The sequence below is a fragment of the Lampetra planeri genome, chromosome 41 (assembly GCF_965212315.1).
Source record: "Lampetra planeri chromosome 41, kcLamPlan1.2.h2, whole genome shotgun sequence".
Classification (NCBI taxonomy): Eukaryota; Metazoa; Chordata; class Hyperoartia; order Petromyzontiformes; family Petromyzontidae; genus Lampetra; species Lampetra planeri.
In genome coordinates, this window is record NC_136147.1 from 4,702,559 (window position 1) to 5,201,123 (window position 498,565).

Genomic DNA, 498,565 nt, shown 5'->3' on the forward strand with positions numbered 1-498,565 from the left:
TGAACTGGCCTTCCATGGTGAAGTGGCCTTCCATGGTGAACTGGCCTTCCATGGTGAAGTGGCCTTCCATGGTGAAGTGAACTTCCATGGTGAACTGGCCTTCCATGGTGAAGTGGCCTTCCATGGTGAACTGGCCTTCCATGGTGAAGTGGCCTTCCATGGTGAACTGAACTTCCATGGTGAACTGGACTTCCATGGTTAACTGGCCTTCCATGGTGAAGTGGCCTTCCATGGTGAACTGGACTTCCATGGTGAACTGGCCTTCCATGGTGAACTGGCCTTCCATGGTGAAGTGGCCTTCCGTGGTGAAGTGGTCTTCCATGGTAAACTGGACTTCCATAGTGAACTGGTCTTCCATGGTGAACTGGTCGTATACATGGTCAGAGGCCGGCAACCAAAATAACAAGAAGAGCCCTTTTTGTTTGTTTGTTTTGTTTCCTTTAAAAGCAACCGCATGCGGCTCCGGAGACGGAGGTGGTCAAGACCAAGAACAGAATAGCAGCCCAAGGAGGGGGGACACCGCTGAGAGAACGTCCGTCGTAGACACGTTTCTGACATTGCGTAAAATCACCCCCGGTAGCCGCCCAACTGAAATGCGATGTTACTGCTCTACGTGGGTTTCATGTTGTGCAGCCTCTTGTCGAAGCTGTAGTGTCATTCGTCGTCTTCATTGTCGTCAGTTATTATCTGCACGGCATTGTATTTGTTCCGTGAAGCAACTTGAATGGCGTGTTGCCGGAGCACGCATGATGATGACGATGGCTGTGATTGATCATCGACTTCTGTGGGGCATTGCCAAAGCACACACACAATCACACACGCGTTGTTTTAAATTATCACGATGACTGACCACAAACACACAAAAGTCTCAACATGTCAAACTTCCAGCAACAGACATCGCCATTGAAGGTACGAGCATCCATACAGGTTTCCCTGTGTGGACTGTGTGTGTACTGTGTGTACTGTGTTAATGTGTGTACTGTGTGTATACTGTGTTAATGTGTGTAATGTGTGTGTGTACTGTGTTAATGTGTGTACTGTGTGTATACTGTGTTAATGTGTGTACTGTGTGTACTGTGTTAATGTGTGTACTGTGTGTGTACTGTGTGTGTACTGTGTTAATGTGTGTACTGTGTTCATGTGTGTACTGCGTGTATACTGTGCGTGTGCTGTGTGTATACTGTGTGTACTGTGTTAATGTGTGTACTGTGTGTGTACTGTGTGTGTACTGTATGTACGGTGTGTGTATTGTGTGTGTACTGTGTGTACTGTGTGTGTGTACTGGGTTAATGTGTGTACTGTGATAATATGTGTACTGTGTTAATGTGTGTACTGTGTGTGTGTACTGTGTGTGTACTGTGTGTGTGTACTGTGTGTACTGTGTTAATGTGTGTACTGTGTGCACTGTGTTAATGTGTGTACTGTGTGTGTGCTGTGTGTGTGTACTGTGTGTGTGCATTCTGTACGCTACTCTGTAGGCAGCATAAAGCGAGGGAACCCCGCATATGTCTTTAATTGAGCAAGGTCATCGGCGCTTGGGAAGAGAGGCGGTGGGAGGGGAATTTCAAATGTGAGCAGTGGAAGGGAAGAAACAATAAGATGAGAGTTGTGAATTGATTCTGATTTACAAAACGTACGGAACAGTGGCAGCAGTAGCCATGGTGACTGGTCCCATCGCTCTAAAATGTTCGTAGAGCGATGCTAAAGTGACCGACTCTGGCGAGTGAGCGACGAGTGAAGTGACACAAGAAATTTTAGATTTGAAGCTTTCGTGACTGCAAGGATTCATATTCTTAGGTTTTTTCGGTAAAGTCACGTAGGTAAAACATTAAAATTAATAAAAGTAAAATAAAATAAAAATCACGACATTTCGGAGGCAACACAAGCTTCCGTCTTCAGGTGGAACCGTCACAGCCACGACAGCTGTATCAAGTAATTTTAATGTTTTACCTACGTGACTTTACCGAAAAAACCTAAGAATATGACACAAGAAACCCCGCGACATGCACGAATATCAACTGTTTGCATGCCCCGTGCCATTCAAAACATCTTCACGCGAGTCCAATGGCCGTAACAGCAGTCCACGGTTGGCCGTCATATGGGGAGGGACTTTTACTCTAGGAGCGTGGGAATGATCCACCTGTGTCTTGTCCAGTGCTGCCAATGGAGATTCGTACCGCCGCCCAATGCTCGCTTGAGTCTGCAGACGCTGGCATTCTGAGTCCAAATAACTGTGCACGCACGGCTACGGTGTAGAATATAAAACAACAGGTCGTTAATCTCCACGGGATCGTTTTCCAACTTTAATAACGGACGTCCGCATTTACATAGAATTCGACACGCCAGGTGCATCAAAACGAGGCGTGTAATTGTCGAGAAAGTGTATGCAAATGGGCTTCTAATAACTCTATTAGCCACACCTGGCACAGAGCATTCTTGTTTTTTAAATGATCTTGCTAAGAAATAATGGATTTCAAAAATAAATAAAAAACCTCCACCTTGACTTCCACGTGGGAATTTGTCGCGCGGAGAGTCAACATTGTGTCGGTTTCAATTTTCAATCGCTCATTCCCAGGGTGCAGTTCGTTCTTCGGATGCAAATAAATAATATTAAAAAATACTTTTTTTTTAAAAACGCTTTAATGAAATGTACCGTACGAGTAATGGCAAAACTCCACAACTCCAGGAAGTGGCCCCGAAGCTTGGACAATTAGACCTAAGGCGAAACATAACATGTAAAAAATATGGTTTAAATGTTTTTATTTTTAATGATAGAATTTAGTATTGTCATCAGTATGGCATACGTATACCAAGTTTGCAGTCGATAATACATTGGGAAATGGGTTAAAATTGAGTTACAAGATTTGAGGATACGACAACAACAGACAGAGTTCAATAAAAGCGTGTAAAAATATTGTTTAAAAATATATATTTTTATTTTTAATGATAGAATATAGTACAGTATTGTCATCAGTAAGACTTAAGTATACCAAGTTTGCAGTCGATACCACATTGGGAAGTGGGTTAAAATTGAGTTACAAGATTTGAGGATACGACAACAACAATAATAACAGACAGAGTGAGTTAAATAAAAGCTTGTAATAAATAATAAAAATAAAGACGACTTTGTACCCTTTCGTGACTTGCGCGGCGGTGATTGACGGTGTCGCCGGGATGACTCGTCGGGGCTTGGGGCGCAGAGCCATCGGCGGGTCGTTCGAGAACGGTCGGGTTCTCGTGAACGCGATTCCGTCCAAACAAAACCCAAAAACACATTCCTGCTGCGGAGGGAGCTGGTAGGAACGTTGGGTTGCTCGGTCAATGGCCAGGGTCAACGGCGGCGTGGTGTATTCCGCAAATATGCCCGACTGTGAGGACGGGCACAAGCCGGCGTGAGTAGGTTAAACGTTGAGTTTTATAAGGGCACCACGGAGTGACCAGCCCCTCCCCACCCAGCCCCACCCCTCCCACCCCCCACTCAGCCCCACCCTACGAACCCGTGCGTCCCGAGTTCGATTCCCGCTCACGGCCAACACCGGTGACGATTATCGGAAGCGGGTACTGGGCCTCCCCTAGGTCGACTCAGCCTCAAATGAGTACCCGGTGCGGTGTGTAAAACATCGCTACTCGGGAGACAAAGGCGGCCGGGCGTGGTGCTGGTCACCCACCCCCCCTCGTGTGCCGTGCCGGCCTTCATAGGTGCTCGCTAACAGCACTTGCTCCTACAGTCGTTGTCTTTGTTGCGTGGGTGTGTGTGTAGTTGCAAGCGTGTGTGCGATGAATCCGTAAATACTCACATTTTATTCCGGGCCACGGCCAAGATCAGTGGCGAGAGATACCTGAACCAGACCTTGGGTCTCTTCTCTGGATGGTCTAGGCTTCAAATGAGGCTACACGGGGGGGGGGGGGGGGGGTCTTTGTATTCGTTTGTCTTCGTTGAACTTATAGTTGAACTTTTTGGATCTTTCGGTAAAGTCACGTAGAAGGGAAATACTAAAATAATAAAAATAAAACATCATAAAATAATTCTCACGACGTTTCGGCCACAACGCAAGCAGCCGTCCTCAGGTGAAGAACAGGTCTGTCTATGTTGAATGAAAAGGCGCTGTCTGAATGAAAAGACGCTGTCTTTCCGACAGACCTGTTCTTCACCTGAGGACGGCTGTTTGCGTTGTGGCCGAAACGTCGTGAGAATTATTTTATTATGTTTTATTTTATTACTTTATTATTTACCTTCTACGTGACTTTACTGAAAGAACCAAGAAGACGAATCCCTGCAGTCACGAAAGCTTTAAATCGAAATCTGATGGACTTCTTTCGCACCGTACTTAGCCAACCGTGCTCATCGGAGGTGCGGTGGTGGTGGTGCGGGAAGGACCTACAAACGAGAAACATTTACGACAAATCTTTGACTAATCTTATTATTTTATATTCATGGAGCGTCTTTATTAAATGCGCTTAACATAATAAAAAAAACAGCGGTGCAAACGAAGACATTGTTGAGATGGCAGGGCCGTGCAAAGGTACAAGGATTGGGTGGCCAAGACAGGAGCGGGCGTGGGGGTATGGGTCAGGTCAGGGCAGGGGAGGGACGAGAAGGAGGATGGAGGGGCGAGGGGAGGAAATAAATAATGGGGGGGGGGGGGGGGGCATTGGAGAAGAGGTGAAGCTTTGAGAGAGGAAGGAAAGGGGGTGAAGGAGTGGGAATGCTTAACTTCGTGAAACCTGTGCGCTTTGAAACAGACCTCAACACCTTTCTACACACCACGTGCCTTTCCCCGCCCCCCGCCCCCCCTTAACACAGAAATGTCTGAGGTCACCGTGCACACTCTTAGATTTTTTGGGTAAAGTCACGTAGGTAAAATAATAATAATAAAATAATAATGATAAATTAAAACAAATAAATTAAATCACGACGTTACTGTATCAAGTGTGTCAAGTGATACAGTAAATTTAGCTGTGACGGTCCCACCTGAAGACGGAGACTTGTGTTGTCTCTGAAACGTCGTGATTTAATTGAGTTATTTTCATGTATTATTATTTTATTGTATTCTTTTTTTACATACGTGACTTTACCGACAAATCCTTGCAGTCACGAAAGCTTCAAATCTCGAGGTCACCGTGCACATCGCTTGGCATGAGCCACCGATGTCTTAACAGGTGCTCGCTTGCTCTTGCTCCAGGCCTCCTGTGAGGACTGTTGTTATTCTGGGTCCGAAGAACGGGGTGTGAGATTCTTTTGCTGGAAACTAATGGGCCACGAAACGGCGATATAAACTGAGACGCGCTTTGTATTTGCAAAATACGTTGGGTATTTTTGAGATGTGGAAATGCTTTACAATGCAATGTGTGCGCGTGTTCATGCGGAGGAGGTGCTCGCTAACAGCACTTGCCCCAACAGTCTGCCCAGGCTTTACGGGGGATCTTTGTCTTTGTAATGTGGGGGGAGCGGTAGTGCAGCGGTTAGCGCGCTACGCTTTCCAACCCGGCGATTCGAGTTCAGTTCCCGCTAACGACCATCAATACCAGTGACGATTATTTGAGCCGGGCCTGGGCCTCCCCTAGGTCGACTCAGCCTCAAATGAGTGCGTACCTGGCGCGGTGTTTAAGCATCGCCACTAGGGAGACAAAGGCGGCCGGGTGTAGCGCTGGCCGCCCACCCCCTCGTGTGCCGTGCCGGCCTTCGTAGGTGCTGCTCGCTACAAACAGCGCACTTCCCCAAACACGTGTGTACGGCGGATCTTTGTATTTGTTGATATAACGCCGTGTTTTAACAGGGCACACTACAGTCTCAATGTTCACGTGGACAGATGTTCAAGTGCGCTGCCAAAACAGCCAGACAGAAGAACACTTTGCGTGCCGTAACGGTCGATCACTGTGTTGAAAAATTAAAGAAATAAAATACAATTGCGATGAATACGCTCACGTATGTCGATAACACTGGGGCGTTTAAAGGACACACACAAAACAAATGTATAATTGGGTGTCATTCCACGCAACGACATTTCCCGAAACGCTGTTTGTCAACGTATTCGCTGCATTATAAGAGACACATCCCCCCCACCTCCCTGTGTTTTAAAGCGTCCTGTAAGCTGGCAGGAGCGCGTGTGTGCGTGCGTGACCGGGTTTGTGTCCTTTTATTCATACCGGGCACACGTTTTGGGTTACGTCTCACCTTCAAGAGCATCTTACAATGCAGTGTATGTTGACGAATGTGCTGAGTTTTTGTTATTGTGCCACATTCTCATTCTACTTTTCAAGGCCCATCTCACCAACACCGCTCCTACACCTCCTCCCTGTGGGGTTCACGGCTCGATATCGAGGTGCCAATTCTTGCACTTTTCTAAGCGCAATGTCACATGTTCTCGCGAAAAGAAAACGCGGCTTGCTCCATTGCTGTGATTTGCAAGTCACGGCTAATGCAGGCACAATCGCAGGCAATCAACATGTTAAGGTGTTGAATCTCTGTCTTGTGTGTATTTGTCGGCTTGTTTTTTCTTTTGGTTGCCTTGAACAATGACAGTCGCAGAATAAATTGGGTGTGATGCTAGACGCGAAATAGCATGTTTGTCCACAGGGGTGTATTACGCCACATAGGATTCACGTGTAAATTAAGTGTCTCTCTGCTTTGCACACCTGTGCGTGTGTACGTGCTGTCAATGCCTTCGCGGACCTATTGCAAATCTCAAAGGCTCGTCCATGATTTTGCAGAGAATCGTCAAGCTCTCCGATGCAACTCGGCGCCAATGCAAATGATGTCACCACGCCTGACGTTCGCTTCCTTCCTTCTGCTAGATCCTCCAGTTGTTGCAAGGTCGAAACGTCACGTCCTGGGGTCGTTTACAGTTTCATCGCTACTACCATTTGGCTTGAGCTCCCCGCCGCTACCCTTGGTACACAGTCTGCCTGTCCTTAACATGCCACTCGTATTTACACCATTGGAACCTGATTTGCCAGTAAAAAATATGATAATTGTTTTTTTACCCTTCTATCTGGCAACAAAACTGACACCTTTTTTTTACAAGGAGTGTGGATCAATCAACTTCAAGGACAGTGCACATTATCAGAGTTATGTTTTTTGTTTGCATTATGACTGCAGGTATTGTGGTCTATGTAAACATGACTCCTTGTAAAAAAAGGTGTCAGTTTTGTTGCCAGATAGAAGGGTAAAAAACCAATTATCATGCCACTCGTAGTCACCACCACCACCACAACAACTACCGTCGGACTTAACGTCTTCCCCTTGAATCGCTGAAATCCGCGTGTCAATCCAGCGCCTGTCTCCGCAACCTGCAGTCCGACATCTCGCCCACGTGCCCCGGACCCAACGTCACCCACTCCCCTCTTTCGGATGACATCGACAACAAATACGTTCTTGTCGCCTGTTTCGAACGCGGTTGGTCACGTACGGTGCTAAAGAAGTTCAGCACACGCACGGAACTCGCCAAGTTGCTTAGGGGCCGTCCATAAATGACGTCACGCGATTTTGGACGATTTTTGACCCCCCCCCCGCCTTCGTCACACGCCGTCACAAAAAGTCAGACCCCCCTCAAATATGACGTCACAAAGCTCTGCCACCCCCCCCCCAAAAAAAAAATAAAACATGCTTCAAATCGCTTTAAACTATTGTCATTGTAGTGCGTATTTAATGTGCCGCTGCGCTCTGATGTCGCAGGAGTGTTGTTATAACAATTATTGTTGTTATAACAATTCTATATTTATTTAATGTTGCGCATTTTTATGTGACGTCACATTTCTCATCTCAACCCCCCCCGCCCTTGTCACACATCGTCACAAATGTCTGACCCCCCCGCCCCCCTCGGTGCGTGACGTCATTTATGGACGGCCTCTTACCCCGTCCTTTTCAGCGCGATTTTCCGGCGTGCTCTGCGTTCGCCTGTAATGCGACCGGCGCATGGCCATTGCCATTGTTTCTGGTGAATCGGGCATGCCCCAAAATTGCACGTTGGCTGTGCCGCGTTCATTGTAAATTAGACATCTCTGCGTGGCGATGCGCATTAAGCATATCCACGTGGCCGGTGCAAGCGCGGAGGCGCGCTGATGGTTGCCCGCATTGTCATCTCACTTGGTATGCAACGCACACATCCCATAACGGTAATGAGGTGCGCTGCGGTATATATCAAACGCAATTTTAAAAAGGCTCAGCCGTCCTCCACTTACAACGCGTTTCTGTTCTTCGCTAATGAGCCCTCGATCCGATTTAACGCGCGTCCACGGAGGGCGGTGCTCTATCAGCTGAACGTCCCCCTTACGTGCGCGGCCGCCAACGCCTTTGAGCCGTCTGCTACGGAGGAAGGACCCTTGCCTGAAACGTCGCCTCGTATCTATATTTTTTTTTATTTAGGGCCACAGAGTTGTGCATTCGTTTGTTGGGTGTTTTATGTGTAGCTGTTGTTGTGGTGGTGGTGTGTGTAACGCAATAAATAGCTGGGGGTTTAGAGTGTACGGGTATTATATACTAGGGCTGAACGTTTCGATTTAAAGCTTTCGTGACTGCAGGGATTCATCTTCTTGGTTCTTTCGGTAAAGTCACGTAGAAGGTAAGTAATAAAATAATAAAAATTAAAACATAATAAAATAATTCTCACGACGTTTCGGCTACAACGCAAGCAGCCGTCATCAGGTGAAGAATGAAACACCACCAAGCTTGGAGCGTATATATAAGCTGGGTTGGAGGTGGAAGAAGAGCACCTTGACAAAATAATTTTCAAATTTTCAAATTCTTTTGTCAAGAAGATAGGGCTGAACGATTTGGGGAAATCTCTAATTGCGATTTTTACGACAGATATTGCGATTGCGATTTGATTTGCGATTACATTTTTTAAAGTCAAGCTTCAGTTCAATACTCACTGTGTAATAGATTTAAAACATTAAAGCATTACCACATGATACCATAAAAATATGAACTGCTCTATATATTATAATGCAAGAATGAGAACTTAAAAGATATGAATTGCTTCCAACATGTATTTATTAAAATGTTTTAATTGAAATAGAACAATCAAGCATAGGACAATTAAGTTAAATAAATAAAGTTATAATAATAAAATAATTAAACAATTCCAATAAGAAAGTATTAGGACTTTTCAAATCGCAAAAAATCGCAGCCTTTGAGATTTACTAATCGCATTGTTTCAAATTGCGATTTCGATTTGAAATCGATTAATCGTTCAGCCCTAGTCATATACATATTGTGCACTAGCGTGTGTAGGAACCCCAGCAACGTGTTTGCGGACTTTGAATGTGAGTGCACATTTGTCCTATAAAGGGCAGGAGCATAGCAGTCTTAAGGGCACAAACACGGCCGCATTGAGACATCTGCTTTCATATCCTCGTCACGTTTACTGACGTCGCATTTGTTTGTGTTGTTGTTGTCGTTGTTGTTGTGTACACTTGCGGCACCGCCTTCTGAACGAGTGGCCACGTTTTCGCCGGCCGCACGGGAAAGCAGGCGAACCGCCTGTAAAGTTCCATTTTTTTCCTCCACCAAAAAACAAAACACCGCTCGACAAAGCGACGCTGCCACTTCCACGCGGAGGGCGGCACGACTCATCGTCGCCAAATCAGGGAATACCCAGAGAGCTTTGCGCTCCTGAGATGCCACTTAACGCGAGGGAATTGGCCAATTACTGTCACTGTCGATTAAACTTACCACCCTTGAATAGCCATATATTTGGCCAGCCAACAGATATTCGCGGTTGGCTGCTGATGTTAAACGTTGTTAACACGTACTGATTTTCAAAGCTAATACTAACGCTTCTTACTTTTTGTTAAAGACATTTTTTTTCTACCCAAGTTTACTTTGAATATCAGCATGTGATCAAATAGGGGCTTTAAAAAAAGCAGCAGCCTACCGCTTAAATTAGCACGGTTGGCTACGTACTGCACCTCCGATTCGTACGGTTGGCTGCATACGGTGCGAAAGAAGTTCAACATACATACGTACGTAGAAACATGTCTATTCGGTGAATATTCCACCTTCATATACTGTATACATATGTAAGTACTCATGGTTTTGTGCGACACACCTATTTGGAGCTATGGCTACATCCTTTTGTGAACCACCAACCTTGCCCCCGAGTTTCTGGATCACAATCGGACCCGGCACGGAGGCATGGATGAGCCGATGAAAACGCCTTTGATGGATGTTAAGAGGTGGCACGCAGGTCATAGAGGTCATTTCAGGTGGGCTTTCAAACACAGGCCACACCGTGTACTCTATAATCGGGACTGGCTGTGGCTTTGAGTGGCACAGATTAGTAATACAGTATCGCATGTGTCTCTTTCCCCTTTCTCTCTCTCCCTCTCGCTCACTCTCCTTTCGATCTCGGCTGCTCCCTTTTCACGGGCTCCTGTAGGAAATAATCATGTTGCTGTCAAGACATCACTGCCCTCAAGGGCAATAATTGGAAGATGGCACAGAGAGGGGAAAGAGGTTAACAGGAAGCAATAATCCTGATAAATGTCGACTCGAAGCATGGTGCTTCTTACATATTGTGGTTCTACCAAATGAAGAGGCTCCAACTCCGGGGTTGTACATTTGAGACGTCCTGGCCAAAGAAGGTGACGACAACCCAATAGGGCAGGTCGCGCACGCTGGGGTAAAGTGTGGGTACTCCCCAACTCCAGCAAGACGTGGAATACGCGGGCCATGGCACCATCAAGAAGGAGCTTCTAGAGCGCCCTCTAGTGGAGGCCCCCTTCTGCCGGCAGTGTCTCGAGCAAGCAACTGCAGGGCTTGCGCCTTTATGTTATTTTTTTTTTACACGCGTTTATTTAAAAGTGAACGTGTCCGGGCGTAATTGACACGCCTGATAATATTATATTACTGGTTCTTTCGGTAAAGTCACGTAGAATGGAAATAATAAAAACAAATAAACAAAACAATAAAATTATCACGACGTTTCGATTGCAACACAAGCAATCATCGTCAGGTGTGAAAACCACAGCAAGAAAATTTGAAAAAAGTGGCGTTTTTTTTCTTAACGTCAACACCACGGACAGCAACTGACGGTTGTTGACACGGACGAGTCCATCTGTGCTCGGAACGGAGGAGGGGGGAGAGAAGGAGAATGGAATGCGGTCTGAAAGTCACCGTACGCGTGAACACAATCAATTATTTCCCTTCTACGTGACTTTACCGAAAGAACCAAGAACATGAATCCCTGCAGTTACGAAAGCTTTAAATCGACATTTACGCCTGAACAGGTCCCTGCGGGGTGGGCTGGTAGGAACGAACAAATACGATACGAAGGGAGAGTTTGAGGCCTAGTTCTAGGCTTTAGGCCTAGCTGTAGGCTTTAGGCCGCTGTGAGTTAATTTTTAATTTAAATGTTTTAATTAAAAACTATCTCAGGGAATTATAAGGGAATGTTACACTTGTTTAGCCAGGAAAGCCTCACTGAGTCTAAAGGTTTTTGTAGGGTCCTGCCAAGTGTTTGCAGTAGGGGGCGATGTTGCTACACCTAATCGGACATCGGACTGACGGACGGACGATATAATCTATTGTAGGCTGGTTCACTTCGTTCCTACCAGTAAATGTTCTATCCCTACCATAGACGGACCGTTTCCCTAATCGTGCAGTCCACGCGCCTGCAATAAGACCATTCCCTTCTGGTGACTTAGGGTCTCCTCCCTTGCGAACGAGACCTGTCCCGCGTGTTGCTTGCCTTCTCACTCGGTGAGACAAAAAAATAAACGTGGAGGAAGGCAGGTGGAAACACGTGACCGACGAAAGCAGTCGAACTCCGAGCCTTGACCAAATCTTTTTCGTTCGAATACTCCAAAAATGATATCATATCATCACGTTCCCTCGCTCGTCCTAAACAACAACATTGCACGTGTAATCGGAGTCCAAGCGCACGCGAGCACACTGAAATAATCGCGATCTTATTTCGAATCAAAGTCGCGTCTGCTTTGTTTGGGACGTGGCCATGACGGGCGAAACTGATATTTCAATTATCAGACCTGGAATTGAGAACAATTAAATTACCCATTGACTGGCGTTCGTTTTTTTTTGTTGTTACAGTGAGTCACCGATGGCCAGGCGGATACCCCATCGACTTGTTGCGCTTGAGAAACCGGTTTTAATAAGGTTCCAACCAGGATCTCGGCGGTGCCAGGTCAGCATGTGAGCTGGCAACGAAATATTAACATCCACTGAATATCGATTTAAGGCTTTCGTGACTGCGGGGATTCATATTCTTGGTTCTTTTGGTGAAGTCGCGTCGAAGGGAAATAATAAAATAATATAAATTAAACATAATATCATATTTTATTTGCCGAAAGAACCAAGAAAAATGTAAAACTATTCAGTGAATTCCTATTTTATTATGTTTTTTTATTATTTTATTATTTCCCTTCTACGGGACTTTACCGAAAGAACCAAGAAGATGAATCCCTGCAGTCACGAAAGCTTTAAATCGAAATTTAGTTTTACATTATTGAACATTATTGCCACGAGACTGGGACAGGTAAGTTATTTCTCCAACCGAACAGCAGAATATTGAATGATGAGAAAAAAACATTACGGAAATATTGCTCTTGTTATTTACAATCGCGTTGCGCAGTCACAGATACTCTTGCAAACGAGCTTACAACGGAACACCAAAGTTTCCACGAATGTCTTTAACGTCACGATAGGTGTAATATCCGAGTCGAATGAGACACACACCCCAGGATGGTATCGCACTCGACTGCTCCCAACAGAGAGGAATCATTCCTTTGATTTTTGTCAAAAATTACATCAGAGCAGCATAGCGAACGACACGTTAATTTCCATGCGTTTCCCTAAGTGTGACAGACTGGTGTTATCCGCCGTGCCGTTGTGGCATCGCTTTGTATGAAAGCCATCCGGGAAATTAATTTTTTTCTTCACAAAAATCTTGAAGTCTATTTTTTGCCCTCCCCCACCGCACCCCCCGCCCCACCGCACACCCACCCCACCCCACCCCCACCGCACCCCCCCCACCGCACCCCCCCCACCTCCACCCCCCCCACCTCCACCCCCCCACCTCCACCCCCCCCCCACATCCACCCACCTCCACCCCACCTCCACCCCACCCCCCCACCTCCACCCCCCCCCCACCTGCACCCCCCCCACCTCCACCCCCCACCTCCACTCCCCACCACCTCCACCCCCCCCCCCCCCCACCTCCACCCCCCCCCCACCTCCACCCCCCCCCCCACCTCCACCCCCCCCCCACCTCCACCCCCCCCCACCTCCACCCCCACCCCCCCACCTTCACCCCCACCCCCCCCACCTCCACCCCCCCACCACCTCCACCCCCCCCCCCACCTCCACCCCCCCCCCACCTCCACCCCCCCCCACCTCCACTCCCCCCACCTCCACCCCCCCCCACCTCCACCCCCCACCTCCACCCCCACCTCCACCCCACCCCCACCGCACCCCCCCCACCGCACCCCCCCCACCTCCACCCCCCCCACCTCCACCCCCCCCCCCACCTCCACCCCCCCCACATCCACCCACCTACCTCCACCCCCCCCCCACCTGCACCCCCCCCACCTCCACCCCCCACCTCCACCCCCCACCACCTCCATCCCCCACCCCCCCCCCCACCTCCACCCCCCCCCCCCCACCTCCACCCCCCCCCCCCCCACCTCCACCCCCCCCCCACCTCCACCCCCCCCCCACCTCCACCCCCACCCCCCCACCTTCACCTCCACCCCCCCACCTCCACCCCCCCACCACCTCCACCCCCCCCCCCACCTCCACTCCCCCCCACCTCCACCCCCCCCCCACCTCCACTCCCCCCACCTCCACCCCCCCCCACCTCCACCCCCCACCTCCACCCCCCCCCCCCCACCTCCACCCCCCCCCCCACCTCCAACCCCCCCCACCTCCACCCCCCCCTCCACCTCCACCCCTCCCACCTCCACCCCCCCCCCACCCCCCCCCACCTCCACCCCCCACCCACCTCCACCCCCCCCCCCACCTCCACCCCCCCCACCTCCACCCCCCCCCCACCTCCACCCCCCCCCACCACCTCCACCCCCCCCCACCTCCACCCCCCCCCACCTCCACCCCCCCCCCCACCTCCACCCCCCCCACCTCCACTCCCCCCACCTCCACTCCCCCCACCTCCACTCCCCCCACCTCCACCCCCCCCCACCTCCACCCCCCACCTCCACCCCCCCCCACCTCCACCCCCCACCTCCACCCCCCCCCCACCTCCACCCCCCCCCCACCTCCAACCCCCCCCACCTCCACCCCCCCCACCTCCACCCCCCCCCCTCCACCTCCACCCCTCCCACCTCCACCCCCCCCCACCTCCACCCCCCCCACCTCCACCCCCCCCCCCACCTCCACCCCCCCCACCTCCACCCCCCACCCACCTCCACCCCCCCCCCCCACCTCCACCCCCACCCCACCCCCCACCTCCACCCCCACCCCACCCCCCACCTCCACCCCCCACCTCCACCCCCACCCCACCCCCCACCTCCACCCCCCACCTCCACCCCTCCCCCCCCACTTCCACCCCTCCCCCCCACCTCCACCCCTCCCCCCCACCTCCACCCCTCCCCCCACCTCCACCCCTCCCCCCACCTCCACCCCACCTCCACCCAACCCCCACCTCCACCCCCCCACCTCCACCCCCCCACCTCCACCCCCACTCCACCCAACTCCCTCCTACGCGCACAGACAGTGCACGTTAATGAGTGCTTGTCACCCCCAAGAATGTAGACCCACATTAGCCGGGCAAACATTCGTTCAAAGCGTAATTAGAATCACATTCCCACCCCCACCCCCACCACTCTGTCCAGCGCGTGCAATTGTTGGGATTATAGCTATCAATTATGCAATCACAAATCTCACAACCGCGCGTGCGCCCTAGTCACGTCGAGTCACCCTTTTGTTGCGCACTCCTTGGCTGTCGTAAACAGTTGGAATTGATTAACGAGCGGCTTCCAGTTTATAATTTAAAACGAACCTATTAACTTCCGCGCGCCGCGTTTCCCAGTGCCGGGGGGTTTCCCCGCTCTCGAAATGCGCCGCTCCCGGTTACCGCTGCGTCGAACCGTGGGCGCGACTACGGTGTGCGCGCGTGAAGTGTGTGGACTTAAATGAGCGGTGGGTGGTTTTGAAGGGGTTGTCATCTGACAATATTGAGAGGCACCACGAGTTACAGCGTTTATTCCAGAAGATATGCATGTTAACGATGTACGGTACAATTACAAGTGTTAATTAAAGGAAACTAAACTACATATTTTTTTTTATTTTATGTTAAGTATGGCGCACTGAGCTATACAGATTTTTTTTCAGAAGCGACCTGGCCACAACTGGTCGCACAACGAAGTGGCTTATCATCACGTGGACATTTATAGCAGCCAAATACTTCTAACCGCGTGACGTTGATTCTAAATATGGATGGGGAAAACCGGAGGACCCGGAGAAAAAATCCACGCGACCACGTGGAGAAAGACACCGCAGACTCCAAATATGCAGCAGCAGGCGTCAGGGTCGGGATCGCACTCACGACCTCCTGTACACCAGGCGAAGGAGTTAACATCGCACCACCGTGGCGCACCCAACTAGGCTTGGGAGAGTCACCAAGTCTTGAAGGAATGACCGCCGATGGTAAAGTTTGATGATGGAGTGACATACAGAGACTGGAACTCGTCCGAGAGGTTTATCAACCGATGGAGCGATGGCATCAGCTCGTGTGCAGGTGTCGGCTGCTGTTATGGTGAGCAATGTCATTGCTTTCGGGAGGCCTTCATCCAGCAAAGGATTGATCATGGCCGACGATAATCATGTTGGCAGAAATCATTGCAGACAACTGCTGCCACATCCATTCTCCATTGTAGGAAATGTGAATTTCCGAAATCTGAACAAGCTGCTCACCCCACCCCCCCGCCCCCGTGAGGAGCAACCGGCAAAGCAACGTTCAATCAGATCACGGTCAGAAGTTACACGACCACTCGGGGTTGTAGTCTGTCAACCGATCATCGTCGATCAAAGACAGTCGTGAACAAACAGAATTCAATGGTTCATACTCTTAGTTTTTTCGGTAAAGTCACTTAGGTAAAAAATCTAATTAAAATCAATAAAAATAAAATAATAAAAATCACGACGTTTCGGAGGCAACATAAGTCTCCGTCATCAGGTGGGACCGTCACAGCTAAATTTACTGTATCAAGTGATGGTCCCACCTGATGACGGAGACTTGTGTTGCCTCCGAAACGTCGTGATTTTTATTATTTTATTTTAATTTATTTTTATTTCATTTTTTACCAACGTGACTTTACCGAAAAAACTAAGAGTATGATTCCTTGTCGTCACGAAAGCTTCAAATCTAGAAAGAATTCAATGGCTAAACAGAACTGCCGCCCGATGCAATTGCAATGCCGAGTTGCCAAAGTCATTCTGCGTAAATATTCAATCGGGATTGTTTTCTCTTTAAAACTCATCTATGTTTTGTTTTATTTTACAAGGTCAGGGCCGCTGAGCTGTATAACTCTTTTTCAGAAGCGACCTAGACACAAATGATAGCTCAACGCAGTGGCTTAGCACGTGGACATTTAATAGCAGCCAAATAAATACTCTAAACGCGTGATGTCGATTCTAAATGTGGAGGGGGGAAAACCGGAGGCCCCGGAGAAAAATCCACGCGACGAGCGGGAGATGAACACGCAAACTTCAAATATACAGCGGGCGTCAGGGTTGGCATCGTGCCCACGACCTTCTGTATACCGGGCGAGGTTGTTAACATCTGGCCACCTCGGCGCCGTCGCCGTCCTGGATTATGCATGAGCGACCAGTGCCCCCTGCTGGCACGCCGATGCCCCCAGGTGACTCATCCTGGTCTCTGGAGTTCACACCTGCGCGGTTCATCAAAAACGATCTTTGTCACTGACCGCCGCCACTTTTCCCGGCAACGATTGCCCGAAAAAAAAATAAAAAGCAAAAAAAATGTAAAGCAACAAAAAAAAATCAAGCCACTCCGCCGGTAGTAAATCGTGGTGTTTAGGCGCCCTCAGATGTGGCAGTAATTAAGCGTTCGCGTTAAACCAGGCATGTCCAAAGTCTGGCCCGCGGGCCAATCACGGCCCGCGGGCAGATTTCATACGGCCCGCAGCTTCGGTCTTATAATGTGTTAGTTATGGCTCGCCAGCTCTGTCAGAATAAATACATACATGGAAATTGAAGGTATTCTATACAGTTTGTTCAATGTTATCTGACTGAATGAAAGGCAGAATTGCGTTTTTAGAGTTGTTCACGTCTGCCTGAGTGGCTTATATTTGGTTACATTGTCATTTGAAAAATAAAGGTAATTGTGACAATGAATATTTTTTATAACAGTGTGTGTATTTCCACGTAACTTTTGTGGTTAAAACAATGTCAAAAGGAACGATTGGCCCCCGGGCATCTTCACTTTATCAAATGTGGCCCTATTTGCAAAAAGTTTGGACACCCCTGCGTTAAACGGACCTGCCGAAGCATGCGCTTACACATCCCTCGTGTGCGTGAACGCTACCTGAGCGCCCATGCTGCGTTCAACCGATACTCGATTTGACTAACTTTAAAGTTTCTCGCGAGTGGGGTGGTGTGGGGGGGAGAAACACCCGTTAATAGATTACACCTTTCTTCCTTAGACCTTCGACAATATTAGACGCTATACTTTGGCGTTCTCTGGCCTGACACTGGTGAGACTAGGCCCTAAAGAAGGCTGCCTCTGGTGTTGGCCGAATCAGTTTCAAAGACAATGCCATTTCTTCATAATCATATTATCAGAGTATGTTTGTTTATATGTTCACCACAAGTACCGTGTGGGGTTAGTGCAGTGTACGATTCCTTGCAAAAGGTTTCTATTTGGTGTTTGAACATCTTAACATCTCCTGTTTTATTGGCAGAAAGGGTAAAACCAATTCTTATTTTTTCATACTTTGAAACTGGCAAAAATGTCCCATTTGGTTTAATTGATGCCGAACGCTAAAACGCTTTGTTTAAATGCACAATTATCAAACGGAAGTGCGTATGTTCGTTGAACGTCTTTCTCATCGTACGTAGCCAACCACGCGAATCGCAGGTGCGTGGAAGGACAACAAACTAAACACAAAAAGCAGTTCCAAAGAGATGACTTTGTCGATCTAGATGATGTAAAAGTGCGTAGCTCCCAGTGGCTTCCTGATATCGGAAGGGAGAGCGTTCCAGACGGCCACAGAAGCGCATCCACGTGAAATAAGGCGACACTTTGCCAAATGCGTCCGGCTTATTCCACTTGAATGTATCAAACAATGTAATGGTATTCCTAAAGAACATCTTCATATCCAATGAATGCTGAATTTATTGAGTAAGATATATTTTTAATAATTGGAAAATGTGCAACCCTGACATTACTTGCGCATACCACGGCTGGGCAGGAAGGGCCTCCAACTCGATTTTGGCCTACTCTTCCACGCTAGCCAGACATCTTTGCTAGAAGTTAGAGTATCCACACTTTACCCCACTACACGCTACTCTATCGGTTGGCTGGGGTGAAACCATTGGCGGTTCGTGTGATTGAAGAAACGTGAATCGTTTCAAATGATTGTACTTATTTATTCATCCGCGCAAGCGACACCTACTGGTCATCTGTGAAACAAAGAGCTTCATAGCTCATCGGATTCCTCCAGTTATACATACATAATTTGATTCTAAACTTAGCAGTGGATTGATGAAAAAAAGTTGTATGACTCTTCTTTAGGAAGGTCCTAAATAGGATTTTTATTTTAAGATGTTTTCAACCATTTCGTGAAGGTTTATGCAAGTGGGAGGACACCTGGGACAATTAGAACAAACCGCACGCAAGCATATGGGAAACCACTCTGCCCCTGTAAAGATAGAAAACTGATGCCAATTAGTCCACGTGATCTACTGCCATCTCCTGACGAGCCAGGGTACGGCATTTCCTTGACGTCCACGGGAAGGGAGTTTCAGAACATGTGTGCGGTGATCTACCAACCCTCGCTGCCTCCATACTGCCCGACTGGTGCCAGGTTATCTATTTGGCGTCATGGTGGCTAGGAGATGTTAACTACCTCGCCCGGTATACAGGAGGTCGTGGGTTCGATCCTGACCCCTGATGCCTGCATATTTAGAGCGTGCATGGATTTATTCCGGTGGTCCCGTGGATTTTTCTCTGGGTCCTCAAGTCTTTCCATCCATATTTAGAAATGTGTTTAGAGAAGTATTTGGCTCCTATAAATTTCCATATGATGAAAAAGAGCTATACAGTTCAGTGGGCCTTGCCTTGTAATAATAAAAAAATAATTTAGTTTAGAAGTAGTGACCTCGGAATTGCAAGTCCAGTGTGGTAACCATTACATCATTGCCAACAATTGCATTACAAGTGGAGTTGATTGGAAGAAAAAGACGTGGAAATGTATGCAAGTGGATGCACATAACGATATACTAATGTTTTATTCCTACCGGGAAAGTCTCACTGATTCTTTCAGACTCATTTTCAGGAGGATCCTGGCGGTGGCTAATTTGGACAGATCCATGCGGAGTACCCGGAGAAAAGCCAAACATACGACAGGATACCACTAACACGTCCAGACCGATATATATAAAATATATAAAAGCATTACTGCTGTACTCCCAATCCCTCCCTGTCTACCTTTGGATCCAAGCCCACAACACCAATCATTCTCAGTCACTATCCCATACATTTAGCAACACTGAGCTCAAGCCTGCTCGTACAGTTTTCTTAAACCTGACGAGATCTAACGAGATTCAGGATGATTTGGTTTTGTAGGCGCCTACGCATGCACTTTTAAACAAAACATGCACATCGAGGCGTCGCCTTGGTTATCCATGCATGCACGGTGCAACTGTTGTGAATGTACGTGCAATATGTTATCACGCGTTAGAGTGTTTGTACGCGTGCGTGCTGGGACCCACGCACGCGCGTTTTGACAATGATATTCGTGTGGGGTACATTGTGCAGGGTTTGTTTTTTATTAAACCACTTTTTCTTTTAAAACAACGTCATTGCCCGATCTTGGCATTCGTTTTCGCGAGCTGCTTTGTAAGTTTCGTAGCGATTGGATTGGCGGTTTTGTAAACAAAAACAACTTTTCATAACACGTGTCGTGTCCACAGATGGACGGACGGATGGACAGACGGGCACGATATGAACTGTGAATAGCAATAATTATCCCAATCAGCTTCCGTTCGAATGAAATGAATCCCGCAATTTTTCAAGGACTTTGCTGACTCCTATCCGGCGGTGGATATTCCACATTCCTATGGCAGGGGCCCAGCTTATGCATAAACCCAGGGGTTTTCAAACCACCTGAGCCGAGCAGCCACCAGCCATCATCTTCGCGTGGTGCGAGAGACGCACAACGAGCGAGCGGATCGCGTTGGATGGTCACGTGGTGTGGTGATTTGGTGCGGTCACGTGGTGTGGTAATTTGGTGCGGTCACGTGGTGTGGTGATTTGGTGCGGTCACGTGGTGTGGTCATTTGGTGCGGTCACGTGGTGTGGTCATTTGGTGTGGTCACCTTGCGGGGTTGGCCCGTGCTGGTTGGCTGTGGGGTTTATGAATCGGAAATTCGTGGAAGTTCTCCCATGTGTGGCGAGCGCAGTCGACTACCCCCTTCTCGCTTCTGCAAGATGTTCTTTTTTTCTCTTTCCTCGTTTAAAGTAAAGTTTAAAATTAGCTTGAATAATTTAGCTCTATTTTTGGCTTTTTTTTTTATCTGACACCATATTTTGATTCAGCAACGGCCAAATGTGGACGTTAAAAAAAATAAAGAATAAGTTGCGTCTCTATTTAGAGTAAAGCTATTTCGTGATATCTTCGTTCCACACACTTAATCTCTCGATACAACCTTTCGTAGGCCAAGATAAAAAAAAAAGTAAAAGTCATTTTTATCACAATTTTGGGGGTCCCAAATAAAAAAGAATAAGTGGGATATGTTTTTGTTCTTGTTATAAACATACTCAACAGCTACATCTGTGCCCAATATGATCTATCAAGAACTTCTAGCACATCATTCGAATTACCATCAGGTACTCAACTCCCAACCGGCTATATATCAGACATAGATGTGGGTATACGTGCGTTATTATCCCGTGGGGAACAAATTGAGTTTATTTTTGGCGATGGGGAGTGGAAGAATTTAATCGTGAAATTTCACGGATATTTTCAAGGTAACAATTTTCCATCACAATTACACCACGGGTCTATCATTGCGAAACCAACCACTCCAAGGTGTACCGTAGAGTAACGCTCATCCTCCACACACTATCTACGCCAGTCATGTCAATTCACCCGGGGAGCTACATTCAACTCCCAAACAACACACACCTGGCACACCGTGGAGATGTGTGTGTAAACCTGAGATGAAACTGGATTTAGGAGCGTGTAACTGAAGTTATGAATGTACGTTCAACTTATTTCGCACTGTACGTAGCCAACCGTGCGAATCAGAGGTTCAGGCTAAGAACAATAAACTAAACCCAAAACGCAGTTCTTAAAGAAATTCGTTTTCAATCGACATTTAAAAGTACATCGCTCCAGTGGCGTCCTAATATCGGAAGAGCGTTCCAGACGGCCGCTGAAGCGCATCTGAAAGCCAAAAGCTGCTGCGAGAATAATAATAGGCAAAGGTTCAACCCTGCAATTACTTTTTCTTGTCCCTGCTGGCAGAAGACTCCAGTAAAGGCAGCTTTCGAGAGCACCTCCAGAGGGAATTTTGACCTACTCTTCCATGTAGACCGGACGTCTTAGAATATACTACCAATTCTAGAACAGCCTCGTTTGCAACACTCAATGTTGCTGCCGCATTGGGATGATGTTTGGTTCATTATATTGTTGAGTGTTTGTTGGGAGGTAATTGGAGAACCCGGGAGAAAGCCCCAGGCATACGAATGGGTGCCTTGTGGCTACAACACAAGGCAAGCTCCAGTGATAGCCCCTCCAAGGACGGACCGGACTCAATCCAGCAAGGCTGGTGGGTGTTCCGGCAGAGCGCCGTATCACTGGTAAATGAACGTAGCCGTTGCCATTGAATTTAACTCAGGTAAATCAAGCTTTCCGGCGCAGTGCGCTAACCATTATGCCACCGCTCCCCTTCTTATGTATTTGCCGGACAAATGTCAATATTCTCTTGTGTTTTTTGTTGTTGTTGCTTTGATAGAAATTAAATACGTGTCAATCGCTCACCACGCACGCACGCACAACATCACCAAGAGATAGCCTTCAAATGCATGGTCGTGGTAAGAATGACACACGCGAACTAACTTCCGATCTGTATCTCCACGTAAAATTGTTAAATTAATTTTAACTATATTCTTAGTTTTTTTCGGTAAAGTCACGTAGGTAAAACATCAAAATTAATGAATATAAAATATTTTTGTTTTATTTTATTTTATTTTCATTAATTTTGATGTTTTACCTACGTGACTTTACCGAAAAAACCTAAGAATATGTTAAATTAATGTTAACTGCCGTCGGCCTCTTATTGGCTCTTTATAGCCTCCTGAAGCTAACCAGCAAACATTGTGCAAGTTCCACTCCACGCTGGTTTCCATCAACTCGCTCTGGTGAAGCAGCCAGGCTTCTTTCTTCGTTTCTTTGTGTTAGTTTATAATATAAAATCGCCCGCTTGGTTTAACCGGACGTTGTTGATGAGAAGACTCCTCCGTCTACACGGTCAGGGCACGCTCAGCACAACCCCCCCCCCGCCACGCCACAATACAGCCTCACGATCTGTTGCGAACAGACACCATTCATGTATATACAAGACAAAGATCCCCCGTGTAGCCTTAACAGACTGTTGAGGCAAGTGCTTATAGCGAGCACCTGTGAAGACCGGCAACAGCACACGAGGGGGGGGGGGGGGTGAGCCAGCACCACGCCCGGCCGCCTTTGTCTCCCCAGCGGCAATGTTTACACACCGCACCAGTTACTCATTTGATGCTGAGTCGACCTAGAGGAGGCCCAACACCGTTTCAGATAATCGTCACTGGTCTTAGCCGTGAGCGGGAATCGACCTCGGGTCGCCAGGTTCGTAGCGCAAGGCGCGCTAACCGCTACACCACCGCTCCCCACACATGCATGCACACACATACACGTGTTGTGTTTAACTCAAGCCAAAGGTCTGCCTTCGTTCCTCCTCCTCCTGTGTTGCATGGACGCTGCGCGTGATTGCTCCGTGCCTCCTCTTGAGACGAAGCCAAACGGGCAGTGAAGAAGAGGGAGGATTGCGGCGGAGGGGCATCAAGGCGAGGCAATGCATGGCAGGGTGGATGCGTGGTGGCTGCCTTGCTAGGTGAGTGAGTGAGCGGTGGATGATGGTCGGAGGTGGTTGCCTGGCTCGTGATGTAGGTTGTTGCGCGCGGGAATGTTGCTGGGTTCACGGAACCGGTTGCTGCATTGTGGAGGGTGGAACTGGAGAGGGCATCTGTGCGCGCGCGCGCGTGCGTGGAGGTCTGCGTGATGCAGTGGTGAATGTCTGCGTAATGCAGTAGTGGATGCAGTGGTGTCTGCGTAACGTGGGGAGCGGTGGTGTGGCGGTTGGTTAGCACGCTGCGCTACGAACCCGGCGACCCGAGTTCGATTCCCAGTCACCGCCAACACCAGTGACAAACCGGTCCTGGGTATCCTCCTCTAGGTCGACTCAGCCTCAATTGAGAACCTAGTGCGACATTGCCACTCGGGAGACAAAGGCGGCTGGACGTGGTTCTGGCCGCCCACCCACTCGTGTGCCGTTCTCGAGATTCAAAGGTGCTGGCTAACAACACTTGCCCCACCAGTATGTTAAGGCGATACGGGGGATCGTTGGCTTTGTGCGTAACATCTAGTGGGTGATGTGAGTGGTGGAGAGGATATTTTGTGTGGGGGGGGGGGGTGGGAAGGTTGGCGGTGGCGGGGGGATGGAGGGATAATAGCGGGCGAGGGGACGGAGTGGTTTGTGGTGGTGGTGGGGGTAGTGGTTGGTGGTGGTAGTGGTTGGTTGTAGGCTCATTGGATTCGCCTGTGTAATGATGCGCAGCTGGAAACGTGAGAACAGTTAGCAGGGGCAGTGATTGCGTGCGCGCGCACGCGTGTGCACATCCAGCCCGTGCGCGCACGCGCGTGTGTGTGCGTGTGTTTGCGCGTGCGTCCTGCGCTCCCTTATTTAATAATATTATTATTATCCTTCTGCGCGTGTGCGCGTCGTGTGTGAACGCGCTCAGCGGCCACAGGACACGGGGCAGCATTCACCGTTTGCTGCTCCGTCCCCTCGCCCCCCCCTGCAAATCGGCTCACCTCACCCCCTCCTCCTCCTCCCCCTCCCCTCCACGCGCTCACTGCACCTCGCGCTCCTCCGTGTCACTCTGCACGGTGCGCACGGATGACGCTCGGTGGCCGAACATCGAAGAGGTCTTTAACAATTTAACATTTTCTTTTGGTGAATGTCATTTTTTGTTACTTTTTTTTTTAATTCTTCAGCGTAAGCTGTGCAAGGCGTGTGTGGTGTGTGTGTGTGACCGGTCGCTCCTCCCTGAGTGGCTGCAACGCGCCTTGGATTCGAGTCTCCGAGTGGCTGGAGGAGGAGGGGGAGGGAGGGTTGAGGGCGGACAGCCATGGGTTATTGCTGCTCTCGGTTATACCCGGCGAGGAAGAGTCGGATGTCTCCGTAAGAAGAAGAAAGCAACAAAAAAGTGAGACGGAGACGAGGAGGAGACGGAGGAGGAGGGAGGAACTGTAACTGCAGGAGGACGGGAGACGGCACTGTCGCCATGCGTCTTGCCAGAGCGATGGGGACTCTGGCAGTCGTCTTCGCCTTTGGCTGCGCGTGGATGGGATGCCGCGGGGACTCCATCATACACATCGGTAAATGTGTGTCTGTGCGTCTTCTCCTCCTCGTGGGCCGGTGTGTGTCGATGTGTGCGTGTCTTGTGCTGAGCGGTGGTGCCGTGGTTCGCGCGCGCCGCTACGAAAACCGACGGACACCCGAGTTCGAATCGCGCTCACGGCCAACACACAGTGACGGTTAACTGAACCGGTTACGGGCCTCCCCTAGGTCGACTCGGCCTCAAATGAGTACCTTGTGCGATGCGTAAAACATCACCGCTGGGGAGACGAAGGCGGCCGGGTGTTGTGCTGGCCACCCACCCCCTCGTGTGCCGTGCCGGCCTTTGTAGGTGCTACTCGCTAACAGCACTTGCCCCAACAGTCTGTTAAGGCTACACGGGGCATCTTTGTCTTTGTGTGTCTTGTATACGTGCGGAGCGGTCGTGCAGTGGTTAGCGCGCCGCGCGACTAACCCGGGAGACCACCATAATTCTATTCCCGCTTACGGCATCCGTGACGAATATATATGACCGATTCTGGGGTTCCCCTAGGTCGACTTAGCCTTAATTGTGTAAACATCAGGCGCTGGGGAAAAAAATGCGGCCAGGCGCAATGTTCGCATTGCCGGCCTGCATATGCGCTCGCGGACAGCACTTGCCCCAACAGTCCGTTAAAGGTTATACGGGTGATCTTTGTCTTTGTATATGTGCGCTTGTGTCTGTGTGAGTCTATCAGCGTGTGGACGCGTGGTTTGTCTTCATGTATCTGCGGCGCTACGCGTGTGGGTCTGTGTGTGTCTGTGTACGTCTATGTGTATGTTCTGTTGCGTGCCGTGCCGGCCTTCGTAGGCGCTACTCGCCGGCCTTCGTAGGCGCTACTCGCCGACACCACTTGCCCCGACATTATGTCGAGGCTCAACGGGGAATCTTTGTCTTTGTGGAATGTATTGGGGGAGCGGTGGTGGAATTGTCTGCGCGCTGCGCTTCGTGCTCGGCCACCACAGTTCGATTTCCGCTCATCGCCAACACCGGCGACGATTATCTGAACCGGTCCTCGGTCTCCCTTGGGTTGACTCGGCCTTAAATGAGTAACCTGGTGTGATGCGTAAAAACATCGCAACAGGGGGAGACAAAGGCGGCCGGGCGTGGTGCTGGCCACTCCACCCCCTCGTGCGGCGTTCTGGTGTCCTTGCCCCAACAGTCTGTTAAGGCTGTACGGGGGATCTTTGTCTTTGTAGAATGTCTACGCGTTTGTCTCTGTCTAATTATGTGTCTGTGTCTAATTCTGTGTCTGTGCACGGCTTGGTATAGTGAGCACAATCATGCCACGTACCCAGCAATTCCATAAACTACTATCCCAACCTGTACCTATCACCCCCCTAGGTAGGCTCGGCCTTAAACGAGTTCCTGATGCAAGTCGGTGTGTAAACATGAAGGCGCGTGAGTTGGGATATTGCTGAGTGCTGTTCACACACTTGGAGCTCGCTCTTCGTGGCTGCCTTAATAGGCGCTCGCTAACAGCAGTGATTGTGTGCGTGATGGGGGGAATTTGCAAGCACCGTGCCATTCGAGTGTGAACAGCCTTTTTGCGAATCTACTGCTGGATGGGAACGCCTTCCCAAAACGTCGCGTCGGTCGTGGGGATTGTTTGGTCATACTTCACCACGCTGGTCCGCCCCGGGAAACTCTTTGGATGTCGTTCGACTACGACGTTTAGCCGTGGTCGGGAGTCGAACTCGGTTCGCCGGGTTCATAGTGCAGTGCGCTCGTGTGTGTGTGTGTGGCTGTATGGCCTCAAAGTGCACCTAGCATGGCACCAGGCGCCGTGGTGACCGCGCGGTTGTTGTTATGGGTCGTTGTAGGGAGCGGTAGTGTAGCGGTTAGCGCGCTGCGCTACGAACGCGGCAACCCAAGTACTGGGCCTCCCCTAGGTCGACTCGGCCTCAAATGAGTACCTGGTGCGGTGTGCAAACATCGCTACTTTGGGGAGACAAAGGTGGCCGGGCGTGGTGTTGGCCACCTACCCCCTCGTGCGCCGTGCCGGCCTTCATAGATGCTACTCGCTAACAGCACGTGTCCCCTACAGCCTGTTAAGACTATCGTGGGAATCGTTGTCGTCATAGAATGTGTACATAGCCACACAGACACTCGCATAACCATATCCATACCCGCCCCTTCGCCATAACCCGCATGCGAAATAGATCCCATCCACGCAGTCAGCAGCCCGGTGAAGTATGGTGAATCAACCCCCAATGACCGACTAAACTCCCACACACCTGTACAGCAAACCCCCACGTAATGGTCCCGCTACCTACTAACTCGTATGGGAACCGGGGACTGACCGCGCATTGCGTGGAGGTTAAATGAGATGCGGTCTCGTCTTCCCCGTTGGTGTGCACACTAAAATCTACAGCTCTAAATCTTGCGATAATCCCGCATGCATTGGCATGGCGGCCCGCTTGTACCAGTGCATGTGGGTTACATACCGTAGAATGTATGGCAGTTTACACTTTGTTTTATTTACAAAAAAGAAGAAATAATTTAATTGGACAAAAATACTTGAGCGATGTCAAAATGATGTCGATGGGGGTTTCGAGAGTGCCAACCATTGAACCATGAAAAGTAATCGGGCGAGTCTATGCAAATGTCGGCGAGTCCGCGTAGACATTGAGATCTTTCGACGATCCCATCGACGAGTGGCCCTCTGCACGCGTGGAGAGAGAGAGAGAGAAGGGGAGAGGGGGAAAAAATCCTCCTGGGAAACGCGGAGAAATCCCACCACGTGACGGGGGAGCAATCACTCGGCCCTGAGCGACGCCTAAACTACCACACCTGGCAAGCCCTGCCAGGTGCACTTGTAACTAACCAGGCTAAAAAAGAAGAAACCTGCTTTGCCTGACGGGAGCGGGCTCAGTCCGGGAGATCTCTGTAATTGGCATGGAGCACGCACGCACACAAAAGCAAAGACGCCCCCGTACAGCCTCAACAGGCTGCTGGGGAAAGTGCTGTTAGCGAGCACCTATTAAGCCACGCACGGCACACGGAGGGGGTGGGTGACCAACCCCGCGCCCCGGGAGCCTTTGTCTCCCCACTGTCTGATGTTTACACACCGTACCGTGTAGTCCTCGTTTAAGGCTGAGACGACCTAGGGGAGGAAGCCCAGGAACGGTTCAGATAATCGTCGCTGGTGTTGGCCGTGAACGGGAGTCGAACTCGGTTCGCCGGGTTCACAGCGCAGCGCGCAAACCGCGAGACCGCCGCTCCACGATGCAGAGCGCACACACAGACAAAGACAAAGATCCCGCGTATAGCCTGTAACAGACTATCGGGGCAAGTGCTGTTAGCGAGCACCTATGAAGGCCGGCACGGCACACGAGGGGGTGGGTGGCCAACACCACGCCCGGCCGCCTTTGTCTCCCCAGTGGCGATGTTTACACATCGCACCAGGTACTCATTTGAGGCTGGGTCGACATAGGAGAGGCCCAGGACCGGTTCAGATAATCGTCACTGATGTTGTCCGTGAGCGGGAATCGAACCCGGGTCACCGGGTTCATAGCGCAGCGTAGCGCTAACCGCTACACTACCGCTCTCCACACACACGCACACACACACACAGGCGCACGTACACGCGGGTGCCTTCTACAAAACCTACCGTGGTACACACTTTACGTAAACACGTATTAGTCACGAGTGTGGTAAATTGGATCATTTTCAATTCGGCGTCCACTTTGAGTTTGCGTGAAAGACCATGCAATGGTCTTGCACGCAATTTCTGAATAGCCTACGGGAAACATGCAAATGGTTAATTGCAATGAAAAAGAAATATGTTTTAATGAACGTGTTCTGGGTCTACGCTCTGTATGGGAAGGGGCTGGGTATGTATTAATGGTAAACTACTGTATATTGCTGCTTTTGGTTGGGAAACCAAAAGCACTCTTTTTACCGACCTTAAACTCTGCCAAGGTTTTTTTTTGTCTTCTCAAAAGCGTTGCAAATCAGCGAGTTTTTGTGCGGCGTATTCAGTATTCATGGAATGCACTACACCGCAACTCGACAAGAAGACTTGACGGCCTATATGTTTACTCTATTCTAAAAAAAACATTTGCAGACATTGGGACATTATATGTTTTTCTTGGGCATTTGTTGGAGATATTTTCTATGAAAGAAAATCTCAAGTTTTGGTATTATCTGGGATGTGTGTAAAGAAGGGGGGAGTGGTGGCACAGTGGTTAGCGCACTGTGCTATGAACCCGGCAATCGGAGTTTGCAAGAAATATATCGGTGAAGCGGGTCTCTCTCTCCCGTTTCTCAAATAAACCAATGGCACAGCAGTGGATTACACTGGTTGATAATTACCATTTATAAAGTGTAACATAGCGTGATCTCGCGTAAATTCATGACCCCAAGGTGGTGAGTGACTCACACCATGACCAGCTTCTGTCAGGTGACTCATTCAAGGACACGCACCGGTCGTGAGCCTTCACTGAGGTCCAAGCAATATTTGCGGCGAGGCCAAAAGGGAATTCCAAAGCTGATGACCACGTGCAGAGAAAATCCAATTTATCCTGCTCGTGTGTGTGTGTGCGCGCGAGAGCACGTGTGAGTGTATGCTACGTGTGCGTGTGTGTCTTAAGGATTTGATTCCCGGCTAGCATACATCAGTGTCACCTGAACCGGTCCTGGGCCTCCTCGAGGTCGACTCGACCATAAATGGGTTCACGTTACGCCGGTGTGGGAACATCAGAACTCTAGGGGAGCCAAAGGCGAGCGGGCGTGTCGCGGGCCCCACACCCCCCACCCCCTTGTGCATCGTACCCACCTTCACCGGTGCTCGCGAACAGCACTGGCCTTTACAACCTATGTGGGCTATACGGGTGATCTTTGACTTGTTGTGTGTGTGTGAGTGCGCGCGCATCTCATGCTCATTTACACCAATCAGCGATATCGCTTCTGCGACACTCAATTAGGAAAAAGCCGTCCAAGGCAGCGCAATTATTTTTCTGTTTGTTTCCTTTTATTCAATGGAGATCGTCGTCGTCGTCATCGTTGTCCGCGAATCTCGCGCAATCGGTGCTCTTTATTCGCCGTTTCTGCTGCAGTTACTGCCGCTCACCCCCTCCACTCACCCACAGCTGCCTTGCTAATGGCGAGACGGTGGTTGTTGTTGGTGGTGTTGGTGGTGGTGGCGTGCAACGTGCTCGCCCACGCCACTTGGGTGCGCGACAATGGAGGAAATGCTTCCCTTTCTTTGGGCGTCTCTATGGGGCGAACGCCGCGGCGTTTCCATGCCCCCATTACTATGCAAGTCGAGTTCTCGTCTCAGTGTCTCGGCCCAAACGCGCACTGGTGTGTGTGTGTGAGCTTGCGTGAGTCACTCCCCCCCCCCCCCCGTGTGTCCCGCATAGACAGACGGAGGAAGGGTGTGGGGGCTTGGGGGATAATCAATAGGCTCATAATTGCTGGATATTATACCCCGATGTTTAAATGAGTTCGATTATTTTGCTTCTATGAATTTCCACACGATGATACACTTTGTTGAGCTATCATTGTTGGCCAGGTCGCTTCTAAAAAAAGAAACTTAATATGTCAGTGGGCTTTTACCTGGTAAGAGAAAAAAAGAAGTTTCATTTTAATAGTATTTATTTTAAAGTTATTGTTTACCTGTCCTATAAGTTGCACTCCCACCGTGTTTTAGTGCTGTTTGTTGTTGTGACCTTCTGACCCGCCCCTACTGGACATCTGTAAACAAGAGCTATATAGCTCATCGGATTCCTCCTCCACTAAACATAAATATCCTGAGTCTGACACGGACATGTTACGAAAGATGCACACGTGTTCGCGTTGATCAATGCGCCAGAAGAAGAACGGTGTTCTTAATCGATGGGTGCTGTCTGCCATGCATGACGCGCTGTGAGGAAGTGCTATTGCCAGAGAACGTCACCTTTTTTAGGTGTTTCGTTTATTACCGAATGTGAGTGTTTGTTGTTAACTGTGCTTGTTAACTGTGCTTGTGCACCACTACCAACACCGCAGCAGCAGGAGCGGCCGCAGCATCGCCTAATGATCTGCTATGTATGACGTATGTTTCAGACACATTTATAAAAGATGACATGGAAACGTGTGCAGAGATGCGTGGGAGAGACGCATGCTCTGCTAACGCCATCGACGGACAGAAAGACGGGCACGTTAATTAGAGGACGTACTTGGGATTAGGACGGGATAAAGGTTAAAAGCTCCATTTAAACTCTGAATAGAAATACGTGGGCTTAGGTAGGACACGCCGCTCGAAGGGAGGAGGATGACGACGACGATGATGGTCAAGAATCGTGATGTCGCAATGAAATCAGCTGGTGTGCAGGAAAGTGCGAGGCAGTTTTTTTTTACGATGATCAACTGTGAGAGACGGTGACGGCGACGGCGTGGGGAGGCCTCCATCCAGCAGTGGATTGATGATTGAGGATGATGATGATGATGAGGTTGCAATACATTGGCCAATAATTAATGCAAACGCTCATTTCGGACCATGGCTGAGGTCTTAGAAATCCTCATGCTCAGGACCTCAGCCAATCACTCTACCCTGCAAGTATGGACATTTTATAAACATTCGTCACAAGGCAAGGCTATATACAACCACAGCGGTAGGTTGTGTGTGTGGTTAGGCGTGTCCTGAGTTCGAATCTCGGCAATGGATAAACATCGGCGGTGAGCGATAGCTACCGTAGGTTAACTCGGCCTCCAATGAGTACAGTGACCGCATGCGTTGTGTCAAGGGTAGGGAGACAAAGGCGGCCGGGCGTGGTGGTGGTTACATCACACGCTATGCTCGCTAACGACACTTGTCTACAAGGATATGTTAACGGCTGTAGGGGGGTGATCTTTGTCTAAGTGCCAGAACGCGTGCCAATCTTTTAAAATTACATTTTGTTGTTTGCTAATGAGACCCCCCCACCCACCAAAAAAATAGAACTCTTATCTGGAAGGCAACACGGCTTTTATCATAAACAGCAGCAGCGATAAATCCACCGCTGGATGAAGGCCTCCACACTCTCCCTGAACGCCGCTACCACCCATCTCACGCGCACCTTCTTCACGGTGTTTGCCCGCTGGTTGCTGAGCGCTCCCTCCTTGGACTGCGATTCCGTCACCAGCCTCGTCCATCACCGGCCCATCGTCCCCTCTCGCTGCCCAGCTATGACGCGTCCCGACCCCCCCCCCCCTACCCACCCTACCCACCCTCTATCATAATTCCATTCCGTGCCCGTGATCAACGTTGCCTTCTCAATACGGCTCGGCTGTAACAACGGCGCCATCGGCTAAACTAAACCAAAAAAACAGTCCCCACACCCCCCTATCCACGGGGCTAAATCCCATTCGGAGAAGAGCGCGTGACGCCGGGTTTTCTTTTTATTTTTAGAGGGATGAGGCGCCACGTGCGAGGAGATGATGAGACATTATTAAATAAAGCGAAACCCCCCCCAATTAATTCAATTCATCAACCGCCACGAGCCACATCGCAACCCCATACATTCACCCTTCCTCTTCCTCCACACCACCACCACCACAGCGCTGGGGCTGTGCGCGTCCGCGGCATTCTCATACCGCTCCGGTAGTGGGCGCCTTGCGCGAATGCGAAACGCGTTGGGGTGGGACCTGCCACGATGTGGACGATAACTCGCGATTCTTGCCGCGATAATCGTATCGAAGCCGTTGCTAGCAGTGTCGTCGTATCACGATTATCGCTGGTCGTGGTTTAAAAAAAAAGTGCTTGTAGAAAATGCAGAATGTCCCGACTAAATTGTTCTCTTTCTGGAATACTGTAACAATGAATCATTTTCAGAATAATAATTAAACTAACAATTTGTTTTGTTGTTCCTGGGTAGTAAGTGTTATTTACTAATTGCTTATGCATCAGAAGTACAGATAATGGCTATTATTCCCCACAAACTTTGCTTTGCTTTTCGTGACCAGGACAGTGATATTTAGAAATGTTAATATTTGCAGTGAGAAAACGTGTGTTTTTGATTCATTCCTTCACATTAAGTCCTGGTCACAAAAGCAAAGTTTGTGGGGAATGATAGCCATTTTGCATACTTTTTAGGCATAATCAATTAAAAAATAACACTTACTACCCAGAGACAAAAATCGTGTTACATCGTGTAAGCATTGTTCTATTTTTTGTAGTTGTAATTATCATGTATCGATCCAATTAGTGATTTATAAAAAAAAAGGTTCCGCAGAATTTGAAGGCGCATAACGTTCTAACGTTAGAAATTGTAAAGGTAATAACATAAAGTTAAAACTTAAAATTGTAACACTCCTGATGTATATTTACCCACTCTGGCCAGTGTGATTTGCTTACAACATTCACCGATGCATAGGCCGAGATAATTAAAAATATGAAGTTGATTAGAAATCAGTGGAGTATCTCCTAAACTGATTGCTCTGTATTTGTATAGCATATGGTATACAAAACCAGGGTGTCTGCGTTTTTGTATGCCGCATGTCTACATGGAGAATCACTATGCATGTCAAGCGTCTAATCTCAGAAGCTAAGCAGGTTCAGCCTGGTGAATACTCACGAAGAATGCTGTCTGAGAAAATCGGGCGTTTATAGGTTTGGGGTTGCGAGGTGATCGGTTGATGGCAGCACGGCAATGGATTTCTTGAATCTGCCTGAAGCTATGAGTGAGATTCTTCTCCGCATCATATATTCATGGTGGGTGTTCTCAGGATCCTCCCCGTTTGTATCTCACGTCAAATTGGACGCTCATTCGTGGAATTGCTTAAACATCCTAAACGAGCAGCACCTATCTCGAAAAAAATATTGAGGTGCGATGAGGCTTCCATGGATACGCATTTTCCATATACTAAATTCCTCTTGATATGCAAATTATTTTGTCAAGGCGCTCTTCTTCCCTCCCCCCCTTCCAACCCAGCTTAAATATACGCTCCAAGCTTGGTGGTGTTTCATTCTTCACCTTAAGACGGCTGCTTGCGTTGTGGCCGAAACGTCGTGAGAATTATTTTATTATGTTTTATTTTTATTATTGTATTACTTCCCTTCTACGTGACTTTACCGAAAGAACCAAGAAGATGGATACGCAAGTGTTTGTGTCTATTATTCCATGGGACATTTCCAATTCAACAACGATAACATCAACTGCGGTATTCGCTCTCTACTCATCCGTGACTCCCATATCTTCTCCTTCACCGCTGCCCCCCTTCTACTAAAACCCTTGACTTGACACCGTGACGATATGTTGCCTGCCATGCAGGAAGTCGTGGGTTTCATCCCGACCCTGATGCCTGTACATTTGGAGTTTGGATGTTCTCACCGTGGTCGCATGGATTTTTCTCCCAGGTCATCCCTCCGTATTTTGAAACGTACGTTTCGAGTATTTGGCTGCTATAGATTTCCACACGCTAAGCCACTTCGTTGAGCTATCGTCTGTGGCCAGGTTGCTTCTGAAAAAAGTTCTTCATCGCTCAGTGGGTCTTACCTGGTAAAATACAAAAAAAAGTAGTTGAGTTTTAGTTCAGTTTACACGATGGGTCTCCCCCTCCACATTTGAATGGGTGTCCCCACAACGAGCTTCTGCTGCCCCTAAGCTGAGATAAGCCGAGGCAGTAGCCCAGACAGGCCCCATCGCTCCTCGTGCCTCACAGACCGTGGCTTCACCAAAGTCCACGTATTTGTCAACTGCTTCGCGCCGTTTCGTGTGTAATGCGTGGAAGGAGTCGCTCTGATCCAGACACAAATTCAAGGTGTTGCCGTTTTCAAATGACCCATCTTCTTCTTGGCGGTCTTGAAACAGCTCTCGAGATTACACCCCCCCCCTCCCTCGTGATTGGCAGCTGTAATCTGTAAGAGAGCAACGGATACCTGAACTTGCCAACAAACGCAGACCCTGACGTTAGGTATGATTGACCAACATTGTGATTTGATAATGAATCGCTTGATAATTGTGTGGCACATTAGGAATGGATCACTCTTTTAATTATATCCTTGTGCAGCAAGGGAGTAAAGTGTGGTTCTGTGAAAGTCCTGATGTGCTGTGCAGTGCATCAATGCAATTGTGTACAGCAGCATGCGATGACTGAGTTGGGCCTGTAGGTGGCTGGCAGGGTTAATGAATAACCGCACGTGTAAACCAGCCACATGGTTAATGGCGACTCGGAATAATGGCTGCGTGTGACACGTGCTGATGCATTTTACAGAGTGACGGTGCTGTTCTTCACAAGATTGCTATTAACCACAATCAATGTGTCTGCCCTCGATTTGGAGCACCTGCCAACGTCCTTTATTTCGAGTGTGCAACAATTGACTGATGATTCTATAAATGAGTTATTTGATAAGTATTATGATTCTGGAAGTTCATGATTTGATACGTGGTTGAGATGTTTCTACAATGAATGATTTTGATAATGTAACTGGTTTGACCATTAATATATCATTGCTAATTATGATTATGGTAATTTAACAATGCATTTTAATGTTATTCTTATTTGAAACTTGATGTAGATGATTTAATAATTAATAATGTAACACTAAAAATTGATTATGTAATTGGTAATGGTGATGTTGTTGGTGGTGATTGATATTTTGATGATTTAATCAATCGTTATTTTCATGATTTGGTTATTCATGTTTTCACAATTGATGATGATGGTGATGATGAAATCAATTATCGTCGTGGTGAATGGCAGTGGAAGGAGAAATACGAACCGGATTTGACGCATTTCACAGGAAGATGGCTTCTTGTAGCATGAACAGGGGGGGGGGGGGGAGATTGAGAGCAAGGCTGAGGATCAGGATGTTGGAGGTGGCTGAAGGAACAATTATTTTTTGTGGGAATAAAGATGAGGGCAGAGGGATGTGAGTATGATGGTAAAGATGACAGCCAACGAGCTGCCGTTAAGAGCAAAGCACCAAAAAATATGATGTTGGTGACAATGATGATTTCATAACGATTTTATAATTGATGAGGAAGTTGACGTCGGTAATGAGGCTGAGTAAATCCCCACCTGAATTCGCACTCGTCTATCATCAATTTGCTAAACTGAGCACAGAGTCTGCCGTGTAAACACGCATGCGGGAGTGTCTAGACACGCTGGGCTCTGATTTAGGTGCCTCTTGGACGCTCTTTGCACATTACATCCAGACACTGGTTGTGCTGCGTTGTGCAATGACGTTAAGCGGTTGCACAGAACGAGATTCTCTATTTCGACTGCGGGCGGAATCCGATGAGCTATGAAGCTCTTTTCCAAAGACGGGTCCAGTAGGGTTTCAAGGTCGGCAAACGCACATCGAGCGTGCACCTTGGCAATGCTCGTCCGAGACGGGAAAGGACAAAGCAATGCAAAGTAAAATTTCAAACGAGTGTGTGTGTGTGTGTATTCTTGGTTATTTCGGTAAAGTCACGTAGAAGGGAAACAATAAAATAACTATGTAAAAACAATACAGTTCTCACGACGTTTCGACTGCAACACAAGCAATCATCATCAGGCGTGAAAAAACACTTTACCGAAAGAACCAAGAATATGAATCCCTGCAGTCACGAAAGCTTTACATCAAAATTTAAGTGTGTGTGTGTTGTGTGTATGTGTTTGTCTGGGGAGCGGTAGTGCAGCAGTTACCGCGCTACGAACCTTGAGACCCGAGTTCGATTCCCGCTCACGGCCAATACCAGGTGACGATTATCTGAACCGGTTCTGGGCCACCTCTATGTCGACTCAGCCTTAAATGAGGACCTGGTGCGGTGTGTAAACATCGCCACTGGGTAGACGAAGGCGGCCGGGCGTGGTGCTGGCCACCCACCCCCTCGTGTGCTGTTACCGGCCTTCACAGGTGCTCGCTAACAGCACTTGCCCCAACAATCTGTTAAGGTTACACAGGGGAGCTTTGTCTTTGTTGGAAGCAACGGCGCAGTGGCGACAAAACCGGTCACCTAAGTTTGATTCCCAGCCATGGCTAACATTTCGTGGTATCCGAACCTGTTCTATATCTTCACCCCTTCATCAACTCGGCCTTAGGGGAGTATGCCCTGGTGCAGTGTCTAAACATCGGCACGGGGGAGACAAATGTGGCTGAGCGTGGTGCTAAGCCCAGGGGTCGGTATCCAAACTAACAAGAGGAGCCGTTTTTGTTGTTGTCAAATTCGATATGTACGAAACAAAAAACTCAATAATTCACGAGTCGCAATGCACTGCGTGGTGAACACGAGACGGTGGTGGGGTCCTTGATAAACAACGTCACGAGGCAGCAGCAGTGCCGGGTGAAGTTGGTGCGGGGCCTGCGGGCATGTGTTATGAAGGGGCCCTAAATAAAAAAAAGCACATATTAAAACACTAAATTTAGAACTTGCATAGTAAAGTAATTGTATGTTTTCATTTGCTATACAGCCAGAAAATACGACAAATCGCTAACCTTAAACACCCAGTCGTTCGTAAAAGTTGAAGGCAGTATAGTACTATAGTAATAGAGCAAGTGCAGAATCATTGAACCGGAATTGATAGCTTGAAAGCGTTTAGCGCGGGACCCTTGAAAGTGTGGGGCCCCTAGCATATGTAGCTACTTTTGCTCCGAGGATAATCCGGCACTGCAACCACCTCATCTTGCACCGTACGGACTGACCGTAACAGGCGCTTCCGAACAAACACTTGCCCCAACAGTTTGTAAGACGAAGCAAGGCATCTTTGTTGTGTTTTTTCTTTTTTTCCGGGCTGTGTGTGCGTGCAATATCACCACCTCGCCCTTCATGCCACGCGTGTTACCGCTGATAAGAAAATTCATATCTTACGCCTCCGGTGTCATCAGTTTCACATTGGTGCTTGGAAGGAGCCTTCAGCGCATTATCTATCCACTGGTGGATGAAGGCCCCCTCCCCTCTTCCGTGCCGAAATGCGTCTCGCTCGGATATAAAATGCGAGCGCACCAATCGCGGGCTTGTGGCCGAGAAGAAGAAAGGAGGGAAGAGATACTATGAAACAAACCGCACGGCTTTGTAAGCAAAGCCGTGCATAACAATGGCCTGCCCATTGGCGTGCAGGTGTGTATCGAGATGAAAACGCTTATTATGCACGCTTGATTACGCGCGAAATGTCACAACACTCGCGCCATTAACACGAAACGGAAACATAATAAGCAACCTTATTACGATAACTATTAGGCCAGTGTGTGTTCGTGTTAATGATGGCCCGCGGATTAATTATGAGCATTGGGCCAAAACGCTCATTAAAAACATGAAGCATAATGTAATGCCCTCCACACTCACGACCGCCCCCCCCCCTCGTCTTTTGTAGCTCCCATCTGGTTTCGGATTCCCGTGATCCCCCGTCGATTGCGTGTGGCTTCAACTTCATTCCCGCCGCACGAAGGCAGCCAGGCAGGCCAGACAGGCAGGCCAGGCAAGCCAGACAGGCAGGCCATGCACGTTAACCCAGCTGGAGCCAACATTTGTTTCATTTGCCAATTGACTTGGAAAGAGAACAAAGAAACAAGATTTATTTTAAGGCTGCTGCTGCTGCTGCCCGTTTCCCGGCTTCGAGATGTCACGCGGCTCACGGTTAAATAAATGGCTCTGCCATAAAAAATGATTTCGAGGCCCTCCTCCGAAAAAATCAAATATCTAAAGTTTCTCGTGTGAAAGCACTTTGACGACATGAAACTTAATGGACGCACCTTGAACTAATACGGGGCGGAATGGGGGGGGGGCAGTAATGAAAATAAGTTGCACGAGTGAGCTGAAAAATCCCCAGTGTCACCCGAACAATGCTGAGCTTAATTTGAAATCAAATTTAAGTGCTGTCTCCAGCATTTACGCAGGAGGCAAATTACCTGCACCGCTTGAATTTTTGGTATTCGCCCCCACGCTTTATAGCACAAAGACTATCGCAACGGCATGAACATTTATGCCAGAAGATGGGAAATGGTGGTCAGAATGAAAAACAACCTTGCAATATTGTCCCAAAAAAAGATTATCACCCCCTGAAGCACGTTTTATATATGAAGAGTGAGAGAGAGAGAGAGAGAAAATTAATGAACGGAATAAGACCGACCGGTGATTTTCCTCCTCCTAGTTCCGACCACAGGTGCGCGCATGCAAGTCACACACACACACCTTCCTAGCCAATTCTAAATAGATCACGTTCATTGAGCCGTCCCGCTCCTGAGCGCACAAAAGCCACGACAACTGCTGTAATGACAAGCCCATCGCTTTTGTAAACGTCAATGAAACCACCAGCCCCCATCCGCCCCCCCTCCCCCGCACATAAAGATTTGGTCTTAACACCTCTTAACACCTCGAGAGGCAAGTGTGCACAACTTGCATTCCCAACAATTGCATTGACAATCTAAGCGACTTGAGTAAACAGAGCAAAGCACCACGTGTAAGAAATTCATTGATCAACGGGTGAGCAGTTTATTATTTTTATTTTTATGAAAACAGTGCCGCAAAGCTGTTCTACCTTTCTTCTCGGCTACATCGCTGCAAATCCTGCGCCGTGCCAAATGATATTGGGTGATGGCAACTTCCACTGGAGGGGCCTCTGTGTGCAGAACTTTACAACCGATGCGTTTTGGGCGGCTTTTAACAACACATCTTATATTTACATTGTCTAAACCCATTAGAAAACACCTTTTATATTGGATAATATTGGTCGCAAAAGCCTACGTGTTAAAGGGATCTGATATTGAAGAAGCACGTCATTTCCATGACGATCGCCTGCAAATGCCAGCGAACTAGGCGGTGCGATGCTGTTAGGATGTGTAGGATTCTGCTAAGACGTGTGTCGTCAAACCGGGGCAACACATCTTTAATGTATTTTACGAACTCGGTCATTCATTGGGTGTGGATTTTTTTTTATTTTTACCGGGCATATCACGACGCAAGCTGGGTTTGTGTGGGTGCTGCGCATTCGGCATTGTTGGGTGCAAAAGGGTGGTTCATGGTCAACATAGGCGACGGATATCTGGGCCGGTAGCGGGCCTCCCTGAGGTCAACTCATCCTTCAATGAGTACTTGGCGTGCGGTTCGTAGACATAAGCACCGGGGAGACAAAGGCGGCCAGGCTGTCCTAGGCACTCGCTAACAGCACTTGCCCCAAACAGCCTGAAATGTCTGAAAGGAGGATTAATGGCATTGTTTATCACAGTGAAGGTGTTGGGATGACAGGGCTTGTTGCGGCATTGGGTACAAGCACGGAAGGGTAATTCTGCCAGTTGGAGCTGATAACAGTAATCATGACATTGTTATCAAGGAGGATGTCACCCTCTCCAGATATTTATACATACGCATCCACCCACCAGCGTGCGGCAAGGACTGCCATCATCATACACCCCAACGCACGCTGGAAATGAATACACGCAGGCTCGCGCGTATAATATAGGCAAGACAAACACGGAGATCCGCGGTCTAACCTCATAGACTACTGGGACAATTGCTGTCATTGACCACCTATGACAGGCAGGATCACACGCAGGGGAGCAGTGTAATCTGCAAAACATCCGCCCGGCTGCATTTTCCTGAAATTGGCTCGGCATTTATTTTCGGCCGAGTCTTTTCTAGAAAAGGGGGGCCCTGTTCAAGTTCAGGCATCCACGTGGCCCAGGAATCGTCACGTGGGTGGCCAGGGTGAAGGAATACACACGCATGCCCGGTATGTCGTGCGATGAGATTGTTGTTTCGTTTCTTGTATTTTGTTTTATGGCAACCCCCCTCCCACGTCCCACACACAATTTGGTATGCTGCAGGGCAGGGCAGTCCATCGTCTCGTGTTCGAGGAGGATGGCTCGAGGAAGGAGACGTAACAAAGCTACCTCCGAGATCTCTGTCATATAATCGCCCGTCTACGCTCGTGCCTTGCTCTTCAACAAAAATAAACCTCGTGGAATGACCAATGAGGGTTTTAAGTGGATCACGGGGTCAGAGCTCGCTCTGAGCCAGCGTTGCCGCTGGGATCTTAAATCTCGGTGGCCCCGCTGTGAATGAAGTGGATTTTTTATTTTTTAGTGAGTTGATGGCGGTCTCAGTACGGCCAGCAACGACTGCTCAGAAAGAAAGAAAAAAAAAACCCATCGCATTAAATTAGATAGCTCTGGGGAAACAAAACCTACATTTTGGATTGCGGTGAAACAAACGACTCTTCGCGTGTGCGAGGTCACTAGGAGGAATCTCGCAAGTAGTTCTGTCATATCTTCTTGCACAGGTTATGCACTCGCAGGATGGGATGACGCACCGGACCGTGAGGGTTTCCGAACGGAAACTTCACCCTTGTGACGCCCGGTCGCACAATCGGCATCAAAATGTCAAAAAGACAAAACCGAGTTCTTCACTCGCTCAACCTGTGCTCTCTCTCCCTCACCTCCTCCCCCTTCCCCCTCCTCCCCCCTTGCTCCCTTCCCGGCGCCGTCGACCCAGGGGCGATCTTCGAGGAGTCGGCGCTCAAGGACCAGGAGGCGTTCAGCCTGGCCGTGGCCGACATCAACGCCAACGAGGAGATCCTGCAGAGCGAGCAGATCACCTACTCGATCCGCACCGTGGAGGGAGACAACCCCTTCCAGGCCCTGCAGGAAGGTACGCACGCGGCCTTCCAGTCGGGGCTGTGTGGGGGGCCTACGGGATGTGGGGGGCTGAGTGACGCCGTGGTGGGGGATGGCGGAGAAATGAAGGGGGAGGAGGACAGGGAGTGGGCTGATGCAATGGTTAGTGATGTTGAGTAGGGAGATAATGATCAGCTTCTGTGTCGACGGGATGGGACGTGAGATAACTTGGTTTAACTTGCGTGGAGGAGCTGTAGCCAAGGGGATAGGTCGCCGAGCAGGCTGTGCGTACATGCGTCGAACTTCTTTCACACCGTACGCAGCCAACCGGGCTGATGGGAGGTGCAGTTGAGTTTAACACGTGAAAGGCGGCGTGTCCGAAACCCCCGCGTCTCACACTCGCAATAACCAAGGCGATAGGAGTTGCGCAGTCATAAATGTACTTGCTTAATTCTCCCGATCGCTTGGCGGGGTTTTTTATTGTGTACCCCGACCCCTTGGCGACGTGTCTCCGCACCGCGCGACGCTCTGTGCTTAACTATCCCACGGCGTGTTACACACTCGACGTGCAACGTCCGTTGTTGTTATTTTTTTTATACCAGTAAAACCACGCGCTGATAATACGGCGTGCGCTTCGCCCTGTTGAGATGATGCGTACGATGCACGACGCTGCGTCCTGCTCGCACGAGAGAACTGGTCGAGTTTTGTTACACCGAATGTAATTGCACGTTTGTGCGCGTACAGCCCTGACAAACGCAGCACTGTGCTTTCATTACACTGGGCGGAGGGGGGACGGGGGAAAGGCAAAGTGCCAAATTCTGATACAAGAACACTGCTTGGGATGTAATCACAGGCTGGGCTTGCTCCCGCAAGGGGTGAGGCTTAAATTCAGCGTCTCATCTTCGTCAGTCAAAAAAGTATCGACACTTCACTTGCTTTAAAGCTTTCGTGACTGCAGGGATTCATCTTCTTGGTTCTTTCGGTAAAGTCACGTAGAAGGGAAATAATAAAAATAAAACATAATAAAATAATTCTCACGACGTTTCGGCCACAACGCAAGCAGCCGTCCTCAGGTGAAGAACAGGTCTGTCGGAAAGACAGCGTCTGAAATAGGGTTAGGGTTAGGTCATTCAGACGCTGTCTTTCCGACAGACCTGCTCTTCACCTGAGGACGGCTGCTTGCGTTGTGGCCGAAACGTCGTGAGAATTATTTTATTATGTTTTAATTTTATTATTTTATTATTTCCCTTCTACGTGACTTTACCGAAAGAACCAAGAAGAAGACTTCACTTGCTCTTCGGTTTTCGCTTGTTCGGTATAACAGAGGTTGAATTAATTCAACCCCTACCTCTGGTACTTTTTGTTTTAACCCCCGACCCCTTTCCACGGGGTGGTCTACAAGTTGATGCTGTTTGGTGGTCAGGCAATTAGGTCACTGTGGGTAGGACTCAAGTGCCTGTGGGTGCCCCACTGGGTTTTATGTGTCTCGGTTTTTCCTGCACGAATAAGAGGTGTCATCTTACACCGCTGGAGGGGGGTGACACATTTATAATTTGCGGCAAATCTAATGAAAATATATATTTTCTCAACCTTTAGCCTAATTAACTATAATAACGCTTGGTAATTATCTTCCATTTTATACAGAAGGGTTTTCCAAAAAATGATAATGTAATCTGTGTGCCTCTGTTTCTGGAATTTTTTTTTTGCACAAGCGAACACGGGCATATATAATATATGTAAATATATTTTTGTCTCTGTTACATAAAGTGCTTACGTATTTTCTATCACAGTATTTTTGGTTAATGAACAATTATCAACTCCTATTCGGCAAAAGCATATTTTTTTGCGTCATATATTTCAATTGGAGTGTCTCACTTTTTTGCGAAACATAAAATTAAAACCTTGCATCCACATTTCGCTTTGATGTGATGTTTGCAGACGTAGGGCGCTAGTGAATGTAACTCTGTCATCACGTTGTCCTTTTGTCTCCAATTACAGTTTTCGCCTCTCATTTGATTTCCCTTCTTTGTTCAACAAATGTTCACAGCATCAGTGGGTGTGTTTATTTTAAATGAGCGTGCCGAGAAAAGTGGCACACCAGGAAGAATTTTTAATTGCAAATTTTGCTATAAATTCCCTCCTTTACAAAGAGGGCTTGGAGCATGTCAGCATTTATTTACCACTGAGATTCAAAACGTGTTAATAATTGCGTGCTTGCCCCGTATGTCAATTACATCTATAGTTGAATAGAAGTGTGTTTATGACTTTCTCTGGATGCCGAATATTCATCGTACGTTAATTGCATGTTCGTTAACACACAGGCTCTCACGATCAGTATTATCCATAAGAGGTTTTTGGGTTAGATCTCGTGAGTATGTTGTTCCATATTCACGTGTATGTTTGTTATCGTTTATTTTATTACGAAGTCACTTGGTCTATACAACGAATAATCCAGTTGCCAAGTAGTATAATCATGAATAAAAAAAATTGTACAGCTCTGTCCACTGCTGGATGAAGGCCTCACCACATCGTATCAGTCATGGGGGTAGTTTGACCATACTTCACCACGTTAGTCAGTGCGGGTCAGTGAGGAGTTGTTTGGGGCGGGAGGGGGGCCTGGTCTGGTTCATATTGCTTGCCACTGACCATGAATTGAACTCGGGTAGTTGGGTTCAAAGGCGTAATTAGGAACCACAAACGAGTGGGAAGGCAGGCAGCCAATTTGGCGGGCCAGCGCCAATTTCCCAAGTTCTGTGGCTCTCTACATATTATGCTGCTCCAGCCCACAGATATAGGGATGTTTAAACGACCCCAGTTGGGCCACAGCAATGGACGTGAGGCTGACATCTTGCAAATCAGTGGCGAGTAATATCTGAACCAGTCCTCGGACTCTGCTCCACTAACCTCTACTGACCAGCATGGTGAAGTATGCTGAAACATGCCCACTAATAAACAAGCCGACTGGAACCTGGGTACTATGTCTTACTCCTAACTGGCTAATCGGCGAATGTCATTCGCCCTCCCGACTGACCACTGCCTCCCCGTTTGGTAATCATCAGTCAACTGCAACGGTAATGATTACATTTAAAAACGATGAAACCTTGTGCTGAATATCACGAGGGATTTCGGCGCGTCCGCGGGGCGTTGCGTTCAGCAATGGGATTCCCCGCTGCGGTCAACAGATGGTGCTGTGCTTTTCTTAATTGCGTTTCTCGACACGTCGCTGAAAAGGCCCCGGCAGTCCCTCGCCCTTTGCATCGTGAATGGTCGACGGCGGCGGCGCCAGGCGAAATAATAAAAAACGACAACCCGACAGCTTCGCCGCCGCAAGTAGCTCAAAGGGGCTCACGGATTCACACGCAAAAATCATAGGTGGGGTGGAGGAGTATTAAATATCAGCTGGGATACGAAGCCAGATAAACGTAACACATAGCTGTCAACCCATACGGTTTACCCCGTATTCTTGTACAGGGAAATTGAGTTTTCAGGTCCATACGGCGTACATCCGTTTCAATACGGGCAATTTTTTTGTCTATTTGTTTGTGTTTGTCCCTTGCGATGGTTTTTGTAGGATGAACGTTGAGATTAATAAGGGACACAGGGTGACCAATAAGGTCTGAATTGGTCTGTAATAATGTAGGCACTGATGAGGGGTTGACAGGTATGGTAACAAAATGCAAAAATTGACGTGGAAAATAAATTGATCGCTCTTATTTATGCGTTCTGTTCATGTAAAGTTTGTCCACATCTCGCTCTCTCTCTCTCTCTGTGATCTCAGTTCATCAATATCTCTAGCCTAGATCTCAGCAGTCATCTCATGAGGACTTTGTAGACAGAAAGGGAGGTGGCCCAAATAATGTATGCTTAAGCCCCCCCCCCCCCCCCCCATGGACTGGCACCAGCACTGTGATGGAGGAATTGCCGCCCGTGGAGGTGTTCGGAGAGGTCACAGGTCAGAGCGCTGAGTGGCCCAGGCTCAAATTCCTGGGGTCAAACGTGTGAGGTTTGAGCCGCCCAATTTTCAAATGTTGTTGTTAAGCGTAGGGAGTCGATGATCTCAGGCCAGTCAGCAATGACTGCACCAGATCATTCCATGCTATAACAAATTGGTATTTTCTTAACTTGGCAAAAAAATGTCCAGCTCGGAGATAGAAAAAAATGTTTTACTGCAATGTGACGCACCTCTACTTGAGGGCATGTGGGAATGTAAATGGATCTCAGAAGTAAGTTCTGTGATATCTCCTTTCACAGGCCGTTCTCGACAAACACGCTGTTAGCGCTGCTCTGTGAGTGCTCTGAACGGACACTCCTTCCCCCATGGCACGACGTGGCCCGTACAATCGGAATTCAATTTTTGTAAAATAGAGAAACACAACCAGTCGCAAGAGATGCAGCTCAGCGCTGCAGTGAGTGCGCGTGACATTTACCAGCTGGGTGAACAAGGTTGACTGCGTGTGAGGTTGGTACAGCGTGTTCTCTCCCTGCCTGCGTGGGTTGTCTCTCCAGGCACTACTCATTCCTGTCACGTGTGAATGTTCTGCAAGTGGGAACTGTCCAGTGAACGACCTTCTTCTTATTCTTGAAAAGGTCTTGAGATGCTGTGATATTTTTCTGGGCCCCAAACAATAAAACAGTCATGATCTCTATCTTCATAATCAGGTGCTTCATCTATCATCATCACTGTCATCGCTATTGCCAATCACAATCTTCAACATGATCGCTATAATCATCATCATCACCCAAACACCATCTACGTAGTCTTTAGTATCACCACAATTATCATCATCATCATCATCAACAGTTGTCACCGCAACACTGTCAACATCAAACTATCTTTGGCCATATTTTAAAGCGTTGGGGACCGAGGGTAAAAGAAGCAAATCCGCAATGTTTAGCTGCTGCAGTTTACCTGCACTGAGCTCTCAGGGTAGGCGATTTAATGCAACGCTGTGCGGGGGTGACGCATGAGAGATGGCGCTCTCTCGTTTGAGAGTGGGGGTATTGTGGGGGGTGTCGGGCACATCAATGCAACACTATGCAAGGTAACATATGAGAGGTCGCGCTATCTCGTCTGGGGAGGGGGTGTGGAATTGGGGGGGGAATTGAGGGTGGGGGTTGTGTCAGGCACATCAATGGATTTTCAATTTCCATGCACATTAGTGTGGGGAGCTAATGACCTTAAATGAAATCTGGCGGAGGTGCTCCGTTGCTTTGCAACTTGCGGAGGAGCTTTCGCCGGTGAATTTCCTTCCAAATTGTGTGGTTTAAATTAAACCCTGGACCCGTGAACCATCCGTCTCATTGGCACGCTCAAACTTAAATACAGCTCGGCTATTGCACCCGCTGAATCTTTATCTATGTGTGTGTGCACTGCCCCTCCTAGTGGGGAGTGGTGGCGCAGTGGTTAACGCACAGCGCTACGAACCCGGCGACCCCGAGGTTTGGTTTCCGCCCACGGCCAACGCTAGTGACGATTATCTAAACTGGTCATGGGCCTCCCCTAGGTCGACTCCGCCTCAAATGAGTACCTGGTGCGGTGTGTAAACATCTCCACTAGGAAGACAAAGGCGGCTGAGTGTGGTGCTGCCCATCCACGCCCTCATGTGCCGTGCCGGCCTTCATCGATGCTTGCCAACAGCACTTGCCCCGACAGTCTGTTAAGGCTACACGGGGATCTTTGTCTTTCTGCCCCCTACACCAGATTTAGGTATGTTTACCCCTTGGGACAGCACAGCATAAAATACCCTAACCCCAACCTCACTTCCCACCTCACCCTCCCTCTCACCTACAAGAACAACAGCCGCCATTAACAGGGAAGCAACAGCGACGTCTACCCCACGCTTGTGCCAGGCTACGTGCACCTGGATTTAGGCCAAGTGAAGTGTCGAAGGCTCGAGGCAGGAGGTCAGCGAGCGGGGTGTTCCTCATGGCCGCAGCTGACTGAGACGACTGGCAAGATGTACCGCACGCACAGGTTCAGGAAAAACAATGCACAAACCAGACAAAGATCCCCCATATAGCCTTTAACAGACGCTTGCGAAGGCCAGCACAGCACACGTGGGTGCCAATACCGCATGCCTCTACGGGTATCCACTACTCATTTTAGGTGGAGTCGACCTAGGTAGGGCCCAGGGACCGTTTCAGATAGTCATCACTGACGTTGGCTGTGAGTAGGAATCAAACTCTGTTCGCTAGCTTCATAGAGCGGCGCGCTAACCACTGCACCATGCGCCGCTCCCCGACAGATTTATTTGCCCATTATCGCTCCGCGTTCAGCCTGCAGACATGCACTCAGCAGCACAATCCTAAATTACAGCCCCACGCACAGCGCTCTCCGCGAGTATCGTGACAAACGGGGAGGGAATGGATGTTCCAACAATATTTTCCCCACTCAACGTTTTCTACCGCTACCGCTGTACCAATATAGATCGGCGAGGCTGCGACATGCGGCGGCGGATTAGGTGCACCCTCATTTGGCTCATCACGCCTCGATGCCATAATTTGGCTTAATGAGATTTCCAAGTCCTCCTCGGGGCGGGCCTCGATATCCTGACGATAATAAGTGTCCTGATTGACAGCGTTCCCCGCTTCTCGCAGAGGAGCGGAACCAAAGTTAGCACTACTTCACCCCTCCTGTTCACCGTCCGCGGTCTTCATATCCAGACCGGAGGGAGAGCAGCAAATGTATGAGCGTGTCAAGTACCTCTGCTCGTGTGAGTAAAGTTGAAGGTGAAAATTGGCCATTAGCAATTGAACCCGCACCGTTGCTCGGCTGATCTTTGTCGCCCCATACGCGAGGCGAGTGCCTCCTTGCGGTGCGGCAATGTTTTTTTGTCTGTCATGGCCCAGGTGGGAGGTCGAAAAAGTAAAGGTCAAGGAGCAGCCCCTGCAATTGCTCGCTCACGCCACTGCCGACGTAAGGGCCTTAATGAGAGGGAGATCTAAAGAGAATCCTAGAGACGTCTCCTCTGTCACACTGGCCAGATGTCTTTGAAGAGGTGAGAGATGTTAACTCCCTCGCCTGGTATAGAGGAGGCCGTGGGTTCGATTCCAACAACTGACGCCTGCTGTATATTTGAAGCTTGTATGTTTTTGCCGTGGTCGCGTGGATATTTTTCCGGGTCCTCCGGCTTTTCCCTCCTCATTATAAACATGCGTTTAGAGTATTTGGCAGCGATTAAATGTCCACGTGATAAGCGGAAAGAGAGCTGGCGCAGGACAGGGCAGCTTGGAGAAGGTTGGCAAGGACAGCGGACCCCACATGAGTGGGACAAACGCGTGCAAGAAGAAGAACAACAACAAATGTCCACACGATAAGCCACTTCGTTGAGAAATCTTTCGTGGCAAAGTCGCTTCAGAAATAGAGCTTCATAGCTCAGTGGGCCTTACCTGTTTAAATAAAAAACTAAATTGTAGTTCACGCCGCCACATATGACTCCGTTGGTCGACTAACTGCGGACGGACGGATAGAAAACCTTGCTGATGCTACTGCAGTGACACGATCGTCGTGACCGAGGTTCATTCGAGGAAGAAAAATCTAAAAAAATCGACACCTACGGCCTAGGCCTTAGGCCGACGGACAGAGAGGAAGTTTTATTTATGACCAGTTGAGGATCCCACTGAGAGAGAGGACTCTATCAAGGGGGACCCCCCACACACGCAGACCAATACGAAACATACGACAGAGTTGTAACCAACGAAAGATTAATTACAGCCAGAGCTTCTGGGGCTGAGCTCCAGAAAATATTTCCACCTCCCCCCCCCCCCCTACTCACCACCACGAGTATATTTTATCTTCGTAATTTTAAGCGTGCGTCTGCACGCTTGGCTTCGCGCAGTCGGCACACTCAACGCGACAGTCCCGGCGATTCAGCGAGTGCTATCCGAACCTGTGACGGGCGGCATCCCCTAGGTCGACTCAGCCTGAGACGAGTACCTGGAGCAGTGTGGGAACACGGGCGGACGGGGGGGGGGCGGCGGTACCGCCCATCTCGTGAGTCGAGGTTGTCGGTGGCGGCCTTAATAGGTGCTCGCTAACAGCAGCTGCCTCGACAGCCTGTGTGATTGAAAAGGGGGTGAGGAGTGGGGGTGCATAGCACTGGACGCAACACTTCACCAAACACAACATTCAGGGTTTTCTAAGCTCCGTAAGTTGGGATGAGATCTTCGCTGTGGATATTCAAGTTGTGGAAAAACAGACGAGTGGCAAATTCCGTTTTCTGTGCAGATTAAGTCTGGACGCCTTCTTGTAAAATGATTGCATGTTGCAATATATATGATAAAAAATAAAAACCGAAATTGATAGTGTCAGGCACATTGGTGCTCTTCTTCCTGCTCGGCTAATAAGCCATCGGCGTTTCTTGTAATTAGCCGTGCTCTTGAGTAATCGAGATGTTAATTAGAGCACAGCGTTGTTTGCTGGTCGTTCTCAATTAATACGCGAGGTAGACTCCGGATTGCAGTGCTGGATATTGCTGTAGATTCTAGAGCAGATGGCGCAGCGTTGTTGTAATCTAGCGTTCATTCCTTCATGAAAATAATTTTATACAAAAATAGCAATGCACCTCCTCTATCCAGGTGTAGTGTCTTGTTAAATTACTCGCACCGACACGTTGTAACAAGTCACCTGCTTAGATTTTATTTTACCTGTTCTCGCGCGAGTTGTAGGCACTCCTATAACTATATGTATGGTCACATACACTTGACTTCTCCCCGCTCTTATCTATTCTGCAACGCACTTATCCTGCACTCAGCGACTCCACACTCAGCGACTCCACACTCAGCGACTCCACACACAGCGACTTCGCACTCAGCGACTCCACACACAGCAACTTCGCACTCAGCGACTCCACACACAGCAACTTCGCACTCAGCGACTCCACACTCAGCGACTCCACACACAGCAACTTCGCACTCAGCGACTCCACACACAGCAACTTCGCACTCAGCGACTCCACACACAGCAACTTCGCACTCAGCGACTCCACACACAGCAACTTCGCACTCAGCGACTCCACACACAGCAACTTCACACACAGCAACTTCGCACTCAGCCACTCCACACTCAGCGACTCCACACTCAGCGACTCTGCATCTCCACCGCTGCCCTCACCTACGCTCCCTCATACCCGCTCACCCGTCTGTCCCGGGCGGGGGGTTCAGCCAACACCCGCCCGGCAACGGCGTGAGCGTTGAGGTCCCGTTGACAGCTTGATCGGCAGCAGCGAGATGTTTTCACTCTTGGTTCCCGGGAAACTCTCCCTCCGCTTACGCACACTCCCCTTAAATATCCCTCATTCCGAATCCTCACGTGCTCCCCCTCAAGCCGGCACCAGCCCCAGCACCTGTTGCTCCATTAATCCCTTATCATCACTCCACATCTCCTGTCTCTCTGACGCCAACCTCCGGTCACAGCCTCTACCCACCTGTTCGACCTCAGTTGCACCCGCTTAACAGCACGCACCACGTATATCTCTCCTCTACACAGGTAAGAATCGCCTGTGTAGGTGAGGTTTTTGTTTATACCCAGGATCCTGCAATGGGATGTTTGATCAATTCCACGAGTCGTGTTTTGCCGCTTCTGGCAAGAACCTGGAATACTCCAGAGCCATCTCGAATAGTCACCTCTGAGCCCAAGCCTATGACACCTGGTATTTTCAGAGTACTAACCAGACTCCACCCTTCTTCGCTGCTGAGATCTCACAAGATCGGACACATTCAGGATGATGTGGTCATATGACCACGTAGCGGCTTCACAGGGACGTGGTTTGAAATTGCGAGGGAGGTTAGTTGTGTTTTTAAAAATATATTTTTTGTTGTAGGCATCTTCTCCCCCCAGTTGTATCCTTATTGTCCTCTAGCAGCCTCATATCAAATCATAAATTTAACTTTCTCATCAAGCCCAGCTGCCCCCTTCCCCCCCTTCTTCTGCCCCGCTCCCTCTACTCATTTTAAGACATCATCAGTGTGAGGGCCGCCACAACATCTGAAACCATTGCAGGTTTGACAGCAGCACGATTATGATGGGGCGGTGTTCTCAACATTTGTGAAATTGTCAGGAGCCGCACTAAAGGCCACCAGGGGCCGCCAGTGGCCCACGGGCCTTGCAATGAAGATCACCGCTCTAATCCCTCACTTAAAATCTTCTTCCCTCACCTTCCCCTTCTCCAATAATAGTACAAACACCCACTCGATGGGACAGCAGCAAGCCCAATCTCGCCCCCTCCACTAAATTCAGGAGCACAGAGTTGGGGACTGATATCCGTGGAGTTTCTGTACCCCCCCCCCCTCCCTCTCCCGGTCCCCTAAAGTCATGGTTTGTGCTCTGTACTGGGCACCTACTTAAATATAATAAACATTAAAAAGAATTCTCACAAACTGGGCTGTATCGCCCCATATTAGAGTCAAGTCGACACTTGGGGGACAACACAAATTCCCAGCCGGCCCGCACACAGACAGAAATGTTCATAGCGTGGCAGTCGAATCGACACATTTCATTCTCAGAACTTCAAAACGGCCAAACTGGTTGAAGAACGAATTTTTGCATATTTCATCGGCAACCACGCCGACACCATCATCTCCCCCTCGGCTTAAATCAGAGGCTGTGGCTCAACTCGAGATTCGAACCAAAGTATCTCATTTGGATGACGGAATCGGTGCTCTCACCTCTGAGCCAACCCGTCCACCCCAGGGATGGCTTTTAATGCTTTTAATGTGTTCGTATGAAACCTTTTTTTTACATCTCTAAGCACGGTGCTCGTTCCGCGATGCACGTATCCCCGTGCTGCAGTGGCTCTCCGCTCACAGCACTTGTCCTAGAGGCCTTTGTGCGTTTGAAAAAGGGGAGCGCTTTGTTTCCATTAATGAGTGCAGGTGCTTTTATCCGGCGATGAGAATGAATGATCTGAGCAAGAGATGAAAGCCGCCGTTTATTGAATATCGGTGCGACTGCGTAGCGACTTTAATGACCATGCTCGGGTGTGGTTTGCTCTGAGAGGCGCCGTGGAAGGGAAACTAAGTGGTATAAGCGACGCACCTGCCGGACGTGGTGGAAAGCATACCGTGCTTTTTTATAATATAACATTTGGTGTCATTCAACGCCGTGGGGACAAGGCCACAGGGAGCTCTGCAGGCCACGGTGGGCTCGGCAAGAAAGAAGCCAAACAAACAGTTATTCCTGAGTTATTCTTGCGCTGGGCAGGGGCCAATGCATCAGCGGGGGAGCCGATCCATTAACCGCGGGCGTGCCTCGCAAAGCGTGGACGCGACTGTTGTGTCTTGAGCACCGCATGCCCCGTCGAGAGCGCAGGACAGAGGTCGCAAACGGGTTTTGATTCCTTACCCGTACCCGTACCCGGCCGCACCAGGGTCGCAAACGGGTACCCGTACCCTACCCGATACCCGGCTACCCGTACCTGGCCGGGTATCAGGTAAGGTACGGGTATCGGGTTGAAGCCATGTTGCAGGCGCGGGTGGACAAGACGTTGGGAAATGAGTGACAAACGGTTACTCACCAGTGACTCACGGCCTACCCGTACCCGGCCGCACCAGGGTCGCAAACGGGTACCCGTACCCGACCGGGTACGGGTAGCCAGGTATCGGGTAGGGTACGGGTATCGGGTACCCGATTGCGACCTCTGGCGCAGGACGAAAAAAAATACCCCATGCACGCAATCGCCCTGCCACAGCCATCTCCCCGCGGTCGGTCGTCGCCGCGCTCTTCTCGGCTCGATGTCTGCACCCCCTCCTCCGAGCCCTTTGCCCGCCACCGGCTGTCTTTCCCATGCGGCGCGACAGGCCCCGTGTTGTATGAATCGATGGATGCAGATGCGAGCATGTGCACGTACGGATATATGGGGTCGCCGCGGGGGCGAGATGTTTAACTATCTCGCCTGGTGTGAACGAGGTGGTGGGTTCGATTCCGACCCTGACGCCTGTATAATTTGAGTTCGTATGTTCTCTCTCCCTGCAGTCGTGTGGATTTTTCTCCGGGTCCTCTGGTTTTTCCTTTCAAATGTAGAATCCACATGCGCTTAGGGTATTTAACATTCCCACGTGATGAGCCACTTCGTTGAGCTGTCATTTGTGGCCAGATCGCGTCTGAAAAACAGCTACGTAGCTCGGTGGACCTTACCTGGTAAGATAAAAAAAATTGTCTAGTTTATAGTTTTTATTGTTTCACAGATACGGTAAAGGCGCAACCCTGCAATTGCTTGCTCTCGACACTGCTGGTGGCAGCACGTCCATCTGAGGCATCTGTTGAGAGAGGGGCCCCCTACCCCCAACCACTCTGCCTGCTAAAGGGTGCCTTGGAATGCTCTTTCACACTGGGCAAACGTCTTGGACGAGGTGGGAGAACCCATTCTTGACCCCACCACATGCTGGATGGAGAGAGGTTGGGGGTAGTGGAAGAGGGTTTAAAGAAATGTTCCCTCTGTTTCAGCTTCCGCACCAGGAGATTGAAATCGGCCGGTGACCGCTGGATTGGTAGCCATTACACCACGGAAGTATCCCACTTTAATATAATCGGAGATTAATCTCGAGCTGAATATATTCTGGGTTGCTTGTAGACCGTAGTAGACACATCACTTGTGGTAGTCGTAGCCTTGTATGGAGATATACTGGATGTGGTGTGCCGGGTACAGACATCGTTTCGGGGTCGTTAAACCAGACAGATCCTGTTGCAATGAATCCGTGTATGAAGGCCTGTCCATGCTGTCTCACTAGGGGATGGTGGCTGGGCCCTATCTATCACCAAGCTGCACTCAGCAGAGTGGATAAAGCCCAGACTTTCATAAAAGAAGAATGCAATTCCCTACAGTTTCTGATGTGACCTTGTTGCGGCTGGCATCCATCATCATCAGAAGAGCTGTTGATGTGTGCCATCCATCTTCAATCTATAAGAGTACAGATTAATACATTAATCTATATTAATAAGTTGCATCTGTCACCAGAAAGTCAATGGAACGCGAGGCGTTGTGACATCGCAGAGCTCGCCCAGCAGATATCAATAGCGTGATATTTTTCGTGTTAATATTTTGAATCTATACACAAACAAAGTCAAAGATCCCCCGCATAGCCTTAACAGATGTTTGGGGAAAGTGCTGTTAGTGAGCACCTCCTAAAGGCTGGTAAGGCGCACGAGGTGATGGGTGGCCAGCACCACGCCCGGTCGCCTTTGTCTCCCCAGTGGCGATGTTTACACATCGCACCAGGTGCTCATTTGAGACAGAGTCGGCTTAAGGGAGGTCCACATAATCCAGATAATCCTCACTGGTGTTGGCCGTGAGCAGGAATCGAACCTGGTTTAAGTCCTCCTTAGGCTCCGTATGGTTAATTTATTAATGCTTGAGGATCACAGATTCACTATCACCGTTCGGAGTATTTGGGTCCATCGTGAATACTCCATGGTTCTTTCGGTAAAGTCACGTAGGTATAAAATAAAATACATTTAATCACGACGTTTCGGGCGCAACACAAGCGTCCGTCATCAGGTGGGACAACCACAGCAATAAACATTTGCTGAAGTGGGCAAATTGTTTCTTGCTGTGGTCGTGATTTAATTTATTTTCTACCTACGTGACTTTACCGAAAGAACCAAAGAGTATGGATCCCTGCAGTCACGAAAACTTCAAAGCCATTGTGAATGCCCGACTCTCGGAGTGCCAGACTAATGCCTCATTGGGATTCTACTTGCCGAGTGTTAATTCCCGAGATTCCATTATAAAGAGTATTGTAGCCATGGGAAACCACCTAAATTATTTCAGTTGATAGAGAGCAAGACCTTTATTGCTTGGCATTGTTGATTTCTTTAGCATTAAATATAAATGACTGGCAAAGGGAGTTACCGCCAGCGCTTATGACGTTGAATGTTATAAATACATCTCCATTAAAATGTGGCAGGTGTGAATGGATGAGCGAAGCAATGAGTCCAATGCTCGCGATCTCGTGGCAATTGCACACTTGCAATCGAATGACTTGGACGCCGGGTTGGTGGATTGTGCAAGGATGGGAGCGCGAATTTCTTCCACTTGCTCGGCAATGAGGTGCTTGCCTGTATGAAGCAGTGCACCGAGTAGTTTTTTTTCATATTTGCAGAGTTGAGTGTTATCACGAACGTGGCAATATTGTATAAGGATTGGCATTTTTGCTCGTGTAATTTTTTTTTTTACATTTCTAAAGCAGGTAAGCGATATGGATTACTCCACTCATGATGCACGCATTGTATTGTGTGTGATCAATTACATTATTGAAAAGGTATACATTTTTTTGTATGCACAATATGTGGTGATGTTATATTTAGCATAATGAAATGAACAAAACTGTAAAAACAAGGCGTGTATTATTCTTAATTTAGTTTTTTTTAAACGTTAAATATAGTCTCAAGGAGCATACAACGTTGAAAGAAGAAAAAAAACAGAAATACAAAACGAGAGAGATCAAAATTGACAAACATTAATGATGATTGATTTTAATTGTAAACCCAAATTGTGACAATGCGTTGAATCCGCTGGGGGGTGGCACGTGGGTGAGTCGTCGCATTCCCAGAAGAAGAATGACCATGAAGCTGTTTTGGATAAAGAGTTCATATCCAGGTAAAAAAAATTAACCCGTAAAAACAAAGTTTTTCACTAAATCCTTTATATGTGTGGCGGCTAGAGTCCTCTCGTCCTCTGGCTTGAGATGGCTACCACCTATGGGTCAGATGATTGCCTGCCACCATTAAGCAATTGGTAATTAAATATAATTCATTTTTTCCTAAAAAGTGTAAAATTTTGAAAAAAATATTTCACGAAAATAAATTGTCACGCACAACGAGTCTGTGTGCAAAATGCCAGCTCGATTGGATCACGGGAAGTGGGTTTAAAAACGACCGAAAGATTTGCACGGTCGTAAGCGCGCAAGCAAGCAAGTAAACTTAATATAAAGGATTTAAAAATAACTCCGTTGGTTCTTGACTTAAAGTTTTCGTGACTGCAGGAATTCATCTTCTTTGGGTCTTATGGTAAAGTCACGTAGATAGGGTAATTTTCTATCTCTCTACGTGACCCAAAGAATGTCCATTGGTTCGCTTGTGAATATTTGACATTTTGCTGAATCTTTGCGAAATATAAATAATTAACTGTCCTTTGTCAATCTGCTGCTGCGGCATAACACCCGATCCATGCGGTTTCAGTCATTGGCGTTTAATGACAACACCTCGTCACCACGCTTTGTCAGTTGCAGCTCGGTGATTGTTTCATGACCAATTCCGAAGCCGCTCGACACCGATGTTAGTCGTGGCAAGGAATCAACCCCGGGTGTCCCTGGTTCACAGGGCAGCACGCCACTGCTACGCACCCCCACTAATGCGGTGCCTTGTTATCCTTGTTCTTGTTTGGTTAATTGGAGGGGGTGGGGGGTGTTCTCATTTGGCATGGGTAGGTGCACTTGGCGACTTTGACTCCGCGAGGATTTAATTCGATGCCGATGGGTAGGGTGGGTGCCCTTAAACGCAGCATAAATAACGTGGTGTGTGGGGGGGGCAGATAGTTGCCGAGGTTGTGGGTCTAAAATGATGATGCTTGTTCCAAAACGTGTTAGCGCCATGCAATTAACGTATTAAAAACGACCTTTTCGCCCACTCATTAAACTCGATCAGTAGAGTGGCAAAAATTACAATTCAGGGCATTGTTTGCCAACTGTATGCATTGTGGTGTTTGTCGCCCACGTTTCTGTTTCCCTAGTTTACGTGTTTTTTCTAGTTTACGTGTATATAACGAAGAAGATGTATCCGGCTTAAAAATGTACCTCCCAGATCTAAACAATTGTCAACAGCTGCATATTTCTCCTTGTGTGATGAAGGGCTGCGAAGTTAAACGCTTTTTAAAATCTTATGTACGCCTATGCACAACTACGCTGCATTGCCAACACTGTGGCATCCATCTGCTCGACGTATACAAACAATTGTAATAACGCCCCGCTCTCTAAAAGCGAGGGTAATACATTTTTATTTTCTTCTCGTTGCAAAACTACGCAAAGGAGGTTTATAAAAACGGAGCGTAAAGGGCCCCGGGAATATTCCAGGGCTCCAGCAAAATTTTACCGCCTCCTGAAAATGTTAACGGAATTTCACAAATGCTGCCGGATAGTCCCGTAACACGGCGGACGTAGCAAATGCTCGCTTGCGATCTCCCAACTGTCTTAGTTCATGGGCATGTGGTTACGCACTGCTTTATGTTTACATTGGATCCAGCAAATACGACAATTTCAAAATCAGCAACTTGCATTTTTGTTGGTTCCACAACGCGACAGACATCTCAGAGCATAGGTTCTGTTAGGTTTGGGGATGCCCTCTGATGACAGCTGTGCATGTGGGGTTACGCGCCTTATCAATAAGCTAAACGATTTAAACATTTTATTTTTATTTTACCCAGGGTCAGGCCCACTGAGCAATACAGCTCCTTTTCAAAAGCGTCCTGGCTATCACAAATTATAGCTCAAAGAGCTGGCTTTTCACGTGGAAATTAACAGCAGGGAAATGATGCAGAAAATACCGATGGTACAGTGGCGTAGCTGTCGAGTGTGCAGGTACCGCAACTGCACCGGGGCCTACAAACCGTGGGGCTCCAGGAGCCGCACGGCTACAAAGATCGAATGGGGGGCTCCGTGTAATTCCTCACACTGGGTCCCATGCCAAGCACTGCCACGCCATTGGGGAGGTAGCACGGCTCCCCTAATCCTAACAAACGAAGCGACACCCAAAAAAACTCACAAAACACCCAGTTTAAGTCGAAAGCCTCTCCGCGGACTGGCGGCTGTAAGCAGCCGGGAGAAATTGTGAAATTCGTGGAGGCTGGAGCTCCAGCGGGGTGTCTGGGTCAAAGGTCGCGAATACGGGAGACTCCCGGCAAGTACGAGCGCGTAAACACGAGTCGCGCACGGCACTGGGCCCCCTAACTCAGCGGGCGTCCCTTTCGATACAAACGATTGCCATCAGCGCCAGCTCCTTCACCACATCCCAGCTGCTGCCATTATTGATGATTGCAGCTGCCGGGAGAATGTGGAATATTCTCCAGCGTACAATTCTCTTCCCGCACGCAGAATTATTAGCCATTATTTTTCTAAAATTTGCTTCGGATAAAATGGATTCATGCCTGCCCAATGTGTCTTCTACGAATGCACTGAGTCTGACTACACATCTCCCATCGCAAACAAGAAGCAATCTTGAGCTTGTTTTACTGCGGATAACATAATTGGCATTATTTATTGAGACAAGCGTGACCGGTTCTCAAGACGCCTTTGTCAGGAGGGTCCTGCATGTTTAGCGAGTGTGATTAAAGAGTGTTTGGGTAGGTGAGAGAACAAAACCCATGTACAGGTATGCGAGGAGGCGGTGCTAGGGTTGTCACCTGTCCTGGTTTTTTCCAGGATCTGTGGTAGCTGTCCTGGGAAATCTCTCTTCCTGGGACACTTCAAGTCCCGGTATTTTTGTCAGTTGCTGACTAATAATCACGAGAATGCACCGCTCAAGACGATGCATTCACGCGTAGTCGTCTTCCCCCCCCGTCTGATAATGTGAGTTATTCTTCCTTTCGCAGCATACTGTTATTTTTGGAATCGCAGAGGTGACAACCCGAGGTTTACAATCGAGGTTCGACACAGACGGATCGAGAATCCGTGTCCCCCCCCTGGCATGGTATGTTACCTCTGCCAGAGACAAGTTCAATTTAATAAATATCATTAATAAGTTACAACCGCCTGTATATAAGCTGCTGGGCAAAAGGCTTCCCCCACGTTGCATCTGCCGTGGCGGAAGTTTGACCGCACCTCGCCACGCTGGCCCATGCGTGTTGGTGAAGGGACGGTAGTTGGGGCGGAAGGGGAGGGCCCATGGCCAGGCGTGATCGGAAATCAAACTTAAGTAGCCGCGTTCATCACGCATCGTGTTAAACCACCGCGCCAAGCCTCCAACCTCTTCATGTAATAGCTGTCCTTTAATTACTACTCAGTGGGCGTTCGTAATTAATAACCCGGCTAATTGAGACAACAAAAATGCTCTGTTGCCTGGGAGACGAGAAACAGGAACTGGATATCGGGTACATTCAACCAACTTATCCATTAGAAACCATTATAATGGATAAGTTGGAGTGCAATGAATTCCCCAAGAAGCTCGCTAGTAAGGAGAAAGTGGCTTGGAACAGCTTTGTCGCAGTGATTTGTGATTTCCTGGGCAATCACAAGGTCGAAAACTATGTGGAGCTGGTTTGATACTCTGGTGAAGAACTACGGCACAATGGACTTTGAACGCTGCTACCAAGGGCAGTATAACGAGAACATGATGGGAGACTACATTTGGGAGCTAATTCGTGAAAGTGATTTACAGTATAATCGTACACATCGAAAAATTACTCGCTTCTAAATCTTTTGTAGTCATTTTTGTATTACTTTAGTATAAATACATGTTAGTTTTGATTCATATGTTGTTTTTTCTGACTTTATGTGAACAAAAAGACACAATTCGCTTGTCTTCTCATTGAAAATAGGTAAATTTCAAAATATCACAGTTTGTGGGGAATAATAACCTATTTTCTTTTTTACAAATCGCTAATTGAATCTATACATAATGATAACAAATACCAAAAATAGAACAATGCTTACACGATGTAACACGATTTTTGTCCCTGGGTAGTAAGTGTTATTTTTTTATTGCTTATGCCTAAAAAGTATAGAAAATGGCTGTTATTCCCAACAAACTTTGCTTTTGTGACCAGGGCTTAATGTGAAGGAATGAATCAAATGCACACGTTTTCTCACTGCAAATATGTACATTTCTAAATATCACTGTCCTGGTCACAAAAGCAAAGTTTGTGGGGAATAATAGCCATTATCTGTACTTTTGAGGCATAAACAATTAGGAAATAACACTTACTACCCAGGAATATAAATTGTGTTACATAATGTTATTTGCCAATTAACTCATCACCAAAGTTTTGTTTGCCAATTAATTAACATGTAAAGTGATCGCTTAGCAGGGAATGGTCCTTGCAAGAGTCAACAAGTTGCTGGTGAAAGACCCAACGCAGAAAGTTTCTGGATTTTGATCTTTGACAAAGTTCATGGTCCACCCTAAACCGCATCCGCTGCACAAACCACGGCAGATATTCGGATACCTGATGCCACAAATGGTAAATTAAAAACTCTGCAGTGTGCGACTGTGGTCATCCAGATCGGAGACCGTACAGCACATGATGATGCGATTCCCCGATCCACAAATACGAAGGAGACATCACGGAGACACCAACCCCGCTGCTCCTGACGCGGTTATCTGGGATTGACCACCTGGATGTGAGATTGTAGCTGTTGCTCTGCATCTACATCAGCAGCCGTACGACAAGAAGAAGATCCATACTCTTTGGTTCTTTCGGTAAAGTCGCGTAGGTCGAAAAAGTATTAGAAGCAGCCCTACTTCAGAAGTTTTTGTTCTTGCTGTGGTTGTCCCATCTGATGACGATCGCTTGTGTTGCGATCGAAACGTCGTGATCTATTATTTTTCTACCCACGTGACTTTACCGAAAGAACCAAAGGATATGGATTCCTGCAGTCACGAAAGCTTCAAATCAAGAAAGAAGAAGATCGTTTAGCACACTGCAGAGAGAGAGGGGGGGGGGGGGGGACGGGGCGGTGCAAACGTGGTGTTGTAGTCGGCACGCTGCACTTGGAATCCAGAAACCGCTGATACCATGGAAGAAGAGGCCAAGTACCCTTTCGGCGGGGCTTACGCGAGCGGGAGCCCTTCCACGAACAATAAGCGAGCGAGCGAACGAAGGATTTGCGTTTTTACGTTTTAGCTTTCGCTGTAGAGCGAATGAGTTTCAGATGCGACCGTCACAGGAGGCTGGATAGAATGAGCTGGTGCAGAAGGAGGGATCCGAGGTGTGGGGGGGGAGTGTTCAGAGAGAATCGGAAATTCCTGGAAGTCTCATTACAAAGGGACACAGCAGTTGTGGCCCAGTGGCTCTGTAGTCCATGAGCAAGCAGAAAGTGTTAACACCTAAAGTCTTGAGTTTCACCGATCCATTTATATGGCCAATAAGAGTGAATGACTTGATATAGCCCTACTGCCTATCAAGTGGTTATCACGTGATTCACAATTATTGATCACACGGAGGAGTCGAAATGGCGAAAAATTATGCCACCGCAGGCATTACCGACAAGGGAATTCACTGCTGGCAATCCTCGCTTGGATCCAGATTTCAGCCACCGAAGCTTGCTTGTCTTTAAACAATTCTGCTGAAACAATGCACTCCCAGAAGGATGTGCAACGGATGGGTTGAATCAGAAATTATTTTTTTACTTACATTCCTCACAACGACGCTCATTGTTATTTAGAGTTGTTACTTAGAGGTGATGTTCGGGTGTTAACGGGTTGATCTGCTGAGCCTGGTAACTCAGTGCGTTCACACGCAAACACCTATCGTGACATATTCTTGGTTCTAAAACAATAATGTTTTATATTTATATTATTTTATTATTTCCCTTCTACGTGACTTTACCGACAAAACCAAGAATATTAATCCCTGCAATCACGAAAGCTTTAAATCACCTATCGTGACATTGCGTTCAAATCTTTGGACAATTCAAATTTCAGAGTTGATTGCCAATGCCGCGAAAATACCTTTTGCAGGGCACGCAAACAAAACAAAAATTGCGCTCTGCGTCGAGATAAAGAGGCCCATTGAAGGGAGCTCAGAAGTAGTCCTGTGATGCCATCTTCCAGGGGCTATTGTCTGACACGGGGTGATGGACTGCTGGCGCCTCGTGTCGCGACGCCTCTCGAAAATAAATTTTGGAGGAAGAAGACGAAAAGGACGGTGGCATGCGTGAGAGTTATTCTCACGAGGATCAGCCGGAGTGATCGTGAAAGATGATTCTTACACGAGGAATGAAAGGAGAGAGCCCTGGATCGGTCGGCGTGAGAATTGAGGAGTTGTTATGGAGGTTGTTCCATGGGAGGCGCTGATGGTTCCACGTAGTGAAAAGCATCTTTTAAGGACATTAACCCTTCCCCTCCCCAGAAAATCAATTGTCACTATCTCAAGATTATATTCTCTAGATTATAACACGTGCTGTTCTCCCCTGCCTCGTCTTCCTTTCCGGGGCATCTCATAATCCGGAAAATTCGGTATGTGGAGTTGCGATTCGTTTCAAATATCGATTGTTAGTGTTTGATTTATACCGACTCATTTGCATTTTTTTTCCCTGTGTCATTTTGTACCATTTTTCATTTGCTACGTTATCCTAAATGCAACACGAGTACCTTCTGTTGATGTAATTTCCATAAGTTGTGAAAGTAAGCATCGATTCGTGAATAGAATCAAGCCATCTTGGAAGAAGTGGAAGTGTCCACACTCTACCCCACCATACGTGACCTGCCGATGGACTAACCGTGCTGCACCTGTTCAAACTTCTGGGTAGACGGAGGCGGAGAGATTTAAGAGACGATCGAATCGAACTTGCGACCTCTTGGATTGACATTTCTCTGCGATAACCAACATACCTCGTGCTAAGTGGCACTCCCCGATTGCAAATGTAGGATATCATGAATTTAGATTGAGTATATTTAGGATATTAAGGGTATCGTGAAATGCATTCTTGTGACGATGCACTGGGACCTGTCTAGATATCTCCCATCGCACGGTTCGGGGGTTTCCAATCTGGGTGCGAGCAAGCAGCAACGGCTGCTCGCTCCCTCCCTCTCTCTCTCTGCTTTCCTGCCTGCCCTGCCCTGCCTGCGGACTCTTTTGCTACGCAATTATTCTAAGTGCCGAGGCGACCGGCCGCCCTCCGCTGGGAAATCAAATCGTGCACCTACGTCGGCCCAGGTTCGTGCGGCAGCCACAGGGACCCCTCCGTGGTCGGTCATCGAAAAACAATGCACGCAATTTCATTACGCCTGTAAGTAACACGAAGTGTTATTGCGCCATCTTGAACGCTGGAATGGCGCAATTAATTTGAGGTTGAATGAAGCAATGAAGCGGTGAAGGGTGACGTGGGGGTTGTGTCGTTCTTTGGTGGAGGTTTAATTGCTGGGTCGTCATCATCGCCAGCGTCATCATCATTGTTATCATCATCATTATCCTTGGTGTCACTGCTACCACCACGACTCTCGCCTTAATCATAATTACCAGCATCATGATCATCATCATCATCATCGCAATCATCTCCACTATTGCTATCATCGTCACCATTGAAATTGCCGTCACTCCTAGCATCGTCCTAAACATGGTAAGCAGCTGTATCACCATAATCATGCAGAATGTATTCATTCTAGATTTGAAGCTTTCGTGACTGCAAGGATTCATACTCTTATGTTTTTTTCGGTAAAGTCACGTAGGTAAAATTTAATAATAATAATAATAAATAAAAATTATAGAAATAATAATAGAAATAAAATAATATATATATTAATATTATTGCCATAATAGAAATAAAATGATATTTATATTATTTTATTTCTATTATTTGTATTATTTATTTTTACCTACGTGACTTTACCGAAAAAAAACCTAAGAGCATGCAGAATGTGTTGCCTTGCATTTATTCTCTGTGTCAGTGTGGTAACCCACAAGGAAGGTATGTGTACCCACGGGGATTGATGACACCCACAGGGAGGGATAGGTACGCGTGTCGTCATGAGCTTCCCTGGGGCCTTCTCATCCCGGAATAAAGCCCCCATTGATCCCCCACACCTGCCACAAAATCACTCTGTGCCCGATCTCACCGCACGTGACCTGGGTGGGTGGTGGTAACCAGAGGTGTGGACTCGAGTCATGTGACTTGGACTCGAGTCAGACTCGAGTCATGAATTTGATGACTTGCGACTCGACTTGGACTTGCATAACAATGACTTTGTCCCACCTATGAGATGTGGACTCGAGTCATGTGACTTGGACTCGAGTCAGACTCGAGTCATGAATTTGATGACTTGCGACTCGACTTGGACTTGCATAACAATGACTTTGTCCCACCTCTGGTGGTAACACGCTTGCCGCTCGTTGTAGAGGTTATCCGATTGGACTGCAGTGGCCGCCCTGGTGAATGCTACGGGGAGGTGGAGGGGGGACGTTACCGATGAACGCACGCCGGCGACTTCACAGTGTGCACGTCCAGGATCCCGTGCACTTCACGTGAAAACGGGCAGGCCGTGTATGACGCTGCCAGGGTCAAAACTTGCCAAATTACCTGCAAAGCTACTTGATTGGGAAAGGTTACACGGCAACATCGCCCCCTACTGGCAGACGAATGCCCAACTTGCAGGCCTCTGCTGTGCTGTCCTCGTGCAACGCGGGGTTAGCTGCCATTGGGGTCCCCCAGAGGTCACAACCGGGTACCCGATACCCGTACCCTACCCGCTACCCGGCTACCCGTACCCGGCCGGGTACGGGTACCCGTTTGCGACCCTGGTGCGGCCGGGTACGGGTACGGGTAGGCCGTGAGTCATCGGTGAGTCACCGTTTGTCACTCGTTTCCCAACGTCTTGTCTCTTCTCACAATTCAAGTTCCTAGACTCAACCCACCCGCGCCTGCAACATGGCTTCATCCCAGAGGTCGCAATCAGGTAATCAGGTACCCGATACCCTACCCGTACCCGGTAGGGTACCCGGTAGGGTACGGGTAGGGTACGGCCGGGTACGGGTACGGGTACCCGTTTGCGACCCTGGTTGCGGCCGGGTACAGGTAAGGAATCAAAACCCGTTTGCGACCTCTGGGGTCCCCCTGCCACAGGCGCCTCAAGGTATGCTGCACTTCCCATGCAGTACAGATATTAAGTGATGGCGATGATGACACCAAGCACGTTTCAGCCTGGTCACTGCTTTCATGGAGACTCACTTTGGAGAATCAGGTGTTGTCGGCTTGGGCTCTGAGGTGGCCGGGAGATGACCCTAACAGCTATGGATTAAAAAAAAAACTATACTTGTGTTGTTTTTTTACCGACTTAATATTCATGGCTTCACTCCGGTGCCTCCCCACGTGCCCAAACGCTCGTGCGATTGGTGAAGCATTCGAACTCAAGACTGCAAAAGTCTCGAGTTACGGTGAAACCTATCAAGGTTTTCCTCAGCAAACCACCATGATCATCAACAAAGAGGGCATTATTTTTCGATTTAAAGCTGTCGTGACTGCAGGAATCCATCTTCTTGGTTCTTCTACGTTACCGAAAGAACCAAGAAGAGGGAATTATGTATTATTATTATTTGTAGAGCGGTGGTACAATCGTGAGCGCACTGTGCAATGAGCGTAGCGACCTGGATTCGATTGTGGCTCCCGGTTAACATCAGTGGCGAGTTATATTCGAACCAGTCCTGGGCGCCGCTCCCTCTTCCCCAACCCGCACTGACGAGCTTGGGTGAAGTATGGCCAAACAATCCTCATGACCGACATGTCAAACATGGGGAGACCTTCATTATTAGATGGATTGTTAGCAAAAAAAATTTGCATTTTTAGTATTATTATTATAATGTGTGGCAAAAGAGACACTGGTGTTTTCTTTGCAACATTGCCAAGGCCCCCTATAAGCCCCCCGTAGTTCAAATCTTTATCGCTCACTCACTCCCCACCGCCCCCCACCCCACGCTTGTTTCCATGAGGGAATGAATTTGTGCTGTGTGCGGGTCCACCAATGTCACGTGCGTCAGGATCCATTCCGGCAGACTCAGTGCTCCGCTTTAACCGCCGCCACTTTCCGTTCCTGCGAGATGGACTTTTTGGCAAAAGGCGTGTGACCGGGTTTGGTTTCTTCATTCCCGGAGCCCGTTCACGAACGACCCCTGGGGTTGGTCTCGGAGAGCAGACGTCGCCTCTGTGTCAGCAGCGATCCAGAGTTGGGGGAGACAAGAGTGGGGAAAACTCAATTGGTTTTTTATTTATCGAGCCGTACAAAGGGAATGGCCGAGGGAATGTAGTTCTTTTTTTTTTAATTGTGCCGTGCAAATACGAGGGAAATATGAGGTGATGTCAGCAGCCCTGCGTCAGCATAACCATCGGCGAAGTCGTATATGCCCAGCTCGGTGTAGAAAATCATTGCCATTCGAGATAGAATTGCTGGATTAAAAAAGGAATTGCTCTAACAGTCGAGTTATTATGATGAAGGTTTTGCGGATGTGGTTGGAATTTTCACCGCCATTAAGCAATAATGCATGTCTCCATATGAATGTAACAAAAATATATATTGGCCATTTGCGCTTCGCGATAATGAGAATAAATGTGGTTCATATCGATTCTGATGGGCCCTGTCACAAAAAACATTTGCATACTGTTTTACGTGCATTAAGTTTAATAAGCGTGGTAAAAAAATTGTGAAAACTATAATAAACATTTGCACTCGCGTGTTCATTTTCATTTTCACAAAAGCTGCTCCTAATGAAACGAATAGGTCCCATATCCAGGCTTTGACACCGGGGAAACCATCGACTGCATGAGAACACCATCGGCAGGCCGATGCGCGCATCTCTTTCGTAAATGGGAATTTAAAGGCGCAACCCACGGTTGTGCAATTGCGACTATGCAACCCAAACTATGGACAACAGGAATAGCAAAGCTACACGGAACTATCACCCGAAACCCTCTCGTCGTGGCTAGGAGACCTCACTAGACATTGGCATTTAGCTCTTGGGCTTATTCCCATGCGCAAGATAGACTAAGTGCAAGACGGCATAGCTGCTAAGACCACGACCTCCCTGGATGTCAAAAGGTCAAGACACGCAGCGACGGACTGAGAGAAGTTGAGAGAGACACGACTGCATGGAGAAATTGGTGACGGAACCATTTATGCTCTGGCCGCAGTGGCCCCAAAAGGCCGAGGTAAAGAAGATAATTCGGTCCCCTGTATGTGAATGTGAAGTACATCTGGGGTGGTACAGCGGTGAGGGCGTGTATCTCATCATGGCAAGGCTGAGTGTTGTTGACTTATGCATTTTGTCCACCTTGGTTTCATCAAATTGCTACCATACTCTTAGGTTTTTTCGGTAATGTCACGTAGGTAAAAAAATAATAATAGAAATAATCATAGAAATAAAAGAATTCGAAATAAAATAAAATTTATTTTATAATAATAGGAATAAAAAAATGTTTTGTATTTATATTATTATTTCTATTATTTAATTTTTTCATTTTTACCTACGTGATTACCGAAAAAACCTAAGAGTATGAATCCGTGCAGTCACGAAAGCTTCAAATCTAGAAATTGCTACCATTTTGTGGGAGGAGGTCAGCTGCGGTGTAAAATACCTCGTGTCACAGGAACGTGGAATTGCCGATAATGTTCCAGCATTGTAACAATGGTATGTGGACACTGTACTGGGCCCATGCTCACTCGACATAGAAGCTGCGCACGATGGGAAGGCTGAAAAAAAAATGTCCTCGGTTTAGATGCTCAATCACAATTTGCATAAATGAAAAAGGTCCCTTGAAATTATTATCGCTCGAGGTGTACGGACTATTAGCTGTCATGGCTAAATATATTCTCTCTGCCAGCAGTCGGCTATTAATACATTCTTGGACAAGACATTAGGGACGGTAAATAATATTACACGTCCTAATTTCACCGTTAGTGACAACCCTGAACTGATTGTGTGGCGTACGAGGCAATGGAACCGTCAAACGAGCTGGATATTTAATTTTGTGCCTTTGTTAATATTATATTTTTAAAAATAATAATTACGATCTCCCAGCGTTGGTATGCTTGGGGGATGTGTCCCTGCTTTTCGGATGAATCTGAAAAATAAAAATAAAAATTAGGCCAAGACATAAAATGGCAAATGATCCGAATTGTTTTAGTTTATTATCATCCGAAAATGTGACGTCATAGGTGACGTCACTCCAATGGCGTCACGTGGAGTTTTCCCCGCCAAAATTGCCGTCGCGTGACGGAAAAGTTTGTTTTATGATTATAGACGTAAACTTTTTCTTTAAAAATAAATTGTAATATAAATTAAATATTTTAAATTAAAGTAAAAATTATGGAATGCTATGTTAAATAATAAATTTATATAATGTCCATTTAGATTTATGATTATTAGAAATTACTCGGTTTAGGGCTTAGATTATAATTAAAGTAATGAAAATTTAGTAAATTTAATTTCGAAAATCTGAACGATAAATTAAGCCTTAGAAAACAAATTATTTCGAAAAATATGAAATCCAAACCTCATCCGTTGTACACTTTTTATCCATATTCACAGAATGAATTAATCTTAGCGACGATCCATATCGCCTGAAACGCAACGCTTTGCTCGTTACCTCAGAGGAATGAGAACATTTTTCAAAAGAAATTGAAAAATTACTTTCCAGCACTATTCTTTTTCAGGACGATGCACATTTTTTCTTTTTTACGGAATAACATTTTCTTGCTTATCTGTGGCCGTACAACTCATTATTTTCCACATTCATATGTGGCTTGGTATTTTTGTGACTTCCTCTATGTACCTTTTGTGTAAGCCCAAAATTATGGTGCATTATTTTAATGCTCGTTCTTTAACAAAAAGTTCCGCCATGATGGAATACTTTTTACGAATTCTGCAATTATGTTGGTGCAGTGTTATAAACGCTTCTCGAAACTTTTGGCCATTATTCATACACATCACTCTCTGTATAACATGGACACAGCCCCATTTAGCTGTGTAGATTGTAAGGGCAAGTGCTATAAGTGAACTATAAAGGTCGACGCAGCACATGAGAGGGTGGTGTGGTCTCCACCATGGCTATATTTTCCCAGCGCTGATGTTTTCCACAAAAAGAAACCCTTTTAGCCGTGGCACAACCACGGCAAGGGGGAGTGGAGTCAAGTAGACAATTTATGGCAAGAGACGAAGAAATTTGAGGGGAAAGAGAGAAGAGAAATAATGGGGAAATAAGCGGAAAAGGAGTGGAGGAACGGGACTAAAGGGTCAGCAGACATGATGATGATGATGTTGATGATGATGATGTTGTTGGCTGTCACTTTTTTGCGTTTAGTTTGTAGTCGTCCCCTGCACCTCCGGTGAGCACAGTTGGCTACTCCGAGCTATACATGCCCCTGATAGTGGCATTGTGCTTGTGCTGTTCGCCTTTTGGCGTCCTCTGGTCTAAGGCTCTTTGAGACTCGGCTCTAAAGAAAGCTGTCTCTGGTGTGGACCAATCGGCTTCAAGGACAAATGCGTATACTATCAGAGCTTGTTTTCTTGTTTTGCATGTTCACCACAAGTACGCGTGTGGTTAACGCAGACAGGATTCCTTGTAAAAAGGGTTCTGTTTGGTGCTTTAAAATCTTAACACCCGTTTTATTGCCAGAAAGGGTAAAACTCATTGCTATATACACACATGTATACTGCAGAGGACGGTTGCGCAATGCCAGAATGTAAGATGCACGGAGCAGTGTCTGTTTTCAAAGGGGGCGGCAGGGGGAGCGGAGAGGGATCGAGAGTGGCTGTGGCCACACAAGGACACGTGGGTTTACCGGAGGCTTGCGCTGATTTACATTGAGATATTGAGCATCCATATTAAAGTTGAGTTGGCCTAAGGGAGGTCCAGGATGTGTTCACGTTCCACTGTGCATCGCTGCGAATGAAATCTAGATTACGAACATTACAGGAGATGTCATATACTATACGGAGCACTTCATATGCAGTATGCGCACCGGGTTCAAGGCAGGGGTAAGCGGCGATGCTGTGTTATGAACCTGGCGAACCGAGATTCCCCATCACAGCTAGCATCAGTTGCGAGTGACATCCAGAAACAGTCCTGACCCCTTCGCTTCACCAACCTGCACTGACCAGTGTGGTGAAGTATGGTCAAACAGCGTAACAAACATGGTGTGGGAAAGACTTCGTCTAGCAGTTGATGGAGAATGTCTGAAAATGATCATTACATATACACAGACACATTTACGATTAGCACGGTTGGCTACCAAGCAGGTCAACATATATATATACGCCCAGTGTTCTCGTGTGTTTGTACCGATTAGAATGCTGCCATTGAACGTTTGTGATTTATATGATCGCTGCACTAGTAAAATTCTCCCGTACGGAGTTTAATGCTAAGCGACCAAATTACACGGCATTGTGAATTGTGCGGAATAGCGTTCCGCTTAGTCGAGTAGCTCCCGTGTTAACGAAAGTTTTTTTTTTCTTACAATTGCGAGGGTGCATTATAAATTAATTCACCTCGCTCGTGATAATAAAGGAACCGTCGTAAGAGTTGAGGGCAAATTTTTACAACCCCGTATGTAAAACCGTAAAGCATCGCGATGCCGAGAAATTTGCGCACGTGGATATTTTGTGCCCCAAGTCAGCAGGATGCTGCAGTGGGGCGCAATGGTGGTCGCACGTGGTATCGGCGAAAAGTGTCGGTACATCTCCGCCTCCTTCGAAATCTCTGGCCAGCGTGGAAGGCTAGGCCAAGGTACCCTCCGGAGGGGCTCTTTAGCTGCTTCTCGTGGTGGCCATTTTCCACCAGCAGTGGCTTGAGCAAGCAATTGCAGGGCTGAGCCTTTACCTATTACTTGTGTTATTCTGCTCGTCCCCCCCCCCCTTCTTTACTTTATTATTAAATTATAGATTTGAAGCTTTCGTGACTGCAAGGATTCATACTCTTAGGTTTTTTCGGTAAAGTCACGTAGGTAATTTTTTTTTAATGATAAATTAAAATAACTCCATTAAATCACGACGTTTCGGAGGCAACACAAGTCTCCGTATTCAGGTGGGACCGTCACAGTCAAATTTACTTGATACAGTACATTTACTTGATACAGTAAATTTAGCTGTGACGATCCCACCTGAAGACTGAGACTTGTGTTGCCTCCGAAACGTCGTGATTTAATTGAGTTATTTTCATTCATTATTATTTTATTTTATTATTATTATTATTTTATTTTTACCTACGTGACTTTAGCGAAACAACCTAAGAGTATTTATTATTGTATATCACGTGCGGTAGCGAGGGCGATTTGTAGGTTTACGGAAGCATTATGGAATGGCAATGTCATGGGGGGGTGGCCGTCATTCAGCAATAGATAGAAAAATGATGATGCCACGTTGCAAAACAGAGCGATACAGAGTGTGGCATTGCGGCTTTTAAACCGCGGTAATTAACTGGAAGATTGTTTTTTTTACTTCAAAAAAATTGAATGTGTTGACATTGAATTATTTAATCCACTGGTAATCACCGGGTTTGATCAATGCGATGTCGCTGCCGAGTTCACGCGGAGGGCTGTGTGCGCGTGAACGATGATGATGATGTGCGCCAGTGTCGAGGTATAACCAAAACACAACGCTTGATTAATGTGCAAACTTTACATCACAAGCTCCGGGTTTTACCTTTTCAGAAAGGTCGTGTGGAAGGGAAAAAAATGTTGATGCCAGTGCTGTGGAAATTGTGAAATGAATAATAAAATAAACGTGCAAACATAACTATTTTATTCCCTGAAATGTAATATTTGCTCTTGTTTTGAAGCAACTACAAAGCAAAACAAGCGAACTGTGGGGTTGAGATATTTTTTTTTATCCTTTCTAAATTGTAGTTCATTGTAAATTTGATATATCTGTGGCCTTGCACCTGAGAAATGATTGCAGATGAAGGTAGGGAAAGGAAATTGGTCTGGCAATTGATTTTTATGCGTGATGGGTTATGCTACATAGAGAAATTGGAAACTACACGGCACAATGAGTGGAGGATAATCCTGCGTGGCTTAAAAAATATAAATAAATCCATAAAATATTCTCTTGTTTTTTAAAATTGTGTCATTTGTGTAATACAGACTTCCGACAATTCAATATGTGCATTTAAGCTCATGTTGAAATAGGTTACATGAACGTATTCACTGGAGGACTTAAAAAATAAACCCAAGAACTTATAAGTTTTCCCAACAGGATGGCAAATATAAGGTTGCAGGGTCTTCCAGCACCATACAAATGTAATATTTCATGTTAATTTAAAATCAAGAGATTCCTTCTCTTGCTCAGTGCTTCCCATGGGAGGCTGGAAAACCAAGAGCGGTCTCATTGAAGATGTTCACGCAGCTGGCTTTGCTCCAGAGTTCACATTGAGCAGTTTCACAAGAGCAATTTAAATGAAAATACAAAATATGACAAAATTTACTTTGGAATTACTTTCTTTGTGTGGCCATAGATAATCTCACGCTCCTCAAAGGTAAAGACGCAGGCAAACAATCGCTTCCTTGTACCACTGCCAGCAGACGAGCCTCCACTAAAGCGAGATCTGGAGAGCGTTTCCTAGACGGTATTTGGCCTACTCTTCCACGTTGGCCGCAGATGTCTTGGAAAAAGTGAGAGGAACCAACTAACTGCGATGAGCTCGTTTATCAAAATCAGAATTTTGAGAATGGAGGAATCCGATGATCTTTGAAGCTCTTTTGCACACGTGTCCAGTTTGCATGGCTGGGTGGATAGAGGCAGTGGTTGGTGGGGGATTTAAGAAACCTGTCCCATTGTTTCAACCGCCACGCCGGGGAGATCTAACGGAGCCGGCGGCCTCTGGAGTGTTGCTGACCATGACAGCAGCTCTGCAGCATCCATGTCCCTCAATTGTAGACTCCAAATATACCGAAGCAGATCATCGCCATGACAGGCCGGTCGTTTCGCACATCAATAAGCAGAACAAAACTCACCATTTTTATCAATAGCCTTGCCTTCAATGAAAAAAAACAAAATTCACAATATATATAAAACAGAAAAATAAACAATGTAAAAAATAAAGAATATGTTTTTCCCATTTTTTTTGTTCCTGGCAACAAAACTGAAACTTTTTACAAGGAATGCTGTCTGCATTAACCACAATACTTGTGGTCAGAATGCAAAAAAAAACATACTCTGATAATTCTAGATTTGAAGCTTTCGTGACTGCAAGGAATCCTATTCTTAGGTTTTTTTCGGTAAAGTCACGTAGGTAAAACATCAAAATTAATGAAAATAAAATAAAATAAAAACAAAAATCACGACGTTTCGGAGGCAACACAAGTCTCCGTCATCAGGTGGGACCGTCACAGCCGAATTAGCTGCATCAAGTGAGGCAATGATTCAATAAGTAATCCCTTATAAGCAAGTTGAAGGGGGGAGGAGAGGGGGGGGGGGCTCATCAGAATGTGGTAGCCAATGAAAGGAACGTATCGGGAGGGAGGGGGGCGGGGCTCAAAGACAGCACGGAGTGCTAAGTACAACGCATCGGGAGGGGGAGGGGAGCGGGGCCAAAACAATGGACGACGGCTTGGACGCGGTTGCTGCTGCACACGCCAACACAATGGACAGAGAGGGGGGAGGGGAGGTCTGATACACATGATAGACAAAAGAACGAAAATGCCCATGCCTACACCAATGCCGGCTGAACAATGAAGAGAGCACTGCCAAAAAACAACTGGGGATGTTAACACTCGGTAAAGTAAAGTAAAATAGTGCCTGTCGGATAAGATGGTCCAAAAAAGTGTAATTAAGTCTTTTTTGCGTGGTTGATAACATCTTTCCAATGATTACTAAGTTTGTACCCATCATCACGGTTGAAATTATGTCTGTGTTTGTATATTTGTATGGCTTCGTGTACAAACCTTTGATGGTAGCCGGGAGGTTTGCACAGAACCTTGGTCTCGGAAAAGACAATTTCATGAGAGCCCGCCGAGTTGTAGCAATGATCGGCCACGGCAGAAGAATCAGTTCTGCCGTGTTTCAGATCTGACTTGTGCTCGCGGACACGATCAGAAACATGACGTTTCGTTTCTCCAATGTAGCAATCACCACAAATGCAACTCAATTTGTAGACTCCAGGATACTGTAAGTCAGGAACGACATCCTTCACAGATGGAATCAGATCACGGATTTTATGCACCGTACTGAATCGGACTTGGATCTTATGTTTGTTTAGAATTTTGGAGATCTTTTTGGTCACGCCTGCTATGTATGGTAACGTGATGGTTTTGGTCGGAGTTTCAAGTGGCTGTTTCTGTGTGGTGGGAGAAACAGCCACTTGAAACTCCGACCAAAACCATCACGTTACCATACATAGCAGGCGTGACCAAAAAGATCTCCAAAATTCTAAACAAACATAAGATCACTATGAGATCTCTTTTACCAGTGGCAAAATATAATAGTAGGTTTTTACCCTTTTAACTGGTAGAAAACTGACACCTTTATTCAAGGCATCATGTTTGCAATGACCACAACACAAGTAGTCAAAAAAGCAAACAAAAAGAAGCAACTCTGATAAGGATGATAATATGCACTGTCCTTGAAGTTGATTGGCCCACACCCGAGACGGCTTTCTTTAGAGCCTAGTCCCCATTGGTGTAGGGCCAGATGACACCAGAAGGCGTACAACTCAAACACAGTGCAATATCAGAGTATTGAGAGCTCGGGGTAAGCATTTACACTATGAGATCTCTTTTACCAGTGGCAAAATATAATAGTAGGTTTTTACCCTTTTAACTGGTAGAAAACTGACACCTTTATTCAAGGCATCATGTTTGCAATGACCACAACACAAGTAGTCAAAAAAGCAAACAAAAAGAAGCAACTCTGATAAGGATGATAATATGCACTGTCCTTGAAGTTGATTGGCCCACACCCGAGACGGCTTTCTTTAGAGCCTAGTCCCCATTGGTGTAGGGCCAGATGACACCAGAAGGCGTACAACTCAAACACAGTGCAATATCAGAGTATTGAGAGCTCGGGGTAAGCATTTACACTATGAGATCTCTTTTACCAGTGGCAAAATATAATAGTAGGTTTTTACCCTTTTAACTGGTAGAAAACTGACACCTTTATTCAAGGCATCATGTTTGCAATGACCACAACACAAGTAGTCAAAAAAGCAAACAAAAAGAAGCAACTCTGATAAGGATGATAATATGCACTGTCCTTGAAGTTGATTGGCCCACACCCGAGACGGCTTTCTTTAGAGCCTAGTCCCCATTGGTGTAGGGCCAGATGACACCAGAAGGCGTACAACTCAAACACAGTGCAATATCAGAGTATTGAGAGCTCGGGGTAAGCATTTACACTATGAGATCTCTTTTACCAGTGGCAAAATATAATAGTAGGTTTTTACCCTTTTAACTGGTAGAAAACTGACACCTTTATTCAAGGCATCATGTTTGCAATGACCACAACACAAGTAGTCAAAAAAGCAAACAAAAAGAAGCAACTCTGATAAGGATGATAATATGCACTGTCCTTGAAGTTGATTGGCCCACACCCGAGACGGCTTTCTTTAGAGCCTAGTCCCCATTGGTGTAGGGCCAGATGACACCAGAAGGCGTACAACTCAAACACAGTGCAATATCAGAGTATTGAGAGCTCGGGGTAAGCATTTACACTATGAGATCTCTTTTACCAGTGGCAAAATATAATAGTAGGTTTTTACCCTTTTAACTGGTTTGCTTTTTTGACTACTTGTGTTGTGGTCATTGCAAACATGATGCCTTGAATAAAGGTGTCAGTTTTCTACCAGTTAAAAGGGTAAAAACCTACTATTATATTTTGCCACTGGTAAAAGAGATCTCATAGTGTAAATGCTTACCCCGAGCTCTCAATACTCTGATATTGCACTGTGTTTGAGTTGTACGCCTTCTGGTGTCATCTGGCCCTACACCAATGGGGACTAGGCTCTAAAGAAAGCCGTCTCGGGTGTGGGCCAATCAACTTCAAGGACAGTGCATATTATCATCCTTATCAGAGTTGCTTCTTTTTGTTTGCTTTTTTGACTACTTGTGTTGTGGTCATTGCAAACATGATGCCTTGAATAAAGGTGTCAGTTTTCTACCAGATAAAAGGGTAAAAACCTACTATTATATTTTGCCACTGGTAAAAGAGATCTCATAGTGTAAATGCTTACCCCGAGCTCTCAATACTCTGATATTGCACTGTGTTTGAGTTGTACGCCTTCTGGTGTCATCTGGCCCTACACCAATGGGGACTAGGCTCTAAAGAAAGCCGTCTCGGGTGTGGGCCAATCAACTTCAAGGACAGTGCATATTATCATCCTTATCAGAGTTGCTTCTTTTTGTTTGCTTTTTTGACTACTTGTGTTGTGGTCATTGCAAACATGATGCCTTGAATAAAGGTGTCAGTTTTCTACCAGTTAAAAGGGTAAAAACCTACTATTAAAACATAAGATCCAAGTCCGATTCAGTACGGTGCATAAAATCCGTGATCTGATTCCATCTGTGAAGGATGTCGTTCCTGACTTACAGTATCCTGGAGTCTACAAATTGAGTTGCATTTGTGGTGATTGCTACATTGGAGAAACGAAACGTCATGTTTCTGATCGTGTCCGCGAGCACAAGTCAGATCTGAAACACGGCAGAACTGATTATTCTGCCGTTGCCGATCATTGCTACAACTCGGTGGGCTCTCTTGAAATTGTCTTTTCCGAGACCAAGGTTCTCTGCAAACCTCCCGGCTACCATCAAAGGTTTGTACACGAAGCCATACAAATAAACAAACACAGACATAATTTCAACCGTGATGATGGGTACAAACTTAGTAATCATTGGAAAGATGTTATCAACCACGCAAAAAAGACTTAATTACACTTGTTTGGACCATCTTATCTGACAGGCACTATTTTACTTTACTTTACCGAGTGTTAACATCCCCAGTTATTTTTTGGCAGTGCTCTCTTCATTGTTCAGCCAGCATTGGTATGAACATGGGCATTTTCGTTCTTTTGTCTATCATGTGTATCAGACCTCCCCTCCCCCCTCTCTGTCCATTGTGTTGGCGTGTGCAGCAGCAACCGCGTCCAAGCCGTCGTCCATTGTTTTGGCCCCGCTCCCCCCCCCCCTCCCGATGCGTTGTACTTAGCACTCCGTGCTGTCTTTGAGCCGATACGTTCCATTCATTGGCTACCACATTCTGATGAGCCCCCCCCCTCTCCTCCCCCCTTAAACTTGCTTATAAGGGATTACTTCTTGAATCATTGCCTCACTTGATGCAGCTAATTCGGCTGTGACGGTCCCACCTGATGACGGAGACTTGTGTTGCCTCCGAAACGTCGTGATTTTTGTTTTTATTTTATTTAATTTTCATTAATTTTGATGTTTTACCTACGTGACTTTACCGAAAAAACCTAAGAATATACTCTGATAATATATGCATTGTCCTTGAAACTGATTGGTCCACACAATGTAAAATATGTTGTTGGCAATGGACCATTTTCAAAGCAATTTAACTTCACTTATACCTCGTGTGCCATGCCGGCCTTCATGGGTGCTCGTCAAAAACACTTGCCCCATCAGTCTGTTCAAGGCTATGCAGGGTATCTTTGTCTTTGTAAAGCTATGGGGAGCCCAAGCATAGTGGTTAGTGCACTCCACTGCGGACGGGGTCAACCCAAGTTCATTCTCGTTCGCAGCCAACATCCGAGACGAATATCTAAACCATGGTCCCAGGGCCTCCCTACCTCCCCATCAAGGTATATTCAGCCTTAAATGAGTACAGTACTTGGTGTGGTGTTTAAACAAAGTTCGTGAGCTACAGTAATTTATTTCCCCATCGGCATGAGTAGCTGTCGACAAACAACGACACACACACACACAATACACACGTAACACAAATTGCTGTTTCAAAATGTAATCGCGTAATAATGTCCGTCTAGGAAGACCTTGACTCTGACCGCCGTTTCCGGCCGGGCTCCACGCAGACTCGAGGGGCTCTGCCCCCGTTGTTTGCCGCCGCTGACAGCAGTCAAACCTGCGAGCGGAATCTGCGGAAGCCTTCCATTTATCACTGAGCCATAGGAATTAGGCCGTTAATTAAATGTTTCATGAATTTAAATAGCTTTGAATAATATAACACCAGTGCGTGGGCTTAAGCGCATTATTGGGTGAATAATTCCGCCGGAGACTCAATTTTCGGGTCGTGAATTTAAAGGTCGCACGGGAGGGCACTGCTGGTGGCGGTTAAAAAAAGTTGTTATCGCCCACAGCCAGACCACGAAAAGGTTAGTGTGTTTAGAGGGCCAAGGTTATGTTATTCTATTTGTTAAATTAGCGCTCTCGCAAGGGGTGCTCATGACAAATAAGCAGAGGATTACTTTGGATAATCATCAGCATCATCCTCATAATTACCAACCAATTGTTTATTATTTTTATTATTCATCACGTGCAAGAAAATAAATGTCATCCTATACTCTGAATATGGTTTGTGTAGTATTCGACAAAAAAGGATTAGATAAACAACAATCGCTCATATAGGATTCGTGAATTCCAAATGGGATACTGCCGTGGAGTAATTGTTATTAGCTCACCGGTTCGATCTTCCGCGTACGGCAGGATAAATCGGTTCACCGCAATTAGTCGGTAGATCGTGGGCAGTGGGGAAAAAGTGCGGGTACTCCTACCTCTTCCAAGACACCTGGCCAGCATGGAAAATTAGGCCAAAATCCTCCCGAGAGGAACTCACTCTCCTGACTTATCCCTCTTGGCAAAAGGCCCTTCCGCCAGCAGTTGGCGTGATCAAGCAATTGCAGGGCTGCACCTGTTACCTTTGTCTCCGCCAAGTGTCGAATTGGTGGGATCATACATTAAATGGTGAGATTTATAAGAGATCAGAGTAGACGCCACTTGCGGTGACAATTCAGAAGCAGAGACTTTGCTGGGAAGATCGTGTCACCGGAATGCCAAGCGAGGGGGGCTTTTAAGGTCACGTGAGATGGCTGGGCCGGAGGGAGGAGCGTGACAAAGGGCAGTCCACCGAGTCGCAGTGATAAGGGCTTGTCTAGGTGGATTAAAAAAAAAAGAGAATAAATAAATTGGGTCATGTCATTGAGTGACCTTGGGGGACATTCCTCAAGCAGGGAACGGCAGATTAATACAAATACTGATTTTGAGGTAGTGATATTGGGTGGTGTTGTTGCTGGTGATAATAATTTTTAAATCACAAAATATATATTCACCACAGAGCACACTCGGCTGTGCATGGTGCCGTGGTGTAATGGCGATCACAGTGGTCTTGTAATCGAGGTTGGCTTTGATCTCCCGTCATGCCAGTTGAAACAACGGGCAAGTTTACGCAGCAGTGCACATGGGAGCGCAACCGCAGCTACTTGCATATTTTCAGCAGCTACATCAAAATAAATATCCATGCAATTTGTCCCGTTCTGAATCTAATAAGTTATCTTTCGACACGTGGGAGAGCTGTGCAGAGGATGAAAAACTTGAAGCAGCAGCAATGGAAACCCTTCCTTGACATACTTCCATGGCTCTCAAATCTTCTCAATAATCGCTTCTCACAGCTTTCACAAAGTGATGGACATTGACGTGACATTGATTTGAGCGTTGTTGATACTGAAGTTGTTCTCGTGGGGAGTAGTAGTGCAGTGGTTAGCATTGCACTGAGCTACGGAACCCGGCGACCCGAGCTTGATTCCCACTGACGGTCAACAACGATGGTGAATCTTGGAACTGCGGCGCTGGGCCTTCCCTTGGTCACCTGGTGCGGTGTGTGTAACCATCAGCACTGGGGAGACAAAGATGGCCGGGCGTAATGTTTGCCACACCATCCCCTCGGGTGCTGTGCAGGCCTTCATGGGTGCTCATCATCAGCATTTGCCCCCAGTCTGTTACAGGCTATACGGGGGGATCTTTGTCTTTGTGTTGTACATCTGTTCGGGTTTCAATCAAGAGAGTATTTCAAATGTCATTTTTATGCTTCTTAATAATCTCGTAAAAAGAGACCATACTTGTCCCCCCCCCCTTTTTAACAAAACCTTTCTAACGTCCATTAGCATCGGAGATCGCTAATAATATAGAGCATGAAAAAGTATGTCTTTGAGTTTGAAGAATAAAAACCTAGAGATGAGACTCTCATCAAAATGGGACAAAAGTGGGAGGGGGGGCTGGGGGATGATGTGAATGAGCAGAATGTGAAAGACGATATTAAAACATCAGCAAATTTGTATGAAACAGAAAAAAATTGTTCCTTCATGGAATTTCATCGGTTGAAATTGGTTCACCGGTTTATGGTTTTCTTTGCGTTGTCAAAGTTGTGAAAATGCTAGAAATAAATGTAAATAAATGTAAATAATTGCAAATCGCCCCCTTGTGAAAGTTTCCTTTGGGTCTGTCGTTATTATTATTTCCTATTATTTTTTTGCCAAAGCAAAATCATGTTTTTGTAAAGTGTATTATATATGCACCAGCAATTAGTAATTTATCCAGTTTACTTGTTAAAAAAACATTCTGACATTTGCGTTGTAATTATCCTCAATCAATATTAATGAACTGAGAATGAATTTAATGTCTTGACTGAAACTATTATTTTTTTCACAATATTGTAAAATTAAATAGCTTTTTTTTTGGGGGGGGGGAGTGTCATAATAAATATACTTAAGCTGCCTTGTTGTAAGCTGTAATTAGTGCCAAACTAAAAAGTAAATGAATGCTTAACCAAAACTTAGACGTAATTAAGTATTGGAAGTTATGAGATGAAAGCAAAAAAAAACTAATAATACGCAACTAATAATGAGGCTATTTCGAGATTATACTTCACTCTCTGGTCTACAGAATGTGAGAGACAAGTCAATGCAACTCACCCTGAGTGTAAAGGTGTTCCCACGTGATATGCACACATTTGCCTCCAGTGCAACAAGCGTTGCTTTTTTTCGAAAAGCGTACACAGGAATTTCAGCGCATCCCCCACGCCCAAGGCTAAAATCCAGGAAACCATTCTGGATACGCGCCCTCTGCTCAAGCAGCCAAACATAAAGACACTGCCCACCCTCGGTGGTCTGAATCGTAGGCGGCTATGGACGTGGCAAACAAAAACATAATTCGCGACTCGACGGTGGAGGCACCGGGATTCTCTCTTCCACTATGACCGTGGACCACGCTGAACCGCGCTCGAACACAACACGGCGGATGCGCCGTGCACGTTCCATAAATGGGAGATCAAAGAATCGCGCGACTGCGACTGTGGAGAAGTCCAAAGCATCAAGCACATCGCCGATGAATGCTCCATCCATGCACATTCTGGCGGTAACGCTGAAATCCACAGTGTCAACCACAGCATTGGACTGGATGAGGAACCTTTGCATTCATTTATGACAATTATTAAGAAAAAAATAACTGTTGCTTTTGACAATGCCATACAAAAGAAAAAGAAGCGCATCTGCTCCCACATCCTCGCCACTTATTACCAACCAGCGCCCATTTGTTTCAAATCTTATATTCCCTTAACTGAAATCACTTCCCTGTGAGAGACACGTATCGCCAATCTGTACGGCTACCCTGTGAATGTCAGCCGGTTGGGGCATGTTCCTTCACCCCGGATACTTGAACGGGCAATGAAGTCTCGCAGCACGTGACTTGCTCTCTGCTTTCATCCTGTGATGCCACTTCACTCAGGAGTTGCTAGTTGTTGGCTATGCCACTCCACCGAAAGGATAACCGATAGTTGAAAGTCTGTGGTCCGACTATTCCTTTATAATTTGAGCAAAAACCAAAAAAAAGGCAGGTTGACCACGAACCACGCTTGTTGTAAACAAATAGAACGTCCATCTCTCTGATGCGTTTCCCGGCTCGACCGCGTGTTGTTCAGGATGTCTGACGGTTCTGTCCCAAGCCGTGGGGGCCTTTTAATGTCCAGAAAACACATCGGAGAGCTGAGGAAGCTTGCCGCACATGGAACGAAACGTCGGACATTGCGCCGAACAACACGCGGTACAATCCGAAAACAACCGTCAACACATATACACAGTAGTAAATTGCAATCAATATTATTCGGATACTTGAACGTGCAATGAAGTCTCGCAGCACGTGACTTGCTCTCTGCTTTCATCCTGTGATGCCACTTCACTCAGGAGTTGCTAGTTGTTGGCTATGCCACTCCACCGAAAGGATAACCGATAGTTGAAAGTCTGTGGTCCGACTATTCCTTTATAATTTGAGCAAAAACCAAAAAAAAGGCAGGTTGACCACGAACCACGCTTGTTGTAAACAAATAGAACGTCCATCTCTCTGATGCGTTTCCCGGCTCGACCGCGTGTTGTTCAGGATGTCTGACGGTTCTGTCCCAAGCCGTGGGGGCCTTTTAATGTCCAGAAAACACATCGGAGAGCTGAGGAAGCTTGCCGCACATGGAACGAAACGTCGGGCATTGCACCGAACAACACGCGGTACAATCCGAAAACAACCGTCAACACATATACGCAGTAGTAAATAGCAATCAATATTATTCTTTAAAAAAAAAACTTTTAGGCATAAATATGGACATTAAGATGTTCAATACAGTACTGGCAAAAAAAATGGCCCCATAGAAGTAAAGAGACATGTTTATAAATGTAAGTATTTGCATTTGATGGATGGAAAAAAACAACAAACATCTCTTTAATGAGCAAAAGCGTGATTCTTGTAAGGTACGTGCAAGGTGGGCCACGCGATTATACTGAGACGCGAGGCTATTAGTCTGGCGCCGGAGCAGTGTACATACGAAAGCCAAGGCAAATGACTTCCTGGAGTGTTGATGTTCGTGATTGTACGAGTGTCTAAATTAAGGGTAAACAAAGCAAGATTGAGCATTATGCTTTCATTAGCATCTCATTCGTACAGTTGCTGAGCTAAGCAGCGTGCAGCGATTGAACGACCAAACACACACACACGTGCAACGTCGCTAATGGGGAATTAAATAATAATGCAACCGTATTTGATCATAAGTCAGCAGCGCTCTTTGCATTTAGAATGAGCACCTGAACAACGGGATGCTGTCACAAGTGATGTAATGGTCAGCACACCGGATTTGCAATAAAGTCATCGGGCTTTTGTCAGCGCAGCTCCGAAGCTTTGGAACAACACTTTTTCCTTCGCTAATAAGACAGTCAGAATCGTTCGCTATATTTAAGTCCTGTCTTGAAAACTCGCCTCTCTAAGCTGACCTTCACCCCAATCCGCCTAGTTCTGGCCATGTACCCTGCAGATTCTGTTTATTTTTTGGCTTTCCATACACGGTGGTGGTGTATTGGTGGGATCTACAGATTAAATCCGCTACTTTGCAAAATGTTAATTATTGTTATTGTCCGATGTCCCTGCGCGGTGGTTGAAACATTAGACACATTCTTGCCAGAGGCCTCTGTCCACCCAGCAGCATAAATGGGTGCACGCCACAGTGAGCCCGATCAGCATCTGGTTAGTGTGGAAGAGGAAACCAACATGCTCTCTAGAACTCCACCTGGTAGCCACGTGCGGTGGGGTAAAGCGTGGGTGACTCTCACCTCGTCCAAGTCACTCTGTGGTCAGCATGGAAGAGCAGGCCAAATACCCTCCAGAGAGGAGATGTCTAGAGCTAGGGCCTCGAGTGGAGGCCCTGCTGCCACGAGCAGTGGCGAGAGGAAGCAATTGCAGGCCCTTTGATAAAATCTAAAAACGAAACTATATTTGTTTTACCAGGTAAGACCCACTGGGCTACATAGCTGTTTTTCAAAAGTGACCAGGCCAAAAATGATACCTCAACAAAGTGGCTTATCACGTGGTAGTTTCTCACAGCTAAATACTCGAAACGCATGATGTTGATTCTAAATGTGGAGGGAAAAACCAGAGGACGCAGAGAAAAAGCCATGAGACCACGGGGAAAGAGACATGCAAACTACAAATATACAACAGGCATCAAAGTCGGGATCGAACCACCATGGCGCTCATGATGGTGTGCAGGTTAAACAGCTAAGATCGTTACGAAAATTAGCACTTCTTTTCCAAGATGCCGTAGAGTTTCTAAAAGAAACAAATAAAAACAGAGGCGGTAAAATGAGCGAGCAATCTGAAGGACTGAGGACCTTTTATCTGACCAACGGCCAGTGGGCCTACGCACCGTCTAGAGAGGGTCACACCGTCTAGAGAAGGTCACGCCGTCTAGAGAGGGTCACGCCGTCTAGAGAGGGTCACGCCGTCTAGTGAGGGTCACGCCGTCTAGAGAGGGTCACGCCGTCTAGAGAGGGTCACGCCGTCTAGAGAGGGTCACGCCGTCTAGAGAGGGTCACGCCGTCTAGAGAGGGTCACGCCGTCTAGAGAGGGTCACGCCGTCTAGAGAGGGTCACGCCGTCTAGAGAGGGTCACGCCGTCTAGAGAGGGTCACGCCGTCTAGAGAGGGTCACGCCGTCTAGAGAGGGTCACGCCGTCTAGAGAGGGTCACGCCGTCTAGAGAGGGTCACGCCGTCTAGAGAGGGTCACGCCGTCTAGAGAGGGTCACGCCGTCTAGAGAGGGTCACGCCGTCTAGAGAGGGTCACGCCGTCTAGAGAGGGTCACGCCGTCTAGTGAGGGTCACGCCGTCTAGAGAGGGTCACGCCGTCTAGAGAGGGTCACGCCGTCTAGAGAGGGTCACGCCGTCTAGAGAGGGTCACGCCGTCTAGAGAGGGTCACGCCGTCTAGAGAGGGTCACGCCGTCTAGAGAGGGTCACGCCGTCTAGAGAGGGTCACGCCGTCTAGAGAGGGTCACGCCGTCTAGAGAGGGTCACGCCGTCTAGAGAGGGTCACGCCGTCTAGAGAGGGTCACGCCGTCTAGAGAGGGTCACGCCGTCTAGAGAGGGTCACGCCGTCTAGAGAGGGTCACGCCGTCTAGAGAGGGTCACGCCGTCTAGAGAGGGTCACGCCGTCTAGAGAGGGTCACGCCGTCTAGAGAGGGTCACGCCGTCTAGAGAGGGTCACGCCGTCTAGAGAGGGTCACGCCGTCTAGAGAGGGTCACGCCGTCTAGAGAGGGTCACGCCGTCTAGAGAGGGTCACGCCGTCTAGAGAGGGTCACGCCGTCTAGAGAGGGTCACGCCGTCTAGGGAGGGTCACGCCGTCTAGGGAGGGTCACGCCGTCTAGAGAGGGTCACGCCGTCTAGGGAGAGTTACATCTCGACTGGCTGAAAGGGGACTTCGGTTTTCTAAGGCTCACATTGCCTTGTGGGTGGTGGGGAGGGGGGGGCGGGAGTCGCCGCATTGATTTTCGTGCCGGTACATTGGTTTTGATTTTGAGGCGTCACACCACACAAGCACATGAAATTAGCTCTCGCGATGGTTTTTTTACCAAAATTATCACGCAGGAAATTAACAATTTTGCACAAGCATGTGTGTGGGGGGAGAGGTAGTGCCGCAGTTAGCGCACTGTGCTGCAAACCCTGCGACCCGAGTTCGATTCCCGCTCATGGTCGACACCAGTGACATTTTTCTGAACCGGTTCTAGGCCTCCCGTAGGTCGTCTTAGCCTCAAATGAGTACCTGGTGCGAGGAGACAAAGGCGGCCGAGGTGGTTCTGGTCACCCACCCCTTCGTGTGCTGGGCCGGCTTTCATGCGTACTCGCTAACAGCACTTTCCCCAACAGTTTGTTATGGCCAAATGGGGGATCTTTGTATTTGTGTGCGTCGTGCGTGCGTAGCGGTAGCACAGTGCGCTAAGCCACAAACCCGGCGACCCAAGTTCGATTCCAACTCACGACCAAAGACGGTGAAGAATATTTGAACCTGTCCCTAAGTCGAGCACCTGCTGCGGTGTGTAAGCATCAGCACAGGGGAAACAAAAGCAGCCGGGCATGGTGCTGGTCACCTAATCCATGATTATACGATTAATAAAATGCCAACATATGAATGAATACAGTACCATAGGAATCAGTCCAATTGCTATGATAAATACGAAATGTATGGTACATAGAGATGTTATTTCGGGGTCAAAATCTGAGCCCCCTATTTAATAAAAAAAAATTAAATCAATACTCTCGAAAAAAATACAACAAAAATTGCGAAAGCATACACCAAATCAAAACTACATTCAGCCGAGAAAAGTAAAAGCAATTGTTAATGTGGCAGGGTTTTTTTTTCCTTGGTGCGATCATTCTTAAGCAGTCCGAAACCGTGCCATCATTAGCTACGCTTGAGAAACGCGGTTTAATCCTGTGCAGCTGTGACCTGGATTCAAACCGAGTGTTTCAGATTGCAAGAAGCCAATGATACATCCCACCCGTTCTGGTTCATCATAAGTGTGCGAAACTGAAATTTTTTTGCACGTAATTGACGAGCGTTTTCGGTAGTCCGATGGGTAATTCTGATTCTATCTTTTTTTTGCGAGAAAACCGATCGCATTACAATTCGGCTGCTGTGTTTCGGCAGACTAATAAACGGCTTACTTAGCCAAGAGGACCTTTTGTCAAGGAGTGGGAGGTGGGGGCAATAGGGAAGGCCGGAGTCTGCAGTATTGGCAAGCTCAACCAAGCGTGGTTGTGTTTGTACACGCGCAGGCCTGCGTGTGTGCGCGTGTGTACACGTGCGTTGTTTTGTAGCTGTGCGGGGAACCTCTCCGTAGTGTTTAGCGCACGGCACAATGGACCCAGACTTACTGAGTTCGATTCCCGCTCACAATCAGCATCGGTGAAGAACATCTCAAGGCTTTCCTCTATGTTGACTCAGCTATAAATGAGCACTTGGTGCAGTGTAAAAACATCAGCCCTGGGGAGACAAGGGTGGTCGGGCATGGTGATGGTCCCACCATCCCCTTGTGTCCTCTCCGTTCTAGATAGGTGTTCGCTAACAGCATTTTTCACAACAGTGTGGTAAAATATTATTTGGGTCTTTCGGTAGAGCCACGTAGATATAAAAAAAATTATAAAAAATATCACGACGTTTCGATCGCAAACACAAGCAATCGTCATCAGGTGAAAAAATAGCGGGAGAGCTGCTGAGGCAGGATGTTATAAAGGTTTGAAATGGGTTTAGCCCAAGGGTCATACGCGAAGTGGGCGGGGCTGGTGCTGAAATTTGTATGTAAATGTAAGATCGGGTAAATCGGAGAGCTACCTCCATGACAACGAAGCTGTGGAGGTGGTCATTGTATTGTGAGATATTAGCATGTCAATGTAAGCTCGTAGAGTCACCGCCACATCGAGGAAAAACGAGCACGGTGGCTGTGTTCGTGAGACATTTAACCTGTTCATGTAAAGACATTTAACCTGTTAATGTAACACCAGAGAGTCGAAAATAACTACTAATATCGGCAGGTAGGATGGAAATATCACAAACTGTTAGGACTTAAACTGGTTAATAACGTCCTTCCAATGATTGCTCAGTTTGTACCCATCTTCTCGGTTGAAATTGTGTCTTTGTTTATATATTTGGATGGCAGAGTACAGTCGTCTTGGAAAAATCTATTTCGTGTGTGCCCACAGCATTAAAACAATGATCAGCCACGGCTGAGGCATTGGTTCTACCGTGTTTCAGATCTGCCTTATGTTCACGAACACGGTCCGAGACATGTCGCTTAGTTTCTCCAATGTAACTACTGTCACAGACACAGTTTAGTTTGTAGACGCCGGGACATTATTGCATGTCAGGGATCACATCCTTCACAGATGGGATCAGATGACTAATTTTATGTACTGTGTTGAATCTAACCTGGATCTTGTGTTTGCTCATGATATTGGAAGTATTTCAGTGACCCCTGCTATGTATGGCAACGTGATGGTTTTGATTGGGTCCTCAGATGGTTCTTTCCCAACGGTTGGGGTGATAGCTTTACGGATTGTGTAGTCTGAATATACATTCATCTTTAGGGCTTGGTGTACGTGTTCCAGTTCACTGGCTAAGTGGTGATGGTCGGAAATACATCGAGCTCTATGGTGTAGAGTTTTGATGAGGGACTTCTTTTGGGATGGATGTTGGTGGGAGTCAGGTTTTAGGTAGGCATCCGTATGGGTGGCTTTCCTGTAGACAGTGTCCCATTGAGCCATCTGGTCTCTTTTCGATGAAAACATCCAAGAATGGTAACTTGCCATCCTTTTCCACCTCCATGGTGAATTTGATGGCTGGGTGTTTGGAATTGATGTGGTTGAAGAATTGGCCCAGAGCTGGTAGGCCATGTGGCCAGATGACGAACGTGTCATCTACGTACCTCTTCCACAAGGAAGAACGTAGGGTGGATGCCTGGATGGCATCTGTCTCAAATGTTTACGTGAAAACATTGGCTACAACCGGAGATAAGGGAGAACCCATTGGGGTACCTTCAACTTGTTTGTAGAATGTTCCATTCCAGGTGAAGTAAGTGTTGGTGAGCCAGTGTCTCACCAGGGCCGGTACATCAGCATTCAGTCCTTGTTGGACTACATCTTCAATGATTGCAATGGTGTCAGACACAGGAACTTTGGTAAGCAAAGATACTACATCGAAACTGACAAGCAAATCACGTGGAGATAGTGAGATGTCCTTAATTAACGATACCAAGTGAGCTGAGTTAAGTACAGCTGAGGTGGTCTTACCAGTGAACGGGTTGTAAGGTCATCGGGCCAGTTTGTAGGTGGGTGAGTCAATGGTGGAGACGATAGGACGAAGTGGTGTACCTTCTTTATGGATTTTTGGTAAGCCAGTGTGGTAAAAAGCTATATGGGGGATCTAGTCTGTGTGGGGAGCTATGTCGCAGTGCTCAGTGCACTGTGTTTGGAAACCCACTGACGTGAGAATTTGATTGCTGTTCATGAATAATATCATTCGGCAAGCAATATCTGAACTGTTCCTGAGCCTCCTAGGTTGACTCAGCCTTTTAAAAAAAGGACCTGTTGTGGTGTGTAAACATCAGCAACAGTGTTGAGACATTGGCGGGCAGCCATGACGCTTGCCTTAATAGATGACTTGTAACAGCAATGTCCCGGCAGTCTAGAAGTCTAAATGGGGGATGTCTCTCCCAGTCTTTGTTGGTGAATGCTGGAGTCGTGGTTAGTGCACTTTGCTACAAATGCCGGCATTTTGAGCCTTATTCCTTACCGTGGCTTAACCATGGCAAGCTATATCAGAATCAGAAGTTTACTTCCCGAGTAAGGAGGTCCATTGTGCTGTACTGCTGCTTTTTCAGCTGGTAGGCATAAACGCATTCCACAATTACGGATAAAAAAAAAATGTATAATCTCGATTCATGTTGGCAAATTAGATTCGCACTTAAAATGTACTGATCTCAACAGAGACAATTTAGGTGAGGGCAGAGATGGCAGAATGGAGCTGGCAAGAGACGAAATGAGATGGTCCCAAATCTTTGGGGACAGCAAGCTGCATTAAATACTTTTGCGTATGGACACATGCGTCTATGCGTGTGCACGTGCTCGTATGTGCTGCCTATGAATTACTGCCCTGAGCCTGCCCATGAGCTTACGGGACATTAATTGCTATGCCCTTTGTGGAAATGAGCCACACTGTGAGGATGCTCTGGGCGTATGAAACGCTGGAGAGAGCGGCTGCCTTGCCTTAATCCCTTGAGCTACAGTCGCCTGCGCCGTTCGGGCGGGCGGGCAGGCATTAAGGGCGGGCGATGAAAAACTGGAGACCAGATAGCCGACTGAGCACTTGTAATATTTTCCCCGGCAACGTTGTTTTATCTGAGCGGTTGCGAGTCCAAGCGATGCCGAAGCGTCCGCGGGATGCGAGGATGTGGCTCGTGTCGGTAAACAACGAAAAAAACTATTTGGCACAGCTCGGTATTTCGTGCCCCGTCTCTTTTTTCCGCAGCAAGCGTACGCGCGTGTCCACTATAATGCGAGGCGAAAAGAGTTGAACGCAGTAGGTTCTTGGTTCAAGTTCGCTAAATTCTGCCCCCCACTGCCCTGCTTGTTGTAAAAGCTTGTTGTAATCTCTGCCTATTAAATAAATTCTGCACTCATTGGCTAGTGGCCGTATCTGATTGGGCCCTCTCTCTTCTTCTCTCGACTCTCCGAGCCTTTCCTTTTTAGGACCCGCCCTTTTTCACATTCCCCGCCCCTTTTACATATGCTCCACCCCTTTTATATATGCCCCGCCCTTCCCTCTGTACAGGTGGTTGGGTTTGTTCGGGTCGCGGTGGGGGGGCTAAGGAACGGTGGGGGGTGGGCTTCACGACGACCAGAATTACTCTTAGAGAAGCAATATAACAACAACAACAATAGGTTGCCGTATTCTCCAATCGAGAAAACATAACCTCGCCGTTGTCGTTAAGCAATCCATGTTGCTCGACAAAGTGTGGACGCATGTGCGCCTTGGGCAAATCATGTCAATTAAAAACAACAACAACAACAAAAATTTTACCCTATTCTCTGGATTACGAGATGTTCGAGAAAGTAAGACGCACCCCGAGCTCGTGCGTGGTGCCAATAAAGCGACACAAATCTGGTCACGTACCACCCACACTCGCCCCCCTGGGTTATAACACCGCAACGTATCCACCCCCAACTTTTCATGGGAGGGGAAGAATGGTGTGTATAATGCGGAGCTGTGGCGATTGGTTTGGGGCCGTCCATAAATGACGTCACACACCTGGGGGGGGGGGGGGTCAGACATTTGTGACGAAGTGTGACGATGGGTGGGTGGGGGGGGTTTGAGAAATGTGACGTCACATCAAAATACGCAACTTTAAATAAATATAGACAACACGTTCTACTTAATTAAATAGACTTTAAAAAAAGTTTTCTCCTACAACATCAGAGTGCAGCGCCACGATAAATACGCACTACAATGACAATAGTTTAAAGCGATTTGAGGCATTTTTTTGGGGGGGGCGGGGGGGCAGAGCTTTTGACGTCATATTTGAGGGGGGGGGGGTCTGACTTTTTGTGATATCGTGTGACGAAGGGGGGGGGTCAAAAATCGTCCAAAATCGCGTGACGTCATTTATGGTTTATTCTAGGATGTTTCTGTTGCGCGTCGTCGCTTTGGGATGTTCTGTGTTAATTCTAAATTTGAAGCTTTCGTGACTGCAAGGATTCATATTCTTAGGTTTTTTCGGTAAAGTCACGTAGGTAAAAACATAAAAATTAATAAAAGTAAAATAAAATAAAAAATAAAATAAAATAAAAATCACGACGTTTCGGAGGCTCATGCAATCTCTCATTTACTTGATACAGCTGTCGTGGCTGTGACGGTTCCACCTGAAGACGGAAGCTTGTGTTGCCTCCGAAACGTCGTGATTTTTATTTTATTTTACTTTTATTAATTTTAATGTTTTTACCTACGTTACTTTACCGAAAAAACCTAAGAATATGTTCTGTGTTCATATTTTGTTTGTTGCGGTTGCACCAGACTTCAGAGCCGCATGGCTCACAGGGCTATACCAAATAAATGAAACTTGAAACTTGGACGGCCCCTTTGATGTACCCAGTTTTTTTACCCATTTGTCGTGTTGCCACATTGCGCTGTTTCAAAGAAGTGCCTCTTGCTACCACCACAACAGAGCATTTATTCGGAGTGGAAGTGCACGGGACTGGGATCACCTTTGTGCCAATATGCCTTTGAAGTGTTGCTTTTATTGTAAGTGGTGAAACTTATGTAACCATTCCAAGTGTTTTTATAATGTTAAATTATACGTGCTTTACTGATATCAATAACATGCAAATATATAATTGTGCAGAGATTTTTTTCTGTGAATTTAAAATATTCGTCGTCTCTGTCCCTCTTTAGGGATTCATGAGCAATTTACTACCTCTTTTTTTAATTCTTATAGCGCCTATGATCATGAATGATCATTGTAGAGCACAATGTGAGCTGCTTAACCTACACAACTTGGGGATGGGTGGACAAGCCAAACGTTAAGGGGCAGCCCTGCAGTTCATTCCTCACGTACAGAAGGGGCCTCCACCAAAGGGAGTTCTAAAGAGCCCCCCCCCCCCCCCATTTGAGGGTGTTTTGGCCTACTCTTCCACGCTGGAAAAGATGTCTCGGAAGGGGCGGGAATGACCACACCTCACCCCACCTGCCGATGGACTAACCGTGGTGCCCTCATTTACATCGCTGGGTGGACAGGGAGCAGTTTGATCAAATAAAAAGCACCATGAACATTCTAGAGTTGAAGTTTTCGTGACTGCAAGGATCCATACTCTTTGGTTCTTTCGTAAAGTCGCGTAGGTGAAAAAATAAAAATAAACTGTAGCAATTGTTTTCTTGCTGTGGTTGTTCCCACCTGATGACGGGCGCTTGTGTTGCGCCCGAAACGTCGTGATTTAATTATTTATTTTTTATTTTTTCACCATGATCATGGCCTACTCTTCTACAAAGGGCCAGATGTATTTGATACCCACACTTTACCCCACCATACGAGACCTGCCAATCCACTGCGGCTTACCCATTTATGCTGGTGAGGTGAGTGGGGGCTGTATAGGGGGAGGATGTATTAAGGAAACATGCACCTTTGTTGTTTACAACTGCCGCGCCTGGAGATCGAACCGGCGACCTCCGGATCGCCTGTCCAGGGTGCTGACCCGTACCCGGTCGTGTCAGCATCCCCGGGGTGTGAAAGCGGCCGGGTATTAAGGGAGAAAATTACTGGGGGGAAAAAAAAAGCAAGACGGATGATAAATCAGTATCGTCACGGCCCGGCGTGTTTGCCATTACGTCGCTCTGATGGCCACATCTAGACCAATAACACCGCTCTGTGATAATGCAGATATGGGCCCCATGACTGCCGAACATTTAAATCCCGCAACGTTCTTAATGCAGACATGGCGGCAGAAACCGGGGACCGCCACGCGCACATTCACGGCGCTGCAGTTTTGTAAATTTGTATGCTGTTAATAATAATTATTATTATGATGATAATTCATTAAAACATTTGTGCGGTTTTAATGAGATTTGCTTGACTACGATCACTCGTCGAGTCCCTTGAAAACTGATTAGAATATTTCGGAGCAGTAATTACGCGTTGAGTTTCGTAACTTAACAAAAAAGTAGAGTACACATCATGAACAGGTAGAATCTCAGGCATTTTTATTTTATTGTTGTTGTTGCTGTTGTGTTGGGCTGATTGTTTACCGACGATTGCATTAATTCACCAGACATGCTTTCTTGAAATCTGTACGAAATAAATGTTCAATTGCAAAAAAAAAACATTTGAATGAGTAATAATTGTTACTCCTTTAAAACATTTTTTTAAATAATGATCATTGTACTTCTTTCAACGTGTTGTTACGGGTGTTTACTCTGAAAAGGATAATGTGTAGCAGATATAATGTGTCTCTTAAAGGTGAATAATTCAAGTCAATTCTTGTTTTTATTACCTGCATTAAAGACCCGAAGTGTAAGTAAATATGCATATCATGGGACCTCCTTTGCCAGTACCAAAATATGAAAATAGGTTTTTCCCCTTTTTTCTGGCAACAAAACAGGTGTTAAGATGTTAAAACACCAAACTGAAACCTTTTACAAGGAATCATGTCTGAATTAACCACAATGCTTGTGGTCAGAATGCAAACAAAAAACATACTCTGATAATATTTGCATTGTCCTTGAAACTGATTGGTCCACACCAGAGACAGCTTTCTTTTGAGCCTCGTCTCAAACGGTGTTAGACCAGAGGACGCCAAAAGTTGTACAGCCCAAAGACAATGCACCATCAGAGTAATGAGAGGTCGGGGTGAGCAACTACATCATGTGACCTCCTTTTGCCAGTACCAAAATGGGCCACAAAAAAGGGGAAAACCCTATTATCATAAATATGCATATGTCTATGTAATAAACACCGTATGTGTCTGTCGAGTACTATACTGTATACGTAGAATGCACAAGGAATAAAAATGTATGCCTACATATGGATTCCGTAAAAGCTCTCCAACACGCGGGTTGTCTTCAGTTAGCATTCAATTCGTGATAACAGTTTGCCTCTGCAGGCCACGTTGAGAAATGGGGCTTCTAAGGGTACCTCTGCCGGAGGGAGGGGGCAGACAACCGAGTGATCAATGATTTTGGGCAATGACCCTTTGTCACAGCTATGAAGAAGAACCATTGCCCAAAATGTCACCTATTTATTTTTATTTTTTACATTTAAGGCATCGTTGACGAATGTGTTTTTGTGTGTGTGTGTGTGGTTAATTGCGTTTGTGGCACCACAGCCAATGGAAATATCACGAAAAATACTATTGGTTCTTTCGGTAAAGTCATGTAAGAGTATGGATTCTTGCAGTCACGAAAACTTCAAATCTAGAATATCACGAAAAAATATATTTAATTGTGATCAATGTGGTTGGTTTCCAATACCATGAACTTATTTTGTTTACCAGGTATAGCCCACTGAGCTATGAGCTCTTTCAGAGGTGACCTAACCACACATGGAAGCTTATCGACGTTGATAATAATGTGGGACTTTAAAGTCGCAGCCAAGTAATCCAAATGTACGTTTCTAAATGTGGAGGGCAAACCGGGAGGACCTAAATAAAAATCCACGCGACCACAACGGGGAGAGAGAACGTGCCAATTATAATTCTACAACAGGCTCCAGGATCGAACCCAGGCCCTACTGAGTACAAGGCGAGGTAGGTAACATCTCCTCACTATCGTAGCGCCCTCATGGCTTAAGTCCAGAATAGCAAATCAACTTTTTTACACCAAATTTAGGGTAAAATTGGATCATGATGATGAGCTCATGTATTCATGCTTTCAAACATGATTGGAAAGCCTCAAAAGGGCCCACCGCACACAATTCATTTGCATATTTAAATTGAGCGATGTATTTATTTACGTAGAATTATAATTCCAAATTACATACATTTGTAAGTAACGAATTATCATTTTACGTTAAGAAATACATGTAATTCTGCCAATTTTGAATCAACGCAAATCTCAAACATGCCCTCTTTCACTACCTGCCCCTTTAGACATGAAGCATATGCACGTGCTGGGTAAGATAAAATACAATCTCTTTTTTTTTGCCACGAATATCACTAATCAGTGGCGCTGTCGCAAGCCTCACGATAACGCAACTTGAACCGCAGGGAAAAGCGCGCTGGGCGCAAACACAGGCTAGACACGCAGTCACTGTTGCTGATCCGTGGCCAAATCTCACCACCCCCTTATCCCGCCGGCGGCGGCGGGCGGGGAGGGGGAAGATGTTTAAGCTTCGATGTAAAAATTCAAGGACGGCTGTTTGTGGATTAGAGGCAACGTTCACGATTACAGTTGTCATTCGCAGGCACAAGTGTGATTAACAATAATGTGGGAAGAGGGCTTTTGCCGCCATTCATGTAGTACAATGCGGCTATCACCGTTGGACCACTACCCAGCTTTGTGTCGAGGGATTGCCTCGTAAGGGACCACCTTGGTTTTCTTTTGTTGGTTAATTCCCACGGCGCCGCAAATTAATGAGCATAATTGCAGCTATTACTGCAATCCTAGACTGGAGTGCCTGGTTCTTAAGAGCCACTGCCTCGCAATATAACACGTATTAATAACGGTGGCGTGTCTGCGTGCGTATGGGCTCGCGCGAGCTGACAGGGAAGGAATGCTTTCAATAAGCTACCGAGCATTCCGTGTGCACAACCCAATGAGGAATGAATTGTTCGTATCACCTCCAATTAATTTCATGGTTTAATATTGTTATGATAATGCGAGCCATATCGTACTAATCCCCATTAAATCCTAAGCATTATTCCCCGCTGGGAGAAAAGGGGAAAAAAACAACTAAGAGTCATTCCGTTTCGGATTTATCAGCACGGCTGTGCGTTTTCAAGAATTAAACTGCTTTGCAAAGATCAATTTAGCAGATACAACGCGCAGGCTCTGTCACCTGCAGCAGCAGCAGTGTGCTCATGATGTGTGTACTCTGTAGTGTGTGTTGACGCTCTGGTGATTATCATTGTTTAAACCTTCCGGAGTTAAAGCGAATACACAAACACACTTTCAATGAGTAGGCGTGTACCGATGACCCATGCAGATTTTTTATTAAAAAAAAGTTTCCAGGATTGGCAAGCAGTAGGACTGCAATTCCAGAATTGAGCACCATCAGGGTGAAGCTTATTCTTACTTTATTCAGCATAATTCAGTTGAAGATTTTATTTTATTGTGGCGAATATAGCGGCCTCTAGTGGCATTATGGCAGACATGAACCCATCAGATATGAGGTCTCGTTTTGTGCCATGCTGCTCGTGTTGTTTTTATTATGTTTGGTCTCGTATTCTTAGCCACATTTTGTTTCACACAATTACTGGGCACAGGTCCAAATGTCCAACAACGTTAAGTGGCCAGCAGCAAACAGCACTATCGTCAAAGTTGTAATAGATGAGAGGCAATGTGAATGAATAGGTGAGTGCGTTTCTTGGTTTAGTGAGTGGGTGAGTGTGTTGTTGTGACCTGCAGTGTGGTGAATAGATGAGTGAGTGAGTGGGTGAGTGACTGAGTAAATGGATGAGTGTATGAGTTTAGTGGCTTAGTGAGTGGGTGAGTGAGTTGGTGTGACCTGCAGTGTGGTGAACGGATGAGTGAGTGAGCAAGTGAGTGGGTAATTGAGTGATCGAGTGAAGAGGTGAGTGATCTCAGTGGTTTAGTGAGTAGGTGAGTGAATGGGTGAGTGAGTTGTTGTGAACTGCAGCGTGGTGGCTGAACACCGCCTGGATGAGATGAATCGGTGGGAGGGGGGGTGGGGAGATTAAATCATACAGAAGCCTCTGTATGTATGTTGAACTTCTTTCGCACCGTACGTAGCCAACCGTGCTAATCGGAGGTGCAGTGTACCGACCTTCACACCACTCACTGGGGCAGCATGCCCCTGTGTGTGTAATTATCCGTTACAGTCACCGTGGCTTTAAATTCCATGGCGCACAGAGCCCCGTGACGTGTATATGTGTGACCGTTATCAAATCAATTATTTCACTTTATGAATAAGTCCATAATGTGGTAAATAATTCAATCGATACTCTTTATCTTAACCATCTCTGTGTCTGTCTTCGGGAATTCCCTTGCTGTATGCACACTCCGTCTTCCGAAAGTGAACTTCGACGGGGGATATGTAAAAATACAAAGTAACACAAATATAAATCCCCTCCAATCGATGGAGCATGCGTCGCGAACGATGTTCCGACACGCGTTCTGTTGCCTGAGGCCAAATCAACCCCGGGCGTATTTTCTCGGACCTCTGACGCTCAGCGAGGAGTTGACACTGGGTATCACTTGGGCGGGAGACCGCACCAGCAGGGCTTGCTGCCATGTGGTGGTGGTGGTTGGAGGCGTGGGGCTGCCATGTGCCCAGCCGATGGCAGTGCTGAGTTGCCAAGCCCCGCGTCGTATGCACGGCGGGTTTTTCTTCCGGATTTCTCAGATTTTCTTCCACGTGAAGCCAAAAAGAGATCTCACGAATGGAAATGGCCAGACATCCGAATGGAGCAGGACCCTTCTGATCAAAAGTCTGAATAATCAATTAAACCCTCCCAGATAAATAATTGCCATTATTATCGGGGTAATGTTGCCGTACTTTTATATACGCATTAGCATAAACCTCGCCAATGTCTTGTCTGTACCGCGCGTTGTTCAGCACAATGTCCGACGTTCTGCGCCGCGTGCTGGGGAAGGGAGGGGGAAGCTTCTTCAGGAACTGCAGTGAGCAACTCACTTTTTTTCCACAACTAATTTTTGCTCTGCCGGCTGCTGCTGCTGCTGTTTCCGGCAATGCTGCGTGATCGAGGGAATATGCGCGGGCTGCCTCATTTCAGTTCTTGAAGGAAGCTCCCAGCACGTGGAGAGAAATATCGGCAGAGGCCGTGTCGCACACCCGTAAAACATCAAACCTACGCAGCGATATTACCGCAACGCAAAGTAAATGTCCCTCTTTGAGCCGTGTAGATATGAGTAGTTGCGTATGTACGTACGTGTGTTGGACTACTTTCGCCACGGCACGTGGCCAACCGTGCTTAACCAAAGGTGCGATAAGCACGGCAGGCCGGCCCAGTCTCTCTGGATTTGGGGCTCACTTTGCTTTCAACTGTGGAGTTTTTAAGAAGTTGGCATGAAGTCGAAGTTGCCTGGCTAAGTCCCGACAGCCCGAGGCTTCGTCTCAAGCGAACTCTTTCCTGGCCATGATCATCGCCACGTTGCCTTTGTAATCTGAATGCCGTTCCCTGGCCTTGACTTTCGTCTGTTGAATTGGAGAGATGACTATTCCTTTAAAGGGAACACATACAATTATTAAAGGGTGGTGGGGGGGGAGGGAACGTCTGATATAATTGTGCGCTAGATTCGATTGTAAGCCCTCCGGTGTGATTTCTGGTTGTACATTACCACGTGATATACGCGTTGAACTTCTTTCGCACCCTACATATCCAACCGTGCTCATCGGAGGTGCGGGGGAAGGACAACGCACGATACATGAAAAGCAGTTCTAAAGAAATTGGTTTCCAATGTACCCACAACGCACATCAGAACGCTACACGGGCACAGCTGCAACAACTTACGCAGTCGTATAATGACAACAATGCCTCCCTTAATGAACGTTACATATTATCTAATCGTCTAGTCTCCCTTGATGAGGTGGATGTGGTTGGCTATGTACGCCCGCGATTCTGCAACTTTGCAGGCAAAGACTGGCGGATCATTCAGATGAGTGACCCTCCCAGCCCTCTGGGCAGTGAGGTGGCCCAGAGATGGCAGGACAGCGAATGGGTTGAGAACCCATCTGCGTGGAGCATTGATTGCTGTCTCTTCGTATGCGTTGGGGTTTCCACGGCACTCCAGTTTGTTCCCGCATGCCAAACACTTGCTGCCAATGGGTATATCCAGATAAACATCCCAATGCAAGGAACCTTCGAGAGGAGACTCAAACGGCACCATCTCTGGATATCAGCAATTTATTGATATTATTATTCATCATTCATGAAGGAATTCACCACAGTTAGTCATTCAGCGGATTGTGTGTGCGGTGGGTGTCAGCGTGTGTGGGGGTACCTGCTTGAATTTTGCACATTGCCCGCGTAATAATCGATTTCTCGTAGTAATCGATTACACGAGCTAAACACAACGTGAAATAAACCGTCCATGTTACGGCCCAGCAAATGAAAATACAAAAGGGGAGAACCACCGCATGCATTTATAATTAAAGTCTAATTATCACGGTGTCTACAACAACCACTTTGCAGTAAAAAGGCAGACAACCTCGGCTTGAAACGCCGAGTTGCACAGTGGGAGGTGATTTGAGTGGAAGGTTGCAGTGGCGGATGGGCTATCTGTTTTACGAACTTTGAAACTGTTAAAACGTACCACGTGAATTAGCGCGATTGATTTAAAATATTTAACCTGCCGGTTCCACGGCAATACGTACATCTTGTTTTTACAAGGCCGGACATGTGCGTTTTAATTGAATATCTTTACACTTGTGTCTGATCTATTGAGTTGTTGTGTGCTGCTTTTATATATATAGAGAGAGAGAGTGTGTGAGATTGCCTGATTGCTTTGGAATAATTGGAATAATGCCTGCGCAGTTAATTTGGGACACAGTGGTGGCATGCGTTTGCCTGTGCCGGTGAACGGAATAGAATATTTTATGAGCAACAACAACAACAAATTTCGATTTAAAGCTTTCGTGACTGCAGGGATTCATCTTCTTGGTTCTTTCGGTAAAGTCACGTAGAAGGGAAATAATAAAATAATACAAATAAAACATAATAAAATAGATGCTGTCTTTCCGACAGACCTGTTCTTCACCTGAGGACGGCTGCTTGCGTTGTGGCCGAAACGTCGTGAGAATAATTTTATTATGTTTTATTTTTTTTATTTTATTATTTCCCTTCTACGTGACTTTACTGAAAGAACCAAGAAGATGAACAACAACTAAATTATTTGAGAGCGAATAAAGTGGCCAGGTGAACCGGGGGTCAGAGAGATACCATGCAGGCACGACTGACGTTTTGGGTTCGACACCGGGGTCTTCAGACACCCGTGCTTCAAACCGGCTCCTCGTGTGCAGCGAGTCGATGGTTCACAGGCTGGGCCAGCGATGATCACGCAACAAAGAAAAAATCACGTTAAAGTTGTTTTCTTAATTTGGCTCATTGCCAACACCTTTCAGTTTGTCTCACCCCCCACCCCCATCGTGTCACCAAAGTGCCAGTAACCAAAAAAAACATTGCAATCTATTACAGTTTTAGTTTTACTTAGTTTGGCAAAAAATATATAATTCTAGCTCTGAAAATGTGAGAATAAATTGCTGCATTGATTTCCATGTGATGAACATTTTATTTCTCTGCGGCAGGGCATGCGAGAAAGAATGCCCCCTTGTGTGTGTGTGTGAATTAATTCGGTTCATTGAAGGGATATCAGAAGTCGCCTGCTTATGCGGGCCGGTTTCTAACACGAGGTAAAGCGCTGCTGCTCTCCGAGAATTGCAAATGGACACTTCGTCATCTATTGGAATATAATGTGAATAAATAAATTAAAATATTGTGTAAATATCACGAAAACGATCAAATAGTGTTCAAGGCGGTACGACTGATATCATTATCATCATCATCATCAGCCATGTTCAATACACTGCTGGATGAAGGCCTCTTCAAGCCATCGCCATCTCTCATGATCCCGCGATGTAACAATCAAACCTGGAACGCGCACACGAACAGATTCCATCGCTCCATCTCCTGGGCGCGCACCCTCGCGCACGCATTCCATTCGGTAATTCGCCACCTCTCCAACGGTTTTGAGCTCTTGGCTCAGTGTAGGTGGTGATGAGAGGTTGAAAAAAATGTAAAACATTCTTAGCTCTCAAGGTGAAAGAGCTGTCTTCGTACTAACGACGCCCACGAATTAAATTCGTCTCTGATCACCGCCCCTTCACCGTGCCCCACATGCCATCATCTTAATTCATCGCACAACTCTTTTCAGTCTGCAACCAAAGTGGCTTATAGCAGATGGAACGTTTGCCTTTGTACGCAGTTGTGTTTTCATTTTGTAAAAAAAAATCAGCTGTATTGTTACCCCAATTTTGTATCGTTTGTTCATTAATCCATTCATTTGTTTGGAATGTTGAGAGATTCTTAAGGGAGCAACTATTAGAATAACAAACAAAGAAATCCGCATAGGCGCGTGCCACATTGGAGTGGAAAGTGTAACGCAATATCTGCTAGCCAAGCCTTGCTTGATGCCAATTAGATTGCAAACCTGTGCCCATATATTGGCTTGGCACAATGGAGAGATATTTTAAGGCCTGCCCACTGCCAGAGTGTCTGCTTTGTCGGATGTGTGGGGTGCACAGTCGGGAGGGGGAGGGGGGTTGAGTTTTACGGCAGGGGTGCAAACATGTAAGCTCATTCGGGGACATTTTATCCCACCTATCTCTCCTTCTTCCGCATCAATGCTTTATTGTATACGCAGCAATCACCGCAAGCCTGAACAATTTTTTGTTTTTAGAAATGATAATACAATCATATTTTTATTTAAAGCTTTCGTGACTGCAGGGATTCATGTTCTTGGTTCTTTCGGTAAAGTCACGTAGAAAGGAAACAATAAAATAAATAAAATAAAACAAAACAAAAATCTTATGTTTTATTTTTATTATTTCACTAGAATATACTTTTGAAAACTCATTTCTTTAGAACTGATTTTTGTGTTTAGTTTTTTTTTATTCTTATTTAATTTTTTCCCTTCTACGTGACTTTACCGAAAGAACCAAGAATATGAAAACAGTAATAGTTAGTGGGAATAATAATGCCATATATTTACCCAGGAGAGCCACGCTGTCGGTCTTAAAACTGTATTTCAGGCAGGTCCTGCATTTGTATGTTGGGCAATTCGATTAACGACAGAACGTGGGTGCATCCTTGGAAAACCAGAATCGGTCTCCCCGACAGATCTGGTCTTCACCTGAGGACGGCTGTTTGCGTTGTGGCCGAAACGTCGTGAGAATTATTTTGTTATGTTTTATTTTTATTATTTTATTATTTCCCTTCTACGTGACTTTACCGAAAGAACCAAGAATATGAATCCCAGGGTGATTGATTGCATGTGGCTGGAGCGCGAGTAGAGCGGTTCGTGCACTGCACCACTAATCCAGTGACCAGAGTTCGATTCCCGTTCACAGCGAATTACAGTGGTGAATGTTTGAACCGGTGCTGGGCCTCCCCTAGGTCGGCTCAGCTTTGAACATGCACGTGGTCTGCTGCCTAGACATTAGCCCTGGGGAGACAAAGGCGGTCGGGCGTGGCGTTGGCCACCCACCCCCTCTTTTTAGCCATGTAGGTCTTCGTAGGTGTTCACTAACAGCACTTGCCCCAACAGTCTGAAAGGCTCTACGGGGAATCTTTGTCTTTGTTTTGCGCACGTGTGCATGCGGTGTGTGCGTGTCCATCCATCGTTAATGTGCGTTGACGTCAAATGTATGGCCACTTGACCATCTGTTAATGTCACTCGGGCAAAGGTACTGACAAAGGCGAGGTAGAATAATTGATGTTTAAGTCCACATTTGAATACAATTTTCTCGGCGCTATGAACTATCGCCATTGGTGTTGATTAGCCCGGTTTTCTCATTCAAATGAGATGACCATTATCCACAATAAATCACCGAGCTATATTTTATTTAACATTGGTTTGTTACAGTGAATAACAAGTACCATTGCGGTTGTAGAAAAACTAATTTACGCAATCAATTTAAATTGGAGTTAATTATGCCCTGCTTGTTATTCTGCCGCATTGTTGTCTAAATCGGATGAATAATTCCGGTCAACTTGAACGTAGCCCGCTTTGAGACCCACACGGATGTGAGATTATTGGCCAATTGCTGTCATTAGCTGTCGATTAATTCTTCAGCTGTATTGCCGAGCAATCTTTACCGTCCTTTGTCAGCCCACCGCTGGATGACTTCAGCGAAAGAACCAAAGAGTATGGATTCCTGCAGTCACGAAAGCTTCAAATCAAGATTGGATTAAATTCTTCCTCGGCCCGTCCAGTTGAGCATTGTTTGATCGTAACCCACCACATTGGTCAGTGCCGGTGGGTAAAGCCAGGTTGGGAGTGGGCTGGCTAGGACTGTTGGGACAAGTGCTGTTAGCGAGCACCTAATGAGGCCTACACAGTGCAAGAGGCGTTGGTGTGGCCTGCATCACGCCCGCCCGCCTCTCTTCTCCCAAGTGTTGATGTTGACACACCGCTATAGCTTTGCCGTTTACAGCTGAGTTGCCCGACAAGGACGTCTAAGACCAGTTCAGATAATAATCTCCACTGATGTTTACCGTGGTCTAGAATACAGAATCAAAGGTTTCTCCGATGGCGAAATGTTAACTCCCTCACCTGGTATACAGGAGATCGTGGGTTTGATCCCGACCCTGATGCCTGTTGTATATTTGGAGTTTGCATGTTCTCCCCGTGATCACGTGGATTTTTCTCCGGGTCCTCTGGGTTTTTCCTCCACATTAAGAGACGTGCTTTGGGAGTATTTTTGGCTGCTGTAAATGGTCACGTGATTAGCCACTTAATTGAGCTATCATTTGTGGCCAGGTCGCTTCTGAAAAAGAGCTATGTAGATCAGTAGGTGTTACCTGGTAAAATAAAATGAAAAATTGTTTTGTTTAACACGTCGGCTTTTGCGACCAATATCATATTTGTGTTAGATCATGTAAATACAAATTTTTTGTTAAACCAGCCACCACCCGGCACAGCCAATTAGTAAGGGGTTTGTCACGTAAACAGAACGTGCCAATTCATTATTTGTACAGCACACCGGTGTGTTGGAGAGCAAAAACAAATAGTTTAGTTTCAACTCAGATTCCTGGGTTTACTGCAAAGTTCACTCGCCACTCCAGCCTTATACAGCTGATATATGGATATGTTTTGGACGTCTTGGCATTGCCTCATTATTATTTGCATGGTCTGCCACGCTACCAACTCTCAGGTAGTAGCCGGGTGTCTTACTCAAACTTGTTTATATCTAGAAATCTAGAATTGTTCATAATTACAAGCGTAATTAAAGATGTGGTATTTCATATTTTTACGTGGTATAACATTTCTGGATGGGAGGTTCCAGTTAAACATACTTTATCTCAATTAACTTCTCTCGATAAATATTTTAATACAAATACATGCATTATTCTGTGATAATATGAAGATAATTACGCGTGGCTCTGTGTATCCATCAAACTTGCATTCTCTTACTAAGCATAGCACGGTGTTAATTTTGGTTAAACATCTTCGTTTAAATGCTTACAAATTAACATTCACTTGAAACAAACTAAGCATGTACTAATTCACATTTTCGTGCAACATTTGTTTTGACCTTGGAGAGTGAATCGATTAAAGGGTGGCAATATGTTTTGGTTTAATTTTTAATATTTTTTATAACCAATTTTACGGGGTTTTATTTTTCTTCTCTGTTGGCTTCATTTTTAAAATTAGCACATCACTAGAATATATTTCGATTTAAAGCTTTCCTGACTGCAGGGATTCATATTCTTGGTTCTTTCGGTAAAGTCACGTAGAAGGGAAAAAAACAATCAAATAAAACATCTTTTTTTTCCTTATGTTTTATTTTTATTATTTCACTAGAATATACTTTCGAAAACTCATTTCCTTTTGAACTGATTTTTGTGTTTAGATTATTGTCCTTCCCCCGCGCCTCCGATTTGCACGGTCGCTACGTACGGTGCGAAATAAGTCCAACCTACACACATAATAATCTGTAAGATACTTTCTCGTACGCACAAAATGACGTACGTATCATGATCATAACAATTGATTGTTATCGATTAATTTATACAATGTTACATGCCTGGCATTCACCATGTGAGCAAAATGGATCCATATTTATAGATTATGCCCAACCTTGATAAAAAAAAAACCAGATCTCATTATTTAATCCTTGCCAATAATTTATGAATCTCACTGCCATTGTTTTTTTTTCTGTTAATGCATAGCCATGACCTGTGTCACATCCAAGGTGATGGACAGACAGACTGGATGACAGATGAGCGACAGGCAGCTCCAGATTTTTGACTTATGGATTCGTGCTCCATGCTGCAAGTCGTTAGAAGTATCCTTCAAATTGAGTCGTGGCAGGAACATATTTCAAATGGCACGGCAGTTTTTGCCAAATTGCGTGGACTTAAAAGGTCCCGCGGAGAAGTGCTGGATTGTAACAAGTACCCTTTGAGGTCAAGATTTATATTAGGTGGCTCCTGTCGAAATAGGAGGTGGCTAAAATGTTGTAGGGTTTCAGACATCATTGCATCTGTTCAGCCAGTCGTAAAATGTGCACATTTTCAGCTATTCTATTCGTGGCTCGCATGTAGTGGAATCAAGTGTGGGTAGCCCCTACAACTTGCAGCTCTTAAGGCTGAAATGTAAAAGAATTGCATTACATTAGCCGATGCCTAATCATTTCGAATGCGCCCGATCTTGATGTATCTCGAAGCAGAGTTGGGATCGGGAAGTACTTGGATAGGCGAATGGAGGACTTGCTTTGTATGCAACGCCTCCATTTTACTCCCACGTGTCTCGCAGCAACTAGTGGAACTACTGCGAGGGGTTTTGCCATCGCGTTGTCTGGCTCTCCGGCGTGATGTTGTTCTTGCGGGTTGTACCTCGCATCATTCTGACATTTTTCTCCCAGCACCGTGGCGCGAGACTTCCCAGCGCACGGAGAGCGAAACATCACGCATCGCGCACCACCACCACCACCACGCCAAACGACACGCGGTGCAATTCCGAAAACACATCGGAAAGCCGCTCGTTAGTGGCATTGGCCAAATATCCCGAGGCAGGATGCTCCAGACTCCGAGTCTTGAGATGAGGTGAGGCTTCCCCCCGATGGTAAATAATAAAGAGCGTGCAATGAAGTGCAGGCAAATATCCTGCGACACGAAGGAGAGCCCTCGAACCAGAAGTCGCAAACGGGTTTTGATTTCTTACCCATACCCGGCCGGGTAGGGTACCCGTACCCGATACCCGGCCGGGTACGGGTAGCTGGGTATCGGGTAGGGTACAGGTATCGGGTACCCGATTGCGACCTCTGGGATGAAGCCATGTTGCAGGTGCGGGCGGGTTGAATCTAGGAACTTGAATTGTGAGAAAAGACAAGACGTTGGGAAATGAGTGACAAACGGTTACTCACCAGTGACTCACGGCCTACCCGTACCCGGCCGCACCAGGGTCGCAAACGGGTACCCGTACCCGGCCGGGTACGGGTAGCCGGGTATCGGGTAGGGTACGGGTATCGGGTACCTGATTGTGACCTCTGCCTCGAACCACCGTGATGGGCCCACTGCCGCAGAGCTCTGGAAAAATGATGGGAAAAGGGCAATGCAGCGGTGGCTGAAAACCCTCATGGTTGATGGTCCCCATCGTTGAGTGAAGCTCCCTGAGGCCTAAGCCCAGGTTGCATTACTGCCTGAGGTTACTGCCGTGTCGATGAACAATAAAAAAGTATATAGTCCCGGCACTGAAAAAAAAGGTAATTGCCAATTCTGAAAAGGTGATGAAATTCCTTTTGGAAAAAGAAAGAAACAAAATCAATGGGCTTTTGTGCTCACTGTTTATAGTTTACCGAAAGGAAGATATGATTTACACGGTTATCCCAAGATTCCTCTTGTGTCATGGTCGGGTTTCAGATAAAATGTATTGCAATCCAGCAGCCAGGTTCTTAATCCTTAAAAGCACAAGTTGACCCAAAGTGGAGTTTGGTAAAAAACTAAAATCCCTGCTTTGTGTGTGTGTGTAGCTGCTTTCACACCCAGTTCCATGGGGAGAGTGGGCAGTAGCTCATGCATAGTAAGCTCATGCAAAGCTGATATGTTACCTGCTCAGCAAACCTTGCACGGTCTTATGAACCTAACCTTTTGGCATCTTGCAATTTATCTTCTTGGTTCTTTCGGTAAAGTCACGTAGAAGGGAAATAATAAAATAATAAAAATACTACATTATAAAATACAATTCTCACAACGTTTTGGCCACAACGCAAGCAGCCGTCCTCAGGTGAAGAACATGTCTGTCGGAAAGACAGCGTCTGAATGCTGCTTGCGTTGTGGCCGAAACGTCGTGAGAATTGTATTTTATTATGTTTTATTTTTATTATTTCCCTTCTACGTGACTTTACCGAAAGAACCAAGGAGATGAATCCCTGCAGTCACGAAAGCTTTAAATCGAAATCTTGCAATTTGTCACGTGTTCACAGCAACTGCTGTCCAGTGTCCCGTGTCATTGCTGCACCGCACAATTAGTTGTCCCAGGGCTGCGGTGTTGCGACGGCGCTTAATGCAGCTCCGTGCTTGCCGAGGTCGCTCAAAGGTCAAAGTTCATTTATTAGGTATAGCCCTTTGAGCCATTCGGCTCTTGAATAGGGTGCAACCGCAACAAACAAAAAACAAAAACATGAACAAGAAAACATCTTAAAGTGACTATGTGCAAACAGAAAATCCAAGAACGACAGCAAAATATTGCAGAAAAAATCACCGTACACCAACCCTGTGCAAATATCCCAGTGGGATGCAAGTCAAACAACAACAACCAAAAGACAACTTAGATTAAGGCCATCAGTCTAACTCTGTACTACAATAAACAAACATGGCCAAACCAAAAAACTTTTCTAAATTCACCAAAATAAAGCCATAAAAGCAATGAAACAGTGGTCATAGGAACTGTGACCGAATTTTCAAAATAAACGACGTCAACAACCTGTACTACCAAACTCTGCAGCCATAGCTGGCTGCATGAGTCACTCCACAACAGCAGGAGCATCAGTCGGAGTATCAACATTTTTCAATGCACCTTTAAGATCAGCACACTAAATCAAAACACAGATCATACTTTGCGCTCAGCGGCAGGAGCGAGCGGCTCGCAATTGGAAGTTCAGACCCTGATTGGGGGGGGGGGGGGTTCGACTCGGTCTTTCGCGTCTCTGGGAGGGGGTGGTGGTGGTGGTGAGGGGGGGGTCAATGAAGTGGCGTGAGTTGACAGCGGTCGCCCTCTGGAGAGACCCACCCCCATCGTGAGAAATAAACCAAATAAAGCACACATCTCCACATCTCCAGACCAATTTTCCAGGCACACATACTCTCAAGTCGCCGTGAGCAACCTTGGCAAAAGCGCCGTTTCCACGTTTGACTCCTCTTGAGGGTGTGCAATCCCAGTGAAGTTGTTTCATCTTGGTTAATGGTTTTTTTTTATCATTTCTACGCGTATTTCGCATTCACATCTTGGTTTGCGGGAGCTTCAATTCTGCGTAAGTTTCCACTGCATTTTTCTCCAATGCCGTTTCGTACTTTTTTACGGAATGGTCGGGGATTAGTTGTATTTTTCCTAATTCTGTGTGTTTGCTAGACTTTTTAAACAAAGTTCTGACCGAACGAGTCTGGTATTTCATCGTGTCTCGGAAATAATGTCATAAAACCGCGAAAGTTTGTGCCAGAAAAAAGAAACCCCACTGAAATTAGCCGGTGGCTTTTATTTGATCACGCTAATATTGACATTGTGTGAAATTGTGAGCGGAGAAAAACCTGCGGATGGTTGGCGAGAAAGAATTTATCTGCGGCAATAAACGAACACGTTGCTGATGTAATGCATCGCAGCAGCCCCCACACCGTTAAGTGCCTTGTAATTGCTGTCGAACGCTAACACTCTTTGCGGAGGGTGTGCTGAGGTAACGTCTGTGAACAGGGAAATAGTGAACCGATTGTGCTATTTCTAGATTTGAAGCTTTCGTGACTGCAAGGATTCATACTCTTCGTTCTTTCGGTAAAGTCAAGTAGGTAAAAAATGAAATTTAAATTAATAAAAATAAAATAAAAAATAAAAATCACGACGTTTCGGAGGCAACACAAGTCTCCGTCATCAGGTGGGACCGTCACAGCCGAATTAGCTGCATCAAGTGAGGCAGGGATTCGGTTCGCGAGTTCAGAGCATTGAACTGAACTGATGACGGAGACTTGTGTTGCCTCCGAAACGTCGTGATTTTATTATTTTATTTTTATTAATTTTAATTTAATTTTTTACCTACGTGACTTTACCGAAAGATCTAAGAGTATGATTGTGCCATTCTCAAGCTTAAAAATTAAAGCTTTGGTCGAAGAGCTCACGGGACACTCTCCGCTGCAGCCAGACCTTTCTCACGTCGCGATTTCATTGCGCAGATTGTATTATTGCACGGCATTAGCAATTGAGGGTTAGGTCAAATATTCCCTCGTATCACCTTCGTGTTAATTTTTCAATGCCCATTAATTAAATCGCCCCTGCGGGTTCAATTAATTTGGGAACCGTTATACTTCGCTGTTTTTGCTTTCGAGGTGGTAATTAATAGTGGCCTTGATGAAAAGGTGTTGATGTCCAGATATTGGCAATCAATGTGTATACGGCCTGGCCACATCGCCACCACCCCCCCCCCGTTCCTACCCCCACCCCTCGTGCTCTGCAATGCCTTCACGGGTGCTCGTGAACAGCACTTGCCCCAACAGCCTGTATAGGCTACACGGGGATCTTTGTCTTTGTGCGTGGTCGGTTGTTGTGCAAGGGGTTTGCTTACCATAGTATATGCATGAATAACAGAGATCAATTCCTGGCTACGAATATCACCAAGGGAAGGTGATTTCAGATCCTTTCCAGATGACTCAGTCTTAAATGAGTAGCTGATGCGTGTGCGGGTGGAGCCAGTGATGCAGTGGCGAGCGCACTGCTCTACAAACCGGGCAACGCAAGTTCAATTCCCGGCCACGGCTAACATCGGCGGCGAGTGATATCCAAATCAGTCGTGGGCCACCCCTGAGTCGACACGCTGCAGTGTGTCAGCATCAGTCCTGGGGGGACAAATGGCAGCCAGCAGGCCATCGTGCTAGCCACACCACCGCCTGGTATGCCGTGCCAGCCTTCAACGGTGCTCGCTAACAGCATTTGCCTCAGCAATATGTTAAAAGGTTATACAGGGGGGGGTTTGTTTTTTCCAACTCCTTGTGCCAATAGCCTCATGGTTATGCATTGTATGTGTAGGGGCAAATGCTGTTAACGTGCACGTATGAAGGTTAGCGCGCTGCGCTGCGAACCCGGCAACCCGGGTTCGATTACCGCTTACGGTCGACACCAGTTACGATTATTTTAACCGGTCCTGGGCCTCCCCTAAGTCGACTCAGCCTCAAATGAATACCTCGTGCGTTGTTTAAACGTCGCCACTTGGGAGATAAAGGTGGCTGGGCATGATGCTGGCCACCCACCCTCTCTCATGTGCCGTGCCGGCCTTCATAGGTGCGGCTTGCTCACAGCACTTGCACCAAATTCTCTGTTAAGGCTATACAGAGGGATCTTTGTCTTTGCCTTGTCAGAGCAATGCCAGTGAGTGGTACAACCCAGCCCGGAAATTCGAGACATGCATACGGCAACACACGCCGCTACTCCAACCAAGAAATCTACATCACCCACCGAAACGCAAAGTCCGATTTTAGAACAATCGATTCGAACTTTGCTTAATGGAAGAGGAATGACGTTTAAAAGTGCCTGCGATCGTGCTCACCAAAAGTGTGCACGTACCCGCCAATAAATGTGGGTAAAAAAAAACTTTTGTTTTCTCTTTGTTCAACAACCCATCGCTCGAATTGCAATCCGAAGCAAATCAAATGGAAAGGTTCCGTTTGCCGTTGCCCGGGCAAGATATCTACGCGCTTGCTTCCCACCCACGTGCCGTCTAGACAAGGAGGTGCGATTGTGTGTGCGCGTACGCGCGCGTGTGTGTGTGTGACTTTTCAACTTTTCAGCGAGACAGCCCAGCCGACGCGACATCCCATCCCCACCCATCCCAGAGTGTGAAGAAATGCTTTAACAACGATGCGATGCACACCGCTGACATTGATAAATATCCATCCGAATGCCTCCAGTTCGCTGCAGACAATAATTTTGTTACCGTGAGCGCTGTCCGCTTTTCACTCTCCGACTACTTTAACACCCCTTCTTCTTATTCTTCTTGTTGATGTTAATGTGGGGACACATCGAGAATTTGACATTGAGGTGGTTGAGCCTGATAATTGCATCATGAGTTGTGTGGAACGGTGTATCACTGTGATGATGCCTCCTTCGTGTCGACCGCCGTGTGAGTCTCTGCGTCTCTATGTCAGTTCATGGATCCACATCTCATTTCCATTGCAAGACATTATGAAGTTTGAGCGCATGCAGTACAACAACGGATATCTGAAGTTGACTTTCACGTCGAAAGGTTAAATAAAATGCATTTCATTTGTCCCATATCTGGCTGGATTGTAGGCGCGCGCCATAAAATAACACATATGCGAACACTTTGGTCCTCAGAGTTACCGTTTCTGAGAATCACTACATCCCACGACAAACAAACGCGTGTTTGGGGAAAGCGTTACATAATCCATGCAATATGTGCGATTATTTATTTTCCTTCCTTGCGTTTATTTTCTCCCTGCGTTATACGCAGTATCGGGCGTTTAAATATTCGGTGTTGGCTCAAATTCATCGCACGTCATCCTTGTTGTTCCCTTGTACGAAGACGTTCGCCCGCTCACTCTCGGCCACTCTGAAGATCGCTCCCCATTTCGTGGTCGCCTTGGTCGTCTTCCTCGCCTGCTCCCCCCCCCCTCCCACCTCACGCCGTTGCCTCGCCTCCGTGGGCTGTGCCTGGAGTGACCTCTCCACTCCACCATAAAGTTTTTATTGTCTGGGGATCGAGCCGATCAGACCGCGTGACAGATGGAGCTATCGGGTACAACCCTCGGCCGGGAGGAACCACAGTTTTACGGGCTGCCATATTTTTCGGCAGAGGTGCACACGGCCGTTATATTTCCCCAATATAGATTTTGTGTCGGTGATGGGGCTGTATTTGTGTGCACTTTAGGGATGGAGAGAAAGGATTCCAGTTTACAGGGCTGTGTCATCCCCACAATATATAGAACAATTCCCCGTAAAAACCTTCAAAACCTAGAAAGCTATACCACTCTCGCTTATGTGCATCGCTTACTGTGATGGCATGTGACACATCAATCGGTTACAGGCCAAGCTACCACTGACAGTGATGGAAATTATATTTATAATAATGTAACAGCATATGTTGGGGGGGGGGGGGGTGTTACACGCCTTTGTAAGTTTGCTCAACTTGGAAACAATTCGAAAGCGTTTATAATATATTTGTGGAAGCGTACAACTTTGTAAAAGAATGTTTACAAGTAACAGACGAGGTTATGTGCAATATTTAAAAAAACGTGCTTTTGAATTCTACAGCTCTTTGCCTGCACCGTATAAATTTAATCACATCATAAAAATTGGCAAAGCCTGCTCTGGTTTATCATTATTGTAAAAAAATAAAACGTATAAAATTGAGCAGCGCTAAGTGTATTGTCCAATGGTTTATGTTAAATATTGGAATTTGGCAAGGCACAAAATTGAATTCCCCTGTGTAAAGAACACACACACACGCACATAAGGCCATGTGGGGTTTGTATAATTCAGCAGGCATCCTTCACCGTGTCTGGCGGGGGGGGGGGGGTCGATCAAATCCTGTGTGTAAAGTACATCTGGGTGTTCATCCAAAGTGTACAGGATGTGGATTGATTCCATTGAGTGATTGGGATCAGAATGTAGAGTGACATGGACAGGGGGCGGTGGCGGTTGGGGGAGGAGGAGGAGGAGGGGGATGCGGTGGGGTTGGGGTTTGGGTCATGGCAAAGATTTAGGGGGGGGGTGGGGAATTATTCTCACGAGATATTAGGTCAAAGGTAAAATCGTGGCAGGCTCAGGTGATTTTGTTTGTTTATACTCATTGCAATTGCCAGTGGGAACTGTGCTTTCGCGCCAGACTGGGCCTCAAAAACTGGTTTCATGTGGCATCCCAACCTGGCAAATCTTCGCATTGTCATCCCCCTCATCATATGCCTGGGTTTTCTCCAGATACTTCAGTTTCCTGCCACATGTGACACACACACACATATAAATATAATTGACCAAACATCTCAATGCAGGACCCTCCTCAATGAGTGAGGCTATCCTGGATATGAGTGAAATGTCTTCATCATATTGTTAGTTCCAAGCTCCAGAGTCATGCTAATTTATTTATGTTTAAATATTGTATGCATTATAAACTGCATTATGATTACAGTGAAACGCCAATTATCTGGTCTACAAATACCCACTATTCCTCCTATCATTCCCTCTTGAATCATTGAATTTATAATGTATTACCCTCACAAAGAACGTTCCTCCATTTTCTTGGTTCTTTCGGTAAAGTCACGTGAGAATGGAAATAATAAAATAATAAAAATAAAACATAATAAAATAATTCTTACGACGTTTCGGCCACAACGCAAGCAGCCGTCCTCAGGTGGAGAACAGGTCTGTCGAGAAGACAGAGTCTTCTGAGGACGACTGCTTGCATTGTGGCCGAAACGTCGTGAGAATTATTTTATTATGTTTTATTGTTATTATTTCCATTCTACGTGACTTTACCGAAAGAACCAAGAAGATGAATCCCTACAGTCACGAAAGCTTTCAATCGAAAAGTTCCTCCAGTTTACGCCAGTTTTCCCTCACATACTGAGTCTTGAGACTCAGGTGTTCGTAGGTTAAACAAGCAGCCTCATTACTATACGCTCTCTGAGCCACTCGGCCTCTTAACCCCCCCCCCATTTCCCCTGGGCGTGGAGGTTCGGGAGGAGGGAAGAAGCTGTGGAGAAGGACAGAGAGGATGGAGCACACAAAGCCTCGTGGTTTATGAGGACAGGGACCCACAGCTGGGCCCTGTGGTCCCTGAGCCGGTACTGGGCCATTCAATGAGCAGCAGTGCTCGTGGAACCGAGGCACGTGTGTCTCGCTTTTTAATGCATTCTTACGTATTCTTAGGTTTTTTCCGGTAAAAGTCACGTGGGTAAAAAGTAAAAATTAAAATTTATAAAAGTAAAATAAAAATAAAATAAAAATCACGACGTTTCGGAGGCAACACAAGCTTCCGTCTTCAGGTGGAACTGTCACAACACGCTTGCTGTATCAAGAGCAATTATTTTATAATAATTGAAATAAAATAATACATATTTTATTTCTCTTGTTATTTCTATTATTTATTATTTACTATTTTTTCTTTTACCTACGTGACTTTATAATAATTTTTTTCTATTATTATTTCAATTTTTTACCTACGTGACTTTACCGAAAGAAACCTAAGAATATGAATCCTTGCAGTCACGAAAGCTTCAAATCTAGACACATGCTTCCATGGTGCACTTCCCTTCAGTTCCGTTCAACGAAGGTTACATTCTTGGCTATGAATATTGGTGCCCATTGGTGTATTTACCTCGTCCTAGGATGTCAATTGGTTCAGCCAAAAACCAGTAAACGAGTGTACGCACGTTGAACTTCTTTCGTATGTGGCCAAACGCGCGAATCGGAGGTGCGGGGGAAGGACGAAAAACTGAACACAAAAACCAGTCCTAGAGAAATGAGTTTTCAATCTAGATTATTTCAAAGTGCATAGCTCCAGTGGCTTCCTAATATCGAAAGGAAGAGTGTTTCAGATGGCTGCTGAAGTGCATCTGAAAGCGCGCAATGTGGTGACCGTCTTTAAAAGCAACATTTTGATGACGTTAATTAAAGCAATATTTATGGTTATCACAGTTGGGAAAAGCCAAATTCAAACTAAATTTAATAAAGTACAAAAAAACGGTGGCCATACTAGCAGAGAGGCAGTCTCGTCACCTCCCCATATATTGACTGGGGGCTGTAATGGGAGTTCACAAATGGTGTGCATGACCCAGCAGCCCAAGCACAACACGTTTGGAATTTGGAATTTGCTCCACAAGATTGCCGCGAGACTTCTCACCCACGCCACCTTTTCAATGAATCCAAGTCACCACAGTCCTTAGGTCGCTCCGCTGGCTGCCAACCCAGTAACTGTCACGACTACAAAATTGCCCCCCCCCCCCCACTATCTTCGAGATCCTCCACGCACTTACACTCTGCCCACATCTCCCCCCCACCCCTCACCTCCCTCTGCTCCCCTTCACTTGCCGGGCGGTCATGGCGCACGCCTCTAATGCAGTGCCGGAGGCCAAGGTTTGGTGGATCAAACGAATTTTGAGAAACTCTCTTCCCGTGGGTGTCAAGGTGCCGTAACCCTGGATTGCCAGGGGAAGGTGGCACGGCACGGCGTGGACTAATGTCACATTTCCCTTCTCTTCGGCATAAAGTGTTGCCCCCCCCCCCCCTTACGCATGTCGGTGTTCTCGAGGTGCTCCGGTTTCCTCCCACGTGTATAAACACTCATTTAGTTTCGGTAAAGTCACGTAGGTCAAAAATAAAAATTATTAAAAGTAAAATAAAAATAAAATAAAAATCACGACGTTTCGGAGGCAACACAAGCTTCCGTCTTCAGGAGGAACTGTCACAGCATGATAGCTGTATCAAGTAAGCCATCGTGCTGTGACGGTTCCACCTGAAGACGGAAGCTTGTGTTGCCTCCGAAACGTCGTGATTTTTATTTTATTTTTATTTTATTTAACTTTTATTAATTTAAATTTTTTACCTACGTGACTTTACCGAAATAACCTAAGAATATGAATCCTTGCAGTTACGAAAGCTTCAAATCTAGAATTAACTCATTTAGTTGGCTGAAAACATCTTGATGCATAGGGGAACGCAGAGCGTAGGCAGGTACTAGCTCACCAGTGTCTGTGGTTGTCTGTGGTGGTTCCCCAGCAAATGCCAGATACAGTTTGCACAAACGACACATTATAAAACGAAACTAAACATGGCATGCTCTCTGCTCGGGCAACCACGGCGTTCTGGGGTTGCTAGTCTTCTTCCGCTGAGCCCCCCCCCCCAACTCTTCAGGTTCAATGCCTTCTTCCCCTTCCTTCCCTGCCTACTTCTGTCCCCCCCCCCCCACCCCGATGTAGTTCCTCCACATTTCTACCTTCAAGTGATTCTGCTCCAAACGCTCTGGTCTCAAAACAATCGGCAATAAAACTAATGGAATAAAAAAAATAAACTCAACACCTTTTTTTCCGTAACTCTCTGGCCGTAAAAGGAAAAGTACATCAGAGATGACGTCTCACATAATGGCCCTGCCTCTCGGCACTCCGATTCGTGCGCTGTGCAGAAGGGCCGTTGCCCGAAACGTCGCCCGTTATAAACGTTTACGGCCTTAGTGTAGTCATTGACGAACGCGTTGAGGTTATTTTTTTTGCTTTTGGTATTTCAGCACCACTGCCAACGCAGCGGTGGCGGCGGTGGCATCGCTAATTGATTTCTCGAACTCGGCATGACTCCCCCGCTTGTCGCATGTCCCCTCCTCGTTCGCGTTCGCACATCGAGACGGATCCACGTCTCCAGACGCTGTCTCGTTCGGACACTTCGTAAATCCGAACGGCCTTGCGCTGCTTGCGTAACGGCCAAGGGCTGCGGTGACCCCGGGGTTTTTGGTTGAGCGTCACCGTACGGCACAAGGCCGAGCGAATGGGTGCGCACGCGTGATTCAATCCGCTGAGGTCGTAATGCAATAATAATACAAATACATCCACCCCCACATGACCCAGCCTGCGATTTTCACTGCATAACCTTAAAATCCGCAGGTCATTCATTTTTCACACCAGACCATCCTACGCACACAAGCGCGCTGTGCAAAATGATATCGCCCCGCTTCTCAACCAACTCACGGGGTGACGATTTAGTGAGGTGTAAGTTATCAAATTTGCCGCTTCCAGTGAACTTGTGTGTAAATAATTTTTTTTAAAAATTGCAGCACTCGAGAGCGATGGTTTGGAGGAAAAAAATAACAACTCGTTACTACTTTTAATTAAACTGTTATTTGATTTACCGTCGGACGTCGTCTGTAAATTTCTCCGTTTCGGCTCCTTCGCATCCATTTCCCAAGATTAATTATTTTTGAAGAAAAGGTGTTGATTATTTCCATGTCCTTGTCGGCTGAGAATTCTAATAGATGCTTGATTCTCTCATTCCTCACCCTCATTCCAAAAATATCAATCGTCCTCCCATCTCTGTTCCTTTTACTTTACTTTGGTATTCGTCACCCATCACGATGTTCTATTTATGGTTTTGACCTCGCTTAAAAGTTGGGTTAATATATGTATTCGTACTTTTAGTCCCGGCTCATGGGAGCACGCATTTTTATTCTTTTCCTCTGGAAGCATTTCAAAAGCCTTATCGTCAACTGGTAAACTATCCGATATCCTCTTACATCCTACAATTCTACGAGACATGAAAAATCCCACACCTCCATAATTACTGTCAACCTTTTCGTGATGGAAAATGTTGCCATTTTTCAAAAAGGTGCCTTTTCTCTTGAAATGACACCAAATACGTGGATCAGTGAGCAAACGCGAGTCGCGCGTCGGAGTGACCGTTGAGAAAAAGCTCGCGGGCTTCGCGCAGGATGGTGGCCGATGGTCGAGACTAACCATGGAGCGGCAGCCAAACGAGTGAAACACGCCACCACCGAGAGGGAGCGGTGAGATCAGGCCACGTGCAGCAGCGCAATAGTTGCGTCGTGAGGGTCGATCGTTGCATCCGCGAAGGACAGTGCTGGCTCACGGAGGCTTTCATCCACCAATGGATAGATCATGGCTGGCGATCATCAGGATGATGATCATCAGGATGACGTTCGTGTGCAAATCCACACAAGTGTATGTGGGAAAGCTGTACTTTTTCTTTTCTTGTTGAGTACTTGGGGTGACTCGTTTGCCTGACCGTCGATGTAACATAACCACTAGGTTGGTTTGCACAGGAGTCGTTTGCTGTATTCCTGCGGATGTTGGTGGGATTATCATGGAACCGTACCCACGGCAATGTGGTTACAGTAAAACCTTGGATTGCAAGTAACTTGGTCTGCGAGTGTTTTGCAAGACGAGCAAAATTTTTCAATAAATATTAATTTGATAAACGAACGAGGTCTTGCAATACGAGTAGTACGCGTATACACTTTGTCTGCCGAGCGTCACGTGATCCCAACTGATACACGAGTGCTTTGATAGACGAGTGCTTTGGATTACAAACACGTTTCCGGTACAAATTATGCTCGCAATCCAAGGTTTTACTGTAGTTAGTTTCATTTGTTTCCGTGTACACGTTTGCCATCATCAGCATGTCAACGTCACGAGACAAACACGTGCCCATTCACAACTCGGCAGCTGGCAGTGCACAACCCCGCGTCAGAAAAGGGTCCTGAAAGAGGCTGTCAGAGAACTACTCCGGAAGTCACTTAAATAGATTTGTTCATCTACAAGAGGGACGTGCCTTTTCATATGAACATCTTTATTCATACTGGAGGAATTCCATGAAGCTATTCTTCCACAGATGTCTAAAACGTCACAACAACAACAATACAAAAACACGATTGGAGTGCAAAGTATAGTGTACAGAGAATCCTCACCGCATATCAATCTCACCAAATGGCTTCAGTCTCAGGGCTGGAAACACATTCCTGAGGAGGGAGCTGGTAGGAACGTTGGGTTGCTCGGTCAATGGCCAGGGTCAACGGCGGCGTGGTGTATTCCGCAACTATGCCCGACTGTGAGGGCGGGCACAAGCCGGCGTGAGTAGGTTAAGGGCACCACGGGGTGACCAGCCCCCCCCCCGTCCCCTCCCAACCCAGCCCCACCCTCCCCACCCAGCCCCTCCCCACCCTCCCCTCCCCACCCAGCTCCTCCCTCCCCACCCAGCCCCTCCCTTCACGACGGACGGACGGACACAATAATCCCCTGTGAGCTGGTGGAACCAGTGGGTTCCTACCAGTATAAAGGGCTGAAAATCAGCGCTGTGGAGTCGAGGGTTGCTGGACCGCAGAGATTTTGTGAAACTCCCTTCCCGTGGGGGTCGAGGCACCAAACCCCAGAAAGTGTAACAGCAAAAAAATGTGGACTTCACCTGTTCAATCCATATGGGATAGAGCGTTGCCCCCTCGCATCCATAGTTTTTTTTCCCGGGTGCTCAGGTTTCCTCCCACATATAAACACGCATGAATTGCCCGATGACACTTCACTAGCAATACATAGAGTACCACAGAGCTTTGGTAATTGTTCGCCGCCGGCTTGTCTGTGGTTCCTCCCCGCGCCTCTGAGTTGTTTTTCTGCCTTCGGGAATACTTTGCGGCTCACTACAAGTTGAAACTATCATTTATATACTGTATATTATTGACACCCAATGTAACACAATTGCTACATTTCTTAGCGGCCATAGGTGACTCGACTGACTAAGGCGCCCAGTTTAATGGGGAGGGGGTCCTCCCACTCGGACTCGAACCTAGCATCTCAGTGGTGCCGGTCTTGGTGGTCTGACCCGTGGGCTCCAACCACACCACGGAATGTGATCACGAAAGACAATGTGAAGACATTCACAAGTCGAGCGCGTAACCATCTTTGGATACTGTCATGGCCCAAACTGCCAAATGTGAAAATGATTTAGTACTTTCGGTAAAGCCACGTAGAAGGGAAGTAATAAAATAATAAAAATAAAACATAATAAAATAATTATGTTTTACCGAAAGAACCAAGAAGATGAATCCCTGCAGTCACGAAAGCTTTAAATCGAAAAATGATTTAGTAATTTCAAAAATATTTTTTTGTTGTCAAAATTATGGGTTTGCAGATATCTGTTGACGTCGAGAGTAAGACGACTCGATGGGCTGTCGCCTGGTTTACACGGGAAAAGCAAATAGAACATGTTTCTTGGCTTTTGTGTCACAATTTGAGACCTCTTTTCATCCTCTTGCTATTGTACTTCTTGCTACCGGTGAAGACTCCGATGTGGTGGCATGCGCTTTAGCACGCGCGTCACGTCGGCATCTTAAATGTGCTGTGCAAAATGTAATTTGTCCATTCTGCTTTCCTCTTCCGCTGCCCCACACACCCCAGTTGCCCCCCTCCCCCCTCATCCCCACCACCCCCATTGCGCTCGGTTCTTCTGCGCCATTCTCAAATTTATATCAATCTCGCAAATGGCGCCTGGTGAAAGCCGCCCGTTCTCATGATTTTGATTATCGCCTTGGAAGCTTAAAGCTGGGGGCGGAATGTCAGGCATGGTGGGGAGGGTGGGAGGATGCGTGGGGGGACAAGAGGTTACTTGTGTAGTGATATCAGCTGACAGCTGCATTACAGGTTTCTCTGGCACCATAGGTGTCTGCAGGCACACACAACCCGCTAATCTGCTTTTGGAAATGGTGTGTCTGCGGACAGAGAGTGATTCGCGTGCGTATTTTGGGCTGATTTTATATTCTTTTATTTTCGATGCAGAATTCCAATCTCCGTCGCCTTCCCACCTTGCCTTCAATGTCGCCACCTTCCTTCCCTCTCCGAGCCACCCCCTCTTGCTTATCCCAGCGAACGCCTCCGTCCAGCCGTGTGTCACCCCCCCAACACCCCACCCCGCCTCATTCCCGCCGCAATCCGTGGCTCTTTGCATCAACTTGCAAATGCGTAGTGACAGTGGAGAGCCTGAGCCCTGGCAATAATATCGGGGAGGTGGGAAAAAAAAAAAGCTCTGCAAAAAAAATGGGACGGAGCAATGATTTTTTTCAATCATTGTGTGTGTGTTTTTTTTTGTTGACGCCACGCCGTTATTTTTTATTTTGTAATACGTCAGCACATATGTGGCATTTCGGGTACAAAATCGCGTTACTTTGGTGACATTTATAGCATTAAAATAAATATGTGTGTGCATTAATGTGCTGATTTAGATACTGCAGAGTGTAGACATTTCTTTTCGTCCTCCGCATATTTTACAAAAAGCAGAAACCGAATAACAAAAAAGCACGGCCGTTTTTTGTCGCATGTGTGTGTGTGAGCCGCAAGGTAAACCACTCGAACAAAGTTGCCGCAAGTTGTCAGCACGAATGTGGATAAGTGCGCTAAACGTGGTCACTAAAAGTCACATTACAGCGCTTATCATTTTCTCCGGCTCTCATGACGTGCGCGTGTTTCAAAGGGCCTTTACTCAAACCCTGATGGATAGGAGCGATGCAAAATCATCAAGATTAAGTCGACTGTGTGTAAAGCTGGTGAGATTGCACTTCGAGCAGCAGTAGCAGCTACCTAGATAACTGTCTTTGTCCTTGAGTTTTACCTTGCGTTTGATAATAAATCAAAGTTTATAATGTCACTTTGGCAAATTCTCAATTTTCGCCGGTGGCTTTAACTCCTCCGAGCTGGCATTGATAAAAGTTGCACATATCACCGAACCAACTCGTATCTTAATTTCCCTGCCATTGGCAAAGAAGATGAATGACCGTGGCTTTCAACATATATCCTGAATATCTGATGCAAATGCAGAAAATATTAACGCACGGTCCTCGACAAACATTACGTTATGCCACTGCGTGATCAATGACGGCATTTTTTTCCCCTGTCATATTTTATTTTATAATTTGGACCGCATTAGTCCTCAGGCGACGCATTATTGTCGACGAGATTCTGTGTGGCTGATGGGCAAAGAAGAGTGCTTGCCACAAATTAACCACAATACCTTGCTGATCTTGTCAAGAAGCACAAAGCATCACGTGAACTCCGGTCATCCTGGGAGCAGCAGCTGCTTTTCGCTAACTATTTGTAGAGGAGTAGGGGAGAGTAGTGGCGTCGTGTGCGCTGTCCAGTGCGGTGACGTCACGGGACGTGGGGTCACGCGCGCTGGACAGTGCACATGACGTCACGTCTCCTAGGGTACCCCGTGACGTAAGCGGGGTCACTGTGGGAACGGGTAGAGTAAGCAGGGTGAAGAGGGAACCAGGGGTAGAGAGAGGGATCGAATAGGGAGTCTGGGGAGAAGCCGGTGGTAGCCGGTGGTAGCCGTAGAGGTGCTTCTGGTCGATGGAGTCGGCAGAGTCCACGATCCGACACAAGAGAGAGAGACCGGAGCTAGCCGGCAGGGACCCGGATTCAGAGTAGGACCCCTAGCCCCTGGGAGTTGTGTACCCTGCTGTGTAATATTGTAACAGCTTTAATAAACCCTGGCGGAAGCCCTTAACTTACCTCCGTCTCCGAGTACGTCCGTCAGGAACTACTCAACATATTGAACAAAGACGGTCACTGTATCGTGCGCTTTCAGTGCGCTGGAACGCTCTTCCTTCCGATATTAGGAAGCCACTGGAGCTATGCACTTTCAAATCATCTGAATTGAAAACTGCTTTTTGTGTTTAGTTTGTTGTCCTTCCCCCGCACCTCCAATTAGCACGGTTGGCTACGTGTGGAGTGAAAGATGTTCAACGTACACACAAGACGACGTCAGGTGTTGTTGGAAGTGGAGATGATGCATTCGGCAAGAGGAAAAAAACATCTGGGCGTCAAATTTGGACCGGGCGCCAATAAAACATTTCTTTGAAAAGGCATCAACTGGGATTCACAGGCTGTCCATCTGTTGTGCGCTTTCAAGACTATTCACAGGTCACACTTACACACACACTGCGTTTATGTAAACCCACGAGGCTTAACACTTGAGCAAGTTCCTAACGAATGCCCTGCTCGTGAAACGCTTGCACGTACGTGTGAGTGCGCGTTTGGGGAGCTGTCGTGTAGCGGATAACGCTACGCTGCACCACGAGCCCGCCCACCCGAGTTCGATTCCCGGCCACGACCACCGCCAGGCACGATTATTTATTATTTTTAATCGGCCCTAGACCTTCACGAGGTCGACTCGGCCTCGAATGAGCAGCAGAAGGTCACGTGACGAGCGGGGATGACGGCTCGTGGTCAAGAATAATGACGTAATGACGTCGAAGGATCAGCACGTGTCTGATAGACGTCTGCAGAGGAGACGGAGCAATTAATTCAGCTCATATTTGTGTAGGTGCCACGTGTACATAACAATGCAGGGTCGTGAGTGATAGCGGTGGAAGCTGATGATGATGATCACATCTAATTAAACCCGAAATTCAAAATTCCAATGGCAGGGGCTCAATTCTCCATAAGCCATTCACATGGAGGCGAATGCATCACTTGTTGACCGTTTGGTTGTGACGCAGAAGAAAAATAACTTCTGTGTTTATTTTGTTGAGCATCAGAGCAATGATTGGTGGGCGGGCCTTCTCCTGGCAATGTGGCGGTGCGTTTGTGCGTGAAGGTGCCCGTGAAAGGCGCGGCGATTCGCTAAAGAGGCGAGGAGACCCACAGGGCATCTGCTGACCAGACGCTGGAAGCCACTTAATTCTTACCCGCTCGCGATATCATCTGCATTCCTACAGTGGTCAGGTGGGAGAGCCTGCTGTCTTAGATACAGGGTAAAGATGTGCTTACTTGTGCTGCTGCTGCTGCTGCTGCTGCCACTGCTGTCGCCAATGTCTCTGCAGAAGTATTTATTGATGGCAGCAACAACACCAACAACAACAAAAATCCTCCCAATTTTATTACGATTGCGATATCGGTGTCACTTGATGAGATTAAATGTCGATTTGCAACTCTGGTTGAGCCGTGCACACCACCCCATGTGTTGTGTGTATGTTGTATGTATGTTGTGTGTATGTTAAACTTCTTCCGCACCGATACGTAGCCAAATTCGCTAATCGGAGGCGTTGGAGAATGGGCCGTGATAATAAACATCACAGGGCTATTTATTTATTACTTCCCTGTGACCTCGAGGGACGCTGAACTCTCCCACACGCCCTGGTACAGAAATGTGCATTTCCCGGCAGCCAAAGCAGTTTATTTTTTATTCTCAGAGCTGGAATTTAACCAAATTCAGTGAAAAATAAAGTTATAGTAACAGGGTGTTTTTTTGCTGCTGCTGCTGCTGCTGCTATTGTTGTTACAGCAGCCATTAGTGACTGGGTGCTGAGACCAGCAACTCTCCACACTCAAGATCAGAGTTTATCCACGTGTGGTTAGAACCCAGATTTGTACTCAGGATCTCAGATACTCTGGCTCAAGCTCACTCATCACTTGGCCACTCTACCAATTCCTCTTGTCCCAGGTTGATTTCCCAGCCAAACTCACCACCCGTGTTTCGTCAGTTAAGCCTCAAAAATAATCACCTGGCATGCATAGTTGAGTTGCTGATCGTGATGGCCATCGTTGCTCGTGAAATTACATTGGCTAGACATGTTTGAATTCTCGCCTCGCCTGCCACCTCTTGGCATGTCGAGTTGGCCCTGCAACGTTCTTTCTGTAGGCACTCATCCCGACACTCTAAACAGGGGAGGGAGGGGTGCAGGGGTGAATCTCCGTTGGTGCCATTGGAGGTGTCGGATCCATGGAGCCAGTCGTGCGGGAAAGGGCATCATTGCTGTTGGTGTCAGTTGTGCTGCACGTTGTGCTGAATTGTGACATTGGGAAGAAGGGCTTGCGTGGGTGGGGGGATGGGGGGGAACGATGTTCTCGGCCTGCGAGCGCAGCAAACCCCCTGCTGGGCCTATTCTGCCATTTACAGGCAAACTACCACCCTCACGTCACAGATGACGGACAACCCACACCATGCTTAGCATCGTCATGATCCATGGTCTATTCATTGCTGGATGAAGGTCTCGCCATGCCCCCCCCCCCTTTCCCCCCCTACAGTTCTGCAATGCCATGATCCATCTCGCTCCCAATCCCATCGCCGAATCTCTGCGGTGATCGCCCTCTTGGGTGCCTCCTCTCTTTTGGCTGCTATTCCTTCACTGGTCTCATCCTTTGACCAACATTTCATGATGTGTCCTGCCACCCAAGCTCCCCTCCCCCTCACTCCCCCTCCCCCCCCCCACACTTTTGTCAAGAATAGTAAGCGTCTGATTTGTATTCATGTGCGTGTGTACGCATGTTGAACTTCTTTTGCACCGTACGTAGCCAACCGTAGCCAATCGTGCCAATGGGAGGTGCGGGGAAAGGACAAGAAACAAAAATGAGTTCCGATTAAATCCCCGTTATGTTCCCAGGGCCACGTGTTCCTCTGTCGACCTCGGTGCGATTTTCCTTGCATGCATCTCATCCCCCAGCATCGGAGTCGAAATCGACCGAGCGCACCCTGAAAACGATTTTTCTTTAGAACTGCTTCTTGTACTCGGTTTGTTTTCCTTCCCCCGCAGCTCCGATTAGCGCGGTTGACTACGTACGGTGAGAAAGATGTTCAATAGACACACGTGCATACATACATACATACACCCGCCACGCTTAGCTGCGGGATTTCGTTGAAACAGGCCTGGGAAAAAAAAGTGCGCGTCTTGTGACGAATTGGACTAAATTCCCTCTCTCCCGTGACTTAATCAGCAACCCCCCGTTACGAAAACTACGGTGCACATGTAGAGAAGAACACAACTCCTGCACGTGGAGATTCCACACTGTTTTTTTTATCTGTGTACGTGCATGCTCATGGTACCCCAGAGTGGAACTCGCTAATGGATCATTTTGTGGTTAAAAAAAAAGCTAGGGGTTATGTTGGTTGTGATTCGTCAATTGAGCAATAACTCAAGCCTAATGGCTTACCAGGTGAATACTATCCAACACGTCATGTTTAAGTAGGAAATCTCTGGACCCGGTTCGGCCTTGTGCATTTCATCAGTAGCATCAGCTTCCTTAAACAACTGCTGCTAGATTGCCATATGTTAGTTTAACACATAGGCTTTCACGACCAATATTATCCATAATAGAGGTTTTTATGGATGTCGCCTGATGATGTTGGTTGTAATTTCTGGCGAAACGATGGGTGTGCTGTACAAGTAACGAATTGGCACGTTCTGTTTACGTGACAAACCTTACTAATTGGCTGCTCCGGGTGGTGGCGGGTTTAGCAACACGTGTATTTATGCGATCTAACCCAAAAAAGATCGATATTATGGATGATATTGGTCGCGAAAGCCGACGTGTTAAACTAAACTTTTTAGTTTATTTTACCAGGTAACACCTACTGAGCTACATCACTCTTTTTCAGAAGCGATCTGGTCACAAACGACAGGTCAATGAAGTGGCTCATCATGTGGACATTTATAGCAGCCAAAAATATTCCAAACGTACGTCTCTTAATGTGGAGGGGAAAACCGGGGGACCCGGAGAAAAATCCACGCGACCACGGGGAGAACGTGCAAACTCCAAATATACAGCAGGCATCAGGGTCTGGATCAAACCAATCTAACCCATAAAAAGCCTCTCATGGATTGCCAAGTGTTATTGACAAGAACACTCCACATAGTTTAACACATAGCAGGCTTACGCGACCAATATCCATAACAGAGGGGTTTTTTTTGGGTTAGATCGCGTAAATATAGAAATGTGTCTTTAAAATCCGCCACCACCCGACACAGCCAACTAGTAAGGGATTGTCACGTAAACAGAACGTGCCAATTCGTCACTAGTACAGCACACCGGTGTGTTGGAGAGTTAAGCCACAACACTCCACGTAGACTATGGGGACCCCGTTCAATGCAAAATACCGTACCCTGCACAAACGCACAATGCGTAACATCTGGTCAGACCGGCAGCATTTTGTTTAGCAATACTGACTGCCAGAGGTCGCAATCGGGTACCCGATACCCGTACCCTACCCGATACCCAGCTACCCGTACCCGGCCGGGTACGGGTACCCGTTTGCGACCCTGGTGCGGCCGGGTACGGGTAGGCCGTGAGTCACTGGTGAGTAACCGTTTGTCACTCATTTCCCAACGTCTTGTCTCTTCTCACAATTCAAGTTACTAGAATCAACCCACCCGTGTCTGCAACATGGCTTCATCCCAGAGGTCGCAATCGGGTACCCGTACCCTACCCGATACCCGGCCGGGTACGGGTAGCCGAGTATCGGGTAGGGTATGGGTACCCGTTTGCGACCCTGGTGTGGTCGGGTACGGGTAAGGAATCAAAACCCGTTTGCCGGACTGTGAAAACGGGTCCACGCAGTTTGTTCGCTCTAAAAAACACTGCTGTTTGATCATTTTGGTCGAGGAAGCCAATCGGCTGGTGGACTACAACATACAAACGCACAACAAAGATTACCAACCACAATCATAATACCTAAATTAACTGCGAACCATGCGGCAATTTCCACTCCTGGGCGAACCAAAAAAAAAGTGTACATAATTTAAAAGGTATAACAAGTGCGTTACTTTTTCTCTATGCACTGTAATCACAAAAGGGTTGCTCATTAAGTCTGTGCAAGTGCAATTGGGTTGCACGGCGTGCATATAAAGTGTAACTGCTTATATATGCTTTTACCTATAGGGCTCAATCGGAACACATAATGAGTTCATGTCAAAAATAATTGCTGGATTTGAAACGACTCCCGGTTACGAGCCTCCTTACCGAGTTCTCCCTCAACACTGCGTTCTACCAAATCAAACCCATCGCTTCCTGTAAATGGTGAGAAGAACCGATCTGATCAGACCCAGGCGACTTGCGCGCAAGAGCTGGGACGCCAGTAGCGATGACAACGTGCGGCGCTGCTGCTGCTGCTGCTCCACGCAAAGTGTGCAAGGCCATGAGTCCCATCATGGCGTGTGTGCATGTTGTGTGGCCGCCACAACGCTTGCACGCTACTCTCAGCCTTGCCTGAGCCAGCAGATCCGAAGAAGTGACGGACACATTGTCGACCCAACACGGGCCACGCGTTTCAGCTCTTCTGTGAGCTGGTGGTCTAGGCAAGGCTCAGGGCATTGCACAGTGCATGCCGTGCGGTGGTCACATGACGTGGCACGCAAAGTATGTTGGGAATCGTGCCTTGATGCTGTTTGTGAGAAACGCGCACCTTTTGCTTGTTGTTATTTTCTGCGGTGCTTGACGTGGCACCCCGCTCTCCCCCCCCCCCCCCCCCGTTGTGTTGCCAAATGCAATCAGTGCAGCTGATGCCCTGGCAGCAGTGGAGGGGCTTCATCATCCGGAGGTCTCCCTGATGTGGGTTGTGCACCGAGGTGCAATCGCTGGGTGGAGATTGGGTCAAGGAATGAGGAAGCACCGCTGTCTTTTGAGTGTCTCCCGGAGGGGAAGAAGACCCGGCTTTTATTGGTAATATAATAATAATAATGTTTATATTGTAGTGGTAGTAGTAGTAACAATGCTTTAATATTACCCAGGAAAGGCTCACCGTGCAGGGGTCCTGTCGCATTGAGATAATTGGTTAATTCCTGGTTTAAGCAAGCCTGACTCTGCTGATGAAACACTGATTGTCGAAACCGCTCCAGAGTTTGTTTTGTTGTTGCAAAAACATACCTTTTCTTATGCGGAGTAAGACAAATGAGGCGGTATTGTCTGCTGATTTTTTTTTACGACACCTTGTGTTCTCCACATTCACGCTAATTGTGCAATGTATACTTGATATATATATGTGGGAGGAAATTGGAAGTTTCCTGAACTCTTCAGTGGTGGCTCCATCACTGCGGTTGAATGGCCCCGTTTGTTTCATGTTATTGCCCTCTATTGCGAGCTCTTTATTTACCCAGGAGAAAGTCTCACTGATTCTCGAGACTCGATATCAGGGAGTTCTCCTGAACCTTGGGGGTGTTTGGCCAATTACATTCGCGAGTGTTTGGCTTCACGTAGAAGAAAACTGGACTAATTTATACTGTTATATCTGAACACATATCATAATTTGTACAGCACACAGATCAGTGACTAGAACAAAAACTCCCAACCATGTAAATTTGAGTTCAAATCCTGGTCAATATCAGTTTCAGCCTCATTGTCAGATTTGTTCTGGCCAAATGCCCAACAAGCCAGCCTTGGAGTTCGGCCATTGCACATTTGGCCCAACTCAAATTTCAATCAGCCAGCCAGTGATTTAATTTTGGTCAAGGGTGTGGTGGCCCAAATCCAGGACCAGATTAGAGGGAAAATTACCAGGCCCAGTCGACTCTTGCCTATCATCAGTCACTTATATGCATGTATGTTGAACTTCTTTCCCACCGTACGTAGCCGAACGCGCTAATCGGAGGTTGCGGAGGAAAGGGCCACTTGAGATGATCACGCGAGAACTGACTGAGGTGGCTGTGCACAGCTTGGTGCAGGAAAAGGCAACGTGTGGTTGTCACACGAAGAGACCGATTGGTACTGTAGGAAACCCAATTAAACTCGACAAAAACAACAACAACAAAGCGGACACGAGACTGTGTTTCATAAATAATTTGCCGCTATCCCTGATCGTGTTGGTTCATCTTGTTGGCAAGCCCCTTTTTTGTCCACAGGACTCGGTGACCTCCATGAAGTTCTGGGCTCGGCACCCCAGAGCTACTCCGGGTGGGGAAAAAATTGTTGAAAGTCTTCCCCGTGACCTGCACGTGGCCCTGCTTCGTGGCCAAGTCAAGAGGGAATTGTCTGGGCATTCTTCCCTCTACAGCTTGACAGCGCTTGCCTTTTGCCAAGGGGTGGGGGTGGAGATCAAGCAGTTGGTGCGTAGAATCTTAATCATCAGCAGCCGTGATCAATCCACTGCTGGATGAAGGCCTCCCCAAACCCATCACTATCACCACCATGATATCATTTTTTAGAGGAACACAAGTAATTGACGACAAAAAAGCAATTATATTTTGTTATTGTTGATTAATCAACTGAATCGATTAATTGTCCCAACTTATAACGTCTGAGGAAAGAGAACATTCATAAATCAGAGTATCTGTCCCCGGGTGTTTTGTTTCATTAATGGTGATCTTTAAAGCACCATCTTGTACTTTAGACAACGCAGACAAAAACTTTGTCAACAGCGTGCCAGCGAGCCAGACAAACGAGAACTGGTGGACTGCCAACCTTAAGCATCCTCGAGCGTAATGTTGAGACGTGGGTTTTTTTCTCTTTGAAAATAGCAAAAGCGGCCTCTCCACGCAGCACAGAGTTTGAATTAGCCTCTTTGGTTTGCACAGAGGCCCCTGTAGGTGGAGTGAATTGTGCTGATAAATGCGAATTGCCCTGGGATGTGTCGATAGAACAATTGGGTCGTCCCTGAACTGCACCTTTTTTTTTTGTTGCAATTCTATTTGAGGTAGTGTATCAGTGTTATGTCGTCGTCGTGAATTGGACACATTTCCATCCGGCAAGCGAGTAGTGCTTCACCCCTGTGCCAGAGAATAGCCCCAGCAAATGAGAGACCTGTTTCTGAAGTCACTCCAAGACCTGTGGGAACCTTTTAATGCCGGCGTTTGTCACGTGTCAAACTAAAAAGGCTTCACTCTGCAATAAGCCGAATTTAAGTACGGGCAGTCCTCCCGTTCGTGAGTCGAACTTTTCTTCAGTCGGAAACTCCACAATGCACTGTATTCAAATGCCCACGTGGTCAGTGTTTTTTAAATGTGTTACGGTTCAATAAAAGGACAGCATAGTTACACTCCTATTTGAGTAGTATAGACTTGCATGCAGCAATGTAACAAAAATACTCGAAAGGGAATAAAATATAACATTACACGTGATATTTTTTTGGTGTGTGCAGCAATTGGTGACCGGCCCCATCTGCATGCTACACTTGAGAACCCGGTTAAATCATGGGGCGGCTGAATCCAAGATTTAAACCCGGGATTTCAGCAGTGCCAGTTCAATTCTATGACCTCCAAGTCACCCGGCCACCCAACTCGCACTGAATCGTAACATAGACCTGGGCGTTTGATTTCAGCTGGGAGAAACCTGATGAGCCATGAAGCTCTTTGTCACAGGTTGCACAATGATAGCGCAGCCCAAGTCACACAGGCAGACAAATTAAACAAACATTCGTAACCTCAAACAAGAGAAGAATATTTTTTTAAAGTTAAGAATTTTTAACGAAAGGTTAAAATTACAACTCTAAAAATTCACAGTTGTGAAATCACAGCTGCAGATCAAAGTTACATAATATCCTGGAAAGCTGGTATGAATGTTGTAATGGACCCCACAATTTGTACGATGGCTTTAAATGATGTATGGTGCTGTTTGTACGCTTGGGGTGGTTCATTGCTTTGAATGGTTGATTACGAATCAATATCTAATCCATGTGTTTGATGGATCGTTCTACTCATTTCGTACACTAAGCATTATCACAGGGGAGGCCACACTTCCACATGCCAAACTCTTCAGAATCGGAATATTTATTTATCCAACAAACAATACAAAAATACGACAGGAGTGTAAAGCATAGGAAAGGTAGGAAAATAACTTAAATCAATATACAAGTAAAACTTAACTATTTTTTTTATCTCAAGCCCAGCTATTAGCTTATTTTTCAAAAGCGACCTGGCCACAAACGATAGCTCAACGAAGTGGCTTATCATGTGGGCATTTATAGCAGCAAAATAATCGAAATAATCTGAATGCATGTTTCTAAATATGGAGGGAAAAACCGGCGGAGCTGGAGAAAAAATCCACGCGACCACGGGGAGAGAGAGAGACATGCAATCTCCAAATATACAGCAGGTGTCAGGGTCGGATGCGAAACCCCCCGACCTCCTGCACACCAGGCGAGGGAGATAACATCTCACCACGGTGGCGCCTCTTCATGTGGCTACGAAGACACACGACAGGGCTTTTACACGTGGACTTCCCTAGCGCCAACACTGGGTTGGTAAACGTGGGGTGGTGGTAAACGTATGGGCGACCTCACTATCGTGGGCTCGCATTACCACTTCGCTCACCATGGCCGTGGGAGTTCTGAAATTAGAAATCTGCGGAAGCGCCCCGACAAGTACTCAGTCTGACACCGCTGGCAGCAGGGGTGACTGACCTCGGGAAACTACCGCCTCCGCGGACTTCTTCCCCCCCCCCACCCTCCATTCAAACGCTAATATATATGTACGGTATGTTGAACTTCTTTCTCACCCTATGTAGTCAACCAATAACTATGGATAAGAATGTTTTTTTTATCGAGTTTAGAATTTTAGAAATCAGCGGGAACGTCCCGTGAGTACTCGTGTCCTTTCTCCGCTGACAAGAAGGAGAGCGCCGTGGGATACTCCCGCGGATTTTTTATTTAAAACACAATTTCAAGTTGAAATATAACAACAAAAACCGTATCTTCATCGCGATGCATTTGAGCTCCCCCTTGAGCCACACTGGGCTCCCGTCATTATTATTATTATCGGAGTACATCGTCAAGTTGTCGAATTACGGATATTACAGTTGGGTCTCCCTCTCACCAGCAACATTATCGGCGCTCCCTTACGGCGACGCCACGAATAGCTGCTGCTGCTGCGGCGGCGGCGGCCGCTCTTTGCATTTGATTGTTCGCGTTGAATGGAGGGTCGGGAAAGAATAGGTACATAAATAAATAAATAACTAGACGCATCATTGTCGGGCCCCATCCCCCCTCCAATGATGCGAAAGTGGCGGTTTTAGTGGGGGGGATGGAGGCGAATGAGTGTCCTTGCCATGGAAAAAAAATAATCACTGAGCCGTGAAAACCTCAGCCGAGAGGGCCCGTTCCCCAACAAAGCAGCTCAACCTTCGGCACATTTGCTTGGGTGAGAAATGCGTTTTGATAGCCCCGTGTGTCATTGCGATCAATACACAACAGCTCGATAGCCCAGCGCACAAGGCATACATTCCCTTTTTTTTTGTTTCTGCTCCTAGGGTGTGTTAGCCCTTCTATACCGCAGCCTCCTCCCCCTCACCTCGTCCAGAGGATGATCCAACGAGATTGTTCCTGACACCCATGTATGTAGCATGTATGTATGTTGAACTTCCAACCGTGCTCATCGAAGGTGCAGGAGAAGGACTACAAACTCAACACAACGGGCAGTTCTAAAGAAATGAGTTTGCAATCTAGATGATGAATCAGTAGTACTTAGCTACAGTGGCTTCCTAATATCGGAAGGAAGAGCGTTCCAGACGGCCACAGAAGCGCATCTGAAAGCACAGCGCGATGCGGTGACGAATGCTTTTGTTCGATGGCAATAGGAAAAAGCCGCTGCGAGATTGACCGGAGTTCGCGTGATGGTTTATGCTTCCTGACGAGATCAGCGAGGTATTGTGGTCCATTTGTGGCAAACGCTTCGTGTGTAACGAGTGCGATCTTATCATCGTGTATCCGTTCGGCAACTGGCACCCAGCATCAGACATTAAAAAAGTAAGCAAATGTTCGTAAATTAAATTTGGGGGGTAGAAAGTACCGAATGTGAAAAATGTATTAATACAAATGGGCTTGTACAGGGTAAGCGCAGCTACCCGTGCGTGGCACTGCAGAAGTTGTTCAATTAGCTCGTGAGGTGGCTGCGATGGTAATGTAAGATGTAATAGAAATGTTACGTAATCCTAGGTGGTGGAAAAGTTCAGTTACATTGTTTTCTCTCTCTCTCTCCCTCCCCCCATTTCACGTGGAATGTTGCATCGTCGAGTGGTAGGAGCGGTGGCGCAGTGGTCAGCAACGCCACGCTACGAACCTGCCAACCTTGGTACTCCTAGTGATGGCTCGCATCAGAATCCGATTCATTTTGAATTTAGACTGGAGGAGGAATCCGATGAGCTATGAAGCTCTTTGTCATACATTTTCAGGAGTTTTCACAGATGTTCAGTAGCCGGTGGCTCCACATATCTGAACTGGTCCTGACCTCCTGCCACCCCTAATATCAGCATTTGGAGTGTTAAGCAGGGGTGAGCCTGGATAGTGCTTGGATGGGTGACAACCGTCAACAAACAGGTTGTAATGGGCCATAATACGGTGTTTTTGGGTTATAATCTAGATTTGAAGTTTTCGTGACTGCAGTAATACATTCTCTTTAGTTCTTTCGGTAAAGCCACGAAGGTATAAAATTAAATTAATTCATTTGGGTTATATCTCGTGAATATAAATGTGTCGTTAAACCCGCCACCACCCGACATAGCCAAATCTGGCCGTCGCCTGATGCCACTAGTTGTAATTACTGGCGAAACGTGGTACTCAGATTGTAAATGTTGTGGGTTTACTCTCCAACACACCGGTGTGCCGTGCTAGTGACGAATTGGCATGTTCTGTTTACGCGACAAGCCTTACTAATTGGCTGTGTCGGGCGGTGGCAAGTTTAACGACGCGTTTATATTTACTCGATCTAACCAATATTATGGATAATATTGGTCGCGAAAGCCTACTGCGTGTTGACCTGAGGCTGTGATTGGGCTTGCGGTGGCTACGTGGTGGTCAAAAGGGGGGCAGACTTGTGCTGTACTGCTGTGTTCCCACGCATACTTCACTCACCCTCACCAACCCACCCTGACCAGCACAGTGAAGTATGGACATAACTTGGCACGGCTTAAATCTTACAGTGGATTGAAAAAGAATGGCTTTATGTTATTCGTTTTTTATTACGTATGTATTTAACATATTTGTTTACGCGCACTCACTTCTTACCTTAGTCACGCGATGAGTTGCTCGATTGAATATTCATCCTGGCATTCAATTCCATAAAATTAAGTTGCCACTAATAGTTTTAGGGGGAAATCTTATTTTAAAAAAATGCACGTATGCGTATGTACAAATTTACTGTACGCATTTCCCCCCCCCCCCCCCAAGGCAAGGCCAAGCAAAAAAAAATACATCTCCCATTCTCAATGAGGAGAGTAAATCCTGTTTTTATTATTTGCGTTTAATAAACTCACACTTGATCTATCGCACGGCAAACGATTTAATTACCGGGCATGTCCGCACGTACCTCCACGTATATACCATCGTATAACGTGGCCTTTACGTTATCTGTGGAGACCCTCCCCCCCAATATTTAATGGGGTGCCGGGCTAGCAGAGGAAAATAGCTTTGGCGTTTTTTTTTCTCTCTCTCTCTCTCCCCTCCGGCTTTATTAAACTTTCATAACGTGTAATTTGTGGGGCAGGAAGAATAATTAGTAAACACAATAATTTATTCACCTAAGACACGGAAAGCAATTATTTAAGGTGGATGGGGGATCAAAATGATGCATTGAAAGAGGCGAACGATGATGCACGCCGGATGTGTGTGGGGGGGGGGGTGCCTTTGGAAAAGTGAATTTGGTAAATGCAAATCGACGTTTTCCAAATTGCCAGGGCAAGGGGCGTGTGGACCTCCACTGCTCAGCACGCTGCTGCTGCCACCGCGAGCCTCGCCGCAGGGCTAGCGCGCCGAGAAACGGACAAACGAACGCATTCCAAATTCGCTTGAAAATTTAGTTTTCTCCAGTGATTGAATATAGATCATTAAATGTGGACTTCGGGCGAAAGAAACGGAACAAAATCAGCAACATGTGCAACAACAACAATAAAAAAAAAGTAGTTTGGCATTTGAGTTAATTTGCAATGTTTTGAATTCCTGAGGCAGAAAGAGGAGCATGTGGATTGGGGAGCAAACGCCATTCACTGACACCGTATCGCTAAGACAGCACGGGGGTCAAAGGGTGAGACTGATGACGGAATGGCAGCCAAAGGAGGGAATGCTCTCGGAGAGAATGCTCTCAGCGACGAATGTGAAAGCGATGCGTTCAGCTCGTGCACGTACGAGCGACGTGAATTGTGAGATCCTCGCACCGTGAGGGATGATGGCAGCACGGGGGGAGTGTTCATCCAGCAGTGGATAGACAAGTACTGGCAGGTGGCTCAGCGCTAGAGCAAGACAACTGCCAACCAGAAGAAGCCCTGGTTGGCAGTTCACGCAGCCTGTCATCCCTTTGGGGTCCATAAATTGAGCGTCGTTTTTGTGGGGACGCCAACAGTGGAGGTCGACCTGATAGACTCCGCTCGCTGCCACGGGATCGTGGAATTCACACCATCGCCTCACGCTTGTCTACAGGGAGATGAGCAACCCTCTTCATCGCTCGCTTTGAGCGGGAAATCACTTGAGACGTTCGATGACGATGATGACCGGGTGGCGCCCGTGACCTTTGCCTCCGAGGTTTCTCAGCTCACCGTCTCACCCCGTGCGCTGTGGGTCGCCGCCACCTCTCGTATTGAAGTGCAATTGTCCAGCTCCGGGAGAAGGCGGCCACGCACGTACCTCTTTCGATTCCGCACATAATATACCTCGCAGAAAATGGGAACAATTTGATGTGGGATATTGGTAAAAAAAAAATCCATCTGTGATCTGTTTTATTTTTGTTCAACGCGTCTTACATAGCAATCTATTTATGGGATAGACGGTGGTGAAGCAGCGAACACAATTTTGTATGCATGCGGCATCAGCTTGGTGTCGGCAGGGTGGGTTGCTTTGAGCTGATTCTCGAGTTGATGGGCTCAGCAGCTCCTGTGTCTTCTCAATGAATTACGAATCGTTACCCACAAACGCCCCACTCTCCCGCCCCCAGCCTCCTGCTTCCGTTCGGCTTGCGCAGAGGCCCACCGTTCGGAATTTGTCTGCAAAAGCAAAGAAAAATGGACGTTAAATGATCGTGTCCGACGCTGGTTTTATGCCAAAAAGACGAGCTCGCTGTGCTATGACCTCCGAAGATCCGAGTAAAATTCCCGGCCTCGGGATGAAACATCTACGGCGAGTTACAATCCGGGCCGGTGCAGGTTCGCTACGGAGTCACCAACCTGCGTGGTGAAGTATGGTTCCTTACAAGTACCACGACCCCCAACACAGCTTGGCGGAGCAATGAATCCAGCAGTGTATGAACATAATGACAGTATGATAATATTGGTATTATAGTATGTTAATTAGCAAAGCATGGTAATGCTTTCTGTAATGGGCTTACAGCATCTGGGCTGATTGTGAAAAGCTTAAACTTTTCTCACAATAATCTTATTAGCCTTGCCAGTCTCAACCATTTATTATGCATTGCATTTACATTTTATTTTGAGCATGTATTTCCAAAAAAATTATAATAGCAATTAACTTGACAGTGGTAAGCAGCATTGAGATTGCTCTGAATTATGATTTCAGCCAGGATTACCAGAGTGGAAATAACCTCAGCAGGCAACGAACATTGCGGTCGAGTGCTTCTGCTGTGAATGTCCACGCAACGATGCATCGATGTCATCGATGGAATAATCAACTGTTGAACTCGCGTTGCATCCGTCGAATCTCGCGTGCAAGAATCAAGTGTTTGTGTAAATTCGATGTGACCCATATGCGGTGGAGCCAACGAGACTGTGCAAACGAGATGATGATGATGGGAAAAAAAAAAACTACACGTCAGACAATTCACATGAAATCTGGAACGCTCTTGTTTCCGATGTTCGGAAGCCACTGGGAGCTATGCACTTTTAAATAATCGAGATTAAAAACCCATTTCGTTAGAACCGCTTTTTGTGTTCGCTTTTTTGTCCTTCCTCCGCACCTCCGATTGGCGCGGTTGGCTACGTGCGGTGTGAAAGAAGTTCGACATACATACAATTGCTGGGCAAATTGTCACACGCCGGAGAAAGTGAGACAAAGTCGTTGGACTGAATGAGATGCTGACGGTATTGGAGGGCCATCCCTTTGGTGGAGGAGCTCCTCCACGTCGAAGAAAATCAACACGTGTTTGCTGGGATCACGTCGAAGAATTGGAGATCACACCAAACGTTCGCATTTTTTTTAACAGTGAGTCGACTGCAATCTAATTTAGTTCTGACATCGCCCTTGCAGAAGATGTGAAGAGAAAGAGGGGGGGGAGGCCTGTGCGATGAATGAAGCCAAAGCAATTAAAGTTGACTCGTCGAACCAAGGGGTGGATTGCACTGTGTGCACACGCTCTGTGGCCCCATCGCTGCTCGCAGTGGCAAAAGTCAATGAACAACAACAACGGTTTAATTGGAATCACAGTTGTAATGAAGGGTGGCATTCAGAGGCACTTGGCCCAATCGTGATTTGTGCGTGTGCGAGCGAGAAAAGCGAATAATCCTCGGGCCGGGAGCTGCCATCCTTCCTGCGAAATCGCAGCAGGGAGTCGCGGGTTCCCCGCTGTTCCACCACCAGAGTTTGAAGAATATGTTCTATATATTTGCACGTTTGCCTGTTTTATTTGCTTCAGAACCACCACTTATGAGAGGATTAGTAACGCTACGCCGTTGTCTAGACAGGGGGAGGCTGCCTGCCCACGGCGGTGGATTTGCTGGCGCGCTGACCTTGCGACCCCGAGGTCACCAGCTTAATTCGACCTCCCGGCGCGGTCGTTGAAACACTCGGGACAAGATTCTTAAATCCCCTCCCCTACCCCCCCTACGTCCGTGAACCCAGCAGTGTAACGGGTCCAGCACAGTGAGTCGATTGGCTGGTCGTGTATTATGGGGTCAAGTGTGGACACGCCCACCACTTCCAAGATATCACTGGTTTACCATGGAAGAGGAGACCTAATAACCCTCTCGAGCAGGGGCGGCCAACCTTGTAACAGGCCTGGAGCCAAAACATTCCCATGAGTTCTGCAAAGAGCAAAGTGTATATATAAGTGTGCGTGTGGATATATTTTGAAAGTTTTCGGCACAGCACGGGGGACATTCATTATTATTTGCTACTACTGTGATAGTGCGTTCTACGTTGTGCCCCCCCCCCCCCCACGTGGTGGATTAAAGAGCCGCACGTGGCTTGGGAGATGCCGGTTGGCCACTGCCGCTCTAGAGGGAGGGGGTAGGAGGCTTTCTTGAACTTCCTCGAACGGAGGCCCTTCTCAGTTTAACACGCAGTCAGTAGGCTTTCGAGACCAATATTGTCCATAGTAGAGGTTTTTGGGGTAGATCGCGTGAATATGAGTGTGTCGTTAAACCCACCACCACCCGACACAGCCAATTAGTAAGGTTTGTCACGTAAATAAAATAGTCAGAGTTGGATGTCCGCCTGATGATGCCGGTTGTAATTACTGGCACAACGTCGCACTCGAATTGTAAATGTTGTGGGTTTACTCTCCAACACACCGGTGTGCTGTACTAGTAACGAATCGACACGTTTTGATTACGTTACAAACCTTACTAATTGGCGATCTAACCCAAAAAACCTCTATTGAGGGAATGTAATCCTGCACGCTGTTTTTTAAACAAACAAAAAGTACGCCCGCAAAGTCCATTTCGAACGAGCAACCGTGCAGCTCTTAGACATCGGGGGGAAAACCTCAAATCGAGTGCCATCTGTTTATGTATTTATTTCAAGCGTGTTCACGTACATTTGTTTTTATATTCAGGTAAAAAAAAAACGATAACTCGGGATTGTACAGAATGCGCTTTTATATATGCGTATTGCTGTGATGAATTCACCCTACTTCAGGCGAACTTCAGGCATCGAGGTAGTATTGACCTCATGATGTCGCTGGTTCGACATTACATGTTCGACAATTCATCGTTTAAAAGTGTTATTTTTTTATGCTCACTATATATATATATACACACATGCATGGATAAAAGTAGAGCATGTGATTTACGAGCCACATTTATTTTATGTCATTTGGGTCATGGAATCCTTGCAAGCCCGAATGGATTTTGCTCCACATTGGCAAATAAAATATCACATTCTTGAATTGATTTGCGCCTCCGAATCGAGATAATTGACTATTGGTAGCAAATCATTGCCATGGTGGCTATGATATGTTAACTTCCTCACCTGGTATGCAAGAGGTCGTGGGTTTGATCCCGACCCTGGCACCTACTGTATATCTGGAGTTTGCATGCTGCTCTCCCCATAATCACGTGGATTTTTCTCCGGGTCCCCTAGCTTTTCCCTCTACATTTAGAAACGTGCGTTTAGAGTATTTGCCTCCGATACATTTCCACATGACCAGCCACTTCGTTAAACTATCATTTGTGGCCACGCCACTCCTGAAAATATATAGCTGAATGGGCCTATCCTGGTAAACTAAAATAAAAAATAGTTTAATAGTTTAGTTTGCTCCATATCAGTGGCATAGCGTGGTCGGAATGGACACTGGTGGAGGGAATAAAATTGGGCCCCCTGTGTCAGCCTTCACAACTTTCTTTGTGGCCCGGCATATGGACCTCTCTGACCCTTGGGTCCCTGTACAGTTGCAACCACCTGCGTACTCATTAGATACGCTACCGCTGCCTACGACTGCTGGCGATCTCTGGATGGCATGTGACATCACGGACTCGTTTTATTTAATTGGCCGCTCAATGCGCCCGACTGGTGCTGTGCAGACCCGGCTGTCGGCTGTCGTCGCTGACGTTTGCCTGGCTACACATGATGCTACTCGGGGCACAGCACTTATGCCAGGCCAGGGTGCATCTTAGGCCACGTAAAGTGGAGACAAGTTTTGCTGGTCGGACGTCACAGGGACGGACACAGATGTGATGGATTAACCGACAGAGATGACTGGCAGAAGTGCCACCTACACCGCCCACTGTGCCAACTTAGTACGTTTTCGCTGCCCGGTAGACTCTCTTTGTTGTCATGGTCACTCCTTACCTCTCAATGTTGCTGGAGGGCTGATGCCTTTAACTGCCAGGTCACGCCACGAGCCTTCACCCAAGCAGATCTTGCATCAGTCGTCAGCAAGTCCACCCAATTCCAAGTCTTCCTCTGCCACGTAAACCCACCTCTCCTTTAACCCTCTTCATGCCTCTTTTTAGCCCCGTTAACTGCTTGGGCATGAGGTGGTTGGGCATATTGGCAACATGACCGAGCCAATTCCTGCCAGAGGAGTTCAATATTGGGATTGTGTCCAGTGCTTTAAAGAGATCAGTGAGCTCCTCACACAATTCAGTCTGGTTAAACCCAAGATGGATCACAGACAGGCCAGCCAGAATGCATTAATCTGGCGCAGGTGTTGCTGTGAAGAGGTCTCCGCGTTTGCAAGCATAGACAAAAGAAGGCATGATTGTGGCCGGAAAGCCCCGGAGCTTCGTGTGGAGTGGCATGCCAAGCAGCTTCCGGACAGCGTTATGTTGTCGATGGATATCGAACACCGCTCGACTAATTTGCAGTGAGACCTCTGGTACAAATCCGACGTTTGAATGGTTTAAAAGACGGCACCCAGGCAGGCATTTTGCTTGAGTGGGGGGCTCATGATATGGCATAACCTAATTTTGGTGTCAACATGAGCACGAACGCGCGCAAACATACAAAAGACAAAGATGTCATTATTAAGACTTTTGGGACGAGTGCTATTAGCGAGCATGATTACAGCTGACTTAGCACACATGAATGGCGGGGGAAGAGGGAGTTGGGTTCGGTCATGTCGCCAGCACCACAAACAACGCACCTTTGTATCCCCAGAGCCGCACCATTTAAGATCGAGTCGACCTTCGTGGATGCCTGTGCCACGCGCCAGGGGTGCGGCTGGGAGTCGAAATCACGGCGTTACAGATTCATTGCGCAGCAGTGCGAACCGCTGTGTCACCAATCGTCTGTATTTTCAGCGACACGCTCACGCGATCAGGTGTTGGTATCAAACCCGTACGCCGTGGCTGTCTGGGGAAATGGTCGTGTTGGGTGACTTTATTTTATTTTTTTCCCTGCGGAGTGAGCAGGGCGTGTATTTGCTATACGCCCAGTGGATTAGCACCACAAACAGACATGCCTACCAACAGAACACGCATTACTTTTCTGGTAATGCCTTTCAATGTCTTGAAGACAGAGGAGTGGAATGGAAAATATATAATTTTCGAAGACATTATGGGTTTTTTTCCCTTTGCAACAAATACGTGTGTGTAAGGAATGTGTCACTATTTTTCAATATCAGTGAGCGAGATTCACGGTGTTTTTTGCAAGATGTCCCTTGAAAAGATGTACGACATTGTTTAACGTTGCGGGATCACTGTTCATTGTCAATGAAAGTAAAATTTGTACGCAGCAACAGCATTCCAAATGCAAATGCCTTCCAGCACAGAAGTCAATAAACGGAAGTTAACCATTCTCAGCACGGTCAAACATTTTTCTCCAAACACATCAACTCGTGCAAACATTGGGAGTAACAGATTAGCAGTGTGCATCAAAAACAGAGGAAAGGAAAATACTGAACAGGCTAAAACATGAAAGGCTAAGTGATACGAATGGTAAAACATAGCTTTAATTGGTACATCACTTTATAATTTACAGCCCGATGTCAATCCACTGCTATTGCAGCAGTACATCAGTACGAATGTCATGCAGCAACTCATATTGGGGGGGGGGGAGGATACAGAACCAGTAATTCCTCATTTAATGGGCAAGATGTGTTCCTGAAAAGCATGCGCGTTAAGCGAAAACGGCGTGAAGCGGGGAATGACTGTGACTGAATCACATTAATAATTAACCTTATGGCAGGACCCCGGGGTCCCGAATAAACGGAATTCAAAATCGTAATTAATGAATTTATTTTTGGCGACTCCATCCCACCTGGCGCAGATAATTCTGTTGTCGTGTCATGTCCAAGCGCAGCAGTGGGGACGAATGCGCAGAAGAAACAAAACTTTGAAACTTTGATTAGCGCATCGTGCAGAGCTCGTCGAGAGGAACATATTGCCGTGTCGTTCGCCTTTAACAGGCATAAAATGACGTCGCAACGCAGTTTATGCAAGAGCGGGGGCTTATGGGACCCCCGGGAGTCCCGCCATAAGGTTCACTATTTTGCATGGTAACAATCAGCCTACAGTCATCCCATGGTGCGACAAAGAACTGAGATGAGGGTACGCCACCACGTGCACACGCTGTATTGTTCCACGTACTGTGTCGTACTGCACAGCCGGGCAGCTCGAGAGTAGCTTGTTGTCGACCGCTCAGAAACCACGTTATAGCGGTGCACGTTCTTCGTTATAACGGAGCCGGAGGGAGGGGGGGGTGTGCCGCGTGATAACGGTGCGCGTTCCATGCTATAACGGGGCGAGGGGGCTCGTTCTGCGTTATAACGGTGTGTTTTCCATGTTATAATGGGGGGGGGGGGGTGCGCATTCAATGTTATAACGGGGGGCGCTTGTTCTGCGTTATAACGGCGCACGTTCCACGCTATAACGGTGCTCATTCTGCGTCATGCGAAATGCGTTCCCGAATGGCAGAACCGCGTTGCAGAGCAAACTGCGCGACAGCGTGAACACCGCGCGTTCAGAGAGGACTTGCCGTATCAACATTTTCATGGCGGGGGTGAGTGTGTGAGGGTCGGCCTTGGCGTGTGTCTGGAATTGGGGAGATGCTGAGGAACACCGCACAGGGTGGTCGTGCGCGAGGTGTTTCACGAGGCGGTGCATGAGGTATGGTGGACAAGGTCGTTCTCATTTGTCTCCAGGCAAGAGGAGGGCTCAGCACGTGTCACAGGCCTTAAAAGTCTTCGACGATCAAAGTTAACAGCGGCAACTCCAAAGAGGCAGGTATCCTTGCAGCTTTGCAGGTGATTTTCAGAATGAAGTCGATTCCTGGCCATGGCCAGTAACAGTAGCGAGTGATATCTGGACTACGTGGTACCCCCTTCACAAACCCGCACTGGCCAGCGTGGCCGAAGCATGTCAACACCCATGACCAACACAGCAGGGAAATGCCTTCATGTAATCAGCGGATTATTGGTGATTATTTCAGTCATACCCAGCCTATGACACTACATTGTAAGATCTGTTTAAAGCGTGCATTTTCGTAATAATGATGCTTGTAATAGACCGTGCTTGCAGAGTATTTGAATCTGCATAACGTTGTAGGCAGACAATATTTTGTTTGTTTTAGCTTTGGGATAACGACACCCAAGGGTGTTTGCGATTGCTGCCGGTTCAAACCGCGGTGGCGTGTTGGGTCGGCAAAGGTTTTTAGCTGCCGCGGGGAGGTGATGGGTAACCCGCGTGTGAATGTCGGTCTCATTAGCCAGCCACGTCCCTTTGCTCTCACCTAAAGCCTTGGTCAGAATGACGGATGATTGACTTGGACTGTGCCGCTCTGAAAACCGCCTGTTTAGCGTTAAGTACGAAGCCGTGCAGGACAAGATGACAGGGTGTCATTTTCGCCGAGATGCTTGTTCTGCAAAATGTCCCGGCATCGCCGGTGAAAGCGTCAAGGAATGCAATTTATTTTTTGTTTTGGTTAACGGACCGTTGCGTTCCTAAATGGCAGCAGGTAACTAGGACATATTTTGACATTTACGATTGCAACAGGCTGATGAAAAATCATACCCGGCGCCGTTGACGACATGACGCGCTCTCACGGTAGACCTCATTTCGAATTTGTGCTCTCATCCACCACAAAGATGATGATGATGTTGTTTTTTTCCCCCCCCTTCCTCCCTGACTAAACATTTTCTCCATAATGAGACCTTCAAAAATTATCGCGAAAGAAAGCGAGCATTCGGTTTTCGGGATTTATCGATCAACTTTTGTTGTTGGTACGGTGAGACAGGCGCTGATATTTAATGAATGAATCACTCACTCAACTAGGTGAGAAGATAGCAAGATGTATTTGTTTACATTGTCATCATCTGAATGTCGAGTCCTCTTAGACAGAGCTATTGCTTTCACATATTTGGCGCATAGATAAATGCCATGGACATTCAATGTGGTCAAAGCTCTTATTTTGTTTCCCTGATTTCGAAATATTTTATGCTGAAAAATGGTCACTATCAATTGGAAATCATAGCATTCCTTTAGCAGCATGAGCCATCAATCATCCAAATGTCCTTTATTCAAAATCAGGTGTAAGCCCATTTGGTAGACGCCATCTGTTTTGAAAGTGTATTCCACGTAATGACATGTTGACCATTTTGAATATTTTCATAATTTAGTTTTTAATAATTTTCATATTGGGGACTTGATCTATGACATTTAAAAATTCGTATTCCACGTGGCGTGAAGCTGTGAAACCTGTGAATTTACATCTCCATGGATATGAAGCCCTCTCCGTAGTCATGAGTTAAAGGTGCAGCTCTGCAATTGCCTGCTCACGCTACTGCTGGCAGAACCTCCACTAGAGGGAGCTTCTAGAAAAGGCTGGAGTACCCACAATTTACCCAACGATATGCGACTTGCCAATTGGTCAACCGTGGCGTACCCGAGTGTATACTTGAACACGTAGGAGGCTTTCACGACTAATATCATCCATAATATATATTGCGTTATATCACGTAAATATGAATGCGTCGTTAAACCCGCCATCACCCGACACAGCCAATTAGTAAGGTTTGTCACGTAAACAGAACATGCCAATTCGTTACTGGATTTTGCTCTCCAACACACCGGTATGCTGTACTAGTAACGAAATGGCATGTTCCGTTTATATTATTTAAGTGTATACGGCCATATAAAATGGATTTCTATAACTTCTAAATGCAACTGCATCTCAGTATTAAGGGAAACAAAATGCAAAAAAAATTGGTCCAACTGAAGAAGCTTCGTGGAGAATAGGCAGCAATGGGAAGAGAACAGGGGGAATAATGTCGTGAAGCTCCACTTAAATAGAAGCGGGGCCTTGGCAGCACAGATGCCTGGGGGGAAGGAATTCTAGAACCCAATGGTAGCAGCAGCAGCAGCTGAGAAGGAGCGTCCTCCCACCGAGCAGATGTTTGGGTTTTTTTTTTTAGAGAAGGCCCTTGGTTGATTGAGTGGAAACCTCAAATTGGCTTTTGTGAATAATACAAAAAATAGACGTTTTTAAAATCAAATATCTTGACATAACAGTGTTCGAGTAAAGACTCGAAAGCAAGTGGCTCGTTCAAGTAGTTTATTTCTGGATGTGTTTTGATATTTTGAATTGATTCGACGAGTAACGTTGCCGAAAACAATCTAAAACCCGGGCGCCCTGTTTTCATGGAGAGACTGCCCTATGCCCTCCCTCCCCCACCCAACACCCCCCCCCCCTCACAAAAACTACAAATTTGTATTTTGAACGCGCGTTACGGCATTTCTGAAAGGAAGTTAAGTAAGTGCCTCATCTCGACGGTCATTTTCGAGACTTTCACGGACTTTATTTCAATTCGAGATTTCCCCGTGACCCACCCTGACGTCCGTGACAAAAACCAAAAGCCAAAACCATCGTCGTCCAGAGGGGGGGGGGGGGTGGGGGGCTGGGGAGGGAAATCTTCATCATCGGCGGCCACCCCCCTCGCCGCGCAACTGAAACGCGACGTCGTGACCGGAGCACAATTTATAGAAACTCGTTAAACGGTTGACAAATTCATCCTGGTGCTTTAGGGCCCCCAATTGTGCCGGGTGGGGGCCCTGTCCGAGACTCACAGAGTTTATAAATTAACATCGGCGAAAACATTTTCAATGTCATTTTATGGGAACCAAAAAATAAATAAACGTATATATCTGCCAGTTTACGTTAATATTTATGGGAGTATTAATTTGCGTGTAAAATGCGCGTGCACGAAGGCGTGCGCTGACTGATTGAAGATGTTTGAGCACAATATACGGCATATTTATTCTAAATGTAATGACACTGCAATGCTCATGGGGTCGAGTGGAAGCGCAGTGGTTAGTGGCACCGCACTATGATCCAAGAAACCTGAGTTTGATTCCCTTGCCGCGGCTCTCATCGGTGTCGAACGATATCCGAACTATGTGCTGAGCACCCCAACTTCACCAGCTTGCACTGACCAGAGTGGTGAAGAATATTTAAACATCCCTCCATGACCAACACAGCATCGGTAGGAGGCCTTATACTGGTAGGAACCTCCTGGTTACACCAGCCCACAGGGGATTATTGTGTCCGACCGTCGTGCAGGGAGAGGCTAGGTGGGTAGGGAGGGGCTGGGTGGGGAGGGTGGGGCTGGGCTGGGTGGGGAGGGTGGGGCTGGGTGGGGGGTGGGAGGGGTGCAGCTGGGTGGGGAGGGGCTGGTCACCCCGTGGTGCCCTTATAAGACTCAACGTTTAACCTACTCACGCCGGACATATTTGCGGAATACACCACGCCGCCGTTGACCCTGGCCATTGACCGAGCAACCCAACGTTCCTACCAGCTCCCTCCGCAGGAATGTGTTTATTGAAGTGGATTGCCAATGGGTTGCACATTATTATTATTATCATGTTCAGTAGTTATATGATAAGGTTAAGTACATTATTGTTGCCATTGCTATGGTCAGCCCACTGCTGGATGAAGGCCTCCTTAAGCTGCTGCCACGTCTCAGGATCTCGCGCGGTGGGATAATCCGGCCTCGCCAATAAATAACGTCAATTGCACATGCATATCAAGTCCTGTGCTCAGAAGCCATCGACCGCCCATTACAAATGTGTGCATTGTTCGCGGTAACTGCCGGACGTGTTTGCCGCGTGTGTGCAACGATTTTGACGTTGAATGTATGTATCCATGAGTTCACGACGGGCACGTTCATTACAAAAGACAAAGATCCTCCGCGGAGCCTTAACAGACTGTTGGGGCAAGTGCTGCTAGCGAGCACCTATGAAGATCGGTGCGGAGCACGAAGGGGTGGGTGGCCAGCACCACGCCCGACCGCCTTTGTCTCCCCAGTGGCGATGCTTACACACCGCACCAGGTACTCATTTCAGGCTGAGTCGACCTAGGGGAGGCCCAGGACCGATTTAGATAATCGTCGCTGGCGTCGGCCGTGAGTGGGAACGGAACTTGGCTCGGCGACCACTATATGTGTATCTCGCTCCCCACTACGTGCGTAGATGCACGTACACAAACGTACGTAGGGAACACGACTCACTCTACACATTTGGTAGCCACTCCTTCTCAGCTCGCCCTGACAATCGCCGATTCCATTACTAAAACGAAGTGCTATTGATTTATTTAAATGCTGAAGGAGGGAGCCCGCCCGAGTGTCCGACCATCATGCAGATGGAGTGGGGAGATCAGCTCAAGCTTGGGAAATAAATGGAATATTGCATCACAGCACCATGAGGAATGGCCATGACTTGGGGGAGGAGGTGGGGGGGGGGGCGGGTGTCTTCATCCAGCAATCGATAGAGCATGGCTGACATTGATGACGAATTGATGTTTGTGTTATATTGTTGCCATGGTTGTTTTTTTTTACGAGGAGGAGGGGGGGAGGTTTTGGGACCATCTGTCCCACGGTGACCCCATGTGGCTTGGGAGACAAGTGTAACCAAAGCTACAAATTAATGCCAACGATATACGAAACGGAGTCCTTTAGGAGAAGGTCAGCGGAAGTGGGTTAAGGCATAAAGATATCAGGAAGGGGGGCAGGAGGTCACCGCCGAGGCTGCCGTTAAAGGGAGGGGAACACAACGGGAAATGTTTGCCGGGCGCGTCGCGAGAACAAACTGGCTGGAGATGAGAGAGACAGAATCAACTCCGAGGGTGAGGACCGAGGGAGAGATGGCGGTGGCAGCAGTGGAGGCCGAGACGACATCGCTAGAGTTCGGAGGTCACGGCCGGACAGGAGCAACGGGGGGGGGGGGGGGCGGAACGAAGGAATTGAATAAAATAGGGAAGGTCTTTGCCCAGCTGTGGGGGAAGTTCAGAGGCCAGCAGCAGCAGCAACAGTAACGGCAAAAATAGCAACGGTGTCTTTGGACATGTACGCGTGCGTGTATGTATATTGGACTTGTTCTGCCCCATGCCTAGGCAACCCTGCTAATCGAAGGTGCGGGGGAAGGCATAGCAGCAACATCTGAATGTTTCAATGGAAAATGAAAAATAGAATAGAGGCAGTGAAATATGCGATGGGCTCACATGGCCATATGGATACATCCATTCAAAACTGCAACCTTCCAATTTTAATTTGAACACGTGTGAGCCAATTGCATCGATTTATCACGAAACAACGCTTAAATTTTGATTTAAAGCTTTCGTGACTGCAGGGATTCATCTTCTTGGTTCTTTCGGTAAAGTCAAGTAGAAGGGAAGTAATAAAATTAAAAAAAGCAGAATTTTTTTATTATTAAAATAATAAAAATCAAACATAATTATTTTATTATGTTTTATTTGTATTATTTAATTACTTCCCTTCTACGTGACTTTACCGAAAGAACCAAGAAGATGAAACAACGCTTCTCTCGAGTTCGAGTCTCGCTCACGGCCAATAGCAGTGACGATTATCTAAAACGGCGCTGGGCCTCCCCTAGGTCGACTCAGCCTCAAATGAGTACCTGGTACGTTGTGTGCTTAAAAAATGTTAACACTTATATGGGACTATCGTTTTTAATGGAAAAAGAACGGTAACATGATAACAAACGTATGTTATTAGCTGCGAAAAGTCAAAGAATCTCCACTTGTTCACCATCGTTGTCAACGCGTGCCTGGAATCTTCTCCAGGTGGTCTCCAGAGCCCGGAGGCACATTTCTTGTGGTGTTGTTGCAAATTCTTCGAAGTGTTCACATTTTTTTGAAGCACCCTGTAAACGTCACCACTGGGCAGACAAAGGTAGCCCCGAATGTGGTGCTGGCCACCCACCCACCCACCCACCCCCTTGTGTGATCGCTAACAGCTCTTGCCCCAACAGTCTTTTGGGGCTATACGGGGGACCATTGTCTTTGTCCTCTTTCACTCTTAACGCCTCTCCCATTCATAAGCTCTCTCCCATTATAGACGCAACGTGCATACGAGATGGGAAAGATGCTGCCTTGCTAACCCTGTGGCGAGGAGAGGTCCCACAGGTACGCGACAATTACCTTTGCGAGCGGCAGAAAAAGTTGCAAAAAAAAAAAAACCCCCGAAATGATTCCGTCGGCACGAGGAGCCCCTTCACATATTTCGAGTGGCCAAATTGCCTCAACGCTCGCCCAAAGTAGGAGCCTTATCTGTAAACATTAGCGTCCCCGCGCCTCCACGTTGTATTCCAATTTCCTCATTGTGTGGGGAAGGAAGACCTTGGGGGAAATGGAATGAAAAAGCAATATAAAGGGGCCGTTTTTTTTTTTTGGGGGGGGGGGGAGAAGAAGGGAGGGGGGGAGGTTGTGTTTGTGCACGTGTCATATCAAATGTTTGTAGAAAATGAGCGTTGGCGGAGCTCTAGGCGCGCGCGAGTTTCCACTGGGGCGAGTGTTATCTGTCGCGGTTTGAAACGCGCTCCCTCGCCTAAATTGTACTGACCCCCGCCGCTACGCCTGGACGTACCCGGATTCCACGAGACGTGCCCTCCCCAACGGTCCCCCATGGCCTGAAAATATTCCGTCGCCTCCGATCAAGGTTAGACGGTACAATGCATCACGGATGTGCAATTGCACCGTTGTTGTTGTTGTTGTTCCGGTGCCATCAATTCCAGTCCACCCTGGCGTCAACGAATGTGAAGAGGTGAAGGGGCAGTCCTGCAGATGCTTGCTCACGGTGCTGCTGGCGGAATGGGCCTACACCAGAGGGAACTTTAGATAGCGCCTCGAGAGGTTACTTTGACCAACGCTTTCACGTTAGCCAGCGTTGTGTGTGTGTGTGCATACGTTGAAAGTATTTCGCACAGTCCGTAGCCAAGCGTGCTAATCGGAGGTGCGGGCGTAGCACAACAAACTTAAACACGCACAAAAGCAGTTCTAAAGGAGATGAGATATCTTGGAAGAAGAGTGAGTACCCACACTCTACCCCGCCACTCGTGACCCAACAGTCAACAAAATGCGAGGGGGGGGGGGGTACCCATTTATTTAATCCTGCTGGGTTGACGGGCGAGTGGGGGAGATTTAAGAAACTCGCCGCTTTTGTTTCCAACTGCCGTGCCGAGAAATCAAATCTAACCGTTGACCTCTGGATTGTAAGTCCAATCTGCTGACCGTCACACCACCGTGGCAGCATCCGCAAGGCATGCAGATCAACTTGCTCAATTCATCTCAGCAGCAGTGGACACATTTGTTAAAATGAATCGGTGGAAGGCTATTATTTTGTAATCACAGTTTAATGTTTAGTAATGAACGGTACAAACGGGCCACTTACGGTTGGTAGGTATGCCCGAAAAAACGTGCAAATTTCAACCAAGGCATTGGTTCAATCATTTTGCAAGCTCTTATTAATATTTATTAGATCGTTAATTATAGTTGTTGTTGTTGTTATCGAGATTAATTGCCAGATTATTTTTTTACTTTGTTGTAACTCTAAACGTACGCAGAATGTGCTTGGGCTAGTGGAGCGAGCGTGAAGCGTTTCATCTCAGCGGCGGATATGCATTGTGTTTTTTGCATTCAGCAAGAAGGAGAGTACTTTGGGAGACAAAATATGTCCGCGTGATATCGCTGTACAAGCGCAAGGCTCGGTTTAAAAACATATAATTAACAAAAAACAATTTTGAGGGCAGTATTCCGTGCGGAGGCACTGACGCACAAGTCCATTTTAATCCAGCTGTCTCTCACGAATGAATGGAATTCACATTAAATACGAATACATCAAAAGTTTGCGCTTACATAATGTATGCGCAAACTTTATTCCGTCTATGCATGTTTGCGTCCGTATACACACACACAGACGTGCAAATCTTCCTCAAGTCCTCTGGAAAATGAGCAAAATAATGAAAAATGTAGAAGGCCAAAATATATACAGTCAAAGCCATAAAAAACGATGTACATTAATGGAACACTACACGCTATGAAAGCAAACACGTCCATTTCCCACACAAAGTTTCGAGGATTTCAATATTTTCCCAGTTCTTTCCAATCAAATCGCAGTCATTTCTGTCGGCATCATGGCATCTACCGTAGTTTCGCTCGCCACACTCTAATTTCTGGCAGCAATGCAGGCGAATTAAAACCAACGCCAAGAAATAAACACACTTAGGGGGGGTGGTGGAGGGGGGGGCTTTTTGGGGGGGGTGCCTGGGAGGTGGGCAAAAGGATTTGGCCCGTGGTGACTACAAATTGCGCATTTCCTGGTCACGATGACTTGTAAACGTTAAACAGAACAACGACACCATGAAGGAGACGACATTGGCAGTGATGCACACGAGCACACGAAAAATGACCACACTCATTAATACAGTTTTATTTACACTGTATTTATAACAACAAAAGGTAAAGGTGCAGCCCTGCAATTGATTTGCTCTTACGCGACCGCTGCTGAAAGGGCATCCACTGGCACTGAGCTCAAGAGAGCCCCCCCCCCACATTTTATCTTGGCCAAATCTTTCACGCTCGCCAGACGTGTTCGAAGAGGCGTGGAGTACCCCTTTTATTTACCCCAACACCTGCAGCCTATCGATCGATTCACCGGTGGTGTCGTACGGCTCGGTGAACGGAGGCGGGGAAGGTTCAAGACACTCGCCGCGTTGTTTCCAATGCCATGCTGTGAGATCTGTACTGCAGGTTTACAGCGCTGACCATTAACCCGACTGTTGGAAAGCAGAAACAATATATGCTGACGTTTTGGGAAATGGGCCTTCCTCCAAACTCAACTAAACTAAATTTCGATTTAAAGCTTTCGTGACTGCAGGGATTCATCTTTTTGGTTCTTTCGGTAAAGTCACGTAGAAGGTGACGGCTGCTTGCGTTGTGGCCGAAACGTCGTGAGAATTATTTTATTATGTTTTATTTTTATTATTTTATTACTTCCCTTCTACGTGACTTTACCGAAAGAACCAAGAAGATCAACTAAACTATTTTATTTTTATTTTACCAGGTAAGGCCCACTGAGCTGTATAGCTCTCTTTCAGAAGCGACCTGGCCACAAATGATAGCTCAACGAAGTGGCTTATTGCGTGTACATTTATATCGGCCAAATACTCATGTTTCTATATTTGGAGAGAAATCCGGGGGACCTGGAGAAAAATCTACACGACCACGGGAAGAACGTGCAAACTTCAAATATACAGGCATTAGGGTTGGGATTGAACCCACGACCTCCTGCATACCAGACAAAGGCGTTAACATCTCGCCACTGCGAGATGTTATCAGGGATGGACTGAATTTCAATTGGAAGTCACACTTAGCATCAGGAGTGGGGAATGTTTTCCTTAGTGAGGGACAAATCGGACTTGGAAATACCTTCGGTGGCCAAAGATACCCCGTATAGCCTCTTTAACAGGCTGTTGGGACAAGTGCTGTTAGCGAGCACCTATGAAGGCCTGGACGGCACACGAGGGGGTGGGTGGCCAGCACCACACCCGGCCTCCTTTGTCTCCCCATTGGAAATGTTTATTATACACATCTCACTGGGTACACAATTGAGGCTGAGTCGACTTAGGTGAGGCCCAGAACCGGTACAGACATTCGTCACTGGTATTGGTGGCACACACACACACAAAATAACCTGCACATCATTACATTTGGCTAAATTCCACATTTGAAAATTAAAAACATCCGTTTCACTGGCATCCGACAGACCTCGCTCTCACGCGCAAAGCAAGTGACAAGTGCTTTCCCTCGAAGTGCTCTGTGTGGACCAGAGGCCGCTTTGAATGTATCTCAGGGGTAGCTCGGTTATATCCACTTCAGTGGACCGTTCTCCAACACGAAGGGTCGCATTGCACCGCGAGACATCCAAATGGATTCTTCGTCTCGCGTCGCATCGTCGATAGCAACAATCGGGCTCAACATCTTTATTTTAACAATCGTTATTTTTTTTTACACGAGCCTGCTACAAAGCGCGTGCGACAGGGTGAGAAGGTGGAGGGGGGGGGGGTTACAGATATTCCGCGGACGACGATCCCGAGGCCTGGTGCCCACGGGACAGGAGAAAGGGAAGGTCACGGTGGTTGGGCTCGCTGCCCTCCTGCCCACGTAGAGGGCAGCGTTCGGGAAACGTCGTTTTTTTAGGGGAGGCGTTAGACCAGGGAAGGGAGTGGGGCAGCCAAGTGTCACTTTTGTATCCGGGACGTTTGTCAAACAAAGCTTCAGAGCTCATGGGATTCCTCCAGTCTGAATGAATATATTGCACTGTACTCCGCTCTCGTGGCGGCAACAATAAAGAAGCGTTGTTCATTTTTAGCATTGGGCTAAATCGCCATCGTCACATGCGAAAGCGGAGAGCGTCAGCCCGTCCTGTTGTGACAAGGGGATGCTGCAGAGTCGCGCCGTCGTAATTAAATGCGCTGTCCATTATTTCATACGTCCTCTGGCGAGGAACGGGGGGAGGGGGGGAGGGTTTGCAACTTAATAATTCATGCGGCAAACACATAAGTCCACGGTGCCTCGCCGAATACTTACCCGCATTATTAATGGGAAGCATCCCGCATCTCTTCCACGTTTATACTTAGAATGCGGTTCAGCCTGCACTGTTGCGGCTAAGTATTTTTTGTTGAAAAAAAAAACGTGGGGCTCCGCGTGAATTGACAATAATTATAATTTGTCAGCACTTTATCGATGCTCCGGCCAAGATGAAGGGTCCCACCCGTTGCTGTGTCGTTCGCGGGAGTTGGTTGACCATACTTCACCACGCCGGTCGGTGCGCATTGATGAAGTGGGGCGGGGGGGGTGAGGAGTACCCAAGATCGGTTCAGAATCCACATTCCCCGCATGCGATCGGTGTAATTCCGCGTAACTCACAATGTTGTGTTCGCGCGATCACCCCCCCCCCCATCCACTTTCGATTGTTCTGCAATCGTGCTATTGAGCAGTGTCGGCATTTTTGCGTTGGTTTTTTTGGGGGTACGGAATTGATACCCACGTGAATTGCAAACTGCAGATTTATTTTGCAAGTGTGTCGTCGTTCTGCCGGAAAATTGGCAGAATGATGATGAACGCAGCGGCGCGAATTGAGCTCCACGTAATACGTTGACCGTCATCACGATTATGACCCCGCGCATTCCGACGAATGACCTTGCTATTGACCAAGCGTTCACCTCGCCCCTTTCAAAATCATTTAATCTCACGGCGGTGCACGTTAATGTGAAGCGTTTCGTTTTATATGCATGTTCATTTAAAACAACATTTCCCTTTTGTGTGGCGTGCCGTTACTCATCGCATGTATTTTGCATGCACGCCCGCATATGCGAATTAAATTGTTTGTTGGGAAAAAGAAATGCAGTCTCCTGTTCAGCTTGAGAGAATTCGTTTTTTAATATTCTCTCGAGATATACACGCGGCTTTCTTGCCCGTGGTGCTCTCTGTAGGGTAGGGGGGGGGTGGCATACTTCGATCGCCCCCCCCCCCCCGCCCGCCCCAGCATAAAGATTCTCCCAATTCAATTCACGCATCGAACGGTGGCCCTTAACCGGATCGCGGTCAGAAACATCGCGCGGCACACGCAGTTGTGTCCCTCCACACCGACGGACAGTGTAGGGCCGTAGTCGCTGCTCTCCTTCGACGCCACCGCCCCGCTTTAATCATCCCCAGGTGACGGCGGCGTTTCGGACGTTCGCGGGCGGTAGGCGGCGGTGGTGGGAGGGTGTTAGTCCCGAGACCGCCCGCTGGTTCAACCCGCCAACCTCGACGCGAGCGCGCGGGAACGTTGCCGGTCAACTCCCAGCCGCGTGGAATGAGTCGCGTGTGCGTTTTGCGTCTCCGGGTCTCCACGTCAGTCCGTGGGTTTCCACGCGGTGTCCACTGCCGTGCGCGGCGGGGGGGGGTCTGTCGGCCTCTGTGTAAGCCTAAGGATCCGCCCGTGAGCTTACGTCTCAAACCGTGGACCACCAACCCTCCACACGAACAACATAAACGTTGCCGATCGACTCCCCCTGCTGTACGAAAGTAGAAGAGAGGGGAAAAAAAACAGACGTTTTGAGCGCTCAAAACACACACAAAAATCCGGGACGTTAAATTAATCGACATCGTTGGTTTTAATTGATTTAAATCATTGTTTTATTCGCCGCGTGCAGACGCAACGAGGAGTCCCCCTCCCCCCACCTCTTGCAAGCGCTTGCTTTAAGAAAGCCATGGGTTGCACTCCCAGCGCAATCGCTAATTCAGTCTGCGTGCCGCGTGCAATTTGCGCTGAGGTTGCCGCGGAGATATTTCTGGGCTCTTGTCAAGGTCAAATTTGCACGACGCAAAAACACACTTGGCGGCGATCGTGCAGGGCATTGTTCTTCACTGATTTTTAGAGGGGGGGAGAGGGAGGGTACTTTCGCCGACAAGACATCACCAGTGTGAGGTCCGCCACAAATTTGAAACCATTGTCGGGTTTGAGAGCAGCACAATGATGATGATGATGGGGGATGTTTTTACCATTTGTGTATTGTGGGTGGCCTCACTAAAGGCCCGCCAGTGGCTTTCGGGCCTCGCAATGAAGAACGCTGGGCATAGGCAAACTCCTAATTGTTGAACTTGTGAAGAAGGTCACGAAAAAGCACCATTCAAACTCCGGCTTTTACGTTTTGTCTCTTTGCAAGCTTTAGGTAGTTTCACTTGTTGTGCAGTTTCGAGGTGTATTTCATCTCTGCGTTAACGTTTCACGAACAGGTTTTTCAATAACTTCGACGCGACAGCTGGTCCCGCTGCTTTGACGGCGTGTCCGCAGCGATGCACTCTGGTTCGGGAGCTTTCCCTCTTTTCACGAAGTGAAGAACCATGCTTGATGTGGCAAGTGTGACATTTAGAGCATCTTCCTCATTATCCAACAATATATTTGTTTCCTGTGGTTTATGATTGTTTTGGACCACTTTTTATATTCTGTCCTTTTTCATGCATTTATGGTTTCTCCTTGTATACCACGGGGGCCGCTGTTTGTGATTCACAAATCATGAATTTCACTTTCATTGCTGTTGTTCTCGATGTTATTTTGTCAGTCTTCTCCAAATGGTTTTTAAAGATTTCTCTCCCCGTGTCGTACGTTCAGTTTGACAAACGTCGAATGGAGAAACAAAGGCGGAAACGTGACATGAAGGAAGGTATTAACCATCTCGGATATGCTGACCGGCACAATCGGAGCAATCGATTTGAAATTAACTGTAGCGAATGGTTGAATAACTCGACAAAGAAGGCTGGAAAAGTTGTGCTTTAAGATACGCCATGTTGACACGGGGAGGTCTTCATCCAGTAGTTAATGGCTCATGGCTGTTGTTGATGATGATGATATAATTTAAGTGGCAGTCATGTCTTCTAAATTAGGTGCACCGTTGCATCGCAGGCTCAGGTGAGCTGGTGATGGCCGACTTGGAAGACTTTCATCCAGCAGTGGATTGGCCATAGCAATGCCAAGAATAAACGTACTCAAACTGTCAGATAACTACTGAACAAATAATAATAAACAATAAAAATAATAGAAATAATCATAGAAATGAAATAATAAATCACGACGTTTCGGAGGCAACACAAGTCTCCGTCATCAGGTGGGACCGTGACAGCTAAACTCACTTGATACAGTCACAGCTAAACTCACTTGATACAGTCACAGCTAAACTCACTTGATACATCTTCTTGGTTCTTTCGGTAAAGTCACGTAGAAGGGAAGTAATATAATAATAAAAATAAAACATAATAAAACAATTCTCACAATTTCTTCTACGTGACTTTACCGAAAGAACCAAGAAGATGAATCCCTGCAGTCACGAAAGCTTTAAATCGAAATTCACTTGATACAGTAAATTTTTCTGTGACGGTCCCACCTGATGACGGAGACTTGTGTTGCCTCCGAAACGTCCTGATTTATTATTTTATTTAAATTATTATTTCTATTATTTTTCTTATTTTTTTTTTACCTACGTGACTTTACCGAAAAAACCTAAGAGTATGAATCCTTGCAGTCACGAAAGCTTCAAATCTAGAAATAATAAACAATTTGCAGCCCTTGGGCAAACCACATCTGGAGGAAGGCCACCACGCCCCCCCCCCAACTGCCCATGCTGTACCTGTCTCGGCGGCTGTTCACCACGCGGTAGTGTAGCGGTTAGCGCGCTGCGCTACGAACCTGGCGACCCGGGTTCGGTTCCCGCTCACGGCCAACACCGGTGACGATTATCTGAACCGGTCCCGGGCCTTCCCTAGGTCGACTCAGCCTCAAATTAGTACCTGGTGCGGTGTGTAAACATCGCTACTGGGGAGGCAAAGGCGGTCGGGCATGGTGGTGGCCACCCACCCCCTCGTGTGCCACAGTGCCGGCCTTCACAGGTCCTCCCTAACAGCACTTTGCCTCAACAGTTTGTTACAGGCTACACGGGGGATCTTTGTCTTTATCTTTTGTATCCGCGCTGGTCAGCGCAAGCTGGTGAAGTGGGGGATGATGATGATGGTGAGGCTCAAGTGGCGAGTGGTGGCGCAACGGTTAGCGCGCTGCACCACGGAACCCGGCGATGCGAGTTCGATTCCCGCTCACGGCCAACACCTGCGACGATTATTTGAACCGGATCTGGACCTACTCTAGGTTGACTCGGCCTCAAATGAGTACCCGGTGCGGTGTGTAAACATCGCCACTGGGAAGACAAAGGCGGCCGGGCGTGGTGCTGACCACCCACCCCCTCGCGTTCCGTGCCAGCCTTCACAAGTCCTCCCTAACAGCACTTTCCCCGACAGTCTGTTACAGGCTATACGGGGGATCTTTGTCTGTGTGTGCGCTCTGCATCGTGGAGCGGCGGTCTAGCGGTTTGCGCGCTGCGCTGTGAACCCGGCGAACCGAGTTCGACTCCCGTTCACGGCCAACACCAGCGACGATTATCTGAACCGGTCCTGGGCTTCCTCCCCTAGGTCGTCTCAGCCTTAAACGAGGACTACACGGTACTGTGTGTAAACATCAGACAATGGGGAGACAAAGGCGGCCGGGCGTGGTGCTGGCCACCCACCCCCTCGCGTTCCGTGCCAGCCTTCACAGGTCCTCCCTAACAGCACTTTGCCCCAACAGTCTGTTACAGGCGACACGGGGGGTGAGAACTCCCTCTTTGACGAGGCTCTGAGTGAAGTAACGTTACAAGTTTGTCCTCAGTGGATTGTAGAGCTCGATGCAACAGTTAATGCGAGCTTCAATCTGTTAGATGGTGGTGTCGTGGGTGTGAGTGGCAGATGCTTCCGCTGGGGATGGAGTTGGGCGCGAGCGATTCTTTGCTCGAGCAACGCCCCAAAACCATCCGCCCCCACAAACCCCCCCACAACCACCCACCACCCTTTGTTGCGCGGCTACATATTACCAGAATTAGAATCCGACTTGTCGTCTCGTCAAGGCCGCCTTTAACGTCAAGCAAATTAAGTTCATTTGACAAATGTGTGAACCCCTTTCGCACCGAGACGTTCCCGTAATTAGCAGCGGCAATGGGAAGCAGCAGAACGTGCGTGGATTCAATTTGCCGAGTGCCGAAACATTGGAACCAAATCAACTGCGCCCATTGAGGAATACAAATTAAAATAATAACGCCCTTCTCACAAAAATATCAATTTGCAAAAACATCCAAATGGGCATCGGACCCACTGGGCAATTGCAGGGCTGCACCTTTACCTTTTCCCACAAAAAATCGTGTACATCGATTGTCCTGTAATGGTCATTGGCAACTTTGCAATCCAGGAGTCGGTCAACTCGGCCTCGCAGCGTTGACGCGGCGGGCGCAAGTTTCTTAAAATCATCCAACGTCTCTCCGTCAGCGGCGTGGATGGGTGCACCACGGTGGTAGGTCGATGGGCAGGTTTGTGCGTGGTGGGGTAAAGTGTGGGTACTCTCACCTGTCGCAAGGTGCCTTGCTCATCGACATAAGGAAGGCCGAAATACCTTCAAGAGGGGTCCCCTAGAGCTCCCTCTAGCGGAGACCCTTCCGCCAGCAGTGACACGAGCAAGCAAATTGCAGGGCTGCACCTTTGCCTTTTCCCATAAAAACCGTGTACATTAATTGCCCTCCGAAAAAGGACCATTGCTTAAAACGTCACATAAAAAAAAAAATCCAGGAATTGCTATTGACGAATATGAGTTTTTTTTTGTTGCTGTTCATTCTACATGAATTGGGTCCATTATCTCCTGTTGGACGCGGATGCATTGTGCCAGCACCATTGTGTCCAGATCAGAGTGAGCGAGGAGGCAGATTCATATATAAGGGGGGGCTAGCCACTGTTCCCCGCGGCTCCTCTGTGAGCCGACAGCTCTATTGATATCGTCGGTGCCACTAAACGCCTGTCCCTTCCACGTTTAGGCTCTCATCTTGACGCGAGAAGTAGGGCGTCCAAAAACATTACCGTGTGCCTTTCTCTTGCCGCGTCTCCAAGGTGAGCGAGGAAGCAGCCGCTTGTGTCGATTATAGACGGCGGTGTCAGCTCCGGCGCGTTCTCTGAGAAAGGTGAAGGCGCAGCCCTGCAAATTCCTGGTGTCGCGCGCAACTGCTGGCAGAAGGGGGCCAGCTTCACGAGAGAGAGAGAGAGGTGGGGGGGGGTAATTTGGCCTTTACGCATTCACGCTGGCCGCACGGTTTGGGAGTACCCGCGCTTAACCCCGATCACCCGCCGCCTGCCAATTGGCTAAACACAAGCCCCGTAGCTGCTCCCGATGGCACTTTTTTTTGCTCGCGCGCCGAAAATTCAGTTCCTGAAGAAGCTCCACCGGTACGTAGAGCGAAATGTCAGATATCGTGCCAAACAAGACACGGCTATGACCCAAAAATGCACCAGAAAGCTAGTATTATTATTATTTCGACATGCCTGGTTGCCTACCCTGCATGCTGACAAGCGTAATTTTGTCTGTTTTGTTTCACACGACACGGTGATGACAACTGACAGATTTCTGGCCTCAAAGGGTAGTGAAAAAAAAGCATTTACCTCCGTTTGCCGGCTTGGCTCGGTTATGTATTTAAATCAACCGCACGCAGATTCGCTCTGTTTCCCCCGCTTGCGCGTCGCCACTATGTTTGCGCGCTTCTGCAGGGGTAACCAGCGCGGAATGGCTGCGCCGGTGCCGGGGGTCGCGTTGCGATGGAATTGAGATTAGATCAGTTTTCTCTGGAGTTCAAACGAGTTCACGCGGTACAAATCTACGGCAGTCTCAGGGACCACACAAACAAACCCAACCCGCTCTCATTGGCTGGCAGATCCAGGCCTCCTGATACGCGCCCAACCCGGGCGAGCTGTGTGGACCGCCACTCTCGACTCCTTTTCTCTTGCTGTGCTTTCTCTAGCGCGGTGGTTCTCAAAGTGCGGTCCCCGGTACCATCGAGTGCTCCACGACTCTCCTCCAGGTGGTTGCGTGGGGCTGTGATGCAAACACAGGTTGATCCGGAAATAATGACGGTGTTTATACCTTTTGTTTAGGACATTAATTAGTATTTTGATTATATTTTATTTAAAAATAAATGTAGGTCAACTACACTGATTAAACTGCCCTTATAGCTGCCCCTAAAAAAAAAAACTTTAACAAAAAGACTTGTTTTCATGTTCCGGTAATATGGATAATTTAGCACGAGTGGTCTTTAGAGAGAGAAGACGATGCGTTTTGTCACTCGGGGTGGTGGGGTCCTGGCTTGTCTGCAGAAATGTTTGCATTGGCTGAGTGGTCCGCTCGCCAAAAATAGTTTGAGAAAAACGACTTGCGTTGGACGCAATGAAATAAGGCTCACCGGTGAAGGTCATCATCATCATCAGTAGCCGTGGTCATCATCAGTTTCCGTAGTCATCATCAGTAGCCGTGGTTGATCCACACCTGGAATAAAGCCTCCCCAAGCCACCACCACCACACAATAATACACCAAGCCGCTCCTGCCTTCTCTGCTCCATCTCCTCGTCGCACGTCCTCTCGCATGTGTCCATCCCTTATCTGACGTATACACGCGGTGTGTATTCCGTTTCAAGTAATTTAGAGATTGTTTAATTGGGGCGATTGTATTCTTATTTTTCTAGTCAATTGCGCACGGGCGTTTTAGGGCCATGGTCCTTGATACTCTTGGCACTAAAATCTAATTTACTGTATATGTATTGTGTTTAACAGTATATCATCACTTTTTTTACCCTCACAATGTGATTGGTAAGCTGACACTATTTAACCCCTTAAGAAATATAACGATAATCATGGCCACTTTTACAAATATTCTAGTTTTTATCGAAACAAAAACACATTTGCGTAATTTTGGCCATCTTCATCCGGTACATGGTAAAAGAGTTTAGAAATCCTTAGCCTATAACTACAATCCGTAGCGGTGGTAAGTTACGTCTAAATGTGCGATTGTACCGGGCAATCCTTTTATAGATACCCCATGGACTTATGTTACACTCTTAAATTTCTTCTCAACAGGCGAGTGAATATTGTGAAAGCGATGGCTCCGTAACTGGCAACGGGATTTTTTTTTTACAGATTTAACAAACGCATAGAGATTGGTGGAGAGATGTGCCCAGGTCTTGGATACGTTAGTGAATGTTATTTCTGTGCAATTTCCACCGCGTAATTTTAGTTGGTTGTCCACCGTGTTATAATTAATTGGTTAACGACCGTATTATTTTAGTTTTATATGCTAAATTCCTCTTGATATGCAAATTATTTTGTCAAGGCGCTCTTCCCCCTCCAACCCAGCTTAAATATACGCTGCCAAGCCTGGTGCTGTTCATTCAGACGCTGTCTTTCCGCCAGACCTGTTCTTCACCTGAGGACGGCTGCTTGCGTTGTGGCCGAAACGTCGTGAGAATTATTTTATTATGTTTTATTTTTATTATTTTATTATTTCCCTTCTACGTGACTTTACCGAAAGAACCAAGAAGACGTATTATTTTAGTTGAAGGATAGAGACCCAGGACCGGTTCACATATCGTTGGCCACTAATCTTGGCTGCTGGCCAGGAATCAAACTCGGGAGGTTGGGCTCACAGTGCATTGTGCTAAACCACTGCGCCACTACTCCCCCTAATCAGCGTGTGTGCTGACAAGAAATTGTTACATGTGGGTTTGTGTGTTTTTCTCAATGTTACCTTGTAGTCTTTCATGTGCACTTTCACCCGCTCCGTTTGTTGTAACCATTTATACAATTTTAGCGTAGCGGTGCTTTGTTTTGTTGTATTTGTTCTGATGGCAATGTAACATTTTCACTTATTATGAATCCCATCGGCAACATAGCCCTCGCCAAGTCATCATCGTGACCATTGTCATTTGTTAACTGGCATCGTCACCCTTGTCGAGCATCATTATTGGCAATGGTATCATCAATGTTGACATCATCACCATCATCGTCACCACCACCACCAGCAGCAGGACCAAACGCAACCGACAACTCTCCTCTTTTTGCCGTTCCCACTGTCACCGGCAAGACCGTTGACCTTTACCGCCGTGAATGTGGCGTTACCACTGTGCGCGCCAGTTGATAGGGGAAGCGGATCGCGGCGTGGCGAATTTATTTCCCGAAATTCAGAGAAATGGGAAGTGGAAATGCGTTCAAATGAAGCCCTCCTGCGCAAGTCGGACTCATTTCCTGAAACGCCACGTTTTTGCCGATTCATCCGACGGGGCAGTATAGCCTGAACCCGCTGCTTGATTTGCACGCCCAGACAGCGACACGCGGCGTCGGCATGCGACCCGGCGCTCCCTCTAGACGCTGCACGTGAACGCAATTCGGGACACGGAGCTCGGCCGTCTCGGCCCGCGTTGACCACAGGGACTTGCCGTGACTTTAAATAACTCAACTCGCGTGGATTGTGAGCACATATCCCCCCGGACGCGCCAACCCCCGGCTCCCTTCACACACTCACCGTGGCCTCCCACCACACAACTCTGCCGCGTGCTCCCCCGATCGCTGCCCGCTTTTCAAATCCCGGTCTGCACAGTTCTGACCGTTGGGCTAAAATTATTGCATGCCAATGGTTCTGGCCGCCAAAAGGAATTTAAATGCGGATTTCGCACCGATCCTTTAAGCACTTGGAGAATTCCCGGTTTAAAAAAAAACCTGCTTCAGTCGTTGGCGTGTGTAGCTCCTGCGTGCCAATTCTCCGTTTCTTTCCGATTGAAAATATCTGCCGTCAATGGGCGCACGCACGCATTAACACGTTTCTGATACCGCTTGTGTGGGAACGCAGCAAAATATTAGTCGCACGTGTTTAAAACACCAGTGCGTGGTTGGAAAGTGGAGCATACGGACTTCGAAAACACACGCAGGTTAATGCCATTACTCACACTGTGAAGAGAAACTCGTGAGCTGGAGCAGGACCCATCGTGACGAGGAATACTGTACAGTGGTCACGATTTAAGGATGGAGTTGCAGGCAAGGTAAGGGATGTACCCTCGAGGATGTCTCGCGAGGAGACAGAGCAATGAATCAGGCCGTGTGCAGGTGCTGGCTGAATTATTATTTTGCAAGAGCGTGAGAGATGTCAGCAGATTTGGGAGGCCTTTAGCGAGCAGTGGATTGACCATGGCTACTGCTGCTGCTGCTGATGTTAAATTCCATGCCGTGCTGAAATATAATTGCAATAACTTCACAAACCAGTCTACGGCTTAAGGGTGCAGTTGTTTGGAGGCTTAATTAGCCCACTGCAAAACTCATGCTCAGCGACCAATGAGAATAGATTAAGTACATTTTCTGGTTTACGTTTGATCAGGGTAAAAAGGTGTAAATGAAACGTGTGGAAGGTCAAAACAATTACGAGAAAAGTTCCATAACGAGAGACGCACTTACAATTATTTCCATGTTTCTCTCTTCTGGTAGGGTCGTTAATTTTCCAAGATTTCTATTCAAGTTCTCTCTAAATAGTTACTCTACTGTGTTCACGTGTGCACATTTAAGTACAGGGACACTCAAATGACTACGCACTCTGAATGGAATTTAAAAACAAAACTATACGCCCTGGGCATAAATAAGAAGTTTGCACCATTAAGCTAATGGGTTACGTTAATTTATCGTGTACGCATTTGCCATGTGGCTTGGGATGTGACCGCCCTAGTTTGTTTATGTACGGTTCTGAAAGCTGTGCTCATTTCGTTGCCGAGACACGGGGTTTGTAATTTGACAGGCTGTGTGGCACTGTCTTCACACGGATATTCTCCTCGTATGTACGTTTAACTTCTTTCACATCGTGCGTAGCCAACCGTGCTAATCGGAGGTGCGGGGGAATGACGACAAACTGAATACAAAAAGCGATTCTAAATAAATTAGTTGTCGATTTAGGTTTCAAAGTGCATAGCTCCAGTGGCTTCCTAATGTCGGAAGAGCGTTCCAGACGGCCGCAGAAGCGCATCCGAAAGCGCGCGATGCAGTGGCCGTCTTTGTTCGGTGGTTAGCCAGAAGCCGCCACTGCGAGGATGACCGGAGGCGATGGTTTTTATGCTCCTTGACAAGATCAGTGACGAATTGTGGCTCCTTGCAAACTCTGTGCTTAATGCCCGAGGCAACAGAAGCCGGCTTGCGAGGTGCACAAAAGTGAGTCACGGTGTCAGGACTGTGGTTTATCTTTTTTTTTTACCAGATTAGGGATTTCTGGAATGCGGCGAAAATAATTAATTAATTGCCTTCTGCTAAATCCTAGGCTGAATTTGAAAAGTGTTAATTGAAAAATTGTTAAACTTAATAAATGACGGAATATATTGAACATTGCATTAATTATTTTATCATGGAAAATGTCTATTTATAAAAAAATATACATTACTATTTTGAGCCATTGCTTTTATCAGAATTGCCACTATTAAATCACACCAGAAAATAATACAATTACAATAATGTAAAAGCTTACATATTGCCTCGTTAATTTTCATTCACGTGTGCGTGCTTTTAAATATGCGCGCGCACATAAAAAAAAAGAACATTTAAATCGACTTAAAGTTTTTGTGACTGCAGGAATTCATATTAGTTGGGTCTTTACCGAAAGACCCAAAGAATATTTAAATCGACATTGTACACGTTGCCCTCGAGAAAACTGCAAATGCGTGTTTACGGTCGGATCCCGCCATTGGACATCCTTATTTATTCACATCGCTCAGAATTCATGCATTATTAGCCGGGCAAATTGGAGTTCTGTCGCTAATACTTCTAGGATTGATGGAGAAGGGCGTTGGGTCATTGAGATGAGCAGGGAAAAGAGAGATTAATTTATATCCCCACCCCTCTCCCTCTCTCTCTTTCTCTTCTACTTTGCACAGTCCAAGAAATGTCATTAAATCTCACCTCTTTTTTTTTTTATCCTTTATATTAAGTTCACTTGCTTGCTTGTTTGCTTGCGCGCTTACGACCGTGCAAATCTTTCGGTCGTTTTTTAACCCACCTCCCCTTTGATCCAATCGAGCTGACATTTTGCACACAGACTCGTTGTGCGTGACAATTTATTTTCGTGAAAATTTTTTTCCAAAATGTTACACTTTTTAGGACATTTTTTTTTATATTTAATTACCAATTGCTTAATGGTGGCAGGCAATCATCTGACCCATAGGTGGCAGCCATCTCAAGCCAGAGGACGAGAGGACTCTAGCCGCCACGCATATAAAGGATTTATAGTGAAAAACTTTGTTTTTACGGGTTAATTTTTATCCTTCAACGTTTTTTTCCTCCCTATTCTGATTTTAATGAGCCAAATAGCCCGACTTGATTTTCTTCAATTCTTAATTATTTCAGCTAAACGACTCACCCCCCACGGCATGCGCTCGCGTGCAGCTCACAATTTATCCAAAACTACACGTGGCAGCAAGAAGCTCGACTCGTTGACACAAAAACAAAACCCGTTGCTCATAAGCCCCCAAAGTAGACTTGGCAAATAGTAAACGTTCCTTTTCATTTATCCACCGCTCCGTTAACTTCCACTCCGTTAGCTGAACAGACAGCCAGTTTTCACATTTTCGCTTGAAGCCACATTTTAATGTTCACTTAAAGCCTTCGTGACTGTAGGAATTCATATTGTTTGGGTCTTTTGGTAAAGTCACATAGATAGGTTCAAATAAAATATCTACCTACTTGACTTTACCGATCGAAAAGTCGTAGCTTTTTTGTTATTTTCTTTGAACCTATCTACGTGACTTTACCGAAAGACCCAAAGAATATCACAGTTTAATGTCAACATATCTCGCTCTTTCTCTCTCTCTCATATCTCTCTCTCTTATCTCGCATTTCTCACAGTCGCCTTGCTCTCTCACCCCACGCCGCTGCTGTCGGGAAAGGAAAATGCGCGACATTTGTTGCCCGTCTAGTTTATTTCCCGGCCCCTTGTCAGGGCCCGACGAGCAGAGGCATCGGGGCTCGGCCCGTGGGGCCCACCTCTTGGCCAAGGCACGGGGGGCGGAGGCTGCGGAAAGTAAAAAAACATTCCCCGATGGCACACCTAGGCAATCGAGCGCATTACATCATCCGCACCTAGTCTACACAACAAAGGCTCATTCCTAACAGCGTGCTTCAGCCGCACTCAACCTCACAATAATAATATCCAGGGCCTACTTTGGCTCCTCCCACCCTCAACCAGTATATATACAAGGACTGTTTTCTTGGAATTTCTCTCACTTGATACAGCTATCGTGCTGTGACGGTTCCACCTGAAGACGGGCTTGTGTTGCCTCCGAAGCGTCGTGATTTTTATTTTATTTTTATTTTACTTTGATTAATTTTATTTTTTACCTACGTGACTTTACCGAAAAATCCTAAGAATACGCATTGAAAGTGTTGCACCTCAATAACCGGTGCAGCAATACCTGCACTCTCACTCTCGGTGTACCCGGGTGTTGGGATTACAGAAACTCCACAGTTGGCGTCTTTAAATATCTCCGCAACGACGCCGGCTCGGATAAAAGGCACAGAATCGAGGTTAACTTTCTCCTACGAATATTACAATTCCCAATCTTAGAAGCATATCGGACACGCAGCTGGGTCACGTGTTGATGTTGCTCCTCTTTGCTAATTAACGTGCAAATGGAATTCATTTTTAAACCAAATTTGCTGAGGATTACCCGCCGCAAACGCTGCATGTCAATTCACACTCTATGCATCTGGAATGTCTTCCCGGAGGTGAGCTTTGTCCGGCGAGACGGCAGCGAGTGCAATGTTGTCGTTCTGCCTAATCTCGCCGAGGCCATGTTCACGCGTGCCCCAGAGGGCAACGTGGTGTCTATTCAGATATCTCCGCTGTCAATAAAGGGAATGGACTTCAACTCGATGGCTGCCTCTGTTAGGTGGATTGCTACATTGCAGGATTGTGAGAGATAAAACTGATCGCATAGGGAGGCCCTGAGCAGTGGATTGATTATGGCTGCTGATGATGATGGTGATGATTTTAAACCATTACGCAAACTCCGGTCATCCTGGCAACGGCTTTTGGCTGGCTATCAAACAAAGACGGTTACCGCATGGCGTGCTTTGGGATGCGCTCCTGCGACCGTCTGGAATGCTCTTCCTTCCGATATTAGGAAGGCCACTGGAGCTATGCACTTTTAAATAATCTAAATTGAATACTCATTACATTTTAAAACAGCGTTTTGTGTTTAGCTTTTTGTCCTCCCCCCCGCACCTCCGATTAACGCGGTTGGCAACGTACGGTGCGAAAGAAGTTCAACATACATACATCATGAACTCAAGTTTAGGCACATCGTTCATGAGAGATATTTGACCATCCTTCACCACGGTGGAAGGTGCAGGCAGGTGAAGTGGCTGCTCCCCGTGCAATGTTGCTAACTCGGGCCTCAACATGCCGCGAAGCTTCTCTTCCACGTCTAGGCAGTGGCACATTTCACGAAGGTAGGCAGCACCACGGGGGAGGCCTTCATCCAGCAGCGGATAAGCAACGGCGGACGACAATGATTAAGAGATGCGCTGCCCGCCACATAGAGGTAGAGCTTGATATCGGAGCGTGTGCCGGCGCCGGATGGATTGCTGCGTCGCAACATCGTCAGTGATCTTAATTTGGAGCTTTCGTGACTGCAGGAATTACTCTTTGGTTCTTTCGGTAAAGTCACGTATAAAGATAAAATAATAAATTAAATAATAGCATACTACGACGTTTCGATTGCAACACAAGCAATCATCATCAGGTATTAAAGAAATAGCAACAAAAATCTAACCAGAAAACTATAGACAGACATATAAGCAGGCAGATATCACAAAGATACATAGAGAGAGAACACACGTCGGCACACAGAGAGAGAACGTCTCTGTGACGAGGCCTTAAATAGAGAGAGGGGGCGGGGGCGGAGAGAGGGAGGGGTTAAAGAAAAATAAGCATGTCAATGAGTAGGACGACGCGTGGTAAGGTACGCAAGCTTGAAAATTAGGAGAACGGGAGAGAGACACACTAAATTACATAACCTAGCAAAATATCGAAATGTAATGCAACACAGAGAGTCGGTCAACACACAATTAACGCATAGCCTGGTTGATTACGTATTTCCAAGATTGCTAAGTTAGAATTTAAGTGTGAAAATTCGTCAGCGATGGCCAAGTCTTGGGCAGAGGCCTTAATCCAGCAGCGGATTGGCGATGGCTGACGATAGCGTGCGTCGGGCAGTTGCGATCCGGCGTTGTCGGGGTTCGATCCCCGACCCTGACGATGCCTGTTTGTTTGGAGTTTGCGGTGTGTGCCTCTCTCTTTCTCCCCGTGGTCGCGTTGATTTTGTCTCCGGGTCTTCTGGTTGTTCCCCCCCCCCCCCCACATTTGGAATCAACATCAAGCGTTTAGAGAATTTGGAATTTTGGATAATGATGATAAGCCACTTCGTTGAGCTATCATTTGTGGCCAGGTCGCTTCTGAAAACGGGCTGTACAACTCTGGTCAAATTTAAAAAAAGGTTTTATTTTTAATCGTTTTCAGTATTTACAGTTTATTTTGAAGCCGTCGGGACGGCGCTAAGCAGCATTACAAAATAATCTGCAATGTACACAAAAGACAAAGATAGCCTGTATAGCCTTAACAGACTGTTGGGGCAAGTTATTCGAAACAGAGGCTGCCGTAAGCTCGGAACATCGCTATTTATATTCGGTGATTGTGAATCTTGACTCGTGCGCCCTCACGAATAATTACAATAAAACTAATTGCAAGTGACTTGCGGTCTATTTCATTAAAGCCTGTTATGCGAATAAGCAGTATTCATTACTCTTCATAGCAATTTAGGAAAACTGCACGCACTTCAATATTGCTGCTGCTGCTGCACGTATTACGTGGCCTAATGAAGTGCTCGAGTTGCGAGAATCACATTGCCATTCCCAGATCCTCATTTGTGTCGATAATAAGCGTATCAGCCATTAAAATAGGTTGCACCTGCGAACAGAGGTTTTATAAAAAAAAAAACTAATCGCCCACAATTTCGCAGCATCGGCTTGTGTCGTGCGCAACGGCGTCACCGCGGCAATTCGACGCATTCGACATTTCCTTCGCGTGAGAGGAGCGCTGGAGCCCGGTTGGTGATGCGCTCCGAGTCTGCCCACCCGAGTTGGATACTCGATCACGGCTGTAACGTGAGTGGCGGGTAAATAGTTTCGCGAGTTCGAACTTTGATTCGGCGTTACAACGTGTCCGCACCATTAACAAACAAACCAAAAAAAAAAACCTGCAACTTAAATAACCATCGGTGAATCTCGATGGAGGTCTTGGGCATCGCGCTTTGCTGCGTTGGTAGAACGGGAAAGGTGAGGGATTTAATAACACAAACGTCGGATGGGATGGAAAGCTGTCACAGTTTTAATCGGCAACAGTGGACTGAGAGAAGTGTAGACAGCGGTGCAAGGAGACGGTCATGCCGCGTATAGGACGGAAGTATGGCCCAGCGGGCAACACTCGTGCCTCGCAGTGCGAATGGCCTGGGTTTGATTGCCAACATCGGGCACCCTTCTGTGTGGAGTTCCTATGTTCTTCTGGTGTTTATTCGCTTTCCTCCCATAGCTGAACAAAAAAACCACGCACATACAATGTACCTGCTGGTATTGGCCTAACATCCCGATGCTGAAACAAAATATACCCGCAAATTACTCAACTGGGTTTACGCATAGCAGCATCGCCCTCGCCCCCTCCCGCCCCCTTTCCCCCCACTACTGCGAAAATTTGTTCGGACCTTTCTTTAAAAAAAAACAAATGTATATTTGAATAGGAGCCCAGTACAGAGGAATAACCCGCGAGGCAGGGATGGGGCAACAGACACTCCACGAGCTGCAGGCCCCGCACGATGTGCACCTGAGTTTACAGAAAGGGGAGAGAGGAAGGGGGGGAGAGGGTAACTTTAAAAAGATAGTGGAGGGAGCAGGGGTGGAGGAAGAGGGGCAGGGGGGGGATGGTCAAAGGAAATAGCTGAACAGTTAGGAAGGAATAATTTAGACGATGCGCTTTGGTGAACTCAACCGATCATAGTCCCAAGAGCGGTGGATTGGACTCCTGCCCAGGTTGGAACCTTCCTTTAAAAAAAAATGTTTAAGCAGTCTTCAGACTAATTAAGGCTTTCTTGAGTGAGCATAAATGAAATAATTGTACCCCACATGGCCCAAAAGGCCAAACAAGTAGAAGAAGAGGGGCCTGCATCGCGGTGGACGACTGAAACTTCTCTTCACGAGACGCACACGCCTTCCTGGGCCCCAATGAGGCTTCACTGAAAGAAAAATAATAATATTTACGCCTAAATCCGTTCCATGATTTTTTTTGGGAACTGAAATTGAAATAATTTCCTTGGAGAGACGACGAGAATGGCAGTGGCCACGTGATTGCAAAAGAAAACGACGAAAAAAATGTCCACGGCTTATTACGAACAATTAAAAGCTTCGCGTGTCATGGATCGTGACTTTGATGGATGTTGAAATTGCTGGAAGGTTTGTTTTAATATTGGGGAACGCAGACGCGCAAACGATAATGATGATTAAATGTCACTTTGCGAATGTTTCACATCGAGAAATGTAAGAGCACAAAGTCTGGTGCTTTGCCCAATAACTTACTGAAGTAGTAAAAATAGACGTAAGGTAAAGGTGCAGCCCTGCAAATGCCTGCTCATGGCACTGCTGACGGAGGGCCTCCACTCGAGGGAGCTCTAAAGAGCCCCTTCAGACGGTGTTTTGGCCTACTCTTCCACACTAGCAAGACGTCTTGAAAATGCCGGAGGACCCACACTTTACAAGATAAAGATCCCCCGTGTAGCCGTCACAGACTTTTGGGGCAAGTGCTGTTAGCGAGCAACTGATAAAGGCCGGCACAGCATGCGAGGGAGTGGGTGGCTAGCACCACGCCTGGCCGCCTTTGTCTCTCCTGGGGCAATGTTTACACACCACACCAGGTACTCATCTGAGGCTGAGACGACCTAGGGAAGGCCCGGGACCAATTCAGATGACTATCACCGGTGTTGGCCGTGAGCGGGAATCGCACTCCGTAGCACAGTGCGATAACCACTGCGCTGCCACTTACCCACGCCCACTTTACACAAATGCCAGACATGATTTCATCTGCCGTGCCGAGAGTCAGAATCTGGATTTGCAAATCGAACGTGCGAACCATTGCACCGCGGAAGCATCCAAGATCACAATGCCAAACTCCAAAACTACTCGCAAGGGACCTGTAACATCGACGAACTGAAGTATTAGTTAGCATCATAATAACACAACATATTTTGTCTGTCGATCCACTGCTGGATGAAAGTTCCCCCCATGCCGTGTTGGTGGTGGGGGTTAGTTGACCGCACTGAAGTAACTTCACCTCATTGTTCCATTACCGAGCGCTATCTCCTTCGATTTAGCTCATCCGTCAACTTTTTCTCTGACCACTGGGAGTCAGATTAAGTGAAAAATTGGTTGGAATATTTAACGAGCCTTCAATTGCCTATTTGGTTGGCAGCTTACGTAAGATTCAGCCAATTCACACTGAATTGTCCAAAGTAGTTAGATTTCAAATGATGATGTCGAAGGCTGCCATTTGTTAAAATAATATTTGTTTGTCAAACGTACTCAAGGATGTATGATCTGCAAAGCAACGGTTGCCACCTTTAAGTGTGATAAAGTCATAATCTGCTCGCTTAAACTCACACCGAAAAGAAAATTATTCCAATGCCCGAGGCAGCACAGTTTTGCCACGGCATGGGTGGACGTGTGCATATGAATGAAATCAACAAGTTACACATTGCTCAAGGACAAATTCCCTTACATGTATCGTATAATATCGTGTATCGTCCATTATTATATATATAAATACAGCGGGGTCGAGGGGTGATTCTGTGGTAAGCGTGCTGAGCTTATCTAGCCCACCGATCCAAGTTCGATTCCCGGCCACGGCTCACATCATTGGCGAGCGAGAGAGTGATAGATACCGGAGCTGGTCCTGCCATGCCTCACTTCACCAGTGATGTATGGGGTAAAAAAAAAACATGATCGACATAGCATGGAAATGTTTTCATCCACGAGTGGATTGATGGTTGCTAAAATGTATGATTGCTATTTTATGTAAAATATAGATTTTTTTTTTACTTGACAGCGATTTGAAACGTTGACAACATATGAATGTGTATATTTTCGTACATTTGTAAAATCGAAAAGACTTGAGTGGTCGTCAATGGAGCGTAGCATAAGGATTGGACACAATCACAGCTGAGAAGTTGAAGTTTAGAGGGATTAAAGATTACGTTTTCAAATCTTTGTACCAGAGTATCAACCGTATGTTTATGTATAGTCAACCCATCGCACCTGGGACTGACCCATGACCTCCTGCCAGCGAGCCTTCGACACTTCACGTGGCCTCAAAGTGCACCTAGCCTGGCACAAGCGCCGTGGTGACGTCACCACCACTTAGTGACGAATGTGTCGAGTTATTTTGGCGTTCTTGCTTGTGCACCGCTGGCCACCGCAGTAGCACCGTAATAATTTTGTTCAACAACAGATGATGCCTTCATGGACATACCTAACTACTTTAAAAAATTGCACGGTAGGGCCTCGCTAAACGCGTGGTGTTCACACGACGCGTTTTAGCCATAACGCGGTTCTTCCATTCGGGAAAACACTTTTTGCACAAAGCGGAACACGCACCATTATTATAACGCGGAGCACGCAACGTTACACCGCGGTTTTTGAGCAGTCGACGACGAACTACTTTCTTGAGCAGGCGTGCCTGAGCGGAGTGATACATTACGTGGAATAATACAGTAATACGGCGGCGTTCCCTCAGTTATTTGTCCGGCCATCTCACTGCGTGTGCGTAGTAGTCCATCGCATCTCGCCAGACTTCACGATTATTAACGGGGGGGGGGGGGGGGGGGGGGATTGTTTCCGCTGAACGCGGCACTTTTCAGGAACGCATCTCCCCGCGTTAAACGGGGACTCGCTGTGTACACCGCGACGAACGACGCCGTTGTAACCTGGAAATACTCCGCGCATGTACGCCGCCGACAAGAAGGCGGCGTGAGCTTACAAACGCCGTGGCGAAATGGAATTTTTTGCACTTTTTGTACGCAGCATGGACGGGTTGTGCTTTTTCTGTAGGATTTTATTGTTCACGTATGTGATGTTTAGTTTTGTGTACAACTAATTTTAGGTGTATCTTGTAATTTTATTGTTTGTTGCGGTTGAACCCAAATCAAGAACCGAATGGCTCACGGGGTAAATCCTAATAAATGAAACTGAAAACTGAACAGCGAGCGCACAGCCCCCTCGCTCCGGTGATGGAGGGAGGTTCGATGCGGGCGTCACCGCTCACCCGCCACTCGCCGAGCGAACCGCGGATAATTCAGCCTCCGATTACAGCGGGGGATCCGGAGATGGACAGCTTCGGCCGTCCAATCGGACCGACACAGATGCCTCCCTTAACCTTTCTACCTCCGCTCCCCCGAGTACCACGAATGGAATGAGGTTACAGCGAGGGAGCCATGAATTCTCTCCTCACACTGGGGCGCGTCCTTGAACCCTGGGGAGGAAGGGGGGGGGGAGAGAACAAATTGTCATACAAACGCCGCTTAATTTATTTCCTCGTAGTAATCAGGGCTTGTGAAGGATTGCCGAGGTGTGGGGCAAGTCTGGGGCCACGGTGTTTATGTTCCGTGTGGATTTGCGTGGGAGCGGCAAGGGAGGAGAGCGAGCTGGTGACAGAATGAGGAGTCGTGATGGAGGGAGCGGACTGTGGCCAGAATGCACAGGGGACCGGCCGAAGCCGCCACTAATACGCCCCAGCAAGAGTAAGAGGATGAACGCCATTTATTGGTATCCATAAAAGCTTCGCGAAGTCACACAACCTCTTCATCAGGGGGACTTGTCCTGTATTTGCCATATTTGGCCAATTCCATTTCTCAGTTTTTTTTAGCAGCGTCAGGTTGGAGACTGTGGGTAATCCAGAAGGAAATTCACCGCACATAAGAGAGAAGCAACACACACACACAACGCCACGCAGGCTACGATGTTGATGTCCCACGCAGACTACCAAAATGCACAAAAACAAATAGCCCCCGTGTAGCCTTAAGAGACTGTAGGTGCAAGTGATGTTAGCGAGCACCTATGAAGGCCGGAGCGGCACACGAGGGGGTTGGGTGGCCAGCACCACGCCCAGCCACCTTTGTCTCCCCAGTGGTGATGTTTACACACCGCACCAGGTACTCATTGGAGGCTGAGTCGACCTAGGGGAGGCCCAGAACCGGTTCAGATCATCGTCACCTGTGTTGGCCGTGAGCGGGAATCGAACCCGAGTCGCTGGATTCGTAGCGCATCGCGCTAACCCGCTACACTACCGCTCCCCATGTGCACCAACACGCACCCTTGCTGTGCCGCCATCTCCCGGTCACCTCGCGTCGGCCGCAGGGCCTCCCAAAGAGGCTCTCGAAAATCTCTGCACGATCCACGGCGAAGCCCTCTCCCCCCTCACCACCTCCCAAGCGCGCCCGACCCGGCCACAAAGCAGGAGGCGAGACCTCAACCAGGCAGTAGACCCAGGGTGGACGCGGGTGAATAATGGGTGACGGGATATTTGCCAGATCTCCCCCCCAATTCGCCACCCCTCCCCGCCACAAAGGCAACCACCCCCGACTTTATTCTTAGGTTTTTTCGGTAAAGTCACGTAGGTAAAAAATTAAAATTAATAAAAGTAAAATAAAAAAAAAAAAAAATCACGACGTTTCGATTGCAACACAAGCAATCATCATCGGGTATAAATGAAATAGGAACAAAAAAATCTAACCAGAAAAACTATAGACAGACATATAAGCAGACAGATATCACCAAGATACATAGAGAGAGAGTAACATAGGTACAGAGAGGGAGATCGTCTCTGTTGAGTGGCCTTAATTTTTTTTACCTACGTGACTTTACCGAAAAAACCTAAGAATATGAATCCTTGCAGTCACGAAAGCTTCAAATCTAGAATTCACCCCCGACTTTCTTCTTTCTGCCGGCGTACGTAACCCGCCCACGGACACCGGGGGCTGATTTATTCCCCCCCCCCCCCCCGGAGTTTGCTCGTGCGATCCTTGAGAGTGGTCATTGCGAGTCGTTGCCGCGTCATCGGGACTGAGCCGAGAGATGGAAAATATTCCCACGGCGAGAGATCAATCACTGGACGGGGTAATGCGTGGCAGGTTTAGCGCCGTATCCGTTCTCTCCCCCGCTAGCCCCCCTAGTGTTGCGTGCGGGGGGGCTGGAGGGGGCTGACCTCCACACCTCTCCCCCCCCCCATTACCTCCCACTTCTTGTGTGTGTTAACTCGAAGTTCTGAAAGTCAAGTCAGGAAATGTTGGTGCCATTTTGCGGCCTTTACTTCTCCGCACTGCGGGTGAACGCCAGTTTTTTTAGAAATGCACGACGTGAGCAACGCAGTTCGTGTCCCGTGACTCGTTCTGTTTGAGCGTTGAACGTTTAACGTTGAAACGCGTGGGGGGTGTTCGTGCCGATACAGCTGTCCAGGTTTGTTTTCGGGTTCGGGCACGTGATGCTGGGTGGTTGTGGTGGTGTTCTGTCGAGCGGTAGTGTAGCGGTTAGCGCGCTGCGCTATGAACCTGGTAACCCGGGTTCGATTCCCGCTCACGACTAACACCAGTGACGATTATCTGAACCGGTCCTGGGCCTCCCCTAGGTCGACTCAGCCTTAAATGAGTACCTGGTGCGGTGTGTAAACATCGCCACTGGGGAGACAAAGGCGGTCGGGCGTGGTGCTGGCCACCCACCCCCTCGTGTACCGTTCCGGCCTTCATAGGTGCTCGCTAACAGCACTTGCCCCTACAGTCTGTTAAGGCTATACGGGGGATCTTTTATCTTTATCTTTGTTCTGTCGAGATCCCTCTCATTAACCTCCCCACCCCCGCAGATGAGATTGTCACGTTTACGAAGACAAAATTTACACGTGGGGTCAAATTTTTACCAATAGACCTATCCTCACCGGTGGCTTAAGACTTTTCATGACTGAACTCAACATCAGATGGATGGGCCCACCCCCCCCCTCTCGCACTCTTCAAACAAGGTCACGCTGACAGACTTGTTCTTTGCATCTTATGATTTGTGCTGCTCATGGCAGTCACAGTCCATGTCAGGTGTCGTACCCATGGCCACTCCTGGCCGCAGATATAAGACCACCGTCTCCCGCGTCTGTAGTGGTGAGCACAATTGGACTTGCAATCCAGAGGTTCCACGGTTCGATTTCATATCCTGGCTGGCGTGGCAGCTGAAGACAGCGGGGCAAGTTTCTTAATTCTTCCCTCACCACCTCTGCCCATCCCAGCAGTATGAATAACTGCACTTGCAGTTGTTCGATCGGCGGTTCGTGTGTGGTGGGGGATAGTGTGGGTAACTCCTGTCTTTCCCAGGACATCCAGGCAGCATGGACGAGTCGTCTGAAATATCCTCGGGAGGAGTTCCTCTCTGCCAACAATGGATTGAGCAACGAAATGCAGGGCTGTACCTTTACCTCTTGTGCCACCTCAGTATCACAGGGTATGAGATTCAAATGCAGGCAAGAACGCAGAGCTCCATGTAAATATTTATATAATAAAAGCTAGTGCCTCTTTGGCAGTTATACACAAACACAAATGTACTCAATACCAAATCATCCACATTAGAGGTTTTTGGGTAAGATCGTGTAAATATAAATGTGTCGTTAAACCCGACAACACTTGACACAGCCGATTAGTAAGGTTTGCCACGTAAATAAAACACATGCAAATTCGTGGCTAGTTTAGTGCACCGATGTGTTGGAGAGTAAACCTACAACATTTACAATTTTACTCTCCAATACACCGGGTGTGCTGTACTAGTAGCGAATTAGCACGATTTATTTACGTGACGAACCTTACTGACTGGCTGTGTCGGGTGGTGGGGGTTTTAACGACACGTTTAAATTTAGGTGATCGAACCCAAGAATCCCTGATGGATAATATTGGTCGCGAAAGCCTCCTGCGTGTTAAATACCAAATCGGTCATCACACGTTTTTTCTAACAGAAAGCGGACAAAGGTGGCACATTGGTTTGCACACCTAAGTTCAATTCCCGGCCACAGCCAATAGCAGACGTGTGATATCTGGACCAGTCCTGAAAAAGGCGTGGTCAAACAACCCGCATCATCCACACGGTATGATATGCTTGATCTGCATATACAAGACAAAATCGACCCCTGCAGTGAAACGACTGCAGGCTGTCTGTGAAGCAGCTAGATTTGAAGCTTTCGTGACTGCAAGGATGCATACTCATAGGTTTGTTCTGGTAAAGTCAGGTAGGTAAAAAAAATAGAAGAATATATTTATTTTTTTATTTATATTATTATTTCTATTATTTATTATTTATTTTATTTTTTACCTACGTGACTTTACCGAAAAAACCTTAGAGTGTGAAGCAGCTGTTTCGTGATAGCCCTGCGTTATCAGAATGCACAAATGCCAAATGACGTGACTTTACCGAAATAACCCAAGAGTAATTAATGCAGTCACTGAAGCTTCAAATCAAGGATCAACACCTCGGCCGTGGCAGATCACTGTTATAATTCAGTGGGCTCACATGACATTGACTTCTCCAAGACAGAGATTCTCTGCAAGCCATCTGGCTACCATGAGAGATTCGTTCATGAAGCTATCCACATATACAAACACAGAGACAATTTCAACCGAGAAGATGGATTCTGGCTTAGCAATAATTGGAAGGATTTGATAAACCATTTCGGGTCTTAATTGATTGTGTTCACGCTCACGGTGACTTTCAGACCGCATTCCATTTTCCTGTCCCCCCTCCTCTTTTCCGAACATAGATGGACTCGTCCATCTGACCAACTGCCAAGTCGCTGTCTGTGGTGCTGACGTTAAGAAAAAAACGCCACTTTTTTCAAAATTTCTTGCTGTGGATTTCACACCTGATGATGATTGCTTGTGTTGCTGTCGAAACGCCGTGATATTTTTTATTGTTTTATATTTGTATTATTTTATTATTTCCCTTCTATGTGACTTTACCGAAAGATCCAATAATATAAATCCCTGCAGTCACGAAAGCTTCAAATCAAGTTTGAACCAAGCTGTTATTATAATTATTAGCCGTACAGCAGTAGATTAACAAAGGTCGTGTTGTTTTATGACGTTTAGTGATATGAGAGTCAAAGGTGAAAGTGTCTCTGCATGCTCAAGTGAGCAGCGTGGGAACGAGTGAGAGAAATTCCACATTCTTCTGGCGGGGACCCAGTCTCGCCGCAGGGACGATTTGACTCCCCACCGATTAGGATTTGAATTTCGATTTAAAGCTTTCCTGACTGCAGGGATTCATCTTCTTGGTTCTTTCGGTAAAGTCACGTAGAAGGGAAATAATAAAATAATAAAAATAAAACATAATAAAATAATTCTCACAACGTTTCGGCCACAACGCAAGCAGCCGTCCTCAGGTGAAGAACAGGTCTGTCGGAAAGACAGCGTCTGAAATAGGGTTAGGGTTAGGTCAATAGGGTTAGGGTTAGGTCATTCAGACGCTGTCTTTTAATTTTATTATTTTATTGTTTCCCTTCTACGTGACTTTACCGAAAGAACCAAGATGAAGAATGTGAATTGGCAAATATTCAACCGTGAGAAATTGCGCACTTAACCTTTTAAAGGATTGTTTGACTTTTTTAAAGGTGTTGTTTGATCATATGTCAGTTAAAAATTGTTCATTTGTTGACTTTCTTTAAAGTTTCTACTTTTGTCAGGCCCCACGGTTTAAAAGTGAATCTCTCTGCCTTCTCTTTGATCTTCTCTGAAGATGGGACGTCACCGCGAATGTCAGCCTACTATATAATTGTGTTGATGTTGTAAGGCGGTGTTAATAACACACGTGGGGAGTTATTGATTTATCAAGTTACGAGTCAAGTGCTGGGTGCCACAGCATCACACGACAGAAGGAAAGTTCCCAGTTTACATTTTAGTTTTTACCATTTGAATTGTCATTCAAACTTTTGAGAAAGTGCGCTTGGGAAGCACACGTCAACGCAATGCATCATGGCCAACGGTCATGAGTGACGTGGGAGGGACAGCTAAAGAAATGAATGTCCCCTAAGAAGCTCTTCACTTTGTGCAGGTTGCTTGTGTGGATTATTACATCGCAGAATCATCGGAAGAAGTGGCTTTGTCTGTAGCAGTGGATTGACCATCTGACAGCTGGTAGATGCCAAAAATCAGTTTACCAAGTCCTCGTTAAAAATAATAAACATTGTCAAAACAATCCGTTTGCAGAGTGCAAGCAATGTAAAAAAAAAACCATGATAAATTAACTGACTAAAAATCAGCATGAAATGTAATCAAAATAGCCCAACATCTGAAAACATGAAAAGAAAAAAAAGTAAAAAGATATCCACATAATATATAGTGTAACGAAATAGACATAATTAAATAGACTAATATTTCAGCACTTGTTTGCATATTGAGATGAGGAATGTACACACGTTCGCGTGCAGCCCTTTTCCCAATCCACTGCTGGATGAGAACCTCGACGTAGCAACGCTTCGGGCTGTATGCAGAGGCTCAGGGCGGCGGACAATGCATTGCCCATACAAATTCCACCAGCAGAAGGCACCGCACGCGCCCACGCACCCACGCACCCACGCACGCATGAACACACGCACCCACACACGCACGGACACACGCACCCACGCACCCACGCACACACGAACACACACACGCACCCACGCACGCACGAACACACGCACCCACGCACGCACGGACACACAACCCAGGCTGTTTTGCACCGCAGGCCCACCGGAGAAGAAACGCCACTTCGCTCATCATCCGCCCCCCCCCGCTTTCATTTACCTGTCATCGTTTTAGATTTTCCGTTTAATATCCTTCGGTCGAGCTTTTTATGATGATGATGATGATGACGACGAGTGCCGGTCTTTCACGCGTCGACTGATTTCCCGCGAGTTTCACCGAGTCGCGGAGAGCCCCCCCCCCCGTCAGACAAGGGATTTAATTGGCCTCTAAGCCCTCTGGTTCATTAGGGTGCCGTCAGGGCTGCCGGCGCTCGTGGGTTTATTTTATTAAACGCTGCAGCGCTTTGATTTGCCCACGGGAAGATTGGAGCGAGTTCAGTATTTGAGGGGCTATTAAAATGCATGCATGTCACGCGGGGTAGCCCAAAAGTCGGGACACACAGGGTTATTCTAATTATCGTAACACATCCAATAGGGTTGTTTTATTTATTTCAACGAATGTTCAAACTGAACTACCATTAACATTAATGCACGCATTCATTTTGTTTTGAAATTAATGTAGGGCTTTTTTTAGAGATTACAGATGTAACATCTTTGAACATTCATCAGTTATGTTTTGTTTCAACACATCCGGGGTTATTGGTCGAGTTTTGTGAATATCATCTGAAAAAGAATAATACAAATAGACATTATTAGTAATTATAATATACACCATAGCAACTTGAAAAAAAATAACAATTAGAATGTTTGAATGCAAAGTGTAAGCATAAATCAAGCTGATGCGTCCTGATTTTTGGGCCACCCTATATATATGAAAATATATATTTCAATGAGCATAAAGAAGCTGAAATGGCATTTCGCTGGCTGGAACTCATTAAAAATGCACGCATGCACTTTTCACACTTTTGAGCAGCTTGCGCGTGGAGTATTTGAACGGTCCATGTGTGTGAGCAGCGCTTGTTCTCCGCGGCTTCCCTGTTGGGCATTTATTTATTTTTAAGTCCAAATGAAAACGTAATCCCTTGTCCCGTGAGCACTGACGCTAATGTTTTTTAACAGAGGTGCTCTCCCCATTAATTTTCGCCATGCTTTAATGGATGCCCTTAATCCGCGGTAGATTATTTTGAAAAATATTGAAATATTTCTTGACAACCGTGGCGTGAGACATCGCCAGAATTATTAATTGACTCCAGTGTATGAGTTCATATCACCGACTTTCTTTTTTCAACCCTGTCATCCTCTCCCAAACCCATCTCATCAACATAATGCCTCCGTTCACCATGCGCCACTCCGCTCTTACTCCTCTTTAATCTGCACACGACCGGAGTTTGATTTCAGCTGGGATCTGTCTGTATTCGCAAACCTCCGAGATATTTCTGCACCCGTCACACCACAGCCACTGTAAACTCTGGCTCTGTACAGCTGTGTTTGGTGAAATGTCGTTGTTGTTGATTGATGGCGCACTTATATTTTATTTTTGGAGATTCAAATTTAGTGTTTCTTTGAAAACGGAGTGTTTTTCCACTGGCACTTTTTATGCAGAATCTGGAACTTTTTTTTCTTCCTTAATTGGCTACAGCGTTTAAAAGATAAATGTTATATTTAAAATTATATGATTTCTTACATTTATTTCATTTACTCATTTGTATCATTCATTTATTTTTCTCTGATGTTTTATATCTGTCACGGAAACGGCGTGTTGCTTTTAATGATGAAACCCGACCTTAAGAGCTTCTTAGCTCACAGGGCAATTCAAAATAAACTGAAACTGAGGCAGCTTTCTCCTACTCAAGTTTACCAGCGACATGGAAAATAATTTTGCAAGAAACCAAAGCCTCGGTCCCAACCATCTTCGCACGCCTTCGTTGACCTGTTTGTCTGTCCACCAGGAATTATAAATATTCCCCCACACACCCACCCACACACCCACAGACAAAGATCTCTCTATAGCCTTAACATACTGTAGGGGCAAGTGCTGTTAGCGAGCACCTATTAAGGCCGGTACGGCACACAAGGGGGTGGGTGGCCAATACCACTCCCGGCCGCCTTTGCAGCTGCGATGTTCACACATCGCACCGGGTACTCATTTGAGGCTGAGTCGACCTAGGGGAGGCCCAGGGCTAGTTTAGATATCGTCACTGGTGTTATTGGCCGTGAGCGGGAATCGAACCCGGGCCACCAGGTTCGTAGCGCAGCGCGCTTACCGCTACACTACCGCTCCCCATACCACACACCCACACACACACCCACACACCCACCCACACACCACCCCCCCCAACTTCCCCCTCAAGCAAATCGATGTTCGCACAATTCAGGGATCATAATACGATTTAAAAAATATATATATTTTTTGGTCTCATTTTTACAATCTCAAGTTTTTCTCCAATTTTTTCCCCTCCTACCTTGCAGAACTTTATTCACCCCACTTAGCGTTAATGTAACGCCAGGACATCGTTTTATGCACATTTAGCGTGAATTGTGGTTCATTTGGACCTACGTGCACGATCCAACGGACGCGTCATTAGCGTAAGAATCCATTTTAATCGATGTATGAAAGCATCGCTAAATACCCAATTACGACTGTCGGCATTCTCTCCCCGCACTGCGGCCCCTCCACTTTGCACTCTTCCTTCTGTTAGTTATGTTCACGAACCCTCTCACCTCCTGTGCTGCTCGTTTGGCTCTCTCTGGTCTCCGTGTCTCAGAATCCGTTTTTGCCTCTCTCTCGTCTCAATAAATACTCCTGCCTTATCGCCGACTCAAATTGCTCCTCCATCATCTCATCAGCCATCATCTATTCACTGCCGGATGAGCGCCTTCTCAAGCCATCTCCGCCTCTCATGGTCTTACGGTCTCGCGTTACAAAAAAAATCCATCGAGCTCCTGCCCTTGATCTGGTTTCATGGCTCCGTCTCTGCTATTGACGGCCTCAGTCTCAACCACCGACCGTCAACTCTGCTCGCAATGTGTCCGAAGCCTTCTGCGGCCGTCTGGAACGCTCTTCCGATATTAGGAAGCCACTGGAGCAATGCACTTTTAAATGTAGATTGAAAACTCATTTCATTTTGAACTTATTTTTGTGTTTAGTTAGTTATCCTTCCCCCGCACCTCCAATTATCATGGTTGGCTACGCACGGTGCAAAATAAATCCAACATACATACAACTCTTGTACGCTCTCTGATCCATGTGTTCCATTTTCTGTCTCTATCAGTGTAATTCCAAGCATGCCCATCATCTTACTTCTTTGCACACTTTCCAACTTTGTTTCATTTTCTTTGTAAATGTCCTTGCGTCTCAGCCATGTGTCAAAGTAGTTGCTATACTACATTCTGCTTAAAAGCTTTTGTCTTTTTGGCTCACTTTTTCCCAAAAACACCCCAGCCTGCTCTCCTCTTCCCATCTGTCTGGTCCCTTTCATCACCGCCCGCCTTCGTGTACTGCCCGAGGTTTGCGTTACTCTGATGTGGTTTATAGTTATGTCCCTCAGACAGATGTCTTCAAGTGTTTAGCGAACTTTTTTGCATCTAAACTTTATTTGGCTCGTATTGATATTGAACGTATGCTTAGCAGCCTTCATTTATTACGTTATTCTATTATTTCCTGCAGGTTCATTCTCATCGGTTGTTTGCAATTTACTTAGTTTACCATAAAATCCGAGATGGTTAATAATCCAGCCACCACTATGCCTTCATTTCTTGAATTTATTTTTGTTAAGAAACATCTTCTGATGTCACTGCAGGTGTATGAACCACAAACATGCACGATCCACTTCACAGTAGATGTTAAAGACCCAGTCCCGTTATTCCAAAATAAGAATGCCATGCGTGACTGTGTCATGGTCCAGATTTGACAAATTTGATTAAGTTAATTGCAAATTAAAAAAAAAACATGGCAACGTCTCTCCCTGGTGGCAGACGAAGGCCCACTGAGCCGGCTGAGGACATGTCGTGCTACACAGCGACAGCTGCCACGGGGGGGAGGGGGGGGAGGGGGGTCCCCTTGGCTGGGCTGGAGTGCTTCACTGAGACGCTTGAGATGAGACGCGATGATGATGATGCAGTGTCGCTTGGAGTTGCTTACAGTCGATCCTCTCCCCTCCTCCTCTCGTACCTCCCCCTCTCACCCCCCCCCCCCCCCACGTGCCCCCCCTCACCCCCCACGTGCCCCGCCTCTCACCCTCCACGTGCCCCCCTTCTCACCCCCCACTTGCCCCCTTCTCACTCCCCACGTGCCCCCTCTCTCTCACCCCCACGTGTCCTCCCTCTCAACCCCAACGTGCCCCCCCTCTCACCCCCCCCCACATGCCCCTCCTCTCTCACCCCCCACTCGCCCCCCCCCTCACCCCCACGTGCCCCCTCCATCCCCCACGTGCCCCCCCTCTCACTCCCTGCCCCCCAGCGTGCGAGCTGATGGAGCAGGGAATCCTGGCGCTCGTGAGCTCCACGGGCTGCGCCACGGCCTCCTCGCTGCAGTCGCTGAGCGACGCCATGCACATCCCGCACCTCTTCGTGGAGCGGGGGGGCCCCGCGGCCTCCCCCTCGTCGGCAGGGGGGGCGGCCGGCACGGGGGGCTCTCCCCGCAGCGGCTGCGAGCTGCCCCCGCACCCCCCGCCGCTGCCGCCGCAGACGACGACCGACCCCGGGGCGCCGGGCGTGGAGGAGCCGCAGGGCTACACGCTGACGGCGCGGCCGCCCGCCGTGCTGGGTCACGTGCTCACACGCGTGCTCGCCGACTTCGCCTGGCGCAAGTTCATCCTCTTCTACCAGGCTGGATACGGTACGCGGCCGCGGGGCCGCCGGGCGGGTTGGCGGGCGGGCAGGAAGATGGGCACGGGTGGCCTGACCGGCTTGGCAGGGTGGGCGCGAAGTCCGGGGGGGAACCCTGCCGGGTCCATCGCGGGGAAGTCAGAATCAGAATATTTGTTTATGCTGGAGGAATCCGATGAGCTGCCAAGCTCTTTTTTTCACAAGTCTCTTGACAGGGACCCTGTCAACAGGTCTCTCTCTCTCAATGTGTCCCCGTGTCCTTTCTGAAAAGACATTGGCAATCGTGGCATTATTTCCTTTTTTTCTTTGTCCACGATATTTATCGAGAATGTTCCGTTGGACGCTCCCAAATTTGTTCAAACTGCTTATGTGTTTTTCATTTGTTGTCTTCCCTGGCTTCTTGCACCTATCGTTGTTTCCTAGTCGAAACGTTGCATTCAGTCTCTTGTCATTTGTTCATCACTTGTCCACGAAGAGGACTGTCAGGAGATCCGTTGGAGGGGTTCATTATGGGGACTTGGCGGGTCCATGAAGGAGATTGTTGCTGTCCATGAAAGGGTCTTTAAGATCTGTCGGGAGGTCTATCAGTCTGATGGAGCTCATGATGGGTGTTTTATTCGAGGTCATTTTGCGGTCTGTCAGAAGATCTAATCGGGTTGTACACGTGAGATGTGAAGTAGCTGCAAAGCTGCCTATGAGGTGGTAATGTGCAAAAAAATACAAGATGCTTAAAAATGTTTTTTACATTTATATGGGACTATCGATTTTAATGGAAGAAGAACGGATAATACACTGTAACATGGTAACAAATGGATGTTAATAGCGTCAAAAAGTCAAAGAGTCTCCACTTGTTCGCCATCATTGTCAACGCGTGCCTGGAATCTTCTCCAGGTCATCTCCAGACCCCAGGGGCACATTTCTTGTGGTTTTGTTGCAAATTTTCAGAAGTGTTAAAACCATGTTTTTGAAGCACCCTCTATTATCGGGTATTCAAGCAAGCCAGCTGACAGAATTGGACCACTCTGTAGACGGGCCAACGAGCAATTGACGAAGGCAATGCCCAACCACGCCGAGTTCATTTACATTTAAACACGCTCGCAATTCAAAAGTTCCGAGAAGATACATATAGATATAGTATATGCAGATAATATATACAGAGAACGCCTAATGTTCAATGTCATTTTAACAAAAACTTAACATTTTCACAGGCATCTCAGATTGTATGGCAACCAGTGAATTTCAGAATCTCGCCTTCACTTGCCGAGCACTGGCATGCGACGGAGGCTGATAACTCACTATTACTATATCAAATGAGAATTTTTTTCTATAAACGTAATTAATCATCGTAAATTGTTTTTTCCCCTTTTTTTCTGGCAACAAAACAGGTGTTAAGATGTTAAAACACCAAACTGTCTGCATTAACCATAATGCTTGTGGTCAGAATGCAAACAAAAAACATACTCTGATAATTATATGCATTGTCCTTTAAACTGATTGGTCCACACCAGAGACAGCTTTCTTTTGAGCCTCGTCTCAATCGGTGTTAGACCAGAGGACACTCCATTCCCTGGCCACCCCACTCCGTTCCTTGTTATTATCCCTTGGCGATGCTGATTACACGCGTGTCTCTTGCGCACACGGCGTTCGCACATCCAGGAGCTTTCCGGGCTCAACCCCGCTTAGCCTCGGACAGCTAACCAGACCCGCGGCACATTCGGGGTAATTTTGTCACAGTGTCATGGAGGCGACGGATATTCAATACGACACCTTGTTTCTGGGGTGTTTGCAGTCGTGGCAACTAGCAGCGATACAATGAGTTTGTTCACACGGCCGCGCAGTTCGAGGACACTTTGAAGTAGCAAAAAAAAACACGGGCGCGCACGGGCGGACACACACACACACGCGCGCGCGCAAGGACGACTGCGCTCTTGCTGAAACACGCTACGCCTTGGCTCTTTCGGGGATTGGGTCTGGCGCTCTCTGGCTCGTTACGCTACAGGCCGTGTCGCTACATGGCGTTGCGGCGCAGTTGTTGCCGCAACCTGATTGACTGCCTCTATTAACCTGCGGAGTAGATTCAGTTTGCCGGCCAGCGGTGTGCGCGTGTGTGTGTGCGCGCGTGTGTGCGCGTGTGCGCGCGTGTGTGTGTGTGTGCTGTTGTTGCTGTTGTGTGCGCGTGTCCACAGTTGCGTGAATTTGCGCCGGTGGCTTTTTGGTTTGAAAAATCACACGGGACCCCCCCCCCCCTCCACGGCAATAGATTAGCTCACTCCGGGGAGTGGCAATGTAGCGGTCAGTGCTGCACTGCGAACCCGGCGACCCGAGTTAGATTCCCGCTCATGGCCAACACCGGTGACGATTTTTTTAATCGGTCCTGGGCCCCCCCCCTAGGTCGACTCAGCCTCAAATGAGTAACTGGTATGCTGTGTGAACATTGCCACGAGGGAGACAAAGGCGGTCGGGCGTGATGCTGTTAGCTTGCCCCAACAGTCTGTTAAGGCTGCATGGGGGACTTTTGCCTTGCTCACAGTTGCATGCGCCTGTGCGCGTGCGCTTTTGATTTGAAAATCACGGCAATAGATTAGCTCACTCCGACAGCACGTGTTTATTTATATCCAGCACCGTAATGAGATTTACTTTCCTTACTCTGTGTGCTTATTATTTACGCCAATATTGTCATATAATTATACTGTATAACAATTATGTTTTGTTCCTTGGTAGTTGGTGTTATTTCCTAATTGCTTATGCCTCAAAAGGACAGAAAATGGCCATTATTCCCCACAAACTTTGCTTTTGTGACCAGGACAGTGATATTTTGAAATGTACCTATTTTCCAGAACATTCCAGATAGATTCAGTGCTGAGTAAACTTGGAGTAACTTCTAGAACATTCTAGAACTTTCCAGTAATATAAATACAGGGACCTTAAGCTCACCAGTTCAGTTTAGTTCCAGCTGCCGAAGTGGATACATATCTGCATTTTTCTTGAGATGGCATCAGGAGGCTGCAAGCATCCGGCAGACACATTTTGCTATGTCTGCAGCCAATTTATCAAGACAAGAGTGAAAAAGTACTCTGTGGAAGCATCTGCTAAGATGTGTGAGGCCTACAAGGTATATTTCGGCATGCCTGTCGGGGATCAAGACAAACCCTGGGCACCTAATTTCACCTGCGGGCAATGCAAAAATACTCTGTAAGGTACGATGGACAATTGTTGCTCGGAATTTTACGTCATAAAATTTGTAAAAAAATATAAATTTAAGTTTTTTATTTGAAAATGTTTTACAATTTTCAATGTTTTTGAAAAAAATATATCATATATGACAAATTTTGCGAGAATATCTTGCACATTAGTCATGGGTGAGATCAAATTATTTTTGTAGGATGGTACAGAGGGGAAAAGAGAGCCATGAAGTTCGCTATCCCAAGAATTTGGCGGGAACCCACTGACCACTCAAGCAACTGCTACTTGTGCATGGTGGACCCTTCCAAACATCGTCCATCCATCGCATCGGTGTCACACTGCCCATGAGCTCCTCGTACCCTCGTACCCACTCTTCCGGAGAGAGAGCAGCAAGTCAGAGAGCGAGGAAGACGTTGAAGATCCAGATTACAATTTCAGAGGTGGAGCTGAGGAAAGAAACCCATACTACCCCAACTAAAAAGACCTCAACGACTTGATCAGAAATCTTGGTCTCACCAAGTCCAATGCCGAGCTTTTGACGTCTAGGCTCAAGCAGTGGAACTTGTTGGATGAAAGTGTGCAAGTCGCAGATCAGAGGGAGCGTCACCAACCTTTTTGCAGCTTCTTCACCCGTCAAGATGGGCTCTGCTTCTGCCACAATGTGACCAGTCTGTTGGAGGCAATCGGAATCGCCTGTAACCAGAATGAATGACGCCTCTTCATTGACAGCTCATCCAGGAGCCTCAAAGCCATGCTGCTCCATAATGGTAACAAGTACCCATCTCTTCCCCTGGCTCACTCGGTGCACCTCAAAGAGGATTACAACAGCATCAAGACCTTGCTGGACACCTTGAAGTATGATGAGTACGGCTGGGAGGTCATCGGAGACTTCAAAATGGTGGCATTCCTGATGGGTCTCCAAGGCGGTTTTACCAAATTTCCTTGCTATCTTTGGCTTTGGGACAGCAGGGACACCAAAGCGCACTATCACAGGCGGGACTGGCCACGGCGGACCGAGTTCTCTGTGGGGAGGAACAACGTCAAGTGGCAGCCACTAGTGTACCCCGGAAGGTGCTGATGCCACCACTGCACATCAAATTGGGCCTTATGAAACAATTTGTCAGAGCTGTAGATAAGGAGTCGGCAGCCTTCAAGTACCTTCAAGACTTCTTCCCTGAGCTGTCTGAGGCAAAGGTCAAAGCCGGTGTCTTCGTCGGGCCACAGATGAAGAAAATCCTGGAGTGCAATGAATTCCCCAAGAAGCTCACTAGTAAGGAGAAAGCGGCTTGGAACAGCTTTGTCGCAGTGGTTCGTGGCTTCCTGGGCAATCACAAGGTCGAAAACTATGTGGAGCTGGTATGATACTCTGGTGAAGAACTACGGCACAATGGGCTGTAGGATGTCCCTTAAAGTCCATATGCTCATCTTGATAAATTCAAGGAGAACATGGGAGCGTACTCTGAAGAGCAAGGCGACCACTTCCACCAGGATATACTGGACTTTGAATGCCGCTACCAAGGACAGTATAACGAGAACATAATGGGAGACTACATTTGGGGGCTGATTCGTGAAAGTTATTTACAGTATAATCGTAAATCTCGAAAAACTACTCGCTTCTAAATCTTTGTAGTAATTTTTGTATTACTTTAGTATAAAGAAATGTTAACTTCGATTCATATGTTTTTTTAAATGGCTTTATGTGAACAAAAAGACACAACTACGTATGTTTTCTCATTAAAAATAGGTACATTTCTAAATATCACTGTCCTGGTCACAAAAGCAAAGTTTGTGGAAAATAATAGCCATTTTCTATACTTTTTCAGCATAAGCAATTACGAAATAAAACTTTCTACCCAGGAACAAAAATGGTGTTACGTAATGTTATGAATGTTTAACGGTGTTCGTGTTGTTCTGGTGGCGGTGGTGAGGTGGTTGTTGTTGCACAAACAAGTGCAGTCGTTTTTTTAACAGCGACAATTGGCTTTATAATGGAAAAGTCCCTGATTGAGTGTGAACAAATGTCACCTTCCTGCTCCCCTTTCTCCACTCATTCCTATCCTGGGCTTTCATCTCAACATCCACTCCAGGAAACTCCACATTCTCACTCACCACTTTGAACCTCCTCTTCCTAGGCTGCCTCCCCAGTCACAATGAGAATCGGCATGGTTGGCTATGCTCAGTGCGAAAGAAGTTCAATCTAGAGTGCATACATTTATCCTGGAGAAATCCGATTAGCCATGAAGTTATTTTTCACACACATGCCACCCTAGTGCCACCACATGTTTCACCCCTCTCCTCTCTCCTGCGCCTGGGTTTTCCCCTCTCTTGTCCTCGCTAACCGAGTCGACATCTGCAACACCCCCTCCGTGTCTTCTCCTCTTGCCTCTCCGCCTCCGACCCAGTCCATCATCCCTCCTCCTGTGTTGGGAAAAAACAAGTACCACTTTGTGGAAAGGCAATAGCGGTTGTCCGGTGAACAAAATTGTAACCCCCCCCCCCCCGTCCATCGTAGGAACGCGGGTGATTATTTTCGCCACGGACTCGAGACTGCCCGTGCGAAATTGAGCACCGCCCATTCTTCATTTGGTTGCCACGTGGTTAAGCCAGGCAGGGTGAAGGTGAAGGGAAGAAGGTTGAGCACTCCCTGCTCTCCGAGCCTCCCCCACGTTTGCCTTTGCCACTTACGGCTGCGGGTTTGCTGTGAGAATACATTTTACCGAGTCTTAACGGGTCACGGAGTGTTACATTTGTTTTCTTCCGCGGGGCCCGCCGAGAAAGCTATTGTTCGGCTTCCCCCTTGCCTGCCGTGGGACACGTTTTGTTTTCTGAAAGATTAAACAATAATAGGAAGAGCAATACCCTTCCCCCTGGCTGCTTAGTCGCCCTTGGGGGAAATTATCCTTTGCATTATTGAATCACAAATAAGGAAATGAAACAATTTCGTTTTGCTCCGCTGGATGAACGGCAAAGGTGCAGCCCTGCAAGAGCTCGCTCAAGGCGCCGCTGGCGAAAGGGCCTCGAGAGAACCTCTCCAGAGGATATTTTGGCAGACTCTCCCATGCTCGCCACACTGTACGTATGTACGTTGAACTTATTTCGCACCGTCCGTAGCCAACCGTTCTAATCCGCGGTGCAAACTTCACAATCGTGGAAACGGGCGGAAGTACCCACGCTTTACCCCACCACGTGCTAGCTGCCGCGTCTCCGTTTACATCGCTGGGTGGACAGAGTCGGAGGTGATTTAATAAAGCTGCCCCCATCGCTTCAACTGCCATGTCAGGTGATCGAGCCGGCGAACCTCTGGAGTGCAAGTTATGAGTGAGGTGCAGGAAAGGTCTAGAGAGTATGCACTTCACTCATAAGCAAGTCCCGTGGGATAACCATCACAACGCATGGACATTATGTGTACGTCAACATTCAAGGTCCCAGTGCCAATTCCATCACCAAGAAGGCGAGGCAGATGTACGAACATGGCAACAAAATCAATTGTCACACGAATATCATCCCACGTTTTATTTATTTATTCCGTCTGAACAGAAAGTGAGATGACATTGCGAGCCCCCCCACCCCCCGCGCCTCTGTGTGTGCATTTGATAATCGGCATTTTATTGCTAATCAACGGAACGTGAAAGAATCCCGGCGAATAAAGAATAACCATTATCCCAATGCACAGCTGCTCATGGGCCATATTTTACAGCAGGCATTTTACCCAGTCAATGGGCCTAACAAAGGACGGTGCAGTAAATAATGATGAGAAACTATTATTGGAATGGAAATGTCAATTCTTTTAATGTGGTCTATGCACTCGTGTGTGTGTGTGTGTGTGCGCGCACGTGCGTGTGTGGCTCTTTGCTGAGCTTGGGAATTAGTGTGGGAGCGTGAGAGAGAGGGTAAGTGAGTTAATAAAATGAGTGCGTGTGTTTTGAGTGAATTGGGCGTGCGTCCACGCACGAGTGAGTGCTCGCGAAAATGCATTGCGTGAGTGAGCAAGTGAGCGGCCGAGTGAGTTGATTTTAGCGTCGCACTTTCCTCTTACGGAGCAGTGGCACAGTGGTCAAAGCCACTACGCTGTGAACCCAGGGTGACACGAGTTCGCTTCCTGACCAGGGCTAACAATCAGTGGCAAAGGTGATGTCCGAACAACGTCCGCATCCCGGGCCACTTTCACAAACCTACACACCTGGCTGGCGTGCCCAGGTGTGGTCAGTCAACCACGTGACCTGACAAAGGCCTTGGGGAAACCTTTGGCAGAAGCCTCCTTCCAGCAGTGCATTGAAAATGGGCTCGAACAAAATTAAATTCTACTACTTCTCCCCATTTCAAGCTGCCCACTATCTTTGTAGTTAACAGCTCCCCCGGGAGTAGTCACTGAAAAATGATGCCTCAACGCAAGCCAGGAGACTGGCCTTCTTTAAAACGCGTGGCGCACGCAGCCGTTTCAACGAAGTTTTAACTTCGGATCAGAGCCTTACGATGCCAGCGCTTGCCTGGCGTTGCGCGCTCGTGATGTCCACCTGTGGTATGCTACGTACGCTAAGCGTGGTGAACCAGGCGCAAATTGCATGTCCCCTACGGATTGATCGCATCACGTGTGTGAGGTGCTTGCTAGGAGCGCTTGCCCCAAACAGCGCTGTGGGCAGATCTTTGTCCACGATGCACTTCACGCTTACCGCGCTGCACTAGGAACCTGTTCAATGCCTGTTCGTGGCCAACACCGGTGACGAATATCTGAACCGGTCTTGGGCCTCACCTAGGCCTTTTCAGCCTCAAATGAGTACCTGGTGCAGTGTGTAAACATCGTCACGATGGCCACCCACCCCTCGTGCGCCATGTCGACCTTCATAGGCGCTCGCTAACAACACTTGCTGCAATAGTCTGTTGAAGGCTATTCCAGGGATATTTGGCTTTGAAGTATTCAACGGGGTGCGGTAATGGCCATTAGTATTCATTTTCACATTCACGTGTCATATATTTAATCCTGAATTTGAGGCCATCTAGCCGAGGGCCGCCCGCTGTTGCACTTTAACACAACGCGAGGGGCTGGCTCGGGGAATGCGTGGACCCGAATGAGATTCAAGTGCTCCGAACTGACCTCGACGGGAAAAAAAATATCTGAAATTGAAATCCCGTGCGAGCATCCCGCCCGTATTGTGTGTGCGGGCGAGCGAGCGAGCGTGCGTGCGTGCGTGCGTGCATATGTCTCGTCCTTATGCTACCTGTTGCTTCGTATGGCTGTCCAATACTGTTTGCTATGAAAAAAAAATAACATCAAAGAGATTGCCATGACTGACCCTAACCTGCAAGGTGTCTCTTGAGCAATGGTTTTGCCCTTCGCGTAATTCAGGATGCCCCTGTTTGAATACCCACGGTTTGTGTGGCTGCGAATACAAACATCCCCCATGTAGCCTTGCACAGGATGTTGGGGCGAGTGCTGTTAGCGAGCACCTATGAAGGTCAACACGGCGCACGATGGATGGGATGGGTGGCTAACACCCCAGCGCTGTTATACCCACCGCACCAGGTACTCATTTGAGACTTAGGCGATCTAGGGGCAGCCCAGGAACGGTTCAGATAATCGTCACTGATGTTGGCCGTGGGCGGGAATTGTAGTGAGGTCGCCAGGCTCGTAGCACAGTGCGTTCATCACTGCGCCACCGTTCTCCATGTGTGGCTGTACACATGTACGCAGCCCTTCATGCAGTGTGTGGATTAGTGAGTGTTGCGGGTGAGTTTTTTGTTTGTTTAAAACTACGTGTCACTCTTCTGTACCCTTACAGCTTCATCTCTGCTCTGCGTGTACCTGTGCCCGTGCATCTCCGCCCTGTGCGTCACGACCCCGCGCCTACCTACGTGCGTACGTAGTGCTCGTGCGCGTGCCCGTGCGCGTGCCCGTGCGCGTGCAGACATCCGCGGGGTGCGCGGGTTCCTGGCGCGCGCCGCCCGCCAGGGAGCCGAGGTGTCGCTGCAGCAGGTGGACGGGAACGTGGGCCGCATGATCGCCTCGCTCTTCCGCTCGCTCAAGTACGAGGAGCTGAACCGCTACCGCGACTCGCTCCGCAGGGCCGTGTTGCTGCTCAACCCGCGCCTGGCGCGCACCTTCATCGCCGAGGTACGCGGCGCTCGCTCGCCCAACCCGCTCGCTCGCCCGCGTTGTCATCGTTTGTTGTGTGTATCGTGCTCCTGGGGTATGGTTACTAACGGTGCTGCTCCGTGTTGTCGCGTATGCACGAGCAATTCTAAAGATGTATGTTTATCGGTTGCGTGGCATTTGGGGAACCCCGTGCACTTGGGCGCCTCAATCTGAGGGTTTCCTGGATGTGAAATGTGATTTCGAATAAATTTGTAGATATTTTTTTTAAGTTTTGCTGGCTGGCTGGGTGCCTGGCACGCACCTTCATCGCCGACGTACGTGGCGCTCGCCCACCGCGCTCACCCAGCACGCTCGCCCACGATTAGCACGGTTGGCTACGTACGGTGCGAAATAAGTTCTACGTGAATGCATAAACACAAATATACACTGCCGCCACGACTTAGAAAAAATTGTTCGGGATAAAAAAATGCGCGTCTGTCTTTGGAAGTATTCAATGAGCAATATGGAAGCTTGACGGGTAACCGTCTACTGTGGATCCCTTCCGCCAGCAGCGGCATATGAGCAAGCAATTGCAGGGCTGCACCTCTGGCTTCTTAGCTTGACGGCCACGCGCCTTGCAGTACACGCGTCATCAATGTCGGGGGTGGGGGGGGGGGTGGCAAGGGGGGGGAATTGTAAGAATCGAGTGATTTATCCGGAACTGTGGTTGGGGGTTATTAACAGGCTAGCAGGTTATATAAGGAGCGTTTAAAACTTTCTAGAGAGATGTTAAAATATTCATGGAGGTGCATTGAATAATTTACCTTCCAATGTAATCGCATTCATCATCACTAAAATCAGTACACTTTTTATATTCTTTGTACCTAATTATGGAGCCTTAAAAATGTATTTAAAGCCTATTTTGTTTCACATAATATACCAACTCAGAACCAATATTGCCTCGTTCTCAACATTTTGAGATTGGCCATCTGCCAGGAGTCAGAAGGCCTCTTACATTCAGATGAATTCAACCAATTGCTGTTTGTACAGCTGACAAATATAAGTGGCACGACACCAGTGGCGCACACAGTTTGGCCAATAAACCTGCCGATCTCAGTTTCGATCCCTGACCGTGACTGTCATCAGTGGCGAGTGATAGCTAAACCAGATCTAAGCAAGACATTTTTCAGAAAACCGAGAGAGTTGCGAGCATGGTAAAGTATTTTACTAAACTAATTTTATTTTACCAGGTAAGGCCCACTGAGCCTCTAGAGCCCATTTTCAGAAGCAACCTGGCCACAAATGATAGCTCAACGAAGTGGCTTATCACGTGGAAAATTGTAGCAGCCATATATTCGAGATGCATGTTTTTAAATGCAGAGGGGAAAACCGGAGGACGCAAAGAAAAATCCACGCGACCACGGGAAGAACATGCAAACTCCAAATATACAGCAGGCGGCAGGGTCAAGATCGAATCCACGACCTCCTGTATACCAGGCAAGGTAGTTAACATTTAACCACCGCTATAACTAACACGGCATGCTGTGCGTCCACATGTAAATCGAACCGCTGAGAATGTTTATTATTTCACGTGTTAATGTGTGATACGTGTACATGTGTATGTACAGCTCTTTTGCCAATTCACTGCTGGATGAGGGTCTCCCCATACCGTGCTGGTCATGAGGTTTATTTGACCAGACTGCACCTAGCCAATGCCAAATGCATGCAGATGTAGAAATAGATGCTACTCCTCATGCAGTGCCACGTAATATACTTTTTTTTTAAGGCTATCCATATGTATGGTAGCTTGCTCTGACGCAGAGTGTTAAATCTGATCGCACGCATTATCGCACAGCGCTAACTGCCCACGGTGGGCCATTAAGCCACGTTAATTATTTCCGGGCCTTGAATTTATCGCCGATGCAGATGGCAGGCACAAACTTTTAAAAGCCATTCCTCAATAATACTGTGGCGCGTCAACGTAATAAATTTGACACTTCGGGAAAAGCACGGGTAAATAAGAGTAAATAAACAATGAGGATGGCTTCTTTGCTTCTCACACGTCTCGCGTTTAGCCGTGACTCTCTCGCAGAGTTGCCACTTAAATGGATCCGCGGTCGGTTTTAAGTGCCGGATGTGCGGTCCATTTTCACCACCGCGGTATTAAAACAGCGCAAGGTGTTCAGTCGGTAATGCACCGGGCCGGGTAATGGCGCGCATATTCCAGCCCAAGAGTAGCCACTTATTTGAATAATGGCGTTTGCATGCAGCAAGCATTCAAGCGCCCTAATGCGCACCGTGAATTATGGCAGCTAGCTAAGCTGAGGGGCTGCACGAGAGGGCATGACCCCCCCTCTCCACACCCCCCCTACCCCCCCACACTAGAATGCTCGGGGAATTAACGCATGCACGGCAGTGTGCCCGCCCGCCCGCCTGCCCATCCGCCCCACCAATCGCTACGCCGTGAAATCCCATCACGACCGGCGGCGCTTAGGAACGGCCCCCACGGGCCGTTAAGCCGGCAGCGAGCGCGCGCCGAAGCGCTCGGAGATCCGCAGCGGCGCTTTCTCCGTGCGTCGCTGCGCAGTATACGCGCTGGGGCGGTGGGGGAGGGGGCCGGGCGCGATTTCACGACGCTAACTCGGGAGATCTGTGACTGTTGTGACGTTCCCGGCACGTTCGCGTCCGCCGCTTGCGCGCACGTTCGGTTCGCCAAATCGAATCTTGCGCCCCGCGTGCATCCCACACGGAACGCGCACGCATGCGCACGCACCTCCACCGCCGCAACGACACGCGTCAAATTGCTCTCATCATCTCTCCGGTCTTTCTCCATCACATCGATGTGTCAAATACAAGAAGGGAGGGAGCGGCGCGGGAAGGGAAGGTGCCGGTGCTGCAGCCATTACTATCCGTCAGTGATGTGCCCTAACCCCGTGGGCGACTTGCTGTTTCAAGGTTATTGTCCAGAAAGCGTTTTGATTCATTTGGTTTTGCCCTTTCCTTCTCAAATTCACTCTCCCTCTCGTTGTCTTTCATTTCGCAACGGGCAGGGTGGGAAAATTCACGCCGCATATATCCGTGAGAGATAATTGAACAATATAATTGCAGTAGACTATAGTGTTTTTCGTGTTTTACTTGCCTGGGTATAAATCTACCAGATTTTACCGCGACAATTTTTTGTTATATTTTCCAGAATATAGTGAGCCAGTTGTTAAAACTACAAATTGTAACAGATACTTAGAATTCATAATTAAATCTTCGTACAAATGGAAATGCATTGTGTTGTTGTGATGCACACTGGTGGCGAGATGCTAACTCCCTCGCCTGGTATACAAGACGTCAATGAATTTTCCCTCCCAGTCGTCGTGTCTTAGAGAGGTGAGTGTGTGCCACACTTGTGAAAAAGTTAAGAAAATAACCCAGAAAATACTTCCCGGCTCATTCAATGGATTATTAACTGCATACAGTAGACCACCTCCATCCCCCTCTTCTCCCATCCGTCCTCTTCCGTGCCGCATAAATAAGTTTACCCACCGGCCATCACACGCTGTCTGAACAGGCATGGCGGCGGATGACCGCTCAGGGTTCTGATGCGTGTGCCTGGCTTCGGCGGAGTGTTGAGCGATGAGCAGCAGCACGGCTCTCCAATGCGGGTTCAGCTCCTCGTACGTGAGCGTAGCAGACGAGCGAGGTCTTCATGCGACTCACGTTCTCCCGTCCACCAGTTGCAGCAACCCCTCGGCTCGCTGGCTAGCGGAACGTGCCAGGAACCGTGCCCGTGCATGCGTGCGCATGTACGGATGTTGAACTTATTTCGCAGTGTACGTAGCCAACCGTGCTAATCAGAGGTGCCGGGGAAGGACAACAAATTAAACACACGCAAAAAACAGTACTTAAAAATGAGGTTGCAATATAGATGATTTGAAAGTGCATAGTACCCAGTGGTTTCCTGATATCGGAAGGAAGAGCGTTCTAGACGGCCGCAGAAGCGCATCTGAATGCACCGCGAGATGATGTGACTGTCTTTGTTCGATGGCCAGAAAAAAGCGAGCGTAGGCAGACGCGTAGGGCGAGCGTGTGTGATGACACCGATGGTCACCAATTGGCTCGTCGGCTAAACACACGGTGGCCTCCATCCGTCAGAGCGTGGGTTGGGAAGAGGCCAGCGTTGGCGCTCGTGCATGAAATGTGCCTCCCATCTCTGCAATGCCCCACCAACCCTAGCAAAGAGTCGCACGTTGTCAAACAGAGTTTGTGAAAGTGGCGGCTCGTGACATTTCCACGAGGTGAGGCTGTTGTGAGTGACTTGAAAATACGGTGTTCTAATTAAGAAAAACCTCGTCATGTTATTGGCCTTCCCCATGAAAGTGATATAACTGTCTACCAACTGGTAGGCATTAATAAGCAATGCGAAACAAAACAACAAAGCACTCCAATTATGTTCCCATGACCCTCAAGTCCACACTAGACAACCACTTTGACACTGCTAAAAGCCGTGACCGGCTGCATTTGCACAGTGCAACCTCTCGTCGTGACATAGTCTCTCATTACAGCCACGGGCGCCGTTTTCACCGCTCTGAATGGGTCTCAAATGGCGTGGCTACAATGCGATGCCGCTATCAATGAGTGAAAGGAAATGTCGCACTCGGATGCCTTCACAGCCGCCCCGAGACCTCCTCGAGGTGCAAGTCATGGGTTTCGAACAGGGACAGGGACATCTTAAAATGTTATCTTCATTAGGAAATTCACGTTGAAAGAATCATTGTATTTCAATTGTTTCAAACACAACAAAATAGATTCATAGAAAAGTTTTTTTTTATTATTAAAAAAATAATTTCCCATCTCCGGCTGCTTGGTGGGGCAGTGCCCCAACGCCCCTAGTGGACGAACCGCGCCTCGTTTGCGATGCATGCCAGCCGAATTGTCAGCAGCCAAATCACAAAGATAAGATATAGGTCAACAACTGCAAGTTTGTTTTTTATTCAAATTCATTTATTTAATAAAATGCAAATTTCATTGCATAAAATACAATTTTTCCTCTTGTTCTGCAGCTTTTAAACGATTTATAAGTGCAACCACGGGGTTGCATTCTGATGAACAATTGCTTAAACTTGTCAGACGCAAATGGCATAACGGTACATGGCATGCTTTGTAAAATGGGCCATTAAAAATTAGGCCCATTGTCGGTTTTCTAGCAGCATGTTTTTTGGATTACACATTTTAAGATCATGCCTGCAACGGTTATGTGTCTTCATGTGAAGTGCAATATGTGCCATGCACTTTCCGGGCTGTGCGCGTGCCTGCGTGCATTTGTGAGCGCGTACATGTGTGTGCGCTCATGCGAAAGATGCCAAATTACATCGGCGTTTCTTCGTTGCAGCAGGTGGGAGCCAATTTGACCTGTAATGTACACCGCAATTCCGAGTGAAGGTCACATCTGGGAACGAGGCCTGCAGCTCCGTCCAGGAGAAAGCGCCATGTCACCACCATTACCACCATTGCCACCATTACCACCACCATTACCATCATTACCACTATTATTAGTATTACCACCATTGCTATTATTACCATTATCACCACCATTACCACCACCATTATCATTATTACCACTATTATTAGCATTACCATTACCACCATCGCCAGCACCATCGCCACCATCGCCATTACCACAGACTGTTGGGGAAAGTGCTGTTAGCGAGCACCTATGAAGGCTGGTACGGCGCATGAGGGGGTGGGTGGCCAGCACCACACCCGGCCGGCTTTGTCTCTAGTGGCGATGTTTACACACCGCACCAGGTACTCGTTTGCGGCTGAGTCGACCTAGGGGAGGCCCATGACTGGTTCAGATGATCATCACCGGTGTTGGCCGTGAGCGGGAATCGAACTCGGGTCGCTGTGTTTGTAGAAGTTAGCGCTAACCGCTACACTAATGCCCCTCGCATCACCATTACCACCACAACCTTGGCTATGTATGGTGCGAAAGAAGTTCAGCGTACATAAATACATACGTGTTAGATTTAAACACCGTCAGTCTCTGTACCTATCTGTAAAAACGCACGAGATTACCCCCAGCACCCTGACACACTGACGATGTGCTCCTGCTGCTGCTCTAGGCGTGCGAGAGCGTGAACAGGTCACAGGGAATGCGCGTGCAGCGCCTTTGTCACTCCATTGCTGGCTGAGGGCCTGACCATCAACGATGCTTGGTCGTTGGGCCGTGCCTCACCATGCTGGCCAGCGTGCGGGTCGCTTGGTGGCCAGGTTTTCCATTGGCTTGGGCTTCTTTCGCGCCGCATGCAACCAACCGCGTATTTGGGATTGGGTCCTTCCTCATGTATCACTAATCTGCGGCGTTGTGAGGTGTTGCTGGGCATGAATGACGCTATATAAAATGAAATTATTATGATGACCTTGAGGGCAGCCGTGGATTTTTCTGCACTCTCGGGTACCCTCCTCCACACAGCGCCACCGCCTAGAACACCCTCTTAGTGCGTGGTAGCCATCCATCCAAGCACACGTCCAGGCTCACCCTTGCTAAGCTTCTGGCATCTGATGGGATGGGGCACATTGCAGGCGAGTAGGTCATCACGAGCCCTATCTTTGCATCAGATTTATAATAACGCCCTTCGTTCAGGAAAGCCACACAGACCATCGATACTATTTCGGGCGGCTCTTACACTGGGATTTAGCCATTTCCACCACTTGAGCAATCGTATCCATGACCACTGAGGCGTGCGAATAACGTCGTATCGTGTGGCAATGATCGTAGACTTTAGGAACGTGGACTAACACTTAGGAGCACCGGGAGGGGAGTTTGAGTGAGAATATGAGATGAATGAAGATTGCCAGGCAATCTCTAAGCACCCATCGTGGGATAACACAGAAGAGATCCGGTCCGATTTGCCACGTAAATGTTACATACGGCCACATAGTCGCGGTATTAAAGAAGAATGCATGTGATTCATTAACGATTTCACAGGACGTTTTACGGAGGAGTGTTTGAAACCATTGCTGCCTCAAAACGAGTTGTTTACACAGGCCCTGGTTTGGTCCCCCCCCCACGCACCTCCGGCAACACACTCTAGTCTGTATCCTAACCGGGCACCCTACTTAACTCGTGCAGTCAAAGACTAAGGGTGGGTCTTTTCAAACAATAAAACGCTTTAATAATCGCAACAACAAAAAATTAACCCGTAAAAACTAAGTTTTTCACTATAAATCCTTTATATGCGTGGCATCGGTTTTATTTTATTATTCATTTCTGTTTTTCTTGAGTAAGAGTTTCATTTTTATCACATTGGTATTTTAAATTAAATATGAATTTTTTTTTTTCCTAAAAAGTGAAAAATTTTGGAAAAAAATTTTCACGAACATTAATTGTCACGCGCAATGAGTCTGTGTGGAAAATGTCAGCTCGATTGGATCACGGGAAGTGGGTTAAAAAACGACCGAAAGATTTGCACGGTCCTAAGCAAGCAAGCAAGTGAACTTAATATAAAGGATTTAAAAATGCGAACAGCCACAAAGCCACGGGCCTCACTCCGACTCGCGCCACGGCTGCGCCCTCACTGTCCAAAAACGTCGGGGAGGAAAACGGCTCCCGACCCTCTGAACACGACAAATGTTAAAAAGTTTAGTAGTATCATTATCAGAGTTGATTCTTTTTGTTTGCATTTTTGACTACTTGTGTTGTGGTTATTGCAAACATGATGCCTTGTATAAAGGTGTCAGCTTTGTACCAGTTTAAAAGGGTGCAAACCTACTACTATATTTTACCGCTGGTAAAAGAGGTCTCATAGTGTAAATGCTTACCCCGAGCTCTCAATACTCTGATATTGCACTGTGTTTGAGCTGTACACCTTCTGGTGTCATCTGGTCCAACACCAATGGGGACTAGGCTCTAAAGAAAGTCGTCTCGGGTGTGGACCAATCAACTTCAAGGACAGTGCATATTAGTATCATTATCATAGTTGCTTCTTTTTGTTTGCATTTTTGACTACTTGTGTTGTGGTTATTGCAAACATGATGCCTTGTATAAAGGTGTCAGTTTTGTACCAGTTTAAAAGGGTAAAAACCTACTACTATATTTTGCCACTGATAAAAGAGGTCTCATAGTGTTAAAAAGTTTGTCTACAAATGCATACGCGCACACAGCCCCCGCTGTGCGTGTGAGGAAAGAAGGAGGCTACTTGACAACGCCCACCGCTTGATTGGTACCGCTCATGGCTTTTTGTGCAATGCCCCGGGCCAGACTTCTGTCGGCTCTCTCCCGCAAAGCATCGAGTGAGAAATGAAGCCGTGGTTTAAGTGAAATTACGGCGAGGTGAGGCGTAGTGCCAGATCTGCCCGGTTGCAGCCCCTCCCCCCCTCTCCCCACAGTAATATCACGTCAATGAATGAACCAAAAGGATGCCACGAAAGGCGTTTCAACACGGCCACTAAACACGCGCCCAGCACAGAGCTAGTTGCTCGACAGCCGTGAGAAACTAAATTTTACAGGTAGGAACAATGTTCCACACTGCCCACCAGGGATTTTTGTCTGTCTGTCTGACTGTCTGTCCGTCTGACTGTCTGTCGTGCATAAATACATATATAACATGTACAGTTATTTGATTCACTATGAGATCTCCTTTACCAGTGGCAAAATATAGTAATAGGTTTTTACCCTTTTAACTGGTACAAAATCTTTGATTGGTGGAGACCTACTGCCGGGTACGGAGAGGGGAGGGGCCTAAGGGAAGGGGGGTCAGGGGAGGGGCCTAAGGGAGGGGGGGGGGGTAAGGGGAGGGGCCTAAGCAAGGGGGAGGGGCCGATAGTTAAGGGGGCTGGCTACCTGGCTGGCTGCCTGGCTACCTCAAGTCAAGTTATCTTGTATACAGGTAGGAACAACAGGTTCCACACTGCCCACCAGGGATTATTTGTCTGTCTGTCGTGCATATTTGTCTGTCGTGCACGAATGCACTGTCCAACCAAGTTCCTACCTGCCCACTCCGAAGGAACGTGTTGGTAAATGCCATCGAGCGAGGGACAAGCGTTGGGTACAAGACGGAACGCAAACAATTCAAGAACAGTCGCACGGTTGTGAGTTAAAACATGTGCTCTTTTACTCTTTGGTTCTTTCGGTAAAGTCACGTATAAAGAGAAAATAGCATACGACGTTTCTCTGTGTGCCGATGTACGTCTCTCTCTCTCTATGTATCTCTGTGATATCTGTCTCTACTTATATGTCTGTCTATATGTCTCTGGTTCTGTGTTTTATCTCTCTCTCTCAAATTTATCATTCTCAGGAAGAACGTAATCAACCAGGTAGGGTGTTGACTGTTATGTTATCCGACTCTCTGTTGTATTACATTACATTTCTAAGTATACTAGATTTGTGTTTCTATTTCATTTATACCTGATGATGATTGCGTGCGCTGCAATCGAAACGTCGTATGCTAATATTTAATTTATTATTGTCTCTTTATACGTCACTTTACCGAAAGAACCAAAGATTAATTCCTGCAGTCACGAAAGCTCCAAATTAAGTATGTGCTCTTTTACCAGGTGCTTATCAGCGTGATGTCATTCAGATATCACACAGCAGTTCGACCGCATATGGCTGGCGAACAGCCTTTGGAATGATATATCACAGAACTGATTCTGAGATCCCTTCAAATTACCTATTTATCGAGACGCTAAATGGCACACTCTCCCTGCTAACGAGAAATGTTCATTCGGATATTTTTAAATGTCAAAGATGGAATAAGCCAAATTAAGAGAGAGAAAAAAAAATTTAACGTGATGGCTTTTTCATTGAGTCATTGATATAATCAGTCTGACAACAACTCACTGCACTTGAGAACACGGGTTAATTACACAACACGTTGAAACCCAGATTTTCAAACACAGGATCTCAACAATGCCGGCCCGTTGCTCTGCCAGACCTCTGCCACCCAGCCACCTCTATCGAATGATCGAGTTACGTGCATACGAAATGTAGATAGAAACGGGAAATAACATCACGCGCGCTTGTGATGAACCTGAGAGCAATGCATGTTGATCTTCTTACGTAGCCAACCGTGCTAATCGGAGGTACGGCGGAAGGCCGACAAACGAAACACAAAAAGCAGTGCTGAAGAAATGAGTTTTCAAACTCGGTGATTTAAAGGTCCATAGCTCCAAGTGGGCTTCCTAATATCGGAAGGAAGAGAGCGTTCCAGACGGCTGCAGAAGCGCAGCAATAGCGAGTGTAGAACGTGTCATGCCACCTACCCCGAGCTTTTGTCATCACTCCTCTCCCCCTACTCCTGCCTCACATTAAGCAATTTTGTGTTGTAATCACTAGCCCGCGTGCTTTTTAAATCCTTTATATTAAGTTTGCTTGCGTGCTTGCGTGCTTGCTTGCTTACGACCGTGCAAATCTTTCGGTCGTTTTTTTAACCCACTTCCCGTGATCCAATCGAGCTGACATTTTCCACGCAGACTCGTTGTGCGTGACAATTAATTTTCATTAAAAAAAATTTCCAAAATTTTACACTGTTTAGGGAAAATTTTTTAAATATTTAATTACCAATTGCTTAATGCTGGCAGACAATCATCTGACCCATAGGTGGCAGCCATCTCAAGCCAGAGGACGAGAGGACTCTAGCCGCCACGCATATAAAGGATTTAGAGTGAAAAACTTTGTTTTTACGGGTTAATTTTTTATACGTTTAGTTTTAGTTTGTAGCTGTAGACAGTGCTGTGCAACCTCCGGGTGAATGGTGCTTTACAGGTTTAAATGATAATCGTTATTAACATTCTTATTACCGGGGTTTGGTGACAAGGCAAGGTTAGAGCGAAGGAACTTGTGCCAGATTCTTTCGTACTGTGTCTATTTGCCTCGGAAATTAAAGTTAGGGCCTCTTTCTATCACTTCAAGCTCAAACGAATCCGTAGAGGATCTGACATATGGTGAGTGTTATGAAAATTACTATCCAGACATTAGTTTTTATATATATATATGTTGATCCAGTGAGAAAAGTTAAGGGCGGCTTATAATATTAATCGAAAGTTGTACATTTCAAAGGCTAAGACATTCTTAAGGCTATTTTTTTTTTTTTAGAACGTATTCATTACCAGCGAAAATTCTTCTTTCACCGGCTTGAGACGAAGCACGAAATCATTTGAATGTGAGACGCTGGGTTGTCTCTGGTCAGCTAATTCCCACGTCTGGGAACCAGGCCCAGAAACCTCCTCAGAAGTTCCATGGTTCAAGCCCCCGAGGCAAGGAAGCGGAAATGGATGTCATTTCGCCCCCATTCCTAACAAAACAAAAAGGGTTCCTCGTGTGAAACGAGCTTGATGAATTCATCGCAACCACCCGTGCAGCTGTTCGCAGAATGAAACGATGAAGAATGTCGGTGGTGTATTTGTACCTAATTTCTAACTACACTTGCTCTGCGCGATACGCTCGTAGGAATCGCCGCTTGATTAATTCGGGGTGCGCACGGAAGGGTGAGGATAAGAGGCGGTGGATCAAGGGCCACTGGAAGATATGTCGCACTGCTCGTTTGTTAATGTTACAACCGCGCCTGATGAGCGTGTGTGTGTGTGTGTGGCCGCAGTCGTAGCTGGGAACGATAATGTTGGAAACTACAACTGTGTTTTTTTCGCTTGTTACACAGCCATAACTTGCTTTTATTTTTTATATTATGAACAGCTATAAATAGTCTATATTGTAGTTTCTCTCATACTGCTGTTTAGCATTATCTATTTGTACGTGTATGGGTATTGCTGTGAAGGCACTTTGGGTGGCATATTTGTGCCAGAAAGGCACCACACGTTTAAGCAAAAATAAAATCGACTTGACATTGAGGGTACAACATAGTACTGTTTACAAAAAAAAATATTTAAATAAAAATAAATCCTTCATATGGTTTCTTTGGATGCTGCCGTGGTGAAACGGTCAGCAAACTGGACTTGTGATCCAGAGGTCAACAGTTCAATCTCCTGGCACGGCAGTAGAAACAATGTGGCAGGTTTCTTAAACCCCTCCGCACCTGCCTCTGTCCACGCCGCCGTATAAATTGGTGCTCCACGGTTCGTTGATGGGCAGGCCACATGGGGTTCGTCAAAGTGTGGGTACTCCCTCCTCTTCCAAGGCGTCTGGCCAACATGGAAGAGTAGGCTAAATACCATCTCGAGGGTTTCTCCAGAGCTCCCTCCAGTGGAGGCCCCTTCAATCAGCAGTGAAGTGAGCAATTATTTTCAGGGCTGCACCATTACATTTTGTTGAAATTAGGAATGTTTTATGTAGCAGTTATAAAAAATATTTAAAATCACAACTTCTCACTCGTCTTGTTATGATATTAACCCATTGATGAATATACTCTTGTTGTACTAAATTAAAATGAAATGTTATCGTGAAGGGAAAAGCAGTAGAATTATGATTGCCTTGGGTATCCTGGGATTTGGGCATCAGGGAAAGTGCTGAGCAGTGAGCTATGAAAACCTTCTTAGGGCACTTCAGAAATATTTCATGAATCTCATGTCTTAATCATATTGAAAGGAATATGGAAATTCACATTATGTGAGCAGAGGTTACGTGACGGGTTGAATTGAATTTGCTTAATTTTAATGCCGGGCATGTCTGTGGGGCATTTAATTATGCACAGAATCTCACTAGATTCATAAACAACTTCAATTGTGAAAGCTCCACACTCGGCCTGTAATGGAGTTTAAAACGCTTCTCGTGTATCTGTTTAGTTATTTACACAGCAAGCAAATGAGAGGTACAGACATACGATCTTTAATTTCACGCTAGCAGTAACAATTGTCAGTTCGATGAAAGCTAATTGTTTTGGACCCCGTGCTATCGGAAGCCCTGCCTGTATTGGATGGATAACAACTGCGCATCATTAACCACCCATTGCAGCTCTCAAAATAATTCCTGCCTCTCCGCATAGGATGCGGCATTTTTATGTCGACCATTTAGGGCGCTTCTATGCTGCCTCGCCTTTTCTCATTTCTTGACCACGTTTGTTTTAAATAAATACATATATATATATACCCTGTCACTGCCACTATGCCTTAGAATTTCATTGCCACCATTTCCTTTCAATTTGATACATTTGAAGTCACTTAAAATAACATAAATTTGGGATAGGTTTCTGTTCCGTAAAACATATTTTTATTTATCAGCCATTGTGCTTGTTTATATGTAATGCTCATGTGTCTTACCCTACTGTTTCAATTGATAGAAAGATATTGTTATTGAAATAGATTATTTCCAAACATTGCTGAACGTGTACAATATGTCATAAAAATAATGAACACAATAAAAATTTATTTTACGGGGGAATATCTAAATTTGATTACCTTTCAAGTCACTTTACGACAGAAAATTCGCGGCATATTCCAACGTCGAATGATGAGTCGCAATGTGCCGTGAGTAAACCATGCATTTAGGAAAATGCTGCTGGAACACTATCTTGTCTCTGCTACATTTAGCGATTTGGTTATCACTCGCCAATGGCGTTAGCCTTGCCCGGATTTGAATTCAGGTCACCGGGTTCGCAGCACAAGATGTGGACCACATTGCCACCATTCCCCTCAATCACAGGAAGAGTATAATGGTAACTTACATTTTTACTTGAAAAACATTTTATGTTATTTAGCATTACATATCCGCAACTTGTTTATTTACTTTGTGCCAACATTGTGCAATGTATTATTTAACTAAATTATGTTTGCAGAATATGCTTTTGTCAGTGCAAATGTCACGTGCAATTCCACGAGTATATATTGCAACTGGTTTATTTACTTTGTATATGTAAAGTATATATTGCTTTAAGCAATTGCAAGCGAATAGTTTTCGTCAAGTCCCAAAAAAACCTCTTTACTCATGAGCACGCCTCAGTGTTTGAAATGCACATTGCGCAATTAATTCCTGAGAGAGGAAACTTCATGTGCCCCAGAAGCTTTGCCCTCTGTCCTGCGGAGCTGCGAATCAGAATCCAAGATTAGAGCTGTCAGATCATCATACAGGCTCTCACCTCACAGAGGTTCTCTCTGTTGGCTGAGCGGGTCAGGGCATCGAGCCAGCACCGCTTAGAATGTGGGTGTCGGGCGTGGCACGGGCTAGAGAAGAGATGGAGTGATGTGGTACAGGAGGACGTGGAGCTGAGTGGACTTGCCGATGACTGGTACCAGCGGTGTCAAGATCGGCCTCTGTGGAGGAGGCTCGTGAAGGACGCTACTGGGCAGTTGGAGGCAGTCGCCCTCCAACAACAACGGAGGGCGGAGGAGCGACGCTCACAACAACGAGCGGAGCGCCGGGTGGCTAAAGCACAGCAAGTTGGTACAGTAGGGGGCACAGGTGGTGCATCAGCCAGTCTTCTCGGTCATCTCGGTCAGTCGACCAGTGGCAACTGGGTCTGCCCCGTGACCTCCTGCCAGCGGGCGTCCGACACTTCACGTGGCCTCAAGGTGCACATGGCCTGGCACAAGCGTCGTGGCGACGTCACCGCCACTTAGCGGCGAATGGCGGTTGTTGTTGTTGTCAGCCTCCCACCCGTGATGAGACTGGGATCTCAGGTGTGGTCAGGCGATGGCCTCGGCCCGAACAACAATGCATGGTGCAGAAGAAAAACCCTGACGCCTGCCGTATGTTTCGAGTTTGCATGTTCTCCCCGTGGTCGCGTGGGTTTTTCTCCAGGTCCTCTGGGTTTTCCCTCCACATTTAGAATCAACATGCTGTAAAGTTTCACGTGATAAGCCACTTCATTGAGCTATCTTTTGTAGCCGGGTCGCTTTTGAAAAATATCTATATAGCTCAACGGGCCTTACCTGGTAAAATAGTTTAGTTTATGCAGTAGACACTGGTTTTATCCCTATTTAATGTCTATCTGCAGCATTGCTTTCAACCTGTGACCAGAGCTCACCACACTGTTTGGTGCGGGTTGGTGAACGGAGTCCCCAGAACTGTTTGGTGATTGGATTTGCCGAGAAAGTTACTCATCACTGGCGTTAACCATTACCAGAAATCAAACCCGGGTCGCTAGGTTCACAACACAGTGAGCAAACAACTGCACCACTATTCCACCGCTCGACTAAGCAGAGCGATACCTAAACGCAGTACTATAATACGCTGCGTAAATTTTAACTGCCGGCTATTTTAATTTTAAGTGCATTCATTAAGTTCTTTGATTTCAGATTTACGAGTCTTTTCTACCTTCAGTTTTTAATATGCTTCCATTTTTTTTAGTCAAAGTCTTGCAGTGGGAAAGACGATCACACCACTTTCCCTCTTTGGCAATTCTAGCTCTCAATCCTGTACAGCTCATCCCTTGGTCGGGCGGCAGCGGCCTCGCCAAGTACATCGATGTGAAAGGGGGATACGCCACAGTGGCAAAATGTCATCTCCCTCGCCTTGTATGCATGAAGTCGTGGGTTTGATCCCGACCCTGACGCCTGTGTATTTGGAGTTTGCATGTTCTCCCCGTGGCCGCGTGGATATTTCTCCGGATCCTCCGGTTTTTCCCTCGACGTTTAGAATCAACACGCTTTTAGAGTACTCGGCTGCTATAAATGTCCACGTGATGTCCACGTGATGAGCCGTTTCGTTGAGCTATCATTTGTGGCCACATCGTCTCTGAAAGAAAAGAGCTGTATAGCTCTGTGGGCCTTACCTGGGTAAAATAAAAAATCATTAAAATGTGTTTCATTTACACGGCCACACAGAGGCTCCATCCGTTGGCAGCGTGAAGTCTCCCCAGAAGCGACCGGGTGACTCTGCAGCCCCATGGCTACTCGTGTCCCCTACGGTACATTAATACGGCACTGATAACGCCCTGTGCCAATGACTCATCGGGTAAAGCGATGCCACCACTTCCCCACTGGCCTTGTGCCACCACCCGCAGCTCTTTCCAGGTAAGACCCCTGAGATGCTGCATCATTCTGCGCTGTTTGGTCTCAGTTCGTCAGCAGTCGTCGCGAGTTGAAACGAGGCATGCAAATATATTGAATTCCCACCGTCTCTGTATAAATGGGTAACACCATGGTTGGTTGATCGGTAGGTCACATGAGGCGGGGAAAAGTATGGGGTACTCGCTCATCTTCCAACGCGCCTGGCCATCCTGGAAGAGTAGGCCAACTGCCCTCTTAGAGGGGCTCTCTAGGGTATAAATAGGTGCACCACAATTGGTCGGATTTGCAGGTCCGTGAGTGGTGGTGTAAAGTGTGGGCACTGCCATTTCTTTCCATTCTCCGGGGAAATTGTGTGTGGCTGCGCAACACGTTGAGGTAAGCGTTAATAAGATTTGTTCTTTTGGCTAACATGTTCGCTGACAGGCATTTCATTATGTTTGTACGATTGGCTGTATGGTAATACTTTATGTGTGTGTGTGTTTATTAAATTACTGTATTCTAACGATCCGTTGAGGAAATAGGCTTGTGAGGTTATAATGCCAACAGGGGGCCTATGAAAATGTCAAAACATAGGCTGGGGATATGTTTACCTGTGGCAATATTGAAAGTGTCTTAGTATGATTTAGATTGAATTATTAAACAAGGACAAAACGTTCAGAGAGCTCAACTTGAACGTGAATGGTTCATTTAGAGAATCGATTCACTGGGTAAACACATTTGTGGCGCATTGCTGTGACTCTAGTGGCTGCAAGGGGTCACATCAGAATCAGAATATGAATTTAAACAGTATTGGATTTTTTTTGGGTTAGATCGCGTAAATATATAAATGTGTCGTCAATCCCGCCACCACCCGACGCAGCCAACTAGTAAGGGGTTGTCACCTAAACAGAACGTACCAATTCGTCACTAGTACAGCACACCGGTGTGTTGGAGAGCAAATCCACAACATTTACAATCTGAGTACGACGTTTAACAAACGACACATTCATATTCACGCGAACTAACTCAAAAAAGACTATAGTATGGAAGTATTGGAGGAATCCGATGAGCTGCTGAAGCTCTTTTCAGCAGATGTTCCGGTAGGGGGCAGGTCAGAACGTTACAAAAACAACAAATTATCAAAAATAAAAACACGAGAGCATCATAAACGAATAGGACACGTATTCTTTGGTTCTTTCGGTAAAGTCACGTAGAGAGAAAAATAATAACAAAAAAGAAGTGAATAAAAATAATTTAAATAAAATAAAATACAAAAAACCACGACGTTTTGAATAGAACACGGTTGAATAGCGCACGGGCATTCGTTTATAAGCACGGTATTGTGAGCACGGGCATTCGTTTAAAAGCACGGTATTGTGAGCACGGGCATTCGTTTATAAGCACGGTATTGTGAGCACGGGCATTCGTTTATATGCACGGAATTGTTAATCAACGAATCGATGCACCGTTATGTCACCAAAATTCGAACATTTCACGAAAATTTCTCACTCGGGATTATTATTATTATGTTTATTCTGCCGGAATGGCAAGACTAATGCCCCAGGAAACTCTTGCAAATGTGACTGCACTTCTGGCCTCTAGAGTTCTCACCCTGGTGAAATAAAATGCACTAAACTTGAAACACTCTGCGTACCTGCAGGAACCGCAGCGGCCCGTGTGTCGATGTCCGTACATGTAAATGAGCAGCCCCCCCCCCCCCCCACCATATTTCCTTATTGGCAAAGCCATTCGCTGCGTCGTAATTCCAATATACATGCAGATTATGTTTCGTGAAATCCGTGACAAAGTAATGCGGCGACGTTATGGCGTTATCGGGCAAAAAATTTTAACGAGTGTAATTTTCACAAACGACGGCGTGTGTTTGCATCCGTTGGTATTTTAAATTGTTTAATGTATTTATTCCTCCAGCTGATTTATTCACACCTAGATCCACGTAAGGAGCTTATCAAACAACACATGTTAATGCGTCATTAACATATGTATTAGATCATAACGTGTATCACACGATAGTAAACTGGAGCTTCGTAGGTATGGTGGCAAGGCAGTGACATGTCCGATATTCTGCTCGTACGTAGCTTGTTTTCTTCGCGTCATTTAAAGGTAACAAAGGTAAAGGTGCAGCCTTACATATGCTTGCTCACGTCACCGCTGGCAAGGGAGCCTCCATTATAGGGAGCCCTCGAGGAATCCCTCCAAAGGATATTTCCTCCGACCCTTTCACGCTTACCAGATGTTCAGTGGCGCCACGGTGGCGAGATGTTAACTACTTTGTTTGGTGTACAGGAGGTCGTGGGTTCTATCCCGACCGTGACGCCTGCTGTATATTTGGAGTTTGGATGTTTTATGAATCTCCGGGTCCTCCGGTTTTTCCCTCCACATTTCAAATCAACATGCGCTAGAGTATTTGACTGCTATAAATTTCCACTTGATAAGCCACTTCGTTGAGCTATCATTTGTGGCCAGTTCGCTTCTGAAAAAGAGCTATACAGCTCAGTGGGCCTTACCTGGTCGAATAGAAAACAATAGTTAATAGTTAAATAAGAAGAGATGCCACCATTTACCACCACTCACCCCACTACACTAGAGTTGCCAGTCAATCAACTGTAGTTGAACCCATTTACTCTGCTGGGTGGCGACCTCTGGATTGCAAGACCAAGTGGCTAACCATTGCTAATCTTTACCCAAATGTGGCTTTTGGCTAGCCATCACACAAAGGCAGTCACTGCATCGCGCGCTTTCAGATTTCGCTGCTGCGGCCGTCTGGAAAGCTCTTCCTTCCGATATTAGGAGGCCACTGAAGCTATGCACTTTTACATAATCTAATTTGAAATCTCACTTTTTTCAAACTGCGTTTTGTGTTTAGTTTGTTGTCCTTCCCCCGCACTTCTGATTAGCACAGTTGACTATGTACGGTGCAATAGAAATTAAATGTAGATGCCTACATATTGTTAGTCATGAAGTATGACTTGACCAAATTCGACGTTGCAGTTTGCACGGCATTCTGCTGGTCTGACGAAGTCTGAGGGCATCGAGACACCCCCACTGCCTACATGCAGGGTGGCAGAGGTATTGATTAGCCTTTCAGTATCGTAACACACTTTCATTTGATATTTAAATCAATAAGTGATGCTTACTCCAGTGCCATGCTGAACACAGGGGAACATTCTAACTATAACACTCTCCATCAATAATCTGCGCAGTCTCGCGTCTCCATGAACATTGCTCAGCCTCAGAGCTTGCTCTAAGACATTTTCTCACCTCTGGTTTTCGGCCTTGAATTAGGGGTTTGACCTCGATCTGAGAACTTAACTTAGAGGCACTGAACTTGACACTGGCCTCAGCCTAGAGGATCCGGCCCTAGCTGGCATTGACACTGACCTTAGCCTAGAGGATTTGGCCCTAGCTGGCATTGACACTGACCTTAGCCTAGAGGATTTGGCCCTAGCTGGCATTGACACTGACCTTAGCCTAGAGGATCCGGCCCTGGCTGGCATTGACACTGACCTTAGCCTAGAGGATTTGGCCCTAGCTGGCATTGACACTGACCTTAGCCTAGAGGATTTGGCCCTAGCTGGCATTGACACTGACCTTAGCCTAGATGATTTGGCCCTAGCTGGCATTGACACTGACCTTAGCCTAGAGGATTTGGCCCTAGCTGGCATTGACACTGACCTTAGCCTAGAGGATCCGGCCCTGGCTGGCATGGACACTGACCTCAGCCTAGAGGATCCGGCCCTAGCTGCCCTTGACACTGACCTCAGCCTAGAGGATTTGGTCTTAGCTGCCATTGACACTGACCTCAGCCTAGAGGATTTGGTCTTAGCTGCCATTGACACTGACCTCAGCCTAGAGGATTTGGTCTTAGCTGCCATTGACACTGACCTCAGCCTAGAGGATTTGGCCTTAGCTGGTCTTGACACTGACCTTAGCCTAGAGGATTTGGCCTTAGCTGGTCTTGACACTGACCTTAGCCTAGAGGATTTGGCCTTAGCTGGTCTTGACACTGACCTTAGCCTAGAGGATTTGGCCCTAGCTTCCCTTGACACTGACCTTAGCCTAGAGGATTTGGTCTTAGCTGCCCTTGACACTGACCTCAGCCTAGAGGATTTGGCCTTAGCTGGTCTTGACACTGACCTTAGCCTAGAGGATCCGGCCCTGGCTGCCCTTGACACTGGCCTCAACATAAAAGGTTCCTGCTCTTGGCCTCAGCTTGGCCCCTGTGTAGCTCTAATATCTGCAGTTGCTTTCTGCGACATGAACGTCAGTGAGAGGGAGCGCCATTTTTTCATTCATTTATTTTGAAAATGTATGTTGAACTTATTTTGCACCGTACTTAGGCAACCGTGCTAATCGGAGGTGGTGTAAATTCCCTGGCGCATTTTCACACCCGTTGAATCAATAGAGTCTCTCGGAAGGTATGTTTTATTTGAGTTGTTTTATTAAAAGAATTTGACACTTCGCGCGAGTGTGTTTGCTGTCTCAAATCTGATAACCAATGTTCAGTGTTCCATCCCTCAGGACATTGCATTGCCCAATCAGTAATGTGGCACATCATGGCGAGCAATGCAAGTCAGACAAGTTGATGGCTTTAAAAATAAACCGAGAGCTCTGTCTGATTTATATTTTTCCACGAAGCGTTGATGGCTGATTCTCATCTCCACGAGTTATGCTCCATTTATTTATTGTTTTGTTTCCCTCCGAAATGAAATTGTTGACACTCTCGGTCTCGTGGAAGTGCGCCGCCATCTCAGTGCTGTGAAACGCGTCAGAAAAACTCTGCCTTAACGTAAACACACTGGCACGGACGTTTGTTACGAGGTTGTAGAACTCATCTAAGACCGCCCGAGTCTCCAGAATTCTGGGATTTTTGGGCAGATGTGTGTGCGATAGCAGCGCAACACGCAGATCTGCTATCAAGCCAAAAGAGGGGTGGGGGGATTGGGGAGTTTGCCTTTGAAATTCAAATCCAGCATTTTTTGCCCGTGATCCAATCGATCAGAAAGACTGGAGCTTATCCCAACAACACCTTGGCACGTGTTGATGAAACAACAGCAAAGGGATTGAACGGCAAGTCACGTCGCCTGCATGCATACTTCATGGCGGAATATACGCCAACCCTCACCCTACATTGGGAGCAGGATAGGGCAATCCATGGATCTTTCAAGTGCTGGAAATCAAGAGACGTGTCTTTCCACAGACCTCGCCACCAGATGGGAAAGTAATGTACAGATTCTCACGCGTCAAATGCTCCGGTCGTATTGAAGTGCTGCAGGATAAAAATGATAAAAATGATAAAAATGAAGTGGGGAGTGGGAGCAGGTTGCATTTGTTTTGTTGTACGATCTCACCGGATAATGAAATGCACCGTGCCGATGTGCTCAACGAAGATGTGTTTTCAATCGGTGCATATTACCCATCATGGACATATGGATCACAAATATGGATGATGGAAAAAAAGAAATGGAACAAAACTTTTAAGATATGTAAAGACGTGCGAAGAGGCGCATGCGAGGAATTACACTTAAGAGACAGGTAAATCGACACATTGGTAAGATAAAAAAATACACTAGAGGCATGGTTTCGGCTGTCAATGAATGTGGGCAGGACACGTCGCTTGAAGTGACGATGGACGGTGGTCAGGAATGATAACGGAGTGGCATTGAAGGCATAGAATGCGTCCAAGAGGACATCCACCTGGAAGTTGGAGCGATGAAATAAATTGAGCGTGGTGCCAGAGTGAAATAGATTGTGGCATTACGAGACCGTGAGGAATGGTAACAACTTTGGGAGGCCTTCATTCATCAGTGGAAAGGTCACTGCTGATGGTGGTGATGATGATGATGACGTTTCCATCCACCAGAATAAATTCGGGACCTGATCTGAGGAAAAAAATGATGTATATGTGTGTGTGTGTGAAAATAAATAAATACATGAATAACTACACATATTTGTAGTGCGCACAGTTTCCATTTGATTTTAAGGAGCGGGAAACCACGAACGAGCGGGAAGGCAGCTCAGAACCAGCACCATCAATTGTTCAAGCTCTGCGGTCCTACATTGGGATGTTGTGGCCAAACTCCATTAACAAGTGATTATTTTGGGTGGGAGAAAACTGAAGTACGTAGAGAAAATCATCACCCGCAATGGGAGAGGTAACAGTCAATCCCCGTACCGATGGAAACGATCCCACCTGGGCCATCATCATCATACCCCCTCGCCATAAGCCAAGAGGTCGTGACGTCACAGCTCGGCGGTTTCGGGCACTCCACAAGTTTGCGCGATCCACCAACGCTCGCCTCTACGGCGCTGAATGTTGCACCGCCGGCGACGGGGCCGCCACGCGGGATTGGAGTGGGTGACCCCCACCCCGCCGCCCATGTTCTCGCGCATCAAGTTTCCTCGCGGTGTCGTTGGCTCATCAAACAGCAATGGGTAAAGGGGCAGGAGGGATTTGTTGCTGGCAAGTGGTTTCACGTAGAACTGCTGCTGTTGCCCCTGGATCACTGAGGGTTTAGAGTGCCATCGTCTGTATCACTACAGTTTTCTCTAGGGTTGTTTTTTCTGCACGCTCTGTGGCATAATTGGGTTTGGAGTTGTCTGGTGTTTTCCAGCATGCCAGCAAAACTTTGGTGATGGAGCAATTCGAGTTATCGTTGAGTCCAGAAGGAATTGCTTCAATCGCTGGGCCTTTTGTGTCCAGAATAGCTGCGAGAGGCATTGCTGAAGCTCGCCGAGTGGCGCTGAGCAATGACAAATACTTCACTCATGGTGGTGATTACTCCCCGCTCGCCAATCTCTCAATTTCCTGCGTTTTGGGTTGCGAAGCGTGGGTGTCGAGATTTATTTTTTGCTGTGATTGTGGCCGTGAGATGCCACAAAATGACTGAATGGTGTCGGCCGCACGGCTGCGCGAAAGACTTAACGGGGCGCTTGCTATGCGGCAGCGGTACTCTTCACGAATGCACGTTCATGTAAATGCGTGTTTGCCCGTGTCGTATGTTTTTCTTGATTTATGGAGAGCTGTGTTGTTGGTAACCAATTTGGCTCCTGTTTTTTGTTTTACTCCCCCACCACTCCTCCTCTATCGCGTGGATAATGTCGTTCTCTTTCTGCCAGTGGATTATTAAAGAGCAGTGGGGCAACCTGGGAATTTACTTGGACCTGAAATTGTTGGAAGTTGTACGATGATTTGTGTCTTGTGTAACTGTGGGAGAGAATTTATTCACTAAATGAGATCTCTGGCCATGCCTGGCATATGCGAGGCAATATATTTCGCAAAGTTTTTTTGTGCGTGTGTGGAATTAAGCCAGAAAAAAGTTTAAAATGGTTCTGTGTAGAATTTGTACACATTTATCACCTGTGCACCTTATCATCATCATCATTATTATTACCAGACACATCCTCGCAACAGAGGCTTTTGGTCAACCATCGAACAAAGACGGTCACCGCATCGCGCGCTTTCAGATGCGCTTCTGCGGCCGTCTGGAACTCTCTTCCGATGTGAGGAAGCCACTGGAGCTATGCACATTGAAATCATCAAGATTGGCACACTCGTTTGTTTAGAACCGTTTTTTGCGTTTAGTTTGTTTACTTCCCACCGCACCTCCGATTAGTGCGGTTGGCTACGTACGGTGCGAAAGAAGTTCAACATACATCACAGATGCAACGCCGAGCCACGTGGGGCACAACCCAAGCACGTGATACGGAGAGAGAGACCTTCCTGTCGCTCGTGTGCTTTTTTTTCCCCACTCCACCTCCTGATGTCGATCTCCTATTGTTTTTATTTCATCTCTACTTAATCGTCAGACGTGTTGCAAATTAGCAAAACCCAAATCCCGATTTGCATTTCGCCGGAAGAGATCGGTCGTTTGTGATGCGTGCGCGTATCCATTCGCAAATTAAGCATTAAGCCAACGGGACGTTTCTACTCCCGAGTGGTTTGCCGTTCATGTTTGTACTGCGTCCGTATTGATTAGATGCGCCGCGTCTGTGTTTTTAGCTCTTCCCGCCGGGACGCGAATGAGATGGAGCACCTCGAACGCGCAATGATTTTATTTTGTTAAACGCCACGTTAAACGAACAAAAAAAATTGGGGCAGGTTTCTTTGGGGGGAGGGAGATAATTTTTTTCTTGTCTGCTAATCGTTACACGGTAAAAGTGTCGTCTATTATCGCCCCATCGTCGTCGTCGTTGTTGTTGTCCCACTTTAACAGTCTCGAGTGTGAGACGTGGGCGGGCGGTGGCTGTTAACGTCACGCGATTCTAATGGTATCGACGGCGTGTGACAATGGACGCTGATTATAGCGTGGCGACACAACCATCACCATGAGGCTCGCCTCCATGCCTTGTTCAAATAGTGCTCAAGCGGAAAAAGAAATGAATGCAAATGTTGAGAATGTGTGCCACTTTGCTCTTCGTGCTTAATCACAAACACCTCGCTCAGGACTGGGATTAAGCGAAGTTCATTAAGGCGTTGGGTGTGAGATTGTGGTTTTTCGCTCAAATCACGTGAGCCATAGCTGCTCGTCGATGAGCTTCGTCGTTCTTGGAGTCTGCATTGTGCACCAAACAAACACCAATTCATCGTTGTCCTCGTGAGTCATGAGCAATGCATTGTTAGTTGAAGTGTACCCTGAATCCATTGCCAGCTCTCACTATCATGCGATGTAATGGCCTACGTAGCACCCGCGCGAGAACTGATGTAACATACGAGATAGTAACCACATTTTATATAAAGTGTTGTCGTTGTGATGATGAAGAGGAGTCTGTGATGGGTGGGACAAGGATGGATGAGGGCAAGTTACTGAGCCAGGCCTTGGAGTGGCTCCCAGAGACTGGCATACAAGGGGAAGGCCTCAAGTTAAAGTGTAGTGGTGATGAGTAAACAAGAGTGGTCATTCTAGGATGTGTCCACCGAGTGACAAGTTGAAGACCTAGAGTTAGAAGGTGGTGGTGGTGATGACACTGTAAGATCGTAGGACGTGTCTACTATGTAGCAAAGGGGAAGACCTAAAGCCAGATCCTGTTGATGACGAGACCCTACCAGCAGACCTGGTAGGGTCTCGTGGGGTGGCATTATCGGCATTGGCTATGGTGACCTGTTGACCTACGTGGGTGGGGTGTTGTGGCATTACCGGCATTGGCTATGATGACCTGTTGACCTGTGTGGAACATTGATTGTTATCCCCACGTCTGTGTGTTGTTTTTCTTCCGGGTAATTTATATTTCTCCCGCATACGGAGAAAATGACTCGTGAATTGATAAGACAATAAATAGATTCGTCGCTCCACGTAAAACAATTTAATCCTCCGGTGCATCAGCCGACGGGTTTTCAGGACATATAATAGCCGCAGAAAGCACAGGCTGATGGACTAAAATTACTCAATGCATGCGCGGAGAGATGAACAAGAGAATATTGATTTTGATGCCAATACCGCACTCCATGACAATGGCTGATGAGTTTTATTTTCGATCAAGGAATTGGACATACATCCAAATGCAAGACCCTCCTACAGAGAGTCTTGAAACTCGGTGAGGTTTTCCTGGATAAATACATCACGTATATGACCTGAGTTTAATTCCCGGCCAAGACTAACATCAGTGGTAAGTGATATCTGAACAGGTGCGAGGACCCCACCTACCCCACCGCCCTCAACCCCCCTGAATTTTTTCACCAACCCGTACTAGCCAGCGTGGTGAAATATGGTCAAACAACACCCACGACCGACCACAGCACACTGAGAAGCCTTCTTCCAGCAGAGGCTTAAGAAACGGACGGTTCGTTATTATTCGGTTGACCTCGGTGCATTGTGAATGACCTTGCCGCGATGATACCGTTAACCCACTTCCTCTCCGCTCATCCTCCTCGTTGCACTCCTCGTTGCAGAGCCCGCCTCGGTGATGATTTCCCCTCGTTGTGTGTTTGTGTCCGCTGTGTTCACAGGCGGCCGACTCGAATCTGGTCGCGGCGGACAGCCACTGGATTTATGTGAACGAGGTAGGGGGGGGGGGCAGCGACTCCACGGCTCTCGCTCGCACGCACGCACGTACACGCGCACACATGCACGCCCACACGCACGCACGCTTGCTCACACGCACGCATGCTCACACGCACGCATGTTCACACGCGAACACGCGCACACACGCTCGCTCACACGCACGCATGCTCACACGCTCGCACGCACGCACACATGCACGCCCACACGATCGCTCGCACGCACTCACGCTCGCACACACGCTCACACGCACGCGCGCACACGCACGCGCGCACACACGCACACTCACACACTCTCACACGCAGGCTGACACACGCTCACGCACACACGCCAATGCCAATGCACGCACATGGCTTATCTCGCGGAATCCTATCAGCATCGCGTTTTATGCCTCTCTGTACATGCGCGCGTGCGTGCGTCGGCCTGTCCCGCGAAGGACGACGCGCAAGGATGGCGCGGTGCGCCGCATGGCGCAGTGCGCCGCATGGCTGCGGCGTGCTCATGCGCCATCACACAATGCTCGTCGCATTCAGGCCCAGACATGGGACTAGCATGTGGCAGTAAAACAACCAAGCTAACAGAATGTGTCCCCCCGTATTGCTTGACAGCACCTTTGCGCCTGCAATACAATTCCACGTATTTGTTTTTTTTTTTTGGAAGGTAGTGCCCATAGAATTATAAATGTCACTTGCTCGTTTCACCGTTGTTCGAACACAATGCAAGGCTTGCAACGGAAGGAGCGGTGCTCGTGACGATACTCGAGGGCAACTCGCCCACTCCACCCACCCACACGGGCATTGTTCACCCGCATTGTGACACCACGTGTGTTGCTGTCATTGTTATCATTCACGGTCCCTACCCCCACCACGAGTCCATGAACGGTGATGATTTCAAGGTCGCGACTTGGTTCCAGAATCCATTCTTTTTATTTGTCTCGCCTTACCGCTTCCTTTGTACATTCTGTCTCATGCGTTCAATTAGCTTAAAGGTGACGTTCGTGCATAATTATTCGCAGCTCGTGAAATCAATTGCAGATAGCTTATGAAGTTCCATCATGGTTAGCCCACTGGACTTACAATCCAGAGGTCACCGGTTCAATTCAGCCTTCGTTGGGCAAGATTCTTAAATTCCCTCGATCTCAGGCCGCCCAACGTTAGAAACGGGCAACACCACGGCCGGTTGAGCGGCATGTTGCGTGCAGTGGGGTCAAGTGTGGCTAATCCTACATATGTTAGATACAATAGAGGCTTTTGGGTCAGATCGCGCAAAAAATATGAACGTGTCGTTAAACCCGCCACCTCCCGACACAGCCAACTAGTAAGGTTTGTCACGGAAACAAAACGTGCCAATTCGTTACTAGTTCAGCACACCGGTGTGTTGGGAGAGTAAACCCACAACATTTACAATCTGTTTCCGTGAGAAACCTTACTAATTGGCTGTGTCGGATGGTGGCGGGTTTAACGACAAACTTAAATTCACGCAATCTAACCTAAAAACCTCTGTTACGGATAATATTGGTCGCGAGAGCCGACTGTGCGTTAAACTGATCTTTTGAACACGTCTGGCTGGCACGGAAGACGAGGCCAAAATGCACCAAAGGGGGGAGGGTGGTGCTCATCAGAGCTCGTGAAAATCATTCCGTTAGCAGTGGCACGACCAAGGAATTTGCAGGGCTGCACCTTTACCTCGACGAATGTAAAGAACGATCGATGTTTCAACCACAATCCCGTGCGCACCCGTGCATCGCCCGCCCAAAAACCGTGCATCGACGTGGCGACACAAACAAAAAAAACCTCGCCGCTCCACCGCTCGTGACGGCGGCCGCCACTCGTTGACGCTCGGACAAAACGGCCCTCGCTGCCAGCCCAGCACCGGAACGCGCCCGCTGACCCCCAGCGGCAGAGCAGCTGTAAATCCCCTCTATTCGTCGCGGGTGGGCTGCTGATTTGCCAGAAGTTCTCGCTCGGCACTGCTCGCTGTAAACGCGATTTACGCACCGCGCACGGCAGGGGGGCCCCGTCGGTGCTTCGCGTTGGACTGCGCGTGCACTCACACACAGGCACAACGACAAAGATTCCCCCCTGTATAGCCTCAACAGACTGTTGGGGGCAAGTGCTGTTAGCGAGCGCCTATGAAGGCCGGCACGGCACACGAGGGGGTCGGTGGCCAGCACCACGCCCGACCGCCTTTGTCTCCCCCAGTGGCGAAGTTTACACACCGCACCAGGGACTCATTTTAGGCTGAGTCGACCTAGGGTCGGCCCAGGACCGGTTCAGATAATCGTCACTGGGTGTTGGCCGTGAGCGTGAATCGAACCCGGGTCAGGTTCATAGCGCATCGCGCTAACCGCTACACCACGCAGGCACACACACAAGCACACGCAGGCACACACTGGCATGCATATCTTCCCAGGCGTGCATTGCTCTGCAGTTCTACTGAGCAGTGCATGAGTGTGTGTCTGTGTGCGTGTGGGGAGCGGTGGTGCAGCGGTTAACGTGCGCTGAGCTACGAAACCAGCCGTCCGAGTTCGATTCCCGCTCACGGTCAACAGCAGTGACCATTATCTGAACCGGTGTTGGGCCTCCCTTAGGTCGACTCAGCCTCAAATGAGTACCTGGTACGGTGTGTAAACATCGCCACCGGGGGAGACAAAGGCGGTCAGGCGTGGTGCTGGCCACCCACCCCCTCGTGTGCCGTGCCGGACTTTTTTTTTATTATTTAGTTTTAACTCCGTCTCTTTGTTAATTAGTCACACACCGTTAAGTAATTTACGGTGGAGTTATTTTATTTCATCCCCACACGTAACAGATGTTTGTTAGCATTTGTTTTTACCATTCATTCTGACTCTTTAATTGCCCTGATCATTTCATTGCAAGTTCATCAAACAAGCCCTAAGCCAGTAACACAATGCACATCATATTACTGGGAAGATGGGGAGAGCACAAAACAACGTGTTGTTTACATTGGAATGGAGTAATGAATTGCATTTGTTTCCTTCTTGATTTGAATTAATTTGCCTAATTGCTAAATTAATAATTAGTGACACACACACACACACTTGGCGTGTAACTCTCAGTGCATTTTTGTAAACGGATGTATTTTTGCGTGTGTGTGTGCGCGCGTGGTGAGCACATTGCCCTTACAAACTCGACGGACCGCGTTCAATTCCCAAGCCAACACGGCTCGCATTACCGTGAGCCCGAGGCCTCCTTGCACGTCCGCTCACTGGGTGCGGATGGCGGAGATATCAGGTCGGTGCTGGGGGAGACAAACGCGATGCCAGGAGTGGTTTGCCGGCCACACAGATAAACCCTCGTGTGCGGTGCCAGCCTTGATAGGTGATCACTAACGGAACTAGCCTATGGCCAGATCACGGAGAATGCATCCGGTCCCGCGATATCTCAAAAGCCAAGCAGGGCCTGAGCCTGGATAGAGATTGGATGGGTTTACTTGATACAGCAAGCGTGCTGTGACGGTTCCACCTGAAGACGGAAGCTTGTGTTGCCTCCGAAACGTCGTGATTTTTTATTGTATTTTTTATTTTACTTTATTAATTTTAATTTTTTACCTACGTGACTTTACCGAAAAAACCTAAGAATATTGTATGGGTGACCATCGTGCATTAAAATAGCTTTATAGCGCATTGGATTCCTCCGGTGTTAGTAAATATTCTGCTTCTGATAAAAGACAGGAGCAGTAAGTGTTGTGGCTAGTCAGGATCAGAATATGTACTTATTCCGGAGGAATCCGATGAGCTAGAAAGCTCTTTTTCACAGATGTCCACGGTCGTAGAGGGTAGTGCAGCAAAAACCTACACTCCCACCCCCCACCAGCCCACACTGACCAGCATGGTGTAGTATGTTCAAACATCGCTCACGGCCCCTTGAGGCATGGGCAGCCTGTATATGCACCGCAGCACTTACCTGGCGGTCTACAAGGCTGTAGGGAGGAATCTGTGCGTGCGTGTGCGCGCGCCCGTGTCGTAGCGATTGGCTGTCAGCTCTACTCTCGCCTGAGTGCCGTTTGTGGGCGACGAAGCGGTGGCGTGAGACGCGGAGCTGCGAGCGCTCCCCCTGTCTCAGCGTCGCACGGAATCCGTTGCAGCGTTGCGGCCGCAACGGATGCCAGCCAGCTCCCATCCCACTCCCGCACCCCCCGCTGGCTGGCACACGGCACGACACGTGACCGTCGGCAGGTGGCATTCGTGATGGCAGAAACGTGCCGCGCCACTGTTGCGTCCCGCGGATTGGACAAGGAACCCCCGTGATGGCGGACAGCATGTGGCCTACCGACGCCTGCCATAGATCAGCGTTCGTCACTAATTTTTCAGAGGAGGGGGGAGTGGGGGGGGGGCACTTTGGCCGATAAGACATCATCGTGCTGTGGTTGTCCCACCTGATGACGGACGCTTGTGTTGCGCCCGAAACGTCGTGATTTATTATTTTATTTCAATTATAATTTATAGCATTTTATTATTTATTTTTATTCTTTATTTTTATTTTGACCTACGTGACTTTACCGAAAAAACCTAAGAGTAAGACATCATCAGTGTGGGGGCAGACACACTATTTGACACCGTTGGGGAGTTGACATCAGCACGATGATGATGGGGGGGGGTGTGTTTTCACCATTTGTGAATTGTCGGGGAGACCGCGAGTCAGGGACTGCACTAAAGGCCACCAGGGGCCGTGCCAGTGGGCCGCGGACCTTGCAATGAAGAACACCGACAGAGATCAGAGGTCGCAACCGGGTACCCGATACCCGTACCCTACCCGATACCCGGCTACCCGGTACGGGTACGGGTACCTGTTTGCGACCCTGGTGCGGCCGGGTACGGGTACGAGTAGGCCGTGAGTCACTGGTGAGTAACCGTTTGTCACTCATTTCCCAACGTCTTGTCTCTTCTCACAATTCAAGTTCCTGGAATCAACCCACCCGCGCCTGCAACATGGCTTCATCCCAGAGGTCACAATCAGGTACCCGATACCCGTACCCTACCCGTACCCGTTTGCGACCCTGCGGCCGGGTATGGGTACGGGTAAGGAATCAAAACCCGTTTGCGACCTCTGACAGAGATGCACGGGCACTCTCTGGGTTATCGTTTGCTGAAGATCGATTGCGAAGTTGCGTTTGTTTGACGAGCGTTCTTCGTAAGTGAGAATATAATTTCACGTACATTATTCTATTGTGTATCTACATATTTATGTTCGTATGGTATTCTTTTTGTTGAAGCCCTACTCTCGATCTTAGTTCACACGTTTTTCCTGTGTACAAGTTCCACGAAGAAGCAACTTAATAGCTTGATCACGACCACAATGACGTCTTCCCTGTTATATAACTTGTGTGTTTGTTATTAACCTGTTCTTTTATCTTCGCATATAGTCGTTTTATTACATAAGCAGGATTGTGGCAGATGGTTGGTGGCTTGGGGGTGGACCTTCATCCAGCAGTAGATCGACCATGGCTGATGATGCCGACGTTGTCCGTAGGGCCAGGGAGTCGCTACGACTTTTGCTGAGTGATGCGGGATCGTCACACGAGCCTCGCTCGGACCTTTACACCTTCTGAATCGCCTCACGCAGAATGTTACAGAGACACGCAATGGAGCCAACCTATGTCCTTGTAATTCTGTTACCCAGAAATCTCCCTCGTCCATTTTGTTCCCTACACTTTGTAGATTAATTAAAAAAAACTGTGTATCGCTCTCCGTCGGATATCGTGGTAAAAACAACATTTTGCAATTTTTATTTAGTTTTTTTTGTTTGGTTCAGGCAGCCTCCGTGAGCATCGTCCACATTTTTTTTACTCGACCCAAATCGGTGACAGATGCCTGGCTGTTTACTCTTGCTGTCTCACCACCGCTGCTTCATCAACGACAACAACACATCTAACAGCGGACTCTACTTTAACGCCGGCAAGGGAACGTTGTATTCTGAGGGAGTGCTTTTTGGAAGGTTTAACCTGATAACAACGAAAAGGGGAAGAAGAGTTTTTAAAAAAATCGGCTGATGGTTCTGAAACGCGGACGTTGACAAACAAACACAAAAGACCCAGAGCTGAAGGCCGCGGACAAAGAAGCGTGGTGAGACGCGTGGAAGTTACCTTGAGAGGGCAGAGAGAGCAACCCGCGGATGAGAGAGCAGCGTACGCAAATTTCGACGACATCGTTCGGAAAGGTTAAGCGGGCGCTTGGTGCGGACTCGCTGCGAGAAGGAACGACGGCCGGTGGTCAAGAACGGCGACGGAGTGTCGGCCAATGAACGGCAGGCGTCCGAGGGGTCGCCAACCGGAAGGGATGGAGCGATGAAACCACCTCCGCGGGAAGGTGCGATGTGGATTATTACGTCACAGGATCATGGGAGATTGTAGCAAGTTAGGGAGGCTCTCGTCCGCTGCACCTCCCAAATAGCTACGCATGGTGCAGCAAAAGCACAGCATACGTACTTTGACCATGGCCGATGATGATAGTGACACAACAATTGCGAAAATTATTAGTCGCAGGAAGTTTGGACAATGTAGTAGAAGCCATTAGGTGGTGGAGTGGGGGGGGAGGTGATCTTGAAAGACCGCAAGGCATTAGCGAGTCTCGTAATAACTCCAGATGAATAATAACAATACTTATAAGTCTTGACTTAAAGCTTTCATGACTGCAGGAATTCATATTCTTTGGGTCTTTCGGCTAAAGCCACATGGATAGAAAAATAACAATGAAAAATATTATTTAATCATAATAATTCTATGCACATTTATTCGTCCAGCGGCACATTTCAGAGACAGTGTCATGTGGCCGAAGCTTGTGGTGATGCTCGAGTGTAGATGCGCTATAAAAATGTCCCTAAATGCCATCAGTTAGACCCATTCCGAGTACAGATTGCCACTCGCGTCAGTTGGGCCAACTTCCGAAACAAAGATGATAAAAATGGGAAACGTAATTTTTGTTGAATATGCCTTTAAGCTGCACTTGGACACGAGATTGTCCTCGCAATTTTCTGTTCAAAGCCAAATTGTGCTCGATTTAAAATCCAATGTGGATTTTTTTCTTCTTGAATTCCTCCACAATCCCAGAGAGGCCACGGGACCTACGGACTTGCGATCTGATGCGGCGCGTTCACAGCCACGGTCACGTCCACCGCGTACGTTTACCTGCTGCACGCCGCCCCAACAGAAATCCATTCCCGAGTCACTCGTGGGGGGAATTCTAAACGCTGCGAAACCACGAGTGGGTAGAGATTTAGATGGGTTGGTTTTTGTTTTCGTCACTCGAGCAATGTTAAACCGACTGCATCGCGCCGTTGGTGGCGCACAGAGGTAATTGGCGTTTCGCACGGAATGTAACGCCTCTAGCGGCCGCAGGATTGACGCGGGGCCCATTACGTACGACGGCAAATTCTCACATGCGCGAGTCTACGCGGTGTCTCATGAGCATAAGAATCAATGTCCATATTAATCTCTACAATATTAGTTGATGCAGTTAGAGGTAAGCCGATCGATTATTTTTGCTTTACTTAACCGGGGCGAGGTGGTGGGGTGGGGGGGCATGGTTGAGATACGATCTCTCGGCCCTGACCGCAAAAGGCGTTTCATTAATTTAAAAAAGAAGGGGGAACAAAAGGCGCGCGCGGTCATCCCCAGCGCGCGCCGTTGCTCCGACGCACCGCGACGATCGATGGCCGTACAAGCGCAACGGCTTTATTAATCCAACGGCCGCCGCCGTATATTTATTTAACGAGTTTCCATTGCCCCGTCGGAGCCACGGTTTCCCTTCCCCCCACGTGGTTTTTTAGTTTTGTTTTTTAGTTTTGTTTATCGCTCCGGTGCCGGCGCGGATCGATGTGGGTGGGAGCGGCGGCAAACTTTGGCGCGTGCGTTCCTCCACGCGAGCGTGAGCGGCGAACCCGTCGTTTTTTTAAATCTCCTTTCTGGGATCCTCACGCCTTAAGCCGTCACATAGCAGTGAGACACAGGTGGAGGAAATGCCAGTGGAGATAATTGATTCCCCCCCCCTCCCCCAGGCCCTCGATGTTTTATGTTGTTGGAGCATATTCAACGGCGCGATAGTTACCGCCGTGCGTTTCTTTTTAGCACTCGACAATGTTCATATACGTTGTGCATGTATACACATTTTGGATGAATTAACATCAATTGTGGATCGGAGGTCACTGGATCGATCAGACGTGACTTTACCGAAAAAACCTAAGAGTTTGAATCCTTGCAATCACGAAAGCTTCAATTCTAGAATTCTTTTATTTTATTTATATTATTACCTTTATCAATTTTTATATTATTTTTTACCTACGTGACTTTACCGAAAAAACCTAAGAGTATGTCAATGCGGGAACCAAACGAGCAGTGGGAGAAACTCCTCCGGCCTCTCTCCACATGGCTGCCTTGTTTCAGGCTACGGTGGGACTATGCGCGTGGGTCTTTAATCCAGCGCCGCGGAGGCAAGCGTGGGTCGCTGGATCACCACGCAGATGTTGCGGAAGCTCTCCTTCCCATGGGCGTCCAGGAGGTTTCCGTACCCTGGCTCGCACAGGAGAGGGCAGAGCCGCAAGTGGACGAATTTCCCAGCTGTTTCCAACTCGTACAGGGTTGTCCCCTCGCACACGTGGTGGTGGTGGGGGGGGGAGGTTCTGAGCGCTCCGGTTTCTTCCCACGTGGGTAATGAGCACTCATCAATTAATTGGCTGAAAACATCTTTAAAAATAAAAAAACAAATGCAGCACGGCTCTGTGTCTTTCCAGAGGAAATGAGCCATTATTGTTTCTGACACGTACCCCACACCAAGCGATATAGAGAGAACACTGGCGATGACTGGCGAATACAAATGCAGGGAAGTGTGGCTTGTGTTGATTTTCCTCTCACACAACCATCGCACGAGTCCATTCCACAGCTCCCTCACGTGAGCTGGTGCGACGTGGCCTCTTAGTTTCCAGACTCTTTGCCGCGGTAAAACATTTTTCTAAAATTGTTTGATTTTTTTTTTTGCTAAAATTGTTTCATTTTTTTGTTCACTCTCTCCTCCGTAATCCCCCCCCCTCCCTTTGCTGACGGCACCGTGACGCTTGTCATTTTTTACATTAATTTTTACGTCGAGGGGTCGCCACACAAAGCTGCGGTTGGCTGCGTGCCATGCGAAAGAAGTTGAACGTACAAGCATCATTTTGGGCCAGCTCGAATGGCTTAAGTGATTACTTTACCGACGATTGGCTCGGTGTGCGCGAGACGGAACAGGTAGAGCGAGTCGTCAACGTGTACATTCGTTATGTTGAACTTCTTTCGCAACGTACGTAGTCGGCCGTGCTAACATGGGCGGAGGAATTATGGAGTGAAGTTGCTTGGAAGAGTCACCCTCACGGCAGTGGCGATAGAAGAGGTTTGAGGAGGCAACTGATTGCCAGTGAGTAAGTGACCAAAATGAGGAACGTATCATCAATCCTCCTGATTGCTGCTAGATTATATCTATATTTTTCTTTTTAGGCAGTGTTATTGATTTTTGTTTGTTATTTGTGACTGCTGTGCAGTAAAAGTGAAAATCAACGGACACTGGTTAAAACCTTCACGTGAAAGTGACCAAACCCAAATTCCCCCAATAAAACATGTACCGCAAATAAAGAGATGATTGTGCTCTTATCAAAGGCCGACTTGGCTGCAATAATACAAAAGTGAAGTCAAAGACAACCAATGTTTGGGAAGCAGCTGATGTTTTTCAGAATTTTTCATTCCACACTTTTCTATAATCAAGTGCGCGCGTGCGTGCTTTCTTCTCTCCACTGTGCGTCAATAGATATCTTTGGGGTTTGTTAGAAATAACGAGCCCTCAGTTTTACTTCTTTGCCAGTAATTGATTTATACTTCCTTCCTACCGATTGCACACAATCTCCCCCCCCCCACCCCCAGTTCGTATAACCTCGCTCGATCCAGAGAAAACACACATCGACTCGTATGTTTGACAACTTGAATAATAGCGTTGGTGGTTGCTAGCCGCTTACCCTGTAGGCCTTTGGGGCCTTGCACAACAAACCGCGATACATAAAAAAAATGCAGAAAATCATATGGAAATAGTAGTTGCATTCCTGAAGAACACCTCGCCATTTAATAAGTAATATATAGCGTAGGGTAAAGTACACTCCGCGCTAACATGGTGAGATGCGTACACAGGCTGAACAAAAACCGAGGCGCGTGGGTAGCGTCTAGAAGCATCCAGCAGTATCCCGTACGACCGCTTATTCCAACTCGCGCGGCGTAGTTCCTTTCACTCGATCGCGTTACATCCAATTCCCATCCGCGCTCTACAAAACGCGTGTTCCCTCGCACATCCATCGCGTCGTATCCAATCCGCGCCGTGAAAACGCGCGGCGTTGTCGGGGAACCGACCGTGGTCCCAGGCTAATGGGCCACCGCCGAGGATTTCGGTGTCCCCGTGATGCACCGTTGGTGGGCGTTCAGCGCAATCACAATGGGGGGGCTGCCGGGTTGACGCGGCGGGAGCAAAGGAGCTTGGGAGCCGTCACGTCGTCCGGCGCTGTTGGGACGAGGGATCGCCCCGGCCTCGTGTCTGGAGCGCGCCCACCGTCATCGTTTATTCTTGTCATTATCTACGCCGTGCCTCCCACGCGGTACATCTCGAGGCGTCAGAACAAAGGAGCGCTTGACGTGATAATGATAATAATGATAATAACCGTCGACAAGTTGCTGCTGTCGCAGTCGCATACAAAATGCACGCCAACCACTGCCCCACAGACCTTCAGGCCATGCTTCCACCCCCATATGAAAGACGCCGTGGCACCTGATTAAGCACAACCCCTGCCAACTCCCACCCCCCTGCCCCCCCCCCCCCCCCCCCCCAGTTGCTAGAACATTGCTCCCTGGACAGAAGTTCCACTTCACTCTGCAGTCCGGATGCGGAACTGCCTCCCCTGATGAACACATTGTCGGTGAAATCACCGATTCTGGTCTCCAGGCCTTCAAATTTCCCGAGCACATGGAACATCTCCTAACTTCACCGCACGCCTTGTAGGAGTGAGTCTTCTGAGCGGCAGTGAACCAATAATTCTGGCAATCAGATGTGCTCATGTCTGATATTGCTCTTGTTCACAATTGCACCCAATAAGTCAAAAGAGAATAATTCGGTACCAAAGTGATTGCAGACCAATACCACGCGCGCCTTCACGTGTCCCTGTCACCCCGTGTGTCTCCGTGTGTCCTTCCCTGTGTCCCTATCTGGGTGGATATTTTCGACGCGTCCTCCCTGTGTCTGCCATGTCCTCCCGTGTCTTCCTGCGCCTCCCCGTGGCTCCTCGTGTCCTCTCCCATGTCCCCTCGTCTCTGCCTGTCCCCCTTCATCACCATCAGCGTTTATTATTTATACCGCACCGCCCGTGCAGGACATTTCGACGCGCCAGAGCACCACGGGTATTTGAGATGATAACAGGAGACGTGCTGGGCAATGGGGTGATCGCTGAGCAAATAGGACGCTGGGAAGAATAAGAAGTAAACAACGCCGTGTGTAAGGCGCTGCCGGCTCAGAAACGTGGGTCGCAGATTGTCAGGGTTTATTTTTTATTGGCCTTCCCAATTTTATTTTTAAGAAATTGGGGGGTGGGGTGGGGTGGGGTGGGGAGGGGGCCGGGGGGTGGGTGGGTGGGCAGCCGGGCAGCGCGCGTTGCACTTTTGAGAGTCTGAAACTTTTTCCCGAAAAGATAAGCCAACAAAAACCAACGGATGAGCAAACTCATAAATAAGTGAGTGCGGTGTTGTTTCACAAACAGTCCCCTTGCTGTCGTGTCTTCTCCCGTGTTTCGCTGAAGACTTGCTGCTGGCCATTAGTTTTGTCCGGACAGTTTGGAAAAGTTACCCGAGCCTTGATTATATTATTTGCATCCATCCAGCAAAATCTGAAATAATTGGCACCAAAACAAGTCGTCGTTATTTAATAATTTACGTGAGAAAAGTAAATAAGCAGGCAATGCCCCTTCCCATATCTGTCCCTCCACACAAACAAATTACAAGAGCATCTATTACACATCCAATCAGCCGCGCAGGCTTCTGGGAGTGCATCATATCAGCAGCGTTTGCTCAGCGCAAACACACGCTGGACCAGTTTGGGATGTGTAAAAATGTGCTTTTATTTTTGTGTGTGTGTGTGAAGGGACAGAAGTGGGAAACGGGCGTAATGTCTGCTCACCTATTTTTTTAAATAATTGTTGGGATTTCACTGTCAATCAATTAGTTCACGCATCCGCTAACGCGCGGCTTATTTTGGAGCGTGCATCATGTGTTAGGCGCTGGTGTGGGGGGGGGCTTTTAAATAAATTATAAAAAATGTACGCGCAAAGTGCACACATCTCTGCAGCAAATGCGCACACTTCTTGTCGGCGCATGCGCTCGTAATTCACTCTTCAGAGGCCAGTTAATATATATCAGTTAATATATATCAGGCATCTCAATTTGCATTCAGTGCCGTATCCTTGCGATGGGGGGGGGGAATAAAGAAGAAGCTTATTATTTCTCCAACTACAATATTTTTAGACCCTAGGTCAGAATGATAAATGATTTTGGAAAGCAAATAAAATATTAAATAACTTGTGCCCAGTAAATAAATACCGTGTGGCAATGACCTTACTGCCTTGGTTCTTTCCAGAGTACGCATTCAAGCCATTCCAAATGTCCCGCTTTGAAATTACTTGTGGCATGAAATTTTAAATCTTATTTATTCCTTGGGATCCTGCAATGGTTGAGGACACTGAACCCGCAAACCCAGAGGTCGCCGGTTCGACTCTTATCTCCTGGCGCAGACGGTTGAAACAATGCAGCTACCTTCTTGGTTCTTTCGGTAAAGTCACGTAGAAGGGAAATAATAAAATAATAAAATAAAACATCATAGAATAATTCTCACGACGTTTCGGCCACAATGCAAGCAGCCGTCCTCAGGTGAAGAACAGGTCTGTCGGGAAGACAGCGTCTGAATTCAGACGCTGTCTTCCCGACAGACCTGTTCTTCACCACCACCTCCGGCTGCTTGCGATGTGGCCGAAACGTCGTGAGAATTATTTTATTATGTTTTATTTTTATTATTTTATTATTTCCCTTCTACGTGACTTTACCAAAAGAACCAAGAAGATGAATCCCTGCAGTCACGAAAGCTTTAAATCGAAATACAATGCAGCTAGTTTCTTCAACCCCTCCCCACCACCACCACCACCTCCGTGCAACCAGCTGTGCAACAGGGGTGCCTCGCTGTTGGTTCATCAGCGGGGGTCTCGTGGTGAGGTAAAGTGTGGGAATTTCAAAGAAGATTCACCCCTTCCATAGGACGTGCTGGTGTCCGGTTCGTTCCCGTGTAAAATGGTGGCAGATTATTTAGCGGCAGATTACTTGGTGGCGGACGATTTGGTCGTGGATTATTTGGTCGTGGATTATTTGGTGGTGGATTATTTGGTGGTGGACTATTTGGTGGTGAATTATTTGGTGGTGGGCTATTTGGTGACGGATTATTTGGTGGCGGATTATTTGGTGGTGGATTATTTGGTGACGGATTATTTAGTGGTGGATTATTTAGTGGTGGATTATTTGGTGACGGATCATTTGGTGGTGGATTATTTGGTGGTGGACTATTTGGTGGTGGATTATTTGGTGGTGGATTATTTGGTGGTGGATTATTTGGTGGTGAATTATTTGGTGACGGATTATTTGGTGGTGGACTATTTGGTGACGGATTATTTGGTGGTGAATTATTTGGTGGTGGATTATTTGGTGACAGATCATTTGGTGGTGGATTATTTGGTGGTGGATTATTTGGTGACGGATTATTTGGTGACGGATTATTTGGTGGCGGATTATTTGGTGGCGGATTATTTGGTGGTGAATTATTTGGTGGTGGACTATTTGGTGGTGGATTATTTGGTGTTGGATTATTTGGTGGTGAATTATTTGGTGACGGATTATTTGGTGGTGGATTATTTGGTGGTGAATTATTTGGTGAAGGGTTATTTGGTGGTGGACTATTTGGTGTTGGATTATTTGGTGGTGAATTATTTGGTGGTGGACTATTTGGTGACGGATTATTTGGTGGTGGATTATTTGGTGGTGAATTATTTGGTGAAGGGTTATTTGGTGGTGGACTATTTGGTGGTGGATTATTCGGTGGTGGCCGATTTGAGTTGAGGAGCGCGACATCTCACATGACGACATCGAATGCCATCTCCTCCCGGGACTCTTCTGACAGGTTACAATGTTTTTATTTCATTATTTGCCCTGCACCCACCGTGCCTCCCACGAATCTGTTAACGTAATGTTGACACGCCAACACAACAAATGTTTGCACCGAAGCCAAAAGGGAATTAGATATTGTAAGAATTTGGTTAAACAAAAAAAAACTATCCATGTTATTTTTGTCATTATTTTACGCTTGAACCCACGAGTCACTCCCAGACACTAATTGCACCATGGAGATGCTCGGCGGCGGATACAGATGGCCGTTAATAAACACGTTTAAGAGTAAACATACGAATTAAAGAAAAAAGCACTTTTTTTTTTCTAAAAGTGTCGTTGCTTTAATTATACGAGCGGCAGAAGGTGATTAAGCCGCCGCGTGCGTGTTTGTCTGCAGTTTTTTTTTTCTTCTGCCGATTTCCGCTCGGACACCCAGATAGCGCTGTGCGCTTGGAAGATAACGCCTCGTCCACTGATAAGAGGTTCCAGTGGGACAGGTCCAAGCCCCGCGTCCATCTCCATCTCTCCGCATTGACGCCCCTAAACAACGAGGTGCAGTGAACAGATGAAGGCGTCTCTCTCAGATCACACTCCCGACAATTCACGTCGTTAGCATCGTCATCAGCCATGGTCAGTCCACTGCTGGATGAAGACCTCCCACCCGAGCCGCCGACACCTCTCACGATTCTGCGCTGGAACTATTCACCTGGCACCTGAATCCGAACTGATTTTTTTGCTCCATCTCTCGGACAGTGTTCCATTCCGTGAGTGCATCGATGCCCCCTAACTCCAGATCTCACGCAGGATCTGTTTCATATCTGTCAAACAATATAACCGACCTGTGTGTGCACGCTCGTGCAATTGTTTGCAGGCGAGACAATGGAAATGTTTGTGTTCTAGATTTGAAGTTTTCGTGACTGCAAGGATCCATACTCTTTGTTTTTTTCGGTAAAGTCACGTAGGTGAAAACAAAATAAAATAAAACAACTAAATTAAAGCACGACGTTTCGGAAGCAACACAAGCATCCGTCATCAGGTGTGACTGCTCTAGCAAAATTACTGTAGCGTATGAAGAGAGCTATTTAGAGACACGTGTTTATATAGGGTAGTACCCTATAGGGTAGTACCCTATATAAACACGTGTCTCTATATAAAACACAATTTTTCTGGAGCAGTCACACCTGATGAACGGATGCTTGTGTTGCTTCCGAAACGTCGTGATTTAATTTATTTTATTTTGTTTTCACCTACATGACTTCACCGAAAAAAACAAAGCTAATGTTTTTCTTGTATTAAAACTTAGCAGCCGATTTGTAAATCCACTGCTGGATAAAGGATGCCTCCACATGCGTGTCGGCCATGAGAGTTGTCAGTGAGGGTATCTGAAGTGGGGGGGGATACAGGATTATTTTATATATCACTCACCAACTGATGTTCGCCCGGGCCGGGAATCGAACTCAGGTCTCCGAGTTCATAGCACGGCGCGATAATGACTGCCTCACCAACCCCACCCACTTCGCATTCATTATAACAACCGAGCCTATTACGAAGATGATTATTAATCCCTTTAACATTTGTTAAAATAGCAGAGCACGACAGCAGTTTGATCTTACTGCCTCCCGTTCTTGAACTTACTGGCACCAGTACCGGAACACGGCGAGTGTACGCCCACGTGCATTTTTTTTGTCTTACTCTACCCGTCAAAAACTTTTTGACCTCCGACCCCCCCACTCTCTCCGGGCAAAGGATGGTAGTCGCTTGCTTATTGTTTGTTGTTCTTGCAGGGATCGGCTTGTGCTAGTTGCTTACCAGACAGTTGCTTCCGCTGACCGGGACAGTAAAATCATGGAGTGGGGGGGGGAGCCTGTTTCAAGTCGTGTCTTACAGAGATCAATCCTTCAGGAGAAAAATCACTCGCCGCCTCTTGTATTGCTGCCCTCTGAAGCGCTCCACCTCCGAAAGTGACTGTGCCAACACCGTTACCGCCGTGTCCATTCCCACCGCCTGTTCGGTTTGAAGACAAATGGATCTCCGCTTTTATTGTTCCCCGGGGCCCGTCACAATGCCAGCCCTAGGTTATTTGAAAGTGCTCGCAGAACTAACTGTTGTCAGCTACACGGAGTTTTCCGACCAGATGCACCGTACGTTTTGTTTATACCTGTGCGTCTTGGTTTATTTTTCATTTTTCTTTTTTTCTCCCATCCCAGTGGTGTTTTGCCTGTTTGCTCAGGTAACTTAATTTCTCCACGAAATGTGCACAAGAGGCCTTGCTCTCCCGCCTTGCTTTCCACGACCGTCTCTGCTGCTGTATGGCACGATGTCCGACGTTTCGCCCCAAGCATTGGGGGCTTCCTCAGGAACTGAAGAGGTTCCTGAAGAAGGGTTAAAATCCCGAGACATGTGGAACAACTACAAAGCGTTGTTGTTGTTTTTGCAAGCTGCTGCAGAGGCGTTTATAATGTTCAATGTGTGAGAATGTGCCTAGAATGCAGCGTTCTCTATCTCTTCACACAGGAACTTATACCTATCTAATTAGCAGCGGGGAGAGCGTTGCTGTTGAAAACTTGCGAGCGGCCTTTAGACTAGTGGATGACTCCACTTGTCCCTTGTTCGGGAAAACAATATTCCGCGGCATTGTTGAGCATTCGTAATGAAAGGTGAAGGTGCAGCCCTGCAATTGCTTGCCCATGCCATTGATGGGAAAAGGGCCTCCACTAACCAGAGGGAGCTCTAAAGAGCCCCACTTGAAGGGCATTGTTTTGCCCACTCTTCCATGATGGCCATACATCTTTACCGCGCCGCTGATCTCTGGAATGCAAGACGAGTGTGCTAACCGTCACACCGTCACGGCAGCCATCCCCGATTTATCAACGTCAATAAATTGATGACGCAGAGTTGCATGGACAGGGCTCAGTGACGTGGTACGACTCGCGAGGACTGCCAAAGACGGAGGGCCCTGTGGCCTGTGAGAGCCCATCGCTCGTGGCCAACCCTCGCCTGGAGGGTCAAACTAAAACTAAACTTCTATTTAAAGCTTTCGTGACTGCAGGGATTCATCTTCTTGGTTCTGTCGGTAAAGTCACGTAGAATGGAAATAATAAAATAATAAAAATACAATTATTCTCACGACGTTTCGGCCACAACGAGGATGGCTGCTTGCGTTGTGGCCGAAACGTCGTGAGAATTATTTTATTATGTTTTATTTTTATTATTTTATTATTTCCATTCTACGTGACTTTACCGAAAGAACCAAGAAGATAAAACTAAACTATTTTATTTTCTTTTACCAGGTGAGGTCAGAAGTGACCAGGCCACAAATGGTAGCTCAACAAAGTGGCCTGTCATCGCGTGTGGATTTATACGCAGCCAAATACTCTGAACGCGTGACGCTGATTCTAAATGTGGGGGGGAAACTGGAGGAGTCGGAGAAAAATCAACGCGACCACGGGGAGAGAGAGACACGCAAACTCCAAATATACAGCAGCAGGCGTCAGGATCGGGATCGAACCCACGACCTCCTGTATATCAGGCGAGGTAGTTAACATCTCGCCATCAACGGAACCGATAATCAATTCCTGGATGAAGGCCGCTCACACAGGGAGTCGGTAATGGACGTTGTTTGACCATACTTCACCACACTGGTCCCAGTGTGCATTTGCAGAGGAGAGGCCCGGCTCGGACATCATCTGTCGCTGATGTTGGCTGTGGTCTTGAATCGAGTCGCCGGCTTCATAGCATAGTGTGCTCACCACTGCACCACAGCTTTCCCGATGAGTAGTAATATAAATAATAAATCCTACGTCTGACCCTCGACATAACAATTACACGTCAACGGTGCATTATGAACGTGTGCACAGTATGTTCTGTTACTGATTAACATTCTGACACCGTATGAATTCCGTGCTCTTGCGAAACAGCGTCTGGCAACCCACTGCTATTTGTTTCAACCCTTCTAACTATTGTAATGCGGGCGTAAGCGACCTTCCGGAGGTGACGTCACGGGGGGTGGAGTCATGTGACGTGGGGGTAAGGTTCGGGGCTTTAAGCGCGTAAACCGGAAGGAGAAGTCAGTCGGGGTGTGAGCGGAAAAGAGTGAGGCCACGCGGGCAAGTGTGGAGAGGGGGGGGGCGCCGACGGCGATCGGGAGCCAACCCCGAAGATAAGAGGAAGCTGCGGAGTGGTGTGCAGCTGGGGAGGAGACAGCCAGGAGGGCTGCGTGTTAGAGGCAGCGGTGTGGCTGCCAGGAGGAGCTGCGGAGAGAGAGAGAGAGGGGGCTGCTTGTTAGAGGCAGCGGTGTGGCTGCCAGGAGGAGCTGCGGAGAGAGAGAGAGAGAGAGCAAGAAGCTGTGAGAGCTGCGGAGGGAGAAGAGCAGCAGAGAGTACAGCCAAGGGGGGCTGTGTGAGAGAACAGCAGCGGAGCTGCTGTTGTGGATCGGGCCGACATTGGAGTCAGCACCGTGGAGAAGCTACAGAGTAAAGACAGCCGTGTGGGTGTACAGCACGAACCGAATAATAAAGGACACTGAGCCAGACATCGTGGTCCAGTCGTTTATTACACTGGTGTCGGAAGTGCAACGGCATGTCGAAACAAGTGAGGAAGAAAGTTAATCCGGCGCCTGCATCGGCTTCTTCGTCCGACGACGACGAACTCCCTCCAACCGCGGATCCTGTTGGGGTGGTGGAGGAGAGCCCGGCTGAGGAGACCACGGGAACGGGAGTGGAGGATGTTGGCGCGGTGGCGGGTCCGTCGACATCATCAGACGCGGATCAACGATGGCAAGCGATGGCGGTACAACTGGAGGCACTTAAGGACGTCCTGGCGCATCTATGCCATCTCGTCGCGCCAGGGACGATGGATGATGCAAGTGGTGCTCCGCGGGCCGCCACGTTGCCTGTCCTGCCGCCGCCATTGCCCACGCGGCAAGAGGCCGCCATTTTGCGCGCTCCGTGGCGCCAAACCGCCATCTTGGCCACGCCGCGGGCCGACGCCATTTTGAATTTGCCATCACAACCACCACCATTGGAAGACGGCGGGAAGAGGAGTCGGAGTCGCCACCTTACAACAGTTAAAGAATTTTCCGTCGGTGGGGACTGGAGCGCGTTCGCCTGCCGCTTCTTGGCGGCGGTACGCACAGCAAGATGGACCGATGCGGAGGCTTTGGAGGTGTTGCCGACTCTCCTGGACGACGAATCTGTCCGATTCTTCCGTTCCATAGCGACCGATAAGAAGGCAACTTTATGTGGTGTTTTTCAAGAAATGGCCGATGCTTATGAGCCACCAGATGATGCGCATCGGCGATTCGCTCAACGACAACGAGCACCAGAGGAGTCGCCCGTGGCGTTCAGGGGTGCGGTGCTGGAGCTGGCCATGGCAGCTTATCCTGAGACGCCACAGGACCTGCTGGAGCCTCTCATATTAGGGAAAATGTTGGAGCTGTCTCGGGATCTAGGGATCCCCATGCCTGTGTGTGGGCATGAGAAGCTAACTTCCCGGATGGCTGCTAAGTGTCTCGATGCGCAATTCAACCTCCGTCGCTGGAAACAAGTGACGGCGTGGACGGGGGAGCCCGTCAAAGAAGAGGAGGCGCTGGGGTGGAACCCTGCGCAGGCCGTCTATGTTCCGGATGACCGGGGCCCTCAACAACTGACGGCCGCCTCCGCTCCATGGACGGGACGCGGCGGGCCGAGACCGCGCGCGGTGCTACCAGAACGGGGCCGTCAGGAGGCGAGGCCTGCGCTTCGGCGCAACGAGGCCGAATGTTTCCGCTGCGGGCGTAGGGGCCACTACGCCAGAGACTGCTGGGCCCGCTTCCCGGCTCCGCCGCAGCAGGAGGCCTCGGCACCGGTCAAGTCGGCTAAAGATCCTCCGAAACAGGCATGTCGGCACGCACCAGACACTCGGCAAGGCTTTCCACCTCACCCACCACCTGTGTTGCGCGATCCTATTGTTGTTGTTAAAGAAAGGCCATCGACGGGGCCTTGTCATTCAGTTACGCAGTGGCGCAAATTGGCACGGAGAGTTGTCGCGGCCGCTACGGGTTCGTCCACTGTACCGGGGTCCATACAAGGTGTGGACGTGCGCATTTTGGTCGACTCGGGCGCGTCTGCGACTATTATATCGGATGTCATTTTCCATCTGTTGGGCATTCCGTCGCGGGCTGTGCGTCCGGTTTATGGGTCGTGCGTCGCTGCGAACGGGGGTAGCATGGGTATCGTGGGTCAGGTGGATGCTAAGATATCTATTGGGGATGTGTCGGCCTCGGGTGTTGTGTTGATATCGAGATCTTTGGCGGTTCCTTGTTTGTTAGGCACCGATTTTTTGGCTAAGATGCCCATTTTGATCAAAATCAATGAGAATTGTATTGAACTGCCGGGGGGCCGTCAAATCTCGTTTCTGCCGTCGCCCTGGGGGCGACCTGCTTCGGCCGTACAAGTGCAGGCGCTGTCCGTCGCATCTGTGGACATCCCACCTGGTACACAGATGCTTATACCCTTGCGGTATCGGAAGCCCCTGCCTGATCGGCTAGGAGCAGTAGGGGTCTTGTTGTCACCGTCCGCCACGATAACAACCGGGTTGGCGTTAGTGGGGGCACAGACCATCGTCCGGCCGGATCAATTACCGTTTTTACAGGTGCTTAATGCGGGGGGAGAAAACGTCCGTGTCCCGGCCGGTACGGTTGTGGCACATGCCACTACGGCGTTTGCGACCCATGATTGTCCACATAGCCGGGGAGTTGTTGCTGGGGTTTCCGAGCCAAGGAGTTCGGATGATCGTTGGGTTGCTCAATTATGTGACGAAAATTCTTCCCTGTCCATGGAGCAACGTGGTGCGCTGCGTAAATTGTTGTTGACATATTCCGACGTGTTCAGCTCCGATGATTTGGATTTGGGCCGCACTTCCTTGCTTTACCATCACATTGAGACGGGCGATGCTGCCCCTATTCGATTAAATTCGCATCGGATGAGTCCTGCGGAGCGAGAACACGTACGGGGGGCAGTGGAAGACATGTTGGCTGCGGACATTATATCGCCATCTAACAGCCCATGGGGCGCTCCAGTCGTCTTGGTTAAGAAGAAGGATGGCAAATTGCGATTTTGTGTTGATTTCCGCAAATTGAATAAGATATCGGTGGCAGATGCGTACCCCCTGCCGCGTATGGATGACTCCCTCGACGCATTGTCGGGGGCTAAGTTCTTTTCCACACTGGACCTCTCTTCGGGATTTTGGCAGCTTCCCCTTGACGAGTCCTCACGGGAGAAAACCGCATTCCGTACGCCGCAGGGGTTATTTCAATTCAACTGTCTCCCGATGGGATTGAATGCGGCCCCTGCTACATTTCAAAGATTGATGGAGCTCGTTTTGACGGGGTTGCAGTGGGAGACATGTCTTATATATTTGGACGATATCATTGTCTTCAGCCGCACATTCGATGAACATTTGACGCGGCTGGAGACAGTGTTCACGAGGATGCGTTCTGCCAAATTGAAATTCAAACCAAAGAAATGTCACCTACTGCAACGGTCCGTCCGCTATTTGGGGCACATCGTGAGCGCTGAGGGAGTGTCCACGGATCCGGAAAAGACGGCGTGCGTCCGGGATTGGCCGACTCCGGCCACCGTGGGGGATGTTCGGCGGTTTTTGGGATTTGCCTCGTATTACCGAAGATTCGTGCCGGGTTTTGCGACGATTGCGAGGCCTTTGCATCTCCTTACGGGTAAAGGACGGAAGTTTGTTTGGGGACAGCCGGAGGAGGCGGCCTTTCGGAGTCTGCGTGATCTATTGGCCACGGCCCCAACATTGGATTATCCCGATTTCGATCACCCATTCATTCTTGATACGGACGCGAGTGACACAGGTATTGGGGCGGTGTTATCACAGTCTAAAGGGGGTGTAGAGCGTGTCGTGGCGTATGGTAGCCGAGTCTTGTCTCCTGCGGAAACCCGCTACTGTGTCACTCGCAGAGAACTATTGGCGGTTGTTTTTTTCCTACGGCAATTTCGACCATACCTCTACGGTCGTTCTTTTATTGTGCGTACGGATCATGCGGCCTTGCAATATGCCCTTAAAATTGACCAGCCATCCGGACAGTTGGCACGTTGGTTGGACACGCTACAGGAATTTTCCTTCCAAATTCAACATCGGAAGGGAGTGCGCCATGCGAACGCTGACGCACTTTCCAGATTACCGCGGCGCGCCCCTTGTAAATGTGAGTCGGGGACGCATAGGTGTTCGCCGATTCCAAACCCCCCTCAGCCGCTCACGTTGGCCGTCGAGAAGTCGGACACTCCGATGGAACCGGGACCGGCTGACGGGGTTTTGAATCTGCCGCGGTCTGTCTGGATCCGGGAACAGATGATGGATGAGTCATTGGTGTCCTTGCGGAAGCGGTCTGCTAAGGACAATGGGAGTCCGAGTACGGCTGTGGGGCCGCAAACCGCTCTCCGAGATGGTCTGCTTATGTGGCGGGAGGGGTTCCAGGAACGTTGGCGCCTGGTGGTACCAACGTCCTTGCGGTTCGAGTTGATTAGAACCCTCCATTGTGACACTCTCTTACATTTAGGGGTGCAGAAGACCTTGTTGACGTTGCAACGTCATTATTTTTGGCACGGCATGGCGACAGATGTCGTAGGGCACGTGCGCGCGTGCCCTGCGTGTGCACAACGTAAGCCGCCGAAACATCCTTACGTGCCGCCTCTCCAGTCGATTCAGGTGTCTCGAGTCAATGAATTGGTGGCGCTGGACATATTGGGACCTTTTCCACCATCGGCGAGGGGTAATAAATATTTGCTGGTAGGGGTTGAGTACCTCTCCCGTTGGCCGATGGCCTGGCCGTTGCCCGATCAGTCGGCCGCGGCCATTACCGACGCCTTTTTGTTTGGGTATATTATGGATAAGGGGGCGCCTGAGAGACTCCTCACGGACCAGGGCAGGAATTTCTCTTCTAAATTATTGGCGGAAGTGTGCGCGGGCCTTGGGACTAAGAAAGTACGGACATCCCCATACCATCCGCAGACGGATGGTATGGTTGAACGGCTGAACAGGACGTTGTCTGCCATGCTTTGCCATACCGTGAGTGAACAACAATCAGATTGGGATCTGCACATCCCCGGGGTGCTTTCGGCGTACAGGATGACGCCTCATGCGGCTACAGGATATTCGCCGTTTTACCTTATGTATGGTCGGGAAAACGTGCCGCCGGTGGATGTGCAATTGGGAACTGGGGTGAAGGGACCTCGTAAACCACTTCCTGAATACATTCAGGACACGGTTCGCCGAGTCACGGAGGCGCGGGAGAATGCCCGCGTGGCTACGGCCAAAGCCCAGGCCCGGAACGAGCGATATGCGCGACGGTCTGAGGGGGAGTGCCCTTGGAAGGTTGGGGACCTAGCCTGGCTTCATTGTCCACAGGTACGTCCGGGGACCTCGCCGAAATTGCACAAACCCTGGCATGGTCCCGTACGCCTCATTGCGGTTCCCAACCCACAGACAGCACGCGTCCAGATTGGGTCTCGTCGCTGGGTTGTGCATACGTCGCGCTTGAAACCATATGTTGCTCCCTTACATGATGCGTCATCCCCCAATGTTGCCTTGCCGGGGTCTGTTGCTGCTGACTCTCCCCTGCCTGCGTCCATTGATCTCGCTGGAGCGCCTGTCGTACCTGTTCCAGACAGGCCGGCCGTGACATTGCGGGGGACGAGGGGCCCTGCTCGGAGGACGCCTGCCAGGTCTGCGGGACCTTCGAGCCCTGCAGCCCTTCCGACCCAGCTGCGGGCACGGTCACAGGACAAGCCCAAGACTAACTCTTTAGGGACACGGGACGTCGGTGGACTTCCAGCTGCGACAGGGGGATTACCCCCTGTCATTCCTCGACTTTCATCGCGTTCCCGTTCTGCGAGTGGGCCGCCGACCGTCCGGGACGGGCCGGCGACCCGCACACGTTCCAAATCGCTTACGTTTCGTTGATTGTTGCTGTCTTGTTATTTTTTTCTTACAGTTGTATTTATTGCATGCTTTTGTACGATCGTTGATGTTCATTGCGTTGTTGTTGTTCTTGTTGTTACATTATATGCTTAGTGTCCCTTAGGGGGGGAAGCTCGGTTCGCCGCATTACGATTTGCTATTGGTCAGCCGAGGTCGGCTGGGATTTTTCTACGGGGGAGGGTGGTGTAATGCGGGCGTAAGCGACCTTCCGGAGGTGACGTCACGGGGGGTGGAGTCATGTGACGTGGGGGTAAGGTTCGGGGCTTTAAGCGCGTAAACCGGAAGGAGAAGTCAGTCGGGGTGTGAGCGGAAAAGAGTGAGGCCACGCGGGCAAGTGTGGAGAGGGGGGGGGCGCCGACGGCGATCGGGAGCCAACCCCGAAGATAAGAGGAAGCTGCGGAGTGGTGTGCAGCTGGGGAGGAGACAGCCAGGAGGGCTGCGTGTTAGAGGCAGCGGTGTGGCTGCCAGGAGGAGCTGCGGAGAGAGAGAGAGAGGGGGCTGCTTGTTAGAGGCAGCGGTGTGGCTGCCAGGAGGAGCTGCGGAGAGAGAGAGAGAGAGAGCAAGAAGCTGTGAGAGCTGCGGAGGGAGAAGAGCAGCAGAGAGTACAGCCAAGGGGGGCTGTGTGAGAGAACAGCAGCGGAGCTGCTGTTGTGGATCGGGCCGACATTGGAGTCAGCACCGTGGAGAAGCTACAGAGTAAAGACAGCCGTGTGGGTGTACAGCACGAACCGAATAATAAAGGACACTGAGCCAGACATCGTGGTCCAGTCGTTTATTACACTATGAAGATGAGACGTAAACAGGTCATAAGTTATCCAGAGTTTAAACAAACTGAACAAAAACTTTCATCTGCGAAGCCTGTAAGTGGATGAAGGAAAACAATATTATTATTCTTGTAAATGTCAAGATGAACGGAGAGAAAGTTTATTCTACTTAATTGGCCTTGTTAGAATTGTCCTTCAAGCCAAAATGATACCAAATGTGGACCTGGAGATGAGAGAACAAAGATGCACTGGGTTCCCATTAAGAATCATTTTAAATTAATTCAGCTTGTTTGGAACAAAACTCAAATGACTCAAGAGACGTATATTTGGTTAAAAAATAATGTTTTTCTGTAAAGGCCACTATTGATTTAGGTGTACTGTGATTTGGGTATTGTGTTTTTTTTGTAGTAGTAGTAGCGTCCTGATCAAAATTAATTCATAATTTGCAGCCCATTTACAATCCTCTGCCAGATGAAGGCCTCCCACGCTTGCGTAGGTTATTGGGATGTTTAATCTTTGCCCATACTTCACCACGCTGGTCCATTCCAGTCAGTGAGTGGGGCAAGGGCCAGCTACTGTTCAGACATCTCCAACCACTGATGCCAACCGACGCCAGGAACCAGACTCGGGTCAGTAGACGAAATGAACCTTGGTCTACGTTCAACAGTTTGAAAGAAGAAAAAAACGGATATATTTGGTATTTTACTGTTTTTGCAAGAAGACCAAGTTTGTTGTTGGAAGGACGTATACATTTGTATGAGTTCCATTGATCTTTTTGCGCGAATAAATGGAAAATACTGATAAGGGAATGGGAATTGGAAACCCAGCCGTGGTGGTATTTGCTAGAATGTTCACTGATCCGATGTCCAGTTCATAAAAGCACTCGCAAAGTTCCAATTCCAAGCACCAGGTGAGCCCACAATCGGGCGCTCTTCCGTCTTGAAATCCGCGTCCAATCTACGCTCGGCTGGCCTTCGAGTTATAAAAGAGAAGTACATCGGGAAGTGCATGCAAACGTGCATCCCACGCACACAGGGCACGCACCCAGGCACACAGGCATGGCCAGGCCAAGTAGCAAGCGGCACTCGGAGGGCCCCTCAATCACAGTATCGCACGATTGGCCAGATGGCGCGCAAAATAATCGGAAAGCCCAGCAACTCGAAATCAATCAAAAACTAATTTCTGCCTTTGGCGTGTTTTCGGCCAACGGTAATTATTTTATTATTATTATTTTTTTTCACGGCGCAAATCCCTCAACGCCCATGCCCGCGTTGCGCAAGTTTGCGAAGATCTTTGGGAGCGAGGTAGGAGGGGGTCATGACGGGCAAACATGTTGCGACCGGGAGCCCCTCGCGTTTGTGCATTGTACCCCAATCCCTTCACCCCCCGTTGGTTTAGAAGGCAGGAGGAGGGGGGGGATAGAAATCATTGCTCCTAACAGTGGGGGTCGATGAGGCGCTCAAATAAGCCCGTCGATAACACTGGTCAACAAAAAAAAAAATTTATTGCCTGGACTTTTGCAGCTGTTTTAGACTCATTTCAGGGTGCTGATTCCAAATCTGATCTCAGATTTGTTCTATCACATCTCATTTTATGCTATCGGCATACCCCATTTTCATTAATTTTGCCCGAAATTAACTCTGTCACTTATGATCACAAGTTGTTGCCAGTCAGTGACTGCTTTAGTGTTAAAATATGGTGCTGTATTTTTAGGATAGTGTGTTTATAGTATCATTTTATGTAGATATCCACATTTATTTAATATTTTTCTTCCGCAGTTTTTATTGAAAATGCAATATTTGATATCTAAAAAAAAACCTGATGTAATAGACAAAAACTGATGCCAGATTTGGAATCAGCACCCCAAAATGACATTAAAACCGTTGGAATACCTTATGCCAGAAAAAGTGTGTTGACCAGTGATAATCCGCACTGCCATCCCCTTGGCCGCCCCGCGTCACCGCTGGCGGGCGACGGCCCCCCGGCCTCGCCGGTGCCCGCGGCACAACGACGACGACGCCGCCGCAATCCGCCGCGTCGTCGTCGGCCCGGACATCGTCCCGGTGACAATTACACGACTGTTGGCCGGGAGTTGCGATCATTTTTATCGAGGGGGGTCCATTTTGACGCGGCTCGCTCGGTCGGATGACCACGTGTTGCTGGCGCGTCGTCGATGTCCGCCACCACCACCACCACCACCGTCCTGTCGTTTACGAGCGAGCGCGCGCAAGTGCAGAGACGAAATAGAGGCAAAGGGAGGAGAAATGTTTAGTCGACTAAGATGTCTATTAAACGTCCACACTTTGCGGAGGGAAATGTAATTGTGCTCTGCGATCTTTCCGCTTTGCGTAATGTTGCTGTTTAATTGGAAAAGCCAAATCTTTAATTTGTGGTTATTGAACGAGTAGTACACATTGTGTTTTAATTATTTTCTGCTTGTGAAATGATATCCACCGTATCGATATCCTTTAATTTAATTCCTGGTCTGGGTGCATTAATTATGGCTATGTTACTATTTGTGACATCGACATAATCGGCCATGATCAATCCACTGCTGGATGCAGGCTTCCCTAAGTCATCTCATAGTTCTGCTTAGCATCTGTAGGCGAGTCGATTTCGTCGCTCCATCTCCTAGGTGGACGCACTATCGGGTGCCGTCCCTCGGCTACAACTCCGTCACTGTTCATGACCAATGGCCATCGTCCCTTCTAGCCATGATACGTCCCACCGAGGCGCACTTACTTTAATTAACAGTCAGTATGATTCATCTTACCTGCGTTATGTATGTGTGTACATTGAACTTCTTTCGCACCATACGTAACCAACCGTGCTAAATCTGAGGTGCAGGGGAAGGACGATAATCTAAACACAAAAAGCAGTTCTAAAGAAATGAGTTTTTCAATCTACACGATTTAAAGGTGCGCAGCTCCGGTGGCTTACTAATATCAGAAGGAAGAGCGTTCCAGACGGCCGCGGAAGCGCATCTGAAAGTGCGCGATGCGGCGACCTCCGTCTTTGTTCGATCGCCAGCCAAAAGCCGCTGCTGCCACAGGGATAACCGGAGTGCACGTGACGGTCCACACAGGAGGTGAGCCTGGTGGAGGTGCAGGAGCTGGCGCGCGTCTCCGTCGGCCGCCTCACCGTGCTGCGCCAGGTGTTCCCCGCACCGCGCGACCCGGCGCACAGGTGCGAGCGCGACGGGCACCACGTCTCGCCGGCGCTCTGCGACCCCCAGGACCCCGCCTACATGACCCCTGAGGTGAGCCACGTGTTACCCACCACACCAGGTAAGCCACGTGTTACCCCCCCCAGGTGAACCACGTGTTACCCACCCCCCCAGGTGGGCCACGAGTTACCCACCCTCCCCCCCAGGTGAGTCACGTGTTACCTCCCAGGTCAGCCACATGTCCCCCCAGGTAAAGCACGTGTCTGCCACCAACACAACAGAGACACATTCAAGTTAGTATGAACACTGGCTAAACCTGGGGTCGCCGGGTTCGTAGCGCAGTGCGCTAACCGCTGCACCGCCGCTCCCGCACACAGATAGAACAGGCACCATTAAATAACTGGTGTCAATGGATGGGTCAACTCCAATCATCTGGAGTGCACTCTGCTTGTCTAGAACTTGAATTGTCAAGTCGAACAGCACTTGCCCGAGAAAGTCTGTTGAGGCTATAGAGGGGATCTTTGTCAACACGTACACACCCACGCACGCACGCATGAAGGTGCAATCTTTCTTTGCGCTATGGAAGTGCAGAGATGGCTGATTTCCAAGCACATCAGCATGCACCCTCGTCTGCATCTCCTTGCAAACGCACAGCCCACGTTTGTGTTTTCTTTGCCGCATTGTTTCAGTCTCCCCGCATCTTCAAATACAATCCCATTTGCAAATGTTCTCGAAATCCATTATGTAAAGTGTGTTTCCCCCCCCCCCATTTCAATCCAACCGAAGGTTATTTTTCATTGAAACACTCTTTCAAGATATATATAAATAGGGTGATGCCAATTATTTCTATTATTTACTGTAAGGACTGCATCAAATCCCGTGCCACGCGAAGTAAAATTTATAGCACTTTGCCCATCTCTCAACATCCCACTTGAATTATTTGTGAATGTGCTTGTCTCTGTGTCTGCGTTGTCAAGTCATGTAGTCTGTGGTGTGTCTGTGGTGTGTCTGTGCTGTGTCTGTGGTGTGTCTGTGGTGTGTCTGTGCTGTGTCTGTGGTGTGTCTGTGCTGTGTCTGTGGTGTGTCTGTGTGGTTGGGGAACGGTGGTGTAGCGGTTAGCGCGCTGCGCTACGAACCTGGCGACCCGGGTTTGCTTCCCGCTCACGGCAAACACCAGTGACGATTATCTGAACCGGTCCTGGGCCTCCCCTAGGTTGACTCAACCTCAAATGAGTACCTGGTGCGGTGTGTAGTAAACATCACCACTAGGGAGACAAAGGCGGCCGGGCGTGGTGTTGGCTACCCACCCCCTCGTGTGGCGTGCCGGCCTTTATAGGTGCTCGCTAACAGCACTTGCTCCTACAGTCTGTTAAGGCTACACGGGGGATATTTTAAAATATATGTTTGTGGGGAGTGGGAGTCACGGCGGTTAGCTTGCTGCGCTACGAACCCAGCGACCCAAGTTCACTTCCCGCTCACGGCCAACACCACTGATGAATATCTTGAGCCCGTCCTGGGCCTCCCATAGATCGACTCAACCTCAAATGAGTACATGGTTCAATGTGTAAACATCAGCTCTGGGGAGACAAAGGTAGCCGGGCATGGGCCTGACCACCTACCTTCTTGCTTGTGGTACCGGCCTTCGTAGGTGGATCTTTGTGTATGGTTATGTGTAGCTCATCACACAGGTGACATAAGTAACCACCTGATTTGTTTTGCCAATAGGTTTTGCAAAAATGACATAAAAACAGAAACTATCTAAATGATAGAAAATTATTTAATCGTGGAGATCCAGTATAATTACGCATAAACCCCAGAACCTGCAATTAGATTTGTTGACGAAGGCGCTAAAGGTGAAATTTAGCTTCATCTGACGTCATTAAATTAGTAATGAAAGCAATCGTCTAAGTCTGCAAGTTCAATGAAAGCAGAGGAGCACTCTGGGCGACTTTGATAATCTCTGGACTGCAATTCTTCCACCAGCTGAGTCCTGTGCCAAGATTCGCCGTCGTGCGATCCCCAAATTGAGCGGCACAGCATTTCCTCGTTGATGTTTCGGGTTCTTTTTTTATTGACGCTCTCCCTCCCTTGCTCGATAGAAGTTGAAGATCGACCGCTTCGAGGTCTGCCAACACGACGCTTTTCATCCGCCGTTGTTCTTGATTCCTGAAGTCGGGAAATCAACGCCCGAATACGGTGCGGAGTTGGAGCCATTCGGGTCTTAAAAGTTTAAAATAATTGAACAATTGTTTCTGAAGTAAATTTCAACTATTCTCTCACGCTGCTAAGGTGTCTATCGGTTCATCATAAACTTTCATGCTTCTTTATTTCTGCAATAAAAAGAAAAACATTTTTTTAACACAAAATACCGCGATTTCAAATCAGGTTGTTACTTATGGACCACCCTGTATTTCTTTAATGCTGGCAACTAAATCACTCTGAATGTGGCCTGTCACATCAGGATTGAGGAGTTCAATAGTTGGTCTCAATTGCACCAGATCAACTCGAATGATCTGGAGAGCACTGTGGCCTGTCTATAACTCCAATTGAAAGACAAACGGAGTTCAAGTCATCTTCTTGGTTCTTTCGGTAAAGTCACGTAGAAGGGAAATAATAAAATAATAAAAATAAAACATAATAAAATACAATTCTCACGACGTTTCGGCCACAACGTAAGCAGCCGTCCTCAGGTGAAGAACAGGTCTGTCGGAAAGACAGCGTCTGAATGAGCTCATCATTATTTCCCTTCTACGTGACTTTACCGAAGGAACCAAGAAGATGAATCCCTGCAGTCACGAAAGCTTTAAATCGGAGTTCAAGTCAATTCGAGTCTATTTAGCCAGGTGAGAATTGCAAGAGCGTCTTTGGTAACAAAAAAAGGAGTTTATTAAAAAAAAATCTTGCCATTTCTTTAATCTTTCAAGTTACTAAAGTAGCCACTTGAGTTTTGGACAATACTCTCCCAAAAACACTCATTCCAAGTAAGACTGTCCCAGAATTACCCGTGAGTAGAAGATGAAAACCCACATTGCTGACAAATTAAAAACAACGTTAAATCTTTATCGTTGTACGAGAAATACATCTTTTAATTAAATGTCATCTCACCAACTGACCATATTTTCAGATCCAACACGTGCGATGATGTATGTCCTCAATCCCGCAGCAATTATTACATTAGAAATTCATAAAAGTGAAATTTGGCCCAGGCAATCTGGACACCGGCCCGAAGAGGCATCCAAATTGAATTGACTAAAATACATGGAGACGTCCGCAGTGCCAGGGAGAGCGACGCGACAGTGGAACTTGAGTTTCCTTGGCTCCATGCAGACTTGGTGGAGTGCAAGTGTAATGACCGAAATTAACAAACACTCACCCCAAGCCAATGTGCAGCCTAACGGTTATTCAAAAGTATGCCGAAGGATCTCCGATTTGCGGAAAGAGAGGCTTTTTGCTGTGATTGGAGGAAAATGTTTTGAACGAGAATAGGCGGGAATTCTAGATTTGAAGCTTTCGTGACTGCAAGGATTCATACTTTTTGGTTGTTTCGGTAAAGTCACGTAGGTAAAAAATAAAATAAATGAAAACAACTAAATTAAATCACGACGTTTCGGGCGGTTGTGCTTTCGCTACGTTGTCCCCACCTGCAAAAGGACGTTTGTGTTGCGCCCGAAACGTCGTGATTTAATTCAGTTGTTTTCATTTATTTTATTTTATAGGCGGGAAGCAAAGTGGAACCCAGAGGCGACGGTTGGGATCCGTTAGAAGGGAAGGACAGGGATTGGCCAGGGGAAAAACATTAAGGGGGAGGGGGGGGTGTTCGAATGATATAAAAGAGCAGAGCACAAGGTTGAGGTGACGTTTGATAGAAGGGACGAGCTTTAAGATCAAGCAGGAAGCCAGGGCCTAGTATTGTTACTGTGTGCTAATAAAAGCTGGTTCCTAGTAGTTCGTCGTTCGAGTCACTTCACAAGCAGTGAGTGGATGGCCAGGCTGCTTGGGTAGGCACGGGCTGCGAGGTGACTAGGCAATGGTGGGACAGCTTAAATATACGCTACCAAGCATGGTGGTGTTCATTCAGACGCTGTCTTTCCGACAGACCTGTTCTTCACCTGAGGACGGCTGCTTGCGTTGTGGCCGAAACGTCGTGAGAATTATTTTATTTTATTATGTTTTATTTTTATTATTTTATTATTTCCCTTCTAGGTGACTTTACTGAAAGAACCAAGAAGATGAATCCCTGCAGTCACGAAAGCTTTAAATCGAAATTCAGCGGTAGCTTGTTGAATTTTAAGTGTGGACACCATGATTTCCTTTCTCTCATTGGGGTGTTGCTATGTATTTATTTATACATACTCAAGTTTTCTCCCACACGCCACAAACTCGTTGATTGAATTTACCCCACATGCCGATGAAGGCCTCTCGTGAGAGAAAAAGAGTCCCACCGGCTAAAGGGCATTATTTAAACTACTTTTTAAACTAATTAACTAATCCATTATTTTTATTTTACCAGGTAAGGCCCACTGAGCTATGTAGCTCTTTTTCAGAAACGACCTGGCGACCACAAATAATAGCTCAACGAAGTGGCTCATCATCACGTGATGATTAATAGCAGTAGCCAAATACTCCAAAAGCATGATGTTGATTGTAAATGTGGCCAACCCTCGCCTGGGGGGTCAAAGTAAAGCTAAACTATTTTATTTGATTTTACCAGGTGAGGTCAGAAGTGATCTGGCCACAAATGGTAGCTCAACAAAGTGGCCTGTCATCGCGTGTGAATTTATAAGCAGCTAAACACTCTGAACGCGTGACGTTGATTCTAAATGTGGGGGGGGGGGGAACCAGAGGACCCGGAGAAAAATCCACACGACCACGGGGAGAGAGAGACACGCAAACTACAAATATACAGCAGGCGTCAGGGTCGGGATCGAACCAACGATTTCCTCTGCATACCAGACGAGAAATAACATCTCACCACTTGGTAGTGAGATAATTAATATTACACAAAGCACATATATCCACATACAGCCACACGTAACACTTCTGCAATTAGATATATCAATTGTATGGAATGCATGCAACTACGAAGAACACGACACTATTTATATGGGTTGTTTATGTATGAGTTCTACTTAATTTGTGTGTGCATATATATCAGTCTGTCTAAATTTACGTGTGATTTCTGTGTGGTTGTAAGGTTTATATTTCTGTTAGCATGTGGTTATGTGTGTTCTATAGGGATATGTGTAGTCTTCGTTATTGTACGTGATTCTTTGCACTCGCATGTTGTTCCACCTTGTATTCACGGTAGTGTCTGTCCGTACGTGCATGTGTGTGCGTGCGCGCATGCTTACGTGCGTGCGTGTGTGCAGGTGAGCAGCCTGTACATCTATGACAGCGTGGTGCTGCTGACCACCGCCTTCCACCAGAAGCTGGAGGACCGCAAGTGGCACAGCATGGCCAGCCTGAGCTGCCTCAAGCGCTGGACCAAGCCCTGGAACGGCGGACACTCCATGCTGGACGTCATCCGCCAGGTAGGGCCCTCGCGGTGGCGCGCTGACTTCGGTGTCGCGCCGACCGTGGCGGCAAGGTGATGGCAAGACAATGACAAAGATCCCCCATATAGCCTTGAACAGACTGTTGGGGCAAGTGCTGTTATAGCGAGTAGCACCTATGAAGGCCGGTATGCCACACGAGGGGACGGGTGACCAGCACCACGGCCGGGTACTGATTTAAGGCTGAGTCGATCTTCGGGAGGCCCCAAACCCAGTTCAGATATTCACAACTGTTCGCGTCATGAGCGGGAATTGAACTCAGATCGCCGGGTTCGTAGCACAATGCGCTAGCCACTGCGCTACCATTCTCCGCAAGGTGATGGCACAAACACAGACATGCCAACCCCACCCCTCTCCGTGCGCTGTGCCGGCCTTCATAGGTGCTCGCTAACAGCACTTGCTCCAACAGGATGTTAAGGGTATATGGGGGATCTGTGTCTTTCTCTGTGTATCTACGTGCATCATTGGCTCTATTTGCATTCACCTGCGTGTGTATCTGCGTGCGTCTGTGCGTGCATGAGTGTGCCTCTTCACAGGTGCTCGCTAACAACACTTGCCCCCGACAGTCTGTTAAGGCTCCACGGAGGATCTATGTCTTTATCTGTGTATCCTTGGCTGTATCTGCATTCACCCGCGTGTGCATTTGCTGCACGCGCATCTACCAGTCTCCGTGCGTGCGTGTGTCCCTGCATATGTGCTCGCTAACAACACTTGCCCCCGACAGTCTGTTAAGGCTACACGGGCGACCCTTTGTCTTTGTGTCCGCGGGGGTTTGGCAGGGGCGCGTGTGGGGGCTGACGGGAGAGCTCCAGTTTAATGAGCTCGGCGTGAACCCCCACGTGCAGTTCGAGGTCCTGGGCACCAGCTACGCCGACGGCGGCCAGGAGAAAACCGTGCGCCGGGTAATGAGCGCTCACAATCGCCGCCATGAACACGCACACTCATGGTCGGGCTGGGGGGGGGGGGGTCGACAGACGTAACGAAGCGAGTGCTAGGGGTACCGCGACAATTAACTCGGACATTGTTATTTAGTTGTTTTTTCCCATGCAGGTGCTTTCTGTAATGAGTGCAAGTTTGGGGGAGGGTGCGAACTGCTGGGCAAGTTCGCCCCTCGCAAGCGGTAAAAACGATTTGCCACGCGGTGTGCCACCGCCAAATTCCACCCCCCCCCCCCACCCGAAGCTCTGGAGTCCTCTCCATATGTTAAGGCGTTACTGGCCAGTGAAGGAGTGTTTACATGTGGAAGAACAGAGCACCCGGAGGCAAACCCCACACGTGTGAGGGGGCAACGCTCTATCCCAGGGGTCGGTAACCAGAGCCCGGGGGGCACATTTCTCGTGGCGTTGTTGCAAATTCTCACAAGTGTTAAAAACTATTTTCTGATGCACCCTGTATTGAGGGTTTTTTTTCACTGAATAAAAAAAAAATGGCTCCAACTTTGTTATTTTTGTTTGGCCGACCCACCACCGGTCTATCCCATGCAAGATCGCAGAGGTGGAGTCCGCATCTTGCCGCACTGCCGTCTTGTGACGAGCCAGGGTTATGACAGCTCGACGCCGACGGGAAGGGAGTTTGACGACATTTAACACCTCGCAGGCTTTCGCAATAATATCATCCATAACACAGGTTTTTTTTTTTGTTAGATCGCGTAAAATATAAATGTGTCGTTAAACCCGCCACCACCCGACACAGGCAACTAGTAATGTTTGTCACGTAAACAGAACGTGGACAATTCGTCACTAGTACAGCACGCCGGTGTGTTTGAGAGCCAAGCCACAACATTTATAATCTGAGCACGACGTTTCGTCAGTAATTACAACCGGCATCATCAGGCGTCAGCCAGATTTGTGGAGAAATCCTCCCGTTTCGTTCCGTAGAGGGATAGATGTGATGACGTCACTTGTGAGCCCTTCAGCTGGGGGAGGGGGGGGATTAATGAATACATATTAATTACAATGGGTATCCAATTGCCGGTTGGGTTATTCATTTGTGTGGGTTTTCTCTGGGTCCTCCGGATTTCCTCTTCACTCATTAATTGGCCGAAAACTCATCTTCGTAGGGGTCCGTAGACCCTGGGCAATTGTTGGCGCCGGCTCATCGCCCGGCTGTCTTCCCACTTTTGTCCTTGCTTTCCCGTGCCTCCGAGTCGATCGATGCCGTGCGCGTTACTAGTTGAACGTTTGTTATTCTCATTTAAAGGAGTTCAGAATTCTGGCTGAGGCTGCCTCATGAGCGAAACGAATCATGCTGAATGCAATAATTTCCGCTGGCCCACTTTCATAAAAGTTTTGCTTTTGGATCGATCTAGTCGTAAGCGTAGGCAGGCACATTTCAGCCATATAACTCTTCTGTATGTATGTGGGACTTCTCTCGCCACCGTACGTGGCCATTTGCATTTGCCTCACCAAGTCACCATCGCACACGCACTTCCCCGCATTCGCTCGCTCACGCCACTTCGGCCGTCTGGAACGCTCTTCCTTTGAATATTAGGAAGCCATTGGAGCTATGCACTTTTAAATCTACATTGAAAGCTCATTTCAACGAAACTGATTTTTGTGTTTAGTTTGTTGTCTCCCCCCCCCGCACCTCCGATTAGCACGGTTGGCTAAGTATGGTGCGAAAGAAGTTCAACACACATACACGAGAGGGAGATCCAGTTCAGTTTTTTTTGGCCTACTCTAATCGGTGGTGCGGGAATTGGAGGAACATCCTTAAAACTTACATAATTCGCTGAATCACAATCATCTGCAAACAATCCAAATGCAAGACCCTTGAGGAACAGTCTCAACATTCCATGAGGCTTTCTTAGGTAAATCATTGGCATTGTTATTATTATTATGTTAATGAAATGTAGGGCAGTCAAACGTTTATTGCGCACCATCACACTAAAACGCCCTTGTTTCTCCCTCACCGTGAGTCATCACATCTAACATGCATTAAATAATTCAATTACATTGCGATTGTTATGAAATTAGATTTATTTTCAATTTAAAAACCACTTAATTTTTGATCATGTATAGCCTTGCACGTGTGTACACAATACATTTAAAGCACACGCATAATTTGCAGTCCTCAGTCCATCGCTAGATGAAGGCATCTGAATGCCACCGTCAGCCATGGGGGCTTTCGATCATACTTCACCACTTTGGTCATTGCGGGTTGCTGAAGCAGAAACGGGAGAGAGCCAGGAACCGGCTCATTTATCGCTCGTCACAGATGCTAGCCGTGACCGGAATTCTAACTCGGGGGTCACCGGGTGCACAGTTGAGGCCACGAACGACCGCGCCGCTTCCTCCTCCTACACACCGTGTCTGCGGTGTGGTTGAGATACGGCCGAATGTAGACGCTACGGGAATTCACATTGTATCGAAAGGCGGTCGATCATGTGATGTTATCCTCGGTTTGCACAAAAGGGTCAATTTCACTGCTGAATAAAAATGTTTTTTTTCCGTAATTGTAAAAAAAATGCCTTAATTATTTAGATGTAATGAGTCACTGTATCTACGATTTGATACGGATTTACAAGTTGAGGTCTACATTGTTTAGTTTGTTGTCTTTCCCCGGCACCTTTGGCTACGTACGGTGCGAAAGAAGTTCAACATACCCACATAGATAAGGTTCTTATTCCCGGCCTGTAGCACGTACAGAACGTATTATGGTGGTCGCGGCTCGGCCAACCAGTTTATGTGCACGACAGCTCTTTTCATAAATTGCTTTTATTGTCCCCGTTTTTCTTATTTTGAGAAGAAAAAATGTTTTGTTATAAAATGAAATAAAAACATCCACGTGCCTTACAACGAACGGCCACCCGATTACATTCTGCCAACGATAAGCCAAAGCTTTTGTGTGTTGTTTGACGGCGGGAACTACGGTGAAATCTCGATTTTTTTTTTTGCCCACTCTGCCGACGCCATAAATCACGCCGTCTGCTATGAACAGCTCGCGCTTTGGGACCCAAAGAACGGACTCAACGGAACCTTGAGAGACCGGCTCCTGGAGAACAACCTCAAGGGAGTCACCCTCAGAGTGGTTACAGTACTGGTGAGCAAATGTGGTAGACTAAACGTAAAACCATAAACTATTTTAAATTGTTACCAAGTAAGGCCCACCGAGCTATGTAGCTCATCTTCTTGGTTCTTTCGGTAAAGTCACGTAGAATGGAAATAATAAAATAAAAATAAATAATAAATAAACACATAATAAAATAATTCTCACGACGTTTCGGCCACAACGCAAGCAGCCGTCCTCAGGTGGAGAACAGGTCTGTCGAGAAGAACAGGTCTGTCGAGAAGACAGAGTCTTCTCGACAGACCTGTTCTCCACCTGTTCTCCATGAGAATAATTTTATTATGTTTTTATTTGTTATTTTTTATTATTTTATTATTGTATTATTTCCATTTTACGTGACATTACCGAAAGAACCAAGAAGATGAATCCCTGCAGTCACGAAAGCTTTAAATCGAAATTTATGTAGCTCTTTTTCAGAAGTGACCTGGCCACAAATGATAGCTCAACAAAGCGGCTTATCACGTGGAAATATACCGGAGTCAGGGTCGGGATCGAACCCACGACCTCCTTCATACCAGGCGAGGGAGATTACATCTCAGAATCCAGATCTTTACTTATACTCGAGATGGAATCTGATGAGCTATGAAGCTTTTCTTTTTGCAGACGTCCAGTAGGGGCTGTGTGTCAGCAAGTTACATCAACGAGAAATACAAGACAGGATGCAAGAGTAAGAGAGATAAGTTCATCAAGTTAATATAAAATAATAAAATAGATCTATAGATATAGCGAGTACAAATTGCACTCGTGGCAATAACACTTTGTCAATTACCGCAGCACTTCATCAATAATACGTAGCGGTGAAATCTCTCGAAATTGTCACCTATTATACATTATTTTATTTTATTATTTTACCGAAAGAACCAAAGATTAAGTCTACATTATAGACTGCCAGTACACTCACCCAGCTTAATAACCATTGCTACAGTCTACATAATAGACAGCCAGTATGCTCACCGAGGTTAATAACCAGGCTACAGTCTACATTATAGACTGCCAGTACACTCACCCAGCTTAATAACCATTGCTACAGTCTACATAATAGACAGCCAGTATGTTCACTGAGGTTAATAACCAGGCTACAGTCTACATTATAGACTGCCAGTACACTCACCCAGCTTAATAACCATTGCTACAATCTACATTATAGACTGCCAGTACACTCACAAAACTTAATAACCAGGCTACAGTCTACATTATAGACTGCCAGTACAATCATCAAACTTAATAACCAGGCTACAGTCTACATTATAGACTGCCAGTACACTCACTCAGATTAAGAACCAGGCTACAATCTACATTAGTTTTTTTATTAAATTTTTTTCATTTTTATAATTTTTTATTTTTATTCACTTTATTTTTATTTTTCTATCTACGTGACTTTACCGAAAGAACCAAAAAATGTGGCACCAAAAGTTTGTTTCTATGCTGCCATTAAAACACTTTAATAGTTGATTCTTCAAGTTCATAAGTTAATACGTTCATATATTATCTCATTATTAATACATATTCACAATGCGGCTAATACTGCACCCTGCACAGTATTTGTGCACGATTTGAACTATGGTTCTCTATACATCAGGGGTGGCCAACCCTGTAACAGACCAAGGGCCAAAAAGCACCGAGAGCCAAGAGAAAGATCATAATGCCGTTAGCCCCCCTGACATCCTGCCAGCAGGACCCGCCGTTCGTGATGATGTCGGACAACGTCCTGGGACAGCCCAAGCGCTTCGTGGGCTTTGCCGTCGACGTGCTGGAGGAGCTGTCGCGTCACCTGGGCTTCACCTACGACGTCTACCAGGCGCCCGACAACAGCTACGGCCGCCCGGGGACCGGCGGCTCCTGGAGTGGCCTGCTCGGGGAGATCCTGAACAAGGCACGGACACGCACACACGCACGCACGCACACGCACGCACGCACACGCACGCACGCACACGCACACGCACGCACACACAAAGATTCCACTGTATAAACGTCAACAGGCATTTCCCATAAATATGCTAAATTCCTCTTGATATGCAGATTATTTTGTCAAGGCGCATTTCCCCCCCCCTTCCAACCCAGCTTAAATAGACGCTCCAAGCGTGGTGGTGTTTCATTTAGACGCTGTCGCCTCGACAGACCTGGTCTTCACCTGAGGACGGCTGCTTGTGTTGTGGCCGAAACGTCGTGAGAATTATTTTATTATGTTTTATTTTTATTATTTTATTACTTCCCTTCTACGTGACTTTACCGAAAGAACCAAGAAGATGAATCCCTGCAGTCACGAAAGCTTTAAATCGAAATTCAACAAGCTGTCGGGGCAAGTGCTGAGTTGACCTATGAGAGAGTCAGGACCGGTTCAAATAATCGCCACTGTTATTGGTCGTGAGCGGGAATCGAACTCGGGTTGCCAGGTTGACAGTGGATTGTGCCGACTGCTACACCACCACGCCATGTACGCACAAAGGCCCCCAATAGCCGCTAGCAGAATATTCACGCAAGTGATGGTAGTGAGTACTTATAATGGCGGGAATTGCATACACGGCGGTGGGTAGCTATCACCACCCCCGGCCCCCTTTGTCTCCCCGGTGGCGCTGTTTACGCACCGCGCAAGGTACTCGCACACACATGCACAGTCTCACCCGCACGTACGTAAAAAAGAGAAAGACAAAGATCCCCCATATAGCCTGAAGAGGCTGTTGGGGCAAGTGCTATTAGTGAGCACCTATGAAGGCCGACACGGCACACGAGGGGGTGGGTGGCCAGCACCACGCCCGGCCGCCTTTGTCTCCCTAGTGGCGATGTTTACACACCGCACCAGGTCCTCATTTGGGGCTGAGTCGAAGGCCAGGACTGGTTCAGATAATCGTCACCGGTGTTAGCCATGAGTGGGAATCGAATTTGGGTCATAGCGCAGCGTGCTAACCGCTACACACACGTATGCACGCACACATACACTCGCTTACTGACACACAGTCTCGTACACAGCCACACGCGCACGCTTGCTTACCGGCTCACTCAGACGCGCACAGTCTCACTCACACACTCGTACAATGACCTTTACAGCGCTTATAACCCTGGCTCGTGAACTGCAACTGTCATCTCGCTCAGTGCTCTCGGTGCGGTGCGGAGAGGAAATGAATAGTGGGCAGCCACACACAATCGTTGGGCAGTCGTGAGCGCCACGATAACAAAACGAGAGCCTCTAGCATGGATCCTGGGATCAAAATGATCACCACCTATAAAGCCGCATGCAACAAATGTGACGCACACACACACACCACACTCTCTGCTGGCAGTGCCTGTTAATGTTGAAGTGAAAGAGAGGAGAAATAAAAACCAAATTTCACTTTAATAAATCCCGTGTGAAAAACAAGATGGCGGATGGTCATGTAATTCGTGAATGTGAGCATCTGCTCATTCGTCAGGCCCACACAACAGTTCTGTTAATGCGCGGGGTGTGTCCAAGCACAAACCGGAACACACGTTTTGGTATGAATTAGGCGCTCAACTGTAAACTAAGCTATATTTTTGGTTCTTTCAATAAAGTCCCGTAGAAGGGAAATAATAAAATAATAAAAATATTAAACAATCTTTTTTATTTTATTATTTCCCTTCTACGTGACTTTACCGAAATAACCAAAAATATGAATCCCTGCAGTCACGAAATCTTTAAATAAAAATGTAAACTAAGCTATTTTTTATTTTCTAGGTAAGGCCCACTGAGCTCTATAGCTCTTTTTCATAAGCGACCTGGCCACAAATGATAGCTCAACGAAGTGGCTTATCACGTGGAAATTTATAGCACCCAAATACTCTAAACGCGTGATGTTGATTCTAAATGTGGAGTTAGAAACCGTAGGACCCAGAGAAAAATCCACGCGACCACGGAGAGAGACGTGCAAACTCCAAATATACAGCAGGCGTCGGAGTCGGGATCTAACCCACAACCTCCTGTATGCCAGGCGAGGCAGTTAAATCATGTAACCCCGTGAATATCCACGATTTGGAATCGCGATGCGAGCCAAAGATACATTTTGGATCTGGTCTTTACACATACATGTTTTTAAATGTCTTAGTTGATTAGGCATATTGGCTCTCCAGACCAATATTTAACCACTCAAACCTTTACTCTTTGGTTCATTCGGTAAAGTCACGTAGTTAGAAATAAATTAAAATAAAACAAATCACGACGTTTCGATTGCAACACAATCAATCATCATCAGGTGGGAAAACCACAGCACTAAAACCTAAATGCTCACAACAAACGTGGACAATGCAATACATAAGACAACAAAATACTTTTCTTGTTTTATTGCAACTTCATTTATTTACCGATCACGTCCGCCGTCAGGTGGGCAGGTCAGGTGGGCAATGGGTCATTAAATCGCGACGAGCAATCAGCGGGGGCTCGCGATCGAACCGCACGTGCTGGCCCAAGCCAACTTAGCACGGTTGGCTACGTATGGTGCGAAAGAAGTTCAACACACATACATGCTTTCCTTAGCACCCTCCAATTTGCACCGCGTCCCCTTTCCTAAGCGTAATCCTGAGCGTGCGCCGCTCTGTCTCGGCAGCGCGCGGACGTGGGCATCGGCGCCGTCACCATCACGCCGGAGCGCGAGAGCGTCGTGGACTTCACCAAGCGCTTCATGGACCGCGGCGTGGCCATCATGCTCCGCGAGCAGCACCACCACCAGCGGCACGCCGACCTCTTCTCGTGCCTCGCCCCCTTCGCGCCCACCGTGTGGGCCGGCCTGGCCGCCTGCGTTCCCATCGTCGCCCTGGTCGTGCACAGGCTCAACACGATCGGCGCGCGACGGGGAGGCCCCGGGGGCACGGCCGTTGCCGGCGTGCCGGGCGCCGGCCCCGCGTGCCAGCGAGAGGGCGGCGGCGGCGTCGTCGGCGGCGCCGTCGGCGGCGGCGGAATTCAGGGACGACCGGCAGGGGGCACCATGGCAGCGGACGCCAGAGGGAGGACGTGGCCCGGCTCGCTGTGGCTCGTGTACGGCTCGTTGATGCAGCAGGGTGAGCATTTCCACGGCGTAGGTTCTCGCGGCTGCTGCCCTGAAGTTCTTCGGTTTGTTTTTTTGTTTGGCCGTACCGCGTTGCGTTCGGCACGGTGGCCCAACGTGGGAGCGCGCGAAAAAAGATATCGCCGCTCACCCTACACTCGCGCTTTCGCCGCGCTTGCGTTTCGACAAATTTAGAAGGGTCGTCACAGGTTGCCTCGTTGATGTGCTTAACCAACCTCGGGTGGCTTCTGCTTTCCCTGTGCCCCCTTTTCTCCCTGTGGAGCTGCCCCCGGTTTCTCCACGCCTGATCACCCACGGGTTCCTTCTCTATCCCAGTTTAACCCTCCCCTGGGTGGCCTGTGTCTTTCCCTCACGCAATTCCTTTCCCGTCATTGTTTGCCCCCCCCCCACTGCAATCCCCCCTCCCCTACCCCCCGCCCCTCCCCCCCCCTCCGCGCTGCGCCCAGGAGGGGAGCTGGTGCTGATGTCGGTGTCGGCGCGGGTCATGGTGGCCGTGTGGTGGTTCTTCACGCTCATCGTCGTCTCGTCCTACACGGCCAGCCTGGCCGCCTACCTCACCCTGTCGCGCCTCACCAGCCCCATCAGGTGCGTATCCCCAGCCGGACGCTCCGGCCGGCACCCTCCTCCGCCCAGCTTTGCCACCACCGACTCTCTGTGATGCTGACTGACCCTGTGCGCACAGTCATGTTTCCCGTTCTTCACCTGTTCACTGCAGGCGGACGGAGATCCCCTCGTGTGTCCGAGTGTTCACCTGCAGGAGCTCACGAGACAGACAGAGACCCCCTCGTGTTTCCGAGTGCTCACCTGCAGGAGCTCACGTGACAGACAGAGACCCCCTCGTGTGTCCGAGTGTTCACCTGCAGGAGCTCACGAGACAGACAGAGACCTCCTCGTGTGTCCGAGTGTTCACCTGCAGGAGTTCACGTGACAGACGGAGACCCCCTCGTGTGTCTGAGTGTTCACCTGCAGGAGCTCACGTGACAAACGGAGACCCCCTCGTGTTTCCGAGTGTTCACCTGCAGGAGCTCACGTGACAGACGGAGACCCCCTCGTGTGTCCGAGTGTTCACCTGCACCCCCCCCTCCCCCCTCCCCCCCTGTGCGTCCCCGCGCCCCCGAGTTCGCTGCAGGAGCTCGCAAGGCAGACGGAGACCCCCTCGTGTTTCTGAGTGTTCACCTACAGGAGCTCACGCGACAGACAGAGACCCCCTCGTGTTTCCGAGTGTTCACCTGCAGGAGCTCACGAGACAGACAGAGACCTCCTCGTGTGTCCGAGTGTTCACCTGCAGGAGCTCACGTGACAGACAGAGACCTCCTCGTGTGTCCGAGTGTTCACATGCAGGAGCTCACGTGACAGACAGAGACCCCCTCGTGTGTCCGCGTGTTCACCTGCAGGAGCTCACGAGATAGAGACCCCCTCGTGTTTCCGAGTGTTCACCTGCAGGAGCTCACCAGACAGACGGAGACCCCCTCGTGTGTCCGAGTGTTCACCTGCAGGAGCTCACGTGACAGACGGAGACCCCCTCGTGTTTCCGAATGTTCACCTGCAGGAGCTCACGTGACAGACGGAGACCCCCTCGTGTTTCCGAGTGTTCACCTGCAGGAGCTCACGTGACAGACGGAGACCCCCTCGTGTTTCCGAGTGTTCACCTGCAGGAGCTCACGTGACAGACGGAGACCCCCTCGTGTTTCTGAGTGTTCACCTGCAGGAGCTCACGTGACAGACAGAGATCCCCTCGTGTGTCCGAGTGTTCACCTTCACCCCCCCCCCCCCCCGTGCGTCCCCGCGCCCCCCAGTTCGCTGCAGGAGCTCGCGAGGCAGACGAAGACCCCCTCGTGTTTCCGAGTGTTCACCTACAGGAGCTCACGTGACAGACAGAGATCCCCCGAGTGTTCACCTGCACCCCCCCCCCACACCCCGTGCGTCCCCGCGCCCCCCAGTTCGCTGCAGGAGCTCGCGAGGCAGACGGAGATGTCGTACGGCACGGTGCTGCACTCGAGCCTCTACGAGCAGCTGCGAGCGCGCGCCGCCAACCCCGTGGGGCCCGAGCACGGCACCTACGCCAAGCTGTGGGAGGCCGTGAGCCGCAACAACGGCTCCGACAACTGCGTGCACGACCTGGACGAGGCCGTCCACCGGGTAGCGACCGCACGGCGGCCCGGGGTCACGCGCGGGGTCACGCGCGGTCACGCGGGGTCACGCGGGGTCACGCTGGGTCACACAGGGTCACACGCGGGGTTATGCAGGGTCATGCGGGGTCACGCTGGGGTCATGCGGGGTTACAGCAGGGTCACGTGGGGTCAGGTTGGGCCATGCGGGGTCACGAGGAGTCATATGCGGGGTTAAATAGGGTCAGGTTAAATAGGGTCACGCGGGGTCACGCCGGGGCCATGCCGGGGTCACACGGGGTTACACGGCGCAGCGCCGTCCACTCTGTAGCTGCCAATTGATGCCCGCACTGTGTGGCTCTTTGAGCTGTGTGTGTGTGCATCCTGTGGCTCTGCAGACCTGTCTGTAAGCTCGTATACTCTTCCTCTACATAACTCAGGAGTCCGTTACAACATGGCCCTACGGACTTCATATACATGTTTTTATCATTATACATATACTGTGGCTCTATATAGCTCCCAAATTTGCCATATACAATGTTGTTTTAGAGACGTCATATACTCGACATGTAGCATTACAGACACGCAAATACTGTGTATCTCTATAGATAAAAGCAGTGGGCCTTGTATAGGATTCATGCAATAGTGGTTCTGTCGACATATATAAATATACTTTGGCTCTATAGACCTCATTTCTTTATTTGCAATGTGAATTAACACCTCGTGTGCCATATACTCATTAGGTGTCACAATCACTTATGATCCAATGATCAACTTCATGACCCACTAAGCACTAGCACACGAGCTGATGTCATCACTCTGTAAGCCTCATAAAGGGAGTGTAAGTTTATGCTACCCTTGATGCTGGCTTTATGAGTTTTGGGAATTAACATTAAACCCCGAGACTTGTAAATTTGCCTTAATCTGACTCTGCGCTTCGGCGATTCCACTAAATTTTAAGAATTCTAAGCCCCCTTTCAATCTGTGAGCCTTAGGCAAGAATATGTTGAGCCCCTGAGAGACCTAGAGTGTCTTAGTCTGACTCTGTGAGCCTCAGCGGAACACATTTAGAACTTTAAAGGTGCCTTAGTCTGGCACTCAAGTGTACTGTTCCACTATTTGGTGCCTATACGTGTCTGTATATCTATATATATAAAAGGGAAATTTGTGAATGTGTGTGTCTGTTCGAAATGTTTAGCGTACTTCCCAACATGCAACAAACTTATGCAATAATGGATATAATATTTTGCACGGCAAGTGAGCGGATGACGTCACATCTGTGATGTCACCCGCATGCGGCAGCGTCACTCAGTGTGCCTGCTGACGTCACGCACCCCTCCTCCACCCTCCGCGTAGGCCGTGTGTTAATACAAGACAAGAATCCAAGTCTCGGGCAAAGCCGGGTAGTAAAGCTAGTAACACATATAGCACCACAACGTGCACCTGGCCTGGCACAGGCGCTACGGTGACGTCGCCGTCACTTGGTGGCGAATGGCGGTTATTGGTGTTGGTTATACCACATGCCGTGTTGAGTGACTGTCCAGGTCCTCACGTGTGTGAGTGGATATACTATTAATCTGAAACGATAATGTGATATACCACGAGTATAATCATAATATCTGCTGGACAACAGCAGCGACGCACTCAAAGAGATATTTCGATGGACTCTAGCTCCATAGACCTCATACATACACAGTTTTATTTGGCTTATGAGCCTCATATCTTCCGTTGACTCCATGTGTATCTCCTATGCAACTGTCTGTACCCATGCTTACATCGCGTGTGCAGTCACGTACATTGCAACACACATTCGTTGCGTTCATGCATCCAGGTCTGTCCACGTGAGCGACTCGGAAAAGATTTCCTCATCCGGCACACCGCATCCATTCTTCCTCTCACCGTAGCTGTGGCTACTTTTAGTCACGCGGATACCCCAATCAACCAGCCACCTCTGAATATGTTCAGTAATGTATCAGCTGTAACAACATGCGACTACGTCACGCATTTATTATTTTCACTCTTGTTCACCCAGGAAAGCCTCACTGCATCTAATGACTTTTTCATGAGTGTTTGTTGGCAAGTTTCCGTAGTAGGGCCCAATGATTGCACTATATAATCGCAATTATACAGAGCAAGTATGCACCCTGATGACAGCACACAATGGCCTACTCTTATGAATGACGTCACGGAATATTTCGTGTCCACTTTGAAGCAGACGGCGTGTTTTTTTGCGGTTAAGGCAGCCGCAATAGTCACCAGGGTGGCCTCTGGATTGCAACCGTAAACCTCTGCGACAAGCAGTGAACGCGGTACACAGAGCCACGTGAAGTGCGCACCTCCGATTAGCATAGTTGGCTACGTACGGTGCGAAAGAAGTTCAACGTGCATGCATACTTCCTATTTACACTTTGATCAAATACAATTATTAGGAATAACAGCGATAACTAAGCACCATTATTGTTGTTCACGCTTACGGCGACTTTCCCCCCTCCTCTTTTCCGAACATAGATGGACTCGTCCATCTGACCAACTGCCAAATCGCTGTCCGTGGTGCTGACGTTAAGAAAAAACCGCCACTTTTTTCAAAATTTCTTGCCGTGGATTTCACACCCGATGATGATTGCTTGTGTTGCAGTCGAAACGTCGTGAGAATGTTATTGTTTTATATTTTTATTTTTTTTATTATTTCCCTTTTACGTGACTTTACCGAAAGAACCAAGAATACCATTATGTTTGTCGTGTATATGTGGTTTATCCGCGTGTGTATATCATTTGTGTTAATATGTTTTGCTCTTAGTTTGCACATTCCCATCCTGTAAATGTCACCGCTTTAACTGCCACCGCTGCTGACGGTTCGGGACCGTGGCGGTCCCTGTAAACTAGTTGCTTAGCTCAATGGAGCCTTCCCGGCTGGAAATAATAATAAAAATAAAAACAAAGTCTTGAGGACGAATAATTAAAATTCACAAACCATCTAAATACAGTGACATATCAAAAATAAAACGCGCGAGACAGCATGCGCCGGATAAAATGGTCAAGGCAAACTTACAGCCAAATGAAATGCAACAAAGTGAGAAGAGAGCAAACATTAATATACACACGAGCTCAGCAGGTTGTGGCCGTGTCACACGCCAGGAGCGTTATAACCACGCCGTAGCAGCTCCACACTAACCCGCGATCACACCGACCCGCGATCACACTGAATATAATGAGATTATTGTTCGAATATAATACATTTTTGACGTACACAGTACATGCTCTCGGGGGGTTTTTTGTCGCGTTTAATAATGATTAAAAATCGATTTTAATCGATTTTAATCGATTATTTGGGATAACGGACCAAAAGAAAACCGTGCAAACAGGACGGGATTATTGAGCAAATAATACGATCGAGATGGTTAAAATGAGGCAGGTCAAATTACCGATCCTTGAATTGAACCACGACTTTCAACCGTAACAATTTGGGGGTGGGGTGGGGGCGGAGGAGGAGGAAGGAAAACAACGTTAATCGTAACGAGCATTAAAATAAATGCATTCAGAAAACACTTCTTGATGAATGGCTGCATACACATACGTGCATTGTAATGCCAAAACGTGTAAGCAGTGCTGGTCAATGAAGATGATGCGTTGCGTATACATTACAGTGAATGCATGGGGTCTGTCTGTTGATGGTGGTGTGCATGTGCGCAACTCATTGCATCTAATTTGTATGGAATCCACGTGGGTGCCCTAAGACTTAAACATCACATCACACGCAAGCCTGCATAATGAACCTATTGTAAATCCAAGTGCAGCATTAAAGCTCGCCCTTTAACGCTTGGTTGATATGTGCTCGCTGTCTCTTTAGCTATTCTGTGCAAAAATGGCCAGCTCTGATCCTTGCGTTACAGCAAGCAGTAAAAAATAATATTTATCCATGACCCTTGTCAATTCACTGCTGGATGAAGGACATCTACTCGCATACCCTATGTCATGAGGTTCGTCTGACCATACTTCACCATGCTGGTCTGTCCGGGTTGGTCAAGGTGATGCGGGCCAGGAGCGGTTCAGATATCGCTCGCCAAACGATGTTAGCCCATGGCCTGGAATCGAACTGGGTTCAGAGCACATTGCATCCACCCCTCCGTCACCTCCCGCCCGTTATACGTGTACACCGTACACGTATACCCTCGAACAGAACCTTTAGTTAAACTGCCAAAAATTAATGGGGAAACAATGAACAGATTATTGTTTTGATTGTCAGCACACTTCCAAATCACCAAAAAAATACATTATTCTTAGCAAACAAACGTACATGGCTAGATATGCAATCCGGTCGTGCCCTGGCCACCAATGACCACATGGCCATTGTTTCAGATGCGTGCTTCTGCGGCCCTCTTGAACGCTCTTCCTTCTGATATTAGGAAGCCGCTGGAGCTATGCACTTTTAAATAATCGAGATTTTAAACCTAATTTCTCTAAAACTGCTTTTTGTGTTTAGTTTGTTGATCTTCCCCGTACCTCCGATGAGCACGGATGGCAACATACAGTGCAAAAGAAGTTCAACATCATACATAGATTTCATGACTGCACAAAAAAGACGTTTGATTGGGATTGATAACTTTTGCTTTGATTGAAGTGTGATGAGCAATATTCGGTGCATATGACAACAAGCGCACCTATGGTGATGTGAGACAGTACCACGTCCCTTGGTGTAACCCCCGTGTTGATATTCTTGGTTCTTTCGGTAATAAAATATATTTATATTATTTTATTATTTCCCTTCTACGTGACTTTACCGAAAGAACCAAGAATATGAATCCCTGCAGTCACGAAAGCTTTAAACCCAGTGTTGATGTGTATACACCACACCAGGTCACCATTTTAGACCGAATCGACCTAGGCAGGGCCCATGCACGGTTCTGTTATTCGTCACCGTAGCTGTTAATTGGGCTCAGGTCACCGGGTTGCTAGCGCAGTGCGCTAACGAGGCATTAGGTGTGGCGCTGTTCGAACACTCTGCTTGCCCTCATCACCATTGCGGATTTTAAAGGTTAACAAAGTGCGCTGTTCGCAGCGCGTCACTTCTCTCCCTGGACACTTCACCTATCTCTCCTCCGCTTGCTTAACCCGAGTTGGATTCCAGCCTCCCTCACACAGTTCGAGGGGTCTTCCCGGGGTCACCTCACAACTTAACTTAGTGCCCAGAGTGCTAGCAGATGGCTGGCGATGGGATTGAAGAAGGAAATAGGTTAGAGTCTTGTCAGGGAGTGACGAATATTCTCGAGATGATAATAACAATCACTATTTGTATATCGCCTCGCACACAAAAACAACTATCCCAAAGCGCTTTGCAAAAAACAGAGTAACCACATGATAGCCTGGGTGGATTCCTGCCTGTCTGGATGCCACGCTCCCAAGTGCGCGGTGGCGATGTGACTGCGTGTTTCTGCGCGGTGATGTCGTAGAAATGTGATTCGTGGGAAACCATTACGCAAACGGTTTGCGTAAAGACTGTAACACAACTGATTCTTGATTTGAATTGTGGAGCCAGTCTCACGATCATCTATAGCATTGCCAAAGGGGTGACTTGTGAATGGCTGTTGTTTGTGTTAGCATCACATTGCCTGTGCATTAGGGGTGATGCATTCATTATCGCTGACTTTGGAGCTATAATTTTGTTGGAGTTTTTTTTTTCTATTCGTACAAATTGTACGTAATGGGTTCATGCCACCACTGCAGCCAGCAGAGGTGCTACAATTCATGTTAATGATCAAACAAAAACACTGTCGATTCTTCAGTCTAATCACGACTAAAAATAATAATCATTAAAATTATGGCTCTGTATAATCGCAATTGAGTAATTAGGATTATACAGAGGGAGTATGGACCCTGACAGCGGGATCTTTAGTGTCCACTCTGAAGTCACGGAATCTTCAGTGACCACTCTCAAGCAGACGGCGCGTATTTTTTGCGGTTAATACAGCCGCAGCAGTAACCAGGGTGGCCGCTGAATTCCAACAGTAAGCCTCTGCAGAAAACGGCGAACGCGATGCACAGAGCAATGTCGACAGCTCGGAGGGTAATTGTCACAACAATTCGTCCAATCACCCAGCGGAGGAATTGTGTTACGCCTGCTGGGAACCTAGCAATTAACCGTGTCATTTTGTATTCATATTCTTAGGTTTTTTCGGTAAAGTCACGTAGGTAAAACATTAAAAAAGTAAAATAAAATAAAAATCACGACGTTTCGGAGGCAACACAAGCTTCCGTCTTCAGGGGGAACCGTCACAGCCACGACAGCTGTATCAAGTAAATGAGAGATTGCAGGAGCTACCACTCCGTTTATATAATGGTTGGAGAAGGTGGTGGGGCAAGGGCCGCATACTTTTTATTAATATGGTAAGGTGAGGCTTAAGAGGGTGAGCCTTTGTTATGGAGAGGTACGGTTTGTGAATCAACCTGTGACAGGGAGACAACCACTAAACATGGTAAACCAGTAATAGTTGTCTGTCAAATAAGATTGGCAAATAAGTGTAGTTAAATCTTTTTTGCATGGTTGTGTCATTTTGCTTTTTCACTTCTGCGACTGGCTCGCTTGGGGTGGTGTAAAATGGGGATAGCCTCATTTCTTTACACGAGTCAGCGTAGGTGTAAAATCCGAAACTATAAACTATAACTCTTTTTCAGCTCAATGAAGTGGCTTATCATGTGGAAATGTATAGCAGCCAAAAAACTCTAAACGCATGATGTTGATTCTAATTGTGGAGGAAAAAACTGGAGAAGCCGGGGAAAAATCACGCGACCACGGGAGAGAGACACAAGCTCCAAATATACAGCAGGCGTCAGGGTCGGAATCGAACCCATGGCCTAGGCCAGGGGTCGGCAACCAAAATAACAAGAAGAGCCATTTCTTTTCAATTCGGTACAAAATTCAGTATTTCAAGAGCCGCAATGCATCTGAGTACATACTGTACTCACGTACATATTGTCAAGAAGCAGCCCGTAAAGAGCCGCATGCGGCTCCGGAGCCGTAGGTTGCCGAACCCCTGGCCTAGGCGATGTAGTTAACATCTCGCCACCAAATTGTTGGACCAATTCAGCTGTGAGAGAAGCACAGTATGACGAGTCACACCAGCAGTGCCGTCAGTACCCATGTATCGGACAGCAAGGCCGACCCACGTTTGTACTTTATCAAACACTGCCGCGCAGCTAAATGAGGATTTCCAACGGTGCCCTAATTTGCGATGTCGATTTGCGTCTGCCCTCAATTGTGCCACCTTCACCCAACGCCAGATCGTTAATGGCGTAAACCCATTTTAGTAGCGTATGTTTAATTGGTCAAAGCATGTTGATCAATCCCAGGTCTGCCTTTGCAAATAGTCGCGGTGGACTGTTGTCTGGGCAGCGATTACGGTTATGGACATTAAAGCACACAGTTCCAAGCGAAATGTTCACCATTTCACATTATTGCATCTAATTTGCATGGACACTGGCCACTCATTGTCCCCCACAAAGTGGCAACGTCCTCCACATTTTCCTCTGGAGAGGGTCGCTTTACTGTATTTACAGTAGCCACTGCGCTAATGACTCACCCTGTTGGGCACCTTGTCATTGCACGTGTGCGTGCGTGCGTGTGCGCCTGCCCTTCACTGTTTGCGAGCAGACGTGATGAGCTGCTGCCCTATTAACGTGAGCAATGAGAGTCGGCTTGGCACGGCCAGGGGAGGGCGTGAAAGGTGGCGGTGGTGGGGCCGGTGGTAGTGGTGGTCGGGGGGGGGGATGGGGCGCGAGGTCGCGCTGGGCATTATTTACGTTGCCACTGCCAGATCTCCCGTTGCCAGATGACCCCACGGAATTGCGCGCCGGCAGTGAGCGGAGGAAGGGGGCTTTGAGTCTGCGCCGGGGGTGAGCGGTGTGGAGTTGGAGGCGTTTGGTTCGGGGGTGGTGGTGGGGTGGTGGTGGGTGCGGCAGGGGGGGGGGGGTGCGCGCAAAAGAGAGGAAAATTGTTTTTAGATGAATGTTGTTTTATCCGGGATGAAAAATGACACGACACCTTATTGCTTTTTTTCGAGTGAGTTGCGGCCGCTTGTTTCGAGCGTCGTGAGCCGTGACTTCGGCAGTGGCCGCGATCGTGCAGTGCCCCCTACCGCAAAACCCTCCGTACGCCCCCGTGGCGGCATGGATGCAGCAGTTGGAATAAGTGTTGCCGCTCGCTTAATCCGTGTTGTGTTGGCGCTCGGTTGTTTAATTGCACGTAAGGATGAAATATTGATTTGACATTTATATGATGATGCTGCTGTGGTGTCGTGGGGAGCAGCACACCGGATTTGCAATCCGGTCGCCCTCACAGAGGCGTTTGACTAGAGCCATCGAACAAAGATGGTCACCGTATCGCGCGCTTTCAGATGCCCTTCTGCGGCCATCTGGAACGCTCTTCCGATATCAGGAAGCCACTGGAGCTATGCACTTATAAGTGATCTAGATTGAAAACAAATTTTTTTGGAACCGCTTTTTGTGTTTAGTTTGTTGTCCTTTCCCCGCACCACCGATTAGCACAGTTGGCTAAGTACTGTGCGAAAGAAGTTCAGCATACGTACGGGTCGCCGATTCACTTCAGCCTCCAGGCCCGGCAGTCGAAACAACGGTGCAGGTTTCTTAAATGCCCTCCCCGCCTCTGTCCACCCCGGCGGTGTAAATGTGGCGTACAGCACTTACACCTCTTTTAAGATGTCTCTGCAGCAGGGAAGAGGAGGCCAAAATAACCTGAAGTGGATCTCCCTCTAGTGCATGTATCTTGAACTTCTTTCGCACAGTACTTAGCCAACCGTGCTAATAAGAGGTGCGGGGGGGAAGGACAACAAACAGAACACAAAAATCATCTTTGTAGAAATGAGCTTTCAATGTTGATTTAAAAGTGCATAGCTCCAGTGGCTTCCTAATATTCAAAGGAAGAGCGTTCCAGACGGCCGCAGTGGCGTGAGCGAGCGAATACGGGGAAGTGCGTGTGCGATGGTGACTTGGGGAGGCGAATGCAAATGTTATTAACGGTCAATTTCTCGCGTCGCGCCGTTTTTCCCGCTGACCTTTTCGTCTCGGCGAGGTGGCCGAGTGGCAATTTAATGTTCCCAAATCACCGTTGCCGATCGCACGCCGCCATGTGTCCGCCACCGTACCTGCCTCGTCCCGTCCGCTTAAGAATTCAGCGACACGCGCTCGCAAAGAGTGCACTGGCGATACGCCCCTACTCGCGTTCCTTCAATCTCCCACTGAAGCGTTCGTTCAATGTTTAATGCTCAAATATTGAAAGCCAGCCTCTAAATGTTCAGTGCTCGACCGGGCCACCGTTAGGTTTGGAAACTCCAGACTTGTTTATCCCCCCCCCCCGCCACCGCCGTTGGCACCCGCCCCTTGAAATAAACGGAGTGTCGAGCAAGTAAGTTATTGTATGATCATTAGGGATAAAAAAAAAGAAGTACGAATGCTCTGCGCCTGTCGGGCAAATAAACACGCACTCTAAACGCAGACCCTTGCGTTAGCTTCGCGTTAACGTCAGCGCAAAATAAAATGTTGTTTAGTGAGCTTAAAGCCCACTTGTGTAAGGTGGGTTATCTGAAGGAAAAAAAATAATGGGGGAATTAACGGTCGGCGTTGCTTAATTGCGCTACTGCGCAAATGATGTATTGTTCTGCACGAGCCTTCCTTCATTGCATTTCTCTTCGCTCGTCTCTTCCTGCGAGACCCATTACTATTTTGGGCGCCAATGAAGTCGAGGTGAATCTCGCGGAACTCATCAAACGACTGTTTGGAGCCGGCGATGAGAGTCAACTTAGCAAATCTGCTTGTTAGCTGGTCGGCTTGTTCTTCATATACCGCCTCAATCAAGAAATAATATAGCAGCAAGCCTCATCAAAACACAGCTCCCCCATATCTTGTCCTTATTTATTATTATTTTTACTTCATCTTGATTAATTTTGGCTGCTGGCAGGAGTCCCTGTGCAGAGTAATGGAGTCGGCGGTGCTTGCTGTGGATGTTAATGGTATTTTGAGGGGGTGGCATCTGGCGCCACATTGCAGCTCCTGTATCTTTCGAATGTTAAGGCACATCGTCTGCCACGCAGTGCTTCTTCATTCTACGTTGTTTTGTTTCTGCAAGGGCGACCAGGTTTAGCTTTGGGGGCACTGCGGTGGCGAGATGCAGGAGGTCATGGGTTCGATCCCGACCCTGACAACATCTGTATATTTGGACTTTGCATGCCTATCTCCCTGTGGTCGTGTGATTTTTCTCCGGGTCCTCCGGATTTTTCCCCTCCACATTTAGAATCGTGCGTTTGGAGTATTTTTGCTGCTCTAAGTTTCCACGTGAGAAGCCGCTTTGTTTAAGCTATCATTTGTGATTGCCAGGTCGCTTCTGGATAAGAGCTACGTAGCTCAGTGGGGCCTTACCTGGTAAAATGTAAAATATTATAAGCATATCACGCAACAAGCTTTTTGAACGGGTGACAGGTTATTCGGACGAAAGCCTTTATTTTACAGGTAGGAACAATATGTTCCACACTGCCCACCAGTGATTTTTTGTCTGTCTGACTGTCTGTCGTGCATATATATATAATACAACCAGTTCTTTGATTGGTGGAGACCTACTGCCGGGTACGGAGAGGGGAGGGGCCTAAGGAAGGGGGGAGTCAGGAGAGGGGCCTGAGGGGGTGGGGGGGGGGGGGTCAGGGGAGGGGCCTAAGGGTATGGGGGGGTGGTCAGGGGAGGGGCCTAAGGATATGGGGGGTGGTCAGGGGAGGGGCCTAAGGATATAGGGGGTGGTCAGGGGAGGGGCCTAAGGATATGGGGGGTGGTCAGGGGAGGGGCCTAAGGATATGGAGGGGTGGTCAGAGGAGGGGCCTAAGGGAGGGGGGTCAGAGGAGGAGCCTAAGGGAGGGGGGATAAGGGGAGGGACCTAAGCAAGGGGGAGGGGCCGATAGTTAAGGGGGCTGGCTACCTGGCTGGCTGCCTGGCTACCTCAAGTCAAGTCATCTTTTATACAGGTCGGAACAACAGGTTCCACACTGCCCACCAGGGATTATTTGTCTGTCTGTCGTGCATATTTGTCTGTCGTGCACGAATGCGCTGTCCAACCAAGTTCCTACCTGCCCACTCCGAAGGAACGTGTTACAAGGGAGACCTGGGGTAACGAAAATGAGTCCTTTGCGAGTATTTGTTGATTGCCACGGAACTTTTTTTTTTTCTGTTCGTGGAACATACGCTCATCCCTTGATGCTTTACCGTCGCACATTAAGGGGCGCAATTTGCCCACACACTCGTGCTATGACATTGGCGTTTGTCGAATGGCGAACCGATACTTGCATTCCAATTCTGAGAGTTGCATTTTCGCCAAATGAAGTGAAAGAGCGAATTTTTACAGCGGTGGCTGGGCTCAGACGATCAACTCTGCTACACTTGAAAAAACAGTTTATTCGCAGACGGCTGATGTCAATGGTTCACGTGACCTTGACATTGCCTCCGATGCTGTCTCACCACCATGGCCTTGGTTCCTTGAGTTAAAAGTAGACAAATGCGCATTTGTGTGCAACACTTGCGCATGTACTTCGGAAAAACAAACCTCGTGTGTCACAGGTGAACAGCGGGTTAGCCGCGTGGGTAACTGCATGGTAACGACGCGTTCGCGTGGGACACGGCGGTGCTGGAGTTTGCCACGCTCTCAGTAACCGCGTGGTCACCGCGTGCGTGCAGGTGAAGCGCGGGAACTACGCGTTCGTGTGGGTCACGGCGGTGCTGGAGTTTGCCGCGCTCTCAGTAAAACCGCGTGGGTAACCGCGTGGTAACCGCGTGGTAACCGCGTGCGTGCAGGTGAAGCGCGGGAACTACGCGTTCGTGTGGGACACGGCGGTGCTGGAGTTCGCCGCGCTGTCAGACGGCGACTGCTCGCTGAGCGTGCGGAACGTCGGCTACGACAAGGGCTACGGCATCGCCCTGCAGCACGGCAGCCCCTACCGGGACGCCTTCTCACAGCGGTGAGAGCCGCGACCACCACCACGCACCACACACACGTGCACACACGTTCACATGCACATTCACATAGACACACGCTCACGTTCACATGGCAGGACCTGCCGGGGACGCCTTCTCCCGGTGGTGAGAGCCGCGATCATGCCGCACGCACACTTTGACAAAAAAAGACAAAGATCCCCCGTATAAATTCTAGATTTGAAGTTTTCGTGACTGCAAGGATTCATACTCTTAGTTTTTTCGGTAAAGTCACGTAGATAAAAAAAAAACTGAAATTAAAATTTATAAAAATTAAATAATAAAAATCACGACGTTTCGGAGGCAACACAAGTCTCTGTCATCAGGTGGGACCGTCACAGCCAGATTTTACCTACGTGACTTTACCGAAAAAACTAAGAGTATCCCCCGTATAGCCTTAACAGACTGTTGGGGCAAGTGCTGTTAGTGAGCACCTATAAAGGCCAGCACAGCACACGAGGGGGTGGGTGGCCAAGACCACGCCCGACCGCCTTTGTCTCCCCAGTGGCGATGTTTACACACCGCACCAGGTACTCATTTGAGGCTGAGTCGACCTAGGGGAGGCCCAGGACCGGTTCAGATAATCGTCACTGGTGTTGGCCGTGAGCGGGAATCGAACCCGGCGCAGCGTGCTAACCGCTACACTACCGCTCCCCATTCAATAACATACACACACACGCACACGCACACACACACGCACACACACACACGCGCGCGCGCATAACGCCATAACATATGCATGCCTCAGTAGTGCACACAATCAAAAACACATCTGCCATGGGACACTGGGCAGTGGAATTTGCATGCAAGGGCCTTAGTTACCTCGAGCCAATTTTGGAAGCTGAGCAGAGATGATGAACCTTGGTGTGTATTTGGATGGCAGACTGGCAACAAACACGAGGCTATGGTCACAAGGTGGCCAGATGCCAGTACTGCATTTGGTTATTGAATCTATTTGGGCAGAACCTTGTTCCCCACCCATCTGTGTGGTTGTGTCTTTCCTGGTCGTTTTTTTATTTCCTCCCACATGGAAATTACACATTGATGGAAGCATTACAACGCAGGACCCTGTTGAACAAATCTTGAAAGTCCACGTGCCTTTTCTGGGCGAATAAAGGATATTTTTGTTAAAGTTAGTGGCGACTTGGAAATAGAATATGATGGTGGTGTTGGTAGTGGTGAGATGTTAACTGCCTCGCCTGGTGTACAGGAGGTCATGAGTTCGATCCTGACTCCGACGCCTGTTGTATATTTGGAGTTTTAGTGTTCACCCTGTGGTCACGTGGATTTTTATCCAGGTCCTCCGGTTTTTCCTTCGCCATTTAGAAACACGCGTTCCAGAGTATTTGGCTGCTATAAATTCCCACGTGATAAGCCACTTCGTTGAGCTATCACTTGTGGTCAGGTCGCTTCTGGAAAAAAAGCCATATAGCTAAGTGGGCACTACCTAGTAAAATAAAATAATAGTTTAGTGCTGGTGCTGGTGGTGATGCCGCTGGTTGCTGTAATGCTCAGTAAACTTGCAAAGGGCATGGCTTCTGCCAATTCTCACAGCACGAGTTCCCATTCGCCGCTGCACAGGGGACCACATGGGAGCGATTATCTCTGCTCCCGCATTGTGCCCACTCGCTGCCACCTTTCAGGGTTAATTACCTCCCCCTCCTCCCCGCCACCTCGTACAATGCTTGTTTGGCATACGATAGCAGCGAGAGGGAGGTGTTGGTAATAGCCTAATAAGGACGATTACTTTTACTGCAAACACTAAATTGACCGGGCTGCTGCCACAATTGCCCATTTTGTAAAATAGCATTTGGGGTGGTTGTGCGTGTGCGTTTTCTTGTGTCTCCTACACACGCTTGCGCCGTGATTTTTTTCGCACGCACGGTGACACGGGTTTTTAGGAGTCGTTCAATCGGAAGGGCTCTGCGTTCAAAAGCAGAGACAGGAGAGGGGCCATCTTACGCGGCGCAATCACACAACCACCACTGGCCCCGTGCGCTGAAATAAAGAGAAATGCTGCCACTGCTTAATAGACTGCCACTCGTGGGTTTCATTACAACATTACACGGATGATTTGCCTAAGTCCAAAGGTCTTTGGCCAGTAATGAGTTTGAGAAAAATTTGAGTCACGTTTGGCAAAAGAGGGGGGGGGGGGGGGTGTTAAGAAAGTTAATTCTATCATGGTTTAGGATTTCTTTTGGTAAGGGTTGGTGGGAGGGCTTAATGGTTACATGTAGCACAGAAATTTGATATTTTAATTACGGTAGAGATATGTTGTGTGAATGTGCCATGTGTGTTTGAATGTGCCATGTGTGTTTGAATGTGCCAGGGGCATCTCACTCCTCAGTGTGCCGGGTAAGGTCCTGGCAAGGATTATTCAACATCGCCTTGCTAGGCACGCTGAGGAGAGGCTTGCGGAGCCCCAGTGCGGTTTCAGGAAAGGGCGGTCCTGCACAGATGCCATATTTTCTGTCCGTCTGCTACAGCAGAGGTGTAGGGAATTCCAAAAAGACCTACATCTCTGCTTTATTGACCTGGTCAAGGCCTATGATACCATCAGTAGGACTGGGCTCTGGGTTGTTCTTCGTGCTTTCGGAGTCCCTGACCCTCTGCTCACGATCATTAAGGACCTTCATGATGGTGAGCGGGCCCGGGTAAAACTACGTGGCCGGGAGTCGGAGCCTTTCCCTGTACACCTTGGGGTGCGACAGGGATGTCCTTTGGCTCCCACATTATTTAACATCTATTTCGACTGCGTAGTTCGTGAAGCCTTCAATAGCTGTACCGGGGGAATTTCCATTTGGTACAGATATAATGGGAGGCTGATCGACGCCCGGGTGCGATCAAGGGATGGCTCCCTATTGGTCAACCACGTTATGTATGCCGATGATTTGGTAATAGCTGCTCATTCAGAAGAGGAGTTGGAGACGCTGCTGCTGAGACTGGAGCGTGCCACTAAGAGGTGGGGCCTTACCATCAGCCCCACCAAAACTAAGCACCTGCCTGGGTATTTTGTACCATCGGACACTCCACCCCCACAACTCCCAATTGGTGATGGGGCAGTTGTGGAGAGAGTGGAGAGTTTCCCATACCTGGGCAGTGTGCTTATGACCGGCTCCAGTTTATCAGCAGAGGTCTCACTCCGAATCAGTCGAGCGGCAATATCTTTTCATCGGTTGCGTAACGCTGTGTGGAAGCTACCTGGTCTGTCGCTCCGCACGAAGCTTCAGGTCTTCTCGGCCACGGTCATTCCCTCCCTTCTCTACGCTTGCGAAACGTGGACCCCCCTAGTGGAGCATCTTCGCCGGTTGGAAACATTTAGGCTGGCCTGCCTACGATCCATCCTGGGTTTAACCAGGCTGGATTGTGTGAGGAGCTCACAAGTCCTTGAAAGATCTGGGCAAAGTCCCATCAGTGAGCTCCTCCGGCAGGCAAGGCTGCGTTGGCTGGGTCATGTAGCCCGCATGCCCAGCAACCGCATGCCTAAACAGCTTTTGTTCGGCCGGATCGAGGGGGCTAAACGGGCGCGGCACGGGCTAGAGAAGAGATGGAGTGATGTGGTACAGGAGGACGTGGAGCTGAGTGGACTTGCCGATGACTGGTACCAGCGGTGTCAAGATCGGCCTCAGTGGAGGAGGCTCGTGAAGGACGCTACTGGGCAGTTGGAGGCAGTCGCTCTCCAACAACAACGGAGGGCGGAGGAGCGACGCTCACAACAACGAGCGGAGCGCCGGGTGGCTAAAGCACAGCAAGTTGGTACAGTAGGGGGCACAGGTGGTGCATCAGCCAGTCATCTCGGTCATCTCGGTCAGTCGACCCGTGGCACCTGGGTCTGCCCCGTGACCTCCTGCCAGCCGGCGTTCGACACTTCACGTGGCCTCAAGGTGCACATGGCCTGGCACAAGCGTCGTGGTGACGTCACCGCCACTTAGTGGCGAATGGCGGTTGTTGTGTGTGTTTGAATGTGGCATGTGTGTTTGAATGTGCCATGTGTGTTTGAATGTGCCATGTGTGTTTGAATGTGACATGTGTGTATGAATGTGCCATGTGTGTTTGAATGTGCCATGTGTGTTTGAATGTGCCATGTGTGTTTGAATGTGCCATGTGTGTTTGAATGTGCCATGTGTGTTTGAATGAGCCATGTGTGTTTGAATGTGCCATGTGTCTTCGAATGTGCCATGTGTGTTTGAATGTGACATGTGTGTTTGAATGTGCCATGTGTGTTTGAATGTGCCATGTGTGTTTGAATGTGCCATGTGTGTTTGAATGAGCCATGTGTGTTTGAATGAGCCATGTGTGTTTGAATGTGCCATGTGTGTTCGAATGTGCCATGTGTGTTTGAATGTGACATGTGTGTTTGAATGTGCCATGTGTGTTTGAATGTGCCATGTGTGTTTGAATGTGCCATGTGTGTTTGAATGTGCCATGTGTGTTTGAATGAGCCATGTGTGTTTGAATGTGCCATGTGTGTTCGAATGTGCCATGTGTGTTCGAATGTGACATGTGTGTTTGAATGTGCCATGTGTGTTTGAATGTGCCATGTGTGTTTGAATGTGCCATGTGTGTTTGAATGAGCCATGTGTGTATGAATGTGCCATGTGTGTTTGAATGTGCCATGTGTGTTTGAATGTGCCATGTGTGTTTGAATGTGCCATGTGTGTTTGAATGTGCCATGTGTGTTTGAATGTGCCATGTGTGTTTGAATGAGCCATGTGTGTTTGAATGTGCCATGTGTGTTCGAATGTGCCATGTGTGTTTGAATGTGCCATGTGTGTTTGAATGTGCCATGTGTGTTTGAATGTGCCATGTGTGTTTGAATGAGCCATGTGTGTTTGAATGTGCCATGTGTGTTCGAATGTACCATTTGTGTTTGAATGTGCCATATGTGTATGAATGTGCCATGAGTGTTTGAATGTGCCATGTGTGTATGAATGTGCCATGAGTGTAACGCAAATTGCTCATGAGCCAGTATGAGCCGCGTACTTTTTGCTGTTGTGTGCTCCGTAAAAGCGACAATATTTAATGAGCGTAGGCAGTTCGCGTTCAAATTTCGATTAAAATACGTTCCCTGCATTAGTTCTGTTCCTGAAAAAATAAATATTCTAAAATCGTAAACTGAGAGTTTGCCGGTTTTTTATTTCGAACAAACCTGACGTCTGTGGGTAAAACATGTTTCATGAAGCGCTCTCCCAGCGTTTCATTTTATTAATGACCTACCTCGTAAAAAAACTTTTCTTGATTGTTCAGTCCCAGCTGCACAACAAGTTTTGATATAAAACTAATTTATGGCCATCTTTACAATCGTTTAATGGGCTCACTGAAGCAATCATTAAAACATTTTTGGTATTTTTTGCTAGAATTATTCCCTTTAAATTGGCAAATTTGCCCCGCATAGAACAAACGCCTGGCAGCGCATGAAAGCACAATGGCACCTTGATATTAATTACATTTCCTTTTGATTTATAAAGTACGAAACATTAACGGTAAGTTCAAAGTTAGTTGATACTTTTCCCCCGCAGCCATGGTGATAATTATCCTAAATTATCCGCAAACTAAAACCTTCTTTAGGAGGAAGCGTAACCTTCAGCAATACTCGCTGTTCCAAGTAAAGATACAGGTGCAGCCCCGCAATGACCTGTTCACGCCGATGCTGGCTGCTATTTTGGCCTCCACATTGGCCAGACGTCTTGGAATAGTTCTGAGCACCCAACACTTTACCCCAATCAACTTCAGTATTACAGTGCTGTACCCATTAACACTGCTTGGTGAACAGTGGCAAGGCGATTTTAAGAAACTCTGGCCTAAGTGTCTGGACAAAGTATAGTGGTACCCCGGAGATCGAACTTAATTCGTTCCAGAAGGCCATTCGAACACCGATTTGTTCGAACACCGAATTAATTTTCCCCATGAGAATGAATGTAAATTACATTAATTGGTTCCAGACACAAGACATCTCCCATTATAAAGCATTTTTACACGAAGTTTATAGTAATTACATGCATAAAATCATACAAAAAAACAAGAAACACAATAAATAAATGGAGACATCGTGTATGGATAAACACCAAAAAACACTGAAATAAAGGAAATTAACGAAACAGTTAGGGAACGATGTTTTGCGGGTAACTGCACTGGGTGAGAACTACATGTTAACTGAGCCTCTCATACGGTAAAACCTTTGTCTAGGCAAGCGTCATGCACGCTGGGCCATATGCGTCTCATTCGTACAGGTTCTTTCAAGTTCGGTTTCCAGGGCAAAAAATGTTCGGAAATATCGTTCCAACACCGATTTGTTCGATCTCCGAGGTTCTACTGTAATCATTCTTCGGCAGAGTCACATCTTGAGGTGTGTTTAACACGTAGGCTTTCGCGACCAATATTATCCACACTCGAGTTTTTTGGGGGGGTTAGATCGCGTCAATAAGACCGAACAGGAGGATTTCTGCACAAATCTGGCTGTCGCCTGAGGATGCCGGTTGTAATTATTGGCGAAACGTCGTACTCCAATTGTAAATGTTGTGGGTTTACTCTCCCACACACCGATGTGCTGTACATAGTGGCGAATTGGCACGCTTTATTTACGTGACAAACCCGCACTAATTTGCTGTGTCGGGTGCTGGCGGGTTTAACGACAAATTAGTATTTAGGGGCCGTCCGTAAATGACGTCACGCACCTGGGGTGGGGGGGGGGGTCAGACATTTGTGACGATGTGTGACGAAGGGGGGGGGGTTTGAGAAATGTGACGTCACATCAAAATGCGCAACTTTAAATAAATATGGACAACACGTTCTACTTTATTAAATATACTTTTTAATAAATGTTTTTTCCTACAACATCAGAGTGCAGCGCCACATTACATACGCACGATAATGACAATAGTGATTTGAAGCATGTGTTATTTTTTTTTGGGGGTGAGGGGCAGAGCTTTGTGACGTCATATTTGAGGAGGGGTCTGACTTTCTGTGACGCCGTGTGACTAGGGATGGGGGGGGGTCCAAAATCGTCCAAAATCGCGTGACGTCATTTATGGACGGCCCCTTACGCGATTTAACCCGAAAGCCTCTATTGTGGATCTCGAGGTTTGTTGCTGTATGCAGTGGTCACTAATCAAGCAGTGGTTATTGCGGCGTAATCTCTGCGAGTGTTAGGATGTAAGTGCTGACATGTTGCGTTGTGAAAAGTTACGGTATGGGCTGTGACGCGATGCATTCTGTGCCGTGGCGTGGGCGAGGGTGTGGTGTGCCGTGTAGATGGTGGCTGTCTGAGTGTTGTACTTTGTTGATGGTTGTTGTGGTTGTGAGTGTTGGGCTGTAGGTGTGAGTGTGTTATGCTGTAGGTGTGAGTGTGTTATGCTGTAGGTGAGTGTTTGGCTGTAGGTGTGAGTGTGGAGCTGTAGGTGTGACTGGTGATGGAGGTGTGAGTATGGTGCTGTGTTAGTGGTGCTGTAGGTGTGACTGGTAATGTAGGTGTGAGTGTGGTGCTGTAGGTGCGAGCTGGGCTGCATCAGTGCTTCTCTGCTTGCACCGTGCTCTGTGCCACGTGGCCGTTTTAACGCGAGGGACGGTGCTCCCCCCCCTGCCACCTCCCTCTGCCCCCCTTGCCCTCCCTGCCCCCCCCTGCCCCCCCCCTCTGCCCCCCTTGCCCCCCCCCTCTGCCCCCCCAGGCTGCTGGAGCTGCAGGAGAGCGGCGAGCTGGAGGCGCTGCGCCAAAAGTGGTGGCCTCGGCGCGGGAAGTGCGACCCGTACGGGCCGGGCCTCCCCCAGCAGCGGCCCCCGGGCCTGGAGCTGAGCAGCCTGGCCGGGGCCTTCGCCGTGCTGGCCGCGGGCCTGCTGCTGGCCTGCCTGCTGGGCGCCTGCGAGGCGTGCTGGCACCGGCGCTCCGGGAACCTGTGCCCGCCCAACGTGAGTCGAACGACAACAACAACGGCAGCAGCAGCCGTTCGCCACTAAGTAAAACTAAACTTTTTAATTTTGTACCCAGGAAAGGCCCCACTGAGCTAGGTAACACTTTTTCAGAAGCCACTTGGCCACAAATAACGCCCGACGGAGTGGATTATCACGTGGAAATTTATAGCGGTAGCCACATTCTCTAAACGCGTGATGTCGATTTCAAATGTGGAGGGGTAAAACCGGAGGACTCAGAGAAAAATCCACGCGACCACGTGAAACACATGCAAACTCCAAATATACAGCAGGTGTCAGGGTCAGGATCGAACCCACGACCTCCTGTATACCAGGCGAGGTAGTTAACATCTCGCCAGGCTCGGTGCACTCTTAGGCCACGTGAAGTGGCGAAGGCTCGCTGCTGGCAGGAGTCACGTGGTCAAAGCTAGGTGCCATGGGTTGGCTGATCGAGATGACTGCCAGATGTGCAAGCCCCATTGTGCAAGGATACAAAGACAAAGGCCCCCCGTATAGCCTTTAAGAAACTGTTGGGCCAAGTGTTGTTAGTGAGCACCTATAAAGGCTGATAGCACCAGTGCCTCGTAGCAAGAAATTCCCGGGTTCGATTCCAGACTGGGATGGCTTTCTGTGCGGAGTTTGGATGCTCACCTCCGTAGTCAGCATGGGTTGCCTCCAGATTCGCCGGTTTCCTCCCATTGCTAAAACAACAACAAAAAATCCCCGAGTTATGCAACTGGTATTGACCAAATATACTACCGCTGGAAAATCTCCTGCAAATTACTCACTTGGGATTGCACAATGACATTGTCCACTGCTGCGAAAACTTGGCAGGAACCTCCTGAAAAATAGTGCTGAGACTCAGTGAGGATTTCCTGGATAAACAGGTGCAATAACAATGGTAAGTGTTCTCTTGCGGTGAAATTCAATCGCTGAAGCGTAACAAAGCAATCTGGAATAGTGCCCTGGCTGCTTGAGTATACGCAGCCTAAGAGGCTGCAACATCCACGATTCCTGGTTTTTATTTTCATGTTTGGCTCAAGATGGTTTGCGCTATCCTCGTGAGCAAGTGCGATGATACGCAGAGGGATATGCGGATTGCTACATCGCAGACATCGTGAGAGATGGTGACGACTTGGGGGAGTGTTTTTTTTTTATCGTGGACGATAATCCTGATGTACGCACGTATGTCGAGCTCCTTTCGTGCCGTTCGTAGCCAACCGCGCAAATCGGAAGGCGCGATGATAATAACCGCGATTGCTCTTGGCACGGGGACGCACGATGACAGCAAGTGTCCGCTGCGCGCGCGCGCTTGCCTCTCTCGCGCTGTGTCCTCGCCACGCAAGGAGGACAAGGAGCTGGAGATGGAGCAGGTTCACCCCCAGATGTCGTCGTCGTCGTCGGGCGGCGGTGGCGGCGTCGGCGTCGGAGAGCGCGGCATGCTGGACGAGGGCGTGGTTGGCGGAGGCGGGATGCACAAGCCCTTCTCGCTGCCCTCCATCGAGATGCTGGCGTGCGAGGTCGGCGCGCCGCGGGACTACCGCTCCCTCGCCATGCCCGTCAACTCCTTCCTGCCCGAGCCTCAGCGCATGCCGCCCGGCATGGCAATGGCCGGGCCCGAGTCGTCGTCCCATCACCAGCACCACCAGCACCACCAGCACCAACACCACGTGCAGCAGCAGCAGCCGCCGCTCGTCCTGAAGCACCGCGCGCCCAACGGGGGTCTGCAGAGGCAGCAGCAGCAGCAGCAGAGTCCGCTCAAGTCGCTCGGCTCCGGTCGCGTCACCTTCCAGGCTCCGAGCGGATACATCCCCGAGCAGTCGTGCGAGACGATGAGGGGCACCTCGATTTGACGAGGAGCCGCGGCCGGACCCGGGTAGCGGCCTGCTTCTCGTCGTCACCGAGGGACCCACCCCCACCCACCCCCCCCTGCCCCCACATCCCAGCCCCCCCCCCCCCCTCCCTCCACCCACTCGATCTCCCGTGGCGGACCTCGCGAGAAGCGCCGGCCGCTTCGCGACTTGTCACCGAGTCGAAGTCGAAGAAGAAGAGTCGTCGACGAGGCCTCGCGCCACGAGCCCCGTGCCGATTGAGCTTCGTGGGGGCGGCGGGGGGTGGGTGCAGGGGGGCAGTGGTGGATCGGTGTGGGGGGGGGGGGAGGGCGTGGGACGTGGATGCGTCCGCGAGGATTATCGCTCGTCTTTTGATGGCCGGCTACGTAAGGATGAATTATTCCGTTTACCGATAACTCTGTCCGCGACGAGCTCCACCGCCCAAGCAAGCTGTTCCCAAGCTGGAATGTATGGAGGGACTCCCCAACGCAAGAGTCAATCCTTACAAGCAAGCAAGCAAAAGAAAGAGAGAGAGAGAGAGAGAAAAAAACACAAGCGTAAAATGTATGTACATATTATAAAACGATGACAATGTTTCAACTGAATTTCATACGGCTTTCATACGCATCCGTCACCGCGAGGTGTACTAAGGAGAGCACAGCGTCTGCGGCGAATGAGAACGGTGAATAATTTATGTATAAAAAAACACGACGTGCTCAGATTCCGACGTGATTAGTGTAAGTAGCTATTTTCCTTGTGCGGTGTGAGTCTCCCTGTATTTTGAACGACCGGTTGTGTTTACCATCAGATGTGTTTAATGGAGAGGGGGAAAAACGATACGATGTTGTCAGGACGACGTGTACAGAAATCATTTCATTGAATAAAAAAAAAACACACACAAGCTCTGTCAACTCATTTGGAGCTCCCGTCATGTGAAATAAAAGATCCTTGAACTTTTATGTTAAAAGGGGGAAAAAAATATATATTAAAAACAGACTTGGAAAAAGCATTTTTAAAAGACCATGTACCCGTGTGGTTTATTCCAACAATTGTCGAAACGTCGGCGTAGACGCTTGGACGACCGTGTCGCCCTTGTGAAAGAACTTCTTAGCTCAGTGGGATTGACTCGGCAAATCAACATCTGGTTTTCGTCTGCTGCACAGAGGTCGCAAACGGGTTTTGATTCCTTACCCGTACCCGGCCGCACCAGGGTCGCAAACGGGTACCCGTACCCGGCCGTACCCATCGGGTACCTGATTGCGACCTCTGGGATGAAGCCATGTTGCAGGCGCGGGTGGGTTGATTCTAGGAACTTAAATTGTGAGAAGAGACAAGACGTTGGGAAATGAGTGACAAACAGTTACTCACCAGTGACTCACGGCCTACCTGTACCCGGCCGCACCAGGGTCGCAAACGGGTAGCCAGGTATCGGGTAGGGTACGGGTATCGGGTACCCGGTTGCGACCTCTGCTGCTGCATCAGGCGGTGTCAGAGAATGACCGCCGAAGAGACGAGACTCAAGTCTCCCGACAGGCTGTGTGATTGTCACGTGACAGTGAAGCCCCATCAGCGTGATAACAACTCTAAAGATGTGGAGTGTAGCCCAATTGAGTGAAAAGCCCAAAATTCGGGCGTTGGTACGTGTCCGTTGCATTTGCGGCTGGGCCAGGAAAGGAGAACCCAGTTTAAAAGCCAAACTCAAAGGGGCCGTCCATAAATGACGTCACGCGATTTTGGACGATTTTTGCCCCCCCCCTCGTCACACTGCGTCACAAAAGGTCAGACCCCCCCCCTTAAATATGACGTCACAAAGCTCTGCCCCCCCCCCCAACCATATTTCCATTTTGAAAATAAAACATGCTTCAAATCGCTTTAAACTATTGTCATTGTAGTGCGTATTTAATGTGGCGCTGCACTCTGATGTTGTATGAGTGTTATAACAATTAGTGTTGTTATAACAATTCTACATTTATATTATTGGTCCTTTCGGTAAAGTCACGTAGAAGGAAAATAATTAAAATAAAACTATAAAATTCTCACGACGTTTCGATTGCAACACAAGCAATCGTCATCAGGTGTGAAAACCACAGCAAGAAAATTTGAAAAAATTAGAAAAACATTTCTTGCTGTGGTTTTCACACCTGATGACGATTGCTTGTGTTGCAATCGAAACGTCGTGAGAATTTTATTGTTTTATTTTTATTAATTTATTATTTCCCTTTTACGTGACTTTACCGAAAGAACCAATAATATGAATCCCTGCAGTCACGAAAGCTTTAAATAAAAATGTAATTCTATATTTATTTAAAGTTGCGCATTTTGATGTGACGTCACATTTCTCCCCCCCCCCCCCTCGTCACCCATCGTCACAAATATCTGACCCCCCCCCCCCCCTAGGTGCGTGACGTCATTTACGGACGGCCCCAAACTCGGGATACATAAGCATTGATAAGCTCATCTCTCTGACCTCCGAGTCACCCCAGCCGTCCCAGATGTGTGCGCTTAAAAAATGAGGCATTTTTTCCCCAACGGTAAGTGAAATTAGTCGGATAATTTCAATCACATTTGCACTTTCCAAAACAATAACAAAAACAACAGTTTCTCTTTCATGTCACGAAATGTGCTACCGTGACAGCCGGTGTTTAATTGACTCAGTCTTTTAAAACAATTTATGGATTTTTTTTTTTCGCCAAAAATTTACCATAATGGGAAAACCTACACTGAATATGACTCAACGGTGACTGCTCCTGGTATTGACTTAGCGCTGGGACCGTTTCTGTGGGCAACGAGATTGTTCAGGGCGGTCCAGATGTCTTGTGACCTCCAATTAATTGACCCCTAACATGTTTCCCCCCCCCCCCCCCCTTTGCATATTAATTTCTGTTTTAAATAAACATTGCTTAAAAATTTGATAAAGCTTTAGAGAATTAAATTGAGGGGGGGGGGGGGTGTCACGAGACATCTGGACCATCCTGTATGTTGCGCTGTTGGCCCAGTTTATTTTTTAAGGCAGGCAAATTAACTTTACGGCGGGACCCCGGGGTCCCGAATAAACGGAATGTCAAAATCGCAATTAATGACTTCATTTTTGGCGACTCCGTCCCACCGCGCACATAAACGCCGCGACCCGCCTGGCGAGGATCATTCTGTCGTGTCGTGTCGTATCCAAGCGCAGCGGCGTGGACGAATGCGCAGAAGAAACACAACTTTGAAACTTTGATTAGCGCATCATGCAGAGCACGTCGAGAGGAATTGGCCGTGTCGTTCGCCTTCAACAGACATAAAATGACGTCGCAACGCAGTTTATGCGAGAGCCGGTTGGCTTATGAGGTTCAAATGTCCTGACTACAAACATTCAGGCGAGGGGGGGGGGTTACCTGCCTGGCTCCGGTGAGTTGTCCTGAGAAATCTGATTTCCTACCACATCAGAACACACGAAGATGCTGACGTTATGCTGACGTTATCAGAGGTATCTACATCGATGGACCACAACCAAAGCATCGATGTGACGGAGAAAAAGAAGAAGACAAAGATCCCCCGTATAGCCTGTAACAGATTGTTGGGGAAAGTGCTGTTAGCGAGCACCTGTGAAGGTCGGCACTGCACACAAGGGGGAGGGGGTGACACAAGACCGCAACACCACACATGGGCCGCCTTTGTCTCCCCAGTAGCGATGTTTACACACCGCACGAGGTACTAATTTGAGGCCGAGTCTACCTAGGGTAGGCCCAGGATCGGTTCAGATAATCGTCACTGGTTTTGGTGGCCGTGCACGGGAATCGAACTCGGGTCACGGGTTTCGTAGCGCAGTGCGCTAAGCGTTGCAATGCCGCTCCCCACACACATCCCTACTCCACACACACATCCTCACTCCACACACATCCCAACTTCACACACACATCCCTACTGCACACACACATCCCTACTCCACACACACACATCCCCACTCCACTACACACACATCCCCACTCTACACACATCCATACTCTACACACACACATCCCCACTTCACACACACACATCCTCACTCCACACACACACATCCCCACTCCACACACACACACAACCCCACTCCACACACACACATCCCCACTCCACACACACACATGCCCACTCCACCACACACACAACCCCACTCCACACACATGCCCACTCCACCACACACACATCCCCACTCCACACACACACATGCCCACTCCACCAGACACACATGCCTATTCCACCACACACACATACACACATCCCCACCACACACACACATCCTCCCACTCCACCACACACATCCCCACAACACACACATCCCTACTCCACCACACACACATCCCCACCACACACACACATCCTCCCACTCCACCACACACACGGCTATTGGGATCCTGCACAGACCACCCAGTTGAGGGCGCTAAACACAGGTGAGCATCGCCACACGGGACGGAGCCAACGTGAACGCATTGAGGACTCCAACATCCCCCCCCCCCGCCCCCCCGGTGACGCTTTCCTCGGGAATCTGGGAGTCAGTTCCCCGGACCACAGAGGCGGAATCCGCGCACCCGGTTCGATCCCGGGTGTCAGCGTCCCGAGCGAGCAGCTCAGTCGCCCACGTGGTCCGCTCCGTGGTCCCTGAGAGGCGACTCGGGGAGTTTGGAGGCCGCAGGGATGGATGGATGTCAGAGCGCGGTGGAGACCCTACAACCTCTGACCCTTTGACCCGGAGGGAGAGGCTGGAGCAAGGAGGCCCTGAGGTGAGCGAACGAGGTGCTCGTCCGATGTTGAGTCTCGTGGGAAAGAGCTTCCCCAACAAATCCCACGGTATATATATTCTTGGTTCTTTCGGTAAAGTCACGTAGAAGGGAAATAATAAAATCATATAAAATACGACGATTTACTTTCGCCATATGCGTGTAACGCTCAAAGCCAATTGCGATTGAATGCCGCGACCAGTCACGACTAATCTTATCCTGAATATTATATAGCGCGTTTTTTTTATATATATAAGCGCTTTATAAGGATGATAAATGGTAGATTATTAGTCATTGGCTGATGGGGAGAAGGGATGGAGTTTGAGTGTTGGGGAAGGGAAGAGATGGCAAGGAAGAGTGATGATAGGGAAAGGGGGGGGGGGGCTAGCGAGGTTAGAAAGGGGAAGGATGGTTAAGGTTTCAAGGATGTGGATAGGAAGTAGTAAAGGGATTTGCTCTTGAAAAAAGATGAGTCTTAAGGAACGAAAAATTGCTGAGTGAAGTTGCCTGCGTGATTTGGAGTGGGAGTTTAATGGTAGCTGTGTATCTGTGTAATTGATGTTCTTCCAGTTGTGTTTTTTTTTCAAACCACGGCTGTTGCCTACGTTTGGATCGTGGTCTGGTGGATGATTTTTTTTGCAATACCGATGTCCCCGTGGGGTCTTTACCGTCTCCTTGACAGTCACGCGGGAGTTCGACTTCTGCTAATGCACGGCCGGGCGAGAGCCAATTACAGCACTGGGCAAGCAAGGCAGGCAGGCCGGTCATTCACGACTGAGTGAAGAGTGTAATGGCACTGTGTCTGTTGTGGTTAAACTCTCCCTTCCCTCTCTATTTAATCTCGGGCTTTGCGTCCCGTGAGCCACGAGAGGGCGACACTTGTGCGTTTTGTAAGTTGGAGCGAAGAGAAGGGTTGGTTATTCATGGGTCTGTGTTCTATACGTGTCCAGTAACTCCAGTGTTAGACGATGGTCAGGTGGGCATCTTAGAGGGAAAGACGAAAACTTCACAAGCACAGAGATGAGGGGGGATGGGTGGCAATTGGGTGGAAAGGAACGAGTTGGAGACTGATCTTAGATGGCGATACGTCTACCAAGGCCGTAGCCATGGAGTCAACATTGGGGGGGACCAAATCTTCCAGGGGGTCTGGGGGGGTCCCAACCCAGAAATATATCTACATTTGAAAACTCATTTCCTGCCTAAAATATTCAAAAAAATTCACTGACACATGGGATGGACTTTTTATTTATTTTTTGCAATGTCTAATGGTGTATTGCATTACATTGCTCTGTTTTTACTTTTTTTTACCATTTCTTGTTTCATTGTATGTAATGGCAGAGATTAGGGATTAATAAAGTACAACCACAATCATATAAACAGAAATCTATGCATTTATTTATATGAAGACAAGTCCAGATATTGTGGCCAAGGTTTAGCAAATTGTTTGTTTTTATTTACATAGCATAGCAATTATCCTTTTATAGCAATATATTGGGGGGGGACATTCTGAGCATATTTGAATATTGGGGGGATATTATAATGACGGCCTTGACGTCTACACAGTGCCAACAGCCGAGGGGAGGGCAACTCCGGACGCAAGGTTCAGCAACGAGAGGAAGCGACCCCCACCAAGAATGTTGATAGGTGGGTGGCCTTGGGTTATGGACGGGGATATGATGGGGGGGTTTGTGTTGTGGATAGGATTAGCGATTGACTACAACTCCATGTGTCAGAGCGGCAGTTGATAGCCCCTGTGGACTCAGCGCCTGGAATCAGGGATTCAGCTTCTGGACACGGGGACTCAGTGCCTGGAACCCAGGGGACTCAGCGCCATGAAGCTGAGTTTGAGACGCCTTTGTATCCCCACAGGCCATGATGCAACAATGTGTGCGTCACGTCAGTTCGTGTTTCGTGAGAGCTGTGCTTCTTTATCAAGTAGTTTATTTGCGGTGGGCTTCCTGTAAATGGGGCTTGTTTAGAAATTGTGTTAAAATCGCAATGTGATTTTTTTTCTTTGAGATTTGCATTTTGTTCTAGCTTAAAGCTCTTAGGAGGTAGATGTATAAATAATAACTCGAGGGCTACTCTGTTCTATTACATGTTGCTTTCGAAACGCTAATTTTAAAGCAAAAATGTCGATTAATCAACTAATATTAGCCTTTAACGCACATTATTGCGTGCAAAATCGCTGTGAAAATAAGCACCGAAACTTTTTGTTCTTAAGCAATTGTTTTAATAATTTGCAACAAACATTTTTTTGGCATAGTAATAGTAATTGTAATGCAATTTACCGTTAAAATTGTGCCTTTTCCCACAAAATGTACTATTTTCACTACGATTTTGCGTAAAACCGTGGCTTAGGGCTTAAATCCGTGTAAATATGTAAGTTTGTTTAAAAATGACCGTTTTAAAGGGCAAAACGCATTGAAACAGCGCCCCCTTGCGGTAGACAGCGCCCCCTAGTGGTAGAAGAGCGCCCCCTAGTGGCCACACGTTTTGCTTATTGCAAAAAAAAATCATTCTGCTTTGTCCCATCTCTTCCTCCCCTTATGCCTCCCTCCAGGTATCATCCTGCTCTGCCACAGTCTCCTCTTGGACACCCATGTCTGCCAATTGCACAGAGACCTCACACTCATGTATCTGTAACAGAGACACAACACATGTATGTTAGTATAGCCACATATGTTATATTATTTCACTCACCTGGTTTGGAGCGTCGGCTTGCGTTGTTCCACGTATTCGTTGGTGGGATTTGAACCCAGCACTTCCACATTGCCAGTCTCCTGACTCAGCAGGCTGAGCCACTGCCGCTCCCGCATAGAACTTTGGGCTTCGGGTGCTGTAAGTGAATGCACTCTGCACGCACGTGGCTCTGTGATACTGTGCGTGATGACGTCATCACGTGAGTTGTCAAATAAAAAAAAACATTGAAAGAGTTGGGTTTGAACCCAGCTCGCCAGAGTAAAAGGTAACGAACTTTCCCACTACACCAAGTAACTTTGCAGTTGGGCACTGGTCTTCTAGTGTCTTAAGTAGCTGATGCCAAACATGAACATCGATATTTAACATTGATATTCCACTTGTTTGCGATGTTTTAAAATATATAAAATAAAGTACATACTGTTTTATTACTACTTTACGTGTATTATTATCACTTTTACCCGAAAAAAATATATAGAGTCCAAAAATATTGTGGCAAGAAAATGATGGATCCGAACCCACGTCTGTGTGATTATAAGCCGGGCACCTCACCCTCATCCCACTCGGCCACCTCATCATTGGCGTCGAGCTCTCACTCACAACCTAAGTTGTACTCGACACGATGGTCGTGACTACCGTCACAGCAGGGGGTTGCAACGCAGCAAAATCCATTGCTGGTATTGTATATGGTGGTCCAGATGTTTTGTGACCTCCCCCCCCACCAATCAATACTCTAAAACGTTATATATTTTTTTTCCTTTATTTAAATAAATAAAATGAGTATGCAAAGAGGAAAACAATGTTTCGGGGCACAGTTAATTGACGGTCACAAGACATCTGGACCACGTTGTACAAAACAGCAATGGTATGCTCCCAACGTCCACGATTGCCCCCTGACTTGCACCCAACCCTCACCGAACCACGCTCACGATGCGTCCACAGGCGCCCTCACAGTCCACACAGGCGGCGGGGTTTGACAAGACGCCTTATTCCACGTCCTCAATTAACCCCCCACGCACCCCACCCATCCGCAGGAGAGAACGTACTCCCCATGACTTTGGCATTCTTCCTTGGAGGCAGTGGGTGGTGTGACAATCCGGGGCCCCGATTATCCGATAGGCAACAAACAGGAGCCACTGTTGCCCCGAGGGACTACGCAAAAAAAAAGTGACCATGTCTTTTTTTGTATGACAAACTAAAATGTAACCTAAGATATCTCTTTGAATAAAACACATTCCTGCGGAGGGAGCTGGTAGGAACGTTGGGTTGCTCGGTCAATGGCCAGGGTCAATGGCGGCGTGGTGTATTCCGCAAATGTCCGACTGTGAGGGCGGGCACAAGCCGGCGTGAGTAGGTTAAACGTTGAGTTTTATAAGGGCACCACGGGGTGACCAGCCCCTCCCCACCCAGCCCCACCCCTCCCACCCCCCACCCAGCCCCACCCTCCCCACCCAGCCCCTCCCCACCCTCCCCACCCAGCCCCTCCCTCCCCACCCAGCCCCTCCCCACCCACTCAGCCCCTCCCTGCACGACGGACGGACGGACACAATAATCCCCTGTGGGCTGGTGTAACCAAAGGTTCCTACCAGTATAATTGTACGTATACATAGCTAGGATCGGCACCGGTGTATTTACAAAGAGGCAGAGTCATGTCAATGTCCATCTGTTTTTTTTTTCATAAGGCGAGAGAGATGAACCTCGACCTGTGCGAACGTGACCCAGTGAGGAACTTTCCTCGGGGGTCAAGGTTCGCGAGCGCTGTTTGTCCGCTGTACCCCGAGGCCATACGCGGTGAACCGAATTAGCACCGTTGGCTACGTACGGCGCGAAAGAAGTCCAACGTGCCTTAACACTGCACGTGCATTACATGTGAATGGGGTAAAAATAAATAATATTTAAGAAATACTTTTTTTTTTTTTAAACACGCTTTAATGAAATGTACCCTACGAGGAATGGCAGAACTCCACGACTCCAGGAAGTGGCCCCGAAGCTTGCCATAACGTAAGGGGGGCCGTGGTCAATTACAGCCAACGTCAGTTGAGCATGGGATAATTAGACCCAAGACGAAACATAACATATAAAAAAGATTGTTTACAAATATACATTTTTTATGATAGAATATAGTATTGTCATCAGTATGACGTATGTATACCAAGTTTGCAGTCGATACGACATTGGGAAGTGGGTTCAAATTGAGTTACAAGATTTGAGGATACAGACACAGTGAGTTAAATAAAACCGTGTAAAATAATAAAAAGGCACAGCTGCTGTTGGTGGAAGGTCTCCACTGGAGGGAGTTCTAGACAGCATATTTGGCCTCGAGAGTATTTGGCCTACTCTTCCACACTGGCGAGACGTCTTGGAAGGTAGGCGAGTACCCAAACCGTACGACATCGGACGCGACCCGCTGCTCGACTGCGGCGTGGACATTTGTACCGCTGAGGTGGATTTGGTCTGGAGGATTCAATAAACTACCGCCCCACTTATTCTATGGTTCTTTCGGTAAAGTCACGTAGATAGAAAAAATAATAAAGTAATAAACGTCGTGATATTTTTATTTTTATAATTTTATTGTTATTTTTTTTCTGTGTACGTGACTTTACGGAAAGAATCATAGAATATGAATTCTTGCAGTCACGAAAGTTTAAAGTCAAAATTTACCGCCCCACTGTTTCAACCGAGGCACCGGGAGAGATAATCGTGGGGTAGAGGTGAAAGTGTCAAAGGGAGATAACAAAGAACACACACACACACTGCATCTCTACAGCCCATCACATACACCAGTGTGCTCCATTGCAAGGTCCGTGGGCCACTGGCGACCCCTGGACGCGAGGCCTCCAAAAAATACAAAACGCTAGAACAGGGCCGGTGTAGCGACCCTCATACCGACGATGTCTTACGTGGCCCCCCTCTGAAAATGAATGAACAGACACCTCCGCTCTATGGAGGCTGCGCGAGGCCGCTCCTCGTCCAAGCTGCCCCCACAATATGGAACTCCCCACTCCCCCAGCCACCCATGCTGTCGACTCAAAGTCTACCGCCCCCCCCCCACCCCTGAATCAACTTTCTGTGTTTTTTAAAGACGTTTCAACGCTTCTGCTCGTCTTTCCCGCCATACGCTCAATTGATGCAAAACACAAAACATTGCCAGATCCTTACAAATGTATTCAAATAATTTTTTATTCAAGTCACTAACCAGAAATTACAGCATATGAAAAAGAATGTTTAACAGATGCCAAAACACCAGCTTCACCAATTGGTCATTTTACAACCACACCATCACAAACCATACCAATATCATGACTTTTTTAGAGCCTTCTCCCTAAACACACAGCCTTTCAGGTTGCAAACCCCACTCACGCATAATCCGACGCTGCATTTCAGTTGGCTTTGTCCTAAGTGGTGTGGCAAATGTGAATTGCTCAAAAAAGGTCACTAAACATATTATGGCCAACTATTGAGCATTTCGCTTTGTTACAGAATGCACACATTTTCTTTCCAGTAAACCAGATTGTCACTTCATCCCCCACCCCTTTCACTGTAGAAGCAAAAGTTGAGGATTCATATTATAATCTGGGAGGTTGTTCATGCATCTGTGGTGCGACCAGATTTAACAAATTGACACTGGCTACAAGTTGAGGACCATTTGTGTGCGCGTGTGGCCTGGCTCGTGATGCAGAGTAGGAGAACAAATATATCCGTAAAAACGTATCAGGTGGACCTGCTGCACTGAACGGCAGGTGGTCAGGACGAAATGAGGTAAATTTTACGATGGAAGTCCGCGCGGGTTTGTTGTAGTGGCGTTTTTTTTTTAATTCTCGTTTGTTTTCAAAAGGGAGCATTCTCACATGGGGGTTACGGGACGAGCCTTCAGGTAGGCCGCGATTTTGGGCAGGGCGCCCACGCGGTCCCGCAGGGCCTCGAGCTTGCCGTACCCCTTCAGGAAGCCGGGCTTCAGCGTGTCCAGCACCACGCTGGCGATGTGCCACTGGAAGTCGGCCCAGGTCACCTGTGCACACGGCGGAATGCGAGAAACGCCACAGTTAACAGGTCGCGAAAAAAAAAAAAAATCGCAACAGCGTACGACAATAAAAAATATAATAACACCATTCCTGAACCTTAGACCAGTCTTAAATACCTGAGCCCAGAACGGCAATGACCTGATCAACCTCCCCCAAATAAAATCCCCCCACCCCCACTCCACCTGCTCCAATGAGACTGCTTGTGCCCGACACCACCGATGCCCCTGGTAATACCGTCCAAAAACGTCAGGATGTGAGGGAGGATGTGGAATGAAAATGTCTTATAAAAAAAAATAGCTTTGCGAGGTGGATTGTTGCATCGAAGGATCGCGAGAGACGGCTTGGGCAGGCATTCATCCAGCAGTGGATCGATCGTGGCTAAAGATGGTGATGATGATGATGATGAAGACATGGTAACTTTTGCTATACGAGCTACCTGCAAAGCTAGACAATTTTTGTCGGGGCTATGACGAGGATTAAATGAGTACCAATAAAATCACTGTCAATGCTACGCATCAAATCGGCAGAGAAAGCGGCAGCTGATAATAAGCACACGCGTAATGCCGCTCCTGGCACACAAACAAACAGCGCGGGACACAAAACCGCTCCGTTGAAATTAACCGCCGAGGACACAATGAGTTCTGCAGTGCTAATAATAACAGAGCGAGCCTCGTGTTTTACAGTCAAAATCGAGAGCCACCGTTCGGATGTCCACGAGAGAGATCGAGAGCAAGAATCCCCATCGTTATGTTAACGTGCACCCACAATGGGGGTGGTGGTGGGGGGGGGGGGGGTCGGCCAAATTCGTTTACTCTGCTTCCGCATTCCCAATGGGGGGCTGTAAAGCGACGTAGAAATACCGCGTCACTGCGTCATCGTTACACGTCGCTTTTAGAGAACGAGCGCGCACGACCAGCCATCCTTCCCCCGCCTCCCTCCCCAGCACAGTGCGCTTTGTGTGCTCGTTAAAAAAAGAGAACCCGTTGATGATGGACGGGGCTTCTGAGACCGTGAAAAGGGGGAATCTCAACGAAATGGGCCACTAACTAACCCCTACCCCATCCCGACATTCATCCCTTGATCACGCCAACAACTCCTCCTCCTCCTCATTCTCCCCGTCGTCATCTTCGCATCGCTTCTGGCTCGCGTCAAAACGGCGCTTTCCTCCCGGGGTCGGCAGCATTGGTAGCCCCAAGAATGCATTTCGGGGACCCCCTTTCCCCAGACGACAGTTTGTCTTTGCATGGCCCAAATCGTATATCAGGCGCCTTCCCCAAAAAAACAACAGTTTTTTCCCCTGCTGTACAACTGCGTCGCACGTGGGGACCGTGTCAAGCCAGCCCAGGGGTGGGTCAAGACGTTGCCAGGTTGTTGTTTTTGTTTGTTTATTTGTTGTCGCAACACGCGATGGACTTGTTGACGTCAGCACTAAACAAATTACCAAGTTCAACACGTAGGCTTTTGCGGCCAATATTGTCCATAATAAAAGGTTATTTGGGCGAGATCAAGCAATTATAAAATGTGTCGTTAAACCCGCCACAACAAATTAGTAAGGTTCGTCACGTAAACAAAACGTGCCAATTAGTGACTGCTTCAGCACACCGGTGCGTTGGAAAGTAAATGCAAAACATTTACCATCAGAGTACAGCGTTTCACTGCTGATTACAACCAGCCTCATCAGGCGATAGCCAAAAGTCCTCCTGTTTCGGTCTTAAATAGAAAGAGTAAAGGTGATGCCATCCCTGTGGGCCTATCAGGTGCAAGACCAGTTGGGGGGTGGGTGGGTTAATGTCGTCATAATGTTTACCCAATCCAACCCAGATTTTTTTTAAATATGGAAAAATTACAAACCGTGCCCCAGGCCCAGATTGGATCTGAGACATATTTGAATGTCTTGCGAGGCCACCGTATCACGGTTCGGTTTCCAACTCTGCTTTTGGGTAATAGCCAGCGGTAAGCCACCTGTACCAGAAGGGCGCCACCCTGGCTTGCCTTGGACATGCCAAGCAGAAGAGGGGTAACAGCATGTGGCATCAATCCACCGTCCTTTAAGCCTTGATTTGTATTCCAGTTTCCGGAAGGTATTCACGGACTCGCAAGTTGGCACATTCCTCCGATCCAGACCTCTAAAGCGAACAGCTGACGTGATAAAGTCGACGTGAAAACTCCTCCAACCTGATATTCGCTGCAAGGTGGCCAAGGTATTGCTCGACAGAAAGTGGGTTGGTGAACCCACCATCTGTATACCTTTAGATGCCTCCCAGACGCAAAAAAAAACTCTGTAATGAATTGGCCAAACCCCCGCGATGCAAGACACTCCTAAAACGCATTAAGAATGTCCTGAATAATAAATTACATTATTATTACCAGTTGTTTACACGTTGCTTTAGCACCGTTTTTCTGCCAAGGGCCATTTGTAATATTTATAACATCATTCGCGGGCCATACAAAATTATCAACTTAAAAATGTGCCCCTTATATTTGGTCAAACATTTAATTAACTCACCCCCTAATGCGATGGCTGGAACTGCTTCTCTTTGGCGAGGCGTGTGATGTTAGCTGCTATTGATGATGTTGCTACTCGCAACTGCTTTTCCAGGCTTGCTCCTAGATTTATTGAATTTCGAGTCCTGCCTGCGGTTGCCTTGGCAGGGCCAGACCCAAATGATTTCGCGGGCCGGACGTTCCCCACCCCTGCTTTAGCACCACCGCGCTTAGCTGGGAATATTAAATTGCGTCTGTTTAGAATGACAAGTGGTCTCAGACAAGCTAACGATGGTGGGGACTCACCGAATCTCCAACAAACCAGGTGCTGTCGCCCAGGTACGCTTCGAGGTTGGCCAGCCACACAGGCACGGTGTCTTTGAACAGTTTCTCAATTTTCTCCTTCTGCAGACAATGACGATGGGGAAAAGCAAAACGCTGAACACAATTCAACAAGTCGTGACTGGTAGCGTTTACTTCGGATATGGAAGTGAAGAGTATCCACTCGTATGCATGGTGGGTTAACCCATCATGCAGCCAAACACACCCCAATAATGGAATTGCTTAAGCATCCTGAAAAAGTCTTAATACTCATTGAGACTTTCACAATCGTTGCCGCAATTGTGTTGTCAAGTATCGGGAATTGTTATTACTAAAGTGGACGAAACATCAGTGAGAGGGATACTTACAAATCTAGATTGAACTTACATTTTTGTAAAAGCAACAATGGCATCAACACCACTACCACCAGGGTAACGTTACAAAAGCACACGGTAGTCCAGCACACATATGCAAAGATCCCCCCTTATAGCCTCAGACTTTTCAAGCACTTATGAAGGCTGGCACGGCACACGAGGGGGGTGGGTGGCCAGCACCACGCCCGGCTCGATCTAGACGAGGCCGAGGACTTGTTCAGCTAATTGTCAGTGGTGTTGGTGGACGCGAGCGGGAATCGAACCCGAATCACCAGGTGCGTAGCGCAGCATGCTAACCACTACACAACCACTTTCCACTAAGTGGCGGCGATGTCACCATGAGCTAGGTGCACACTTTGTGCCAGGCTAGGTGCACATTGAGGCCATGTGAAGTGTCGAAGGCTCGCTGGCAGGAGTCGACCTAGGGGAGGCCCAGGAACCGGTTCAGATACTCGTCACCGGTGTTGGCCACGAGCGGGAATCGAACTCGGGTCGCCGGGTTCGTAGCGCAGCGGCGCTAACCGCAACACTACCGCTCCCCCCACATACGCACGTGAACGCACACACACACACAGGGGGGCAATCACCTTGACAGCCTCGTCCTGTTCACGCCAGGGGACGAGCACGACGGGTTCGAAGATGGTGTCCACCAACATGTCAGCCTGGGCCTGCTCCAGACTCGTCTTGCCGGCGACCCCTGCACACATCCATCGCAAGGCAGAGGGCGCCAACGAAGCGCGCCGCCGAGCAGTCACCGCCGGTGCCACGCTCGCGTTGCCGAGCAGTCACCGCCGGTGCTCGCAGCGATCGGGGAAGGTGAATGCCGTAATGCGTGTGTGTGTGGGTGTTTTTGGCTAAAGCACAGCAAGTTGGCACAGTAGAGGGCACAGGTGGTGCATCAGCCAGTCATCTCCGTCAAGATGCTGGTTGCATTTAGATGCCACTACAAATTGAAATTATTCTTGGTTGGTGGATGTTTTATGAAAGAAGTTGAAGAACATTGTGGGTAAAGCAGCATTCCACGTAATTGCTCCGATTCGTTGCTCCGTCAGTATTTGTATTCTGACGAGCGTCAAGCAATACCGAAATGCACTCGCCGGTGTGCAATGTCAACAAGTTTCTTTTGCCAAGCAAACCAAAGGAGGAGGAGAAAGAAAGAAAAAAACCACGGCCACTTTCGTTATTAAAGTTTTTCAAAATGGAAAAGCCCAGCATTGACCCGATACATCCGCGGTGTGTGTGTGTGTTTATTCCGCAATCCAATTCAAGAAAGCGTTTATTTCCAAAGCAGAATATGAATGTGTTGTCGATTGAAGGTTTTTTTTTCTCTTCCGTCATTAGCGAGCAGCTATTAAGACCAGGAAGCAGGCCCGAGCTTATCACTATGTGTGTGCGTTGGCTGTACAAACTGGGACGGTAATATATGAGGACTTTTCGATTTAAAGCTTTCGTGACTGCAGGGATTCATCTGTCTTTCCGACAGACCTGTTCTTCACCTGAGGACGGCTGCTTGCGTTGTGGCCGAAACGTCGTGAGAATTATTTTATTATGTTTTATTTTTATTATTTTATTATTTCCCTTCTACGTGGCTTTACCGAAAGAACCAAGAAGATACAAGGACTTGTTTCAGCAACCTGTTTCTCCATGCCACCCGAGGACGATTTCTCGTGCGGCGATCGAAACGTCGTGATCTATTATTTCTTCTACCTACGTGACTTTACCGAAAGAACCAAAGAGTATGGATTCCTGCAGTCACGAAAGCATCAAATCAAGATGGAAAAAAAGTTGAGAGTCCGGCGATGAATGGGAAGAGGAGACACTGCCGGGAGGTGGGGGGGGGGGGGCTTCAACGGCTTTGGCCACGGTGGTGGGGTGATCTTGAAATCGATTAATAATTTGTAGTTTGCAGACCAGTACTCTGCTTTATTGGGGCCGAGGACTCAGGGTGCCTTGGCACAAAGTGTGTGGCCACCGCACTGCCGGCCTCCAAAAGGCAGGACCTCCCCCCCCGCCCCCCGACGTCGAACATGACACGGTTGATTATTATAGTAATCAATACATTTTCTACATGTTAAAAAACTATTTTAGTTTATCACAAGAATGTTGACGACTGTACCAAACGTCGCCCATCACACGAGCAAGAACAGAGGTTAAAACCTTTACAACGTTTTCAGCGTTATCCGATTAGTCGAGTCATCCAATCGATAACAGGCAGGGTCATTATTGAACTAATCGGATAGCCCAGCACTCCGGCTAATCTTTATAAAAACACATCGGTGAAACTGCGATACAAAAAAAAACTATCCAGTCCTCTGCGCTCGTAAAATCTCTTCGCGCTCAGGTCAGCCCGGGAGGCAGAATGGAGGGACCCCCCCCTCCATCACGAAGTTTAGGCCGAGCAAACCTAGGGGAAGACCCAAATCCAGAATTTCCTTAAAAGAGTCACTCCCGAGGTCCTAGGCAGCTGCTCTGTCTGCAACGCCTCTGTTGGCAGGATACCCGTTAGCAGAGGTGTGGACTCGAGTCATGTGACTTGGACGAGTCAGACTCGAGTCATGAATTTGACGACTTGCGACTCGACTTGGACTTGCATAACAATGACTTTGTCCCACCTATGAGATGTGGACTCGAGTCATGTGACTTGGACTCGAGTCAGACTCGAGTCATGAATTTGATGACTTGCGACTCGACTTGGACTTGCATAACAATGACTTTGTCCCACCTATGAGATGTGGACTCGAGTCATGTGACTTGGACTCGAGTCAGACTCGAGTCATGAATTTGATGACTTGCGACTCGACTTGGACTTGCATAACAATGACTTTATCCCACCTCTGCCCGTTAGCATTTTGGGAAACAAGGCCACACACCCTGCCGATGAGACACGGAAAGCCGAAACCGATCTGGAGTCTTCCCCTGCTTAAATCAACAAGTCGGACCCTTGTCTGCTCAAATGTTGTTTTCATTACTCAGAATCCACCACGGGAAAAGGTTGCAGTTTTAAGAAGCGCCACCAATATTCCATGACTGCCTCCTAGTGGCCAGAGCATATTATGCCCGGTCAGAGCAAAATGTATTATCCTTTTAGATTTCATGCCTTGCAAATACCATACGGTATTACACTGCACTTGAGTGGCAATTAGAGAACAAAGGGCCAATTCAGTAGACACGGTTTTGATTGTTAAACAATTGGGCCGGGGCAGGGACGTTGGCCGGTAGGCGAGGATAAGTTGGAGCGGCAGCTGGAGAGCAAAGACGTGCAAGAGTACGGCCACCAAGGAGATGGAGCAAATGAGATCATCTCGTGTACATGCGCTGGGTGGGATTGTTGAATTACGGTACGTGTGTATGTTGAACTTCCTTCGCACCGTACGTAGCCAACCGCGGATTGTAGCGGCGGCTTGGGGAGGCCTTCATCCGACGGTGGAGTGGTCACGACCGACCGATGACGATAGACAAATTCGCGAGGACGGCCCTCAACAGTGTGGAATGTTGGAGTATGACTGGGGAAGCCCAGATCTCGGCACTCCGGCGTGCACACTGCAACACCCGTGTGCCCACTACACACCCGAACCGCCCCTCCATTCCCTCCCCCACCCCGTGACCAGTTGCACATCTCACCTGCCTCCCGGGCCAGGAAACGAGCGATCGCAAAACTCTGGCTGAGGATCTTGCCGTCCACCTCTAGCACGGGCACCTGCTTGAAGGGCAGGGCTGTGGAGAGAATAGCAAGGAGGTGGAGGAAAGCAGAACGACGCACGGTTATTAAAACGTAACGACGCACGGTTATTAAAACGTAACGACGCACGGTTATTAAAACGTAACGACGCACGGTTATTAAAACGTAACGATGCACGGTTATTAAAGCGTGCAAGCAGGTGTGGGTGCCGCCCGTTCTGTAAAACTGGTTTGCGTCAACTTACTCAAGACATTGCTTGGTTTCAAACCCGCACGTGATTAGCAAGGTCACATGGTTGTTGCGCGTCAGGTGACTCAAGTCAAAGGTCATGGGTCATGTGTCACTTATCATCAATCAATACCCGAGGGTCCCGATTTCATTCGGATCAGAAGTGGGACTTTGCTCGACTGTACAAAAGAGATATGCTCCAGTGAATTGGTCTGGATCGGGTTGCGCTCTTCTCATAAACGTGGACGATTGTCCGAGCCTTCTTAGTGCAACTTTCTGCACGCGTACCTGCAGAGAAGAGCCCATTCACGCAACCCCCCCCCCCCCCCACATATGAGAGTAGGTGTTCCCATTTTTTCTGGCAACAAAACAGGTGTTAAGATGTTAAAACACTAAACTGAAACCTTTTACAAGGAATCATGTCTGCATTAACCACAATACTTGTGGTCAGAATGCAAACAAAAAACACACTCTGATAGTATATGCATTGTCTTTGAAACTGATTGGTCCACGCCAGAGACAGCTTTCTTTTGAGCCTCGTCTCAAAACGGTGTTAGACCAGAGGACGCCAAAAGCCCCCCCCCCCCCACATGTTCTGCACAGATACAACGACTCAACCCGAGCTAGGAATGCGTTGACATTTGCATTTCCATTTGTCCACATCACCTTTTGGCGTTGGTCTCTGGGTCTAACAGCAGTGGCGACACAAGTCCGTAACAGAGGCCGTCTCTGGTGAAGGCCATCGGTTCCAAGGCCAATGCACATCTCATCATCATCATCAAAGCATGTTTGTTTGAATATTTTACCACAAGACACGTGTGGTTCATGCAGACTTGATGACTTGCAAGTACGTGTCCATTTGGTGGTTTGAACATCTTATAACACCTTCTTGGTTCTTTCGGTAAAGTCACGTAGAAGGGAAGTAATAAAATAATAAAAATAAAACATAATAAAATAATATTATATTATTATATTATTTTATTATATTATTTTATTATGTTTTATTTTTATTATTTTATTACTTCCCTTCTACGTGACTTTACCGAAAGAACCAAGAAGATGAATCCCTGCAGTCACGAAAGCTTTAAATCGAAATCTTATAACACCTCCCGTAGTATTACCGGCGGAAAGGGCAAGCGCCTATTCCTTGTTTTCACCATCTCGATAGCGGCAAAAAAGGGTCCCCCATAGATAACAGTCTCGTTTTAACTCGTCGTCTTCGTGCCCAAATTGTTATCCTGGTTGTGCTGTCGGCATCACGTGACGAGACAAAGAATACATCCCGATCCCTCACGGAGCGGTCCATCAACCCCTTTGCGCATGAGGAGGGCGTGGACTTTGGAGAGAGACGCCACAGAAGCGCTCCCGCAGCTGCTTGTCCACCACAAGGGTGCAGCACTTACCTACCTCTTACAGCTACCAGACAGCACTGCCGGTCAAACTGAGCGTTTAATTATTATCAGTCATGGTGTTTAGCCAAATTAAGTGCAGAACCAAATATTTAATAAGATGGGGTTTTTAAAATATTTTTTTATTCTTATTCTGTGCGGTCATTGATCGGCGACTGGGCAGAGGTCATGAACCCATTCCAGTTGAGAGGCCCGTTTAATCCCACGGGTGGCTGCTCACGGTGACACAAACATCGGTATTTTACTCAGTAGATGCATATTAAAAAGAAAAACAGTGGGCAATTTTATTTGCAATGAGCGATGTCTCCGGCTTGTTAACACAAGCGCAGTGAGGGAGGCCGCTGTGCGTAATGTAATCATATGTAAATCGTACTACTATAAAAAATTATTTATTTACAGCAAGAATAAAGGGAACAAAAGTCTTTCTTTTTTCTGCACGGCAGATCTGCTCATTGGCAGAGAGTTTGGTTCGGGATAAGCCGTGAAGGATTTGCGCAATGTATTAGTTCCTGGGGAAGAATAAAAAGACTGCCGTTGGAAGTGAAGAGGGCAGCCGATGGACAAAACGGCGGCTAAAGGAGAGAACGCGCCCAAGAGCATAACGACTACGGAGAGAGACGGAGTGGTGCGGCGGTCATCTCAAGAATGTGACGGGCGGTGGCATCGCAGGACCAGTAGGGATGGCGACGATACGGGGAGAGGGGGGGGTGGATTGCCTTCATCCAGCAGTGGACAAGCCACGACGACTAATAAGAACAATCATTCAATTCTGATTATTTTTAAAAGTGCATCATTTATACTGCCAAGAATTAGTGCGAGTGTGCCAGAAACCACACGGAAAGCCGAAAGGAGGAGACACGGAGCCGAGTCAGCCAGGAGGAAGTGAAATGTTTACACTTTTCACTTCGGGTCGATGCAAGGCCGGAGTGGCGAGTGATACCTGAACCAGACCTGCCAGCCACCGGCAATGACCAGTGTAGTAAAGTATGGATAAACAACCAAGCCCGACCCCCTCAATGACCAACACAGCGTGGGAGAGAGAGAGAGGAGTGGGGGGGGGGGTGCTTGATCCAGCAGTGGATTAACTAACAAAGGGCAGTATGTATGTACGTATGACGAACTCATTTCGCAGCGTACGTGGCCAACCACGCTAATCGGAGGTGCAGGGAAGGACAGCGAGCCAAACACAAAAAGCAGTTCTAAAGAAATGAGATTTCAATGTAGATGACGATTTAAAAGTGCGTAGCAGCCTCCAGTGGCTTCCTAACATCGGAGCAGAAACGCATTTGAAAGCGCCACGCGATGCGGTGGTCAGCCAAAATCCGCGACGAGGATGACCGGAGTTCGCCGTCAGAAAGGTGGCAAAGGTGCAGCCCTGCAATGGCCACTCTACTGCCGAGAAGGGAGACTCCACTACAGAGGTCGAGGCTGCTCCTCTGTAGGGCTTTGTCATCTATTCTGTCCATGCAAGGCAGGTGGGAGCACCCCACCCTTTAGCTCACCACACGTGACCTGCCCATTGTCTACAGCCGTGATGTGTACCCTTAAAACTGCTGGGTGGATATCACTATGGCACGCACACCAGCACATAATACCGTGTGTGTGTGTGGTCCTGGGCCTCCCGTAGGGTCAATTCAGGTCTCAAATGACTACCTGGTTGCCACGTGTAAACATCGCCACTGGGGAGACAAAGGCGGTCGGGCGTCGTGCTGTCCACCCACACCCTCTCGTGCGCCGTGCCGGCCTTCATTAGGTGCTACTCGCTAACAGCACTTGCCCCAACGGTCTTTGCAGAGAAACTTCACATTCGTGTGTCGCGTACACAAAACGGGCCACTTGTCGATTGCTTCAGCACACCGGTTGTGTGTTGGAGAGTGAACCCACCGCAGTATTTGCAATTCAAGCACTGCGATGTTTCGCTGGCGATTGCAAAAACAAACAGCCACATCAGGCGGATAGCCAGAAAGTGACACGTCTTTACTGAAAGAACCAAAGAGTATGGGTTCCTGCAGTCACGATAGCTTCAAATCAAGATTATGACACGTTTATATTTACGTGAACCAAGCCCAGGAAAAAAAACCAAAACCCTTGCAATGGATAATATTGGTTTCGAAAACCTACTACTAATTACGACTATTATTATGAATATTACTACTATTACTAAACTACAACTACGTGTTAGAATGTCAATGGGTGTGTTGGTGGGGGGGGGGTGGAGGGCACGCTTACTGGGCTTGATTTTGGCCCACTCGGCTTGGTCCACGCGCTGGTCTTCGTACTTGATGTCCCCGTACGCGAAGATGTAGCGGGACAGCTCCGCACGTCCCTTCAAGTTGAAGTACGTCAGCTTGTATGTCGGCATTTTGTTGGTCGGCTAGGGTAGCTGTGGGCAATCACCACGCGAAAAAAGGCAAAGTTATGCTCGCTTCCATATCAGCCGCGTAGTAAAAAAAAAAAAACCACACCAACTCCAGAAGCCCATTCTTGGGTTTTTTCGGTAAAGTCACGTAGGTAAAAACTTCAAATTAAAATTAATTAAAGTAACATAAAAATCACTTGAACAGTATCGTCGCGGCCGCTTGACCTCCTGCCTGTCCGGTCAAAGAAGCAGCAGCAGAAACCTCGACTTAAAGCTTTCGTGACTGCAGGATTTCATATTCTTCGGGGCGTTCGGTAAAGTAACGCAGATGGGTTGAAAGAAAATAACCAAAAATAACAACAAAAAACTACGACGTTTCGATCGCAACACAAGCGCTGGATGACGAACGCTTGTGTTGCGATCGAAACGTCGTCGTTTTTGTAATTTTTTTATACTGGTAAGAAACTTCTGATTACGCCAGCCCACAGGGGATTATTGTGTCCGTCGTGCATTCCAAATATGGGAGGGGTGGGGAGGGGCTGGGTGGGGAGGGAGGCCACGGCACTCAATCTCTACATTTAAGCCACCAATTCGTTGAGCCATCATTCGAGGCAAGGTCACTTCCGAATCGTATACAGCTCAGTGAGCCCTGCCCGGTCAAAATAAAACCTTTACTTGAGCACTGTACACATTTCTGCACAGGGCACTGCACACACGTGTTCTGCAAGACTTGTGCCCGCCCTCACAGTCGGTCACATTTGCGGAATACACCACGCTGCCGTTGACCCTGGCCACTGAACGAGCAACCCAACGTTCCTACCAGCTCCCTCCGCAGGAATGTGTTTTGTTGTTATTTTATTTGAACCCATCTACGTCACTTTACCGAAAGACCCAAAGAATAAGCAGCAGCAGCGGTGGGCAGGCTCATGCGGGCCGCATGACCCCACGTTCAAAGCGCAGCCTCGCTGCCGGAGGAGCTCGCCGATGAAACCCGTGTCCAGATCTCTCAAGATGATTTCTGCGAGCACCTCGCAAGATCAATCCAGTTCTTAGAACGTTTCAAGCCGGCGCGAGTATTACTACTTGTAAAACACACACACACACACACCAAAAAAGGGATTTATCTCGAGGAAACAGAAGGAGCTCCCTCATTGCGAGTGTTTACACACCCGCGTTTTGCGAAAGTCAAATAAGCCCCAAGATCCGTACAGCGTGGGGAGGTCTCATCCAGCAGTGGGTCAACACAAGGGCCCTTCTTACACATTTAAAGATTACTCATGGTAACCAATTGTCGGCCACGCCTTGTATCAATGGAATACTGTGGTGAGTCTATCCTGTGACCTCCCCTAGGTCGACTTAGCCCTAAATGCATGACACCGCTCCCCACTGGGATCACAACCACACACACACACATAAAAAACCACCTAGCAAATGTATCCACCCCTATTGCACACAACCACAGTGCCGGACACAACCAAATCCGACCTTCCACACCCACGCCGAGGAATGCGTAAGCGAGTTTTTCACGTGCAGAAGTTGAAAAACTGGTCTTTAAAAACTGTTGGTAAGTAGATAGTTCTATTGCATTAAGCTTGTCTTCAAAAAAATAAATATATTCAAATGTACAGCGTTGGATTAGTGGTCTCTATTGTCAGTTAACCTGCTATGGCCATTACACACACAATGGAAAAACACAGAACTTGGAAGCAACACAACTCAAATGGGCCATTCAACTTCGCCTCCGCTCTCCCTGGCTCCAACGACAAACAAGAAATCAACAGCTGCCATGGGCTGTCGTGCTGCGGGTGTCAGTCATTGACGATGTCTCCTGGGAAAGGGTTCCAGAATTCTAAACAGTGAAGTTTTTTTTTACAGAATTAGCAAAGATATAAACTAAAACTAACTTTTTTTTTTACTATGTAAGGCCCACCCCGAGCTATGCAGCTGTTTTTCACGAGTGACCGGCCACAAATGATTGCTCAACCAAGTGGCTTATCACGTGGACATTTTTTGAAGCCAAACGCTCGAAACGCGTGATGTTGATTTTAAATGTGGAGGGAATAAACCAGGGGAACCCGGACAAAAATCCACGCGACCACGGGGAGAGAGAGACACCGCAAACTCCAAATACACAGCAGGCATCAGGGCCAGGATCGAGCCCACGACCTCCTGGATACCAGGCGAGGGAGTTAACATCTCCTAGCCACTGTGATTATGCTGAGAGACACCGCAAACTCCAAATATACAGCATCAGCAGGCGTCAGGGCCGGGATCGAACCCACGAACCTCCTGTATACCAGGCGAGGGAGTTAACATCTCCTGGCCACCGTGACGAGATTACATTACAAGGTGCGTCGTCTGCTTTGTGTCCTCAGTCACCCGGACGATAAGAGCACCCCTAGAACGAACGGGCTGAACTCACAACACCCTGCGGCATCGAACACAAGCAGCCGATAAAGGCTGCAAACACATTCTTGCGGAGGGAGCTGGTAGGAACGTTGGGTTGCTCGGTCATTGGCCAGGGTCAACGGCGGCGTGGTGTATTCCGCAAATATGCCCGACTGTGAGGGCGGGCACAAGCCGGCGTGAGTAGGCTAAACGTTGAGTTTTATAAAGGGCACCACGGGGTGACCAGCCCCTCCCCACCCTCCCCACCCAGCCCCACCCAGCCCCACCCAGCCCCTTCCCACCCCTCCCCTCCCCTCCCCGCCCCTCCCCACCCCGCCCCTCCCCGCCCCTCCCCGCCCCTCCCCTCCCCGCCCCTCCCCTCCCCACCCCGCCCCTCCCCACCCCACCCCCGCCCCACCCCGCCCCTCCCCGCCCCTCCCCACCCCGCCCCTCCCCTCCCCACCCCGCCCCTCCCCTCCCCACCCTGCCCCTCCCCTCCCCACCCCACCCTGCACGACGGACGGACACAATAATCCCCTGTGGGCTGGTGTAACCAGAGGTTCCTAACAGTAAAAACATGAAACTTTGTGGTTCCAGACGCCAATTCATAGCACCTCGCACACCCACGGCTGCTTTACCTTACTACGGTTACAAAATCAATCAGCTCCACGCAAATACAACACACAGGTAGTTGGGGGCAAGTGCTGTCTGATATTGGGAGGCACCCCTAGGAGCTTTCACTTTAAAAAAATCAAATCGATTGAAAACTCTTTCTTTAGAACCGCTCTGTGTGTTGTCGCGTTGTCGTCTTCCCATTATCACGGTTGGCAACGTACGGTGCGAAAGAAGTTTCACAGTACACACACACACATTCACCCAGTAAACATGTTGGCCCAATGTTAGCCAAAGGCTGCTTGCCGTTTTACTGGGTCGCTCTTGAATGTGGCGAATTCCGTAAAAAAAAGTAACAACTGTAAAACAAAGACTTCACCCTGAACCGTGGCCTATTCACCTTGGACTCTGATGCCACAATGGCGGGGGGTGGGTGCGTTTGTTTTTTTCTCTGACAATCATGTGCGTGTCGCGTGCAACTTTACATCATGAGCTATTATGAACAAGAGAGAACTGGTAAATCTGGAAATCGGGCGTCAGCGCTGGGTAGCTCAGTTTGCAGCAGTGCTCATTGGATACCCCGCCTCGCAGAACGCCATTTTACAGCGAAATATTTTAAAATATTTTTTTCCCTTCATTAAAATGTGCCGCGTGTACACATTCCCGTCATCAGCACTGCCGTAATTCATTAGAAAGCCAACAATTCCCAATACACCCCGAAACGCACGTGGCTCGAATTTAATTGCACGAACATCACAAATGCAGTCGCGTACCGAAGTCAAAGCGTTCATTGTCGCTGCCATCCATGAATTGGGAAGTGTATTTCCTCCTTTCAACCACCCCTTAATATGCGAGCAATGAAAATGACTTTTGTATCGCACTAGTGCCAAAAACGTTACCTTTCAATGATCAATTAGTGGCCTTTTAAACTGGTAAAACGAATCTTCTTGGTTCTTTCGGTAAAGTCACGTAGAAGGGAAATAATAAAATAAAACATTCTTATATTATTATATTATTTTATTGTTTTTATTATTTTAGTTTTTCCCTTCTACGTGACTTTACCGAAAGAACCAAGAAGATGAATCCCTGCAGTCACGAAAGCTTTAAATCGAAATGGTAAAACTAACTTACAACGTCTTACCTCGCGTGTGCTTTTGGTCAGCAAGCTCTGGCCACGTTGAAAGCAACGCACTAAAAATCAACCAAATATGAACTAAAAATAAACTAAATATCAACTAAAAATAGCCGTGTCCTTACGCGTGCAGTGTCATTGTGCGATTTAGCCCACAACGTAGCGCAACATTAACAAAGTGCACCGATCGGAATTGTAAAAAGCAGAGAAAGTTCTTACCTTGGGAGTCTTGGCTGAGATATGTAGATGGACTTGACCAGAAACTTGCAGAGCCCCAGAGAGAGAGTGTGGAGAGTGTTACCAAGCGGAGCAGGCTGCTGTATTTATACTCGGCTGTCTGACATTGCACAACCTCGCCCCCCACTTTCCATGTGCACCGCCCTTCCCCCCATATCCTTCCACACCACCCCCCGACTAAACCCCTCCCCAGCCACCACCACCACCCTCTCCGCCCCAAACTTACCACATTCTCGAAAGCCTTCTCTCTCTCCCCTCTCCAATTTACACACTACCATGAAATCAGCCATCTCACTCCCCACTCGGTAAAGGTGGTTGGTGGTGGTGGTTGTTGGTGGTGGTTGGTGGTGGTGGTTGGTGGTGGTGGTTGTTGGTTGTGGTTGTTGGTTGTGGTTGGTGGTGGTAGTGGTTGGTGGTGGTAGTGGTTGGTGGTGGTGGTTGGTGGTGGTGGTTGTTGGTTGTGGTTGTTGGTTGTGGTTGGTGGTGGTAGTGGTTGGTGGTGGTAGTGGTTGGTGGTGGTGGTGTTAGTTGGTGGTGGTGGTTGTTGGTGGTGGTTGGTGGTGGTGGTTGGTGGTGGTGGTTGGTGGTGGTGGTTGGTGGTGGTGGTTGGTGGTGGTGGTTGGTGGTGGTGGTTGGTGGTGGTGGTTGGTGGTGGTGGTTGGTCAACATTTGCGCACCCCAATATCAGGCATTGCGTAACCTTCTTGCGTGGAAGTCGTTGCCGGGGACGTTTTTTGTTGACACGAGTTTGAGACTCGGTGCTTTTGCTTGAACATTCTACACTTAACACCAATAGGAGTGAGTGAATTCCTGTGCGTGTGTGAGATAACTCTCTCATGCCAACTGCATTATCTTCAGAAGGAAATAATCACTCGTTTGGCCCCGGCGCTGTGCAATGATTAACCAAGCAGCAAGCAAGCTTTGGCAGATGTTTCATTTTACATTCTTAAACATGATTTTCTTTAAACGTGCACAACGTGCAGGGGTTTTTTTCTTTCCCAAAGTGCAAACTGATTTTTCGTTGTTTATTGGCTTTGCACAGCAAATTGAAATATTCAGTAGAGTGAGATGCACGCAATGCCCTTAGGTGTAGTGTATAATGGAGCAGTGCAGTAATTGCATGTGTCCTGTGTTGTGTACTGTGGTGAGCGGTAGTGTAGCGGTTAGAGCGCTGCGCCACAAACCTAGCCACCTGGGTTCGATTCCCACTCACGGCCAACACCAGTGACGATTTTTTGAACCGGCTCAGCCTCCAATGAGTACCTGGTGCGTTGTGTAAACATCGCCACTGGGGAGACAAAGGCGGCCGGGCGTGGTGCTGGCCACCCACCCTCTCGTGTGCCACAGTGCCGGCCTTCATAGGTGGTGCTTGCTAACCGCACTTGCCCCTACCAGTATGTTAAGGCTATACGGGGGATAGTTGCATTTTGTACTGTATTGCAAGTACGTTGATGGGGAACGTCCGGCCCGCGGGCCGTACAAGGTCCGCGAAATCATTTGGTGTGGCCCTGCCAAGGCAACCGCAGGCGGGACTCGAAATTCAATACTCCTCGGAGCAAACCTGGAAAAGCAGTTGCGAGTAGCAACATCATCAATACCAGCTAACATCACACGCCTCACCAAAGTGAAGCAGTTCCAGCCATCGCATTAGGGGCGAGTTAATAAAATGTTTGTCCAAATATAACAGAAATTTTTGGTTCTTTCGGTAAAGTCACGTAGAAGGGAAATAATAAAATAATAACAAATAATAAAAAATTATCACGACGTTTCAATTGCAACACAAGCAATCATCATCAGGTGTGAAATCCACAGCAAGAAAATTAGAAAAAAAAATCCACAGCAAGAAAATTTGAACAAAAAAATTGCTGTGGATTTGACACCTGATGATGATTGCTTGTGTTGCAATCGAAACGTCGTGAGAGTTTTTTTTATTGTTTTAGATGTTAATTGTTTTATTATTTCCATTCTACGTGACTTTACCAAAAGAACCAAGAATATGAATCCCTGCAGTCACGAAAGCTTTAAATCAAATATAACAGGCTAATTTTTAAGTTGCTAATTTTGCATGGCCCGCGAATGATGTTATAAATACCCAAATGGCCCTTGGCAGAAAAAAGGTTCCCCACCCCTGGTAGGAGTTTCACCAAAGATCGTGATCCTCCAGGTTTTCTCTCGTCTCGCTTTCCTTTGGGACTTGGCTTATTTTTGACTGGGCTTTGTTACCCGCTAGGCAGAGTTAATAAACTTGCAAGTGCATGTGCCGTGACAATAATACTTACAGGTAGTCGTGGAAAAACAATTCATGGCATGGGTTTGATTGATGCTTCGTGGCCTTTATCCAAAACGCCGGAGGACTTTGCACTGTGGGTAAAACGGCACGCAACCCCGTGTCAACCTACCCACATTATGTTTGCGTAATGTCCACGTTGATAAACATCTCTTACGATATCAGGAGACCTTCATAATGTGCCAAGTCATTGTGGCTGCAATCAAAGACTACCTTTTGCAATCCATGGATGCTTCTGGAGCTGAGATTGCGCTGCGCTAAATGTGGTCCGGAGGTAGTCATCTTTTCACGCATTCTAAATTTTGCGTCCCACTCACTGGGTTCTAGTTTGACACCTCATTTTGCACAAAATTTGGACCCCCATGCTAATGCGGGGCCTGTAGAATATGTTGTAAAGGGGCCCTAAAACAAATATTAAAACACACATGATTTACTTGCAAAGTAAATTAATTGTATGGTTTCATTTGCTATACAGACAGATAATACGACAAATTGAAAACCTTAAACACCCAGTCGTTCATAAAAGTCGAAGGGCAGTATAGTACTATAGTAATAGAGCAAGTGCAGAATCACTGAACCGGAATTGATAACTTGAAAGCGTTTAACGCGGGGCCCTTGAAAGTGCGGGGCCCGTAGCTACTACAATATGTAGCTACTTGTGCTACTCGTATAATCTGGCACTACCCCCATGGGCATCTTAACGAGAGGGTTATTTTCCCATAACATCTGGCGATACACAGGCATTGATTCAAGGAAGCCCTGCCGGGCCAGAGTTCGCTTGTGCCGAATCAATGAATCAATGCTGCTGAAATTATGCACTCGCAGGAGGCAAATACAAATTGCACGGATATAAATGACAGGCAACGGATTGAACTGACACGTTTGTGTTTTGCACAAACCCAAAAGCTTCGAGGTGATCTTCGACAGCACGCAACGCAGGCGTTGTAAACAATCGGAGCTGAGAACTCTCAAATCTCGATATGACGAGTGACGCCACAGTGGAAGTGTGCAAGTTCAGGGAGGCGAGACTCGTCAGATAACATCTTAACAAGTGCGCGTTTGCCTGTGTGCCGACCGAGACAACGTGGGGAGCGGTCGTGTAGCAGTTAGCGGGCTGCCCACGGCCAACGCCGGTGACGATTATCTTGAATCGGTCATGGGCCTCAGCCTCAAATGATGTACCTGGTGCGGTGTGTAAACATCGCCAATGGGGAGACAAAGGCGGCCGGGCGTGGTGTTGGCCACCCACCCCCTCGTGTGCCGTGCCGGCCTTCATAGGTGCACGCTAACGGCACTTGCCCCAACAGTCTGTTACAGGCTACACGGGGGATCTTTGTCTTTGTTTCGTACCAACTCTAGCTCAAACTTAGGTCGAATTACAACACGTGCTTTCATGGACAAATAGTGTCACGGACATCGTGTATATACATGGATGGATTTCTAAATTATTGTCACCCAGGCTTTATTCATTGTCTGCTGGCGGAACTTTGTTTAAAAATGTGGCAGGAAATGAAGAGTCGAACACACACTCACCACACCTTACATCTGTCACCCTACAAATAGGCTCACCTGCACCGGGTGGTAATGGCCACAATGGTTATTGTGCTCCGTAATTGAGCAGCATTGGGTAATCCGGGGGCTGTGGCTGCGGTGGTCAGGGTTGGGCCGGGGTGTGTGCACGTTTCTGGAGAAAGGGTCACTTATTTGTGCTCTTCTCATCAATCTTGGCTCTTTCAGCTTTCTCAGGCCAACAGCAAGAACAAGAAAAGTTGCCGAGTCATGCGGTGATGATTTTCCCAATTGCCAAGGCTGGGTTCTTGCGTAATGAGCTGAATGAAGTTAGCTCACGGTTTCTCGCACACAGGCAGCCCTAGAAGCAAGGGGCTCTATTTGTGTATGTCACAATACCGGGGCAGAGGAAAATCAGTGTTAATGATAAGCCACCCACGCTAATGTGCATGTTGTCAATTATATACATTTTTACCGGGATTATATGAACGCGTGCAGTGTGACACGATGTTTGAAATCCCGTGCATGATGCGTGTCCATGAAATGCATCATCATCGTGAAACATAAATCAACGACCTCAGTGTGGAAATTATTCTGGTTCATTGCTCTTTAAGATATAAATTGCGGCAATAATCACGTGATTACATTCAGGAAGCGCATTGAATCTATCAACCTAATGATCGACCAGACTTAACACTCAATATTCCGCGTTTGCAATTAGGTGAGCATGCATTTCTAGCTCGACCTATACGCATGTTTAAAAGTATTCAAAGATTCCGCTTTGTGTGCGTAGTTGCCAAATTAAAAAAATGCTGAGTCACGTAGAGGGTGGGGTTTGCACACTGCCGCTCGCATTTGTGAGCAGCGAGACAGTTTTAAAACATACTTTTAGTTCCAAATAGCGTTTCGTCTGTCAGGCCAGGCGATGACTATCCATTGTGGATGTTACTATCCAATTTAATGCGTTTAGAATACAGTATGAATAAGCAATACACCTCCCACGCTAATTTAAATATATATCTCCACGAAATAATCGAAAGCAGTGTTTTATATACAGCTTTCCGTTAGGGTAAACCTCCTTTTATTCTTCATGTAGAAAATCAAACAAACATGGGAGCGATGTGTTAACGTCTGCCTCTTGATTTTTGTTACTGATATTCTCCACAGTGACAGTGTCACGATTTTGCTGTGTTCATTTTGACAAGGAGGCCAAGTTAAATATGTGAGTGCCTCTATAGACCAAGGGTGGGGAACGTCCGGCCCGCAAAATCACTTGGTCTGGCCCTGCCAAGGCAACCGCAGGCGGGACTCGAAATTCAATAAATCTAGGAGCAAACCTGGAAAAGCAGTTGCGAGTAGCAGCAACATCATCAATGCCAGCTAACATCACACGCCTCGCCAAACAGAAGCAGTTCCAGCCATCACATTAGGGGTGAGTCAATTCAACGTTTGACCAAATATAACAGGCTAATTTTGAAGTTGATAATGTTGTATGGCCCGCGAATGATGTTATAAATATCCAAATGGCCCTTGGCAGACCAATGACTTACGCGACGCGACACCGAGGCGGTTTGCGAAACTCAAATAAAAGAAAATACAGTCACGTTCAGGGCGGATCGAGGTGTTCCCCCCACAAGGGCGTCTCGCGTTTTGTTGGACCAGCTGACGAAGAAAACAAAAAATAATGACAAGCGGTGGATCTTTCGATTTAAAGCTTTCGTGACTGCCGGGATTCATCTTCTTGGTTCTTTCGGTAAAGTCACGTAGAAGGGAAATAATAAAATAATAAAAATGAAACATAATAAAATAATTCTCACTATGTATTTTTATTATTTTATTATTTCCCTTCTACGTGACTTTACCGAAAGAACCAAGAAGATGAAGCGGTGGATCGGCAAAAAGGGCTCAACGACGATTGCACCACCCACTCGCCACAGAAGAGTGCAACTCCGGTGAGCACGTTTGGCTACGTACGGTGCGAACGAAGTTCAACATACATACGTACATGCAATGTGTGCGGATAACGCAGCAATACTACTCCTCCACTCTGCCTTGTCGTCGTTGTCATGCAAATGAATTACTTTCCTAAAAGACAAAAACAATACATCAGTGGCTCCTACTACTACTACTACACTGGCACTTGTGTTAATCGATGTGGTCTTGCGAGCAGTTGCCACTGTGTTCACATCAGTAACCGTGGCAGACAACGACGATGACGATGGCCGTGCAACCCAGCCGTTTTAACAGGTGCTCGCTAACTGCACGTACGGTGCGAAAGAAGTTGAACATGCATGCGTGTGTACAACTGCGGTGGCACCAACAGTCTGGCATTTCCTACGGTGTGATGTCTCGTCCCTGGCCTCACGTTGAGACAGTCGGCATTGGTTAGGGCTTCATTCGGGAATATCGATGCGATGATTATCTTCCCACCGCAGGCACTCGGCTGACACGCGTGCAAAATTCAAATTTGAAATGAATTGGGGAAGCCATCTGGGGAATGGTGACGATAGCCAAGTTCAAGGATTTATTAACTATTCAACGGCGATCGTGCGTCAAATGTGGGGACAATTCTCTTCGTGTATCGGTGAGCAGGTGAATCAAGCTCTGTTAACAATAAATGAAATCACCCGCTGTTCTGCATCTCCGTATTTTTCTAAAAAATATATATTTCAGACCATCAGCCTAATGGCCTTTCGGACTTGGGTTAACCTCCAAAATGTTGTGTTTACAATCGGCGAGGCAATAACGTATTTGTTTTATGGACCAATCCATAACCATCCTATAAACTTATTTGACCACTCATCTCGGCTTGTGCTTTGCCATTCCTACTACAAGGGTAGGACACGCGCTATCATTTTCTTTGTGGTTATTTTTACACCAGGGTTAACATTCATGTACGCGGCATTGCGATGCCACACGCCGCGACGTATGTTTAACAGTGATCGCTCACTGCCGTTTCTCACTACAACTTCTGTATTAAACCCCACGTCGCCCACATCACCACCACCACCACCCATACGGAACACATCACGTTGGTCATTGGGGGGGGGGGGTCAGTGAAACGGTTCGGAAAGACTCCTGGCCGAGCCGTGGCCAGGATTTGAACTCAGGCGAAGGGGGTTCAAGCCAAAGTGCACAAACCGCTGTGCTGACACTCGCTCCAGAGAGGCGTATTACATCAAAGTTCAAAGTTAATGTATTAGGTATAGCCCTGTGAGCCATTCGGCTCTTGAAGCAGGTGCAACCGCAACAAACAAAAAACAAAAACATGAACAAGAAAACATCTTAAAGTGACTATGTGCAAACTGAAAATCCAAGAAAAGACAGCAAAATATTGCAGAAAAATCACCGTACACCAACCCTGTGCAAATATCCCAGTGGGATGCAAGTCAAACAACAACAACCACAAGACAACTTAGATTAAGGCCATCAGTCTAACTCTGTACTACAACAAACAAACATGGCCAAACCAAAAAACTTTTCGAAAATCACCAAAATAAAGCCATACGAGCAATGAAACAGTGATCATAGGAACTGTGACCGAATTTTCAAAATAAACGACGTCAACAACCTGTACTACCAAACCCTGCAGCCATAGCTGGCTGCATGAGTCACTCCACAACAGTAGGAGCATCAGTCGGAGTATCAACATCAGTCGGAGTATCAGCATGGTGTGTGTGTAGGTAACATTACACCTCTATATAACATTACACCTCCACCATCATCGTCATTAGAAATTAACCACTTTCCGAAGTGAAGTAAAGAATGTATGGACTTTGTGCACCACTCGTTAAACGTTTTTAACTCTCCCTCGTCGTGTTTATCCCTGTCCAGACTAATAAAGTGTTGGGGTTTGTGCACGAGATTGAGATGGTTCAAGGGGTATTTTCGACAAACTGTTGGACACTCGTGTTGACTGCCTGACTACACACGAGTTTATCATTTACAGACCCTTTCGCAATTCACTGCTGGATGTGTCTTGGCTCTCCAACACGCCGGTGTGCTGGACTAGTGACGAATTGGCCACGTTCTGTTAACGTGACAACCCTTACTAGTTTGGCTGTGTCGGGTGGTGGCGAGTTTAACGACACATTTATATATTTACGCGATCTAACCTCCCAAAAAACCCTCTATTATGGATGTTGTGTACAGATTGTTGTCCTTCCCCCCTCCCACCACCTCCGATTAGCGCGGTTGGCTACGTACGGCGCGAAAGAAGTTCAACGCATACACATACATCAGAGAGTCTGTATGTCGAGTGAAGCCATTGCATTTGGGTGGAATGGGATTGAATTGAGGACATAAAATACTGGAGGCGAGTGAGAACCTTTGGGAGTGGGTTGTTTTGTTGTTGTAAAAACTTCGTTTGATTGCCTCTCCATCGTGGGCAACACACAACGTGGCAAAACTATAATTATCGAGAAAATTATTAAATCTTGAAGCAATTCTTGGATTCAGAACGGTGACAATCTTATTGCCTGGGTGGTGATGTGGGGGTTGTGGTTGGGGCAATGAGGGCCGGAGGAGGGGAAGGAGGGGCGGGGGGGGCGAGGTGATGAGGGGGTGGGGAAGCGAGCTGGGATGAATGGATCGTGGTAGCATTCTTTAAGTCACGAGCTTTTTCCCCATCGAAGGCCGACTGCCTCGTGCTTCTTACCCCGTGCACCGCATACCATCGGCCGTGGCTGTACCATTGACCGACGGACGTGCTTGCAAACGTGTCCGTTCTCACAATAGAACACTCACGAAGGCAAACGCATTCGTGAGGGCGGACACGTTCTCCGAGTGTGAACCTTGCTTCCACCTCGTCTCATTCCTTAATGGCAGAAACATGGCATTGAACGCGGTGTTGCACGTGACAGACATTCCAACCGCCCCACCAAAAGTCAATTACATTCTGCAATTACGTGAAGGGTAGGGTGGAATTCAAGCTGTGATGGAAACGTAATCACGATTTTTGTTTAATACGTTAGCACAAATCTGGCTGTCCGCCCAATGATGCTAGTTGTAATTGCTGGCGAAACGTCGTACTCAAGATTATAAATTTACACTATGAGATCTCTTTTACCAGTGGCAAAATATAGTAGTAGGTTTTTACCCTTTTAAACTGGTACAAAACTGACACCTTTATTCAAGGCATCATGTTTGCAATAACCACAACACAAGTAGTCAAAGAAGCAAACAAAAAGAAGCAACTCTGATAATGATAATGATATGCACTGTCCTTGAAGTTGATTGGTCCACACCCGAGACGGCTTTCTTTAGAGCCTAGTCCCCATTGGTGTTGCTTCTTTTTGTTTGCTTTTTTGACTACTTGTGTTGTGGTTATTGCAAACATGATGTCTTGAATAAAGGTGTCAGTTTTGTACCAGTTTCAAAGGGTAAAAACCTACTACCAGATTATAAATGGTGTGGATTTGGTCTCCACCACACCGGTGTGCTGTACTAGTGACGAATTGGCACGTTCTGTTTACGTGACAAACCCCTTACTAATTGGCTGTGTCGGGTGGGTGGCGGTTTTAACGACACATTTATATTTACGCGATCTAACCCAACAAACCTATTTTATGGGCGATTTTTTTTGTTGCCAACAATAAAAATTGCCGTCGAGTAAAACGTGAACACAACCACAATCCCAACGACACACGCACTCCACTCCTGTCTCATCGTGCGCTCGTCTTGCCAAGCCGGGTAAGGCCCACCGAGCTTCATCAGCAGCGTGGAAGGGAGGTATCTGGGACCATCCGAGTCCACCTACCTTCGTCTGAGATAACTGAAGACCACCTGAGACCACCTGAGACCACTGTCGAGACCGATGAAGGGCCGCTCGCCGACAATCTCAGCGGGCCTTACCTGGCAAAATAAAATCAATTCAACAATGACGCGCGGTGTGTCGCTGAGCACGTGCACAGAGCGGGCTGCGGTGGTCACGTTGCCCCCCCCCCCCGGGTGTCGAGGGAGAGGAGGGTGGCTACACACGGTCCTGGCCAGGCACGGAAGCTGTGGAGCAGCAGCAGCAGGGCTCGTGACTGGCGCGGCACCTCGAAAGCCAGGAGGACGAACGGAGCGGCGTCGGCGACGAGGAAGTGGTTTACTACCACGAGTAACACGGGAGAGGTCCCTCGCAGCTCTCATTTGTAAAGAAACAAAAAGTATCGTCCCAATTCATGCCAAGCACGATTTCACGCCTTTTCAAGACTTGCCCGTGTGCCCGAAATTCCGCTAAAAGTGGTTCTGCCGAACTCATGAATATGGTTAACAGCATACAGTGCAAAGTTGTGCATTGCATGTACCGGGCACTCCAGATGTCTCGTGACCCCAAATTAATTGACTACGAATATATGTATTTTTCATTTGCATATTAACTTCTAGTTTAAATAAACTTCACTTAAAAAATATTAAGTTTAAGATAATTAGATGGTGGTCACAAGACACCAAAACCATCATGTACAAACGCGCTCAGCCTTTTCCAGACCACCAGTTGGAAATAACTGAAAGTGTGGCCACTTTGTCGCTGAGATCACCGACTCAAAGGGGTTAAGTCATTAGTGGATGGCCTCCTGGCTCTGATATCACTCAACTTGGTTCAGAAACCACTCGCCACTGATGGCATCTGTGGCCAAAAACACATTTTCAAGGGTTGTAGGGTTCATAGTTAAGTGCCCTAACCACAACTGCGCCGTAATTTTCACCGCAAGAATTATACTCTGCTACATTACCAAAACAGCTCAATATCACGTTACGATTAAAGTTGTTAACTGCACAAGGCTTGTGGTAAATACTCCTCTACTTACGAACGAATTAGGTTCCAAAGGTCTGTTCGTAAGTCGATTCATTCGTAAGTGCAAGTTTATTCCTGTCGATTCTAAACATGTACGGCATGTACACTAAACACGGGGATGGCTTTAAAGGGTGTATAATCTCCCGTAGATGTTGATGCCACTGGTACTTTATGTTCTGCAGATGTAGATGCCACTGGTTCTTCATGTTCTGCAGATGTAGATGCCACTGGTATCTTCATGTGCTGCAGATGTAGATGCCACCACCACTATCTATTGCTCGGCGGTTGAACTTACGGTCCGAACAGGCAACTGGACATGAGGACAGATTTGTTCGTATGTCTAAAAGTTCGTAAGTCGAATATTCGCAAATAAAGGAGTCCCTTTAAAATTGTTGCTGGGAGGAAACATTCTGTAAGCAATTAAGAATGAACAAACCGGCCGTGCTGGTTTTGAACTAGGATAGTGGACACTTCTCGACACGCGCACACCTCCTGTATTCCATTCTCACGAATAACTACAGCAGCAGAAACATCATCATCAGCAATCCCTATATTCAGGAGCCAAATGTCAATGTCGAGGCATGCTCGCCACGACGACAGGGCTTCCGCACGGGAGAGAGTTCGTGTGTGGTTTTGCTATTCCACCGTTGAAGGAGTGGGTTGACGATACGGTGCACAGTTTGGGTCGCATGGCCACAGTCGCGCTCTGCACGTGAGCCGTGTGGCTCGTCTTGAATGTTCCACACCATGAAGGAGACGCGGCGCGCCGGCCTCCTGCTGCTACACAACACCTCACGCACAGTGTTGAAAGAGATGTGGATAAATGAAAAACAAATACCCGCGTTGCCTGCACACTACACACAGGTGACGGCTCCTCAAATTGAAGTCCGCTCGTTGCCCCCCCCCATCCGCGGTTACAGAGCATCGTCTTACCTGGGCGGGTGATTAAAAAAAACGACCGTTCGAGGGCTTTGTATACCTCGGCACACAATGGATGTTGTTTCTGCGCGACTTTGAGTGATGCAGCGTGCAGAGGCGGGGGTGTAGTGGGTCTCAGTGCCACGGCACACACAGAGGTGGACTCTCACGAACACATCCAGGTGCTCATCTTCTTGGTTCTTTCGGTAAAGTCACATAGAATGGAAATAATAAAATAATACAAATAAAACATAAGAACATAATTATTTTTACATAAGAAAATAAATTTGTATTTTATTTTATTATTTCCATTCTACGTGACTTTACCGAAAGAACCAAGAAGATGAATCCCTGCAGTCACGAAAGCTTTAAAATAATTTTATTATGTTTTATTTTTATTATTTTATTATTTCCATTCTACGTGACTTTACCGAAAGAACCAAGAAGATGAATTCCTGCAGTCACGAAAGCTTTAAAATAATTTTATTATGTTTTATTTTTATTATTTTATTATTTCCATTCTACGTGACTTTACCGAAAGAACCAAGAAGATGAATCCCTGCAGTCACGAAAGCTTTAAATCGACATCCAGGTGCGTACGACAGCTCCACCGTGACACGACGACTTGCGAGCGGGGTGCGACATGCGCTGGGCCCTGCACCCACTCTACTTCGTGGTGGTGAATCGCGATGAAAATGACCTCCCCCCCACCACCACCGCATCATCCGAGAGGAGCTGGAGTCAGGCCTGCTTGCCCAGCTTCACGGACCAGGATTCCCACGGGAGAGTCTCTTACGGGGCCGAGCGAATTGCAACCAGGCTGGGCTAAAAGAGCTGCAAAGCTCATCGGATTACTCCAGCCTAAATATCTGATTTAAACCAGGGCGAGATACGCGTTCAGTTGAATTGTATCAATGGCCAGGAAATAGAATCCAGGTATCTGAATTTGTACATCATGTTCTTAGGTTTTTTTTGGTAAAGTCACGTAGGTAAAAAATTAAAATTACTACGGGGTCGTACCTCTTGGAATCTCTCATTTACTTGATACAGCAAGCGTGCTGTGACGATTCCACCTGAAGACAGAAGCTTGTGTTGCCTCCGAAACGTCGTGATTTTGATTTTTATTAATTTAAATTTTTTACCTACGTGACTTTACCGAAAAAACCTAAGAATATGAATACTTGCAGTAACGAAAGCTTCAAATCTAAAATTGTATATCATGGTTCAGTGAACCGGTGCATTACTGCTAGCAACCATGATGCCCCATACATCCTAATATTGCTGTTATTGTAGCCAGCACCGATTAAGTCTGACACGGGGCATGTTGCTAGCCCCACGCCCAAGCCACCTTTGTCCCACCATCGGTTATGATTTACACACCACGCTATTCAATGACGGCTGGGTCAACTCAGGACCTGTTAAGAAAACACTAGATAATGTTTGGGCAAGGTTGGGAATTAAAGTAAAGATAACTGGGTTCGTAGTGCAGTGCGCAAACAACTACGGCACGGCTCCCCAACACAAAGATCCCCCATATAGCCTTAACCGACTGTTGGGGCAAGTGCAAAGACACACAGCGCCCGTGCCAGGCCGGATGCACTCCGACACCACGTGAAGTATCGAAGGCTCGCTGACAGGTTACGGGACAGACCCAGGTGCCATGGTTTGACTGAGATGACTGGTAGATGCAGCAGATGTGCCCCCTACTTGCCATCTTGCTATATTCTATCCGCCCGGCGCTGCGCTCGTTGTTGTAAGCGTCGCTCCTCCGCCCTCCGTTGTTGTTGGACGGCCACTGCCTCCAACTGCCCAGCAGCATCCTTCGCGAGCCTCCTCCAGATGCCATCTTGACACCGCTGGAATTGGCTTTTGGCAAGTTCACTCAGCTCTACATCATCCCGTAACGTATCAGCTCCATCTCTTCTGCAGCTCGTGTCGTGCCCGTTTAGCCCCCCTCTATCCGGTGAAACAGAAGCTGCTTGGGCTGGGCAAGCAATGGCTGGCCATGCGGGCTACATGACCCAGCCATACAAAAATTCCCCGTATATCCTGAACAGACTGTTGGGGATAGGTGATGTTCGCGAGCCATACGCTCACACACACGCGCGCGCACGCACTCACGCTTACTTGATGGAAGAGCCAAATTTATTACTCCCCTTGTGATGCATGGCAGCAGTGACATTTTACACGCGACGCAATTGATTTGTACAAGTACAGTGTAATATATATTAAGCTTTTAGGCATTAACATGCAGTGCCCTGTGGCCAACCACACATCTATACAAACGTCCATCCGCAACCGAAACCTCCACGCGAATCGACTTCACTGCCAAGACCACCGCGGCTCTGGGGGAGATGCGATTGTACACACACAACACGACCAACCCCACGCCGTCGTGCCACATACACACACACCCCACCCCACCAAAGCGGCAGGAGTTAAAACACCAACCACCACGGAATACATTACACGGGCACGCACGCACGCCACTGAAACAGTCGAAAGCAATGGCACAGTAAAAGTCATCTCACGGTGTGCGCGATGGGATTTTATAGTTGGACATATAGAAGTAGCACATGTATATGCACCGTACGTACGCAAATGATACACCAAAAGCAGATACAGCTTTCCAAAATGTGCTAATCATTAAGGCCAGGGCCGTCCATAGTGGGGTGGGGGGGGGGACCAGGGCAAATCCCACTGTGGGCCCCCTGACGCCTGCAAACTACATCGGAAGTATTACATCATCTGACGCCGTGACGTCGAAGCACGCCCCCCCCCCCCCCCAAAGAGCGGGGCCCGGGGCAGTCGCCCCAAATCGCCATTACCCTCGGGACGGCTCTGGTGAAGACATTCACTGAACCGGGAACTCTCTGAGGTTTTGCGACCTTTTCCATCATTCGACAGCGAGCAATTTAGCGTATGTATTTTAAAATATACTATTGCTTTTGGATCTACAGCTTCTGGTTTTCTTTGTTTTTGTATCTTACACGCGCCGTATCGCATTTCACACCCTTGCCAACACATTCTGAACCACAGCATTAAATGAGCCAATGCAATTAAACTGAAACCGCGGATAAAATTGCTAAAATAAGAGCGCGACGGCCGATATATAGTGCGGGCGTTCACAAAGGCTTACAAATAACATCCAGTATATTTGTTATCAACATCAAATGGTGTGGTACCGCAGCATGATTAATTAAAAAAAAAACACCATAGGGACCCGGAGAGGTGTCGACATTTCAATTTATACCACAGCTGTAAGAAATGTGTTTAACCGGTTAGTCATGACATGTGCTCAATGAAAACTGGGGGGGGGGGTGGGGGTAAAAAATTATAATATAAGATCCATCCCCTGTAAGATTGTGTTGCATTTATAACCGCGCACCGCACATAAATAATCTACCGCTTTCACGAATTAATTCAACGCACCACTAAAAATGTCACAGCCAAAAGATACGGGTCAATCCGAAGCAGATTTTTTTTTTCAATTTGAAACTCAATAAAAAAAAGTATAACTTAACAGCGTTAACACTCTGGACTGACAACTCACAACGTATGAATAATATATTTGCCTTACAGGGTAGGGGATATAGATATGAAGAGGGAGAGGGGGGGGAGGGAAGGGGCTGGAAACCTAAACAATAAATAAACGTTCAATGATTATAAAACAAATCAAGAACAACAATTCACGAGTCCCGCACGGGGCATCGGAGCACGCCGCTCAGTTTTTTTGTTTGTTTGCGAGAATTGTGCAGAGACTCGACATCCGCATCGTGAGATGCACGCTCGCGCGCTTCACGGCTCGAAGTTGCGGATGAACAAGTGGACATTGCGCGCCAGACTGGGGGGGGGGGGGTAATGCATCACAGCAGCAGCAGCAGCAACGACAGCGACCGCCTTCAATGCGAACCGTCGCACGTCCCCGCAGCAAGCCTGCCACGTCGCGTTCGCATCGCCCAGTGGCCGGGTTCAAGCGACGCGTTGCAGCTTTACCGATGCCGCTGTGCCACCACCCTCGACCCCGTTAGGAGGGTTGACCCCGCATGCAAGCGGGCCCATTGCTGATCTCGGACGTGGAATGGTAGCAATCGTGCAATGGGTTTCCAGTTCAGCAGGAGGAATGACTCCACTCGATTCAAATAGAGAAAACAAATAATCTATTTCTCATGACTGTTCCAAGTGTATTTATACGTATCAAAAAGGATGTGTCAATTAGGGGTTGAACGATTGGTTCATCGACTCGTCACAATTATTAAACACAAGATAGATGTGTAATCGTAGGAATCGGTTTTCCAATCATCTGTGCTGTTATGTAACGGGTTCACGTCATACCATTCACAACATGAAAGAATGGATTCGTGAACTGAATCGCGCCAAGTCTTCCGTAGCTGGGATGATTAAATAGATTAATTTATTAAGCGCCGTGGGCAAATCATTTTTTTGTTGAAGTTCATCAACCGTCATGTACAACAAATCATACCCGGCACAATGCGACGTGAAGACATCGCCAATTGTGTTTCGTGTTTTCTGACCGGCCGAGTAATCGCCTCGACAATCGGTAGCATAACCGATTCCTTAATTGATCGGATAGACCTGCTCTAAATTCCTTGCATGGCGCGGCGAGCCAGTCAATTCACCTCGAGTGCAAGTACAGTATAATATATATCCTGGTCGAGAGTGGGATGCATTCTTGAAGGGGGCAATGTCATTGATTTTCCAAACTTACCGCTGCTCAAATAAACACCAACTCGTCAGGCAGTACGGACAAGTGGAAACCCCAGAGATTGTGATGAAATGTCATTGCCGACGTCATCTTAAATAGGGTGCGAGGTTGGCCGATTGACTGCAACAGGTACAAGACATTCGGTTCTAACGTGGCCACAGCTGAAGCATTCAATGTGAAAACCACCGCCTTTCAATAATACCGGAGGCTTCCTTAAACGAATGTCGGACCTTGCGATTGAAAGCAGCGCCTTAAACGGACGTATGTTGAACTTCTTTCGCACCGTACGTAGCCAACCGTGCTAATCGGAAATGCTCAGCGACTTGGGCTCGTGTGTGCGTTTCGATTGCGTACGCGAAATCACGCGGAATGCGCCCGATGTCAGATCTCTGAATCTGAGAGCAGGGGGTTCGGCCTGGCGAGTGCTGACAGCATGGACGACCAACTTGCGCCGTGACAAGAGGCGAGGCTACGGTTTCAGAGGGGAGCAGAGCGGCACCATCAACGCTGCGGCAATGCTCCAACGTGGACGCTGCGACCCTCTCTCTCTCTATCCTACCTTCGCTAAATCGCACTGACCAGCCGGGTAAAGTATGGTGAGAAAAAAAAAACGTCAGGCATGGCAGTAGCTTTGGCTCAGATAAGCGAAGGCTGAGGTACCCATAACACATGTAAAATTTGAGCATTTAATAAAGAAACGGAAACAAAAAAAATGGTATGTGGAACGATGACCGCAGATGAAAGGGCAAGGGGTGAAAGCAACGCGGCAGTGTGTGATGGGCCAAATTGTGTAGAAAAAAAGGTCTTGTACACTTTGTGTGTGGTGGTCTGAGTCAAGTGATCGATGTTGCAGCTCTGTGGTTTACGACTGCAGTCCCATCCCAAGAGCTCTCTATTGCCTCTGGTGTAGGCCGATCAGTTTCGAAGGCAATCTGAGGATGTTTTGTTTGCATGCTTTGCCACAAGCACGTGTGGTTAATGCAGACACGATGCCTTGCAATAGGCGTGCCTTTTTGGTGTCTGGACATCTTAACACCTCCTGTTTTATTGCCAGAAAGGGAAAAGCCTATTCTGCAGATACTGCCAAAAAGGGTCCCCATAGACATCTTCCTTTCCATTTAAAGCTTTCGTGACTGCAGGGAGTCATATTCTTGGATCTTTCGGTAAAGTCACGTAGAAGGGAAATAAGAAAGAACCAAGAATATAGGAATCGGTAATAAGGAACCAAGAATATATTTTCCTTTCTGTTCACCAACACATCCTTGTTTCATCGTATGGAACCGTATCATGCCGGGGGAAGATGACCTGTAAATAGTAGGTATCCGTGGGGTTGGGGGGGGGGGCTAGCGGCAGGGTAGAGGAAGCAGAGAGCCCCCCTCTCCGCTTCCTCTACCCTGCCACTAGCAGGGTAGAGGAAGCAGAGAGGTAGCGTCTGAGTCAATAGGCATCGGCCTGTGATGGAGCACGTGGCATGCGCACGCGTAATTGCCCACAGACGCTTTCTTCCATCCGGCAATGCTGGAATGCTCCGCGTTCATTCGCGCCGCATAGCTGCCTCTGCCGCGCCTCCGGTCCACAGAACAACGCAGGGCGGTTTGCTGAACTCGCGTGATGTGCCCGCGTGAATCCAATTCGCCTCGCCCGAGTCCTCCGGTCACGTCTATTCGCGCGCCAAATCGCACACGGGGCATGCCGTGCGCCCTTGCGTGGTGTCCGTTGTGTGCGATGAGCGTGTTTCATGAGGATCGGATTCCACCGGCGTGGGAGGAATCGAGTTGAAAAACCCCGCGCGACCCGCGCATTTCTCAGCGCAGAATGTTTGAACACCGCAGTAGCGTCGCTTGTTTTCCCCGTTGTTCGATCTGTGCTACGCGCACTTTGTACGCGAACTGTGCAAGTGCAGTGGATTTGGTGAGGGTCCTGGAAGAGTGCGGAAAAAGCAATGGTCGGTGTTTGAGATTTCCCCAACTGACAGATGGAGCACGTGTTTAGTTGCAACCCACGCGTAAACACAACGCAAGCAAACGCACAGCACGAACCCGTATTCGTATGTCATTATATCTATCGAGGGTAGCCGACATCCGCAGGGACACAACGTTACGACGTATTTGTCGGGAGCGCTTTGGAACGTCTTACGATTGGTCACCGCTCAGACTGGCGACATTTCTGCAGATTCATAGCAACTTAAAAGTTTTGTTCTTTAAATGACGCGCATTCACTAAATGTACTTTGAGTAAACATGGTTTTTCAGTGGAGAAAAGACACACAAAGTGTACCCGTTTCACAACCGCGCCCGACGGCGCCGCACAAACTACGCCGTCCTTCATCCCACTCGCTAACCTACGCACCCTCCCGGCGTACACACACGTGTGTGCGTGCGCGAGGATGGTGGTAACGGCTGTGCACGATACTCACCAGAATCCCACAACCTATTTGTATTCTAAACAGAAAAGCCAACACGGGGTGAGCAATTGGGAGCGATGGCATCTTCTACGACCCATCGCTTTCACGATTAGAAATGCGAATCGCACACACGCGTACGCACGTACACACGCACGCGAAGCCAACACAGCGGGTTTTACCTGCACACTCGTGCGAGCCTACGGCCAAACACATTACACGATGCGCCCTATAGGCTGCAATGTTAAGGATGTTATTGGCACTGTCACCCAACGTACGGCACAGTTTACGGCACAGCACGGCGCACACGAGCCCCACGCGACGTTTTACTCGGGGGCTTAATACGCGTGTAACAGAGCGCTACGGACTAGACCTCAAACGACGCGGTGACGGCAGCCACAGATGCTTTTGAGTGGATGGGCTGGGGCAGGGCGAAAGGGGAAGGATGGACTGGGCCGGATGCTGTGGACGTGAGGAAAGAGAAACATAGGAGCCATCATTGCAGGAGTAGACGGGACAACGCGCGGATTCCGCGTGCGAATTTAGATGCCATCTTGCTGATTGGAGGTCCTTTAAAACACTGCACGCACTAACAACGCCGTCGATCGATTCGATCACCTATATTAACCTGGTCAGGGCACGGCGAGACAGACTGCCCCCGGTTTTTGTGCAGGTCAACCCTGACTAAGATAATAAACCATGAACGGCGGGGTTCACGCCGGGGCCGCGTGGTCCCAACGTGCCGGCACGCGCCAACATTGGGACGACGCGGTGCGGTGCGGCACGTCGCGCGTTGGCGACTGGAACAATAAAAAGTGTCGCAGCAACTCGGGGCTCTGCCCCACCGACTGTCCGCCGGCTCACGTAACGTTCACTTAACGTCCCGAAGTTAAACCTCGGAGATGCGCGGCAGCGGGGTTAACTTAACGCGCCCCCGCCACGTCACGTAAGCGAGGCTTAAAGCGTTGCATTAAGCGATCCGCGGCGAGCCCACCCAGACGCGGAACCGCGATTCCACCTTCACGCCTGCAAGGCTACCACCGGCAGAGAGCGATACTCACGCCCCGTCAGCAAGATGAGCACCCTACTTGACGCAAAAACACACCGCCACGTCATCTCATCATCTCCTGCACCTGCAGCAGGGGATGCAGGTGCAGCCCCGGTGGAGGGGGGGGGGGGTGTGGTGGGATGGGGAGCCCTACGGCCGATTCTGCTCCTGCAAGTCGGACACGTTGCGACGGACGCGAGCCCCCGTTAGCTCTGGCTCGGAGTTGGCGCCCGTGGCGGCGTGCGCCAGCGTCGGGCTGGATCGCGCCTTCCGCATGGCGGTGCCCTCGCCGTCCGGGGCGCCGGCGGGGCACGAGGGAGACCCCACGGCCGCCTCCAGCGAGTCGAGGTCGTCCGTGCCCAGCTTCATCTTGGCGCGCAGCAGAGTCACGTAGGTGCCGTAGCGCGTTTTCTGCGGCAGAGAGCGGTCGCGGGTACAGTCGCGAGTTTGTGTGTCGCACGGTAATATTTACGTCTGGCCCTTTAACGACGTTTGTCGCAAACACGTCGTCACTTTGTTACTGCACTGGCGATAACCCGGACTTATGTAATGAAAGAAAGTATTATTTGTTTACATTTCGTGAGACTATTTGGCGCTTCGATCGTTTCGTTGTTTGTTGTTGTGACTTGCTGACCACCCGCTCATACTGGACGTACTGTGATTAAAAGAGCTTCACAGCCCACTGGATTTCTCCCGCAGTCTAAATAGAGAATTCTGATCCCGACGTCGTTGACAGCATCGTACGTCCTTTTCTCATCATCCGTCGTCTCTCAGCCTTTGCCTCCACCACCCACTAGCACTACCCTGTATGTCGCTTCTTTGATTGACGTCGTTTCGATGTTCGTCGTCGCACCTCCCAGAAATTCATTCCCCGACATAAACCATGGGGCATTACTGATAAAAATCTGCGAAGTGGTGCCTACCTTATTACAGACCAATTCAGACATTATTGGTCACCCCGTGCCCTTATAAATCTCAACGTTCATCCTTCAAAATCCCATCACAAGGGAGAAACACAAACAAATCGACCAACTTTATTTTTTTTGCCCGTATTGAAACGGCTGTATGCCGTATGGACCTGAAAACTCAATTTCCCTGTACAAGAATACGGGTAAACCGTATGGGTTGACAGCTATGGATATCGCACACAATTTGCATCAAAAGCATTGAATGTAGCTGCTGCCTCAAAGTATTGGAAACACTCAGTATCGTCTCTTCCAATCGCCATTCTGTCATCTCTGTCCTCATTTAATCTGACTACTAAAATCACCAAGGTTTAAGTGTGAATGTAATTTGACAACACAATTTCTATTATTAAGTTTGCTTGTTTTTTTTTATATGTGTAATTGCGCGATGCTTTGATGTTGTCTGCCGGCCGAGTCGGCCTTCGACAAAGAGCTTATTAGCTCTACGGGCTTTACAGGTGAAATACAATTCCGATTCTTACGCGCAAACACACGATGCAAAATACAAATGTATATTCATCTCACTGCTGCTATTTCACTGCACGATCTCATGCTGTGCTTATTTTAAATAAATTCAGAGGTAAAGGTGCAGCCCTGAAATGTCTTGCTCGTGCCGCTGCTCGCGAAAGGGGACTCCACTCGAGGAAGGTCGAGGGTACTGGGAAGAGGCGGGGGTATCCACACTCTACCCCACCGCATGCGGCCGGCCAATGGACTAACTGCGATTTAACAAAATATATTTCTGAGTGGTCAGAGGCACCATGCGCGCGCGTGTATAGTTTACTCACTGCCGCTTTGTCACTGAACATTTAACGCGTTAATTTATTAAGATTATTGTTCTTGTTTATCCGGTTCATCTGGCTGGGTGGCGATGTGGTCAGAGTGTGCGTCTCAAAGTGAGAAGTTGGTGAGTTTAAATCTCGGGTCAGGGGTCAACTCAGCCCATCATCTCTCCGAGATTGACAAAATAGGCACCAGTTTGTGTCACGTTAACCGCGGTTGTCCTAAACATCGATCAGCCAAAATAGTGGATTCCCACCACTAGGTTCAGGCTGGAGTGGGAGAGGACTGCTCTGGTCGACAACCAATGGAAGTGTTTAACCAGTCGAGGGATTCATTAAAATAAAGCTTGGTGTGAACACAGCTGAATATAGTAGCGAGTGCTTTTACTGCAACTTATTTGAATTAAATTCATAACAAATAGTGGGCGATGGCGTTTGCAACACAACAGCCAATTCTAGATAACGACGTCACATTTTCTCGTGTCCCCTTTTCAGTGCAAATCAGCCGATGGTTAATTTACTCCAAAAATGACTGGTCCAGCAGAAACATAGACTTGGCAGTGAAATGTCAAAGCCAATGCTATTTTACATTTAGCACAATAATGTCATTTACCGAAACTAAATGGACTCGTCTTTTCCAATCCCATTTGCGAGAGAATAAATAAAAGAAATAATACAATTGCCGATTTAAATTTCGATTTAAAGCTTTCGTGACTGCAGGGATTCATCTTCTTGGTTCTTTCGGTAAAGTCACGTAGAAGGGAAATAATAAAACAATAAAAATAAAACATAAAAAAATTATTATTATATTATTAGCCAAAAAAATAAAAATAATAAAATAATTATATTATTGTTTTATTATTTTTTCTTTTTATTGTTTTATTATTTCCCTTCTACGTGACTTTACCGAAAGAACCAAGAAGATGAATTGTCGATTTGGTACGTGTTTAATTACCATGCACTAAAAATGTATTTAAATCTCCACAGAGCCAGCTCACACCGTTTAATATAAAACCGAAGATGGATTGAACGGAGATTGCAACACGGAAGCCACCACCTTCCAAAAAAAAAAATCAATTGCCCCGCAGCCTAACCCCATCAACGCTCGCGTGGAGCGACAGACACAGCTACGGGTTGCGAAGGATTCAATACTGAGCCACTGCAATCCACCCCGAGCAAAATGCGTGCGTGCAACAGCAAGAGAGCATTATTCTCGCGGAACATGCAAGCAAAGCGTTTACTCTTCTGCAATGTCCTTAGGTCGTCCCGAAACAATGCGGGAGGCAGAATAAAGATAACAGCAACGTCAGCCCGGGTCAGTCCTGTAAATTGTGCAGGAATGTGCAATCGCTGGGTTCCCATCGAGGAGGAGGACGAGAAATAACTCAACGGTATTTGAATGAGCAGAGTAACTTGCTGCTTGATCACAATGGAATTCTCCTCCTTCGAAGGCCACTCCTGGCTTTGTGTACATTGCGGGGTAGCCAGAGATTTTAGCAGCTTGGTGAGGACTTCATCCAGCAGTGGATTAACTATGGCAGAGAGTGGCGATAGTGACTGGCTTTGTGTACTCTAAATAAAAGCACTGTTTTTACAGTTGTCCCCCAATTACAACTGCCTACGCTTGCACAGACTGTATCACGTGTAACTTATTTGACTTGAAACGTATGCACCGTGTCTTAAATGCATATATAAAATAAATATATGTACAGCATGTACACATGCTCATTCTGTTCCTGAGCAGGTTACATTTTCGGAAGCATGCACACGTTTTTATCCATTCTATCGATCTTCCATCCGACTAACTTTTGAATATTGGCACTTATAATCATTAAAAATTTGCTAATTGGAATCTTGGTAAATTAGGGGTGGGAAACGCAAGGGCTCTGGGCCCTATGTGGCCCATTACATTATTTCATACGACGTGCGGCTACACGATGCAGTCCACTTGGTAAAAACAGCCTGCAATACAATATGTATCCATCACTGCAACAAGCATCTCAGCTGCACTAATTGGGAACTGGAGTGAAATATGATTAATCTTGTAGCACCGTTCTCTAATTTTAGCACGCTCAGTAAAGGCGATCCTAATTATTTTGTATAAGGCTAAGGTTCATGTTAATGAGTGGCCCCAGCCAAAGGTATTTGAGAGTACTATTCTTTCCTCATTAAGGAAACAGATCCCCCACTCCTGCAGGAAACAATGCTGTGGCATTGGAGGTAGCGATGGGAGAGAGGAAAGGAAGAGGGAAGAGCAGTGGAGATGTATGTGGAACTTGTTTCGCACTGTACGTAGCCAAACGTGCTAATCGGAGGTGCGGGCAAAGGACAACAAGCTAAACACAAAAAGCAGTTCTGAAGAAATGAGTTTGTCAATCGAGATGATTTAAAAGTGCACAACTCCAGTGGCTTCCTAATATTGGAAGGAAGAGCATTCCAGACGGCCGTGAAAGATTATCTGAAAGCGAGCGATGCGGCGACAGTCTTAGTTCGATGGCCGAGCCAAAAGCTGCCGCTGCTGTGAGATGCAAATGTGATCGGCTGAGTCACCTCGAACTCGAGGTAGTGCTGCTTGAGACGGTAGTCATCGGCTTCCTTGGCACGCACGCGACGCGGGTCAGGTGGGTAGGAGCGATGCTGGTCCAGGTCAGAGGTCACGCCCTTAAGCTTGTCCTCATGCGAGCGAAGCTGCTCCTCCTGGCATCCCGTGTGCGCGCACGCACGCCCGAGAGAGAGAGAGGAAGAGAGAGAGATTGAAAGAGCCACGCACGCACAGAGTTCCACCAAGGCTCACTCCATAAAACAACGCGCCGTCGAACACTTTGACAATAGCGCGCGTGACATACACGTGTGAGAAAAGATTAGTTGGACCGCCCAATTAACCGCTTCCTTCCCCTTCATTCCCCATCACCCTGAGTCACCCCGAGCGCGCACGCCTTTCCAGAGAGGCACATTCATCACTGTTAGGAAGGCAGGACTCGGAGGTCAAGGTTACAGACAGGACTTGAGAGTGAGCGTGCGTGTGTGTTCGTGTGCATTCAACAGACGTTTGACGGTTTGGTGGGCAGTGGCGAATAAAGGGAGGCTGACGCACCAAGGGGCGGGTCTCGGGTTAAGCTATTGACCGCATGTGGGGACCGCGCAGAGTGGATGTGGCTCGGGGACTTGATTAAGGCAGCAGCAGCAGAAGGATCGCAATGTCAACCGGGCAGATTTGCGGCGGTGGCAGGCGGCACGCGTCGTATAAACCATTATTAGAGCGAGCAGCAGCCACCAAAGCCAACTAGTTCGCAGGGGCACGTGTGTTAAGGGAAATTAACTGCACTGACAGGAGCTCCGCAGGTCGATATTCAGTGTCCCTAACGAAAGTAACGTCGCACCTGGAGGTGACGTGCGTTAACGAGGTAAGTCGACGTGCTGGGTGCCTCCCGCCGGGAGAGGGAACCGTAATGAGGAGGGGGGCACGCCAAGGGAACGTTGCTTAAAAGCGTTCCTGTTATACTGCTCGATGACCCTCCGTGAATCTGATCAAATAGTTGTATGTACTGCATGTTGAACTTATTTCACAGCGTACGTAGCGCATCGTGCTCATCGGAGGTGAGGAGGAAGAAGAAACTGAACAGAAAAAGCAGTTCTAAAGAAATGAGTTTTCAATATAGATTTAATCATGCTTAACGCATTTAACACGGTAGGATTTGCGTAGCCAATATCATGATTAATTATAGATTTTTTTTTTCGGTTAGGCCAAAAACCCAAGAATCAATTAAAAATAAAATGAAAAAGAATTATAATTTTAATTGATATAGTGTCTAAATATTATTGGAATATTATGGTTGCCACGCACAGCTTTGCGTCATGTATGTATGATTAACTTCTTTCTCACCGTACGTAATCAGAGGTACGGAGAATGGACAAGAAACTAACCACAACAAGCAGTTGTATAGAAATTCGATTTCAATCTAGACGATTTAAAAGTGCATAGCTCCAGTGGCTTCCTAGAGCGTTCCAGACGGCCGCAGAAGCGCATCAGAAAGCGCGTGATGCGGTGACCGTCTTTGTTAGATGGTTAGCCAAAAGCCGCTGCTGCTGCAGCAAGGATGACCGGAGTTCGCGTGACGGTTCATGCTCCTTGACGAGCTCATCAAGACATTTGGGTCCACGCTCTGCAACCGATGACTTCACAAAATCACGTAACAGAGAAAGTCTGATGGACCAAGTCCAAGCTTCGCTTCGCAAGCGTTGCCACGTGCGGCCAGGCCGATTGGCCGAGTGAGTTCACCTGCGGCAGCTTGGTGGCAGAGGCCGGCAGCAGCGGTCGGCTGAAGCGCTTCTGGGACCCGATGGCCGCAGGGAATGGCGGAGCCGAGAAGAGGGTGGCCACCAGATTTATGCGCGTGATCCACGACTCCATCTCCTGGGTGTTCCTGCGAGCGCAAGGAAACGGATCGCATGGGCACACGCATGCACACAACGGCAACATCACGGTACCACTCGTATTTGCTTTCCACCCACACACATGCCACCGGCACCACTGTGGACACACTTGCTTCACAGTGGACTGATGTTAACTACCTCGCCTGGTACGCAGGAGGTCCTGGGTTCGATCCCAACCTTGACCCCTGCATATTTGGAATGTGCATGTCTCTCTCCACATGGTCGCGTGGATTTCGCGCCTGGTCCTCCGGTTTGAGTATGGTCAAATGACTCCCACGACCCGCACGGCGTGGGGAGGCCCTCGTTCGGCAGTGGGTGAACAAAGGGACTGTGCATGCACCACAATGGCACGAGCCTCGGAGATGTACGGGTTACTGAACCTCAGTTTGGGTGTCTTGCAGTGGAGACTGTTGGCCACTATCTGCCACTGAACTCCCTCCCCCCGAACCCTCCCATGAGCCCTCCACACGTATCTTGAATCTCTGCACACCAATCAAACTTGACTTGATGAATGTTTTCCACCTCCCATGAACCACCACGATCAAGCAACCAAACAGTCCGAGACTGCCCTTGGATGCCAATATGTTGTCGGTGATAGATTACTCGGCTTCTGGAGGGGAGAGTAGGTTATACTTGGTTTGATCCACAGTCCTTAATTTAATCCACAGAGATTAATTACCTCCATTATACAGGAGAACTGGAACATCGTGTTAATCCTAAAGCAATAATTATTTATTATTTGCAGTTATTTTATTGTTAGATTTCGTTGTTACTTGGCATAATTTCTATTTTTGTATAATTTTATATTCCGCGCCTCTGTTCTACATATTTATTATAAATATCACTAGGGTTCTTCCTCGCAGAATAAACTTAATCTCACACTGCGCAACCAAACAGAAGTGCAGATGGAAGGAAGCGATAGCAAGGTGTAGTGGTATCAACAGCATATGCTGTGATGACTCAGTTTTATTAAGCGGAGCTAAACCCTGATTATAGATGTCTGAAGGAGAACAGAGCTAGGATTGTGGTGGGAAAAGTGGCATGTTAGCAAAAACATGATGGAAAAGCTGGAAATTGAATAGCAGGCTTGTAAAGACTAATTTGGAATGTGGTGTTATGATGAGCAGAGACAGAAGCTGATAAAGTAATAAATTACAAGACTGGAGAGGCTTGAGATGGGGGTTAGCTTTGAAAGAACACAAAGGGTAACTCACCAGCGGCAAGCGGAGAAACAAACGACTGTAAAAATTCGGGGGTGGAAACAATCTGGACGGGGCACACTGTCACAGGGGAGGGCTCGCCAAAGGATGCTGGAAGGATTCTGGGAAAAAGCTGAAAACTAAAGGCACCGGACTTTACGACTCAGGAGGAGCGCAATGGTGAAAAATTAAGGGGGCAGCCGTAAGATCGGACAGGATGTAGGGAACCCGAGCCGCAAAACCCGCGCCTCCGATTAGCACGGTTGGTTACGTACGGCGCGAAACAAGCTCAACCATACATGCCCTCGAAACTCAAGACAGCAAGCGCACACCGGCGGCCTGGCGGCCCGGCCGCCTCGGCACGGCGACGAGGCCGCCGCGTGCAGGGGATCTCACTCACGGGGCCTGCAGGAGGAAGACGCGCCAGTCGGCCGTCTTCAGCTTGAGCACGTGCGGCCGCTTGGTGTAGTCGGTGGCGCGCGTGGCCAGGGCGTGGTGCACGCTCACCGCCTGCTTCGCGTCGTCGTCCGACACCGGCGTGTCTGCCTTGTGCTCGTCCTTGGCCAACGACAAATCGCCCGTTTCGTTTCAGAAATTTGGTGGGGGGGTTAGCGATTCGCACAACTTAACTTAAGTTGGGATTATTACAGAGCAGCAGCAATCATCGACGCCCCACCACCCACCCCCTTCACCAGTAGACTGATGCCCCAGGTCACTCACCGTGGTCTCGTGAGTTCTCTCACCTGGATAAGCAAAATGAACTCGAAACTTCGAATATTGCCGTTCCCCAAACATCACCACGATTCAGGGTCACAATGTAGAAGGTGATGATTTTTTTTCACACTTTACAATTAAAGTTGCAAGCGTTAATATGGTAGCTACGTCCGTCTGTGCCATCTCCCCACAACAGAAGGGGCCACGATAACTCTCGTAAAGATGATCAGAACATGTTTGTTTGCATGTTCACCACAAGTCCGTGTGGTTAATGCAGACATGATGCCTTGAAAAAGGTGTATGTTTAGTGTTTGAACAGCTTACCACCTGCTTTATTGCCAGAAAGGGCAAAACCTATTCTGATTTTTAATCAAGCTGAGCTTAATAGTCAAAATAAAATTATTAATCAATGCATTACTAAACCTATATTGCCCAGCTGGGAGAGCTTCACACGGTGTTGTTTTATGCTATTTCCAAGTTGCCTTTTTGAGCCTAACCTGGTAAAATAAAATAAAAAGTTGAAATAGTAATCGGGCGGTGCTGTTTGGCGTCGCAGGAAAGAGGTACATCAGGAATACATCCGAGTGGTCGAGGTGGACAACGCTTTAACTGCGACGCGCAGCTTGCCATTAAGACGTGGCCACGCGGTAGCGCGCTCGCCGATTGTTGCAGAAGTTCGTGGTTCAAATTCGGCGGCCACCCCGAGTAAGACTGCCGTTGTAAAAACCGTTTTCAAAAGATATAACGCTACGCGCCGTCTGCTTCACAGCGGACGTTAAGCGTCACGTGACCTTTTTCCCATGAGTAGGCCATTACGTGCTGACGTCATGGTCACAAATTTCTGAAATGGGATTATACATTGCGAGTATCCCCCCCACATGCCCCCCCCCCCATCCACCTACTGACAGACCACAGAGTGAGGGAAATTGTCGATGCCAATTTATGTGGTTTCCTCCCCTAATGAGTAGATCGAATGCTCCCCCCCCCCCCCTCTGGTGAGTAAAATGTCCTGATGTTCCCGATGAAGAAACCTACTTCTGCCCAGAAAAAAACCTGTAAATATGAATTACGTCCTTGCAGGGAATCATGGGTAACATACAAAACAGAACACATTCCTTCGCTTTGTATATGATAATACGTTTTACCCTTTCTGGCAATAAAAAAAAACAGGTGTTACGATATTATGTCCGATTCCTTGAAAAAGGTTTCTGTTTGGTGTTTTATAATCTAAACACCTGTTTTATTGGCAGGAAGGGTAAAACCTATTCTTATATTCTGATACTGGCAAGGGAGGTCTCATGATCCTTCTCTTTGCATACACTTTTTAATTCCATCGGAAGGCATGCAGGCTGATGAGACTAAAATATGTTTTTTTTTACACGTACAAAGAGATGGACTTTTGTCCTCATGTTATCGATTGTCCAGCGAGCGGGTATTCCTACGCATACCGTGACTCCATCTTTGCTTCATCCAACAAACCCCACCATCAGAGTGGTGGATATTAACAGGCACGTGCCACCATGCCTGGTTATAAAGGGCATTATATATGGGTACTGTCTATATACGGATAGCTGTCAGCTGTGTGAGTTCAACATCTTCATCTACCGAGTGATACGCTCCGATGGTCTTTAGTGCGGGGAGGATGGCCTACACCTGGATCTGTGCGAGACACGGCAAATAATTTTTCACGGCCATAACAATGCACCACGGACTGCTGTGCAGCTGGGGGTATTTGAGTGAGACAGACCGACTGCTTGTTCGTTGTAATCTCTGAGTTGCACTAACTGCCACACGGGCAATGAGCAAAGGCAGCCAATATTAAATATAGTTTTAAATGTATATTTTTTTACCAGCCTCATCATTTACTGCTGAGTCACTGAAACGTTATCCTACCTTATTATTATTACTACAGCTTGTATAAATAGTTGTTTAGAATCAGTAAACAGACGGTTTCAAGCGGTTTATTTATTTTGGCGCATTGTGTAGATATCACGCGTTCACTGTGCTTGAGGGGAGAACTCTCCGCTGCATCACGTGACACGCTCTAACACCAGGTAGCAGCTGCGACCCGGGACTTTGGCAGTAAGAGTTGGTGGGTCACGCAGAGATCTGTGGAACTCCCTGCTGCTACATGACGGCTATTAGACAGCATCACGTTACACGCTCCGACACCAGGCAGCAGCTGCGACCCGGGACTTTGGCGGTAAGAGTTGGTGGGTCACGCAGAGATCTGTGGAACTCCCTGGTGCTACACGAAGGCTATTCGACAGCAATTGAGTTCACGAATCCATCTGTGCCGACGTGTTCGGTGTTATCTCCTCGAATGGTTGAGTGTTCTCCAGCTTCCTCCCACATGCAAGGCACTCGTTTAAAACGAGAACCAGCCAAACATCCCAATGCAGGACCGTGCTTTGTTATTACCGTGCTTTGTTCGCGCAATTACAGAAAAGGAATGACCCCATTTTTTTCCCTTTTTGTTTGAAGGCAATGGTTTAGCAGCAGCGCTTGGATTCATGCTGTGTTTTTTTTGTTTGTATGAGCACAATCACAGGGTTAATACACACTCAGGCGACAATCAACCAAATTATAGCTTCGGGCATGAGCCTTGTTGGAATGCTGCCAAGCACACCAATCATGTGACCTGTCACGGCTGATGTGGCCATAATAACAATGACGTTGATAAAAGCGGATTACCGTAGCTGGTCGTACATTATTTATGACGCAGAGTTGCTGTAGATGCTGGTCACAGTATGGACAGATGTCTTCATGTTGTAAAATAAAACACAACGGTGGCCATGATGATAATTTAATGGAGAAACGATGCATCAATTCCTAAGCTCACGACGCATGCGTCGAATCGATGGTCTTTAACTCGCGTACAATTTACCTGACGAGGTTCACGTGACCACTCCAGCCACTAGAGGCCACTATATCCACCACGATGTAAAAAAGAATAATGAATCATAAACCCTAAATCTTGACGATTCATTGAATTGCAGGGTATATCATCACATCCCTAACAACTGGAGTTATACTATGAGACTTCCTTTACCAGTGGCTAATTTATCGCGACAATTCATCACGCCGCCCAATAGAACCTGAATCGTTGGGAGCCTTAGTGATGACGACGGTGGACGTGGTGGCAGGAAGTGACTGCCACGGTCGCGATTATGATTCTGATGATGGCACCTAATTAACCCTTTCTCGTTTCTGAGACGTCTCCAAGTAGCAGAATGGGGGTCCCGTTCACCGCTGAATCCCGGAACGCGCGAGTGGCTTGCTCTAATTTTATTTAGAGAGGCGTATCGCAGCTGTTTTTGAAGACATCGTACTCACTGCAGAGAACAGTAGCGACACGACCGCCACTCTATAATAGCTGGCGCCAAACTGTGCCACACGCCCTCCCGCATGGCCTTGTGGGAGCCTCGGTAAGTCTTCTGAACTGAAGATGTCCCGACAAAGTTATTTTACTTTAGTTATTCTTCCAACGCCGTCCGATGAGGTACGCGTACGTCATCGGAATTGGTAAGGGTTAAGCATCTATGTCGGGAAGCGCATTCACTAGAGATGTGAGCTTTTACTAACAATACCTGATGATGATGGATTTCATCTCCAGCAAAACGTCGTACAATACGTTGCTCGCTTTTCAAAGTGACCGGTTCGCTGAAAAACAAAAATCAATCGGCACGGCTTCCCACATGATTTGTTGGGCTTTGGCTGGGTGCTGGGAGAGGATTATGGCTCCGATTGACATAATACCTACGCGATCTACCCCAAGAGAAATTAACTGCGAATCGTAATGCTGGTCGCGAAAAGCCTACGTGTGAAATTAGGTGGCGATGGTGGTGACTGCGCAAGGGATGTCACAAACCTTCTGCAAATAGAGGATCATCCCCTTGAGCACCGCGTGGAAAGATTTCCACCCTCGCTTGCCAAGCGGCGCTGGAACGACACGCACACGCAACACAAACGTCAGGAGAGAGGCACGGCCTTCGTCGGTAGAGAAGCCCCGACGAAAAACGTTCTCCCCTGTATCTCCTCCATTGGGCGATGCCCCAGCAGAATCTGGCAACTCAACATAAAGTGTTCTGGTGACAACGGAAATACGGCACAGCGTCGACTATCCGCCCTGACCAATGAACCACCCACACCCAGTGCAGTAACACAACCATATGCTATATATATTCACATCCAACTTTTCACATGTCTGCCTATATCTCAGTCGGATATGCGACATTGTACTGCATCAACAACAATAATAATCAGGAAAACATTTTTTTCTTGCTGTGGATTTCCCACCTGATGATGATTGCTTGTGTTGCAATAGAAACGTCGCGATTTATTTTATTTTATACCTACGTGACTTTACCGAAAGAACCAAAGAGTAATAATCAGAGTGTCTGTCATTTATCCAGTAAAATCTCGGCGAGTAACAGGACTTTTTTAGGAGGTTCCTGCATTGGGATGCTTGGCCAATTGCCTTTGAATGTGCTCGATATCATCCGAACTCGAAGGCGAAGCAAGTTTGAACCTGGTCGGCACCTCAATGATCATCCGGGCTTGCCAGGCGTTGTAGGCAAGGGAATACAAGGAGGCAAGGAGATGGAGGAGTTAAACGACATCCCCTCATATGTATGGGGATTTTTTCTGGGCAATCCGATTTCCTCCCACATTGAGCCAATCATTAACAGAATTTGGGCAAATACTGTATACCCAACCTCAGAAGGGCCCTCTTGAAATATAATCTGGAGACTCAATGAGTCTCAGGGGTAAATAACTTGACTGTTATATACTGAAAAGAGAATAACATTCACGATGTTTCGCATGCGGGAGGAATCACGGGAGAAAACCCATGAATTTGACGTAGCACTCAAGGCTCCACACGGATAGATTAAAACAGCCATCACTGCACTCCCTTCTGCTGAGACACTTAAGAGGCAAAGCCTACGCGAAGCCGAAATATTCCTTGGCCGTATCCCATCCAAGTCCTAACCAGACTCCAACCTGCTTTGACTTCTGAGATCTTACAAGAGTGGGTATACTCCGACGGTGCGGCCGATGGCAGGACGATACAGAGATGACCAACATGGAGTTCACTGGCACTCGGAAATTTCAACCGCAAGCGATACGACCGTCAAAAATTATCACGGTGTATCTTGTCACTTTGGAACACCGGCCTAAAGAAACATTATTGGGATAGCTGTACATATTCTTAGGTTTTTTTTTATTTTTTTCGGTAAAGTCACGTAGGTAAAAAAAATTTAATTAATAAAAGTAAAATAAAATAGAAATAAAATAAAAAATATTTTTTTTTAATTTTTTACCTACGTGACTTTGCCGAAAAAACCTAAGAATATGAATCCTTGCAGTCACGCAAGCTTCAAATCTAGAATAGCTGTACATATTACGCTAACAACAAGGGGGGAAGGGGGAAAGGGCTCTAGCCGACAATATTTTAAGTCCGGCGGAAATGCCATTGCTGCGCAAAGCCAGATTAAAAAGCAACTCGAGTACAGAAAACAAGGTCAATTGCAGCATTGGCAGCAAGATGGAATGGCCTATGGCAGAGCCACCCCGACTCGGTGCTTGGGACAGCCCACGTTGCATGTGTCATAAATAACAGTGGGGAGAGCGTATGGTTATAATTCATCCTGGCTAGCTGAGTGTAAATGGGGCAATTCTGGCTAATATTGATCAACGTTAGCTAATCTGTAGATAGGGTACTCTATTACCCTAAACTTTAGAGATGTGACAGTTGCGATAATTAATCGGCCGCATCTGCTCCCAGACTTGTATATTATTTTTCCATCTCTCCACGCTCAATGAAACCGCTGATGGAGCTTAAAAGAGGTAGAGAAACATTGAAAGGCAATAATAACTGGAAAAATCCGGCTGGCTGTGTACGGTGCGAAAGAAGCTCACAACATAGTATAATACATGTATGTAAATGATAGCTACCATTTCCTGACGGTGAAATTGGCAAAGGCATCAACTCCACCGCATAATCAGGGCCATTGCAGAGGGTCATTAGGCATGGAAATCGAATAAACAAACAGACTCTCCAAGCGGTCGGGTGCACGCAAGATAATAGTTTCTCGTAGTTAAAATCTGAACAACAAAAGCAATCCAATTTGCTTCAAAGTGCTTTGCCGTGATACAGAATGGCTGCTGAAACTATATGAAGTCCCGCTGCTGCTGCTGCTTCACCTGGCTAAACAGCACAGGCACCGAGGCTTAACGTAGTTGGGGGTCCCTGTAAATTGGAGAAGAGATGCGTCGTAAAGTGCGCTCGTTGCTTCCCGGTGATACATTTCCAAGCGAGGCAGCGAGAGGCAAAAGCACACCAAGCAAAAGCTTAGGCCCCCCCGCCACCAATCAGCTGAAGGCCCCAAACCCTGCCAAATTCGTGAGAAAAAAAAATATGGGGCATGTCAAAAAATGTCAGATCACAGCTCAAATCTCAATTAACAAGCCAAAATAATCTCACTCCTCTCCATCTGGCCTGCATCTCTTATCCTCTCGTCTCGCTGAGGTTTTTATTTACACTTCTCTCATCTCACTGCATCAATATCTCAACCGCGTACTCTTCTGAAATCTCGCAGGGATTTAATGCTCTGAAAAGGTGAGAATCCACACGAAGGCGGACGATTTAAATATTTTTTCAAAATAGAAAAACACTGGGAAAAAAAAGAACCTGCGCCCTGCAGCTACGCGGACGCGAGCGAACGTCAGCCGCGATTGCTCGCCCAGCTGCCGCGCAACGGAAAGCAGAAGTGTTTGTGACTCGCAGCTTTCGCCAGAGGTTCTGTTTTCACGGCTCTACCTCCCGGTGCGCACGCACGGTCCCGTCATTTTGTCTCATTAGTGGCTTTGTATTGTTTGGACTCCCCTCCAGTCTCTTCCTCTGGAGCAATCGCCGCCGACTTGTCAAGGTGTCACATTTCGAAGCAGTCTCCTCCCGCGATCGCCATCGCTCCACTACGATCGCCATCGCTCCGCTAGCGTCGCAATCGCTCCACTACCATCGCTCCGCTACCATCGCCATCGCTCCACTACCATCGCTCCACTACCATCGCTCCACTACGATCGCCATCGCTCCGCTACCATCGCAATCGCTCCACTACCATTGCTCCGCTACCATCGCCATCGCTCCACTACCATCGCTCCACTACCATCGCTCCACTACGATCGCCATCGCTCCGCTACCATCGCAATCGCTCTACTACCATCGCCATCGCTCCACTACCATCGCCATCGCTCCACTACCATCGCCCCACTACCATCGCTCCACTACCATCGCCATCGCTCCACTACCATCGCTCCACTACCATCGCTCCACTACCATCGCTCCACTACGATCGCCATCACTCCGCTACCATCGCAATCGCTCTACTACCATCGCCATCGCTCCACTACCATCGCCCCACTACCATCGCTCCACTACCATCGCTCTACTACCATCGCCATCGCTCCACTACCATCGCCCCACTACCATCGCTCCACTACCATCGCCATCGCTCCGCTACCATCGCCATCGCTCCACTACCATCGCTCCACTACCATCGCTCCACTACCATCGCCATCGCTTAACTACCATCGCTCCGCTACCATCGCTCAACTACCATCGCTCAACTACCATCGCTCAACTACCATCGCCATCTCTCCACGACCATCGCTATCTCTACACTACCATCGCCATTCGCTCCACTACCATCGCCTTCTCTCGAGTAAGATGCGAAGAGCGCCTCTACGCTCTTCGCAGCTTACTCGGTGGGGGGAGCGCGGGAGAGGAAAAGTGGCACTGTGGCACAAAACAGAATTTTTAAAAATGTTGACGGAAAAACATCGCGCTTCCCGACAAAATTGCCAGGGCCGCACCGAAGCGGCGCACGGATAATCTCGCCAAGCGTGTTTCACGGTCATATCTGCAAATTACATATTGAAGAATTGTAACTGGCGATGACAATCACAACTGCAAAATGGCCCGTGCTTTTTACATCGTACCGGATATCGGCATGGTGGCTCGCAGTCGGAAGGTTGCAAGTTTCAAATCCAAGTTGTGGGTTCACTCAGCCCCATCATTCCTCCGGCGTCGATAAAATCCATACCAATGTGTGAGGAAGACAACAATGATTGTCCATAGGAATGCAGAGTTTTCACCACTGCCTCAGGGCTGTAAACAGGAGATGAACACGCCACTGCGATGCTCATACGAGCAGGCAATCAGTTGGTCACGTTTGTATTCACTTGCGGTATCACGCTACCGCGGCAACCCTCGTGAGTGTATCTGTGCATGTATGCGCATGTGTGTGCGCGTGTGTCTATGTTAACACGATTGTAGATGGCGAGGGGTGGTAGTGTAGCGGTTTGTGCTACGAACCCGGCGACCCGAGTTCCCGCTCACGGCAAACACCAGTGACGATTATCTGAACCGGTCTTGGGCCTCCCCTAGGTCGACTCAGCCTTAAACGAGTACCTGGTGCGGTGTGTGAACATCGCCACTGGGGAGACAAAGGCGGCCGGGCGTGGTGGTGGCCACCCACCCCCTCGTGCGCCTTGCCGGCTTTCATCGGTGCCGCTCGTGAACGGCACTCGCCCCGACGGTCTCTTACGGGCTACGCGGGGGGGGGGGGGGGACCTGTCGTTTTTATTTTAAATGCTATCGTGCGAGGGGCTCACTCCTGCGGCCGTCCGCGTCGGCGTGGATCTTGCGCACGAGGACGCCCTGCTTGTACGTCGCCGCGTTGGGGTCGTGGATGATCGGCAGGAAGGGGTTGCTGCCCGTGATCGCCTTGCTCGGAAGGTTCTTGCTGTCCGGAAGCTCCGGGACAGACTTCCGCAGCTCATCTTGGTCTCTGTGGGGCGGAGGTGCGTGGCGGTCGGTGGTGTGGTAGGTGAGTTGGTGGTGGCAGTGGTGGTAGTGGAGATGGACGTTTCAGTCATAATGGTGGTGGTGATAATGGTGCAGGCGGTGTGATGACATTGAGAGGCGACAGTGGCAAGTGACGGTGGTGATGATGGTGGTGGTGAGAGTTGAGATCATGATGATGGCAATGATTATGGTGGGTGGCGGTAAAGTTGAGATCACATGGGGGGGGGATGGTGTGTGGTGTTGTGGACGGTTGTGGCGACAATGGGAGATGGTCACGAGTGATCATAGGTTGATAAAGAAAGGTAGAGGATATGGACAGGACAACCCATTAACATACTGTACAGTTACCAAATTTTTGTTGCAATTTCTTAAAATATAGCTACTGTGGCTTGGTGGACCACTGAAATGTAACGAATTTGTAATTCACGCCGTTGTTTATTTTCGCTCAATGCCATCACGAAGGTGCAATGTTTCACAGACACAGTCTGTAGTAGTTTGACAGTAGTCCGCCATGCTGCTGTGTGTAATACACAAACTCTGCACACAAGGTGAACGCGCTGCCGCTGGGGCGCGTCAACGCCTCTAAGGACCGTGAGCTGACCTATGGAATTTTTCACCAGATTAATAGTAGTCCCACAGTACAGACACCTGAACTCAATAAAATGACAACTTAAAAGAAATGTCAACTCGCACATATTCACATTTTTTTCCGCTCACGTTAAACGATGTTACGCAGAAAAACGTCGTAGGTTATTGCGAGGAAAACATTTGCTTCGACCGCTGTGTACCCACTGGGACATTCTGGCAAGGTGACTCAGCAGCGAGCAGAGCGAACGGCTCGCAATTGGTAGGTCGTGAGTTCAAATCCTGATTGGAGATTGAACAGCCCATGGTCGCTCCGGGATCGATGAGACGAGCACCGCTTTGTGAGGGGAAGATCAACAGCGGTTGTTGTTGGGATAGACTCACCCCCGCCATAGGAATGTGGAATTTTCACCACTTACTCAGGGCTGCCAACAGGAGATGAGCACAGCCTCCATGATCGTTTGAGAGGGAAACCGCTGACATGTTTGAGTAAGCGGTCGCAGGCCTTGCCAGGCTTCCATTTGTGTGAGCATCACCACTACATGGGAGGCAATCTTATTGCTTTACTGATGATAATGTACATTTAAGTGCTTAGCACGAGACTTTATGACTTTAGGATGAGCCTGCCACATGACTGAATACTGACCAACCTTTGGGCACAATGTTTTTTCGTCAGACAGAATTAAAATAATTTTATTCCGAGTTGTGTCGTTATGAATACAGATTTGTCCATTCTTGATTTGAAGCTTTCGTGACTGCAGGAATCCAAACCTACGTGACTTTACCGAAAGAACCAAAGAGTAAGAATTGTCAATTTTTGTGGAAAATGTTCAGCTTTAATAATATCATTATAATCTGCATCAACCACTCCGTCACAATTGTTTACACATGTTAAATGGGGTCATCAAAACTTAATAAATTTAAGGTAGGAGAGGCTTACGGCACAGAGGCCATCACTTTCAAAAATGGCCCTGGGGACACTGCAAAGGAACGTGAAGCCCTATCGAATGAGAGCACACAGGTAGTGTCTCCTGACTGCCCTCTCATTGCAAGCGGCAGATTCAGCCCGACGGTGCCAAGAGCTCGCTCGGGACAAAAAATGTCTCGCACCTTGTCACGCACAACAGCATCCGAAATAAACGTGACAGGCTCTGTGCACAACTAAGCTGATGGTTGCAATCGACGTGTCAGTCCCGATGATGCACACAATTCCGTTTCAATGAATGTAGAATATTGAAGAGCGACGGAGAGGAGAGGATGGGAGAGAATAACTTGGACAAAGACGAGCCTCCCCCCACACTGCACGGGTTCGACGAAAAATGCCGCATCTTCGATCGGACCCCCGTCCCAAGATGCAGATGTCAAGGACGCTGCTCTGCTTGCCACGAAGATTTATTGCAAAGCCGTGATAAATGAACCGCAAGCATTTTCCACCGCGACCCAGAGTCCAGACAGAAAGACAACTACTTTTAGAACCGTCCGTACGTTCAAATGCACCGTGGTTTTGGTTGAAAATAAACAGAAAAACAACAACAATCTCACCCTCCACAAACATCTCCCCTCAATCTCAGGTACAAGAAGTAATTTCGGAGTGAGAAAATTGCTTTGGCGCACAAAAAAACTGCTTTCCATATAACCTCTCTTTTATTCCGCACCAGAGCACGTATATATATAAATACATCGGGCGGCAATAGTCGGAGGAGAGGGCGGGGGGGGGGAATAACGTAAGGTTAGGAAAGCAGCTTGCCAATAATGTTCAGCTTGGTTGGTGCGAGTGCTGAGTAATGGCAGGCAATCTCTGGCCAAGGTCACGGTGAATGGGATGGCTACATCAAAGGCCATAGGACACCTGCCACCTCTCCCCATCGGCAATGCCTCACGGGGAAAATTGCCCCTAACAGAAACCGCGGGAGAGCGTCACAGCTTACCCAGAGAGAGGACGTGGAAAGCACGAATGGGAATACGCGGTTACAGGACAGGGTCAGAGGTTATTGGACACCGTGATGTGGTCTGCAACTGTTTGGAGATGAGGAATGTTGTGTTGCATGCGTTGGTCTCGTTGCTTGAGACCCAGGGTTGGTTACTGTTGTGTCAGGGTCTCGAGGTTTGTGTAATGTGAATAGATGAAGGCCTATGTTGTGCACCTCAAGGTCTGTGTTGTGTGCGTGTGTGTGAGCGTCTCTCATCGTGCTATGTGAAAGTCTTAATGTTACGTAGGTATAAAAAATAAAATAAATTGAATCACGACGTTTCGGGCGCAACAAAAGCATCTGTCATCAGGTGGGACAACCACAGAAAAAGTGTTTCTTGCTGTGGTTGTCCCACCTGATGACGGACGCTTGTGTTGCGCCCGAAACGTCGTGATTAAATTTTGTTTATTTTTTTCACCTACGTGACTTTACCGAAAAAACCAAAGAGTATGGATCCCTGCAGTCATGGAAACTTCAAATCTAGATCGTCTTAATGTTGATTTTTGTGGCAGTCTCTCAAGGTTTATGTTGTATACAAGCATGAAAATCAGTGATGTATGTATTAAGGTTTCATATGTAAGTTTATCAGTGGTTGTGTTGTGTGCACCTCAACGTTAATTTTGCGCTTCTTAACATTCTTATTGTTGGCATTCCAAGGTTCACGTTTTGTATGTCTCAAAGTCCGTTGTGTAATTTGATCAAGTATCCTGTTACGAGCATTCCGAGGTGCCGGTTGTGTGTGTGTGGTGCGTATGCGTGTCTATCTCAAAGCTTTTGTGATGTAAGGCTATCAACGTTCATGTTGTTCACGTTGTGTGTGTGTCTCGAGGCTCTGCAATGTTGCCCCGTGTGTTGTGGGGGCATTTGAAAGCTGTAGCAGGTAGCCCTGATTCCACACAAATGGTCTGGCCGAAGGATCGGCTTTTCTGTTCTGCACCCGCACGAAACATCAATGTCTATGGGAGCGTTTAACGTTGAAGTCTATGGCAGCGTTTAACGTTGAAGTCTATGGAAACGTTTAACACTGGAGTCTATGGGAGCGTTTAACATTTAAGTGTATGGGAGCATTAACGTTGAAGTCTATGGCAGCGTTTAACATCGAAGTCTATGAGAGCGTGTAACATTGAAGTGTATAGCAGCGTTTAACATTGAAGTCTATGGGAGCGTTTAACATTGCAGTCTATGGGAGCGTTTAACATTGAAGTCTATGGGAGCCTTTAACATTGAAGTCTATGGGAGCGTGTAACATTGAAGTGTATATCAGCGTTTGACAACGAAGTCTATGGGAGCGTTTAACATTGAAGTCTATGGGAGCGTTTAACATTGAAGACTATGGGAGCGTTTAACATTGAAGTCTATGGGAGCGTTTAACATTGAAGCGTATGGGAGCGTCTAACATTGAGGTCTATGAGAGAATGTAACATTGAAGTGTATGGAGGCGTCTAAGTCATCAAGACTGGACCCTTGTCGATTCCCTGACACGAGACTCCACGGGTGACCGAGCATTTGGTTCCTCCGCTCCACGACTGTGGAATTCTTTGTCCCAGGTCATCAGATACTCAGGCCACCGTTGGTATTTTTGAATCTCATCTTAAAACTATTTTTCATTCGCTGCCCTCTTTAAATTACTGACGTTCATTTTTTGGAGCTATTGTTTTTCGGGATCGTAGCTATATCTTGTTTTGGAAAGAAGATGGCTTTGGGACATTTTCTGTAAAATAATAATTATTCCATCCGCTACACTTAATCTACTGTGACTGCTCGAATGATTTCATGCATTGAAATGCCCAGGGCCTACTATCAGTGAATTTACTCAAGTATATCGGGATCCTTTAAACAACCACGGTCCCCTGAAGACAAAGGGCGGCTGCAGGTTTGACCATTGGGCGACGCGCCCCTGCTTGTAGGATCTTCGCACACGGACGTCAAGCACTCGACGTAACCTCGGCGAGCACACACCTTCACGGCTGGTGGTGTCCTCACGCCAAGGGTGCATTGTGGATTCAAATACACGCGTCAAACGCGCGTGGGACGGGGTTTCGCACCTACGATTAGCATGGTTAGGCTATGTATGGTACGAAAGAAGGTTAATATACACAACTGCCATGGTTTCCCCAGGACTGCCTCATCGTATGAGGAAGCTGGGAAATATGTTCATCTTCCTGAGAAATTAAGTCCTGGTTTTTGCCAGCCAGTTGCATAATACGACACCACTCAAGATGCGGCCCACCTTGCTCCACAGGTGGAACGTGAGCAGTCCAAATTGCGATCGTCTGACTTGCGTGGTGGCAAGTCAGACGATCGCCCCACGTGTCACCGAACTCCAGGCCCCGACCAATCACTCTGCCTCGCCTGAAGACGTTGAATGGATCACTAACCTCGACATCAAACTATCACTGCATGGGTTTTTTTATTTTGTTTAAACTTAGAAGTGGAAATCCTCAGGCTGGGGGCAAAAACGCTGACAGTGTGATCCATAATACTTCTCAAAATTGGAGTCCTTTCAAAGTCATATGAATGTTTAAACAGTTTACAATGCGAATACGCAAGTGTATATTGGCAGTCAAAGGCTGTTGGCTGATAAGAGGCTCTGGGGAGAAGGAATGCTTCCCCACTCGAGCTTTCATCGTCAGTAAATGGAAATCAATTTTCTGCTTTCGGGTGTTTATTCAGTATTTCTCAAAAGAAGCATGCGGTACTTACATCGCCCATTCCAGTTTTTCATTCTTGATGGAATTGTAAAGAGCCTGTGAACAACACGAGGAGAAGAAAAAACGCAATCAAAACAAACATCATCATCATGACCACCACCATCACATGCCCTGAAACGTGATTAAAACAAAGAGCTAATCTCCCAGGCCCGAGCACTAAGGTTCAGCGCGAGTCTCCGAGCTCCGCTGTGGCCATTTATTACGTGGTTCTAACGCAGCGCATGAAATACCATGACCTTAAACATCAACATTAATCCAATTCCATGAAATAGGGGGAGCGGTGGGGGGTGGGGGGTGTGGAATGGATAAAAAAAAGTCAAGAGTCCATTAATTCAAAGAAATGCCAGCAACTACGAGGCGAAGAAATAATAAATCTAAAGGAACGTTAATTGGAGGCTGCTGCCAGCCCCCCACAACGGAACAAAGGTGTGCAGATTTGTTCTGTTCAGGCGTAGTTAAGACCACGCGGCAACAGAAATCCGCGGGAGCCATAACTTACTCGTGAGAAAATTAGTTTAATTGCGGGCGGTAAAGTGGGAAAACTCAAGGGGAGTCATCCTCACGTAACCTCTCACCCTTCCGCGTTGTCTCTTGCTGTGTGTGTGTGTAAAGTGGTAGTGTAGCGGTTAGTGAACCCGGCAACCCGAGTTCGATTCCTGATCATGGCCAATACCACTGACGATTATCTGAACTGGTCCTGGGACTCCCCTAAGTCGACTCAGCGTCAAATGCCTATCTGGTGCGACGTGTAAACATCGGCACTCGGGAGACAAATGTGGCCTGGCGTGGTGCTGGCCACCCACCCCATCACGTGCCCTTCAGGCCTTTGTAGGTGCTCGCTAACAGCACCTGCCCCAACAGTCTGTTAAGGCTATACGGGGGGATATTTGCTTTTGTAAAGGTGCAGCCCTGCAACCGCCTTGCTCACACTACTGCTGGCCTGGGTGGTAGGGCCTCCACTAGTGGGGCGCTTTCAAGAACCCCTTGAGTAGGTATATACTCTTCTTACACTGGCCAGAAGTACCCACACTATACCCCACCACGCATAATATGACTTTGAAACCCCCCGCCCACCTCCTACGCATTCCACAAGTAGTGACTAATCCCATATCTGCATTTCCCATAAATATGCTAAATTCCTCTTGATATGCAAATTATTTTGTCAAGGCGCTCATCCCCCTCCAACCCAGCTTAAATCTACGCTGCCAAGCCTGGTGGTGTTCATTCAGACGCTGTCTTTCCGACAGACCTGTTCTTCACCCGAGGACGGCTGCTTGCGTTGTGGCCGAAACGTCGTGAGAATTATTTTATTATGTTTTATTTTTATTATTTTATTATTTCCCTTGTACGTGACTTTTACCGAAAGAACCAAGAAGATGAATCCCTGCAGTCACGAAAGCTTTAAATCGAAATATACCCCACCACACGCGGACCTGCCGATGGACTAACCACGGTGTACACATTAATCCTGCTGGGTGGACAGAGGCAGGGGGATTCAAGAAACTTGCAACATTGTTTCTACCTCTGTGCCGGCAAATTGAACTGGCGACCTCTGGATAAGCAAATCTAATGTGCTAGCCATGACACCACGGCAGCATCCCATGTGTGTGTGTGTGTACTGACACAGTGGGGATAGCAGTTGGTACATCTGCCAGTCATCTCAGTCAGTCAAGCAATAGCACCTGGGTCTGTCCCGTGACCTCTTGTCAGCTAACCTTTGACACTTCACGTGGCCTCAAAGTGCACCCAGGCTGGCACTAAAGCGCCATGGTGACGTCACTGCCACTTCGTGTAAAATGACGCTTGTTGTTGTCTGTGATATACTGACAAATGTGATGAACTTAATTATCATCATTATCCATAAGGAATGCCTTGTAGCAGTTTTGTGTAGTGAATGTCAATTTCTCCAAGCACAATATATTATTTTATAATTTGCAATAAAGACAGAAAATAGAAAAGATGTATTTATCATTAACTGTGAGCCCACTGAGACCCAACGCAGACGATCCCTGCTTTTGATCTTCCGCGAAGCTGCTCATTGTCCACCCTAAGCCGCATCCACTGCTCAAACCACGGCAGATGCGGATACCTGATGCACAAATGGAAAATTAAAAACTTTCCAGTGGGCAACTGTGGTCAGCCAGAACAGACCGTATAACGACGCAATGCCCCGATCTGTAAATACGAAGGAGACATGACGGCGATGATGATACACTACCACTCCACTGCTCCTGAAGCGGTTGTCTGGACTTGATCACCTGAATGTGAAATTGCAGTTGTTGCTCTGCATCTACACCAGCCATATGAAAGAAGATTATCTTTTCTGAGCAGAAATTAATAGAACCACGCAGTTAAGAAATGCAAGTGTGAATCAAAAGATACGCCAAAAAAAATTCAACAAATATGGCACTGCATAAGTAATTTTAAAAAATAAATATTTCAAGCGTAATAAATCATTATGTGCTGTGGAGCATGATAGGCAATGAAATAAATATATTTAAAAAAGCCTACGTTCAAGCATGGGTATATATATATACACAGCTAATTATAACTCGTAGCTATTACAGGCAATTATCTTATTTCCTCAGGAAGGAGGGAACTCGCTCGGTCAGAGCGTTGAGCGGGAATCAAAACAGGAAAAATGCTGCAGAGGACGCCCGTCGCGGAGACGGAGCGATGACGTCAGTGGGTGTGCAGGTTGCGAGATGGAACGTTGCATCGCAGGACTATGAGAGATGGCAACGGCTTGGGGAGACCTCTCATCCAGCAGTGGATCGATAGCAGCTCATCGTGATAATGAACACACAATTGTTTAGTTCTTTTGTTGGGTCGCCAGCATCATTCCCAGGCAGTCTTTGTTTGTCTCTCCAGTGCTTAATTTACACACTGCACCAGGCACTCATTTATGGCTGAGTCGACCAAGGGGAGGCTCAGGAACGGTTCAAACAATCGCCACTGGGATACACACACCAAACACGCACACAAAGGCTTATGATAACTCAATAAAATAGAACAGCAACAAAGCCAGTTAAGCAAACGTTGACACCGTTTGCATTATAAGATTTCGTCTATTCTGGTTTTCCCAGGGCCACAGCTTTCTCAAGACAACAGAAAACACAATGCCACGTTCAAAACGCCGCATATGTACGTGTTCCGATGGACGCGCCGTTCGCACGCCGCTTGTGAAACGCGACGGCTTAAGCGAGGCACCTCGGACTGGCAATGCAAGCATTTGGACACCTGCACCCAGGCGGAGTTAGATTCCCGTGTCCAGCAGGTGGGGAGAGAGAAAGAGGATTGCGCCGCTGCCTTTCCCGTGGCAGATCCAAATACGAGGCTTCTCATCGATGGCTAACCACCGAACAAAGACGGTCACTGCATCGCGCGGCGCTTTCAAATGCGCTTCTGCGGCCGTCTGGAACGCTCTTCCTACCGATATCACGAAGCCACCGGAGCTATGTACTTTTAAATCATCTAGATTGGCAAACTAATTTCTTTAGAACAGTTTTTTTGCGTTTAGTTTGTTGTTCTTCCTCTGCACCTCCAATTAGCATGGTTGGCTACATACGGCGCAAAAGAAGTTCAACATAAAACATACGTACACAAAGCCAACAATAACACTGCCTTAACGAGGAAAAATAATTCTAATAATTCTGCTGCACAATATTCACGCTCCCTCTAAAAGAGAGCACGACTCAAGAGGCGCCGGGAGGAGGAACCACAGACAAGTAGGATGGCAGCAGCAACCACGTCTCCCAAGCTCTGCTGCCCTCTAAATATGAAGGTACTACCACCAGTCAATTATTGAGCGCTTACATGTGGAAGGAAAGCGGAGCACCCGGGGTAAACCCACGTGCGAGGGGGCAACACTCCCACGGAGATGGAACAGGTGGAGTTCACATTTGCAGCAACTCCATTTTCCCCCAACTCAATTGTAATGTTGCTCATTGGTTTAGGCTTGTTCGCTTCACTATTTATTTGTTTTGATTTTCAAAAACCGCAAATAAAAAAAAATTCAACGCACATGTCGTGAGCGTAAAATACTTTTAAATCGATGCATCGTTATACGGGTAAAGGTGCAACCCTGAAATTTCCTGCTCAGGTCTCGGATCCCAAAAAGGCCTCCACTAAAGGGAGCCCTAGAGAGCCCCTCGGTACGGGATTCTATCGACTCTTCCACGCTCGCCAGACCGCTTGGAAGAGGTGGGAGTGCACACACTTTACCCCACGACACGAGACCTGCCGATCGACTGCGGTGGACCCATGCCGGGTGGACAGGGGCGGAGAGAATCAAGAAACATGCCGAGCTGGGAAATCCAACCGGCGACCTTTGGATGTGTGAGTCATGAGCTAACCATCACAACACCACTGAAGGATCCGCCTCCTTACATTATGACTGAAAACACCTCGCTCGGATATCTTGGCGCGCGACAAATGTCAGAACCCACACGCGCACGCGATTGCCACATCTCCGCATTCAACACTTGGAAACCAAAAGAAACAAAACGACAAAAAACGTCAAAAACAAACAAAAACGCAAACCCCCCAAAAAACGTCGCACGCCGCCGCGAGACAATCTCCCGTCGCAGACGGCGCGCCTCCCCCCCCCCCCCCGGGTACCTTGGCCTTGCCGTTGACCACAGAGGGCAACTTGGCGGCTTCGGAAGCGGTCGCCGAAGCGATGGCGGGGATGGGAGGCGGGCCGGAGCGCAGCGACTTTGAGCGCTGGGACGACCACTGCCGGTGCTTGGCCGAGTCCCCGCCGCCGCGGGGGTAGTGCACCGAGCCCACCGACCGCATGCGCGGCCGTGCCGAGCTCTGCATGCTGTTCACCCCGATCATCGTGGCGGCGAGCGAGCGAGCGGGCGGGCCCACCGACCGGGCCTGGGCAACCCCCGGGTGGTCTAAAAGGCGTCGACGCGAGTTCAGATGCGCCCCGGCGGTGGTGAGAACGGGCCCCGAGCGCCCGAGCTAAACGCTGCCGAATGTTTTTGTATTTGGGAGGAGCCCCCGTAATAAGTCGCGGAATCTTGGGATTCTCGGAGGCTGTTGGAGACGCGGCTTGGTTATCTTGCGTCAAACCGTGACACCTTCAATTAATTCGTTTCAACTGCCTTTAAAATAACGTTTGACAATAACGTGCGATTTGTGTGCATTAAAGAATTAAGCCAACTAACATGCAAAGCACACCTTCGCGTATCAAAACGAACTGGCAATTATTTTCTTCCAGAAAACAGTAGCAGCTGTTGTGGTCACCGATATTTGCTAGAATAATTTTGGAAGAGCAAAATATGCTGCAGAAAAAAAAGACAACCTACCCCGATACCGTCGCCTATGTAGCAAGAACGAGCTCGGACTGCTGCTACAGCTGCGTAGGACAAACACAGCTCAATGCACAGGTGGCAATGCAGATGCAGCCCGCCCCCACCCCCTTAGCCGCTTCCACTTTCACACTTGCGTCAGCTTTTCCTGCTCTTTCCCTTATCCTGGCGGCTCCTCTCCGTGGCCCAACAAACGTTGCTATTAGTGACGACTCATTGGACAATGAAAGGCAGACGTCGCAAAAACCATCGCATGCGATTTGTCCCCGCGCCCTCCCGCCTTTGTTAGCATCAGGATGTACGCGCGCTTAAAATTTGGCCAATTATTGTATTTACTTCCAACCGTCTAACCTACTGTAGGGATGAATATTTCATAGGACTACTTATGAATATGTAATATATAGCAAAGGCTAGTTTTGTAAAACGTGAGCAAATGCTCCAGGCGGGAATGACAACAAGGATTACCGCAACAGGTAACCAATGTAAACAGAAATAAGTAAATTAATAAATGAAGAGCTAATTTAAAATTCTAAGCCTCGGTGTCAAATTAAATCTGAAAGCCACTGAATTTATATCAACGTGCTGTAAACAGGCTGCAGCCAAACGCACGGAGGCTTTCTCGACGACGCAAAATGCACAACACAGACCACCACGATCAGCTTCTCAAAATTCTGCTCGCCTAGCCGCATGTATGTTCTGCCAAACGTTCGCCTAATCCAAAAACGCGCACAGCGACCTGTGCAAGAAAATGCCTCTTCACATTAATTCCACACCACAACGGCGCAAGCAACCGTCGGGGAAAGGCGACGGCGCGCAGCACGAGACAAAATTGGATATTATTTTTTCGGAAACGTGCGAATGCCACCACCTGTGCAAGAGGCTTGCACGCCAAAGACAATGAAAAGCTTTTACATACCAGATATGTTGAGCGCAATGCAAGAAACTCAAAATAAAAACGATACAAGGAATGTCGAGAACACCGATCTTTTTGTTACGATGTAAGGTAGAACGAGCGAGCGCGATAGGAGGACCGAGAAACGCGCACGAGAGAGAGAGAGAAAGACAGCACGCGGCTAGGGGATGAACGCTAAAGATCGCACGGCGGCCGTCGATAACGGAGAGGCGGTACGGGGGACGTGCCGCGCTTCAGAATCACGGCGGGCGATGACACCGGTGGCCGGGCGTTGCCGCTGCTGCTGCTGCCGCTACCGCTACACGCGCCAAAAGCCGTGAGGAGTGTGGTCGGCAGAAGCGGTGACGGCGGCCGCACGGTAAAGAGCGAGTCCCCCCCCCCACCCCTTCCCCTGCGCCGGAGCAGCGGGGGCGGAAGGAGGAGCTGTCTGCGCGACAGGAGGGCTGAATATCATTAGTCTGCCACACACGTGAACCTCCAACGACCACAGGCTCTGCACCGGCGAGCGGATTTTGAATTAAGGATCTTTTGGGCGTTAGCCTTTTATTGTGCGGTTGGTGCATTAAAGCCGGAGGGAAGACGGTGGGTCCCCAGGACGGATTTGCTTACGCGTTTGGCGTGCCGTCATAAACTGCGTGGTTTAAATCTTGAGAGGTGGGTGAAAATGCGAAGGAGAGGCGTTTCGGACGGGGGTGTTGTTATTTGCACGCTTACACGCAACAATTATACTTTACAAAAAGCAAAAGATACGACAGGGAAGTCTAAAACTCAAGCTCCCGCATCGAACAAAGGGGAAGCTTTCTGGAATATTCAATGAACAAATACGATGAACCAAAAAAAAAACTAATAATGCCGCAAGAAAATCCAGATATCACACGTCACGTCAAATAGCAGGAAATTATTCCCCAAGCTTTAACAGGGGACTGTGCAAAGTACCGTTTTATTTTCTTCCCTGATGCACAGAATACAGATCTTTGAGATATTCTATAAAAATGTCAAGGTTTACTGGGTGCAGTGACCAACTTCCATTGCATGAAGGGCATCTGGCTCCATGCACCAGCAGTTTTTACTATCCCTTGCCCAGTGCCAGCCAAGGAGGCATCAGACGTTGATAGATGAACGAGTCAAAATCAATAATAATTGAGACTGCAGGAGGAATCCGAGAAGCTATGAAGCTCTTTTTACAGATGCAGAGTATGGGATGGGGCATTCTTATGCTTACATTTCCACGACCTAAACTAAAAAAAAATTGGTATTTAACCAGGTAAGTTATTTAGCTCTCTTTCATAAGCCACCTGGCCACAAATGATAGCTCAACTAATTGGCTTATCACGTGGAAATGTATAGCAGATAAATACTCTCAATGTATATTGATTCTCAATGTAGAAGGAAAAACCGGAGGAGCCGGAGAAAAATCCACAAGGCCACGGCGAGAGACACGCAAACTCCAAATATACAGGCGTCACAACCTCCTGCATAGCAGGCGAGGTTGTTAACATCTCGCCACCGTGTCACCCCACTAGAGGGGGTCCGAGAAAGCCCCCCTAGAGGGTAGTTTTTTCTCCTCTTCCAGGCTGGCCAGAAGTCTTGGAAGAGGTGGGAGTGCCCACACTTTACCCCTCCACATGCCACCTGCCGATTGAATGTAAAATTGCTGTATCCATTTAGTACCCAGTTACACTGCCCGTGGACAGGTGGGAGGATTTAAGAGTTTTTTTTTATGAAGATGATTGCGGGTTTGGGTTAACTTAGGCTATGCTGAGCTGAATTCTATTCCTGACATAAATTTTCTGCCATATGGCATTGCACAAGTTAAATGTAATTCAAGGCAAGGTGTGGTGTCACGTGACTAAAATGCAACAACTTAGATATGGGGTTTGGTGGACCACACAAACATGGAGCTAACATGTGCATAAGACAAAGATCCCCCATATAGCCTTAACGGACTGTTGGAGCAAGTGCTGTTAGGCCAGAAATGGCACACAAAGGGGGTGGGTGGCCAGCACCATGCCCGACTGCCTTTATCTCTCCAGTGGCGATGTTTACACACCACACCAGGTACTCATTGGAGGCGTGCTAATCGCTACACTAACGCTCCCCACACACTACCGCATAACACACACACATACACACCTGCAGGGAAATTATGTGCTGTAGTAGGCAGTACACCAAGTGGGGTGTGGACCTCTCGCATCTTTCCCTTGTATATTAATGTTTGATAAAGCCACTCCAGTGTTCTCCCTTAAGGAAATAGATTTAAAATTAAAGCAGCTAAATATTCAAACAAAGAGGCCCCCTAGAAAACAAAGGTGAGATCAAGCGAGGCTTTCCTGGGTAAATAAATAAACCATTATACTAACTAGCACACCAATGCAATATGACAGTCAATGTCAATTTCGTGGCATTTATGCCAGTGTACATAATTAATATTGCTGGAGCACTCTATTAATGTTATGCATGTGTATATTGGCAAATTGCCAGCTAAACGATTAAAAAATATATATTTAAAAAACTATCCTGCCAACATTTCAGTCTCGCGTTAGCCGACAATTTTTCGGGTCCTCTCAATTGCATTTTACAAATTCGTCTCGGCCGTAGGGTGACGCTCGCAAGGGCGTTGGACGATGTCACGACCGGGCCGGAGGGTTTTGGGGCGTGCACGCACGCACGCCGGGGAGGTGTGCCGGAGCGCCGTCCAGCCGCCCGGCAACAGATCACGTCGCGGTGATTACTGAGCTCCCAGCAGCAGCTGCGGTGTCACGCGTAGAAACGATGGTGGTGGGGGGGGACCCAAATGTAATCGTAAACGAGGGGCTCCAAACGCAGCCATCCGTTGTATGCAACCATCTGCTAGGGGGGCACAAGAGTGAGGCACTTAAAGGGTCGACGTTTGTGCAGGAACGGGGAGGAAAGGACATTTTTTTCATGAGATGGAGCAACCGTGCCGCGTTCGTAACCTCGAGTCTACGGTGAACGCTTGAGCGGATGAACTTGCGGACGCAAGGGCCCGGCATCACAGAGGACGTATAAGCAAAACGGAATCCTCCATGCATAACACATGTGGTGCGGTGAGTCTATATTGAACTGCAGGTAAGGATTTAAATTCAAAGGGACAGATCAATTCGTTCTGTTGATGTATCGTGTTTACCCCACCCTTAGCCAAGGAACCTCCTCACCCCAACTGCCAACATCCCACCGTCACCCTCTCCCATTCCTCACTCCTTCGAAACCTGCCGACCTTTGCTCAGGCAGCACGCTTGCATCAGCATTACCCGCTAAACAAGTGCTCAAAAGGTTGCACCAGTTCGCCGTGCAACCACAAAAGACCGCAAGGCGGGTTTTGCTGCCAGCTCTCTGCCCTGCTGGCATGCTTACACAGCCGGGTGATCCCTTGGTATAAATTAAATCAATGCTAAAACCAACGATGGCTGGTTTAATTATAATAACGATAATGCCCCACACTTACCCAGCACAAACCTCTTCTATTCCATACGAGTCCCGCACCGGGGAAGTTTAATTCACGTAGCGGGCATTTGGCACGCATAACTGACACCCATGGAGAAATCCCACCCACGCAAGTAAAAATAAATTCCACCCACGCACGCGAAAGCGCCGCACTGATAGGTCCAGGAATCCATTGTCGTACTGCCGGCACCCGGTAATTCTATTTGAGTGCAAAGGTAGAATCTCTGCCAGCCGCCCCAAGCATAAACTGTCGCAACTCGACATCACTGCCAACTCTCCGCCAACCGCTATCACAACTCAGCATCTCCACCTTTGAACACGCCGTTCAGCAACTGTCGCTCCCCATCGCATGCCGACCCAGTTTACCGCCACTCATCCCCGCATGGGTGAGCGAGCTACGTCAATTGAAGCTACGACACGCAAGGACACCGTCACGTTTGAAATATATTCGCCTGTGCCTTTTTGCATAATGGTGCCTAAAGTCACATGAAAAACATTTTTTATTTCATTTCACATCTAAGACATTAATTGGAAGCGGGAGGTGGGTGGGGGGGGCGGCACAGCCTGAAATAAAATCCACACAGTGATTACACCGATCGCTGAGCGGTTTAAGCTGTGCCTCTCAAGTGCCATCTGCAGAGATAAATTTCGCTAATGCGTTGCAATATATTGGCCTGCCAAATGCAGCAAACGTATGGCATCGCAAGACGTGCGCGCATGTACAGAGCACGTTACGCAAGTAGCAATTCACCCACCACACGGTTTCTGTGAATTGTCACAATTCGAAGTGACGATTCACTTAGAAGTGGGTGTAGTATCTCCTCTGCTCCATTTGATGTGCACCGTCTCTCCCGTACGCTGTCTCGTTCCTCCACTGGGGTGGGTGGCCAGCACCATGCCAGCCACCCTCCTTCCGCCCAAGTATATTCTGAACGTGGTATTATAATATCATCATTATCAGCCCATGACCATTTCCACTGCTGAATTAAGGCCTCCGCCCAAGCCATTTGCCATCTGTATATATGAAAATTGAACTTATTTCGCATCGTACGTAGCCAACCGTGCACACGGGAGGTGCGGGGAAAGGACAACAAACTAAACACAAAAATCTTCTTGGTTCTTTCGGTAAAGTCACGTAAAAGGGAAGTAATAAAATAATAAAAATAAAACATAATAAAACAATTCTCACGACGTTTCGGCCACAACGCAAGCAGCCGAAACGTCGTGAGAATTGTTTTATTATGTTTTATTTTTATTATTTTATTACTTCCCTTCTACGTGACTTTACCGAAAGAACCAAGAAGATGAATCCCTGCAGTCACGAAAGCTTTAAATCGAAATTTAAACACAAAAATCTGTTCTCAAAAAAAGAGCTTGTGATCTAGATGATTTAAAAGTGCATAGCTCCAGTGGCTTCCTAATATAGGAAGGGCGTTCCAGATGGCCACAGAAGCGCATCAGAAAGCGCGCGATGCAGTGACCATCTATGTTCAATGGCCAGCCAAAAGCTGAACATCTCACTGTCTCACGACATCCAACGTGACACATTTTTTACTGATTGGCCGTGTCAGGTGGTGGAGGGTTGCGACACATTGATAAATAACGCGATCTAAGCCCAAACAAACCTCTATTATGAACAATATACATTATTCTGAAAGCATTATTTTCAGTATCAGCCCATGACCAATTCTACTGCTGGATCCAGGCCTCCCCCCATCTCTCACGACCTCACGACGCAACGACCAGTGTCTCAGCTCGCGCGCACGGCGCGATTTCATCGCTCCATTCCCGCAATGTTTACGGCTTAATTTTCTCAAGTCCAATTTTTCGGGAAAACGTCTTCGCACGTCGCTGCAAATAACTTGGCCGAAAGCGTATCTCCTCGCATGTAACTTACGTGGGTTACACACAATCGCTCGGCAGGCACATTTTGGCACGCGCGTCACGAATGGCAAAATCGATCATAGTCGATGAACCAATGAATCATCAAATGCCTGTTTCATATTATCTAAATCTGCAATAGGTCACTGGTAATCACCATAAACGTTTCCAATTACCGTGTGCTAATTAGCGTGCTCTAATTATCGTAATCTCTACACGAGTCTCGCGGAACCACCGAGATTGATATTTCGATAAAATACAGCGATTCGTACTATCTGCGCCACGCAGGTGACAAGTGGTAGATGCCAGCCTTTGCAGTTTGGCCTACATTGCGTTTTACTCATTGTGCATGGCAAAGCAACACAACTGTGTTCAAGGCTCTACAGAGACAACACTTATTGAAAATGAACGCCGTGTTTCCCGAGCAAAGCATCGCCGAGTCTCAATATCTTCTTCCACGAGGGGGGGGGGTGCGGGGGTGGAGGGCTGTCGTGTTTTCGCAGTAGAGGCTGATGATGCTCTGTGTAATCCCAATTGAGTCATGCGTAGAACACGTTTCAGTATTGGGATGCTTGGCCCAAATACCGGTTGCATTATATGGGTTTTATTTAGCTCTGGGAGCAAACCCGAGAATTCAGAGAAGTCCCATTCAGAGCAGGGGGAAGAACATCACTCGACAGAGAAAGGAATCGAACACATGTACTTCTTGCTGCGAGGGACAAGGGTTACAACTGCCCTTTGTTTGCGTACAATTTCAAATATTCAATTTACAATTCCATTCGACCTCCGGGATTCACTGTTCTTGACGAAGGCAAATTGTGTGTTCTCATAACTTTAAAAAAATATACATTCCAGGTGATGCTCAAATAATATTTTTTTTTATTTGGGTGCAAATATGTATCTCCTGGGTTAATGAAAACTGCTCGTGGTGAACTAATAAGATCAATGAACACTGGGATCTGACACACATTCCTCGCGGATTAATACCAAGGCTGGACTATACCAAACAACGTGTGGATTATTGCAGTTTTTAGATTCCTGCACGACTCTGTCAAGACAGATTATGCTCGTGTTCCAGCCCCGGTCAGTGCAGGACATAGCAGCATTGTCAGATCAGTGGTCTCAACGACGGTTATAAGAGGTGCTCTTTTGTATTCGATGACAATTTGCAGAGAGCAATTTTGAAGAGGTGAACATTCATCTATTTTATTACATAGGCCAGAAGGGTAAAGGTGAAGCCAAGCAATTGCTTGCCCATGCCACTGCTGAAGGGACTGCACTAGAGAGGGGAGCTCCCACTGAGGGTATTTGGCCTACTCTTCCACGCTATCCAAACGTCTTTCAAGAGAAGGGAGTACCCACTCTCTACCCCACCAAACGCGACCTGATATTGAACTAAATGTGGTGTGCTCATTTATACTGCCGGGTGGACAGAGGAGAAGTGGGGAGCGGGGGGGGGGGGGGATTTAAGAAAACCTGCACCGTTCTTTAAGTGCCGCACCGGGAGATCAACTCGAAATGCAACCGTCTGGACTGCACGCCCAGCGAGGCAACCGCTGTACAACCGCGGCATCCGCATCGCCGCAAGACCGCAGTCGAAGCGCCTCGCTCGGTCACGCGGCACACGGCCGCTGCTCCTATAAGCGCAGTTGGCTACGTACGGTGCGAAAGAAGTTTCATGTGCGTACGTACAGCCTGCACACCCAGGCGATCGCTTCGCCTCTGCAACGAACACTTTGGAATCGGAAAAAAAAAAACATCGAGCGAAAAAATTACCGCGCGTCATTTTTTGGGGGTTTGCGAAAAAGAGCGAGACAAGAGGAGTGTTTTTATTTTATTTCCCCACAAATGCAGAAGTTCCATTTGGAAAATCTGAGGGTACACGTCGACCGGACCCCCGCAGTGTTTGTTTTGAATCTGTGAAATCCGGCGATACTTGTGGCTGCGGCCGTTTTTGGTGAAACCGCTGTAAGTGACTATAATACATCAGGGATGTTGCGTCAGTGGACTCCTCCAAGCGATGCTTGTAAATTATGTGTCAAGCCGCGTGGGCGTTACCTCGCTCCGAGACAGAGAGCCAATGTCAAAGCGGATGCACGAACGAACGTTTTAGTCCCTTAATGTCACTCCGGCTGTGAAGCAAACGGCGAGCGCCGCAATTTATCGCGCACTATATCTCGTTAACACTTCGCTCCGTCAATCGTTTGTGCATTTTTGGACTTTATTGTGCACACCAAGGTCATGCGGTCGCACCTGCGCAGTCAGACAAGGAAATGTAAGTAAGGCATTCACATGTAATCGTACTACATGTGAGAAAAGTTTCGCCGGCTGGCTTCCCCAACTGATTCCTGGCTGGCTGGCACCTGAGTTCCGGCTCATCGCCGCCGATGTCACGTGCCCCTTATCCCGTTGCCCCCCCCCCCTCACGCACCATTGCTCTCCAAACCAAAATCTTTCCCGGTTTAAATTAAGTCAATCAACTTCATCAGTTTAATGCATCTCAGAAGTGGTTCTGCAAAATCACTTTCTGCGGGGCCATTTCTCTACGAACGAGCGACGCCTCGCTCTGCGAGAGGGCTTGCTTCATCTCGTGACGCGACACCGAAGAAAAGTTGAGCGAGGAAACAAAAAAACTGAGAATAATGACTTTGAACTCCTACCAACTCAAAAAAAAAGCACTTTTCAAGTGAAACAAAACGCAAATCCTTCACAAACATCCAAGGTGGAACACGGGGAGTGAAGACAAATGTAGTGGAGGGCTTAGCGATTCTCACAAGTGGCAGTTGAGAGGTAACACAAGAGCAAGCGGCCGTGTGTCAGCGCGGCTGTGGCACGAAATTCAGCGGTCTGCACCCGTGGCCATTTGTAGGTATGTTACGTTGAACTTCTTTCGCACTCTACGTAGCCAACCATGCTAATCGGAGGTGCGCAGAAAGGACAACAAACTAAACACAAAAATCAGTTCTAAAGAAATTAGTTTGTCAAACTAGATTCAAAGTGCGGAGCCGTAGACGGCGGTACAGCCGGTCAGTTATGCGCCTGTGTGCCCCCAACGCCCTGCGTCTGCTACTAAATGTCTTGAGACAACATCCCATGTGGAGAGTTCCAAAAGTGGATATCTGTCTTCCATGGCTTCGTACGGGATTGTCCATACATACGAACAGAATCAGAATATTTGTATGGACCCTGGAGGAATCCGATGAGCTATGAAGCTCTTCTTCACAGATGTCCGGTAGGGGGCGGGTCAGAAAGTTACATCAACATTAAATAGAATACGGAGGGTAAAAGCTAAAGGTGCAGCCCTGAAACGTCTTGCCCACGTTACTGTTGGCAGAAGAGGGGGCTCGAGAGGGCCTTCCTCAAGGGTATTTGGTCTACTTTTCCATGCCGGCCAGACGTCTTTCAAGAAGTTGGAGCGCCCACAACTTTTTCCCATCATGCACGAGCTGCAGATCGACTCGCTGTGGTCGTACCCGTTAACACTGCTGGGCGGACAAAGGCGGTGGTGGGGATTTACGATACTTGCCCTACTGCTTCAACTGCTGGATCGGGAGGTCAAAGCGAACCCGGTGACCTCTGGATTGCAAGTCAAGTGCACTTTCCATTACGAACCATTACAGCATCGCTGCTGGGAATCGATATTGCAAATGTTTTTCTCGGACAGAAACTGGGTAGAAAAAAAAAACCCTGAGAGAGAAAGGAGGAGTGAAGATGTGTGTACATTTTCAGAAGAGGTTCAAAGCCACTTTCCTCTGGATTCTGTCCCAGGCCCAGTGGCTATGGCTTTGTTGCTTTGCCTCTGGGTGTTCATTAACGTTACAAAGTTCTTTCGGTAGTGAAAGGCGCGTGCATTCCTAATGTACCGGTGAATTTTAAATTTGCGAGATCCAAATATGCTTCAGGTAACCTCATTTCACCTTTCATACACGCGGTCACACGGATGTCGCAGACGGATCAAGAACTATTTTAGCACGGCCGGCATCAAACGCACTTGCATTCCCCCACCTCAAAATTTGAATCTAAATCCTCGACGCCTACAAGGTCTGATTGTCCACAACAAGTCTACCTTCGATTTAAAGCTTTCGTGACTGCAGGGATTCATCTTCTTGGCTCTTTCGGTAAAGTCACGTAGAAGAGAAGTAATAAAATAATAAAAATAAAACATAATAAAATAATTTTTATTTTATTATGTTTCATTTTTATTTTATTATGTTTTATTTTTATTATTTTATTACTTCCCTTCTACGTGACTTTACTGAAAGCACCAAGAAGAAGAAGTCTACCTTCCTTGCCAGGCCGGTGCGAGCATGGCGTGAACGGAGAAGGCGTGCGGCAAGGCCCAGCTGAGATGTCGTTACCAGGCAGCTCACGAGGTTACGTCACGCAACCTCAAGATGCCAAAAGCGCCCTTGTGTACCAAACAGCAGGGTTCATGCAGAAGTCCATTGATTTGCAGAGCTAAACAAGAAAGCCTTTGTACGGCCGGCTCAACCCGGCAGGCGGCTCGCTCACCACACCGAGCCTGTAGTACGCAAAAGGGAAATCAATTCTCACAACCGTCCAGAAATTTCTTCTGGGAATTACCAAAGTGCCTCGTGTCGTGCTATGACGTTGACATTAGATCCCCCACCCCCATCCCCTCACATTGTGTGCATGAGCTCCCGGTAAAATTATCCCGAATCCAAAGTGTAATGATTGTTTCCATATTTTCAGCCCGTTGTCAATCCACTTGCCGGGATGAAGGTGAGCCGATACTGTGTTGTTTACAGGGGTTGTTTGACCACGTATCAAACAAATGTTGGTCAATAGGGGTTGGGGTAAAGGGGGTACACCCCAGGTCAGGTTCAGATTTAAAATTGCATCCAATGTTAGCCATTGCTAGGACGTGGAACTCAGTTCGCCGAGATCACAATGTGGTGTGCTCAAAACTGCACTGCACCACTGCTCCGCCCATAGTGTTCTCATTGCCTATAACTTCATTTTAAACGTTCATAACATTCTTAAATAACTCTGATTAGCCAGGTGCCCTTGGAAAAACAGATAACTTATCTCCATCGGTTCTCACGTGTTTAATCGATGAATGGCGATGCGTTTAACCGAATTAGGATAATAAAATAAAATGCACGTGGCAGAGAGAATAAACAGGCCTTCGAGTGCAGACACAATCAAAAGTGAAGGCGGAGTCCAATGTCGTATATCTTACTCACTTGGGACTGACGGATAAGCGGATGTGTGAAAAGTTCAGATGTAGACAACGAACAGAAAATGACAGCCACACCACCATCAACAAACACCGCGCTGAGCATCAGCCAGGGTAGATGTGTGACATTGAATTGCAGACCTTCAATTCCTCACGAAAATTTTGAATTTCAGCAACGCTGCTGCTTCGGCAACGGTGCTGCAAACGCAGACTGGCGTATGCAACGCACCGCCGCCCGCACTCGGAATCGCAACGAGGGTTAAAGACAATTGCGCGTGCGTGCCAACATAACGCACGGACGCACATATTTATTGACTGTTTCCCCTTCTCTAACGCTCCTGTTTTTGTTTTGAGTTATCGTAAAAATAAAAAAATATAAACGAGTTTTTGACAACGTGGATGGCGAGAAAGAGAGAAAAAATAGACCGGCCACTGAACCAGAAAATTAGAAACCTACAAACCGTGAGATCAGTGAGTGGTGCCAGTCGGCCTGAATAACATTGGCGACGGTGCAAAAACAAAACAAAAAAGCCAGCGAGTGAGATGATGTTACGATTGTGGATGATCATCTCCCTGATCCAATATTAAACATTGGGGCGTGCGAGGTGGTCCGGTTGGTGTAATAAGTCAGAGCGCTGAGACATCACTGCAGAGATCCTGGGCTCGAATCTGACTTTCAGTCGGCTGTGACTAAAGAGGTATCCATTGTAGTAAGACGATGGTCTCGGCTTTGTCACCAACGAGTGTTTAACAAAAACAAACAAATTACATTTGGCTCTTCACCTAAAGTGGTCCGAGAATTTAAAGATATGAAGCTGGTTGAATCACCATGCGACGGACGTCTCAATAGCAGGGTGTGTGTGAAATTGTGCCGCTTCCTCTATTTTGGATACGAGGTCACAGGTCTCTCTTGAAAATTATACTTCTGCTCTCAACGGGCTCTTTCTTGGTTCAAATAAGACAATCCAATAATTTAACCCTATCCCGTTCCGAAATTTGTACGGTTGGCTACGTACGGTGCAAAAGAAATTCAACATGCATACAAGTTGCGTCTCAGCGTTAATTTCATTTTTGGAGGCTTAGTGCCGTTGTTTTAAAGGCACTGTACTTACCGTAGAGAACTGTAGCTGCACAACCGCAGTCTATGACAGCTGGCGCCAAACTGTGCCACACGCCCTGCCGCGTGGCCTTGTGGGATCCTAGTTACCAATAAAGTTCGTTTATTTAAGTTTTTATTCTGGTTTTGTTTTGATGATGTACGTACATCATCAGAATGGGTTAAATGGATCTCAGAGGTGGACCCGCAATATCGGTTTTCCGCGGGCAGTTAAGGTTACCGACGACCATGCAATTTGGCCAAACGTTACCGCTCCGGGGATTAAAAAGAATTTGATTTGACTGCCGTGTAAAAAAAAAAGAACACTCTACAATGGTGGATGTGGGAAAGTGTAGTACTTCAAATTGTGAGTAAGACATCACGGAAAGAGATCTCGGGAAAAAAAAGGTCCGTCATATCATCTTTCACATGCTATTCTCTAACTCGGGGTGATAATCCGCTCCACAGAAGTCTGAAAGAAAATTCCTGCATCTCTTGGTGTGATGCCAACTGATAATTTAAAATTAAATTCAAGCACTATATAACTCAAATGTGCATGTGGCTGCTCACTGTCTGAACGGAAGAACGATCCTTAATTTAATTCATTTTATGGACTAAAAAAAATTACTACCAAAGACAGTGCAGGATCTGCGTGATATTATCTTATCTAGGATTTTAAATAAGGCGTGGATCTATGCACATTCTGGCGGTATCGCTGAAATCCACACTGCGTCAACCACATCATTGGACTGGATGAGAAACCTTTGCATTCATTTACGACAATCATTAAGAAAAAATAAAAACTGTTGCTTTTCACAATGCCATACGAAAGAAGAATAATAAGGCGTTTGTCAAAGCGCTTTACAAGAATAAAAAATGGTACATTAGTCATTGGCAGATGGGGAAATGGGATGGCGTTTGAGTGTTGGGGCTGGCAAGGAAGGGTGATGATAGGGAAAGGAGGGGCTGGCGAGATTAGGGAGGAGGAAGGAGGAAGGATGGTTAAGCTTTTAAGGATGCGATAGGAAGTAATAGAGCGATTTTCTGTTGAAAAAAGATGAGTCTTAAGGGAGGAACGAAAAATGGTTTAGTGAAGTTGCCTGCGTGATGCCGAGTGGGAGTTTATTTCAATGGGGAGGGGAGCCAGGAGGGAAAGGGAGCGGAAACGTGGCTGAAGACGGATTATGAACCCTGGGGCCTAGACGGGACATAGCAAGAAATAAGAGAAGCGATGATGATGTTGCCTTGTCCATGTCATTAGTCACAGTCGATTGCATTTTTTGGGCACTTTCAGCTTTTGTTCTATGTTTTTTTGAGTCCACGAGTTACGGCAGCTCAAATGCAATGAAAGAGAAAACATAATTCACTGCGTGCATGGATATGTTGCTCTTCATTGCCAATGTTGAATTTTACAAAAGCACACCGCCCTGTGCTTGCTTGCCTCATTTATTTTATAATTTTCTTCCTCATCCGACTTGAATAATTATTGCTCTGTGATTTTGTCCCTCCAAGATTGATTACAACCACCTCGACAAACACAGCATGGTATAGGCACAGTAGAAGCGTAGCATCAAACAAAGATCTCTTAAAGCCTTTAATTTTACAACCAACAACAACCATCGGTCATTGCCAGGCCATTGTGCTTGCTAGATAAAGGCTTCCCAAGGCCCTGTCGATCACGTGGGTTGTTTGACCATACTTCACCACGCTGGCCAGTGAAGGGAGCACCAGGACCGGTTCGGTTACCGTTTGCCACTTGTGTTCGCCATGGCAAGGAATCGAACTGAAGTCGCCAGGTTCACAGCACGTTTTGTCAATCGCCGTGGCACGGCTTCACCCGATTAGGTCCAACGCGCACACAATCACGTAAATCATCCGTCGCGCATAAACGCTCAATTCAGCCTCATAATGCGTCACGAATTTGGAACGTCACAGTCTTATTATTCAACAGCGGCTGTCCACAGCTAAACGAATCGCTGAAAGTGAAAACGAACGCCAAAGCACTTAAATCCCACGAACCTAATTTTCAGTCCTTCCCCGGCCCTACGCGCTGTTCGCTTCGTCCCGCTCGCCCGCTCACCGCACATCACTCAGTGCGGCCAGGTTCAGCCAGGAAATTTCGCCGACCCACTCGGCACCGGCTCCGCACGCTGACCCTTATCAGACGCCGCACGCGCGCGCCGGGAACGGTTATACTCCCCGGGGAAAATTACATCGTTACTCCGAAAGGTCCGCGGGTGCAGGTGATGTGTAAATATTTCCATTAGCGGCCACCCTGCCATTGAGGACACGGGTACAGTGCGCTCACACTGCCTCCTTGCTTCACCCCCTGTGCCATTAAACTGCGTCTGCAAGCCTCATAGCCCTTCTAAAGCCAGCGAGCCGTGCTCTAATCAGGTCAGGGTTTAATATTCGCGCGCACTTGTTAATGCGTCCAGCCGATGTTGGTTAGCTCTGCGAGTCGTATATCTACAGGCAGGCCAAGATGATAGCAACATATTTTTTTTCTTCCTAATTCTCCACTTCGCTGGAGATGTCTGGGCAGCACAACGCTATCCGCAATACCCCCCCACCCCCAAACCCCAAAGGCCCTTGATGATATTTCTGAAAGCATGGATGTGTAACTAAACTATGGCTGTATAAATTGTAGCCGGGGACCAAGGCAATTAACACAACAGCTCCTCTAATGACCAGGGCAATGTGTCCGTGCTCTCTATTGGGTCATAGCCAGTGGGAGAATTTGTGCACCCATCTCACACGCAGCACAAAAGCATGCCAGAGGTTGTAAGCTAATAAAAATGAAATAAACCTATGACACCATTTATTAAAACTAAAATGTCACCTTAGCCATACCTATCAGTGGCAGAGGAGACGTTGCGGTAAATTTGTCTACAAACCTGATTTGTTGAAATTCCGTCACCCATGATTGAGTGTGATTAATGAGCAAAAGGTGCACTCACTCTGGCAATTGATGTTCGAGATAGAACAATTGACAATAACGACAGCGTTTGCATTCACACGCCGTGCCAGTGCCTGTGGCGGTAATAAAAGATCCGCGGTGTGACAGGACACAGGATGGACTTTTCCATCTCCCCAAATTACGCTTGCTCATGCCACTACTGGAGGAATGACCTCCACAAAAGTGAGATCAAGATAACCCACCCATGGTTATTTTGGGCCCCCTTCTAGGCTGGCCAGATATCTTGGTGGGAACACCCACACTTTACCCCACCGTACACGGCCTGCCAATCAACTGCGGTGTGCCCATTTATACGGTTGGGTGGACAGAGGCGGAGGTGGATTAAATAAAGCAGCCCCCATTGTTTCAACTGCCGTGCCGGGAGATCGAATCAAACCGGCGACCTCTGGTTTGCATGTTCAGTGTGCTGCCGACCATTACACCACAGAGGGCAGCGTACCTCGAACTATATACCAGGGTCACATCGACCCTTACGAGGAAGGACGCGAATACGACAACGCGTCATCGGCCAGAAAAAAGTGCGACTGGCGGGAGATTTGCGAGCGAGTGAGCGAGCGCAACTCGGGTTCGGCTCTGTGCCGGCTTTGTGCCGCTGTGCGCCGCTTACGGACGCCAGCCTGCGGACTCCGTGCACGATTTGTGCCTCGTCACTCGTCTTCACAGCGGTTACTTCGCTGCCGCCACAGCCGCTGCCCTCCCCCCCACGTGCACCAGAAGGCTGTGTCTGTCGCGTGGCTCAGCTCACGTGGCTCAGCTCACGTGGCTCACCGCGCGGCCAGTGGCTCGCCGCCTGATCTATATCGCAGTTCGCGTTTGACTCGCCGAGGTTAACTTCACCGAACGCGTGCGCGGGGCGTGTTTGAAATATTAAAAGTGGACGAAGCTCAAAAAACACTACTCGGGTCGCGGCCACCGCGTTAACGTTTCCGGAGGAGCGATTAAGCGTAAACGGATTTCGCCTCGCGAGGCGCGCTCGCTCTCCCACTCGCGGCTGCCGAGCCGATCGGCTCGTCGCGAGATCGGAGCGGCGACGACACGAACGCAAAACCGGCTGGCTCCTCGCCGGCAAAATTCACCCGGCGTGCGGAACGACAGAGCCGAGGGGTTGGAAAGCAAACAAGCACGCCCTCTGCTGGCCACGCAGGAAGTCGTTGATTCCGCACCGTTTCAAAGCGCCACACGGTCCACAGCGAACCGTGTGCAAGAATGTTCCGAAGAGGCCGGGCTGACCCGTAGGCCCGCCGTGTCTCATTGGTGATTGAGCATGTGGCAAAGAAGATGGGTGGAGGTTAGTCCCACTGCAAGGTTAGCCTGACCCCATTCGTAACCGGGCACAGATTGCTGTTGAGAGATTTCACGCGGCGGGGTGAATTAATCATTCCCGAGTTAGCGCTGATAAGCGTCCCCATTACAACTGCAGGAAACCTTTTGAGCTTTTGTTGTTGTTCTGGTTATCATGGACTGTTTATTAGGGTTTTCATCAACACGGTGGACCGGAATATTAAATTCCATTGTAGGGTGTTTGCATTGAAACTGTGCTAGGTCGAGAGGACAGACTGGCATGGTCCACTCACATATGTGGGTGTATTCGTTTGCTAAAGATCAACAGGGCAATTTTCGGGAAAATGTTATCGGCAAATGTTACCGGCAATGCATTTAGTATGAGCAACGGTGGCAACTTGGTATTGCTGTGGTGTCGAGTGATAGAATTCTGTCTTGCCAATGAAAAATGAGCTTGTTGAAAAGTGTGTTTGATGAACAATGATTGGTCGACAGAGCACGTAACCTTGGGTCATCACGTGACCTCTGTCTATGATCGATGACGCGAGGACTGTGTTTGTATTCGCAGTTGCGCTGTGGAACACTCAGACGTGTTTTCTGGCCGTACGCGTATCGCTCGGCACGATGTTTAACGTTTCGGTCCACGTACCGAGAGCTTCTTCGGAAATTGAATTCAGCAAGATCGCGTTCTTCCTCAATTGTAACGGATCGCCGGCTCCTGCCGCTGTTGCCCCATTCTCTACTCTGATTGGGCAGGCGAGCTGCTCAATTTAGTTCCTGAAAGAAGCTCCCAGCAGGTGGAGTGAAACGTCGGACACCACGCCAAACAACGCGCGCAACACAACCTGACAAAACCATCGGCGAGCTTCGTAGCTCTGAGATGTTCCGAAATTTGGAAAGCACTTTTTTTTTTTTCCATGGAAAAGGTTGCGGCAAATGCCGACACCGTTGCCGGTCATGGCTGCCTGCGGCGGTTGACCTTAAATGGCCCCAAACCCTGTCCACCTTCCTCGTGCGCACCTCCGCACAGCTCCACAGCTCTAGGCCGCTCGAGTAATGTAAGGTGCTGGTGTACCTTGAGAAGATCACGGGGGAAGTCGCGGCCGTCATTGAGTCCAACGAGGTTGTCGATAAACTCCTGGCAGTTCATCTTCTTGCCAATGTTCTTTGGGTTCGGAGGGGAGGAGAGACAGCGCATCAGCGAGTGGTCGCAGAGATTGGCGTACGCCGATAAACATTTATATTGTATGTAGAAAAAGATGGATAGACTGAAAGGAGGAGTAACAGGTGTAAGAAAGAGGCAAAGATCCAGCGATGGAGGGCAGCGATTGAGAAGTATCCGTGTCGTACAACTGCTGTGTGACAAATTCACGCTAATGAATTATTATCACTTCTTGTTTATCCAGCAGGAAAGCCTCACCGAGTCTCGTGACTTTTTGCGTCAGGAGGGCCCTGCCAAGATTTTGCGGTCGGGGGGACGACGACGATTGCCAAGTGAAATCGCAATCTGAGTACCGTGTGGGTAATCTTTCAAACGTGGCAAGGTTGGACAGCGCCACCGGCACACAACGGCCCACTCTTGCGAATAACGCCACGGGACTTTGAACGTCCAAGGCGAACCAGATGGTGCGTATTATTAGTCTCGCACCAGGCACTCGTCCGAGGCCGAGTCGGACCTAGGGGAGGCCACAAAAACCGGTTGAGATATTCGTCACAGCAGTGTTGGACGTGGGCAGGAATCGAACTCGGGTGGCCGGGGTTCGTAGTGCGGCGCACGAACCCGCTACCCCTCCCCGCTCCCCACGGAGGGGGGCACAGGCACAGAGGGAGCAACGGTTGAAGCAAGAGATACAATTCAGCATTGCACTTACGATTTGGATGCATGAGCATGAAATAAATCAAGAGTGTTCTAATTAGGGGGGATTCTTGTTAGCTGTGCGTGGGACGGGGTGTCAAGTGCAGCGGGCGAAGTGCAAATCAGAGGAGCGCGTAGACGAATTGTGAGAGGCGATGACGTCACGCGTAAGAAATGGCTCCACTTTCGTGTGGAAAGCAGCGATGAGGTCTAAGCAATGGACCCAATGATCGGTAAGACGCAACCCGGAGAACGAGCTGCTCGTAATGTGCAGTTGCGGAACACTCAGGCTGTGTGTCCTATCTTTCTTCAAATATTACTTCATATGCATAGTCAACATCATGTCGTAAGATGGAGAAATGTCCGCTTGAAACTATTAGCGTGAACTGAGATAATAAAAGAATAAAAATAAAACATAATAAAATAATACAATATCACGTATTATGTTTAATTTTTATTATTTTATTATCTCCCTTCTACGTGACTTTACCGAAAGAACCAAGAAGATGAATCCCTGCAGTCACGAAAACTTTAAATCGAAATTTATTAGCGTGAATTCAATTACCTTGTGTTAGAAGTTGGTTCACAGAAGTGAATATGACAGAACAACTTCAGAGATTCCTTCAAGCGACCCCGTCTCCATAGACGTATCATCACATGGCAGTTCAAATAATGCAAACAATTCTCCGAGGTGGAATCTTGCCGAATTAATCTTTAAACCATAAAGAACGCGATGGCACATTCTCAGCCATCAGTCACTGTCAGGCATGCTCTGGCGACATCACTTGAGGTCTGATCGCAGTACTTTCATTAACAGCTAAGTCACATAATAGCCGATCTCGTCAAGGGACGTAAAGCATCATGCAAACTCCAGTCATCCTCGCAGCAGCTTTTGGCTAGCCATCCAACGAAGACGATCACTGCATTGCACGCTTTCGGATGCGCTCCTGCGGCCGTCTGGAATGCTCTTCCTTCTGAGATTAGGAAGCCACTGGAGGTATGCACTTTAAAATAATCAAAAATGAAAAATATGTTTTTTTTTTAACTGCTTTTTGTGTTTAGTTTGTTGTCCTTCCCCCGCACCGATTAGCACGGTTGGCTATATACGGTGCGAAAGAAGTTCAACGTACATAACAAGGCATTGTGGCAGCCGGTAGCACGAAGCCGACGTAATTCGACGCGCACCAGGAAAACTCAAGCCCACGACGACCACATTCAATCTGGAAGCCGAGCAGCCCCAATGTGACGGACGATTCAGGAGAGTTTTTATTTTATAGATGACAATCGCTGGCCGGGGCGACTCTCGGTGGCGAGTGGACTCCGCCAGCACTGCTGACACCCTGCATGTGTAACCCGTTGCTTTGCATCACTGAATACCATGCAGTGGACTTACTTGGATACATCAAAGAGAACTACGGTAAGTGTTAATACTTCCCTAACATGTTCCTTGATTTAAACCGCGGGTTGCATTTGCTCGTCCAGTCTACGCGAGTGGCGTAACACAAAGTACACATTACGCTCGCAGACTCGCCAAACGCACGCGTTATCGCTAATCTAAAGTTAGACATCAAGGCTTTATGCAGGCGATGAACAGAAGCAAAACACAGCGCTAACAATGAAATACGCAGCCGTATGCATAATTTGATCCATTGTGCTTAAGAAAAAGTCATATTAATACCATTGTGAAATATACTCACGGGCCCATGCAAATCCGTATTCAGCAACATCAGGGCACAAGTGAGCGTGTGAACTCCGTCTGTGGAATAATTTCACAGAGACGGAATAATCAGGGACCAGAACAAACGACGCAGGCAAAATTCCCTTTAAAAAAAAAAACAGACAGCGTTCAAGCTGGAAAATTTAAGCCCGAATGATGTATCCGTTTTTTCATTCAAACCTGGAAGCTCATGCCACTTTTGGCGGCCAAATACACAAAGCACAGTAAATTTACACAGCAAACACATAGCTCAAGCGGGAAACAGAATACGCTATGCATTATGTATCTGAATGTAAATTAAGTTTGGCTCCAGAGGACAAATGAAGGAAGCAAGCACCGGCCTTTGCCATGGCAAATTTTCGGTGAATTGCCCTTTTGACTGCGAAGACACGGAGGCTGACAGGGCGAGTATAAAATTGGCGCCACTTACGGAAGGTGTCAATTTTACAATCATCGGAGATTAAATCAAATATTCTCTGCGTTGAGGCGGGCGGGGGTGGTTCGGAGGTCAAAGTAATGAGCTGGCGTCTGAGGCTTAAGATTCTGGGTGCCGATCCAGGTAGACACCGGTGATTAAACTGGGTCCTCAAGTGGACATAGTCGATGGTCTAAATTGTTTTTAAATCCTTTATATTAAGTTCGCGTGCTTGCTTGCTTGCGTGCTTGCTTTCTTGCTTAGGACCGTGCAAATCTTTCGGTCGTTTTTTAACCCACTTCCCGTGATCCAATCGAGCTGACATTTTCCACACAGACTCGTTGTGCCAGACAATTATTGTTCGTGAAAAAAAATTCCCAAAATTTTACACTTTTTAGGCAAAAAGAATTGATTTTACATATATTCAAATAGAACGCATTCATGGCTTTGGCGGAACGTCAGAGTGTAAGAGCCCAGAGCGTAACCCCTCCACAGGCCGTGGCGGAGTAGCGCAGTTGGTAGCGCCCTCGCTTCCCATGCCAAAGGTTGCGGGATCGATCCCCGCGTCCTCCACAGGCGAATATATTTTTAAATCCTTTATATTAAGTTCGCTTGCTTGCTTAGGACCGTGAAAATCTTTCGCTCGTTTTTTAACCCACTTCCCGTGATCCAATCGAGCTGACATTTTCCACACAGACTCGTTGTGTGTGACAATTAATTTTCGAGAACATTTTTTTCCAAAATTTTACACTGTTTAGGGAAAACAAATTAAATATTTAATTACCAATTGCTTATTGGTGGCAGACAATCATCTGACCCATAGGTGGCAGCCATCTCAAGCCAGAGGACGAGAGGACTCTAGCCGCCACGCATATAAAGGATTTATAGTGAAAAACTTTGTTTTTACGGGTTTACTTGTTTATTAATTATGTGGCGATGCTGCTGCGTTGGCAGTGGTGCACAATCAACAACAAAAACTGGACACGTTCATCAATAACGCTATTGTGGTCTTAAAAGAAACTAAAATTTTTACAATAGGTGACGTTTCAGCCAACGAATCTTCTTAATGGCCTGTAAATAGAGAGGCCAGAGAAAAAGAGTGGATAGGTGTTGGAGACTGCACTTGAAACCATGGGGCCTGGCAAAATATAAATGTTAAAGATGTTTTCTGATGAACATTGTTTTTTGTAATATTTTCACGTAAATAATGTTGTTAAATTCTAGATTTGAAGCTTTCGTGACTGCAAGGATTCATACTCTTATGTTTTTTCGGTAAAGTCACGTAGGTAAAAAATTTAAATTAATAAAAGTAAAATAAAATAATTAAAAAATTCACGACGTTTCGGAAGCAACACAAGCCTCCGTCTTCAGGTGGAACCGTCACAGCTACGACAGCTGTATCAAGTAAATGAGAGATCACAAGAAATACTACCCCGTATATATAATGGTTGAGGGGGGAAGGGCCAGGAACGGCACACTTTTTTTATTAATATGGTAAGGTGAGGCTTAAGACCAAGAGTAGACTGCATAAGGTGAGGCTTAAGACCAAGAGTAAAAAAGTGTGCCGTTCCTGGCCCTTCCCCCCTCAACCATTATATATACGGGGTAGTATTTCTTGTGATCTCTCATTTACTTGATACAGCTGTCGTGGCTGTGACGGTTCCACCTGAAGACGGAGGCTTGTGTTGCTTCCGAAACGTCGTGAATTTTTTAATAATTTTATTTTACTTTTATTAATTGAAATTTTTTACCTACGTGACTTTACCGAAAAAATGTTGTTAAATGCCTAATTTGGTTGCATTGTGGTTCTGAGAATAACACTGCGTTGATTTTCACGCAACAACAGTGGCGGTGTGAGGAGGAGGTGCTACCTCCCACGGTGAGGACCAAATGATTGCATCGCTAAGGTCGCTCGGCAAGGGTCTGCTTCCTTGGAAAGATTCTCCAACGCTCAGGGTTTGCTTTTCTCTCTGCCAGAGTGTCTAAATAGATTTTATTTTAGTTCATCACGTGGCATGACACCGATAGCACAATCTAAATAAAAGCGGGTGAAAATTACAACAATAATTAAGAAGAAACTTAATCACGTAAGAGTTAGCGATGAATGTGTTGGATTAACACGTAGGGCTGTCGCGACCAATATTCTCCATAATACAGGGGTTTTCTAGCTGTCACCTGTTGAAGCTGGTTGTAATTACCAGCGAAACGTCGTACTCTAATGGCAAATGTTGTGGTTTTACTCTCCATACACACCGGTGTGTTGGTGTTGTACAGGTGATGAATTGGCATGTTTTCAATACGTGACAAACCTTACTAATCGGCCGTGTCCCGTGGCGGCGGTTTTAACGTCACATTTATATTTACGCAATCTAACAACAACAAAAAACCCCTCTGTTATGAATGTGTTGGGGGGAGTTCTCATGACTCACTGGCGGGGCGCAGCCCGAGCCCCTAACCCAGTGGTTCTCAATCGGGGGATACGCAAACCCTTGGGGGTACGCTGTAATGTCGCAGGGGGTTCTGCGAGGTGATTTATAAACGTGTAAAATTATATCATAAGTGAGAATCATTGGTGAATAATCATGCATGAATCGGCCAAAATAATAACTACGATAACATTTTAATCCACATGTTAAGCTCGAACGATATAAAAGACCGTTCTACGTTAATTGATCTTAAACAACGTTGCTTCCAAGAGTAACCAGCGAGAGCGAACAAATTAAGTGACGCGTGCAGAGCGCGCGTTGTATTTTTTTTTTATTCGCTTGCAGGTTACTTAGCCAGTTAGGGCACCTCACTAAATGGACAATTGGTTAAAATAATGATGTTCATTATTCGTACATTTATTTCTCAGAACGACGTTGAGTCGGGCAGGGGGGGGGGTTGGGGGGGGTGTTACAGTAGTAGCCAAAAAATGTGAAAACCATTGCCATAAATGAGGGCGCAAGCAACGCTCACCGAATCTTTAGTAACGGCTGCTCTTTACCGGAGAACCAAATCGCAGGCGCGGGCGTCAGCAGACGGCACCCGGGCAAGCGGTAAACCCCAGAGTGCAACCCGCCCGCCCCCCCCCACTGACACGTGACCTTTGGTGTATGTATTTTTTAAATAAACGAAGGCGGTTCATTTTACGGGCCTGCCACTATCCGTCACGCGCGTGTGACCTCCCGCCGCTCGGAAATACATTCGCGGCCGCTTCCGCTCGTGAAAAATGTGGCAGGGATTTGAAACTAATGCGAACATAAAAAAAACAACCACTGCGGATGACACATCAGAGTATTTTGTGTGGCAGTGCTCATAGAAAAGTACATTCCGCAAAGGACTGCAGGTCCCAGCTCATTACCGCAGGGTGTACGGCAGAACAATTGCTGGCGGACATAAAAAAAACGAAAGGGCGTCTGAACAGGGCTCTTGCGGGGGTGTTACGGGCAACAGCTACGAAATAAATCAAACAACCCGCTCACGCGCACACACACAAAAAGATCCCCCGTATAGCCTGAGCAGACTGTTGGGGAAAGTGCTGTTAGCGAGCACCTATGAAGGCCGGTACGGCACACGAGGGGGGGTGGGTGGCCAACGTCACGCCTGGCCGCCTTTGTCTCCCTAGTGGCGATGTTTACACACTGCACCAGGTACTCATTTGAGGCTGAGTCGACCTAGGGGAGGCCCAGGACCGGTTCACATAATCGTCACTGGTGTTTGCCATGAGCAGGAATCGAACTCGGGCCGCCGGGTTTGTAGCGCAGGGCGCTAACCGCTCCACTATCGCTCCCTACACGCATGCACACATACCCATGCACACCCCACACACACACAACCCACACACACCACGCACAGCATGTGGACATAAACGAAAACACGACGTACTATACATGGCAATGAAAAAACAAACCGCGTACTGTACAATGACGTGGGAGTCTGTCGCGTGCGTGGCAATTTCATGGTGCCGCGTTGCACGGAGGGTGAGAATTAAAACACGAATTTACCTAAACCCACGCAGGGCTCTTAAATCTGAGCTGCCAATCGGACGGCCTTGGATTTTTTACTGAAAATTCAGATGCGTGATTGCATAGCAATTAAAACATTTGCATCCTATACTTCATAATCTGCAGAAGTGTTTAGGTAAGCTTTCACTCATTTTATTAAAGCATGGTTTAAACCGATTTCGATTTATTGGTCTGGCCAAACCTTTATATAAAGTATAAAAAACGTGGTTTTATTTATGACTTAAAACTTTCGTGACTGCAGGAATTCATATTCTTGGTTCTTTCGGTAAAGTCACGTAGAAAAAAAAACCCACGATATTTTGATCGCAACACAAGCGGTCTTCATCAGGTGGAGAGAAAAGAGGGCTGGGCCTCCAAATGCAACTGCTTACAAGGGTTTTATTCACATTAAAATTATATAAGTTAAACGCCTCTTCTAAAAAAGAGTATTGAGACTCAGTAAGGCTTTTTCCGGGTATATGAAAGGAATTCATATTATTTATGGAAACTAAGCACCACAATAAGATTTGATAAATATTGGAGTGTTTCTGCTTCATATTGAAGTGGTCAGTGATGTAGTACCATACATATCTAGCCATCCTTTATACTGGTAGGAACCCACTGGTTCCACCAGCCCACAGGGGATTATTGTGTCCGTCCGTCGTGCAGGGAGGGGATGGGTGGGGAGGGAGGGGCTGGATGGGGAGGGGAGGGTGAGGAGGGGCTGGGTAGGGAGGGTCGGGAGGGGCTGGGTGGGGAGGGGCTGGGTGGGGAGGGTGGGGAGGGGCTGGGTGGGGAGGGTGGGGAGGGGCTGGGTGGGGAGGGTGGGGAGGGGCTGGGTGGGGAGGGTGGGGAGGGGCTGGGTGGGGAGGGTGGGGCTGGGTGGGGAGGGGCTGGGCATCCCGTGGTGCCCTTATAAAACTCAATGTTTAACCTACTCACGCCGGCTTGTGCCCGCCCTCACAGTCGGGCATATTTGCGGAATACACCAAGCCACCGTTGACCCTGGCCATTGACCGAGCAACCCAACGTTCCTACCAGCTCCCTCCGCAGGAATGTGTTGAATTCTCATACAGGACAGAAACCAGGTGCTCAAAGGAGGCTTAGTTGAATTGACGGAGCTCCAGGGAAAGTTAAAGAGTCCAATTGCTACCATGCATGGCCAGTCATCATACACTGTGGATCACAGGGATTGTGAGCACAAAGTGCAATCTACTGACTACTCCCCACCAAACAAACAAAAATACAAAGTCAAACATTCCCCTCCCTTTCAGCCTATAGACAGAGGGTTAAATATTGTTATTGAGCAACTGTTAATACATGAACTATAGAGCGCAAGGGGTGGGTGAGGCCAGCACCAGCCCAACAGCCTTTGACTCCACAGTGCTGATGTTTACCACCACACAAGTCACTCATTTGAGTTGACCTACTGTGGGGGTCTAGGATGAGCCTTGGACATTGTACATGAGAATGGTGGCACAAGGCACACAAATCATTACACCAAAGATAAAGATCCCCCGCATAGCCTGCACAGACTGTTGGGGAAAGTGACGTTTGCGAGCACCTATGAAGGCCGGCACAGCACACGAGGGGGTGGGTGACCAGCACCACGCCCAGTCGCCTTTATCTTTGAAAGGGCGATGTTTACAAACCGGACTAAGTACTCATTTGAGGCCGAGTGGACCTAGAGGTGGCTCAGGACCATTTCAAGCAATCGTCACTGGTGTTGACCGCCGGGTTCGAAGGGCAGCGCGTTAACCGCTGCACCGCCGCTCCCAAACATGCGTCAAGTGCACACACACGCGCACACGCGCACACGCGTAGAGAAACAGCGTTCTCACCCTCTGAGGGGACACCGTCGGGGTTGCACGTGTGGTAGCGTCGGGAGAAGTGCACGAGCACCCGCTCGCGCTCCTGTGTCTCCCCCATGAGGGCGAACGCCTTGAGAAACATCCTGTGGAGGGGGCACAAGCACAGACACACACACACACAAGGAAGAGAACGTCAGCCACAATCACAGCTCACGTTGTGTCTTCCCGCGGCACATCGTTTACGTGTATTTATGCTATTTTCGTTTTTTACCCAGGAGAGCATCACTCGGTCTCAAGACAAGAGGGTCCTGCCAAGTGTTTTTTGCAGTCGGGGGTGATGTTGCTGGTTATGTGTGTGAGGTTCCAATTGAGTAAGTTGCACGGTAATGTTTCCGAATTGGGTTGTTTTGGCCAATACCGGTTACACTGTGGGGGCCATTGACTGTGCCGGAGACTGATAAACTGAAGCTTTAGGAGGAAACCCACGGCGCTGAGATGTTGACTACCTCGCCTGGTATACAGGAGGTCGTGAGTTCGATCCCGACCCTGACGCCTGCATATTTGAGTTTGCATGTCTCTCTCTCCTCCTGGTTGCATGGGTTTTACCCGGGTCCTCTGGTTTTTCCATCCTAATTTAGAAATACACGATTATAGTATTTGACTGCTATCCATTTCTACATTATAAGCCACTTTATCAAGCTATCATTTGTGGGCAGGTCGCTTCTGACCAAGATCTATATAGGTCAGTGGGCCTTACCTGGTAATATACTAATTTATAATAGTTTAAAACCCATGCAGAACTGGTGGGCAGAATATAGAACCTCCACGCAGAAAAGCACCCGGGTCAGGAATCGAACCCAGACACATCTTACAATGCGCCAACGGGGCCTCCCTGCGATAATTATACCGGCTGAAAACATCTACATTGATGCTGAATAATGAAAATGTCCCTGTTACGATAACCAACTTAAAAAATAACTTCGAACAATGTACAGAATTATAATCAGCATTATTAAGTGCTCCAGCAATTTTGCAAACATCAGTGAAACAATGTCTGAATTTGGTTCAAAACACATATTATATGCTAGAGGCACCACATAAACCCATTATATAGAGCATATAGGAATTTTGTAATCAATTACTCCCACACAATATTTAATGTATGTATTGTGAGCATATTAATAGAATTATTAATGAATTAATCATACCTCATAACTACGCACGATATTTGTTTCATTAATCAATATGTGGAACATCGTGGTGAACGTAGCGGCTATAGGGGACACGTAAGCCCAATAACATATGCAATTTGACGACTGTCAGCAGCTTAAGAATATTTTTACTAAGGCATGAATTTACGAATCGGGAGCACCGTTCAGCACACAAGAACTGCAATATAAACACAATGGCAAAAAGCTGCAGACTATGCAATTACCCGCGGGAGCGATTTCTGTCGTGATAAAAGCAATGCAGTCACGTGCACGAACACAGTGTGGCCACCAGAGGACACCACACACTCAGGCACCGGCAACCCCAATGGCATCGCATTTGCAGGGAGTGAAAACTGGACTGCAACGTGATCACAAGGTGGCATTTGAGAGAGCCCATTGTTGTCGCTGTGGCGGGATCAGTGTCGGATTTAGGCATATTAATCACTGACCTTGGGAATCAGTTTGCCGGTAGTAAGAGGCGATGACTGCTATGCACGGCGTAGAGCCCAAACCGAGTGTGTTACTCAACACTTTGTGTTACAGGCAACAAAGTCTACTTTTGTTAAAATGTCCAAATGGGATGCTGCACAGTGGGCAAGTACACACCACCGTATAATGCACGTAAATGCATAAAAAACTCTGTAATAATACAAATAACGAAACCAATTCTAAGTATGTGGAAGATCGTAAGGTGAACTGAAATAAACTTCCTCAAACAAGAGATGAAGGTAGTATTGCTAATTTAGTTCACATTTAAGCGATGGCATTAATAAACAGTCCTACTTATATCTTAAGAATGTTTTGTTGTTGCACGGGCCCTTCTGGAATTTTGGGCCATTATCGAATGTGCCATTTGGCTCGCTCTCATAAATCCGGCCCTGGTTCGAATTACTTGTGCAGCCCGTGTGCGTGTCAGCCACCACACGTAAGCCAGGTCAGGTCACCCCCGAGTCCATTTCAGCCAATGGGATTTCGTAATCACGCTTTGCATGGAAAATATGAACAAACCACAAACCTCGGCCTATTACTACTGCACCCGGCTCCCCGTTTCGCACGGCAAGAAAAAAAAATCTACGACCTAAGCAATCCCCAGCCGGTGAACGCAATGTTAGCACTTGGCATTTTACGCCGCGTTGATTCAATGCTGAAATCGATCCTTACGCTCAGGACACGTGCATAATGTCATGCGTGTAAGAATCAATTATTTAGTACTTTCTGCCCGTCACTTCCTTCCCCTTTGCTGCTGCAGCACCAACGTTTTGGAACAACCTTGTTTCCTCCCTTACCACTGTAAATCTTCCTTCAAAAACATATCCTGAAGCAGAATATTGATGCCAGACACAGCCACACAGAATTGTACCCGTGTATCGATAGTTACATTTTAATGTGCAATTGAATTGAGGGACTGTGTTGTCTGGGACTGCTGTTGCTGTTGTTTTTCTGGCTTGCCCCCAAGCTCAAGTTTATTTGCCTTGCCAAATCGGCAGGAATGTACTTACTTGCGTGCAATTTGTACTTGTAATTATTCAAATTCATAAAATTTTAGCGACTTGCTTACATTTTCTCAATTTTGCGCACTCATAGGTTTTTTTTGTTTCATTTGTTGTTGTAACTTGCCGACCACCCACCCCTATTACTGGACATCTGTGATAAATAACTTCACAGTTCATCGGATTCCTCCAGGCTATATAAAGACGACGATTAAAATGTTCCCCTCCTTGTTCTGTCTCTTCCTGAATTAAAGCTTTCGTGACTGCAGGAATTCATATTATTGGGTCTTTCGGTAAAGTCATGTATATAGGTTCAAAGTAAATGACAAAAAATAAGAAAAAACTACGACGTTTCGATCGCAACACAAGCAATCGTCATCAGGAGACGACGAAGCTGCGGACGTGGCCATTGTATTGTGAAAGATTAACATGTCAATGTAAGATCGCAGAGCCACCGCCACATCGAGAACAGGAGGTTAAATGTCTCACGAACACAGCCACCATTGCTCGTTTTCCTCGATGTGGCGGTGGCTCTTCGAACTTACATTGACATGCTAATCTCTCACAATACAACGGCCACCTCCGCAGCTTCGTCGTCGTGGAGGTAGCTCTCCGATCTTACATTTACATGCAAATTTATCACCTTAACATCACTATCCCCGCCCACTTCGCTTATGACCCTTGGGCTACACCCATTTAAAACCTTTAAAACATCCTGCCTCAGAGGCTTTCCTGCTATTTTTTCTCCTGATGACGATTGCTTGTGTTGCGATCGAAACGTCGTAGTTTTTTTGGTAATTTTTATTATTTTCTTTGAACCTATCTATGTGACTTTACCGAAAGACCCAAGAATAGCTGTCTCTTCTTGTTCTGCACTCTCTTCTTCACCTCGTTTTTCTGTCGTTCCCTACATCACGACTCGGGAACTAAGAGCGTTGTGCTTGTTTGGGCCATTTAACCTCGTATTGTGTACCCTGGCAGCGTGCTTTTCCATCTTTATTGTTGTTGTTGATGCGGATGATAATATAAATACAAGATGAAAAGAATAGATTTCCTTGAGGCGCACGCAAATTATATGCTAATGGTTACACGACTGTAACGTTTAGAATAATGTGGTGAACGAGACTGTACGAATGATATGGGACAAACAAATAAAATTTGGAGGGCCTGCAAAGTGGAAATTCAATCAATCACTGGTGTGGCGGGCACATCATTGGAAATTCAATCAATCACTGGTGTGGCAGACACATCATTGGAAATTCAATCAATCACTGGTGTGGCGGACACATCATTGGAAATTCAATCAATCACTGGTGTGGCGGACACATCATTGGAAATTCAATCAATCACTGGTGTGGCGAGAACATCATTGAAAATTCAATCAATCACTGGTGTGGCGGGAACATCATTGGAAATTCAATCAATCACTGGTGTGGCAGGAACATCATTGGAAATTCAATCAATCACTGGTGTGGCGGACACATCATTGGAAATTCAATCAATCACTGGTGTAGCGGGCACATCATGCCTAGTGATCATCCCCCGAAGGTGTGGCAGAAGAAATCACAACGAACTGACCTACCCAGTCGGCAAGGCGATGACGAGCAGCTACCTCCTCCGCGTGAGTGGCGAATTAAAGAGTCGCCTAATTGTGACTGCGTGAAGTGCAATCCACCACTCACGTCACTGATTGCTGCCCTGTGCATGCTTTTGCAGGAAGTGCAAATGGAATCCAATCTGGTGACCCCAGATGACTCGTACTTTGCTATTCAAACGCCAATAAGGAAGAATACGCGGCTCAAATATGTTTTAGTCAACTAAGTAGCCAAAAATAAATTCTCTATGATCTATCCACTGCTGAATGAAGGCTTCCCGCACCATCGTCATTCACAGCTCTGTGATGCCATGATTCATCTTACACCTGCACATGAGCTAATCTCATCAATCTTCCTCTCAGACAGTCCATCGCGAGTCTCGTCCACCAGCAATCGTCCCTCTCACTGACGACCCATCTAACCCAAGTCCAGTTACTTTCCTTGAAAAGAAATTAGCAATTCTTTAAATTAACAGTTTTATCGAACCTAATTAGTTACATTTATAACAACATGAAACTTTAAACCATACGGGAGAGGCGCGATACACACAAAGATTGTATAATTCCAAAGCCAGTGACAAATAGTTTGGCAACCCTATAGAGAACTTTCCAGGTCACAGTGTGGCATCCTTGGCAGGAGCCCTTACACCCCACTGTGCCATCTGCTGGCTGAAGTTCAAAGTCAGGACCAACAGTCAAAAGTTCACTTTGCCGCTCTTCAAGGCCAAAGAAAGTGATCGGCGTTTTAGCGTGGTCAGGGACACATTGCTCCCGGTAGCCACCGTGCCTCTGACCCAGCATGTGGGAGGTTAAAAGATCGAACTCTCTCGGCTCCAGGGACTAAAGTCAAAGTCCCACTAGCGGCGTGAGCGATAAGGTTTTGTGTGGAATGCAACATCTAAATGTGGCCCCAACACTGCCAGCGCTCGCCGGTTGTCCGCCCGATCAGAAGCGGATCGGCATGTCTTACACAACGATAACAAAATGCACATTTTTATTCCAATGGTGCAATTGTCTGCGTGTCGTGAGATGAAGCATCGATTCGGAGCTCTTGCACCGCATGTTAAACAATGGCACGCGGTAGGATGTATTACTGACATGCTTGTAATATTATGACCAAGTACAAGTTCATAATGTTCAACTTCTGAAGAAGTCCACAGTAGAGCGTGGCGAAGGCTTGGGAAGAAATCTTCAGCACGCAGCCCAACCCAGACAATCGCGTTTATGCTGATAAGATTGCCACGAATGACCTTATTTATCCACGCACTAAATGCTTAGCCACAAACTCAGGAGGCACACTTTCCCACGTAGCCCAGCCACATGGAAATATGCAGCTCATTGTGCAACCCAATTTTTATTATAATTCTCAGAGATGGAATGAAGCAAATTAAATATGAAAAATATATAAATTACCATGATGGCTTTTGTGCAATAAATGACGACTGGGTGGGGAGAAAATCAACCGCTACACTTGAGATCCAGTTTAATCATGAGTGGATTTGAACCCAGGATATCTCAGCTGCACTGGCTCAGTGTCTTTGATCCCAGCCGGCCACCTCTAGTTAAAAAAAAAATTCAATGTCGGGGTATTTTTTTCACCTCTAACTCTGTAGGTGCGAGCGCGTGACCTTGGCATGCGCAACGGAACAAAATGTAAACACGATGGGCACAGTGAAGCGTTAAGACCTGGTGCACAATATATTCCAGTGGCCTCGGGGATTAATGTTTGATCGCAGGATGTCAATGGTTCCGGCTCAGTACTCTGATCTCCGATCCACGCCGCCACCTCCTGAATCAGTGCTTGAAAAAAATAAAACCATGGTATGTAGGACGCGCAAAAATATAAAATGGCTCCGTTCAAATTCGTGGCAATGCTCTACTTAAGAACATATTTATAAACCGAGGAATCTGATGAGGCATGGAGCTCTCTTTCACACATGTCCAGTAGATTATTATGGGTTGCTGTACTATTTAGCGCAATGGACCTGCAAACTTGAGGTCGGTGCGATGTCATCTCCCGGCTTGGTAGTTTAAACAATGGCGTAAGTTTGTTAAATATCCCTCCTCCCCACATCCCGGCCTCTGTCCACGCAGCGGTGTAAACGGCTACACCACAGTTAGTCGATCGGCTGATGGCGTGTGGTGAGGTAAAGCGTGGGTACTACCACCTCTTTCAACAGGTTGGTCAATGTGGAAGCATAGGCCAAGTCTGTAAAAAAAAAGTCTGCCACAGAAGGCCTCTCTTAAGCTCCCTCTAGTGGATGCAGGCCTGTTCCCTCACCGACTATTACCGTGACTGTTCGAGTAGCATGTTGAGAATTTCTCTGATGTAGCATTTAAAATAAAATATTACACTAAACTTGCCACCTTTGTAGATTACTCATGCAGTTTCCTCTCAGTTTTCCAGCCATCCCATATCACAACAGGCGGTTTTCCTGTTCACCACTTAAAAGTCTTACTTTTCCATTAATCTCCGATAAGCGTCGTTTTTACATTTCTTTATAAGTAAATATATAAATGCATAATATATGTGTATTTTTATTAATATTTTAGATTCGCAACTTTCACGCAGATTACAGGCTGCACTGTCAATACAGCTGAACTAAGCTCAGGTGAAACTTATATCCCCAACCACCCATTGCTCCCACTGATAAGATAAAGCCAATTTGCACACCTTGTTCCCACGCACACACTGAGGGAACGATAAAATAGATTAAAGTTCATCAACGAGTTGACGGCCTCCCCGCTCGCAGTTGAGCGCGCTTCCATTGCGGGGTTTCAACTTTTAGTTTTTCCATTGGCTAGCACCGTTTGTCACAACCACCGTCAGCGCTGCAGCAATGCGTCGATTCGTCGGCTGACATCTATACCTGTAAACCACAGGGGTCAAGTGAATTTTATTTTTGTTTACACACACACACATACGTGACGCCGTTACGGCACAAATATGCCACTCAAAGCACCACCATCACGCTAATGAATACTCAACACAACATTCAAAAATTCTAAACAATGAAAACAAATATATATTTGCATACTATCCACAGATTAAAATAAGAAAAATTTAAAGCATTCCCATTTCAACGGAGGAATAGCAAAACTGCACCAATTCTCTCCTGAAGCCCTCTCGTCATGGCTAGCAGTCCTGAACGTATTGCAATACGCAAAGAGTAAAATCAACTCCTATCGGATTGTTAATCTCATGATAGATGCATAGAATCCAGTGTACATGAGGTCTATATTCTTTGGGTCTTTCGATAAAGCCACATAGATAGAACAATAAAATCAATAAAATATAAATAAAGTGAATACAAATTTTTTAAAAATCACGACGTTTCGATCGCAACAGAAGCAATCGTTATCAGGAGAAAAAAGAGGGGGAAAGCTGCTGACGCAGGCTGTTTTAAAGGTTTGAAATTGGTGTAACCCAAGGGTCATAAACGAAATGGGCAGGGCTAGTGATGTTAAAGTGAGAAAGATTAGCATGTCAATGTAAGAGATTAGCATGTCAATGTAAACGGTGGCTGTGTTAGTGTGAACCTGTTAATGTAAAATTAGAGAGTCGAAAATAACTCCTAACATCGGAAGGTAGGATGGAAACATCATAGCCAGTTAGGACTTAAACTGGTTAATAACTTCCTTCCAATGATTGAAATTGTGTCTGTGTCTATATATCTGGATGGCTTCATGAACGAATCTTTGTTGATAGCCAGTGAATTTGCAAAGTTCCTTCGTCTTGGACAAATCAATTTCGTGCCAGCCCACCGCATTAAAACAATGATCAGCCATGGCTGAGGTATTGGTCCAACCGTGTTTCAGATCTGCCTTATGTTCACGAACACGGTCCGAGACATGTCGCTAAGTTTCCCCAATGTAACTACTGCCGCAGACACAGCTTAGTTTGTAGACGCCGGGGTATTGCATGTCAGGGATCACATCCTTGACAGATGGGATCTGATCACGCATTTTATGTACTGTGTTAAATCAAACCTGGATCTTGTGTTTGCTCATGATTTTGGAAATATTTTTGGTGACCCCTGCTATATATGGCAAGGTGATGGTTTTGATTGGGTTCTCAGATGGTTCTTTCCCAACGGTTGGGGTGATAGCTTTATGGATTGTGTAGTCAGAATATCCATTCATCTTGAGGGCTTGGTGTACGTGCTCCAGTTCACTGGCTAGGTGGTGATGGTCGGAAATACGAGCTCCATGGTGTAGAGTTTTGATGAGGGAATTCTTCTGGGATGGATGTTGGTGGGAATCAGGTTTTAGGTAGGCATCCGTATGGGTGGCTTTCCTGTAGACAGTGTCCCATTGAGCCATCTGGTCTCTTTTCCATTAAAATTGTTCTATCTACGTGACTTTATCGAAAGACGCAAAGAATATGAATTCCTACAGTCACGAAAGCTCTAAGTCAAGATTTACATGAGGTCTATTGTTGCATGTAAAAGCTTCACATAACCCCTGAACCCACTAGAAAACATAAAACATATTTTGAGCGATTCAAATATTTCACCTAACAAATGCTGTGAGGAGAAATAACATCTAATGCTTAAGAATGTAAATTTTGACAAGTGTACAAATATTTAACATCTATAATCAAGAAATGTTTTTATAAAATTAAGACCTTGCAGCACTAACAGTTCATCAAATCACCAGCACATTGTTAGTACTGATTGCAATTTTGTCCAAATAGGTGCAAGTGTTTATTCGTGATTATATACAGCAGTAACTTTTCATGTAATTTTTCACTTCCTTATTACGCTTGTTTACCCAGAAAATCATCAATAACGCCTCCTAACTTATTCATGAGGCCCCTGCAAAGTTTTCGCAGGAGGGTAGATGCTTGCCGAGAATAATTACGTCATGAGTTTGTCAATGTCCGCTGTGAAGCAGACCACGCGTATTTCTATGGTTTAACTTATTCTTCTTGTTGTACGGCTGCTGACGTAGATGCAGAGCAACGACTACAATTTCACATTCAGGTGGTCAAGCCCAGAGTAGTTTATCATCATCTCCGTGATGTCTCCTTCGTAATTGTGGATCGGGCATTGCGTCGTTATTCGTTGTACGGTGTCTGTTCTGGATGACCACAGTCGCTCACGACTGGAGAGTTTTTTTATTTTCCATTTGTCCATCAAGTATCCGCATCCGCCATGGTGTGAAAAGCGGGATGCGGTTTAGGGTGGACCATGGGCTTCGTGGAAGATCAAATCCAGGGATCTTCTGCGTTGGATATTTCACAAGGTGTTTGTTGGTGAGTTCTACTGAACTCCATTTAGCTCTCCAAGCTGCATTCAGCTCTCAAAGCTATCGTTAACATATCCGCAGTATTAACCAGGGCGGCCGCTTAATTCAAACCGCAAACCTCTGCAACGAGCGGCGGACGTGCCATCGCTGTGCCCGTGTGTCAACATCCACGTGCAATGACGCGTGGGAAAAAATTATCCGATTGCTAAATAAAACCGCGACTGGATTGCAATAGTTACAACCGATTTGCCGGTGTGCGAACGGTGCAATCGTTACGCATACCCGATTGGCCACTTGGTGGCATCGACTGAAGGCCATCTCTGTTCAATAGCTTTCTGGGAGGCTTGCGCAGACACGAGATCCTGGGAACAAGTCGACTGCCCTTTGTGCCAACGGCTGTTCGCTGTTGGTAAACTCAGCGTTGCGTAAACAAACGCATCAATTCGTCAATCAATCCCTCTATTTAAAAACAATGCAATGGCCAGTTGAAACTAAAAGTCTAATTGTAAAGGGAGAGCTGGGGTAATAACAGCAATGTAGTACAACGTGTGATAGAGGCTCGCACACTGTGGAAAGAAGCGACTTAATGATTATACCCCTTGGCGATTAGATTAATTGCCACGATTCAGGGTCGCGATTCAATTCAATAATCACTTAATTTCGAACATTGTGGGGAATGGCAGCGATTACTCGTGGCTGCACGGGTGATGTAAACCCATTACATACAATGTATATGTATGTACGTTGAACTTCTTTCACACCGTACGTAGTCAACCGTTCTAGTCGGAGAAACACATTAATTATTAACACATGCAATTCGACGCACACGCAACACGGGCTTAAGAATGTTGATGTCAAATCATGAACCGAGGCATAATTTGCACCGCTCGTACACATTCCATTACCTGCCACGGCTAACATCAGTGGTGAGCGATATCCAATCCAGTCCTGGGCCACCCTTCGCCAACTTACGATGAGCAGCGTGGCCGAGTACGGTGAAACTACCCCCATGACCGAACACAGGTGTGAGGAGGCCTTCATCCAACAGTTTATTGGCAAAAGGTTGTAAATAAGTATTAGTAATTATTGTTTACTATGTTAAGAAGGAGCAAGTGCTTGTTAAATCCATATTGTCCAATAAACCACCAACCAAAGTAGTAAAAAAAGCTTTATAGGTCATCAGATTCCTTCAGTATAAATAAAGATTCTGCTTCTGTAAATTATTCAGTCACTGCCATCCGATCGCGGACATGCCTCGTTCTACGACTTGCGTGGATTTCCGTGGGTTGTGCCATACATCTCTCTCACCTCGTCACCTTGTGCCGTCAGTACGACCTCTGGTGACATCCAAGACCAGACCCCGCCATCCACACCTGTCTCTCGCTGCCTCTCACAGCGGGATTAGCGCAAGGCCAATGGTGTTCTTGATGTCGTCCATCAACCTCCTCAGAGATAGACCTCTGCCCCTGCTACCTTCTCCATTCCCAAGCAAGACCGATTCCTCAAGTCCAGAGGTCCTCATAACGTGTCCAAAGAACATTTCTCTCGCGTGGTTCCAAACATCAGTTCCTTAAAGAAGCTCCCGGCACGTGGAGCGAAACGTCGGACACCATGCCGGCCAACAAAGCCACGACCCGAAGAACACGTCAGAGAGCGATGCCTCGCAAGAGCAGAATGCCCGGCGCCTCCGGCGACCTCATGGGGTCCCTCATGGGGTCCACCCCTGGGATCCCCCCTAACCTCCACCCACCATGCTGCCCTCACCTGAGTGCGTGGTCCAGCGTCTTCCCGGAGAAGTCGAAGAAGCGTAGGTATTCCTCGGCCACCATCCGACTGAACTCATTGCTGTGGTTCGCGTGGACAGCAGAGGGAGGGCATCAGGGAGAGAACGACAAATCATATTAATACCAGATTTGAAGCTTTCGTGACTGCAAGGATTCATATTCTTAGGTTTTTTCGGTAAAGTCACGTAGGTAAAACATTAAAATTAATAAAAGTAAAATAAAATAAAAATCACGACGTTTCGGAGGCAACACAAGCACGGGACTCTACCGAAAAAACCTAAGAACATTTTAATACCACGAATACTAATAATACATCATCACCGTTGGCCAAATCAATCTTAATGCATCAAATTTTGTAGACCTCACATGCTAAGTAGAATTCAGCCTTGTTAGTACTTTGATTGGAGACGTCCTGCGAATATCAGTTGCTGTAGAATTGGGCTGTGAAGCCGCCAAATAGCAGAATGGACATGGATGATTGAATCTTAACCGTGAGCAGCTTTGTGTGTTATCGCTTTGTGTGCGTGGGGTTTTATACGGGTACGTGGGATTCCTTTCATGAGGCTCAGTGAGGCTTTCTTGAGTAAATAAAGGACATTATCAGATGTTTTAATTGCTTACCTGTGTTGTCAATGGCAAATTATAAAATAAGCTTGCATAGTCTTGCTGCCACCTAGTTATTCCTCTGGTCATGTCTCCACCTCTGTGCAAGCTAAGGGGCTAAAGTACACAGACTGCTTTACCACCTGTCCATCCTGCCATGGCACCACTATTTTACAAGCGGCAGGGGCAAAATTACTTTGGGACGTTTTAGTCTGCTGGGTGGACAGAGGGCAGGGAGAATTTAAATTAAAAACTAGCCCAGTGGCTGCGCTGGGAGACGGAAACCACAACGTTTGCGTTTCTACGTAGGATTTAGTTTTAATAAACTATCAATTTGAAACTATCTTTATTTGAATAGGTATGGTCCACTGAGTTATACGGCTCTTATTCAGAAGTGACCTGGCCACCAATGATAGCTCCACGAAGTGGCTTATAACGTGAAAACTGATAGCAGCCAAATACTCCAAACGCCTGTTTAAAAATGTAGAGGGAAAAAACCGGAGGACCGGAAGAAAAATGCACGCCACCACAGGGAGATAGACATGCAAAGTCCAAATAAACAGGCATCAGGGGTCGGTATCAAACCCACGAACTCCTGTATACCAGGCGAGGTAGTGAACATCTCGTGACCCTGGCGACCCATTCGCGGCTGCCTGGATTTTAACCCCCGGGATCTAGTGGTGCACCGACGCTTAGACGGCGCGGGGCAATCGGTGGGGATCAGGGAGGTCGGCTCGCAAGTCGCGTGGGCGTGACGATAAAGCAAATTAAGAAACGACGGGCCAGGTGAGCGTGAAGAAGACCCTGGCCCCGCTCGTCCGTCGCTTTCCAACCGAAAGGCGGACGGGGCAGGTAACAGAGCTAACGCTCGAGCAACCGGCGGCGGCGGTGCGACGGGCGGCACGTACTTCTTGCCGAGGTGGCGCGCCACGTCGGAGCGTCGGAAGCCGTCGAGGTAGAAGAGGCGTCGCGCCAGGCGGTGCGCGGCGTCCACGTCCGCTCGGCTTCCGTTGGTTATGAACGGCGGCGGCTCGGAGAAGACGCCCCGCGGTTGCCGCATTTCCATGCTGCCCTGACCGGGGACGCGTCCGTCCGCCTGCCACGCGTTTTCCCGCGATGCCTCGGGAAGCCTGGCATCACTGCTGATTCCGTCGTCGCGACAACAAAAACAATTGCAAGGTAATTTCAATCGCGCTATTTTGCACAGTCGTTGTCGACGGGCTGAGACCGTCAAATCACTACACCTTGTGAACTCCGTTTAACCCAATCTATGGACCATATCGTAAAACCACTGGAGTCTGCGCTTCTTCAACGGAGAAATTGCAAATCTACACGAACTCTCTCCTGAAGCCTTCTCATTGTGACCAGCAGACCGCGAGATTGGCATTTAGCTCCTGAATGCAACGCCATCATACACAAGAAGAAAAGAACACGGATAATATTTTAGTTACCGATGCTTAGAGCAGAGGTGGCCAACTGTGACTCGAATGAATGGAAGCAAGAGAAGAATAAAAATAATAAACAAAACTGAAAAGAAGAGGAGTGAAAAAGCACAAATAACCACAAAGGGTTTATTTTATTTTATTATCTGTATTCGCGTGTTTGTTATTCTTAATATCGTGGCAATGCTGGGTATCCATAGCGACGCAGCTGATGACAGGATACGTCTGTGAAAGCGGAATGGCATGGGGCACTCGCCCCTGGCAGACGGAGCCAGGAGCCAGACACAAATTATCGCCAGGCGTGCCATGAAGGATTCACACCCCCTACAGCAGGGGTCGGCAATATTTCAAGAGCCGCAATGCACGTGAATACGAGACGGTGGTTCGTAATAAATAACGTCACGAAGCGGCCCTTGAAGAGCCGGATGCGGCTTCAGAGCCGCATATTGCCAACCCCTGCCCGAGAGATTTGACGATATTCACGGCGCGTGGAAGTGCCACGAATGAGCGCCAGGTGGCGCTCACATTTGCCGACATTGGTGGAAATTCCACATTCTTACGGCGAGGGATAGCCTCTCAAGAGGATAGGCACTTGATTTGCCCCCAAAATGATACTCATTTTATCAGCAGCGGCGGAACCATAGGGTCGATTGACCCTCGAAAGGGATCCAATTTGACCGGTGCTGTGACGGAAGATTGCCTGGCAAATATTATTGAATCCATCTGTGCAGAATTATGTGTGTTACCCCCTCGTACGCATGGGATGTCTTCAGGTCCTCTGGTTCCCTCCCATGAGCCAAACGCTCGTGAAATAGAATTGCCGTCGCACTCACGAATGGAATTGCCAAACATGCGATTACAGGAACCCCTTGCGACAGAGCATTCTCGGCATTACAGAGCAGTTCTTAAACAAATGAAGAGCATCGTTTAACATTGCTGTACTCTTTTGATTTAAAGCTTTCGTGACTGCAGGGATTCATATTATTGGTTCTTTCGGTAAAGTCTCATAGAAGGGAAATAATAAAATAATAAACATATAAAAAACAATTAAAATTCTCACGGCGTTTCGAATGCAACACAAGCAATCATAATCAGGTGTGAAATCCACAGCAAGAAAATTTGAAAAAATATTACTGTGCTCGTATTCATCTCGGTGATTTCCAATCGTTCGGCAACCACTACAGAGCGACCCGACTTGATAATTAGAAAAAAAACACCGCCGTCTCAAAGTTGCTTGGGTAGGAATTAAACTGCAAACATCGCAGACATGACAGTCCGGGGCAGCCAGGATGTCAAGTAAAAATAAACACAAACATTGGGCAAGATCTGCATAGCTCACTTGCCGGTTCTGGCGCTGTCACAAAGATGAATGCTGCCGTGTGTGTATGCAAGCACTGAGAAAGTAGTGCCACGCATTGATAAACTGCTCGTGGTGCTGTATGCATTTTAAATACAAAAATACGTAGCAGATGGTAAATATAAGCACATACTTTGGAAGCAAGGTCAGGTGCGTTTATATCTGAAGTGTCCTTGAATAAGAAGACATATCAGAAGCTCCACTTTTCGACACTTGGGAATGACGTCACGGGACCTTTAATATCCACTGTGAAACAGATGGAACGTCTTAATACCGTTATTATACCCGCAGGATTAACCGTGGCAGCTGTGCTTATAACAGGAGTGCTTATATGCAGCTTCTACTCCACTATACTTGCACTGTCTTCATTATAAATAAACATTCAAAGGTCGATCCCGACAGTTTGTAAAGATAGGAAAACTCTGGAACAGTTTCAGCCTTCTAATGCTCATTAGCAGTCAGGCCTGTAAATCAAATTGAAAGCTGTAAAACAGATTCATAACATAACAATCTTTATTTACGTGGATTCACTTTACATGTTTGGTTATTTCCCAGAATGCTCTGCAGCAGTAGAGCATAATAATGTTTTTTTTATATATACGAAATGTCTGCGGGGCATTAAAAGATAATATATGCATCACTTATGCAATATATTATAATGTTCATCTATTGTCAAACCACTGCTGGATAAAGGCCTCCACAAACCAAATCAGTCATAGGTGTTGCTTGACCATACTTCACCATTATTTGCAATACAGGACAATATTTCAATTTATCTTTGTACTGAATACACGTAAAATCAACACTGTGTTTCTGCTTGTGAATTCAAAAGGAAAAAAACATAATATGCCCCAAAGGAACACAAATATATACGACCAACTCGAAATGATATGGAAAATATAACTCATGCTCACTTTGGTATTAAAACATCTTTTATCATAAACTATCACCAAAACAACGAGTTTTTTTTTCATTACGTGTTAAATGACGAACGTACATTTCTTCCAGTGTTAATAAATCTCAACATTCGAAATGTTGGCATGGGAACGCGTTACAATGCAGCAATTGTCCGACACTAATTCACTTGAGTTAATTAACAAAGGTAGAATTAGATTTTTTTTTCTCTCGCAGGCATTCGCATTGACACACACGGAGGCCGTGGGGCCCCCTTGGGAAATTCCTACGTTGGTATTTTTCTCATCGAATTGAACGCATTAACCGTACTACGTTGTGTACTTCCCTCTTCTGCTCAACATAGCAACAGCCGGTCTTAAAAAAAAAAGTATTTTTTCATGATGATTCAATCGTATGGCAGCATATCAAGTTTCCATATTGCTGAATGTACGAGCAATTTGCACTGCTCTATAGGAGCGAAAAATTAAATCGGATGTTTTGCACCACAAATACAATTGTGCATTTGCAAAACATCTCCTTTAGCGCATGTAATATTTACATCCCATAGCTGGGGCGTCGTGTCCAGGCATGTCATTTCGATGGCACTAATAACTTCCAAACGAATCACTTTCGCCCGTCATTTCACAAATCCATCCAGCCTAGATTATCCACCTCCAGCGTCAGCTCCCCCAAGACTCCTTGTCCACCCCTCGGACCCCTTCGCTGTAAACAAACCCGAGCTGGGACCGTGTGCACGCAAGTGCCGTAGTTGCACATTGCCGCCGGCTTGACCAACGGTGTGGAAGAAATTACTGCCAAACATTTCTTGGTAAAGCAAACTGCGGAGAAAGCGAAACTGCAACTCACTGCTTGAGCTTCATTGGCATTTGATGTAGGACAGGCGTGTTTAGGATAATGGGCCAATTTGCATGGGGAACTTGGCAATGTCTAATGCCACGTGTTTCAGGACCGTTGACAACTGGGTTCGGTGGCCCCACTGGCGTTGTAGGATCAAAAGGCACGGTGCCGATCAGTGTGCCCACACCTAAACTAAAAACGAAACGGTTTTTTTTATTATACCACGTAAGGCCCACTGAGATATATATAGCTCTTTTTTCAGAAGCGACTTGGCCACAAATGATAGCTCAACGAAGTGGCTTATCACGTGGAAATTTCGAAGAGCTAGATACTCTAAACGCACGTCGATTCTAAATGCGGAGGTAAGAACCGGAGGGTCCGGAGAAAAATCCATGCACACTTCAAATATACAGCAGCAGGCGTCAGGGTCGGGATCAAACACACGACCTCCTGTATACCAGGCGAGGGAGTTAACATCTCCCTAGTCACCGTGGTGCCCCTCAAGAGCCATGAGGCTCCATGAACTCGGCCACCCTAATTATGTCCCCTCCACTCTTTTCCCCACCCTCTCCCTAACCATCCATGGCCAGATGAGAATTAAACATGTTAGGAAATATCATGCAAACACATGATTCGTGAAACTCTTTTTTTCAATATACGTTCAGGAGCATTTACTTAGCAGTATGGTAGCGGGAGAGTAGTTGTCAAGGCAACATTAATTGGCATATTTGCAAATACAGTGATACCTCGGTTCACGAACGCTTCTGTTCACGAACAACTCGGTTCACGAACAGAAAAGTTCATAAAAATATGCTCCGGTTCACGAACTCCGCTTCGGTTCATGAACAGCAGCCGCGGCCATTTTAATGCTATTTCCAGGCTGTCACATGGTCGTGACTTCCTGTAGGAAGATCGTGGAGAGAAGAAGAGACACAGAAAGAAGTACTGTGAGTACTGTGAAGACACTTTCAGTGACTTTTTGCTTTTTGGTGTGCTTTTTAGCACATACAGTACTGTACTACTGTACTGTACAATACTGTACTTACTGTATTGTACAGTTCACCCGTTTGAGTGCTTACTGAAGTCATCTCAAGCAAGGTTAGTGTTCTCTCTTTATACATTACTATACTGTACAGTACTAATGTGTATTGTAATTTGTTTCATATTTTTGTGCTTCAAAAACCAAAAAAAAAGGTCAGAACGGATTAACCGGATTTACATTGAACCCTAAGGGAAAATGTGCCTCGGTTCACGACCAATTCGGTTCGCGACCAGAGTCAGTTCACGAATTAAGTTCGTGAACCGAGGTATCACTGTAAGTGCTCTTAGATTTCAAGTTGTAGTGTCCGTTACAGATGTTGAATGTGAAACAGTGTTTGTGACAAGTTCAGCTCGGTTGAACCAATACAAGCTAAAGTATATTAGCTTAACATGTAGGCTTTCGCCGACCAATATTATCCTGACGATGCTAGTTGTAATTACTGGCAAAATGTCATAACCGAATTGCAAATGTTGTGAGTTTACTCTCCAACGCACCGGTGTGCTGTAACTCGTAACGAAGTGGCATGTTTTGTTTTCGTGACAAACCTTACTAATCAGCTGCGTCGGGTTGTGGCGAGTTTAACTACACATATTTACGCGATCTAACCCAAAAAACCCTATTACGCATGAAGTATATTATTTAGTAATTTCATGGCTTATTTGTAAAATAAAGCAATGGAAAAAAAGACATGGTCCTCAATTTTAATTCAAATGACCACACATCCCGTTTCACTTGTTACGTTCGGAATCATCGGCATCACCAACGCGAGGCATGAGGCTAATGTTGCATTTCCACATTTCTGGAACCCATTCTATCTTGTAATAACACCGTTGGTGTTTCCATAGGCATGAGTTCGGGGTCTGTGATACAGACTTGAGTGGTTTCCGAGTGTAATAAGCATGAAATAGTGTGCGAGACAGTGCAAAAAAAACTTAGAAATACAGAAAATACGAAACCGAGAGAGAGAAAAAAACTCTTAACACCAACAGCGTTACTTAAGATTAAACAAATCAAATGTAATAGCGATTTCATCTCTGGGAAATCAAGCTTCATAACACACACAGCACATATATAATAATTAATGATACTGGCCAAATATCTCAAAGCAGGACCCTGCTGAAATTGAGTTTTGAGACTTTGCAAATATTATTATTCATTATGATATTTCTTCAGCAGTATACCCATTTGTTCATTTATCAACGGAATTTACTCTGCCAGATAATAAACCACAAAAAATGATTGTATCTCTCTTACGACGTGTCACCCACTACTGAGAAAAAACACACGTGTTTAATACTCTAATACATTCGTTCAAATGTTTGCAAATTCATTGAAAGTTAATTTCAAATGTGGAATTTGGGAAATGAAATTGGCACAAAATGACCAATGCCCATGAACAGCTACATACGATCTTGCATCTCGACCGCACCGCTGGCACCGGTGCCTTGTGTCTTGATACAAAGGCGGTGGAATGAAATAATGTTGGGGGGTGGGTAGGCACAACCTGACAGCATGAAAGAAGTACGATACTGACAAGAGGCATGGAGATTGGCAGACAAAGACACGGCGAGGGAACATGAAGACGGTAAGAAAACGGAGCACACACAGTGCCCGCTCCGAGAACTCTCCCTGCATCGCGTTCTGTGACTCGAAAGGGAATGGCTAATTGTTGTGATTTACCCTTTCCCTCGGTACCGATAACATTGTTTAATGTCATTTTTTCCCTTCCGATTCCATTACGCTTACGTGCACCAGTAAATGGAGACACTACTCATTAGGGGGTGCCACGTATGTCATCGGAACGGAGCTGTAAGAACAAAAAAATGACATTAAAATAATGTTTTCAGTACCGAGGCTCCCACAATGCCATGCGGGAAGGCGCTTGGCAGTTTGGCGCCAGCTATCATACAGTGCGGTCGTGTCGCTACAGTTCTCTGCGGTGAGTACAATTTCTTTAAAAATAATAGCGCTACTACGCCTCTCTAAATAAAATGAATGCTGAACCGCTTGGGCATTCTGAGATTCAGCGGGGGACAGGACACCCACCCTGCAACTTGCAGATGTCTCGAAACGGGAAAGGGTTAATAAAGCGAACGGCGGGCTGCGGAATGGACAGGGAGAAACAGAGAGATGGTGCTGCGCACGATTTTAGGGGGCAGTGATTGGGCTCATAATTGTAAGCGAGAGACACCTTCACAGATTTAATGATATGCTTCATCGCCAATGCACTGGTAATTCCCTATCCATCAGCAATTGGCAGTTGAACCCGCCTAAGGAACTTTTGCTAGACCGATGGCTTGCAATCTCAGTTTTATTCACACACATCTATCACCGAGTCTCAACGTGCTAAGGAACTACAAATCTTGACATTAATGACAATACGATGCTGGGACAGCCTTTAATTTAAAGTTTCAGCTGCAGCAAGTCTGAAATGTCTTCACAGTCGCAATAGCCTAAAGCGGGCACAGGATGTGGCCATGGTGTTCGAGCACAATAAAAAAAATATACTGATCACATTCATCATAAACGCGTCCATGTAACAGAATATTACATCAGGTAATAAGCTGACGTTTTGGGTAACGGTGAGATGTAATGATGGATCGATTCATCGTTTATTAATATCGATTCTAAAGGTCACGGGAAGGTGCACGAGAGGACACCCATTGTGGAGATGGAACGACGGAATCGGCTCCTGTGCCGGCGCTATGTGGATTGTTACGTCGCATAATATAATCGCGATAACTGGCAAATGCTTTAGGAAGCCCTTATCCAGCAGTGTATTGATTAATGACTGATGTAGATAATGGTAATGAATGCGGTGTGAATGACGAATGTGGAGTATATATTTTTGCTCTCCGATGTTGTTTACTGGATATATGTAACAAAAAGAGCTTCATTGCTCATCGGATTTTTTCCAGGATAAAGAAAGATTATTATTCTGATTGTTTGGCACGATGTCTGCCCTACCATTCATTCCACACGCCTGAGTTTTTGAAAGAGCTCTCAGCACGTAGAGCAAACCACCGAACTATCGTAGCCGATCAACGCGATCGATGCAACCAGAAAGATCACAACAACCACGCATATTTTTTCGCACGTTTGATAAATAACTGGCCAAAACATGTTGTCGTGTTTGTTTCCATTCCCAGACACACAGCCGAGGCGTACCCATGAATCTCGAAGTTAATGCGAGACCCTCACTGTGCATTCCATGGCCGCGGAGGGTAACGTTTCCAGCGTTGGAGTGAGCAAGTGAACAATCCCGGCCCTGTGCTCACAGTTCTAATCCTCGCTGCCAAGAATGAGCAGTCCAAGAAAGCTATTATTCGTACTCCAGAGTAAATGATGTCGTCGTTTAAAAAAAAGTTAAGTAAATCATTGACAAACGCACAGACAGAACATTGTGAGAAAAAATGCGCCGCTTTTGCGTATTCAGCGAAAGAAAACAATTGTTAAGAATAAATTCATATTAAGTGGGGGTTTTGACTCCCACCCCCACCACCCCTTTGAGAAAATAATCAAGAGGACGGAAGACAAAACACAAAACCGCACGAGTAACTTAAGCCAATTTATTTTCCTGCAGGACTTGCACCCAGAAGCCGACTAACGATAAGGCTGCAAAAAAAACCCTGAATGTCCTCTGTTCTGCTTGCCGTCTTGCGTTACAAGCCCGGGCTTGCTCAGTGAGTGCAACCCAATTCACCGAATATATATATTTTTTCTTAGCGTGTTATTTCGAACCCACCAGACAATCTGGAATTTTCCAATTGACCGCGTCTGATGACCTGGAGTGCAGCGGCGTGAACGGACGGGCAAGTTGCTCACAAGTAACGCAACGAGCAGCATAGAAGATGAAGTGGTGCACTTGTTACTAGCCGTGGATGGATCGACGTAGACATTTGATTTTAAAGTGGAAGAACCTCCCCCTCCTCCCTATGAGCTGTGAAGCTCCTTCTCATAGATGTCCATTCACACACCAACCCAATCCAAGCTGGGAGACAGGCACTGGCGGAAGATTAAGAGAGGAAGGTACGCATGTGGATAAATTAAACAATCAAAGAAGAAACTAAATATACAGGGTGCTTCAAAAAATGTTAACACTTACATGGGACTATCGTTTTTAATGGAAAAATAACGGATAATACACTGCAACGTGATAACAATGCATGTTAATAGCTTTAAAAAGTCAAAGAGTCTCCACTTATTCGCCATCATTGTCAACACGTGCCTGGAATCTTCTCCAGGTGGTCTCCAGAGCCAGGAGGCACATTTCCTGTGGTATTGTTGCAAATTCTCGGAAGTGTTAAAAACATTTTGAAGCACCCTGTATAACATAATTGTGTTAATCATCATTATTTAAAACTATACAAAGGAAGGATATATCACACTTGGAATTTCAGAGTTTGCCTGCCTGCCTACCTTCTTGACTACGTAACCATCCACTAACCCAACGTATTTGCTCACCTACTACCAACATACTTGCCTGTTTGCCGAGTAAACCATCTGTTTACTTACCTACCTACCAACCCCCATCATATCACAGTTGCAACTCACAGTGGCAAAATGTGTCTGTAGTTGACTTCAAGCGTGAATTCAAGAGCTTTTCCTGATGGCGAATTCACCGACTTTGAGAGAGGACACAAGGGGATTCCACAACGCGGCTGCCGGACCGTGACGCACTTTTGTTTCCTGTATTTAAAGCGAAGGTCAGGCCGGGGGGGGAGCATTCTTAAAATCCGCCGTGCGTGGGGAGTGGTGGTGTAGCGTGCTATAAACCAGGCGACCCGAATTCGGTTCCCGCTCACGGCCAACACCGGTGATGATTATCTGAACTGGTCCTGGGCCTCCCCTAGGTCGACTCACCCTCAAATGAGCAGCTGGTGCAGTGTGCAAATGTTTTACTATACTAATTGGCTGTGTCGGGTGGTGGCGGGTTTAACGACACATTTATATATTTACGCGATCTAACCCAAAAAAACCTTTATTATAGGGAGACAAAGGGGGCCGGACATGGTGTTGGCCACCCACCCCCTCGTGTGCCGTGCTGGCCTTCATAGGTGATCGCTAACAGCACTTGCCCAAACAGTCTGTTAAGGTTATACGGGGGATCTCTGTCTTTGTGTGACACAGATCTGCCTAACCTTTTTTGACAGCGGGCCACAAGTTCAGGGGATGCGTCTTATTTTCCGGAGCATCCTACAGTCTGTAAAAATATGGTAACTGCTAGAAAGTCAACTTAATAAAAAAAACATATCACGGGGCTGTGTGTATACGTTACTGTGTGCGTGAACATCAACAGGCCGCAGCGCCCAGCTCCTGCGTAAATGGAAAATTAAGGACAAGGCGCGGTGTGACTGTGGCCATGCAACTCAAACTTGGGACCATGTAGTAAACCCATAGCGACACACCGAGACCCATAGAGATACATTAAAAACAAGCCACAGTGTGGCTGCGGCCATGTATTCCAAACTTTGGACCATGTAGTAAACCCAGAGACACACCGAGACCACTGTAATCTGTGCTCCTTCAATTGATGAAGAGAAAAAAAACACACTCTCCTGAAAGCCCTCTCATCATGCCTAGCAGATCTCGACATTGGAATTCAGCTCCTGAACATAATGCCAAATGCAAGAGAGGGACTGTGTGCGTTGAAACATTTGAAAACCAATTACAAAAATAAAATGGCAAAGACGGTTACGCTTTTTTTTATGAAGACTTTATACTCGGGGAAGAAACTGGCCAGCGTGTGCGTGAATTGTGGTCAAATAAACCTTGCGACCCACACGGTGCGGGAAGGAGGTTCCCCATGCAGCAGTGCGTTAGAAACGCACTGCGCTCAAGTGAGGCTTTACCAAGCAAAAGCAAACGGAATACATTACAGCCCGAATTATACGAAGCTTCACTCGGCACACCGTACAGCCCAAGTGTTTGACGTTTGATACTTTACTTGGCACGAGTTACGGTGCTTTTTGTGGCAATACGAGAATAAACTACAGAAAATAATGGGAAGGAAACCACTGTGACACCAAGAATAATTAAGGGAAGGGTCCCAGCAGTCAGGAAGCTAACATAAAATAATAAATATGAAAAAAAACACAATTCACAATACACCAGAACCCAAGGGCAAATGCATTGCAACTCCTCCTACCCCATGTATGCGATTTCACCGTCAGGCCTACAGCCTTTGATAAACGTATGATCAGATACGTTATGAATAATTGTTGCCAACGAATTTTCACAAACGATCCATTAATTCATCGCCATGAATACTCCCATGGTATGCTAAAAAAATAAACCTGTTTACTGCCGCTTACAAATGTATCACGTAAATAGACTGTTTGGTAAAAGTACCGTTAAGCGAGCACCTATGAAGACTGGCACGGCACACTAGGGGGTGGGTGTGGTTTAGCACCACACCCGACCACCTTTGTTTCACCAACGCTACGTTTGCACACGGCACTAAGGTCCTCAATTAAAGCTATGTCGACCTACGGGGAAGCCCAGGATCATTTCAGATCTTACTCAGCAATGATATATTAGCCACTGCCGGGAATTCAACCAGGTCACCAGTTTCGTAGCCAAGTGCGCTAAACCACTAGACTATCGTTGCCACACGCACATATGTCCACCCACATGTGGGTTTGGTATAATACATGCAGCAATTGATGCGTGTGAAAACAAATTTAGGTCAAGCAGAATTGTGTTTAACACGTCGAAGGTTTGGGGTACAGCAAGCAGTTCCGATTCATAATCTGAAATTTACTCCACTTCATGAAAGGCATCATTGGGAGGCATAGTAGGTTGAACAAGTGCAGACATTTCCACCTCTTTTTCACTGGAACATTCGAGCAGAGCCAAAGCAGAGGCATCACGCTCTGGCCGATTTTCCACTGGCCATTTGCCGTGCTGAGCCAGAACTAAGCGGCGCTACACCGTCAATGCTCCGTTTCGAATCGTTCAATGCGTGCGGCGTCAGTGGCACGGTTCGGCTTCCGCGGTGGAAAAAAAACGAACCTGGGGCCTTCTGAACTGTGCCGAGCTGGCTTGGCACACAGCTTTGGTACCGCTCGGTTATACAGCTACAAAAAGAGTGTCAAAAGCACACAGCTGTTGTGCATATGATTAAGTGCATTGGTCACATTTGAGGTCCCATTCGCTCAAAGTTATTTAATTTGGATGGTGATATAACACAAGAGGGATCACAGTGAATTTCATAAGGAAATTCTGAAGGTTTGTTGTTGCATGATGCACAAAGACTGCATGATTTTGATTTGAAGCTTTCGTGACTGCAGGAATCCATACTCTCTTTGGTTCTTTTGGTAAAGTCACGTAGAAAAAAAAACGTCGTGATTTATTATCATTTTTCTACGTGACTTTACCAAAGAGTAATGACTGCATGCTTCCTACATAATTTTGTGCCTTGCTTTGAACGTGGGGTTTTCGAGCCTGCACTATTATTCTGTTGTGATGGGGTACTCTCATCATTTACTGAATGGAATTATGTTCCCAGCTCAATTTCAATGCCCTATCGCAACCGTGGGGAAATGCGAGACCGATGACAAAGATGATGATGAGCGCAATTCTCCCTTGCTGCAGTTCAAACGTCTGACCTGTTGCATACAAACGCTCACGTGTCCAAACATGTTCCAACAAGCATGTGGATGTGCTCATTGAACAAATCGTCCACACCCGTGCATCACGGACACGCTCTCTCGAGTAAGGTGACGCCTTCTCTCGGTCCGCCCTGCGTGGCCGCAATGACGCCCACCCTCGAGCGCACTAAATTGCAACGTCGCCAACACCTGGTGTCAAACAATGTTATTTGGAGGAACACAAAAGTGGCTCAACAATGGGAAAATCAGCTCCTGCAAGCTGCCTGCCCCGCCCTTCACCCACAGCTGCCAATCTGGCACCTTCCTCATCCATGTAAGCCCACAAATCCCACCCCTCCCCTCTCACACTGGCGCGTGCTCGGCACCAGCAATTCCACGTGAACTCCCGTGCACCAGATTCCACACACATACCCCACCACTGCTAATCTGGCACTTTCACAACCCATTATTCGTTTCATTTGTCAGCGGCCAAAGAAAAAAGCCGATTAGTGACTGTAGCGCCCCCCACCACTTCACTTCACCGTAACTTTGACTTGGGCAATCAATCTCTCAATCCCACCGCGATTAAACCCGCTGCACGCCGGGAGCCTCTGAAAGAGGCCGAGCTACAGTGCACAGCGGGGATTGCCTTTCTAATTGCCTGCTGTGGTTTGGGGGGGGGGGGTCTTTTTTTTAAGACGTTGTGATGAAAAAGAGATTCCCTGCCACTATAATCAAAGCTGGGGTGAAGCCGAGTACACCTCGTACCCCGTGATCAACTGCGATTCAGAGGGCATGCCAAGAAGACCTCGGCACACTCTTCTGATGGAATGTATGCCAAGTTCCTACCACTGCTGGTGAGAGAGCTTGACAGCTCAAGAATAGTCTTCCTGGGCCATTCCAGCACGGCTTGCTTGGATTTTGTCCCAAACATTTCGCGATGCACGCGGGTTCCATGGGATGGGGCCCTGCTGCCACGTCTCCCTCGCTCGCTCCTTCCCCCATCTACCGCCCGTAGACAGATGTAGTAAGGGCGGTCCAGATGTCTTGTGACCCGCATTTAATTCTCCAAAACGTTATATTTGGTTAAGCAAGGTTTATTTAAAACAAGAAATTAATATGCAAAGGAAAACTATTTTAGGGGTCAATTAATTGGGGGAGGGGTCACTACATTTGGATCACCCTGTACTTTAAATAGCAATTATGCATCAATCTATCAACTAATGGCACTTAAAGCAGCTTAGGTTACGTTAGGTCACCGTAAGCTCATATCTATTAGTAATGTCAAATAATATTCGGAACAAATAGAACACGACACTGAAGTTGACTCAAGCGTGGGACCGCCACTGATCAGCGCCATCTCTCCTCCCGTGCTAACCCCACGAAGACACTACAACTTAATTTATTTCCGAGAGCGGTGTGTGCGGATGTGAACGTGTTCAGCTCGCTAACGAAACCGAGCACGCAGACCCTGGGATACCGAGCCGGCCCGGCCCTGGTAAAGGCTTGCTGTGAGATGATGCACCGAGAGCCACCGGTCCCGATTCGCTCCCCATTGCTCTATGTGAAGGTACCACAAAGGGCCCAAAACAACGCATTGGTAATAACGTTCACAAGCACCAAAACACCACTTGTGAGCGTTATTAGCAGTAACTTTTGGGCGCTAATTTAAGTTCAGTCCTAGAAGACACCCTCTAGTGACTTCAACCTATGATTAATTGTAACCCAGCATAACGTTTTATGCTATTAGCGAAGTTTTTTTTTTAACCGGGTGAGAACTCGATGAACCAGGAAAGTCTCAATCGGTAATAATCACCGGCGAGAGTGACCTCGTTAGCAAAAGTATGCCAGTGTTGTCCTAGCATCGTGGCAACTGAAACGGTGCAAGTTTCTTAAAATCGCTCCCGATTCTTCCCACCCAGTGGTACAAACGGCTTTACCACAGTCGGTCGATCGGCAGATCACGGACGTATATGTTGAGCTTCTTTTGCACCGTACGTAGCCAACCATGCTAATTTGAGGCGAGACGGAAGGGCAACAAAACACGTGTGGTGTGGTAGAGTGTGGCAACTTCCGCCTCTACAAAACGTCTAGGCCAGCGGAAAATAGTCGGCCTCATATCCGAGAGAGGTTCTCTTGAACTCTCGCTGGTGGAGGTTTCTTCCGCCAGCCGTGGCACAGACGAGCAATTTCAGACCTGCACCTTTACCTTTTACTGTAACTAATCATCACATTATGCATTGAATGTTGATTCTTAAACAGCGCCAAATTGGTGCGTTTTGTGCTGCCATTTGTCAAAAAATATACGAGGGATTGCCCCATATGCGATTCCCGAGTCGAACGTCAGCAGCGACAAATCATCCGTTGCGATGCATCATTAGAAAACGTTGTGCGCGAGGCATTGCCAACAATAGCAAATCGCTCAACGTGCGGCCCTTAAAATGTGAACCCCTGCATACAAAAAAACTAGTCTCTTATTATACACTTTAAACGATTAATCGATTTGCAAGCCCCATGTAAAGAATAGTGCCAGCTTAAATAAACTCCTTATTATTAATCACTGAACTGTATTGCTGCTATTCACTGCACGCTAGGAATGTCAACACAATAGTACTCAAGTGTGCGTTAGGCTTGAGTACTTATAAAGCCCGTTGTGAAAGTGCTGTTGGATGAAGGCTTCCCCGATGCCACATTAGTCACTGTGGGTTTATTGACCATACTTCAACACAACTGTCAGTGTGGGCTGTGAACGGAGGGCGGTGAGGTCCGAGGACTTGTTCAAATATCACTTCACCAACGATTTTACCTCTAGCCCAAAAATGAATGCGCTAAACCCACCCCGCTCCTCTCTCGAGTAGTTGTATACCAGCTTATTATCCCCGAGTGAAATTAATTAGGCGCAAGCCCTTCATTACAATAATTGTATTCGTATATATTATCGTTATGCTTATTTACCCAGGAAAATCTCAATGGGTGTTGAGAGTCGTTTGCAGGAGGATCCCACCAAGTTATCTCAACTGAGTAATATGCAGGTAATTTATTTGCATTGGCATGTTTGGCCAATACCAGTAACATTGTACTTGTCTTTTAGCTATGGGAGGAAATCTGAGAAGCCGGAGGAAACCCACAGAGAGGTGGGACAGAGGAGGAATCGAAGCCAAGGCCCTCTTGTTGTGCGGCACGACTGTAAACGTCGCGCCACCCGGCCGCCCAATATCATCACGTAACTCAAGTCAGCTGACCATCACAAACACCCCCACAGTCCTGTGGTGCAGAGCGCACCCCAAAACATTTCATTTTCGCGGTTCACGTTACCCCTACTTTGTGCTCCAACAAAAATAAATTACAATCAAACAAGCGGCAACACGAAACAAATTACCAGGGCGCTTAATTTACACCTCTGATCACAGCAACACGGTGCGCGACGGCGACGCGAGCGCATTGGTCCGGTGGAAAAAAAATCAATCCACGAGCAGAGGCAGCGCTAGGCCCAGCAGAAAGTTAAAAGCCCGACGCTGTCAGTGGCCTGAGTAGCGGCGCGCAAATCGCACTTACAGACTAAAGAGGCGGCCGCGCTCCGTGGGCTCCGCTATCGGCAGAGCCCCGCATTCATTTAGGCAGGGGCCAGCACCGCACCACGACAGCATGTAGGCCACCATGTCCGCCGCTGCCACTGCTGCTGAGCTCGCGCCGTCTTCTTCCCTCTGGGAGGTGTGGGCACGCAAGACCGGGCAACGGGGCACATGCCAGCAACCGAGCGTGCGTTTTTTTTTATCCGCCCGCGGCTGCTCGTCGGTCGGTCAGTCAGCGAGACAGCCGGCCGGCCAGCCGGCGGAGCAGCTGACTGAGGCCAGCAACGCTCTCACTGTCAGTAACTCTACCGCCCGTTACCACCGCCCCACGGCCTCCACCACACAACCGCTGAGCAACCGCGAGCTCTCTAGACTCTCGTAGACCCCACCCAGGCTGCGTGAAGTGCAGCCTTTCACCCGGACGCACACGAATGACTCAGCCAGAATATTTTCCCTGCTGGCAACACTCTGCCAAAGAATGCCAGCTAGCGACAGCGGGCTGTGGCGTGGCATGGCATGTGTGGCCTGCATTACGTGTGGCACGTGCGTATTTTTAAATTTGTTAACAGTGCCGTCTCGGGCTGCGGAACTTTTTTTTTTTACACGATCAAAAATATATCTTTGCCATCTCGGTTCTAAAATAAAAAATGTTTTTGGAAAAGAAAAAGGTATATGTGCATTATCATACGATGTCCATCTCTGTGTGTTCAGATTACAGTTTGCAAGTCATTTCCTTTACAGGAAATAACAAGGTCAATTCGGCATGAAAACATACCCATTAAGTGTCACAATGGTATAAGCCAATTGTTCCACACAGCTAAGCCAAACATTCGTCACTTGTAAATCCATATAACATAGTTTGGGGGGGAAACGACGGTGCAGTGGTTATCGCACTGCACTCTGAACACCGCAGCCCGAGTTTGATTCCTGTACCTGGCCAATATTCCTCAACGACCATGGGCTCCCCCACTTCAGCAAGCTGCAGTGAGCAGTGTGGCGAAGCATGGCCAAACAAACCCATGACTGACGTGGCCTGGGAAAGCCTTGAATCCAGCAAAGGATTGACAAAGGGCCAAAAAAAACGCTCGTACAGCAGTACGTTAATCTGCTTTTTATAAACTTCCACGACAATGAAGCCAACAGTATAGCGCGCTGTGTGATGAATAGCCCATTATGTGATGGCTGTTATGGGCCGTGTGCTATGGGTCCCATATGGCACGTGTTCCTGCGACAGATGGCCTTCCTCTTGAGCAACGTGGCCACAAGCTGCGCTCATTGTTAACATGTAAAACATGCCCAGTGTTTATTATGGGCCTCGCATTAATTCGTGCTTATTATGGCGACACACTGATAGATATGCGCAGTAGTCTATAAACCACCCAGAATGTTCCCGATCTCATCAACACCTTAGAAGCAATGCACGGCTTAATCTAGACAGGAATTCGATGGCCGCAACGCATCAAAAGAATTGTCCGGTACTGTGGGGACTACAATGTGAGAAGGAGCAGACGGAAGATAAATCCATCGCTGTATTGTACCATACTCCAATGTCTGTACTCCACGCTTGCTTCATCAAGCCGCCATGACCCACACGGTGTGGGGAGGCCATCATCCAGCAGTGGATTGATAAAAGGACTGTATCGTACACGTACATACATGATGCGTCCACAAATAGATATTTTGCGCATCAATTGTGTCTGCGTGTAAATGGTCGTCACGGTTGATATGGCAGCGGGGGAAAAGGAATTTCACCGTACTCAACGGTGACGCTACGCCGTGACACACACACACACCACGCGACGGCAAAGTTAGGGTTAAATAAAAAAAAATGCGTGAAAAAAGCAATATCCTGGGCATTCGCACGGGTACGAAAAGCTCTTTTGTTTTAATTCCTTTTATATTGTGCTCAGAATCCTGTTTAAGCATTGTTGGAATTTCTTCACAGGAACTGGCTAACCCCGGCACCTGGCTATACAACACATCGTCTCCCACCTAACGACGCTAGGGTGGGCGCTGCTAAGGTGGGTGGGGGTGGGGGACGGCGGTCGAAGTGTGGAGGGGGTTGCTGATGCACAAAGCACATTCGCACGCAGGAATGTTGCCGCGTAAGAGATGGATGAGCGCACGGGAACATCCGACCTATCAGATGAAGCCTCCACGCCACACAGTTCCTGATGCTTTGTGGTCACGGGAGCTGGACAAAGCTATAAACCTCATAGCTCGGCGATGTGTTTTTCGGCATGTTTGGCGTTTCGCTCCGCGTTGCCGGGAGCTTCTTCAGGGACTAATCAGTTCCTTATAAAGTTTGCCGAAGCTCCAAGCACGTGGGAGAGAGTGAAATGTCGGCCAGCGAACCGAACAACACGCGGCACAACCCCGAAAGCGCATCGGAGAGCCACACGGAGCACAACCACGAAAAATCCACGCAGCAGCAAAGATACTTTGAACATACTATAAAACTGTCTGCAAGTGATGAAAGATGTATCATACAGGAAAGTTCCAGCAGGCCTGAAGCAAATAAGAACTGGTTTATTGACCCTTAGCCGGGCCAAACTGCCCCCTGCAGTGAAGAGCGAGGGCTTGTCCACATAAAGGCAGAAGGTGGCAGCAGGCAATGGAGGCTATATTGTACAGATGACTCCTAACAAGGATGAAATCGACAAATAGTTGTTGCATTGTTCTATCGCTGCCGAAACTTTACACAGCCACAATATTGAACCTTGCCAGTCTAAAACAAGATAGCACGGATTATGCACACGTGACATTATGCAGACGTGACATTATGCACAGGTGACATGGGAGGATCCAGCCTCCGGTCATAATCGTGCCCTTTTGCCTTCATGCACTCACCTATTGTGCTGTCTGCAATTTCCACCATTATTCCTAACTGATAAAATCATAATGAGAATTTTTATTAACACTGGAGAAATCCGATGAGCTATGAAGCTCTTTTTCACAGATGACCAGTTGGGGTGGGTAAAAACGTTACAACAAACAATACAAAAAACACAATAGGAGTACAAAGTAATGAAAATGGTAAAGAAATAACTTTAAATACAAAACAAAACTATTTTTTTTATCTTATAAGGTAAAGCCCACTGAGCTATTCGCTTATTTTTCAGAGGCGACCTGGCCACAAATGATAGCTCAACAAATTGGCTTATCATGCGGAAATTTCGAGCAGCAAAATACTAGAAATAATATAGATGCACGTTTCTACTTTGAGCTGTCTGCAATTTTCACGATTACTCCTAACTGCTAACTTTCCCTATCACCACCGCTCGTAAGGGCAAGCAGTTAAATTGTAATTCAACACAGATTGCCATTTGAAGTCTTAGAGACCCTCATGCATTGGATGCTACATAAAGCCAAAGTATCTTTTGGCATTTAAAGTGTAAAAGTGAGAGTTAAGGGCACTTAAGAATAGGTTAATATTGGCTGTATAAGTGTATGATTATTATTGTAATTGAAAATCAGATGAACTATAACAAAGGGAAACAGAGTATGTTCCAAATCTTGCTGTTGTGAAAACCTCCAAAATATACCAGACCATCGTGTCTTTTCAGACAGGTCATTTTGCTACCAAATAGAAATCAGTTAGTATAGACGCACGCGTATTTGACGGAAACAAGTTTCGGCACGTAACGAAAGAGCCAGCCATTTCATAATGTTTGAAAAATGTTTTAGGCGTGGCTGCAAAACACGTGCGTTTAACAAGCTTGTAAGTAAGTGCAAGAGAAGCAGACATTGCCGGGGCAAAATAATTCACTGGGTCGTTTCGGCGGGGCACGTTTCTTGTTTCCACAATTTTTCTGTGGCACACTGCGGTGGCCAATTCGCTGAGGATATTTCAACAGAAACACAGCCACAATGTGGGTAGCAAGAGAGATGGTGATCGCCCCTGAGCCGTGCCAGATTAAAGAAAAATCCAGAGATTGCTTTCACGAAGATAGATAAACACGGAGAAACATCAAGCCGTACTCTGTAAAAAAAACATCATCACGACCTACACTGACAAACGTGGTGAAGTATGGTCAAATAAACTCCCGTGACCCACATGGCATGAGGAAGCCCTCATCCAGCAGGGGATTGACAAAAATGGCTGTACATGCACAATCACGTTTCCTTAATCCCAGACTATTACCACCAGAGGGACATTCGTTCTTTAAAACGCTTACTACGATATTTGAACGTAAACATGCAAGGATGGTTTACTTTACCATAATTGGGATTTATTTGCTGTACTTTGGAAGGGCGTACGAGGTTTTGGCACCAAGATACAGCTCTGGTCCCACGGGTATTGAAATTGCGGCGTACATTGTGTGGCAGTGTGGTTAGCAGCATTGGCTCGCGATAGAGACGTCACGCTGCATCAACGCACCGACTAACAACGGTTATCAAACTCGCGGACCAAAGATCTGACGGAGAGAGCGGAGAGAGAGGAGATCGGAGAGGTCAAGGTCAGCGCTGGCTAAAGGCAAGGAGGATGCAGGGCAACGCGTAGAACGAGCAACAGAGCGGCTGACCCCGTGGAAATGGGACAATGCGAACAACAAGTTTTGACAGGGGAGGGCGGTGCTGTTGCTGCATGTAAATCCCGAATCGAGAGATTTTCACGTGTACTTTTTAAACACTGGGATGCTTGTGGCCAACACCTGTTACATTGTATGGCTTTTTTTTATTTTAGCTATGGGGAGGAAACAGAAAAATCCGGAGGAAAACCCATGCAGAAGTGGGGTAGAACATAGAAACTCCACACAGGAAAGCACTCGAGTTGGCGATCTAACTCAGGCCCTTGTTGCCGTGACGCATAATTGTTACCACTGTGCCCTCCTATTGCGGCTATATCAAGCCTGTGGATATAACCTGCTCATGCACCGAGGTTCAGAAGAATTCCTCTTATCCGCAAGTCTATAACTTGCGGCTCCTATTATCTGGAGGAGCTATAGGGTCCACGGAAGCTCCTGTTGCCCATGACCCTATTCTTCCTATTATCGCATTCCTCTGCAAGAATCATTTCCCACAGGTAAGTGGAGTAAATTCATGGATAACCCAGCAGATATTAGGGTCTGCGACGTTCGTCCATACACTCACTGCAGATAAAGAGGAATTCTCTCAATGATTCCAATAAGGTTTGACACGAAGGATTGGCATACGAGAAGGCTACGCCGGACAACAACAGGATCGGGACCTCACAAAGCGCTTAACAATCCAACCCAGTCATCTACAGTTAGCATAAAGAACAACAATTAAGAGATTAAAATCTGCTAAATTAAACATAGCTCATTGCAGCCTCATTAACTGCTATTATACGTTGTTTGGGACAAATATGTCTCCGGGCATGATTTTAAGATGGACATTGCATTGGCAACCACTATTGAGGGTGGTAAATAACAAAAAATGGTCCCATCACCATTTCGAACTTAGAAAAGATGACATTTTCCTCCACCGCCCTACATTCTATACAAATACCGAACGAGACTCAGGACACCGTATCTTCAAGCGAGTCCTTGCCTATCACATCTGGCAGTTCACCAGTATTGATTCAAACAAGTCTGACGGCTGATGAGACACTGTGTGTCGAAACCAGTCCACAGTTTGCTTGTGCCGAATCAATGCTGCTTACATTATTCACTCCCAGAAGGCCCGTGGAGCTGATTGTGTAAAAAAAAAGCACCGATTTTTTTGGACAAAAAAATCAAGATGTTTTTCTGCTTATCTATGGAATCTCAGAATTTAGATCATAATGTACAATGCAGTTCTGACAAATTCATGTGTTCCAGTATGTAACAGAAAATACAACGCCTTAAACATTTCTGTGGAAGAATGTATGATGTGCACATGGGTGTAGCACAAGCCATAGTAGCAATGCCTTAACTGAACTTGCCCTTAAGTCAACTCATATGCTTATAATAATTACATGTCCACAAAAACTGTAAGTTGAGAATTGCACGTCATTAGAAAGCCCTCAACTTTCAATTAGCGTAGTGCTTTTCCTTTTTGTAAGGACGGCTGCTACGAAGAAGGAATGGTAACATTGGAGCCGGCCACACCATCCGCACTTCCTTTCAAACAGCGGGCTCTAGTTAGCCTCCACGTGATTTCACAAAGTTCAGAGAAACTCTATAAAGCCATGCGCGGTCGGGAATAAGTCTGTGGTTATGGAGTCGTGACTGCGGTCACGAGAGCCGAGGTAATAACAAAGCTGCCCTGCCAGAGCTGACCAAACAGGAATGCACCCCAGGCTCAATGTTACGCACACCTCAAGTACTACGGGTGCAAATCAAGTAGTTGAACTCAGTGTTGTGTCTATAAAAATGAATTTAAATGTTTCACTTCTCAGCCTACTGCCTCTACCGGACCAATATTATCAAGAAGCATTTTGTTTAAGCGAGCAAAACTATGGACCGGATTTGAACTTCCTGGATCTCGTCAGCAGTCAGGCTTGGAAAACAAAATGCAGCTGGATAACCAGGTGTCATTGACAAAGGAACTCCATAAAAACCATGGGAACCCGTTCAAAATAAAAAAGCAATGCCGTACACAAACTCAATACGCGTTGCCGATGCCTGTTATGTGTAAATTACGGCAGCCTTTCCTTTCAGCTCTTTATCACACTGCTGGATGAAGGCCTCCTCCACACCATGTTGGATGGCAGGGTTGTCCGACCATCCGTCACCACGCTGCTCAGTGCAGGTTGGTAAAGGTGGAACCCCAAATCTGATTCGGCTATCGCGAGCCATCGACGCTACCCATGGCTGAGAATCAAACCCAGGCCACTGGGTTCACAGCGCTGTTTGTTCACCGCTTTGTTACCACTCCACCCTTCCTGAATACACGTGACCTTAACTTTGTAAACGGTGCGTAAATAAAGTAAAGACCAATTTACGGCGTCTGTGCGGGGAGTAATTGCCATAATATTTACGTCAACTTGTTTTTCCCCGACAGAGAGATGGTGTGGAACGGTGGCTATGAACTATATTCCCGGTCATGGTTAACATTTGCGATGAGCGATATCTTAACAGGTTTCTGGGTCCCCCCCTTTCAACCGACCCACACTGACCAGCGTGGCCAGGTACATTATATGGGCCGTACATTACATGGCAAGATGTGGCCGGAAGGTGTTCATCTCTTTGAAATACCGAAGCTTTTCACTGGACATGAAAACGCTCGACAAATTTTGCCCTTGACGCTGGAGTGAATACAATTATATTTAATTTAGAAGTATCTCTGGTGAAACAACTCAGGAGCAGGCAAACTAAGTTGACTGTACCACACAAACAACACCGCATTATTCATTAAAGTTTACTTTACAATACAATATGAATGGCCAATGTCCCTTCTACCGAGCAGACTTTATAAAGAATGTCTACGTGATGCTTATCAGAGTCTGTCCCCAGCAGTGTTAAACCGTGCACATTCAACCAGAATCTATTAACAACCGACATTAAAATATCATTCGGCCTTGTCAACTACAATTGAGTACAGCAAGTTATGTAAAGTTTAGAATTTCCGTGTTTTTTTTTGTAAAAGAGGTGTTACTTCATCATCTCCGCCTGTGTGTTGTACAAGTGGTACAAATGTAGTTTGCGCAACGGTACCGTTCAAAATAACTTTTCCCTTCTCGTCGCACGTGCTTTAAAAAAAAACACAACGTTTGCGAAATATTACTGCATCCACACCCCAGCTGAGGCCATTCTCTGCGACCTTTGTGCTGCACTGGCTACTGTTTAAACAAGTTACAAAAGGTGCCATGGTGGTGGTGAGCCCGCTGGGTTCGGCCGAAGCAACACGGAACGCTGTGACAGGAAGCCAACCGAATGGGATTCATGCCACTTTGCGACGAGAATGTTGGGGATTTACCGAAAGGGATGTGGTTACGAATGCAGAACTCGATTCGCTCACTCACCGGCTGTAAGATTTATACACGCGCAAAACAACGCGACACATTTTTCAACAAGACTCTCTGAAAGAGGAAAAAAATTAAGGTGACATTTCAGGCCATCGCCACTTTTTTCATGGCAGATGTTTTGTTGCTGTTGTTAACCGTGCTACGAAATCAACAACATATTGCACCAACACGCACTTTTGGTGCATTCCAAAATTGTGCCACGCTCATCAAAATAATAAAAAGACTCCACCGAAACCAAATGAGCAAATGGAAATTCAAAACCATCAAAAATTCTAACAAAAAATCCCCGTATAAAATGCGTGCACACCTCGCTTTCCTCTTGAATAAACGCCGCTCTGGTCCCACGAAGCACCCCCCCCCCCCCCATTGGCTGACGTGGTGACGAACAACAACCGATATATTTCGATTTAAAGCTTTCGTGACTGCAGGGATTCCTCTTCTTGGTTCTTTCGGTAAAGTCACGTAGAATGGAAATAATAAAATAATGAAAATAAAACATAATAAAATAATTCTCACGATGTTTCGGCCACAACACAAGCAGCCGTCCTCAGGTGGAGAACAGGTCTGTCGAGGAGACATAGTCTGAATGTTTCAGACTATGTCTCCTCGACAGACCTGTTCTCCACCTGAGGACGGCTGCTTGTGTTGTGGCCGAAACATCGTGAGAATTATTTTATTATGTTTTATTTTCATTATTTTATTATTTCCATTCTACGTGACTTTACCGAAAGAACCAAGAAGAACAACCCATATAGTGGGAAAACAAAAACACATTTCCATCACGAACCTGAGGCGAGGTAGCAGCACACCCACGCCAGCTCCCGTCATTCACGCCAGCCAAGTGTGGAAACCGGCGGGGCGATGTTGATCGACGGAGAACGGAGAGCCGCCCGGCTACCGCCGGACTGAAAGAACTTCTAATCTAGAACTGAAAGAACAAACTTGACTCGTTCCAAGCACAGATCTCTCTGTACTTATCAATTCGTTGCCCAGCGATAACCAAATCGCTCCCCCACCCACCACGCCACACCAACCACCACCCCCTTGCAACGGCTTCGGCCACGTTAATGAGCCCCCCTTTTTATTCCCTAATCGCCTCTCCCCCCCCCCCCCCACTTCCCACCACCCAATTCACGTGGCCGCTTAATCAAAAGTGAACTTTGCGCAAAGCTCGCAGTAATTAATCGCTGGTATCAAACGGCACTGAATGAACGCCGGTCCCTGTCCATTTAAAAGCATTAGCGGTTGAAATCTCACGGAGGCTAACGCCCGCTTTGGCCTTTTTCTGCGTGTGTGTAACACTTTATCAAGCGATGACTTCAGTCGAGGCGTGATGAGATTATTGTATTGTCCCCCCTCCTTCTCCTTCTCGACACGAGTCCAAGCGGCAAAGCGGCGACGTCCCTCACCGACTTGACAACACGAACGAGTCGCCGCGATCATTTCCTGGTCTCACAACCCCCCCCCCCTGACGCCACGAGCCAAGGGCTGGGCGGGCGGCCCTCGTCGCCACGGCAACGACCAATCCCAAGCCGCGATTTGGTAAAAAGAAAAAAAGGGGGGGGGGGGGAAGTCGTGACGTCACCTGGCGGCAGGCCAATGGCGTGCGCGTTAAGTCTCATCGCCGGGTCGCGCGCACGGGGTGATGTCATGCTCCGGCAGCAGCAGCAGCGGCAGTCCCGCACAGCGAGCACGCTGCCCGGTCGCGTCTCTACGGCAGTTGCGTGCCGCCGGTGCCGCTGCCGATGCCGCTGCTGTTCCCATGTCCCCCCCCCCCGTGCCACGTGTGCACTTGCCTCCCACAAACTCCGGGGGGGTACAAAGTCTCCTCGCCGCGGGGTTAGGGGTCAATCCATTTAGTACGTACGCAAGGGGGGGGGAGGAGGGGGATGAGGAAGGGGGGGAGGAGGAAGGGGGGGAGGAAGAAGGGGAGGGAGGAGAGGAGGGGGGATTAACCCAAATGCGTTCGCTTGCGTATGGGGGGGGGGTCTACTGAGAATGTACGCATAGGAAACGGGAGGGGGGAGGTGAAGCTTCGATAATAATTTGTCTACATTGGCCTTCAAATTAGATAGTCCGGCGGTGGACTATCTGTTTATGTAAACACGTTAATATTATTAATCCTTGATCGTTTCTGCGTGCATTAAATATCTGGGGGGGGGGGGGGGTGTAAGAAGTCGGCGTGCGTACAGGGAGGGGGGTAGGGGGAAAATTTTACAGGTAGGAACAACAGGTTCCACACTGCCCACCAGGGATTATTTGTCTGTCGTGCATATTTGTCGTGCACGAATGCGCTGTCCAACCAAGTTCCTACCTGCCCACTCCGAAGGAACGTATTGACAGGTTTTTGCGTTCCTACTCAATCGATGGCCCCTTACCAGCGTGACATATGTCGGTGACATTATTGCTGTTCAAATTCTGCTTGCAATAATTTATTGCGTGCAAACATTTTTTCTTTAAAACCGTTGTTCCACCTTACACAATCAGTTAACTCCGTGGTCAAATGTTGGTTGGCTTTAATTTGTGCCCAATTACGGTGACTAAATTGATCACGGGCCCCCCCCCCCCTTTTTTGTCAATCTGCTGCTGAGCGATGGCCATGTCGGTCATTGGGATTGTTTGACCGAGATGGTCGGTGGGAGGTTCACCAACACGCACTGGTCAGTTCAATTATCATCACTCGCCACCGATGTCAGAAGCCATGGCTGCGAATGGAATTGAGGTCGAGGAGTTCATAACGCAGCATCTGCTAACCAATGCGTCAATTCAAACCCCTGTCAACCCATCCCTCCCTCCTAATCATCAGATTATACGTGTACTTTTCATGCTGTGCAATTGAAATATGGTTGGAGGCTACAATGGTTATCACCTGGTTGTAATTGAGGATACCTACATTTTAAAAAAATAGCACCTCCAATCGCTTTTGAATTTTATAAATCTACTGCCAGAACTAATTACACCGTTTGCCCCCCTTTTTACACGCTTTCATTTAACTCACTCTGTTGTTGTCGTTGTTGTATCCTCAAATCTTGTAACTCAACTTTAACCCACTTCCCAATATGGTATCGACTGAAAACTTGGTATACTTATGTCATACTGATGACAATACTATATTCTATCACAGAATATATATATACAATTTTAAACATTCTTTTTAATATGTTAAGTTTCGGCTTGGGTCTAATTGTCCACGGTCAACTGACGTTGGCTGTAATTGGCCACGGTCCCCTTACGTTGTGGCAAGCTTCGGGGCCACTTCCTGGAGTCGTGGAGTTCTTCCATTACTAGTACGGTACATTTCATAAAAGCGTGTTTAAAAAAAAGTTTTTTTTTAAAATATTATTTAGAAATATTTTTAAGTTACAGTTGACAAGATCTGCAAGTCCAGCTGTTGTCCTGAATATATATTTAGCAATGTCATCGCTGATAGCAACATGGAGAAAAGTCAAGACAATTCTCGGTGGTGAAGATTTGTTTCCTAAACAAGTTATTGGGTGATGATGCATCGCCACTGATGCACAAGCACAATTAGCAAAATAAACTCAACACATTCATCAATAGCACTGTGTAGCTTGCAAATGACAAAACATTTAGATTTAAAGCTTTTGTGACTGCAGGGATTCATCTTCTTGGTTCTTTCGGTAAAGTCACGTAGAAGGGAAATAAGAAAATTAAAAAAATTATTATTATGTTTTTTTAATTCTTTTATTATTTCCCTTCTACGTGACTTTACCGAAAGAACCAAGAAAATGACAAAAACATATATAATATACAGGTGACTTTTCGGGTAAAGGTCGTTCTTTGTAGCACACACACGAACAAGGGCCATTAAAGCACGGCTGAAAAAGAACAATTCTAAAAAGTAGAGTACGCAATACAAGGCGTCTAACTGTGTGTGCGCGTGTTTACAATAAATCTTTAACGTGCATCTAAACAAACGGAAAGCAACGTATAAACTTTCTCTGATGAGCAAAGCATCGGGCACGTTCATAAATACTGCAGAGCGATGGAGATTGGGGCGTGTTTAAAAATAGGCTTTTGCTCCCATGTAAAATTTATGAGCAAATCAAATGGAAGGGGGCTGCTGCTCCTGCTGCTGCGTGTGCAGACACATCGCCTTTGTGGAGGTATGATGTTCACCTCGACATCGCTCGGATCATTCATCAAATTAATTCCGACTTCACATTTTCTCACGAAGATCCATTAGGGGACATTTAATGTGGTAATTATAACAGCTGGGTTGGCTCTTTCTTTACATTTTTAAGAGGCTGTCTGCTCTGTAAATGGGTCACACGCTGCTCTGTATTCGAGGTATGTAGTTATGAAAAAAAAATAGTTTGACGTAAAACCACACTGCTGGCGAAAGCAGCAAGTGGGGAGTACAGGGCCATCTAGTGGAGATCAGCAGCGTGCAGCGTCAAAGGTCACGCGTGGAACGACGATTTATCATACTAAAAAAATATAAGCGGGCACAATTCGCCTCCTTCCATACCTGTCTCTCGACATAAAATATACGTGTTTATCTTCTTGGTTCTTTCGGTAAAGTCACGTAGAAGGAAAATAATAAAATAATAAAAATAAAACATAATAAAATAATTCTCATGACGTTTCGGCCACAACGCAAGCAGCCGTCTTCAGGTGGAGAACAGGTCTGTCGAAACGTCGTGAGAATTATTTAATTATGTTTTATTTTAATTATTTTATTATTTTCCTTCTACGTGACTTTACCGAAAGAACCAAGAAGATGAATCCCTGCAGTCACGAAAGTTTTAAATCGAAATACGTGTTTATTTTAAAAATGTATATATAATGATACACGTAATTTATATTTTTACATTATATATTTACTCCACATCCCATCAGTCACGTGGCATTTCTGTGAGTGGATGTTTTCTCACCGACATTGGTTCAAAGTGTGTGGACCGGGCGACACCCACCAAGTGTATTTTATTTAAGCAGGTGAAAACTCAAGAGACCAAGGATAATCTCATTCGCAAGAGTGGCCAGGGAAATGACCCTGCCAGTAGGCGGGTGGAGGGGCAATCATTGCTATGTTTAACCCCAATTGAATACAGGGACTCCTCCACTTACGAACGAGTTAGATTGCAGAGGTCTGTTGGTAAATCGATTTGTTCGTAAGTCCAACTTTACGTCTGTCGATTCCAAACGTGCTGTTACGGCATGTACACTAAACACGGGGAATGGTTTTAAAAGTTGTATAATGTCCCGTAGATGTCACTGGTTCTTCATGTTCTGCAGATGCCACCACCGCCATCGATTGCGCGGCAGTTGAACTTACGACTCTCGGTCCGAACAGGCAACCAGACATATGGACGAGTTTGTTCGTATCTCTGAAAGTTCGGAAGTCGAATGTTCATAAGTAGAGAAGTCCCTGTCATTAGCGGTGTCAGTTTCAAATTTGCCAAATTTGGACCCCGACGCTGGCACACGACGGCTTACTCTTGCGAATGACGCCACGGGATCTTTCAACATCCAATGTGAAGCAGGCGGCAGGTATTAACATGGTTGTTAAGCCCGCAGTGTTAAATCAGGGAGACCAACAGTAATCCTCCGCAATATGCACGCTCATATTATATCAAAATACTCGAATCAGCGATCGCTTCATTGGGGGCAGGGCGTTTATCACAAAACCCCATGGCACCAATTGCTTGCTTCCCAGGTGTACTGTGGAAGTTGGGAGTTTCCGAGCAGCGAACGGTTCCCGTTGTTTATTGGTCAGATTCCACACGAGATCTGCAAAAGTTCATCACCCCATTCGGCCCCAGAAAAGAGACGGTCTACAGCACCATAATCACATTAAACCCAAGGCAACCACTCGCCACTGACTCAGCACTGAAGCAACTGTCCGTGCGCTACTGTCAATTTAAACGTTCCGGTCCATCGGCAGAATCAGCATTTCTCTTGTTGAAGGGATAAAAATGCTGACTGAACAAAAAAAACATCCAAAAAAAAGTTGGGTGGTTTGTTTGGACACCCCACGACACCCACAATGGCTGTGCCCCCCACAATGGCTGTGCCCCCCCTAACCGGCCCATCATGTTTGCACCAAACGCTGTAATCCTCCCCCCCCGCAGCCCCGCACCCACCCTTTTTGCTGCTCGTACTCCGCGGCTGCCCTGGCCGGTGAGGCATGCCACGTGATCCACCAGATAGATTAAGCTGGCAGAGGGCCACACTGTTTTGTTTGACCTTCACAATGCCATAGACATGGTCCATTTAATAAGTTGACATGGCTATGATGAAAGGTGGCCGACTAAAAGCTGTGCTGTAATTTAAATAGCGTCGGGTTTCTTTTTTGTGCAGATAATTTTTGGGACGCAACGTAACTTAAGAAAATGTGATTTTATGGACTCGTAAAGCCTGGTATACAACACCTGACAAAGACAACTCAGGGCAGGAAAAAGTGGAGAGTTATGAGTCAAGGCATCGGTGAGACCTGCATGATCGTTGCGGGTTAAGGTAGCTGGCAATGATGAGGTTAAGATATAAGATGAGAAAAAACAGGACGTTGTATGCCCAACATACGCCTATGTCACATATGCCACAACATATATATTGTTCGTTTTAAATTGCACATCAATTCACACACTCCCACGTCAGCAATGAGCTTCCACCAAACCCCCCTTTGAAATATGGTTATTGTTCCTGCCATTAATTTTATTTTACTGGACATTTTTTTTTACCCGGTAGTATTTTAACCATTTTCATTTAATCACTGTTAAGACTCATTGTCGAATTTTTTTACAAATGCTAATTTAAGAATGCCATTGTGACTATTATTGGCTCTTTTTCACACCCTCACAAGTGATATTACATCTTCATAGAGCCTTGTCTGGTTATAGATGAATCATTAATGTTTCATTTGTGAATCATGGGACCTCAATGGTCAAATCAATGAAGACTTGATTTATGTAAAAAGGCATTCAAAAATGTATTTAATACATAGTTTGCCTTAACATCACTAGCTAACTCAGGTTAAAACCAAAGTAAAATTAATCATGAAAATTCGTATCGGATCCAACGAATTCAAAACCAACAATTCACAGGTCCAGAAAAATCAAACGATCATGTTAATTGAGAATGAGCTCACCTCATGGATAACGATAATCCTGGCGAAATCTCTCCCTGCTCCAAGTCCGCTGTCACGCGACTGCTCAGCACGTTTTCCGAGCGGCTGTTTGAAACCGCCGATTGATGCTGGGAGATAACCTCGGCGCTCAAAGCACTGGTCAGGCCTCCCTCTAAGGCCCCTTTCTGCCCGGCAAAGGCACGGTTGGGAACGCTCGCAAGGCTCACGCAAGCCGGCGATGAAGATTTCGATCGTCTCTGCTCGCAAGAGGAATTCACGTCGGCGGCGGTCAATGAGCGTTGTCCTTCCCCGTCTCTTTGACCCGCGTCACGATCTGCGTCACGAACTGCTGGGACCGTCGGACCCTCTTCGGCCTGCGTCACATCGGAGTCGCCGCTCCTCGCGCCGGACGGGCACTCTGCGGCCTTCTGCTCCCAGACCGCCGAGTCCGCAGAGCTATCGCCCTCCGTCCTTCGCCGGGCGTCGCGAGGCGGACCCAGCGGCGACGTCCGCTCGTCGCTCCGACCCCGCGGCTGGGGCGAGCGGCCCGCGTCGTGCGGCGCCGACGGGGGGGACAACGCCCGCAACGGAGCACAGGTGCTCGGGCTGCCGGCGAAGTTCAGAGCAGGAACTGGCGAAGTTTCCGAAGCGTCCATCATCCACTCGCGAACCCCCGGCGTGAGCGTCGCCTCGGAGAAATCGAAGCAGGACTCGTCGTCGTCGTCGGTGGCGGCGGCGGCGTTTTCCGGCTCACCGGATGGAGGGGCGGCCGAGCTGAGAACGTCGAGCGAGTCCATGCTCGAGTAGGACATGCCGCGCTCGTGGTGAGCCTCTAGGATGCTCTCAGCGTCGCGGCTGAAGGCGTCGGTGCTGGGATCTTCGGCACAAATGACACCGCTGCCGCCACCGGCAATGCCGGCGTTGCCGCCACCCTCTCCTGGCACCAGCTCCACGCTGCGCCGGATCTCACGCATCATGAGGCTGCAGGGGAAGGTTGCGGTGTTAAGTGGTGTACAGTTAGCATTCAATGATCCAAGCCCACGTCCCTGGAGATCCATGAACTGTGACTTCTGGGTCGCGATTTTATTCAAGATAATTTTTGTTTTATTTGTAGTGTAACATTCTCTTTTTTGGGGAGTTATGTTCACTCCATTAGTTTCGAGTTAATCTGCGATTGCAGCGCTGCACTATTCAGCGACACAATTTGTAATACGCTTCCATGCTGGTCAGATGTCTTGGAAGAGGTGAGAGCACCCTCCATTTACCTTGCCACATGAGACCCACCGACCGACAAATAAACCCTAAATAATTCATTCTTACGCATGCAATTAGATGAATGTATCACGAGCGTGAGAATCAATTTTAATCAATTGAATCGATGTATAGATCTGTTCCTTGCCTGTACCGTGGCCCCCCGGGATGGAGCAGTGGCACAGTGGTTCGCGCACTCCTCTACGAAGCCAACGACCCAAAGTTCCATTCCCGGCCACGGCTATCATCAGTCAGTGGCTAGCGATTCCCAGTCCTGGACAACTCCGTCTATCAATCCACACTAACCAGCGTGGTGAAGTTGGGTCAAACAACCCCACGAATGACTCGGCGAGAGGAGGCGACTGGCAAACGGATGTACAATTACATTTTTGATTTGAGCTTTCGTGACTGCAGGAATCCATACTCTTTGGTTCTTTCGGCAAAGTCAAAGAGTACAATTACATTGTCTTATCTCGACTGAAAAGTGCATCACAGTGGATTTTGATTACCACCTCAGCGAGGTGGATTTATTATCTGATGTCATCTTTTTTAAACATTGCTCTCTGAAATTCCACCGCCCCCCCCTCCCCCAACACTCCAGGTGACAACACGTGATAACATGTATTTGCAATAACGGGAAAACGTTTCAATATGCATAGCGGTCATAGCAGAGTGGTGGCACAATGGTTAGCGCACTTCACTAAGAGCCTGGCAACCAGAGTTGAATTCCTCGACAACGAGTAATATATTCTTGGTTCTTTCGGTAAAGTGTGAAATCCACACCTGATGATGATTGCTTGTGTTGCAGTCGAAACGTCGTGAGAATTTGATTGTTTAATATTTTTATTATTTTATTATTTCCCTTCTACGTGACTTTACCGAAAGAACCAAGAATATGAATCCCTGCAGTCACGAAAGCTTTAAATCTAAACGAGTAATATTCGAACTGGTATCTGGCGGCGGCACTGATCAGTGTCGCTGTCCTTCCCCGCACCTCCGATTAGCACGGTTGGCTACGTACGGTGCGAAAGAAGTTCAACGCAACAAACGTCTAGTAACTCCGACGACTCACAAGGCAGGAAGATGCCTTCATTCGGCGGTCGATCGATCATGTCCTGCGATAAGGATGACGTTAAAGATACGTGCGTAACTACGTAAGCAAATGCGGACGCCTCTCGTACCTGGCCAATCCCCCCTCTGCCGTGGGACCCTTGTTGGGGCTCTCTGGGCAGACGCGCCCAGGCTCCACAAACACCTCGTCCTCCAGAGGCACCTCTCCATCCTCCTCTGCCGCAGCGCTGCACTCGTCCTCAAGCCTCCTCTGTCCGCTCGCTTCTTCCCCTGCGGCCTCCTCTCTGGCGGCGAGCGGCATCACTATGCTCAGTCCAGTCAGCTCCGTCGGCCGGGGTCCCGTCGCACCAAAGTCAGATTGCACGCCAACTCCCTGGGTGTCCGAAACACGTCTGACCTCAGCGTGTCCTCCATCGATGTCCCCCCTCGGCTGCTCGGAGCTGCCCTCGCACGGGGGATCGTCTTCTTCTGAAATAACGAGGGGGTCTAGTTCGAGGCAGTCGTTGAAGTCGTCCGAGTGCGATACTTTCCTGTCCTTCGAAGGAGCGCTTCCGGTTGCCCTTTCATGGTTCCCGTCGGTCGCCTGCAATTGCTCCAAGTCGCCATCTTCATGTCTGCTGACGCTTGGCGCAAAGTGAGTGGGGCCACCGTCGGCCTGGGCCGTGATCAGGGATTTGTCATTGGGCTGAACGGCGCCGGCCGTGTCCATGCCCTCCGCTGCCGCTTCGGTCCCGCCGTCCGTGTTCGTGTCCTCGCTGCCGCCGTCCCCCCTTTGGCTCACGTGCGCATCCTGAGGCTCCGCATTGAGGTTTGACTCCCGCTGGCCTGCTGCTCGACACGGACAATGTGACGATGTCATGTGATCAATCGACGTTCATGCCAGTGTCGTAGTATTAGTAATAATGAGTGAAAATAATCACCGGAAGCAGCATTGCCTTCATCACTGTCATCGGCACCTTCAACAGCACCAGCAGCATATCAGCAGCAGCAGAGCATTCCTCATCATCAGCAGCAACAATAGCAGCAATATTACCTTCATCCTCGGCCGGAATAGCAACACCAATATGTAAACGTAGCATTGTCTTATTATTATCAGAAGCAGCAAGTAGCAGAAGCATCACTGTAAATGTTATACAATCACAGTAATTTAGTCACATCAACCACATTTATTATAATTTCACGCTCATCACATGTATTTTATCATTGCCGTATTCTCACCACATCCAACCAATAAAAGTAATTTGGCACCATTAGGGCACAACTCACGTATAAAAGTAATGTTGATATTCTTTCCTATTTTTTTCTCGTTCAGTTTTCTTCTAACCCACTGTTACAAGACCTTGATGGGAACGCCGTGCGGTGCTGATAAAAGCTCATGCATTATGCATGCTCGCCCGTATTGACGTGACCGACACCCTCACGTGAAACGAGTCACCTTCAAACAGGAAATCATCCCGCTGACGGTTCGTGGAAGAACATCCACTGGAGTCCGGGCTACAATTACACTTCCTTCCCGACGGACGTGACACAAGTGCCGGTCATCATCGCGGCCTCAGTTGCAGGCCCGGTGCTGCGTCGTGCACCCGTGTTGCCGTACAAGGACAGCTGCCACTAGGGGGTCCCCTTGGATAGACTGCAGAAGGGCTTTTAAATGGCTGAGATGAATAATGGCTGCTTTGAGTTGCTGAGGAAATTAAGCAGCCTATAAAAGCGGGACCTTATCCTTGATTTCATGGGCATATCTGTCTGGGTTAGTAGCCAAGAAAAATATTTCCGCATCAAGCACATGACATCAAGAATACCTCTCGCTATGGCTGTGGTTAGCAGTTACATGCCTACTCCACTCTCCCAGAGACCTTGGCAATATTCCGTGGGAAATTAAACCTCTGCTGCTCAAGCCGGTATAAAGAGATCTAACAAGCGTAAACATGTTACTGTACACGAACTGTCTCGGTCTGGAGGTACGGGAGTACAGTCGAGAACTGGGATTACCTGGCCCGTGACATTTTCTGCGCAGCATGGAGATGGCTAATAAGAAATATGTGAGCATCGCTTTCAGGGTTGTTAAAATAATAATAGGACGGGAACCCATTTCCAGTGGTATCTTAGCTATGAACGCACTGGCTTAAGAATCGTAAGCCACTTTCAACCGCCGTGCCAACAAGTGCGGCTTGCCAACCATCACACACCAGTGTGGAAGCTCCCTTTCGTTTCTCAGTCAAAAAGAGACCGTGACGTTTCCTTTGAGACACCACTTTTACGTCGCAAATCAGGACTGTAACCCTATTTTACTGGTTCGAGTCCATGCAGTTAACGGTAACCATGAAAAAAAATGTTTTAACAACCATTATTGCATTCCACGCCATGCTTCCTGCGAGTTAGATTAATTTGTTTTTCCTATTTTTAGGAGTCTCACGAAAAATATAACAATGGGCGGTGGACAAGGCCTGGCCGTAGCACGTTCGCCGCTTGTTTAGATTGAGCAGCCGCCCTGGATCATATCGAATAAACAAAAAAAAATACTAGCCATGTGCTTCACTGTGGACGTCAAAGCCCCTTTAACACGTAGACTTTCGCGACCAATATCATCCATAATACAGGTTTTTTGGGGGGGGGTTAGATTACATGACAAACCTTACTAATTGGCTGTGTTGGGTGGTGGCGAGTTTAACGACACGTTTATACATTTATGCGATCTAACCCCAAAAAAAACCTGTATTATGGTCAAAGATCCTATGCCGTCAGTCACAAAAACGAGTGCCATTGTGTGCCGATGTCATGGCCCGAATTTTATAAATGAGACGACAAATTACGAATTTGGGATTTTACACGCACGCACGCATAATAGCAATCATTGCCGCGACTGCAACAGGGCCCTCCTGTCGAAGGAGTCATGAGACTCGGTGATGGTTTCCTCGGTAAACAGGCGTGAAAATAGTAATATACAGATGCGGTATATCCCAGGACAAAGATGCGCTATGACACTAGCAAGCTGAGACGATCCATGGTAGAAACTGGTTCCACCTAAGGTAGCAAATCCTTACTTGCACCGATGTATTTATATGGCCAATGAATTAATTAGCTGATAACCAACTAATTTCATTTGGTTGTCACATCATTCACCGTTATTGGCTACATCACGATATTGGAACCGCAAAATTAAATTGATGCCCCATCAGGCGGTTACCGACAAGGTCAAATACCGGTGGTCTCGGGCCAGCGTCCTTCACTCGTTTTCAGAGGGGAGGCCACTTTCGCCGATAAGACATCGTCAGTGCGAGGGCCGCCACAACATGTGAAACCATTGTTGGGCTTGACAGCAGCACGATGATGATGATGGGGGGTCAGTTTAACACGTAGATTGTAAATGTTGTGGCTTGGCTCTCCAACACACCGGTGTGCTGTACCAGTGACGAATTGGCCACGTTCTGTTTACGCGACAATACCAATTGGCTGTGTCGGGTAGTTGGTGGGTTTTAACGACACATTTATAGATTTACGCGATCTAACCCAAAAAAAAGTAATATTCAAAAATATTTTTTTTAAACACGCTTTCATGAAATGTACCGTACGAGTAATGGAAGAACTCCACGACTCCAGGAAGTGGCCCCGAGGCTTGCCATAACGTAAGGAACCGTGGGCAATTACAGCCAATGTCAGTTGAGCGTGGACAATTATAGCCAAGCCGAAACATAACATATAAAAAAGATTGTTAAAAAATAATGTATTTATTTTTAATGATAGAATATAGTATTGTCATCAGTATGACATAAGTATACAAGTTTGCAGTCGATACCATATTGTGAAGTGTGTTAAAATTGAGTTACAAGATTTGAGGATACAAGTGAGTTAATAGAAAGCTTGTAAAACGATTGTTTAAAGATATATATATTTTAAATTATAGAATATAGTATTGTCATCAGTAAGACATACGTATACGAAGTTAGCAGTCGATACCACATTGGGAAGTGGGTTTAAATTGAGTTACAAGATTTGAGGATACGACAACAGAGTGAGTTAATGGAAGGCGTGTAAAAAGATTGTTTAAAGATATATATATTTTTTTAATCATAGAATATAGTATTGCCATTAGTAAGACATACGTATACGAAGTTTGCAGTCGATACCACATTGGAAAGTGGGTTAAATTGAGTTAAAAGATTTGAGGATACGACAACAACAGTGAGTTAATAGAAGACGTGTAAAAAGATTGTTTAAAGATATATATTTAATGATAGAATATAGTATTGTCATCAGTAAGACACACGTATACGAAGTTTGCAGTCGATACCACATTGGGAAGTGGGTTAAAATTGAGTTACAAGATTTGAGGATACGACAACAACAACAACAGAGTGAGTTAAATAAAAGCGTGTAATGTAATTTAAAAAAACCCCTCTATTATGGATGATGGTTTGGGGGTATTCTCAACATTTGTGAATTGTCAAGGGCCGCACTAAAGGCCCCCAGGGTCTGCCAGTGGCTCACGGGCCTTGCAATGAAGAACGTCGCCCATGGGCAATGAATCTGTGACATGGGTTGTGAGCCGGTCGGCTGGATAATGGGACATCCACTGCTACTCCCAGGTCTGCCATCTAAATGAAAGCGATATTGTTTTGTCTGTTAAAAAGTTGATAACATAATTGATTAATTTCACATGTACGTAGCGTATACACGGTCGTTTTGCACACAAGGGTTTTATGCGGACTTTATCATAAGCTGCTGGGGCAAGTGTTTGATAGCGAGGCACACGTGGGAGTCCAGCACGGCACACGTGAGGGGGTGATCAGCACCACGCCCGGCCGCCTTTGTCTCCCCCAGCTCTGAAGTTAACACAAAGCCCCGGGAACTCATTTACGACCCCGTTCTGATACCACCTGGCACGGAATCGAACTCCGATTGTCGAGATTGATCGGTGTGAAACCAGTTGAACCCCCACCACCACTCCCCAGAGGTCGCAACCGGGTACCCGATACCCGTACCCTACCCGATACCCGGCTACCCATACCCGGCCGGGTACGGGTACCCGTTTGCGACCCTGGTGCGGCCGTGTACGGGTACGCCGTGAGTCACTGGTGAGTCACCGTTTGTCACTCATTTCCTAACGTCTTGTCTCTTCTCACGATTCAAGTTCCTAGAATCAACCCACCCGCGCCTGCAACATGGCTTCATCCCAGAGGTCGCAATCAGGTACCCGATACCCGTACCCGTTTGCGACCCTGGTGCGGCCGGGTACGGGTAAGGAATCAAAACCCGTTTGCGACCTCTGCCACTCCCCCCTGCAGCTGATAAAACCCTCTTCACGGGTTTACAAAACACACCAAGTTAAAACACCCAACACACAGGTGCGCTCCACTGTACACCAAACATATAAACACGCGCGGCACGAGCCGATCTTCGACGCGGTTACATCACCACTTTGGTGCCAGGCAAGGTGCACTTTGGTGCCAGGCTAGGTGCACTTTGAAGCCACGGGGGGCGTTGGAAGGCTCGCCCGGCCACGTGTACACAAATCACACGCACACACACACAGACACACGGACACAGGGGGCACACCAACACCCGACATTCGCCACGAGGTGACTGACGGAGACGTCACGACGGCGCTTTGGTGCCAGGCCACGTGCACGTTGAGTCCTGCATGAAGTGTCGAAGGCTGCTCGCTGATGGGAGGAGGTCTCGGGACAGAGCCAGCAGGTGCCATGGGGTGATGACTGGGTAGATGACTGGGTAGATGACTGGGTAGATGACTGGGTAGATGACTGGGTAGATGACTGGGTAGATGACTGGGTAGATGACTGGGTAGATGACTGGGTAGATGACTGGGTAGATGACTGGGTAGATGACTGGGTAGATGACTGGGTAGATGACTGGGTAGATGACTGGGTAGATGACTGGGTAGATGACTGGGTAGATGACTGGGTAGATGACTGGGTAGATGACTGGGTAGATGACTGGGTAGATGACTGGGTAGATGACTGGGTAGATGACTGGGTAGATGACTGGGTAGATGACTGGGTAGATGACTGGGTAGATGACTGGGTAGATGACTGGGTAGATGACTGGGTAGATGACTGGGTAGATGACTGGGTAGATGACTGGGTAGATGACTGGGTAGATGACTGGGTAGATCACTGGGTAGATCACTGGGTAGATGACTGGGTAGATGACTGGGTGATGCACCAAGCTGTAGCCCCTAATGTGCCAACACGTACAGACTCCTGCACCTACCTGGAGCCCCGCCCCTCCCCTCCCCTCCACTCCAACCCACTGCCCCGCCTCTCAACTCCCACCCACAGCCACTCCGCCCACGGCCCCTCCCCTCCACTCCACCCCCAGCCCCTCCCCTCCCCTCCAGCCCAGCCCCTCCCCTCCACCACGGCCACTCCCCTCCACCCCCAGCCCCTCCCCTCCACCCCAGCCCCTCCCCTCCACCACGGCCACTCCCCTCCAACCCCAGCCCCTCCCCTCCACCCCCAGCCCCTCCCCTCCACCCCCAGCCCCTCCCCTCCACCACGGCCCCTCCCCTCCACCACGGCCCCTCCCCTCCACAATCGGCCCCTCCCCTCCGGATATAATAAATAATTCATCTTTTTTTTTATTGACTCGCGTACATATAGACCAACTAGAGCAGGGGTCGGCAACCTACGGCTCCGGAGCCGCATGCGGCTCTTTACGGGCTGCTTCTTGACAATATGTACGTATGTACAGTATGTACTCAGATGCATTGCGGCTCTTGAAATACTGAATTTTGTACCGAATTGCAGAGGTGGGACAAAGTCATTGTTATGCAAGTCCAAGTCGAGTCGCAAGTCATCAAATTCATGACTCGAGTCTGACTCGAGTCCAAGTCACATGACTCGAGTCCACATCTCACAGGTGGGACAAAGTCATTGTTATGCAAGTCCAAGTCGAGTCGCAAGTCGTCAAATTCATGACTCGAGTCTGACTCGAGTCCAAGTCACATGACTCGAGTCCACACCTCTGCCGAATTGGAAAGAAATGGCTCTTCTTGTTATTTTGGTTGTCGACCCCTGAACTAGACTAACAAAGAGACCCACGGACACGCACAGAGACACGCACAGAGACACCCACAAACAAGCGCAGAAACCCAGACACACACAATGACCGATAGACACGCAAGGAGACCCACAGAGATGCATCGAGACCCACAGATCTAGCGAGGGAGTGGGGGGAATCATTCGTGAGTTCCCCCTGTCATTTATTCCCATTTCCAGCCCTGCTCACAAGTGCTGAGTTACAGGTGCGTCTCATCACATTTTGTTTTTGTTACAGACGAGGCAGAGCTCGAGTGACATTAGAGAGACAGCTGAAGACAAGAGGCAGAGATGAAGCAACGGTGACATTTGGTGGCCTAGGCACCACCCATGTATCATCTTCTTAGGTTTTTTCGGTAAAGTCACGTAGGTCAAAATTAATGAAAATAAAATAAAATAAAAAACAAAAATCACGACGTTTCGGAGGCAAACGTCGTGATTTTTGTTTTTTATTTTATTTTATTTTCATTAATTTTGACCTACGTGACTTTACCGAAAAAACCTAAGAAGATGATTCCTTGCAGTCACGAAAGCTTCAAATCTAGAACCACCCATGTACCCTCCTCACGCCGGCCCTGGAGGTAGATGAGAGAAGAGAGATACGATGGAAACTATAAACATTGTTATTTTATCCGGTAAGGCCCACTGAGCTACCATAACTCTTTTTCAGAAGCGACCTGGCCACAAATAATAGCCCACGTGGACATTTATAGCGTGATGTTGATTCTAAATGTGGAGGGAAAAACCCGGAGGACCCGGAGAAAAATCCACACGACCACGGGGAGCGAGAGACACAGCAAACTCCAAATATACAGCAGGCGTCAAGGTCGGGATCGAACCCACGACCTCCTGTATACCAGGCGAGGTAGTTAACATTACACCACCGTGGATACAGATGATATGGAGATATCGTAAGATATCTATTAACACAAAACATATACAGTATGGAGGTATATGATACAAGATAGACACGTACGAATAATAAGCGATTTAATGTGAATTAACTCGTTATGTTAATTTGATTATGGATGCAAGCAGATATTGTGTTCACCCCCATTGTTTTCGTGAGTCCAGGCACTAATGAGCTACTTAGAGCCCACGGTCTTTGCTTCGTTTACTGTGGCCGAGGGTCGCTGCTGCTGCTTCTACAGACCTGCCACAGCACAGAGAGCTCGCAGTTAAATTATGCACGGGCACCGATGTTAATGCCCACCTGACACTTGAATTCAAAGCTACACCGGTCTGTGCCAATGTGAAAAAAGCCTTGGTTGTTTTTGGGTCAGCGGCGTTCACGATTCTCCATTGCAATCAGTAGTCCCGTCAGTCAAATTACCTCACGGTATTAAAATATTTACTTACCCATGAAAGCATCACCGGGACTCGTGAATCATTTTATTTTTTGTTGCAATGGTTCCCAATTGGGCTGCTTGGCCAATTCCTACTGTCATAATTGGTTTTTTACCCTTTTATCTGGAAACAAAACTGACACCTTTTTTACGAGGAGTCATGTTTGCATAGACCACAATACCTGCAGTCATAATGCAAACAAAAAACATAACTCTGATAATGTATGCACTGTCCTTGAAGTTGATTGGTCCACACCCGAGACAGCTTTCCTTAGAGCCTAGTCTCACAAGTTGTGTTTTTTGTTTGCATTATGACTGCAGGTATTGTGGTCTATGCAAACATGACTCCTCGTAAAAAAGGTGTCAGTTTTGTTTCCAAATAAAAGGGTAAAAAACCAATTATCATATTTTTTACTGTCAGAATTCCTACTGTCGTCAACATCACCATCATCAACAACGGTCAATCCACTGCTGAATGAGAGCATGCCGCCAAAACGCCGCCATCCCAAGCGATCCTGCGATAGAAGAATCCACCGCGTGCCTTCACACGACCTGTTTTTTCATCGCTCCATCTGTGTGGCGGATGTCATCTCGAATGGGGTTCATAACAACAGGCACGATGTGTGTTGAACTGTGATTACAAAAAAAAAGTTAAACTATAAAACTAAACTGTAAACTGTTTGTTTTTATTTGACCAGGTAAGGCCCACTGAGCTACATAGCTCTCTTTCAGAAGCGACCTGGCCACAAATGATAGCTCATTATAACGTGGAGATTCATAGCGGCCGAATACTCTAAATACATGCTTCTAAATGTGTAGGGAAGAAACGGAGGACAGAAACATTCAAACTCCAATTATACAGGCATCAGGGTTGGGATCGAATCCACAACCTGCTGTATACCAGGCGAGGTAGTTAACATCTCGCCACGGTGGCGCTTTGGGTTAGTAAATTACGGTAGGTTCGTTTTCCCAATCCCATTAATGAGTGGCTGTATTATTGAAAGCAGCCAGAGTACACAGAGAAAGCCCACGCATACGATGCGAAACATTAAAAAAATCTCGATTTAAAGCTTTCGTGACTGCAGGGATTCATCTTCTTGGTTGTTTCGGTAAAGTCACGTAGAATAGAAATAATAAAATAATATTTTCATTATTTATGATTCTTTTTGTTTTATTTCTATTATTTTATTATTTCCATTCTACGTGACTTTACCGAAAGAACCAAGAAGATTAAAAAAACCCTTGTAAATAGATGAAAAAATCCCCTGCTGTACCGCCATCCCTTCGCCCCGTCGCTGCCCAAGCTCACAATGCTCGGTATTCCGACAGAGTCGGCCAATAAAGCACGGGCCAGGCTCCAGCCTTAACACCTGAAGCACGAGAAAAGTAATATTGATTGAATCGCAGGCATAGACTGGCAGTGACGTTTGCTGTGACCTTGCCGATGCAATTCTCAAAATAACGAGCAACCATCGGAACTTAATTAGGACTGTGCCTCGATGGCCCCAGCACTGATCCCATGGCTGACGAAGCTGCTGTCGGCACACTCACGTCCCAGGATGATAATTCTGCTTCAATAAAACTGCCATCAAGATAGATAATAAGCCATGCCATTCATCGAGAAGCTGGCGAGCATTAGGACAATGCGCCCAAAAGTTTCTACTTGTTTTGCCCGCACACTGGAGGCTGCTGTGGTGTAATGGTTAGCGCGACCGTACTCGTGGTCCAGAGGTCGCAGTCTTAATTTTAGAACTTTCGTGACTGCAGGAATTATTATTTGGTTCTTTCGGTTAAGTCACGTCTAAAGATAAAATAATAAATTTAATTTATTATTTTATCTTCAAAGGTCGCAGATTCAACTTCCTGACGTGGCACTTAAAAAGCAATGAGTTTCTTCAACCCCCACCCCCATTGTGTCCACACACACAACAGCAGCAGTCGCTTGCAAGCGGGGTGTGAAATGTGGGGGACTCCGAGCTCTATCAAGACGTCTGGTGAGTGTGAGAGAGTAAAAGGCCCAGTGGAGGCCCTTTGGCCAGCGGTGACGTGAGCGAACGGATTGCAGGGCTGCACCTGTGCCCGTTCACATCTCATTGTGGCGCTTGCATTAAAAAAGGTGGAAGAGCAAAGGTTATTTGACATGTACTTCTCTTGCATGCGCGTACGTGTGTGCTTTGAACTTCTTTCTGAACCGTACACAGCTAACCGTGTATTTACACTGCTGGACATATTCTACCATTCCCTCTTGACGGATACCATGGAAAGCACATGTACAACCGGTTTGTCATAACAGACGTAATAACTTACAGCCCTTCATCAATCCACTGCTGGATGAGGGCCTCCCCAAACCATTCGTGAGGGTTGTTTTAACCAAACTTAAGCATGCTGCTCACTGTCGTATGGTTAAGCTGGGCAGCACTGCCCTCTATTGCCAACAGCGCCTACAACACCCGACTTTCTGTGTTGGTGGTCGCCCATCCAAGCACTATCCAGGCTTAAGCCTGCTTAGCTTCCAGGGTTTGACAGGATTGGGTGCATTCCAGATGATGTTTCCATCGCAGGGTAAACAATGCCCCTCAAATAGATTTCGGTTAATTGCACAACAAGCTTTTATGGTCGAGATAGCAGTCAACGAAATAATATAATGCCGTAGAATAGGTCAATTCAATATTTATTATTCATTAACCTAAATGAGGCTCATTTTACTAAACACACATACAAATTCACCGCAGTCTCAGTCCCACATGAGCTGTTCCAGATTTAGCACGTAGGTCCACGCTCGCATTGATTATCCAGTAAGCGATGTCATAACTCTGCCACTAATGTCCGTGTGTGCATTGGTCCATGTGTGGGTGTTAATGTGTGCGTGGTTTTTGGCACGGCACGGGCTAGAGAAGAGATTGAATGGTGAGGTACGAGTGGACATGGAGCTGAGTGGACTTGCCAATGACTGACGCCAGCGGTGTCAAGATCGGCCTCTGTGGAAGAGGCTCGTGAAGGACGCTGCTGCTGCTGGGCAGTTGGAGGCAACAACGGAGGGCAGAGGAGCGATGCTCACAAAAAACGAGAGGAGCGCCGGGTGGCTAAACACAGCAAGTTGGCACAATGGGGGTGACAGTCGGGGTCACAGTTCGTGCATCGGCCAATCATCTCAGTCGGTCGACCGCATCTTGCCAGAGAAACCTCAATACTTTTCGTGGCCTCAACGTGCACATAGCCTGGCACAAGCGCTGCGGTGGCATCACCGTCACTTCGTGGCGAATGGCGGATGTTGTTGTCTGTGTGCGTATCGGCAGGTCTGTTTTACACAGTTGGCTTAACATAGGTAAAATATATGTTAGTGATAATCGTCATCCGCGATCAATCCACTGCTAACCCCAAATTCTCCAGCTTCCTCACAATCCCGCGATGCAAAAATGGACCCAGGATCTGCACGCAACCTCATTTCATCATTCCATCTCAGCAGTGGACGTCCTACCAGGAAATGTGAATTTATAATGAATGCTGAATTATTATTAGAAAAAAAGTCGTCTCAGTCTCCTGCCACTGCATCTTTGGCACCAAACTAATATCCTGTCTGTGAACTGCATAATCGCTACTTCACACACACGTACATACGTCCCCCCCCAATGTACTGTACATACCGTATAAACAATGACAGAGAAATGTAATTAAAAACCATTCCACAGAGCTAAACTCCAGGTGGTGCAATGTAATCAAGCAAAGCAACACTCGTCAACGCGACGTTTCAGGCAAGCAGCCAGCGGAGTGTTGTTTTGTTGTTGTCCGGAGACCAGGGATGAGCTGCCGACAGATGGGTGACTAAAGATGGCATTTAAAAATAAATTACATACAGCCCTCTTTGTCAGTCCACACATTGCCGGATGAAGGCCTCCCCCACTCCGCGCCCGTCACAGGTGGTTGGTCTGACTGTGGTCAGTTTGCTGATGGCACCTTGTGGACTGTCCCTTGACCTCCTGTCGACGAGCCTTCGGCACTGTACGTGGCCTCAAAGTGCACCCGGCCTGGCACAAGCGCCGTGGTGACGCCACCGTCACTGAGTGACGAATGGCAGGTATTGTGGTATTGGTGCAGATTGGTGAAGGGGTGATGGTACCAGACACGGTTCTGATGTATGTTGAACTTCTTTCGCACCGTACGTAGCCAACCTTGCTAATCGGAGGTGCCGCTGATGCTAGCCGTGACCCGGAATTAAACTCTGGGGTCACCATGATAGAGGTATTTTGGGTGAGATCGTGTGAAAATATAATGTGTTGTTAACCCACCACCACCCAACACCCGACACAGCCAATTAGTAAGGTTTGTCACGTGAACAGAACATGCCAATTAGTTACGAGTTCAGCACACCGCTGTGTTGGAGAGTAAACCCACAACATTACAATTCGCGTACGACGTTTCGCCGGTAATTACAACCACCCTCATCAGGCTGTCTACGTGACGAACCATACTAATGCGGGTTGTGGCGCTGTTTAACGACACATTTATATGTTTACGAGATCCGAGCCAAAAAAACATCTACTGTGGACAATATTGGTCGCGAAAGCCGATGACTACGACTACAACGACTACAACGACGACTACTACGTGTTACACTCGGGGGGCGGGGGGGGGGGTGTGGGGGGTCACCATTGTGCACGCGAAACGTCTCGGGCATTTGACGAATCTTACCCCCCCCCCCCCCCCCCCCCCCAGTGTTGCCTGCTGCGGCGAGCGGCGGCGCATCTTCAGCAAACGCCGCGCAAAAAAATGATCGTTCAACAAGAAGCGCTAACCCGTTGCTCGCCCCCCTCCCGACTCAAGATAATGAGATCACAACATTACGACGCCGGCCCACCACCCCAATCCTCCCACCCTGCCTCCTCCACACCCCAAGAGAGCGCGCATTGCTTCAGGAGGAAACCCTACATCGCATTCCGATCTCGTCCACCTTCCAAGAAAACTCGATTCTGACCGAGAATGGGGGACCAAACCTGCGGTGGGCGAGCGGGGAGGCTTTAACGGGAGCGCGGGATTTAATCTTTCCACGGGGGGGGGGGGGGGGGAACGTGATATCGATGGGACCTTTTTTTGCCAATGTCAAACACATGATGGAAAAAGAGGACAAGGCTTTAACCGCTCAAGCCCAGCTATTAATGCTTTGATACTTGCATCGCGTTTGAGCCGCTCACCTTTTGGCGTTCTCTGGTCTAACGCCGGTGGTGAGACAAGGTCGTACAGAAGGCCGTACAGAAGGCTGTACGACCTCAGTTAAAAAAAAACAATGCGTAGATTATCAAAGCTTGTTTTTTGTTTTTGCATGTTTTGTGCCACAAGTTCGTCTGGTTAATGCAGACTTGGTATCTATTTGGTGATTGAACATCTTCACCCTTTCCCCTTCCGAGACACCTGCAAGTTGCAGTGGGGGGGTGTCCCGTTCACCGCTGAATCTGGTTCTGTTTCAATGACGTGCACACGATGACGTACACGTACGTTAACAGACTACACGTACGTCATCCTAAGTGTACGTCATCAGAACGGGAAAGGGTTAACGGGGGGAGTCGTCTCGAAGCGCTATCCACCACCTCGGCAAAAAAGGCCGCTGGAATGAAAGCGTCGACGCGGGCAGCAGCTCCTCCACGCCGCTGCTAAGCCAGCTCCGCTCGGAAGGCGAGACCAGTTCGATGCCCGCAACAGCTGCTGCGGCTACTGGGTCATTTCCGTGGGGGGGTGTAAAGTAAACAATGTGCACCATCTGTCGGCAAGGTGGATGGGCGTACATGTTATGTAATCGTTCTTGAGAGTTTTTCTCGAGAGAGAGAGAGAGGGCGCTTGACCTACAATTTAACACCGGCCGGTCGTCTTGCAAGGGGGTGGGAACACCCCGCACGTTTAGCCCGCCGCACGCGACCTGCCGATCGATTCGCCGCGGTGCGCTCATCTACGCTGCCGAGTCGACGGAGGTGGCGGGGAGACCTCATCGGAATTAGAATCCGTATCTATCCTGGGGAAATCCATGAACCTTGAAGCTCTTTTCACAGACGTCCGGTCAGGGCCGCGTCAGAAAGCTGTTCCAGCTGCCATGCCGGGAGATCGAACCGGCGACCTCTGGATTACCAGTCCGTGTACGCCAACCGTTAAACCGCCATCAGGAAAGATTCGATCGAAAATGCGACTGATTGACAGCCCTGACTCGGGTCGCCCCCTTTGAAAAAGAACACCCAGATAAATATGATCAAACGGTGAGAATAATAAAAAAAAAACTGTGAAGCCTCGACCAGTGTCAGCAAGGGGCACTTCAAGGAGCTTTCAAAGACGATGTCCTTGCAGGTACGTATAATCCAGAAACTCTCAGGAACTCTCCAATGAGGCACCGTGTACTTGGCCTACAAGGGTTTTGCTTGCAGTGTCTACGTTGCCTGCAGATCCTGTGACGGTGAGCTCGGCTGCCATGGAATCAATCTCAGCTAGATAAATACATCACCGCGGAGTAGATACCGTCGTTCGCAAAAATAGGTTTGCCATTCTGCTTATAACTGAAGGAGAACATTTCGAATGAGTAGGATAAGCAACAGGTAAACAACAACAACAACAACCCATCAGCAATAAATAATTCCTTATTCCAAAAATACAAGGTTGTTTGATGGGAGGACACGAACTGGCCTGGCTAGCGGGCAGAAACAAATTAATGGGGGTGATTAGTTGAGCGATTGCCATGCAGTGATTGCTGGTTAGCGACGCACATTGACGGGTGGCTAAATGACAATCTTTCTCGAATATTTGCCCACCGTCCGTCCTTCCGCTTCCAACTCGAGCACCGGAGTGGGCGCGGTCGCCGCACGCGAGGCCGCGGTGCTGAGGCACCGTCAAGGGCACCGGAGAATCCCTTCCCCCAACCCCCCTTCGTCGTTCGGTGACTGGCGCTTAAAGAAAAAAGGCACCCGAGATTCTGGAGAACTCACATCCGCGTCTCGCCTGTGGCGGTGCGAAGAGTTGGTGGGTGGGGTGGGTGGACGGTGGGTGGACGGTGGGTGGACGGTGGGGGGCAGGGTGGTGGGGGGGGACGGTGGTGGGAGGGAGGGTGGGGAGGGAGGGAATTCCACGTGCCACTTACCGGCACCTTCGTGCGCTGAGGCCTCCTGCTCGGAGGTACCGAAGAGGAACTGGTGCTTGGCCTGGGCGATCTTGCGCGCCCGAGGGGACGTCGCCTCTCCCACCCACAGGAAGGTCTCCACCTGCACAGCGTCGCCATAACCAGCCATCGTTGTTAGGGATCGTCCATAAATGACGTCACGCGATTTTGGACGATTTTTGACCCCCCCCTCGTCACACGGCGTCACAAAAAGTCAGACCCCCCCCCCCATCAAATATGACGTCAAAAAGCTCTGCTTCAAATCGCTTAAAACTATTGTCATTGTAGTGCGTATTTAATGTGGCGCTGCACTCTGATGCTGTCAGAGTGTTGTTATAACAATTAGTGTTGTTATAACAATTCTATATTTATTTAAAGTTGCGCATTTTGATGTGACGTCACATTTCTCACCCCCCCCCCCTCGTCACACATCGTCACAAATGTCTGACCCCCCCCCCCCAGGTGCATGACGTCATTTATGGACGGCCCATTATCGTCTTTATCATCATCATCGTCGTCGTCACCTTCGTCCATGTCGTCACGTCATTATCGTCGTCATCATCGCCGGCATCGTCGTCACCGTGATTAATATTTGCCACCATATCGTCACGATCATCGTTTTCGGCACACCAGTACGATTGTCATCACCATCAACATTGTTCTCATTACCAGTCATCATTACTCTCAATATGATCATTGCTATCATCACCACCATTATTACCTCCACGGTTAACGAAATGTTTAACTTAATTCGTTCATAAAGAACATTAACACAACATTGCAAAGAAAACTCAATGCAGTCGATTATTAATTTAGTGCAACTTTGTTATTATTTTAAAGCAGCTTCTCGAAACTTTTCAAACCGCTCCTCTCATACAAACAAATCGGTTGGTGCTGTCACATTGCCAGCGGCGCATGACCACAATTAACAACCACAACAAGGCATTCGTCAATGGCTTTAAAGGAAGAAAAAAACTACAGACACGTAAAATCGATGACATTTTGGACACTGGCCCTTCCTCTGAATGTACCTGCTGTGAAGACGACACGTCGCCTCTTCTATACACAGTACATATTTCCTCGTCAGACCACAACAGTCGATATATTTGACGAACGCATCGAGTTTCCCCCATACATGCGGATATACATACAGAGCGCACCCACCCACCAGAGGTCGCAATCGGGTACCCGATACCCGTACCCTACCCGATACCCGGCTGCGACCCTGGTGCGGCCGGGTACGGGTACGGGTAGGCCGTGAGTCACTGGGTGAGTCACCGTTTGTCACTCATTTCCCAACGTCTTGTCTCTTCTCACAATTCAAGTTCCTAGAATCAATCCACCCGCGCCTGCAACATGGTTTCATCCCAGAGGTCGCAATCGGGTACCCGTACCCTACCCGATACCCGGCCGGGTACGGGTAGCCGGGTAGGGTACGGGTACCCGTTTTCGACCCTGGTGCGGCCGGGTACGGGTAAGGAATCAAAACCCGTTTGCGACCTCTGCCACCCACCCGCCCGCTCGCTCGTCCCTTTAAATCCCCGCGCGTCAATTCCCCGACGACACATTCCGGAAACCGAATGCCCTCCCCCCCCCATTCCGTCGTTCCGCGCCCGAAACGAGAGCGGAGCTCGTTTCGTGCCACGACGGCTCTCACCGCGGCGACGGAAAAGTGCAGAGGAGTCGCGGGCGGCCACCCACGGACTCACCGAAGCTCGGCCAACGATTTTGAATCCGGCGTTACGTGAACAGACAGCTGGGACGCACGCGGAATCACGAGGAGGGAACGGGGGGAGGGAACGGGGGAGGGGGGGGGTGTCAACACGCACCCGGACACGGGAGCGTAACTTGCGCGCAGCAAGGGGGGAGGAGGTAGTGGCAACGGCGTGACCACTTGGCGTGGCTTCTGGAAGGGTGTCCCACTTCGCGTAGGTGTGTCTGTGTGTGTGCCTGTGTGTGTGTGCGTGTGTGCGTGTGTCTGTGCGCGTCTTTCTGTGCGTGTCTTTCTGTGTATCTGTGCGTGTGTCTGTGTGTGTGTCTTTCTGTGTGTCTGTATGTGTGTGTGTCTTTGTCTTTCTGTGCGTCTGTGTGTGTGTGTGTGTCTGTCTGTGTGTGTGTGTCTGTGCGTGTCTTTCTGTGCGTGTGTCTTTCTTTGTGTGTGTCGTTCTGTGTCTGTGTGTCTTTCTGTGTCTGTCTGTGTGTGTGTCTGTCTGTCTGTCTGTGTGTGCGTGTGTCTGTGTGTGCGTGTGTCTGTCTGTGTGTGTGTGTCTGTGCGTGTCTTTCTGTGCGTGTGTCTTTCTTTGTGTGTGTCGTTCTGTGTCTGTGTGTCTTTCTGTGTCTGTCTGTGTGTGTGTCTGTCTGTCTGTCTGTGTGTGTGTCTGTCTGTCTGTCTGTGTGTCTTTCTGTGTCTGTCTGTGTGTGTGTGTCTGTCTGTGTGTCTGTCTGTCTGTGTGTGCGTGTGTCTGTGTGTGCGTGTCTGTCTGTGTGTGTGTGTCTGTGCGTGTCTTTCTGTGCGTGTGTCTTTCTTTGTGTGTGTCGTTCTGTGTCTGTGTGTCTTTCTGTGTCTGTCTGTGTGTGTGTCTGTCTGTGTGTGTGTCTGTCTGTGTGTCTGTCTGTCTGTGTGTGCGTGTGTCTGTGTGTGCGTGTGTCTGTGTGTGCGTGTGTCTGTGTGTGCGTGTGTCTGTGTGTGTGTCTGTCTGTCTGTGTGTGCGTGTGTCTGTGTGTGCGTGTGTCTGTCTGTGTGTGTGTCTGTCTGTGTGTCTGTCTGTCTGTGTGTGCGTGTGTCTGTCTGTGTGTGGCCGTGCGTGGTGTTGGCCACCCACCCCCTTCGTGTGCCGCACCGGCCTTAATAGGTGCTCGCTAACAGCACTTGCCCCCACAGTCTGGTCAGGCCATACGGGTGATCTTTGCGTGTCTGTGTGTAGACCGCTTGTGTTGCATGTTATTATTGGGGCGTGTAGCGTGGGGGGGGAGACCGGTTTTTTGGGGCGGGGAACAGGAAAGGTCAGCCGAGTGCACGGAGCCCCAAGTGAGGAGTGGTCACCGTGAGGAGCTCCAAGTGAGAAGTCACCGTGAGGAGCTCCAAGTGAGGAGTGGTCACCGTGAGGAGCTCCAAGTGAGGAGTGGTCACCGTGAGGAGCTCCAAGTGACGAGTGGTCACCGTGAGGAGCCCCAAGTGAGGAGTGGTCACCGTGAGGAGCTCCAAGTGAGAAGTCACCGTGAGGAGCTCCAAGTGAGGAGTGGTCACCGTGAGGAGCTCCAAGTGAGGAGTGGTCACCGTGAGGAGCTCCAAGTGAGGAGTGGTCACCGTGAGGAGCTCCAAGTGAGGAGTGGTCACCGTGAGGAGCTCCAAGTGAGGAGTGGTCACCGTGAGGAGCTCCAAGTGAGGAGTGGTCACCGTGAGGAGCTCCAAGTGACGAGTGGTCACCGTGAGGAGCTCCAAGTGAGGAGTGGTCACCGTGAGGAGCTCCAAGTGAGGAGTGGTCACCGTGAGGAGCTCCAAGTGACGAGTGGTCACCGTGAGGAGCTCCAAGTGAGGAGTGGTCACCGTGAGGAGCTCCAAGTGAGGAGTGGTCACCGTGAGGAGCTCCAAGTGAGGAGTGGTCACCGTGAGGAGCTCCAAGTGAGGAGTGGTCACCGTGAGGAGCTCCAAGTGAGGAGTGGTCATCGTGAGGAGCCCCAAGTGAGGAGTGGTCACCGTGAGGAGCTCCAAGTGACGAGTGGTCACCGTGAGGAGCTCCAAGTGAGGAGTGGTCACCGTGAGGAGCTCCAAGTGAGGAGTGGTCACCGTGAGGAGCTCCAAGTGACGAGTGGTCACCGTGAGGAGCTCCAAGTGAGGAGTGGTCACCGTGAGGAGCTCCAAGTGAGGAGTGGTCACCGTGAGGAGCTCCAAGTGACGAGTGGTCACCGTGAGGAGCTCCAAGTGAGGAGTGGTCACCGTGAGGAGCTCCAAGTGAGGAGTGGTCACCGTGAGGAGCTCCAAGTGAGGAGTGGTCACCGTGAGGAGCTCCAAGTGAGGAGTGGTCACCGTGAGGAGCTCCAAGTGAGGAGTGGTCATCGTGAGGAGCCCCAAGTGAGGAGTGGTCACCGTGAGGAGCTCCAAGTGACGAGTGGTCACCGTGAGGAGCTCCAAGTGACGAGTGGTCACCGTGAGGAGCTCCAAGTGAGGAGTGGTCACCGTGAGGAGCTCCAAGTGAGGAGTGGTCACCGTGAGGAGCTCCAAGTGACGAGTGGTCACCGTGAGGAGCTCCAAGTGAGGAGTGGTCACCGTGAGGAGCTCCAAGTGAGGAGTGGTCACCGTGAGGAGCTCCAAGTGACGAGTGGTCACCGTGAGGAGCTCCAAGTGAGGAGTGGTCACCGTGAGGAGCTCCAAGTGAGGAGTGGTCACCGTGAGGAGCTCCAAGTGACGAGTGGTCACCGTGAGGAGCTCCAAGTGACGAGTGGTCACCGTGAGGAGCTCCAAGTGAGGAGTGGTCACCGTGAGGAGCTCCAAGTGAGGAGTGGTCACCGTGAGGAGCTCCAAGTGAGGAGTGGTCACCGTGAGGAGCTCCAAGTGAGGAGTGGTCACCGTGAGGAGCTCCAAGTGAGGAGTGGTCACCGTGAGGAGCTCCAAGTGAGGAGTGGTCACCGTGAGGAGCTCCAAGTGAGGAGTGGTCACCGTGAGGAGCTCCAAGTGACGAGTGGTCACCGTGAGGAGCTCCAAGTGACGAGTGGTCACCGTGAGGAGCTCCAAGTGAGGAGTGGTCACCGTGAGGAGCTCCAAGTGAGGAGTGGCCACCGTGAGGAGCTCCAAGTGAGGAGTGGCCACCGTGAGGAGCTCCAAGTGAGGAGTGGCCACCGTGAGGAGATCCAAGTGAGGAGTGGTCACCGTGAGGAGCTCCAAGTGAGGAGTGGTCATCGTGAGGAGCCCCAAGTGAGGAGTGGTCACCGTGAGGAGCTCCAAGTGAGGAGTGGTCATCGTGAGGAGCCCCAAGTGACGAGTGGTCACCGTGAGGAGCTCCAAGTGAGGAGTGGTCACCGTGAGGAGCCTCAAGTGAGGAGTGGCCACCATGAGCCCACGGTGGTGTCGGGCCAAAGACCGCGTCCGGGCTCCATTGTCGCGCGGGGAATTTTTCTTGTTTTTGTTTTTAAATCCCAAGCGCTCGACGCCCTCTGCACTATTTTGCCCCGCGCGCGTGCCTCTCGTTCTTGCATTCCATTTCCAATAACAATTACGGAGTACATTTCGGCATTCGTGCCGTTCTCACGGCGCAAGGCTATTCCCCCCCCCCCCCGCAAAGGCACCGTTTTTTTTCTCCCGCACGCTACTGGAGTCTGCTCGTCCACCGGTTGCTATCTGCCTTTACCCAAACTTGATTTGAAGCTTCCGTGACTGCGGGAATTACTCTTTGGTTCTTTCCGTAAAGTCACGTAGGTATCAAATAAAATCAATCACGACGTTTCGGGCGCAACACAAGCGTCTGTCATCAGGTGCGGAAAGCATGGTCTGCTGCTGATGCAGACTGTTTTAAAAGGCCAAGGGTCATAAAGAAGTGGCCAGGGCTAGTGATGTTAATGTGAGAAATTAGCATGTAACTGTAAATAGGAGAGCGGCCTCCTCGACGAGGGCACGGAAGTGGCTATGTTAATGTGAGAAATTAGCATTATGTTAATGTGAGAGATTAGCATGTCACATAGTTATAATGTATTGTCTTTCTCCGTGACTTTGCCTTTACCCACTTCAGTAATTTGCGAGGCATTATATTTGGAAATCAAATTTTCGCCCGTGACTCTGGCCACACATTGGCCGACTTCTCTTTCGAATAGCGTCGCTGGGTCGTTGAACAGTCCCGCACAAGGGCCGACCGTTGCCTATCGCACGCATGTGGAACTTCTTTCGCACCGTACGTAGCCGAGCGTGCTAATCGGAGGTGCGAATCGCACCACTTGCGACAAGCTGCGTGGGCCGTGCGTGGCTGGCTGACGCCCCAAGCCAGGCTGCGTTTCCTCCAAGTCAGTATTTTGTTGGAAAAAATGCGTCGAGTAATATGAATTTTCATTTCCATTTCACAAAATCCGGTGTCATTCCTCGCAGCAGCAGCAGCTTTTGGTTAAACCGTCGAACGAAGACGGTTACCGCATTGCCGCGCTTTTCCGATGCACTTCTGAGGCCGTCTGGAACGCTCTTCCGATATTAGGAAGCCACTGGAGCTATACACTTTTAAATCATCATCTAGATTGCAAACTGATTTCTTGAGAACTGCTTTTTGTATTTAGGTAGTCGTCCTTCCCCTTGCACCTCCAATTAGCATGGTTGGCTACGTACGGTGCGAAAGAAGTTCCACACACGTACATACTTATATAACTGGACCAAAGCATGCACTGTAAAGCCACGCTTGCAAATTCCATAACACCGAACTTGGCATCTCGGTGAATGTAAACAGTCTACCGCATAATTTCATTGAGACGTGTTCAGGACTGAACGGCACCAGACGTGTGACGATGCCAGCACAGACAAGCCTTCATCGAGCAGTTAATAGAGCATGGCTTACGGTGAGTAGACACACCATGCAAGACGGCCGATTGCTCAACTCTGCAATTTTAAGCCATTTCGCTTCAAGGCATGGCTCAAATTCCAACTTCGATGCCTCCGTGAGTAAAGACCACTTTCGGAAATGTCTCCTTACACCCCCGTCATCCTCATACATATGTAATAAAAGACTCGGACGCTTCTCTCTGTCCTGTGTCCTTTATTTGGGTTCGATCTCTTTTCCCTCACGGCACTCCCCTATATACTCTCTGCTCTGCAGCCCCAGGCTGCTGTCGCTCACGTAGCCCAACTCCCTCCTAGCAGACCCGCTGCTGTCTCGTCGCGCAGACCCCTGCTGCCCAACTCCTCCCTTGCAGACCCGCTGCTCTCTGCAGCCTCCTCGCTGCTCCTGCTGCCCGGGGGTCGGTCACCGTTGGCCGACGGTGCCGATCCTCGTGGCCCGGGTGTGTGGCGATCTCGCCACTCTCTCTCTCACCCTTCGCCCTGCGTGGCCTCACACTTTCCCAGTCCCGACTGCTTCCGGTTACCCCCCTTATAGACCTCTACCCTCTCCCCCACGTGACGTAACTCCTCCCCCCATGACGTCCTTCCGGGAGGTCGTTTACGCCCGCATTACACATACGGAGAGATACGACACGATTTAAAACACCACTCCCTTCCAGCCATTGCCTCGGTCGACTCAATGCTTACACGGAATCTGGATGTTTATTCATCCTGGAGAAATCCGATGAGCTATGCAGCTCTTTTTCACAGATGTCCAGGAGGGGCACGGGGTCAGAAGGTTACAACAACAAACACCCACCCCCCTCGCCCCCCCCCAAATATAGACAATGTAAGTGTTTCAAAGTCACACCTCATTTCAATTCATATCACACGAGTTCCTCGTTTTGTTCATGTTTTGCACTTTTTAAACTTGTTCATTATTTCCTTCGAACACATTGTCCTGCGGAGGGAGCTGGTAGGAACGTTGGGTTGCTCGGTTAATGGCCAGGGTCAACGGCGGCGTGGTGTATTCCCCAAATATGCCCGACTGTGAGGGCGGGCACAAGCCGGCGTGAGTAGGTTAAACGTTGAATTGTATAAGGGCACCACGGGGTGACCAGCCCCTCCCCACCCAGCCCCTCCCCACCATCCCCACCCAGCCCAACCATCCCCACCCAGCCCCTCCCCAATGGGTCTCTATGTAAGTCTACATGTCCCTGTGTAAGTCCATGGGTCTCTATGTAAGTCTACATGTCCCTGTGTTAGTCTATGGGACTCTGTTGGTACTTCATTCATCATGATGAGAAACATTTCACGATGTAAGTTATGGGCAAAACTTTCACCCCCACCCCCTTCCCCCACCCCCTCTACTTGGCACTTCAATTAACTTTTGCAATTCAAAGGGCCTTGATTGAATTTGCAAAAAAAATCCATTCCTTTCTGTCGCATTTTCACCAGCTAATGTGCAGCGTATCTTGTTGTCTCGCCTGTTTTGGTGAGGTCTGTTTACTATCGTAGCCTACACGCATTTATTTTGCATGAATTGAGATCGATCCACACGCGCACGCGACTCGATGGGCATGTATCGCGTGACTTTGGGAAATCGACGCCAATCGGTGACTCGGTGCATCACGGCACCCCGAATGCAATCTGCACAAACCACACCGTGCTCGATGATTGCCGCCGATACATACGGGAATTAACCCTTTCCCACTCCGATGACGTACGTCATCAGTTTGTCATCAGAGAACTGATGACGTGCACAACATGGAAGGGGTTAATGCCATCGTGCCGTACACGTACTGCACGTCATCGCAACGGATTGGGAAGTAAAAGTCCACGCGGGAGGGTGTGTGGCACAGTGGCGGTCGTGTCGCTATGGTTCTCTGAGTACGGCGGCTTTAAAATCGACGGCGCTGCTACGCCTCCCTAAATAAAATTAATGCCGAGCCCCTTGCGCTCGTCCCGACATTCAGCGGTGAACGGGACACCCGCCCTGCAACTTGCAGATGTCTCGGAACGGGAAGGGAACGGGAAGGGAACACACGTCTTGCGTGTGATGCAGTGTGATAGAACCAGCTGTTGCACTAAGACTCAAACCATCATCATCAGCAATCATCAATCCACTGCTGGATGAAGGCCTCCCCAAGCCTTGGCCACGTCATTACGTCACCCTTTCAAACGAGACGTTCCCATCTCAAGGGATTATACAGATACAACATTCAAATTTCAAATGTAGAAATCTCACAGCCCGGCGAAGTACAGTACTGGGATAACAATCACACGAGCCGATATCATCGCTTCCCCCCCCCCATCTCTCGCGGACGAGGAGGGCTCGAGGAATGGCAAAAAAGATGCTGCATTTTGCTGAAACACAAACCGAGGTTTGGCACAAAGCTGACAAGTGAGACCGCGGACAGAGGCGAGCGTTGTAGCGTTTGGCCCCGGAGAGGACAGCGAGTGATTGTAAGGCAGAATAAATACGTCCATCCCGGCAACGGCAACAAACGGAGGGCGTTAAAAGCGCCGCCGAGTTGGGCGAGATGCTGCCACAGTTGTGACGGCAGGGAGTCCTGCAAGGTGCGCGTGTTGAACGTCTTTCGCACCGTACGCAGCCAACCGCGCTGATCGGAGGCGCCGGGTGGAAAGCCAACAAACTGAACGCGAAAATCAGTTCTAAAGAAATGCATTTCCCATCGAGTTTTAAAAGCTCACAGCTCCAGTGGCTTCCTAACATCGGAAGGAAGAACGTTCCAGACGGGCCGAGGAAGCGCACGAGGCGGTGACCGCCGTATTTGTTCGATCGCTCGGTCAAGAGCAAGGTGGCCAGGAGATGCCAACCACCTCGCCTGGTATGCAGGAGGTCGTGGATTCGATCCCGACCCTGACGCCTGCTGTATATATGGAGCTTGCGTGTTCTCCCCGTGGTCGCGTGGATTTTTCTCCTGGCCCTCCAGGTGTTTCCCCTCTACATTTCGAAACATCCATTTGCAGTGATTGGCTGCCATGCAATTTCCACACGGTGAGCCCATTTCGTTGGGCTATCATCTGCGACAGCCAGGTCGCTTCTGCAAAAAGAGCTACGTAGCTCAGTGGGCCTTGCCTGGTCAGCAGAAAATAAGTAACATTTTAAAAACTTTAAAAAAAATACGCTTTTATGAAATGTACTAGTAATGGTAGAAATCCACGACTCCAGGAAGTGGCCCCGAAGCTTGCCATAACGTAAGGGACCGTGGCCAATTACGGCCAACGTCAGTTGAACGTGGACAAAAGCCGAAACATAACATATAAAAAAGGAATGTTTAAAAAAAAAACATTTTTTATGATAAAATATAAGATTGTCATCAGTTTGACATAAGTATACCAAGTACGCAGTCGATACCACATTGGGAAGTGGGTTAAAATTGAGTTACAAGATTTGAGGATACAACAACGACAACAACGACAGTTAAATGAAAGCGTGTAAAAAAAGGTGGCATGGCCACTTGGGGGGGGGGGGGGCGGGGGAACCGATGCCCTCTTAAACTCGCGCCCTAAGCCTCCCCGTGCGCGAAGAGGCCAAGGGTCACCGGGAGCCGAACCGCGGTGACCCCCAACGACTCGACGCGTCATCGCTGCCACGACGACGTTCATCGTGTGGCTCGTGAACCACCTCGGTGCAAAGACCACGGGCCGTTGTTTCTCTGCGTCAGCGTCGCCGGCATTCGCCCCGCTTCTACGCCAACAGAGCCCCGTAGCCGCCTGATGGGCCCTAATTAAGCGGGAGATTACCCATCAACATTCATTATCCCCCTTCTGCGGCAGAGGCCTGTGTAGCCATGGTTACGTAGGCAGCGGCTATATATTATTTGTCTTCTTTTTCTTTACAATGTAGCAGCGGTAGGTCGCCTCTTACGTGGTACAGTAGACGCGTGATGTATAAGCACACCCGTTGGGAGCAAGGCCAGCTGTGCTTATATCCAAAGTATTGGTGTGCCCGTATTAGAAGTTACCCTTTGCCTTCTTCGCCCACCCCCCCCCAACCTATCCCCCACCCCAGTGCAAGCATGTGTTGCTTACATGTGAACTGTGCTTATATAGGGGGAGGACAACAAACTAAACACACACACAAAACAGTTACAAAGAAATTAGTATTCAATCCAGAGGTCGCGGGTTCGATTCCATCTCCCGGCGTGGTAGGGAGATGTTAATCAGCTTGCTGGGTATACGGGAGGTTATGGGGTCGATCCCGACCCTTGACGCCTGTAAATTTGGAGTCTGCGTCTTTCTCTGCCCGTGATCGACGCGGATTTTTTTCTCCAGGTCCTCCGATTTTTCCCTTCATTTTTAGAATCAACATGAATTCAGAGCATTTAGCTGCCATACATTTCCACGCGATAAGCCACTTTGTTGAGCGATCATTTGTGGCCAGGTTGCTTCTGAAACAGAGCTATACAGCTCAATGGGCCTTTCCTGGTAAAATAACGGTGCGGAGAAGTAGGCCAGACGCCCCAGAATTTGGGGGCAGTTTTGAGCAGCTCCTTGTAGCGGAGGTCCCTTCCGCCAGCAGTGGCATCAGGTGGCAATTTGCAGGGCTGCACCTTTATACATCCGGATGTTATTGTACGGTATTTGGGTTCCCTGGCCGTGGCCTACGATGGTGGGGGGCAGAGCCGTCCCCTTGGGGTGCCGGCAATTCGGGGGGGGACGCCCCGGGCCCCGCGCTTTGGGGGACCCCCCCCCCCTCCCATGCGCTGGCAACGTTACGATGTCAGATGATGTAATACTGCCGGTTTAGTTTGAAGACGTCGGAGGGGATGGCGGGGGACCCACGCACATGGGAATTTTCCCGGACCCCCACACCACCCCCCCCCCCCCCCCGCTCTGGAAGGCCCTGGTGGCAGGGGTCTTTACAGTCTCATTTGCGGCAGGTGGCACGCTTTGGCAATTCCTCGCCGAGGTTGCCGAGCTACCGCGGCGGCGGCGGCATTCGAGACGCGGATTCAGTGCAAAGTGCCCTGCGGATGTCGGCGAGTGCTACGGCGCTGTGGTGGTTGTTGCCTCCTCGTGATATTCCTACCGGGGGGATGGTGGGAGAGACGGCTTGCACTGCGCAACGCTGAAACCAAGACCAACAAAAAATGCATCCACGGTGCCCCGACCCTGCTTCCCATCCATCGACTGGGGCCTCCACCGCCCCCTCCCCCCTCTCCTCACGCTTTAGCATTAAAACAAATATAAGAGATACATTTTTTGGAGGAGAAAAAAACAAAGAAACGCACGAAAGCCAGTCCATCAAGGAAGCCTCTTTCCTGTTTGGACGTGGTGCGCAATTTTTTTTTTGCTTTTCGCAAGTGGACAAACGCACGGATGTGCTCGCGTTCTAACGCGCACGTGCCAACACCGACGCCTACGTGTGTGCGTGTAACACGCATGTGCCGATCGCACCGGTACGCAATGTAACGTAACATTTTAACAAAAAAGTGGAAGGTTTTTTTTGGTTTAAAGTGTCGGGATTTTTACGTAAACATCACGCGCATATTTGGCGTGAGCCTTTCGGCCGGTGAGCCGTCGACAGGTTTCGTAGTTTTTACGAAATCACGTCTCGCGCGTTCCAGCACACGGACGGAGCCTAGTTGGCTCACTGACAAAAGCGTAACTGCTGTCGGCGACGAGAACGGATGATGTAACAATTCCATGTTAATGTTGATTCGTATGTTGTTTTTTTCTGACTTTATGTGAACGAAAAGACACAACATTCGCCCGTTTTCTCATTAAAAATAGGTACATTTCTAAATTTCACGGTCCTGATCACAAAAACAAAGTTTGTGGGGAATAATAGCCATTTTCTATACTTTTTATGCATAAGCAATTACAAAATAACACTTACTACCCCGGAACAAAAATTGTGTTACATAGTGTTATTTTCGCGAAACCCAACGGGTGTGTCCGCGGGCCAGGGGAATGATCCGATGCGTCGTTAACACACCCGAGTAACAGGCATTCGTGCCCGATCAAAAGTACGACCGCATTTCATCCGCGTCAATGAAATGGCCGAAATGTTACGGCTCAACATTTACAAGGGCTCATATTTGATGTTCGGGTCAGGCTGCGGAAATGTGTGGAGTACCCTCGCCTCCGTCCGACGCGGCCAATGAGCAATAGTTGCCACGCGGTGAACAAACGAGGCCAGTTTATCGCTGCTTTCAGCAGCACCGCCAGCGTGGTAGGAGAGCGATCCGCTGCGTTCAACCGTTGAGTACGTTTGTTCGCTGGTAGTTACAACCAGCATCGTGAGGCACTTGCCAAGTCCTCCAATTCTGGCTGCGTCGGGTGGAGAGGAGGAAAGTACGCAACGCATTTCGCCGAAGCAATCCGACCACAAAACAAAATCAACCACGAATCGTAACATCGGTCTCGAACGCAACGGCCCGCGCGGCGCGACATCGTCACGCGCGGCACAGCGGCGGCGATATAACGGAGCGGTGCGATCGTGAAGCCGGCCCAGAGGACCGCAGCTCCACGGGGTCTTCGAGACTGCGTGCAGTGCCACCGCGAGATCGTGTGGAATACGGCACGCCAAGGTGCGCTCAATCGCAAAGAATGCAACCCTCCATCAAAGTGAGTTATAAGTGAGGTTGTTCTTGTTGTGGTGTGTGTGAAGGGACCGCATGTCCTGCGAAGGTGAATGCGGTGATGTGTTATTTATTTCAAGAGCTAAAGGTGCAGGCCCTGCAATTGCTCGCTCATGCCACTGCTGGCGGAATGGAATTCCCTTGGTAAAAACACCCTCCAGAGCCCCTCTTTGCCTTACTCTTTCACGCCGTCCTAACGTCTTGAAAGGGGGGTCCCCGTAGGGGCACGCACAATTCATTAGCACGGCACGCGACATGCCGACCGACGAACCGTTGGGCGCCCATCGAGACTGCTGGGCGGTGCGGGGGGGGGGCGTTGGGGAAAACTCGCAACCTCAGATCGACGGTTTCGCCGTGCGATTGGAACCGAATCCAACAAGTCCGGCAGGATAACCGTGACGCCGCCGCGGCAGCCTCCCGCATTACAAACGTGGTGTCAACAAGACCACGAAAGCAAGATAAGCGACTGTATTGCTCGGGGACATTTGCAAAAAACCCATTGATCTGCCGCCTCTGGGAAGCCCTACCACCACCACGACCAAAAAAAGACAAAGACGAAAATCCCCCGTATAGCCGTAAGATACTGTTGGGGCAAGTGCTATTAGCGAGCATCTACGAAGGCCGGCACAGCACATTGGGGGGTGGGTGGCCAGCATCACGCCCAGCCGCCTTTGTCTCCCCAGAGGCGATGTTCACACACCACACAAGGTACTCATTTGAGGCTGAGTCGACCCAGGAACGGATAAGATAATCGTCACCGGTGTTGGCCGGAAATCGAACTCGGGTCACCGGGTTCATAGCGAAGCGCGCTAGTGGCTATGCCACCACTCCCCACCAACACCACCATTACCACGACGTGCTCACGCAGCCTCCACCACCCCAAGGTTTCCTGGCCTAGGCAAACCCCGCGGCGAGCGACCTCGTCGCAAGCGGTGCCCGTTCCAGGGGCGCCGCGGTGGCGAGATGTTGACTACCTCCCCTGGTATGCAGAAGGTCTTGGGTTCAACCCCGACGCCCATACATTCGGAATTCACGTGGTCTCCCCATGTTCGTGTGGATTTTTTTTTTCTCCTGGTCGTCCGGTTTTTGCCTCCACATTTAAAATCAACATCAAGCGTGCAGAGTATTTGGCTGCGATAAATTTCGACTTGATAAGCTGCTTCGTTGGGCTATCATTGGTGGCCCGGTCGCTTCTGAAAAAGAGCTATATAGCCTTACCTGGTAAAAAAAGTAAAAAAATTGTTGATAGTTTCAGTTGGCGGGCCGGGAGATCGAGTGGAATCGACTCAAACCGGCCATGGTAGCGTCCCTAACATCCTTCTGATATTAGGTAGCCACTGGAGCTATGCACTTTTAAATATAGATCGAAAACGAATTTCTTTTAGAACAGCTTTTTGTGTTTCATTTGTTGCCCTTCCCCCGGCACCTCCGATTCGCACGGTTGGCTACGTACGGTGCGAAAGAAGTTCAACATACATGCGTGCGTGCATATCTTACAGGACTCCCTGCCATAATAACTGTGGCAGCGTCGCCAAACTCGGTCAGATTTCAACGCTCTCCTTTTGTCGTCGTCGCGATGGTCGCATTTATTCTGCCTTACGATCACTCGCCGTCCTCCCCAGCCCAAACGCGGCAATGATTTTTGCACTTAGTTTGTTGTCCTTTCTCCCCGGCACCTCCGATCAGCACGGCTGGCGAGGTACGGCGCGAAACAATCTCAACATCCATACGTTACTCTGTATTGTGATTGTCACATTTACGATCTCAAATCCCATCGCACCGCGCGAGGGCAGACGATGAGCCCGCAGATTTGATGCGTAGCCCGGCGAGGGGTTTTTACCGCGCCGGCCGTGTGCGCGTTCCTGCGAGTGCCGGGCGGATGGCGAGTGGCGCACTGAGGGCAGACACACGATCGAGCGCCGCCGCCGCCGCCGCCACTCGCGAACACAGCCACGGCCATAGATCCATACGGCAGGCGGTCTCCCTGGGACTTGCCGGCCTCGGTAAACGCTCTGTGGGAGCGGATAACGATTTGTGGCTGCAGCGGTTGCAATTCGAATGACGTACAGTACGCCGCGTTATATACCGTCACGTTGTTATTGTTGTTGTTATTGTTGTTATTATTGTTATACATGCAGCCGTGGTGTATTGGTTAGCACGCTGTCAATTATAATCCAGACGTCATCGGTTCGATCCAACCTCTCAGTGTGGCAGCTGAAACAACGGTTCATGTTCTTTAATTAACGCCCCCCAGCCTCCGTCTACCCCGCAGCACAAATGGGTCCGCAACAGCCCGTCGATAGGCAGGTTTGAGCGTGGCGGGGTAAATCGTGGGTACTCCCATCTCTTCCAAATGGTCTGGTGCCAGCATCGACGAACAGGCCAAATGCGGGGTTTTTCTATTTGTACTTGTGCTACGTTCAGCTCGCTTGACGCAGCTGGCCGACGGCACGCTCGGAGCAATCCCTTTTCGAGATCCTCTAGTGGGGGGTGACCTGCCGGCAGTCACGTGAGCAAGACGATGTTTCTTTCACAAAGCTAAAGGTAAACCAGCAACGTCGAGAGTCAAAGTGTGGACGCCGCTAAATGGACACGGCGCAAAAATGTGCGCTTCACGTTGACATTCAAAGACGAAGAGAGAGGAGCGGCGTGGCTTCGATAGCACACGCAGGATGGAGACATTATGCTCTCAGTTCTTTCGGTAAAGTCACGTAGGTAAAAAATGAAATTAAAATTAATAAAAAAATCAAAACAATAAAATCACGACGTTTCGGAGGCAACCTGAAGACGGAAGCTTGTGTTGCCTCCGAAACGTCGTGATTTTATTGTTTTAATTTTTTTTATTAAGTTTGATTTCATTTTTTACCTACGTGACTTTACCGAAAGAACTAAGAGTATTAATCCTTGCAGTCACGAAAGCTTCAAATCTAGAATTAGAGACATTATTTTCAACGTGAGACGGTCAGCGGAGAAGAGGAAAATCCCGAGGCTGTTTTTTTTTTAAATGTTACCCAGGGTAAGGGACCCACTGAGCTACGTGGCTTCACTTTCAGAGGCGACCTGGCCGCAAACGATGGCTCGGCCAAGTGGCTTATCACGTGGAAATTTTTTCGCGTTAAAATAATCTAAGCGCGCGATGCCGATTTTAAATGTGGAGGGGAAAAACCCGCTGGATCCGGTGAAAAATCCACGCGACCACGGGGAGAGAGACACCGCAAACGCGTCGGGAATGAACCCACGACCTCCCGTATACCGGGCGAGGCAGTCAACAGTCCAGAAGAACCAAAGAGTATGGAGTCCAGATGTTACCTAGACTTGAGCAGGGGGTCAGTAAGTCGTTCGCATGGACGACCAAGGGGGAGGGCTAATTCCACACCGTGGGAGAAGGACCGCCCTCTGAGCAGAGTTTGATTTAGGATTTTGCCCAGAGCAAATCTTGGTTACGGGCGCAGAGAGCAAGCGAGGAAGGGGAGTGGAGTGATACTACAGGAGAGAATTAGGCGGGGTAGAGTCAACGCAGGATGATGGGTCGTTCCCATCTCTCGTGGAAATTCCGTATTACTGTGGCAGGGACCAAGCTACCCGCAGGACAAGAACCGTTGGCATCTCGTAGAATGATGCTCAACGATTGATGACCATTTTATGCACAGCTGGAATAATAAACGCACTATTCTATTGTTGATAGCGTCTAAATCCGTCAACGGAGCTGTATCCAAGTGAAGGATATGAGGATACGTACGTGGTGTTCATGGCGAGGAGCGGTGGGGCGTAGTGGTTAGTGACCCTCGCTGCAAACCGAGCATCCCGAGTTAAACTCCTGGCCATGGCTAACATCGGCCCGTGAGTGACATCTGAACCCGGGTCACGCGGCCGTCCTCTTTGGTGACCATCCCGCAGTGACCCGCGGCAAAGTACGGCGTGCGGAGACCTCCTCCATCCATCAGCGGACTGACAAAAGCGCTGCGGCAAGTACAGTAATTGCCGGACGAACGAGCGTAGTTTTAACACGCGCACACACAACGACAACCGCCATTCGCCACTAAGTGGCGGTGACGTCACCACGACGCTTGTGCCAGGTCATGTGCACCTTGAGGCCACGTGAAGGCAGGAGGTCATGGGGCAGACTCAGGTGCCACGGGTCGACTGACCGAGATGACTGGCTGATGCACCACCTGTGCCCCCTACTGTGCCAACTTGCTCTGCTTTAGCCACCCGGCGCTCCGCTCGTTGTTGTGAGCGTCGCTCCTCCGCCCTCCGTTGTTGTTGGGCACACACACACACGCGCACACACACACACGCGCACACACACACACACGCACACACACACACACGCGCGTGCCTGAATCCCGGGGGCTGGGTCACAGTCCGCGATGGAGAGATTCCGGCTCGATAGTGCGTGCAGTGTGGCAGAGTTTGAACCCCGCGCGCGGCGGTGGTGGAATTCTTTTTTTCTTTCACAAAAATCCGTCGTTGTGCCGCACGGCGTCCAGGTCGACCGCTCCCCTCCACCATCCCTCCCGTCGACCGCCGTGCGTCTCTCACGCGCCGCACATTCGCCGGCCAATGCGTCCCGCACGAGCGAGCACACGAGGGCCCCTTCAAGGACCCCCCCCACCCCGCCCCCCGCGAGAGTCAAGAGAGCGGCAGAGGCGAAGCGGCGCTTTGAGGACCCCCGCCACCATTAGCACGTTGGAGGAAACGGCAGTGGTTATACAACCACACCGTCTCAGCTCCTGAGGTTTGAGCCGTACGTCGCTCAGACGTGTGTGTGTGTTTTTCGGGTCGTGCCGCGCGTGTGTTGTTGGGCACGATGTCCGACGTTTCGCTACGCGTGCTGGGAGCTGCTCCAGGAACTTCAGTTCAGTTCGCGTAAAAGCTTTCGGACCGTGGTAGCGAAACGTCGGACAACACGCGACTGGATGCAATCCAAAAACACGTTGCAGAGCAATATTAATCCACTGCAACTGTTTTTCATCACAGTCGCGGACATTTCTGAAAAGTGGGAAACCTTTGGCATTCAAATACTTCAATTCCTCTGCCCGCGTGTTCCCCGATCGCGTGGATCATTTCTAGGGTCGCCAGCTCCTCCAGCGCGAGAAGACCCTGCAGACTTTATCCGCAACCCGCCACTACAGCGCGCTTGGCTACGTAGGGTGCGAAAGACGTTCCAACACACGCGCAAACGTGCAATCAAGTCTCTCTGCAATGACGCGGAGGGAGCTAGAACAGTGCCCAAACACGCGGTTTTACAACAAAAAAAACATTCCGTACGACTAAAAAACTCAAATGAACAACAGCGCGAAGAGAGCGCGGAGTTTGCGATGAAAGTGCCCAAATGGGTGTCTCACGCGAGGCCGGTTTCCTCTTCCCCGGCAGCCGCGCAGCGTGGAGCGCCCCGGAGAGTGGAGCCCACGCCGGGAGTGCGCGACGTGATCACCCTGGCAGCTGCTGCTGCTGCTGCCGCCGCTTGCGGAAACGCGCGGCGGAAAGGAACGGAGAGGTGGGGCGAGACTCGAGAATGAGCGCTGCGGTGCGCGCGCGAGACACAGAGGGAGTGTGGGGGGGGAGAGGGGGGGGGGAGAGGGGGGGGAGAGTGGAGGGGGGGGAGAGTGGTGGGGGGGAGAGGGGGGGAGAGTGGGGGGGGGGGAGAGAGCGGGGGGGAGCGGGGAGGGGGGAGACAGAGAGAGAGGGGGGGGGAGAGTGGGGGGGGGGGAGAGTGGGGGGGGAAAGAGACAGAGAGAGCGGGGGGGGGGGAGTGGGGTGGGGTGGGGGAGGAGAGAGGGGGGGGGAAGAGACAGAGAGAGCGAGGGGGGAGCAGAGAGAGCGGGGGGAGAGAGGGCGGTGGGTAACGAGGGCAGACAGAGAGAGAGAGGAGGGAGAGCTAAAAGGGCAGCGAACTTGCTATGAAGGACGGACTTGAAAACGGGACGCGTGCCTGAGAGGGGAAGGCAGGGAGGGGGACGCGTGCCACTGGGCAGCTTCGTGTCCTTGTGAACGTTGCCCGGATAGAAAAAAATGCTAAAATGAACCATGACCCCAATAAGGAGTCGGCTACCGCCCGTGTCGGTGTGTGGTGGTTTTTATTTTTTTGCTCATTCATTGCAGTCCAGGGGGGGGGGGGGGGGGGGTCACAGGGTGACTCTGGGGGTCACAGGGCAGCTCCGAGGGGTCACAGGGCAGGTCCGGGGGCTTCAGCGGCCACGTGTTCTGGACCCCATCGAGCGTCCGCGTGGCACGACGACGACGACGATGATGTGCCCAGAGCTGCTCACTTGCAGGTCCCTGCCACCACCACGTGCTGGCAGGGACGGCCCCCAGCACGGAATGGCAATGCATTCAATATTCAACGCAAAATTATACAACCCACGCAGCATATCTCGCCCTGCACATTGATACGCATTATACATTACGTAAGCTGTTCTAGTGCATTTAATATGCACGATTTGTCTTGTATTTGTTTCGATTTACTTACCTTTTCTATACTTTGCATTTTGTACTGTTTGTTGTTGCCACGTTCCGACCAGCCCCATGAAATGAACACTGCTGTTGTGCGCATATGCGGGGACGATACTCTTATGCGGCGACGAAAGCTCATTTCATGCTAATCTCTCTCCCTAATCTCTCTTTCGCTAATCTCCCCCATTAACACAACTGACGCGCTTGCGTCCGGGGATGGAATTCCTTTCCAGCTCAGACCCCGCTTGCTTGCCCATCGCCACATGAATAACCTCCTTGCTGTAACAGCTCTCTCGCTAGGTCAGCAGTTCCACTGCTGGATGATTTTTTTACGCCCGAGGACGACCGCTTGTGTTGCGACCGAAACGTCGTGATATATTATTTTTTGTTTTATTTTTCTACCTACGTGACTTTACCGAAAGAACCAAAGAGTATGGACATCTATGAACAAGAGCTTCATAGCTCATTGGATATCTCCTGTATAAATCACGATTCTGAATGTAGTGATGTAACCATGGTGAAATGGTTTTCACAAGTGGACTCGCTACCCATATGTTGCCGGTTCGATCCGATCTCCCGGCGCAATGAAGCAAGATTCTTAAATCCCCCACGGCCACCTCCGTCCACGCATGTAACATACATGGGGGTACAGCAAGTTGATCGTCAGGTTGCATGTGGTGGGGTAAAGTGTGGGTACTACCACCTCTTCTGAGAGGACTGAGCCAGTGTGGAAGAGTAGACCAAAATCACTACTCGACAGGCCTCTCATGAGCTTCCTCGAGTGGGGTCCCTTTCCTGAGCAGTGGCTTGAGCAAGACATTTCAGGGCTGCGCCTCTATCTATAAAATGTATTAAAAATAAGCAAAATAATAACATTGTTAAGTTTGTTGTGAGCTTTCTAGAGCCCACCTCTAGTGCAGGTGCATCCGCCAGCAGTGGCATGAGTGAGCAATTGCAGGGCTGCAACTTTACCTTACAAATGTGTGGATGTTGAATTTGTTTTGGCACCGTACGTAGCCAACCGTGCTAATCGGAGGTGCGTGCAAAGGACAACAAACTAAACACAAAAAGCAGTTCCAAAGAAATCAGTTTTCAATCTAGATGACTTAAAAGTGCGTAGCTCCAGTGGCTTCCGAATATCGCAAGCAGGAAGAGCATTCCAGACGGCCGCAGAAGCGCATCTGAAAGCGCGCGATGCAGTGACCATCTGCGTTCGATGCTTTCTTGTGTATATTACTACTTGAGCACGCCGGTGCGTTGCAGAGTAACCCCACAAGATTTACAATTCGAGTCCGACGTTTCGCTGGCAATTACAACAACCAGCTTCATCAGGCCATGCGCCAAAATTATGGGTTTACTCTCCAACGCACCCCCCAGTGTGCTGAAGTAGCCACTCATTTGCACGTTTTGTTTACGTGACAAAACTTCCTAATTGGGCTGTGTCGGGTGGTGGCGGGTTTAACGACACATTTATATTTACGAGATCTAACCCGAAAAAAAAACTTATTATGGATAATATTGGTGGTAAAAGCCAACTACAAGGTGTTATACTGGCTCTAACCATTCCACTGGTCAACAAAAAAAACATTTTTATCTGGCCTGGACTTTTGCAGCTGTTTTAGACTAATTTCAGGGTGCTGATTCCAAATCTGATCTCAGATTTGCTCTATCACATCTCATTTTATGCTATCGGCATACCCCATTTTCACTGATTTTACCCAAAATTAACTCCGTCACTTATGATTGCAAGTTGTTGCGAGTCAGTGACTGCTTTAGTGTTAAAATATGGTGCTATATTTTTAGGATAGTGTGTTTATAATATCATTTTATGTAGATATCCACATTTATTTAATATTTTTCTTCTGCAGTGTTTATTGAAAATGCAATATTTGATATCTCAAAAACCTGATGTGATAGACAAAAACTGATGCCAGATTTGGAATCAGAACTCCAAAATTACATTGTAACCGTTGGAATACCTTATGCCAGAAAAAGTGTCTTGACCAGTGTTTTAAAACCGTTGGAATACCTTATGCCAGAAAAAGTGTCTTGACCAGTGTTTTAAAACCGTTGGAATACCTTATGCCAGAAAAAGTGTCTTGACCAGTGTTTTAAAACCGTTGGAATACCTTATGCCAGAAAAAGTGTCTTGACCAGTGTTTTAAAACCGTTGGAATACCTTATGCCAGAAAAAGTGTCTTGACCAGTATTATTTGTTTACCATCGTCATGACCAGCAGGCTAAACCTTCACATTTCCTCACGAGCGTAGGAACAAGAGAGGTAACGAACATGGAAGGAGAGATTTTCAACTGTACGTCAATTTCATTGGCTACAATTTCATCCTTCCGGGCTACATTTGAACAACAAAAAACGTAACTACGGGGAGAAATAAAAGGTTCCCAAATTGCCGTAAATGCTGAATAATCCGTGCCACATTAAATAAATTCGTTCCCGGCGCACGCTCTTTGCTGCTCTTCTCTGGCTCGCCAAATAATCGGGAGCGAGTTGCTAAAAAAATCAAACACACGCAGCCCCGAGCTTCGCTTGAATATAAAAAGGGCAACAGAACGCATTGTGTGTAAAGACTAAAATAGGATAAGGTCTCCACCTGGAAACCCAATTTATTAACGTTTTAAAAACAGATTGCAGGCTTAGCGTGGCACCGATTGCAGTGCACCCAACGCCGTTATCTTACTATGCTACCAGGAGACAATTTTACAAACGGTGGACATTGTTCAGCTGGAATATTCCGTTTCTTTGTTGCCATTTATGAAATTGTTTCGTCTATATCCCAAATTAGTATCCTGATTGTGCCGTCAGCATCATGCATTGAGAGAAACAATATCGCGCAGAGCAATACATCCATCGTGTTAGACAGGGAACCGTGGAAGCGGATACTACAGAGTTAAATTTCATATCCCTTCACGTGACCTCTGGTCAACACGGTAGGAGGCAGCACTTTTCCACGGCAGACAGTAAATGTTCGTCACATGACAGTCCAATCCATACATTCAATTGTCAGGGCTAGAAAATTTAGCCAAATCAATTATAGGTCAAGTCCTCGCTTAACGCGTGTTCAAACAACACGTCTTCGCTATAACACGGTTCTTCCATTCGGGAAAATGTTTCACGTAATGTGGAGTGCGCACCGTTATAACGCTGTTGTCGCTCCATGATAAAGCGGAAGGCGCACCGTTATAACACGCAATGCGCACTGTTATAACACGGTTTCTGAACGGTCGACGACGGACTACTTTCTTGAGCTGCGTGGCTGAGCGGAGTGATACAGTACGTGGAATGATACGGTGACGCGGCGGGGTACCCTCTGGTTATTTGTTCGGCCATCTCACTGCGCGGGGCGTGCGTCCATCGTATCTCGCCAATCTTCACCGTTGCATTTTTTTTACGGGCAAACGGTTTTTCGCTTTCCGCGTTTCTCACTTAACGCGTCACTTTACAATACCCCCTACCGCGCTAAAACGAGGACTTGCTGTCGAATCAAATGTAACCTCACGGATTATTTCCGCAGCCATCGGTCGCCCGGGCTGAGACCATGACCTCACGACACATGAAGTGATGTGTGCGTTGTCCTTCACCCGCACGTTTGGCTATGTACGGTAGCGGAAGAAGTTCAATGTGAACCCTGTTTATTTATCACAGGTGGCTGCCTAAATTAAAGCCCAGCATCTCAGCGGCGCAAGCTCAGCGCTCTGACCTCTGTGTCACCTGGCCACCTCGAAAAATAATTCATATCCCGAGCAGACGGCTCGCGTGTCAAGGACAGGCAGCTACAAACGTCAACATCAAAGTGATTTCCCTCATCAAAGGAGCATGTGGTGGTGGTGGCGGCAGCGGTCGTATCCTGTTTACAGACATTAGCGGTGTAACGATGCACTAAACCATTGATGATGCATTCAAACGATAACGATTCTGAAGGTCACGGCATCATTGTCAAATTGCACGCGCGTACGTACAACAATCGATGCTGTTCCATTCACACGTGTCGTATGTGAATAGTCCACGCAACCCTCCCCTTGCAACTCTAGGGGCCTCTACGATCACCGGAACCAAAACCAAATCCATTCCTTTGGAAATTCCACATTCTTGCGACGGAGCCAAGTCGATCCGCTGTACTAAAACCGTCGCCAGCTTCGCACGAATGCTGTTCTACCAGTCACCCAGGTTCATCGAAATACGCGCGGCACCAACAATGTGGTTTAGATTTGTGAACAAGTTCAAGTAAAACGGACGATGCGTGCAGCAGCAGCAGCGAGTGGTGGGGGGGGGGCTCACAGTGGGATTGGCTGGGCCAGGAAACCGTGGCCACGTGGAGCAGTGGAGATTGCCGGAGCGCGTGGTGGTGGTGGCGGTGGAGAGCGGTGGCGTAGCAATTCCTGCTGACTGCCAACTCTAGTGACGATTATCTGAACAGTCCCTGGGCCTCTGTCTAGGTCGGCTCAGCCTCAAATGAGTACCTGGTGCGGTGTGTAAACATCGCCACGAGGGAGCCGTGCCGGCCTTCGTAGGTGCTCGCTAACAGCACCTGCCCCAAGAGTCTCTGATGGCTATATGTCTTATTTTGTCTTATTTTGGTGGTGGTAGGGCTTCCCAGAGGTGGCAGATCAATGAATTTTCCCCAAATGTCCCCCCAGCAACACTCCCTCAATTCCAGCGTTCTGCTTTTCTGGTCTTTACGACACCGCGTTAATAATGCGGGACGCCCTCCCTCCCCTCCTTCTCCCCGTTCTCTATACACCCCCCCCCCCCACCGGCCGCCCCCCTTTCTTAAGTTATTCCTCCCTACTCACCCCTTCTCTGTTCCTGCTCATGGTCCCCCCCCCCCGTCCCTCCTCATAACGTCGCGGTTTGCGCTCTGTTATCGGGCTCTCGTTGAAATCTGATTAAAAAAACTTTTTCTTCAAAATAATGATGCGTGATGCTGTCAGCGTGCTGGACGTCAGCAGTTTCATCTCCCCGGCGTGGCGGCCGAAACAACGGGCGACTTTATTTAAATCCCCCCCCCCTCCCCCCTTCGCCGCCTCTGTCCACCCAGCAGGAGTAAATCGGCGCAAGTCGGTGGATCGGCGGGGTGGTCGCAGCGCGGCGGGGTCAAGTGTGGGGTCAAGTGCGGGTTGTTCCTGGACGTCGTCTGGCCGGCGTGGAAAGAGTTGTGGGGAATGAGGAATGAACGTCGAGCACATTCCGCAAACAAGGTGGGCCCACACAACCTTCGGTGAGAATAACGTAAGGATGCAAAAAAAGAGATTCTGCTAAGAATATCCACCGAGTAAATGGGACCTAAATGTATAGCCATAACCTAGCCACTTCCGTACCCAGTTACATGCTAATTTCCCACATTAACATCACTAGCCCCAGCCACTTATTTATGACCCTTGGGCTACACTCATTTCAAGCCTTTAGGAAAAGTCTGCATCAGCAGCAGACCACGCTTTCCCACCTGATGACGGACGCTTGTGTTGCGCCCGAAACGTCGTGATTTATTTTGTTTTATTTTATACCTACGTGACTTTACCGAAAGAACCAAAGAGTATGGATTCCTGCAGTCACGAAAGCTTCAAATCAAGATTGGGACCTAAATGTGTTCAAAGCCATCATTGGTGTACGTACAAACAAAAGACCCTCGCAGATCAATCTTTGCAACGATAAACGCACGAGAGGTAATCAAAAGTTCGCTCGCACTACGAGGCGAGCGCAACTTTTTAGTCAGGTGTCACCGCCCCACGCGCTGCTCGGATAAACCACGTCCGGTGGCTCTTTACTCACAACGTCCGTTCGGCCAGAGAACAGCGCGGGAGATCCGTAAATCGGCCGTCAGCAAGCGAGACAAACATGGTCGCTCGCGGGTGCCGATGTGAACGAGCGTCAGATGCACTCAGACGTAACTCCGAATGCTCGCAACGCTCGCAAGCGACAAAACGATTGACTTCCGAACGTGCCTTCGGCCCGGGACAGCCCGTAGCATGACCTCGTTTCTAATGGGGGTGGGTGGGGGTGGGTGGGGGTGGGTGGGTGAGGGTGGGGGTGGGTGGGGGGGACCTACAAAAAAAAACTCGAGGGGCACCACACAGTCAGTGTTGAGCAAACTTGAAACAAATGTCAAATGTTAAACAGAATGAGTAACGATGCGTTCTGCCGTTGTCTATCGTGCACTCTCCCGCGGCTCTCGAGCCCTCTGTACAAATGACTGCAGGGATGTACAGACGCCGCGACGGGATGTTGCCGAGACAATTTTGGCGCATCGTGAACTGCTGCAGAGCACTGCATCACCACCCGTGTGGGAAAACGGCCCGTGGAAGGAGCTATGACAGAGCAACTTCTGAGAGTGTCCTTCAAGTGACCACTTATCCGCTAACCACTGCACCAGCACTGCTCCCACTCCTCCTCTCTGCAGGAATAAACCGACGAATCACGGGACCTCAATGTTGTTCAACCGGACAGCATCTAAAAACAAACAGCCAAAGATCTATCGTAGAAATTGTAACGCAAGATAAACCAAGTACGCTGATGCCCCCCCCCCCCCCCCCGCATTTTACGTCGGGGATGCGTCACTGAAAGGTGCGACAACGAACGTCGAAACGACGTCGATCAAAGAAGCGACTTGCAGGGTAGCAGTCGTGGTGGGTGGTGGAGGCGATGGCTGAGAGGCGACGGACGATGAGACGTGGCGGACGCCGTCGGCGACGTGAGTGTGGGGGTCGAGGCGACGCAAATCGGGTGGCGGTGTTCATAAAGCGACGACGTATTTGCGAAACGACTTAAAAGGGGCAGGCGTGAAAGCACACCTCCGATTAGCACGGTTGGCTACGTGCGGTGCGAAAGAAGTTCAACGCACACGCGCACAAAATCGAGGAATCGTCGTTACCGAGAAAGGGAAACCGAGCGAAAGTAAATTAATTAATTGGCGCGAGCGCCGAGAAGCTTGCCAGGCGCTGCGCGGAAAATGGCAAAGCGGTGGCCCCCCAATTTTTACGCGTCGACATTTCAGCGCCGAGGGAGAGATCAACGTCCTTTGTGAAAGAAACGCGTCGGGACCTTGAAGCCTCTTCTCGCGTTTGATGTTCTCGCGCCACGGCGGCCCCTCTGGCTCGGCGCCCAATCGCTCGGCGGTAGCAGCGGCGGTGGCGGTGTTGACGGCGGTGGTGGCGGTGACGGCGGTGGCGGCGGCGGTGGCGGCGGTGATGGCGGTGTTGGCGGTGATGGCGGTGTCGACGGTGATGGCGGTGGCGGCAGTGATGACGGTGTTGACGGTGATGACGGTGTTGACGGTGATGATGATGTTGACGGTGATGGCGGTGTTGGCGGTGTTGACGGTGATGGCGGTGTCGACGGTGATGGCGGTGGCGGCAGTGATGACGGTGATGACGATGTTGACGGTGATGGCGGTGTTGACGGTGTTGACGGTGATGGCGGTGATGGCGGTGGTGATGGTATTGACGGTGTTGACGGTGATGGCGGTGGTGATGGTGTTGACGGTGATGGCGGTGTTGACGGTGATGGCGGTGTTGATGGTGTTGACGGTGATGGCGGTGGTGATGGTGTTGACGGTGTTGACGGTGATGGCGGTGGTGATGGTGTTGACGGTGATGGCGGTGTTGACGGTGTTGACGGTGATGGCGGTGGTGATGGTGTTGACGGTGTTGACGGTGATGGCGGTGGTGATGGTGTTGACGGTGATGGCGGTGTTGACGGTGTTGACGGTGATGGCGGTGTCGACGGTGTTGACGGTGTGGACGGCGGCGTTGGCGGCTGCCGCTGCACTCGATCCCTCGCGTTTCCTCTCTGCGTCGCGTTCGAGCAGCAGCGGCTCGGCCTCCTTGGGGGCGTTGCGATTTGCCGGCTCGAGTCGTCGCCAACCCCGGAGGAGTCCGTTTCGATATCCGCTAAACGGCCCCCGGCTGCCAGGGCCGGCGCTCTAGCGTGCACGTATTCATTTCCGATTATCCGCACCTTCGATTAGAAACTATCAACAAAAATGTTTTTATTTTTATTTAACCAGGTAGCTCTTTTTCAGAAGTGACCTGGCCACAAATGATAGCTCAACGAAGTGGTACATCACGTGGACATTTATAGCAGCCAAATAATCAAAATATACAGCAGGCGTCAGGGTCAGGATTGAACCCACGACCTCCTGTACACCAGGCGAGATAGTTAACATCTCACCAGCATGGCGCCCACGTGCTGATGATAAGTGGCTCATCATCGTGTGGAAATTAATAACAGCCAAATCCTCTCAACGCGTGATGTTGATTCTAAAAATTGAGGGAGAAAACAAAAATCCACGCGACCATGGGGAGGGAGACAAGCAAACTCCAACTATAAAGACATCAGGGTCGAGATTGAACCCACGACCTCCTGTATATCAGGCGAGGTAGTTAACATCTCGCCACCATGAGTGCAGTTGGCTACATAGAATGCGAAATAAGTTCAACACACATACATTTGTTTACGAACGACATCACCCGGTCTTATCGCGCAAATTAATACTGCGAACGTGTTGTTGTTGTTTTTGTTGCAGCCGTGTGTGATGCTTTGACGCGGTCGTGTGCGCGGGGCGCGCCGTCCGATGTCCGAGGTCGCTACGCGAGGAAGCTCGCAGAAGTTTGAGCGAAGCGTCGTCGTCATCGTCGTCGTCATCGTCGTCATCGTCGTCGTCATCGTCGTCGTCATCGTCGTCGTCGTACGTTAGCGAAACATCGTCGGGGCGCGAAATTCTCAACCAAACGGGGAGATTCACTTGTCGGAACGCGATCGATAAATAGCCTCTTTGTAGAAGTGACAATCTTGTTGGGCAGTGGGGCGTTTACCACGAGATTTTTGGCATAAAACTACCGTGACCCAAAGACAAATTAGGATCTTCGTGTGTTCTCCCTGCTCTGTGGGGTGGCAGTGGTGCAATGCACTACAAAAGCCGACGACCCGAGTTCGATTCCCGCTCGCAGGCAACGTCAGTGGTCGAATATCTTACCCTGTCCTGGGCCTCCCTCTACGTCCACTCAGCATTAAATGAGTACCTGGCACGACATTTAAACAATGGCACTGGGGGAGACAAAGGCGGCCAGGCACGTGCTGCTGTCCACACCAACCCCTCGTGTGCCGTGATAGCCTTAATAGGTGCTCGCTAACAGCACTTGCCCCAACAGTCTGTTAAAGGCCATAACGGGGGGTTCTTTGAAGATCTTTGAAGTAAAGCTGCGGCCACAAGCGTAGCCTGTTATATAACGCGTCCTGTTTAGTGCGGTGCTATTGAAAAAATACGTTGAGCTCTTGTTTAAAAAAAACAAGCCAGTTCTCATATCCCGGCATTATTTTGGCACGTTGTCCGCACCTCCGTCACAGGAGCAAGAATCTGTTTCCGAGCGGCATGACAGTGCGTGTGTGTGTGCGTGCGTGTGTACGTGTGTGCGTGTGTGCGTGTGTACGTGCGTGTGTGTGCGTGCATGCATGCGTGTGTGTGTGCGTACGTGCATGTGTGTGTGCGTGTGTGTGTGTGCATGCATGCGTGTGTGTGCGTGCATGCATGTGTGTGTGTGTACGTGCGTGTGTGTGCGTGCATGCATGCATGCGTGTGTGTGTGCGTGCGTGCATGTGTGTGTGCGTGTGTATGTGTGTGCGTGCGTGTGTATGTGTGTGCGTGTGTACGTGCGTGTGTGTGCGTGCATGCATGCGTGTGTGTGTGCGTACGTGCGTGCGTGCATGTGTGTGTGCGTGTGTGTACGTGCATGCATGCGTGTGTGTACGTGCGTGTGTGTGCGTGCATGCATGCGTGTGTGTGTGCGTGCGTGCATGTGTGTGTGCGTGCGTGTGTACGTGTGTGCGTGCGTGTGTACGTGTGTGCGTGTGTGCGTGTGTACGTGCTTGTGTGTGCGTGCATGCATGCGTGTGTGTGTGCGTACGTGCGTGCATGTGTGTGTGCGTACGTGTGTGTGTGCGTGTGTGTGCGTGCATGCATGCGTGTGTGTGTACGTGCGTGTGTGTGCGTGCATGCGTGTGTGTGTGCGTCCATGTGTGTGTGCGTGCGTGTGTACGTGTGTGCGTGTGTGTGTACGTGTGTGCGTATGTGTGCGTGCGTGCATGCATGCGTGTGTGCGTGTGTGCGTGCGTGCATGCGTGCGTGTGTACGTGTGTGTGTGTGTGTGTGCGTGCATGCGTGCGTGTGTACGTGTGTGTGTATGTGCGTGTGTGCGCGTCCGAGCACAGTGGGGAGCGGTGGCGTAGCGGTTAGCGCACTGAGCTACAAACCCGGCGACCCGAGTTCGATTCCTGCTCACGGCCAACGCCGGTGACAATTATCAATAATAATTTCATCCTAGGATCCCAATACGCAATGCATGAAAAACAGGAAACAAAAACAGAACCAGGGCCAACCGACCAATCTAAAGAGGCAAGGCCACTTTAAAGAGATGGGGCTTTCAAAGCAGACTTGAATCTATCTACCGACTCCGACTGCCCTCAATTCAAGTGGCAAGGCGTTCCGTAGCGTGGGTGCCACGCTTGCAAAAGCCCCATCGCCAAAAGAGCGCAACCTGTAGACCTGGGAGTGCTGAGCAGTTGGAGGTCAGAAGATCTTCAGGACCTTGATATGGTTATGGGCCTGCCCCCTAAGCATCACCACTGGGGAGATAAAGTCGGCCGGGCATGGTGCTGGCCAATGACCCCCTCATGCGCTGTTCCAGCCTTTATAGGTTCTCTTTAACAGCACTTGCCTCAACAGCCTGTGAAGGCTACACAGGGAGGGGGGGGAGCTTTCTCTTTGCTCTGCAGTGGAGGTCCTCTACTTTGCACCATAACAAGGTATTGAGATATATCAAGGTATTATATAGTGACGAAGGAGGTACCATTGGAACCTCATTTGCCAGTAAAAATATGATAATTGTTTTTTACCCTTCTATCTGGCAACAAAACTGACACCTTTTTACAAGGAGTCATGTTTGCATAGACCACAATACCTGCCGTCATGAGGTATTTAGATATATATAATATAAAGGTCATCGTGGGTATATTATATAACATCTTATATATATATTGACTAACGCGGTATTTATTATATACTGACTAATGGCTGGGTAGTAAAGTGGTTAAATATTCTTGGCTCACATTCACTAGTTATGAGTAATAATACCGGGTGGGCGATACGTGGTGGCATTGCAAGAAAGAATAGAAGAAAAAACATACAAAAAATATTTCTCCGTGCACTTTCATCTGCAAAGTATTCCCTCCACGAGACTGGCAATTTTAACAAAAAGATGGGGCCTCTGCCAAAAAATCATCGCGAACTAAAAACCGCGACAGACGACGGATGTGTCGGAGGTCCCAGACGGCCGATGCGCCGGAGAGCGGCTGATAAGCCGTCGGCAGCGTCCGCAGGTCAGAAGGCCCGTGACATTAGATTCCATTCATCGATTTGCCCGGCCCCATCACCCACACCCTCCTTCTCAAGGGTCAAGAAAATTAGCACCGCTTCGTGGAAGTCAACATTGGTGGGTTTTTTTTCTCTCTCTCTTTCTCTCTCTGAAAAGACTTTCACCTGCCGTGTAAATGTGAAATTTCCATCACCGGCTTAAGAATGCCAAAAAGGAGTTGATCGATACCCACGCTTGTTGAACAAAGAAAACATCGTTGACTTTTAAAAACAATTTGTTATTTACATTTCTTTGTCAATCCACTGCTGGATAAGGCCCCATCACCCCTCCGCCCCCCTCGCCCCCCACCCCTACACACTCTTTCGGACATGCGGGGTTGTTTAGAGGATTCATAAATGAGAGAGGAGAGGGCCCGGGACTGTTTCAGATATCACTCGCCACTGATGTCAGCCATGACCAGGAAATAAACCCAAGTGGGCTGGTATGTACTGTATGTACGTTGAACTTCTTTTGCACCGTACGTAGCCAACCGCACTAATCAGAGGTGCGGCGGGAAGGACGACAAAATAAACACAAAAAGCAGCGCTAAAGAAATTAATTTATAAATCGAGATGATGATTTAAAAGTGCATGCCTCCAGTGGCTTCCTAATATCGGAAGGAAGAGCGCGTTCCAGACGGCCGCGGAAGCGCGTCCGAAAGCGCCGCGCGATGCGGCGGCCGCCTTTGTTCGATGGCGGAGCCAAAAGCCGCTGCCGCTGCGAGGATTGCCGGCAGTACATTGGCCATAGTGGCCCTAACCACCATTCTCCAACACCGTCCACTTTTTTTGTTTTACTTTTCACAGTCGGCTTAGCCACCCCTCATATGAAATCGCATTGAGATCCGGGGCCAGCGCACATCCGCACCAAAGCATCACCAGAAAGGCACGGCGTCGGCAGCTTTGCCCCATTGTTGACAACGGCGATGACACCGCCACGTTTCGCCGAAAATCGCAACGACAGACGGAACGTTCCGCAGAGACGTGAACTCGACCCGCAAGCGGGCCTCCGTTTCTTTTATTTTCCGGAATGCTGCCAAGGCCGCCTTGGGGGTAAAGGGATTATCGGCGCAAGGCATCTACCACTGGAGTCAAAGGTACGCCCCATCCATAATAAGTCCACACCAGGGGACGGTAACCAAAATAACCAGAGGAGAGCCATTTTTGTTTTCGAATTCGGCAAAACAACAAAACATTTCAAGAGCCGCAACTCCACGCGAATACGAGAGGGTAGCCCTTAGTCATTATTAACGGTCACGACGCAGTCATTTGCAAGAGTCGCAAAGGACTGGACCCCTGCTCTCCTCCGTGTTATTGCTCCCCATATTCCTCGCCACTTTCCTTAAGGACATCTGGAAAACCCTAAAGCGAGCGTCCACGCGCGTTTTCTCGGAACGTCACCGCGGCACCGCCGCAGAATCCCCGAGGAGACAAAGAAAGGCGAGATGGATGTGGCTGGCTGCCAAAATAATTCCCGGAACAGCGTTCCGGACTGTTCCAGGAGAAATTAAGCGCCCCCGTCCCTGCTCACCGCCCCCCGTCCATCTCCCCCCCCCCCCGTAATTTATATGGGGAAAGAGAGACTTTACTCAGTCGCGCGCTGGAATATGAACTCACGGGTGAGCTAGGGCACTGCTGGCTGCTTGCGTCAGACTCAATGAATGCAGCGAGCGTCATCCACGGCGAAGATTGCGCGACACGCCGACATTGAGAATTTGCGTCGCGCGCTTTCATTGGGGCACAAACAGCGTCGCGATCGGATAGGGGGGAGCGAGAGGGGGGCGGAGGGGGAGGGAGCACGGGTGGTGGTGGTGGTGGTGGGAGGGGGAGCGATTGCATCCGAGATTGGGAAATAAGAAAATTAATGCGGCCTAAGGGCAGCAGTCAAGCGAAGTAATCAGAAAACAGGGTCAGCTCGCAAGCCAGACAGCCAGACGCTCGCATGAACACAGGCAGCAGCAGCAGCACTTCGTGATGCTTTAATGCCGCCGTGTACTCGACACTCAAAGCCCCACCATCTGTTCGCGAATGTATTCAAGTAGATAAATAAATAATGCACCCTCACCCTTTTGGATTTCGGCAAAAAACTGAACGGGAATCGCCGGGCCCATGTGGACCGGTTTTGGAAGCTTCGCTTGTCCGATTTAAAAAAAAGTAAAAATACACAAAAATGTGCGGAAATTAACCCGCGGAGGTTTTTTTGTTCGCGGAATATTCAACCGGAGTCCGGTCGGCGAAGCTTCCCCGCGGTCAAACAAAATAATCGGTCACCGTGCGGACGCGCGTTTTTACGAGCGAAAGGCAACAGCAGCAGCAGCAGCAGAGCAACGCTGGCAGACGCCGGCAAACATTAGCATCGGCAATATCCGCCGTGATGTTCACACTTTGCTTACGCAATTAGCCAAGGGATGGCTCTTGTGTTCTGATTTATGTGGGCAATTAAAACACTGGAATCGGTGAATCCGCAAGACCTTCATTTGCCGACGTACCATCCTTTTGTATTCAATATTTTTCAATATTTTCCCCTCGCCCCCACCACCTCTTCAAATGGATATTACAATCACCGTGCTATCACCATGCGGTCATAAAATTGTGCCGACATTAGGGACGGAAATTTCCATTCGGAAATCCGAGCAGCGAGCAGTGCGCTCTTGAGACGTGCCAGAGAACTGCTCCGTGGACGATGCCATCGCAGATCAAGTTCTGAAGCTACTTAAATAGGCCTCCTTGTTTATTACTTTTTTTCAGTACCCCTGTCAATCACAGCTCAAATGTGTCATTCTGAAACGTGAAGAAGAAATACAAAAAATAGGCGATGGTGGCGGTGTTGTTGTTGCTGCTGCTGTTGTTTCTGTGTGCAATTATGAGTGAGAAGGCCATCAACCAACCGGCTCCTCTTGAGGAGTCGGCTTCTTCATCATCATCATAATGCAAACCTTGACTTAAAGCTTTCGGCGCTGCAGGAATTCATATTCTTGGGGTCTTTCGGTAAAGTCACGTAGATAGGTTCAAAGAAAATAACAACATTTTTTTTTATTTTTTTGTTAATTAACACATTTTTTGTTCATTAACAAAAGTCACGTAGATAGGTTCTAAGAAAATAACAAAACATTGTTAATTAATTTTAGATAGGTTCAAAGAAAATAACAAAAAAATAACTAAATTGTTATTAAACAAAATAATAAAAAATTCAAATATATTTTTACATTTTCTTTGAAACTATCTACGTGACTTTACAGAAAGACCCAAATAATAACAATTCCAATGTATAATGCGGATGCCATCCTCGGATCCAATTGTACAAAAAGCAGGAAATAAAAACAGAACCAGGGGACAACCAACCAAACTACAGAGGCAAGGCCACTTTCAAGAGATGGGGTTTTCAAAGCAGACTTGAATCTATCTACCGACTCCGACTGCCCTGATTTCAGGTGCAAGGCGTTCCCTGTAGCGTGGGTGCCACGCTAACAAAAGTCCGGTCGCCAAAATAGCGCAACCTATATAGACCTGGGAGTGCTGGGCAGTTGCGGATCACAAGATCTTAAGGACCTTGATGGAATATATAAATGTATTAGTTCTTTCCATTGAAAGCTTTCGTGACTGCAGGGATTCATATTCTTGAATCTTTCGGTAAAGTCACGTAGAACAGAGCTCTGTTCTTCACCTGAGGACGGCTGCTTGTCTTGTGGCCGAAACGTCGTGAGAATTTTATTATGTTTTATTTTTATTATTTTATTATTTCCCTTCTACGTGACTTTACCGAAAGATCCAAGAGTATTGGTTCTTGCTAGTAAAGTGGGGTGAGCCCCTTCAAAGCCTTATAGGTTATACTCTTATGTTTTTTCGGTAAAGTCACGGAGGTAATTTTTTAAATAATAATAATAAAATTAAATAAGAATAAATGAAAAATAATGATTTTTTTTTTTTTAGCTGTGACGGTCCCACCTGAAGACGGAGACTTGTGTTGCCTCCGAAACGTCGTAATTTAATTTAGTGATTTTTTATTTATTATTAATTTTATTATTATTTTTTTACCTACGTGACTTTACCGAAAAAACCTAACAGTATGAATCCTTGCAGTCACGAAAGCTTCAAATTCTTATAGGTTAATAGCAGTATCTTAAAATCATCAAGGCTGCCTGAAACTCAAATCCAGAATTTCAGCGGTGCCAGCTCAGTTGGTGTCTCCGAGCCGGCAGACCTCGTATCGACAGTAGCTCTGTATGTACGGTGAACTTCAAACATTATTTTACAAAAGCAATCCATCCTGCTTTTGATTGCTTCTATATTTCATCATCTTTTATACTAAGCTACCTTCAAAACCTGCCCTCGCCATCTGTTCTTTTTCCAACTGTGCCCTTCCAAAAGTTATTTTATATTATTTGGTGAAAATTGCTTTCAGAAAGAGTGAAATCAAATTGTTTATGCATGTTGAACTTCTTTCGCAAAGTACGTAGCCAACCGTGCTAATCGGAGGTGCGCGGGGGGGAAGGACAACAAACTAAACAGAAAAAAGCAGTTCTAAAGAAATGTGTTTTCAATTTGGATGATTTAAGAGTACACAGCACCAGTGGCTTCCTAATATCGGAAGGAAGAGCATTCCAGACGGCCGCAGAAGCGCATCTGAAAGCGCAGCGATGCAGTGACCGTCTTTGTTTGAAAGCTGCCGCGAGGATAACCGGAGTCTGCGTGATGGTTTATGTTCCCAGACGAGATCTGCAAGGTATTGTGGTTTATTTGTGGCAACCACTTTGTGTGTAATGAGTGCGACCTTTGCAAGGATATGAGCTCTGGTCATCACTCCCCTTGCCCACCCCATCAGTAATGGAATGCCCCAACGGAGTGGAGTGGGATGAGGGATGAGGAGGGGTGAAACGATCAAATTGACTCATCTAACCACCCTGTCCACATTATGAAGCATAACTGTAAAGCATCCCCAATTATAGATCTTCTATGACTGCTAAACTAACCCCTGGAATTACACAGGATTAACGAAAATCATGTTTTCCCAGTGAAAATTAAAAAAAACGGCAAGAAAATCCGACCGCGGCGTTACAGCTGGGATCGGATGCCATGCGCATGTTTGTGCCTAAACCCATTGCTCCCTGCCTCTCAAGGGCTTTTCTGACCCTTAGCTCTCCAACCGCAGGGGCCTGCAAATTAACAACAATATCCAATACGGGGCGTCCAATTACACAATCAGGCATCTTAACGCCCCCTCCCCCCCAAACTCCTTTTTATGCCGGTCTCGCTGTCAGACCACAGCCAAATCGATTGTTTGCTCGAATGGGTGATGAATGAGATGGTTCTCTCACCTCCCGTTTGTGGAAATTCCACATTCATGTGGCAGGCTAGGTGGGTGGGGGGGAGTCTATGCAACGGACAACCAGTGCTGATCTTCTTGGTTCTTTCGTTAAAGTCACGTAGAATGGAAATAATAAAATAATAAAAATAAAACATAATAAAATAATATAATAAAATAATATTATATATTTATATTATATTAATATTTTATTTTATTATGTTTTGTATAATAAAGTAATATTATATATTAATAAAATATTATAATATTAATATATTATTTTATTATGTTTTATTTTTATTATTTTATAATTTCCATTCTACGTGACTTTACCGAAAGAACCAAGAAGATGAATCCCTGCAGTCACGAAAGCTTTAAATTGAAATTTAACCAGTGCTGACTTCCCGTGTGCTACTTTGTTCTCTCCTTGTGTACGTTGGCAGCGATGCGGCTCTGGAACTCGATGCCAACGTCGCGGTCTGCTGCTGCCGCTGCTGCTGGCCACGGTGAGAGGGCTTCGGCAGAGAGAGAGAGGAGTTCGTGTCCCTTAGCTGCTTCTCCTCCTGCTCCGTTGAAGGGGTGCAGACCACAGTGGGTTTACAATATGGTCCACAGTTTTGGTTGCACGGCCACAATTTCTGCGATTTAATTACCTGCATTAGCCATGGCTGGCTTGAGCAAGAGCAAAATTCAACGTCCACCACCATAATCATCAGCAGTCATGGTCAATCCACTGCTGGATGAAGTCACCCCCACCTCACCATCAACACCATCATCATCCGTCATGGTCCTGCGATGCCACAACCCATCCCACTCCCGCGCGTGATCCGATTTCATCGCTCCATCTGGTTATAAATGAATCTCATTTTCTATATATCTATCCAACAGAGGGCACACACCCAAGGGTACGTCTGCCGTGGAGATGGAGCAATAACATCGGGGAGAGGGCCATCATCCGGCAGTGGTTTAACCGTGAATGATGACAATTCTGATTACGAAGACTTATAACCCTTTCCTGTTCCGATGACGTACGTGTATTGACCGTGGATTATGACAAAAACTGATGACGTGCGTGTATTTTTACCTGTCTGCCTTGACAATATCACCCAGAATGCTACTCACCTCATTATATCTTAGAAGCTAAAGCAGCATTGAGCCTGGATGGTACCTGGTATGGGCGACCACGCTGCGTGCATAACCAGGCACTATAGGCCGCTTTGGAAGGGATACTTTGTCGGCGGAGGGTAGTGCAGCAGAATGCTGATGACATCATCGGAATTCCGTTCCGAAAGACCTGTGTGTGTACATCTTCGGAGCAGGAACCGGAAGAAAAAAATAAAATAACCTGATTGGTACCGAGGCTCCCACAAGGCCATGCGGGAGGACGTGCGGCACAGTTCGGCACCAGCAATCATACAGTGGTGGTCGTTTCAAAGCTTTCGTGACTGCAGGGATTCATCTTCTTGGTTCTTTCGGGAAAGTCACGTAGAAGGGAAATAATAAAGGTCTGTCGGAAAAAGACAGCTGTCTTTCCGACAGACCTGTTCTTCACCTGAGGACGGCTGCTTGCGTTGTGGCCGAAACGTCGTGAGAATTATTTTATTATGTTTTATTTTTATAATTGTATTATTTCCCTTTTACGTGACTTTACCGAACGAACCAAGAAGATGAGTGGTGGTCGTGTCGCGACAGTTCTCTGCGGCGATTACAACGTCTTTAAAAACAACGGCGCAACTACGCCTCCCTAAATAAAAGTAACCCCGAACCGCTTGCGCGCGTTCCGAGATTCAGCGGTGAACGGGACACCCGCCCTGCAACTTGCAGACGTCTCGGACGGGGAAAGGGTTAACGAGAGGCCGGAGCATTTCTCCGTCGCTCTCTCTCTCTCGATCTCCACGCCGCTCGCTCTTGGCACGTCTTTGCCAATGCCGGGCGCAACTGCGGCGGAGGCACGATCCGTCAGCGGGCGCGCCGAAATGAAAGCTGTCGCCGTAATTAACAAGATTTATTTACCGATTCCCCTTTGGCGCAGAGGCCGGGACGCTCTGCTGAGAATCGCTGAATTTAAATGTTTATCCCCTCCCGTGTCGATAAATTTGGAGAACCCGTCAAAGACTTTGGGGTAGAGCGAGCCGCGGGTATTTTCGGAAATTGCACCGAGCGAGCGAGCGAGTGAGCGGGATGTGGGCGGCGGCGGGGGGGGGTAATTGTACGGCGCGATGCAGGTGCCGCTCCGAAGGGGTCGTGCTTCGCGCCAATTTGCACTGCATTAATGAAGGGGAGCGGGTGGCGTTTTACGCAGACAGGATGTAATGGTGCGATAATTAGCACGCCGGACTGTATCTTTACATATTTTTTTCCTTATTGTTTTAATAATGAAAATTCATACGGGATCAATGATTGATAGTGTTAGATATAAACTGATGAACAGCGAGATATTTTCAGTGTAAGCTCACTGCACCTACCAAAACACACAACAACAACAACAACAATTGTCACTATCGCCGTCTTATCATAGAAAACAAATCCAGGAGTCGGCTGACGTATTGGTTCAATCCACGATACTCTCTGTTACTGGGCGTTGTGTCATGCTCAGCATGCTGGACTTGCAATCCAGAAGTCGCCGGCGAGAATATCTCCCGGTGCGGCAGCTGGAACAATGGGGCAAGTGACTTCACCCACTCTCGTTCCGAGACGTTTGCAAGTTGCAAGGTGGGTGTCCCGTTCCAGTTCACCGCTGAACCTCGAAACGTGCAAGCGGTTCGGCGTTAATTTTATTTAGAGGCGCAGTTTGCGCCGTTGTTTTTAAAGACGTTGTACTCACCGCAGATAACCGCAGCTACACGACCGCACTCTACGATAGCTGGCGCCAAACTGTAACAGACATCCTCCTGCGTGCCCTCGCGGGAGCCTCGGTACCGATAAAGTGATTTCATTTCAGTTTTTATTCGGGTTCCGTTCCGATTGCATACACGTCGCATACATCGGGAAAGGGTTAAATGTCCTCCCACCCCACCCCCACTCTGGACACCACCTCTGGTAGTGGCACAGTGTTGTTACAAGTTGAAATATTTCCGACGATTATTATTGTTATGTCCAGCTTCTTAACTTTGCAATGTGCAGATGAGTGCTGTTCATACAAAATATATATATAACGTTTTTATTTTCCCCCATTGGTTGGCAAATTTTGGGATATTTTTTTTACTCATTTTTTTTATATTTGATTTAAATATTAAAAAAAAAAATAACATGTTTTAAAAAATATGTTTTATTTCCTCTTTAAAATTATTTTCTACAATATTTTATTTATTATTTGAAATAATTTTGTTTTATATATACTTATATATATTTTTTTACATAACAAAAGTGCCTCCCCCACTGGTCGGCCCTGGCCTCGGTGGGCCCTAATGAGCAGCTGCCATAGGACTCGCCACGAAGCGAAGTGCACGCGACGCAGACACCGGCGACAGAGTCTCCGGGGAACCCGGCCTCTAGCCGCCTGAGTGCCGCCCGGCACTCCCACAGACCGCGCGTCATAGCAAAGGGCTTCTGGGTAAAAGCAAAAACATATCTGGCACTTGGGTTTCAATAATTAATAGGAGACGAAAATTGTTACATCTCGAGAGATTATGGCCACTGCTAATGATCCGAGTCTTCATTCATGCAGGGAAAATGTGCTAAATGACCCATTTATAAATCGTAAAACATTTCAAAACAATATATATTTAATTCACAGCCCTTTGCCAATCTATCGCTGGACGAAGTTCTCCCTATGCTGTGTACGTCCCTGAGGTTGTTTGACGATCCTTCACCAGTTCTGCGGACGAACACAATATGGCTTAATGGCCCTGTTCTCAGTCGACCGCTGATGGTGATGAAACTCCAGTGGAAGTCCTGAGTGACAAAGCTTGTAAACTCCACGTGACTTGTTCGTTGCTGCGGGGCGTGTGACGACGCATCGATTCGTCAATTCAAATCAGCTCTTGCGTCGCACAATACACGCAAGGATGGATATGGCTCGTGGATCCGCAACAATCGATCGTTTTCGATTCGTACACTGTTGCAGCAATGGATCTCTGAGAAACTGAGCTGTATTAAGCCTGGATGGTGCTCGGAGAGGTGACGACCATGCGTAGAACAGGCGTGAAGAGGCTTCTGCTGAGGAACTCTGTCGCTAGCAGCAGAGGGCACTGCAGCTATACCCATTGTTGTACTCTACTATGCTGATACGCCTTCACCAATCAAGCACTGCCTTGCCCCCCCCCCCCCCCGAGAGAGGGGGGTGACGCACAGACGCTGGTTTGTGCTGCATGCGCAGGTGCAAGTGTGGGCATGCGCATACGCACGGGCGAACCACGCGTACACACGCAACGCACATATATGCCCACAAATACTAAGATCACCCGTATAGCCTTAACAGGATGTTGGGGCAAGTGCTGTTTGCGAGCAGCTATGAAGGCAAGTACAGCAGACGATGGGGTGGGCGGCCAGCGCCACGCCCGGCCGCCTTTGTCTCCCGAGTGGCGATGTTGACACACTGCCCCAGGTACTCATTTGAGGCTGACTCGACCTAGGGGAGGCCCAGGACCGGTTCAGATAATTACCTGAACATGAGCGGGAATCGAACTCTCGCCGCTGGGTTAGTAGCACAGCGTGCCAACCACGCCACTGCCGCTCCCCGCATCCACAAACTGTGTACAAAAAGAACGACAAAGATCGCCCCGCGTAGCCTGAGCAGACTGAACTGCTCCTGGGCATCCCATGCACGAACCCGCATTGACCAGCGTGGTGAAGCAAAGCCAAACAAACCCCCGCGACCGAAAAGGTGTCGGGGGAGGCCTTTATCCAGCAGTGGATTGATGAAGTATGCTGCGGTACAGGCGCATGTGTTCAACGAAACCTTCTGCTCACACCTACAATTGACGCTTCCTCCAGCGCTGTGACCAAAATCACAGTCCGGCTCACCTCACGCTTGACAAACCCGGTATTTGCGTCTCTCAGCGGGGTGACGGCGTGACGTGTTCGCTGTGAAGCTACGTGACGAGTTAATTCTCACAATTGTACTCCGCTGAAATAAGCGCAAGCACGCACACACACACGCGCGCGCAAAGAATGTTTCCCTCATTTTTGTTGTTGTGCAATGTTCTGAGTGCGCTCTTGGGTTGTTGTTGTTCTTCTTGCTGCCTTGCTCCAAAAGCTTGCATTTTGTGCGGACAAATCTGCAGGAATGTATGCACTTGTGCGATATGTATTTCTATACTTTATTTACTCATATTTATTCATCAGCGTCTTGCTTAAACTTTTCTCTACCTTACGCTTGAATCCTTTAATCGTATTGTTTGTTCATGTGACTCGCTAACCCTGCGAGCCCCGACTGGCCATCTCTGATAAAGAAGCTTTGGGTGCTTCATCAGCCTCCTCCTTCAGGATAAATAAGATTCTGATTCCCTGGCTATCGTACAAATTCAGAATGCTGTGCGCTCTCTTGGATGGGAAGATTTCGATATGAACCCAGAATCTCAGCGACGCCACGATCAGGACATGGCACACCTCAGACGACGAAGCCAGGGCTCTCGTCGTTTTCGTCACTTGGTGTTGTGAAGGTGGAATCGGCGGCGAAGAGGTCAGAGGTCAGAGCTGGCACCGCTGAGATCCTGGGTTCAAATACAGGCACCCGTCTGCAGTTAAGGGCGCCGCGGTGGCGAGATGTTAACTACCTCGCCTGGTCTACAGGAGGTCGTGGGTTCAATCCCGACCCTAACACCTGATGTATATTTGGAGTTTGCGTGTTTCCTCCATGGCCGCGTGCATTTTTTTCCGGGTCCTCCGGTTTTTCCCGTTTAGAGTATTTGGCTGCTATACATTTCCACATTATGGCCACTTCAAATGAGCTATCATTTGTGGCCAGATCGCTTATGAAAAACATCTATATAGCTACGTGGGCCTTACCTGGTATAATAAAAAAAATGTAATAGTTAAAAGCCTCTCATGCTTGAATTATTTAAAGCAAAACAACGTTAGTCACTGGAACCCACCCAATTATCTTGAAAACCTTTCATGTAATGTTACAGCAGTGATGTAAATCTTAGCGGTCCACCTTAGCGGTCACGATGCATGAATGGGTTAAATGGGGTTCTCAAGCGTAGCAAGATCATGGTCTCGCCACGACTGCACAAAAATCAGTCAACATTAAATTTGGTCGTGCACTTCATTTTCACAAATTGCAGCTCAAGAATAAATGAAAAATATCGGTTTGTCCGCCATGGGACAAAACATTATCTTCATGGTACAGCGGGTAGATAGAAGAGAGAAGAGCAGGTAAAATAATCTCAGCCATAGCTCTGTGATATCCACTTACATCGCGCCTTTTCTTGCATTGCTCTGCGTTAAGTTCTCGTGGCTTCTCAGTCTCACGGCACGACACAATACCAACACATTCAATACAAAATTCCACCCATTCTCATTCAACGTATGGATTAAGGCCTTCACCTTGCTGCTCAGCCTGGGTTGATGATGGCAGGAGGGGGCGGGAGGCAGAACCAGGTCTGATAGCACTCGACACTGATGTTAGCAGTGCCCCGGGAATCCTACAGAGGTCACCAGGTTCATAGCGCAGCGCACTAACCACTGTCCTGCCACTCAACCCCCACCAACAGCAACATCCGGATGAAATTGTGGGAAAAATACGAAAAACTAAATTACAAAAACGTAAAATTTTCAGCGCGTATCCTACACACGCCGTGACGCTTCAACTCGCGGTCGCAGACCTCACGCGCCGAGATTCGCACGCCAGCACAGAGAGCCCCCCGCGCGCGTGAACGAGTCTCCGCACAGATCAAGGGTTAACCCCAGACGCTCACCCAGCCCGGTGCCATTCCAGGTGCCATCGCCGTCTGGCCAGAGAGGTCTCAAGAGGCACCCCCCCCTTCGTACCGACGGCAGACGCGACGGCGCACTGTACGTTACACACCCGGCCGACGTGAGAAAATATACACGGCCGTAGCGACCTCGCTCGCAGTTTCCTCCAAACCCGGGGCTAAAAATACTTTGCGCGGAGAGGGGGCGGTTATTTGGTGGGTTGGGGGGGTAGACAAAAAAAAGGATTTCAACGAAAAAAATCCACCCGTTCGCTCGGCACACATTTTCCCCGCGACGCGCGGCGCACCGCGGCGGATGAGGCATTCGTCGCGTGGGAAATTGCGGACCCCACTGGCCGTCTCCTGCCCCCCCCCCGTCCATTCCCCCCACCCCCTCCCCAGCGCGTCCCCCCAATCGATGAATGCGCCCTGGGGCGCGTGGAGCCGAGCCGGTTACCCCGGGGGGGGATCGTCCCTGCCACGTGTGCACCGGGGGACACCCCCACCCCCCCCGGACGCGCGTTTGAAGCCCGGTGACGAGGCTTTGAAAAGTGAAAATAATGATGATGGTGCAGCAAGCAAGCATTCCCAGGCAATCGTTGAAGGCCCGTGGCGCGGTTGAATGAATCGCGATATCCGCACGGAATGTCCAGACTTCGACGAGCCCGTGTGGGTGGCGGATAAAAGGGATTTAAGTGAATATTAGAAATAGCAAACCGTGCAGCAATTGTTTCCGAACGTATCTGTTGCATCGGTAGCTACTCACATTGACTTGGTAACGGTGCACCGCTGAGATCCTGGGTTCGAATTGGTAGAGTCACCCGTGATTAAACGAGCGTCTCAAGTGGAGCGAGTTTGTGGTCTCAGCATCAGAATCTTCATTTATCCCGGAGAAATCACCACGGACTATACTTCAGCAAAAACAGCAAACGCCCACCACATTAATTTCGGTTCCCCTTTTCATGTGGGGAAAAAATTCCATATCTGAGAATTTAAATATCGGTTCGACTGCCGTGCGTGAGAATTGCACTCTGAGTGGTCCAGGGGGGAGTAAAAGTACCACACCCCCTCCCCCCCGTGCACCAGAAGGTACTGGAAGGCATCTCAGCGGTAGCTCTGTGATAACCACTTCCGTAGGCCATTCTCTATGGGAGATCCGCATGGAATATCCGTCTCATGCCTCCGATTAGAGCACACCTGGGATATTTGAGAACGTTTACAATTTTTTTTTTAAATAACTTGGTAAATAAAATGCGCATTTTATAGCAAAACAATTACGTCCTTGTATGTATTTGTAAAAAAAACACTCATTTTAAAGCCTAGCCACCACGCGCCATCTGACAATGAAACACATAAATGTTACCCGTCACTCCCAAAACAAACAACGGCACACGCGGCGACGTCAATTCCTCCGCTCGCACGCTTCGTGCCGCATTGGGGGATTGCACCCAGCGCTGGCCACCTCCAGGAACACGGGTGACCAGCAACTGCGCTGGCCGACCACCGTAGAGGGGACGGTAAAAGCGCAGCCCTGCAATTCTTGGCGCGCACCGCTGCTGGCAGCAGATCTCGAGCTCTGAGATCACTCGGAGAGTTCCTCTAAGAGGGTGGAGCCATTTATACTTCTGGACGGACAGAGGTGAAGTTGGGGGATTTACAAACTCCCCCCACCTTGTTTCAACTGAGGGAGGAAAGGGGGGGATTTGAAACATGGGGGGGAAATTCTTTGTTTAAATCTAGGATTTAAAACTCATTTTTTTTTAAACTGCTTTTTGTGTTTAGTTTGTTGTCCTTCCCCGCACCTCCGATTCGCGCGGTTGGCTACGTACGGTGTGAAATAAGTTCAACATGCATACATACAACTGGACATCTGTGAAATAGAGCGTTATAGCTCATCGGATTCCTCCAGTAGAAATAAATATTCTGATTCTGACTTGTCGTGCGGGGAGATCGAGAGGTCACTGGTCCTTCACGTTCTGCAGATGTAGATGCCACTGATTAATGTTTCTGCAGATGTAGATGCCACTGGTCCTTCATGTTCTGCAGATGTAGATGCCACTGATTAATGTTCTGCAGATGTAGATACCACTGGTCCTTCATGTTCTGCAGATGTAGATGCCACTGGTCCTTCATGTTCTGCAGATGTAAATGCCACTGGTTCTTCATGTTCTGCAGATGTAGATGCCACTGGTCCTTCATGTTCTGCAGATGTAAATGCCACTGGTTCTTTATGTCCTGCAGATGTAGATGCCACTGGTTCTTCACGTTCTGCAGATGTAGATGCCACCATCGCCATATATTGTGCAGTGATTGAACTTACGACTCTCGGTCCGAACAGGAGACTGGACATACGGACAGGTTTGTTCGTATCTCTGAAAGTTCGTAAGTCGAATGTTCGTAAGTAGAGGAGTGCACGAACGGTTTGCGTGTGACCCAGAGCTACAAGACCAAACTGAACATCTTAAGAACATGCGTGTTCAGTAGAGCTCTGTATGCCTGCGAGACTTGGAACGTTAACAAATACTGCCGAGACATAAGATATATTGGCACTCGAAATGCATCGCTACGGAAGAATGCTGCTGCACCTAAGCTGAACCCAAAGAGTGACCAAAGCATAAGGCAGGAAAATGTGTCACGTAGAAGAAGACGACGACCAGCTGATGATGATGATGGACGAGAAAGAAACTGGCACTATTTGGACACGTGTGTGTGTGTATGATGGACGCAAAACAAGAAGATTACAAGCGCGTCGTCGTTCGCAAAACACGCAGTGTCCCCATTCCTCCCGTACGAAGCCGGAAAGAGAGGATGACCTCGCGGAGAAATGGCTTGACGACCGCGGCGACGACGACGACGACGACGTGAGAAGAGATCGGTGCCAGCCAAGACGCGGCCAACGAACTTGAGCCACACCCCGGCACGAGGCAAGAGAGGGTCGTGGAAACAAATGACCGAACGTGCGTTTGACACCTTTCGACAGGCGACCTTCTCCCCCCCCCGTGGATCGTGACGAGGGCGGCGGCGACGGACGAATGCCGCGTAAATCTCATTCAAAATGTTGTGCTGCTGCTGCTGCTGCTGTCGTCGTCTTATCGTTGCCGTCCCCTCTCTCGTCAGATCTCAGAGGGCTAAGCGGGGCTAAGCCAGCGGGCAGCTTTGAGACGCCCGGCTGAGCGGCGGGCACGCGAGGCGGAATCCGTTTCGTTGCACTGCACTCCTATGCTCCCACGCGCACGTGCGTTTTGGATACGAAAACAACCACGGATTGACACGCGCTACAGTCCGGGGTTGTTGTTGTTGTTGTTCTTGTTGGTGTTGTTTGTTTGTTTGTCCCCACTCCACCACCATATCAGGGCTCTCAGCACCAACTGGTTCTGCACTGACATCAAACTCAGCCGGCACGGAATTGTGGCTTTCGTCTTGTACGCGACGCGAGCGAGAAGATGCAACGACAATCACCGTGCGGTGGTGGTGTGTGGTAGTGATGTGTGGTGGTGGTGTTGTGTGGTGGTGATGGGTGATGTGTGGTGGTGATGGGTGATGTGTGGTGTGTGGTGGTGTTGTGTGGTGGTGGTGTTGTGTGGTGGTGTGTGGTAGTGGTGTTGTGTGGTGGTGGTGTGTGGTGGTGTTGTGTGGTGGTGGTGTGTGGTAGTGGTGTGTGGTGGTGTTGTGTGGTGGTGGTGTTGTGTGGTGGTGGTGTGTGGTAGTGGTGTGTGGTGGTGTTGTGTGGTGGTGGTGTTGTGTGGTGGTGGTGGTGTTGTGTGGTGGTGGTGTGTGGTGTGTGGTGGTGTTGTGTATGGTGGTGGTAGTGGTGGTGGTGTGTGGTGGTGGTAGTGGTCGTGGTGGTGGTAGTGGTGGTGTGTGGTGGTGGTGGTGTTGTGTGGTGGTGTGTGGTGTTGTGTGGTGGTGGTGTGTGGTGGTGGTGTGTGGTGGTGGTGTTGTGTGGTGGTGTTGTGTGGTGGTGGTGGTGTCTGGTGGTGGTGTTGTGTGGTGATGGTGGTGAGTGGTGGCGTATGGTGGTGGCGTGTGGTGGTGTTGTGTGGTGGTGGTGGCGTGTGGTGAGTGGTGGTGGTAGTAGTGGTGGTGGTGTGTGGCGGTGGCGCGCGCAAGACACAGAGACACACAGAGACAGACAAAGCGCGCATCGCTGTACCTGACGCGGTGCAGATGAAGCCCATTCGGCCGCGTCTCCCGGAATCCAGTTCATGGCGAGCTGCCGACGCCGCCGCAGCCGCCGCCGCCGTCTTCACGACGTTCGGCGAGAAGCCTTGCGCCTCTGCCAAAAGTGGCAGCAGAGGCTGGAGCAGCAGCAGCGGCGGCGGCGGCAAACACCGAGCAGCAGTGTCGAGACACTTTTGCCGAGAAGGCAAAGACAGCTGACAGCAGCAGCAGTAGCAGCAGTATCAGCAGCAGCAGCAGTATCAGCAGCGGGGGCTCAACCTACATAGCTCAGCTTCGGGGATGCCCCGCGCGGCCAGGGCGGAGGGAATCCACTTGGCCGAGATTTCACGTCCGATCCGGAGTCTCTCACTCGGCGCTTTGCTGCGCTGAGCGCGCAATGAGATTCATCGCGCAGCGAGCGAGCGAGCGGATGGGGGGTAGGGGGTGGTGGTGGTGGGAGGAGAGTGGAGTGGATGGGTGGGATGGGGATGGGGAGGAGGAGGAGCGGATTTGGGGGAGTGGGATTGGCGGGTTGCTCCTCTTGCAACAACAAAAAATCTCGGCAGGAGAGCGAGGAAATAAATAAATAAATAAGCGCTTGGCCCACGAGGAAGAGGGAGCGAGACGGCGTTCCTGGTTGCAACAACGCCCGGTGTGCTTGTGTCTCTCTCTGTCTCTCTTCTCTGTGTCTCTCTCTGTCTCTCTCTCTTCTCTGTGTGTCTCTCTCTCTGTCTCTCTTCTCTGTGTGTCTCGTCTCTCTCTTCTCGTCTGTCTCTCTCTGTCTGTCTCTGTGTCTCTCTCTGTCTCTCTCTCTGCGTGTCTCCGTCTTGCAGCGCAAGCCGCTCGCTGCTGCGACGCCGCAACGGGCCGTGGCTCAGCGCCGCCTCCAACCCCCACCACCCCCACAACCACCTCCCACAACCACCCCCTCACCACCCCCACAACCCCCTCAACCACCACCACCCCCACCACCCCCCTCAACCCCCTCAACCACCCCCACCACTCCCCTCTCAACCACCCCCACCACCCCCTCACCTCTCACCACCACCACCCCCACCACCCCTCTACCACCTCCACCGCCACCACCGCCCTCATACCCCCACCACCCCCACCACCCCCTCAACCACCACCACCTCCCACCACCCCCTCAACCCCCAGCCACCCACACCACCCCTCAACCCCCACCACCCCTCAACCCCCACCACCCCCGCCACCCCCTCAACCCCCACCACCCCCAACCACCTCCGCACCACCACCCTCACCCCCTCACCCCCACCACCTCCCCTCAACCCCCAGCCAACCCCCACCACCCCCACCACCTCCCTCAACCCCCACCACCCCCACCACCCCCTCACCCTCAACCGCCATCCCCACCCCCTCTAACCCACCACCCTCCCCCACACCCCCACCACCCCCTCAACCCCCACCACCCCCACCACCCCCACCCCTCAACCCCGCACCCCCCCTCAACCCCCACCATCCCCTCAACCCCCCACCACCCCCCACCACCCCCTCAACCCCCACCACCCCCACCACCCCCTCAACCCCCTCAACCCCCACCACCCCCTCAACCCCCACCACCCCCTCAACTCCCACCACCCCCCTCAACCCCCACCACCCCCAACCACCCCCACCACCCCCACCACCCCCTCAACCCCCACCACCCCCTCAACCCCCACCACCCCCACCACCCCCTCAACCCCCCACCACCCCTCAAACCCCCACCACCCCCTCAACTCCCACCACCCCCACCACCCCCTCAACCCCCTAAACCCCCACCACCCCCACCACCCCCTCAACCTCCTAAACCCCCACCACCCCCACCACCCCCTCAACCCCCTCAACCCCCTCAACCCCCACCACCCCCACCACCCCCACCACCCCCTCAACCCCCACCACCCCCTCAACCCCCACCACCCCCACCCACCCCCACCACCCCTCAACCCCCACCACCCCCACCACCCCCTCAACCCCCACCACCCCCTCAACCCCCACCCACCCCCACCACCCCCACCACCCCCTCAACCCCCACCACCCCCACCCCCCCCTCCCCTCAACCCCCACCACCCCCTCAACTCCCACCACCCCCATCAACCCCCACCCCCCCCACCACCCCCTCAACCCCCTCAACCCCACCACCCCTCAACCCCCACCACCCCCCCACCCCCTCAACCCCCCACACCCCCACCACCCCCACCACCCCCACCAACCCCCACCACCCCCTCAACCCCCACACCCCACCACCCCCTCAACCCCCTCACCCCACCACCCCCTCAACTCCCACCACCCCCCTCAACCCCCACCACCCCCACCACCCCCTCAACCCCCTCAACCCCCACCACCCCCAAAACCCCCTCAACCCCCACC

At 48.1% G+C, this 498,565-nt stretch overlaps 3 protein-coding genes and 1 long non-coding RNA gene across 12 annotated transcripts in view; 2 read left to right on the top strand and 2 right to left on the bottom strand.

The window, feature by feature from the left end:
* Positions 1-24,202: 24,202 nt before the first annotated feature.
* On the top strand, positions 24,203-286,908 carry LOC144732109 (glutamate receptor ionotropic, delta-1-like). 3 transcript variants are annotated; one of them, XM_078613383.1, is made up of 16 exons: positions 24,203-24,855; positions 41,234-41,389; positions 184,699-185,076; positions 194,153-194,358; positions 220,154-220,207; positions 248,250-248,423; positions 253,700-253,861; positions 254,662-254,784; positions 257,822-257,923; positions 259,623-259,823; positions 262,507-262,957; positions 263,412-263,550; positions 264,906-265,104; positions 276,915-277,078; positions 284,756-284,993; positions 286,340-286,908. In XM_078613383.1, the coding sequence occupies exons 1-16, from the start codon at positions 24,762-24,764 to the stop codon at positions 286,844-286,846; spliced, it is 3,348 nt and encodes a 1,115-aa protein (XP_078469509.1). In that variant the 5' UTR covers positions 24,203-24,761; the 3' UTR covers positions 286,847-286,908. The 3 variants fall into 3 exon arrangements, with proteins under 3 accessions (XP_078469509.1, XP_078469510.1, XP_078469512.1); XM_078613384.1 differs by having other exon boundaries at positions 259,626-259,823; XM_078613386.1 differs by lacking the exons at positions 24,203-24,855; positions 41,234-41,389 and adding an exon at positions 169,528-169,666.
* Positions 286,909-293,125: 6,217 nt separating this feature from the next.
* On the top strand, positions 293,126-294,698 carry LOC144732004 (uncharacterized). Its single transcript, XR_013588142.1, has 2 exons — positions 293,126-293,208; positions 294,128-294,698. It is a non-coding gene; the product is annotated as an uncharacterized LOC144732004 (long non-coding RNA).
* Positions 294,699-297,426: 2,728 nt separating this feature from the next.
* On the bottom strand, positions 297,427-313,656 carry LOC144732110 (hematopoietic prostaglandin D synthase-like). 2 transcript variants are annotated; one of them, XM_078613387.1, is made up of 6 exons: positions 313,492-313,656; positions 309,011-309,164; positions 305,087-305,179; positions 302,053-302,162; positions 301,077-301,175; positions 297,427-298,273 (listed from the first exon to the last, which is right to left on the bottom strand). In XM_078613387.1, the coding sequence occupies exons 2-6, from the start codon at positions 309,141-309,143 to the stop codon at positions 298,109-298,111; spliced, it is 600 nt and encodes a 199-aa protein (XP_078469513.1). In that variant the 5' UTR covers positions 309,144-309,164; positions 313,492-313,656; the 3' UTR covers positions 297,427-298,108. The 2 variants fall into 2 exon arrangements, with proteins under 2 accessions (XP_078469513.1, XP_078469514.1); XM_078613388.1 differs by having other exon boundaries at positions 309,011-309,155; positions 313,492-313,629.
* A 13,475-nt stretch (positions 313,657-327,131) lies between these two features.
* Positions 327,132-498,565, bottom strand: part of LOC144732111 (PH and SEC7 domain-containing protein 2-like) — a 187,813-nt gene continuing 16,379 nt past the window's right edge. Inside the window, exons 1-16 of one of the 6 annotated variants that reach the window (XM_078613391.1) lie at positions 496,191-496,604; positions 448,860-448,980; positions 433,455-434,172; positions 431,044-432,003; positions 400,172-400,405; positions 398,641-398,721; positions 387,362-387,474; positions 381,100-381,158; positions 378,623-378,712; positions 355,403-355,446; positions 349,952-350,127; positions 345,144-345,214; positions 340,959-341,116; positions 339,205-339,349; positions 337,476-337,622; positions 327,132-333,589 (exon numbers count right to left, since the gene is read on the bottom strand). In XM_078613391.1, coding sequence (XP_078469517.1) covers positions 333,329-333,589; positions 337,476-337,622; positions 339,205-339,349; positions 340,959-341,116; positions 345,144-345,214; positions 349,952-350,127; positions 355,403-355,446; positions 378,623-378,712; positions 381,100-381,158; positions 387,362-387,474; positions 398,641-398,721; positions 400,172-400,405; positions 431,044-432,003; positions 433,455-434,172; positions 448,860-448,980; positions 496,191-496,244 — 3,432 coding nt within the window. In that variant the 5' untranslated portion in view covers positions 496,245-496,604 and the 3' untranslated portion in view covers positions 327,132-333,328. Of the gene's footprint in view, positions 333,590-337,475; positions 337,623-339,204; positions 339,350-340,958; positions 341,117-345,143; positions 345,215-349,951; positions 350,128-355,402; positions 355,447-378,622; positions 378,713-381,099; positions 381,159-387,361; positions 387,475-398,640; positions 398,722-400,171; positions 400,406-424,719; positions 424,937-431,043; positions 432,004-433,454; positions 434,173-448,859; positions 448,981-467,350; positions 467,475-496,190; positions 496,605-498,565 lie in introns of those variants that run through there. The other 5 variants (XM_078613392.1, XM_078613390.1, XM_078613389.1 and 2 more) reach the window with 5 other exon arrangements.

Coding starts and splice junctions, on each gene's coding strand:
- LOC144732109 (XM_078613383.1), top strand. CDS start 24,762: ATGCGTCTTGCCAGAGCGATGGGGACTCTGGCAGTCGTCTTCGCCTTT. Junction 185,077..194,152: donor CTTCTACCAGGCTGGATACG/GTACGCGGCCGC, acceptor GTGCGCGTGCAG/ACATCCGCGGGGTGCGCGGG. Junction 254,785..257,821: donor AGGAGAAAACCGTGCGCCGG/GTAATGAGCGCT, acceptor TGCTATGAACAG/CTCGCGCTTTGGGACCCAAA.
- LOC144732110 (XM_078613387.1), bottom strand. CDS start 309,143: ATGCCGACATACAAGCTGACGTACTTCAACTTGAAGGGACGTGCGGAG. Junction 301,176..302,052: donor AACAGGACGAGGCTGTCAAG/GTGATTGCCCCC, acceptor CATTGTCTGCAG/AAGGAGAAAATTGAGAAACT. Junction 298,274..301,076: donor CCTGGTTTGTTGGAGATTCG/GTGAGTCCCCAC, acceptor CCGTGTGCACAG/GTGACCTGGGCCGACTTCCA.